This window comes from Natrix helvetica (assembly GCF_964273705.1).
Source record: "Natrix helvetica genome assembly, chromosome: 1".
NCBI lineage: Eukaryota > Metazoa > Chordata > Lepidosauria > Squamata > Natricidae > Natrix > Natrix helvetica.
The window spans coordinates 5163124-5739839 of NC_138548.1; the positions used below are offsets into that span (position 1 = coordinate 5163124).

General features: G+C 42.3%; 3 protein-coding genes and 1 pseudogene across 7 annotated transcripts; 1 reads left to right on the forward strand and 3 right to left on the reverse strand.

Annotated features, from left to right (window-relative positions):
- Positions 1–52203: 52203 nt before the first annotated feature.
- On the reverse strand, positions 52204–319938 carry LOC309386230 (vomeronasal type-2 receptor 26-like). 4 transcript variants are annotated; one of them, XM_081941370.1, is made up of 5 exons: positions 319898–319938; positions 152971–153261; positions 151139–151357; positions 57075–57204; positions 52204–53252 (listed from the first exon to the last, which is right to left on the reverse strand). In XM_081941370.1, the coding sequence occupies exons 1-5, from the start codon at positions 319931–319933 to the stop codon at positions 52348–52350; spliced, it is 1581 nt and encodes a 526-aa protein (XP_081797496.1). In that variant the 5' UTR covers positions 319934–319938; the 3' UTR covers positions 52204–52347. The 4 variants fall into 4 exon arrangements, with proteins under 4 accessions (XP_081797496.1, XP_081797495.1, XP_081797498.1 ...); XM_081941369.1 differs by lacking the exons at positions 152971–153261; positions 319898–319938 and adding exons at positions 154255–154546; positions 155391–155658; XM_081941372.1 differs by lacking the exons at positions 151139–151357; positions 152971–153261; positions 319898–319938 and adding exons at positions 58481–58699; positions 75301–75407; positions 76715–77005.
- Positions 59172–63412, forward strand: LOC309386357 (uncharacterized protein). Its single transcript, XM_081941629.1, has 2 exons — positions 59172–60313; positions 63003–63412. The coding sequence occupies exons 1-2, from the start codon at positions 59404–59406 to the stop codon at positions 63041–63043; spliced, it is 951 nt and encodes a 316-aa protein (XP_081797755.1). The 5' UTR covers positions 59172–59403; the 3' UTR covers positions 63044–63412.
- On the reverse strand, positions 283310–317558 carry LOC309384036 (vomeronasal type-2 receptor 26-like; the record flags this gene model as incomplete). The annotated part of the gene is made up of 9 exons (XM_081937193.1): positions 283310–283427; positions 284295–284302; positions 288865–289097; positions 293370–293515; positions 294537–294656; positions 297879–297963; positions 306569–307438; positions 316849–316978; positions 317475–317558. 9 exons carry the CDS (start codon positions 317556–317558, stop codon positions 283310–283312), a joined length of 1794 nt encoding a protein of 597 aa, XP_081793319.1.
- A 115719-nt stretch (positions 319939–435657) lies between the features above and the next one.
- Positions 435658–463697, reverse strand: LOC309383999 (vomeronasal type-2 receptor 26-like; annotated as a pseudogene). The gene is made up of 11 exons: positions 463468–463697; positions 462211–462502; positions 461405–461860; positions 456700–457002; positions 455176–455394; positions 446954–447172; positions 442529–442539; positions 440340–440631; positions 438328–438546; positions 437432–437561; positions 435658–436562 (listed from the first exon to the last, which is right to left on the reverse strand). The product of its transcript is annotated as a vomeronasal type-2 receptor 26-like (transcript).
- Between the last annotated feature and the right edge of the window lie 113019 nt (positions 463698–576716).

Genomic DNA, 576716 nt, shown 5'->3' on the forward strand with positions numbered 1-576716 from the left:
TCCTTGCAGGAGGCATATTGTGCATAATAGTTGCTCAAGAAAATCCTTTGACAACAAAGACTTTTGATTTCAGATGCTGCTGACTGTGAACCCTGCCCAGAAGACCAATTTCCCAACAAGGACAAGGACCACTGAATTGCCAAGAAGATCCATTTCCTTGCCTATCAAGACACTCTGGGATACATTTTAGTTTTTCTTGCTCTTTTCCTCTCTGTGATCACATCTGCAGTCCTGGTGATTTTCAATAAACATCATGACACACCGATTGTGAAGGCCAACAACCGAGATCTCACCTACATCCTCCTGATCTCCCTCCTGCTCTGCTTCCTCTGCTCCTTCCTCTTCATTGGTCAACCTGGGAAGGTCACCTGTCTCATACGACAAGCTGCCTTTGCCGTTCTCTTTTCTCTTTCAGTTTCCTCTGTATTAGCAAAAACTCTCATGGTGGTTCTGGCTTTCATGGCCACCAAGCCAGGGAACAGGACAAGGAAACTCTTAGGTAAACCACTGACCAACTCCATTGTCTTAGCTTGTCCCCTTGTCCAAGCACTTATTTGTGCCACCTGGCTGGGAACCTCTCCTCCATTTCCCAACTTGGACTTTCACTCCTTGTTTGGAGAAATCATCTTGGAATGCAATGAAGGCTCAGCTTTAATGTTTTACATTGTCCTTGCCTACCTTGGTCTTTTGGCCCTCGTCAGTTTCACAGTGGCATTTCTAGCTAGGAAATTGCCTGACAGCTTCAATGAAGCCAGGTTCATTACTTTTAGCATGCTGGTCTTTTGCAGTGTTTGGATCTCCTTCCTCCCCACCTACCTGAGCACCAAAGGGAAGTCCATGGTGGCCGTGGAGAGCTTCTCCATTTTGGCCTCTGGGGCTGGTCTCTTGGCTTGTATCTTTTCCCCCAAATGCTTCATTATTCTGCTGAGCCTGATCTGAATTGTAGAGAAAATATAGTAAGGAACAAGAATTTCTAACTAATGGAAGGAGTTCCTCATTTATAATTGTCTTTGTGGCATGTTGAGAATGTGATAAGATTTCCAATAAGTGATGACATGAAGGAGGAATTTCTCCATAAAAGAATTCCTTATGACATTCTGCAACTGCTTACAATATTCCTATTGTCAGTTTTTTTTTGTTTTTCATATTTTCAAAGTGTCCTTAGTGAGGTTCAATTCCCTGTATAGAAGGAAAACTAGTTATTAAAATGTGTTTATTCTTTCCAACATTTCTAAGCTTATATGGCATGGGGGAAAAACCAAAATTAGATACAAGCTACTGCAAGATGCTAAGGAAAAAGGGGAGTTGGGTTTACCAAACTGAAAATTGTATTTTGAGGCATGCTGTCAGGCCTGGTTATTAGAGTGGGTGAACCTCCAGAATAAGAGGCTACATGAATTAGAGGGCCACAAATTAAGGTTTAGATGTCAGTTATTTATGGTATGATAAAGTTAAAGTTAATGCTGATTTTTATAATCTCTTTGCTAGAATTGCCATACTAAGAGTTTGGACTAAATATAAAACAAGGTTGTATAAGCAGTTTCCTCTTTGTATGTCTCCCCAAGAAGCTTTTTTTTAGAAAAGAAATGGTGGTGAAGCCAGACTGGTGAAAATATTATCTTTCAACTCTGGTGAAGCTACATTAAATTTGAGGGAGGGACTTCAATGATGTTTGCTGTTGCTTTACACATCAGCAACCGAAAGAACAATTTAAATCAGATAAAAAGAGTGTGGTTTTGATTTTGCTAAAAATGAATTGGAAATCCTAATGTGTGGTAGTGATGAGGAGATTGTTAGTAAGATTTATAAAATGTTATTGAAATTGAATTTGGAAAGTGAACATGTAAAACCTTGTATGATTCAGTGGGCAAGGAATTTTGGATATAATTGATGCTTGAACAATGGGAAAATATGTGGATGAAAGGTTTAAAATTTACACTTAACTATCACTTAAAAGGCATTTTTATAAAATGATGTATTACTGTTATGTAACACCAGATAAAGGCATTTGAAGTGAATGTTGGAAGTATGAAAGCTAAGAAGCAACTTTTTACCATTTCTGGTGGACATTAATTCAATTCGATTCAATTCAAACCTCTATTGTCAGAGTACCACATGTGTTCTATGAGATTGGCTGGGCCTCCCTTCATGCACCTCCCCACCCCAACACAATACAACTCACAGTGAAAGACAGAAAATCCCTAATCCAGTGAATCCTGCTAATAAACAACTAGCCGTATTGCACCGTGTGAGTTTATTGCACGTTGTGCCAGCCCCACAAGTCAATCATACTATGTTGTTGTAGAGTTACTTTTCATTCAGGGGTCTGACAGCCCACAGAGAAAAACTGTACTTCAGCCTGTTTGTGCGGCTGCCTATGATTCTATATCTCCTTCCCGATGGTAGGAGACTAAAGAAGAGCTAAGTCGACATGTGATAAAGCAAAGAAATTTTGGAGTAAGATTCATATTATAATACAGAAAATTCTTCAAGTGAAAATAAAAATGAAACCAGAAACTTTTCCTTTGGGTTTAATGGGAAAAAGAGAAAAAAATATCTTATATATGTTGACATTAGCAAGACTATTATACGAACAAAAATGGAAGGACAGTTAGATTCCCACTATGGATGAATGGCTACAGAAGCTGATGGAGTTGGCAGAAGTGGCTAAATTGATCCTTTTGGTTAAAGGAAAGAATATAAGTACCTTTGTTTCCACATGGAGACCCCTTGTGAACTTTGTGCTTGAGGTGGAAAAAAATGGAACTTTGATTTTGGGTTTTACCAATTAGATTGATAGGTTTTTAGAGAAATGTCTCGCGAATATTATTAGGGAAAAACAAAAATGTGCTTTGATGTTAATCCTTTTTTTTTATTCAGCGGAGGAAGTCGGAAGTCAATGCTTCTTCTTTTCTTTTCCCCAATTTCTCCTCACTTTTCTCTCCCCGTTTTCCCCTCCATTGTGTCTTCCTATTTACTTTAGTATTTTATCTTATAACCTAATAAAAAAACATTAAACTGCAAAAAGATGTGTTTATTATTTCATAGAGGATGCTATGGAGGACTTTCCATGTGATAACCCAAAACTTCAGTTGGAGACAGATGCAAAGCAGAAACCAAGGCAGCTTGTAGAACAGGGCTACTACATGGGCCATACTAGGGGTAGATGACATTGTCCACCTGCTACATTCAGCACCAGCTGCAGCTTCCAAATGCTCTTCAAAGGGAGCCCTATGGGGAGCACATTGCATGGATTCAAAGGCAAGAGGACCAGGGCAAGAGTGACGGAGTGCTGGGACTCCTGGTTCAGGAAAAGGTCCAACTGACACAAAATAATTAGTTATACAAATGACCATCTGGTCACAATTAGAAAGAGTTGTGAGTCCAGGAGGGTGGGAAGTCCCCATCCATAAGAAGCAGCTGGGACTCCCCTCCTCACTCTGCCCTGCCTGAGCCCAGCCCCAGAGCTGACCCACATGCCCTGCACCCATGTATCTTGGGGCCCTGCAGCCAGGCCACCACAGCTATGCTTCCTTCCGTGTGTGGCAGCAGCAGCAGCAGCCAGGATCAAGGGGAAACAGTCCTGGGCATCTCCACAGGGAAGGGCAGTAGAGTCCCAGCACCCTGGGAACTCAAGGCCCCGGGAAGCCCATGCTGCCATCCAGGAACTGCCCAGGTGGCCTGAGAGGGTCACTGAGGCTCCTCCATTGGGTCAGGGCCTGGCGCCCACTCTGGTCCCAAACCCTGACATGAGGGACATTGAATTGGCCATGCCTGCCCAAATAGCCACAACCACCTGGTCATGGCCCTCCCCCAGGTATGATTCCCCTGAGGGCAACAACAATCCTGATCTGGCCCTCAATGAAATAGAGTTTGACACTCCTGCTCTAGCTCATGTTCAGTCAGATTCATCCCTCATCTGCCTTCAGCGGAGCTCTGGGTGTTTCTTGAGCCTTTTCAGCTCCCCCAATTGAATCATGGGGCATGTTGGTAACAATGGACCAAGAGAGGTTGCATGCGAGTGATCCCATCCAAGGCCTCAGAAGCTTTCCTATTCCAGATAGTGGCCAAGGCCTCAGAAGGACTGGTCAAATAGATCCGGCCTCCCTGTAGAGAGGGGCAGCATAAAAGAATCTCAAGGTCATCATGCCATGCTCTGGCCAGGACAAAGGGGACAATTATAGCTTCTCCTCAGATCACATAGGAAGTGGTCTGTTTTGACTTGAGCCAAGAATGATGGTGGCCATGTTGAAATGCCTCTAAGGCCAGTCCCAGGAATGGCAAATGGACATCTCTAAAGACCATCAGTCTGGGGAACCCCTCAGTCAACTGTGAAATGCCCTCCAGAGGCTCAGACACAGAGGTTGCTATGCAGGAGGAAGGTTGGTACAGAAGTAATAATCCCAACTGATCCTGTGAATGAATCTTCAAGGAAAGAATTTCAGACCTGGTAATTTGGAGGGCAACACCCCAAAAGACCAAAGAGACACCTGGATGACAATTGCTACACTTAGGCTACAGCAACAGAAATCTGCAACTCTTGACAAAAAACTTGCAGTTAATATCTTGAGATACTTCCTCAACTTACATTTCTGCCTTGTGCCAATATTCCCAGGTAACACTCATATTATCTGAGCAAAATACGGCAAAAACCCAAAATCCATATTCTGTGCAGGGATCACTTCCATGTAGGTCAACTACACAGCTTCCCCAGGACTCCACCTGCTCTGTAAATTACAAGAAGAGACACAAACATGTTTTCTATTATGCTGTATGAAGAGGAGCTCTTGCTAAGGAGATGGGACAATGGCTTTCCCCTGCAATTATCAGAAGAACAATAATTCTTCATGTATCCCCTGGGGATTTCTAGACACAAAGATCTTCTACGATAAAACTTACTTTAAAAATATCTCTGAGTTCACCAGCTGGGAGGAAGAATGTGTCACCTTAGCCTGTCTTGCAAAGACCTCACTCCTGGGTTGGAAGAGACTCAAGTGCCTTTGTTTCCTCTATGGTCACAGCCCAAACACAGGTAAGAGGAAGCATGGTTGCTATAAATTTGTCCTGGTGCCATCCAGGTGGCACAGGTGGTGTCTGATCTGCTAAAGTTCCACTGAGATTTCAGGAGCAACCTTCAAATCAGTTTCTGCCTAAACCTTGATTTCTGTTCTAGGAGGGAAGGAGACAAGAATGACAGGAGTCATGGTATTTCTGATGCTGATGCTCTTCTGGCTCCAGGCTCCAACTACAGCAAAGAAGCTTCAAACAATTTGTGTGTTCAGGGATTATTTCCGTTTAGATGGAAGATACTATAGGCCTGGTGATCTCATTATTGGTGGGAATTTGCCCTTGGGAACCATTGACGACTCTCCTGTCTTTGACTTTAAAACAGTGACTCTTCCTTTATATAATACGTAAGTTTCAGCTGGAGGGGAAACATGCAGATAATTGTTTATTTTACTTTAAATTCTGGGATTCCTACTTCTTCTAGTATTTGTACTGTCTTGGTGTAGTGCACATTTGGTGCTTTTCCAACAAATTAGCAAGCTGTTAAAACAGGCTGGAATTCTCAATCACTTCAACAGGAAGATGATAAATAGCAAAAATGAAGAGGGAAGAAGTCAAACTATAATATTAATTTGACCAATAACTTTTGGTAGAACATTCAAATAAAATCTCCACACTCTTCAAGTGTTCAGGAGTTACAAAAATCCCCCTCAGTGTTGGAATCCGCATTGCTCATGTATAATGGCCTTCAGTGCATCTATGAGGTGACCCCCCCTGTAGTCCTGTGCTCAGCAATCTTTACCCCACCTGTAGAAGCTGCTCCAAGAGAGACCTTAAATAATTACGGTGAAAGGGGAGCAGTTGGAAAGGATTGCAGTCACTGCAGGAAAGTGAATATGGCAGGGATGATAGAGAGTATAAAACAATCCATGATATCTATGGAAAGGCTTATCTATCAGAAAAGTCATTCAAGTTTAGCCAAAGGAAGTCCTTTGAAAAGGAGCCAAACCCAATGACATTTGGGAGCTTATGCCCTCAAAGGTCCCCCCAAGCAGTGAAGCAAATTCTACAGCCATGCACAAGCTTTCCTGTAATGTTCCCCAATGTTTTTCTCACTACAGATACACCACCTGTAACTACCAGCAGTTCCTTGCATTGATGTTTGCTGTCTCCCAGGTCAATAAGGATTTTCTTCTGCTCCCCAACATCACCCTTGGCTTCCACATCTATGGCCATTACCGGAAGGAGAACATTATTTACTTAAATAGCCTCTCCATGCTCTCCTCACAAGGTCAAAAGGTTCCAGGTTACAAATGTGACCAGCAGGACATTCTGCTCTCTGTCATTGGTGATCTCAGTGCCAAGTCCTCAAGGCTGATGGCCTCCATCTTCAGTATCTTTAAGATCCCACAGGTAAGAGAGCTCTCTTGGATACAGTATGGAACAGACAAAGTGTCAGCGTTCCAAATATCATGCAGAATTAAATCAAAGTCCAAAGCAGAGTTATCCTTAAAACTCCAATTTAATAAGACAGACATGTTGGCATTGTGCTATGAAATCCCAAATCTGATTTGCTTCCTGGGATTCCACCCAGTTGAAAGTTCATGATCTTATCCCCACACCCATAATCCATCACATGGTCCAATCTTCTTCTTCCACGCTGGCATCTACACCCCTCTGTTCCGGTCAGGTGTCGAGGTGCGGAGACAAAAGATGACCTTGAGCTTCTAGGAAGAATGACAACAACACATTCCACAATTCTACTCCTTTCTATTCCCCCCTCCCAACTACTACACTAATGAAACAGCATAGGAAAATAATAGAAAGTGTGGCAGGCCAAAGATCCTAAAAGAAACATAACTACAGGCCTGACACAAAGATCAAAAGCACACAGAGAAGCCAAAGATGAAACTAAAAGACGTTTTTTTGGGGGGGGAGGGGCATATAAGAAGTTTCTGACTCTTAGTTTATTCTTTATTAAAGGGTAGCCATCATTTTAGTGCCATTTATTCTTTGTATCAGGCTGTTGATTTCTTCTCTTGTCTTCTGACAACCAATAGAAATGGCTAAGAAGGGAAGAAGATTAAGTTTGACAGTCAAAGAGAGTCAGCCTGACCTCGAGGGCCATCAACCCCACAATGGTCATTGCTAAAGTTAGCATAAAACTTTTACCTTGTCTTTGAAAAAAGAATATATTTTTCTCCAGCTCGGTGTTGGTTTTGAGTTCTCTCAGGGAGAGAGAAGAGTTTATCCTTCCTTCTTCCGGATCAATCCCAAGGAATCTGCTCAGTATGGGGGTTTAGTCCAGCTGCTCCTGTATTTCCAGTGGAACTGGGTTGGGCTTCTGGCCCCTGAAGATGACAGAGGAGAACGTTTCATCTCAACTCTGACGCCAATGCTGAAGGAGAAGGAGATCTGCCTGGCCTTCACTCTAATGCTGAAATCAGATAACTTGCCTATCGCTCAGAAGAAGTTTTCTCGCAATTTCCCAATTTTGTTTAAAACAGAAGTGTTTATTGTGTTTGCAGACACAATTATTGTTATGACTGTAATAGGGGGGGTATATTTTTTGGAAAAAATCAGAAAAGTATCATTTAGGAAAGTTTGTATCTTCACTTCCCATTGGAAACTTGGCATGGATGACTCCGAAGACACATTGGAATTTATAAAGCTTTATAATGGGGTCTTGCATTTTAGAGGCCACTCCGGGGATGTCTCTGAATTCAACCATTTCCTCCTGTCTTTAGACCCCTTGAATCCCCAAGGAGATGTCTTTCTCCCTCAATGGTGGGAAAATGTCTTTGGCTGCAAGATCCATAAACCAGGAAAGATCCCTCCAAAGGGGGAAAAACAATGTACAGGAAAGGAGAATGTGCAGAATCTCCCCAATTACACTTTTGAAAGGAGCATGACAGGAGAGAGTTACAATATCTACAATGCTGTTTATGCTCTGGCACACGCTTTACATGCAATGTGTGGATCCAGAGTTGGGTCATCCATGATGAAGTTTGGAAAGAGGATCTCAAATGTCCAGTCATGGCAGGTAATTTCTGTGGCTTTCGACTCAGTCCACAGACTCTTAAATCTGAAGCTCCCCATATTATTTTTTTCAGTTCTTGATTAAATGTCTACATACTCCCATACCAATTCATCTGAGATCCTGCCCTTTTCTTTAGTTTAGCATTCATTGTGCTACTCAGCTTGCTGTGTGAAAACAGTTTCTGATTAATAATGCATGGAAACTAACCAAGGAGAGAAGCAACCTAGAACTAAGGAAAAATTTCTTAATGAACGGTTTACCTTTAGAACAGTGGTTCACAATCTTTTTTCCGGCATGCCCCACCTAAGCATCTCTAAAATCCTGATGACACCCCTCCCCCCCCCCGATGGCATATAATTCTTACTTTACTCAAAAAGTGAACTCTACTCATGTGGAGGAAGCCTTAAAGGCCATTAACCTGGTTTAAACAAGGTTCAAATTGCCCCCATTAAAAATCAAGTTGCCCCACGGTTGGGCATGGGCCCCACTTTGGGAACCATTGCTTTAGAAGGTCATGGGTGCCCCATTGCTGGAGTCCTTTAGGAAGAGACAGGCTAGCCACTTTTCTAAAACTGTAGAGGGTCTGTTGCTTGAGCAGAGGGTTGGACTAGAAGACCTCCAATGTCCTTTCCAACTCTGTAATTCTGTTTCTATGACAATCACAGCACAGAGCAAGATTCAAAGTGGTCCTGATGGGTTCGTGATCTAAAATTCATCAGAATCTCTTCCATCAAAGGCTAAAATGTTGGATCTCTCTGAATAGTGAAGTGACCAACAAGGTCAGATGCTGTCTTTGACAATGAGCTAGAGAAAAGCAGTGGAATTTTCCATGGGTTTTTGGGGTATATGCTTTATTTACAGTTTTTCTTTAACATTTTCTGTGGACTGGGTGTAGTGACTGGATTGACATATTTTTCACAAAGTGCTCACAGTAATAATACAATTACATAGACAGATTTTTTTCTCTTCCAACTTCTAGCCTTAATGTGCTCATTATAATTATAATATATTCTTTTGTGTATCAATTGATATTATACTATTTTCCCAGTTGATCACTTGATGTTCCACCACATTTTCAGTATCTCAACTTTCTGTAAATAACAATAAAACCAGTTGTCAATAAGATTTAATCAATCCCAAGATTATATGTCTAAGTAGCCTGAATTTATAGTCCTGGAAAACTATACATACATACATACATACATACATACATACATACATACATACATACATACATACATACATACACATCCTGTTGATTGATCATAATAATACCTTTTAATATACCTAATCCTAGTCTTCCATCTTAATGTGTCTATATTTATAATATATTCCATTATATGTCTATAGATAGACTACTATTTTTCCAGTTTAAACTTTCCACTTATTTCTATTGTTACTGTATTGCATAATCTATCCATCATCTCTCAGCCTTTTTAGGATTTCATCATTTATTGATTTTTAAGGGATTTTTTCAATGTTTCTGTCTTGGAAACCTATGTCTTTCTAGCATTTTTACACAAACTCATTATTCCCTATGTCTTAACCCTTTTTCTCCTTCTGCTGCATCTTTTGAATATCCATCCACGACCCTTTCATTATTTTTGAAAGATATTCCTCCCCCCCACCCTCTTTATTCTATTATAAGCTCTTCGGGTATTGTCCATTTGATTTCTAGTATCTATTATTGCTGTCTTTTCAGTATTTGTATCTGTTTTTATCTTTTTGTCTTTTATTTTGCTTTGTCCCTTCCACCACTCCTTCTAATTCCTCAGCTGTCTTCTGTATGTTATATTCATCTTTTCCCACCATTTGTTGAGAGCCTTCTACTTTCACATCTTTATCTTCACAGTAGTGGCCAAAACTGTGGAAACCTTTTGGGAAAAGTGTATTTTCTAAAACTAGCTAATGACACCACTTTTGTTTGGAGTAGTACAATAAAATTATATATCAGTGGAAAAATAATTTAATCAAGAATGTAATGCAATAACTTTTATGAAGGGTTTGCTATTAGAATAGCAGTTAGTGTATAAGGAAGAAAAGTGAAACACGTAAAAAAAAAGAGATATACAAAAATTATCACCATGCCAGTAAATACTTAGTTGGGTAACCTTCAGCATGAATTACGGCCTTACAACGTCTTCCCATGGAGTGAACCAGCTGCTCTGCAGATGTTATCATGCGAAACCAAGATTGAATGATTGCTTCTATTGACTAGGTTTTATTGCTGGGTCGCTTCTGACTAACAAGTTTCTTTAGTCGGATCCATAGATTTTCCATTGGGTTAAGGTTTGGGCTATTCCCAGGCCATTCCAGCCGTGGAATATGATTATCTTGAAACTCCCCCCAAAAGTATCAGCCATCAAACCTCAAAAATACACTTTTCCCAAAAGGTTTCCACAATTTTGACCACTTCTGTAAATATTCCCAACAACTTCTTATAATTCTTTGTCACTATTTCTAGCATTTCTTCATAGAACTTTATTGTCTCCTGCTGGATCATTTTGAAACAAGTTAATATACCTCTAATGTCCCAATATCCCAATAACTGAAAACTCCAGAAAAAAAACACTTGTTAATAAGATTTGGTCAATCTCAAAGTTATTCCTCCAAGTCCCCAAATTGTCTATTAGTTTGTGCTTTTCAGTTTTTATAGTTTCCAATTTACACCTTCCCAATTATCCAGATTTTAAAGTCTTATTTATCTTTTCTTCTTTCGTTCCTGCAAGTCTTTCAAATAATCTTTTCAGTGTACAATTCCAACATAGTTTTGGTGTTCAATTTATTTTGCCTTCTGAATCTTCAAAAAGCTCAGTAAATAATTCCCAGCACCCACACCTACTAAGATAAAGTCAAGGTCAAGCAGTTCTCCAGATGTTATTTACTTCTCTCCCCACTTTCTTTTAAATTATACACATTGCAGTAATCTTCTTCCTCCAGTAGATGGCTCCCCTGCTCCCAATTCCAGGTTCCACTGAATGTAAAAGTCAGAAACAGCTGATTGTCATCCAGTCAGGGGAGTTAGAAATAATGTTTAGAAAAACAAATTAACAATGAAAATTGAATTTTAAAAAAGGGATAATGGAAGCAAACAATTATAATGAAATATGGGGGGATTTTATAAGATCAGTGTTGGTGGAAGGCAAAGGGAATAAATCTACTCAAGAATTTATGTTGTTTTGGAGGGGATAAGGGCACAATTGGAATATATATTGTATATCTTTTAGTTGTTATAGGCGAAAAAATAGAAGGGGGAAAAACAGCCTATCTGGGAGGTGGGGGTGCATTGTCATATTAGGGTTTTTTTCTTTTTCCTTTTTGCATTTAGATGTACACTATTTTGCCAAAAGTATTCACTCACAACTGCTTCTGGTTATGTGGATGGGTGAGTGAATACGTTTAGCAATAGAGTGTATATGTTTATGTTTGTATTATTTGCATAAAAAATATATTAAATTAAATAAAGAAAACCAATAGTCACTTTTCACAACGTTGTTTCCAGGTTTTCTATGTTTTAAATCATCCTTTAGGTTTTTTCTTTCACTTCTGAATCTTTAATCTTCCTCTTTAGTTTTTAGTCTTTAATCTTTCGCCATAAATCCGATCACCATTTTTTAAAGATTTGGGGGGAGGAACTTAGGTTAAAAGTTATATGAGCCGTGGTGGTGCAGTGGTTAGAGTGCAGTACTGCAGGCTACTTCTACTGACTGCCAGCAGCCTGCAATATGGCAGTTTAATCTCTCCAGGCTCAAGGGTGACTCAGCCTTCCATCCTTCCAAGGTGGGTAAAATGAGGAGCCAGATTGTTGGGGAAAATAGGCTGACTCTAAAACTGCTTAGAGAGGCTGTAAAGCACTGTAAAGTGGTATATAAGTCTAAGTGCTATGGCTATTGCCTCTCTAAATCAGCTGTTGGAAATTTTCTCACCCAGTTTCACTGCTCTGTCCACATACCACTCCAGTGCAAGATCTTAGTGTTTCAGACATCCCATCTTGTGACTGACCAAAAATGACCATTGTCTCTGCTGCCATTCAGCAGGATGTTCTTCAGATCAGCGAGGAAATTGCAGTTTCCTCATGATCAATGAAGCGCCTCTCCTTTCTTCACCTCCCCTCCAGGGAGGATTAACCCTGTAGAATTTCCCAGCTAGCAGTTTCTGGCTGCATTTCATGGAGCCCGGTGGAGCTCTGCTATTTTCCAGCTGTTTTCACTAAGACTTCAAATGAAAGTCCCCTCCTGAATGGTTCTGATGGAAATCATTTATTCATTTCAAACATTTGTTTATCACTTAGCAAGAACTTTGGCCAAAGTAACTATTGGAAAGTACATGCAGCCAAGTATCACAAGAGGAAAACCCTAAAATTAAATTTAGATTGTGGAACTAAAATTCTTGAGTTTTGGTGAAATACAAGTTGGAAACCATGCCCAGTGATAAAGGGGAAATGTTCAGTTTCAGAGTTAAATATTTGGTGCTACACGTCATTCCTCAGATCGCCACCAAGAGATGGAAGTAGCTTCTGAAAATATAAATTCATCTTCTCAAGGTGGCCATTATGTGATGATAGAAGCCATGATGTCTCATTTGTAGCTCTAGCCCAAATACTCCATTGTCTGAAGGTCTCCTTTCTTCCAGCTTCTTCCCTATTTGAGAAAGGTCCAGTTCAACAACAGTGTTGGAGAGGAAGTCTCCTTCTCAGAAGATGGACTGGGATCTGCTCGTTTTGATCTTCTCAACTGGGTTTTCCTCCCCAATCAATCTTTTGTCCCCATGAAGGTTGGGCAAGTAAATCCAGAGGCTCCCCCAGGTCAGGATTTCACCATTAACCCTGATGGAATCATCTGGTCCACAAAGGTGAGGTGTAAGGAAATGCTGTAACTTCAGGGAAAGATTCATTCTTTTCCTGAGATGCAGAATATGTTCCTAACTTTAAAACTAATCAATTGAGTCAGAAATTATGGCAGTCATTTGGTGAAAAATCTGCTTTGCATGTAACACTTTTGAGGTCTGGTTTGTGCCATTTCACAAAGGCTTAAGCTTAGGAATGACTTCTGCTTTGAACACAGGATGCAATTACAGCAAGCAACAGTGATTTCCATGGACTCTTTCTGTTCAGTTTTATCCTCATGGTTGTTTCTTTTAGAAATGCTGTGGTTCAGTCACAAGCCTTCCTCTGCAGGATGAAACCCCAGTTCCAATCTCCAGCATCTATTGATGTCCCAGGAATGCCAGTGGCCTGAATCCCTCGAGAACTGTTTCATATTTCTGATAGATTGTGGCAATGTATCTCTTTAGAAGATAATCGGAACATAGACGTGGGAGTGGGGAAAAGAATGAATGCAGTAGGTTCGTTCTTTAACTAATTTCAAATACTTATATTTCAGACAATTCCCATTGCCAGGTGTGGAAGGAAGAGATGCCATGCAGGAGAGAGGAGAAGAGTTCCAGAGGGCAAGCAGGTTTGCTGCTACCACTGTGACACTTGTCCAGAAGGGACCATTTCTAATAAGACAGGTAGACCATACTTCAAATCTAAATCTTCAGGTACCATGGAAGACATTCATTAAATCAATATATTTTTGTTATTGTGTCATTTTTTATAAGATTGACATGCACTCATTCTTTTCAATAAAACCTTTCAGTTTAAAGATCCAAACTGCCCTGGCCACAGAGGGCACCTTTTTTGATCCTCAGAAAGCGTAGTTTGAAGGGACAATTTATCAGTGTCCAACATCCATTTTCTGCTTCTACTGTCACCTCCAATTGGGAAACCAACTTCCATTCTTTTCCTGAGGAAGTGGGGCATGTGGTCCCAGCTTTTATTTGCTCATTTAGAGAGTGCTTCTTCTGGCATCTCTACTAACCTCTGAGGAAACAGACCTGCCAGAGAAAGAGGAGACACACCAATTTATGTTTCTTTGATGGAACAAGAGGGAGAAATGAACAGATTTGATGTACAAAGCAGAGAGACTAAGGCTATCAGGTTAATGTACACACACAAAAACCAGCATCATTCCTGGATAACAGATCTGTCTGTCTTCTGTGGGTTCCATGATAAAATGGGAGAAAATAAATAGCACATGAGGTTATTTCTCTCTTTTTTAAAATAGTTTTTATTGAACATTTTAATCTTTAAAAACAGAAAGAAAAACACAACAAGAAACAACAAAACACAAAACATATAACAATATAAAGTAATTATACAGCCTTCTGTATCGGCTTTCATGTTTAGCCTTTATAGTTCTCCATTCTGCATTGTCTACCTATTGCTTTTACCTTGTCATAAAATATAACAACAGTGGTACAATAGAGAATGTAAATATATGGTGATATAAATCATTAATAATATTATAAGTGTTAGTACTACTGTTGTTATATTATACAAATTCTTTCATTACTCTCTTTGTAGGTAGGTCAATAGCAGAAAGGAAACCCTCATATCATTTATGCGGGAGGGATAATGTGCTTGGTAGTTGCTCAAGAAATCCTTAGACAAAGACCTTTGATTTCAGATGCTGCTCACTGTGACGCCTGCCCAGAAGACCAATTTCCCAACAAGGACAAGGACCAATGCATTGCCAAGAAGATCCACTTCCTTACCTATCAGGACACCCTGGGATACATTTTAGTTTTTCTTGCTCTTTTCCTCTCTGTGATCACTTCTGCAGTCTTGGTGATTTTCTATAAACATCATGACACACCGATTGTCAAGGCCAACAACAGAGATCTCACCTACATCCTCCTGGTCTCCCTCTTTCTCTGCTTCCTTTGCTCCTTCCTCTTCATTGGTCAACCAGGGAAGATCAACTGTCTCTTCCAACAGTCTGCCTTTGCCATTCTCTTTTCCCTGGCAGTTTCCTCTGTGTTGGCAAAAACTGTCATGGTGGTTCTGGCTTTCATGGCCACCAAGCCAGGGAACAAGACAAGGAAACTCTTGGGAAAACCAGTGACCAACTCCATTGTCATAGCCTGTCCCCTGATCCAAGCCCTTCTTTGTGCCACCTGGCTGGGAACTTCTCCTCCATCTCCCAACTTAGACTTCCACTCCTTATTTGGAGAGATCATCTTGGAATGTAAGCAGGGATCAACTTTAATGTTCTACATTGTCCTTGCCTACCTAGGAATTTTGGCCCTCGTCAGTTTCACAGTGGCGTTTCTAGCTAGGAAATTACCTGATAGTTTTAATGAAGCCAAGTTCATTACTTTTAGCATGCTGGTCTTTTGCAGTGTTTGGATCTCCTTCCTCCCCACCTACCTGAGCACCAAAGGGAAGTCCATGGTGGCTGTAGAGATCTTCTCCATTTTGGCCTCTGGGGCTGGTCTCTTGGCTTGCATCTTTTCCCCCAAATGCTACATTATTCTACTGAGGCCTGATCTGAATTGTAGAGAAAATATAGTAAGAAACAAAAATTTCTAACAAATGCAAGGCATTTCCTCATTTATATTTGTCTTTGTGGCATGTTTAGAATGTGGTAAGGTGTATAATAAATGATTTAGTGAAGGAGGAATTTGTCCATAACAAATTCTTTATGAAATTCTGCAACTGGTCACAATATTCCTGTAGTCAGTTTTTTGTTTATCATGTTTTCAAAGTGTCCTTAGTGAGGTCCGGTGCCCTGTATTGAAGGAAAACTGCCCCACTGTTTATTATTATTAATTATTTTTATTAGACATGTTTATTATTTCATATATTTTTAAGTTAATATGTCAAGAGAAAAAAAATCCAAAATTAGATACAAACTACTGCAAGATGCTAAGAAAAAAGGGGGTTTGGGTTCACCAGACCTTAAATTATATTTTGTGGCATGTTGTTTGGCCTGGTTAAAAGAGTGGGTGAAGCTCCCGAATAAGAAGCTACTTGAATTAGAGGGCCACGAATTAATGTTTGGATGGCACTGTTATTTATGGTATGATAAAGTTAAAGTTAATGTTGATTGTAATAATCACTTTGCTAGACGTGCCAATGTAAGAGTTTGGAATAAGTTCTATATGAAGTTGCCTCCCCCTAAGAACTTTTTAAGAAAAGAAATGATGGCAAAGCCAGACTGCTGGATGTATGGTAAAATATTATCTTTCAACTCTGGTGAACCTACATTAAAGTTGAGGGAAGAACTTGAATTATGTTTACCATTGGTTTACATATCAACAACTGGAAGTCACATAAAAAGAGTTGTGGGTTTGATTTTGCTAAAAATGAATTGGTTATTTATGGTATGATAAATAAACATTGCATGATTCAGTGGGCAAAGAATTTTGACACAATGTGATGCTTGAACAATGGGAAAATAGGTGGATGAAAAGTTTAAAATTGACACTAAACTACAAAAGAATTTTTTAAATAAAATGATGTATCACTGGCATTTAACACTGGATAAGTTATCCAGAATGTATAAAGGTATTTCAAATGAATGTTGGAAGTGTAAAAGAAAGAAGGAACTCTTTACCCCTTTATGGTGGACATGTGATAAAGCAAAGAAATTTTGGAGTAAGATTCATATTATAATAGAGAATAGTCTTAATATGAAAATAAAAACGAAACCAGAAACTTTTCCTTTGGGTTGAATGGAAAAAGACTTGGAGAAAAAAATGATCTTATATATGTTCACAGCAGGAAGACTATTATACTCACAAAAATATAAATATATTTTATTTTTAATAAAACATTTTAATAAAAATGTTAAACTGGAAAAATGCATTTATTATTTCAAGGAGGATTTTTATTTTATTTTGTTCCTTACTTTATTTAGTTTATTATTAAGGTAGTGCTTTAAAGGATTGTGCTCAATATCAGTGTTTCTATTCATATATGGCTGTTTCCTTAGATGTTTGAGGCTTTATAGAACTTCCCTACCAATATTCAATTGCTTTTGAAGTAGCAGAGTTTAAATCCCCCTCACATCCAGATCTGCAATACTGCCTCATCAAGGTTGGGCAGAATTTCCCTGAGAGGAATGAGCAAAGAATGTCATCATTGTATGCAGCAAGTTAATCATCTCTTGTGGCATTTCATCTCTTGGACTTCCATAGTAAACTACAATAGTCTATGAGATCTGTGTGCACAGAAGGTCTACAGAGGAATCATTCTATCCATGCCCAACATCACAATCAAATTTCTTTAATGAGGACAAGTTCCCAGTAATGTCATTCAAGGTATGACAAGAGGTTTTGGATCTTATGAATATCTGGTTTGGTTCACTTCTCCGCCCCCATTCCTTTTAAACAAAAAGTTATATTTAATTCATATTTTTACAGGAGATAGATAAGATGAGTTGAGATGACATGAGATGAGATGAGGTAAGATAAATGATAAGATAACTTTATTGTAACTTTTTTATAGTGAGCACAGTGGCTCATGTTAAAAATGAAATTCTATTCCTTGCTCTCAAGAGAAAGTATATATCTACCCATACTCATACATAACACACATCTACACATTACACACACACACACACACACACACACACATGCAGAAACATATTAATCACTGTCCGTTTTGAATACATAGAGGAAGGAGGAAACCTGTGTGTTCACAAGGTTTTTTTTTTTTCCAAAAAGTTTTATTGGTTTTTTAAAACATTTATAAGAAAAAGGGTAAGTGGAATGGTATACAAATTTTGGCAGTTGCAAGTATGGCAGACGCCCCCTCCCTCCAAACTCATAAGGTACATCTATGTATAAAACATTAATACAAAATCGTATAAAATCAGCATATCAATTCTATAAAAATATTTCAATCATATTATATATTATAATATATAGTCTAGGTATAATTTCATTATTACTTTCGGTCTGTTTATAACAATGTGATTTTCTTACTCATTTTTGTGATCTGAGCTTTCTTAGTGTTGCCCCTTCTCCCCCCGCTGGCAGAGCTCCGGCCCCTCCCGTGTCCTGTGTGACCGTTGAAGAGTCTTCTGTTTTTTCTAGGATCGCTTTATTTTTTTCCATAAAGGCCTGAGCCTCTATGGGTGTATTGATTCTAATTCTTGTCTCCTCCCAGAATATCAGCATCCCTTCAGGCATCAACCATCTAAACCACACCCCTTTCTGGTATAATTTATTCGCCAATTGCGAATAATTTTTCCTTTTCTCCCTAATTTTTTTTGGGATCTGCTTCAAGATGGTTATCTCCCTGTCGTGATATGTCAATGCTTGCCCCCTTTGTACACCCAGAATTGTGTCTCTTGTGCTTTTCCTAAGAAATTTGATATGAACCTCCCTGGGCACATTGTGTGTTCTGGCATATGCTGAGTTCACTCTATAGACCAGGTCTATCTCCCATTCCATCTGTTGTTTATCTTTGTGTATGTATTCAGCTAAGATATTAGTCATGATGTCCCTTATATTTTCCCCATCTGCTTAATCTAAGATAAAAGGACATTCTCTCAAACTCTGTTTTCATTTGTTGGATATCAAGTTCTTTGTTACCTTTCTGCAAAGCTTCTACCCCCCCCCCTCGCCTCCGCCACCCCCCCCCCTCCACAAGGTCCAGTCTCTGTGAGTTCTTATAAATTTGGACTTGATTCTCTTTAATTTCCTCCTTCATTTCCTTTAATTGTTTCTTAATTTCTTCCTGGCCTTGTATGAGTTGCTGAAGCATTTGTTGCAAATCCATCTCTGTACTCTTGGGTTGCATCAGTTCTGTAATCTTTGACTGTGTGGCAGGACTGGATGTTGCAGATGTTGGTGCAGAGGTAGCAAAACCAGGTTTTCCAGGTGGTGGTCTTTTTGGAGACATAGTTTATAAAGCAGAGAGATCAGTCAGTGTAGAGACTGGACAGCTGAAGAAGTAGAGCAGGCAGATGAGTTCAGGAGGCAGAAGATCCAAGCAGCTGGGAGTTTCTTTAGTCAGTCTAGCAATAGAGAAAATTTTTCTCTCCAGAGGGTTCAGAAAATGGCAATCCACAAGAGATTCTTCTGGTTGACACGGAGACAAAGACCGGAAGCCTGAGTTTTAAAGGTGGAGTCAGGTTTCAGAGTTCATGAAGACAACGGAAGTGTGCCATCTTGCCCTGCCAGCTTTGGGCTCAGAGGCATAGCAAACTTTTAAAAGTTCAGGAAATTCTCAGTTCACCCATAAATTCTGGAACTAAGTCCAATGAAAGTCACTTTTACAGGGGTGAGGCATCATTAGTTGGCTCTCCCCCCTCCTCCTTCCCCTGAGGGCGAAAGCAATATCTTTTCAAGCCGCTTGTCCAAGGGGGGGAGGAAATCCCCCTCCCTCTAGCCGCACCTCCAACAAAAATCCGAAAGTTAAACTTTTTAAAAAAGCTGAAAAGTCCATCAGTTCAGAAGAAAGGGAATGAAGAAAGGAAGCCTCTCACCATACCGCCGCTGCTTCGTTCAAAAGTGCGTTCTCCGATCGGCATGGAGCGATACGCATGCGCGCCCTCCAAAACTGCTCCCCGGTGCCTAGAACGAAGCGGAGAAGCCCCCGCCAGCTGACGCCTACGCCAGGACCCTCCGCGAGCCGCTCCCTCGGCAGGACGCCTCTCCGGGGCGTCCTGTGCCCCCCCAGAAGCGGGGGAAGCACACCGGGAGAGCAGGAGCAGGCAAAGGCTTGCCTGTCGCCGTAGCCGCCAGAACCGGACGTGTTCACAAGGTTGATGCTACATGGAACAAAACTGTGACTGAATCTGGATGTTGTGCTTCAGATACCACAAAGACTCCTCTCAGAAGGAAACAAGGAAAACAGGTTGTAGAGAGGATGTGTAGCATCCCAAACAACCCTGCGGACTCTGTTCAAGCATTGCTTAAATGCTATGTCGTAGATAGAAGGGAATGAACTTCCAATAATCTTTTCTGCTGTCCTCTGTTGGTAACGTAGAAATGAGGATCCAGACAGGAACAAGGTTGATGGGAAAAGGCACTCTGATGGGAAGGCACCCTGAACATCCCCAGGGGCTCCCTTTTATTGTAATTCTTCTCCACACAGCAAAAGCTCATTGGACAACATAATACATTTGGCAAATGCCTATTGGTACATAAAAACATGGTAGTCTCGTGAACAACTCATAGTATAGCTACGTGATTCACATGTTTACTGACTGAAGTCCTGTTTACTGACTGAAGTCCTGTTGCCTGCTACGTGCTTCTGCCTACGTGCCAAATCTAGCATTCCTTCTGATAAGGGAAGGGATTAGAGGAAGGAATGTGGACTTTAGTTCCCCCAGCGTGGTTTGTCAGCTACTGAGTAACTAATTACCTCCACAGTCCTCACCACTCTCTGCACCACCTTCCTGCCTGAAACAGTAATGCTTCCAAACCAGGCATTATGCAATATGCTCTCCATCGTCCCTCTATAGAAAGTGGTAAGGACAAGGGAAGGAAGATGACATTTTCATATGTTATGCAAGCTCGGTTCTGCCCATTTCATTAGCCTACTCATTAGCTACACACACACACACACACACACACACACACACACACACACTAATTGCTGTATTAATATTCAATGGATATAGCATACAGATATTTAACCAGTAATTGAAGAACGGGTTTGTTAACCCAGAGAGGTGGAGGAAGCAGAAATTAAGGGGTTTTTTAATTAACCGTTTTTTAACAGTCTTAAGGGGTTCCAGGGTAGGGGGGGAGGGGATTCAGGCCAGGAGGGAAAGTAGAGCCAGGCAAACAGGTGTGGTCGGGAGGAGAGGGAGCGGAGTGGGGGGGAGGGGGATAATAGCATTCCATTACAGGGCTCCATTATACCAACGGTTGAGGGGAGGGGCGGGTGCGAGGACAGATTAAGAACCTGCAGTCGGTTGGGAGACCGTGGTTGCTGGCTACACCCGGTCGCTTGTACCAACCCCCGCACTCTAGGTGGCCAGGATCTACAGAGCCAGGGCCTTAGGCTGATGTTATGCAATGCGAGGTCCGTTGTTAACAAGGCCCCCCTCATTAATGACCTGATTTTGGAGGGGGAGCCGGACCTCGCAGGAATAACAGAGACCTGGTTGGGACACGAGGGAGGTGTACCCCTCGTGGACATGTGCCCACCAGGTTATCGAGCATTCCACCAGCCACGGGCCCAGGGTAGGGGCGGTGGGGTAGCGGTAATTATCCGGGAAGACCTAGAGCCGAGAGAGTTCACTGTGCCACAGACATCCGGATGTGAGTCCCTTGTTGTGAGATGGGGCCCAGGGAGACAGTTGGGCCTGCTGATTGTATACCTGGCTCCTCGCTATACATCAGCAGCCCTGCCTGAGCTCCTCGAGCTGATCGCAACGATGGCAGTTGAGACCCCCAAACTTTTGGTTATGTGGGACTTCAACTTGCCATCGGTGGGAGAAGCATCTGAGGTGGCTCAGGAGTTCATGGCTTCCATGACAGCCATGGACCTGACTCAGTTAATTCAGGGTCCCACACACAAGGGAGGCCACACACTGGATCTTGTCTTCTTCTCTGACCAGTGGACGAGTGATCTGGGAATAGGGGACATAGCTATTACTCCCCTGTCATGGTCAGACCACTCACTTCTACGACTTGACTTCCCTGGTGCTACCCCCCGCCGCGGGGAGGCGGAACCGGAATATCCTAGGTGGTTCCGCCCCAGGCGCCTGATGGAACCGGATAGGTTCCAAACGGAGCTTGGGCCACCTCCTATAGACCTGACCCGCCCCCAGATGGAGGACCTAGTAGCCGCCTGGAACAATGCGGCTGCCGGGGCCTTAGACCGGGTGGCGCCTTTGCGGCCTCTCCTGCGGCAACGAACCAACCTGGCCCCTTGGTTTACCAAGGAGCTTGGGGTGATGAAACGCCACAAGAGACGCCTAGAGAGCCGATGAAGATCCTCCCGTTCCGAACTTGACCGAACACAGGTACGAACCTACTTAAGGACATACCTTGTGGCAATAAGAGCGGCCAAACGTCGACATTGTGCTGCCCTTATTGTGTCCGCAGATAACCGCCCTGCCGCCCTGTTTCGGGTGACCCGCTCTCTTCTTTCGCAGAGACCACAGGAAGCCCCTTTACAGGGCAGGGCAGAGGAATTTGGGAAATATCTGCAGGATAAAATTGCTCAAATCCGGACAGAATGTGTCCCCCTCAGTGGGCTAGGAGGGATGCCCCAGGCGAGTCTTGAGAGACCATTCTGGGAGGAGTTTGACTCGGTTGCCATCGAGGATTTGGACAGGTTACGCGGGCGACTACGAGCCACCACATGTTCATTGGACCCGTGCCCCTCCTGGCTTGTACTGGCATCCTGGGAGGTTACACGAGACTGGCTCTTGGTGCTAGTGAACGCTTCATTGGGCGAGGGGCTCTTACCAGCCGCCTTGAAAGAGGCGGTTGTGAGACCCTTACTCAAGAAGCCTTCCCTGGACCCAACGGAGCTAGCCAATTATCGTCCTGTCTCCAACCTTCCTTTTCTAGCGAAGGTTGTAGAGAGTGTGGTGGCCCAAGAGTTCCCACGTCACCTGGAGGAGAGTGATTATCTAGACCCGCGCCAGTCCGGCTTCCGACCCGGGCACAGCACAGAGACAGCCTTGGTCGCGTTGGTTGATGATCTCTGGAGGGCCAGGGATAGGGGTCGTTCCTCTATCCTGGTCCTATTAGATCTCTCAGCGGCTTTTGATACCATCGACCATGGTATCCTCCTGCACCGGTTGGAGGGGCTGGGGGTGAGGGGCACTGTTTTACGGTGGTTCTGCTCCTACCTCTCCGACCGGACACAGCGTGTGTTGGCAGGGGAGCAGAGGTCGTCCCTGAGGCCTCTCACTTGTGGGGTGCTGCAGGGGTCGGTCCTCTCGCCTCTCCTGTTCAACACATATATGAAACCGCTGGGTGAGATCATCCGTGGTTTTGGAGGTGGATATCATCTGTACGCTGATGACACACAGCTGTACATTTCCACCCTGAACCACCCCAACGAGGCCGTTGAAATGATGTCCCGGTGTTTGGAAGCCGTACGGGTCTGGATGGGTGACAACCGACTCAAACTCAACCCCTCCAAGACGGAGTGGCTGTGGCTTCCGGCCCCCCAGTTCAACCAGCTAATTCCAACACTGGCCATTGGGGGCGAACAACTGGCCCCCATGGAACGGGCGCACAATTTGGGCGTCCTCCTGGATGCCCGGCTGTCCATGGATGACCATGTGGCAGCCGTGGTGAGGGGGGCGTTCCACCAGGTTCGCCTGGTGCGCCAATTGCGCCCCCTATTGGACCAGGATGCCCTTCGCACAATCACTCACGCGCTGGTGACGTCCCGCCTAGACTACTGTAATGCTCTCTACATGGGGCTCCCCTTGAGATGCACTCGAAGACTGCAGTTGGTCCAGAACGCGGCCGCGTGGGTGATTATGGGAAGTACGAGATACTCCCATATAACACCTCTCCTGCGCGAGCTGCACTGGCTCCCCGTGGTCTATCGGGTGCGTTTCAAGGTGTTGATTACCATCTTCAAAGCGCTCCATGGCATAGGACCTAGTTACCTGCGGGATCGCATCCTGCCCCATACATCCCTACGACCAATTCGCTCGCACAGAGAGGGACTTCTCCGGGTGCCGTCCACTAAGCAGTGCCAGAGGGCAGCGCCCAGGAGTAGGGCCTTCTCTGTGATGGGCCCAGCCCTCTGGAATGACCTCCCCCCGGATATTAGGATTACCACCGACCTCTGCTCCTTCCATTCAAAACTCAAGACCCACCTTTTTCAACTAGCAGGCCTGGCTCAACCGTAGTTCCATTTTACTCCTCCTGGCAATTTTTATATTTGTAATCTCCATGGGGTATTTAATTTTAACTTATTTTAATATTTCTATGTTATAATAATGATGTATTGTGTTTTTTATACCTCCTCCGCACAATGTGTAATTTTATAGTATGTGTTTTATTTATTGTACGCCGCCCCGAGTCCCTTTGTGGAGAGGGAGCGGCTAACAAATTTAATAAATAAATAAATAAATAAATAAATAAATAAATAAAAAGAAATGCATATGGGGAGCTTCCTCTCTAAGGGTCTGCGGTCTCAGTCCCAGTGAGTCCCAGTGATTACCTGCCATGACTGGACATTTGAGATCCTCTTTCCAAGCTTCATCATGGTTGATCAGGTTCTGGATCCATATATTCCATGTAATGCAAGTGCCACAGCATAAACGGCATTGTAGATGATGTAACTTTCACCTGTCATGCTTGTTTCAAATACATAATATGGCAGATTCTGCAAATTCTCCTTTCCTGTACATAGTTTTTTCCATTTTTTAGGGGTCATTCCTGATTTCTGGATTTTACATTCAAATATTTTTTCTCACCATAGTGGAAGGAAGTCATCTCCTTCTGGGTTCAAAGGGTCTAAAGACAGGAGAAAATGGTTGAATTCTGAGAAATCCCTGGTGTGGTCCCTAAAATGCAAAGCTCCATGGAAGTACTTTGTATATTGCAATACATCTTGAGATCCCACCACACTAAGATCCCAAGAGAAAGGTATGATCCAAAGATTCTAAAATGATTTGGATCGCCCATAATTACACAGAGCGAACACTACCAATGAAATAGTAGTGGAGTCTCAAAGCAGAATAACCACTTCAACTTTAAGCAAAATCTTGAAAAGAAGACGTAATCCCAGCACATTAATAACAGGAATGCCAGATTTGAATATCTCAGGGAAGCCCAGGCAGATGTCCTTCTCCTGGAGCATTGGCATCAGAGATGAGATGAAACATTCTCCATCTTCAGAGGCCAGAAGCCCAACCCAGTTCCACTGGAGATACAGGAGCAGCTGGACTAAACCCACAAACTGAGGAGATTTCTTGCGATTAATCTGGAAGAAGGAAGGAAAATCTGTTTCATCTCCACCAGGGAACTCAAAGCCGACACTAAGCTGAAGACAGTGATATTTTTTTCTCCAGAGGCAAAGTAACATTTTACGGTGAGTTTAGGCAATATGGCCATGTTATTATCGCTCCATTAATCAGAGTGGCTCACCCTGAGTTTCAAGCTAAACTTCTTCCCTTCGTAAGAAAAGTGACTGGTTGCATAGTTTGCCTGATTGTAACAGGCCAGAAGGAAAGGAAAAAAATAATCAGTTTGATGCAGAGAAGAAATATATGCCAATAAAGGAGAATATTTGTAGCTCAGGGTTGAAATGTGGGGTCCTTAGTGCTCTCTGAGCTTGCTTATTTTCTTGCAGACATTACCCTAACTAGGGAACGTCATTAGTGCTAGTAAGGAGTGCTGTTTGGTGTCTGTTTGCTGTCAACCAGCCCAAGAGAAAAAGACTTCAGCCCCTCTCCACCAGTAATCAGCATTCAGATCAGATTAACTCCAAGGTTAACTTCAAACCGATAATCAAGCAAGCAACTCCCCAATCAAGAAACTGCCAAAGAGCCATCAGTAAACAACCCAACCAAAGAATCTCTAAGACTGCCCTGACCCACACAGACAGGCAAGACTCCAGGATATACACCACCCCGAGTCCCTTTTGGGAGAGGGGGCGGTCTAGAAATACGAAATAAATAAAGTAAAAGCAAACAGCACTCTTTACTAAGACTGATGATGTTGCCTAGTTGGGTCATGAAACGCCTGCAAGAAAACAAGCAAGCTCAGAGAGCACCAAGGACCCGTCAATGAATATAATATAAGGTAAAAATAAAGATTCCCCTCGCACATATGTGCTAGTTGTTCCTGAGTCTAGGGGGTGGTGCTCATCCCCATTTCAAAGCTGAAGAGCCAGCGCTGTCCGAAGATGTCTCTGTGGTCATGTGGCCAGCATGACTAAAAGCAAAAGGCACACAGAACGCTGTTCCCTTCCCACCAAAGGTGGCTCCTATTTTTCTACTTGCATTTTACATGCTTTCGAACTGCTAGGTTGGCAGAAGCTGGGACAAGTCACGGGAGCTCACGCCATTACTTAGCACTAGGGATTCAAACTGTTGAACTGCCGACCTTTCTGATTGACAAACTCAGTTCCTTAGCCACTGAACCACCACATCCCTTAAAAATAAATAGGGACTATATTGTTATGAAAGTAAGGACGCAATTCCTCTTAGCAAGTTCAGCATTTTGGAATAAACTCATCTATTTCTTTGGAATTATATAAAATATATCTTGATGTATGAAATATAAAAAGGAATTCAACTGTAGCATGGATTTCCTATCTCATATACCCCAAATGTGCCCACTTCCCTAACACCTTCACTTTCATCTTTGGTTTCTGTGTATGTTTCTTCTACCTCCTATTGTCTTCAGTGGAGCCCCCTTACCTGTGGGACCTTGAAGATGCTGAAGATGGAGATCATCTCCATTGAGGATTTTGGGTTGCCACTTCCAATGACAGAGAGCAGAGTGTCTTGCCTGTCACATTTATAGTCTGGAGCCATTTGACCTCGTGTGGAGAGCAGGGAGAGGCTGATTAAAGAACTATTCCTTTTCGACTGGTGATTGTCATAGATGCGGAAGCCAAGGGTGATGTTGGGGAGGAGAACCAGATTCCTATTCACTTCTGAGACTGCAAACTTCAAGGTCAGAAACTGCTGGTAGTTCTTGGGTGTTGGCCTATAGGGGCAAAATAATTGGGTCATTTTATAGAACAACCTCTATGTCCTGGTGGACTTTAGCTTTCCTTATTTTAGTGTTCTTTAGTCCCATAGAATAGAATAACAGAGTTGGAAGGGACCTTGGAGGTCTTCTAGTCCAACCCTCTGGTTAGGCAGGAAACCTTACACTACTTCAGACAAATGGTTATCCAATCTCTTCTTTAAAACTTCCAGTGTTGGAGCATTCACAACTTCTGGAGGCAAGCTGTTCCACTGATTAATTGTTCTAACTGTCAGGAAATTTCTCCTTAGTTCTATGTTGGGTCTCTCCTTGATTAGTTTCCACCCATTGCGTCTTGTCCTACCCTCAGGTGCTCTGGAGAATAGCTTGACTCCCTCTTCTTTGTGGCAGCCCCATGTTTCTGTGGGTTTACTATTTTTTCAAAGGAAAGCCCTTAATTAAACTTGGATGGCTTTGTGAGAAAGGAGAAACGAGTTTCTCTCCATATAACAATTGCTCCTGTAGCACCCTAATTAATTTGGTTCTCTCTTGGAGCAGCTTCTTGGGATCTGGCACCACAGCTGAGCACGAAGACTCCTGTTGGGAGATTTACTGAAGAACATTACAGATTCTTCAGATTTAGAATAGAATAGAATAGAATTATTTATTGGCCAAGTGTGATTGGGCACACAAGGAATTTGTCTTTGGTGCAGATGCTCCCAGTGGACATAAGAGAAAAGATACATTTGTCAAGAATCATAAAGTGCAACACTTAATGATAGTCATAGGGAACAAATAAGCAATCAAATCATATTAGGAAAAATTCAATATAAATCAAGGGTACAAGCAACAAAGTTACAGTCATACAGTCATAGGTGGGAGGAGATGAGTGATATGAATGATGAGAAGATTAATAGTAATAGTAGTGCAGACTTAGTGAATAGTTTGACAGTGGTGAGGGAATTATTTGTTTAGCAGAGTGATGGCGTTCAGGGAAAAAACTCTCCTTTTGTCTAGTTGTTCTGGTGTGCAGTGCTCTATAGCATCATTTTGAGGGTAGGAGTTGAAATAGTTTATGTCCAGGATGCGAGGGGTCTGTAAATATTTTCACGGCCCTCTTTTTGACTCATGCAGCGTACAGGTCCTCAATGGAAGGCAGGTTGGCAATAATTGTCTTTTCTGCAGTTCTAATTATCCTCTGAAGTCTCTGTCTGTCTTGTTGGGTTGCAGAACCAAACCAGACAGTTGTAGAGGTGCAGGTGACAGACTCAATAATTCCTCTGTTTATTGAAGCACAGATTTACTGCATGTGCACTGCTGATTCCAAAACTTGGTTTTATTTTTTCTCAATATCAGCCATCCAAAAAGGATTGAGCTTTTATGTGAGTTTTCTACCATGATTTTCTGCCCAAATTAATATTATAAAGTCAACTTCTTCTCCAGGCCTGCACAGTTTCTAATATGTTTTACTTTTTATGTTGTTTATTATCTTCCTGATGATAAGTGTTGAAAAGATCAAGAAGTGTAGCCAATTTTTCATTTATTTATTGACTCTATTTACAATACCTAATGAGAAGGAAGGGCTCACTGGAGAAGAGCCTCATGCTGGGAAAGATGGAGAGCAAAAGAAGAAGGGGACGACAGAGAATGAGGTGGCTGGATGGAGTCATTGAAGCAGTTGGCGTGAGTTTAAATGGATTCCAGAGGATGGCAGAGGACAGGAAGGCCTGGAGGAACATTGTTGCGATGGGGCAAACACAACTTCACAACTAACAACAACATATACAAGCTCTCCATATCATTATCAAAGCAGCACTATTTTGAGATGGACTTTTTTTATTATGAGAAGCACAAAGATTTCAGCTACACTAGGACACAGCAAAGATGATTAGAACGACTATTTCTGAAAGAGTTCCTCAATATAAAGCAACAACAATAACATTTACATTTTATTCCATTCCAGGTAAAACTTACATCAATATGTAAGGATAGTTGGATGGGTCTTTTGTAAAGTCTGGGGTGCTGGAGTAATGAATGCTTGTCAGGAGCATATTTCCACCAAAAATAAGATCACCAGGCCTGTAAGACTCTTGCTGAATCTGGAAAGTATTTGCAGATACGATTGGCATCCTCTTAGCAGTAGGTTGAGGAAGGAGCCAGAAAAACAGCAGCAGGACAGGCAACCTAGCCATTCTTGTCACTTGCCCTCCTAAATCAGAAATCAAGGATTGTGCAGAAGCTGAATCAATCAATCAGAATAGAGTTGTTGGAAGGGACCTTGGAGGTCTTAGAGTCCAATATCCTGCTCAAACAGGAGAACTTGTACCATTTCAGACAGGTGGCTGAATTAAAGGGAGCCCTTCAAATCTCACAATAGCTTTAGCAGAATGGAGACTGGCCATTCAACCTGGAAAGTCTTGGAGACAAATTTATACCAGCCACCAAAGAGAAAAATTCAGGCCAGCTGAGTTGCACCAAACCCAGGAGTCCACTCTTTGCAAGACATACTAAGGTGTCATATGCAGCCACCACCTTGACAACTAAGAACATATTTTTAAAGCAGGTTTTGTCTTGGAATATTTGTGTGGTTAGAAACCCAAATTGAGAATTACTGTTCTATTGTTAATTACAAGGAACAGCAATCGTCCCACCTACATAACATTAGATTTTGTTTGTGCACCTGTGGGAATAAACTGTCTGTACGTGTTTGTGGGTCTTAGCAAGAACATAACAAGACGTGTGGTTTTGGCTAAAGGAACTGTTGCTCTTGGCTAGGAGGAACTGAAATTCTTTGTATGGCGAAAAAACAACTCCTTATATGTCTCACTCCTTATTTGTATCACTATATTCTCATATGCATCACTATATGTAACCAATCATTTTTGACTGCTTAAAGCTTCCTGTTATGATTCTAATAAAAGAGGGTTTTGGGCGTTGTCCGAGGCTTCTCATCCCAGGACAGCCCTGTGTCCATGTATTTCATGGGTAGCCAGGAAAATCCCCTCAAGTGGTGACCCCGACGTGATTGGAAAGGGAGAATCCAGCAGGGTTTCCTTCAATGCGTCCGCCTTCTACCTTACTTTCGCCAGGACTTGGAAGAAAGCTTACATCAGTTTGTTGCTGGTCAATTCTGATTCTACGTGAGTAATGGGTAGCGATCTCTCATCAGCCCAGTTAAGGCACGTCAGGGAGATAACAGAGATATCTAGGCGAAATTATTTTTACTTTCAGCCTAATGGGAAAGCATGTCAGTTGAAAGAGAAAGAAATAAAGAACTTATTGCAGTATATTTGGGAAAATGTATCAATGTATCCTTTGTCAGGAAGTGTTAAAGTTGAAACCTGGAAAAAATTAGGAACAGTTTTTCATCAAACACCCCGAGCTCCTCCTGATGTTTTGACAGCCATAGAAACACAGGAGTGACCTTTGAATGCTCTTTTGCCTCCCCCCACAGAGAGGGTTCCTCCATACTCAGAGATAAAGTTTTACCCACAGGCACAATCAGGCTGTTCCCCTGAAATTAATCTTAGTAATCATGGCCATCTTATCCCCTCTCTTGCCACTCCGGGGTCTGTTCCTTCTGTCCCCGTAATTAGTGATCCACAATTAGTTAAATCCGGAGCAAAAAATATTGTGGAAGAGACTTTGAGTGTTGCTTTGCAGCAGGGTGAATTAACCACAGAGGAAGCTATAAATTTGTCACCAAGTGCTTATCCTGTCAGCATAGAAGTTGATGCACAGTTAAATCCGCAGTGGCAGTGGAAACCTTTGCCCTTGTGGACCTTGAGAGAGATTAAATTGGCAGTTAAGGACTACGGTCTTAAAAGCAAATATACCCAGGCTGTATTGGAAGCTACTGCTTTCGGATGTATGATGATACCAGAGGATTGGAAGGGATTGATGAGGATGATATTGACTCCTGCTCAGTATTTGGTTTTTGATTTGCAATGGCGTCAACAGGCAGTTGCCAGGGGCACAGCTCAAATAGTACCTGTTCAGATTTATGGCTCAGGGCAATTTTCTACAGTAGAACAACAACGAGATGGCACTCCTGAGGTGGCTTTCCCTGTGATTGTGATGGCTGTTTTTGCAGCTTTGAGTAAGGTTGATGACACCCCCGGTGCAGGGAAAAGTTTCACTCTCATTAAGCAAGCTAATGGTGAATCCTATGGTAGTTTTATTGATAAGCTTAAGGTGGCAGTTGAAAGACAGGTAGATAACCCTATGGCAGTAGAGGAAGTTTTGAAAAAATTGGCAGTTGAAAATGCGACTGAGGATTGTAAACGTGTCCTTCGCTCTCTTTTGGCTGCGGGCCCTAGGGAGTTGGCTGAGATGATACAGGCTTGTTCTGCTGTAGGTAGTCAGACTTTTCAGATGGAGGCATTGGCTGCTGCTATTCAAACTGGCAATCAAAACAGGAAGATGGGTAATTGTTTTAATTGTGGAAAGCCGGGACACTTTAAAGCTGAGTGTCGAGCCCCTGGTGGTGGTCAACATCGAGGAAAGCAGGGAGGTATTAACAAACCAAAATCTCTTTGTCCAAATTGTAAAAAAGGCTATCATTGGGCAAATCAGTGTAGGAACAACATTGTTTCAAAAAACTAGATGAGGGGGAGAGATGGTAGGGCACCCGATCGATCGCAGAAGCGAACCCTACCGTAAATTAAAATGGCCAGAAAAATTTCCTGATACAGACTATCCTCTCCAGGTGGGAGATCCTGCTCTTACACCAGCGACTAAAGGATCAGCTGGGGTAGATTTGCCTTTGGCTTGTGATTGTGAGTTAAATTTTCCTGGAGGGGTAGAAATTTGTGAAACTCAATTAAAAGGTCCTTTACCCGAGGGCACTGTAGGAATTGTTTTACCTCGTTCATCAGCCTCAAAAAGGGGAATTTTTGTTTTGCCAGGAGTGATTGATAGTGATTATTTTGGAGTTATAAAAGTGCAGCTTTATTCTAATCAGCCAAAATCTTTAAAGCAGGGAGATAAGTTTGCGCAATTAATTCTGTTGCCTTATGTCAGTCAGGGTGTTGGCAGTAAAGAAAGAGGAACTGGTGGTTTCGGTTCCACAGATGTGCAGGCTAGTGACATCAATGTGGCACTTTTTACTATAGCTAGACAGTTGTTACCTGGAAAGCCGTTGATCACATTTTTGGTAAACAACCGACCTTTTTCAGGTTTGGTGGACACTGGAGCGGATGTGTCAGTGATTCGGATAGCTGAGTGGCCTGAACAGTGGCCAGTGCAAGATACGCCTGCGGTGCGTGGTGTTGGAGGACTGCAATATGCTCAGATCAGCGCTAGATGGCTCTCAGTGACTGCTAAGCAGGGAGGAAATCAGGCAAAGATCAAGCCTGTGGTGATGAATTTACATGTTAACCTTTGGGGAAGAGATTTGTTGAGTCAATTGAATGCAAAAATAATCATTGAAGATTAGAATGCACCGGTTAATGAAATTACAGTTAACCTCAACAACACCAGTTTGGACGGAACAGTGGCCTTTATCAACTTTGAAATTAGAACAGCTGCAAATTTTGGTTAAAGAGCAATTGGATGCAGGACATATTGAATCTACTACGAGTCCTTATAATAGTCCAGTTTTTGTTATTAAAAAAAAGTCAGGGAAATATCGTTTCCTTCATGATTTGAGAAATATAAATGAGATTATTTTACTCATGGGACCTTTGCAATGTGGCCTACCCAATCCAAATTTGATTCCTGCAAATTGGGACCTTATGATCATTGATCTAAAGGATGCCTTTTTTACCATTCCATTGCATCCTGAGGATAAGAAATTGTTTGCTTTTACCATTCCCAGTATTAATAATCATAAACCACATTCACTTTTTCAGTGGACAGTTTTGCCACAAGGAATGTTAAATAGCCCTACCATGTGTCAAATGTATGTGGACTGGGCTCTTGCTTCTTATCGAAAGTCACACCCTTCTTGGAAGATTTACCACTACATGGATGATATTTTAATTGCAGCTCCTGGCCCTAAAGGAACTGTATATGCCACTATGACAGAATTGGCATCCAATTTAAAGAAATATGGTCTTTTAATTAGTCCGGAAAAAATACAATTGAACACCCCAATGAATTATTTGGGGCACAAAGTGGGCATGTCACACTCTGTTCCTCAATTGGCATATTTTAATTTAAAACCACAACATACTTTTGTTGAGTTACAAAAATGGTTGGGAAACATCAATTGGATCAGACCTTATTTAGGTCTTACAACCTCTGAATTAACACCATTGTTTTCGGCTTTGAAGGATGGGAAAAATCCTGGGGATATTATCACTTTAAACGCAGAGCAATTAAAGTTGGTTAAGCTTATAGAATCAAGGCTTAATGAGAAATGGACTGATCGCTGTCTAGATAATGTTCCATTGGAGTTCATTGTTCTTATAGACAGGTTGCCCACAGGAGTTATCATACAACAACTTGATCGGAAGGTATATATCATTGAATGGATACATTTAAGCCATACTCCTTCAATCAATACACCTAATCAATTGTTATTTAATTTGATCATTAAGGGTCGTAATCGGTGCCTTAAAATTGTGGGTATCGATCCCACAGTGATTTATGTTCCTTTGTCTTTGAACACATGGGAAATTCTTTATAGTCAAAATGAACATTTGCAATTGGCTTTGGAAAATTGGGTAGGTAAATTTTCTTGTCACCCACCAGCGGACCCTAGATTGACTTTATTTAAAAATACCTCATTGTCTTTTTCCACTATGGAATCTAAACAACCCTTATCTGCGCTTACAGTGTTCGCAGATGGGGGTAAGAAGTATGGTGCTTGTACATGGTTAGATCAGGGGGCTTGGGTTACCAAAATTACTACACCTCAAACCTCTGCACAACGTGCCGAATTGGCTGCCACAATTTTGGCTTTTCAATGTCATTGTGACTATCCATTTAACCTTATTGTAGACAGTTTATATGTTTTTAACCTCATCGCATCCTTACCCTGGGCTTACCTGTCCCCGGGTTTGGATCAGATTTTGTATGGAATGTTTTTAACCTTACAAACTCTTTTGGAAAACAGAGCTGCACCCTATTTTGTGGAGCACATGCGCAGTCATCAGCCTTTTCCAGGCCTCTTGTCAGAGGGGAATCAAAAGGCTGATGAAGGCACACAAGTAAGCATGGCTGAGGTAACTCCCTGGGACAGCCATAGTTATTTTCATCAAAATGCAAAGGCCCTAATGAAACAATTTGGCATTTCAATGGGAGAAGCAACTGCTATTATTCAGCAATGTGCTTCTTGCAGCCAGATTTCCACCTCTGTACCTATGGGGGTGAATCCTCGAGGTACAGAGCGTAATTCAATTTGGCAAATGGATGTTACTCAATTTGCATCCTTTGCTCCGTGGAAATATGTGCATGTTACCATTGATACTTATTCTGGATTTATCATGGCTAGCCCCCAGCGTGGGGAAACGACGAAACATGTCATTAATCATTGTATTCGGACTTTTTCTGTATTGGGCAAACCCCTTGAATTAAAAACTGATAATGGTCCTGCATATAGTAGCAAAGGTTTTGCAGACTTTTGCCATACATGGAACATTGTCCATAAATTCGGTTTACCTTATAAGTCCCAGGGACAAGCAATCTGTGAACGTGCAAATGGCACTCTTAAACGGATGCTTGAAAAAATTTATAAAACAGAAAGGGGAAATTGCCCTGGTTTGCCTGGTATTCAAAATACTATTAATCTTGCTCTTTTTACTCTTAATTTTTTAAACTTAACTGGAACTCCTGCAGCTACAGCAGCAGATCATTTGTTTTCTTCTCCTTCTACAGGTCCACGGCCTTTAGTTTGGGTCCGCATATTGCCTGATCCCACTTGGACTGGTCCTCACAAGCTAATAACGTGGGGTCGCGGATACGCTGCAGTAGAAAAGGATGGCAAAGTTGTTTGGATCCCTGGGCGTTGTGTGCGGCCTTATCATCCTAAGCCTGAACCTGAAGCCAACCATTGAACAATATATTGGCAAAGCAGGAGACCTTGGAGATGATCTTTGGAATGATAATAATTTTATAAAGGATGTTGCTAAGACTGCTAAAAAGTTAAATCTCACAAATTGTTGGATATGTATGCATATGCCTGGGGATGCAAGGGGAGGGTTAACATTACATGGGTTGCCTTTTAATCTTAGTGGGTGGAAAACTTTTCAGCCTGAATGTAAAGCCACATATAAGATATCAGCTAAGGTTCATTTAAAGTTGAGAGAAAGTGCCTCTATTTGTTTCCAATCATTTGGGTTATTTCCCAATGCCATCAGTATGGGGAATTGGTCCAAATGTAATAAGACTCATATTTGGAGTTCCTCTCAGAGATGTTCTGCTATAATGAGTCAGCTTACTGCAAAAAACGGAAGTACCAAGGGTTCCACTATCTATGAAAGTAATGAGAATATGACAGTGGCCGAATATTGGGCTTGTGGTTTTATGGAAAGTTTAATCGCCATAGCTAACTCGTCTGGAAAAGTTGCCTTGCCAGATGGCCTGTGGCTCCTGTGCGGGAATGAAGGATATCGTCAAATCCCAAAGGACTGGAAAGGAATTTGTACATTTGGTTTGGTGATTCCTGTGATTTATGCCATTGATAAATTGCCTAACACTCGACTTCGCAACAGAAGAGATAACATTGACTCTCCACTTTCTTTGGGGGGTAATTTGGGCACACAGATCAGTCGAGCAGTTTTACCTCCATTGGGAGTTGCTATGAATTATAGAGATTTGCATAGTTTGAATAATTGGACTGTTGCCATGTTTAATGAAACCATATTAAGTGTTAAACTTATTAATCAGGAATTGAAGGAGATAAGAGAAGTTACTTTGCAAAATCGGTATGCTTTAGATATTGTTTTGGCTGCTAAGGGAGGTGTGTGTGCTTTAATTCATTCTCATTGCTGTATGTATATACATGATAATTCTCCTAATATTTCTAAAACAGTGCAAGTTATGGAAGATATGATCAAGAATAATCCGCTCCGGGGGACTGGGTCGGGTGCTGTAGACATATGGGGAGCCATGTGGTCCTGGTTGCCTGATGGGTCCTGGATTCGGAGTATAATTTCCATCGGAATTATGGTGGCTGTAACCCTTGTGCTGCTTTGCTGTTGCATTCAATGTATTCCTTCTTTGTTGTCTGTATGTAGAAATATGTTTTTCAGAAAGGAACAAACGATTATGTATTCAAGCAGCCAAGATGAACTTCTGAAGGTCACAACTTTTGCGACAGAAAATAAAACAGAAAAGGAGGAGATGTGGGAATAAACTGTCTGTACGTGTTTGTGGGTCTTAGCAAGAACATAACAAGACGTGTGGTTTTGGCTAAAGGAACTGTTGCTCTTGGCTAGGAGGAACTGAAATTCTTTGTATGGCGAAAAAACAACTCCTTATATGTCTCACTCCTTATTTGTATCACTATATTCTCATATGCATCACTATATGTAACCAATCATTTTTGACTGCTTAAAGCTTCCTGTTATGATTCTAATAAAAGAGGGTTTCGGGCGTTGTCCGAGGCTTCTCATCCCAGGACAGCCCTGTGTCCGTGTATTTCATGGGTAGCCGGGAAAATCCCCTCATGCACCAGACAGGAAAGAAATGTTTATGTCTCTTTTAATCCATGGAGCAGATGTACAAATATACAAAGATATTTTACCTCACTAAATGTTTTGCTAATTGCAAACATATAATTTAATTTATTAACCTAGTCATTTTTAATATGTTGAAAAGAACAGGGACTAAGATTAAGTTTTCAACACTGAAGTTTCCTTCTAGCTTCATTTATATTGTATCTAGTGCATTTTGCTATCTTCTCCACTGGGATTCCATGAATTCATTGCATTGCATTCCAATCCTCAAGTTCTTAAAAAAAGAAATTCAAAGTGGTTTTGTTAATTTGTTCAAATACTGCAGCCAACTCATGTCAAGCATTGCACTACTTCCTAAATTGCTGGTGCCTGGGAACAAAAATATAAAACAAATTATAAGGAGGGGTGTGTTATACATTGTATTGTACCAAATCTCAAATGCAAAAAAGAGGGAATTTCAAACAGGAACCTAAAAATGGTACATCATTGGACAGAGATGCCAAAGGATGTGCATGCTTCTTTGGAACAATGCATATAAGGTTGTTTTATATGCAATTCTAATTTGTTAACTGGATCATACCACAGTACTGTGACCAAAGGTGGGGAAAATATTCTTTAAATTCCATTGTACCAAATTTCAAATGTAAATAGAAGGAATTTTCAAGCAGGAACTGAAAATGGTACATATTTGGACAGAAATGCCAAAGGATGTGCATGCTTCTTTGGAACAATGGAGTTAAGGTTGTTTTATGATGGTGATGATAACTCTCTGTCATATCTGATTCTTGATTATTTGATGGGCCAGGTCTCTCAACATCTTCCAATTTTGCACTACTTCTTTGGGTTTTTCTTATGTTGTGGCTTGTGTATGCTTGATGGTGTCCAGTCATGATGTTCTTGGTGGCCTGGTGGCCTTTTATTACTAACTTTTCCAAATAAAATTGTTTTTTCCAGTAAATTCTACAGCATGACATGGCCAAAGTAACTGAGATGCAGTTTTGTGATTTCCTTCCAGCAACGTATCTGGTGTTATGTTTTACAGTATTTGCTTCTTACTCACATTTACTTACATAAAAGATTGTTTTCTATATTATTCTAATTAGTTAAACTTACCACACCACAATACTGAGAAGAAAGGAGAAATGTTTTAGTATAATTTTAATTATATTGTACAAAATCTCAAATATAAATAGAAGGATTTTCAAACAGGAACTAAAAATGACATCCCTTTGTATTGAGATGATTGTAAAATATTTCCATAATTTTCAAACATTTAAAGAACAAGTACCTCTCTTATTTCATCATTGTTAAGAAATCACTTCAAATTTTTAAAAGAATCTAAATTCAAAATAAAAGTTACACATAATTTACACACAAATCAGAGATTCTTGCGCCTCATTATATTTTCTCTCTGATTCAGATCAGGCCTCAATAAGATAATATAACACTTGGGGGAAAAGATACAAGCCAAAAGTCCAGCCCCAGAGGCCAGGATGGAGAAGATCTCCACAGCCACCATAGACTTCCCTTTGGTGCTCAGGTAGGAGGGGAGGAAGCTGATCCAAACACTGCAAAAGACAAGCATACTAAAAGTAATGAACTTGGTTTCATTAAAGCTGTCAGGCAATTTCCTAGCCACAAAGGCCACAGTGAAACAAACAAGGGCAAGGAAACCCAGGTAGGCCAGGACAGCATAAAACATTGAAGCTGAGCCTTCATTACATTCCAAAATGGCCTCTCCTACCAAGGAGTGGAAGTCCATGTTGGGAAATGGGGGAGAGGTTGCCAGCCAGGTGGCACAAATAACTGCTTGGACCAGGGGACAAGCTAAGACAATGGAGTTGGTCAGTGGTTTTCCTAAGAGTTTCCTTGTCTTGTTCCCTGGCTTGGTAGCCATGAAGGCCAGAACCACCATGACAGTTTTTGCCAACACAGAAGAAACAACAAGGGAAAAGAGAATGGCAAAGGCAGTTTGTTGGAAGAGACAGGTGACCTTCCTGGGTCGACCAATGAAGAGGAAGGAGCAGAGGAAGCAGAGCAGGAGGGAAACAAGGAGGATGTAGGTGAGATCTCGATTGTTGGCCTTGACAATTGGTGTGTCACGATACTTATGGAAAATCACCAGTACTGCAGATGTAATCAGTGAAAGGAAAAGAGCTAAAGAAGCTAAAGTGTATCCCAGGATCTCTTGATAGGTGAGGAAGTGGATCTTCTTGGCAATGCAGTGATCCTTGTCCTTGTTGGGATATTGGTCTTCTGGGCAAGGGTCACAGCGAGCTGCATCTGAAATCAAGAATTCAAATCTTTGACTGAAGATTGCAGGCACATCTACCATAAGCATTATTTCTCACTATTGTTCCCCTTTCCCTCTGCTGTAGCATGACTCTCCCCATTCTGCTGTGGAAAATTGACAAAGGAATTGATAAAATGACCCAGGGTGCATTTCATGGTGATCAAAAAAGGCAATTCTTTCTACATTGCTGATGACGCTTTGGCTAAGTTAGCCAGAAAGATCAAATCCAGCTAGCCTGGTCTGTTGTTTTTTTCTTTCAATGACAGCATTATCCCTTGTGGAGTGGAGTTTGGGCAACTGAATAATGGAGCTGGTAGAGTGTTTTAATGGCCGGATTCCCTTCCTGTTACCAATGCAGAGTTTTGTTCAGCAGATATATTCTCAATGTTCCCAGAGAGACAAATATCTGCCTCTACCTAGGATCAAACTCACAGACTCCGGATTGTGAGGTGAGAGCTCAACCTCTAGGCCACCATAGTACTCCTTAGCTGGTCTCTTTGCTGTGTGAAAAAAGGCTATTTCTGATCTCTGGGCACTTCCATGACTATTGTGGCTTTCCGTGTGAGATATTCCCTCCCCACTTTTTTCCCTATCAGGCAGAAATGCTAGTCTTTTGTGTATTTCTGCATTGTTTTTGTGATTGTGTTGAGAAGATCTAAAATGAAACAGAGAAGGATATAAAATTATCTACTGAGTTTTGGGAGAGGGAAAGATCTTTTTTCTTTCCAAAAGTGATTTATAGAGGAATTGATTGGAGGAGGGAGAGAGGAAAGAATGATCCAGAAGCACCGCAGCTCTGAGAACTTTTTGGCTCAAATTTTCTGCTTTCTACTTCAAATCTGAAGGATTGGCACACCTAGATAGATGGATCTCCTGTTCCTTTAACAGATTAACAGAGTCCAACCCCCTGCTCAAGCAATAAACCCTACGCCATTTCTGACAAATGGCAGTCCCATCTCTTCTTGAAAGTCTCAAGTGATGAAGCCCCCACAACTTCCAAAGGCAACTTCTGTTCCATGGGTAGATTGCTCTCATTGTCAAAGTTCCTCCTTATTTCTAGGCTGAATCTCTCCTTGGTCAGTTTCCATTCCATCCTCTGACAGGTCTATCAATTTCATAGGTAACTGATAGTGCTGACAGAAGAGGAACACTTTAAAGATTAAAAAAATAACTTGACATGGAGTGGTAGCTAGTTTTTCTAATAGGACATAACATTAAAATGCATGAAATTCTCAAGGCATGAGAAAGGGGGCCTATGGGTACAGGACAATTTAAATCCACAAACTCAAAAGTTCTGCTGTAGACTATGAAGATCTGGACACCTGTTAATCTTATCAAAAATGTCAACCATGGAATAGCTTTCCTTTGGAAGTTGTGCGGGCTTCAACACTTGAGACTTTCAAGAAGAGATTGGACTGTCATTTATCAGAAAATGACCCGTGATCTTGGAAGATCTGCTTTTGACATTTTCTCTACCTGATTGATTAGAAATGGTCCCTTCTGGACAAGGGGCACATTGGTAGCAGCAAACCTGCTCACCCTCTTGAACTCTTCTCCTCTCTCCTACCTGGCACCTCTTCCTTCCACACCTGGCAACAGGCACAGTCTAAAAGAGAAATATTTGAGATGGCCTCAGCAATGAATATGCTTCCTTTGTTCATTTGTATATTTTGGTTTCCATCATCAGAATGTTTTCCAAAGAAATGGTTAACTAGGGTCTATCAAAAAGACAGGAAAAGCAGGGATTGAGACCATTGGCAACCTGATTCATTTATTCTGGGCCATGGTGGCACAATGGTTAGAGTGCAGTACTGCAGGCTACTTCTGGTGACTGCTGGCTGCCTGCAATTTGGCAGTTCAAATTTCACCAGGCTCAAGGGTGACTCAGCCTTCTGTCCTTCTAAGGTGGATAAAATGAGGACCAGTGGTGGGTTTCAATTTATTTTACTACCGTTTTGCTCGTGCACATGTGCGTGCATGCACATGCACTTGCACGATGCTTCTGCATATGTGCAGAAGCATCCAGGCAGGTGGGCGGAGCCTCCTGCCACTGCCACTTCCGGTTTGCCCAATCCGGGGTGAACTGGTAGAAACTCACCTCTGATGAGTACCCAAATTGTTGAGGGCAATATACTAACTCTGTAAACCACTTAGAGAGGCATGTAAAGCACAGTAAAGTGGTATATAAGTCTAAGTGTGAGTGAATCCTTTTGTTTGTAGGAGCCTCACCTACACTATTAAATACTGCAGTGAGATTGGATGGTTGGTTTTGGGATCCTGTGTTTGATTCCAAAATGGGATTAGTTGATAGAAATAACTGTTGCCCACCCTAATGGCACCCTGTCCTTCGACAAGTTCTTTCCAATCCCAACCCTTTGTGCCACAAATCAGATCTGAAATGTGTTACATGCAAATCAGTTTTTTCACCAAATGGCTGCCATATTTTCTGATCCAATAGACTAGGCCTGTCAAACTGGCAGGCTGGATGCATCACCCATAGACCATGCCCACCCCGGCTCCATGTCGCAATGCATCACGTGATGTGGTCGAGTTTGCCACCTGTGCAAAAGACCCCTTTTTCCTGTTAAAAAAGATGTCCTGCATCCCATAGGAGATAATGATTTTTTTTCTATCCATTTACACCATTGCCTTCCAACTCACCTTTGTGGCCCAGATAATTGCGTCCAAGTTAATGGTGAAATCCTGACCAGGGGGAGCCCCAGGATATATTTGCCCGACTTTCGCAAGAACTATTGATTTATTGGGGAGGAAAACCCAGTTGAGAAGATCATAACGACCAGATCCCAGTCCATTATCTGAGAAGGAGACTTCCTCTCCAGCACTGTTGTTGAACTGGATGTTCCTCAAATAGGGAAGAAGCTGGAGGGGGGGGAAGAGACCTTCAGAAATTGGAAATCTTGACTTGGATGAGACATCATGGTTCCTACAATTCCATGACGGCGCTAATTTTAGTAGACCGGTTTATGTCTGAGAAGATTGTGGAGTTATGTTCATGGAGATTTGTGCAATCAAGAATAACACCAAATGCTTAGCTACTTTGCCAAGACTACAAAGGTTTGCCATTGTGATTGGGCATTTGTATCAATGGCAGTTTCAACTCCACTTTAAACCAATGTTTCCTACCTACAAAGATTATAAAGCCACACTCCAAATGTCATTGTTTGGCTTTCCTCATGCTTTACTTGGCTACATGCATTTTAAAAACTTTATTTTGGACCAAGGTCTTACAAATGACAAATGTATTTTAGGAATGATTAAAAAATTTCTTTCAAACAGGTGTGCAATTCCAATAATTTTCTCTAGCTGATTGACAAAGAGAGCAGAACGCAGGAACTGGATCTGATTGAAGCCATGTGGAAGGAAATGTCTGCCATGGATTGTCATGGATTCTATAAGAAGGTTCAAGATTTAGCCTTTGACTTAAAAAAAGTTTGGTGAATTTTAGACCAGAAACAGAGTGGATTCAGGCTACATCCCAAGAGAAACTGAGGTGCTTCCAGAAAGGTGACCACTAGGACAAGATCAAACCTATTGGGTCATTTTGCACCCAGATGGTCATCTTGCTCTGGGCTGACAGCATTAAACAGTCACTGTCAGGGTTCCAAGTAATAATCCCATATCAAGGAAAGCTCCGAGGCAGGCGAAGTCCTCAAGGAGTAGCTTTATTAGAAATATCATATTGGCACAGATCTGGTGAAAACCAACTTCAGCCAATTTCAGGGTTGACAGTCACCTCCTGATATTCAGGCAACCATTGAAGAGTTTTCAGGACCTTCTATGAAGATATTTCCTCTATGAACCTTATGGATGATTGGTTTGGTTTATTTCTATTTCCCCTCATCCCTCTTCAACCAAACATTTGACTCTGTACTAGGTCCTACAACATCTTGAATCTCCAAAGACCTACGCAAGGGTTCTCTTTGAAGACTTTAGTTCAGCATTCAATACCATCATACTGGACATTCTTCTAACTAAATTAAATCAGCTAGCGGTACCTGAACATACTTGTAAGTGGATCACAAGCTTCCTAACAGACAGGAGGTAAAGCTAGGCAAAATCACATCAGATACCTGTACAATTAGCAAAGGAGTCCATCCCCTCCAGGGCAATGTGCTCTCTCCACTTCTCTCTATATACCAACGATTGCATCTCAAATAATCCATCTGTTAAACTACTGAAGTTTGCAGATGATCCAACAATTTTTGGTCTCATTTAAGACAACAATGAAACTGCATACAGACAGGAGGTTGAACAACTAGCTTCATGGGGTGACTGGAACAATCTGGAACTGAACACACTCAAAACTATAGAAATGGTAGACTTTAGGAGAATCCCTCCCATGCTACCACCTCTTGCAATACTAGACAACACATTATAAACAGTACACACCTTCAAAATTTCTAGGTCCTATCATATCTCAAGACTTAAAATGAATACCTAACATCAAAAATATCATCAAAAAAGCACAACAAAGAATGTTCTTTCTGCCCCAACTCAGGAAGCTCAAACTGCCCAAGGAGCTGCTGATAGAGTTCTATATAGGAATTATTGTGTCTGTCATCTGCACCTCTATAACTGTCTGGTTTGGTTCTGCAACCCAACAAGACAGACAGAGACTTCAGAGGACAATTAGAACCGCAGAAAAAACTACCAACCTTACTCCCATTGAGGACCTATACACTGCACGAGTCAAAAGAGCACCATGAAAATATTTACAGACCCCTCGCATCCTGGACATAAATTGTTTCAACTCCTACCCCCAAAATGACGCTACAAAGCAATGTACAGCAAGACAACTATAAACAAGAACAGTTTTTTTCCTGAATGCCATCACTCTGCTAAACAAATAATTCCCTCACCACTGTCAAGCTATTCACTAAGGCATTAGTCTTACTATTACTATTAGTCTTCTCATATGGGAAATTTCCTCTCTAAGGATCTGTGGACTGGATAAAAGATCACAAAGATTACCTGCCATGGCTGGACATTTGAAATCTTCTTTCCAAGCTTCCGCATGGGTGGTCGTCCTCCAGATACATATATCGCATGTAATGCATGTGCCAGAGCATAAATGGCATTGTAGATGTTGTAACTTTCACCAGTCATGCTTCTTTCAAACAAGAAAAATGGTATGTTTTGTAAATTCTCCTTCCCAGTACAGATTTTCATCCCCTCTAGATAAATTATACCTGGTTTACGGAATTGGCATTCAAATATATTTTCCCACCATAACGGGAGAAACATATCCCCTTGTGGGTTCAAAGGATCTAAAGACAGGATGAAATTGCTGAATTCTGAGATGTCACCAGTGTGGTCCCTAAAATACAAAGCTCCGTGCAAGGGCTTTAGATATTGCCATATATCTACATTTTCCATTACACTAAGTTTACAAGACAAAGTTAGGATCCAAACATTTTGAGGTGGTTTTGTTTCATGAATTATATACAACTCGAGACCCCACTGAAAAAGTTCAACAGTTGCAGAATCTCCAAAGAAAACAGTGACATCAACTTTAAGCGACATTTTTGAATATAAAAGGAACTGGTTGATATCTTCAGCATTTTTCAGCCTTTCAGTGAAGGCCACGCAGATCTCCTTCTCCTTGAGCATTGGCATCAGAGTTGAAATGAAATGTTCTCCAATGTCATTTTTAGGAGCCAGAACCCCAATCCAATTCCACTGGAAATACAAAAGCAACTGGACTAAACCCACATACTGAGAAAATTCCTTGGGATTAATCCGGAAGAAGGAAGGATAAACTCTTCTGTCTCCTTGAGTGGATTCAAAGCCAACACTGAACTGGAGAAAGTGAGAATCTTCTTTAAAAGACAAAGCAAAATTTATGGTGATTTTTAGGAGTTCCTATTTTGTGGTTTACTGACCCCATCGTCAAGCTGAGTCATTTTGAAAGATAAGCTTTTTAGCTTGAGCCATTAGTTAATATATTTGCGGAATTATGACATGTCAGAATCCAAGGGAACAAACTATCAAACAATATTTTAATGTTATATGAAACATATCTTGAGACATACAATATTAAAATGAATCTAAGTATACTATCAATTCTCTAAATCACATACTATTTAATCCACCCCCAAAATACCTTTGGTATCATCTTCTGTATATTTCTCTGTTGCTTGTCTACTCCATAACTGTATCTAAAGGAGCCCCCTTACCTGTGGCAGCTTGAAGATGCTGAAGATGGAGGCCATCACCATTGAGGATTTGGCATTGTCACCTCCAATGACAGAGAAGAGGGTGTCCTTGTGGTCACATTTATAGCCTGGAACCATTTGGTCACGTGTGGAGAGCAGAAAGAGGCTGATTAAAGAAATCCTCCTATCCCACTGGACATTGTCATACATTTGGAAGCCCAGGGTGATGTTGGGGAGGAGAACCAGATCCTTGTTGATCTCTGTGACTGCAAACACCAAGGCCTGGAACTGATGGTAATTGTTGGGAATGGCTCTACAGTGACAGAAACATTGTAAAGTACTACAAGGAAAGCTTGTGTGTGTGGGTAGAATTTGCTTTGTCTTTGATTTTTGCAGGGTTTACTTTGGAGCAGGAATCCCAACTATTAATAGTTTTTATAAAATGCTTTTTGATTAAACCTGGATGGATTTGTGACAAAGGAGAAAAGCTAATCTATCCAAATCACAGACCTTTTTACATCCCTTTATCGTCCCTCCCATCTTCACTTTGCTTCGGTATCTGTAATCCCACCCAATTTCTCCTCTAGTAGCCTAATCAATTTTATTGTCTCTTGTAGCAGCTTCTTCTATCAGGTCTGATAACCTTTGCTGAGAACAATGGGGGGGAGGGGGGTTACAGCAAAACTTTTCTGAGGGTTATTATTCATAAGCACTGCTGATTCCAAAACGGAGTTGTTCTGGGTTTTTGGGGCATGTTTGTATGTGTGTGTTATAGTACTCCATGCAGGAATAGCTTTGAGCTTCTCTTTGTGAATGTTGCATCTATCCAAATTAACAGTGTAAGTCATCTTCTTAACTAGGGCAGTGAAGTTCCTAATATATTGGCCCTCATGACTCTATAGTTTATCATCTTCCTGATGAGGATTTCTGGAAAGATTGAGAATCTAGCCTCTTTTATGAGCTTGGCTCTTTATTGAGAGAAACACAAACATTCCAACTACAGGAGGACATTGAAACATCATTAGAACCAATATTTCTGAGCAGACACATCAAACAATCATTTATATTTTTCTCCTCCAGGTGAAACTTACGAAAACGTGACAGAATACCATAATGGGTCCATTGTAAAATCTAGGTAGACAGTGTTACCATAAACGCCAAGAGGCAAATTCCCACCAATAATGAGATCACCAGGCCTGTAATAGTATTCCTGAATCTTTAAACGTTTTGGCAGCACACATCTGGTTTGCATCCTCACAGCAGATGTTGAAAATGTTGGAGAAAGGAGCCAGAAGAGCAGCAGCAGCAGGAGAGGCATTCTTGTCACCTTCCCTGCTAGATCAAAAATCAAGGTTTGTGCAGAAGCTGATTTGCAGGTATCACTTGAAATCTTATCAGAGCTTTAGTGCATAGTCTGGTTGTGCCACCTCGATAGCCCCAGTTCAAATTTGTATCCAACGTGCTTCCACTTACCTGTGTTTGGCTTGTGACCAAAGAGAAAACCGAGTCAGTTGAGTCTCACCAAAGTTCGAAGTTGGCCCTTGGAACACACAAAAAGGTCTCTCTTCCTCCATTAGTTGAAGTCAAAGGATATTTTTAAATCAGGTTCTATCTTGGAAGGTTTTCATAGGTTGGAATTCATAGGGGATACATTGAAAATCACTGCTCTTCAGATAATTGCAAAGAAAAGCAGTTGTCCTGCACTAGATTTTGTTTGTGCACCAGAAAAGGAAAAACATGTTTGTGTCTCTTTTTTTTTTCCAAAAAGTTTTATTGGTTTTTTAAAACATTTATAAGGAAAAGGGTAAGTGGAATGGTTACAAATTTTGGCAGTTGCAAGTGTGGCAGACGCCCCCTCCCTCCAAACTCATAGGATATATCTAAATATAAAACATTAATACATAATCATAAAAAATCAGCATATTAATTCTAGAAAAAATAGTTTTCAATCAGTTTATATAGTTATGATATAAAGTCTAGATATAATTTCATTATTACTTTCGGTCTGTTTATAACATTGTGGTTTTCTTATTCATTTTTGTGATCTGAGCTTTCTTGGTGTTGCCCCTTCACCCCCCGCTGGCAGAGCTCCGGCCCCTCCCGTGTCCTGTGTGACCATTGTGGTGTCTTCTGTTTTTTCTAGGTTCGCTTTATTTTTTTCCATAAAGGCCTGTGCCTCTATGGGTGTATTGATTCTGATTCTTGTCTCCTCCCAGAATATCATCATACCTTCAGGCATCAACCATCTAAACCACACCCCCTTCTGGTATAGTTTATTCGCCAATTGCGAATAGTTTTTCCTTTTCTCCCTAATTTTTTTTGGGATCTGCTTCAGGATGGTTATCTCCCTGTCATGATATGTCAATGTTTGCCCCCTTTGTACACCCAGAATTTCATCTCTTGTGCTTTTCCTAAGGAATTTAATATGAACCTCTCTGGGTACATTGTGTGTTCTGGCATATGCTGAATTCACTCTATAGACCAGATCTATCTCCCATTCCATCTGCTGTTTATCTTTGTGTATGTATTCAGCTAAAATATTAGTCATAATGTCCCTTATATTTTCCCCATCTGCTTCTATTACATTTTGAAATCTAAGATAAAAGGACATTCTCTCAAACTCTGTTTTCATTTGTTGGATATTAAGTTCTTTGTTTCCCTTCTGTAAAGCCTCTACCCCCCCTCTCGCCTCCGCCACCCCACCCTCCACAAGGTCCAGTCTCTGTGAGTTCTTATAAATTTGGACTTGATTCTCTTTAATGTCTTCCTTCATTTCTTTTAATTGTTTCTTAATTTCTTCCTGGCCCTGTATGAGTTGCTGGAGCATTTGTTGCAAATCCATCTCTGTACTCTTAGGTTGCATCAGTTCTGTAATCTTTGACTGTGTGGCAGGACTGGATGTTGCAGATGTCGGTGCAGAAGTAGCAAAGCCAGGTTTTCCAGGGGGTGGTCTTTTTGGAGACATGGTTTATAAGACAAAGAGATCAGTCAGTGTAGAGACTTGGCAGCTGGAGAAGTAGAGCAGGCAGATGAGTCCAGAAGGCAGAGGATCCAAACAGGTGGGAGTTTCTTTAGTCAATCTAGCAATAGATGAAAGTTTTTTCTCCAAAGAGTTCAAGAAATAACAATCCACAAGAGATTCCTGTGGGTGACACAGAGACAAAGACCGGAAGCCTGAATTTTAAAGGTGGAGTCAGGTTTCACAGTTCATGAAGACAACGGAAGTGTGCCATCTTGCCCTGCCAGCTTTGGGCTCAGAGGCACAGGAAAAATTTTAAAAGTTCAGAAAGTTCTCAGGTCATCAATAAGTTCTGGAGCTAAGTCCAATGAAAGTCACTTTTACAGGGGTGAGGCATCATTAGTTGGCTCTCCCCCCTCCTCCTTCCCCTGGGGGCGAGAGCAGAATTTTTACAAGCCGCTTGTCCAAGGGGGGGGGGAAATCCCCCTCCCCTCTAGCCGCTCCTCCAAGAATAAATCCGAAAGATTAACTTTTAAAATTACTGAAAAGTCCATCAACTCAAAAGTAAGGGGATGAAGAGAGGAAGCATCTCACCGCACCGCCGCTGCTTCCTTCAGTTTTACGTTCTCCGATCAGCATGGGGCGAGACGCAGGCGCGCCCTCCAAAACTGCTCCCCGGTGCCTGGAGCAAAGCGGAGAAGCCCCCACCAGTCGCCGCCGGTGCCAGAGCCTTCCGCGAGCCGCTCCTTCGGCAGGGTGCCTCTCCGGGGCGTCCTGTGCCCCCCCCCGAGGACGGGGGAAGCCCACCAAAGAGCGGGAGCGGGCAAAGTTCTTGCCCGTTGCCGTAGCCGCCGGAACCGGAAGTCATGTTTGTGTCTCTTGTTGCTATTCCACAGAGCAGATGGACTTGAGAATCAAGGGAAAGTTGGCTATTGGATCTACACGAAGCACCCCATGTAAACAATATGGAGTTTGACCTATGCCATAGCTTGTTTGGGTAGCATGAGTGCAAAAGGGGCATGGTGGCACATGACAATCAGTTGTACACCAGTAAGTGTGAGCAATAATACCAATGCAGGTTTAAATAACTGATTCATTGATACTCAGATGGAATGAGGTTCAAAGTACAAACCTTCTTCTCCCATAGATCTTTAAAACAGGCAGGAGAATCTTTCAACTTGTCAGGCTAATTTAAACTCTGCAGCAGGGTTGTCTAAGAACCTGATGGAGCCATAAATGTTTGTCTGCTGTCTTATGAGAAGTAGGTCATCTGAATCCTCAGCTAGAGAGAAATGGATGCCATTATTCATAGTATCTCCCTGGATCAGCTGCAGTGATAGGAATGGGTGCATAGTGTCACAGGGTTCTTCCCTTTCTCTGAAGCTGGTATCAGCCAGTGTTGGTTCAATGGGACATCTTGAGTTCAACCCCTGATTTTCAAGGTGCCTCAGTGAGGCCTTCTCAGTTCAAGGTCAAGTATCATCCATATGACGGAGATATTCAATTCCACAAGCAACGAAGGACCAGGCAGTGTAGTCAAGGTTTTGTGGTAGTTTCTGACAGCTGTTGGATGGGTAGGAAGAGTCTCAGTTTTAATGTAATCCAAATCAAGCAACTGTGGTTGATTGGTTCTCCCCATACTGCAGAGGTGGGTTGCTGCTGGTTTGGCCCTGATCGGGCAAACTGGTAGTAGCAGTGGCAGGAGGCTCTGCCCAACCACCCCAAAGCTTCTGTGCATGCGCAGAAGTGTTGCACATGCATGCGAGAATGCGCACACAAGTGAACAAGTAGGAAAGAATTAAAAACCCATCACTGCCATACTAGGTCCTGCATGGCCTTGCTCTACCATGTTTGGGATTGTTGTGCCACCTTGGGGTCTTCATGGCCACCCATCTCCTGCTCAAATAATATTTGTGACAGGAAGGTCTTTGTAAAGCTTCAATTTGTTAAACAGGATGATCTTTGAACTGTGGAGAATCTGAACATCCACTAGAGGGATGTGACCATGGTAGAGGCTGTTGTTTTTTCCAGAACAATTTCAAAAATTGGGTGACCAAATACAAAAAAGATGTTGAGACTTTGGAAAGAGTTTCAACTAGTTTCAACTAATTTAAAATTACTTTAAAATAATTTAAACTATTTGGAGCCATAAAAATTGTTCTGCTATATTTTGAAGTCCAAGCAATGCTGTGAAGGTTTTGTCTTAGTGCCTGAAGATTGTTGGATATGAAGAAACTCTCATATTTAATCCCAGCAAAAACCCAAACAAATGACCTGTGGATGCTTGGTCCTCCCAATATTGGGACATAGCCAGTTTTAAAATAAACCGAAAGAAACATGCTGGTTTAAAAAAGGGCTAAGGATTATGAAATTTTAGAATAGAATAGAATAACAGAATTGGAAGGGACCTTGGAGGTCTTCTAGTCCAATCTCCTGCCTAGGCAGGAAACCCTACATTACTAAAAAACCTAAAGCCATCTCTATCTATTGGCCCTAAAGGATTATGTTCCTACTTCTTAAAAAAAACTTGCCACTGCCATAGCTGAACCTCTATGCACAATCTGTGAGGTATCTTTCAGAACCAGCTCCTTGCCTGACCTATGATAATTAGCTAAGGTCATACCTATCTTTTAAAAGGGAGACCCTAGTCTAGTAGAAAATTACAGACCAATCTCCTTGTGCTGCGTCACCTGTAAAGTCATGGAATCAATCCTAAACCAATCCATCACCCTCCATCTAGGGACAAAAAAACCTGCTCTCTAACAAGCCATTTCGTTTCAGAAAATGTCCTGTAATCTGCAATTCCTACAGAAACATTTGGACTGCACATCTTGACCAGGGTAAAGCAATAGATACAATTTACATAGACTTCTGCAAAGCCGTTGATTCAGTGGTGCACAGCAAATTACTGTTAAAACTAAGTTCTTACTGCATTTCTGTATCCCTACACAAATGGATATCTGCATACCTGACAAATAGGCAGCAAGTAGTCAAAATAGGGAGGGCCCTATCAAATCTGGCACAAGTTAACAAAATAGAATAGAAAAAATAGAATAGAATAAAAGAATTGGAAGGGACCTTGGAGGTCTTCTAATCCAACCCCCTGCCTAGGCAGGAAACCCTATACTGTTTCAGACAAATGGTTATCCAGCATCTTCTTAAAAACTTTCAGTGTTGGAGCAATCACAACTTCTGGAGGCAGGTTGTTCCACTGATTAATTGTTCTAACTGTTGGGAAATTTCTCCTCAGTTCCAAGTTGCTCCTCTCCTTGATTAGTTTCCACCCATTGCTTCTTGTTATACACCCAGGTGCTTTGGAGAATAGTTTGACTCCATCTTCTTTGTGGCAACCCCTGAGATGTTAGAACATTGTTATCATGTCTACACTAATCCTTCTTTTCATTAAACTAGACATACCCAATTCCTGCAACTGTTCTTCATATGTTTTAGTCTCCAGTCCCCTAATCATCTTTGTTGCTGTTCTCTGCACTCTTTCTAGAATCTCCACATCTTTTTTACATCGTGGCGACCAGAACTGAATGCAGTATTCCAAGTGTAGCCTTACCAAGGCATTATAAAGTGGTATTAACCCTTCACGTGATCTTGATTCTATCCCTCTGTTGATGCAGCCTAGAACCGTGTTGGCTTTTTTGACAGCTGCTGCACACGGCTGGCTCCTATTTAAACGGTTGTCCACTAGGATACCAAGATCAAAAAGGCAGCATTCTAGGACCCACACTCTTTTTTTTTACATCCATGACATATGCGGTCATATTAAAAGCAGCTTCATCCTCTTCACTGGTGACGTAAAATTACCACTGACAATGACACTACTCCACAAGCGACCTTGACCATGTGCCTGAATGGTCGCGAGACTGGCAACTCCAAATCTCAACCAATAAATGCTCTGTCCTACACACTGGCAATAAAAATCAGAACACCAAATGCAAACTGGGTGGATACAACCTCGTAGATGACCCTCATTCTGTTAAGGACCTAGGAGTACTCATCTCAAGTGATGTAAGCCCCAGAACCCACTGTAACAGCATTGCCAAAAAAAGACTTCAGCAACAGAGTGGTCAACGCCTGGAATGCTCTACCTGACTCCATAGTTGCACCCTCTGACACTCACAGCTTCAACCTTAAACTGTCTACTGTGGACCTCACCCCATTCCTAAGAGGTCCCTAAAGGGGGCATGCACCAGCGTACCTACAATTCCTGTCCTACTGTCCCCATTTATTTTTATTCACCTCTTTCATTCATGTCCATGTTTATATTAATACCTGCTATCTTGTACATGTTTGACAAACTAATAAAATACAAAAAAAATAGGCAGCAAAGTTGGATTTGAAAAATAATTTGAAAATGCTAACGAGGTCTGTAAAATATTGTTGAAACTGAATCTGGAAAACAATTATGTTAAACAATGTGTGATTTATCGGACAAGGAACTTTGGATATAACAATGGTAGAGAAATGGAAAAATAGGCAGAAAAATGGTTTAAAATTTGCATTGAAATATTATTTGACATAAAACATTCATAAATATGTATTGTTGATATCTAAGAGCTGATAAACTGTTATAGATGTATATAAGTACATAAAAGTTTAGCTAATGGTTGCTGATTAAGAGATTGTGATTAGTCAATTCATTTGATTTCAATTTAATGGCAAAACCACGCCCTCATTTCATCTCATTTGTTTAGAAATCAGATCAAACATACAGACAAAAATCAAATTTAAAGTCCAAAAATCAAAATAAAATTTCACAATTCCCACATCAATCAGAGGTTCTTGCGCCTCATTATATTCTCTTTACAATTCAGATCAGGCCTCAGTAGAATAATGTAGCATTTGGGGAAAAAGATGCAAGCCAAGAGACCAGCCCCAGAGGCCAAGATGGAGAAGATCTCCACAGCCACCATGGACTTTCCTTTAGTGTTCAGGTAGGTGGGGAGGAATGAGATCCAAACACTGCAAAAGACCAGCATGCTGAAAGCAATGAACTTGGCTTCGTTAAAGCTGTCAGGCAATTTCCTGGCCAGAAAAGCCACCATGAAACTGACAAGGGCCAAAAAACCCAGGTAGGCAAGGACAGTGTAAAACATCAAATCTGAGCCTTCCTTGCATTCCAAGATGGCCTCTCCTACTAAGGAGTGGAAGTCAAAGTTGGGAAATGGGGGAGAGGTTAGCAGCCAGACAGCACAAAGAATTGCTTGGATTAGGGGACAGTTTATGACAATGGAGTTGGTCAGCGTTTTTCCTAACATTTTCCTTGTCCGGTTTCCTGGTTTGGTGGCCATGAAGGCCAAGACCACCATGACTGTTTTTGCCAACACAGAGGAAACTGCAAGGGAAAAGAGAATGGCAAAGGCAGTTTGTCGGAAGAGACAAGTGAGCTTCCTAGGATGACCAATGAAGAAAAAGGAGCAGAGGAAGCAGAGCAGAAGGGAGACCAGAAGGATATAGGTGAGATTTCGGTTGTTGGCCTTGACTATTGGTGTGTCATGATGTTTATGGAAAATCACCAGGATGGCAGATGTGATGAAAGAAAGGAAAAGAGCTAGAGAAGTCAAAGTGTATCCCAGGGTCTCTTGATAGCTGAGGAAGTGGATCTTCTTTGCAATGCATTGGTCCTTCTCCTTATTGGGATATTGGTCTTCTGGGCAGGGGTCACAGAGGGCTGCATCTGAAAATAAGAATTTTTGTGTAAGGATTTTAGCATCATCTGCCATGATCATTATGCCTCTGCAAGGACTGACATAACGGTTTCCTTTTTGCTCTGGCAAACCCACTAATATTGGTAGTGATACAGTGCAATTGATGGTGCATCCAAAAAAAAAAAAAACCCCATCCTTCATTCAGGATGATTCTAGGGCAAGGTAAGCCAGAGAATAGAATCTGTTCAGTTCCATCTGGCCTGGTCAGTTTTTGTGAGAAAGAAAAGGCCATCTCCTGTCATTGCTAAAATATGACTGCTGTGGCTTTCAGTGTGAGAGACTTTGCAAACTATTCTTTTCCACTTTAAACTGGAACTCCAAGAAGATGAATGGATCTATCAGCCAGGAATCCTATATTTTATGTGTGCACATTGTTTATTGGCTTTCCTCTGGCTCTGAGGAGAGGTCTAGGCTGAGGTAGGGATAAATGCATCATCAGTCTTTTTTTAATTTTTATGTTTAACCACTTACACACATCAACAAAGATAGACATGTAACTAAAAACAACACAGGAACTAAACCTTACATCTTAAAGCAGATACCGTATTTTTGGAGTATAAGATGCACCATTTTCCCTCTAAAAAGAGGTTAAAAATCTGGGTGCATCTTATACACTGAATACAGCATTTTTGACTTCCTCAAACCCCACCCCCTTTGCAAAAATTGCCATTTATAGCCTTTAGGAGGCTGGGGAGGGCAAAAATGAGTGAAAAATGGGCCATGTTGTGCTCATTTTTGCCCCCTCCAGCCCCCAGGAAAAACAATAAAAAAAACAGCTCCTTTTTGTTTGTTTTGGGGGGCTCCCAGCCCCCAGGAGCACTTTACAGGCCTCCCAAAGGCTATGCATGTCCCTTTTTCTTACAATACACAGGGCCGTTTTCACGAGAAATGGGCTGTTTTTAGGAGGTCTGCAGACTGCAAAAACTTTTTTTAAAATTTGCCTCTTTAAAATCTTGGTGCGTCTTATACTCCAATGCGTCTTATATTCCAAAAATATGATACATATCAGTGAATCTTTACAGTTATTGTTTCCCCTCCTATACATTCCAAATTTTACGTTTGTGGTTTCTTACTCATTTTTGTGTACAATTTCTTAATTATTCATTTTTAACCATTTATATCAGATTCTCATACTACCTACATTGTATTGTATATACTTTTCTTACATTGAGATATCTTAACTTATTTTCCTACCCCCCATTTTATCTCTATATCCTAATTACTCTACTATACCTTAATTTTACAGTTCCTAATTTCTTGTTTCTATTCTCTAGCCATTTGTACCATTTTTCCCAAACTAAATAACATTCTGACTCCTCCTTTGCTTGTATTTCCTTTGTCAATTTGTCCATCTCCGTACATTCTAAAATCTTCCTTACCTCCTTGTCTTTTTTCGGTACTATATTGTTTTTCCATTTCTGTGCATATGATATTCTGGCCACAGTTGTAATATGTAGGATTAGGTATAATATTTCTCTACTGTACTGTGTTGTGGTTAAACCTAATAAAAATAGTTCTGGTTTCCAATCAATGCAGTTCCCGTTATTTCCTCAAGCCACTTTTTAATTTTGGTCCAGTATTTTTTGGCTGCCTCGCATATCCACCATGTGTGATAGTAAGTCAGTAAGAGCTGGCTGGGCTGAGGTTGGGATGAAATGCATCATCAGTCTTGAGTCCCTTCACACCCACAAGAGATCTAAATCCAGCCCACCTTGAATTCCATTGACTCTTATCCACCACCAATTCACTTTGACTGTTAGTAGTTCAGATTCTTGAATGGAATTTAAGATTAAAATAATCCTTTAAATTTATTTGAAATTCCTCAAATTTCTGATTTCCTCATTCTTGATAGGGTTAGGGTTAAGGAGACAGAAAATGCTAACAGAAGAAGGATCCCTAAAGAATGTGTGCTAAACCTTGACTCTCAGAAGCCATTCTTTCAGAGAATTGGCAAAAGTTTTTCCTGATGAGATATGACAATAGGTAATAGACAATAGGTATAGGGTTTCCTGCCTAGGCAGGGGGTTGCACTAGAAGACCTCCAAGGTCCCTTCCAACTCGTATTGTATTGTATTGTATTGTATTGTATTTGTATTATTTGCATTATTGGTATTATTTGCATTATTGGTATTATTGGCATTATTGGTATTATTGGCATTATTGGTATTGGTGGCGTTATTGGCATTGGTGGCATTATTGGTATTGGTATTGGTATTGGTATTGGTATTGGTATTGGTATTGGTATTGGTATTGGTATTGGTATTGTATTGTATTGTATTGTATTGTATTGTATTGTATTGTATTGTATTTATTGTATTGTATGGCTGGTAGGGGGCCCATACACTGTGTCCTAAAATTATCCTGCATCAAATTATTGAGGAGCAGAAAAATGGCTTGTCAGGGCAGGATCCATAAACAGACAGTCTCTGCTGAAAAGTATGAATACTCTGATGTAGTGTATTCCCAACAAAAATAATAAAATTAACATCTTTATCTACTCAATGACCTCTTAGATCCTGGAAGATTTGCATTTGAAAAGTGCTCTACCTGAAGGAGGAGCCAATGTCACGACGAGACGACGTGCAATCTCAATGCTCTGAGATCGCAGTCGATACTTTTGTGCTGGGTGGTCCAAACGGATCTAAAGCATCCCGCAGAGACGGTGAACAGGAAGAACACGTCTTGCTGATCTCAGGGACATCGCAAAGTCCCTGATTGATCCAAGAGAAGTTCTTCAATCCAATGACAAAAAATCCAGCCGTTAGGCTGATGAAGTCGGGGTAGCTCCAAAATGAAAGTATATGGAAAGAGAAAGTGTTTCCAGCTGGTGAGGAATTTTTACCATTTTAAAAGAGACTGCCTATAAAAAACTTAAAATTAATTTAAATTGGAGAACAGAAGAAATAAGCAGCGGAATTAAGTTTGGAATGGTTTTGGACAGTGGATTATCTTACTTTTTAAATGCTATCTTCACGGACGGAATTTATGGAAGCCTTTTAAAATGAATGGATTAAGTTTTCTTCTATTTTTTTTTCTTTTACTATTCTTTGTAACCTATGGACTAAAATTCATCTCTTTCATTACTGTGGGTGTTCTTCTAACTCATTCAAGAATCAGACTTTTTAAAACTTGAAATACAAAAAAGATACAAAAAGAAACAAAGAAAATTGCAACACTGCAACAATAGCACTGCTACTCAGAGGCTGGAGGTTTGTGTGAAACGAAACACTTTTACTTTTCTCACTGATTATCCTGGTTTGGCACTTCAAGGTCTCACTGCTTGTTTATAGAGAGTGATAAGAAGAAAAGCATAAAGATGTCCCTTTGAAGTATATCTTTAACCAGAGAAAGGTGAAAATAAAACGTTATTGTGAATCTATGCTTAATCTTGTTAAAACCTTCTAAGATAGAGGAGCAGTGTTTGTTAGCTGGAGATAATGGCACAATTTCAACAGCAGAAAGAAGTTTTAAGTCTGTAAAAGATATTCTCAGAAATGCAGAAATTATCAAACACACATGAGAGGATAGAGAAGAAGTTGGAAGACTTAGTGGATCTAACAGCAAAATATGATGAAAAAATTGAAGATGTTTATCAAGTGGAAAAATGGTGGTTAAAATCCAAAAAACTGAACAGGAAAATGAATATAAAGAAATTAAAATTGCTGATATTTATGGTTTTTGTAACCAACTGATACACTTTCTACAGTATGTAAAGAAGGATGTGTTGTGTTTGTTTTGAAAATAGAAAATTAAAAAAAAAATATTTAAAAAAGAAAAGAAAACTGTTCTACCTGTCTGATTTGAGATGGTTCCTTCAGGGCAAGGGTGACATTGGTAGCAGCAAACTGGCTCTCCCTCTGGAACTCTTTTCCTCTCTCCTGCCTGGCACCTCTTCTTGCCACACCTGGCAAAGGGCACCTTCTAAAAGAGAAAAGAGAAATATTTGAAGTGCCTTGGGCAATGAACACAATTAATTTATTCATTTCCACTTTCCCATTTTCCTGTTGAGAATGTCTGCATAAAAAGGTGTTCACCAAGTTCTAATAGAAAAAGAAGGAAAAAGAAACACTCCTGGGGGGATCAGTGCCGTTAGTAATACACCAAGGGATTTTAAAATTTGGATCTTGAACTTCAAAGTTGCTACATTGAACTATGGTTTTTCTAAAAGAAAGAATGATGACAATCCAACTGAACAGAAACAGTCCATGGAAATCACAGCCTGATCCAATCTAATTTAGGCAACAAAAACGGAATGCACAGGTACAGTATAGGTGGTACTGTGCTCAATAGTAGTAACTGTGAGAGGGATCTTGGAGTTCTAGTGGACAACCATTTAAATATGAGCCAGCCGTGTGCAGCAGCTGCCAAAAAAGCCAACACCGTCCTAGGCTGCATCAACAGAGGGATAGAATCAAGATCACGTGAAGTGTTAATACCACTTTATAATGCCTTGGTAAGGCCACACTTGGAATCCTGCATTCAGTTTTGGTTGCCACGATGTAAAAAAGATGTGGAGACTCTAGAAAGAGTGCAGAGAAGAGCAACAAAGATGATTAGGGGACTGGAGACTAAAACATATGAAGAACGGTTGCAGGAACTAGGTATGTCTAGCTTAAGAGAAAGAAGGACTAGGGGAGACATGATAGCACTGTTCCAATATCTCAGGGGTTGCCACAAAGAAGAGGGAGTCAAGCTATTCTCCAAGGCACCTGAGGACAGAACAAGAAGCAATGGGTGGAAACTAATCAAGGAGAGAAGCAACTTAGAACTGAGGAGAAACTTCCTGACAGTTAGAACAATTAATCAGTGGAACAGCTTGCCTCCAGAAGTTGTGAATGCCCCAACACTGGAAGTCTTTAAGAAGAAGTTGGATAGCCATTTGTCTGGAATGGTATAGGGTTTCCTGCCTAGGCAGGGGGTTGGACTAGAAGACCTCCAAGGTCCCTTCCAACTCTACTCTTGTATTGTATTGTATAATAGCATCCTGGTTTTAAAGAGAAGTTCTTCCTACTCCCACCCATTGTTGGACCTTTCACAAATTAGACTTCAAATTTGTTAACCTCAAATGCAAATAATTCACCAAATACCAAAGTGCTTTTCTACATATTTAGACCTCTTTTCATCTGAGAAGGATGTTCAGAATCCCCAGGAGAGAGTGATTCTTTTCCTGAATTTACAACATTTCCTTCCTGCTCACCTTTGAGGCCCAGATGATCGCATCAGAGTTAATGGTGAAATCCTGGCCTGGGGCAGCCCTGGGATCCTTGTGCCCAACTTTCACAGGTACTAAAATTTTAATGGGGTGGACAACCCAGTTGACGATATCATAACGAGCAGTTCTCAGTCCAGTTTCTGAGAAGGAGACTTTATCTCCGGCACTGTTGTTGAAGTGGACATTCCTCAAATTGTCAAGTATCTGAAAGAAAAGAGATCTTCAGAAATTGAAGCAATTAGCTGAAAGGCAGAAACGAAACATCATGGCATCTATCATTTTGTGGTGGCCATCATCATAGGAAACAGGTATAAATCTGAAAAATTAGAGTTGGGTCTTGGTTGAGATATGAGCAATGAGGAGTAACACCAATATTTGGATCCTTTGACATAACAATGCAAAAAGTTCTCTTTATCACTGGGCATTTGTATTTTGACTTCCACAACTGCACTTTTAACCAAATGGCAGAATTACAGGTAGCCCTCAATTTACGACCACAAGAGAACCCAAACATTCTGTTGCTAAGTGAGATATTGGTTAAATGAGTTTCGCCCTTTCTTGATTCTGTTAAGTGAATCAGTGCAGTTGTTAACTTAGTATCATGGTTGTTAAGTCAATCTGGATTCCCCATTGATTTAGTTTGTCAGATAGTCACAAAATGAAATCATGTTGTTGTGTACTGAGCCGATCCACCAGTAGGTGGCGCGGGTAGACCTTCCTTTAATTGGTTCCCCGACTGTCGGCGTTTGTATAAATTGCTGTCAGCCGGAGATTGTGTATCTTGGCTTAGTCAGTTACTGTTGTTTTTAAATAAAGATTAACGTCTAGCAGCCGTCTTTTACTCCCTGCCTTGGAACACAAAACTGGCAACGAAGGTGAGCGAACCTGAACCTCACACCATAAGAACTATGGCTAATACAGCTTTCTTCGCTTCATTCCGCATTGAGGCCGAATCCTGGGAGGCGTTTATGGAACGGTTTGAATGTTTTCTTCAAGCCCATGACCTGCTGAATCTCTCGCTTGAACATAAGAGGGGTATTTTCTTGAATTACTGTGGCCCAGAAATGTTTGCCACGGCAAGGGCACTATCTGCCCCCACCCCTGTTCATACCATGCCATGGGAGCTTCTCATGGCAAAACTTAAAACACACTATGAGCCAGCGCCCTCACATTTTGCCAGGCGCCAAGACTTTCGCCACTGCGTTCAACGAGATGGACAATCTATAAGTCAGTACGTAGCCGCGCTTAGAGCTGCCGCTATTACTTGTGAATTTGCCGACGTAGACGAAGCGCTCCTCGAGCAATTCATCTATGGTTTAAAGGATGTTAATCTCCACCGGCGCATTCTCTCCCGCTCGGACCTCACATTGAAGAATGCTGTCGATGAGGCTCGCGCTTACGAAATGGCAGGTCAATCCACTCCTGACCAGAGGCATTTTCCTCCAGCTATTTCTTCAGCCACCAACCAGCTTGTCGCCTCTAACTCTTTTCAAACTGACTTAGATTTGGTGATTGACCGCCTGCAATCTTTGAGCCATAAAGATACACGGAATTGCCTCAGCTGCGGCGGCCACCATTTGCGCTCAGCCTGCCGTTTCTGCACTGCTGTGTGCCGAAAGTGCGGTAAACGGGGCCATTTAGCAAATGTTTGCCGCTCTACTGTTCCTGGTTCCCGTCCTGCTACGGTGCCTTCTATCTACCGGCCAGCGCCGCCGCCTCTCCCTGCCAGGCGCCAAAATTTTCTCTCCCTAGGTGACATTGACGACTCTTGTCCGGAATGGGTCGTCGACGCTTCCTCCTCCTCCCAGGGAGAACGTGGTAAGATCCATCTCTCGCTTCAGATCGAAGGCAGCCCGTGCTCCATGGAACTGGACACCGGATCTGCCCGTTCTATCATGTCCTGGAGCACCTTCTCTTCTCTTCTGCCTAACTTCCGAACACGTGACCTAACTCCTGCCTGCTGCCATCTTCGAGACTACCAGGGCAACCCAATTCCGCTGCTGGGTTGCGCGACGCCTACTGTTACCTACGGTTCTTTCAATGGGCGTCTGCCATTATTAATTGTAAAAAAAAACCTAGCTTCTCTACTAGGGATGGACTGGTTCCGTGCTCTCGGTCTATTTGTTTCAGGGATCCACTCTACCCGGTGTTCTTCTTCCCTTGGGGATGACCTTTCTTCCCTTCTTTCTGAATTTTCTGATGTTTTCTCTTCTTCTCTGGGCTGCTATACGGGCTCTCCTATTTCCCTCAACCTTGATCCTACTGTTGCTCCTATCCGTCTCAAAGCCCGACGTCTGCCTTTTGCCTTAAGGGCAAAGGTAGACGCTGAAATTGATAAGCTTCTTGCCCAGGGGGTGCTTCAACCTGTGGACTTTTCTTCGTGGGAGACTCCTATAGTAGTCCCCTTGAAGTCCGATGGATCCGTAAGGATCTGCGCGGACTTTAAGTCAACTGTCAATAAGGCCCTTCAAGCCCATCCCTATCCTGTTCCAGTTGTGCAACACGTCCTGCACACACTCGGCCAGGGCAAGATTTTTGCTAAATTGGACCTTGCGCAAGCGTATCAGCAGCTCCCTGTTGACGACGCCACGGCGCTTGCGCAAACAATCGTGACCCACCGCGGCGCTTTTAAATGCAAAAGGCTCCAGTTTGGCATTAGTGTTGCTCCTGGCATATTTCAAAGTCTCATGGAGCGGTTGCTCCATGGGATCCCTGGTGTCACTCCCTACTTCGATGATGTCCTGATCGCTGCTCAGGATTGATCAGGACTCGCCAAAGTTCTTCGCTCCGTCCTACAGCGTTTCCGTAAAGCTGGCCTCCGCCTTAAACCCTCCAAATGCCAGCTTGGTGTTCCCTCTGTTGAATTCTTAGGTTTCCTCATTGACCGGCATGGCGTCCATCCCTCCCCTTCCAAAATAGACGCCATTCTCTCCGCCCCCACTCCCTCTAACAAGGTTGAGTTGCAGGCCTTTCTTGGCCTCCTCAACTTCTATTCCTCTTTCATGCCTCATAAAGCTTCCCTCACAGAGCCTCTCCATAGGCTTTTAGATAGCTCTGCCGCCTGGTCATGGACTAGCCACAAAGCGCAGGCGCTCATGGCTGTCAAGGAATCTCTCACGCGCCCACCTGTCCTGGTACAATACGATCAGTCCCTTCCTCTGCTCCTTGCTTGCAACACCTCCCCCTTCGGCGTCGGGGCTGTTCTGAGCCACGCTTACCCTGATGGCTCGGAAGCCCCTATTGCCTTTTACTCCCGCACTTTGTCCAAGCCTGAGCGAAATTATAGCCAGCTGGACAAAGAGGCGCTGGCCGCCATTGCGGGGGTAAAACGTTTCCACCACTATCTCTACGACCGTCTTTTCTCCCTCCTTACGGATCACAAGCCTCTTTTGGGCATCCTCACAGGGGATCACCCTACTCCTCCCATCCTCTCCACTCGCATGTCGCGCTGGGCGGAATTTCTCTCTGCTTACAATTACTCCCTCATTCATAAGCCCGGCCGCCACATGGGCCACGCGGACGCTCTTAGCCGCTGCCCGCTTCCCCTGCTTCTTTCCGACCCAGCTCCCATTGAGTCCATCCACCTCCTGGACGAACTCCATCTGCCCATTACTGCCTCCAATATAGCCCTGTCCTCTCTCTCTGATTCCACCATTTCTGCTGTCCTTAACTATGTTCGCAGGGGATGGCCTCCCTCCCGCCAGTCTGTGCTTGCACGCCTCCATGAAGGGCACCCAGGCATAGTCCGGATGAAATCCCTGGGCAGGGGGTATGTCTGGTGGCCCTCGATGGATGCAGACATTACGGCTTGGGTGCAGCGCTGCACCCCATGCCAACAGGTCCGTCCCGCCCCTCCCTCTGCCCCTGCTCGCGAGTGGGAACATCCTAGGGCTCCGTGGAATCGTCTCCATATAGATTTCATGGGCCCCCTCGCAGGCACTTCCTTTTTCCTTGTCATAGATGCCTGGTCTAAGTGGGTGGAACTTTTTCCTATGCCCTCTACCACCTCCGCGGCCACTATCCGCATCCTTAATTCACTGTTCAACACCCATGGGTTGCCAGACATCATTGTCTCGGACAATGGCCCCCAGTTCACTTCCCAGGAATTCCAACAATTCCTTGCAGTTTTGGGTATTCGCCATGCCCCAGTCGCTCCCTTTCGCCCTGCGGGGAATGGCCTGGCTGAACGTGCTGTGCGTTCCGCCAAGGAATCACTTGCCCGCATGGTTAATCTTCCTTTATCCTCCCGGATTACTACCTATCTGCGTTCCCAGCATTCCACCCCGTGCCCCCTCACAGGCAAAAGTCCTGCTGAACTCCTCTTGGGCAGGAAAATCCGGACCACCCTGGACCGTTTACACCCTCTGTATTTCTCTTCTCCTCTTCCTACCTCTCCCCCTCCTAGGGCTTTTCGGGTGGGTGAGAGGGTTTTTGCACGGAACTTCGCGGGTGATCCAAAGTTGGTACCCGGAAGTATTGCGGACATAACGGGGCCCTGCTCTTACAGGGTCCTACTCGGCGATGGACGAATGTGGCGGCGCCACATAGATCAGCTGCGGTGGCGAACTGACGATGGGTCTCCGGATAGACCATCAACTCCGAGTAGACTAGGCCCTAGCGACGTCGCCTGCCGGCCCAACGACAACAACGCAGCTAGCTCTGAACCCGTGTCCCCCACCACGTTTAGATCTGCAGACTTATCTTGTAACTTTGGTGCACCTCCCGGGGCGGGGCCTCTGGAACCGCTCCGCCTGCCTTCTGGACCGAGCCATCCTCCTACGTCAACCACAGACACTCCTCCCCTGCGAAGATCTCTGTGCGTGCGCCAGCGTCCCGGGTATTTACGGGACTACGTCTGCACGAACCAGGGGAAAGGGGTGTTGTGTACTGAGCCGATCCACCAGTAGGTGGCGCGGGTAGACCTTCCTTTTATTGGTTCCCCGACTGTCGGCATTTGTATAAATTGCTGTCAGCCGGAGATTGTGTTTCTTGGCTTAGTCAGTTACTGTTGTTTTTAAATAAAGATTAACGTCTAGCAGCCGTCTTTTATTCCCTGCCTTGGAACACAAAACATGTGATCAAAAATATGAGTCAGTTGCCAAGCATCTGACTTTGATGACATGTCCATTTGGATACTGAATGGTTGCAAGTGTGAAAAATGCTGTTGTAACTTTGAATGGTCACTAAATGAATTGTTGTAACTCGAGGACTACCTGTACTTACACACAAAAGTTTTAACACCACATTCTAAATTTTTATTTTATGGTTTTCCTCACATGACATTTGGAAGGCAGGACAAGAAGCAATGGATGGAAACTAACCAAGGAGAGAAGCAACGTAGAGCTAAGGAGAAATTTCCTGACAGTTAGAACAATGAATCAGTAGAACAACTTGCCTCTAGAAGTTGTGAAGCACTGGAAGATTTTAAGAAGATGTTGGATAACCATTTGTCTGGTGTAGGGATTCCTGCCTAAGAAGTGGGTTGGAAGACTTCCTTGGTCCCTTTCAACTCTGTTATTCTATTCCATTCTAAATTATTGAGGGGCAGAAAAATGGCCTTTTGGGGCAGGACTGCTCAGATCCATAAATTGACAGTTTCTACTGAAAAGTATGAATACTCTGTGTATTCTCAACAAAAAATGACAAAATTGACATCATTATTTACAGAAGATATTCTTGAAAGGGCACTATGCAATATAAAGCCATCTCTATCTATTGGCTCTGATGGATTATGTGCCTACATTCTGAAAAAGCTTTCCACTGCCATAGCTGAACCTCTAAATACCATCTACGAGGTATCTTTCAGAACCAGCTCCTTACCTATGGACATTAGCAACAGTCATTCCAATCTTCAAAAAAGGAGACCCCAGCCTAGTTGAAAATTACTGACCAATCTCACTTCCTTGCATCATCTGTAAAGCCATGGAATCAATCATAAACCAATTCATCACCCTCCAGTTAGAGACAAACAACCTACTCTCTAACAAGCAATTTGGATTTAGAAAAAATGGCTGGTGATTGGAGCTGCTGGCTGGAAGGGGGGAAGCAGAGAGAAAAAGAGGAGCAGGTAGTGGCCCTTTAACTCCATTTCATTTGAACCTTCCTGTGGCTGGTGATTGGAGCTGCTGGCTGGAAGGGGGGAAGCAGAGAGACAAAGAGGAGCAGCAAGTGGCACTTTAACTCCATTTCATTTGAACTTTCCTGTGGCTGGTGATTGGAGCTGCTGGCTGGAAGGGGGGAAGCAGAGAGAAAAAGAGGAGCAGGTAGTGGCCCTTTAACTCCATTTCATTGGAACCTTCCTGTGGCTGGTGATTGGAGCTGCTGGCTGGAAGTGGGGAAACAGAGAGAAAAAGAGGAGTAGGTAGAGAGGGGAGGAGCCACGTTGCGATGACACCTGAAATAGTGAAAGTGAAAAGTAGCAACATGGCCACTCGGAAGTCGGAAGCTGGAGATTTTGAAACAATGTATCTCTTATTTTTTTCTCTCCGTTTTCACTGACTTTGTAGTTGAAGGGTTTGTAATTTGTTTATACAAACTGAAAAAGAGCCAAGGGCACAAATTGTTTTTACAGGTGCCTGTGAGAACTATTTTGGCAGGGGAAAGAAAGGGGGAAAAAAACAAAACAGAACAGAATTCTTCTCTTTTGAAGAGCACAAAAAAAAACCTTGTGCTTAAATCAACCTAAAATTAAAAAATAAAAGAGGCTTGAAAGGCTAGAGTGGCAGTGGCTATTTGTTTTTTCTCTTTCTTTCTTTCTTTCTTTCTTTCTTTCTTTCTTTCTTTCTTTCTTTCTTCTTTCTTTCGGAAACATGGATCAATATTCAGATGAGGAAACCTTAAGATTTGAAAATATTTTGCTGGATTCAAAATTTGTTGGAAGGGTATGGGAGAATTGAGAAGTTGGAAAAACTAGTATTCTTCATAGCAAAACATGAAGGGGTTGGAGCCCCAAAAACTAAAGGGGAGAATGAAGATATAGAAGATAAAGACAAGACAACCGATGAATTTATTAATGGAGCAAATGTGGTTGAAAGTGGAATGAAGGGAACATGAAAGAGGGATTTCGACGAATTGGAGCTCTACCCGGATTTCAAGATGCAGAAGAAGAAAAAAGGTTAATGATGGATTTAAGAAGAGAAACTCTTTCAGAAACACGATTGATAACCAAAAACAAGCTAACTTTAAAAATAATTGGAGGGCAACGAGATTACCTGAGAAATCCTTCAAGCAGCAAAGTGTGGAGAGAAATCTATAAAAACCTTATAAAGGTGATAAAAAGAAGACTGACACCACAATTGGCAAGAGAGATAAGACTGTTTTGTTACTGGAAAGATACAGGTTGACAATGAAAGTTGATAATAAAAAAATAGTTAATTTTGGTTGAGCAATAAGTAGGAATTTTGTAATTTTAGATTGTTTTAGATTGTTATTAAATGTTTATTGGTCAACAATTAAATAGCTATAATTAACAATAATGGAATGATAATGGATACAACTTAATGATATATACTATGTACTCTTAAACTAGTAAAAGAAATCTGGATATAGATTGCAAATTGCGACCTGGGAAAAAGACCTATAAATTTTAGTAACAAATTTCTATTTAGGTTTTGTCATAAAGGTGTAATGTTTTTTTTTGGGGGGGGGGGTTGACAAGAGGAGTTGGGATATAAATAGTAAATGACTTTTAGCTAATTATAATAACAACAAGGAAATGTTAATGGATATTGTTTAATAATATATACATGCTCTGGTATTGGTAAAAGCAACTTGGATATAAATTCTAAACAGTGAATTGGGGGAAGGGGGGAGGGGGGGAGAAAGGCTTAGCTACTTTATTACTTGATTTTTACTCAGAATATGTTATAAAAGTGTAATGTTATTGGAAGATTTTTGAAATAGCTAACAAATGCCATTATGTGTTTGTGTTTTTAAGTATGAATAAATTCAGGTAGAAGCACGTTCAAATAATTGTAGTCAAATGAGAATTGTGGTATATTGATAGTAAGATACATAAAGATTTTTGATTTAAAGTGTATAATCTAATATGAACTACAAGTAATGACTATGGAAGAAATGCACGAAAGTTATTTGTAACCAATCGACACGCTTTCTACAAGATGTATTGAAGGATGATTCTTTTTTGTGTTTTTGTTCAATTAAAATAAAAAAAAATCTTTTTTTAAAAAAGAGGAGTAGGTAGAATCATATGTCCATAAACCAAAATAGAAATAATACATTCTGGGTTACTGTGCTTAAAATTGTGATTTTGTTTTATTTCAAAATGACCGGTTTAGTTCAATGTAATAGCTATCTTGCACCTGTCTTTTGCAGTACTCTTTTCAAATTTGGATACTGTCCCCTTTGTAAACAAATTAATAGTCTGTCAGGCCTGCAAATATATTCCTCTTTAGGATCTTTGGCCTGCCACACTTTCTATTATTTTCCTATGCTGTTTAATTAGTGTAGTAGTTGGGAGGGGGGAATAGAAAGGAGTAGATTTGTGGAATAGGTTGTTGTCATTCTTTTCTAGAAGCCCAACGTCATCTTTTGTCTCCGCACCTCGACACCTGACCGGAAGCAGCTGGGTGGAGATTCCAGCGTGGAAGAAGAAGATTGGGCCATGTGACGGATTTATGGGAGTGGGCATAAGATTATGAACTTTCAACTGGGTGGAATTCCAGGAAGCAAATCAGAGTTGGGATTTTTCACAGATGTGCTAAGATGTCTGACTTATTAAATTGGAACTTTAAGGAAAGTTTTGCCTTTGATTCTGATTTAATTCTGCATGATACTTGGAACGCTGAAATAGTCTACATAGACAGATTACCTATCTAGAATCTCTAATCTGTGCTCTCCAAGCAAAAATTAGGTGTCCAATTCGGCCATTCCACTCTATGGAGATGCCACGCTGTCAGCCCCCCCCCCCCCCGGAAAGATCCTGCAGGAGAAGAGCAGTCTGGACAACCGTGGGATCTGGCAGGGTGAGAGCTGTGAACCATAAACACAAAGCTTTTGCTGTGACCCAGCATAATAGATATAGATATAGTGGCCTTGCTGACCCTAATGGGGACACTAAAGAGACAGGTCAAGGTAGTTGTGATAATGATGACTCAAATAAGCAGGGGATCGTGGTCCAAAATGAAGAACTTACTTTGGAAAGGTGAAATAGGGAACCAGATATCACACATCAGTCGCACAAGAAGATCAAGATATGCAAAAAGAGAAGTCACCTTCTGGTTGGTGATTCAATCATAAGGGATGTAAATTTAGGAAAGGATATGGAGGTTTTAAAAGAGGTCAGGTGTCTGCCAGGTGCTACTGCCAGCAGAGATAAGAGGCGTATTCTTAAGATAGTCAAGAATGCAAGTAAGGACTGTGATGTCGATGCTATTATACATTTGGCACAAATGATCTGTCCCAAAAAGATGTACTTTCTGTGAAGAATGATTTCCAGAGCTTGGGGTATGAACTTAGTAGTATAGGTTGTAGGCTTATCTTTTCAGAGGTTTTTCCAGTATATAAGCAACAAAAAGGGAAGGGCCAGTCTGTAGCAGAGTTTAATGTGTGGCTAAAGGAGTGGTGTAAAAGGGAAGGCTTTGGTTTTATTAGTCATGATGTCTGCAGCTGGTCCAATGAAAAACTGTGCAAAAGAGATGGTTTGCACCCAACCAAGAAAGGGACTGAGTTACTTGGCATTAAATTCACAGATTTTCTGGATAAACATTTGAACTGAACAGCGGGGACAGATAATTAATTGATACAGAACATTTCTGTCCCCAGAAATCTAAAATTCATAGGGTTATCAGTGCATGTAACACAGATGTTTGTGCGGGTAAGCTTATCACTCCCGCTGTCAAGCAAAACCAAGCATTTAATAGTGAGTGCCATACCATGTGCATGAATCATACAAGTGGCAAGAAAATAGGGGCAGTCAGGCATAACACAGGTTATGTAGACAGTAAACACAAGGTCAATCAAAATGGACTCAAATGTCTATACACTAATGCACAGAGTATGAGGAATAAACAGGGCGAATTATAAATTCAAGGAAAAGAGGGCAGATATGATATTGTTGCCATTATAGAAACTTGGGATGAAACCGACAAATGGAACATACAGCTAGAAGGATTTAAATTATTTAAAAGAAATAGACCAAATAAAAGAGGAGGTGGAATTGCACTATTTATAAGAAATAAGTACATCTCTACAGAAATAGAGCACAACAATGATGAGAACTATTTTGAATGTGTTTGGGTCAATATTAAAGGTTGGGGGGGAAATGACATTGCCATAGGTCTATACTACAGGCCACGCAACCGAGCAGAGAAAGTAGATGAACTTTTTGCTAGTCAGCTAACTAAGGTATGTAGGAAGCACACCACAATAGTAGTGGAGGATTTTAACTACCCTGACATCAACTGGGAAACAAACTCTGCACCAAGTGGAAGATCCAACAGGTTCCTAACAAACCTAGCAGACAACTTTGTTTTCCAAAAGGTAGAGAAGGGAACAAGGGGATCAGCCATATTGGACTTAATTCTCACTAACAGAGAGGAAATGATATAAGGTGTTGAAGCCACAGGAACCCTGGGGGCAAGTGACCATGCAATATTGGAATTCAACATTATGCAAACACAAGTAGTAGAACAAAGTGAAACTAGAGTTTTGGACTTTAAGAGAGCTAATTTCAATAAACTTAAAGAGAGCTTGGGAAAAATTCCATGGATGAGAATCCTCAAGGGGAAAACAACTCAAGAAGCTGGGAAGTTTTGAAAAATGAGATTACAAAAGCCCAGTCTAGCACAATCCTAATGAAGAAGAAAAATAACAGCTCCCAAAAGAAACCAGCATGGCTGCATAAAGAACTCTCTGACAAATTGAAAGACAAAAAAGATAAGTATAAAAAGTGGAAAGGGAGGGGGCATAACTATGGCAGAATATCAGCAAATAGCCCGAGCCTTTTGAAGATGAAGTGAGGAAAGCTAAGGCTCACAATGAAGAAAGGCTTGCCACAAAAGTAAAAAATAACAAAAAAAAGCTTCTTCCAACATGTTAAAAACAAGAAAAAAGTTAAGGAAACAATTGGTCCATTGCTAGGAAAAAGTGACAAGAAGGTGACAAGGAACAGGGAGAAAGCAGAACTATTTAACTCATGCTTTGCATCTGTCTTTACACAAAGGGATAAAACAGTCCAACCTATCAAAAACAGCACCACAAAAATCAGATTAGGAACACTAGTTGAAATAGGGAAGAAAATGCTAAGTGAGCATCTGTCTATCCTAGATGAGTTCAAATCACCAGGACCGGATGGATTACACCCCAGGGTTGTGAAGGAACTGCAGATGAGATCTCAGAACCACTGAACTATATCTTTCAGAGATCCTGGAGCACCAGGGAACTACCAGAGGACTGGAAAAGAGCTGATGTGGTTCCCATCTTCAAAAAAGGGGAAAAAACAGATTCAGGAAACTACAGACCTATCAGCCTGACCTCAATACCAGGAAAGATTCTGGAAAAGATAATCAAGCAACGAATTAGCAAACACCTAGAATCAAACAAAGTAATAGCCAAAAGCCAACATGGACTTGTCAAAAACAGATCATGCCAGACTAATCTTATTGCATTCTTTGATAATGTGACAAAATTAGCGGACCAGAGGAATGCCATCGATATAGTTTACTTGGACTTCAGTAGGGCATTTGATAAGGTAGACCATAACCTACTACTAGATAAAGTAGAAGAATGTTGATTAGACAGCATCACCACCAGATTGGCTGACTAACCGCACTGAATGTGTAGTCCTCAATGGAACTGCATCTACATGGAGGGAAGTATGCAGTGGAGTACCCCAAGGCTCTGTTTTGGGCCCAGTACTCTTCAATATCTTCATCAATGATTTAGATGAGGGAATAAATGGGGAACTCATCAAATTTGCAGATGACACCAAGCTGGCAGGAATAGCCAACACTCCAGAAGATAGGCTAAAGATACAGAAGGATTTTGACAAACTTGAACATTGGGCACTATCTAATAAAATGAAGTTCAATGTTAAAAAGAGTAAGGTTCTACATTTAGGCAACAAAAATGACACACAGAGCCATCACCAATTGCTCTTCCGGGTTCAGGCACAGCAGCCAGCTGGTCTTTACGTGCATTGGCGTGCCAGAAAACAGAAGAGGAGCCACCTGGTGCGCATGCGCATGCCAGGAAAATGACCTTGTTTTCAGTGTGCACATGGGCATTGGCCGTTTGGTGATCTGGTTCCTGGCGAACATGCACTTGCAAAAAACACCAACAGGAAGAGCAAGGGCCGTGCATGCCAAAAGACATGGAGAGGAGATCCCGGCCGTCGCTTAGTAGAGCAGAGCTGCGGTCAGGGTTTCCCTCCCACCCCGCCCAAGTGGGCTTCTTGCGTGGCCCTTGCCCTCCAGCCCATGGCTCATCTGCAGTCCGAAGGGCTTGGCCGGCTCGGGCACCTCAGAAAAGCAGCGGCAGCCACAAGGGGAAGGGCAGGAGGGGCCAGCCAGCCCCTTCAGCCACTCCCACACCAGCCAGAAGCGGCACTGTGATGGGCCACCAGGGACAAGGGGGCAGCGGTGGCAAGGATGGGCAAGGGCTTCCCTCCCTCCCCACCCAAGTGGGATTCTTGCACGGCTCCAGGCTGCGGCTCTGATGAGGATCCACGGTCTGGAGCGCTGCCGCTTCCAGCGGGATATATTCTGCCAGGCCCTCGGCGGCGTCTTTATGCAGGTAGCTCGCCTCCCCGCCAGCAGCTCCTCCAGCATCCCGGCTGGAAGCAGCAGTGCAACAGTTGCCATTACCAGGGGCGAAGGGGTGGTGGTGGCGAGAACAGGTGACCGTCACACCTTCCTCCCTTCCCCAACAGCGGCTGTTGCGCTTCCGCTTCCAGCCGGGATGCTGGCCGAGGGGCTGCTGGTAGGGAGGCGAGCTAACTGCATAAGGACACCACCAAGGGCCTGGCAGAATATATCCCACTGGAAGCAGCAGCACACCGGACCGCGGATCCTCATCAAAGCCTGGAGCCGTGCAAGAAGCCTGTTTGGGTGGGGAGGGAGGGAAGCCCTTGCCCGCCCATCCTCGCCACTGCCACCCCTTTGGCCCCAGTACTGGGACGCCTTGGCAATGCTTACTTCATGCGGGAGCAAAGTGTGTGTGTGTGTGTGTGTGTGTGTGTGTGTAAAACGGGGGCTGGCTGGGACCGATCAGCTGAGAGGCTGGCAAAGAAACGGCTCTCGGAGGAAGAAGGCAGGGATGCTGGCTGGCATTCGCTTCCCTTACTGTTTGCCGCCACCGCCCCGGTAGGACGGACCATTACCGCCCCATCCCTGCTGGTTGCAGCCCAGGTCCCGCCTGCCCTGCTTAGCTGAAAGTGGCGAGGGAGCAAGCCGCGATGAGCAGTAAAGGAAATGAGCACCGGCCACTATCTCTGCCTTTTCGCGGCAGTGGGGAAGACTTCTTTGCCAACCTCTCAGGTGATCAATCTCATCCAGCCCCTGTTACACAAACACACACACACACCACTTGTTGCTGTGCAAGGTGAGCGCTGCTTGGGAGAAATCAGGGGAAGAGGGGGGAGAAGGCCCTCCCTAGGAGAGGTTTGCTTTCTTCTCCCCCTCCCAGATTTCTCCCCAGCAGCGCTGATCTCACGTGGCAACAAGCAGTGTGTTTGTCTGTAACGGGCTGGATGGGACCGATCACCTGAGGGGCTGGCAAAGAAGTCTTCCCCACTGCCGCGAAAAGGCAGGGATAGTGGCCGGTGCTCATTTCCCTTACTGCTCATCGCGGCTTGCTCCCTTGCGACTTTCAGCTAAGCAGGGCAGGCGGGGCCTGGGCTGCAACCAGCAGGGACGGGGCGGTAATGATCCGTCCTGCCAGGGCGGTGGCGGTGAACAGTAAGGGAAGCGAATGTCAGCCAGCATCCCTGCCTTCCTGCGAGAGCTGCTTCTTTGCCAGCCTCTCAGCTGATCGGTCCCAGCCAGCCCCCGTTACACACGAACACACACTTTGCTGCCGCGTGAGGCGAGCGCTGCCAGGGAGAGATCTGGGGAGAGGGGGGAAGAAGACATCCCTAGCAGAAGTTTGTGTTCTTCTCCCCCTCCTGCTGATTTCTCCCCAGCAGCTCTAGTCTTGCGCCGGGGCAAGCATGGTGGCTCCCAAAGAGAATAAAACGGGTGCTCTTCCAACAGCTGAGGAAGGAAGAGGCTGGAGAGGACAAAAAAAGGCCCCAAAGGATCTGTTTCTGGCTTCCAGAGGGCATCTAGGAGGGTGGGGGAGGCCATTTTTGCCACCCCCCTGGCTTCAGGAAAGCCTCCGGAGCATGGGGGAAGGGATGCATGCGGTGTGTGTGTGTGTGTGTGTGTGTCACGTGTGCATGCGCAGTTGGGTGGGGAATTGAGTGGGCACGTGGGAGGGGGTGCAGTAGCGGGCATGCACGCAATTCTGGCACACCGTAAAAAAAATGTTCGCTATCACTGGTATATGTGGTACCTTGCTCAACAGTAGTAACTGTGAAAGGGATCTTGGAGTCCTAGTGGACAACCATTTAAATATGAGCCAGCCGTGTGCAGCAGTTGCCAAAAAAGCCAACACAGTTCTAAGCTGCATAAACAGAGGGATAGAATCAAGATCACGTGAAGTGTTAATACCACTTTATAATGCCTTGGTAAGGCCACACTTGGAATACTGCATTCAGTTTTGGTTGCCACGATGTAAAAAAGATGTGGAGACTCTAGAAAGAGTGCAGAGAAGAGCAACAAAGATGATTAGGGGACTGGAGACTAAAACATATGAAGAACGGTTGCAGGATCTGGATATGTCTAGTTTAATAGAAAGAAGGACTAGGGGAGACATGATAGCAGTGTTCCAATATCTCAGGGGTTGCCACAAAGAAGAGGGAGTCAAACTATTCTCCAAGGCACCTGAGGGTAGAACAAGAAGCAATGGGTGGAAACTAATCAAGGAGAGAAGCAACTTAGAACTGAGGGGAAACTTCCTGACAGTTAGAACAATTAAGAAGATGTTGGATAGCTATTTGTCTGAAACGGTATAGGGTTTCCTGCCTAGGCAGGGGGTTGGAGTAGAAGACCTCCAAGGTCCCTTCTAACTCTGCTATTGTATTGTATTGTATTGATATACCCATTAGGACTTCAACTGTCCTGCTGAAGCATCTTGCATGTTGCACAAATCCCCCAATATTATCAATTTGTTCCGAGATGTCACCTCCTCCCTGTTCAGCTGATGAATATCAAGGAACTGTTGGAGATCTCTCAGAACCATATATGATGTTCTCTGTATGGATATTATGCTCAAATGGTTTGGGTTACATTTTTTGCCGTTTGTTTCAACAAATTAATTCATATTATTGGTTTTTTTTTTAAAAAGTCATTGCTGTTTTATCCTGTTCTGAGATGCAATGATATGATACCCTTTCATATGATATCAAGAAATGCACATGAGAAGCTTCCTCTCTATTGATCTGTGGACTAGATAAAATATCGCAGAGATTACCTGCCATGGCTGGACATTTGAGATCCTCTTTCCAAGCTTCAGCATGGCTGGTCGTCCCCCTGATCCATAAATTGCATGCAATGCATGTGCCACAACATAAATGGCATTGTAGATGTTGTAACTTTCACCTGTCATGCTCATTTCAAAAACGAAATCTGGAAGATCCTGTAAATTCTCCTTTCCTGTACATTGTTGTTCCCCTTTTGGAGGGACCTTGCCTGGTTTGGGGATACTGCAGTCAAAGAGTGTTTCCCACCAATCCAGGAGAAAGCTGGCCCCTTCTTTGATCAACTGGTATAAAGACAGGAGGAAGTGGCTGAATTCTGAGACATCACCAGTCTGGTCCTTAAACTGCAAAGCTCCATGCAAATTCTTTAAACCTTCAGAAGGATCCCCAACCAGAGTAAATTTCCAGTGAGAAGTTAGGATCCAAATAATTTGAAGTGGTATCTTCCCATATTTTACAGAAATATTCAAAACTGATAAAAAATTTGCAATAGCAGTGGAGTCTCCAAATAGAATAATTACTTCAGCTTTAAACAAAATTTTGTAAATTAATTTGTTCATTAAAACAGTAAATTGATCAGATTTCATGGTTTCAGTGAAGGCCAGGCAGATCTCCTTCTCCTTCAGCATTGGCATCAGAGTCGAGATGAACTGTCCTCCAGTGTCATCTTCAGAGGTCACAAGCCCAACCCAGTTCCACTGGAAATGCAGGAGCAGCTGGACTAAACCCACACACTCTGGAAAGTCACTGGGATTAATCCGGAAGAAGGAAGGATAAACTGGTCTGTATTCCCGAGGAAGCTCAAAGCCAACACCGAGCTGGAGAAAGAGAGATTTCTCTTTCAAAGACAAAGTAAAGTTTTGTGCTGACTTTAGGAGATAACATCAAATGGTTTTTTTAACCTACCAGTCAGGCAGACTTACTTTGATTAAAGTAAGAAGCTTCTTTCTTCCTAAAAGAACTGATAATTATATATTTTATCTGGTTGTGACATGTCAGAAGCCAAGAAATTATCAACCTGATACAGGTAATAAATTGCAGTGAAATGGTGGCTAAACTTTTATGAAAATTAGAAATTAATTATTCTTGGCAACTACAGCATTTCAGAATTATTTCATTATCTGTCTGTTGGGGTTATATATCCTGAAATATAAAAATGAATTCAACTGTAGGATATCCCCTTTAACAACATTGTTTTCATCCTTGATTTTTCTATGTGCTTCTGTTCTTTGTCTACTCCATATTGTATCCAGTGGATCCCCCTTACCTGTGGGATCTTGTAGATGCTGAAGATGGGGGCCATTTGCCTTGAGGATTTGGGGTTGTCACCTCCAATGACAGAGAGCAGAGGGTCCTGCCCGTCACATTTATAACCTGGAACCATTTGGCCCCATGTGGAGAGAAAGGAGAGGCTGATTAAAGAAATCCTCCTCTCAAACTGATCATTGTTACAAATGTGGAAGCCAAGTGTGATGTTGGGGAGGAGAACCAAGTCTTTGTTGATTTGTGTGACTGCAAAAACTAAGGCCAGGAACTGCTGGTACTTCTTGAGTATGGGTCTATAGGAGAGAAAACATTGGGGACATTACAGGGAAAATGTTTGTGTCTATGTGGTTTAAATTTGCCTAGCCAAATTTTTGATGTTGTTTGGAATAGCAAATCTCAGATTTCATTGAGATTTTTAAAAATATACTCTTTGATTAAAATTGCATGGCTTAGTGACAAAGGAGAAAGGCAAGCTGATCCATTGGTTAATTGCTCTCACCATTAGGTAATTTCTCCTTAGTTTTAAGTTGCTTCTCTCCTTCTTAGTTTCCAACATTGTTTCTTATCTTGATGCTTTGGAAAATAGTTTGCCCCCCTAGTCTTTGTAGAAGCACTTCAAATATTGGAACAGTACTATCATGCTCCCATACTTTTCATTAGGCTAGAATAACAGAGTTGGAAGGGATCTGGAAGGTCTTCTAATCAAACCCCCTGCTTAGGCAGGATATCCTACAACACTTCAGAGAAATGGTTTTCTAATCCCTTCTTTAAAAGGTCTAGTGTTGGAGCATTTTAAACTTCTGGAGGCAAGGTGTTCCACTGATTAATTGTTCTAACTGTCAGGGAATTTCTCCTGTTGCTTCTAGGTTGCTTCTCTCCTTGATTAGTTTCCACCCATTGCTGCTTCTCCTGCCCGCAGGAGCTTTGGAGAACAGTTTGACTCCATCTTCCTTGTGGCAGCCTCTGAGATACTGGAAGACTGCTCTCATGTCTCCTCTAGTCCTTTTCATTAAACTAGACATATCCAATTCCTGTAATTGTTCTTTGTAGGTTTCAGCTTCCAGTCCCCTAATCATCTTTGTGGCTCTTCTCTGCATTCTTTGCAGAGTCTCAAAATCTTTTTTGTAAGGTGATGACCAGATCTGGTCACCACAATACAAAACTGGTATTATTACAGTACCAGACAGTTAGGCCAGCACAATTTCAAGTTTGTTGTTCCTTCCTCACTTTTTATATGGTCTATCATCTTCCTGATATAAAATTTTAAAATAATTGAGAATTCATCCTGTGTTATGATCAACGACAAGAACTACACTAGGACATTAGAACAGTAGAACAAGGATTTCTGAATGGAGGCCCTGAATCCAGAACACAACAAATAATTCATGCATCTTTCCTTGCCAGGTGAAACTTACAAAGTATAAAAACCAAGCCTGAATGGTTCCTTCTGAAAATTTGGGACACTGGAAGACATAAGAGTTCCCAAAGGTAAATTCCCACCAATAATAAGATCACCAGGCCTGTAATAGTGCTGTTTTCCTTGAGGCTTGAACAAATTCCTCAACACACATTGCCTCCTCTTAGCAGTAGTTGGAAGAAAGAGGCAGAGGAGCAGCAGCAGGAGAGGCAGCCCAGTCATTCTTGTCCCTCTTAAACCAGAAACCAAGATTCATGCAGAAGCAGAATTGCAGGCATGAACAAAGAGAAAAGTGAGGACAGCTGAGTCTCAACAAACCCAAGAATGATTCTTTTCAAGACAAGGCAAAGTAATTTGACAGATCCTGCCCCTAGTGGAAGATTTTGGAACATGTTTTCAAAGTAGGTTTTATCCTGGAATAATTTGAGGATGGAAATCCAGAGGGATACATTAAGAATTACTCTTATGATAATTGCAAAGGAAAGGACTTCTCCTATCCACATAGCAATAGATTTTATTTACACACCAGAATGGAAAAAAAACATGTTTGTGTCTGTTCTGCCTCAAGCGTTTTAGGCTTCCTCGGGGCATGCAGTTAACTCCACGCTTAGGAATCTCTTTCAGATCAAGTTTATTATCAGGCATTCTTAAGAGCAAAACTTACAGTTCAGTGTTAAGAAACTTCTGACTTTCCAGGCTCTGTCCCATCCCGTAGTGTAAAAAGAGGATGATTTTATCCCCATGCTGAGCGGAGATGTAGAAAGCTCCTATTCCGGTTCACAAAAGCATTTAAACTGCCCGGCTATAAACTTTGCATGTGGGCAAGATGCTCCAGTGGCCAATCACAAACAGAGATGTGATCACATGTCATGGAACTACATTTCCCATAAGGGGAGTCTCTGCCTACATTTCCCATGAGGTAGTTTCTTAAAGGAGACAGTTCTTAATTCCTACACTAGCTATATACTGTGGGGCAGCACAGTGTCTTTTGTTGTTGATCCCTAATGCAGATGGATTTGAGAGTCAAGGTCAGTGGTGGGTTTCAAAAATTTTTGGAACCTACTCTGTGGGTGTGGCCTCCTTTGTGGGAGTGGCTTGCCAGCCATGTGACCTGGTGGGAGTGGCTTGCCGGCCATGTGACTGGGTGGGAGTGGCTTGCCAGCCATGTGACCGGGTGGGAGTGGCTTGGCAGTCATGTGACCGGATGGGAGTGGCCAAGACAATGTCACTGAATTTTTTGCCCCAATGAATGATCTACAAAAAGAAGATATCAAAAAGGAAATTTATTATTTTGTGCACTTACTACTTAAATAAGATTATAATAAGTACACAAAACAATAAAAGAGATACTTACAGAAGGTAAGTAGCTTACTACTTACTACTTGCATTTCAAAGGAAATAAATACATATTTAATTTTACACATGTTAACAGCTGTTGGAATTGTGTTTGCACAACAGTGGAAAAAACAAAGATATGAAAATGAATAAATATTAGAATGTGCAAGAATGAATAAATTGACAATTAAAACCAAGAAGGCTTTGAATACTTTTTCACGTGGAATTTGTTTTATCAATTGCTAACTAACAGAAACAGCAATTAGAAATCTAAAAGTATGAAAGAAAACACCAATTATGAAAGGAAAGGTCATTAAAATGTATAAGGAAATATTATTAGTACTTGATCATTATTAATGTGTAGATAACTGCAGGACATTACATACCCACAAACACAAACTATGACAGTGCCAGGAAAAAAAACACACACACACACACACACACAAACAATTTTCCCCCAAAAGACTGCAGATGAAACCAGTTTTTTTCCCTAACCCTAAGAACAGGAAAGACAAAGCCACAGGAATAAAAACCATCAAGGCATTGTGGGAAATTATAAAGGACAGTGCCAGGAAGCTCACAGAACCAGCAACCACCTCACAATTACCTAAACAACCAGGTATCACACAGAAACACACAAAATCTGGCAAAGCTGCCTTGCACCAACCTGGCCTGCCCATAGAAAAGAAGCCACCTTGAGACACATACCATACACCAACCTGTACACTTAAAAGCAACATATTGCATCACAAATAAAACATTTGCAAAAAGGAATAACATTTCTTGTAATAAACTTTCTATAAACAATAAATAAAGAAAAATTCCCAAAAAATAATTAAAAACCACCAAGTTCAGAGAACACCAAAGGACCCCACAGTCCTCTCCCTCCTTATCTTTTTCCTTTTTGTCCATCGACTTCTCCTCCTCCTCCTTTCCCCACAACCCCATCTATTACTGATGATATTACCTAGTTTGGTAGTGAAATGTCTGTAAAAAAAACCACCAAGCTCAGAAAGCAGCAAGGATCCCACTTTCCCCCACCTCCTCCCTCTTTCTCCTTTTTGTCCCCCCCCCCCCCCAAAGACTGCAAATGAAACCAGTGTTTTCCCCCCCTAACCCTAAGGACAGAAAAGACAAAGCCACTGGAATAAAAACCATCAAGGCATTGTGGGAAATTATAAAGGACAGTGCCAGGAAGCTCACAGAACCAGCAACCACCTCACAATTACCTAAACAACCAGGGTGAAACACACTAAATGTGGCAAAGCTGCCTTGCACCAACCTGGCCTGCCCATAGAAAAGCACCCACTTTGAGATATATAAACCTGGTCTGAACACTTTTAAGCAACATATTGCACCACAAAGAAAACATTTGCAAAAAGGAATAACATTTCTTGTAGTAAATATATTTTATAAACAATTAAAACATAAAAATTCCCAAACAATAATTTAAAAAAGATATTCTATAAATAAATAAAAAATCCTTAAAAACCATTGTTAAGTATTCCACCAGCAATAATTTATACTATAACTATTTTAAGGTATTGTACCAACTGTAACCATTATTCCACCAGCAATAATTTATACTGTAACCATTTCAAACTATTCCACACACAATAATTTAAAATGAAACCATTAAAAATATTCAATACACAATAAATTACAATAAAACAATTTAAAACAATTCTATACACAATACATTTTAAAGTATTGAGTATAGAATATTTTAAAATGCTTTATTTTAATTTATTTTAGATAGAATCTTTTTTAAAATAGTCTGAGACAATTTAAAAACAGAATCCATACACAATAAATTGAAGTAAACCATTTTAAAATATTCTACACTCAATACTTTTAAGTAAAAATATTTTAAAAAATTCTATGCACAATAAATAAAATATTATTTTAAAATACATTTAAAAAAATAAAAGAAAAAAAAACCAGGTTACTTACCAGCAGGCAGAATCAGCAGCTCTCCGATGCGATGGATGGATGCAACAGGCAGCAGACAGGCAGAGAGGCAGGAGGACAGGTAAGACTGTTTAAGACTGCTTAGGGCTTAGCCAGCCAGGCGAGGCTGGAGAGGGGAGGGTGGGGGGCTTTTGGCCTAGCCTCGCGGAGGCTTGCCGCCCACGCCAGCCCGGTGCTTCATCGAGGAAAGGCCCAGGGGCCTCTCCTGGGCGAAGCTAGCTTCCCGGCGGCCGCGCGTTCCACGCGACGCCGGCGCTTCGTCCCGGAAAGGCCCAGGGGCCTCTCCTGGGCGAAGCTAGCCTCCCGAGGGCCGCGCGTTCCACCCGAGCCCGGCGCTTCTTCCCGGAAAGGCCCAGGGGCCTCTCCTGGGCGAAGCTAGCTTCCCGGCGGCCGCGCGTTCCACGCGACGCCGGCGCTTCGTCCCGGAAAGGCCCAGGTGCCTCTCCTGGGCGAAGCTAGCTTCCCGGCAGCCGCGTGTTCCACGCGACGCCGGCACTTCGTCCCGGAAAGGCCCAGGGGCCTCTCCTGGGCGAAGCTAGCCTCCCGACGGCCGCGCGTTCCACCCGAGCCCGGCGCTTCGTCCCGGAAAGGCCCAGAGGCCTTTCCTGGGTGAAGCTAGCTGCCCGCCGCCCGCATGGCCCATGCCAGCCCGCCGCTTCAGCGAGGGAAGGCCTAGAGGCCTTTCCTCGCCAAAGCTAGCCTCCCGCCCCCCCCCCTCGCGCTTAGTTGCATACCTGAGGGAAGCAGCAAGCTCCTGGAAGGCGAAGAGAAGGGAGTTTTGAAATGGAGGACCCGCTTTTAAACGGGTCGACTCCAGCCCGCTCACTGATTGGCTGGACTCCAGCCAATCAGTGAGCGGCTGGCTGGGCTAGCTAGTTTAGTGCGGATGGGCAGGGGAGCGAGCGAGCTGCATTAGGACGGCAAGGGCGATTGAGCGACAGGACCGGTGCCGGTTCCCAGAAGTTACTTCCGGGTCCGGTTACTTCCGGGTTCAGTCGCCAGCCTATTCGCGCGATCCGGTGCGAACCGGTAGGAACCCACCACTGGTCAAGGTGAAGCTGAGTATTTGATCTACATGAAACGGAATCCCTGGAAACAAGACGGAGTTTGGTCTGAGCCATAGTTTGTTTGGATAGCATTGAGTGCTAAAGGGCCATAGTGGCACAGGACAATCAGTGGTATTCCAGTAAATTTCAATAATCATTCCAAAGTTTATTCCAAATAACTGGTTTACTTATACTTGTTATCAGGTGAAATTAGAAATTAATTTCTCCCATAGAAGTAGTAGATTTGAAGATCTCTCAAGATGTTATGCTGATTTAACAGAGTAACAGTAATACAGTTGGAAGGAACCTTGGAGGTCATCTAGTCCAACCCCTTATTCTTGTAGGAGACTTATACTATTTCTGATGGATTGCGCTCCAGACTCTTAGCATATTAAGAGTTGGAAGTGACCTTGTAGGCCATTGACTCCAATCCTCTGCCCAAGCAGGAGACCTTGCACCATTTCTAAAAGATAGAAGTCCAGTCTCTTCTTGAAAGCCTCCAGTGATGAAGCTCCCACAACCTCTGAAAGCAACTTCTCTTCCGTTGGTTGATTGTTGATTGCTGTTCTTAAAAGCCCTTAGCAATTTGTTCCACTGGTTAAGTGATTTGTCCTTAGTTCTAGCTTGCTTCTCTCCTTGGTTAGTTTCCATCCAATGTTTCTGGTCCTGACTTTTGCTACTTTTGTAAATAATTTGTCCCCCTCTTCCTTGTCACAGTCTTGCAAGTATTGGAGGCCTACTATGATGGCATTCTTCCTCTCAGAAGCCCAGGCATAACTCCACTCCCCTGACCATCTTTGTTGCTCTTTTCTGAACATTTTCAGAAATGGGGTGACCCAAAAAAGATGTTGAGACTTTGGAGAGAGTTTAAACTAGTTGGACTAATTTAAAATTAGTTTAAACTGATTTAAATTAGTTGGAGTCAGAAAAAATGTTCTGCTGTTCAAAAAATATTTTGAAGTCCAAGCAATGTTGTGAAGGATTTGTCCTAGGTTGTTGGATATGAAGAAACTCCCATTTAATCCCAGCAAAAACCCAAACAAGGGGTATGTGGAGGCTTGGTCCTTCCAATATTGGGACATATCCAGTTTTAAAATAAACAGAGAGAAAAATGCTGGCTTTAAACAGGACTAAAGATTATGAAATTTTAGAATAGGATAGCATAGCATAGAATTAGAATAAAAATAGAATAGAATAAGAATAGGATAGGATGGAATAGAATAGAATACCAGAGTTGTAAGGGGCCTTGGAGGTCTTCTAGTCCAACCCCCTGCCTAGGCAGGAAACCCTACACCACTTCAGACAAATGGTTATCCAGCATCTTCTTAAAAACTTCCAGTGTTGGAGCATTCATAACCTCTGGAGGCAGGTTGTTCCACAGATTAATTGTTCTAAATGTCAGGAAATTTCTCCTCAGTTCTAAATTGCTTCTTTCCTTGATTAGTTTCCACCCATTGCTTCTTGTCCTGCCCTCAGGTGCCTCAGAGAATAGCTTGACTCCCTCTTCTTTGGGGCAGCCCCTGAGATATTGGAAGACTGCTATCATGTCTCCCCTAGTCCTTCTTTTCATTAAACTAGACATACCCAGTTCCGGCAAACCTTATTTATATGTTTTAGCCTCCAGTTCTCTCATCATATTTGTTGCTCTTCAAATTTTGATGAAGGTATCACATTTTAAGGTGAAGAAAAGGTCAAATACCTTGAGGTGACATTTGCAAATGCAAACTCTAACCTGTTCCAAGATAATTTTGTGCCTGTTTGGAATGAAATGCAAAAAGACTTACTAAGGGGAAATAAATTGTGATTATCATTTTTGAGTAGAATTTCTGTCATTACGATGAAGGTTTTACCAAAGATGTTGTTTTTATTCCAGAAACTACCAATACTGGTGACCGATATTTCATTGAAACAATGGCAAAAGACTATTTCTAAGTTTACATGGCAAAGGCCAAAAAAATATGGAATATAAATAGTTGCAAGATGCTAAAGAAAGAGGAAGGTTTGTGTAGCCAGGTTTAAAACCATTCTTTGATCCTTATTGTTTGATCTTGGTGAAAGACCTCGTGGCCCTTTAAAATAAGATGTCAGCTCAGGAAACTTCCTTTAGAAAAGAAATAATGCTGAGACCAAACTAATGGACCTACATTCAGACCATATATTTTAGCCAAACTTAACCTAAATTCAAGTCAAAAGGAGAATTGGAATAAGAAGAATGTATTTCTCACAAACTCACATACCTACAATGTAAGAAAAGATTTAATTTGGGCAGGAAAGTTGGATATGAGGAAAAGAATAGAACCAGAGGTGACATTCACATTTTCCCCCTAACGGTTCTGTGGGCGTGGTTTGGTGGGGGGGTCCTGTGACTGAGTGGGCATGGTCACGGCCCCTCAGTCACATGATTTGTCAGAAATGGTGTAGGGTCTCCTGCTTGGGCGGGGGGTTGGACTGGATGACCTACAAGGTCCCTTCCAACTCAGTTAATCTGTTAAATTTAGTAGCTGGAGCAATGGGGTTCTGCTGTGAGCAAGAACACACACTGATGGTTGATTGGCACCAGAGGGCTGGCTCCCACATGAGGCAATCTGCACTGTGATTGGTTGCTCTGGGTGTGGAGGGGGAGTTTCCTTTCCCCCCCCCCGCCTTTTTATTCTGTGGGCCCTGATTTACCTCAGTTGCTCCCGTTTGCCTAAATATCTAGTTTTCTGTACATATAGTTGAAAAATATATTCATTTTTTAAATGTGTGTGTGTGTGTGTGTATGCATGCATGTATATTGAGTGATTACCTCTAATAAGTTTAAACTCTCTTGAGTGCATATATACATGGTAATCCTCAACTTCTACTTTTGAGCTTTATTGGTTTCTTTCATTGACCCTTGTTTCTTTCCTCCAACACCGCCCCCTAGAGTCAGAAACGACTAGCACATATGTGTGAAGGGAACTTTTACCGAAAATATATTCATTTCTATAAAGCTAAAAGTTTGTGTCAGCATTTCTGACTCCATTGGGACACCGGCTGTGCAATTCCCTGACATATATCAAAAGCCCCTCCCCTGATAAATTATGTCATGGAGTTTATATCATAAATTACCTATGGTGACTGACTTTTGTGCTACATACAAACACACACAGAGAGAGTATATATAGCATTCCATGTTTCTATTCTCTTGCTACATTTCCCTTTCTATGAGAATTTATTTCCCTGATAATGTTGTAAAACTCATCTGCAGCTTCTCCACATGCCAAAAATGTCAGTCTCAGAGCTTTATGTGGTATCCCAGGACTATTATCAAAGCTACCTCCTATGAGGTTATCAGCTCATCTGATACATCAGGATATCTTTATCAAAATAATAAAGGAAGGATACAAACTAAGACATACATTTGAAGTGCAGTTTTCCCCCAGTGCTCAACTTCCTGAAGATGCTGATTTTGGCTCAGGGGTTTCTCTGTTGATGAAAATGTAACCAAATTTTGGTATTTCATCAAAAAGCTCTCAGTGCCATTGTGCCTTTGGTTCTTTCTTTCCTTTTCCCCTGTAAATCACGAAACTTTTCCCATTCAGAACACTTGGTGCATGATTCTATGTCCTTCTCTTTGTAACCGATTTCATTGTAAATTAATTTGCATCAGGAAAGGTGACCATTTTCTCTCATGATGTTCAGTGCATGTTTTTTTTTCCTTCCTCTGCTACATTGTTGTTGACATTCTCAGCACACATGAAAAGATAATGTACACATACAAAAGAGCAAGATTTCTGGCTGATAGATGTATCAGTCTTTCTATAGTTCCAGTATAAAGTGGCAGAAATCCGTCACTCTGACATTGAAAGTCACAGTAATCATGCAAGGGTCCAGTGAATAGACAGGGCCTTTTTTCTGCAGCAAACTGACCAGGCCAACTGGGGATGAATAGATCCACGTCTCTTGGAAACCTATCCTGAGGTCATTAATAAGGAAGGATGATTGGCCTTTTTTGAGCCCTAGAACAAAGCACATTTGTCTGTTCTGAAAATCTCGTTGAAAGTTGGGAAAGTGACATGATCTCACGTCACCAATTTTTGTAGCCAAATGATTTTCCCCAGAGTTTCTAATTCTGGTTGTTTGCTGTAGGTGGGTCAGATGCAAAGGGGGGGGGGGGAGTTGGTGATGAGTTTTAAAGGATTTCAGGTCCCAGGCTTGATGTGAGAAAGGTAAAAACAATCCTGCAGCACAGTCACCCCCAACTTTACAAAAGTGCTGGACAGAAATTCCTTCTAAAAGGGAATTAAACCTTCACAAACATCCATCTTAATATATTCATATAAAGCTGCTCCAGGAGGAAAGAAGAATTGCAGATGTCACAGAAGCTGAAGTGGAAGAATGAAAGACTGAAGGCGGGATAAGAAGATCAAATTGGAGGGGAAGAAAATGGTGGGACCACTTGGGAAACTGAGCTCAATGTTGCCATAAAATCATTTAGATGTTCCCCATTTCATCCGGAGAAAATCAAGAGGTCAATAATATGTGTATTTTATTTTCTCCTATACAGGGTATACTGTGAAGAGGTTTAAATTTAGTAGCTGGAGCAGTGAGAGGTTCTGCAGTGAGCCAGAACACAGTGATGGTTGATTGACACCAGAGTGCCATCTCCTACGTGAGGCAATCTGTGCTGTGATTGGTTGATGTGGAAGGGGAGGGGGAGTTTCCCTTTTCCCCCGCTTTTTTCTTCTGTGTGCCCTGATTTACCTCATGATGCTCCTGTTTTCCTGGGTATCTAATTAGCTGCATATATAATTGTAAAATAGTTTCCTTTCTATAAAACTACACGTTCTTTGCCAGGTCAAGAGATTTATGTTGAGTGATTATATCTTTCCCACAAGGGTCAACAATGAAGAAAACCCACTTCACAAGAAAAATGCAGTAGAGAAACATTTCTGGCTCTAACTAGTTTTTGGATAACTCTCCTTGAGAGTTTAAGTGAGCCTGACATCTTGAGAAATCTCCCTGCCTTTTGTGCAAGAAAATGTTGTCCGTTAAATAATTGAAGATGACATAATGTGGCTAATCACAAAATATTTCTTAATCAGTAACAATCACCCATTTTTTATTCTTCATTCTTTCTTGCTGTACCCAGTATGGCCCCGGTAATAACAATAAAAGTAAACTTTTTTCTTAAATATGTGGATATTAGTTCCCAAGAAGACAGTTCCTTGTTTCATTTCTTTTAATCCAAAGAGTCTTCAATTTTTTTTTTCTAATTGGGTTCATTATCCACATTGATAAGTATGTTCCCTAAGAATGTTCTGAATAAGATGCTGAAATAAATGAATGAATGAATAAAGGAAGGAAGGAAGGAAGGAAGGAAGGAAGGAAGGAAGGAAGGAAGGAAGGAAGGAAGGAATAAAGATGGGATACAAAGATCAATTTGGAGGAAAGGAGTAGAACTATTTGGAAACTTAACTGGATGTTAGCAAAAAAATATTGCCCATTTCAGCAAGAGAAAATTAAATTATTTTATTTTATCATATACAGAGTATACAAAAAACTACTTCCCTTTTGATTGTTTCATATAATGTACACAACAAATTATATAAGGGGCCAGAGTTTGGAATTGTACAGAAACACAGAGAGACATTAAAACACACTGTACATGCAACACTCCATATTTCTATAATGTTTATGTGCTCCCCTTCCTTTGGGTATTTGTTTTCCTTACAGAGTTTTAAAACTCATCTGCACCCTAACCCTACAGAAATTGAATTATTGCATGTCCACCTCAATTACAACACATCCTCTTCCTGTGTCACACAGAACAGATAGACCTTTTCCACTTTGATGAAGCCCAAGAGGGTCTCATCTGATTGAAAGTCTTCTAGGAAACTGGCCAAAGGGTGGCGATAGAAATTGTACATCTGTTTTGTGCCAAATATCACTTCTCAGTCAAGTGCAATAAATTAAAACAAATAGAGATTTAGAGGCTTAATGCCACACCCTATTATCTTAGTACAACAATCCTATATATTTGCAATAGCAACAGCAATAACACTTAGACTTATCTACCACTTTACAGTGCTTTACAGACTTCTTTAAGCAGTTTACAGAGGCAGCATGTTTCCCCCAGCAATCTAAGTCCTCATTTTATCAACCCCAAAAGGATGGAGAGCTAAGGCAACCTTGAGCCAGTCAGGATCAAACAACTGACAGTCAGCAAAATTAGCATGGCATACTGCATGTAACCACTATGCCACCTCAACTAAGCTAACTCTGGGCAGCTTACAGATATAAAAAAACATATACATTAAAATCTGAATAAATATAAAGCCAAAGATTAAAAAAAACCGAGGACATCTGGAGATGGAGGGGTGGAATGGAGGGGTCTGATGTTATGCAATCAACCACCTCCACAGTGCTGTTCTCCCACTGGGGCCACAGGCCAACTGGCAGAGCCAGGTCTTTAGGCCCTTATGAAAGGAGAAGAGGGTTGGGGCCAACCTCACATGGGGGGCAAGATGTTCCAGAGGGTGGGAGCCACAGCAGAGAAGGCCCTTCTCCTGGACTATGCCAGTTGGAATAATTGAGCAGACAGGAGCCACAGTATACCTCCTTCGCCAGCACAAGAGAGACAGGCCAATCCCAGTGGGGTGAAATGGTCCCTCAGTTAATCTGGACCCATGCTATGTTACTTTCTTCAAGAAAGAATTATTATTTTAATAGAAACAAGCATATCAGTGATGTTGTCATAGAATATTCAGGACCAAGCATTTCAAAGTTGCCCAATTTGTACATATTCCTTCTATCTTTCTATTTTCATAGTGCCTACCTGATCTCCATTCTCAAGATTTTTTTTTTCAGATAAAGGGTCTGAAGGCTAAACCATATGATAAACAATTGAAGAAATTAGGTATGCCTATTCCAATGAAGAGATGGATTAGTGGTGATATGATAGCAGTCCTCCGGTACTTGAAGGACTGTCACAGGGAAGAAAGCATCAATTTAATTTCCCTAGTACTTGAGGGAAGGACAAGAAGTAATGTGTAGGATCATATCAGAGGGAGATTCAACCTGGAAATGAGTAAGAACTTCCTGACAGTATTTATTGTTTATTTATTTATTTATTGAATTTATATTGCCACCTATTCACACATGGTGACTCAAGGTGGCTTACAGAATATAAAACCTCATTTAAAACAATAAAACTAATAAAAAAGAATCAAATAAATTAACATAATATAATAAGATCAATAAGAATGATTAATGAATGGAACAGCATGCCTCCTGGACGTGTAGGTGCTCAATGGCTGGTAACTATAAAAAAAGGATGGGCAACAATTTATCCAGGATTGTATAAGGATTCCTGTCTGGGGCAGGGAGTTGGAGTAGATGATCTCCAAAGTGCCTTCCAGACCTATGATTCTAATCATTGAAATGGCTTTCTTCCAGAAGTTGGGGGTGTCCGATCACTGGAGGTTTTCAAGAAGAGATGGGGAGGGACATTTGTTTGGAATTGTAAAATATCTCTTGGATGGGCTAGAAGACCTCTAAGGTCCCTTCCAGCCCTATGATTCTATGTATGTGTCTTACTAACATGCTGTTACTCATCCAAGAATGTGTTTTCCACACAGATATCGTCTCTATGCTAATGATATTCATGTGTACAAGCAGTCATGTTTAATGTGCTCAAAGTTTTTTGTTTGATAGTGCCTGAAAACTCTTGGAAGTGAAGGAACAGTATCAGGTTCAATCCTAGAAAAACCAAAGACCATTTTATTTATCATAGTCAGTCTCCTCTCCTTCCTTATATCATTTTCTCTTAATTTTTGAAATGTATAAAATATGAATGCATCTCATTGTCTCCTTATCTGCAGAGGTATGTCCTCCACTATTCTATTGGAAAAGATCCATTTCCAATTTAGTAATTAACACAATAGGAACATGCATTCATCCATCCATTATCTGCTGAACTCAACAAAGAGGCTTACTGTAACCAGTTATCACATTTGATAAGCATTATTTATTGAGCATATTCCTCCTCTATTATCATGTATTCAAAATGTCACCAGGTAGTAAACATGTCACCAAGATAAATATGAATGTTTCCCATGGATACATGAATTAAAGATTTTTGTTTCTTATCATATTTTCCCTACAGTTCAGATCGGGCCTCAGTAGGATAATGTAGCATTTTGGAAAAAAAATACAAGTCAAGACAGCAGCTCCAGTGGCCAAAATGGAGAAGATCTCCACGGCCACCATGGACTTCCCTTTGGTACTCAAGTAGGTAGGGAGGAAGGTGATCCAAACACTGCAAAAGATTAGCATGCTAAAAGTAATGAACTTGGCTTCATTAAAGCTGTCAGGCAATTTCCTAGCTAGAAATGCAACTGTAAAACTGATGAGGGCCAAAAAAGCTAGATAGGCAAGGACAGCATAAAACATTGAATCTGAACCTTCATTACATTCCAATATGGTCTCTCCAAACGAGGAGTGGAAGTCCATGTTGACAAATGGGGGAGAAGTTGCCAACCAGGTGGCACAAATGACTGCTTGGATTAAGGGACAGGCTATGACAATGGAGTTGGTCAGTGGTTTTCCTAAGTGTTTCCTTGTCTTGTTTCCTGGCTTGGTGGCCATGAAGGCCAGGACCACCATGACAGTTTTTGCCAACACAGAGGAAACCGCAAGGGAAAAGAGAATGGCAAAGGCAGTTTGTCGTAAGAGACAGGTGAAGTTCCCAGGTCGTCCAATGAAGAGGAAGGAACAAAGGAAGCATTGCAGGAGGGAGACCAGGAGGATGTAGGTGAGATCTCGGTTGTTGGCCTTGACGATCGGTGTGTCACGATGCTTATGGAAAATTGCTAGGACTGACAATGTGACAAAAGAGAGAGAAAGAGTAAGAGATGCTAACGTGTATCCCAGGGTATCTTCATAGGAAAGGAAGTGGATCTTCTTGGCAATGCAGTGGTCCTGGTCCTTGTTGGGATATTGGTCTTCTGGGCAGGGGTCACAGCGAGCTGCATCTGAAATGAAGAATCTTTGTCTAAATATTTCAGTAGCAATCATAGTAAGAATTATAATTCCTGCCTCATATCTCAGATGTGATTCCACATCGATCAATTCAATAAGAAAGGGATGGAAGGACCCTCTGGGAAACTTTTTGTGCCATGTAAAAATCAAAATGGTTTTGGTTCAGAATGAGCCTGGAGGATCAGTTGCTGAGAGATTGAGATCTTTGTCTCTGTAATCACCAGGCACCTCGACCAAATTTTTCATATTGTTTCCAAGAGGGAGAGAAGGGTTGCCATTTGGATTTTTTTGTTCACTTTGTATTGGAAGTCTAAGAAGATTGACTGCTCTCTCAATCAGGAATCCTGCTTTTTACTGCTTAGTTTCATCATCATTTGAAGTTTTATAAAATCATAAGGTGACACACAAATGCACACCAACTCACACATAGAAACATTCATATGTGGGGGAGTGAATTTCTTTGTCTGAAACCAACATCTCCCATCATTCAATCAGAGGTTTTGTTGTAGAGAGAGCCTAGCTACAACAAATGATAGATTGGTTGATTTCTCTGACATGCCTATAATTTTCAAGGGAGACTGAGAGTTACTAAGAGTAATACGACGTTTGAACACCAAACCAGGCTGTATCATTCATTTAGGAAAATGATCAATAGTTGGTTTTCCCATTGGGATGAGATAAGAGGAATGGAGAGGACAGCAAGAAATCTGCAAATGTTTGTCTTGAATGCACCTTGTGGTAAATTTGGTGAGGAGAGCAATCTTGCCAATCCTAGTTTCTCAGAGATGGGAAATTAGACTGGTGGGGAGACGGGTGTGACAACAATTTTCATCTGTAATGTGAAGCATGTCAAATCTACCACAAATCATTAAAAAAGTCTCTTAACATTGTAATATATTGAATGGCTTCCTTGATCCTAGAAGATCTCCATTTGAAGTTTGCTCTACCTGTCTGATTAGAAATGGTGCCTTCTGGACAAGGGTCACATTTGAAGCAGCAAACCTGCTCACCCTCTGGAACGGTTCTCTTCTCACCTGCCTGGCACCTTTTCCTGCCACACCTGGCAAAGGGCACCTTCTAAGAGAGAAAAGAAACTTTTTTGAGATGGTCTAATCGAAGATCATGCATCATTTAATTTACACATTGAGATCTCCATCTTCCAAAGTGCTTTACCATCCACATCAACTAGGAAGACCTCTTGGGGAATTGAGACTATATCATTGCCAACTATATCAAGAACCAGAATTGAGCTGGAATGGACCTTGGATGACTTCTAGTCCAACCCCTGCTCAGGTAGGAAACCCTATACCATTTCAGATAGGTGGCTCTCCAATCTTTTCCTAAAAATCTCCAGTGATGAAGCACCTACATCTTCTGAAGTTAAGTTAATTATTCTCACTGTTAGGAGGTTTCCCCTTAATTCTAGTTTGCTTGTCTCTTTGATTAGTTTCCATCCATTGTTTCTTGTCTTGCCTTCTTGTGCTTTGGAAAATAGGTTGACCCCATTCTTTGTTGCAGCCCCTCAGATAGCAATAGCACTTAGCAATAGAACTTAGACTTAATGTATAGACCACTTCATAGTGCTTTACAGCTCTCTCTAAGTGGTATACAGAGTCAGCCTATTGCACCCAACAATCTGGGTCCTCATTTTACTCATGGTTAGAGTGAAGGATTGGGCCGTGTGATGGACTTGTGGGTGCAGGGGGTGGATCATTGACTTTCTTTTGGGTGGGGAAAATCTGGAATTCTCATATTTAGGTTTTCCCAGATGTGCCAATATGACATCTCTAATAAAATGGAGCTTTGAGGAATTGCCAGCCTTGGAGACTTCTTTCGTTAGGGGTGTTACTTGGAACCCTGACACAGTATTCCAGCTGTGATCTTACTAAGGCTTTATAAAGCAGTACTAATATTTCATGTGATTTTGATTCTATACTTCTGTTTATACAAGCAAGGATTGTATTAGCTTCTTTTTGTCTGCTGCCTCACACTGATGGCTCATGGTTAAAGGATCCCCCACTAGGGCTATCTCACAGTTACTGTTTTTAAGCCAGGTTTCACATAATCTGTACTTGTACCTTTGTTTTTTCCTTCCTGAAGTAAAAAGGAACACTTCAGCACCTTGCTCTGCTTGACAGCTATTTATACGGAGCAGCCAATGGTAACAGAGTAAAAAGCCCGCTACCAGTCAGGCACGTCTTATCAAATAGGCACGAGCCTTTGGTTGCCAGGCTGTCAGTCATATGTTGAGGACTTGTGGCTGGTCATAAGTTGAGGACATTACAGTCATAGTGCAAAGACCCAACTGCAGCCACCATCATCACCCTGCAGTCTATATTCCTGCAATTATCTGCTCCCTCAGCTGACCTTCACCATATTTTTGCTCATGATGAAGCGAGTCCTGCCAGGCTGTTTGGGAGGAAACTGTTGTCTATATGAGGCTTCAGGAAATAAACCACCATGGGTGACCTTGGGAAGAAAGGTTTATGCATGTCCTGGAATAAATGAACCTTTTTCTGAATTCAGGACATTTCCTTCCAGCCCACCTTTTTGGCCCAGATGATTGCATTGGAGTTGATGGTGAAATCTTGGCCTTGGGAAACCCTGGGATCCATTTGCCCAACTTTCATGTAGACAAAAGATTGATTGGGGAGGAAAATCCAGTTGAGAAGATCGTAACGAGCAGACATTGGTCCATTTTCTAAGAAGGAGACTTCATTTCCAACACTGTTATTGAACTTGATATTCTTCAAATAGGCAAGAAGCTGCAAGAAAAGAGACCCTTGGAAAGTGGAGTAACTACAAATGAGACATCATGGATTCTATCACTCTCTGCTGAAAAACATTTTAGGAGATAATTACAAATCTTTAAAGCTAGGCATGTTAGCTTAATGGTTAACTGAGTGATGGGGAGCAGCATGAAATCATAGGAATCTCACATTGGAGAATTATAGATTGACCCCACCGCTTCAAAAATACTCTATTATTGTGTGTGTTTTCTGACTTCTTCAAGTTCACTTTTAATAGAATAATTATGACATATAAATATTTTGTTTCAATCATTTTGTTTTATATCACTTTCATAAACATAAATTGTAACAACATTTGCAATAATGTTTCAAATCACTTTTGTGATCTGAGTCTTCTAGTTGTCGCATCCTCCCCCCCCCCATCCACTGGCAGAGCCTCAGCCCCTCCCTCCTTTATTTCTTGTGTAGCATCCCCCATTTCACCTAAGAGAGCACTGTGTTTTTTAGTGAAAGCCTCTGCTTCCACAACTGTGTTGATTCTAACTCTGCTGCCCTCCCAGAAAATCAACATGCCTTCTGGTAACAGCCACCTAAACCAGACCCCATTATTGTATAATTTTTTTGCTAAGAAGGAATATTTCCTTCTCTTATCTCTTACTTTCTTTGAGATCTGTTTAAGAATGGTTATTTCTTTATCCTTATATTTTAATGGTCCTCCCCTTTGAGCTCCTAGAACCTCATCTCTTGTGGTTTTTCTAAGAAATTTTACATGAACTTCCCTTGGGACATTGTGTGTTCTTGCATAGGCTGAATTAATCCTATAAATCAGGTCAATATCCCACCAAAGCTATTGTTTATCTCTATTAATATATTCTGCTAATATTGTGGTCATAATCTCCTTAAGATCTTCATTCTCAACTTCTGGCAAGTTTTGGAACCTAAGGAAAAAAGACATCCTTTCAAATTCCATTTTTATCACATGATTCTCAAATTCTACATTCCCCCTTTGGATTGTCTTCAGCTCGTCTCTCATCCCAACCGCAGCCTCCTCCAGTACACCTATCCTCTGTTCATTCCGTATGGTTTGTTGTTTCGTCTCTCTGAACTGTTCATTTAAGTCCTGCAGTTGTTTTTTTCATTTCGTCCTGTCCCTTTAAGATAGATTGAAGCATCTGATGAATGGACAAATCCTTTGCACTCTCTTCAGGGGCTTTAGGTTGTAAAAAGGATCCCAGTTGTGACTGGTGAGCAATAGGGCTGGACATAGAAGATGTCGGGGCCGATGAGGCCTTACCATGCGGTAAGTTCTTTGGACTAGAGCAGATAGGTGGATCAAAATATTCCAAATCCAGGGGAAAAAACTTATTTGAAGAGGCTCCTGGAGGTCTCGGGTGGAAATTAGTTCAAAGCCATAAAGTTTTCCAAGGGAGGAGTCTCATTCATAAAGACAAGGAAGAAGGAGGAAGTTGGCCATATTGGATCAGCCAGTACAGGTGGTCAAGAAACAACAAGATCAAAGTTCCCATGCATAGTTTAGAGAAGAATCAGTTCAACCATCCTTTCTCTCGCAGTTGTGGTTAAAAAAGAAAAAAAAATCCCCATTATTTAAGGGAAGTGAAAGTAGATTTTAAACTTTCTCTCTCTCCCATACAAGGGAGAGATTTTCCAAGTGCCGCTTTTCCAAGGGGGGTGGAAATTTCCCCCCCTCCAATCTTAACTCCTCCAAAGGTTGAAACAGATTCCCCCCCCCCAAAAAAAACTGCAGAACAGTCAATAGAGTAAAGACAGTAAAAAGACCTGGGGAGACCCCTCACCTCACCGCACTTTCATTCAGATTGATCATTTCCTTCCAGGCTGCATTCGGCGAAGGGCGCTGTGGCATTCTGCGCGCTCTCTATGCTTTCCGGCTCCTGGGGCAAAGCTGGAGACACACACCCCCGCGGCCGCCGCCATTCCAGGGGGTCCCAGCAAGCCGCCCCTACGGCAGGGCACCCCTCCAAGACACCCTGTGCTCCCCCTAGACTTCAGGGGAGCCCACCGAAACAGCGAGAAGGCGGACGCATATGACCGTCGCCTTCGGCTGTCAGAAGTCGTCTCCGACATATAAATATTTTAAAGCCCTACTCCAAAGGCAATTCTATAGCTGCTGAGATACTTATGCTTCCATTTTTAATCAAACCATTAATTGTTTGCTATTTCATAATTTAGCTTATTTTCAGATGTAATTAGAAGGGCAATACAGACCTATTTAAAAAATTAAGGAAGAAATGTCCATGGAAATTTCTAAGGATCTGTGGACTGAATAAAATTCAGAGAAATTACCTGCCATGACTGAACATTTGTGATCCTTTTTCCAAGCCTCATCATGGCCGCTTGTGCTCCTGATCCATGCATTGTATGTAGTACATGTGCCACAGCATGAATGGCATTGTAGATGTTGAAACTTTCACCTGTCATGCTTGTTTCAAACATGTAAGATGGGACATTCTTTAAATTCTCCTTTCCTGTACAGTGTTTTCCCCCCTTTTAAGGATCACTCCTGGTCTGTGGATCTTGCAGCCAAAAAGCCTTTCCCACCATAGAGGGAGAAAGACATCTCCTTGAGGGTTCAAGGGGTCTAAAGAAAGAAGGACATGCCTGAATTCTGGGATATCAAGGCTTTGATCTCTGAAATGCAAAGTACCATGGAAAGGCTTTAGATATTTCAACATTTCATGAGACGCACTTATTTCCCAGTGGGAAGTCAGGATCCAAACAACTCTAAGTGTGAAAATTCTTTTGGTTTCCCAAAAATGAAGAGAGAGATATATAGTTTTAATACATTTGGATTCTCCAAATACAATAATCACCTCAGCTTTATTCCAGGTTGGCATTAAAGAAAAACATTTTTCTGCTGATAAAAAAAGAGATACAGATTCCAACAGATGAGTGAAGGCCAGGCAGATCTCCTTCTCCTTCAGCATTGGCATCAGAGTAGAGATGAAAAGTTCTCCATTGTCATTTTCAGAGGCCACCAGCCCAACCCAGTTCCATTGGAAATACAGGAGCAGCCGAACTAAACCCACATACTGAGGAAATTCATTGGGGCTGATCCGGAAAAAAGAAGGGAAAACAGTTCTGTCTCCTTGAGTGAACTTGAGGAAGTGAAAACCGAACTGCAGAAAAGGAGATTCTTGTCATAATTTTTAATGACAATATTTTATACTGATGTTGAGGGTCAGTTTCAGTAGCTTTTTGCCCTGCCAGTTCGATTGATCCATTTTGAATGGAGTGAGAGGCTTCCAGTTACAATGACAAATTCAGATTTCAACAGGGGTGTGAAGACCATAGCAATAGCAATAGCAGACTTATTTACCACTTCAGTGTTTTACAGCCCTCTCTATGTGATTTACAGAGTCAGCCTCTTTCCCCCCAACAATCTGGCTCCTCATTTTACCCACCTCAGAAGGATGGAAGGCTGAGTCAACCTTGAGCCTGGTGAGATTTGAACTGCCAAATTGCAGGCAAAGGACAGGCAGCAGAAATAGCCTGCAGTACTGCACTCTGCCACTGGGGCCCATGCAGCTGAATGTTTTTTTTTGCTATATGTAAACAAGATTGGTTCATTTTACGAGTATACTTTGCTAATGCACTAATACATGCAACTTAATAGAAGATAAACTCACAACAACAGCTTTGAGCTGTTCTTATGTGTCAGAGTTTGTTGCATACATTCAAATCCAGAAGCATGCACAGATAACTGATGCAGCAGGATTCATTAACTTTTTCTATACATAAGAATAGATGAATAAATGTACAATATGAACAGGTGTTCTTCCAAGTAAACACAAGGCAGGAGAGTTACGGGCAAACACAAGCAGTTAGTTTCATATCAACACACAAGCCCAGAAAGACTGCTAGTTTATTTCTCAGAGCAGCAGACTGCTTACGTTTCTGTTTCAATTCTCTCCACAGACTCAGATCTGTTTTTGCTACCATGGACTGACTTAGTTGCTATGCCTATTCATTGGCTGACCTTGTTCCCAGTCATGAATATTTTAACATTATGACAAAACCTTGTAAAGAGTATAACTAACATACTTTGACTGGCACTGGCATATGAGAAGCCAAGGAAATATACCATCAACCTTATTCACACCATAAACCAGACTGAAGTATGGTTACGTTTACAAAGAATCTGTTAGGAAAGAATTCACCCAGGAAAGCATTTCACAAATTCCTTATTCACACAAAAAAACCCAAACACCTAGTCCCAACTTAATTTGGTTTCATTTTTTTTTCCATTTTGCATCTCTTCCGTCTCCGCTCTGAATTGGTATCCTATGGAACCTCCCTACCTGTGGAACCTTGAAGATGCTGAAGATGGAGGCCATCTGCCTTGAGTCCTGGGAGGTGAGGCCTCCAACGACAGAGAGCAAAGGGTCCTGATTGTCGCATTTGTAATCTGGAACCATCTGGCCTCGTGTAGACAGAAGAGAGAAGCTGTTCCAGGAAATCCTCCTAACAGTCTCCTTATTGTCATAAATATGGAAGCCGAGGGTGAGGTTGGGAAGCAGAAACGATTCCTGGTTGATTTTTGTGACTGCATGTATCAAGGCCAGAAATAGCTGATAATTCTTGAGTTCTACGCTATAATGAGAAAACATTAAATATTATAAAATAATAATATTATAAAAATACATAATATTAAAGGGAAACTTTTGTGTGGTGTGGAACTTGCCTTTCCTTGATTGGGTTTGTATGGGTGCTTGCCTGGACTTTGAGGTGGTGAAGTCTTTGGAGAAAAAATATGATTAAGAAGATTATGTGGATGGACCATCCACATGAAACCATGGTCCATGTAGAGAGGGACTGGGAAGGATTCAATGCGATAATGAGAAAACCTTCGGAAATTTTAAATGGAAGCTTTTAGAATAGAAGAGAATAGAATAGAGTAGAAGGGAAGGGAAGGGAAAAGAAGGAAAGGGAATAGAATAGAATAGAATAGAATTATTTATTGACCAAGTGTGATTGGACACACAAGAAATTTGTCTTTGAGGCATATGCTCTCAGTGTACATAAAGAAAAATAAAATAAAATAAAATAGAATATGTTCATCCAGAATTATAAGATACAACACTTAGTGATAGTCATAAGCAATCAAATTATACTTGGAAACAAATAAAACAATACATATTTTAAAGATATAAGCAACATGGTCATAGTCATAAGTGGGAGAGATGGGTTGTAGTAGTGTTGGTCTTTCTTTGAGTGTGTTTCTCTTCTCCTGGAACTTTGAGGTGGTGAATCCATTTGCTGTGGGCCTTTTGAGAAGAAAATGTGACTATGAAGATTATGTTGATGGTATTGAAAAAAAGGGGCTGAAAATACATTTGCGATCCTAAGCAGCCATACAATACAATACAATAGTAGAGTTGGAAGGGACCTTGGAGGTCTTCTAGTCCAACCCCCTGCCTAGGCAGGAAACCCTATACCGTTTCAGACAAATAGCTATCCAACATCTTCTTAAAGACTTCCAGTGTTGGGGCATTCACAACTTCTGGAGGCAAGCTGTTCCACTGATTAATTGTTCTCACTGTCAGGAAATTTCTCCTCAGTTCTAAGTTGCTTCTCTCCTTGATTAGTTTCCACCCATTGCTTCTTGTTCTACCCTCAGGTGCTTTGGAGAATAGTTTGACTCCCTCTTCTTTGTGGCAACCTCTGAGATATTGGAATAATGCTATCATGTCTCCCCTAGTCCTTCTTTCTCTTAAGCTAAACATACCCAGTTCCTGCAACCGTTCTTCATATGTTTTAGTCTCCAGTCCCCTAATCATCTTTGTTGCTCTTCTCTGCACTCTTTCTAGAGTCTCCACATCTTTTTTACATCGTGGCGACCAGAACTGAATGCAGTATTCCAAGTGTGGCCTTACCAAGGCATTATAAAGTGGTATTAACACTTCACGTGATCTTGATTCTATCCCTCTGTTGATGCAGCCTAGAACTGTGTTGGCTTTTTTGGCAGCTGCTGCACACTGCTGGCTCATATTTAAATGGTTGTCCACTAGGACTCCAAGATCCCTTTCACAGTTACTACTACTGAGTAAGGTATCACCTATACTGTACCTGTGCATTCCGTTTTTGTTGCCTAAATGTAGAACCTTACTCTTTTCACCATTGAATTTCATTTTATTAGATAGTGCCCAATGTTCAAGTTTGTCAAGATCCTTCTGTATCTTAAGCCTATCTTCTGGAGTGTTGGCTATTCCTGCCAGCTTGGTATCATCTGCAAATTTGATGAGTTCCCCATTTATTCCCTCATCCAAATCATTGATGAAGATGTTGAAGAGTACTGGGCCTAAAACAGAGCCTTGGGGTACTCCACTGCATACTTCCCTCCATGTAGATGCAGTTCCATTGAGAACTACACGTTGAGTGCGGTTGGTCAGCCAGTTACCAATCCATCTGGTGGTGATGCTGTCTAACCCACATTCTTCTACTTTATCTAGTAGTAGGTTATGGTCTACCTTATCAAAAGCCTTACTGAAGTCCAAGTAAACTATATCAACGGCATTCCTCTGGTCCACTAATTTTGTCACATTATCAAAGAATGCAATAAGATTAGTCTGGCATGATCTGTTTTTGACAAATCCATGTTGGCTTTTGGCTATTACTTTGTTTGCTTCTAGGTGTTCGCAAATTCGTTGCTTGATTATTTTTTCCAGAATCTTTCCTGGTATTGAGGTTAGGCTGATAGGTCTGTAGTTTCCTGGATCTAATTTTTTCCCTTTTTTGAAGATGGGAACCACATCAGCTCTTTTCCAGTCCTCTGGTAGTTCCCCGGTGTTCCAGGATCTCTGAAAGATATAATTCAGTGGTTCTGAGATCTCGTCTGCTAGTTCCTTCAGAACTCTGGGGTGTAATCCATCCGGTCCTGGTGATTTGAACTCATCTAGGGTAGACAGGTGCTCACTTACCATTTTCTTCCCTATTTCAATTTGTGTTCCTAATTTTGTGGTGCTGCTTTTGATAGGTTGGACTGTTTTATCCCTTTGTGTAAAGACAGATGTAAAACATGAGTTAAATAGTTCTGCTTTCTCCCTGTTGCTTGTCACCTTCTTGCCACTTTCTCCTAGCAATGGACCAATTGTTTCCTTAACTTTTTTCTTGTTTTTAACATGTTGGAAGAAGCTTTTTTTGTTAATTTTTACTTTTGTGGCAAGCCTTTCTTCATTGTGAGCCTTAGCTTTCCTCACTTCATCTTTACAGGCTCGGGCTATTTGCTGATATTCTGCCTTAGTTATGTCCCCCTCCTTCCACTTTTTATACTTACTTTTTTTGTCTTTCAGTTTGTCAGATAGTTGTTTATGCAGCCATGCTGGTTTCTTTTGGGAGCTGTTGTTTTTCTTCTTCATTGGTATTGTGTTAGACTGGGCTTTTCTAATCTCATTTTTCAAAATTTCCCAAGCTTCTTGAGTTGTTTTCCCCTCGAGGATTCTCATCCATGGAATTTTTCCCAAGCTCTCTCTAAGTTTATTGAAATTAGCTTTCTTAAAGTCCAAGACTCTAGTTTGACTTTGTTCTACTACTTGTGTTTGGATAATGTTGAATTCCAATATTGCATGGTCACTTGCCCCCAGGGTTCCTATGACTTCAACACCTTCTATCATTTCCTCTCTGTTAGTGAGAATTAAGTCCAGTATGGCTGATCCCCTTGTTTCCTTCTCTACTTTTTGGAAAACAAAGTTGTCTGCTAGGTTTGTTAGGAACCTGTTGGATCTTCCACTTGGTGCAGAGTTTGTTTCCCAGTTGATGTCAGGGTAGTTAAAATCTCCCATTACTATTGTGGTGTGCTTCCTACATACCTTAGTTAGCTGACTAGCAAAGAGTTCATCTTCTTCCTCTGCTTGGTTGGGTGGCCTGTAGTATAGACCTATGGCAATGTCATTTCCCCCACAACCTTTAATATTGACCCAAATGCATTCAAGATAGTTCTCATTATTGTTGTGCTCTATTTCTGTAGAGACATAGTTATTTCTTATATATAGTGCAACTCCACCTACTCTTTTATTTGGTCTATTTCTTTTAAATAATTTAAATCCTTCTAGCTGTATGTTCCATTTGTCAGTTTCATCCCACCAAGTTTCTGTAATGGCAATAATATCATATCTGCCCTCTTTTACTTGAATTTCTAATTCTCCCTGTTTATTCCTCATGCTCTGTGCATTGGTATATAGACATTTGAGTCCATTTTGATTGACCTTGTGTTTACTGTCTACATAACCTGTATTATGCCTGACTGCCCCTATTTTCTTGCCACTTGTGTGATTCATGCACATGGTATGACAATCACTATTACATGCTTGGTTTTGCTTGACAGCAGGAGTGATAATCTTACCCACACACACATCTATGTTACATGCATTTATAACCCTATGAATTTTAGTTTGCTGGGGACAGAGATGTTCTGTATCTATTAATTCTCTGTCCCCGCTCTTCAGTTTAAATGTTTATCAATAAAATCTGTGAATTTAATGCCAAGTAACTCAGTTCCTTTCTTGGATGGGTGCAACCCATCTCTTTTGTACAGTTTTTCATTGGACCAGCTACAGGCTTCATGACTAATAAAACCAAAGCCTTCCCTTTTACACCACTCCTTTAGCCAAACATTAAACTCTGCTACACGCTGGCCCTTCCCTTTTTGTTCCTTATATACAGGTAAAACCTCTGAAAAGATAAGCCTACAACCTATACTATTAAGTTCATACCCCAAGTTCTGGAAATCATTCTGCACAGAAAGTACATCTTTCTGGGATAGATCATTAGTGCCAAGATGTATAATAGCATCAACGTCACAGTCCTTACTTGCATTCTTGACTATCTTAAGAATACGCCTCTTGTCTCTGCTGGCAGTAGCACCTGGCAGACACCTGACCTCTTTTAAAACCTCCGTCATGACTCATTACATGAGAAATATTGTAAATACTTTTAGCCTTATGAGTTTTCTTTTGAAAGCTGTTTTGTCTCTGGAACTGCTGCTGTTCATAATGTTCCATGAGGCAGATTCACTAAAGGCCATTACAAAATACCACTCATGATTCCAAAACTGGTGTCTATGGAACTTCCCAATCATCCAGGGCATGGTTTCCCCAAAGATGCTTCTCAAAATACAACTGGACTTTGATTCTTCTTTCTAGAATTTTTTTGTTCTTATCCAAGAAGCTTCAGAATTGAAATCAGAACTGAAGAAACTTCTTGGATGAGAAGAAAAATATTTTTAGGGGAAAAAAACCTTTCCTCATTAATTGTGCTGTTTATCATATTCTTGATGAAACTGGAAAATTCTACCCTATTTTAGAAGAATGCCTCTTTATTCAGGAAAGCAGCAGAACCTGCAAACATCAGTAGAATAATAATTTATGAAAGGAGTTTCCTGAATCCCAAACAAAGCAAAAAAAATTCTAATCCCTTCCCTTCCAAGTGAAATGTACCTTATTGTAACCCTTGTCTTTGATGGCTCACGGTCAAACTCTATCATTTCAAAGAGAGCAAACTTTTCCAGGAGCAAATTTCCCCCAATAATGAGATCCCCAGACTTGTAGTAGTCCTTTACAATTTGCAGAGGGTTCTTGGCTACACATACGGTTTGCATTATCTTATGAGCTGTTGAAGGCAGGAGCCAAAGGAGAAGCAGCAGGAGAGGCAGCCCATTCATAATTCTCACCTTCCTTCCTAGATCACATATCAAATTTTCTTGAGAAGCAGAACTGCAAGTGGCTCCCACAAAATCCCACCAAGTCGTTAGCAGAGAAGAAGCAGACTGTGCCACATGGGTGGCCTTGAGGCAGATTAATAGCAAGTGTGCTTTCTCTTACCTAGTCTGAGTTGTCACTAGGTGCCCAGTTCAGTTTCATGCATCGAAAGAAATGACTTGTTTGCAAAACAACCTAAGGTGACATGTCCAGCTTCCCTCGAGAGAGTTCAGACATTATCTCTTTTAATCAAGTTTTATCTTGGAAGACTTCTGTGGGTAAAAATCTATGTAGGATAGATACATTAAGGATTACTGTACTGATAATTGCAAGGAAGAGTAACATCCTACCCACTTAGCAATTTCCTTCATGCACCAGAAGGGGGAAAACAAGTTTGTGTCTCTTGTTCTTCATCCAAAGAGCAGATGGAATTGAGGCTCAGGGTCCAGGTGGGATTTGGCCTACCTGAAACCCCTCAGCACCTGCATCCAAGATGGAGTCTGGCTTGTGCCATAGTTTTTTTCCCAGATAGGGCTAAGCATGGCGATGAGTTGTAGCCTTGTAAAAGTGACCAATAATGCAGGTGTGTGTAGAATAAGTGTTTTATTTATTCTTACATGGTTAGGGATGATATAGAACAGTGGTTCCCAAAATGGGGGATACCGCCCCCCAGGGGGCGGTGAGATAGCTTAGGGGGGGCGGTAAGAGGCAAGCAGGGTGGCAAAGGATTGCTGGAGGTGGCCTCCTCTAGCGAGCTATTCAGAACCAGTTTGCTCACTCACCCCAGCCCATCCAGAAGCTGCTCGATCGCTTGCTTCCCCCGCCCATCTGCACTATACTAGCCATGCCCACTCACTGATTCGCTGGCTCACCAATCGCCCCGCCTGCCTCTAAGAGCCCTATCTAAACCCAGTTAACTTTTTTTCTGCTTGGCTTTCTATAGATAGGGCTCTTAGAGGTGGGCGGGACGATTGGTGAGCCAGCCAATCAGTGAGCGCAGGGCTAGCATAGTGTGGACAGGCGGGGGGAGCGAGTGATGAAAGGGAGGCCACTTCTCCTCCCTTCGCTCCCACTTTGTCTTGATGAGGTCGCTGCAGCTGCGGGCGCGGACGGACGGAGGTAGCCAGAGCAGCAGGGAAGCCCGGGGGCAGGCGAGCGAGCGAGAGAGCTGCCTGATCCTCCATCGCTCGCCTGCTCGCCCGCTCGCCCGCTCGCCCGCCCAGGCCGCTCTGGCTACCTCTGTCCATCCACACCCAGAAGCTGCAGCGACCTCATCAAGACAAAGTGGGAGGCGAAGGGGCCTGGGTGCCCTGCCTGATCCTCCTTTGCTCGCTCGCTATTTTGCCTGCATGGGGTGCCTCGGCAGAAGCCCTTTGCTGGTGGCCAGACCTCCCTTCCCCGGGGCGACGGCCCATCCATGCTCACCGTCCCAGTAGCGCTGTGGCCTCCTGGCTTGAGAAGAGAGGGAGGGAGTAAGAGTGAAGGGTGGGGAAGAGCAGCAGAAGGGTGGGGGCTCCGCATTCCACCCCACCGGAGCCTTCCCAGAGGAGGTGGGGCTGGGGAATGTGGGGCGGGAGGGCACTGTCTGGGGTTGGACTAGATGACCTCTGGGGGTCCCAACCCGCCCTTCTGACTCTGGAGACCAGAAGCAAGCAAACACACACAGACAGCAAAAGTGTCTGGTTTTGAATATAATCGTCCCTAGTGCTTGGGGAAAAATAAGAGGAACATTTGGAAATACATTTTGAATTAACTTGGGAAGAAAATTGCTAAAATCACTTTTAGCTGTGTTCCTGCATTAAGGATTCATGCAGTAGCATTTCTTGTTGAATTAGCAGAGTAATTTTTACAACATCCAGCTAAGATAGTTTTATCTGTCTTATAATGTGCGTGGGTAGAGGACTTAGGCATAAGTGCAATGTTTGCCTGTGATTATATAATAAATTCACAGTTTATACATTTGAATTAGATGTTTTTCAATTCATGTTTAACCTATACTTGATATACTTGTATTCAATACATAAGGTGTTAATTATGTCAATGGAAGAGATAGGAAACTGCATTAGTGATATATATGTCAATGCGTTGATTTGTACTAAAAATGTTTAGTTTAAAGAAGTTATAAGGAATCACAAATATGAGTGTAGAAAATGTAATGTAGTTGTGGATGACCCTTTGCATGAGTTGTATTGGGAAAAATAAATAACAACAACAACAACAACAACAACAACAATAATATGATGCCAAATGTAGACTTTGCAAAGAAGCTGATGAAACTGTTGACCACATACTCAGCTGCTGTAAAAAATCGCGCAGACTGACTATAAAATGCGGCACAATTCAGTGGCACAAATGATCCACTGGAATTTGTGCAAAAATTATAACATTAAAACAGCAACAAACTGGTGGGAACATAAGCCTGAAAAAGTCGTCGAGGGTCAGATGGTCAAGATCTTGTGGGATTTTCCCATACAAACAGATAAAATACTGGTGCATAATACACCAGAAATCACACTGGTTGAGAAAAATAAGGTTACAATCATAGACATCTCAATATCAGGTGATAGCAGGGTCGCCTTTACTTTACTTTACTTTACTTTATTTTAGACTTTTATACCGCCCCTTCTCCCAAAAGGGACTCGGGGCGGTGCCGAGAAGGAATATGAAAAAATCGTGAAATACCAGGACTTAAAAATCGAAATTCAACGATTATGGCACAAACCAGCAGTGGTAATTCCAGTGGTAATCGGCACACTGGGTGCTATTCCAAAAGCACAGGAATTACATTTAAAACAGTTAAAAATTGACAAAATCACCATCAGTCAAATGCAAAAGGCCGCACTGCTTGGATCCGCACACATATTGCGAAAATACGTTACGACGTCCTAGGCCCCTGGGTGGGGCCCGACTAGTAATTAATGCCAAATCCGGTGAAACAACTGGCCGCTATGATACAATTCTATTGATGTAATAATAATAATAACAATAATAAGAACAACAACAACAACAACAACAACAACAACGATGATGATGATGATGATGATGATTCCCCAAAGAGGTAAAAGGCTACATTTTGCTAGAGTTATTCTTTGCTTCCAAACTGTTGAGGAAGGGGATTGGACTCCATTGTCTATATTTCCCTTTCCATCCCCATGGTTCTTTAGTGAAAATTATAACCCAAGAACATATAAATCTGTTAAAATGTTCCCATTCTCACTTTCCATATTGGGAATCTCTAGGTACCATGCAATAATCTCATCAAATAATTCAAGCAAATGTTGGTGACATTGAGCTGAAGCCAAAGTTCAAGAAATCGTACCAAGAGTTTTGGTTACAGAAAGAAATTTCTGATCGCTATCCTGCACTATGGACAGTGGTTAAGAAGCTCCTTGTTGCATATCCAACATCATATTTGGTGGAATGTGGCTTCAGTGTGGTCATCCAACTTCTCTCCAAGCAAAGAAAATTACTCCAGATTACTGAATGTGGTGATTTAAGACTCCTGCTAAGTGACTTAAAACCAGACATTGGGAAACTGGTATCACTTCGTCAAGCCCATCCATCACATTAAGAATTTACTGAACAGTGAAGTAGTTACTAAATTTTACTGAGTTTACTAAGTTACTAGTTACTAAGGTTCTTGATAAATGACTATCAGACTTTGAAAACCTGGTATCACTGGATCATGTTCAACAATTTTGTTGAATTAACTAACTACAAAGGTTTTTAAATTGGATTTTGAATAAATGTGCAATTAATTGTTACAGTTTTGAATTTTACTGTTACTATCTTTATTCCTTCATGCAAACCGCCCAGTCACATGACTTCCCCAGCCACGCCCATTAAGCCACACCCACAGAACCGGTCATAAAATTTTTTGAATTCCACCACTGGGTGGGGGGCACTGAGGATCAGTTTGTAGCACCAAGGGGGCGGTGGACTGAAAAAGTTTGGGAACCACTGATATAGAAGCTCATTTCTCTTATACCCCTTACAAGTAGCGAGTGGGAGACTCAAGATATAAGCCTAAATTAATCTTTGCATTGGAAGTGTCTTCACATTCCCAGAGCTGGGGCTGAAAGTGCCCAAAGCCCAATGATGAGGTCCTTCCAATTAGCCCAAGATGATGGAAGATCCTACCTCCTGCTGCCCCCCTCTCGGGGTGACACCTGCAGGAGTCAGTCTGTGGCATCTTCCACACCCAAGGGGCTTTCTGCTACCAGCCACCCCCCTTCACCAGTTGGTCTTCATGCTGCTACCAGCCGAGTGTATCCCCCATGGCTGGGCCTTTTATCCCAGCCAGGGATGAGTGCAGTATTAATGGATGCTGGCACCAGGCCCCCACCAAGCGCCAGACACACAACTGGGACCTGTCCAGCAACCAGTGGCAGTACTGCTTCTGGAACCTGCTCCACCACCTGTCACTCCCCCTGTGGTAGCATCCCCACTAGCTGCAGCCCTGGTGATGCCACTACCGAGGATCCAGGCAATGTTTATTGAGACCCCAGTGAAGTTGGCATACTTCCTCAATCGAGTCCATTGACGGCTATGGGGACCAGTACGAAACAGACCATGACCTAATTTCAGCCATAGGCGATGGGATGAATGAAGGAGAACCACAGAGTGGATAGCTCAGCTGCATGATGCGGATGCCACCGAATTGGATGATGCTGATGAGTTCATCCAATTGCTTCAAGTCAGGTTTGAGAACATGGACCGCAGGCAAGAGGACAAATCCCAAATTAAAGCCTTGAAGCAAGGAGCCAGTGCCCCAAAGGAGTTTGTCTGGGAGTTCTGGAATGTGGCTTGGGAGTTCAGCCAGTGGCCTGAGTCTCTCCTAGTCCACTACTTCAAGGAAGCAATAGACCCAGAACTCCAAAAAGTTTGTGGCATCAGAATAGTACCAGACCGATTACAAGACTGGTACACCATGACCGTGGTGATGGCTGGAAAGATCAACTCCCACAGGAAAACCGCAGTGGAAAAGACCGCCCAGAGGATCCTGGGCCACTGACCCTTGGTGAAGCTGACCGAGCCACCACCAGATCAGCCTACTAGAATGGTCAAGTGCTTCATATGCGGCCAGCTGGGGTACCAAATGCCCGAGTGCCTAGCGCCTGTTCCCGTCCCTCTGCCCCAACCTCCCTTGATGACAATCAGACAATCCCCCAGGAAACCATCAGACGTAAGGAGATTCACTCGGCAAGCCCCCTCCCCCAATTGAGGGTAAGGAACCTCTGGCCAGAGATCCCCCCTCCTAGGTCTACCAGCGGAAGCAGCAATGAAGACAACCCGATGGTAAGTGGAGCCATCTGCCCCTTCACTGTGAAAGTTAGACTAGTAGTGCCAGAAACTGGGGACATAGATAGACACAGGCTGCACTTGGTGTCTAATCAGTCTCCCCATCATCAAACAATTAGGAATAGAGGCAAGGCCACTAGTCTGCCCCATCCACTTTGAACAAGTAGATTGGACACAGATAGGTGGAGCCCCTTGTCTCTGAACTAATTAAGCTGGAGTTGGGATGTCACCAAGAACTCATCCGGTTTGCAGTAGCCCCCAAAATGACAGCGTCGGTCAGATGGGCTTGCCTGGCTGAACAAGTGGGCCCCAACAATCACATGGTTTTTCTTTGAAGACAATTTGATTTATTGAAAGAGCTGCAGGACCAGGCTGGAGACAGATCCCACAGTAGATTTTCTGTGTTTGTGGTCACTAAGAATTGTCACTGACTTGATAGTTCATAAACAACCAATCCTTTCAGCAGTTCCAAGAAGATTCCACACCAATTTGCACTAGTCAGGGGACCCTGAGGACATAGATAAACCTCCAAGTTGCCTCAACGACTCTGAGAAAGATTACTAACAACCAGATGACTACAAGAATATAAATTCTTCCATCTTCCACCATTCAGTCAGAAGTGAAGAAGCTTCTTGGATTAGAAGTGCAACATCTTCAAAAAGTCCAGTTGCTTTAAAAAAAACATATTTGGGACAACCATGACCTGTGACAATCTCCATAGACATAAACCATTAATTTACTGTATCAATTACATTACAAGTGTGAACTGAAAGAAGGACTAGCGGGGACATGATAGTAGTATTCCAGTATTTGAAGGGCTGCCACTAAGAAAGGGGGGGGGGGTGTCAATCTAGTAACCAAGAAGGCAGGATAAGAAGCAATGGATGGAAATTAATCAAAGAGAGAAGCAACCTGGAATTAAGGAGAAGCATTTTAACAGTGATAAAAAATTAACCAGTGGAACAGCTTGCTTTCAGTCATTGTGAGTACTTCATCACTGGGGGTTTTCTAAGAAGAGACTAGTCAGTCACTTGTTTGAAATGGTATAGTGTCTCCTGCTTGAGCAGGGGGCTAGACTAGAAGATCTCCAAGGTATCTTCCAGTTGTAGTCTGGTTGATTGATCTATCTACTCAAATACATGTTCACAATGTGTATATATATTGACTAGAAAACATTTTCCCCAAAACATTTAAACAACATAACATCATCTATATATATAAAAGTGTTTTCCTCCCTACTCAGTAATGAGTAGATCTCATCACACATTCCTTCCTCACCTGCCCCAATAGTTGAAAAAATTAAATCAGTATTAAGGCTTACTGGGCAGGAAATGAACAGATACTTTTTGATTAGTCACATTACAAAATTCCCAGTACTTTAATGGACCATGACTCATTTCATGACATTCTAGAAATCAGATCAAAAACAAAAAGCCTTCAAATCAAAATAAAAGTTCTCAAATCCTGCATAAATCAGAGATTCTTGTGCCTCATTATATTCTCTCTCCAATTCAGATGGGGTCTCAGTAGGATAATGTAGCATTTGGGGAGAAAGATACAAGACAAGAGACCAGCCCCAGAGGCCAATATGGAGAAGATCTCCACGGCCACCATGAACTTCCCTTTAGTGCTCAGATAGGTGGGGAAGAAGGAGATCCAAACCCTGCAAAAGACCAGCATGAAGTATTAGTGCTGCTTTATAAATCCTTAGTAATTCCACACCTGGAATACTACATCCAGTTTTGGTCACCACATTACAAAAAAAAAAATTGAGACTTTGGAAAAAGTGCAAAGAAAATCAGCTAAGATGATTGAAGGCCTGAAGACTAAAATATATGAACAATGTTTCCAGGATTTCGCTTTGGCTAGTTTAGCAAAAAGAAGGACTAGAGGTGACACAAGAGCAGTATTCCAGTATTTGAGAGGCATCTGTAGGCAGGAGAAGAAACAATGGGCAGAAACTAATCAAGGAGAGAAACAACCTGGAATTAAGGAGAAACTTCCCAACAGCAAGGATAATTAACCAGTGGAACAGCTTGCCTTCTGAAATTGTGGGTGCTTCATCACTGGAGGTTTTAAAGAAAAGACTGAACTTGTCTGACTTGTCCACTTAAGTGGTGGGTTTCCATTTTTTTTACTACCAGTGTGTGCTCACGTGTGCATGCAATGCTTCTGCACATGCACAGAAGCGTCTGGGGGGGTGGGCGGAGCCTCCCACCACCGCCACTACTGCTTCGCCTGATCCGGGCTGAACTTTTAGGAACCCACCTCTGGTCCACTTGTATGAAATTGAATAGGATCTCCTGCTTGAACAGGGGCTGGAGTGGAAGACCTCCAATGTCCCTTCCAGCTCTGTTCTGATTGATTGATATGATGCTGTCCATTATGCCTTCTTCCATCCTAAAGAAGTGCCTTTGAATTCCCCTACACAAATGAAAGACTTTGATATATATTCATGTTCAATTGACCTTGTTGGGTTCTGACTATTGATACAGCTCCTGTTGAATTCAGATCCAATCTTTTAAGAGTTTATCATCCTTAAGAACTTTAAGATACGTTTGATTTCAAACCCCAGAATTCCCAAGCAGGATGGAGAATTCTAGAATTCTTTCCATCTATCCTAAATTGTTGCCAAGGATGACAAAAAAGGGCTAAGATGTTATTTCCACTTCCCATAATGTTTGATACCTGCAAATGTAGTAATCATATATCTTAATATATTTTTATAATATCTCGAAAAGCATAGGCATTAGGATGCATCTTTTAACCTTGAAGTCTCTGCCTAGCTTCAGATAGCTTCAGGTATATTGTATTTCAGCACATTTATTCAATTAGCTCATAGCATAGTCAAGCTCCCATTTTCCTCCCTTCATTGTTAGAAGGGAGATCTTGCCAAAGAGTTTGCTGAAGTCAAGATATGCTATGTTCATTGTATTACCAAGGTCAAATTAGTCATTTTTATCCAAAATGAGGGGGAGGGAATGAGTCCAAATTAGTCTGGCATGACTTGTTAAAAAAACTTCTCCCAGAACCTTTCAAATATTGCATTACTTTTAAATTGCTTGTAACTGGGATCAAAAAGATAAAATAAACTCTGAGGAAGGGTATATTATAATATTCTTTGCATTCCATTGTACTAAACTCTCAGTGTAAATAGAGGGATCTTGAAACAGGAACTAAAAATGGTACATCTTTGGATAGGGATTCCCAAAGTTGCATATGGAACTATAGAGAGAAGGTTCTTTTGCATGTTATTTAAAATAATTGACCAGATCGCATCACAATATTGAAATGTAAGGAAAAATCTTTTGTTAAGTTTGTGATCTCTAAATATGTAAGAGCTGAGTTCTACTGCACCCTTAGATACAGAAGCTCTCAAGGGGATTTTGAACCAATCACTCCATTCAACACAAAGCACTACACAATGTTAGTGTCTTAGGGCAAAGAGAAGGAGGAAAGAAACACTATGAATGTTCCCTTTAGCTCCTCTGCAAAACAAAGAATAAAATCAAATAAAGGAATGATAAATAAATCTTAAACAAAAGGTGCAGCTATAAATCAGAGTTCAAACTTTGTTAAATGCACCCCCCCCCTTCTCTTGTTAAAAAGTTCTGGGCAGAATCTGTGAATGACTTCATCTCAGTTTAATGAACTTTATTTTCCCTGAAGAGTTTGCCTAAAGCATAATTATACTGGGATTGAAAGTATTAATTGAGAGGATGCAGAGACATCGGTTGTTGACAGCCTGGAAGAGAGTAAGGAAAGTTTGATTCTCTATTTAGTCCCTTTGGTGCCACCTGGCCAAACTTACAGCAGCAAAAACACCTGGGTTTTGTTTTAATTATAGAGGGGAGAAATCCTGGCACAGTTCCAAGTTCCTCTAACATGGAACAGGAGAAAAAGTTATCTGTGCACCTGCACCTGTGACTGACTCTCGCTTATGGACCGAGATAATCATGATTATCCCAACTTTGGCACGGATCCAAACTCTTCCATCTAACCAGGGCAGCCAGGGGAGTTTTTGGCCACAGCTGTCAGATGTTGACTTGGTGCCTCTGGGGAACTGAGGACCTCAATGCAGAATGAACTCCAGGTTTCCATGGAGAAGCTCACTTAACAGAGACAATAACCAGAGAGAAACAAAATTATGATTTATTCATTGCAAAGGCAGGAGGAGACAGTAGTAAGTCACTGGTCTTTTGCCCCCAAGCAGGCCCAGATGAAGAGTCCCCTGGCTCCATAGGACTATGGCACTGAATGTGGATTCAGGCTAGTCTTAGCAGGCATCTATTATTATGACTGTTTTTCTGTTGCCGGGAGACAGTCCTGACTCCTGGCAACTGCTGGTCCCTGTAGTTTCCCTAGGCAAGTTTTTCAGAAGTGATTTCTCCTTGCCTAGGCTGAGAGGGACAGGCCCAAAGTCAACCAGCCATGCCTGAGCCAAGCTACTATTCTTGGCCTTCCAGTTTCTAGTCTGGTGCTTTCACCACTATGTCAAATGGGCCCCTTACATATGTTAATATGAAATCCCTCTGTGGAAAAAAAAGAACTGTGGTTCTTTGTTCTCGTGTTTATCTTTCTTTCCAATATGTTTCTCTTCCCCCATGATTGGATTGGACATCCTGATTGGTGGAGGGATCCTGCCAATCAAAAACCATTAGTCCCACCCCTTGTATTCTTTTTCCAGCTCTAGTTTCCTTGCCTTGTTTGACCTCTACTTTTTAAAATATTTCAATTAAACATTTTGCAAAAAGCATAAATTCAAACACTAAATACAAAAAGTAAAAGAATCAAAGAAAGAAAAGTGCAGAAAGGAAAAATAAAAATGAATAGCAAGGGGGGAAAGTCCAAATTCCTTTGAGAACATATAATTATGATTTCAAAATTATTTGTTGCTCTATTGGAGGGATGAGTGCGACTCTTTGGGGTTAATCAGAAAGTAACCCCAAGATTCTGTCTAATAGCAATAGCCATAACACTTAGATTTATATACCACTTTACAGTGCTTTACAGCCCCCTCTAAGCGGTTTTACAGAGTCAGCCTATTTCCCCCAACAATCTGGGTCCTCATTTTACCCACCTCGAAAGGATGCAAGTCTGAGTCAACCTTGAGCCTGGTGAGATTTGAACTGCCCAATTGCAGTCAGCCGAAGTAACCTGCACTCTAACCACTGTACCACCACGGCTCATAAACCCCTTTTTCTATTATCTCATTGAATGAAGTGGCCTCCGTTGCTTTTAGGCAGGGAGGGAGATGTAAAATAGTATTCAGAAGAGATTGTGAATGGTGAATGCTTGCTTCTGCTTTGAGAGAGGGAGTGGGTGAAGGTGTAAGGCAGAGTCTGCAACTTTTCCCAACTCAGCAGACCAGTGGAGGTGGCAGTGGTTGCTTACGGGGGGCGGAGAGGGGATTGTTTCATGCATGCATCAGTTTCACAAATGCAGCTGCACATGCTTCTTCACCCACCCCTTCTATAGCTCAGTTCTGAATGGGCCACGACCCAGCATCTGTCCGTGGTCCCCGAGTTTGGGAGCCCTGGTGTAAGGGATCAGAAACAGAGGTGATATTCTACCAGTTCAGACCGGTTCACCTGAACCATAGTGGAAATCGTGGGTAGCCCCGCCCACCCACACAGGCTCTATGGCACCCCATTTAGGCCATTTTTTGCCAAAAGCGCATTCATAGAAGGCTGAGTGCATGCATGGAGTGCACTCACATTTGCGAACCGGTAGGGAAGGTAAGTGAATACAACCCCTGCTAAGAAAGGAGCCTGTTACATGAATCCAAGGACCGAATAACCAGCACAGGGAGGAAAGAAAAGAAGGGGAAAAAAGAGAGAGAAAGACAAGAAAAGGCAGTCACGTGGGCACTTCTAATTGTAAAGCCTTTCACCTCTTCCTTTCATCTGTCATCCCCATCCTCTGATACCATCCATCTTTTGGAACTGCTAAGTTGGTTGGTGATGGTTCTGTGGTGCTTTGCCTCCTTCTTCCGGTCCGTGTTGGTGAAGAAAGGGTCTGGACCAGGGGTGTCAAACTGGTGGCCTGCAGGCTGGATGCATCGCATGCAGGCCACGCCCACCCCAGCTCCGTGAAGGGTGAGAACATCACAAAATGTCTCACAAGAGCAACGTGATGCAGTGAGTTTGACAGCATTTCAGTCGGGTTTCAGGCCCGGGTACAGCAAGGAGATGGCATTGGTCACGTTGGTCGATGATCTCTGCCGGGCCCGGCACAGGGGCTGCTCCTCTGTCCTGGTCCTATTAGACCTCTCAGTGGCTTTCGATACCATCGACCATGGTATCCTACTGCGACGACACAGGGGGGTTGGGAGTGGGGGGCACCGTTTTATGGTGGTTCTCCTCCTACCTGTCTGATCGGTCGCAGTTCGTGTTGACTGGAGGGAGAGACCATCCCCCAGGGGCATCACTTGTGGGGTGCCCCAGGGGTCGGTTCTCTCATCCCTCCTGTTCAACATATACATGAAACCACTGGGTGAGATCATCCGTGGTTTGGGGGTACGGTATCATCAATATGCTGACGATGCCCAACTTTTCATCTCTACCCCAAACCACTAAAACGATGCCCTCGGCGTGATGTCCGATTGCCTGGAGGCTGTACGGATCTGGATGGGGAGGAACAGGCTCAAACTCAATCCCTCCAAGACTGAGTGGCTGTGGTTTCCGTCATCCCAATTTGTGCATCTTGTTCCATCTTTGATGATAGGGGGAGAAATTTTAGCCCCCTCAGAGAGGGCCCGCAATCTGGGAGTCCTCCTGGACACACTGCTTAGTTTAGAAGAACACCTGAAGGACGTGACCAGGAGGGCCTTTTACCAGGTTCGCCTGGTACGTCAGTTGTGCCCCTTCCTGGATCGGGATGCTCTATGCACAGTCACTCATGCCTTCGTCCTTTCTCGCCTGGACTACTGCAATGCTCTCTACATGGGGCTGCCCTTGAAGAGCACCCGGAGGCTTCAGCTGGTTCAGAATGCGGCCATGCAGGTTATCATGGGGGTACCTAGGTGCTCCCATGTTACACTCCTTTTAGGCGGCCTGCACTGGTTGCTGGTTGTTTTCCGGGTGTGATTCAAGGTACTAATTATGACCTTCAAAGTGTTCCATGGCTTAGGCCCAGGGTATCTGCAAGACCAACTACTGCGACCAGTAGCCTCCCACTGTCCAGTGCAATCCCACAGAGTTGGCCTCCTCAGGGTGCCGTTGGCCAGACAGTGTCGGCTAGTGACCCCCTCTAGAATGAGCTGCCCCCGGAGCTTCGCATAATCCCCGACCTCCGGTCCTTCCGACGTGCCCTAAAAGGTTGGCTTTTCCAGCAAGCCGGCCTCGCCTGTTAATTTTATCTAATTTTTAAAATGTTAGTGTTTTATTAATTGGGTTTGTTTTTTGGATTGTTTCTAATTTCCTTTTAACTTTTGTAATATGTGTTTTTTAATGCTGTACGCCCCCCTGAGACCTTTTGGGAGAAGGTCGGCATATAAATCCAATAAAACAATAAAACAAACAAAACTAATTCTTGCCATTCTGCCTTGCCATATAGATTTTATTATCATTTTATTTAATTCCTGGAAATATTTCCATTCTAGCTTCATTGGGATTGTTTGGAACAAGTGCAACAGCCTTGGTAAGATATTCATTTTACAATACAATAGCAGAGTTGGAAGGGATCTTGGAGGTCTTCTAGTCCAACACCCTGCCTAGGCAGGAAACCCTACACCGTTTCAGACAGACTACTGTTGAGCAAGGTACCACCTATATACTGTAGCTGTGAATTTTGTTTTTGTTGCCTAAATGTAGAACCTTACTCTTTTCACCATTGAATTTCATTTTGTTAGTGCCCAATGTTCAAGTTTGTCAAGATCCTTCTTTATCTTAAGCCTGTCTTCTGGAGTGTTGGCTACTCCTACCAGCTTGGTGTCATCTGCAAATTTGATGAGTTCCCCATTTATTCCCTCATCCAAATCATTGATGAAGATGTTGAAGAGTACTGGGGCCAAAACAGAGCCTTGGGGTACTGCACTGCATACTTCCCTCCATGTAGATGCAGTTCCATTGAGGACTACACGTTGAGTGCGGTTGGTCAGACAGTTATGAATCCATCTGGTGGTGATGCTGTCTAACCCACATTCTTCTACTTTATTTAGTAGTAGGTTATGGTCTACCTTATCAAATGCCTTACTGAAGTCCAAGTAAACTATATCAACGGCATTCCTCTGGTCCACTAATTTTGCCACTTTGTCGTGTATATGTATACGTATATGCCAGTGGTGGGTTCTGGATGGTATGCCACGGTATGGGAGTACCGGTGCCTGCTGGGAGCAGCAGCCACCGTACTGAAATGGTGCTTTGGAGGACCCACCCACCCACCCACTTCCTTACCTGTATTTGAGCCAACTGGGCCATTTGCACATGCGCAACCAGCGTACAGTGCCTGTGCGATGCTCCGCTGAGCAGCTTGAGCATCGTAGGGCAGTGGGAGGTGGACACCTGGCCCAGTCGCGGTGTACCAGTTATGACAGAGTTCGGAACCCACCACTGGTGTACACATACACATATGCATATGCATATATGCCTTGTAGATAAACCACTGTTTGAAAGACCTCTGTGTACTGTATTTTGCTCCTGAGTTGTCTCAAACGAGTAGTCACTCTATGCATACTCTGACTACTCTCCTTCCGTGGTAGCCAATTGAGGTTTATTCTAACATAAAATACAGTGAAAATAAAGATTAAAATGGGGGGAGGGGGTTGAAGAGAGTGCAGGATGAAAAAGGGGAAAAAACCAGGAGGGAGAAAAGTTGTTGCCTTCCAACTCTTTCCAACATAGGAAAATACAAAATTTATGACTTCAACTTTTACATTACATTTAGTGATTACAAACTATTTCTATAATTGCTGGTTAAAGAATCTGGAAGGCTATTGTGAACCTTTTTTTTATTATAGAATGAGATGAGTAAATTATCACTCAATAGAATCAGAAAGGTGGCTAGAGGCCACCAAATCCAGCCAAGGGTGGGATCTTACTGGTTTAGCGACCTGTTCGCTGAGCTCCCAGACAAAGCGAGTGGAATCTTGTACTCCATCCAATTCAAACTTTTTCTTCTCCTGGCAACTGGCCAAGCAGTCAACCAGGTGGATCTGGACTCTCCCATCGATCATCATGAGAAAGGGCGTTCGCAGGTAAGACCAACGCCCCTTCCCAAAGATATCAACAGGAGAGTCCAGGATGGGACATACCGAAGCCTTGGAAGTCCTACGGGCAGGATCTGTCTTGGTCTGAAGTGCTGACCTACTCATGCACCTTCTGAAGTGCACACCGACCAAAAGCTGCCTCTGCTGATGAATATGTGGCAAGTCTGTAATGGTGGATGAAGAACACTGGAGATGTCCACATCATCGCCCGACATATTTCCTCCACTGACACCTGGGTAGCCCAAACAACTGTAGTGGCCACAGTTCTTGTGGAATGGGCTGTGAACCCCCAGGCACCGGGAGAGCCTGGCTCTCATAGGCTCTGGCAATACAAGCCCTCAGCCAATGACCCATCATGGAAGTTGTCACCCTGTGGCCCAGAGTTGATGGCCTCTGTCTTCCTGAAAGAAGAGGTCCTGGAGATGTAAATGCGGAGGGCCCTCCTTACATCCCATTTATGCCATTGCTTTTCCAAAGTATGCTGAGGCCTAGGGCAGAAGTCCACATTACTTCTGGCAAGGAAAACAGCTGAAGCATGGCAATCCACTCTGCTGCACCAAACAGCTGGGCTTTGGAAAAGGAGATATAGGTGAATATAGCACAAGGAAGGGAGGGAGGGAGGGAGGGAGGGAGGTTGTGTTCATGGGTATAAATAAAGCAGCCTTAAAGCAGCTAGAAAGAGATATTTTTCTCTAATAGTAAGACTCACAAGGATTAATAGTTGGAGGAGCAATTGTAGGAGGTGTAGTAGCAGTGGAGAAAAGTGGAGTAGTGAATACTAGTTTGTGTGTATGTGTTGTCTATGGGCTTGTGTTGTTGGATCACCTCTCTTATGTTTTGCATCCCGCTGACTCAGATATTTAAAAGAACCCATGGAAATAGTCACAAGTCTACATACCAATTATATAGAACATTTCCTGCAAATCATTTTAGTCTTTAGACAACATACCATCACACACATACACACACACACACATACAGATCTGTATCTTCCAAAATAACTATTAACTATTAACTATTATCTCTAAGTTATTTCAACAAGTAAGACCATATCCTTGTCTTATCCCTTACTCAATAATAATAAGTCATAATAAATAAGTCATGATATATTCACACCCATCCTTCCTTCCTTCCTTATTTCCATCCATCTGCACACTCTTTCTTCATAATATTTCAAGATGAGAAAAAAATAGAATAGCAGCCATTAATGTTTATTTCACATGATATATATTAATAGTGTGTGTGTATATATACACACATACACATATGCATGCATGCATGCATGCATACATACATACTTACATACATACATACGTACGTGTGTGTGTGTGTGTGTGTATTTGTGTTACAACCCCTGGTATGCCTAAATATGGGAGGAAGGTCACTACTCCCTCTTTCTAATAATAATAATAATAATATAATATATTTATTTCTTAGCCGCACCCTCTCCCGAAGGACTCGGGGCGGCGTACAATGAAACATACGAAATAAATATGTGAACAAAACAAACATATAACAAAGACATACACTGAAACATACACAAGGAGGAGGTCGGCTGATAAAAACAATTAAAATACAGTATTTAAAACCCCCTAGAAATTAAATATAATTAAAATACCCAGTTAAAAACCCGTCAGGGTTTCTGTCCTTCGGCTCATCACAGAAAACCATGCAGGCAGAAAACCATATTTTTATTTTTAATGTTGCCTTTTTTTATATTTGTGTTGTATTTGTACTGATAAATAAATAAAGGGAGACTAGTATAGATCTATTTCGAGCTAATTAGCTCTCATCAGCTAGCCATACCCTTACTGGGATTTTATATATATATCTGTATATACATACATACATACATATATTTGTATATATAATCTGTATTATATATATATCTGTATATACATACATACATACATACATACATACATACATACATACATACATATATTTGTTTGTATGTATGTATGTATGTATGTATGTGTATGTATGTATGTGTGTATGTATGTATGTATGTATGTATATGTATATATATATATGAGTTAAAACGTATTAGGTTAATTTAAAAATATATGAAATAAGTTAAAGCAATAAAGAAGACTTATTTAAATTCTAGAATTTTAAAAAAACTACTCAATTGAATGACAAAGTTAGTAGGGCACTTAGCAAAACCTCAGAGATCTATGGAAATAAACATGTTTAAAAACATCATTAGGGAATCCAAGCCATTTTTAAAAATCATTTGATGAAAATAAATGAAGAACCTGTACTGCTGGAAATTATTATATACATATTTAATCTCAATGTTCATTTCCATGTTTCTCTTTAAAACTACTCTGGGGACAATTGACAAAATGTATCAAAGTCAAAATAAAATTTCCCAAATTCCATATGAATCACAGATTTTTGTGTTTCATTATATTCTCTCTGCAATTCAGATGGGGCCTCAATAGAATAATGTAGCATTTGGGGAAAAAGATGCAAGCCAAGAGACCAGCCCCAGAGGCCAAAATGGAGAAGATCTGCACGGCCACCATGGATTTCCCTTTGGTGCTCAGGTAGGTGGGGAGGAAAGTGATCCAAACACTGCAGAAGACCAGCATGCTGAAAGTAATGAACTTGGCCTCATTAAAACTATCAGGCAGTTTCCTAGCTAAAAATGCCACTGTAAAACTGGCGAGAGCCAAAAAACCTAAATAGGCAAGGACAATGTAAAACATGAAAGCTGAGTCCTGCTTACATTCCAAGATAGCCTCTCCAAGCACAGCATGAAAGTCCAAGTTAGGAAATGGGGGAGAGGTTCCCAGCCAGGTGGCACAAAGAAGGGCTTGGACCAGAGGACAGGCTATGACAATGGAGTTGGTCAGTGGTTTTCCTAAAAGTTTCCTTGTCTTGTTCCCAGGTTTAGTGGCCATGAATGCCAGAACCACCATGACAGTTTTTGCCAAGACAGAGGAAACTGCCATGGAAAAGAGAATGGCAAAGGAAGTTTGTTGGAAGAGACAGGTGAGCTTCCTGGGTCTACCAATGAAGAGGAAGGAGCAGAGGAAGCAGAGCAGGAGGGAGACCAGGAGGATGTAGGTGAGATTTCGGTTGTTGGCCTTGACAATCGGTGTTTCCTGATGTTTAAGGAAAATCACCAGGACTGCCAATGTGATTATAGAGAGAAAAAGAGCGAGACATAATAAAGTGTATCCCACGGTCTCTTGATAGGCAAGAAAGTGGATCCTCTTGGCAATGCAGTGGTCCTTGTGTTCATTGGGAAATCTGTCTTCTGGGCAGAGATCACAATTAGCTGCATCTGAAATCAAGAGTCTTTGTTTAAGGATTTCAGGAGCATCTACAATGAGTGTTATCCCTCCCTTCAGGGTGGCCTGAGCACCTCCTTTCTGCTGTGGCCAACCCACAGACTTAGTGTTGGAATGAATTATGTGTATTGTACAGACAATCAAAAAGAGCAAATCATCCATGAAACTGATGGTATCTTAGTCACAGACAGGAATCTGTTCAGCGCGAGCTGTTTGATCAGTTTAAAGGGTCTCTCCAATCACTGGGCTCATCAATGCCTACTGTACATTTTAGAGTGGGAGAAACTATGAAATGTGGACACCCCCCCCCCCAATTTATACTGAAATCCCCATAATTTTGATTGCACTGTAAGCCAGGGATCTTGCTATTTTGTTTATGTGTAGAATAAAAGAGTTGGAAGAAACCTTGGAGGTCTTCTAGTCCAACCCCCTGCTTAGGCAGGAAATCCTACATCACTTCAGACAATCTCTTCTTAAAAACTTCCAGTGTTGGCACATTCACAGCTTCTGGAGGCAAGTTGTTCCACTGATTAATTGTTCTAACTGTCAGGAAATTTCTCCTTAGTTCTAAGTTGCTTCTCTCCTTGATTAGTTTCCACCCATTGCTTCTTGTCCTGCCTTCAGGTGCCTTGGAGAATAGCTTGACTCTCTCTTCTTTGTGGCAACCCCTGAGATTTTGGAACACTGCTATAATGTCTTCCCTAGTCCCTCTTTCTCTTAAGCTAGACATACCCAGTTCCTGCAACCGTTCTTCATATGTTTTAGTCTCCAGTCCCCTAATCATCTTTGTTGCTCTTCTCTGCACTCTTTCTAGAGTATCATCATCTTTTTTACATAGTGGCAACCAAAACTGAATGCAGTATTCCAAGTGTGGCCTTACCAAGGCATTATAAAGTGGTATTAACCCTTCACGTGATCTTGATTCTATCCCTCTGTTGATGCAGCCTAGAACTGTGTTGGCTTTTTTGGCAGCTGCTGCACACAGCTGGCTCATATTTTGTCCACTAGGACTACAAGATCCCTCTTACAGTTACTACTATTGAGTCAGGTACAAGATATACTGTACCTGTGCATTTGGTTTTTCTGTGTACCTTGTCCATTGTTCTGGGCTGAAAGAACCACAAAATGAAAGAAAGAAGGACATACAACTGTATATTGAGTATTGTAAGGTCTCTTTTTCCCTTCAAAAGTGGTTCACCAGGAAATTGATTATAGGAGGGAGAAAGGAAAGAAAGTTGCAGATACAAGTCAACATTGAGAGCTTTCTTGGTCAGCATCTCTGTTTGTATTTCAAATCTGCCATTCAGATTTTTTCACCTCTAGGGGAAAGCTGGTAGATAGGAATAGCTCAATCTCTTATTTTTCCTATAGGTGTATCTATTTCCTGGGAGATCAGTAGGGATGAAAAAAGAAGCAGCACCTATTATGAAAAGATTGGTACCTATTCTTCCAATGGCATGTGAAAGTAGGAGAAGAAAGGCTAGTAGGGTACCCATAAGTTGTTGACTGATTGCATAAGTTGAACACTGATAGCAGTGTTCCAATACTTGAGGGGCTGCCACAATAAGGAGAGAGTCAAGCTATTTTCCAAAGTACCTGAAGGTCAGACAAGAAATAAAGGATGGAAACAGAACAAGGAGAGATTCAACCTGGAAATTTTCTGATAGTGAGAACAATCAACCAATGGAACAGAAGTTACCTTTGGAAGTTGTGGGAGCTTCATCACTGGAGGCTTTGTAGAAGAGACTGGAGTGCCATTTGTTGGAAATGGTATTGGGTCTCCTGCTTGGGTGGGGAGTTGGACTAGATGACCTACAAGGTCCTTTCCAACTCTGTTAATCTGTATCTGTACTGAAATTACCCTGCTTTATAATGGTTAGAAGCAGGAAAATTGGCCTTTGGGGGGAAGGTGAGTTCAATTCCATAAACTAAGATGTTCTGCTGAGAATATGAATATTTTGAAGCATGTCAATCTTACCAAAATTAATTAATATGAAAACACATTAATATCTGCTAAGTGGTTTCCTTGAACATGGAAGACCTAAATTTGAAGTGTGATTTTACCTGTCTGATCAGAAATGGTCCCTTCTGGACAAGGTTCACATTGGTAGCAGCAAACTTGCTCACCCTCTGGAACTCTTCTCCTCTCTCCTGCCTGGCACCTCTTCATGCCACACCTGGCAAAGGGCATCTTCTGAAAGACAAAAGAGAAATGCTTGAGATGGCCTAAGCAATGGGCATGCTTCATTCTTGATTTCCACACTTCTTTTTCCATGTTCAGAAGGTCTTCAAAATAAATGGCTCACCCATGGTCCACAAGAAACCAGGAATATTTCCTGAGGGATTCAGGCCAATAACGTTCATGACCCATCAATGGAAACATTGAGCTTTACTTAAAAAAATATTCATGAGGAGCCAACTGAATAGAAATGGTCCTGTTCTGACCCAGCTCTCAAACACAACAAGCCCTCTGTAGTCAAATAAATGTTTCCTTTATTTGGTGTGCCAGGAGTCTAAGCAAAAAGTTTCTCTCACACACACAGCAGGCTAACAAGTCTGTCCAGCATGGAGTTGAATCATTGTCTGCCACACCTATTCATCTCCGTCCCCTGCATTTTATCTGCAGAGCTAGGGTGGGGCTTCACTAGCAGTGGTAGATCTTCCATCCTAAGGACAGGCCCATAGATTTCCATTGCTCTCCTCTCCTCTGCCTTCTGTGCATCTGTGCATCAGGCACTGGACCCAGCTGTTCCTCTTCTTCCTCATCAGCCACCTCCAGACCTGGGAGCTGTTGAGGCTCCCCTGAGGGCTGACAGATGGTCCAAGCTCCCCCTCCATCTCTCTCTGACAGCTCCATTCCCTCTTTCTCCTCAGAGCTCTCAGGTTGCCTTGATGCTGGCCCTGACTCCCACACCATCTCCTCATCTGATTTGGCTGCTTAGGGGGGGCAGCAGCCGAGAGGTCAGAAGAGGCCCATGGAAATTATTCTTGTCTCCTCCAATTGTATCCTGGGTTTCAAGCAGAAGTTCTTTCCAATCCTGAACCTTTGTAGACCTGCCACATATCTGACCTCAATTGTGTTACACGCAAGGAAGGTTTTCCACCAAATGTCTGCATGTTTGGTAACTCAATACTTCTGTTTCCAGTTAGAAGGAAATTCTGCATCCTCAGGAAAGAATGAATCTTTCCCTAAATTTACAGCACTTCCTTCCATCTCACCTTTGTGACCCAGATGATTGCATCAGAGTTAATGATGAAATCTTGGCCTGGGGGAGCCCCAGCCTCTACTTTCCCAACTTTCACAGGGACAAGTGATTGATTGGGGAGGAAAACCCAGTTGAGAAGATCATATCGAGCAGATCCAAGTCCATTTTCTGAGAAGGAGACGTCATCTCCGGCACTATTGTTGAAGTGGACATTTCTCAAACAGGCAAGGATCTGAAAGAAAAGAAACATTCAGAAATTAAAGTAATCAACCCGAAAGCCACAAATGAGAGCTCATGGGTTCTATCATTCTGTGTCAGGTCCCATTGATCTGTATCGGGACCCTGCCATTCTGGTGGGAGGAGGAAGGTTTGGAGCTATGCTTATATCGAGTTTTCCTTTGTTCTTTTCTTTCCTTTGATGTACCTTTGTGGAAGTTGGGAAGGGGGAAGAATGTGCCTTGGGCCATTTGTTTTGTTTCACCACCAAAGGAGCGAGATCATGGCACTTGGGAACTGCCTGTTATCACCTTCTCAGGCCGAAGTTCTCACAGCAACTTCACACTCTGGGATTGGCTCAAAGATGAACTGGATATTGGGAGTAGCTTCAATAGGAGCAGTTTAACCTAATGCTCCAGCATGCAAATTTCACATTCTGCCTACACTTTCTCCAATAACTGTCTTATCACTGTCTTCCAATAAAAGTTCCTTTTGAAATTCTCTTTGTTTCAAGAGTTTTGCTTTCTTGAGAAGGCTGGTGAGGCAGGACTTAGAATAACAGAGTTGGAAGGGACCTAAGCAGTTGAACCCCCTGCTTAGGCAGGAAACTATACACCACTTCAGACAAATGGTTATTCAATCTCTTCTTTAAAACTTCCAGTGTTGGAACATTCACAAATTCTGGAGGCAGGTTGTTCCACTGGTTAACTATTCCAACTCTCAGGAAATTTCTCCTCAGTTCTTTTTTTAAAAACATTTTTTATTTCTTTTTAGACAAAGACAAACAAACATAAAGAAAAAGACATTCTTCCATTACAAATTATCAAAGGTGTGTCGGTTGGTTACAAAATTTCTATGCATCTCTTCCATAGTCATCACCTGCTTTTCATATCAAATCACATATTTTTAATTCAAATTTAATTCAAAAAGACCCGAATACAACAAAACCAGCATACCTACACCCGTGAAAATCTACGAAAACATATATATATATATATATATATATATATATATATATATATATATATATATATATATATATATATATATATATATATATATATATATATATATATATATTACGATTATTATATCTCAACCTTAATTTGACTATAATTGTTTTTACATTCTTTTATATGTACTATTCAAAATCTAGAATAAGAATATATAATGCATTCTATTAAATCATCTTAAAATCATCCAATAACAATACATGTTTACAACATATTCTATATAAAGAAAAAAATAAATAAAGAATAAATATTGTTTATATTTAATACCCAAGCTTTTAAATTTCCTCTCATAATCTCCATTTATAGTTTATATAAATTTTCATATTATCAAACTAATATATCTATATGCATTATCATTATTAATCATTATTTAACTATAGCTATTATCACTTCATTTTATACATACTACTAATAACTAAATTTAGTTTAGTTTTTGTTATACATTTTCATTGCATCAACCTGTATCTTTCCAGTAATAGTGCAGTCTTATTTCTCTTCCATTAGTAGCATTAATGTTCTAGTTCTTGATAGATTTTGTATGAACTTCTCTTTGCGACATGTTGTTCCTTTTGTATCTCATAAGTGCTCGATACCCACCATCTGCTCTTTCCATCAGCTTATCTTTGGTTATCACTGGTGCTTCTGTCAAGATTTCTCTCCTTATCTCCATCAATTTTTCTCTCTTTTCTTCTTCTATACTTTGAAGTTCCAGTCCATCTAGCCCCCATTTTCCCTATTCCACTCTTGGCATTACCAACCACGCTCACTTTGTTGTCAGTATCCACAATTTTCTTATTTATTTATTTATTTATATTTAATGCTTCTAGACCGCCCCCTCTCCCAAAAGGGACTCGGGGCGGTGTACAGTCCGTGCAGAATATAACAAAATACAATAAAAAGTTAAATATGTACAGTTGGCATGGAGGAGGTTAAAATGTAATTAAAAGAACTGTACAAAGCTAATATAAATATAAGTTTTAAACCCCTAAAATAGACACAATATTAAAAACAATACCCCTAAAAATAACCAGTTGATAAAACATTTGCCAGGAGGGACAGTTGTGATTATGCCAGGCCTGCTAATCGGAACAGGTGGGTCTTCAATTTTTGCCGGAAGGAGCGGAGGTCAGTAGTGGTTCTAATGTCGGGGGGGAGGTCATTCCAGAGGGTTGGGCCCATCACAGAGAAGGCCCTACTCCTTGGTGTCGCCCGTTGGCATTGCCTAGTGGACGGCACCAGGAGAAGTCCCTCCCTGTGTGAGCAAATTGGCCGCAGGGATGTATGTGGGAGGATGCGATCCCGCAAGTAACTAGGTCCCGTGCCATGGAGCGCTTTAAAGATGGTAATCAGCACCTTGAAACGCACCCGAAAAACCACAGGTAGCCAGTGCAGCTCGCACAGGAGAGGTGTTACGTGGGAGTACCTCGTACTCCCCATCACAGCCCGCGCGGCTGCGTTCTGAAGTAACTGCAGTCTCCGGGCGCGTCCCAAGGGCAGCCCCATGTAGAGAGTGTTGCAGTAATCCAGGCGGGACGTCACCAGCGCATGAGTGACCGTGCGTAGGGCATCCCGGTCCAGTAGGGGGCGCAATTGGCGCATTTTTGTTCATTTTTTTTCTTCCATTTTTTGAACTCTGTCCTCCACTTTCTTCATTTGATAAACATCCTCAGTTTTTCCACCAAATGTTTCTGTTTTGTATTCCATATTCTCCAATCTCTTTTCAATTTTCTCTATTACAACTAATAGTTTTTGAATTTCAAACATAATCATTTGCAATGTTACAGTTTCTTTTTCCTGTTGCGCCATTCTTCCAATTTTGCAGGCACTGCCACTATAGGATTTAAGGCTTTTTATTAAACTTCAAACAAGTTCATTATTATCTTTCAAGTCAATGTTTTGTCTTCCCTCCAGTAGCTAGTGATAGAACCCCCGAAAAGCACCTGTATAAACAACTTGTGTTCTTCCTACTATCACTCTCAGTAAAAAAAACTGAAAAAACTTGAGTATCAAATGATCAAAGAGAAAAAAAGAAAAAACAATGTTTCCAGCCTCCAGCCTCTAAGTGGCAGTGCTACTGCTTTTCATCCTGTTGTTACAACTCTCTTTATATTTCTTCTTATATCTTCTTTATATTCCAAACTTAAGAAAGAAAAAAAGATCCTTAGATGGAGATCAAAAACAATCCAATCAATCCAATCAAGCATTGAAAATTTTTTTTTAATCCATAGGCATAAGCAAGAATGAAAAGTAGAAGAAGAAAAATTAATCCATTCAGTTTCAAAAATAGGGAGCCTTTGCAAAAATTCCATCCATAAAAAGAAAAGTTAGAAATAGGATAACACACTAAGTTTAATGTAGTTTAATTTCGCTGCTTGCACTCTTCTGTCTTCAATTTTAATTTAGCTTTAATTTTTTGGGGGTAATCTCTTTTAATAAAATTTCCTCACCAATTCTTCCTGTTCCGGAGCTGTCCCAACTTCAGCAGCTTCATTAGCTGCGTTTCTGTCACTGGAGATAAGGGTTATTCCTGAATCTTTCAGGGACTTTGCGGTGTCCCTGAGATCAGCAGGAGGTGCCCTTCTCAATCACCATCTCTGCGGGATGGTTTAGGTCCGAATGGACCATCCAGAAGCAGGAATATCGACTGCAATTTCAGAGCACCAAGATCGCACGTCATGTCATCACGATGTCAGCCCCTCCCCCTTCCTTAGTTCTAAGTTGCTTCTCTCCTTGATTAATTTCCACCCATTGCTTCTTGTCATGTCCTCAGGTGTTTTGGTGAATAGCTTGAATCCCTCTTCTTTGTGGCAGCCTCTGAGATATTGGAAGACTGCTATCATGTCACCTCTATCCTTCTTTTCATCAAACAAGACATACCCAATTCCTGCAACCGTTCGCCATGTTTTAGCCTCCAGTCCCCTAATTATTTTTGTTTCTCTTCTCTGCACTCATTCTAGAGTCTCCACATCTTTTTTACATCGTGGCGACCAAAACTGAAGGCAGGATTCGAAGTGTGGCCTTCTAAGGCATCATGAAGTGGCCTTAACACTTGGCTTTTTTGGCAGCTGCTGTCCACTGCTGGCTCATACATTACATTCAGTGACAGTCAGGATCTTAGATGTATGTCTGAAAAGCTAGACACATTCCTGAGCAACCAGGAGTAAAACCAAATATTTGGCTCCTCCCCTAGCAATACAAACATTTTTCTTTGGACATTTGTATCATGGCTTCTTCTGTTTCAACTGTACTGGAATGATCCCTACATATCAGGTTGTTAATTCTGTATTCCAAATTTCATTCTATGTTTATTTTGACTCAAGGCCTTGTGAATGTGAATTTGTGAATGACAAATGCATCTATATCACTTCACTATCTAGAGTGGTCCAACATTTAGTCTTTGATGAAGAAAGAGCTCATAAATTTCAGACTAGGACCCATGAGGACATCTTTGGAATCCTACTGTGTATTCTGAGAATAAATTAAAAGTCACATAAATTACCTGCCATGAATGAACATTTGAGATCCTCTTTCCAAGCCTCATCATGGATGGTCGAACTCTGGATCCATGCATGGCATGTAATGCGTGTGCCAGAGCAAAAATGGCATTGTAGATATTGTAACTTTCACCTGTCATGCTGGTTTCAAAAATGTGAGTGGGCACATTTTGTATATTTTCCTTTCCTGTACATTTCTTTGGAATGAACCTTCCTGGCTTCTGGATCTTGCAGTCAAAGACCTTTTCCCACCACTTTGGGAGAAAGATGTCCCCTTTTGGGTCCAAAGGGTCTAAAGATATGAGAAAATGGCTGAATTCTGAGATCTCCCCTGTGTGGTCCCTTAACTGCAAAGCCCCATGGAAGGGCTTTATAACTGGCAATGCATCTTTAAATGCCCCCACATTATGTTTCCATTGGGAAGTTAGGATCCAAACTTTCTGAGGTGAAGACTTTGTGGATGTTACGTAAAAATGCAGAGCTGACTGTACATTTGCATTAGTATGAGGGTCTCCAAAGAGAATAATCACTTCAGCTTTACAACAGTTTTTTAAGAAAAAACGAAATGTATTCCATGTATCAAGAAAATTATCCGGTTTCAATATTTCAGTGAAGGCCACACAAATCTCCTTCTCCATGAGCATTGGCAACAGAGATGAGATGAAACGTTCTCCATGGTCAGCTTTATTGGCCACCAGCCCAACCCAGTTCCACTGGAAATACAGGAGCAGCTGGACTAATCCCACATACTGAGGAGATTCCTTGGGATTAATCGGGAAGAAGGAAGGATAAACTCTTCTCTCTCCCTGAGAGAACTCAAAGCCAACACCCAGCTGGAGAAAAAGAGTATTTTTTTCAAAGACAAAGTAAAGTTTAATGGTGACTTAAGGGATCACCATAGTATGGTTGATTGACCCACTAGTCAGCCTGATTCATTCTGAGAGGCAATATTAATCTTCCTTTTTAGGAAGAGTGAAAAGTTACATATTTTGTTTGTTTGTGACAGGTCAAAAGACAAGAAAACAAACCATCCGTCTGATACAGGGAAGAAACTGCACTGAAAGGGTGGCTAAAATTTATGAAATATTAGTTAATTAATTAAGCAACCTCTACATAAAAGAATTCCTCTTGGCATGGTCAGCATTTAGGAAATATCTCATTATGTACCTCTAACATAGAATAACAGAGTTTGGGGGATCACGGAGGTCTTCTAGTCCAACCTCCTGCTTAGGCAGAAAACCCTATACCATTTCAGACAAAATCTAATCTCTTCTTAAAAACTTCCAATGATGGAAAATTCACAACTTCTGGGGGCAAGTTGTTCCACTGATTAATTATTCTGTCAGGAAATTTCTCCTTAGTTCTAAGTTGCTTCTCTCCCTGATTAGTTTCCACCCATTGTTCTTGTTCTACCCTCAGGTGCTTTGGAGAATAGCTTAACTCCCTCTTCTTTGTGGCAATCCCTGAGATATTGGAAGACTGCTATCATGTCTCCCCTAGTCCTTCTTTTCATCAAACTAGACATACCCAGTTCCTGCAACCGTTCTTCATATGTTTTAGCCTCCAGTCCCCTAATCATCTTGGTTGCTCTTCGCTGCACTCTTTCTAGAATCTCCACATCTTTTTTACATCATGTCAACCAAAACTGGATGCAGTATTACAAGTATCGCCTTACCAAGGCATTATGAAGTGATATTAAGGCTTCACCTGATCTTGATTCTATCCCTCTGTTTATGCAGCCTTGAATTGTGTTGGCTTTTTGGCAGCTGCAGCACATTGCTGGCTCATATTTAAATGATTGTCATGTTATATAAAAATGATCTTGGCACATCAACATAAAAATAAATTCAACTCTCATGTGGATTCTCTAAGTCACATATTTGTGATGTGCCCCAGTAAACATCTTTGGTTTCTCTGTGTGTTTCTCTCGTTTGTCTATGTCTGTGTCCATCATTGGATCCCTCTTACCTGTGGAACCTTGAAGATGCTGAAGATGGAAGCCATCTGCCTTGAAGATTTGGGGATGAAGCCTCCAATGACAGAGAGCAGAGTGTCCTGCTTGTCACATTTATAACCAGGAACCATTTGTCTTCGTGTGGAGAGCAGGGAGAGGCTGATTATTGATATACTTCTTTCAATCTGGTAATTGTCAGAAATTTGGAAGCCAAGTGTGATATTGGGGAGGAGAACCAGATCCTTGTTGACCTCTCTGATTGCAAATACCATGGCCAGGAACTGCTGGTAGCTCTTGGGTATGATTCTATTGTAAGAAAAATCATTGGGGAAATTTTCAGAAAAGGTCATGCTGTTGGATTTGCCTTGCCATTTTTTTGGTGTTGGTTGGAGTCAGAAATCCCAAATTTCATTGATTTGAGTCCTTAGATGTTTTTTGACGAAACTTGTATGACTTTGTGAGAAAGGAGAAAAGTGTCTCTTTTCATATCACAGAACATTTTATACCTTCTAAAGTTCTTCCCTTCTTCACTTTGCTGCAGTGACAATCCTTCCCCATTGCTCTACTAGCCCCCTCCTTACTTTGGTTCTCTCTTGGAGCAGCTTCTTCAGTGGGAGTCCCAGCATCCATTTACTAAAGACTATTTCCAAAACCGAGGGGAGTTTATCCAATTCCTGGACACCTGAAAATAATCAAACTTCTCTTTAAGCTTCTCACCATGAGCTTCTGTCCAAATTAATATTCTACCCCAATTACTTCACTAGGCCAGCACAATTTCTAAGCTCTTGTCTTGCCTCACTTTTCTTGTTTACTGATGAAAACTTCTGTATAGAGAATTTTACCTATTTTTAAGAGTTTGGCTCTTTACTGAAAAAAGTGCAAAGATTTGAACTACGCTAGAGCCTAGAACAGGTATTTTTTTGAAGAGAGTCCCTGGATTTAAAACAATTAAAACAAGTGAACAATTATCTACATCATATCCCTCCAGGTGAGACTTACACACTTGGCACAGAAAGCAAGAATGGGTCTTTTTGGAAGTCTGGAACAACAAAAAGATAAATGATTCCCAGGTGCACATTCCCACCAATAACGAGATCACCAGGCCTATAGTAGCTTTCCTGTGACTGGAAGTAATTCCTCAACAGACATACAGTTTGCATCTTCTTAGCAGCTGCTGGAGGCAGAAACCAGAAGAGCAACAGCAGCAGGAGAGGCAACCCAGTCATTCTTGTCACCTCCCCTCCTTGATCATAAGCCAAGGTTTTTGGAGAAGCCAACTTGCAGGTAGCACTTGAAATCTCACCAAAGGTTTAGCACAATAGATACCACCCATTGCTACTTCAGGGAAAATTTATATCAACCATGTTTCCTCTTATCTGTGTTCAGGCTGTGGCCAAAGAGAAAACTATGACAAGCTGAGTCTTAGCAAACCCAGGAGTTTCTATTTGCAAGACAAGACAAGGTGACAGACAGGTCCTGTCCCCACGGGCAGAACTAGGAGCATATGTTTTACAATAGGTTTTACCTTGGAAGATTTGTCAGGGTGGAAATCTACAGGGGATACATTAACAATTACTGTTCTGACATGTTGTCCTGACACTAGAATGGGAAAAAAAACATGCTTATATCTCTTGCTGCTAATTCGCAGAGCAAATGGACTTGAGAGTCAAGGTGTTGGAGTTATATGAAACTGAACACTTGTGTCATAATTTGTTTAGATAGGACTTAGACCTAAAATAACTTTATTGTCACTTTGAAGATACATTAATACATTCATTAAAATGAAATTTTGTGGCATACAGCTCTCAAAGGGTCACCAACTCCAATATACATTACATAAATAAACAAATACATAAATAAATACAAAATTATGCATATACCCACAAATATTATATGACACAGTGAAATAACACCGTCTAGTCTGGATCCATCCATGTTCATGGCAAGAAAAACGAATCTTGTGATTTTACTAGATGGATGGCTTTGGGAACAAAGCTGTTGGGCAGATCTGCCATTGACTCAAATGATCATTCGAGACCATTATAAGACCCAGGTAACACACACATGCACATAGCCACATGCATGTGTGTAATGAGAGGTGGGAGAGGTCATTTCCCCTATTTCAAATCACTTTCTCCCATCATTCAGTGAGACTTTTTGGCAGGGAGGTGCTAGAAGGCATAAGCAGATGTGATCAATTTCTTCGATATACATTTCCAGAGAGACTGATACACCTGATAGAAGAAGCACACTAAAAGTAATACAAAATTTGAATACTCAACCACATTGTGCCATTCATTCAGAAAAAACAATCAGTAGTTTCTTTTCCCATTGATATAGGACAATAAGAATGGAAAGGATAGCAAGAGATCTGCAAATTGTCGCCTTGAATGCACAGTGTTGCAATTTGGGTGAGGAGAGAAGTCCTGCCAATTCTCACAATGGGAAGATAGATGGGGGTTGGGGGAGGGCAGGACAATTTGCATCCCTAACCCTAAACTCTGCAGGAGTTTTGCCTAACAACTGGATAGAGCCTGAGAAATTTGTCTGTTGGCAGCTGGTGGGGAAACAACACTATCAATCATGATATTCTTCTAGGCTACCTGTGTAGAGGAAGATGGAAGGCATGATGGAACATAGCTCCCCTTTTCTTTTGCATCTGATTCCTGTCAGTGTGCAATGAACCTGAAATCAGGTTTTCAGGAAGATTCAGTGCTTGACAGTATTTCCCACTTTGTTTCATAAAGCATCCAATTTCAGGAGGCAACTTGTTCTACTGGTTCATTGTTCTCACTATTAGTTCTAGGTTGGAGCTTGCCTTAATTAGTTTCCACCCATTGTTTCATTTCCGGTGGAATACGTTGATCCTCTCTTCTTTGTGGCAGCTGCTCAAATATTGGAAGGCTGCTATCACGTATCCCATAATCTTTCTTTCCATTAGACTAGAATTATGATGGCGAACTCAAGGCACATGTGCCACAGCTGGCATGCAAAGCCCTCTCTGTGCATAAGAACACTGGAACCAGCTGCTCTTCTGGTTTCCAGCATGCACATGCGCACCAGACAGCTGGTCTTCAAGGGTGCTGGAGTGCCAAAAATGACCTGAAAACGGACTGAAAAAACACCATTTTTGAGCCATTGTCAGGCAATATTTGGGCCATTCTCAGGCCACTTTTAAAGTCTTTTTTGGGCCAAAACCAGCCTGAAAACAACTAAAAACCAGCCAAAAATACTCCAAAACCAGTCTCCACAAATTTTTTCACATCCCCCCTTGGAGAAGATGGAGTCTAATAAATGTTGCAGTGAGCCTTGATTAAAATACTTTAAATCCTGCATTTTGATTCAACGTAGCTGCAATTCCAGATGCTGGTTATTAAAGTCCATATATGTCAAGGGACTGAAATTATTTGCAATATCACCTCTGACTGAGAGACGCTTCTGCGTTTATCTTAGAAATTGGGATAGCCGTTATGCTTTCATTGACTATGCAAACTCTGTGGGGTTGCTGCTGTCATAGAGCACACATGACATGGTACAAGGAATAGTTAAAGCAATCCGTACACTGCTGACATTATTTTCTCAACTTAATTAGAAAATCCAACACATTGATGAGGAAACACAGCAACATTTGATGGGTAATTGAAAATTTAAATTCTACCAGTAAAAAACAAACAAACAGGGATTTCTACAAAGTAGCAGGAAACTATGGAAATGAACACATGGAACCAAATCATTTAAAACACAGAAATTGTAACATATTTAATGAAAAGGAATAAAATGAGAAAATATTCTGCTTGAAATAATGAACATATCTTTAACACCAAGCTTTGTTTCTACACAGGATGCTGGGCTTCCTTGGGAGACAACTGGAAGACAAGAGATGAAAAACATTGCTTGATTGTTGATGAAAACAGGAAATCTTATTGATCAATTGATTCAATTTCAATATTCAAGCAATTCAACCAAGTGACCCTCATTTGAACTTGTAAGGCATTATTTAATTCTCGGTACACAACAGGAATATTTAATAAACATGCTCCTCCTCCTCTGTCATGTTTTAGAAGTGTTGCCAGATACTAAAATTGATAAAAGTTTCCTATTCATGCATTAATTAGAGATTTTTGTTCCTTATCATATTTTCCCTACAATTAAGATGAGGCCTGAATAGGATAATGTAGCATTTGGGGAAAAAGATGCAACCCAAGAGACCAGCCCCAGAGGCCAAAATGGAGAAGATCTCCACGGCCACCATAGACTTTCCTTTGGTGCTCAGGTAGGTGGGGAGGAAACTGATCCAAACACTGCAAAAGACCAGCATGCTAAAAGTAATGAACTTGGCTTCGTTAAAGCTGTCAGGCAATTTCCTAGCTAGAAAGGCAATGATAAAACTGATGAAGGCCATAAAACCCAGATAGGCAAGGACAGTGTAAAACATTGAAACTGAACCTTCATTACATTCCAAGATAATCTCTCCCACCAAGGAGTGGAAGTCCAGGTTGGGAAATGGAGGAGAGGTTCCCAGCCAGGAAGCACAAAGCATTGCTTGGATCAGGGGGCAGACTAAGACAATGGAGATGGTCAGTGGTTTTCCTAAGAGTTTCCTTGTCTTGTTCCCTGGCTTGATGGCCATGAAGGCCAGAACCACCATGACGGTTTTTGCCAATACAGAGGAAACCGCAAGGGAAAAGAGAATGGCAAAGGCAATTTGTCGAAGGAGACAGGTGAGTTTCCTGGGTCTACCAATGAAAAGGAAGGAGCAGAGGAAGCAAAACAGGAGGGAGACCAGGAGGATATAGGTGAGATCTCGGTTGTTGGCCTTGACAATTGGTGTGTCATGATGCTTAAGGAAAATTGTCAGGACTGTGAATGTGATCACAGAGAGTGAAAGAGAGAGAGATGCTAAAGTATATCCCAGGCTGTCTTGATAGGCAAGGAAGTGGATCTTTTTGGCAATGCAGTGGTCCTTGTCCTTGTTGGGATATTGGTCTTCTGGGCAGGGGTCACAGCAAGCTGCATCTGAAATGAAGAGTATCTATTTATTTCAGTGTCTTCCCCAGTGATTATTATCCCTACCACACAGAATCTCAGGTGTGTTAGAGTTTGTAGCAATCCAGCCAGCACACAAGCAAATAATTGAGCAGAATTCATTTCTAGAATAAAGTTCTTTATATACATAAAACATGATGCATGTATACAATGCCCATGCAGCTCTTGCAATGTGGTAGAGAGTAGAAAAAGTAGCAAGGACAAGAAAGCAGAAATCAGAACTCTCAACTAGACACCAGCAAACTCATATATACACAGAACAGTTAAGCTAAACCACACCCAGGCTCTGAACCATCTCACATGGCTCACAACAAATGCTATGTCTCAGTTACCAAACACTTCCCATTGGCTGACTTGTTGTTATGGCTATTCCAGTTCATAAATCCTTTTACACTGACAAGGTGTGGCCTTTTTCTACAGAAGCCAAATAAAAAAGGAAGTGATGGGAGGGCCCTTTGGTAGTTTATGGTGTCCTGTAAAAAGAAATTTACCTTTGGCTCAAAATTGGCCTGGCAGATCAATTACTCAGAGATTGGGATCTCTCCCTCTTCAATCACTTGTGTGATTACTTTGGAGGGTTTTTTTGGTAATGGAGGTAGGAACCTGATTATTTTTTTCTCACCTAAGAATCCAGTCTAGAGAAAAGAATCAAAATCAGAATAGTGCTGGAAGGGACCTTACAGGTCTTGTAGTCCAACCCCTGCTCAGGCACAGAGACCCTATTCCATTTCAGATTAGTGGCTCTCCAGTCTTTTCTTAAAAAGATGCTTTGATGAAGCATCCACAACTTTTGAAGGCAAACTGTTCCACTGGTTAATTGTCCTCACTATTAGGAAGTTATTCCTCAATTCCAGGTTGCTTCTCTCCTTCATTAGTTTCCATCCATTGTTCCATTGTCCTGCCTTTTGGTGCCTTGGAAGTTGACCCCCCTCTTCTTTGTGGCAGCCCCTCAAATACTGGGAAGCTGCTATCATATCATCCGCAGTCCTTCTTTTCTCTAGGCTGGCCATACCCAATTCCTGCAACTCTTCTTCATATGTTTTAGTCCCCAGGCCTTTGGTCATCTTAGTCACTCTTCTCTGCACTTTTCCCAAAGTCTCAACACCTTTTTTGTAAAGTGGCGACTGTGAGGAGATCATTCCTGCCAATTCTCATTACTCAGTGTTAGAAAGTTAGGCTGGGGGGAAGGGCAGGATAATTTGCATCCCTGTCATAAAGAATCTCAAACCTACCAGGAATCACCCAAAATCTCTTAATATATTGATCTACTGAATGGCTGCCTTGATCCTGAAATGTCGACATTTGTAGTATACACTACCTGTCTGATTGGAAATGGTCCCTCCTGGACAACCATCACATTGGTAGCAGCAAACCTGCTCTCCCTCTGGAACTCTTCTCCTCTCTCCTGCATGGCACTTCTTCATGCCACACCTGGCAAAGGGCACCTTCTGAAATATAAAAGAAAAATACTTGAAATGGCCTGTTTAATGGTCATGCATCATTAAATCTCCACATTGATATCTCTGTCTTCAAAAGTTTTACTGATTTATCACAGATTAACGTCTACCAGGAAGAGCTCCTGGGGGAAGTTAGCCTAGTGGCATTGCTAGCTAACCAATTGGTGCTCAGTATTGGAAACTCTTTCATGTAATGCTGCTGATGAATTTTATTGAGACACTAACCCTTGGGCTACAATATGGGGATAAGTACCATTCATTCAGTAATTTCAAACAGTCATTGAAGAAATGGTTGTTAAGTGAGGAATGTCTGCAATTATATTTTTGTCCTCTGCCTTTGACCTATAGCTTTTCCTTAAAGGAAGAATCATAATGTTCCAACAAAACACCAATGATCAATGGAGTTGACTTCTCAAGTTGTAATCTGGGTTTCAATCACATTCTTTTCCCAATCCCAGCCCTTCTTGGATGTGGCACAAATCAGACTTGAAAAGCACATCATACACCACACAGCTGCCTTCTTCTCTGATTCAATGAACTTTTTAAAAGTTCCCCGGGAGAGAACACATCTTTCCCTGTCTTTGGCTGAACAAGCCTTTCTCTGAATTCAGAACGTTTCGATCTAACCCACCTTTCTGGGCCAAATGATTGCATCAGAGTTGATGGTGAAATCCTGGCCTTGAGGAGCTCCCAAATCTATTTGCCCAACTTTCATGGGGACAAAAGATTGATTGGGGAGGAAAATCCAGTTGAGAATATCGTACTGAACTGATCCCAGTCCATCTTCTGAGAAAAAGATTTCATTTCCAACACTGTTGTTGAACCGGACATTCTTCAAATAGGCAAGAAGCTGAAAGAAAAGAGTTCCTTAGGAAGTGGAGCAAGTAGAAATGAGACATCCTGCCTTCTATCATTCTCAGGTGACCATCATTTTAGAAGATAATTAGTAGATAGCCCAGTGTTGCCCAGGTATTTATTTATAGGGGGGAAATGTCTGGACCAAATGTAATTTCTAATGTTGGATTTTCCCCCTTTACCAGAGGGTGCCCCCTTGTGGAATACTGTGAAGCAGTTACCATGGCAACCCCACTGTGCTGCACAATAGAAGCCATTTTACCGCAGTACAGTAGAAGTTACTTTAAGGCACAACAGGTTCTATCTTAACAGAACACCCCCAAGTGGTGTTAGGACTGTCTTACCCCTCACAGTATTTGTTTCCAGAGAGTAAGTCATCTGTGTACCAAATTTGGATGAAATTACTCAAAGCGTTACAGAGTTATGCTGAAATATACACACCCACAGCCGTTATGTATATGTATGTGTATGTGTATGTGTATGCGTATGCGTATGTGTATGTGTATGTGTATGTGTGAAGGAACCAAATTAATCTCCAAAACTGAACACTTCAACAATAGAATAATTAGGGAAACCATCGAAATAGAGAAATAGCCCCACAACATGGATAAACGTGACAATACCTCCTGCCTACCAGACATCTGGAGACCAGCCCTAGTCAAAAAACGAGCCCCATCGACCACCTAGGTCGTTCCAACACAAAAGAACAACTGACACAAAACCAGCTCCAATCAGCACCAATCTACCAATCATGATACAATTACACAGCCAATCAACCCACTTACAGCAACAAAGCCAGCACTCCACACTCCCCCACCAAGATTTACAGAAAGACGGCAGCTCCGACCACACTTTAAATTTAAGCCCAATTTAAAGTTTACAAATCTTTATAGCTAGGCTTGGTTGGTAGGTATCTGAGTGATCAGGAGCAGCATCAAATTACATTAATCTATTCATGGGGCATGAGAAATTGACCTCCAACACCATAAGACATTCTGTTATCTAATGTTTAATAGAATACAAGTATTCCTCAGGTTACAACAGTTGACTTAGCGACCTTTCAAAATTACCACACACACCCTCCAAAAAGCCCCTCCATGCCTGTACAATTTCAGATAGGTGGCTGTCCAGTCTTTCCTTAAAGACCTCCAGTGAGTGAGCACCCACAACTTCTGGTGGCAACTTCTGTTCCACTGGTTAGTTGTCCTCACTGTCAGGAAGTTTCTCCTTAATTCCAAGTTGCTTCTCTCCTTGATTCGTTTCCGTTCATCGCTTCTTGCCCTGCCTTCAGGTGCTTTGGAGAATACCACTGTGTTGTAACTCAAGGACTACTTTTAGTTAATTTATGTGTGAATGCTCTTAGACTCTGCCTGTCTTTAGTGCTTTTTGGTAAGTGCTGAATGTGTAAAGAACTATTCTATTCTATTCTATTTGAGTCTAGTCTAGTCTAGTCTAGAGCAGCCATGCCTGACCAGATGCCAAGCAGGGTCTCTGGCTGACAGAGGATATTGTCTGTCAAAAGGAACAGGTTGCCCTGTCTTTTCTCTCCAAGATCAGAAGGCAACCCATGTAAAGCCGTTGATGCAGAACATCTGGATGAATTTCAGAGAAGGAGAAATCCTGCAGACTGCTTTGCACTGGATCCCTTCTGTGGGTGCACAGATTAACAGAGGATGGGCAGTGCAACGGATGCTGTCCTAAATCAATGGTCAATGTTCACACAGAATCCTAAACCATTAAAAATGAAGCAAGTTAAAATGAATCGAGGCTAATGTCTTGTTACGGGTTGCATTCAGACTTTGGTGCTTCAGCAAATGTGGGCAGTGTGACTTCTCATGATCTGTGCAAGCATGTTGCACAAAGACACCCAAATCGTCCTTTTTCTCTGGGCGGACACTTCTTTCCTCAAATGGCGTTTCATCCTCTGAAACTCCTGTAACTATGTTAGAACTTTCAGGGCCCTAAAGGAAGAATGTTCCTTTGTTGATTTTGGTTTGACTATCCGTCCCTTTTTATCAAGTCAACACTTTATCCTATTTTATTCATTGCTGATTTAGTTTGTTTTCAAGATTTAGCTACAGATGCAGTTAGATGGGCGGCATAGAAATATCTAATGAATTAACCAAGAAACAACCATGGGAAGTTCTAAGAATCTGTGGACTGGATAACATTCAGAGAAATTACCTGCCATGGGTGGACATTTGAGACCCCCTTTGCAAGCCTCATCATGGCTGGTTGTGCTCCTGATCCACACATCGCATGCAAAGCATGTGTCACAGCATAAACAGCATTGTAGATATTGTAACTTCCACCCGTCATGCTCGTTTCAAATATGTAAGATGGCAGATTCTGTACATTCTCCGTTCCTGTGCATGGTTTTCCCTCCTTTTGAAGGATCTCTCCTGGTTTGTGGATCTTGCACTCAAAGGCATCTTCCCACCATTGTGGAAGAAAGACATCTCCCTGGGGGTTCAAGGGGTCTAAAGACAGAAGGAAGTGACTGAATTCTGGGACATCATGGCTATGATCTGTAAAATGCAAAGCGCCATGGAAGGGCTTCCTGAGTTCCAAAGTCTGGTGATATGCACTGATGTCCCAATGGGAAGTCAGGATCCAAACTTTTCTAAATGCAATCTTCGTCCATATTTCAAAAAAATGCAGAGAGACATAAAGAGTTGCCACACACTTTAATTCTCCAAGCAAAATGATCACTTCGGCTTTAAACCAACTTTTAATTTTAGAAATACATTTTGACTTTACAATACCGTAAGATTCATATACCAACAGCTGACTGAAGGCCAGGCAGATCTCCTTCTCCTCCAGCAATGGACTCAGAGATGAGATGAAACGTTCTCCACTGTCACCTTCAGGGGCAATAAGACCAACCCAGTTCCACTGGAAATACAGGAGCAGCTGGACTAAACCACCATATTGCAGAAATTCATTGGGGCTGACCCGGAAAAAGGAAGGAAAAACGATTCGGTCTTCCTGAGTGAACTTGAGGAAGTCAAAACCGAGCTGCGGAAAGGGAGAGTTTTGCTTTACAAATGAATTTTTCATGGCAAGGTCGTATTTTATGCTGAGGTTAAAGGTCATTGTCCTGTTTTTTTTGCTTTTGTTCCCATCAGTCCAAATCCCATTAAGTTGTACGATAAGCTTCCAATTACATTAAGGTAAAACTGAAGATCATGCAGCTGAATGCTTTTCCTTTGCTACGTATAAACAAGATTGCATTATTCTACAAAGTAAGCTCTCTCATGAATACTTTCCTCATAGCAATAGCAATAGCACTTAGATTTATATACTGCTTCCAGCAAAGCATTTTAGAAATTTCTTATTGTTCCATATAAAGGAACACACATCCTAATGCACAAAATATAAGTTCATCCCTTGCATGAGTTCTGTAAATCATGTAGTCCTGATTTTCTCCAAGTTAATTTGGTCTCATCTTTGGCTTTTGTTCTTGCATCTGTTCTCTATCTGCTCCAAACTGGTACCCTATGGAACCCCCTTACCTGTGGAACCTTGAAGGTGCTGAAGATGGAGGCCATCTGCCTTGAGTACTGAGAGGTGAGATCTCCAATGACAGAGAGTAGAGTGTCCTGCTTGTCACATTTGTAATCTGGAACCATCTGGCTTCGTGTAGACAGGAGAGAGAAGCTGTTCCAGGAAATTCTCATAATGGTCTCTTTATTGTCATAAATATGGAAGCCGAGTGTGATATTGGGAAGAAGACCCAAATCCTTGTTGATCTCTGTGACTGCAAGTACCAAGGCCAAGAACAGCTGGTAATTCTTGAATGTAGTGCTATAATGAGAAAACACTGGGAATTATTACACAAAAGCTTTTTTGTGCTGATGGAATTCACCTTTCCTTGAGTGTGTTTGTCTGTGTGTACTCCTGGACTCTGAGGTGATGGATTCATATGTTGTGAGCAATTGGACAAGAAAATGTGATTAAGAAGATTGTGTAGATGGTACTGCCATGTAACCATGGTTAATGTAGAGAGGGATGTACCACATCTGCAAACCTAAACAGCCAGGACACACGAGAAATATCTTAAGTAGCTTTGACAGTTGGATGTTCTTTTCAAGGCTGTATCAGCTATGGGAATCACTCCTGTTCACAATAGTCCACTGGAGACCACAGGATAGTTTTGCTAAAGGCCATTACAAATAAACTAGAACTAGAATAACAGAGTTGGAAGGAGGCCTTCTAGTCGAATCCCCTGCTTAGGCAGGGAACTCTACACCACTTCAGACAAGTGTTTATCCAACATCTTCTTAAAAATTTCCAGTATTGGAGCATTCACAACTTCTGGAGGCAACTTCTGTTGCACTGATTAATTGTTCTGTCAGGAAATTTCTCTTTAGTTCTAGGTTGCTTCTCTCCTTGATAGGTTTTCACCATTGCTTCTTGTCCTACCCTCAGGTGCTTTGGATAACAGCTTGACTTCCTCTTCTTTGTGGCAGCCTAGCCCTTCTTTTCATTAAACTAGACATACCCAGTTCCCGCAACCTTTCTTCATGTTTTAACCTCCAGTCCCTTAATCAAATGAATACAAATGAATCCAAAACTGGGTTTGTCTTTTCACATGACACCACTGCATTGTAAATGGATTGACCTTCTCTTCGAGTTTTTCACCTTGGCTTTCTGTCCAAATTAATATTAAAAGTCAACTTCTTCACTAAGCCACCACAACTTCTAACATGTACCCCATTGGTCAATTTTTATGCTGTTTATTTAGTCTGTAATTAAACTGGAATATTCCAGTCTATTTCATGAGCATGGTTCTTTTCTAGGAAACCATCAAAGTTTCTGCACTGTAGCAGACCTTAGAAATGCTACCAGAACAAGAATTTTGAAAAAGTGACTGAATCCCAAAGAAAGCAGAACATCTTCTAATCCAGGGAAAACATACCTTCTTGAAATTAGTAACTTTGATGGCTCACAGTTAAATCCCATCATTTCAAAGAGAACAAACTTTTCCAGAAGTAAATTCCCTCCAATAATGAGATCTCCAGGCCTGTAGTAGTCCTCCGCTGTTCGTAAAGGATTCCTGGCTACACATATGCTTTGTATTACCTTATGAGATGTTAGAGGCAGGAGCCAAAACAGAAGCATCAGGAGAAGCAGCCCATTCATTATTCTCAACTTCCTTCTCAGATCAGGATCAAAATTCCCATCAAGGCTTGAACAAAGAAGAAGCAGACTAATGTCAAGTGTGCTTTCTCTTACCTAGTTTGAGTTGTCACTGAAGGACAAAATTGAGTTAAATTTCATGGATCACAAGAAATTATGATTATCTGCAAAACAACCTAAAGTAGCATTTCCAGACCCTTTGGGAGAGCTCAGGCCTTCTTTCATGTAAGCAGGTTCTATCTTGGAAGACATGAGGGTTGAAATCTATGGGGGGAAAGAATTAGTGTTCTTCTGATAATTGCAAGGAAAAGCAATTGTCCTACCCACTGAGCAATACTCTTCAGACACTGAACAAAAATGTTTGTGTGCCTTGTTGTTGATCCTACGAACAGATGGACGTGAAGGTCAAGGTGCAGGTCAAGGTATTCAGCCTACCTGAAACTGAGGATCTGCACCCAAGATGGATTCTGGCCCATGCAGGAGTTTGTTCAGATAGCAGGAGGGCTAAGCGTGGGAATCAGTTGTAGCCTTGTGAAAGTGATCAATAATGCAGTTGTGTGTGTGGAAGAACTGGCTTATTTATTCCTGTGTGGTTAGGGATGATATTGAAGGAGTTTATGAATCAAATTAATATTGGCCATTTGCTTTTATCAATAAAACTAATATTGCCTATTTGCTTTAATTATGAATTGCTTAAATCTACTATATAATTGTTACTGATTAAAGCAATATTGGCTGTTTGTTTCTGATACAATATACTGCTAGAAATTATTTATTAGAAATTAAGCTTTGTTATTGGCTTCTGCTTATATTATTGTAGATTGTCAGAAATTAGTTGTTAGGAACTAATTCTAGCTTAGTAAATTGTAACCTTAATACTGGTTGGCATTAGTGCAAAGTTTGTTATCTCACTGCTGTGTCTCGCTTCTATTCTTGGCTTCAAAGCTAGGCACATCCTTGAAAATATAGAAGAAACTGTTGCCCAGGAATATCAGGCCCCATAGATAAAGGAAGAAGAGTAGGGAGTTTTCCTATCTCATAAATTCTATCGGAAAGCTCCATAGATAAGGTGGAGAGAGACAGGGGCCTGAACAAAGAAGGCTTTAAAGACCACATTGGTCTTTGAATGGGTAAAACTTTGTTTCTATCAGTGTCAGGGGTGGGTTCTGCCCAGCTTTACTGCCAGTTTGCTTGCACGCGCTGGATGCGCACTGTGCACGCATGCACATTTCAATTGAAATCGTTCTGCACATGTGCAGAACTAAAAGCCAAGAGGTTGACGGCGACAGCGGCAATGAAGGAACAGGTTCAGGGGCCTGGCTGGCCTGGCTCACTGCTGGTTCCAGCAACCCAGGCCGCCATACCATGACTGGTTCGGCTGAAGCGGTAGGAGCCCACCACTGATCAGCGTAAAATGGATATCATGCTCTGAGCCACTCTGGCAGGGGGAGGCTATTCCTTACATGCACTTTGTCTGTTTTGGATATGGTATTCGCCCAGACTTTTTTCCAGCGGTGAAATCCCCTGACCTTTGCTACCGGTTCGGTAGGAATGTGAGCATGCACGAGTGCATTCGTACATGTGCAGGAGCTCCTGCACATGTACAGAGCGTCAAAAACAGATGTAATGAAATCTGGGTGGGCGGGCGGAGCCTGCTACTGAGCGCGCCTGCAAAGTTAAGCGAACAGTGAGGGGGAGAAAGCCGCTGTGCCACATGATTTAGAATATAAATCGTGTGTTACAGCTGATCATCCGAAAAACTGGTTTGCCCAAACTGGTTTCATGTTTTTTACTGCTGGTTCAGGTGAACCAGTAGCATTTTTACTACCAGTTTGAGTGAACCGGTCCGAACCGATAGCATTTCACTTGTGCTTTTTACTTTGGCCATCAATAAAAAAGCTGTTTTTTTTTTTTCAAGCCTCGTCTCAAGTCTCATTCTCAGTGGCTCAGGGAAACTTCTGGGACCTTACAATATAAAAGCTACCTTTTCCCATAACCTTTAAAAATAGAGTGGGGCACGCAAGATGTGATGTTCGTCCTTCACATTCGGATAGGACTTTGACATCTGGGATGTCGAGACTTGCGTGTGGATTGGATTAAATTTAGGGAGAGGTGTGCAGAGTCAGCTTCATTCTCCCTTCCCAGATTCCATCTTGCTCCAATAGCAGGACGAGAGTCGAGACAGTTGGAGGTGGGCTGGGCACAGTTGGTTGACTAGGGTGCTTTTTGTGTCCTGCCATGCTCTTAGCATGCCACATTGCTTGCAGAGACCGCCTTCATGACCATTGCCCTATTCTAGTAGGTTTCATCCACTCAATCCACCAGAATCTGCCTTCACATGCTTGGGATAGAGAAGTCCATATCCCACCGAAGGTCAATGGCCCAACAGCTACTCTCCACCTAGTTTGGTCAGCCTGTCAAAGCTGTTGCCTGGGGTGGGGCCTCTGTGCATGCTACAGCTACTAGGAGCCACAGGTAAGAGCTGAACGACAGGAGGGGACCAAAGGTGGATGAGGTTACATTCAAGTTGTAAGGCTAATTTAAAGGAGTGTTGCCTATCAATTGGCTAGAACCCAATAAAACCTTCGCTGTCACCTGATGGGGGAAGAATACCATGATAATCTTCTAAAATGACTGTGAGGGGTCCTTGGTTCTCTCTGAGCTTGCTTGTTTTCTTCTAGATGTTTCATTACCCAATAGTAATAGCCCTTAGACCTATATACCACTTTACATCCCTCTCTAAACAGTTTACAGAGTCAGACTATTGCCCCCAACAATCTGGGTCCTCATTTTACCCACCTCGGAAGGAGGAAAGGCTGAGTCAACCTTAAGCCTGGTGAGATTTGAACTGTCAAATTGCAGGTAACCAGTAGAAGTAGCCTGCGGTACTGCACTCTAACCACTGCACCACCGCGGCTCAACTTAATATCTAATTAAGTTGCCAATAATCTCCTGTTAAACACAAATGTATTGGAATCTGAGGGAGCTCTGATCTCCTGTAGTGACTCCCTTTCCAGGACAGATAGTCCTCGACTTACGTCCAGAATTGAGTCCAAAATTTCTTTTGCTAAATCAGACAGTTATTAAGTGAGTTTTGGCCCATTTTATGACCTTTCTTGCCACAGTTGTTAAGGGAATCACTGCAGTTGTGAAAGTTAGTAATACAGTTAATGGGGAATGTGTCTTCCCCATTGACTTTGCTTTTCAGAAGGTCGCAAAAAGGGATCACATGACCAATATTCCCTCTAAGGTGCACGGCTGCGCAGCCGCGCACATGGCAAGAAAACACCATGCAGAGTTTTCAACTGCCGCACGGTGATTTCTATTGCCACGGGCTGCGGAAGCTAGGGAGGTCCTTTGCAGGCAGCTAGAACTGGCCACTGCAAAGGACCTTCCCAAACTTGTTTTATGAGCATGGGGCGAAAGACGGTCGTTTGCGCGACCGCGCCCACTCAAACTATCGTCAGTTGCCCTGTGTTCAGCAAAGCAAGCGCGGGGAAGTCCTTTGCAGGCGGCTTGAACTGGCCGCCCGCAAAGGACCTTCCCGGACTTGTTTTGATGAGCACGGGGTGACTGACAGTAGTTGTGAAGCCCCAAAGCCCCCGCCGCCACCGGAATAACTGCTGCCGCCTCCCCCTCCTCCTCCTCTAACAGCACTGCCGGATTTGCCTCCCCACACTGTGGCTGAGATGAAGCCACCAAAGCTCCCACCAGTGCCCCCGCCCGTGGCAGTGGCACCTCCCCCTCCACTCAGAGCACCTGAGCTGGGCCCCGGTTTACCCCTGTCCTCTCCTCCTCCTCTGTGCTTTTGAGGAGCCATGGGGCCGTGGGAGCCAGTAGGAAGGTAGCGGAGGGGGCGGGAGCAGGAAAATAAAGGCCTCATGGCTTCTCAAAAACATGGCGGAGGAGGTGGCAGGGACAGGGGTAACGCGGTGCCTAGCTAAGGTGCTCTTAGCGGAAGGGGAGGCACCGCCGCCACTGCCACGGGCAGGGGCACCAGCGGGAGCTTCGGCGGCTTCACCTCAGCCACAGCACCGGGCAGCAAATGTGGTGGTGCTGTTGGAGGAGGAGGAAGAGGAGGCGGCAGCAATTATTCTGGTGGCGGTGGGGGCTCATCGGCATCTTCAGCGGCAGCCCTGCTCCCAGTGAAAAAACTAAAGATGGAGCAGATCCATGCAGATGATGTCACCGCAACATGACTGGAGGAGGAAGTCCACAAGTCTTAAAGCTGTCAGGCTTGAAGACCCCTGGAGTTTTTTTTCTAAAGGGTTAGGGGTGCAAGGATCTTGTAACTTGACAGCTTTAATACTTGCGTGCTTCAAATGCCAGAGTTCCTGAGCCAAAATTTTGGTTGCTAAGCAGGAGCGTTGTTAAGTGACACTGATATTATATAACACTTTTAATTAAGTGGGTACCTTGAAAAAACATAACTTTGAGTTTCAAATAATATTGATTTCGTTGTTGTCTTAGGTGACATCTGTGAAAAAATTTCAGGTGCTCAGGCATGAAAATGTGCCGCTCAAACACTATACTTTTCTGCTAACACTGAAAAAAAATTAGAGGGAACATTGCACCTGACCTTGGGACACTGCAACGGTCATAAGTAGGAGTCAGTTGCCAAGCATCCAAATTTTGGTCACATGACCATGGGGATTCTGCAAGCGTTGTAAGTGTGAAAAACAGTCCTAAGTCACTTTTTTCTGGTGCTGTTGTAACTTTGAGCCATCACTAAACGAATTGTTGTAAGTCAAGGATAATCTGAACCTTCTGAACATTCATTTGGGTGGGGAAATCCTGGAAACTTTCCGATTCAGATTTTCCCAGATGTGCCAATATGGCATTTCTAATAAAATGGAACTCTGAGGAAACTGAAGCCTCAGAGTTTTCGTTGGGGGGTCTCTTACTTGGAACCCTGACACCCTACAGGTTGCACCATGAGGAAGCAAACTAGCATCACACCCCTGATCTGATAATCAGATGTCTTGAATAAAATCTGAGGGAGGGGGGCATAGTCATGTGCTCTTATTTTAACAGTTTCTTTGTAGAAGAGGCAGTGGGGTTTATTTCAAAAGCAAACCTTTTCCAAAGTTGAGTGGCTTGACATTTGGTGTTTCCTGGTGTTTAATAGAAATTATGATGGCAAGATAGGATAGGAAAGAATCAATTTCTACTTTACATGATCTTATTTAATAATAAAGTATGTCTCTCAACTAATTGAAACTAAAATAATGTAGTTCATTTAAACTCTACCTTTAATAAAAGTTTAAAAGTTGATTGAATACAAAAGTTAGTAGAAAATCAGCAAAGCTTCAGGCATCTAAACACTGAACATGCTTAAAAACACTGATAGTGAAAGAAATTCAACATGCCAAAAATTAATACAATACAATACAATAGTAGAGTTGGAAGGGACCTTGGAGGTCTTCTAGTCCAACCCCCTGCCTAGGCAGGAAACTCTATACCGTTCCAGACAAATGGCTATCCAACATCTTCTTAAAGACTTCCAGTGTTGGGGCGTTAACAACTTCTGGAGGCAAGCTGTTCCACTGATTAATTGTTCTAACTTTGATTCCTTTGATGAAAACAAATAAAGTTTGATGAAAACAAATAAATTCCTTTGATGAAAACAAATAAAGTAGCCAACTGTTCTGGTGGAAATGAATATACATATCTTTAATATCTATATGTATTTTCCAAGCTCATGACTAGAACCTCAATGGGGGAAAATGGAATTAATGAAAAACAAAAATATGTGTGATTGTTCCTGATTAACTTCTGTTATGATTAATCACATCACCCGATTTTCAATTGCTAAATGAAAATGCTCCTCTTGTTTCATGATATTTTAAAATCAGATCAAATACAAAAAGGCCCAGAACCAAAATAAAAATTTCAGAGATTCTTGTGCCTCATTATATTCTCTCGACAATTCAGATTTGGCCTCAGTAGAATAATGTAGCATTTGGGGAAAAAGATGCAAGCCAAGAGACCAGCCCCAGAGGCCAAGATGGAGAAGATCTCGACAGCCACCATGGACTTCCCTTTGGTGCTCAGGTAGGTAGGGAGAAAGGTGATCCAAACACTGCAAAAGACCAACATACTAAAAGTAATGAACTTAGCTTCGTTAAAACTATCAGGCAATTTCCTAGCCAGGAAGGCTACCATGAAACTGATGAGGGCCAGGAAACCCAGGTAGGCAAGGCCAATGTAAAACATTGAATCTGAGCCTTCATCACATTCCAAGATTGTTTCTCCTATCAAGGAATGGAAATCCAAGTTGGGAAATGGAGGTGAGGTTATCAGCCAGGTGGCACAAATAACTGCTTGGACCAGGGGACAGGCAAAGACAATGGAGTTAGCCAGTGGTTTTCCTAAGAGTTTCCTTGTCTTGTTCCCAGGTTTAGTGGCCATGAAGGCCAGAACCACCATGAGAGTTTTTGCCAAGACAGAGGAAACCGCAAGGGAAAAGAGGATGGCAAAGGCAGTTTGTCGGAAGAGACAGGTGAGCTTCCCAGGTTGCCCAATGAAGAAGAAGGAACAGAGGAAGCAGAACAGGAGAGAAATCAGGAGGATGTAGGTGAGTTCTCGATTGTTGGCCTTGACTATTGGTGTTTCATGATGTTTACGGAAAATCACCAGTACTGCAGATGTGATCAGAGAAAGGAAAAGAGCCAGAGAAGCCAAAGTATATCCCAGCGTCTCTTGATAGCTGAGGAAGTGGAGCTTCTTGGCAATGCAGTGGTCCTGGTCCTTGTTGGGATATTGGTCTTCTGGGCAGGGATCACAGTGGGCTGCATCTGAAATTAAGAAGTTGGGTGTAAGGATTTCATCATGATCATTATCCCTCCTCAAGGATTGACATGACTATCCCCTTTCTGCTCTGGCCAAACCACAAATGATGCCGGTAGTGATACAGTTCAGTTTATGGTGCATCAAAAAGGGGAAATCAACCTTCATTCAGGATGATCCTGGGGAAAGGGAAGCCTTAGAGTAGGATCTGTTCAGTTCCAGCTGGCATGGTCAGTGTTTGTGAGAAAGAAAAGGCCATCTCCAGTCACTGCTAACTTCTTATTGATGTGGCTTTCTGTGTGTGAGAGATTATACACTTTTCTTTTCCACTATAAACTGGAACCCCAGTAAAATAGGTGGATCTATCTGCCAGAAATCCAGTATTTTGTGTGCACATTGTTTGTAGGTTACCCCTGAAACTTTGAAGATGGCCAGCCTGAGGTTAAATACGTCATCAGTCATGAGTCCCTTCACACCCACAAGTGATCTAAGTCCAGACCATCTTGAGTTCCATTGAATTTGTATTTAACTTCCTGAATTTCCTGATTTCCTCATGATTGACAGGCTCAGCTTCTCTGCTTTCTGCTTCAAATCTGTTCATTCAGCCTTTTTTTTTTCAGGGAAGGATTATTATTTATTAAGGGTTAATATTTATTATTATATATTTTATTCCTCCGCTCTCTTATAAGGTGACTGTTGGCAGCTATCAGTCATAGATGGAGGGATCTCCTCATTCTCTAATGGGTGGATCAATTCTGTTGGAGATGGAAAATGCTGACAAAAGAAGGACACCTTAAAGCTTGACTTGCATAAGCTACTCTTTCAGAGAACTGGCAGAAGGGTTTTCTGATGGGATGTGACAGTAGATAAGGCTGGAAGGGGACCCAAACACTGTACTCCAAAACTATCCTGCATCACGTTATTAAGGAGCAGAAAAATAGCCTGACAGGGCAGGACAGCTCAGATCCATAAACTGACTGAAAAGTATGAATACCCTAATGTAGTTTATTGCCAACAAAAATGACAAAATTAATGGCCAATGGCCGTTATCTATTCAGTGACTTCGTAGATCCTGGAAGATCTGCATTTGAAAAGTGCTCTACCTGTCTGATTTGAGATGGTTCCTTCTGGACAAGGGGCACATTGGTAGCAGCAAACTGGCTTGCCCTCTGGAACTCTTCTCCTCTCTCCTGCCTGGCACCTCTTCCTGCCACACCTGGCCAAGGGCACCTTCTAAAAGAAAAAAAAAGGAGAAAGACTGGAGATAGTGTTATTTCATCATATGATTGCAGGGGTTCTCCAATGGCCATTATATTGAGAACCAGACATAAGTATCAATCATTTAGTGCTGTAATAACTTGAAATCTCACCTGGCAAAGGGCATCTTCTAGCAGGTTTCAATCAGTTCTTCTGATTCCCACCCATTATTTGACCTTTTACAAATTAGACCTAAAATGTATTAACCTCAAATGCAGATAATTCACCAAAGCCAAAAGTCTTTTTGGATTCAATATACCTGTTTTCACTTTAGAAGGATGTTCAGCATCTCCAGGAAAAAGTGATTCTCTTCCTGAATTTACCACATTTTCTTCCATCTCACCTTTGAGGCCCAGATGATCGCATCAGGGTTAATGGAGAAGTCCTGGCCTGGGGCAGCCCTGGGATCCTTGTGCCCAACTTTCACAGGTACTAAAATTTTATTGGGGTGGAAAACCCAGTTGACGATATCATAACGAGCAGTTCTCAGTCCATTTTGTGAAAATGAGACTTCATCTCCAGCACTGTTGTTGAAGTGGACATTCCTCAAATTGTCAAGTATCTGAAAGAAAAGAGATCTTCGGAAATTGGAGCAATTAGCTGAAAGGCAGAAATGAGACATCATGGCTTCTATGATTTTGTGGTGGCCATCATCATAGGAAACAGATATATATCTAAAAAATAAGAGTTGGTCCCTTGGTTGAGATATGAGCAATCAGGAGTAACACCAAATATTTGGCTCCTTTGATATAACAATACAAGATTCTTTTTATAATTGGGCATTTATATTTTGGCTTCCACAAGTTTTAGCCAAAGTTAGAATTAGTTACATACAAAAAAGTTAAGCCCACATTCCAAATTTTAATTGTGTGGTTTTCCTCATGTGATATTTGGCTGTACAGTATATTTTTAAATGTACATGTAGTGGCTTCTGCATAAGCCACTTTGCATTTTGTTGAATGGTTAAATAATTTATATCAGAAGAGTGCATAATTCTGCTGACTTTCTCTAGTATCCAAGAGAAAATAATGCAGAAACCAGGTGTGACCAAGTGGGGACACCTGCAAGGAACTGCCAGGCCTGAATTCTCTCTTCACTGCCCAGAGAGGTCCAGTGTTTAGCCAAAACAATGCAGGACATTTTGAGGAATTTCAAACCAGGAACCTATTAGGTCCACTTTGAGACTGTTCTGTTGGTTAAGGTTGATGAAGGCTGATGTCACCAAGAACACAGGACAAGAAGCAATGGATGGAAACTAACCAAGGAGAGAAACAATATAGAACAAAAGTTAGAATCAGAATAGAGCTGGAAAGGACCTTGGAGTTCTTCTAGTCCAGCTCCTGCTGAAGGAGGAGATCCTATACCATTTCAGACAAGTGGCTGTCCAGTCTCTTCTTCAAAACCTCCAGGAATGAAGCACCCACAACTTCTGAAGACCATCTGCTCCACAGGTTAATTTTCCTTACTGTTAGGAAGCTTCTCCTTAATTCCAGCTTGCTTCTCTCCTTGATTAGTTTCCATCCATTGTTCTGTATCCTGTATTAATTACTGGAATGACGTGCTTCCAGAAGTTGTGGGTTTCTCTGAAGGTTTTAAAGAAAAGGTTGGGCAGCCATTTGTCTGAAATGGAATGGGGTCCTCTGCTTGAGCTGGGGATTGGACTAGAAGACCAATCTTGTGAGGTCATATAGGATCCTGACTCACAGAAACATAAAAGAAGGTGAAAATTAACGGAGCTGAGTATCTTTTTGCAGGTTGGATTCAGATTAAATGCTGAGGGAAAATAAGGAGGTTCTGCAAATACGCCCATTAAGACCTCAACTGTTCTGGAAGCATCTGACACAAATACACCCAGATTATCCTCTTGTTCCAGGCTGACATTTCCTCCCTGATCACCCCATGAATCTCAGGGAACTTTCAGAACCATATATGAAGATATTTCCAATACTGTTGATATCTATAATTGGTTTAGGTTACTTCTATTTTGCTTCCTCTTTCAACAAAACATTATAATTAATTCATACATTTAAAAAAAAAAAAAAGATGTTTAAATTTGTTCTGCGATGCAATGATATAGAGACAGTATAGAGATAGTTGATCAGTAATTCAAGAAATATACATGAGAAGCTTCCTCTCTTTTGATCTGTGAACTGGATAAAATATCGCAGAGATTACCTGCCATGGCTGGACATTTGAGATCCTCTTTCCAAGCCTCAGCATGGCTGGTCGTCCTCCTGATCCATAAATTGCATGTAATGAATGTGCCACAGCATAAATGGCATTGTAGATGCTGTAACTTTCACCTGTCATGCTCATTTGAAAAACAAAATCTGGAAGATCCTGTAAATTCTCCTTTCCTGTACATTGTTGTTCCCCTTTTGGAGGGACCTTGCCTGGTTTGGGGATACTGCAGTCAAAGAGTGTTTCCCACCAATCCAGGAGAAAGCTGGCCCCTTCTTTGATCAACTGGTATAAAGACAGGAGGAAGTGGCTGAATTCTGAGACATCGCCAGTCTGGTCCTTAAACTGCAAAGCTCCATGCAAATTCTTTAAACCTTCAGAAGGATCCCCAACCAGAGTAAATTTCCAGTGAGAAGTTAGGATCCAAACATTTTGAAGTGCTATCTTTTCATATTTTACACTAAGATTCAGAACTGTCAAAAAACTTGTAATATCAGTGGAGTCTCCAAACAAAATAATCACTTCAGCTTTCAGTACAATTTTGAAAAGCAATTCTTTTATTAAAGCAATAATGTTATCAGATTTCAACCTTTCAGTGAAGGCCAGGCAGATCTCCTTCTCCTTGAGCATTGGCACCAGAGATGAGATGAACTGTCCTCCACTGTCATCTTCAGAGGTCACAAGCCCAACCCAGTTCCACTGGAAATGCAGGAGAAGCTGGACTAAACCCACACACTCTGGAAAGTCACTGGGATTAATCCGGAAGAAGGAAGGATGAACTCTTCTCTCTCCCTGAGAGAACTCAAAGCCAACACCAAGCTGGAGAAAGAGAGATTCCTCTTTCAAAGACCAAGTAAAGTTTTGTGATAATTTTAGGGGTCATTGTTGCATGGTTTTTTTTTAACCCACCATTCAGGCTGACTTCAATTTATAAGCTTAAGCCTTTCCCCTTCCTTGGAAGGGCTACTAGCAATATACTTTATGTGGTTGTGACATGTCTGAAGCCAAAGGAAGAAGTTGTCAACCTGATACAGGTAATAAATTGCAGTGAAATTGTGGCTACGCTTTTATGAAAGTCAGGAATTAATTCTCCTTGGCAAGTACAATATTTCAGTATTATTTCATTATTTCTCTGTTGGGGTTATATATCTTGAAACATAAACTATAAAAATGAATTAAACTATAAAATATCCCCTTCAACAACATCGTCATCCTTGACTTCTGTGCATGTTTCTGTTGTTTCTCTACTCCATCCTGCATCCTGTGAAGCCCCCTTACCTGTGGGATCTTGTAGATGCTGAAGAGGGAAGCCATCTGCCTTGAGGATTTGGGGTTGTCACCTCCAATGACAGAGAGCAGAGGGTCCTGCCTGTCACATTTGTACCCTGGAACCATTTGGCCCCATGTGGAGAGAAAGGAGAGGCTGACTAAAGAAATCTTCCTCTTATGCTGATGATTGTCACAAATGTGGAAGCCAAGTGTGATGTTGGGGAGGAGAACCAAATCTTTGTTGATCTCTGTGACTGCAAACACCAAGGCCAGGAACTGCTCGTAATTCTTGAGTATGAGTCTATAGTAAAGAAGACATTGGGAACATTACAGGGAAAACGTGTATGTGGTTTAAATTTGCCTAGCCATATTTGATGCTGTTTGGAATAACAAATCCCAGATTTTATTGAGGTTTTTTTTTAATAGCTGCTCTTGGATTAAAATTTTATGGCTTAGTGACAAAGGAGAAAGGCAAGCTGTTCCATTGGTTAATTGCTCTCACCATTAGCAAATTTCTTCTTTGTTCCAAGTTGATTCTCTCCTTGTTAGTTTCCAACCATTGTTTCTCATCTTGCTACTTTGGAAAATAGTTTTCTGCCCTCGTCTTTGTAGGAGCCCCTCAAATATTAGAACAGTGTTATCATGTCCCCCCAGTCCTTCTTTTCATTAGACTAGACATAACCCAATTCCTGTAACCGTTCTTCATACATTTCAGCATCCAGGCCCCTAATCATCTTTGTGGCTCTTCTCTGCCTGCTTTCCAGAATCTCACGATCTTTTTTTTTATTGTGATGATCAGAACTGGTCACCACAATGCAAACTTGGTCTTATTACAATACCATACAAAAAAAAAAGCTTTTCTTTGAGTTTTCTACTATGCTTTTCTGTCCAAGTTAACATTATGTCAACTTTGTTTTAGGCCAGGACATTTTCAAATGTATTTTTCCTTCCTTGATTTTTTATGTGGTCTATCATCTTCCTGATATCGAGTTCTAGAATGATTGAGAATTCTAGCCTGTTTTATGATCAAAGACAGGAGATACCCTAGGACATTACAAAAGTAGACCAAGGATTTCTGAAAGGAATCCCTGAATCCAGAATACAGGAAATAATTCATGCATCTTTCCCTGCCAGGTAAAACTTACAAACTAGGATAACGAAGTTTGAATGGTTCTTTCTGAAAATCAGGGTTATTGGAGGAAGAGGTTCTCAAGGGTAAATTCCCACCAATAATGAGATCACCAGGCCTGTAATAGTGCTGTTTTCCTTGAGGCTTGAAGAAATTCCTTAACACACATACGGTTTGCCTCCTCTTAGCAGTGGTTGGAAGAAAGAGGCAGAAGAGCAGCAGCAGGAGAGGCAGCCCAGTCATTCTTGTCCCTCTTAAATTAGAAGTCAAGATTTGTTCAGAGGCTGAATTGCAGGCGTAAGCAAAGAGAAAAGTGAGGACAGCTGAGTCTCAACCAACCCAAGAATGAGCTCTTTTCAAGACAAGATGACAGATTCTGCCCCCAGTGGAAGGCCTTGGAACATATCTTCAAAGCAGGTTTTATCTTGGAATAATTTGGGGGACAGAAATCCAGAGGGATACATTAGCAACCGTTCTTATGATAATTGCAAAGAAAAGGAATTATCCTACCCACACTGCAACAGATTTTAACTACACACCAGAATGGGAAAACATATTTATGTCTCTTGTTGTCAATCCCTAGTGCAGATAGATTTGAGAGTCGAGGTGAAATTGGGCATTTGACCTACATGAAACGGAACCCCTGGAAACAAGATGGAGTTTGACCTGAACCAAAGTTTGTTTGGATGGTATTGATAGCTAATGGGGCCTACTGGCACAGGACAATCTGTTGCATTCTAGTAAGTTTGAGTAATCATTCCAAAATTTATACCAAATAACTGGTTTGCTTATACTTGGCAGGAGGTGAAATTAGAAACTATCTTCTCCCATAGAGCTTAAAAACAGGTTGGAAGATCTCTCAAGTTGCGACAGAAATTTAAACTAGTTGGACTCAGAAAATGTGTTCTGCTCTATTTTGCTGATCAAGCAGGGCTGTCAAAGTTTTGTCCTAGTGCCTGAAGGCTGCTGGGTGTGCAGAAACTCTCATATTTAAGCCTAGAAGAAACCAAAATGAAGAAACTGTGGAGGCCTGGTCCTTCCAATATTGGGACTTTTCATATTTGGTGGTGGGTAATAGAATAACAGAGTTGGAAGGGATCTTGGAGGTCTTCTAGTCCAATCCGATGCTCAAGCAGGAAACCTATACCATTCTAGTGGCTATCCAATATCTTCTTAAAAATCTCCAGTATTGGAGCATCCACAACTTCTGGAGCCAAGAGGTTCCACTGATTAATTGTTCTAAGTGTCGATGATGTTGCAGTGCCATGATTAGGACTGCTGAGTATTCTGGGAGTGTTCCTGGACTCTCAGCTCCTGCTTAGGCACATATATTGGCCATAGCATGTAAGGTATTTGTAAAGGCTCAGTCCGTTAAGCAAGATGATACTGAGGACTTTCTTTTTCACAGACCACCATTGCTTCTACCAAACCCATGCAACACCAAATAATTGCCTTTGCTTCTTTCCGATTCCTTTAGAAGACAACCATCATCTCCTTCCAACCATGACTTTCTCAGTCTCCCCTTAATCAATTCTTCATCAAAATTCATTCTTCAAAACGGATTGTCCACAATGTTTCTACACACATTTGCACACCTCATAATTCCCTCATAACCCTTTCTCAATCTTTATACTCTACCATGATACAAATATTCATCCACCTATTCTTAGACTGAATTTCTCCAGATACTCATGGGAATAGAGGTTCTGTAGCTCTCTAATTAGGGCTTCTTATAAATTGGCCATTTGAAGTGTTTTTAGAATAGAATAGAATAGAATAGAATAAGAGAGTTGGAAGCGACCTTGGAGGTCTTCTAGTGAAACCCTCTGTTTAGGCAGGAAACTATACCCATGATGCTGAACCTATGGCATGCAGATCCATTGTCCATTGCTCTTCTGGGTTCCAGTGTGCTGGCCAACTGGTTTTCACATGAACAGGCACACCATAACCTGGAAGAGCAGCCTCCCAGTGTACATCCACATGTTAAATCTGCCTTTATGGATGGCACCCTCCCAGCCTCCCTCTTTGATGGAAAGATGACCGGTTTCAGCTACAGCATCTACAATGCTGCCTATTGTGTGGCACATGCCTTACATGCTGCGTATACATTGGAATCACAACGGGCATTGAAGAGGGGCAGAAAGAAGCCACACCAGCTCTCTATGAAGCCATGGGAGGTAACTCTTGAAATCATCCATATCATCAAGGAATCCTCCCTTCTCTTGCTTATCTTCACTTTGCAGTGCACTGTTTTAGGATTGATAAACTTTTGCCTGCAATGTCTGCTATCTTGTCTAGCTGTACTTTCCCCCTCTTTTATTTAAATGTCATGCCTTGGCATTTACCAAAATTTCAGCAGAGGATTCATAAGAAAAACAATGAAGTAAGCGAGAATGAGAAATAAGAGATACATTAAGAAAACAAAATGATCTCATTTCAACGTAGGGTCCCCAATTCAGCATTGTAGGTTGCCATTTTAGACTGGACTGGAGAGGAGAGGAGAGGAGAGGAGAGGAGAGAAGAGAAGAGAAGAGAAGAGAAGAGAAGAGAAAAGAGAAGAGAAGAGAAGAGAAGAGAAAATAGAATAACAGAGGTGGAAGAGACCTTGGAGGTCTTCTAGTCCAACCCCCTGCCTAGGCAGGAAATCCTACACCACTTCAGACAAATGGTTATCCAGCATCTTCTTAAAAACTTCCAGTGTTGGAGCATTCACAACTTCTGGAGGCAAGCTGTTCCACTGATTAATTATTCTAACTGTCAGGAAATTTCTCCTCAGTTCTAAGTTGCTTCTCTCCTTGATTAGTTTCCACCCATTGCTTCTTGTCCTGCCCTCAGGTGCTTTGGAGAATAGCTTGACTCCCTCTTCTTTGTGGCAACCCCTGAGATGTTGGAACAATGCTATCATGTCTCCCCTAGTCCTTCTTTTCATTAAACTAGATATACCTAGTTGCTGCAAATCTTATTTATATGATTTAGCTTCAAGTCATCATATTTATTGCTCTTCAAATTTTGATGAAGACATCACATTTTAAGGTGAAATAAAAGGTCAAATAACTTGAGGTGACATTTGCAAATGCAAAATCTAACCTGTTCCAAGATAATTTTGTGTCTGTTTGGAATGAAATGCAAAAAGACTAACTAAGGGGAAATAAATTGTGATTATCATTTTTGAGTAGAATTTCTGTCATTACAATGAAGGTTTTACCAAAGATGTTGTTTTTATTCCAGAAACTACCAATACTGGTGACCGATATTTCATTGAAACAATGGCAAAAGACTATTTCTAAGTTTACATGGCAAAGGCCCAAAAAATATGGAATATGAATAGTTGCAAGATGCTAAAGAAAGAGGAAGGTTTGTGTAGCCAGGTTTAAAACCATTCTTTGATCCTTGTTGTTTGATCTTGGTGAAAGACCTGGTGGCCCTTTAAAATAAGATGTCAGCTCAGGAAACTTCCTTTAGAAAAGAAATAATGCTGAGACCAAACTAATGGACCTACATTCAGACCATATATTTTAGCCAAACTTAACCTAAATTCAAGTCAAAAGGAGAATTGGAATAAGAAGAATGTATTTCTCACAAACTCACATACCTACAATGTAAGAAAAGATTTAATTTGGGCAGGAAAGTTGGATTTGAAGAAAAGAATAGAACCAGAGGTGACATTCACATCTTTCCCCTAACGGTTCAGTGGGCGTGGTTTGGTGGGGGGTCCTGTGACTGAGTGGGCATGGCCACGGCCCCTCAGTCACATGATTTGTCAGAAATGGTGTAGGGTCTCCTGCTTGGGCGGGGGGTTGGACTGGATGACCTACAAGGTCCCTTCCAACTCAGTTAATCTGTTAAATTTAGTAGATGGAGCAATGGGGTTCTGCTGTGAGCAAGAACACACACTGATGGTTGATTGGCACCAGAGGGCTGGCTCCCACATGAGGCAATCTGCACTGTGATTGGTTGCTCTGGGTGCGGAGGGGGAGTTTCCTTTTCCCCCCGCCTTTTTCTTCTGTGGCCCCTGATTTACTTCAGTTGTTCCCGTTTGCCTAAATATCTAATTTTCTGTACATATAGTTGAAAAATATATTCATTTTTTAAATGTGTGTGTGTGTGTGAGTATGCATGCATGTATATTGGGTGATTACCTCTAATAAGTTTAAACTCTCTTGAGTGCATATATACATGGTAATCCTCCTTAACTTCTACTTTTGAACTTTATTGGTTTCTTTCATTGACCCTTGTTTCTTTCCTCCAACACTGCCCCCTAGAGTCAGAAACGACTAGCACATATGTGTGAAGGGAACTTTTACATAAAATATATTCATTTCTATAAACTAAAAGTTTGTGTCAGCATTTCTGACTCCATTGGGACACCGGCTGTGCAATTCCCTGACATATACCAAAAGCCCCTCCCCTTATAAATTATGTAATGGAGTTTATATAATAAATTACCTATGGTGACTGACTTTTGTGCTACATACAAACACAAAAACACACACACACACAGAGTTTCTATTCTCTTGCTACATTCCCCTTTCTATGAGAATTTATTTCCCTGATAATGTTGTAAAACTCATCTGCAGCTTCTCCACATGCCAAAAATGTCAGTCTCAGAGCTTTATGTGGTATCCCAGGACTATTATCAAAGCTACCTCCTATGAGGTTATCAGCTCATCTGATACATCAGAATATCTTTATCAAAATAATAAAGGCAGGATATAAACTAAGACATATATTTGAAGTGCAGTTTTTCCCCAGTGCTCAGCTTCCTGAAGATGCTGATTTTGGCTCAGGGGTTTCTCTGTTGATGAAAATGTAACAAAATTTTGGTATCTCATCAAAAAGCTCTCAGTGCCATTGTGCCTTTGGTTCTTTCTTTCCTTTTCCCCTGTAAATCACGAAACTTTTCCCATTCAGAACACTTGGTGCATGATTCTATGTCCTTCTCTTTGTAACCGATTTCTTTGTAAATTAATTTGCATCAGGAAAGGTGACCATTTTCTCTCATGATGTTCAGTGCATGTTTTTTTTCCTCTGCTACATTGTTCACATTCTCAGCACACATGAAAAGATAATGTACACATACAAAAGAGCAAGATTTCTGGCTGATAGATGTTTCAGTCTTTCTATAGTTCCTGTATAAAGTGGCAGAAAACCGTCACTCTGACATTGAAAGTCACAGTAATCATGCAAGGGTCCAGTGAATAGACGGGGCCTTTTTTCCGCAGCAAACTGACCAGGCCAACTGGAGATGAATAGATCCACGTCTCTTGGAAACCTATCCTGAGGTCATTAATAAGGAAGAATGATTGGCCTTTTTTGAGCCCTAGAACAAAGCACATTTGTCTGTTCTGAAAATCTCCTTGAAAGTTGGGAAAGTGACATGATCTCACGTCACCAATTTTTGTAGCCAAATGATTTTTCCCAGAGTTTCTAATTCTGGTTGTTTGCTGTAGGTGGGTCAGATGCAAAGGGGGGGGGGGGAGTTGCTGAGGAGTTTTAAAGGATGTCAGGTACCAGGCTTGATGTGAGAAAGGTAAAAACAATCCTGCAGCACAGTCACCCCCAACTTTACAAAAGTGCTGGACAGAAATTCCTTCTAAAAGGGAATTAAACCTTCACAAACATCCATCTTAATATATTCACATAAAGCTGCTCCAGGAGAAAAGAAGAATTGCAGATGTCACAGAAGCTGAAGTGGAAGAATGAAAGACTGAAGGCGGGATAAGAAGATCAAATTGGAGGGGAAGAAAAGGGTAGAACCACTTGGGAAACTGAACTCAATGTTAGCCATAAAATCATTAGATGTTACCCATTTCATCTGGAGAAAATCAAGAGGTCAATAATATGTGTATTTTATTTTCTCATTTAAAGGGTATACTGTGAAGATGTTTAAATTTAGAAGCTGGAGCAGTGAGGGGTTCTGCAGTGAGCCAGAACACAGTGATGGATGATTGACACCAGAGTGCCAGCTCCTACGTGAGGCAATCTGTGCTGTGATTGGTTGATGTGGAGGGGGAGGGGGAGTTTCCCTATTTTCCCGCTTTTTTCTTCTCTGTGCCCTGATTTACCTCATGATGCTCCTGTTTTCCTGGGTATCTAATTTGCTGCGTATATAAGTGTAAAATAGATTCATTTCTATAAAACTACATGTTCTTTGCCAGGTCAAGAGGTTTATGATGAGTGATGATATATTTCCCACAAGAGTCAACAATGAAGAAAACCCACTTCACAAGAAAAATGCAGTAGACAAACATTTCTGGCTCTAACTGGTTTTTGGATAACTCTCCTTGAGAGTTTAAGTGAGCCTGACATCTTGAGAAATCTCCCTGCCTCTTGTGCAAGAAAATGTGGTCCGTTAAATAATTGAAGATGACATGATGTGACTAATCACAAAATATTTCTTAATCAGTAACAATCACCCATTCTTCTATTCTTCATTCTTTCTTGCTGTATCCAGTATGGCCCCGGTAATAACAATAAAAGTAAACTTTTTTCTTAAATATGTGGATATTAGTTCCCAAGAAGACAGTTCCTTGTTTTATTTATTTTAATCCAAAGAGTCTTCAATTTTTTTTTCTAATTGGGTTAATTATCCACATTGATAAGCATGTTCCCTAAGAATGTTCTGAATAAGAAGCTGAAATGAATGAATAAAGGAAGGAAGGAAGGAAGGAAGGAAGGAAGGAAGGAAGGAAGGAAGGAAGGAATAAAGATGGGATACAAAGATCAATTTGGAGGAAAGGAGTAGAACTATTTGGACACTTAACTGGATGTTAGCAAAAAAATATTGCCCATTACAGGAAGAGAAAATCAAAATTATTTTATTTTTTCATATACAGGGTATACCAAAAACTAATTCCCTTTTGATTGTTTCATATAATGTACACAACAAATTATATAAGGGGCCAGAGTTTGGAATTGTACAGAAACACAGAGAGACATTTAAACACACTGTACATGCAACATTCCATATTTCTATTCTGTTTATGTGCTCCCCTTCCTTTGGGTATTTATTTTCCCTACAGAGTTTTAAAACTCATCTGCACCCTAACCCTACAGAAATTGAATTATTGCATGTCCACCTCAATTACAACACATCCTTTTCCTGTGTCACACAGAACAGATAGACCTTTTCCACTTTGATGAAGCCCAAGAGGTCTAATCTGATTGAAAGTCTTCTAGGAAATGGGCCAAAGGATGGCCACGGAAATTGTACATCTGTTATGTGCCAAATATCACTTCTCAGTCAAGTGCAATAAATTAAAACAAATAGAGATTTAGAGGCTTAATGCCACACACTATTATCTTAGTACAACAATCCTATATATTTGCAATAGCAACAGCAATAACACTTAGACTTATATACCACTTTACAGTGCTTTACAGGCTTCTCTAAGCAGTTTACAGAGTCAGCATGTTTCCCCCAGCAATCTAAGCCCTCATTTTATCAACCCCAAAAGGATGGAGAGCTAAGGCAATCTTGAGCCAGTCAGGATCAAACAACTGACAGTCAGCAAAATTAGCATGAAATACTGCAATGTAACCACTGTGCCACCTCGACTAAGCTAACTCTGGGCAGCTTACAGATATAAAAAAAACATATACATTAAAATCTGAATAAATATAAAGCCAAAGATTTAAAAAAACCCGAGGACATCTGGAGATGGAGGGGTGGAATGGAGGGGTCTGATGTTATGCAATCAACCACCTCCACAGTGCTGTTCTCCCACTGGGGCCATAGGCCAACTGGCAGAGCCAGGTCTTTAGGCCCTTATGAAAGGAGAAGAGGGTTGGGGCCAACCTCACATGGGGGGCAAGAGGTTCCAGAGGGTGGGAGCCACAGCAGAGAAGGCCCTTCTCCTGGACTATGCCAGTTGGAATAATTGAGCAGACAGGAGCCACAGTATACCTCCTTCACCAGCACAAGAGAGACAGGCCAATCCCAGTGGGGTGAAATGGTCCCTCAGATAATCTGGACCCATGCTATGTTACTTTCTTCAAGAAAGAATGATTATTGTAATATAAACAAGCATATCAGTGATGCTGTCATAGAATATTGAGGACCAAGCATTTCAAAGTTGCCCAATTTGTACATATCCCTTCTATCTTTCTATTTTCATAGTGCCTACCTGATCTCCATTCTCAATTTTTTTTCAGATAAAGGGTCTGAAGGCTAAACCATATGATGAACAATTGAAGGAATTGGATATGCCTAGTATAATGAAGAGAAGGATTAGTGGTGATATGATAGCAGTCCTCCGGTACTTGAAGGACTGTCACAGGGAAGAAAACATCAATTTAATCTCCATAGAACCTGAGGGAAGGACAAGAAGTAATGTGTAGGATCACATCAGAGGGAGATTCAACCAGGAAATGAGTAAGAACTTCCTGACAGTATATTGTTTATGTATTTATTGAATTTATATTGCCACCTATTCACACATGGTGACTCAAGGTGGCTTACTGAATATAAAACCTCATTTAAAACAATAAAACTAATCAAAAAGAATCAAATAAATTAACATAATATAATATGATCAATAGAAATGATTAATGAATGGAACAGCTTGCCTCCTGGATGTGTGGGTGCTCAATGGCTGGTGACTATAAAAAAGAAAAGGCTGGCCAACAATTTATCCAGGATTGTATAAGGATTCCTGCCTTGGGCAGGGAGTTGGAGTAGATGACCTCCAAAGTGCCTTCCAGACCTATGATTCTAATCATTGAAATGGCTTTCGTCCAGAAGTTGGGGGTGTCCAATCACTGGAGGTTTTCAAGAAGAGATGGGGAGGGACATTTGTTTGGAATTGTAAAATATCTCTTGGATGGGCTAGAAGACCTCTAAGGTCCCTTCCAGCCCTATGATTCTGTGTATGTGTCTTACTAACATGCTGTTACTCATTCAAGAATGTGTTTTCCACACAGATATCGTCTCTATGCTAATGATATTCATGTGTACAAGCAGTCATGTTTAATGTGCTCAAAGTTTTTTGTTTGATAGTGCCTGAAAACTCTTGGAAGTGAAGGAACAGTATCAGGCTCAATCCTAGAAAAACCAAAGACCATTTTATTTATCATAGTCAGTCTCCTCTCCTTCCTTATATCATTTTCTATTAATTTTTGAAATGTATAAAATATGAATGCATCTCATTGTCTCCTTATCTGCAGAGGTATGTCTTCCACTATTCTATTGGAAAAGATCCATTTCCAATTTAGTAATTAACACAATAGGAACATGCATTCATCCATCCATCCATTATCTGCTGAACTTAGCAAAGAGGCTTACTGTAACCAGTTATCACATTTGATAAGCATTATTTATTGAGCATATTCCTCCTCTATTATCATGTATTCAAAATGTCACCAGGTAGTAAACATGTCACCAAGATAAATATGAATGTTTCCCATGGATACATTAATTAAAGATTTTTGTTTCTTATCATATTTTCCCTACAGTTCAGATCGGGCCTCAGTAGGATAATGTAGCATTTTGGAAAAAAAATACAAGTCAAGACAGCAGCTCCAGAGGCCAAAATGGAGAAGATCTCCACGGCCACCATGGACTTCCCTTTGGTACTCAAGTAGGTAGGGAGGAAGGTGATCCAAACACAGCAAAAGATTAGCATGCTAAAAGTAATGAATTTGGCTTCATTAAAGCTGTCAGGCAATTTCCTAGCTAGAAATGCAACTGTAAAACTGATGAGGGCCAAAAAAGCTAGATAGGCAAGGACAGCATAAAACATTGAATCTGAACCTTCATTACATTCCAAGATGGCTTCTCCAACCAAGGAGTGGAAGTCCATGTTGACAAATGGGGGAGAGGTTGCCAACCAGGTGACACAAAGGACTGCTTGGATCAGGGGACAGACTATGACAATGGAGTTGGTCAGTGGTTTTCCTAAGAGTTTCCTTGTCTTGTTCCCTGGCTTGGTAGCCATGAAGGCCAGAACCACCATGACAGTTTTTGCCAACACAGAGGAAACTGCAAGGGAAAAGAGAATGGCAAAGGCAGTTTGTCGTAAGAGACAGGTGAAGTTCCCAGGTCGTCCAATGAAGAGGAAGGAGCAAAGGAAGCATTGCAGGAGGGAGACCAGGAGGATGTAGGTGAGATCTCGGTTGTTGGCCTTGACGATCGGTGTGTCACGATGCTTATGGAAAATTGCTAGGACTGACAATGTGATAAAAGAGAGAGAAAGAGTAAGAGATGCTAACGTGTATCCCAGGGTATCTTCATAGGAAAGGAAGTGGATCTTCTTGGCAATGCAGTGGTCCTGGTCCTTGTTGGGATATTGGTCTTCTGGGCAGGGGTCACAGCGATCTGCATCTGAAATGAAGAATCTTTGTCTAAATATTTCAGTAGCAATCATAGTAAGAATTATAATTCCTGCCTCATATCTCCGATGTGATTCCACATCGATCAATTCAATAAGAAAGGGATGGAAGGACCCTCTGGAAAACCTTTTGTGCCATGTAAAAATCAAAATGGTTTTGGTTCAGAATGAGCCTGGAGGATCAGTTGCTGAGAGATTGAGATCTTTGTCTCTGTAATCACCAGGCACCTCGACCAAATTTTTCATATTGTTTCCAAGAGGGAGAGAAGGGTTGGCATTTGGATTTTTGTGTTCACTTTGTATTGGAAGTCTAAGAAGATTGACTGCCCTCTCAATCAGGAATCCTGCTTTTTACTGCTTAGTTTCATCATCATTTGAAGTTTTATAAAATCATAAGGTGACACACAAATGCACACCAACTCACACATAGAAACATTCACATGTAACGGGATGTGGGGGAGTGAATTTCTGTGTTTGAAACCAACATCTCCCATCATTCAATCAGAGGTTTTGTTGTAGAGAGAGCCTAGCTACAACAAATGATAGATTGGTTGATTTCTCTGACATGCCTATAATTTTCAAGGGAGACTGATAATCTTGACAGAAGCACTAAGAGTAATACAAAGTTTGAACACCAAACCAGGCTGTATCATTCATTTAGGAAAATGATCAATAGTTGGTTTTCCCATTGGGGTGAGATAAGAGGAATGGAGAGGACAGCAAGAAATCTGCAAATGTTTGTCTTGAATGCACCTTGTGGTAAATTTGGTGAGGAGAGCAATCTTGCCAATCCTAGTTTCTCAGAGATGGGAAATTAGACTGGTGGGGAGACAGGTGTCACAACAACTTGCATCTGTAATGTGAAGCATGTCAAACCTACCACAAATCATAAAAAAGTCTCTTAATATTGTCATATATTGAATGGCTTCCTTGATCCTGGAAGACCTCCATTTGAAGGTTGCTCTACCTGTCTGATTAGAAATGGTGCCTTCTGGACAAGGGTCACATTTGTAGCAGCAAACCTGCTCACCCTCTGGAACAGTTCTCTTCTCACCTGCCTGGCACCTCTTCCTGCCACACCTGGCAAAGGGCACCTTCTAAGAGAGAAAAGAGAAAAGTTTGAGATGGTCTATTCAACGGTCATGCATTATTTGGTTTACACATTAAGATCTCCATTTTCCAAAGTGCTTTACCATCCACATCAACTAGGAAGAGCTCCTGGGGAATTGAGACTATATGATTGCTAACTATATCAAGAACCGGAATCGAGCTGGAAGGGACCTTGGAGGTCTTCTAGTCCAACCCCTGCTCAAGTAGGAAACCCTATATCATTTCAGATAGGTGGCTCTCCAATCTTTTCCTAAAAATCTCCAGTGACGAAGCACCTACATCTTCTGAAGTTAAGTTAATTTTTCTCACTGTTAGGAGGTTTCCCCTTAATTCTAGTTTGCTTGTCTCTTTGATTAGTTTCCATCCATTGTTTCTTGTCTTGCCTTCTTGTGCTTTGGAAAATCAGTTGACCCCATTCTTTGTAGCAGCCCCTCAGATAGCAATAGCACTTAGCAATAGAACTTAGACTTACTATATATACCACTTCATAGTGTTTACAGCTCTCTCTAAGTGATATACATCTGGGTCCTCATTTTACCCATGGTTAGAGTGAAGGATTGGGCCGTGTGATGGACTTGTGGGTACAGGGGGTGGATCATTGACTTTCTTTTGGGTGGGGAAAACATGGAATTCTCATATTCGGTTTTTCCCAGATGTGCCAATATGACATCTCTAATAAAATGGAGCTTTGAGGAACTGCCAGCCTTGGAGTCTTCTTTCGTTAGGGGAGTTACTTGGAACCCTGACACAGTATTCCAGCTGTGATCTTACTAAGGCTTTATAAAGCAGTACTAATATTTCATGTGATTTTGATTCTATACTTTTGTTTATACAAGCAAGGATTGTATTAGCTTCTTTTTGTCTGCTGCCTCACACTGTTGGCTCATGGTTAAAGGATTGCCCACTAGGGCTCTCTCACAGTTACTGTTTTTAAGACAGGTTTCACAAAATCTGTACTTTTACCTTTGTTTTTTCCTTCCTATGTGGAAAACCTGGCTTTTTTCTACATTACATTTTGTGTTGCTGGATAGGGCCCATTGTTCAAGTCTGCCAAGATCTTTTTGAACCCTGAGCTTGTCTTCTGGGGTGTAGGTTATTCCTGCCAACTTAGAGTCATTTACTGTTCCAGTCAATGGTTGCCTTTGGTTGCCAGGCTGTCAGTCGTATGTCGAGGAGAAAAAAAGAGGAAACTTTTGTTCTTCTTTCTTCTAGCTCTTCGAGCAGGGAGTTCCTCAGTATCCCATCCTCACCACCAGTGTAAAAGTCTGGACCGACAGAAAAGGCGACAGACTGGCTGAGGTAAAAAAGAACCTTGCTCTGCTTGACAGCTATTTATACGGGAGCTGTCAAGCAGAGCAGCCAATGGTAACAGAGTAAAAACCCCGCTTCCCATCAGGCACGTCTTATCCAATAGGCACGAGCCTTTGGTTGCCGGGCTGTCAGTCATATGTCAAGGCCATTTGGCTGGTCGTAAGTTGAGGACTTAAGACCGATCACAAGTCGAGGACATTACAGTCATAGTGCAAAGACCAAACTGCAGCCACCATCATCACTCTGCAGTCTATATTCCTGCAATTATCTGCTCCCTCAGCTGACCTTCACCATATTTTTGCTCCTGATGAAGCGAGTCCTTTCAGGCTGTTTGGGAAGGAACTATTGTCTATATAAGGCTATTTCCCAAGAGGTAAACCTCCAGGAGTGACCTTGAAAAGAAATATTTATGCATGTCCTGGAATAAATGAACCTTTTTCTGAATTCAGGACATTTCCTTCCAGCCCACCTTTTTGGCCCAGATGATTGCATTGGAGTTGATGGTGAAATCCTGGCCTTGGGAAACCCTGGGATCCATGTGCCCAACTTTCATGTAGACAAAAGATTGATTGGGGAGGAAAATCCAGTTGAGAAGGTCGTAATGAGCAGACATTGGTTCATTTTCTAAGAAGGAGACTTCATTTCCAACACTGTTATTGAACTTGATATTCTTCAAATAGGCAAGAAGCTGGAAGAAAAGAGACCCTTGGAAAGTGGAGTAACTACAAATGAGACATCATGGATTCTATCACTCTCTGCCGGCAAACTTTATGAGATAATTACAAATCTTTAAAGCTAGGCATGTTAGCTTAATGGTTAACTGAGTGATGGGGAGCAGCATGAAATCATAGGGATCTCACAATGGAGAATTATAGATTGACTCCACCGCTTCAAAAATACTCTATTATTGTGTGTGTTTTCTGCCTTCTTCAAGTTCACTTTTAATAGAATAATTTTGACATATAAATATTTTAAAACCCTACTCCAAATGCAATTCTATAGCTGCTGAGATACTTATGCTTCCATTTTTAATCAAACCATTAATTATTTGCTATTTCATAATTTAGTTTATTTTCAGATGTAATTAGAAGGGCAATACAGACCTATTTAATAAATTAAGGAAGAAATTTCCATGGAAATTTCTAAGGATCTGTGGACTGAATAAAATTCAGAGAAATTACCTGCCATGACTGAACATTTGGGATCCTTTTTCCAAGCCTCATCATGGCTGGTTGTGCTCCTGATCCATGCATTGTATGTAGTGCATGTGCCACGGCATAAATGGCATTGTAGATGTTGTAACTTTCACCTGTCACGCTCGTTTCAAACATGTAAGATGGCACATTCTTTAATTTCTCCTTTCCCGTACAGTGTTTTTCCCCCTTTTTAAGGATCACTCCTGGTTTATTCATCTTGCAGCCAAAAAGCCTTTCCCACCATAGAGGGAGAAAGACATCTCCTTGAGGGTTCAAAGGGTCTAAAGAAAGAAGGACATGCCTGAATTCTGGGATATCAGGGCTTTGATCCCTGAAATGCAAAGTACCATGGAAAGGCTTTAGAAATTTTAACATTTCGTGAGATGCGCTTATTTCCCAATGGGAAGTCAAGATCCAAACAATTCTAAATGTGAAAATTATTTTGGCTTCCAACAAATCAAGAGAGAGATATATAATTTTAATACATTTGGATTCTCCAAATACAATAATCACCTCAGCTTTATCCCATGTGGAGATCAAAGAAATACATTTTTTTATTGATAAAAAAACAGATACAGACTCCAACAGATGAGTGAAGGCCAGGCAGATCTCCCTCTCCTTCAGCATTGGCATCAGAGTTGAGATGAAAAGTTCTCCATTGTCATTTTCAGGGGCCGCTAGCCCAACCCAGTTCCACTGGAAATACAGGAGCAGCTGAACTAAACCCACATACTGAGGAAATTCATTGGGACTGATCCGGAAAAAAGAAGGGAAAACAGTTCTGTCTCCTTGAGTGAACTTTTGGAAGTGAAAACCGAACTGCAGAAAAGGAGATTCTTGTCATAATTTTTTAGGACAATATTTTATACTCATGATAAGGATCAGTATCAGTAGCTTTTTGCCCTGCCAGTCAGACTGATTCTCTTTGGATGGAGTGGGAGGCTTCCAGTTGCAATTAGAAATTCAGATTTTAACAGATATGTGCAGGCCATATCAATAGCACTTAGATTTATATATCACTTTACAGTACTTTCTATCACTTACAGCTCTCTCTATGTGGTTTACAGAGTCAGCTTATTGTCCCCAACAATCCGGGTCCTCATTTTACCCACCTCAGAAGGATGTGAGGCTGAGTCAACCTTGAGCCTGGTGAGATTCCAAGTGCCAAATTATAGGCAGCCGGCAGGCAGCAGAAGCAACCTGCAGTACTGTACTCTAACCATTCCACCACAGGGGCCCATGTATCTGAATGCTTTTTCTTTGCTATGTGTGAACAAGATTGGTTCATTGTACAAGTATACTTTGTAAATGCACAAATACATACAACTTTTCTTTCTATCTATCCCTTCCCTTTAACCAAACTGTTTCTGGACCCCCACAGTTCCTTGTGACCAGATGGCTGTAGCTGGTCTGCTTCTTTGGAAGACTTGTGTGGCAACATGTCTCAGCTACACCCTCAGCTGTGGTGGCTTTAGAGTCCTCCTGCACATTCCATCAAATTGTGCTTGAATTAGATCTTCCTTCTCCAGTTTTCCACCTCAGTCTCCTTTCTCTCTTCCAAAACCCATCCCTCAAGAAACCCAGTCTATAAGGAAGGAAAACTCACAACAACAGCTTTGAGCTGTTCTTATGTGCCAGAATTTGTTGCATACATTCAAGAAGGACACAGAGATAACTGATGCAGCAGGATTCATTAACTTCTTTATATACATAAGAATAGATGTACAAAGCAACAGGTGGTTCTTCCAAGTAAACACAAGACAGGAGAGTTACAGCAAACACAAACAGCTAGTTTCATTTCAGCAGACAAGCCCAGAAAGGCTGCTAATTTAGTTCTCAGAGCAGCAAACTGCTTAAATTTCTGTTTCAATTCTCTGCATAGACTCAGATCTGTGTTTGCTACCATGGACTGACTTAGTTGCTATGCCTATTTATTGGCTGACCTTGTTCCCATGTCTCTCCCAGCCATGAATATTTTAATATTATGACAAAAACTTATAAAGAGTATAACTAACATACTTTGACTGGAGCTGGTACATGAGAAGCCAAGGAAATATACCATCAACATGATTCATACAATAAACCACACTAAAGCATGGCTACATTTACAAATAATCTGTTAGGAAATAATTCATCCAGGAAAGCATTTCAGAAATTCCTTATTCACACAATAAAAACAAACACACACAGACACACACACACACACAAATCACAAATATATAAAGAAATCAACTCTTGCATGAATTCTCCAAATTAGGTAGTCCTGATTTGTCCCAAATTAGACTGAAGCATGGTTACTTTTACAAAGAATCTGTTAGGAAAGAATTCATCCAGGAAAGCATTTCAGAAATTCCTTATTCCTTATTCACACACCCACAAAAACCCCAAACACCTAGTCCCAACTTAATTTGGTTTCATTTTTTGGGTTTTATGTTTGCATCTAATAATAATAATAATAATAATAATAATAATAATAATAATAATAATAATAATAATAATAATAATAATAATAATAATAATAATAATAATAATAATAATAATAATAATAATAATAATAATAATAATATATTTATTTCTTAGCCGCACCCTCTCCCGAAGGACTCGGGGCGGCGTACAATGAAACATATGAAATAAATATGTGGACAAAACAAACATATAACAGAGACATATACCGAGACACACACAAGACACACACAAGGAGGAGGTCGGTTGATAAATAAAAACAAATTAAAATACAGTATTTAAAAACCCCTAGATAATTAAATATAATTAAAATACCCAGTTAAAAACCCGTCAGGAGCGATATGGTTAGATCATGTTGAGCCAGGCCAGCTGCTTGGAATAGGTGGGTCTTAAGCTTAATACGAAAGGACCGGAGGTCAGAGGTATTCCTAATATCCGGAGGGAGGTCATTCCACAGGGCTGGGCCCGCCACAGAGAAGGCTCTACTCCTAGGCGCCGCCCCCCGACACTGTCTAGTGGACGGCACCTGGAGGAGGCCCTCTCTGTGCGAGCGAATTGGTCGCAGGGATGTATCGGGCAGAATACGATCCCGCAAGTAACTAGGTCCTGAGCCATGGAGCGCTTTAAAGATTGTTATCAAAACCTTGAAACGCACCCGATAGACCACAGGAAGCCAGTGCAGCTCGCGCAGGAACGGTGTCACATGGGAGTACCTAGTACTCCCCATAATTACCCGCTGCTGCGTTCTGGACCAACTGTAGCCTCCGGGTGCATTTCAAGGGAAGCCCCATGTAGAGAGCGTTACAGTAGTCCAAGCGAGACGTCACCAGCGCATGAGTGACTGTGCGTAAGGCGTCCCGGTCCAGTAGGGGGCGCAATTGGCGCACCAGGCGAACCTGGTGGAACGCCCCCCTTGCCACGGCTGTCACATGATCATCCATGGACAGCCAGGCATCCAGGAGGACGCCCAAATTGCGCGCCCGCTCCATGGGGGCAAGTTGAATGCCCCCAATGGCCAATGATGGAATTAATTGGCTGAACCGGGGAGCTGGTACCCACAGCCACTCCATCTTGGAGGGGTTGAGCTTGAGTCTCTTCTGTCTCCACTCCAAACTGGTATCCTATGGAACCTCCCTACCTGTGGGACCTTGAAGATGCTGAAGATGGAGGCCATCTGTCTTGAGTCCTGGGAGGTGAGGCCTCCAATGACAGAGAGCAGAGTGTTCTGCTTGTCACATTTGTAATCTGGAACCATCTGGCCTCGTGTAGACAGAAGAGAGAAGCTGTTCCAGGATATCCTCCTAACAGTCTCCTTACTGTCATAAATATGGAAGCCGAGGGTGAGGTTGGGAAGCAGAAACGATTCCTTGTTGATTTTTGTGACTGCATGTACCAAAGCCAGAAATAGCTGATAATTCTTGAATTCAATGCTATAATGAGAAAACATTTGGGAATATTAAAGGGAAACTTATAGAATAGAAATGAATAGAATAGAATAGAATAGAATAGAATAGAATAGAATAGAATAGAATAGAATAGAATAGAATTCTTTATTGGCCAAGTGTGATTGGACACACAAGGATTTGTGTTTGGTGCAAATGGTCTCAGTGTATATAAAGAAAAATAAAATAGAATACATTCATCAAGAATCAACAGTGATAGTCATAAACAATCAAATTATGCTTGGAAACAAATAATACTATATAGATTTTAAAGTTACAAGCAACATGGTCATATCATAAGTGGGGAGAGATGGGTTGTAGTAGTGTTGGCCTTTCTTTGAGTGTGTTTCTCTTCTCCTGGAACTTTGGGGTGGTGAATCCATTTGCTGTGAGCCTTTGGACAAGAAAATGTGACTATTAAGATTATGTTGATGGTACTGAAAAAAGGGGCTGAAAAATACATTTGCAATCCTAAGCAGCCATGACTCGGTACATGAGAAATATTGTAAATACTTTTAGCCTTATGAGTTTTCTTTTGAAAGCTGTTTTGGTTCTGGAACTGCTGCTGTTCATAATGTTCCATGAGGCAGATTCACTAAAGGCCATTACAAAATACCACTCATGATTCCCAAACGAGTGTCTGTGGAAATTCCCAATCATCCAGGGCATGGTTTCCCCAAAGATGCTTCTCAAAATACAACTGGACTTTGATTCTTCTTTCTTGAAATTTTTTTGAGTCTCATCCAAGAAGCTTCTGAATTGAAGTTAGAACTGAAGAAACTTCTTGGATGAGAAGAAAAATATTTTTAGGGGGAAAAAAACCTTTCCTCATTAATTGTGCTGTTTATCATATTTCTGATTAAAATTCTACCCTATTTTAGAAGAATGCCTCTTTATGCAGGAAAGCAGCAGAACCTGCAAACATCAGTAGAGTATTAATTTATGAAAGGAGTTTCCTGAATCCCAAACAAAGCAGACATTTGTCTAATCCATTCCCTTCCAAGTGAAACGTACCTTTTTGTAATTCTTGTCTTTGATGGCTCACGGTCAAACTCTATCATTTCAAAGAGAGCAAACTTTTCCAGGAGCAAATTCCCCCCAATAATGAGATCCCCAGACCTGTAGTAGTTCTTTGCAATTCGCAGGGGGTTCTTGGCTACACATACGGTTTGCATTATCTTATGAGCTGTTGAAGGCAGGAGCCAAAGGAGAAGCAGCAGGAGAGGCAGCCCATTCATAATTCTCACCTTCCTTCCTAGATCACATATCAAATTTTGTTGAGAAGCAGAACTGCAAGTGGCTCCTACAAAATCCCACCAAGTCGTTAGCAGAGAAGAAGCAGACTGTGCCACATGGGTGGCCTTGAGGCTAATTAATAGCAAGTGTGCTTTCTCTTAACCTAGTCTGAGTTGTCACTAGGTGCCCAGTTCAGTTTCATGCATCGAAAGAAATGACTTGTTTGCAAAACAACCTTAGGTGGCATGTCCAACTTCCCTTGGGAGAGTTCAGACATTATTTCATTTAAGCAAGTTTTATCTTGGAAGACTTCTGTGGGTAAAACTCTATGTGGGATAGATACATTAAGAATTACTGTACTTCCGATAATTGCAAGGAAGAGTAACATCCTACCCTCTTAGCAATACCTTTCCTTCAAGCATAAAAAGGGGGAAAACATATTTGTGTCTCTTGTTCTTCATCCAAAGAGGGTCAGGGTCCAGGTGGGATTTGGCCTACCTGAAACTCCTGAGCACCTGCATCCAAGATGGAGTCTGGCTTGTGCCAGAGTTTTTTTTTCAGATAGGGCTAAACATGGTGATGAATTGTAGCCTTGCAAAAGTGACCAATAATGCAGGTGTTTGTAGAAGAAATGTTTTATTTATTCTTACATGGTTAGGGATGATATAGAAGCTCATTTTTCTTATACCTCTTACAAATAGCGAGTGGGGGACTCAAGATATAAGACTAATTTAATCTCTGCATTGGAAGTGTCTATGGAGATTCTCAGCCATCCAGGTCATGGTGGGGTCAGCCCTGGAAGCCATTTTTTTCCTTTGGAGTTTCAGGGCTGCCACATTTAGTGCCTGGGAAAGCGGGAGGGGGAGTGCAAGGAGTGGTGGATGTTTAGCCATTAGAACATTCCTTTCTCTGGGAGTCAAGGACAACTGCCCTGCACCTTGATGGGAGTGACTGGGGATTTTCTCCGTTTGGTGCAAAGAAATGATTGGGCCATGTGATGGACTTGTGGGTGCAGGGGATAGATCTTTGACTTTCTTTTGGGTGGGGGAAACCCAGAACTCTCAGATTCGGGTTTTCCCAGATGTGCCAGTATGACTGCTCTCATAAAATGGAACTTTGAGGAATTGCCTGCCTCGGAGAGTTCTTTTGTTGGGGTGGTTAGTTGGAATGCTGACAGGTGGTCCCAAAGGTACTTTTTGAAAAGGTAACTGGACTTTCTTGTTTTTCTTTGAAGATGTTTAGCTTCTCATCCAAGAAGTTTCTTCAGCTCTGACTGGATGGTGGGATACGGAAGGATTTACATTCCTTGCAGAAAGCTGGTCATTTGCATTCTTTGACAGAGTCACAGTGGCCACTTGGAGGTTTATCTCCATTGTCAGGATCACCTGAGTAGTGCAAATGGATGTGGAGCCATCTTGGCTGCAGGATGTTTTCTACCCTGTGTCCCTTCCCTGATGAAGACAGGAACAGGCTGTTGGGGATGAGTCCGTGTTGTCTGTATCTCAACCTGAAGAGTGAATGGTTCCTGCAGTCTGCATTTTTTCTGGAAATCGATTCATTTCCCCACTCCATTCAAAGACTTTTCATACCGAAATGCAGAGCTAAATATCAATGGAGATTCTCAGTCAACCAGATCATGGTTGCCCCAAGGGTGCTTTTTCAAGAGGCAACTGGACTTTCTGTTTTTTCTTTGAAGATGTTTCATTCATTGGAAGAGCTTCAAGACCAGACCTGGGACAGATGCTATGTTAGAAAATATTCTTTGTAGTCACTAAGAATTGACACTGAGTTTATATCAACTCAGCAGTTCCACACAATTTGCACTAGTCAGGTGACCCTGAGGACATAGATAAACCTCCAAGTTGCCTCAACGACTCTGAGAAAGAGTACCAACAACCAGATGGTTGCAAGGATATAAATTCTTCCATCTTCCACCATTCAGTCAGAAGTGAAGAAGCTTCTTGGATTAGAAGTACAACATCTTCAAAAAGTCCAGTTGCCTTTTTCATGGTGATTCTCAGACATCCATGACCTGGATGTCTGAGGATCTCCATAGACATAAAGAATCAATGTTGATGGCACTATAATGATAGTCCTATAGCCCTACATAGAACCCCCATAGACAATTCACTCTATCAATTACATTATAAGTGTGAATTGAGGAAAAAAAAGGACTAGCAGAGACATGATAGTAGTATTCCAGTATTTGAAGGGCTGCCACAAAGAAAAAGGGGTGAGTCAATCTATTATCCAAGGGACCAGAAGGCAGGACCAGAAACAATGGATGTTTCATTGCAGAAACAACCTGGAAGTAAGGAGAAACATCCTAACAGTGAGGACAACTAACCAGTAGAAGAGCTTGCTTTCAGACATTGTGGGTACTTCATCACTGGGGGTTTTCTAAAAAGAGACTAGACAGTCACTTGTCTGAAATGGTATTGGGTCTCCTGCTTGAGCAGAGGGCTGGACTAGAAGACCTCCAAGGTTTCTTCAAGCTGTACTCTTATTGATTGATTCATCTATCTACTCAAATACATGTTCTATATATCGATCGATAGATAGATGATAGATAGATAGATAGATAGATAGATAGATAGATAGATAGATGATAGATAGATAGATAGATAGATAGATAGATAGATAGATAGATAGAAAGATAGATAGATAGATAGATATAGATGATATAGATTGTACCCCGGTACAACCAGCACATTCCATCGCTGGCCATCGGGGATGAACAATTAGCCCCGGTGGAACGAGCACGCAATTTGGGCGTCCTCCTTGATGCCCGGCTGGCTATGGAAGATCATGTGGCAGCCGTGGCGAGGGGGACGTTCCACCAGGTTCGCCTGGTGCGCCAATTGCGACCCCTTTTGGACTGGGAGGCCCTGCACACAGTCACTCACGCGCTGGTGACGTCTCGCCTGGACTACTGTAATGCTCTCTACATGGGGCTCCCCTTGAGGTGCACCCGGAGACTGCAGTTGGTCCAGAATGCAGCCGTGCGGGTAATTATGGGGAGATCGAGGTTCTCCCATATAACACCGCTCCTGCGCGAGCTGCACTGGCTTCCTGTGGCCTACCGGGTGCGCTTCAAGGTGTTAGTTACCATCTTCAAAGCGCTCCATGGCATAGGGCCTAGTTACCTGCGGGATCGTGTCCTGCCCCATACATCCCTGCGACCCATTCGCTCACACAGAGAGGGTCTCCTCCGGGTGCCGTCCTCTAGAGATTGTCAGAGGGCGGTGCCCAGGAGTAGGTCCTTCTCTGTGGCGGGCCCTACTCTTTGGAATGACCTCCCCCCAGACATTAGAACAACAACCGATCTCCGCTCCTTCCGCAGTAAACTGAAGACCCACCTGTTTCGGCTAGCCGGCCTGGCATAACTCGACAACTTTTCCACCCCTAGGTCATTTTTAATTGTTAATTTTAGTTTTTAAACTATTAATGTTATTGGGGTTTTAACCTTTTTTAGTATTGTAATTATTTATTTATTTTTTACCTCCTCTGTATGACACTGTGCTGACTGTTGCTTATGTACGTCGCCCCGAGTCCCTGTGGGGAGAGGGGGCGACTAATAAGTTTAAATAAATAAATAAATAAATAAATAAATAAATAAATAAATAAATAAATAAATAAATAAATAAATAAATAAATAATAAATAATAAATATATATAGATATATAGATATATAGATATATAGATATATAGATATATAGATATATAGATATATAGATATATAGATATATAGATATATAGATATATAGATATATAGATATATAGATATATAGATATATAGATATATAGATATATAGATATATAGATATATAGATATATAGATATAGATATAGACTATGGAACATGTGTTCCAAAACATTTGAGTCCTTAAACATCATAACACCATCTATATATAAAGGTGCTTTCCCACCTATTCAGTAATAAGTAGACCTCATCAAACATTCCTTCCTCACCTGCTCAATAGTTGGAAAGATTAAATCAATAATAAGATTCAAAGGGCAGGAAATGAACATACACTTTTTGATTAGTCACATGATGAAATTTCCAGTGTTTTAATGGACAAGCCCATGTCTCATTTCATGAGATTCTAGAAATCAGATCAAATACCAAAAGCCCTCAAATCAAAATAAAAGTTCACAAACCATGCATAAATCAGACATTATTGTGCCTCATTATATTCGCTCTACAATTCAGATGGGGCCTCAGTAGGATAATGAAGCATTTGGGGGAAAAGATACAAGCCAAGAGAGCAGCTCCAGAGGCCAAAATGGAGAAGATCTCCACAGCCACCATGGACTTCCCTTTGGTGCTCAGGTAGGTGGGGAGGAAGGAGATCCAAACACTGCAAAAGACCAGCATGCTGAAAGTAATGAACTTGGCTTCATTAAAGCTGTCAGGTAATTTCCTAGCCAGAAAGGCTACAGTGAAACTGACAAGGGCCAAAAATCCCAGGTAGGCAAGGACAGTGTAAAACATCAAATTTGAGCCTTCTTTGCATTCCAAAATGGCCTCTCCTACCAAGGAATGGAAGTCCAAGTCAGGAAAAGGGGGAGACATCATCAGCCAGGTAACACAAAGAACTGCTTGGACCAGAGGACAGGCTATGACTATAGAGTTGGTCAAAGGTTTCCCCAAGAGTTTCCTTTTGCTATTCCCTGGCTTGGTGGCCATGAAGGCCAGAACCACCATCACTGTTTTTGCCAACACAGAGGAAACTGCAAGAGAAAAGAGAATGGCAAATGCAGTTTGTTGGAAGAGACAGGTGAACTTCCCGGGTTGACCAATGAAGAGGAAGGAGCAGAGGAAGCAAAGCAGGAGGGAGACCAGGAGGATGTAGGTGAGATCTCGGTTGTTGGCCTTGACGATTGGTGTGTCAGAGTATTTAAGGAAAATTGCCAGGACTGCCAATGTGATCATGGAGAGAAAAAGTGCCAGTAAAACTATGGTATGTCCCAGGGTCTCTTGATAGGCAAGGAAGTGGAGCTTCTTGGCAATGCAGCGGTGCTTATCCTTGTTGGGAAATTGGTCTTCTGGGCAAGGATCACATTGGGCTGCATCTGAAATGAAGAATCTATACATCAGCGTTTAAGAGTCACGAGCCATGAGCATTATCCCTCCCTCAGAGGTTACGTGACTTTCCCCTTTCTGCTGTGACCAACCCACAAATGTATTGATAAAACGATTCATTGTGCATTTTATGGTCTATCAAAAAGAGCAAGTCATACTTCATTCATGATGATCCTTTGATTAGATTAGCAGGAGAAAAGGATCTGTTCAGCTGCAAAAGGCTTGGAGCCTATGGGAAAAATCTCTCTGCACTCTTTGGACATTTCCTTGACTACTGTGCCTTTCTGTGTCAGAGAGATTGCCAACACTGTTTTTTCACACTTTATCTGCAATCCCTGATAGAAAGATTGCTGTGTGAAACAGCTGCTCTGCGACTTTCTGTATATTATCTGTTGCCATGTGCTGAAAAGGTCACAGGGTCACAAAAAAGAAGAGGAGATTAAAATGACCACTGCATGTTACTGAGTGAAATATCTATTTTCCTGATCAGAAACGATTTATGGAAAATTGTTCCCAAGGGAGAGGAAGAAAACAAAGACCCAGAGCCAAGATAGAACTCAACTTCTCCGCTTTATACTTATTTTTTTAGTATACCAATATCTTTGGAAAAAGCTATTTTTCTTTTTGCATGAAAAAAGAAACACTCAAATCTTCCCTTTTCCTGGCATGTCTATCAATTTCCTGGGACATTGCTAGTGGTGACAGAAGAAGTGCACCCTAAATAATAATAATAATTAAAAAATGAAGCTTGAACTTCACTCCCTATTCCTTTAGGAAAACCTTGTTGCATGATTTTCTTAGGACATTAGAATTGAAAAGGCTAGTAGGGGGACCCATAAATTGTTCCCTGGTAGTACCCTGCATTACATTGCTGAGGATCAAGAGAAGTGACCTGTGGGGGCAAGAGCCACAAACTTTTTGCTGAAAACTATGGATTCTTTGAGGCATGTCAATCCAAAACAAAATTTTAATGTTTTGGTCTATTACGTGGCTTCCTTAATCAGGAAGGAACTGCATTAGAAGTGAACGCTACCTGTCTGATTTGAAATGGTCCCTTCTGGACAAGGGTCACAATGGTAGCAGCAAACCGGCTCGCCTTCTGGAACTCTTCTCCTCTCTCCTGCCTGGCACCTCTTCCTGCCACACCTGGCAAAGGGCACCTTCTGAAAGAGAAAGGAGAAGTGCTTGAGATGACATATAATGGCATCCTACATTGGAGGACATTCTTCCCAACCTCAGCCCTTCATGGACCTGCTAGAAACCAGACCTCAAATGTGCTACATACAAAGCAGGTTTTTCAGCAAATGGCTGGCATGTTTTTTGGTTAAATAGATGTGTTTTCCAGCATGAAAGAAATTCTGCATCCCCAGGAGAGAATGAATCTTTCACTGAATCTACATTTCCTATCAGCTCACCTTTGTGGCCCAGATGATTGCATCAGACTTAATGGTGAAATCTTGGCCTGGGAGAGCTCTTGGATCTATTCGCCCAACTTTGAGAGGGAGAAAAGATTGATTGGGGAACCAAACCCAGTTGAGAAGATCATAACGATCAAATCCCAGTGCATTTCCTGAGAAAGAAACGTCATCTCCAGCACTGTTGTTGAACTGGATATTCTTCAAATAGGGAAGAATCTGGAAGAAAAGAGTCATTCAGAGACTGGAGGACTTGGCTGAAAGTAACAAAGGAGACATCATGGCTTCACTCTTACAGTGATGGCCATCATCTTAGGAGAGGGGTCTATTTTTGAGAACCTACAGAAGTTTCTTAGGTATCAAACAGGAGCAACACTAAATTTAGACTTTAGAATAACAGAGTTGGAAGAGACCTTGGTGTTCTTCCTGTCCAACCCCTTGCCTAGGCAGGAAGCCCTACACCACTTCAGACAAATGGCTATTCAACATCTTCTTAAAAACTTCCAGTATTGGAACAACTTATGGCGGCAAGTTGTTCCACTGATTAATTGTTCTGTCAGGAAATTTCTCCTTAGTTCTAAGTTGCTTCTCTCCTTGGTTAGTTTCCACCTATTGCTTCTTGTCCTATCGTCAGGTGCTTTGGAGAATAGCTTGCCTCCTTCTTCTTTGTGGCAGCCTCTGAGATATTGGTACACTGCAAGCATGTCTCCCCTAGCCCTTCTTTTCATTAAACTAGACATACCCAGTTCTCGCAACCCTCCTTAGCCTCCAGTCCTTTAATCATCTTTGTTGCTCTTCTCTGGAGTATTTCTAGAGTCTCAACATCTTTTTTACATCATGACGACCAAAACTGGATGCCGTTTTCCAAATGTGTTCTTACCAAGGCATTATAAAGTGGTATTAACACTTCATGTGATATTGATTCTATCCCTCTGTTGATGCAGCCTAGAACTGTGTTGGCTTTTTTTGGCAGCTGCTGCACACAGCTGGCTCCTATTTAAATGGTTTTCCATTAAGAGTCCAAGATCCCTCTCACAGTTACTATTAGTGAGTGAGGTACCACATATACTGTACCTGTGCATTTGGTTTACCTTGCTTAAACATAAACCACAAAGGTTTCCACAATTCTGGCCACTACTGTACACCTTTATATAGTGGCATATAAATATTTAATCAGGAATTGAAGAACTGCATATGAGGAACTTCCTCTCTCAGGATCTGTGGACTGGATAAAAAGTCACAGAGATTACCTGCCATGACTGGACATTTGAGATCCTCATTCCAAGCCTCATCATGGTTGGTCTCACTCCTGATCCACACATTTCATGTAATGCATGTGACACAGCATAAACAGCATTGTAGATGTTGTAACTGTCATCTGTCATCTTTGCTTCAAACACCTGAAGTGGCAGATTGTGTAAATCCTCATTTCCTGTACAGGTATTCCCTCTCTCTTCGGACCTTTTGCCTGGCATGTGCATCTTACACAGAAAGACTGTTTCCCACCACTGGCGCAGAAAGATGTCCCCTTGTGGATTCAAAGGGTCTAAAGTCAGGAGAAAACGGCTGAATTCTGAGACATCACCCGTGAGGTACCTAAAATGCAAAGCCCCGTGGAAGGGCTTTGTAATTTCCAAGAAGCTTGCAGGCGCTTGTTCACTAGCTTTCCAGTGGGAAGTTAAGATCCAAACAATGTAAAGTGATATCTTTCTCAATGCAATCAAATACAACATATACTGTACATTTGTAATACTACTGAAGTCTCCAAACAGAACAATCACTTCAGTTTTAGACCAGGTTTCCAAAACACAATCTAATTTTGAGATGATATGTATAGTAAAATCAGATTTCATCTTTTCAGTGAAGGCCAGGCATATCTCCTTCTCCTTGAGCATTGGCTTCAGAGTTGAGATGAAACGTCCTCCCCTCTCATCTTCTGTGGCCAGAAGACCAATCCAGTTCCACTGGAAATGCAGGAGCAGCTGGACTAAACCCACATACTGAGCAAATTCATTGGAATTAATCCTGAAGAAGGAAGGATAAACTCTCCTGTCTTCCTGAGAGAACTCAGAGCCAACACCGAGCTGGAGAAAGTGAGATTCATCTTTCAAAGACAAACTACAGTTTGATGGTGACTTCAAGGGTCACCATTGTGTAATTAACAGAAAGATTAGCAGAGTTGGAAGGGACCTTGTAGGTGATCTAGTCTAACGCCCCTGCCCAAGCAAGAGACCCTACACCATTTCTAAGAGATGGCAGTCCAGTCTCTTCTTGAAAGCCTCCAGGGATGAAGCTCCCACAACTTCTGAAAGCAACTTCTGTTCCCTGGGTTGATTGTTCTCACTGTCAGAAAATTTCCCCTATTTCCCGCTTGAGTCTCTCCTTGTTCAGTTTCCATCCATTATTCCTTGCCTGGCCTTCAGGTGCCTTGGAAAACAGCTTGACCCCCTCCTCTCTGTGGCAGCCCCTCCAGTATTGAAACACTCCTATTCCCTGGAAAATTTCCACGTTTCTTTAACCCCCTCCAGCTGTTGAATATTAGCTGCACAGATTGTAACTGAGGCCTTCCTCACATTTTCTTCCATTAGCAACAAAAATAATAACCCAGAGTTTTGAAGCGAAACTCCCTCAAAGGTTGATTAGGTTCTGTTGGCCCACTTGATTGCTTGGTTGATTGCCCCACCAGTCAGGCTGATTCACTTTGAGCTTAAGAGCCTTCGCTTCTTAGGAAGAGCCACCAATAACATATTTTGCCTGATTGTGATAGATAAGCTGTGGTGGCGCAGTGGTTAGAGTGCAGTACTGCAGGCTACTTCTGCTGACTGCTGGCTGACTGCAATTGGGCAGTTCAAATCTCACCAGGCTCGAGGTTGACTCGGCCTTCCATCCTTCTGAGGTGGGTATAATGAGGACCCAGATTATTGGGGGCAAGAGGCTGACTCTGTAAAACCTCTTAGAGAGGGCTGTGAAGCTTTGTAATAGAGGTATATACAGTAGTGGCCAAAACTTTTAGGAAAAGTGCATTTTCTAAAACTAGCTAATAATACCACTTTTTTAGGGGTGTTGGTACCATACAATTATATATCAAAGGAAAGATAATTTAATCAAGAATGTAATGCAATAACTTTTCTGAAGGATTTGCAATTAAAATAGAAGTTATAGTATAAAGAAGAAAAGTGAAATATGTAGAAAAAATGAGATATATAAAAATTATCACCATAGAAAAAGTGAGATATATAAAAATTATAACCATGTCAGTTAATACTTAGTTTTGTAACCTTTAGCATGAATTACGGCCATACAACGTCTTCCCATGGAGTGAACCAAGTCTTTTAGTTCTGCAGCTGTTATAATGTGAAACCAAGATTGAATGATGGCTTCTATTAACTAGGTTTTATTGCTCAGTTGCTTCAAGTTTCTTTAGTTGGCTCCATAGATTTTCAAGAGGGTTAAGGTCTGAGCCACACCCAGGCCATTCCAGCAATAGAATATGAATATCTTGAAACTCCCCCCAAAAGTGGTGTTATTAGCCATCAAACCTCAAAAATACACTTTTCCCAAAAGGTTTCCACAATTTTGGCCACCACTGTAAATTTAAGTGCTGTTGCTCTAAGAAGCCATGGGAACAAATAATCAACCTCATACAGAGAATAAACTGTACTGAAAAGGTGGCTATAATTTTAAGAAGAATAAGTTACAAAGGGATTCCATTTTGCAAATGCAGTTAATTTCAGAATCATCTCATTACTCAATTTCTTTGGGATTATGTAACATTTTATTTTGAGACATAAAAATGAATTCAACTATCACATGCATTCCCAAAGTCACAAACTCAGGATCTTCCTCTCTCAACACCTTTAGTCTCATCTTTAGCTTCTGTACAAGTTTCTGCTGTTTGCTTGCTCCAAATAGCATCCAGGGCAATCCTCTTACCTGTGGGACCTTGAAGATGCCGAAGATGGAGGCCATCAGCCATGAGAAATGTGAAGTGAGGTCTCCAATGGCAGAGAGCAGAAGGTCCTGCTGGTCACATTTATAACCGGGAACCGTTCGGCCTCGTGTGGACAGCAGACAAAGGCTGTTTGAGGAAACGGATCTATCATCCTGGTCATTGCTATACATGTGGAAGCCGAGTGTCATGTTTGGAAGGAGAACGGAATCCTTGTTCACCTCTGTGACTGCAAACACCAAGGCCATGAAATTCTGGTAGTTCTTCGGTATAAAACTAGAGTGGAAAAAAAGCATCCAGAAACGTTACAGGAAAATAAGGGAAGTAAGTAAGAAAAGACACAACAAGTGTCTGTTCAGTCTCTTTTTAAAAACCTTCAGTGTTGGAGCACCCACGACTTCTGGAAGCAAGCTGTTGCATGGATTAATTGTTCTCCCTGACAGGAAATGTCTATTTAGATCTAGACTGGCTCTCCTTGATTAGAACATGGTAGAGTTGGAAGGGACCTTGTAGGTTATCTAGTCCACCCCTCACCCAAGCAGGAGACCCTACACCATTTCTGAGAGATGGCAGTCCAGATTCTTCTTGAAAACATCCAGTGATGAAGCTCCCACAACTTCTGAAGGCAATTTCTGTTCCATGTGTTGAATGTTCTCATTGTCAGGACATTTCTCCTTATTTCTAGGTTGAATCTCTCCTTGATCAGATTCCATCCATCATCCCTTGTCTGGCCTTCAGGTACTTTGGAAAATCGGTTGACTCCCTCCTCTCTGTGGTAGCACCTCAAATATTGGAAGACTGCTATCATGTCTCCCCAAATTCTTCTTTTCACTAGACTAGACATACCCAAATCCTGTAATTGTTCTTCATATGCTTTAGCCTCCAGTCCCCCAATGATCTTTCTTACTCTTCTCTGCACTCTTTCCAGGCTACCCCAATTTCTAATGTATTGTCCTTTCTCACTTTGTATTTATTTTTTATCTTCTTCTTGGTAAAGAGTGCTGGAAAGATTCAGAATTCTAGCTTATCTAGAATAGAATAGAATGGAATGGAATGGAATGGAATAGAATTCTTTATTGATGTGATTGGACATACAAGGAATTTGTCTCTGGTGCATATGCTCTCAGTGAACATAAGAGAATAAAATACATTCATCAAGAATAAAAAGATAGAACACTTAGTGATAGTCAAGCTTACTAATAAGCTATCAAATCATACTAAGAAACAAATAAAAACAATATAAATTGAAAGATATAAGCAACACGATTATAGTTATAAGTGGGAAGAGATGGGTACTAGGAAGGAAGAGAAGAATAATAGTAATACATTCTTAGTAAAGTATTGGCAGTGTTGGGGGAATTAGTTGTTAAGCAGAATGATGGCATTCAGGAAAAAAACTGCCCTTGTGTCTCGTTGTTCTAGTGTGCAGTGACCTATATCATCATTTTGAGGGTAGAAGTTGAAACAATGTATGTCCAGGATGTGAGGGGTCTGTAGATATTTTCACAGTCCTCTTTTTGACAGGTCATCAATGGAAGATAGATTGGTAGCTTGGTCCTTCATTGAGAAAAGCACTACAAACTGGCACATTTTCAAACATTACTACACGTATTTCTGAACATGGTACCTGAACCAAAAAGAAAGCAAAAATGATCTGTATCTTTCCATTCAAGGTGAAACTTACAATTTTACATCAGGAAGCAGAGGTGGATACTTTACGAAGAATTCACTCATGCGTAAAGTAACAGTTCTCAGGGGCAAATTCCCACCAATAATGAGATCGCCAGGCTTGTAAGAGTATTCCTGAATCTTGTAACGTGGTGGCCGCAAACAAATGGTTTGCATCCTCTCAGCAATAAATGGAGGCAGGAGGCAGAAGAGCAGCAGTAGCAAGTGTGACAGCCCAATCATTCTGGTCACTTTCCCTCCAAGAAGAGAAATCAAGGTTTGTGCAAAAGCTGAGTTGCACAGTCAAAGTGTGTCAGGAGCTGCCCAGCGGGTGTCCCAATGAAGTCAGAGACGCTTGTAGTTTTATATAAATAAATATATTTAACACCTGTATATACAGCAATTGAGACAGTCAGGCAAACAGGAGCATCAGGAGGAAAAATACAGAGCCCACAGACCACACAGAAGAAAAAGGGTGAAAGGGAATCTTGTCCTCCACACCCACAACAACCAATCACAACACAGATGTCCTCCCGCAGGAGCCAGCACTCTCCAACTGATCAACCACAATTGTGTGTTCCTGTTGACTGCATAACCCCATTGCTCCAGCTATTGGACTGAAAGATTTGAACCAAGCTCTCAGCAGAGTTTTAGCACAGTCGGTCACAGTAGGCAGAGTCAGCCATGACCTCTGGGTGAAGCACATTTATATCAAACATGCTTCCTCTTCCTTGCGTTTGAATGGTGGCCACAGAGAAAACAAAGACCAGCTGAGTCTCACCAAACAAGGTGAAGTGACATATTCGACCTCTACAGGGAGATCTCAGAAAATATTTTTTTAAAACTAGATTTTATCTTGGAAAACTTTTTGTGGGTAGAAATCCACCAGGAATACATTAAAAATACTGTTCTGATAATTGCATGGAAAAACATTTGACCTATCTACTTTGCAATAGTTACTCTCCATACACCAGATGGGGAAAAACATGTTTGTATCTCTTCTTGTCAATCCACAGACCAGATAGATTTGACAGTCAAGGTGAAGTTGAGTTTCTGACCTATATGAAACTGAACACTTTTAAAAAATTTTTATTGATTTATTTCATCAAGCATGAATTAGATAACAGATATAAGTATAAACATGATTATGTATACATGAAATGAATGTGAATACAAAGGAATATTAGGGCAGGGATGGTAGGCACACTGGTGCGCTTATGCACACCCCTTACAGACCTCTTAGGAATGGGGTGAGGTCGACAGTGGACAGTCTAAGGTTAAAGTTTTGAGGCTTTGGGGAAGGAACCAAAGTGTCAGGTAGAGCATTCCAGGCATTGACCACTCTGTAGCTGAAGTCGTATTTTCTGCAATCAAGTTTGGAGCGGTTTACCTTACGTTTGTATCTATTGTGTGCTCATATCTTGTTGTGGTTGAAGCTGAAGTATTCATTGACAGGTAGGACATTGTAGCAGATAATTTTAGGTGCTGCACTTAGGTCAGATCGAAAGGTCAGAAAAGTTCTAGGGTATCTCAGCCCAAAATTTCAAGGCTGGTGGCATAAGGATACTGCTGCGAGCAGAGGAGTGGAGGACTCTTCTCGTGAAATATCTCTGGACTTCTTCGATTGTATTAATGTCTGATATGCAGTGTGGGTTCCAGACAGATGAGCTGTATTCAAGAATTGGTCTAGCAAACATTTTGTATGCCCTAGTTTGCAGTTTAATATTACCAGAGAAGCAGCTTCACAAGATTATGTTAACAACTCTTAAAGTCTTGTTGGCAATGCTGTTACAGTGAGCTCTGGCACTTAGATCATTTGAGATGAGTACTCCAAGGTCCTTGACAGAGTGGGGGCCGTCTACAAGGTCATATGCATCTAGTGTGTATTTGGTTGCCAATGTGTAAGACAGAGCATTAGTTGGTTGAGATTTGGAGTTGCCAATTGTTTGACCATTCTGATATATAGCCAAGGTCTTTTTGTAGGGTAGCAGCATTGTTGGTGGTGTTAAATAGCTAGGTCCTGTGCCATGGAGCGCTTTAAAGATGGTAACTAACACCTTGAAGCGCACCCGGTAGACCACAGGGAGCCAGTGCAGCTCGCGCAGGAGTGGTGTTATATGGGAGAACCTCGTTCTCCCCATGATTACCTGCACGGCCGCATTCTGGACCAGTTGCAGTCTCCGGGTGCATCTCAAGGGGAGCCCCATGTAGAGAGCATTACAGTAGTCCAGGTGGGACGTCACCAGCACGTGAGTGACTGTGCGAAGGGCATCCCAGTCCAATAGGGGGCGCAATTGGCACACCAGGCGAACCTAGTGGAACGCCCCCCTCGCCACGGCTGCCACATGGTCATCCACAGACAGCCGGGCGTCTAGGAGGACGCCCAAATTATGCGCCCGCTCCACGGGGGCCAGTTGCTCGCCCCCAATGGCCAGCGATGGAATACACAGGTTGAACCGGGGGGCCATAGCCACAGCCACTCCGTCTTGGAGGGGTTGAGTATGAGTCTGTTGTCTCCCATCCAGACCCGTATGGCTTCCAAACACCGGGACATCACTTCGACAGCCTCGTTGGGGTGGTTTGGGGTGGAAATGTACAGCTGTGTATCATCAGCGTACAGATGGTATCCCACCCCAAAACCACGGATGATCTCGCCCAGCGGCTTCATATATGTGTTGAACTGGAGGGGCGACTGGACCGACCCCTGTGGCACCCCACACGTGAGCGGCCTCAGGGTCGACCTCTGCTCCCCTGCCAACACACATTGCGTCCGGTCAGAGAGGTAGGAGCAGAACCACCGCAACACGGTGCCCCCTACCCCCAACCCCCCTAGCCGGCGCAGTAGGATACCATGGTCGATGGTATCGAAAGCCACTGAGAGATCTAATAGGACCAGGATAGAGGAACAACCCCTATCTCTGGCCCTCTAGAGATCATCCACCAACGCGACCAAGGCCGTCTCTGTGCTGTGCCCGGACCGGAAGCCGTACTGGCGCGGGTCTAGATAATCAGATTCCTCCAGGTGACGTGGGAACTGCTGAGCCACCACACTCTCTACAACCTTCGTTAGAAAAGGAAGGTTGGAGACGGGACGATAATTTGCTAGCTCCGTTGGGTCCAGAGAAGGCTTCTTGAGCAAGGGCCTCACAACCGCCTCTTTCAAGACGGCTGGCAGGAACCCCTCACTCAATGAAGCGTTCACAAGTCCCGGTAGCCAGCCTCATGTGACCTCCCAGGATGCCAGTACAAGCCAGGAGGGACACGGGTCCAATAAACATGTGGTGGCTCACAGTCGCCCGCGCAGCCTGTCCAAATCCTCGGTGGCAACAGAGTCAAACTCCTCCCAGCAAGGTCTCTCAAGACTCGCCTCTGACGTCCCCCCTGAAACACTGACGGGGGCCCATTCCCTCTGGATTTGAGCGATTTTATCCTGCAGGTATTCCCCAAATTCCTCTGCCCTGCCCTGCAAAGGGGGCTTCCGCTGCCTCTGTGACAAGAGGGAGCGGGTCACCCGAAACAGGGCGGCAGGGCGGTTCTCTGCGGACGCAATAAGAGAGGCGCAATATCGACGTTTGGCCGCTCTTAGTGCCACAAGGTAAGTCCTTAAGTAGGTTCTTACCTGTGTTCGGTCAAATTCAGAGCGAGAAAATCTCCATCTGCTCTCTAGGTGTCTCCTGTGGCATTTCATCGCCCTTAGCTCCTCGTTAAACCAGGGAGCCAGGGCGGTTCGTTGCCACCGGAGAGGCCGCAAAGGAGCAATCCGGTCTAAGGCCCCGGCAGCCCCACTGCTCCATGCGGCCACTAGGTCCTCCATCCGGGAGCGGGTCAGGTCCACAGGAAGTGGCCCAATCTCCGCCTGGAACCTATCCGGTTCCATCAGACGCCTGGGGCGGAACCATCTAGGATAATCTGGTTCTGCCTCCCCGCGGCGGTGGGTAGCGCCAGGGAAATCGAGCCGGAGAAGTGAGTGATCTGACCATGACAGGGTGTGATGGCTAGATCCCCTACTCCTAGATCACTCATCCACTGGTCGGAGACAAAAACAAGATCCAGTGTGTGACCTCCCTCGTGCGTGGGGCCCTGAATTAATTGGGTCAGATCCATGGCTGCCATGGAAGCCATGAACTCCCGAACTGCCTCGGATGCTTCTCCCATCGACGGCAGGTTGAAATCCCCCATAACTACAAGTTTGGGGGTCTCAACCGCCATCTCAGTGATCCGCTCGAGGAGTTCGGGCAGGGCCGCTGATGTATAGCGAGGAGCCAAGTATACAATCAGCAGGCCCAACTGCCTCCCTGGGCCCCATCTCACGCCCAGAGACTCACACCTGGATATCTGCGGCACAGTGAATTCTCTCGGCTCCAGATTCTCCCGTATAATTACCGCTACCCCTCCACCCCTACCCTGGGCCTATGGCTGGTGGAATACTCGGTAGCCTGGTGGGCACATTTCCACGAGGGGCAGACCTCCCTCGTGGCCCAACCAGGTTTCCGTTATTCCTGCGAGGTCTGGCTCCCCCTCTAAAATCAGATCGTTAATGAGGGGGGCCTTGTTGACCACGGACCTTGCATTACACAACATCAGCCTGAGGCCCTGGCTTTGTAGAACCTGACCACCTAGAATGCGGGGGTTGGTGCAAATGACCGGGCGCGTCCAACGACCACGGTCTCCCAACCGACTACACGTTCTTCGACTGTCCTCGCGCCCACCCCTCCCTACGACCATAGGTATCACAGAGCCCTCTATAGGAATGTTATTTTCCCTCCCTTCCCCCGCTCCACTCACTTCCCTCCTGACCACACCTGTTCGCCTGGCTCTAACCACACTCCTGGCTTGTATCATTTTGATACCTTAACGTACAGGTTGGCTACCAGAAGTTTTTCCAGTACTTGGCGGACCAGGGGTATGTGGTCGTCCATGGTCAGTGTAGATAACGATGTCACCAGGAAGATGAGGACCCCCTTCTAAAGGTGCTCATGCAGCACCTCATTTATTAACTGCATGAATACCGCTGGGGGCCCCCTGCAGTCCGAAAAGAATCACTTTGAATTGAAATCTCCCTAGGGGGTAGTTGAACGCTATTTTCCACTCATCTCACTCTTGGATATGTACTCGGTAGTGTGCTTCTCTGAGGTCTAGTTTGGTGAAGACTTTTCCCTTGGCCAGATGAGATAGCATGTCCTTCATGAAGGGGAGGGGGTATAGGTGATGTATGCACACCCCATTTATCCCTCAAAAGTCCACATACAATCTCATAGTTCCATCTTTTTTTTTATTTGAAGAGGACTGGTGCCCCGACCTGTGGCTTGGCTGGCTCTATGAACCCCCTTACTAGGTTTTTGTCTATGTATTTGCACATCTCTTGTATTTTCTGGGGCGTCATGGCATACAGTTTGGGCTTGGGTAGTTTTGCCCCAGGGATGATTTCAATGGCACAGTCTGTCTCACGGTGAGGAGGCAGAACATCGCAATCAGTCTCACTGAATACCTCTGTGAGGTCCTGATATTCCATGTGAATAATTTCCTCTGGGGTTTTGTTGGATGTGGTTGCCAGTTGTTCTTGTCAGCTCTTTTTTTGGGGGGGGGAGGTTCCTGTGTGGGTGGTGTTTCTGCTTGCTGGTGTGGGAGGGGTTGGGGCCCCTTGGTATCCTGTGTCTTCAGGTACCCCCTTGCCACCAGATGGTCTGTCCTCAATTGTCTTGCCAGGAAAGTCCCAGTATGACTGTGTCTGTCATTTGTTCCGCTAGCTCTAGCCTCACTGGTTCAGTCAGGTGGGTGGTATAGGCTCCTTCCATTAGGGACCCGTCAACCTGCTCAAACTGGATCAGGTGGGCCAGTCTTTTTGCTCTGATCCCGAGTTTCAGGACTGTGGTTAGGTTAATCAAGCACCTTGTGCAGCCTGAGTCTATTAGGGCTTGAAAAAACCCCTAGTTTACTGTTTTGGGGGCTGTGAGGCATATTGGAAAAAGGAAAGGGTGAATTGGTTCACTCACCATTGGGTCATTTTCTCTCTCATCCTCACTGTTATATGACTCGGGTGACTGGTTGTTGTTGCCTGGAGTTCCACCACTTTCGGAGGAGGGGGAAGGGACCTCTGAAGCCTGGAGAGCTTTCCCGGATGTGTTGGTGGTCCATTTGGGGCTTTGTTCTTGTCGTGCCCTTGGTGGTGGGTCTGGCTTTAGTTTTGGGGCTGGGGTAGGGCATGCAGCTGCTACGTGGCCCATCTCCCCACATCACTAGCATTTCAGTGGATTTCAAGGGAGGGCTGGTCTCAGGGCCTGCTGTGGTGCTGTGGTTCCCCATTGGCTGGGTGGTTTCAGGTCAGGTTGAACTCTCTCTTGTGTGTCCGGTTGCTTTGTCATGTCATTGGCATACAGCCCGCTGCCAACTTTTGTTGCTACTTAGAACCACTCAGAGAGTCGATTTGGGATGTCGCAATATGTGGTTACCTGGGCAATTTGCTTGTCCAGGCTTGTTCTGAAAAAAAATGCACCAGCAGCCGCTTTGATAAAGGGGGTAGCTTTCCTATGACACTCCTAAATTCACAGATGTGCTCTTTGATGGGGCGGCCCCTCTGCTTTAGGTTGCTGAGTTCCTCTTCTGCATATGGGTTCTCCTCCTCCATCTCCTCAAATCTGGCCTCTAGCAGTTGCAGGAAGTCATCTATGTCTTGCAGTTGGGGGGCTCTCCTCTTGTGGAGGGCTGCTAACCATTCCCTTGCTTCTCCCTCTAGCCCCTCTGTGATGGTATTCACCATGGCCCTGGGGAATGGGTAGAGGTGCCCATAGCATTCTAGGTGGATGTCAGCTGAATCAAGGAATAGAGCTGGCTGGTCTGAGTCCCTGTCAAACTGTCCACTGAATTTGGGCGGGTCATTCAGCCCTATTCCTCCAACCTCCTGTCGGCCTCTGTAGGCTTGTGCCTGATATGGCTGGCCATCTTCCTCACCTCTAATTCGGAGGGAGGGAGGGTTTTGTCTGCCCTGGGCAGCCTGCCTGCTGTGTGGGAGAGGCACTGGTTGCAGTTTCGGGCTCCTTCTCCTTCTATTGGGTGGAGGAGGGGGGATGCGCTCCAATCTGCGTCTCTTCCCCTCAACAGGATCAGATATCCCTCCCCTCTCTTCTGGGTAGCATGATGGCCCCTCATCAGCAAGGGTTGTCTGGTCAAGATCCTCCCTCTGTTGCACTTTTGCATTCTCTGGGGATTCCATCTGGGGCTTTGGGAGCCTGGCTTTTGCCCAGTCCCACCTCCAGTGCATCCTTGCCAACTTGCTTGAGACCCTTCCATGTATCTGGGGACTAGGGAAAGGGAAATCTACTTCACCTGCCTTAGGGGCTAATTTCCACCAGTACTCATCCTTCCTTGCTTCTGCTGCTGGGAAAGGCATCGCTGCTTGGCATTGCCACATACCTCCTGTTGCCTGATTTTCCCTCCAAGCACCCCAAATGGGGGGGAGTGCTCAGAGAGCCCGGGATTCAGGAAACCTGGAAATCTTGATAGCTTTTTAAAAGTCAGTATTGGCTCTCTGTGAAGTTCCCAGAAGATAACCTAATTAATTTACGAGCCTCAAGACAAAGTTCAAAAGAAATCCATCCATTTATTAGGATCAACATTTTGGCGTGGACTCCTGCGGAGCCAAAACTGATATTCACTTAATGGCATCTGAACTTTACCCCTGTGTCCTCTGCCTTGGTCATAACTCACATTCACCAAGATGCTACAGCAGGTTATGGACATGCGCAAGAATATGAGACCTGACTCTAGCCAAAAGTATTCATGGAATTCTCCTCCCGTCTCTATGCCACTTGATAGTAGTTATGGCAACCCTTTACAAGCTGACACTAGCATTTGAAATGTCTGCAAGCAAACAACCAAGCTCATAGGACACCAAGGACACCATAAATAAATAGATGACAGTGAAAATTGTATTAATTAATTAATTAAATGTATATGCCACTATCTCCCTCTACCAAGCAACTGGGTGTCTACAATTAGAATAATAAATATTAAATATTAAATGTGGCACCATCTTCTTTGTCAATCCACCAGCCACCTCCCACATAGGATACCCCCATCAGGAGACCAAGCTAACTGCCTAAGCCAGTTTTAATAACCTTCTTGAAGACCAGAAGGGGATTGACAGACCTAAATACAGGAGCAGCTGGACTAAAGCCACACAGTGAGAAAATTTAGAATGTGATAATTAAAAAAAAAACATTGACAAAAAGGAGGAACTTCCTTTTCAAGTCCTGCAACTGGTTGCAATTTACTTATGGTCTGCAACTATCATCCAGTCTTTGTTTATCATGTTTTCAAAGGGTCCTCAGTGATGTTCAGTGCCCTGATTTGATGGAAATCCTGTTTTTAAAGATGTGTTTATTATTACAAGGAGGAAATTTTCTTATTTTAACTTCCTTTTAATTTAGTTTATTTATTAAATTAATATTTTAATGGACGGTTTCAGTATTAGTGTTTTTAAACAAATAGGGTTGTTTCCTTAGATATCTGAGGCTTTATAGAATTGCCAACCACTATTTCATTATTTTTGAACTGGTAGAGTCTAAACCCCCCTCATGTCAAGATCTGCTATAATTCATCATCAATGTCAGGCAGAATTTTCCTGAGATGAATGAGCAAAGTGTGTTGTACTGTATGCAGTATGTTATCATCTATTGTGACATTTCACCTCTTTGTCTTTCTTGGTAATCCATGAGGCTCTATGACATCTGCATGATAGAGAGTCTCCAGAAGAATAATTCGACCCATGCCCAGGATCACAATCTAATTTCTTTCATGAGTATCTGTTTTAGCAAGATCATCAACTGTAATCCCAGTTTCCTAACCAAAGTCAGGAGGTATCTGTCAATCACCCAGTCCTGGGACATGTACTTTTCAAAAGATGATAACCAGCACCTTGAATGGTGTCTTGGAAGAACCTGGGAGCCACTGCAGCTCACGCAACAGAAGTCCATCCTGGGTGAGCCTACAAATGTCCAATATTGTAAGCACCACTTCATTTTGGACCAGCTGCAGCTTCCAAGGGGTCTTCAAGGGTAGCCCCAATGCAAGAACATTGCTGGAGTCCAAATGGGAAGTGACCAAGGCACAACTGACCACCACTCCAGGGTAGTGCACAATTGGTGTGTTGAGGATTGCATCTCCCTTTCCTTCAAATGGTCTGCAATGTGAGAAATAGAAACATAGGAGGAATGTGTGCAAATTGCGCCATAAAATAACAAACTCAAATTCTCTGCTTTTCAATCAGCTTTAACAAAATGTCTATGCCAATATTATTGATACATTCTTTTATTAAGGGAAAACTTTTTTGTCTAAGATAGTAACATTAGAGGGGTGGGGAAATAACTAGAGATTTTGTTCATTATGAATATTTATGCTTATGTCATCTATTACTTATGGATATATGATTTTCTCCTCTTTTCTGAAATGGATAAATACGAGAGCACCCTTTTCCCTTTTGGAGTTCTTCCACTATTCTCTGGACAGGATTTGTTCAGATTACCCCCTTAACAATAAAAACTGCCACGAGATTCGATCATTGGTTTTCGGTCCTGCATTAAATTTACAGTGGGGCTTGAAGCATAGGCACACATTGGTGCATTTGGTTCAATCGGTCCCTCCAACTAACTTTGAATGGAACCACCTTCACACGAAGGAGAGAATCACATACCACTATATACCATATTTTTTGGAGTATAAGAAACACCAAGATTTTGAAAAGGTAAATTAAAAAAAAAGGTTTTTCACTATGCAGACCTCCCAAACCCTCTGCATGCCTCATTGTTTGTGAAAAAATGGATGTGCAGAGAGTGTGAGAGGCCTGCAAAGTGCTCCTGGGGGCTGGTGGGGCAAAACCAAGCAGAAAATGACCCATTTTTTGGGAAAATGGGCCCATTTTTTGCCCCCAAAAGAGGCATGCATAGCCCTTGGGTGGCTTGTAGAGTGCTACTGTTTTCTGCTCGTTTTTGCCCTCTCCAGCCCCCACGAGCACTTTGCAGGCCTCCCAAACCCTCTGCATGCCTCATTGTTTGTGAAAAAATGGATGTGCAGAGAGTGTGAGAGGCCTGCAAAGTGCTCCTAGGGGCTGGCGGGGCAAAAACAAGCAGAAAACGGTCCATGTTTTGTGAAAATGGGCCCATTTTTTGCCCCCAAAAGAGGCATGCATAGCCCTTAGGTGGCTTGTAGAGTGCTCCTGGGGTCTGGGGCAAAACCAAGCAAAAAACACATGCTTTCCGCTCATTTTTGCCCTCTCCAGCCCCCAGGAGCACTTTGCAGGCCTCCCAAACCCTCTGCACATCCATTTTTGTGAAGGGGGTGGGGTTTTCAGAGGCCAAAAATGCGGTATTCAATCTATAAGATGCACCCAGATTTTCACCCTCTTTTTTGGGGGAAAAAGGTGTGTCTTATGCTCTGAAAAATATGGTATACCCATTCTTTGTTATCCCAGTTTCTAACTTCATCCCCTGCCATGTGGTTATAAAAAAACCTGGTTATTCCATCCAATACTGACATGACTGCTCAGTTACAAGGGTACAACTGATAGTTGTATGCCACCAAACCCCATTACTCTCATACTAGCTGACCAATTATGGCACAGACCAATCTCCAACATGTTTGCAGGAGATCAGTTTCATGGGGGTCAAATTAATAACTTCACAATGACTCCATCTTCTCTGTGCATTACAAGAAACACAAACATGTTTTTCCCCATTCAGCTGTATGAGAAGCTATTGCTACAAGGGTAGAAGAATTGCTTTTCCTTGCAATTATCAGAAGTACAGTAATTCTTAGTGTATCCCCTGTGGATTTCTAGGTACAAAAACTTCCAAACTATAAAAAAATATCTCTGAGTTCTCCAGGTGGGGGAAGAACATCTCACCTTAGCCTGTCTTGCAAACAACTAATTCCTGGGTATGAAGAGACTCACATGCCTTTGTTTCCTCTATGGTCACAGCCCAAACACAGGTAAGAGGAAGCATAGTTGATATAAATGTGCAACTTTCAGATCTATTTCTGCATAAAACTTCATTTCTGTTCTAGGAGGGAAGGTGATAAGAATAACCAGGCAGGAGTCATACTGCTTTTGATGTTGATGCTCTTCTGCCTTAGGGCTCCAACTACAGCAAAGAGGTTGCAAACCTTATGTGTGTTCAAGGATTATATTGACTTAGATGAACGCTACTATAGGCCTGGTGATCTCATTATTGGTGGGAATTTGCCCTTGGGAACTATTTTAAAGACTGTTCTACCAGACTTTAATACACTGAATCCTCTTCTACGGAATACGTAAGTTTCAGATGGAAGGGAAACATGCAGATAAATGTTCTCTTTGCTTAAAATTTGGGAACTTTTTTCAGAAATACTTCTAGTATTTGTACTGTCCTGGTGTAGTGCACATTTTGTGCTTTTCTCAGTAAATTAGCAAGCTCTTTAAATAGGCTGGAATTCTCAATCTCTTCATCAGGAAGATGATAAACAACAGAAATGAAGAGGGAAGCTGTGCTGGCCTAGTGAGGAAGTCAAGGTATAATATTAATCTGAATAGTAACTTCAGGAAGAAAACTCAAATAAAAGCTCAGCACTGGGGAACGGCCAGAGGACAGGAAAAAAGCTGACATAGTTCCCATTTCTAAAAAAGGGAAAACATAGATACTGGAAACCACAGACCTATCAGCCTGACCTCAATACCAGGCAAGATTCTGGAAAAGATAATCAAGCAATGAATCAATGAACACCTAGAAGCAAAAAAAAAAAAAAAAGTAATAACCAAAAGCTAACATGTGTTTGTCAAAAACAGATCATGCCAGACTAATCTTATTGCATTTGTTGACAAAGTGACAAAATTAGTGGACTAGAGGAATGCTATACATACAATCTACTTGGACTTCAGTAAGGTATTTGATAAAGTAGACCATAAACTACTACTAGATAAAGTATAAAAAATGTGGGTTAGACAGTATCACCACCAGATGGATTCATAACTGGCTGACCAGCTGCACTCACTGTGTAGTCCTGAATGGAACTGCAGATAATACAATAATAATACAATACAATACAATAGTAGAGTTGGAAGGGACCTTGGAGGTCTTCTAGTCCAACCCCCTGCCTAGGCAGAAAACCCTATACCGGAGGCAAGCTGTTCCACTGATTAATTGTTCTAACTGTCAGGAAGTTTCTCCTCAGTTCTAAGTTGCTTCTCTCCTTGATTAGTTTCCACCCATTGCTTCTTCTTCTGTCCACAGGTGCCTTGGAGAATAGCTTGACTCCCTCTTCTTTGTGGCAACCCGTGAGATATTGGAACACTGCTATAATTTCTCCCCTAGTCCTTCTTTCTCTTAAGCTAGACATACCTAGTTCCTGCAACCGTTCTTCATATGTTTTAGTCTCCAGTCCCCTAATCATCTTTGTTGCTCTTCTCTGCACTCTTTCTAGAGTCTCCACATCTTTTTTACATCGTGGCGACCAGAACTGAATGCAGTATTCCAAGTGTGACCTTACCAAGACATTATAAAGTGGTATTAACACTTCACGTGATCTTGATTCTATCCCTCTGTTGATGCAGCCTAGAACTGTGTTGGCTTTTTTGGCAGCTGCTGCACACTGCTGGCTCATATTTAAATGGTTGTCCACTAGAACTCCAAGATCCCTCTCACAGTTACTACTATTGAGCACGGTACCACCTATACTGTACCTGTGCATTCCGTTTTTGTTGCCTAAATGTAGAACCTTACTCTTTTCACCATTGAATTTCATTTTATTAGATAGTGCCCAATGTTCAAGTTTGTCAAGATCCTTCTGTATCTTAAGCCTATCTTCTGGAGTGTTGGCTATTCCTGCCAGCTTGGTGTCATCTGCAAATTTGATGAGTTCCCCATTTATTCCCTCATCCAAATCATTGATGAAGATGTTGAAGAGTACTGGGCCTAAAACAGAGCCTTGGGGTACTCCACTGCATACTTCCCTCCATGTAGATGCAGTTCCATTGAGGACTACACGTTCAGTGCGGTTGGTCAGCCAGTTACGAATCCATCTGGTGGTGATGCTGTCTAACCCACATTCTTCTACTTTATCTAGTAGTAGGTTATGGTCTACCTTATCAAAAGCCTTACTGAAGTCCAAGTAAACTATATCAACGTCATTCTTCTGGTCCACTAATTTTGTCACATTATCAAAGAATGCAATAAGATTAGTCTGGCATGATCTGTTTTTGACAAATCCATGTTGACTTTTGGTTATTACTTTGTTTGCTTCTAGGTGTTCGCAAATTCGTTGCTTGATTATTTTTTCCAGAATCTTTCCTTGTATTGAGGTCAGGCTGATAGGTCTGTAGTTTCCTGGATCTATTTTTTTCCCTTTTTTGAAGATGGGAACCACATCAGCTCTTTTGCAGTCCTCTGGTAGTTCCCCGGTGTTCCAGGATCTCTGAAAGATATAATTCAGTGGTTCTGAGATCTCGTCTGCTAGTTCCTTCAGAACCCTGGGGTGTAATCCATCCGGTCCTGGTGATTTGAACTCATCTAGGGTAGACAGGTGCTCACTTACCATTTTCTTCCCTATTTCAGCAGTATGCAGCAGCTGCCAAAAAAGCCACCACATGGAGAGATAAAATCAAGATCAGGTGAAGTGTTAATATGACTTTATAATACCCTGGTAAGACCACACTTGGAATGCTGCATTCAGTTTTGGTTGCCACAATGTAAATAGGATGTTTAGACTTTAGAAAGAGTGCAGAGAAGAGCAACAAAGGTGATTAGGGGATTGGAAGCTAAAGCATATGAAAAACGGTTGCAGGAACTGGGTATGTCTAGCTTAATGAAAAGAAGGACTAGGGGAAACATGATAGCAGTGTTCCAATATCTCAGGGGTTGCCACAAAGAAGAGGGAGTCAAACTATTATCCAAAGCACCTGAGGGTAGAACAAGAAGCAATGGGTGGAAACTAATGAAGGAGAGAAGCAATTTAGAACTAAGGAGAAACTTCCTGACAGTTAGAACAATTAACCAGTGGAACAGAATTTGCCTCCAGAAGTTGTGAATGCCCCAACACTGAAAGTCTTTAAGAAGATGCTGGATAGCCATTTGTCTGAAATGGTATAGGGTTTTCTGCCTAAGCAAGGGGTTTGACTAGAAGACCTCCAAGCTCTCTTCCAAATTTGTAATTCTGTTATACTCTTCAAGTGTTTAGGAGTTACTAAAATCCCTTTGTGTTTTGGAATCAGCATTTCTCATGAATAAAGGCCTACTGTAAATCTATGAGGTGACCCCCACTGTAGTCCTGTGCTCAGCAATCTTTACCCCACCTGAAGAAGCTGCTCCAAGAGAGACCTTAAATAATTATGGTGAAAGGGGGGCAGTTGGAAAGGATTGCAGCCACTACAGCAAAGTGAATATGGCAGGACTGTTAAAGATTATAAAACAGTCCATGATATCTATGAAAAGGCTTGTCATCCAAGTTTACACAAGGGAAATACTTTGAAAAAAAACCCAAACCCAATGAAATTTTGGAGTTTCTGCCCCCAAAAGACCCCCCCCCAATAGTGAAACAAATTCTGCAGACATGCACAAACTTTCCTGTAATGTTCTCCAATGTTTTTCTCACTACAGATTCATCACCAGTTACTACCAGCAGTTCCTTGCATTGATGTTTGCTGTCTTTGAGGTCAATAAGGATTCTCTTCTGCTCCCCAACATCACCCTTGGCTTCCACATCTATGGTCATTACCAGAGGGAGATGTTTATTTCCTTGAACAGCCTCTCCATGCTCTCCTCACGAGGCCAAGTGGTTCCAGGTTACAAATGTGACTTGCACGACACTCTGCTGTCCATCATTGGGGGTCTCAGTGCCAAATCCTCAAGGCTGATGGCCACTATCTTCAGCATTTTTAAGGTCCCACAGGTAAGAGAGCTCTCTTGGATACAGTATGGAATAGATAAAATCAAAATCACACAGGGAAGCCAAAGATGAAACTAAAAGTTGTTTTTTGTGTTGGGGGCAATATAATGAACGTGACTATTAATTTATTCTTTATTAATGGGTAGCCATCATTTTAGTGCTGTTTATTCTCTATATCAGGTTGTTGGTTTCTTCTCTTCTCTTCTGATGTACCACAAGCAATAAAAATGGTTAAGAAGGGAAGAAGATTAAGTTTGCCAGTCAAAGTGACTCAGCCTGACTGCGAGGGCATCAATCACACAATGGTCACTTTTAAAGTCAGCATAAAACTTTTACTTTGTCTTTGAAAAAATAATCTCACTTTTTCCAGCTCGGTGTTGGCTTTGAGTTCTCTGAGGGAGAGAGAAGAGTTTATCCTTCTTTCTTACGGATTAATCCCAAGGAATCTCCTCAGTATGTGGGTTTAGTCCAGCTGCTCCTGTATTTCCAATGGAACTGGGTTGGACTTTTTGCCCCTGAAGATGACAGAGGAGAACGTTTCATCTCAACTCTGACGCCAATGCTGAAGGAGAAGGAGATCTGCCTGGCCTTCACTCTAATGTTGGAATTGGACAATATTCAACAAACTCAGAAATGGTTTATTCTGAATTCCCTTACCTGGTCTAAAACACAAGTATTTATTCTGTTTGCAGACTCAATTGTTACTCTGAGTGTAATAAGCGCTATACATTTTTTTGAAAAATTCATAAAGGTATCCTTAAGGAAAGTTTGTATCTTCACTTCCCATTGGAAACTAGGCATGGAAGAAAGTGAAGTCGCATTGGAGCATATAAAGCGTTTTCATGGGGTCTTGCATTTTAGAGACCACTCTGGGGATGTCTCTGAATTCAGCAACTTCTTCCTGTCTTTAGACCCCATGAACCCCAAAGGAGACATCTTTCTCCCTCTATGGTGGGAACTTGTCTTTGGCTGCAAGATCCATAAATCAGGAAAGATCCCCCCAAAGGGGGGAAAATAATGTACAGGAAAGGAGAATGTGCAGAATCTTCCCAATTACACTTTTGAATGGAGCATGACAGGTGAAAGCTACAATATCTACAATGCTGTTTATGCTCTGTCACACGCTTTACATGCAATGTATGGATCCAGAGTTCGACCGAACATGATGAGGCTTGGAAAGAGGATCTCAAATGTCCGGTCATGGCAGGTATTTACTATTGCTTGCTACTCAGTCCGCTTAGATCGAAAGCTCCCCATATGAATTTCTTCAGTTACTGATTAAATGTATGAATGCTCCCATCCCAATTCATCGGAGGTCCTGTCCTATCTTTTAAGTTTACCATTTGTTGTGCTACTCAGCTTGCTGTGTGAAAACAGCTTCTGATTAATAATGGATGGAAACTAACCAAGGAAAGAAGCAACCTAGGACTAAGGGGAAATTTCATAAGGAACGGTTTACCTTTAGAAGTCTTGGGTGCTGCATTGCTGGAGTCATTTAGGAAGAGACAGGATAGCCACTTGTCTAAAACTGTAGAGGGTCTGTTGCTTGATTAGGGGGTTGAGCTAGAAGACCTCCAATGTTACTTCCAATACTGTTGAAGGTACATCATAATAAAAATGGAACAAGTAGAATTAGTGGGACATAATAGTAGAATCAGTAGAATTGGTTTGACTTGCTTTTTTGCTTCTGTAAGAATTCCTTTGCTAAGAATTGGAATTTCCTCTGCCGTTTGCTTCTACCAGTGATCTAGCTCCTGTTATCTTTTTACGTTGTGGTTTGGCAGGGTTTTATTAAGCAAATATCTGGGTTGCTAAGCACCCAGCCCCCCTGTTTCTTGCTGCACAGCCAATGCACGGCTACATGGAAGGCATGGGCCAGGGGTCCAGAATTGGGAACTAAGTTGATGTTTCTTTTTTAAAAATATTGGTTTTATTTTTTCTCGTATAAACATATATATTTTGTGGACAAGACTTTTTCAAACAACATTAACAATAATAATACAAATAATATGTGGAGTTCTAATCTTCCAACTTCAACAATACTAGTCTCATTTCACTTTACTTTATTTCATATTTCTAGACCGCCCCCTCTCCCAAAAGGGACTCGGGGCGGTGTACAGTCAAGCTAAACACAAATGGAATGCATAAAAATAAATACAGAAATACACAAATACTTAAATACTTAAATGGAGGAGGCTATATAAAACTGTACATTAAAGTAAAGTATTAAAAACAGTATTTAAAAACGACCCCTAAAAATACCCCCAAAAATTAAATTTAAAATAATTCCCATGGAATTCCCCAATTAAAATATCTGCCAGGAGGTAAGATAAAACTATGAGTGGGCCAACCCGGCTAATCGAAACAGGTGAGTCTTTCGTTTTTGTCGGAAGGAGCGGAAGTCGGTGGTAGTTCTGATGTCGGGGGGGAGGTCACTCCAGAGGGTTGGGCCCATCACAGAGAAGGCTCTACTCCTAGGTGCCGCCCGTTGGCATTGCTTGGTGGACGGCACCCGGAGGAGTCCTTCCCTGTGAGAGCGAATTGGTCGCAGGGATGTGTGCGGTAGAATGCGATCCCGCAGGTAGCTAGGTCCTGTGCCATGGAGCGCTTTAAAGATGGTGATCAACACCTTGAAACGCACATTCCTTTTACATTTTCCCATTAATTCATTTGAACATAAATAACATTTCTTTGGACCCTGTGTTTGTTATTCCTTACTAAATGTTATCATTCAATATTTTAAAAGTCACTCATTATTCCACCATAGCATTAATATTCCGAATGTGTGAGATTACTAATCACACCAATTATTAACAATATTCATGGGAGTGTCCCCACCATTTCTAATCCTTAGCATTTTAAATTCACAACATATTTTAACACAGTGAGTATTAATAATACAGTTCGATTACCGAATCTTAAATTACCATCTACTAATCCGAATGTATTGGGGTTGTGGTATTTTCCCATTTTATTAATATATTTTCTCATTATCCATCATCTCTTAATATTTCTAAAATGTCATCATTTATTGATTCAATATTTTGTCTCTCTCTTGGAATCTTGTATCTCTTTTTGATTTTTTTTGTCTTCTAAACTTTCCCTTCTGGGTGCCTTTTATCTCTTTCTGTTGCGTTATTTGAACACCCATCCACAAGACTTTGTTTTGTTTTAAGGATATTTTTCTCTTTTATCTGTGTACCATTATAAATTGATGGGTTAAGTAATTGTCTTTTGCTTATTAATCTTTTCTCCTCTTTGTTCTTGACTTCTCGCTTCTCATTTTTATTTTCCCCTTCCCCTGCTTTTTCTAATTACTCATCTATTTCTTGCATATCATGTTCCTCTTTTCCCCCCAATTGTTGAGTAGCTTCTACATTCATCTCTGTATCTTTAAACAATCCCTTTGTCTCTTTATTGTCTCTTAAAGATTCACACATACTTTTTAACATAAATAATATTTCTTCATACATCTCTAATGTCTTTGCAAATCCATTTTATAGTGATTTAATACAGATTATGAAAAGTATATTTCTCAATATTTAAAAACTCCTACCTAATAAAATTACATCAATCCCATAGTTATACCTCCAAAACCCCTCATTTTATTTCATAATAATTTACAGCCTTATAGTTCCCCAATTATAAATCTCCCAACTGTCCCAATTTTAAAGTTTTATTTAATTTTCCTTCTTCTCTCTTTTCTTCTGCTCTTTTACTTCCTTTGCCTTATAGAATATTCTATCAAATAACATTAATAGTCCAAGTCCAAATTAGTCCAAATTAACCCATGTAATTCTTCCAATCTTCCAATTCATAATCCAATAATCAGTTTTAATAAAGTTTAGTTGTTTACAAATTAGTTCCTTTTATAACTCTTCAAAAGGAAAAAAAAAACATTGAATGTTCTCAAATTTTCCCAGTCGTCTTTTAATATCAGAGTCAAGGTCAGGCCATTCTCCAGATGTTGTTGCTACTATTCTGTGTATTAGGCTTTGTGTGTATTAGATTAGCTTTCATTGATTATACTGTGACTATAGTGTTGCAATACTACACTTTCTCCAGTAGATGGCTCTTTTAATTCCCAAATCCAATGTTAAGCAATTTGTAAAAAAACAACAGCTGATTATCCAATTAATCCAGGGGATTTAAAAATTCAAGTAAGCAAATAAAATCACTTTCAAATTATTTGACCTCTTTTCCAAGCTTTCTGTATTTTATATCTTCTCTCGGTCTTTTTTCACCTCTTCGTTTCTGGAAGGGTTTTCTCCGTGTGTTAATTCACTGCTATTTTAATCTTAGGAGTTTTCTTTTCATATTCTTTTTGTTATTGCAAGTCCTTAGAGTAAAAGTTGGTAATTAACTCACCCAGTTTCAATGTTCTGTCTATACATCACTCCTGCACAAATATTGGGTCCTGATTGTCCCGGCTTTGTGACTGCCAGCAATGGCGGTCATACCAGTTGCCTTTTGGGCGAGCTTGCTTCGGACCTAACGAGGAATTTGTGAGTTCTTTGACCAGAGAATTGTACCTCTTTCCTTCACCTCCCCACCAAGGAGGCTATGACCCCGAAGGGTCTCCCAGCAGCAGTTACTGACTGATTTTTGTGGGGCTCAGCAAAGCCCACTATTTTCCAGCTGTTCTCACTGCAGCTGCAACTGGAAGCAAAAGCTGATGTTTCTGAAGGTATAAAAGGATGCCATACTTTCCCCATGGTGTGCCCTTCCTTACATGCATCTTGTCTGTCTGTTCATGGAATGGTCAACCCAGATCTTCTTTGTGCAAATAAAAGCTGTTTCTTTTCCAAGCCTCTTCTTGGGTCTCTCTCTCTTTGGCATTCTGCTGACTCAAGTATATTTTGGGACCTTACTGTGATTCTCTATGACAAGATTCAAAGTGGTCCTAATGGGTTCCTGGTCTGAAATTCATCAGAATTTCCCTGCATCAAAGGCTAAAATGTTGGACCTCTTTGAACAGAGAAGTGACCGACCAGGTCAGATGCTTCCTTCCACATGGCCCAGTAGATCAATCCTGGTTCCTGCATTCTTCTGCTTTTGACAACAAACTAGAGAAAACCAGTGGAATTTTCCATGGTTCTGATAGAAATGATTTATTCATTTCAAACATTCATTTATCAGTTAACAAGACTTTGGGCCAAATAAACTATTGGAAAGTGCATGTAGTCAAGTATCACAAGAGGAAATTCCTAAAATTAAATTTAGACTGTGGAACAAAAATTATTGTGTTTTGCTGAAATTGGAGTTGGAGACCATGCCCAGTGATAATTGGAAAATGTTTAGTTTCAGAGTTAAATATTTGGTGTTACATCTGAGTCCTCAGATTGCAACCAAGAGATGGAACTATCTTCTCAAATATAAACTCACCTTCTCAAGACGGCCATCATGTTATGAGAGAAGCCACAATGTCTCATCTGTACGTTTAACCCAAATACTCCAATTTCTGAAGGTCTCCTTTCTTCCAGATTCTTCCCTATTTGAGCGATGTGCAGTTCAACAACAGTGCTGGAGATGAAGTCTCCTTCTCAGAAGATGGACTGGGATCTGCTCGTTATGATCTTCTCAACTGGTGTTTCTTCCCCAATCAATCTTTTGTCCCCATGAAGGTTGGGAAAATAAATCCTGAGGCTCCTCCAGGCCAGGATTTCACCATTAACTCTGATGGAATCGTCTGGGCCACAAAAGTGAGTTGCAAGGAAATGTTGCATGTTCAGGGAAAGATTCATTCTCTTCCTGAGATGCAGAACATCTCCTTTACTTGAAAAATATTTGAATCAGAAATCATGGCAGGAGTTTGATGAAAAACATGTTTTGCATGTAACACATTTGAGATCTGGTTTGTTTCATTCCACAAAGGGTTAGGCTTGGGAATGACTTCTTCTTGAAATGCAGGATGCAATTAGAGCCAGCAACAGTGATTTCCAAGGACCATTTCTACTCAGTTGTATCCAGTGGTGGGATTCAAATAATTTAACAATCAGTTCTCTGCCCTAATGATTTCTTCCAACAACCAGTTCACCAAACTTCTCAGAAAGTTAATACTCCCGAAGTGGCGCGAACTGGCTGAATCCCACCACTGGTTCTATCCTCATGGTTCTATCGTTTAGAAATGCTCTAGACCCATCATAAGCCTTTCTCCGAAGACTGAGGTTCCAGTTCCAATCTCCCACATCCATAGGTGTGTCAGGAATGCCACTGGCCTGATTCCCTCAGGAATGCTCTTGATTTCTGAAAAATGGTGACAATATATTTCTTCAGAAGAAATTCTGAACATAGAAGTAGGAATAAGAAAGGGAAATAGGAATGGGGAAAAGAATGAAAGCAGATTCATTTCTTAGGTCATTTGAAGTGTTTCTCTTTTCTCTTTCAGAAGGTGCCCTTTGCCAGGTGTGGCATGAAGAGGTGCCATGCAGGAGAGAGGAGAAGAGTTCCAGAGGGCAAGCCAAGTTGCTGCTACAAGTGTGATGCTTGTCCAGAAGGGACCATTTCTAATCAGACAGGTATACAAGGCTTTGAATGTTAATCCTCCAGGATCAAAGAAGACATCCATTAAGTCATTTTTTTGTTATTGTTATCCTTTTTATGAGATTGACAGGAAATCACATTTTTCAGCAAAACCTTTCAGTTTACAGATATAAACTTTCCTAGCCACAGAGGCCACTTTTCCCTGATAATCAGCAGTTCCAGGCAGGATAACTTTAGGGCAGAATTTACGTCCAACTAGGATTTCCACTCCTCCTCTAACATCCAATTGCAAAAACCACTTCCAAACTTTCCTGAGGAAGTGGGGTGTCTGGTCCAAGCTTTAATTTTTATTATTCAGAATATGCTCCTTCCGTCAGCACTATCAAAATAGACCTGCCAGGGAAAGAGGACATTCATCTATTTATGTCTCTTTGATAGAGCAGAGGGAACAAAAAATGTTTGAATGAACAGATTTGAAGTACAAAACAGAGAGGTTAAGACAGGGATAATGTACACACAAACAAAACAGCATCATTCCTGAATAACAGGTCTGTCCTTCTTCTTTGTGTTCCATTATAAAATGGCCAAAAAACCAGGCAGGAACCTCAGACTGAAAGCCGTATTACTCATGGAAGCGTACAGTGAATGGATAACTGGACCTGAACAAAACCTTGTCTCTGGCTAATCTATCCTCAGGATCATTATAAATGAAGAATGATTTGCTCTTTTCAATGCCCCATAAATTGCACATGGGTTCTTTAATCAATCCCTTTGTGGGTAGGCCAACAGCAGAAAGTCAACACCTGTATCACCCTTGTTGGAGGGATAGTTGCATGGTAGTTGCTCAAGAAATCCTTAGCTAAAGACTTTTGTTTTCAGATGCAGCTTCCTGTAATCCCTGCCGAGAAGACCAATATCCCAACAAGGACAAGAACCAATGCATAGCCAAGAAGATCCACTTCCTTCGCTATCAAGACACCCTGGGATACGTTTTAGCTTTTCTTGCTATCTTTTTCTCTGTGATCACTTCTGCAGTCTTGGTGATTTTCTATAAACATCATGACACACCGATTGTGAAGGCCAACAACCGAGATCTCACCTACATCCTCCTAGTCTCCCTCCTGCTCTGCTTCCTCTGTTCCTTTCTTTTCATTGGTCAACCAGGGAAGGTCACCTGTCTCTTCCAACAATCTGCCTTTGCCATTATTTTTTCTCTTGCAGTTTCCTCTGTGTTGGCAAAGACTGTCATGGTGGTTCTGGCCTTCATGGCCACCAAGCCAGGGAACAAGATAAGGAAACTCTTAGGAAAACCATTGACCAACTCCATTGTCATAGCTTGTCCCCTGGCCCAAGCACTTATTTGTGCCTCCTGGCTGGGAACCTCTCCCCCATATCCAAACTGGGATTTTCATTCCTTGTTTGGAGAGATCATCTGGGAATGTAAGCAAGGCTCAGCTTTAATGTTTTATGGTGTCCTTGTTTACCTAGGATTTTTGGCGCTTGTCAGTTTCACTGTGGCATTTCTAGCTAGGAAATTGCCGGACAGCTTTAATGAAGCCAAGTTCATTATTTTTAGCATGCTGGTCTTTTGCAGTGTTTGGATCTCCTTCCTCCCCACCTACCTGAGCACCAAAGGGAAATCCATGGTGGCTGTGGAAATCTTCTCCATTTTGGCCTCTGGAGCTGCTCTCTTGGCTTGTATCTTTTTCCCCAAATGCTACATTATTCTGCTGAGGCCAGATCTGAATTGTAGAGAAAACATAGTAAGAAACAAAATTTTTTAACTAATGCAATAGTTGGCCTCATTTATATTTGTTTTTGAGGCATGTTTAGAATGTGATAAGATTTCGGAAAAAATGATGACATGAAGGAGAAATTTGTCCATAAAAGACTCAAGTGTTGCACCTGTTTACAATAAACCTGCTTTCAGAAACAATCCCTCAGCCTTTGCTTTATCATGTCTTTCATTTATCGTGTTGTCAAAGTATTCTGGCGAGCTCCAGTGCCCTTTGTGGATGGGAAGCTAGTTGTTGAAGATGCATTTATTGTTTCAAGGAGTTATTTTTTTCTCATTTTATTATTATTTTTTCTTTAAGATAGTATTTTAAAGGTTCAGTATCAGTGTTTTAAGGATAGTTGGTTGTTTCCTTAGATATCTGAGGCTTTATGGAGGTCTATACCACTTATTTTTAATTACATCTCCCTTTTCATCAAATGGTTTCTCATGTGAGAAGAAGAAACAGAAGGAATGTCTGCTAATTTCCCCATAAAATAGCAAACTTGAAAGCTCTGATGTTCAATAAGCTTTATCGACATTTCTATGGCAACACACCTGACACGTATTTTATTAAGAAAGTATTTCTTTGTTGAAGATAGTATCAGTAAAAGGATGGGGAAATAACGGTAGAAAGGTGGGAAAATAACTGATATTTGAAATTATGAATACATATGCTCACATCATCGATCCCTTATGCATATATCCAGTGACATGCAATCAGGGGAGGCACAGCCCCACCACTGTCATCATGAAAAGAAAAAAAACGTAAAAAGAAAAAGGCGAGAGCTGAGGTCAGGCTGAGTTAGTTGCTGCCTCACCGTGGATGACTCTGCTTAACTGTTTAAAAAAGCCTCTAAAAAGCGCCCTCTACTATGAGGCAGGAGAACTGCATGCCTCATCTAGTCTGACTTTAGGCGTTTTATGATCACTCAAGCAGAGTTAAGCAAGGGTCAAAAGCCTAAAAATTCCTCATATAGGTGAGGCACGCAGTTCTCCTGTCTCATAGTAGAGGGCGCTCGTTTGGGCGGGGCTTCTTCAGAGGACCCAAGGCAAGAGCAGAGTTGAAATCCTCTCTGAAAGAGCTGGAAAAGTTACGTGTGGGTCGGAGGGAGGGGGAGGAATTCAAACTTCATCCTCCTGGTGCAGGGCTTTGGGCAAAGGCTGGAGGGAAGGGTTAGGGTTTGATTGCAGGCAAAGCCATGTTGCCTTTTCAAACCTGTAATCAGTGAAGCTGGACTGGATCCTTCTGGGGCTGGGGGAAAGTTTGTGTAATCCAATCCAACGTGTGTGTGTGAGAGAGAGAGAGGGGGGAGGGAGAGAGGAAGGAAGGAGGGAAAAGGAGAAGAAAAAGAAAAAAAAGAAGGAAAATTCTTTCCCACAGGAGAAAAACCAATGCTGTTGCTTTAAATCAGAACTGAGCATGCCTAGCTGTGGAATTCTGGGAGTTGAAGTCCACAATTTTAAAAAAATTGAAACCCACCAATGGGTCAGAGCCTCACCAGCCATAAACCTCACCGCACGTTACCGCCATGGCCTCTGACTTGCTCATGGAAACATGTTTTGGAAGGCATTTTTAAACTTGACTTTAAAAAATATTTTCTTTAATACGTATAATTCTTAGGGAGTTACAAGAAATAGTCTGGTAATTTAAATAAGGAGCAGTATATTAAAAACAGCAGATCAATCAAGAATTGGAATTAGAAGAGAAATGGCATTTTTTTTCTTTATCTTATTTATTGGTGAACCTCTTGCATTTTTTCATGGTGTCTCTGCAGAAAAGAACTCCTTTTTGAAAAGGTTTTTTTATTTTTATTTTCAAACATGTAGCATCAAGTATATTATTACATCTTAACAATCATTATTTTGTATTATCCAGTATTAGACCAATTCCTCTTGCCGTCAATCCACAACAACTGTCGTTTGCTCTTCTGCTTTCCATACACCATATTATACCCTATTTCACCTCTGCCCTCTCTCCTCTCTCTCTGTCCTCCCCCACATCCTTTCTTCCCTCTACCATCTACTCTCTTCTCTACTTCCCCTTCCTCACTCCGTCTCCTCTCTCCTCTTTCCATTCCTTCTCTCTCTCCTCCTCTTTCTCTCCCTTCTATTTCCCTCTCTTCTATCCCCCCTCTTCCTCCTTTCTTCTCCCTTTCTCCTTTGCACTCTCTCCGCTTAGTTTGCATGGTGTATTTCAGCGTCCAAGCAAGTTTCATTCAATATTGATGGTATTAATAATTGTGCAGGTCTTCTCCATGTTGGCTTCCAGTGCTAGCCTCTTACTATTAATTTTTCTCCCCAAATGTTACACTATTTTCCTAAGACCAGATCTGAATACAAAAGAATGTGTGATGTCAAAATAGAACAGTAAATTGAGTTCTGTGTATGTGTTTCCCAGAAATGTCAGTTAATAAATGCACCAAATGGGGTTTGATACTTTAATGTTTTTTAAAGTAAATAAAAAATGAATCATTTCTTTATGTTGGTAGAAATGAACTCTCAGTTATAATAAATGTGTCTCCCCTCTTTTTGTTTTTCAGTGTATGGGAAAGATTCATTTGAACCAGAGACCAGGACTCCTTTCTGTTGAAGCACATTTTTTCTTATTTATGTTCAAGACAAAAGGATGGGCCTAAAGATAAGGTGACCAACTTTTTTACAATGAAAAGGAGGACAAATAAATTGGAAAAAATATATCGTAAATAAAAGAAACATTTTATTCATTGCAACAATAATACACTAAAATATGATATATGCATAATAAAAACATTTGTAACATTTTATATTGTAATTATGCTTACATGCCTGTTAATTATTATTTAAATGAGTACTTTTCCATTGAATTAATATTTTTTGTCAATGTATCATCTTCTAACAATATATTGGAAATATCTAAACAAGAAATATCCTTCATATTGAATTTTACGGCAAGTGCTGCAGCTAGAGTATCAACATTCAATCTCGATTTCTCACTTGTCCAAAAATCATTGGCAATTGAAAAAAACTCTTTCAACTGCTGCATTAGTTCCAGGGCAGCACAACGTAAATTGAACAAGTATAAATAAATGTTCACATGGAATATGTTCATTTTTGAAATGGCTGAAAATATCCACCCATCCTTTATCAATTTCAACGTGTTGATTTTCCCATTGTATTAATTTTTCAGAATTTAAATATACATTCAGTCTTCTAATTTCTTCAAAGAGACAATTGTCATCTATTTTAATGTCTAGCATTTCTTTAGAAAAAAATTCAACACAAGATTCAATATCTGTTCAATATACTTGCGATGAAGTAAAAAAAAACACCATTAAAAACTGTTTAATAAAATACGTCACATAACGCGCAACAGATTAGCCTTCAAATATCGAAAAGGAGGACATGAAGGAGGACACTTTTCGAGGGAGGACAGAACTTACAAAAGAAGGACTGTCCTCCCTAAAGGAGGACGGTTGGTCACCTTATTAAAGAAGGGAGGATTCCCCACCTTTTACATTATATAAATTGATGGACACTGTTCTGACCGAGGCTTCCCAAGAGCATGAAACAAATTCCTTGTCCCAGCAAAAAAAGCTTTTATCAATTTACAGTGAATTCTGCTCATTCACAGGCAGCAAAGTCTTTCAAAGGAGGATTTATAGTCACAGACCTTATCTGGCTTGGAGAGCTGACAGGCTGATATCTGTAGAACCTGGCAAGGAATCTCGGAGAGTCACTATCTGATTAGCGAACTTATTGTCTCCTGCAAACTCCACACCCCTTTCGCTCTGCTTTTATTTCCTCTGGGAGGGGCCATTCATCATCTGGTCTTACTCCCAATTTGACCTCTGTTCTTTAGTAGTTCCCTCCTCTGATAACTCTGGGCATGTGCACACTGGGAACAGGCTCCAGCTGTTCGTCTGCCTCACTGATGTCTGCCTCTCAAGGCAGCTGATGGCTGGCACATGACTCTGGCCGACTCTCTGTCTCCAACACACTGCCCTCATTAGAGCCTTCCCCAGACTCCAGGAATGGCCCATGTTCATCCCCAACCTCCTCACCGTCTGAATCTGCTGCCAGCTCCTCTGGATGTTGGTGGGCCATAACACATACAAGGGATTGGGAACAGAAGCAAGTGAAAAGATAGGGTGTGGGCAACAGCAAGTATGTGATTGGGCACAGGACATCAAGATCTATTGAGATCCACCAGGCAATTAGTTCATAAATAAATATAGTAATGACTCCACATCCCCCAAAATCTTACTCTGCCACTGAAGAAGCTTCTTGGATGAGAAGTGAAATGCCTTAAAGACAAATGAGAAAACCCAGTTGCCTTTGATATAAAAGCACCTTTGGGACAATGGTGACATGGATGAATGACAACCTCTACAGATCTCTGCACATAGGTCCCCAAAAGAACTCATGATCCCCAGGGAAGAAATTGCCTCTCACTGTAATTATCACCATCCTGATTTTTGGAAACTCTTCCGTCACTTCTCCAGTGGCTGCCTTTGGTGTAAACATCAGATTGAATCAAGGTGCAAAGGACTTTGCCTCACAAAAGGGTGCATGAATAAACTTGTACTCTCCGTGTCACAAATTTTGGGACATTCAGGGACTGTGCTTCTCCTTTCCTTTCTCTCCTTTCCAGGTGAAGTTCCGTTTATCTCTCTCTCTCTCAGTCAACAAAGTTACTCTCATTTCCATATTGTGAGAGTGCTTCGAATTATTCAAACTCTCTTGTTGTTCCTCAGAAACAGGAAGGGGATTGATTCAGCCCCATGAATTATGGACCTCCTGCTTCTGCTTCTGCTTCTGCTGCTGATGTCCCAGCCAGTCTTTGGGAAGCTGAGAATGAAGTGCCTGCTGAGTTTGAAGGAGCAGGAGGGGAAAAAAACTACGGAGCTATTACAGGCCAGGAGACCACTTCATTAGCATAGTCTCATTTGCCACAGTAATGTCCCATATAATGCTGCCTTTCAACACAGCTCCTTATACTCAATCTCCCTCGTAAGTCATTCAGTGGGATGGAGTTGCATTCTCTCCATTTGCACTTCTAACATTCTTCTTTTCTTTCAGTTACTCCTATCTTGCGTTGATGGATGACTATAATTTGCTTCTTGTTTTGGACTCTCTTAGCTTAAGACTGAATGGGCTTGTGGAGAAAATAAATGAAAATATACTTTGTTGTTGTTAGAGATGATGTTTATCATGAACATTTTTTACAGTAGCTCATTGATTCATCCAGCCATAATCCTACAGTTCATTTTTGCCATTCAACAAGTCAACAAGAATTCTCAGCTTTTGTACAATCTCACCCTTGGCTACAACATCCATGACAACTATTTGAACAACCTTGGCACTTCTGATGCCTTGCTGGACATGCTCTCTACTGGAGAAGCCAATATTCCCAACTACAGCTGTGGAAAGAAGGACAACCTGATGGCTGTTGTTGATGGATCTCTTGATGACATCTCCATTCAGATGTCAACATTAGTAGGCACCTACAAAGTCCCACAGGTTTGTCTTTGTGTTTCTCTATCTATTAAAGTGAGCAGGTTGTTGGTGGTTGGGTAATAGATTCAACCATATCTTTTCTATGGAATTCACGAGCTGATTTTCACCATGGTCATTGTCAAGGCTAGGGATTGGGATCCACAGTGGGGAGGTAGCCTAAACATTGACTTGTGTAAGTCTTGAGGAACTGGACACAATGTTAAATATGGAACATTTCAGCAAATTTTTAAAATGAACTGATTTGCATTTGCAGTACTCTAGAGATAGAAGACATAACATGTTTTTTTTTACAGAATGCCAATTTTATTAGAAAAAAGAAAGGGCAATATCTTAGACCCCAGATTAGACAAATGATTATATTCAATATTGCTAATATTCTGCGTGTTGTATTCTTTGTCTTGATATGGCTTAGGGGCAAAAAAAACCCCCAATAAACTATTCTAATATGTTTGTGAGAACCACACTGGATGTAGTAAAAGCTTACAGTTTGGACTTGATCTGATCTAAATATAATACACTACTCTTCATTGCTTCTTCAGATCAGTTTTGGAATTGTTCCAGAGGCTCTGAGTGATAAAAGTCAATTTCCTTTTTTCCATGAGATGCTGCCCAAAAATGGGTTCCAATACTCAGGAATTGTCCAACTTCTCCTCTGTTTCAGATGGACTTTGATCGGTCTCTTTCCACCAGACACAGAGGAGGGAGAGAATTTCATGAGGACTTTCACTTCTATGCTTGTCAGGAATGGAATTTGTGTCGTTATCTCACAACAATTCTTAATGACTAGACCTACAGAACCTCTCAGAAATGCCATCTCTAAGTGGAAACAAGTCAATGTCTTTGTTCACTTCATAGAATTTGCTTCTCTTGCGGATAGAATTAGCCACATCCATTTAACAATGGAAGGTTTGCCGGGACCCATTGAAGGGAAAGTCTGGATCACCACAATCGTGGAGAAAGTGGCAGTGATAAGGCATTCACTTTCCAAATATATCCATAGTATTTGGACCTTTGCTTTTCAGGAAAAAAATATATGGCCAAATGATGACGCCTTTCCATCCAGCCTTTTTAGGGATTCCAAATTTGAAGACCAGTCTTTTCGCTGTTCTTTTTCAAAGCATGTCCTTTCTGTCAAGGGCCGGAGACGATGTACCCAGATAGCACCACTGGACACACAAGAGAAAAGGAACAGAGTTCAGATAAAAATTGACCATCGTTTTTACAGTGTTGTTAAGACTCTGGCTGATGTCTTGAATGTTGCCTATTCCTCAATATCTAGGAGGAGAAAAACAGACAAGAAAGAAAGATTGGGAGCACCATGGTTAGAGCCATGGCAGGTATGGGCTCTTGACAAGGATCCATCAAACCTAGTTCCTACTTAGAAAAAAAAATCCAATGCCCCTGTAGGGGAGCCATTACATTTAAAATGTATATATTGTTTATTTTTATTTATTTATTTATTTTGTCAGGCATGTATTAAACAACATATATATTTATAAACATGATTTTGGATACATGAAACGGATATGAATAAAAAGAAAATTTGGGACAGGGATGGTAAGCATGTTGGTGCACTTATGCACACCCCTCTTAGGAATGGGATGAGGTCAACAGTAGACAGTCTAGAATAGAATAGAATGGAATGGAATGGAAGAGAACAGAACAGAACAGAACAGAATAGAATAGAATAGAATAGAATGGCAGATTTGGAAGGGACCTTGGAGGTCTTCTCGTCCAAACCCCTGCCTAGGCAGGAAGCCCTACACCACTTCAGACAAATGATTATCCAACTTCTTCTTAAAGACTTCCAGTGTTGGGGCATCCACAACTTCTGGAGGCAACTTCTGTTCCACTGATTAATTCTTCTAACTGTCAGGAAATTTCTCCTCAGTTCTAAGTTGCTTCTCTCCTTGATTAGTTTCCACCCATTGCTTCTTGTTCTACCCTCAGTTGCCTTGGAGAATAGTTTGACTCCCTCTTCTTTGTGGCAACCCCTGAGATATTGGAAGACTGCTATCATGTCTCCCCTAGTCCTTCTTTTCATCAAACTAGACATACCCAGTTCCTGCAACCGTTCTTCATATGTTTTAGCCTCCAGTCCCCTAATCATCTTTATTGCTCTTCTCTGCACTGTCTCCAGAGTCTCCACATCTTTTCTACAATGTGGGGACCAAACCTGAATGCTGTATTCCAAGTGTGGCCTTACCAAGGCATAAGTTTAAGGTTAAAATTTTGGGGGTTTGGGGAAGAAACCACCGAGTCAGGTAGTGCATCCCAGGCATTGACCACTCTGTTGCAGAAGTCATATTTTCTGCAGTTGAGTTTGGAGCAGTTTACTTTAGGTTTGTATCTATTGTGTGCTCGTGTATTGTGATTGAAGCCGAAGTATTCATTAACAGGTAGGACATTGTAGCAGATAACTTTATGTACTACCCTTAGGTCAGACCAAAGGGGGCACAGCTCTTAGTTGCCTAAGCCCAAAATTTCAAGTCTGGTGCCATAAGGGATTCTGTTGCAAGGAGAGGAGTAGAGGACTCTTCTCGTGAAATATCTCTGGACCCGCTCAGTTGTATTAATGCATTGCAGGTTCCAGACAGATGGGCTGCATTCGAGAATTGGTCTAGCAAATGTTTTGTATGCTCTGGTTAGCAGTACAACATTACCAGAGAAGAAACTACACAAGATTAGGTTAACAACTCTTAATGCCTTTTTGGCAATGTTGTTACAGTGGGCTCTGGCACTTAGATCATTAGATATGAGTACTCCAAGGTCCTTGACAGAGTGAAGGTCATCTACAAGGTCATGTCCACCCAGCTTGTATTTGGTGTTCTGATTTTTTTTTTGCCAATGTGTAAGTCAGAACATTTGTTGGTTGAGATTTGAAGTTGCCAATTGTTTGACCATTCTGACACATAGTCCAGGGTTTTTTTTTTTGAAGGCTAGCAGCATTTTAGGTGGTGTTAAATAGTTTTACATGATCAGTGAAGAGAACGCAGTTGCTTGTAATATGATCCCAAAGGTCATTTATGTAAAGTACAAAGAGTATTGGTCCTAAAACACTGCCTTGGGGGACACTGCGGTTAACAGGTGCAGGATTTGATAGGGCGCTCCCTATTTTGACCACTTCCTACCTATCTGACAGGAATGTAGCTATCCAATTATGCAGGGATCCAGAGATGCCATAAGATTTAATTTTAAAAGTAGTTTATCGTGTACCACTGAATCAAAAGCTTTACAGAAGTCTATGTAAATTGCGTGTATCGCTTTGCCTTGCTCGAGTTGTGTAGTCCATATGTTTTTGCAGTGTAGGAGTTGTAGATTGTAGGATAAGTTTTTTCCTGAAACTAATTTTTTTGTTAGAGAGTAGGCTGTTCATTTCTAAGTGGAGGATAACCGATTGGTTTATGATTGATTCCATGACTTTGCAGGTGACGCCACATGAAGAGATTGGTCTGTAATTTTCAACTAGGCTGGGGTCTCCCTTTTTGAAGATAGGGATGACTGTGGCTAGAGTCCATAGGTTGGGCAAGGAGTTTGTTCTGAAAGATTTTTCAAAGATTATGCTTAGAGGTTCTGCTATGGCAGTGGAAAGCATTTTTAACAAGGAGGCACATAGTCCATCAGGTCCAATAGATGGAGATGGTTTTAGGCTGCATGGTGCCTTTTCAGTGTTATCTTCTGTAAAATTGATTTGTGTTAGATCATTGTAATTATTTGTGGTACAACTAGGAAATGTTGGGCATGAGCCATTGCTGTTTACAAAGACTGAGCTGAAGAATATGTTAAAGATTTTGGCTTTAACGACTTCATCATTACAGTCTTTGCTGTTAGGTCCTTTTAGGGGTGGGATGGATCTTAAGTCTTTAAGTTGGTTGTTAACAAAATTATAGAAGGCACTGTTGGATTTCATGCGCAAAAGGTTTTCCTCTTGTTTGATGTGATAATTGAGGCATTCAGTCTTTATCTGGTGGCATCAGTTTTTATAGCAGCTTTTAAAGTTAGCAACGTAGCCAGTTTTGTTTTTTCGTCAGAGAGATTTATTTTTTTTAGATTGGAGCTTCCGTATTGCTATGGGTAATTTGTTTTTCTTGGTTTTGGAGGTTATTAGTGGTACTTATAGTTTAATGACTATTTGGACTTCGAGCAAAATATATATATATATATATAATAGTCTTTGGCAGTATTACAGCCAGTGAATAGAATGTGCCACAAGAGATGAGAGGTCGGTGTCTATGAGATTATAGTTGGCTTTTTTAAAGTTATACTTGGGTATAATTATATTTATAATTGTAAATATATTTTACAATTTAAATACATTCAATTTAAATAATGTAAATGCAATTTAAATAAATGTTACAATTTAAATAAAAACCCTAATGGTTTTTTAATTAGCATGATAGAATTTTACATTCATAAATTTCAGCCATGGTGACATAGTTAGAATGCAAGTATTGTTGGCTAACTCACTGCTCACTGCCAGGAGTTTGATCCTGACCAGTTCAAGGTTGACTCATCCTTCCATCCTTCCAAGGTTGATAAAATGGGGACCCAGATTGTTGGGGGCAAGTGGTTGATTCTGTAAACCACTTAGAGAGGGTTGTAAAAGCACTGTGGTATATAAGTCGAAGTGTGATTGTTATTCACGCAAATAATGAAGGTGGGGACTGAACATCTCTTGTTCACTGGCTCAGTTTTAAAATTGCTCCTCCTTGTAGGATGTTTCAAGTTGCTTTCAAAATTCCTGGATGTTTCCATTCTAGTTCCATCCCTTTCTGGAGAAGAATGAATTTTGCAATTTTTCCTGGGAGAAACTATACTTGGACCAAAGGGGAAATGTAGCAGCAGATCTGAATATCATAAGTTGGTTGCTTTTCCCCAAGAAGGATTCCATCAAAGAACAACTGGGGAGCTTTGAAAGACAAAGGCTTATTATCAACCAAGATGCTCTTTCGCGGCTAAAGTCGCTCAACAAGGTGGTTGAAAATATTGGCAACTTTTCTCTGTCTGTATAGTTGGTGTTAGTATCCCCTGAAAGAGCAGGCTCAGGTATTTTTAAAGAGCCATTATTTGACCAGTTATTTATGCCTCTGTCTCAACTGACTGGGATAGGCCTCCTGCTGCTAGGAAAGGGATCCAAGATGTTCAGGCAAAGAGGAACCATAATGATGTCAGGTTCCAAATAGCATCCAAAAGTAAATCAGAGTCAGAGGTAAAGTATTGCTCAAAGTTCCAATTTATTAAAAGAGCCATGTTGGCACATCTGGGAAAACCGTCTGATGTGAAATAATGCCTTAATCTAGAAAAATAAAGGACTGAAAGTTACCTTGACCCCTCCAAAAAGCTTTCTTGACTCTTGAAATAATGAGATAATGAGAGTTCATTTGTAATGAAATGCTACTTAGATTTGATCTTTGGCTTCCAAGCCATCTAAAAACCTTTTGAATGCAATTCTTTATTCTGATTGATCAGCTACCTTAAGTCTTCCACTGAAACAAAAAGTGATCTAAATTTAAGTAATAAAGAAATGTGGGTCTGTCTTTCCATATCATCTAATTGTAGTTCTAATTTTGAGAGACGGTGGAGAATAAGTGGTTCTGCAGTGCTATGGTTCTGGGGAAGAGATGGGATTCAGCAGGTTCTGACCAGTTCTGGAGAAAGGTAGCAGATATTTTGAGTAGTTTGGAGAAGCGATAAATACCACCTCTGACTGGCCCCATTTATTCTCTGCCTCCTGAGTCCCAGCTGATCGGGAGGAAATGGGGATTTTGCAGTAACCTTCCCCTGCCACGCCCATGAAGCCACGCCCACAGAACCAGTAGTAAAATTGTTTTAATCCTACCTCTGTTTTGGGGGGCTCAAAGAGTTGAACACAACTAGCAATTAACAACAAAACTGTAATTGTTCAATGAAAAGGACCTCGTCTTGAATACCTCACTTGGCCTTAGACATATCCCTTTCCCACACAGGGCTCATGCACATGTCTCATGTGCTGCACCAAAAGATGCCTGGCTTACCCTTTTTGAGGGACACATTCTCATGACTTCACCTCCACTCGTCCTCACCATAATTCCAGAAACTAGACAGTAATCTTTAGTCTTATTTCACCAGCATGGCAGCTGTACGAATTGAAAATATAAACATACAGATATAACTAAATAATACCTGATTTGAGGTTGACAGTCCCAGTTTGTGAGGAATGTTTTCTTAATTTTTTAATTGGAACAGGGATTTGGATTATTTTCAAAGGGAATTGGCTTTGGAGTGGTGCAATGGCCCAGAGGTGAAGCTCTCACCTCACAATCAGGGGGCTGTGAGTTCAATCCTAGGTAGAGGCAGATATTTCTCTCTCTGGAAACACTGAGAATATATCTGCTGAACACAACTCCGCATTGGCAACAGGAAGGGCATTCGGCCATTAAACACTCTGCTAGCTCCATTCAGTGGACCAGACTCCACCCCGCAAGGGATTATGGGTCATTAAAAGAAGAAGTAGCTTTGCAGTATTTTATGCAGTCCAGAAGAAACCTTTTCCTCATCAGAAGTTTCTTTCTTAAGCACAGCTTAATTTTATAAAAATTTTGGCAGACGTTTTGGAATGAATTTTGTTTTTCTGCTTAGTCTCTGCCTCAGTCCAAATGTGTGGACAATTGTCCCCCTGGATTTGTAAAAAAGGGTCGGAAAGAAGAACCCATTTGCTGCTACGATTGTATTCCTTGTCCGGAAGGGACCATCTCCACACAGGAAGGTGAGTGACACCAGAGGAAAGGGCATTGGATTCAACCAGAGCATTTGATCAAAGTGCATGTTGAAAGACATTTTATTCTTCATTGCTATTTTTAACATCTCCAATTTATTCCATAATGGGAGGAATAAGATCTCGAATAAGATCCAATCCATTTCCGTGTTTTTGTAAATGCTCATTGATATCTAATGCCTGATCCTAATAAAAATAGAGACTGAATTCTTTTTAAATGATAAAAAGTAAATAAAAAGCAATAAAATAAGGGGCTGCCACAAAGAAGAGGCGGTCGACCTATTCTTCATAGCAGCCAAAGGCAGGACAAGAAACAAATGACGGAAGCTAATCAAGGAGAGAAGCAACCTAGAACTAAAGAGAAATTTCCTGACAGTGAGAATAATTAATCAGTGGAACAACTTGCCTCCAGAAGTTGTGAATGCCCCAACACCAGAGGTTTTTAAGAAGAGATTGGATAACCATTGGTCTGAAAGGCTATAGGATTTTCTACCTAAGCAGGGGGTTGGACTAGAAGACCTCCAAGGTCCCTTCCATCTCTGTTATTCTGAATTGATTACCTGGCACACTCTTCCTTTTTTGGCGGTTCTTTTTTAATGATTGAATGATTTTGAATCCTGTTTACCTGGCACATGAAAATTTCTATTGCTCAAATTGTTGGGGCCCTACATTGTTCCATACTATACCACTACTGTCAAGTTTCCTAACGATGCCGTAACTGATTCATAATAATTGAGCCAATGTTTTAATACAAAAACCAGTGATTTATTGATAGCTTCATTAGGGCAGATTTGTTTGCAGCCAAATCTTTGCTTTGTTTATCTGCTTCTGAACTTTACCCCTGTTCCTTCCCTCCCCTCAGTCTGTGTCATAAATCACGTTACCCAATAGATACACCCCTTCCAACCCAGCAGCAATAATCTGAGATCCCATTCCAGCTGACAGTATGCATGGAATTCACTCCCACTCATTCTGACGCCATGACAACACGGTGAGTTGACAACTACTATGTAAGCTACACAGGCTCCCAGTTTCTCTCCAAGTGCAATTAAATTCACTTTCAAAGCCCTACTAGGCATAGGACCAGGTATCTCTGGGGCTTCTTCTCCCTGAAGATATCTACTTGTCCCACCATTGCAGGTCTAATAGACACACTGTATGTTCCCTAAAACATTGATACCAGGTTACTCCAAAGCCTGCCCTTTTTTGTTGCAGCTCCTGCCCTTCTGAACACCCTCCCCATTGAAACCCTAACCTCCTAAACAGCCCCCCAATCATAAACCTTTGGAGACTTTTTCCTCCAGGCTTTGGGATGAAGTGATTACAACAAGGCATATTGGTTCAGTGAAGGCATATTTTTATCTTTCTATGTCTATATCTATGTTTCAGTTTACCAATTACTAGGGCTTTCTTGTCTCTCAGTGTCAGCTGTTATCCAGAGAAGGTCTTTCTTGGAAAGTGAAAGGAAGGACTATAAAAATAATATTACTTACTGTTTTCTCAGATACTGAAAAATGCACCAAGTGCCCAGATAATCAATATCCAAATGATGACAGAGTCCAATGTATCCCCAAAAGAATATCCTTCTTGTCCTATGAAGAACATCTGGGCATCATCCTGGTCTCCTTTGCTGTACTCTTGTTTATAACAACAGGCTTTGTTTTAGCCATATTCCTTAAATACCTAGAAACTCCCATTGTCAAAGCCAACAACCGTGACCTCTCCTACATCCTCCTGGTTTCCCTCTTACTTTGCTTCTTGTCCTCCTTTCTCTTCATTGGGCGACCAAGGAAAGCCACCTGCCTTCTCCGACAAACCATGTTCAGCATCATCTTCTCAGTAGCTGTGTCTTGTGTGTTAGCCAAAACAATCATGGTAGTGCTGGCCTTCCTGGCCACAAAACCAGGGAACAGGGTGAGGAGATGGTTGGGTAAGAGCTTGGCCAATTTCATCATCCTTTCTGGTTCTGCTGGAAAAATTGTAATTTGCGCAATCTGGCTGGGAGTTTCTCCTCCATTTCCTGATTTTGATCTGCACTCGCAATCAGGAGTGATCATCCTTCAATGCAATGAAGGCTCTGTCACCATGTTTTATGTTGTTCTCGGCTACATGGGCTTCCTTGCTGCTATTTGCTTCACAGTGGCTTTCCTGGCCAGGAACTTGCCTGGGGCCTTCAACGAAGCCAAACTGATCACCTTCAGCATGCTGGTCTTCTGCAGTGTCTGGATCTCCTTCCTGCCCACTTACTTGAGCACCAAAGGGAAATCCATGGTGGCCGTGCAGGTCTTCTCCATCTTGGCTTCTGGTGCTGGCCTGCTGGGCTGCATCTTCTTCCCCAAGTGCTACATTATCATCCTGAGACCAAATCTAAATACTAAGCAACATTTAATGATAAAAGTTGGTATCTGATCATGAAGTAGTTTCTTAGGTTCATAACACTTAATTATTTATTGCAGTTATTATTGAGTTTGTATGCATGTTTTGACAATTAAGGTTATTTAAAACAAAAGGAAATAAACATATAAAGTATGTAAGACTAACTAATAATAATAATCAAAGTGTAAAATAAAAAAATAATAATTTCAATTGTCATGAAATTAGGGAAGGACAAGATAAGAAATGACATTTTATTATTATATAAATTATATAATATCCACATAATGCATCTACAGATAAGACGAGATTTCCCAGATTGGGGTGTGGGGGAGGAATATGACATCATCTATCTCCAGTCCACACCACAGTCTTTTCAGCAGTCCCAAGAAGGCTTAATAACCATTTGCACTACCTCTGTGATCCAGAGGACACAGATAAATCTCCAAGCAGCCTCAATGACTCTCTAAACGAATGCAAATGACCAGCTGTTTTGAAGGACTATAAATCCTTCAATTCCCCACTCAGAGGGGAAGAAGCTTCTTAGATGAGAAGCGAAATGTCTTTAAATAAAAACAAGAAAGTCCAGGTACCTCTTGAAAGAAGGACCTTTGGGACATCACCATACTATAAATCTACACTTCAACTGTAGTCTCAAGGGATGATAAAATTGAACAAAGCAAAAAAAAAAGCACAGGGTGAGTAGACAGGCCTTCTTTGCAAGGGCTGGAATTTAGAAATCACTGTGGGTAGAACTTTACCTCAAATTTTCAACACTATGCTCATCAAATAAAACATCTTTTGTTCCTTAATGCTTAAGCATTGATTTGGTAGATAGCTTCAGATCCCAATAATGGAGCATCACAATGGAGTTGGTTGGTGAACTAAGAGGCAATCCTACCTCCCCCCCACACGTCCAGCTACTTGCCTCCCCATCAATTAACTATAATTCTATCTTGATTGTAGTTTCCATTTTCATTGTTTTAGAAATATTTTGCTTTTATGATTTTAATGCATTTAACGTCATAAGCCTCCCAGAGTTGTTTCGAAACAAGATGAATGGCAAAAAAGCCAAATGAATGAACAAACAAACATTTGAAACAAGTTTACCAGTCAGTGGGTGGTGTCCTCTTTAGGCTATTTAAAAATGAAGCATATCACATCTTTCCATCTTTGTAAAAACTTTTATTTTTTGTAATATTTTGTAATATACAGTAAAAAGGTGATTTTAGAGTTGTTTTTGGAAAACTTTATAAATGCTTTTTGAAACTGATTTAAAGACTGTGAAGCTAATTACAAAGAATCTCTAGTGTGGGAAAAAAGTGTTCTTGTTTGCTAATCAATTGAAAAAACAAAACTTTGAAAGTGGATTACCAGAACACAAGATGACTGCTTTAAAGGAATCATGTCTCAGGCCTGTAGTTATGTTCCTTTTAGGATCTTTGGCCTGCCACACTCTCTCTTATTTCATTATGCTGTTTCATTAGTGTAGTAATTGGGAGGGGGAATAGAAAATAGTAGAATTGTGGAATGTGTTGTTGTCATTCCTTTATAGAAGCCAAGGTCATCTTTTGTCTCCGCACCTCTGCACCTGACCAGAATCAGCTGGGTGGAGATGCCAGCATGGACGAAGAAGATTGGACCATGTGATGGATTTATGGGTGTGGGGAAAAGATCATGAACTTTAAACTGGGTGGAATCCCAGGACATTTTTCAGAATTGGGATTTCCACAGCTGCTGCCAACATGTCTGTCTTATTAAACTGGAACTTTAAGGATAGCTCTGCCTTGGACTCTGATTTAATTCTGCATGATATTTGGAATGCTGACATCATGTTATTTATGGGCCAGTAAAATGCTAGAACTTTTTAACACTTTACTTCAACTAGAAATGACTAGTGAAGGCAAAGAAATCCTTTAGGAGACAACTGAAATGGATTGACTGGAGTTAGAAATGCACTTGGATGACCACTTCAAAATTGAACAGGACATCGTGGATTACCCCGACAGACTGAAATATATACATATTGTTTTTGTTTTGATCATGGAAAGATAATGAGAATTTTGAAAAGAGGAAAAGATGATAGAAGAAAACAGGAAACAGGATTATTTTTTAGTTATTTGCTTGTTTGTTTGTTTATTGGATTTAAGAATGGTTGGGAGAAAAAAGGAATATAACATATATAGAACATATACACATATACATACACATACAGTACATATATACGTACGTACAGATATATGTATGTATATGTACACACACACACACACACCATGCCAGACTAATCTTATTGCATTCTTTGACAAAGTGACAAAATTAGTGGACCAGAGGAATGCCGTCAATACAGTTTACTTGGGCTTCAGTAAGGCATTTGATAAGGTAGACCATAACCTACTTAATAGAAAGAACGACTAGGGGAGACATGATAGCAGTATTCCAATATCTCAGGGGTTGCCACAAAGAAGTGGGAGTCAAACTATTCTCCAAGGCACCTGAGGGTAGAACAAGAAGCAATGGGTGGAAACTAATCAAGGAGAGAAGCAACTTAGAACTGAGGAGAAACTTCGTAAAATTTAGAACAATTAATCAGTGGAACAGGTTGCCTCCAGAACTTTACTTTACTTTACTTTTATTTAGATTTTTATACCGCCCCCTCTCCCCAAAGGGACTTGGGGAGGTGTACAGTCAAATAAAAACACATCAATAAATAGAAAATACAAACACAAAGAGGAGGCAATAAGAAACTGTACATATCTGAAGTAAAGTAGTTAAAAGCAATATTTAAATACCCTAAAAATACCCAATTAAAATATCTGCCAGGAGGTAGAATAAAACTATAAATGGGCCAGGCCGGCTAAACGGAACAGGTGAGTCTTCAGTTTTTGTCGAAAGGAGCGGAAGTCGGTGGTGGTTCTGATATCGGGGGGGAGGTCATTCCAGAGGGTTGGGCCCATCACAGAGAAGGCTCTACTCCTAGGCGCCGCCCGTTGGCATTGCTTAGCGGACGGCACCCGGAGGAGTCCTTCCCTGTGAGAGCGAATCGGTCGCAGGGAAGTGTGTGGTAGGATGCGATCCCGCAAGTACCTAGGTCCTGTGAAGTTGTGAATGCCCCAATACTGGAAGTCTTTAAGAAGATGTTGGATAACCATTTGTCTGAAACGGTGTAGGCAGGGGGTTGGACTAGAAGACCTCCAAGGTCCCTTCCAACTCTGCTATTGTATAATTGTATTACTACTAGATAAAGTAGAAGAATGTGGGTTAGACAACATCACCACCAGATGGATTGGTAACTGGCTGACCAACCATACTCAATGTGTAGTCCTCAATTGAACTGCATCTACATGGAGGGAGGCATCCAGTGGAGTACCCAAAGGCTCTGTTTTTGGCCAGGTACTCTTCAAAATCTTCATCAATGATTTGGATGAGGGAACAAATGGGGAACTCATCAAACTTGCAGATGACACCAAACTGGCAGGAATAGCCAACACTCCAGAAGATAGGCTTAAGATACAGAAGGATCTTGACAAACTTGGACATTGGGCACTATCTAATAAAATGAAATTCAATGGTGAAAACAGTAAGGTTCTACATTTAGGCAACAAAAACGGAATGCACAGGTATAGTATAGGTGGTACCTTGCTCAACAGTAGTAACTGTGAAAAGGATCTTGGAGCCCTAGTGGACAACCATTTAAATATGAACCAGCAGTGTGCAGCAGCTGCCAAAAAAAGCCAACACAATTCTAGGCTGCATCAACAGAGGGATAGAATCAAGATCACATGAAGTGTTAATACCACTTTATAAGGCCTTGGTAAGGCCACAGTTGGAATACTGCATTCAGTTTTGGTCACCATGATGTAGAAAAGATGTGGAGACTCTAGAAAAAGTGCACAGAAAAGCAACAAAGATGATTAGGGGACTGGATACTAAAACATATGAAGAACCGTTGCAGGAACTGGGTATGTCTAGTTTAATAGAAAAAAGGACTAGGGGAGACATGATAGCAGTGTTCCAATATCTCAGGGGTTGCCACAAAGAAGAGGGAGTCAAACTATTCTCCAAGGCACCTGAGGGCAGAACAAGAAGCAATGGGTGGAAACTAATCAAGGAGAGAAGCAACTTAGAACTGAGGAGAAATTTCCTGACAGTGAGAACAATTAATCAGTGGAACAGAAATTGCCTCTAGAAGTTGTGAATGCTCCAACACTGGAAGTCTTTAAGAAGGTGTTGAATAGACATTTGTCTGAAACAGTATAGGGTTTCCTGCCTAGGCAAGAGGTTGGACTAGAAGACCTCCAAGGTCCCTTCAAACTCTGCTATTGTATTGTATTGTATTGACATACATTTACACATAAAACACACACACATATACAGTATAGACACACACATATACACCAGTGACGTGCAGTCAGGTGAGACAGGGGAGGCACAGTCTCACAACTGTCATCATGAAAAGAAAAAAATGTAAAAGGAAAAAGCTGAGCTAGTTGCTGCCTCACCATGGATGACTCTACTTAACTGTTTAAAAAAGCCTCTAAAAAAGCGCCCTCTACTATGAGACAGGAGAACTGCATGACTTACCTAGTCTGACTTTAGGCGTTTTATGATCACTCGGGCAGAGTTAAGCAAGGGTTAAAAGCCTGAAAATTCCTGACGTAGGTGAGGCACGCAGTTCTCCTGCCTTATAGTAGAGGGCGCTCATTTGGGCGGGGCTTCTTCAGAGGACCCGAGGCAAGAGCAGAGTGGAAATCCTCTCTGAAACAGCTGGAAAAGGTACGTGTGGGGTCGGAGGGACGGGGAGGAATTCAAACTTCATACTCCTGGTGCAGGGCTTTGGGCAAAGGCTGGAGGGAAGGGTTAGGGTTTGATTGCAGGTAGAGCTACGTTGTCTTTTCAAACCTGGAATCAGTGAAGCTGGGCTGGATGCTTCCGGGGCTGGGGGAAAGTGTGTGTAGTCCAATCCAACGTGTGTGTGTGTGTGTGTGTGTGTTTGAGAGAGGGGGGAGGGAGAGAGAGAGGGGGGAAGGAGGGGAAGGGAGAAGAAAAAGAAAAAAAAGAAGGAAAATTCTTTCCCAAAGGAGAAAAACCAATGCTGTCACTTTAAATTGGAACTGAGCATGCCTGGCTGTGGAATCCTGGGAGTTGAAGTCCACAAGTCTAAAAAAATTTGAAACCCACCACTGGGTCAGTGCCTCACCAGCCATAAACCCCACCGCACGTTACTGCATATATCATTTTCTCCTCCTTTCTCAAATGTATGAATTTGAGTTCACTCTTTGGTCTTCAAGCATTCCTCTCACTATTCCCAGGATAAAATTTATCCTATGCCCACTTTTATCAAACAACACTGCTGTGAGACTTGATGTTGATAGTCCTTATCAAACTTTCTATGGCAACACACCTGATATGTATTTTAGTAAGAGAATATTTCTGTGTTGAAAATTGTAAGAGTAGAAGGGTGGGAAAATAACTGATATTCAAAATTATGAATAAGTATGCTTACATCATCTATTCCTTATGCATATATCATTTTCTCTTCCTTTTTCAAATGTATAAAAATGAGTTCATCCTTTGGTCTTCAAGAGTTCTGCCCACTATTCTCTGGAGAAAATTTATCACAGGCACATTTTTAACAAACAGTACTAATGTGAGACTTGATTATTGGTTTTTGGTCCTGCATTTGAAACCACAGAGGGAGAGAGCCTGAAGGATTAAGCAGTTGTAATAGCTACATAAACTACTTAAACATTACAGATAGTCCTTATTTAGCAACAATGATTAAACAGTAACTTTGCAACACATCACATTGCAACTTTGCAACACATCACATTGATAGGAAGGGGACAATTGGCTGCAATTGCCCAGCCACCTCACCCCAGCCTCCCCATCCCAGCTAACCCAACATGGCCACCCCTCCCTGTCAGCCCCTCCCCAGTTGATCCTCCCAAGCCACCCCTCCCCAGCTGCTCTCCCTCACTGACTCATCCCAGTGATTCACTGCACTACAAATTGACCAGGGAGATTTGTGATGCAGGACAATTAGTCATGGGGGTCTCAATCTTCCCAGACCAAATCCACTCCCAGAAGGTCCTTCCCACTGCACCAACCTCCTCCTACACTGACTCCTGGAAATGGGGCCCCTTCCCCCTTTTTTCCATCTCTTCCCACATGAGAATCACTCTCAGAGAGGAGGGATCGGTGCCAGGTGGGTTGCGGAGAGTAAGAGTCTCTATGTCAGATCTGCCATAAAGGATGGGGGAAGATATGTGGGGGAGGAATGACAGGAAAAGGAGGCAACCACCGACAATGACTGAATGATCCAAGGAGTTTGAGTTTTGAGTTTTATTAAATTTATATACCGCCCCCCTCTCCCCGCAGGGACTCGGGGCGGTGTACAGACGGTACATATAAAAACAACAAAGCAGGACACAAAAACCTTGGACAACCAACATAAACAGGCATGGGAACAGAACACAGGCACCAAACTTTAGAATTGTTACCAAAATAACTAACTTTAACCTCATGGGAAACCAACAACATGACACATGGGAAGGACCTTGGAAAAGGGAAAATTACATGGTTTATGTGGGAATCTTCAGATCTGGCTTTGCTTACATTGTAACCACTTGACTTTTAGTAAAAGTATATCCCACTCTAGAAATACAGTCAAGGATTTTTCTTTCCTAAATGTGTAAACTGGGACAGGTCTTACATTCTGTCCACCACCAAGGCCAACAAAGGCATTATGCAACTTTTGCTCCCACCTAAAGGCTCCTAGATGGTGCCTCCTAAATTATGGGCTCTGTCACTCCTGGAATGATTGAGAATTTTCTCTCCCCCCCCCAAGTTAGTTTTACAGAGAGCACAGTCCTGCCCTGCATTGATAGCACTCTACAACTTGAGGGGCCCTCTTTGAAAACTGAACACTTCAGGCCATGGAATTGGTCATCAAATTGAAGCTCTGGGTTGGCTGCACATGGTGGGGACAGAGGCTGTCTGGTCCATATATTCTCCCTACACACTTCAACCAAAGGGAGGCAGCTCAAAGGGAGTCAAAAGCCAAGCATGTTCACTCCTGCCATGACCTGGGTTGTCGAGTTTGCCAAGAGTGATGCACGAGTTGTAGCCCACTGTGGGTGCAAGGTAGGACTGTGCTCTCCGTGCAATTATATGGTGGGAGCAAATTCTCAATCACTCCTGGAGGGAAGGAGATGAGTCTGAAGCGGGGCAGCTCACAGGGAATCAAAGGGTGCCCCCTCTCTGGAAGGAGCCTCTAATCTAGCAATCACCCTATAGGTGAGTCCACTGGGACCACCATTTGCTGGCTTTTCTGGTGGACAGAGCCCTTTACTTACTCCAGCCCACCTGGCCCCCAACATGGGAGAAGGCAAAAAGAATGGGGAAGGGACCCCAATTCCAGCTGGCTGTATAGGAAGAAGATGTCGGTGCAGTGGGAAGGACCTTCTGGGACCGTTTTTTTTTTCTAGGAACAGTTGAAATATGTGTGGCTAATTATCCCACGTGGCAATTATCCCACCGTGACTTGCCCAAGAAGAGGTAATGGGGGAGGAGCAGATGGGAAGGGTCACCAGGGTGGGGCAGCTATGGAAAGAAGGATGCCAAGGGTTGACTGGGGTGAGTGGCAATGATGAGGTGGGTGCAGGAACTTTTGGTAGACCCTATATTGACAATGTTCATAGGACTATAAAGCATACAAAATCTGTTCTTATTCCATAAATGTTCAGACAAGTTCACTTAGCAAAAAATTCCAGCCAGTGGCCTCATTCAGTTGTGGTCATTTGGAATCTGGTGGCCGCTTCTGTAATTGCACCAAGTGGCCGTGTGACAAAATCATTCGTTCTGCTTCCCTCTTGAAGTTTGTGGAGCATTGCAGAAAACTCCGGAGATCCAGCAAAGATGAAGTTTCAGGTGGGGGTCAACAACAGTGATTTTGTTTATTTATTTCATTTTTATTTATTTTGTTATCTTACATTAAAAGGAGAAAATTTGCTATTTAAAATTAGTATATTGATTTAATTAAAAAAATCAAAAACGATATAATAAATATAAAAATTAAACACAGAAGGAATTGAAAATCCTTAGGTGACATTATACAGGCCATCCTCAACTTACAACAGTTTATTTAGTAACTGTTCAAAGTTACAAAGGCACTGGAAAAAGTGACTTATGACCATTTTTCACACTTACGACCGTTGCAGCATTCCCATGGGCATGTGATCAAAATTCAGGCACTTGGCAACTGACTCATATTTATGACGGTTGCAATGTCCCAGGGTCACGTGATCCCCTTTTGCGACCTTCGGACAAGCCAAGCCAATGGGGGATGCCAAATTCACTTAACAACCGTGTCATTAACAACTGCAGTGATTCACTTAACAACTACAGCAAGAAAGGTTGTAAAATGGGGCCAAAGTCACTTAACACATGTCACACTTAACAACATAAATTTCAGCCTCAACTGTGGTCATAAATTGAGGACTACCTGTATAGAGGTCTAGGCATCGAGAGCTGGGATCATGGAAGACCAAAGCTCTTTGCCTTTAGGGGGATGCAGACAGCAAGAGAAGAGGACAAGAGGAGAAGGTGGCAATTGGGGGCATCTCTGAGAAGGACTATTTATAGTACTTATAGGTGTCCTCAGCTGACTTGAGACTGGAGGAAGCATCTGGACTTGATTCTGCCATATGGAGTCATGTCCCCTCCTGCCCAGGGAAAGGGGGACAGGCGACATGAGTCAAGATGGGAGGGGACAGATCTCATCTTGGGTGCCAGGATATTCCACAATAGAAAAGATTCTCCTTCTAGACCTGCCAGCTGAAGCTCTGACCACAAAGGCCTGCAGTATGGCCCTTCTGCCGAATTGAGAGGAATGGGCCAAAAGCATTGGGTGAGATGGTTCCCCAAATACGATCATAGGGCTGGAAAGGACCTTGGAGGTGTCGTATTCCAACCCCTTTCCCAAGGCAGGAGTCCTTATACATTCTGAACCAACGGCTGTCCAATCTCTTCTTAGAAACCTCCAGTGATGGGGCACCCATAACTTCTTCCGGCAACCTATTCCATTGATCAAGTACTCTCTCTCTCTCTATCAGGAAGTTTCTCCCCCATTCTAGGTTGGCTTTATTATTAATAAGTTTACAACCATTACTTCTTCTCCTTCCCTCCAGGACTTTGGAAGATAAATTGACCCCTTCTTCTCTGGGAAAGCCCCTCAAATATTGGTAGATTGCTATCTACAGTATGTGCCTTTGGCGTGTGACCCTGCTGGCCACATCACCATGGAAATTGTTTTTAGACAACGCTTGTTCTCTTGGCCAAGAAACAGAAAGGAACATCATGCCCTAGAGCCAGACACAACTGAAATTGAAACCGTTACCTTTTTGCTGTCATTTCAACCCTAATCCTTTAGTGCAGACATTCTATTTCCCTTAAATATACATCATATGATTTCATGTCCAGGTCTTTTATCATCTTTGTGGCTCTTCCATAGATTCTATGGTCTCAGCATCATTTTCCATCATGGCAACTTGACAATTTAGGTCTCCTGGTCCAATGCTATGTAGGACTTTCACTGTGATAACCCAAATCTTGAACTGGACATGGATGCAAAGCAGAAACCAATGCAGCTTGTATAACAGGGCTATTGCATGTGCCATTCCAGGGGTAGATAATATTATCCACCCTGCTGCATTCAGCATCAGCTGTAGCTTCCAAATGCTCCTCAAAGGTAGCCCTTTGTAGAGCACATAACATTAATTCACATAAGAGATGACCAGGGCATGACCTGTCTGGAGCTGCAGAAAGCTTTAGACTCTGGCTGGTTTCCCACCACTTCGGCATCCCTGAAAGGCGACTCCGCATTCTCCCTTTCCTTTGTCTCTCCTCCCTTCAAAAGCTGTGAGGTGGTTTCTTAGTGCTGGTTGCCAAGCTGGCATGACCCTGCAAGCGCACATCCTCCTCCCCCATCCTCCTCCTCCTCCTCACTCCCCAAAGGCTCTTTTCCTCCTTCTTGGAGCTCAGCAGGAGCTGGGCACAAGGGATGAGAAGCTGCTTTTGAAACCACACCTTGGAAAACTTCTCCGGGAAGGAAGGCGGGGAACCAGTGGGGGGAGGGATGCCCTGGAACGCCCCCGTGCTTTGCTGGCAGCCACGCCTCCTAGGGAAGTTCGGGGAGGTCCTAGGAGGCTGGTTGCGCCACGCAAGCTACCGCCCGCGAGTGGTGATGGAACGGGCGGGGGAAGCAAGCGAGGGGGTGGGGCAGACGCTCCATAGGGAATGAGTTCCAACCGGTTTGGTAGATTTGTGGAACCTCTTCTACCAAACTGGTTAGAACCGGCAGGAACCCACCCCTGCTGTAAGTTCACCTGAAACACAGACATACAACGGGGTATCATCTGCATACAGAAATATCTCATTCTATGGTAACATGTAGATGTTAAATGGGAACAGAGAGAGCACCAAGTCCTCTGGCATCCCACAAAGCAGGGGCTGCATGGTGGACCTCTCATTCCCCCTCGAGATCAATTGGGATTGGCCATGGAGGAAAGAGATGAACCAGCACAAAATTCTACTCCACTCCCCAAAGTCCTGGAACCGACTCAAAAGTATATATCATATACATATCATATATATAGGTCAATCATATCAAAAGCCATGGAAAAGACCACAAGAACAAGAATGGATTCATGACCTTCATCCTGCTTCCACCTGAAAAGTGTGAGTAATGGTGTTTCTGTCCCATTTCAGGCCTGAAACCATGACCAGATGAAATCTAGATACTCCACTTAATCCAGGTGTTAGGGTTCTAAATACCATGCAGAAATAAATCATTGTCCAAGGCAAAACATCCTTAAAGGTGCAATTTATTCCGCAGGCATGTTAGGACGGCTATGGAAATTCCAACTCTAAATTACATCCTCTAAGTTCAACCAGTTGAAAGTTCATGATCTCTCCCCACACCCACAAATCCATCACATGTTCCAATCATATTCTTCCATGCTGGCATGTACACCCATCTTCTTCCGGCCAGGTGTCGAGATGCGAAGACAAAAGATGACCTTGGCTTCTACAAAAGAATGTCAACAATCCATTCTACAATCCTACTCCTTTCTATTCCCCCCTCCCAACTACTACACTAATGAAACAGCATAGAGAATTATTAAAAAGTGTGGCAGGCCAAAGATCCTAAAAAGAATATAATTACAGGCCTGACACCAGGATCCTCTCAAGGTGCAGCCCTACCACTTTCTCAATCCCCTTCTCTTAAAAGAGGAGATGGGAGACTCAATGAAATAATCAGCATGATGAAGTCTAGCAAACGTTTCTTGAGGAGAGGCCACAACAGAAACTCTTTAAAGGATGCTGGGAAGACCCTCTTTCTCAAGGATGAATTAACCATCATTAGGACCCACTCACATGATACTTTCCAAGTGGCCTTGACCAGCCAAGAGGGACATGGATCTACCTCACAGGTGGTCACATTTACATCCCAAAGATGACTTCCTTGGGCTCAACAGTGTCAAACTGTCCCTAGATAACTGGGTAAGTCATTTCCATAGCCATCTCCATCGGATCTACACCATGCTTGGCCTCCAACTGGGAACAGATCCAAGCAATTTTATCAACCAGATGCATGGAGAATTCCTCTGTGAGGCCTGAAGGAAAACCTACATGTGACCCTTACCCAGAAGGTTCCAGATCATCTTTACAAAGTCCATAGGGTGTCACTCAGTGCTATAAGAAATCCAATAAAATGGAGAAATGTTGACATTTTGAGGCTTGTACTGCCATGAGGTAGGTCTTAATTGAAGCTGTAGTTCAGTTATGTCAAACACAAGGCCTGTCCCACCCCAGTCCATGCACAGGAGGGGGCAAGGGGGCAGGGGTCAATGATCTGGCAGTATCCGCAGCCATCTGAGGCCCACTGGTACTCCGCAGCCAGTGCTGTGCAGGTGGGTCCAAGCACTGGGACCCCCAGGCCATCCCTCCAAGCAGCCTATGGATGCAGAGCCATGGGGAGAAGCACATGATCTGTCCTACTGAATGCACCAGGTGGCCACCCACTCACCCACCCACACCCTCCTTCCATTTGTTCTTGCTTGCATGTTACCATCCCGGCTGTTACAGGGCAGGTGGCCATGTGACCCCTTGCAGGCCACATCTCATTCCTCCCGACATGTGTCTGCTTCCACCTGTTGCTGCCACATTGAGACTCAGCCCGTGCTACCCAAACCTTCTCTTCCAGCTCTGCCGGACACGTGGCACAAGCCTCCCACCCACTGCTACACTTGCAATGGCCCCAGTTTAGGAGAAAGTCAGATTGCCCCCATCCTCAAGAAGCAGCTGGGACTCCCCTCCTCACTCTGCCCCACACTAGTTCAGCCCCAGAACTGACTGACATGCCCAGCAACTGTGTATCTAGGGACCCCAACAACCAGGCCACCCTGCCTCACCCCCTGCCTTACAGTGCAGCAGCGACACCAGCAGCAGGAGCCCCAGCCAGGAGGAGCCCCTCATCCCCCCAGCCCAGGAAGCCCAGCCCAGGCAAGGAGAATGAGCACAGAAGCAAAAGCCTGGATCAGGAGGCAAGCAGGCCCAGGCATCCCCTCAGGGAAGTGGTATTCAGCTGTGGCATCCCGGTCCCCTGGGAATTCAAGGGTCTTTGTTCCCCCAGGGCCCCATGTGGCCCATGCTGCCATCTGCCATACCTCATGCGGCCCAAAAGGGTCAGTGAGGTTCCTCCAGTGGATCAGGGCCTTGCGTTCACTCTGGTCCCACCCCCGATTTGAGGGATATCCAGCTAGCCATGCCCCTCTGGCCACAACACACAGACAGCTGCAACCATGAACCACACTTCCACTGGATACCCCCCGGGGGCAACACCAATCCTGATATGGCCCTTGTTGCAGTTAATATGCTGAGATACTTCCTCAAATCACATTTCTGCCTTGTGCCCCTATTTCCAACTAGCCCTCCAATTATCTGACCAAACGAGGGCAAAAGCCTATATCCACCTTGTGTGCAGGGGTCACTTTCATGTAGGTCAACTACACAGCTTCCCCATGACTCCATCTGTTCTGTAAATTACAAGAAGAGACACAAACATGTTTTCCATTCTGCTGTATGAAGAGAAGCTGTTGCCAAGGGGATGGGACAATGGCTTTTCCCTGCAATTATCAGAAGAACAGGCATGCTTAATGTATCCCCTGTGGATTTCTAGACACAAAGATCTTCCAGGATAAAAATATCTCTGAGTTCTGCAGATGGGGGCAAAACATGTCACCTTAGCCTGTCTTGCAAAGAGCTCACTCCTCTTTGGAAGAGACTCTCATGCCTTTGTTTCCTCTACGGCCATGGCCCAAACACAGGTAAGAGGAAGCATTGTTGGTATAAATTTGTCCTGGGGACATCCAAGTGGCACAGGAGGTGTCTGATCTGCTAAAGGTCCAGTGAGATTTCAAGAACAACTTTCAAATTAGTTTCTGCATAAACCTTGATTTCTGTTCTAGGAGGGAAGGTGCTAAGAATGACCAGGCAGGAGTCATGCTACTGCTGATGCTGATGCTCTTCTGGCTCCTGGCTCCAACTACAGAGAAGAGGCTGCAAAACATATGTGTGTTCAAGGATTATATCCCATCATATCAAAACTACTATAAGCCTGGTGATCTCATTATTGGTGCAAATATGCCCCTGGGAACCACTTTAAAGTCTCCTGTCTTTAACTTTAATACATTAAATCCTGTTGTATATACTGTGTAAGTTTCAGCTGGAGGGGAATCATGCAGATAGATTTTTTCTTTGCTTTAAATTTTGGGACCCCTTTCAGAAATACTTCTTCTATTGTATTGAACTGTCCTAGCGTAGTGCAAATATTGTGCTTTTCTGAATAAATTAACAAGCTCTTAAAATAGGCTGGAATTCTCTTCATCAGGAAGATGATTAAACAAAAAAAATGAAGAAGGAAGCTGTGCTGGCCTTGGGAAGAAGTCAAATTATAATATTAATCTAACCAGTAACTTGTGGTAGAATATTAAAATCAAAGCTCAACAATTTCAAGGGTTCATGAGTTAGAAAACTGCCTCTCAGTGTTGGAATCCACATTGCTCATGTATAATGGCCTTCAGTAAATCTGTGAGGTGCCCCCCCCCCACTGTCGTCCTGCACTCAGCAATGTTTTCCCCACCTGAAGAAGCTGCTCCAAGAGAGGCCTTAAATAATTACAGTGAAAGGGATGCAGTTGGAAAGGATTGCAGCCACTGCAGCAAAGTACAAGGACAGCAAGGATGATACAGAGTATAAAACAGTCCATGATATCTATGGAAAAACTTGTCTCCTTTCTTGCAAAGTCACCCGAGTTAAGCCAAGGGAAATCCTTTGTTAAAAAACCAAAGCCAATGAAATTTGGGAGTTTCTGCCCCCCAAAGTCCCCCCAAACAGTGAAGCAAATTCTACAGCGCTGCATAAGCTTTCCTGTAATGTTGTCTAATGTTTTTCTCAAATTAGACTCAGCATCAGTTACTACCAGCAGTTCCTTGCATTGATGTTTGCTGTCTCCCAGGTCAATAAGGATTTTCTTCTGCTCCCCAATATCACCCTTGGCTTCCACATCTATGGCCATTTCAAGAGGGAGATGTTTATTTCCTTGAACAGCCTCTCCATGCTCACCTCACGAGGCCAAGTGGTTCCAGGTTACAAATGTGACCTGAAAGACACTCTGCTATCTGCTATTGGTGGTCTCAGTGGCAAGTCCTCAAGACTGATGGCCTCCATGTTCAGCATTTTTAAGGTCCCACAGGTAAGAGAGCTCTCCTGGATACAGTGAGAAACACAAAAATCAAAAGCATATACAGAAGCCAAAGATGGAACTAAAAGTTGGGGGTTTGGGGGGAGGGGAATATAATGAGCTTGTGACTGTTAGATTATTCTTTTTTTAAAAAAAGAATTTTATTTGTTTTTAAACATTTATGGGGAAAGGTAAAAGGGTACATAGAAAATTTTGGCAGCTCCTGTGCTAATGGTAAAAATCCCCCCAAATCTCACAATTTTTACAATGTTAAAGACAACGTATAAAAGATAAGCAAAAACAGAATCTTGTTCTACATTATATCAACCATGTGTTCAATCATCTCTTTTTTTGTCACTTTCTAGTATATCAACAATTACAATGATATTTCAAATGCATTTATTTTTGTGACCTGAGCCTTTTCGATATTGCTCCCTCCTCCCTGTCCCCAGATAGAGCCACAGCCCCTCTCTCCCTCATATCTTGTACATTACTACCTTTTTCACTACCTCCCGTATTTTCGTCCTTTAGGAGAGAGCCATGTTTTTTAATGAAGGCTTCTGCCTCTCCCACTGCATTAATTCTAATTCTGTTTCCTTCCCAAAAGATCAACATTCCCTCTGGCAATAACCATCTAAACCAAACTCCTTTATTATATAATTTCTTTGATAAGGAGGAATAATTCCTCCTTTTCTCTCTCATTTTTTTTTTGAATTTGCTTAAGAATGATAATTTCTTTGTCTTTATAATTTAGTGGTCCCCCCCCCTTTAATCTCCTAGCACCTCATCCCTTATGGTCCTCCTAAGAAATTTAACATGTACCTCCCTTGGAACATTATGTGTTCTAGCATATGCTGAATTAACCCTGTAAACCAGATCCATATCCCACCACAACTGTTTTTTGTTTCTCTTAATATATTCTGCTAAAATTGTACTCATAATATCCTTAAGATCTTCATTTTCTGTCTCTAGTAAGTTCTGGAATCTGAGAAAAATTGATATTCTTTCAAGTTCTATCTTGGCCATAAAATTTTCCAATTCTAAATTCCCCTTAGCCTCCTCTCCCTTAAACTGCCTTAACCTCCTCTCCCAGCCCAGCCTCCCCCTCCTCCAACACCTAAATTTATTGTTTGTTTTCTGTTATATGGTGTTGTACACCTCTGAGTTCTTCTTTAAGATCTGTCACCTCCTTTTTCAGCTCATTTTGACCCCTCATAATTTACTGAAATATTTGGATAACGGATAAGTCTTTTGAGCTCTCTCCAGATCCTTCTTGTTGTAACAATGAAGTAATTTTCGTCTGATGCATACTTGGGCTGGAGGTGGCAGATGTGGGAGCTGAGAATGACTTGCCCATTGGTGGTTTTTTGGGCCCCATTTGTCTGAGTTCAGCGATGAAATAAATCTTTTACAAAAGAAATGGCATCAGTGGAGTGTGCAGCTGTGCCGATCCAAGGAGGCAGGCAAAACCAAAAGTGAAAAGTCAGTTCTTCATCACAGTTCCCAGACACGGAGGCACACAGAAAGGGGAAACTCAAACAGTCAAAATCCAGGAAGACCATAATGAACTTGTGACTTTTAGTTTATTCTTTTTTAAAGGGTAGCAATCATTTTAGTGCCATTTATTTCCTATATCAAGTTGTTGGTTTCTTCTCTAATCATCTGAAGTACCACAACCAATAAAAATGGCTAAGAAGGGAAGAAGATTAAGTTTGCCAGTCAAAGTGAGTCAGCCTGACTAAAGGGCCATCAACCACACAATGGTTACTACTAAAGTCAGCATAAAAGTTTTTTTTTTGTCTTTGAAAAAAAGAATCTCTTTTTCCCCAGCTCGGTGTTGGCTTTGAGTTCTCTCAGGGAGAGAGAAGAGTTTATCCTTCCTTCTTCCGGATTAATCCTAAGGAATCGGCTCAGTATGTGGGATTAGTACAGCTGCTCCTGCATTTCCAGTGGAACTGGGTTGGGGTTTTTGCCCCTGAAGATGACAATGGAGAACGTTTCATATCAACTCTGACGCCAATGCTCCGGGAGAAGGAGATCTGCCCGGCCTTCACTCTAATGCTGGAATTAGATAGTCCTGAATTCATTCTGAGGAAGTTAATTCACAATTTCCTTACCTGGTCTAAAATAGAAGTGTTTATTCTGTCTACAGACTCAGGTGTTACTATGAGTGTAATATGGGTGGCAGACAGAAAAGTATCATTTAGGAAAGTTTATATCTTCACTTCTCATTGGAAACTTGGCTTTGGAGATGTAGAAAATATATTGCAATATCTAAAGCTTTATCATGGGGTCTTGCAGTTTAGGGACCATTCTGGGGATGTCTCTGAATTCAGCCACTTACTTCTGTCTTTAGACCCCTTGAATCCCCAAGGAGATGTCTTTCTTCCTCTATGGTGGGAAGTGGTCTTTGGCTGCAAGATCCATGAATCAAGAAAAAATCCTCCAAATGGAGTAAAACAATGTACAGGAAAGGAGAATCTGCAGAATCTGCCCAATTACACTTTTGAAAGGAGGATGACAAGTGACAGTTACAATATCTACAATGCCATTTATGCTCTGGCATACGCTTTACATGCAGTGTATGGATTTGGAGCTCGACTGACCATGATGAGGCTTGAAAAGAGGATCTCAGATGTCCAGTCATGGCAGGTAATTCCTGGGGCTTTTGACTCAGTGCACAGATGCTTAGATTGGAAGCTCCACATATCAATTTCTTCAGCTCTTGATTATTTTTATTTATTTATTTATTTTCAGTATTTCTAGACCGCCCCCTCTCCCCGAAGGGACTCGGAGCGGTGTACAGGTGTGTCGTTAAAACGAATACAAAAGACGAATATCCTATACCCTTAAAAACGAATTAAACCTCATACAACTGTACAAAAAGTAAAAATTAAAAATTAAATTAAAAACAACTAAAAGTATACCCCTAGAAAATTTAAAAAATGCAGGCTGAGGAACTAAAATTGGGAATTAGGAATTAGGCCAGGCCGGCTAGATTGAACAGGTATACAAGCTCATTAAATGTATGCATACTGCCATACCAATTTATCTGAGACCCTGCCCTATTTTTTAGTTTATCATTTGTTGTGCTACTCAGCTTGCTGTGTGAAAACAGCTTCTGATTAATAATGGAATGAAACCAAGCAAGGAGAGAAGCAACCTAGAACTAAGGAGAAATTTCATAATGAACGGTTCACCCTTAGAATTCGTGGGCGCCCATTGTTGGAGTCATTTAAGAAGAGACAGAGTAGCCACTTGTCGAAACAGTTCCTTCCAAAACTGTGATTCTGTTTCTATAACAACCACCACACAGAACAAGATTCAAAGTGGTCCTAATGGGTTCCTGGTCTGAGATTCATCAGAATTTCCTGATGAAATTCTAAGGCTAATATGTTGGACCTCTCTCAATAATGAAGTGACCAATCAGGTCAGATGCTTCCTTCCACATGGCCCAGTGGATCAAACCTGATTCCTGCAGTCTGCTGCCTTTCACAATGAACTAGAGAAAACCAGTGGACTTTTCCTTGGTTCTGACAGAAATGATTTATTCATTTCAAACATTCATTTATCAGTTAATAAAACCATGCATATTTGAAAGTTCATGTAGCAAAGTATCACAAGAGGAAATTTCTAAAATTAAATTTAGATTGTGGAAGTAAAATGCTTGTGTTTTGGTGAAATTGGAGATGGAAACAATGCCTAGTGATAAAGGAGAAACTTTTCATTTTAGAGTTAAATACACCTGGTTCCTCAGATCGCCACCAAGAGATGCAACTAGATTCTCAAATAAAAACCCATCTTCTCAAGATGGCCTTCATGTGATGACAGAAGCCATGAACCTCCGGTTCTGGTTGTGGAGAGCGACAGGCATGTTTCACTCGCCCTGCGTGCTCTTTTTGGGCTCCCCCCTGATCGGGGGGCACAGGGAGCCTTGTAGGGGCCCCTGCCGAAGGGGCGGCTAGCTGGGGGTCCTCTGCAGTGGCGGCGGCTGCAGGGGGGGCTCCCTGCATTGCCCTAGGCACCAGGAGGCGAAAGGGGGTGCGCAAGGAGCTTCCATGCTCCTACGCCCTTTCGCGTCGAGACAGCTGGACGAATCTGACAATTGGAAGGCTGCAGCTGCAATGTGGTGAGGTGGAAATTCTCCCCTTTCCCTTTTCTGACTGTTCTTGGGAAGTGTGATTGGAGGGAGGGGGATTCCCCCCCCCCTTGGAAAAGTGGCTTTGAACTGCTCTCTACCCTCGGAGGAGGAGGAGGGTGGAGAGCTCTGGAATGAAATCACACTCATAGCAAACAAGCAGATGAATACCCTGCTGCAATTGTGAAAGAGAGGTGATGATCTGAATTTTTTGAAAACTTTGAAAACTTTTGGTTTGTTGCCTTCTGATCCCGGTGCTGGCAAGGCAAGATGGCACACTTCCACTGTCTTTAAGCACTTTGAAATTTGACTCCACCCATGGAAATTGCTGGCATTTTGTCTTTGTCTCCGTGACACTCAGAGATATCTCTTGATATACTGTATTCTGGACTTGGAACAATGGATTTTATTGTCTGGATTTGAACTATAGAAAAGGTCTTTATTTTTGCCTGGACTGCCTGCCTCGTGATCTCTCTTGGCTATCCCCTTTTACAGCTGCCTTTTCATTGTATTGACACAGACATCTCTGAGCTCTCTTTATCAAAATGGCACCGAAAAGACCACCAACTGGGAAACCAGGCTTTGCTGGTTCTGCTCCAACATCCTCAACATCCAGCCCCAGCGGGCAACAGACATTAACATCTCTGTTACAGCCCAAGGCCCTGGAGGAGGACCTAACACAACAAATGCTCCAAAAGATCTAAAAGGGGCAGGAGGACTTGAAGAATCAACTGAAAGAAATGAACGAACAGATCAGAGAAAATCAAAACCGAACGGCTCAAAATACACAAAGACTGGAAGTTTTGGAGGAGGGGATGGCCGAGATGAGTGGGAGGTGAGGGGGGTCCAGAGAGGAAACCAAGAACTTGAGAACCATCAGATAAAAATGGAGTTTGAAAGGATGTCTTTTTTGCTTAGATTTCAAAATGTAATTGAGGCTGATGATGAAGATTTGAGGGAGATTATGACAATGCTATTGGCTGAATATATTAAAAAAGACAGACAGCAGTTGGGATGGGATATTGATCTGGTCTATAGAGTCAATTCAGCTTATGCTAGAACACACAATGTGCCAAGGGAGGTTCACATTAAATTTCTTAGAAAGACTACAAGAGATGAGATTCTGAGTGCACAAAGGGGGCAAGTGTTAAAATACAAGGATAGAGAGATAGTCATCCTGAAATAAATCCCAAAGAAAGTCAGAGATAAAAGAAAAAATATTCGCTTTTAGCGAAGAAACTATACCAGAAAGGGGTTTGGTTCCGGTGGCTTCTGCCAGAAGGTATGCTGATATTCTGGGAGGGCACTAGAGTTAGAATTAATACAACTATGGAGGCCGAGGCCTTCATGGAAAAAAACAAAGTGCTCCTAGATAAAGCTGATGATACCACACGGGAGAAACAAGACACGGGAGGTGCCAGAGCCTTGCTGGTGGGGGGAGAAGAGGCAACATTGAGAAAACTTAGATCACAAAAGTGAATTAGAAAAATAATGCAATTGCCAATACAGGGATTTTTTTCTGTTTGATATAAAATAGATTGAAATTACTGAGTTCAAATCACCAGGACCGGATGGATTACACCCCAGAGTTCTGAAGGAACTAGCAGACGAGATCTCAGAACCACTGAATTATATCTTTCAGAGATCCTGGAACACCGGGGAACTACCAGAGGACTGGAAAAGAGCTGATGTGGTTCCCATCTTCAAAAAAGGGAAAAAATTAGATCCAGGAAACTACAGACCTATCAGCCTAACCTCAATACCAGGAAAGATTCTGGAAAAAATAATCAAGCAACGAATTTGCGAACACCTAGAAGCAAACAAAGTAATAGCCAAAAGCCAACATGGATTTGTCAAAAACAGATCATGCCAGACTAATCTTATTGCATTCTTTGATAATGTGACAAAATTAGTGGACCAGAGGAATGCCGTTGATATAGTTTACTTGGACTTCAGTAAGGCTTTTGATAAGGTAGACCATAACCTACTACTAGATAAAGTAGAAGAATGTGGGTTAGACAGCATCACCACCAGATGGATTGGTAACTGGCTGACCAACCGCACTCAACGTGTAGTTCTCAATGGAACTGCATCTACATGGAGGGAAGTATGCAGTGGAGTACCCCAAGGCTCTGTTTTAGGCCCAGTACTCTTCAACATCTTCATCAATGATTTGGATGAGGGAATAAATGGGGAACTCATCAAATTTGCAGATGATACCAAGCTGGCAGGAATAGCCAACACTCCAGAAGATAGGCTTAAGATACAGAAGGATCTTGACAAACTTGAACATTGGGCACTATCTAATAAAATGAAATTCAATGGTGAAAAGAGTAAGGTTCTACATTTAGGCAACAAAAACGGAATGCACAGGTACAGTATAGGTGATACCATACTCAGTAGTAGTAACTGTGAAAGGGATCTTGGAGTCCTAGTGGACAACCATTTAAATATGAGCCAGCAGTGTGCAGCAGCTGCCAAAAAAGCCAACACAGTTCTAGGCTGCATCAACAGAGGGATAGAATCAAGATCACGTGAAGTGTTAATACCACTTTATAATGCCTTGGTAAGGCCACACTTGGAATACTGCATTCAGTTCTGGTCGCCACGATGTAAAAAAGATGTGGAGACTCTAGAAAGAGTGCAGAGAAGAGCAACAAAGATGATTAGGGGACTGGAGACTAAAACATATGAAGAACGGTTGCAGGAACTGGGTATGTTTAGCTTAAGAGAAAGAAGGACTAGGGGAGACATGATAGCATTATTCCAATATCTCAGAGGTTGCCACAAAGAAGAGGGAGTCAAACTATTCTCCAAAGCACCTGAGGGTAGAACAAGAAGCAATGGGTGGAAACTAATCAAGGAGAGAAGCAATTTAGAACTGAGGAGGAATTTCCTGACAGTGAGAACAATTAATCAGTGGAACAGCTTGCCTCCAGAAGTTGTGAATGCCCCAACACTGGAAGTCTTTAAGAAGATGTTGGATAGCTATTTGTCTGAAACGGTATAGGGTTTCCTGCCTAGGCAGGGGGTTGGACTAGAAGACCTCCAAGGTCCCTTCCAACTCTACTATTGTATTGTATTGTATAAAAGCAATATAAAAGTATAAAAGCAAACAAATTACTTGAAAACATAAGGTAAAAATATGCTGTCAAAATATTGCTAAGGAGTAATTATTTAATGTATTAACAAGTGAAAGTTATGAGAATTGGGTGGAGTGCCATTTCCTGCATAATGTAGCTGTCAAAATTTGTAACTTTATCCATTATCCCCTTTCCTGAAAATTTTTGTAAAACTAATAAAAATTTCTGTTTAAAAAAAAGAAGAAGAAGCCACGATGTCTCATTTGTAGCTCTAGCAAAAAATATACCTATTTCTGAAGGTCTCCTTTCTTTCAGATTCTTCCCTATTTGAGGAATGTGCAGTTCAACAACAGTGCTGGAGATGAAGTCTCCTTCTCAGAAGATGGACGAGGATCTGGTCGCTTTGATCTTCTCAATTGGCTTTTCCTCCCAAATCAATCTTTTGTCCCAATGAAGGTTGGGCAAGTAAATCCTGAGGCTCCCCAAGGCCAGGATTTCACCATTAACTCTGATGGAATCGTCTGGGCCACAAAGGTGAGCTGCAAGGAAATGTTGTAAGTTCAAGGAAAGATTCATTCTGTTTCTGAGATGCAGAACATCTTAACTTGAAAAATAACCAACTAACTCAGAAATTATGGCAGTCATTTGGTGAAAAATCTGCTTTGCCTGTAACACCTTTGACACAATGGTGGGATTCAATGTTTTAACAACCAGTTCTGTGGGCGTGGTTTGGGGCATGTCTATGTGGTCAAATAACTGGGTGGGCATGGCTAGGTGGTCATGTGACTGGGTGGGCGAGGCATGTGAAATGAGTGGCATGGTTGTTAAGAATGCTGTGATGGTCATAAGTGTGAGAAACTGTTGTAAATGTGAGGACTAGACATAAGTACAAGGATCGGTCATAATTCACTTTTTTCAGCCCTCTAAATAGTCCCTATGTGTACGGAAATAAAACTCAGCTAGTCTTTGACTCACGACCACAACTCAGCCCAAAATTCCTGTTGCTTAAGTGAGCTGTTTCTTCAAAGAGAGTTTTGCCCCTGTTTTACGACTTATCTTCTCACCGTGGTGATGTGAACACCACAGTTGTAAAATGAGTGATATGGTTGTTAAGAATGCTGTGATTGTTATAAATGTGAGGACCGGTCTTAGGTGTGAGGACTGCTCATAAGTGTGAGGACCAGCTATAAATCACTTTATCTGGGAAAAGAAGAAATATTTGAATTTCAGTTATTTTAAAATAATCCAAGCAGCTTTTCTTCCCAGGACCAATTTCCACCTGTCAAGTGGACTCTGTCCGAAGGGGTGGGAGAGACCCAGCTGTCCTGACACCAGGTCATTCTGTATAGGCTCCGGTTTCCTCCCCTTTCCTTATTTTAAGAGATGAACAAAGGGACCTTGTAGGTCATCTAGTCCAACCCCTGCCCTGACCAAGCAGGAGACCCTACACCATTTCTGACCGATGGCCGTCCAGTCTCTTCTTGAAAGCCTCCAGTGATGAAGCTCCCACAATGTCTGAAGGCAACCTCTGTTCCATGGGTGGATTGCTCTCCCTGTCAGAGCATAGGTGGGAGGGGGGGGCACACAGTTCCTGGACAGAGCAATTTACCAAAAATTAAGGGAGCGGCCGGTGAAGACTGGCAAGCAAAGAAAGTGGGCAAGGAGGAGTGGAAATCAGTAATATTCAGTTACTTTCAACTATAGATAGTTAGTGTTTAAAAGATGTTACGGAAGAGGAACAAGTTTCACCAGACAAGACTGAGACTGAGCTGAAAGTGGATTTGAAAGTGACAGTCTTTAAAAAAAGATGTTACACTGTATATATAAAAGAATGGTTGATATTTTCATAATTACAATTAATTAATTGAAAAATGAACACTTAAAATGGAAATACAATTAACAAACCAAGGGAGTTTGTTATTTTGTGCCAATATTGGCACAGAAATCTTTCCTAGCCAAGACTGCTTCACATTAAACCAGGTCAGGGGTCGGCAACCTTAAACACTCAAAGAGTCTCAAAGGTCCTAACCAGAAGCCCCCCCCCCATTCTTTTCTGGAGCTGACCGGACATCTGGTTCCCCCACCATAGAGTCTCCTCCTAGCGTGGCATCCTTTTTCCAGTACCTGTCCTAACTGAATATACTATCAATTGTAGAGCCGACCGGTGACAGGGAGCTGCAGCAGAGGGATGGAAGAGTCACATGGAGTAGAAATAGCCTTCCTTAATGGGTGTGGTTAATGCCAGATTGGCAACTGTTTGAGACTTTTATGCTGGAATTGAAATTAGACCCCAATATCACAGGCTTTAGACGGCACCATCACTGCCTTTAAATCGGATTTATGGATGCCAGAGAAGCAAAGAACTGCTTTTAAAAGGGGGAAGTTGCTGGAAAGCAAGGAGATGAGTACATGGACATTCAAAAACAGCTGAGAAAGATAAGATAAGCCAGAACAAAGGCTTCAATATAAATGATGATGAAATCATTTATTGTATTTAGATAATTGTGCTAAGAATAAAGGAATAGTTCCTACAAAATGCTTGACTGGTAACCATCCAAAGATAAAGTTTACAACTCAAATCGTGTGTGTGTGTGTGTGTGTGTGTGTGTGTGTGTGTGTACAGTATATACACTTTATACACATATTATTATTTTGTACACATACATCCATATATATATATATATATTTATACATTCATACATACATACACACACCTTAGCCTTGAGAATGACTTCTGCTTGAAATGTGGGATGCAAGTACAGCAAGCAACAGTCATTTCCATGGAGCATTTCCACTCAGTTCTTTCTTTCAGAAATGCTGTGGTTCATTCAGAAACCTTCCCCTGCAGGATGAAACCCCACCTCCAATCTCCAGCACCTATTGATGTCTCAGGAATGCCAGTGGCCTGAATCCCTCAGGGGTTCTTCCGTATTTCTGATAGACGGTGGCAATGTATCTCTTTAGAAGAGAATCTGAACATAGAAGTAGGAATGGGGAAAAGAATGAAGGCAGCAGGTTCATTCCTTAAGTAATTTCAAATACTTATCTTTTAGACCATCCCCATTGCCAGGTGTGGAAGGAAGAGGTGCCATGCAGGAGAGAGGAGGAGAGTTCCAGAGGGAAATCCGGTTTGCTGCTACCAGTGTGATGCTTGTCCAGAAGGGACCATTTCTCATCAGACAGGTAGAGCAGACATCAAATTTAAATATTCCAGGATCAAGGATCAGCCATTCATTAAATCAATATATTTTTGTTATTGTGTCATTTTTTAAAAATTGACATGTACTTATACGTTTCAAAAGAACTTTTCAGTTTAAAGATGTAAACTGCCCTGGGCAGAGAGGTCACCTTTCTTAACCCTCAGCAGGGATAGTTTGAAGGCGCAATTTATCAGTCCCCAACTTCCATTTCTGCTTCTACTTTCACCTCCAATTGGGAAACCAACTTCCAATCTTTTCCTGAGGAAGTGGGGCATGTGGTCCAAGCTTTTATTTGATCATTTAAGGGGTGCTTCTTCCAGCAGTTCTGTCAACCTCTGAAGAAATAGACCTGCCAGAGAAAGAGGAGATCCACCTATTTATGTCTCTTTGATGGAGACAGAGGGAGCAAAAAATGTCTGAATGACTAGATTTGGGATACAAAGCAGAGAGGATAAGGCAGGGATAATGTACTCAAAAACAAAACAGGAACGTTCAACAACCAGCTATCTATCAATCTTCTGTGGGTCCCATTATAAAATAGGAGAAAAAACAGGCAGCAACATGAAAGTGAAAGCCACATTACTCATGGAAGTGCACATAGAATGGATAGCTGGAATGGAACAAATCCTCATCACTGGCTAATCAGGATCATCCTAAATGAATGAGGATTTGCTCTTTTTGATGTCCCATAAATAGCACAGGGGATTATTTCATTGCTCCCTTTGCAGGTTGTAGGTAGGGTGAATGGATGAGGCAGACTCAGGCTTCATCCACCCGCCAATTTCCTAGCCCCATCCTAGATAGGGCTTCTTTAGCGGATCACACTATTCTCTCCGCCTGTCCATTACTGGCCGGATGGAATGGAGCGACCAGGGCATGCCTGATTCCCTGCGCTGCTAAGAAGGTCTTGAATTGCATGGCCATAAATTGGGGCCCATTGTCAGAGACCAAGACATTGGGTAGGCCATGAGTGGAGAAAAGTCTCTCTAGTGCCTTGATAACCGCTTCTGCCATGGTATTGAACATGAGGACTATCTCTAACCATTTCGAGTATGCATCCACAACTACCATGAATACTTGGCTGTGAACTGGGCTGGCAAAGTCAGTGTGCACCCTAAACCAAGGTGCTTGAAGTCGCTCCCACTCCTTAGCGGGCCCCTCTGGGGGAGCTGGTCTGGACTCCTGGCATGGTGTGCAGGTAGTCACCCATTCCTCAATCTCCTTATCCATGTTAGGCCACCACAGATAACTCCTGGCCAAAGATTTCATCCGAACAATTCCCATATGCCCTACGTGCAAAGCCTCTAATACTGCAACTTGCAGTTTAGCTGGAACAATGACCCAGTCCCCCCACAGTAAACAACCATTAGCTACATACAGTTCATCCCTTTTTACAAAAAAAAAAAAACATTTTAAACTCTGGCCCAACCGGCCCCTTGGGCCACCCCCTCCACACCCAGTTCAAAACCTGTTTCAAAGTCCAGTCTTTAGCTGATTGGCAGGCGACTTCACTGGAGGAGACAGGCCCAGCCTCAAGGGAGTCTATGAGTAGGACTGGTGTCTCTGGTGTCAGGCCTGCAAGTAGTTCTGGTAGAGGGCACCAGCTGAGGGTGTCAGCATGCCCCAATGTAGAGCCCGGCTGATGAATGAGGCGGTAGCTGTAGGCTGCAAGGAAAATAGTCCAACAGGTCATCCGTGGTGACAGTGAAGCAGGTGTAGGTCGGTCCCCGGCCAGTAATCCCAGAAGTGGTTTATGGTCATGGAACCGTTTGACGGCAGCTACCGCAGCCAGAGACTCCCGGTCCAGTTGGCTGTAGTTCCTTTCGGCAGTTGAAAGAGTCCTTGAGTAGTAGGCAATGGGTGCCTTGGTTCCATTGGGCATGTGGTGGGGACGGCCCCAACACCAAAAGGTGAAGCATCACAAGTCAGCACCAGTGGCAGAGTCTGGTTTTACTGGACCAGGAACATGTCTGCTGATAGTAGTTTTTTTTTCACCACAGCAAATGCGGCAGCCTCGGCTTTGCCCCAAGTCCATGTTGCCTTTTTGCTGAGGAGCTGATGCAAAGGTTCAGCAACCATAGTCTTCTGTTTAAGAAAGACACTGTAGAAGTTAAGGAGTCCGAGGAACATCTGGAGCTCGGTCTGGTTTCGAGGTATGGGGGCATCCTGGATAGCTTTAATTTTTTTGTTTGAGGGGTGAATCCCTGAACTGTTGATGAGGTACCCTAGGAATTCGACCCTTAGCACATTGATTTGGTATTTGTCTTTTTTAAAGGCGGAGACCTTTTCACTAATTCTGGTCAAAAGAGCCCTTAGTCATTTAAAAAGTTGTTCCTTGTTTGCAGCTGATACCAAAATGTCATCAAAATAGGGGATGACCCTGGATATCCTCTGAAAAAGTCGTTCCATGACCCTTTGGAACAGTCCAGGGGCAATACTAACACCAAATTGCAGCCGAGTGCATTTAAAGGCACCCCTATGCATCACAATGGTTTGGGTGCCATCTACAGGCAATTGCTGGTATGCCTGCATCATGTCCAATTTAGCGAAAACTTTTCCAGGGCCTAGCAACTGTAGCAAGTGCTGTACAATGGGCAGGGTAAGCGCTTTGTTGTAAAGCTTTATTTATTATACACTTGTAATCCACGCAGATGCGGACTGCCCTTTTCAGCTTGACCAGAGTCACTATAGGGGCCTCCCAGCATGCATGATCTACCAGCTCTAGGATTCCTGGCCAATTAGCTTGTCCAGGATCAATTTTGGGCCAGAGAGCAAAAGGCACTCTCCTGGGCTTCAGCCTAATCAGTGCTATGTTCAGGTCCAAGTTTAAAGATATGGTGGTCCCCATATACTTACCAAGACCGATGCTGAAGACGTCCTTGAACTCCTTAAGTAGTTCCTTAGTGCTGTTGTCTCAAATGGTGTTGATTCCGGTCACCTCAAGGCCCAGGGGCTTGAAGCAGTCCAACCCTAGGAGGCTCTGCAGGGCGCAGCTGAATACCATCACAGGAAGCAGTCTGTTGAAAGACTTGTATTGTACTCAGAAAGTGCCTTGCCCAAGAACCGGGACTCGGTTCTCCTGGTAGTCGCTCAGTCGTGCAGCTTGTGCCTCTTTAATTTGGGGATGATCTTCTTAAGCATAGCCCAGGACATGATTGTCAGTGATGACCCCGTGTCAATGTCCATGGAACATGGGGATCCCTCAAGGAGGACTGTGATTCTCAGCTTTTGGCTCACATTATGCAGGTTTGGCCGATGGTTGTCTGGAACGTCGCTCCGGTGGCTCCCTGCGGCTGCCTTGGTCGTGGTTGCCATGTCCCTTGTCTCGGTGGTTTCGGGTATGCCGGTTGGTTTCTTGGCTGTCTGGTTGCTACAAGGAATTCGCTTCTGCAGACTCTGGCAATGTGCTCCTTTCGTTCGCAACACTGGCAGATGGCGTTGCATAAATGGCAAGTCAATCTCTGGTGGTTTCGTCCACAACTGGCGCAGGGCTGGAATTGTGATTCAAATTTTTGTGCTGATTCCTTTTGGTCAGTGTGCATGTGGTAAATGTCGTCATTGCTGTCTGACACTTCTGGCTTCGTGGTCTTGTGATGCACACCTGTGGTTTTGCGTGTGCTCTTTGGGCTGCTTTTTCTCTGCAGCATGTCTGTTGACTTGGTCGAGGACTCGGTAGCCCTAGCTTTGTCTAGGGCGATCTGGAGAGTAAGGTTGGTTTTGGTGAGCAGCCTCCTCTGTAAGTTAATGTCCCGAATACCACATATAATGCAGTCTAAGAGGAGCTGGTCCAGGTCTCTGAATTCACAGTATGCGGCAGCCTTTTGAAGTGCAGCAACGTATTGATTCATTGTTTCACCTTCCTTCTGGTTCCGGAGGTTGAATTCGCGGTTCCGCATGTATTTAGATGGTCTGGGAGCATACTGTGTTCACAGCGTCTGTTGTAGCTCTGACCAAGTGACCAAATGGAGTGGTGTTGGTTCGGATAAGTCCTCCGCTATCTCGAACACGTCTGGTCTGCAGTAGCTTAGGAACATTGCCTTCTTCAGGCCTTCAGACAAGCCCAGGAGGTCGTTAGCTTCAAGGAAACAGTCGAAGCTCATCATGTAGGAATCCCAGTGCTCTGCGGCTGTATCATACAGAGCTGGTAAGCCATGCATAGTCATTTTGTCTTGGGTGAAGCTGATTGAAATTTGCCACTTTAAGATGGCTGCTTGCTGGCATGCTTCGCTCCGGGCTGGATTACTTGCTGGATTGTTTCTGCTCTTTCGGTGCCTAGTTGCCTTCTGATCCCATCCTCATCGCCAGTGTTAGGTAGGGTGAACAAATGAGGCAGACTCAGGCTCAGTAACAAACAGCTCTTTATTCAGTGACTGCTATCTACAATCCAGCAAAGGCCTTGTCCATTCACAGTATGTAACACAGGTCAACAGCAGAAAGGCACCTTATCACATGTGATTTATGCGGGAGGAATAATGTGTATGGTAGTTGCTCAAGTAATCCTTAGACAAAGACTTTTGATTTCAGATGCAACTCACTGTGAACCCTGCCCAGAAGACCAATTTCCCAACAAGGACAAGGACCAATGCATTGCCAAGAAGGTCCACTTCCTTGCTTATCAAGACACCCTGGGATACATTTTAGTTTTTCTTGCTGTCTTTTTCTCTGTGATCACTTCTGTAGTCCTGGTGATTTTCTATAAACATCATGACACACCGATCGTCAAGGCCAACAACCGAGATCTCATCTATATCCTCTTGACCTCCCTCCTGCTCTGCTTCCTCTGCTCCTTCCTCTTCATTGGTCAACCTGGGAAGGTCAACTGTCTCTTCCAACAATCTGCCTTTGCCATTCTCTTTTCCCTTGTGGTTTCCTCTGTTTTGGCAAAGACTGTCATGGTGGTTCTGGCCTTCATGGCCACTAAGCCAGGGAACAGGGCAAGGAAACTCTTAGGAAAACCACTGACCAACTCCATTGTCATAGCCTGTCCTCTGATCCAAGCACTTATTTGTGCCACATGGCTGGGAACCTCTCCCCCATTTCTTAACTTGGACTTCCACTCCTTGTTTGGAGAGATCATCTTGGAATGTAAGCAAGGCTCAGCTGTAATGTTTTACACTGTCCTTGCCTACCTAGGTCTTTTGGCCCTTGTCAGTTTCACAGTGGTGTTTCTAGCTAGGAAATTGCCTGATAGTTTTAACGAAGCCAAGTTCATTACTTTTAGCATGCTGGTCTTTTGCAGTGTTTGGATCACTTTCCTCCCCACCTACCTGAGCACCAAAGGGAAGTCCATGGTGGCTGTGGAGATCTTCTCCATTTTGGCCTCTGGAGCTGCTCTCTTGGCTTGTATCTTTTCCCCCAAATGCTACATTATTCTGCTGAGGCCTGATCTGAATTGTAGAGAAAATATAGTAAGAAACAAAAATTTCTAACTAATGCAAGGAGTTTCCTCATTCATATTTGTCTTTATGGCAATTTTAGGATAAGATTTCTCATAAATGATGATGTGAAGGAAGAATTTGTCAATAAAACAATTCCTTATCAAGTGCTGCAACTGGTCACAATATTCCTGTGGTCAGTTTTTTTTTTATAATGTTTTCAAAATGTCCTTAGTGAGACCCAGTGCTTTGTATGGAAGGAAAACTTGTTACTAAAGATGCAGTTATTATGTCAATTGCAATAAAAACAATGCAACAATGCAACAATGCAGCAATGCAACAATGCAACAATGCAACAATGCAACAATACAGCAATGCAACAATAAAACAATAAAGCAATAAAAAGAAAATAGCACCACTTGAATCCGGAGTGGCTGCTGCGAGCTACTGCGGTGCCGCCATTTTAGGTATAAAGTACAAAAGCTGAAAGAGTTGACAGAAGTGGCAAAATTAATCATTTTGGTTAAAGGAAAGAATATAAGTAACTTTGTTTCCACATGGAACCACTTCTGAACTTTGTGCTTGAAGTGGAAAAAAGTGAAACTTTCATTTTGGTTTAACTGATTAGATTGATATGTTTTTTTATAGAAATGGCTAGATTATATTATTATGGAAAAACAAAAAGTTGTGGTTTGATATTAATGCTTTATTTTACTGCAACAGAGGGAGTCGGAAGTCAATGTTTCTTCTTCTCTTTTCCCTAATTTCTCCTCATTTTCCTCTCCTCCTTCCCCCCCCCCTGTGTCTTCCAATTTATTTTTGTGTTTTGTATTTTCTCTTATAATCTAATAAAAATGTTAAACTGGGAAAAATATGTGTTCATCATTTCATGGAGGAAATTTTCTTGTATTATTCCTTATTTTATTTATTTCATATTTAAGGTAGTGTTTTAAATGATTGTGTTCAATCTCAGCATTTTAAAACATATATGGCTGTTTCCTTCCTGGACACCTGTAGATGACGCTTCCTAAAGTAGAGGCCCTGCCACTCCAGGAGAGATTTGAAAATCCCCCCCTTCCATTATAATTGTATTGTATGGAGAGCAGAGTCCTGATCACCAAACTGAAGCTCTGGATTGCCTGCTGCATGATGGGAATAGAAACTATCTGGCCTACATACTCACCCTACCCATTTCAATCAAATTGGGAAAACTCACAGGGAGTCGAAAGGCATGATCACTCCTACCATGGCCAGGGATGTTCACTTTGCAAAGAGGGGTGTGTGAACCATAGCAGCTAGGGAGGGGTGAATGCCATGGGTCAGCTGGGGTGAGGGGGCTGGGATGAAGTGGCTGTAGCCAAGTGTCCTAGACTACACATTGGCAGTGTTCGCAGGTCTATAAAGCATAAAAAACCGATGTTGTTCGATAAGTGCTGGGACTGATATGCTTAGCAAGCATTTGATGGCATGATTTTGGTAGCAGCCACCAGTGGCCTCATTCAGTTGTGGTCACATGGAATCTGGTGACCCCTTCTGTAATTGCACCATACGGCCGTGTGACAAAGTGGTTCGTTCTGCTTCCCTCTTGCTGTTTGTTCAGCATTGCAGAAAACTCCGGAGCTCCAGTGAAGAAGAAGTTTCAGGTGGAATCAACGGCAGCTACTTCATTTAACAAAGAGAATTAGGGGACTGGAGGCTAAAAAATATGAAAAACGGTTGCAGGAACTGGGTATGTCTAGTTTGATGTAAAGAAGGACCAGAAGTGACCTTGGAGGTTTTCTAGTCCAACCCTCTGGTTAGGCAGGAAACACTATACCTGTGACGTTGAGCCTATGGCATGTGGAGCCATTGCCCGTTGCTCTTCAGGGTTCCAGATTGCTGGCCAGCTGTTTTTCACATGAACAGGCACCCCAGAAACCAGAAGAGCAGCTGCCCGGTGCATATCCGCATGCCAGGAAGATGATTTTCCTGTCTCCAGTGCACACATGGGCATCGGCCACTTGGTCTTCTGGTTTCTGATGCCATTGTGTGCATGAAGGCCAGAAATCGCAACAGGCGCACATGCCCAAAGATGCAGAGGGGATCCTGGTGGTCGCTTCCTAGGGGAGCAGAGCTGTTGGCCAGCCTTGGTGGGATAGCGATCCAGAGCACCTCGCTGGCTTGGGTGCCCAGAAGACCCATCCGTCCACCGTGCATCCCCCCACCTCTTCTGCCAAGTAATCGTGGCTGCTTCCTGCCTGGCATGGATCTTACTGCTTCATCATATCTGAGGAATTCCTACTGCGCAGCCCTAATGCCCCAGAAGAGCAGCAGAAGCAGCATCGCTGGGGAAGCAGCAGTGTGACAACTACTTATAAATTTTATTAACAAATTTTTGTTCAGGTTTTGTTATAAAGATGTAATTTGGGGTGGGGGTCTGATGAGAGGAGATGTGATATAAATAATAAATAATTTTTAACCAACTACAATAATAATAAGGAAATGTTAATGGATAATGTTTAATGATATCTACATGTGTTGGTATTGGTAAAAGCAATTAGATACAAGCTCTAAACAGTGAGGTGGGGGGGGAAGCGGGGGGGGAATGCTTAGATATTTTATTAATTGATATTTTTTTTAGAATATGTTATAAATGTGTAATGTTATTGGAGGTTTATTGAAATTGCTAATGAATGCCAGTAGGTGGTTGTGTCTTTAAATAAAAATGATTTCAGATAAAAGCACGTTTAAATAATTCTAGTCAAATTAAAATGGTGGTACATTGATAGTAAAATACATAAAGATTTTTGATTTAAAATGTACAATTCAATATGAATGAAGCATAAGTAATGATTGTGGTAGAAACACAAGAAATCTATTTGTAACCAATCGACATGCTTTCTACAAGATGTAATGAAGGATGATTCTTTTTTTGTGTTTTTGTTTAATTAAAACAATAAAAAAATTCAAAAAAAAGTTTGGGAACCACTGCTATAGACAGGCTCCAGGCACTATCCATTGGGGAGGGTCTGTGCACCTTTTATGAGGATAGGGTGGTCCTCAGGCTTGACCCTTCCTTCCGCCCCAAGGTCAATTTGTGGTTCCATTGGGCACAGGAAGTTGTATTACCTGATTTTTGCCCCTCCCCTTCGGGACTCTCAGAGGAGCAGTGGCATATGCTAGATGTCCGGCGGGCCCTTCAAAGCTATATCCAGAGGACATCAGAATTGCGGAAGACGGGACGCCTCTTTGTTTCTTTCCAACCTTCTTTCCTGGGGCAGAAGGTTTCAGTCACTACCATAGGCAGATGGGTTAGAAAATGTATCACCACAGCCTATTTTTCCAATGAGGAGCCAGTCCCGCAGGGCAATACGGCCCATTCCACCAGGAGCTCTGCCACTTCTGCGGCGTGGAATGCCCAGGCATCCCTGGAGGAGATTTGCAGGGCAGCGGCGTGGGCGACCCCCTCACCCTTTGTTCAGAATTATAAGCTAGACACATTTGCTTCGACTGACGCTGCCTTTGGCCGCAAGGTTCTTCAAGCAGTCCATACTGGCAGGCAATCCAACAGTCTCTCCCTCCCTATGGGGACTAGCTTGGGTATGTCCCATAAGTGAATGCTATCTCCAGCTCTATTGAGAAAGGGTGTTGGTACTTACCTGATACGCCTCTTCTAATAGAGTGGAGATAGCATCCAGCCTCACCTTGATTGGAGACTGTTCTGTCAGTAATTAACTAACTGGATAAAGGTTCGGGGATGTGTTGTTCGTTACATTATCTATCATTGGGGTATTTCTTGTTGTATTATTATATATCCTTACTAAAGTTGAAGGTTGGATAACACGTGGAGTCTGTGTCATTGTTTTCTTCATCGCAAAGCTGGGTGGAGTCACTCACAGAGACGGGTTATATAGGTGGCTAATTAATTATTAATCAGACTCAGTCCAATAGGAGAATGGACAGGGTTCGAGGTTATTGTCCGTGCGAGCCTGGGCAGCTGGTTATCAGGTATCACAGGAGGAAAAGGATTAATTTTGGAAGGTGGCATTACAATCTTTTAATGTACTTATTCTGATAAAGCTTGATTTGAAGAAACCGTGATACAAAGAACCAGTGATAAAGAAAACAAACTTTTTGCAGTTTCAGAGTTAAATATTTGATTTTACTGCAGATTCCTCAGTTCTCCACCAAGGGAACTTCTCTAGCTTTTCAGACATAAACTCATCCTCTCAAGGTGGTCACCATTTTCTAATAAAAGCCATAACCATAGTTCTAACCAAATACTCCTATTTCTAAAGGTCTCTTTTATTTCAGATTCTTCCCTGTTTGAGAAATGTGCAGTTCGACAACAGTGCTGGAGATGAAGTCTCCTTCTCAGAAGGTGGGCTGGGATCTTCTCGTTACGATCTTCTCAACTGGGTTCTCCTCGCCAATCAATCTTTTGTCCCCATGAAGGTTGGGCAAGTAAATCCCGAGGCTCCCCCAGGCCAGGATTTCACCATTAACTCTGATGGAATCGCCTGGGCCACAAAGGTGAGCTACACAGAAATGTTGTAAGTTCAGGGAAAATTTCATTCTCTTCCTGAGAAGCAGAACTTGTTTCTAAGTTGAAAAATAATCAATCGAGTCAGAAATTATGGCAGTCATTTGGTGCAAAATCTGCTTTGCGTGTAACACATTTGAGGTCTGATTTATGTCATTCCAGAAAGGGTTAGGATTGGGAATAACATCTCCTTGAAATGCAGGATGCAAGTACAGGAAGCAACAGTGATTTCCATGGACCTTTTTCACTCAGTTGTATCCTCCTGGTTCGTTCTTTTAGAAATGCTGTGGTTCAATCACAAGCCTTCCTCTGCAGGCTAAAATCCCAGTTTCAATCTCCAGCATCTGTTGGTAGGCTTGGAGTGCCACTGGCCTGAATTTCCTAGCATCTGTTCCTGGTTTTTGATCGACAATGGTGAATGATTTGGTTAGAAGAGGTTCTGAACATAGAAATGGGAATGTGAAATAGAAATAGGAATGTGGGAACAAATTAAAGAAACGTGTTTCTTCCTTAGGCCCTTTCAAGTATTTCTCTTTCAGACTATCCCCATTGCCAGGTGTGGCATAAGGAAATGCCATGCAGGAGAAAGGAGAAGAATTCCAGAGAGCAAGCAGGTTTGCTGCTACCAGTGTGATGCTTGTCCACCTGTTTCTAATGAGACAGGTAGAGCAGACTTCAAATGTAGATTTTCTAGGATCAAGGAAGCCGTTCAGTCAATCAATATGTGTTTGTTGTTGTTGTCATTTCTGATGAGATTAACATTCACTCACACTTTTTAGCAGAACATTGCAGTAAACTGCCCTGACCACAGAGGACACCTTTCCTAATCCTCAATAACTCCTTGCAGGAGAGATTTAGGACACAATTTGTGAAGCCCCAACGTGCATTTCCACTCCTACTCTACCATCCATTTGGGAAAACCAACTTCCAATCTTTTCCTGAGGAAGTGGGGTGTCCGGTCTAAGATTTAATTTTTAGTATTTGATGCACACTTCTTCCATCAGCTCTATCAACCTCTGAGGAAATAGATCTGCCAGGAAAAGAGGACATTCATCTATCTATGTTTCTTTGATAGAGCAGGAGGGAGCAAAAACTGTCTGAATGAACAGATTTGAGATACAAAGCAGCGAAGGCAGGAATAATATAGACACAAACAAAACAACAGCATTCCTTGATAACAGATATGTCAATCTTCTGTGGGATCCAGTATAAAGTGAAGGGTAGAAAAGGCAGTAATCCCAAACTGAAAGCCGGATTACTCATGGAAGTGAACAGTGAATGGATAGCTGGAAGAAAACAAATTGCTGTCTAATTAGAATCATCATAAATGAATGACGATTTGCTCATTTTGATATCCCATAAATTGCACAATGGATTATTTCATTATTCCCTTTGTGGGTAGGGCAACAGTAGAAAGGCAACATGTGTATGAACCTTTACGGGAGGGATAATGTGCATGGCAGTTGCACAAGAAATTCTTACATGAAGACTTTTCATTTCAGATGCCGCTCACTGTGACCCCTGCCCAGAAGACCAATACCCCAACAAGGACAAGGACCACTGCATTGCCAAGAAGATCCACTTCCTTGCCTATCAAGACACCCTGGGATACATTTTAGTTTTTCTTGCTCTTTCTCTCTCAGTGATCACATCTGCAGTCCTAGGGATTTTCTATAAACATCATGACACACCAATTATCAAAACCAACAACCGAGATCTCACCTACATCCTCCTGGACTCCCTCCTGCTCTGCTTCCTCTGCTCCTTCCTCTTCATTGGTCAACCAGGGAAAGTCACATGTCTCTTCCAACAATCTGCCTTTGTCATTCTCTTTTCCCTTGCGGTTTCCTCTGTGTTGGCAAAGACTGTCATGGTGGTTCTGGCCTTCATGGCCACCAGGCCAGGGAACAAGACAAGGAAACTCTTAGGAAAACCACTGACCAACTCCATTGTCATAGCCTGTCCCCTTGTCCAAGGAGTTCTTTGTATTATATGGCTGGCAATTTCTCCCCCATTTCTCAACATGGACTTCCACTCCTTGGTAGGAGAGGCCATCTTGGAATGTAATGAAGGTTCAGACTTAATGTTTTACACTGTCCTTGCCTACCTAGGATTTTTGGCCCTTGTCAGTTTCACTGTAGCCTTTCTGGCTAGGAAATTGCCTGAAAGCTTTAATGAAGCCAAGTTCATTACTTTTAGCATGCTTGTCTTTTGCAGTGTTTGGATCTCCTTCCTCCCCACCTATCTAATACCAAAGGGAAGTCCATGGTGGTCGTGGAGATCTTCTCCATTTTGGCCTCTGGGGCTGTTTCTTGGTTTGTATCTTTTTCCCCAAATGCTACATTATTGTATTGAGGCCCAATCTGAATTGTAGAGAAAATATGGTAAGAAACAAAAATGTCTAATTAATGCGACAGCTGGACTCATTTATATTGGTATTTGAGGCATTTTTAGTATGTGATAAGATTTTTTGGGGGAAAGATGACATGAAGGAGAAATTTGTCCATGAAAGACAAATCACTTGATCACTTATCAAGTGATTCAACTGGTTACAACATGCCTGCTTTAAGCAATAATCACCAAGATTTTACTGTATCACCTATTCAAAGCATCCTTGTGTTGTCCAGAGCCCTATGTGGATGGAAAGCTAGTTTTTAAACATTTGTTCATTATTTCAAGAATGAAATTTTCTCATTTCAATTTTTTAAATTTGAATGTTTTTTAATATAGTGTTTTAAAGAACTTGGTTCAGTATCAGTTTTTAAGCATATATGGAACTTTCTCTCTCTCTGTGTTAATTTTCAATGTATAATTTTTGTTTTGTTAAAATACAGATAAAAGAAGAAAAAATAGGAAATTGAGGGAAGGAAAAGGAACAAGGAAAAGAGGGTGTGAGAAAAAAGCCAAAGAGAAAAAAGAAAGAAAAGGGGCATTGACTCCCAACACTTCTTAGCACAGTACAAGATAAACACACTCCAGCCTCAACTTTTTGCTTTTACACATTAATATTTTATAATTTGACACAATAAGTTAACACAAAGGACCACCTAGTCACAATTGTCACCTGTTCCTGAAGGAAGAGTTCTGAGACCAGGAGGGCCCTCAGATATCATACTAGCTCAGTCTGAGGCATGGCAACTCCTTAAAATCCAAAGGTTATAAATACTCAGATAGAGGAGTCCCCCACCCACCCACACCCACTCCATCCTACCAAGGTTCAGTGAGGGCTGTTGTCAGATTCCCAAAGTGTTCAGACACCATGAAGACATATCCATAGTACCTGTTAGTTCACTTGAGACACAGATGTACAAAAGGACATCATCTGCATATACAACTATCTCATTATATAGTAACATGTAGATGTTGAACAGGAACAGAGAGAGCACCAAGTCCTTCGGACACCTCATTTGCCTTTGACATGATATGGAACTGGCCATAGAGGAAGGAGATGAACCAGCACAAAACTCTACTCCACTCCCTTAAGTCCTGGAACCAACCCAAAGGTATACATGGTCAATCATATCAAAAGCCATGGAAAAGACCACAAGAACATGAATGGATGCATGACCTTCATCCTGCTTCCACCAGAGATCATACAAAAGGGTCAGTAATGGTGTTGCTGTCCCATTTCAGGCCTGAAACCTGACCAGATGGAGTATAGATAATCCACTTAATCCAGGATCCTCTCAAGGTGAAGCCCTACCACTTTCTCAGTCCCCTTCTCTTAAAAGAGGAGGTGGGAGACTGGATGAAATAATCGGCATGGTGGGGTCTAGCAAAGGTTTCTTGAGGAGAGGCCATAACAGAAACTCTTTAAAGGATGCTGGGACATCTTTATGAAGGATGAATTAAGCACCATTAGGATCCACCCAAATGTCACCTCCCAGGTGGCCTTGACCAGCCAAATGGGACATGGATCTAGTTCACAGGTGGTCACATCTACATCCCAAGGACTCTGTTGATTTCCTTGGTATCAACAGGATCAAACTCTTCCCAAATCCTTTCCATAGCCTTCCCCATAGGATCTACACCATGCTTGGCCTCCAAAAGGGAACAGATCCAAGTAATTTTATCAACCAGATGCATGGATAATTCCTCTATGAGGCCTGAAGGAAAACCTACATGTGACTCTTACCCAGAAGATTCCAGATAATTGTTACAAAATCCATAGGGTGTCACTCAGTGCTATAAGAAATGCCATAAGAATGGAGAAATGTTGACATTTTGAGGCTTGTACTGCCATGAGGGAGCCTTCATAGAAGCTCTACTCAGATATGTCAAACACAAGGTCTGTTCCACCCCAGCACAGGAGGGGGTGAGTGCAGGGGGGGCAACAGTATCTGGCAGTAGCTGCACCCCGCTGGAGCCCACTGGTGCTCCACAGCCCATGTTGTGCAAGTGGGTCCAAGCATTGGGACTTCCAGGTCAGCCCTCCAAGCAGGAGGTGGAGGCAGAGCCGTGAGAGAAGGAACATGACCAGGCCTTCTGAATGCACCAGGTGGCCACCCACTCACTCACCCACTCTGTCCCACCATTTGATTTTGCTTGCCCATGGCCTTCCCAGCTGGGACAAGGCAGGGAGCTACGTGGTTCCCTTGAAGACCAAATCTCATACCTTCCTCCATGCATCTGCTTCTACCTGCTGCTGTTGCTGCCACCAAGGGACTCAGCCTGTGTTTTCCCAACCTTTTCCTCCAGCTCCACCAGACACGTAGGATGAGCCTCCTGCCCACTGCCCCACCCACAATGGCCCCAGTTTATAGGAAGAGCAGGGAGACCCATCCCCAAGAGGTAGTTAGGACTCCTCTCCCTACTCTGCCTCGCGCTGACCTACAGGCCCTATACCAGCATACGTCAGGACCCCGCATCCAAGCCACGGCTGCTTCACTCCATGCTTTGCATTCAAGCAGTGGTACCAGCAGTAGCAGACCCCTCCACCAGGAGTCCCAGTGTCCCTGAACCCCCCTCACAGTCCAGGAAGCCCACACTGGGCAAGGAGAGTGACCACGGCAGCAGCATCTTGGAGCAGGAGGCAAATAGGCCTATGCATCCCCTCAAAGAAGTGGAGTTGTGGAGTCCTTGGGCTCTAGGAGCTCAAGGGTCAGTTGCCTGATGCCCAGGGCCCTGGGTGGCTCATGCTGCCATCCATGGACCCCCCGTGTGGACCGAGAGGGTCAGTGAGGCTCCTCCAGAGGATCAATTTGGTTCAAACCCAACATGAGGGACATCAAGCTGGTCAAGCCTACCCTGGCCGAGCCCATTCAGACACCCACAACCACCAGCCATGCCCTCCTGGCTCCCCTAAGGCCAACAACAATCTTCATCTGGCCCTCAATGAAATAGAGTTTGACACCTCTGCTCTAGCTCATGTTGAGTCAAATTCATCCCTCATGTTCCTTCAGCAGAGCTCTGGATGTCTTTTGATCCTTTTCAGCTCCCTCAATTGAATCATGGGGCATGTTGGGAACTATGATCCAAGAGAGGTTGCATGCAAGTGATCCGTCCAAGGCCTCAGTAGCTTTCCTATTCCAGGTAGTGGCCAAGGCTTCAGAAGGACCATGCAGCAGAGCCTTAGGTATAATCCCCAGTTCCCTTTGGAACCCCATCAGTCACTAAGAGTGGACTGGTTAAATAGATTCAGCCTCCCTGCAGAGAGGAGCAGCATAAAAGAATCTCAAAGTCATCAGGCCATGATCTGGCCAGGACAAAGAAGACAAGGATAGTTTCTCCTCAGATTACGTTGGAACTGATCTTTTTTGAGTTGAGCCAAGAATGATGATGGTCACGTTGAAAAGCCTCTAAGGCCTGTCCTGGGGATGGCAAATGGACCTCTCTCAAGACCATCAGTCTGGGGAACCCCTCAGTCAACTGTGAAATGCCCTCCAGAGGCTCAGACACGGAGGTTGCTATGCAGCAGGAAGGTTGGTACGGAAGTAATGATCCCAACTGGTCCTGTGAATGAATCTTCAAGGAAAAAATTTCAGACCTGGTAATTTTGAGAGCAACACCCCAAAAGGCCAAAAGAGACACTCGGATGACAATTGCTACCCTCAGGCTACAGAAACAGAAATGTGCAACTCTTGCCAAACAAACTTGCAGTTAATATCTTGAGATACTTCCTCAACTTACATTTCTGCCTTCTACCAATTATACCCAAGTAGCACTCCTATTATCTGACCAAAGTAGGACATAAGCCAAAATCCAACTTGTGTGCAGGGGTCACTTTCATGTAGGTCAACTACACAGCTTCCCCAGGACTCCATCTGCTCTGTGAATTATACAACGAGACACAAATATGTTTTCCATTCTGGTGCATGAAGAGGAGCTGTTGCTAAGGGGATGGGACAATGGCTTTTCCCTGCAATTATCAAAAGAACAATAATTCTTCATGTATCCCCTGGGGATTTCTACACACAAAGATCTTCCAGGATAAAACCTGCTTTAAAAATATCTCTGAGTTAGCCAGCTGGGGGGACAGAACCTTGGCCTCTCTTGCAAAGAGCTCACTCCTGGGTTGGAAGAGACTCACATTCCTTTGTTTCCCTTATGGTCGCAGCCAAAGTATAGGTAAGAGGAAGCATGGTTGATGTAAATCTGTGCTGGGGCCATCCAGGTGGCACAGGTGGTGTCTGATCAGCTAAAGTTCCAGTGATATTTCAGGAGCAACCTTCAAATCAGTTTCTCCATAAACCTTCATTTCTCTTCTAGGAGGGAAGGAGACATGAAAGACTGGGCAGGAGTCATGCTACTTCTGATGCTGATGCTCTTCTGGCTACTGCCTCCAACTACAGCGAAGAGGCTGCAAACCATATGTGTGTTGAAGGATTATATGAACATAGATGAAAGCTACCATAGGCCTGGTGATCTCATTATTGGTGGGAATTTGCCTTTGGGGATAAATTTCAAGACTCCTGTCCCAGACTTTAATACAATGATGCTTCGTTTAAAGAGTCTGTAAGTTTCAGCTAGAAACTTTTTGCTTTAAAGTCAGTGACTCCTTTCAGAAATACTTCTAGTGTTTTGTACTGTCCAGTTTAGTGCATATTTTGAGCTTTTCTGAATAAAACAGCAAGCTTTTAAAATGGGCTGGAATTCTCAATCTCTTCATCAGGAAGATGATAAACAAAACAAAAATGGAGATGGAAGCTGTGCTGGCCTAATGAAGAAGTCAAATTATAATATTCGATCAGTAACCTCTGGTAGAAAATTCAAATAAAAGCTCAACACCCTTCAAGTGTTCAGGGGTGGAAAAAAATCCCTCCCAGTTTGGGAATCAGCATGGTTCTTACATAATGTCCTTCAGTGCATCTATGAGGTGACTCCCACTGTAGTCCTGTGCTCAGCAATCTCTACCCCACCTGAAGAAGCTGCTCCAAGAGAGACCTTAAATAATTACGGTGAAAGGGGAGCAGTTGGAAAGGATTGCAGCCACTACAGCAAAGTGAATATAGCAGGGATGATAGAGAGTATGAAAGAGGCTATGATGTCTATAGAAAGGCTTGTCTCCTGTCTCAGAAAGTCATCCAAGTTTAGCCAAGGGAATTCCTTTGAAAGAAAAACTCAATCCAATAAAATTAGGGAGTTTCTGCCATCAAAAGTCTGCCGAAGAGTAAAGCCAATTCAACAGTCATGCACAAGCTTTCCTGTAATGTTTGCCAATGTTTTTCTCACTACAGATTCATCCCCATTAACTACCAGCAGTTCCTTGCATTGATGATTGCTGTCTCCCAGGTCAATAAGGATTTTCTTCTGCTCCCCAACATCACCCTTGGCTTCCACATCTATGGCCATTACGAGAGGGAGATTAATATTTCCTTAGACAGCCTCTCCATGCTCTCCTCGAGAACACAAGTGGTTCCAGGTTACAAATGTGACCACCCGGACACTCTGCTGTCCATCATTGGTGGTCTCAGTGCCAAGTCCTCAAGGCTGATGGCCTCCATCTTCAGCATCTTTAAGGTCCCACAGGTAAGAGAGCTCTCTTGCATACAGTACGGAATAGACAGAGATCAAAATACACACAGAAGCCAAAGATGAAGCAAAACATAGTTTTTTTATGGGTTAGCATATAATGAACTTGTAATTCTTTATCTCAGAGATAATTCTTTATGTAAATGATGGGTAACTATCATTTTAGTGTCATTTATTATCTGTATCAGTTTGTTTGTTTCTTCTCCAGTCTTCTGACATACAACAACCAATAAAAATGGCTAAGAAGGGAATAAGATTGAGTTTGCTAGTCAAAGTGAGTCAGCCTGATTGTGAGGGCCATCAATATCAATAGTCATAACTAAAGTCAGCATAAAACTTTTACTTTCTCTTTGAAAAAAGAATCTCTTTTTCTCCAGCTGGGTGTTGGCTTTGAGTTCTCTCAGGAAGAGAAAAGAGTTTATCCTTCCTTCTTCCGAATCAATCCCAAGGAATCTCCTCAGTATGTGGGCTTAGTCCAGCTGCTCCTGTATTTCCAGTGGAACTGGGTTGGGCTTGTGGTCCCTAAAGATGACAGGGGAGAACGTTTCGTCTCAACTCTGACGCCAATGCTCCAGGAGAAGGAGATCTGCCTGGCCTTGACCCTGATGCTGGAATTGGATGATGTTGACAAACGTCTGGAAACGTTTGTTCTCAATTTCCTTCCCTGCTTTAAAACAGAAGTGTTTATTCTCCTTGCAGACTCAACTGTTACTAGCACTTTAATAGTGGCGGTACATGCTTTTGAAAAATACAAAAAAATATCATTTAGGAAAGTTTATATCTCCACTTCCCATTGGAAACTTGGTATGCAAGAATCTGAAGGAATATTGAAATACATCAAATATTTCCATGGGGTCTTGCATTTTAGGGACCACTCCGAGGATGTCTCAGAATTCAGCCACTTCCTCCTGTCTTTAGACCCCTTGAACCCCCAAGGAGACGTCTTTCTCCCTCTATGGTGGGAAAAAGTCTTTGGCTGCAAGATCCATAAATCAGGAAAGATCCCTCCAAAGGGGGGAAAGCAATGTACAGGAACGGAGAATCTGCAGAATCTGCCCAATTACAGTTTTGAAACAAGAATGACAGGAGAAAGTTACAACATCTACAATGCTGTTTATGCTCTGGCACACGCTTTACATACAATGTATGGATCCAGAGTTCGACCCAACATGATGAGGCTTGGAAAGAGGATCTCAAATGTCCAGTCATGGCAGGTAAGTTCTGTGGCTTTTGACTCAGTCCAAAAAGCTTAGATCAGAAGTTCCCCATATGAATTTCTTCAGATTAGTTTAGTTTAGTGTACTTTATTTTAAATTCTACAATTAAATTAAAAGCTATCTTCAGTATACACACATCCTTCATATTCTATACAATTGAATTGAAAACTCCTGGAATTGCATTAATATTTCAGTATACAGTAGAATTCAATATTGCTACGGCACTGGGATAAAAGCTATTATTCAGACTATTTGTCCTTGTTTTTATTGTCCTGTAATAATTCAAAAAATGAGTACCCAGGATGAGATGCATCTTTAAGAATGTTTTGAACTTCCTTAAGGCAGCGGGAGCTGTAGAGCTCTTCCAAAGAGGAGAGAGGGCAACCAATGAACCTCTCGGTAATGATGTTAACACTCATATAAAACCAGTTACTGATTAAATGTATGCCTGCTCCCGTACCAATTCATCTGAGACCCTGTCCTTTTTTTTAGTTTAGCATTTGTTGGGCTACTCAGCTTGCTGTGTGAAAAGAAGCTTCTGATTAATAATTGATGGAAACTAACCAATGAGAGAAGCAACGTAGAACTAAGGATAAATTTCTTAAGGAACAGTTTATCTTTAGAAGTCTTGGGTGCCCCATTGCTGGAGTCTTTTGAGGAGAGACAGTATAGCCACTTGTCTAAAACTGTAGAGGGTCTGTTGCTTGAGCATGGGGTTGGACTAGAAGACCTCCAATGTCCCTTCCAATACTTTTGAAGGGAAATAATAATAATAATAATAATAATAATAATAATAATAATAATAATAATAATAATAATAATAATAATAGTTCATTGACATTGCAATACCTGGTACACACGAATTGAAGATAAACTGCAAGAAAAAAATCACAAAATACCAGGACTTGCAAATTGAGGTTGAGCAACTGTGGAAAAAGAAATCATGTGTTGTCCCAATTGTAATTGGAGCCCTTGGAGCAATACCTAAAGGGCTCCCTCGCTATTTGAAAATTCTAAATTTACCTGACTTGAACATTCTGACTCTACAAAAAACCACCCAACTTGAAAGAACTTATATCCTCCGATGTTACCTTAACAGTTCCTAGGTCCTTGGTTAGGACTTCAGCTGTTGAGCTACCAACCAGCCCCAAAGGCTGTGAATCTCACCAAAGATTAACCACATAATAATGTATATAATAATAGAATGGGTAGAATTAGTGGGAGATAATAGTAGAGACAGTAGAATTGGCTTGAATTGCTGTTTTGTTTATGTAAGAATTCCTTGGCTAAGAATTGGAATCACCTCTGCCTTTTGCTTCTACCAGTGATCTAACTCCTGTTATCTTGTGGGTTTTTTGTATAACTCCATGCCTGGTCTGTATCTGAAACAAGAAGTGGGATATGCCATGCTTTGTCAGGGTTTCATTGGGCAAATACCAGTGTTGCTAAGCACCCAGGCCTCCTGTTCCTTGCTGCACAGCCAATGCAGGGCTAGGGGTCCCAGAATTGGGCCAGGGGTTCTGAATTGGGCAGTATGCTGATGTTTCTGAAGTTATAAAAGGACTCCATCCTTTCCCCATGGTGTGGCCTTCCTTACATGCATCTTGTCTGTCTGTTCATGGAATGGTCAACCCAGATCTTCTTTGTACAAATAAAAGCTGTTTCTTTTCCAAGCCTCTTCTTGGGTCTCTCTCTCTTTGGCATTCTGCTGATTCAAGTATATTTTGGGACCTTACTGTGATTCTCTATGACAAGATTCAAAGTGGTCCTAATGGGTTCCTGGTCTGAAATTCATCAGAATTTCCTGCATCAAAGGCTAAAATGTTGGACCTCTCTGAACAGAGAAGTGACCAACCAGGTCAGATGCTTCCTTCCACATGGCCCAGTAGATCAATCCTGGTTCCTGCATTCTTCTTCTTTTGACAACAAACTAGAGAAAACCACTGGAATTTTCCATGGTTCTCATAGAAATGATTGATTCCTTTCAAACATTCATTTATCAGTTAACAAGACGTTGGGTCAAAGGAACTATTGGAAACTGCATGTAGCCAAATATCTGAAGAGGGAAATCTTAAAATTAAATTTAGACTGTAGAACTAAAATTCTTGTGTTTTGCTGAAATTGGAGTTAGAAACCAAGTCCAGTGAAAATTGGAAAATGTTTAATTTCAGAGATAAATATTTGGTGTTGCATCTGATTCCACAGATCACCACCAAGAGATGGAGATATTTCCCAAATATAAACTCATCTTCTGAAGATGGCCATTATGTGATGATAAAAACTGTGAAGTCTCATTTGTAGTTCTAGCCCAAATATTCTAATATCTGAAGGTCTCCTGTCTTTCAGATTCTTCCCTATTTGAGCAATGTGCAGTTCAACAACAGTGCTGGGGATGAAGTCTCCTTCTCAGAAGGTGGGCTGGGATCTTCTCGTTATGACCTTCTCAACTGGGTTCTCTTCCCCAATCGATCTTTTGTCCCCATGAAAGTTGGGCAAGTAAATCCTGAGGCTCCCCCAGGCCAGGATTTCACCATTGACTCAGATGGAATCATCTGGGCCCCAAAGGTGAGCTGCAAGGAAATTTTGTAAGTTCAGGGAAAGATTCTTTAAGAAATGCTCTTGTCCCATCACAAGCCTTCCTCTGCAAGCTGAGATTCCAGATCCAAACTCCCACATCCATGGGTGTGTCAGGAATGCCCCTGGCCTGATTCCCTCGTGACTGTTCCTGATTTCTGATAGACAGTGGCAATATATTTCTTTACAAGAGAATCTGAACATAGAAGTAGGAATAAGGAAGGGAATTAGGAATGGGGAAAAGAATGGACGCCGCAGGTTCATTGCTTAGGTCATCTCTTGTTCTCTTTCAGAAGGTGCCCTTTGCCAGGTGTGGCATGAAGAGGTGCCATGCAGGAGAGAGGAGAAGGGTTCCAGAGGGCGAGCCCGTTTGCTGCTACCAATGTGATGCTTGTCCAGAAGGAACTTTTTCTAATCAGACAGGTAGAGCAGACTTCAAATATTAATCTTCCAGGATCAAAGAAGAAATTCATTGTCATTTTTATGACCTTGACAGGAAATCATATTTTCAGGAAAACCTTTCAGTTTACAGATATAAACTGCTCTGGCCACAGAGGCCACCTTTCCCGATCCTCAGCCGTTCCAGGCAGGATAGCTTTCGGGCAGAATTTATGAATGTCCAACTAGGATTTCTACTGGTACTCTAATGTCCAATTGCAAAAACTGCCTTCAAATCTTTCCTGAGGAAGTGGGGTAAAGCAAGCTTTACTATTTATTATTCAGAATATGCTCCTTCTGTCAGCACTATCAACCTATCAACCTCTAAGGAAATAGACCTGCCAGGGAAAGAGGACATTCCTCTATCTATGTCTCTTTGATAGAGCAGGAGGGAGCAAAAAATGTCTAAATGAACTTATTTGATCTACAAAGCAGAGTGTCAGGCCTGGAAGCCATCTTTTACATTGGGCCTTCAAGCCTCTCACATATTCCACTGTGGAAAACTGGGAGGGGGGATTATATGGTGCATGGGAGATATATACTCAAAATAAGATTCTTTCTCATAGAGTCAAGGTCATCTTGCACCTGTACCTGGATGATGTGATTTGGAGGAAACTTCTCTTGGGACAGTGTTTGATTGGATCATGTGATGGACATGTGGGTGCTGGGCAGGGACTTGAACATTCACTTGGTTGGGGAAAACCTGGAAACTTTCACATTTGGGTTTTTCCAGATGTGCCAGTATGACATCTCTAATGCATTGGAAGTTTGAGGAAACCCGGGCCTCTGAGTTTTATTCCATTGGGGGTATTACATGGAACCCTGATACAGGGAGGTTAAGGCAAAGATAACATACACACAAACAAAACAGCAGCATTTCTGGATAACAGATCTGTCGTTCTTCTTAGTGTTCCATTATAAAATGGAAAAAAAACCCAGGCAGGCGCCTCAGACTGAAAGCCATATTACTCGTGGAGGTCCACAGTGAATGGATAGCTGGAACTGAACAAAACCTTGTCTCTGGCTAATCTACCTCCTGTTTCACCTTTGTGGGAGGGATAATGTGCATGGCAGTTGCTCAAGGAATCCTTAGACAAAGACTTTTTTTCAGATGCAGCTCACTGTGATCCCTGCCCAGAAGACCAATATCCCAACAAGGACAAGGACCAATGCATTGCAAAGAAGATCCACTTCCTTGCCTATCAAGACACCCTGGGATACATCTTAGTTTTTCTTGCTGTCTTTTTCTCTGTGATCACTTCTGCAGTCCTGGTGATTTTCTATAAACATCATGACACACCGATTGTCAAGGCCAACAACCGAGATCTCACCTACATTCTCCTGGTCTCCCTCCTGCTCTGCTTTCTCGGCTCCTTTCTCTTCATTGGTCGACCTGGGAAGCTCATTTGTCTCTTCCGACAAACTGCCTTTGCCATTCTATTTTCCCTTGCGGTTTCCTCTGTCTTGGCAAAAACTGTCATGGTGGTTCTGGCCTTCATGGCTACCAAGCCAGGGAACAAGGCAAGGAAACTCTTAGGGAAACCATTGACCAACTCCATTGTCATAGCCTGTCCCCTGATCCAAGCAGTCCTTTGTGCCACCTGGTTGGCGACTTCTCCCCCATTTGTCAACATGGACTTCCACTCCTTGGTAGGAGAGACCATATTGGAATGTAATGAAGGTTCACATTCAATGTTTTATGCTGTCCTTGCCTATCTAGCTTTTTTGGCCCTCATCAGTTTTACAGTTGCATTTCTAGCTAGGAAATTGCCTGACAGTTTTAATGAAGCCAAGTTCATTACTTTTAGCATGCTAATCTTTTGCAGTGTTTGGATCACCTTCCTCCCTACCTACTTGAGTACCAAAGGGAAGTCCATGGTGGCCGTGGAGATCTTCTCCATTTTGGCCTCTGGAGCTGCTGTCTTGACTTGTATTTTTTTCCCAAAATGCTACATTATCCTACTGAGGCCCGATCTGAATTGTAGAGAAAATATGATAAGAAACAAAAATCTTTAATTCATGCATCCATAGGAAACATTCATATTTATCTTGGTGACATGTTTACTAACTGGCGATATTTTGAATATATGATAACAGAGGAAGAATATGCTCAATAAATAATGCTCATCAAATGTGATAACTGGTTACAGTATGCCTCTTTGCTGAGTTCAGCAGATAATGGATGGATGGATGGATGTTCCTACTGTGTTAATTACTAAATTGGAAATGGTTCTTTTCCAATAGAATAGTGAAAGACATACCTCTGCAGATAAAGAGACAATGAGATGCATTCGTATTTTATACATTTCAAAAATTAAGAGAAAATGATATAAGGAAGGAAAGGAGATTGACTATGATAAATAAAATGGTCTTTGGTTTTTCTAGGATTCAACCTGATACTGTTCCTTCACTTCCAAGAGTTTTCAGGCACTATCAGACAAAGAACTTTGAGCACATTAAACATGACTGCTTGTACAAGTGAATATCATTAGCATAGAGATGATATATGTGTGGAAAACACATTCTTGGATGAGTAACAACATGTTAGTAAGACACATACACAGAATCAGAGGGCTGGAAGGGACCTTAGAGGTCTTCTAGCCCATCCAGGAGATATTTTACAATTCCAGACAAATGTCCCTTCCCATCTCTTCTTGAAAACCTCCAGTGATTGGAAACCCCTAATTTCTGGAGGAAAGCCATTTCAATGATTAGAATCATAGGTCTGGGAGGCACTTTGGAGATCATCTACTCCAACTCCCTGCCCAAGACAGGAATTCTTATACAATCCTGGATAAATTGTTGCCTATCCTTTTTTTAATAGTTACCAGCCATTGAGCACCCACACGTCCAGGAGGCAAGGTGTTCCACTCATTAATCATTATTATTGATCTTATTATATTATGTTAATTTATTTGATTCTTTTTTATTAGTTTTATTGTTTTAAATGAGGTTTTATATTCTGTAAGCCACCTTGAGTCACCATGTGTGAATAGGTGGCAATATAAATTCAATAAATAAATAAATAAATATACAATAAATACTGTCAGGAAGTTCTTACTCATTTCCAGGTTGAATCTCCCTCTGATATGATCCTACACATTACTTCTTGTCCTTCCCTCAGGTTCTATGGAGATTAAATTGATGCTTTCTTCCCTGTGACAGTCCTTCAAGTACCGGAGGACTGCTATCTTATCACCACTAATCCTTACAATACAATACAATAGTAGAGTTGGAAGGACCTTGGAGGTCTTCTAGTCCAACCCCCTGCCTAGGCAGGAAACCCTATACCGTTCCAGACAAATGGCTATCCAACATCTTCTTAAAGACTTCCAGTGTTGGGGCATTCACAACTTCTGGAGGCAAGCTGTTCCACTGATTAATTGTTCTATTCATTAGAATAGGCATATCCAATTCCTTCAATTGTTCATCATATGGTTTAGCCTTCAGACCCTTTATCTGAAAACAAAAATCTTTAGAATGGAGATTAGGTAGAAACTATGAAAATAGAAAGCTAATCCCCAACGAGAATTGCAAGAATGTCCAAGAATAAATCGGAAAAGTGTTGGAAATGTCATCAGATACCGGGTTCATACTACCACATGTGGTGGACTTGTATTGAAGCTAAAAGATAATGGATTAAAATCCACATGTGGTTGGAGAAAATGATATGTAAACACATAGACCTCAAACCAGAGATCTTTTTACTGGGAATCATACCAGAAATTTACAACAAAGACTTAAAATATTTGATTCTAAACCTTTTAACAGCAGCTAGAATCGTATTTGCAAAAAACTGGAAAAACGAAATGATACCAAAACAGGAAGAAGTTATTCTAAAGATAATGGAGTGCGCGGAAATGAGCAAATTGACATTTGAAATTAGAGAACAAGAAGACAAGCAATTTTATAAGATATGGGATTTGTTTTATCAGTGGCTGGGAAAAAAAAGCTGGACATGAAAAATGTTTTATCTATGTTTTAATTGAAGGAGAAAAGTGAGAATATAATAATGTTGTTAAATAGACTAATAATGATACAATGTTTTAATTGAAGCAGAAAAGCAAGACATAATAATCGTGTTAGACTAACAATAATACAATGAAACACTGACATATATATGAATAATTTAGAATTTTTTGTTATAAAATGAAGGATAAAGATAATAAATGAACCAATGTACATTTGATAGAAGATTGGTAATATAATATATAACTCTAAGTGCATACCATAAAGATACCCTGTTGAAAGCAGTGAAAGATATACAAACATAAACACTAGGTAAATTCTTTTATATTGTAAAAATATTTAAAATGAGATAATGATTGCATAAAGGTATGTTGTTGTTAAGCAGACAATCAAGAATGTAAGATAATTAAGCTTATTGAAAAGAAAGAAATATTAATCGTAATTGAACATATGCTGCCCAATGAAAGTGAGGTTTTTGGCTATATTGGATGGAAAAACTGGGATTGTATATGTAATTGAAAATATGGATGTAAAAGCACTTGTAACCAAACGACATGCTATATGTAATGGATTAAAAAAAATTAATGTTGTCCTTTATGTTCAAAAGTAAAAAAAACATGAAAAAAAAAAGAAAATAGAAAGCTAGAAGGAATATGTACAATTGAGCAACTTTGAAATGCTTGGTCCTCAATATTCTATGACAACATCACTGATATGCTTGTTTCTATTACAATAATCATTCTTTCTTGAAGAAAGTAACATAGCATGGGTCCAGATTATCTGAGGGACCATTTCACCCCACTGGGATTGGCCTGTCTCTCTTGTGCTGGCAAAAGAGGTATCCTGTGGGTCCTGTCAGCTCAATTATTCCAGCTGGCATAGTCCAGGAGAAGGGCCTTCTCTGCTGTGGCTCCCACCCTCTGGAACATCTTGCCCCCCATGTGAGGTTGCCCCCAACCCTCTTCTCATTTCATAAGGGCCTAAAGACATGGCTCTGCCAGTTGGCCTGTGGCCCCAGTGGGAGAACAGCACTCTGGAGGTAGTTGATTGAGTAACATCAGATCCCCCCATTCCACCCCTCCATCACCAGATGTCCTTGATTTTTTTAATCTTTGGCTTTATATTTATTCAGATTTCAATGTATATATATTTTTTATGTCTGTAAGCTGCCCAGAGTTAGCTTAGTCGAGGTGGTACAGTGATTACACTGCAGTATTTCAGGATAATTTTGCTGACTGTCAGTTGTTTGATCCTGACTCGCTCAAGGTTGCCTTAGCTTTCCATCCTTTTGGGGTTGATAAAATGAGGACTTAGATTGCTATGGAAAACATTCTGACTCTGTAAACTGCTTAGAGAAGTCTGTAAAGCACTGTAAGTCTAAGTGTTATTGCTGTTGCTATTGAAAATATATAGGATTGTTATACTAAGATAATAGTCTGTGGTATTAAGCCTCTAAATCTCTATTTGTTTTAATTCATTGCACTTGACTGAGAAGTGCTATTTGGCACATAACAGATGTACAATTTCTGTGGCCATCCTTTGGTCCATTTCCTAGAAGACTTTCAATCAGATGGGACCTCTTGGGCTTTAGCAAAGTGGAAAAGGTCTATCTGTTCTGTGTGACACAGGAAGAGGCTGTGTTGTAATTGAGGTGGACATGCAGTAATTCAATTTCTGTAGGGTTAGGGTGCAGATGAGTTTTAAAACTCTGTAAGGAAAATAAATACCCAAAGGAAGGGGAGTACATAAATAGAATAGAAATATGGAATGCTGCATGTACAGTGTATCTTTATGTGTCTCTGTGTTTCTGTGCAATTCAAAAGTCTGGCTCCTTATATAATTTGTTATGTACATTATATGAAACAATTAAAAGGGGAGTAGTTTTTGGTATACTCTGTATATGAAAAAATAAAATAATTTTGATTTTCTCTTGTTGAAATTGGAAACATTTTTTTTGGCTAACATCCAGTTAAGTTTCCAAGTAGTTCTACTCTTTTCCTTTCCTCCAAATTGATCTTTGTATCCCATCTTCCTTCCTTCCTTCCTTCCTTCCTTCCTTCCTTCCTTCCTTCCTTCCTTCCTTCCTTCCTTCCTTCCTTCATTCATTTCAGCATCTTATTCAGAACATTCTTAGGGAACATGCTTATCAATGTGGATAATTAACCCAATTAGAAAAAAAAATTGAGGACTCTTTGGATTAAAATAAATGAAACAAGGAACTGTCCTCTTGGGAACAAATATCCACATATTTAATACAAAAGTTTACTTTTATTGTTATTACTGGAGCCATACTGGGTACAGCAAGAAAGAATGAAGAACAAAAGGATGGATGATTGTTACTGATTAAGAAATATTTTGTGATTAGTCACATCATGTCATTTTCAATTATTTAACAGATCACATTTTCTTGCACAAGAAGCAGGAAGATTTCTCAAGATGTCAGGCTCACTTAAACTCTCAAGGAGAGTTATCCAAAAACTAGTTAGAGCCAGAAATGTTTCTCTACTGCATTTTTCTTGTGAAATGGCTTTCCTTCATTGTTGACTGTTGTGGGAAAGATATAATCACTCATCATAAACCTCTTGACCCGGCAAAGATCTTGTAGTTTTATAGAAATGAATCTATTTTACAATTATATATGCAGCTAATTAGATACCCAGGAAAACAGGAGCCTCATGAGGTAAATCAGGGCACACAGAAGAAAAAGCGGGAAAATAGGGAAACCCCCCCTCCCCCTCCACATCAACCAATCACAGCACAGATTGCCTCACGTAGGAGCTGGCACTCTGGTGTCAATCAACCATCACTGTGTTCTGGCTCACTGCAGAACCCCTCACTGCTCCAGCTACTAAATTTAAACATCTTCACAGTATACCCTGTATAGGAGAAAATAAAATACACATATTATTGACCTCTTGATTTTCTCCAGATGAAATGGGGAACATCTAAATGATTTTATGGCTAACATTGAGTTCAGTTTCCCAAGTGCTTCTGCCTTTTTCTTCCCCTCCAATTTGATCTTCTTATCCCGCCTTCAGTCTTTCATTCTTCCACTTCAGCTTCTGTGATATCTGCAATTCTTCTTTTCTCCTGGAGTAGCTTTATATGAATATATTAAGATGGATGTTTGTGAAGGTTTAATTCCCTTTTAGAAGGAATTTCTGTCCAGCACTGTTGTAAAGTTGGGGGTGACTGTGCTGCAGGATTGTTTTTACCTTTCTCACATCAAACCTGGTACCTGAAATCCTTTAAAACTCATCACCAACTCCCCCCCCTTTGCATCTGACCCACCTACAGCCAACAACCAGAATTAGAAACTCTGGGAAAAAATCATTTGGCTACAAAAATTGGTGACGTGAGATCATGTCACTTTCCCAACTTTCAACGAGATTTTCAGAACAGACAAATGTGCTTTGTTCTAGGGCTCAAAAATGGCCAATCATTCTTCCTTATTAATGACCTCAGGATAGGTTTCCAAGAGACGTGGATCTATTCCTCCCCAGTTGGCCTGGTCAGTTTGCTGTGGAAAAAAGGCCCTGTCTACTCACTGGACACTTGCATGACTACTGTGACTTTCAATGTCAGAGTGACAGTTTTCCGCCACTTTATACTGGAACTATAGAAAGACTGATAGATCTATCAGCGAGAAATCTTGCTCTTTTGTATGTGTACATTATCTTTTCATGTGTGCTGAGAATGTCAAATCAATCAATGTAGCAGAGGAAGGAAAAAACTGTACATCATGAGAGAAAATTGTCACCTTTTCTGATGCAAATTAATTTACAAAGAAATCGGTTACAAAGAGAAGGACATAGAATCATGCACCAAATGTTATGAATGGGAAAAGTTTCGTGATTTAGAGGGGGGAAGGAAAGAAAGGACCAAAGGCACAATGGCACTGAGAGCTTTTTGATGAGATACCCAAATTTGGTTACATTTTCATCAACAGAGAAACCCCTGAGTCAAAATCAGCATCTTCAGGAAGCTGAGCACGGGGGAAAAACTGCACTTCAAATGTATGTCTTAGTGTGTATCCTGCCTTTATTATTTTGATAAAGATATCCTGATGTATCAGATGAGCTGATAACCTCATAGGAGGCAGCTTTGATAATAGTCCTGGGATACCACATAAAGCTCTGAGACTGACATTTTTGGCATGTGGAGAAGCTGCAGATGAGTTTTACAACATTATCAGGAAAATAAAGTCTCATAGAAAGGGAAATGTAGCAAGAGAATAGATACACGGAATGCTATATATACTCTGTCTGTGTGTTTGTATGTAGCACAAAAGTCAGTCACCATAGGGAATTTATTATATAAACTCCATGACATAATTTATAAGGGGAGGGGCTTTGGGTATATGTCAGGGAATTGCACAGCCAGTGTCCCAATGGAGTCAGAAATGCTGACACTTTTAGTTTATAGAAATGAATATATTTTAGGTAAAAGTTCCCTTCACACATATGTGCTAGTCGTTTCTGACTCTAGGGGGCGATGTTGGAGGAAAGAAACAAGGGTCAATGAAAGAAACCAATAAAGCTCAAAAGTAGAAGTTGAGGATTACCATGTATATATGCACTCAAGAGTTTAAACTTATTAGAGGTAATCACCCAATATACATGCATACACACACACACAGACACACACACACACACACACACACAATGAATATATTTTACAACTATATGTACAGAAAACTAGATATTTAGGCAAACGGGAGCAACTGGGGTAAATCAGGGCCCACAGAAGAAAAAGGCAGGGGAAAAGGAAACTCCCCCTCCACACCCAGAGCAACCAATCACAGCACAGATTGCCTCATGCAGGAACCAGCCCTCTGGTGCCAATCAACCATTAGTATGTGTTCTTGCTCACAGAACCCCATTGCTCCAGCTACTAAATTTAACAGATTAACTGAGTTGGAAGGGACCTTGTAGGTCATCCAGTCCAACCCCCCGCCCAAGCAGGAGACCCTACACCATTTCTGACAAATCATGTGACTGAGTGGCTGTGGCCATGCCCACTCAGTCACAGGACCCCCCCACCAAACCACGCCCACAGAACCGTTAGGGAAAATATTTGAATGTCACCTCTGGTTCTATTCTTTTCTTCAAATCCGACTTTCCTGCCTAAATTAAATATTTTCTTACATTGTAGGTATGTGAGTTTGTGAGAAACACATTCTTCTTATTCTAATTCTCCTTTTGAGTTGAGTTTAGGTTAAGTTTGGCTAAAATATATTGTCTGACTGTCGGTCCATTAATTTGGTCTCAGCATTATTTCTTTTCTAAAGGAGGTTTCCTGAGCTGACATCTTGTTTTAAAGGTCTTTCACCAAGATCAAACAACAAGGATCAAAGTATGGTTTTAAACCTGGCTACACAAACCTTCCTCTTTCTTTAGCATCTTGCAACTATTCATATTCCATATTTTTTGGCCTTTGCCATGTAAACTTAGAAATAGTCTTTTGCCATTGTTTCAATGAAATATCGGTCACCAGTATTGGTAGTTTCTGGAATAAAAACATCTTTGGTAAAACCTTCATCGTAATTACAGAAATTCTACTCAAAAATGATAATCACAATTTATTTCCCCTTAGTAAGTCTTTTTGCATTTCATTCCAAACAGACACAAAATTATTTTGGAACAGGTTAGAGTTTGCATTTGCAAATGTCACTTTAAGGTATTTGAACTTTTACTTCACCTTAAAATGTGATGGCATTTGAAGAGCAACAAATATGATGAGGGGACTGGAAGCTAAAACATAGAAATAAGATTTGCAGGAACTGGGCATGTCTAGTTTAATGCAAAGAAGGACGAGGGGAGACATGATAGCAGTCTTCCCATATCTCAGGGGCTGCCACAAAGAAGAGGGAGTCAAGCTCTTCTCCAAAGCACCTGAGGGCAGGACAAGAAGCAATGGGTGGGAACTAATCAAGGAAAGAAGCAACTTAGAACTGAGGAGAAATTTCCTGACAGTTAGAACAATTAATCTGTGGAACAACTTGCCTCAAAATGCTCCAACAATGGAAGTTTTTAAGAAGATGCTGGATAACCATTTGTCTGAAGTGGTGTAGGGTTTCCTGCCTAGGCAGGGGGTTGGACTAGAAGACCTCCAAGGTCCCTTCCAACTCTGGTATTCTATTCTATTCTATTCTATTCTATTCTATTCTATTCTATTCTATTCTATTCTACCCTATCCTATTCTATCGTATTCTTATTCTATTCCATTTTTATTCTAATAAAATATGCTATCCTATCATGTCCTATTCTAAAATTCCATAATCTTTAGTCCTGTTTTAAACCAGCATTTTTCTCTCTGTTTATTTTAAAACTGGATATGTCCCAATATTGGAGGGACCAAGCTTCCACAGATCCCTTGTTTGGGTTTTTGCTAGGATTAAATATGAGAGTTTCTTCATATCCAACAACCTAAGGACAAAACCTTCACAACATTGCTTGGACTTCAAAACATAGCAGAACACTTTTTCTGACTCCAATTTTAAATTAGTCCAACTAGTTTCAACTCTTTCCAAAGTCTCAGCATCTTTTTTGGGTCACCCCATTTCTGAAAATGTTCAGAAAAAAGCAAGAAAGATGGTCAGGGGAGTGGAGTTATGCCTGGTCTTCTGAGAGGAAGAATGCCATCATAGCAGACTTCCAATACTTGTAAGGCTGTGACAAGGAAGAGGGGGACAAATTATTTACCAAAGTAGCAAAAGTCAGGACCAGAAACAATGGATGGAAACTAACCAAGGAGAGAAGCAAGCTAGAACTAAGGGCAAATCCCTTAACCAGTGGAACAAATTGCTAAAGGCTTTTAAGAACAGCAATCAACAATCAGCCAACGGAAGAGAAGTTTCTTTCAGGGGTTGTAGGAGCTTCATCACTGGAGGCTTTCAAGAAGAGACTGGACTTCTATCTTTCAGAAATGGTGTAAGGTCTCCTGCTTGGGCAGAGGATTGTAGTCAATGACCTACAAGGTCACTTCCAACTCTTAATATGCTAAGAGTCTGGAGCGCAATCCATCAGAAATAGTTTAGGTCTCCTACAAGAATAAGGGGTTGGACTAGATGACCTCCAAGGTTCCTTCGTTTCTATTACTCTTACTGTGTTAAATTAGCATAACATCTTGAGAGATCTTCCAATCTACTGCTTCTATGGGAGAAATTAGTTTCTAATTTTACCTGATAACAAGTATAAGTAAACCAGTTATTTGGAATAAACTTTGAAATGATTATTCAAATTTACTGGAATACCACTGATTGTCCTGTGCCACTATGGCCCTTTAGCACTCAATGCTATCCAAACAAACTTTGGCTCAGACCAAACTCCGCCTGGTTTCCAGGGATTCCGTTTCATGTAGATCAAATACTCAGCTTCACCTTGACTCTCAAATCCATCTGCACTAGGGATCAACAACAAAAGACACTGTGCTGCCCCAGCGGTATATAGCTAGTGTAGGAATTAAGAACTGTCTCCTTTAAGAAACTACCTCATGGGAAATGTAGGCAGAGACTGCCTTATGGGAAATGTAGTTCCATGACATGTGATCACATCTCTGTTTATGATTGGCCACTGGAGCATCTTGCCCACATGCAAAGTTTATAGCCGGGCAGTTTAAATGCTTTTGTGAACCAGAATAGTAGCTTTCTATGTGATGAGACAGATCATGGAAATGAAAATGTTGGGGAGGAGAACCAGATCCTTGTTGATCTCTGTGACAGCAAACCCCAAGGCCTGGAACTGATGGTAGTTGTTGTGCATGGGGCTATAGAGAGAGAAACATTGTGAAGCATCAAAGGAAAGCTTGTGTGTGCTGGTGGAGTTTGCCTTGTCTTTGATCTTTGTGGGGTTTTCTTTGGAGCAGGAAGTAACAAGTATTAATAGGTTGTGTTTAAATGTTTTTTTTTATTAAACCTGGGTGCATTTAGCAGATGAACAGAATTGGAAGGGACCTTGTAGGTCAGTGAGAAAGGAGAAAAAACCTATTACGGGCCATTTTATAACCTTATATCATCCCACCCATCTTCACTTTGCCATAGCAAAGATTTACTGAGGGTGATTATTCACTACTCAAAAGTGGTTTTTTTTTTAAAAAAATAGTATTTAATGATTTTCAGTCCAAATTAACAATTTAACCTATCTTCTTCACTAGGGCAGTAAAGTTCCTAATGTGTTGTCCCTCATTATTCTGTTTCTGGTTTCTTGTCTTCCTGTTGAAGAATGATGGAAAGATTGAGAATCTAGCCTATTTTATGAGTTTGGCTCTTTATTGGAAAAAGGACAAAGATTTGAACTACACCAGGACATTGAAACATCACTAGAACAAATATTTTTGAGAAAACAATCACCTACATTTTTCTCCTCCGTGTGAAACTTACACAAATGGGGTAGAATACCATAATGGGTCCATTGTAAATTCTAGGTTCATAGGCTTATAATAGGCACCAAGGGGAAACTTCCCACCAATAATGAGAGCACCAGGCCTGTAATAATATTCCTGAATCTTTAAACGTTTTGGTAAGACACGCATGGTTTGTTTTCTCACAGCAGATGTTCGAGAAGTTGGAGGCAAGAGCCAGAAGAGCAGCAGCAGGAGGAGGAGGAGGAGAGGCAGCCCAGCCATTCTTCTCACCTTCCCTCCTAGGGGGCACAAACAAAGGTTTGTGCAGAAGCTGATTTACAGGTATCACTTGAAATCTCACCAGTCTTAGCACATAGTCTGCTCATTCCACCTGGATGGCCCCAATACGAATTGATATGAAATATGTTTCCTCTTACCTGTGTTTGGACTGGACCAAAGAGGAAACCGATTCAGCTGAGTCTCACCAAAGCTAGAAGTTGGATCTTTCCAACATACAAAAAGATCTCTCTCTCTCCCCCCCAACTTGGAAAGGTCAAAGAATATTTATAAATCGGGTTTTACCTTGGAAGATTTTCATAGGAGGAAATTCATAGGGGATACCTTAAAAAGTACTCTTCTTCTGGCAATTGCAAGGAAAAGCAATTGTCCTACCCATGTGGCACTAGATGCTGTTTATGCAGCAGAAAAGAAAACATGTTTGTTTCTCTTATTGTTATTCCACAGAGCAGATGGACTTGAGAGACAAGAGAAAGTTGAGTGTTTGACTACATGAAGCAGCCCATATAAACAAGATGGAGTTTGACTTTTGCCATAGTTTGTTCGGATAGGATGAGTTCTAATGGGACAGGGTGGCACATGGCAGTCAGTCGTAAAGTAATAAGTGTGAGCAATGATACCAATGCAGATTGAAATAACTGATTTATTGATACCCAAATGGAATGGGGCAAAAGTAAAACCTTTCTTCTCCCAAAGATCTTTAAAATAGGCAAGTTGTCAGGCTAATTTAAACTCTACAGCAGGTTGCCTAAGAACTTGTTGGAGCCATAAATGTTTGTCTGCTGTATTTGTCTTATGACGTAGGTCATCCGAATCCTCATCTGGGGTGGAAAGGATACCACCATTCATAGTCAATGTCTTGACGAAGTGGAATAATAAGAATGGGTTCATGGTGTTACGTGGCTCTCCCCTTTCTCTGAAGCTGGTTCCAGCCAGTGCTGGTTGGAGAGGGGGGAGGAGATTGAGCTCAAACCCTTATCTTCAAGTTGTTCTCAGTGAGGTCTTCTCAGTTCCAGGTCATCCATATGATGGAGATATTCAATTCCACAAGCAGTGAAGGACCAAACAATGTAAGCAAGGTTTTGCCCTGGTTCCTGACAGCTGTTGGATGGGGAGGAAGAGTCTAAGTTTAACACCTCCAAAATCAAGTAACTGGGTGATTGGTCCCCCCAGTATTGGGTCATGGATGACATTGCTCTTCCATGTTTGGGACTCTAGTGCAATCTGAGGGTCTTCCATGACACTCATCTCCTGCTCAAAGAACAGATAACAGCTATGGCCAGGAAGGTCTTTGTAAAGCTTCAGTTTGTGAAACACAATGGTCTTGAACTTTGGTGAATAACACCCCTGAGAGGGATGGAGTGGCCTGAATGGAGGCAGGAAGTCTTAATTATTGGGATTGGATTCAGCAGTGGAACTGGACTAGCATGGATCCTTACTTCAGACATGGTGGGGTACCTCCACCTCTTAAGGAGATCTTGGTTTGCTCCCTTTTCAAGAAAGTATGGCTGGACCCAACTATTCTAGACAATTCTCATCCACTACCAATGTCCCTTTTAAAGGGAAAGATTATGGAGAAGGTGGTCATGCAGTACCTTCACTAGACCCTTGGTGGATTATTTAGGCCCTTTTCAATCAGGATTCAGAACTGGCATATGGGACAGAAAATACATTGTTTCAGGGTTCCAAATAATACACCCATAGCAAACAGAATTCCAAGGCAGGTAGGTTCCTCAAAGAATGATTTTATTTGGCATATCATATTGGTACAATTGTGAAAACCAACTGAATATTCCCACTGATTTCACTTAATTAAAAGTAAAAGTGTTTCCCTTTCCCAAACAATCAGTCACATGGTCCAATCAAAATGCCATCCAGTTGCCTGGTAGCTTCACTCCTCCTCTCCCCTATCAGCTGTGGATATGTCCTTGGTTCCCAGGGGAAAGTATTTTGTTTTGGCTACAAAACCCCAGCTAACTGTTTTCTCCCATCCCTATTGCTCAGTTCCAGTGTGGAAACACTGAAGCCTCAAAATGGCCATGGTCAGGTGAGGTCAGCTTCAGGGTTGATACATTGGTTTGATAGCCATGGGATGGTGGTAGCAGATCCATCCTTGCTCTTCTTAACCTCTTGGTGGTCTTTGACATCAGCTTCTATATCTGGTCCTTGTTAGGAAGTGGGCACCACTGCATTTTACAAGTTCTTTTCCTTTCTACAGGACAGGTATCAGTCTGTGTTGACTGGGAGTGACAGGTCCCACAACTGACTATGTGGGTGCTGTAGTGTTTAGTGCTTTCTCCTCTCCTCTTTAAGGTATACATGAAGACACTGGGCCACCCATCTATGCAGGATGAGGCATTATCAGTGTGCTGAAGGTGTTCTTGTCTACATTTCTGGCCCTGGTGACCCAAGCAGTGCTGTTGATATCCTGACTGAGGACCTGGTGGCTGTGGGGTCCTGTAGGAGAACATCAGGCTTCAAGTCAATCCTGAAAAAAATTAGGTGGATTTGAGTTTGAGGCTCTTCTGGATTTGAGATTTTACCACCTTGCCCCAAACAGGTCCAGTGCATAATCTGAGGTCCTTCGTAACTCCTGGCTCCTGCTCAAAGTGTAGTTGGCAGTTGTAGCCAGGAGACCCTTTGCAGAGGAGTGCTTTGGGTGCCAGTTGCACCCGTTCCTGGTTCATGAGGGTCTGTTCACAATTATTCACGCCCTGGTTGTAATGAATTCTCCATGGGGCTGATCTTGAACAGCATTTAGTTTGTGCAAAGCACAGCATTGTGGAAAGTTATGTGTGCTCCCAGAACAGCACATCACATCTCTGTCTTATGAAGTGCATAGGTTGCTGGTTTGTTTCCAGATAGAATTAAAGGTACAGTTTTGACCTTCAGTACCCTACATGGATGGGACAAGGATATTTTGAGGGACCCCCTCTCTCTGGTTTCACCCATCGGGTCAGCAGGAGGGGAACGGACAGGTCCCATCTGCAAAATACTTCCATCTCTTCAGACCCAGGAGATAGGACACTTCTGCTATGGAACCCACCCTTTGGGACATTTGTTTTATTGATCAAATGCTAAATGGCCCATCTGACTCACAGAGGGACTCTGGGTGGTCTACAAATCAAACATTGAAAACATACTCTGATGTGGATTGGGAGATGCTACACTAATGGGATGAAGATGGCTCCATAGGTAACCTGGACCAATGCCATGTAGGACTTTAAAGGTCATAACCACCACCTTGATTTGGACCCTGAAGGAGATTGGAACTCAGTGAAGCTTGTGCCACAGAGGTGTCATGTCTGCCCTTCATCCTGTGCCCAAAGTTGCCAGAAAGCTGCATTCGGCACCAGAGGAAGCTTCCAGATACTTTCCAAGGGTAGCCTCAGGTGGACTATTCAAACAAGAGATGACTGGTAACTGTACGGGGAACCCTTAAAAATCCTCCCCAACACTCCCCCCCCCTTTGCATCTGACCCACCTAGAAGCTTTAGGAAAAGTCATTTGGCTGCATAATTGATGATTAGAGGTCATGTCACCTTCCAACTATAGATGGGATATTCAGAACAGACAAATGATAAAGCTCCTCCATCTGCTGATATTAGAAATGCAATATCTTGTATGCCATTCAAAACCTTGTATGCCATTCAAAGCCATAGTTTTAAAATTAAAAAAAAACTTATAAGTAATACATCATCTCTATCAAGATATATTTCCAAATTGATCATCGGAGCCTCAGTGAAGACAACAAGGGTAAATGAAAAATGAAAGATGATTAACTGATATTTTATGGTCAGGCAAATCATTTGACTACCAATTATTTAATATTGATTATTTTTAACAAATGAGATTAAAAAATCAAAATAAAAGTTTCCAATCCCTGCATAAATCAGAGATTCTTGCGCCTCATTATATTTTCTCTCTGATTCAGATCAGGTCTTAGTAGAATAATATAACATTTGGGAAAAAAGATACAAACCAAGAGACCAGCCCCAGAGGCCAAGATGGAGAAGATCTCCACGGCCACCATGGACTTCCCTTTGGTGCTCAGGTAGGTGGGGAGGAAGCTGATCCAAACACTGCAAAAGACCAGCATGCTGAAAGTAATGAACTTGGCTTCATTAAAGCTGTCAGGCAATTTCCTAGCCATAAAGGCCACAGTGAAACTGACAAGAGCCAGGAAACCCAGATAGGCAAGGACAGCATAAAACATTGAAGTTGAGCCTTCATTACATTCCAAGATGGTCTCTCCTACTAAGGAGTGGAAATCGAAGTTGGGAAATGGGGGAGTGGTTACTAGCCAGGTGGCACAAAGAACTGCTTGGACAAGAGGACAGGCTAAGATAATGGAGTTGGTGAGAGGTTTTCCTAAGAATTTCCTTGACTTGTTCCCTGGCTTGGTGGCCATGAAGGCGAAAAGCACCATGACTGTTTTTGCCAACACAGAGGAAACTGCAAGGGAAAAGAGGATGGCAAAGGCAATTTGTCGGATGAGACAGGTGAGCTTCCTGGGTTGACCAATGAAGAGGAAGGAGCAGAGGAAGCAGAGCAGAAGGGAGACCAGGAGGATGTAGGTGAGATCTCTGTTATTGGCTTTCACAATTGGTGTGTCACGATGCTTAAGGAAAACTGCCAGGACTGCCAATGTGATCATGGAGAGAGAAAGAGTGAGAGACACTAAAGCGTATCCCAGGGTCTCTTGATAGGAGAGGAAGTGGAGCATCTTGGCAATGCAGTGGTCCTTGTCCTTGTTGGGATATTGGGTTTCTGGACAGGGGTCACAGCGAGCTGCATCTGAAATCAAGAAATGAAATCTTTAAGCATTATTTCACCCTCGTTATTCCTTGCCCCCTTTACTATGGCATGACTATCCCTCTTCTGCTATGGCAAATCCACGAAGGAAGTGATGGAACAACCCACTGGGCATTTCATGGTGGATGAAACAAGGCAATTATTTTTATGTTATTGATGATGCTTCAACTAGTTTAGCCAGTGACAAGGATGTGTTCATATATATAGGGCACTTCCATGACTTATGGCTTTCAGTATGAGATAAATTGCCATTTCCTGATTGCAGTGGGGAAGGAGGAAAGAATGATCTAAAGCAGGAGTGTCAAAGTCACATCATCACAGCGGCATCACATGATGTCTTGGGACTTTCCCCCCATTCCGAAACCGGTTATGGGTGTGGCCAGCATGTGATGCATCTGGCCCATGGGCTGATACTTTGACAGCATTGATCTAGAAGTACCGTAGCACTGTTGACTCGAGTTCTCTGATTTGTAGTGCAAATCTGTTGATTCTGATTTTTGTTGTTCTTGTAGGAGAGTGTTAATAGCAACAGCAATAGCACTTAGAATTATATTCTGCTCCACGGTGTTTTACAGCCCTCTCTAAGTGTGTTACAGAGTCAGCCTCTTGTCCCCAACAATCTGGGTCTTCCTTTTAGCCACCTCGGAAGAACAGAAGGCTGAGTCAAACTTGAGCCTAGTGAAACTGCCAAATTACTGGCAGCCAGCAGTCAGCAGAAGTAGCCCGCAGTACTGCACTGTGCCACCATGGCTCATGCATATGGTTAACAGATATGGATAGATGTATCTCCTGTTCCTCTGACAGGTCTATCAATTCCAGAGGTGATTGACAGTGTTGATAGAGGAAGCATACCCTAATGGTTAAAAAATGTACTGAAAACTGAAATACAACTTTTTCAGGAAAACAGTGCCATCTAGTTTTCTCATTGGGATGTGTCACTACCGTGCATGAAATTCTTGTGGAATGACAAGGTTGGTAGACCTGTGGAGTCAGGACAAATTATATCCATAATCTGAGAGATTCTGCTGTGAAATATGAATACTTTGACAGATGTTGATCCTAATAGGAGCCTCGGTGGCATAGTGGTTAGAGTACAGTATTACTTCTGATGACTGACTGCTGACTGCAATTTGGCAGTTCAAATCTCACCAGGCTCAAGTTGACTCAGCCGTCCATCCTTCCAAGTTGGGGGAAATGAGCACCTAGATTGTTGGGGACAATATGCTGACTCTGTAAACTGCTTAGAGAGGGTTCAAAGTGCTATGAAGCGGTATATAAGTCTAAGTGCTATAGCTATTGCTAATAAAAATAGCAATAAAGTTAAAATTGTGATTTAATGATTGACTTCCTTTATCTTGGAAGACTCATTTGACAGGTTCTCTACCTGTCTGATTAGAAACGGTCCCTTCTGGACAAGCATCACATTGGTAGCAGCAAACCTGCTCTCCTTCTGGAACTCTTCTCCTCTCTCCTGCCTGGCACCTCTTCATGACACACCTGGCAAAGGGCACCTTCTACAATAGAAAAAGGGAAATGGTTTAACTGCCACAAGCAATGAACCTGCTTCGTTTGTCCAATTCCACATTTTGATTTCAATCAAAAATATGAATTCAAAGGAAATGATTCCCCTGAAACCAAAATACAGATCCTGGGTGATTGAGGCCAGCAGCATTTTGACCCATCAATGGGTGCTGGAGATTGGACCTGGGACCTCAGCATGCAAAGGAGGGTTTGTGACATTAAGCTACGTCTTGGTGAAATAGTAAATGATGAGGATCCAACTGGACAGCGTGAGGAGTCAGTGGAGGAGTGCGAGGTGTGAGCAAAAGAGAATCAGGAGGAATGTGTGCTAATGGAGGCAACATTGAAGTACTTCATTCTCAGCACACTTTATCAAAATTTCTATGGCAACATAACTGATATGCTTCTTTTTATTAAGACATTAATTCTTTCCTGAGGACAGAAATAGCAAAAAGGTAGAGAAGTAACTTGACTCCTTCTGTCAGTAGGAGTCCCTCCCATTGTTCACTTTGAAGCATACTGATAAATCCTGCAGTGAGATTTGATTCTTGGTTTTGAGGTCCTGAGTTTGATTCCACAGTGGGAACAGTCCACTGAAATCACTTTTGCCCACCCTAATGGCATCTTGCCCTTCAAGAGGTTCTTCCCAATATCAACCCTTTCTCGACCTGACACAAATCAGACCTGAAATGTGTTATGTGCAAATCAAATTTTTCACCAAATGGCTGCCATATTTTATGATCCAATAGAGCCGTATTTCCAGTTAGAAGGACCTTCTGCATCCCTAGGAGAGGAGAGAACGAATCTTTCCTTGATTTTATAAAGTTGCCTTTCAACTCACCTTTGTGGGCCAGACGATCCCATCAGAGTTAATGGTGAAAACGTGGCCTGGGGGAGCCCCAGGATCGATGTGCCCAACTTTCACCAGAGCCATTGATTTATTGTGAATGGAAACCCAGTTGAGAAGTTCATAACGAGCAGATCCCAGCCCATTTTCTGAGAAGGAGACTTCTTCTCCCGCACTGTTGTTGAACCGGACATTCCTCAAATAGGGAAGAAGCTGAAACAAAGGAGACCTTCAGAAATTGGAGCAATTGGCTGAAAGCCATACATGAGACAACATGGCTCCCACCATTCTATCATGACCCTCATTCTAGCTGATGGGATAATGTCTGAAAAGTTCTACCTTGGGGAGATTTGAGCAGTCAGGGGTAATACCAAGTGCTACTTCCTCAATAAAAGAAAAAAAATGCCTTTGAGACTGGGAATTTGTATCATGGCTTCTTCAGCCACTTTGAAATGGTATCTATGCATAAAGATTTTAATGCCAAACTCCAAATTTCATTGTTTGGTTTTCTTCATATTTTACTTGACTCTAAAGGTTTTTAAATCTTTGCATGTAAATTTGCCTTGCAACTGATAAATACATTTTAGGAATGATTCAATGATTACTTTAAAAAGAGAGTGGCATGGTGGCCTAGAGGTGAAGATGCTTGCCTCTGACTCCAAAAGTTGAGAGTTCAATCCAAGGCAGCAACAGATGTTTCTCTGTCAGGGGACAAAGAGAACATATCTGTTGTGAACTCTGCATAGGCAGCAGGAAGGGCACCCAGCCAACAAATTCTCCGCTTTATTCAGATGCCCTGCCTCCACCCAGTAAAAAAGATTACAGAGGGAAAAAGATTTCTTTCAAAATAGTGTGTAATTCCCCTGACTTTATATCATAGACAAAGAAAGAAGAATGCAGAAACCAGAGCCGTAGTGGCACAGTTGTTGGAATGCAATATTTCAAGCAAACTCTGCCCACTGCCATGAGTTTGATCCTGACTGGTTCCAGGTTGACTCTGCCTTCCATCCTTCTTTGGTTGATAAAATGAGGACCCAGATTGTTAGGGGCAAGATGCTGACTTTCCAATTCACTTAGAGAGGGTTGTAAGCGGAATATAAGTCTAAGTGCTATTGCTATCTAACTAAGTGGGACCATGTGGAAAGAATTGGATACCCTGGGTTGCCCCTTGAATGTCCAGAAAGGTCCACAATTTAGCCATTGATGGAAAAAAAGTGTGATGAATTTTAAACCTGGAACAGGTTGGATTCTGCAAACATACTGAGAGAAACTGAGGTTGTACTGGAAATATGCCCACAAGGACTTAAGCTTCGCCATTGAAGCTTCCTCCACAAACACACCCAATTGTCATCCTGCTCTGGGCTGACACTTCCTCCATGAAACGGCCACCTCCTGAAACCTCCAGGCAACCATTGAGGATCTTTTAGGACCTTCTATGCAGATATTTCCTCTATGGATCTTATGGATGACTGGTTTAGTTTATTTCTGTTTTCTCCCCTCTTCCTTTTCAATCAAATATTACATAATTCATATCATTGTTTATATTAATTGCTGTTCTAATGTGCTGTACACTGATGTGCTGTACATTGACATGTGGCATGCAGATCTTTCACAAGTAATTCAAGAAATACATATGGGAAAAATCCTCTCTTAAGGTCTGTGGATGGAATAAAAAGTCACAGAGATTACCTGCCATGGCTGGAGATTGGAGATCTTCTTTCCAAGCCTCATCATGGCTGGTCGGGTTCCTGGTCCATTTATTGCATGTAATGTGTGTGCGAGAACATAAACAGCATTGTAGATATTGTAACTTCCACCAATCATGCTTGTTTCAAACAAGGAAGATGGTAAATCTTGTAAGTTCTCCTTCCCTGTACAATGTTTACCCTCTGGGTAAAATTTATTTGGTGCATAGAACTGGCAGACAAAGACTTTTTCCCACCAGAATGGGAGAAACATGTCCCCTTGTGGGTTCAAAGGATCTAAAGACAGGAGGAAATGGCTGAATTCTGAGATATCCCCACTGTGCTCTCTAAAATGCAAAGCCCCATGCAAGGGCTTGAGAGATTGCCATACATCAAAACCTCTGTTTATAGTATGTTTCCAAGATGAAGTTAGGATCCAAACATTCTGAAATGATCTCCTCTCATAAACTACTAGAAGATGCAGAACCCCCTGAAAAGTTACAATAGTTCCAGTGTCTCCAAAGAAAACAATGATGTCAACTTTTAGCCATATTTTTGAATCAAAAAAGGTCTGGACAACAGGATCACCAGAATCATATTTCACTTTTTGAGTGAAGGCCAGGCAGATCTCCTTCTCCTTCAGCAGAGGCATCAGAGTTGAGACGAAATGTTCTCCATTGTCATCATCAGAAGCCACCAGCCCAACCCAGTTCCACTGGAAATACAGGAGCAGCTGGACTAAACTCACACACTGAGCAAATTCCTTGGGATTAATCCGGAAGAAGGAAGGATAAACTCTTCTGTCTTCCCAAGTGGATTGAAAGCCATCACTGAACTGGAGAAAGTGAGAATCTTCTTTAAAAGACAAAGCAAATTTTGATGGTGACTTTAGGGGTCTCATTGTGTGGTTTAGTGACCCCATCAGTCAAGCTGAGTCACTTTTGGAGATACAATTCTTCCCTTCTTAGGACAAACCATCAATTAAAATATTTGCAGAATTGTGACATGTCCGAATCCAAAGGAACAAACCATCAACCAATGTTGATATTAAAATGAATCCATGTATAGAATCTCTAGCTCATATACTATTATTGTCCTACCTCCTACCCCCCAAACACCTTTGGTGATATCTTCGCTTCTGTTTGTTCATCTGTTCTTTGTCTATTCCACCACTGTATCTAAAGAAGCCCCCTTACCTGTGGGATCTTGAAGATGCTGAAGATGGAGGCCATCTCCTTTGAGGACTTGGCATTGTCACCCCCGATGACAGAGAGCAGAGGGTCCTTCCAGTCACATTTATAACCTGGAACCATTCGGTCACGTGTGGAGAGCAGAAGGAGACTGATTAAAAAAATCCTCATCTCCCACTGGAGATTGTCATACATGTGGAAGCCCAGGGTGATGTTGGGGAGGAGAACCAGATCTTTGTTGATTTCTGTGACTGCAAACACCAAAGCCAGGAACAGCTGGTAGTTGTTGGGGATGGGGCTATAATGAGAAAAAGACATTGTGAACCATAACAGAAAAGCTTGTGTGTGCTGGGGAAGGTTGCCTTGTCTTTGGTCTTTGTGGGGTTTTGCTTGGAGCAGGAAGTCCCAAATATTAATAGGGTTCTTTTTAATGAAATATTTTAGCAGCCTGGATGGATTTGTGAGACAGGAGAAAAGTTTGTCTCTCCCTATCAAGGACCATTTTATATCCCTCTATCCTGCCTCCCTTCTTCTGGTGGCTGCAACCCATCCCAATTTCTCCTCTAGCAATCTAATCAATTGAATTCTCTGTTGGAGCATCTTCTTCAGGTCTGACAACCACAGCTGGGAACAACACTTCAGTTAGTTGTCAAAGCAAAGATTTACTTTGAGTCGTTATTCATGCACACTGAAGATTCCAAGACTGAGTTTTGTGTTTTAATAGTACCCAACATAGGAAAGCTCTGAGTTTTTCCTTGAGTCTTCCATCATGACTTTCTGTCCAAATTAAAAGAGTAAGTCATCTTCTTAATTAGGGCAGTAAAGTTTTTAATGACTTGTCCCTCTCACTCTGTATGGGGTTTATTGTCTTCTTGAGAAAGAGTTATGGAAAGTTTGATAATCGAGCCTGCTTTATGAGCTTGGCTGTTTATTAGAGAAAAACACAAAGATTTGAACTACACTTGGATATTGAAACATCACTAGAACAAATATTTTTGAGCAAACAAAGCAAGCAATCGTGTAAATCTTTTTCCTCCAGATGAAACTTACTCAGGGTCAATACTAAACCGAAATGGGTTTTTTTTAAAGTCTGGTTGAAAAGAAGGAGAATAGGCTCCAAAGGGCAAATTCCCACCAATAATGAAATCACCACGCTTGTAACTGTACTCTTCAAACTTCAAACATTTTGGCAGCACACATCTGGTTTGCATCCTCACAGCAGTTGTTGGAGAAGTTGGAGGCACGAGCCAAAAGAGCAGCAGCAGCAGGAGGAGAAGGAGAGGCAGCCCAGTCATTCTTCTCACTTTCCCTGCTAGAGCAAAAATCAAGATTTGTGCAGAAGCTGAACTTGCAATCACAACAGAGTGTTAGCACCTCGTCTGCTCAGGCCACCCGAATAGCCCCAGTGCAACTTTCTATCAAATGTGCTTCTTCCTACCTGTGTTTGGGCTGCAACTAAAGGGAAAATTGAGTCCATTGAGTCTCACCAAAACTAGAAGTTGGATCTTCCCAAGATACAACAAGATCTCTCTCTCTCTCCTTCAACTCTGAAAAATCAAAGAATATTTGTAAATCAAGTTTTACCCTGGAAGGTTTTCATAGGTGGAAATTCATAGGGGATACATTAAAAATTACTGTTCTTCTGGTAATTGCAGGGAAAAGCAATTGCCCTACCCACCTGGCACTAGATGTTGTTTGTGCACCAGAAAAAGAAAAACATTTTTGTGTCTCTTATTGTTATTCCACAGAGCAAATGGACTTGGGAGACAAGAGAAAGTTGGGTGTTTGACTACATGAAGCAGCCCATGTAAACAAGATGCAGTTTGACTTTTGCCATAGTTTGTTCGGATAGGATGAGTTCTAATGGGACAGGGTGGCACATGGCAGTCAGTTGTGCACTACTAAGTGCAAGTAATAGTACCAAGAAACTAAAGGCTCTTATATTTTTTAGAAATAGGCAGATGTTATGCTAATGTAAACCCCAGAGCAGCAGTGGTGGGTTCCGGGCAAACCGGTGCCTGCCAGAAGCAGCAGCAGCCACCATATCGGAATGGGGCTTTGGAGGCCTGCCCACCCACCCTCGTTCCTTACCTGCATTGGGGGCAACTGGGCCATTTACGACGCCTGTGTGACACTCCGCCGAGCAGCTGGAGTGTTGCAGGCAGTGGTTGTGCATGCATGTGCAGTACGCATGCCTGTGGTGGATGCCCGGCCCCATTGCAGTGTATCGGTTGCGACAATATCCGGAACCCCTTTATAATGCCTTGGTAAGGCCACACTTGGAATACTGCATTCAGTTCTGGTCGCCACGATGTAAAAAAGATGTGGAGACTCTAGAAAGAATGCAGAGAAGAGCAACAAAGATGATTAGGGGACTGGAGACTAAAACATATGAAGAACGGTTGCAGGAACTGGGTATGTTTAGCTTAAGAGAAAGAAGGACTAGGGGAGACATGATAGCATTATTCCAATATCTCAGAGGTTGCCACAAAGAAGAGGGAGTCAAACTATTCTCCAAAGCACCTGAGGGTAGAACAAGAAGCAATGGGTGGAAACTAATCAAGGAGAGAAGCAACTTAGAACTGAGGAGAAATTTCCTGACAGTGAGAACAATTAATCAGTGGAACAGCTTGCCTCCAGAAGTTGTGAATGCCCCAACACTGGAAGTCTTTAAGAAGTTGTTGGATAGCTATTTGTCTGAAACGGTATAGGGTTTCCTGCCTAGGCAGGGGGTTGGACTAGAAGACCTCCAAGGTCGCTTCCAACTCTACTGTTGTATTGTATTGTATTGTATAACCCACCAATGCACAGCAGGGTTGCCTAACAATTTCTTGAAGCCAAAAGTTTGCCCTGGTTCCTGACAGCTGTTGGATAGGATAGAATGGAATAGAATGGAATATACCTGGACGGGACCCTGGAGGTCTTCTAGTCCAGCCCCCTTCTCAGGCAGAAGAACCAATGCCATCTCAGACAAGTTACTATCCAGTCTCTTCTAAAAAAAACCTCCATTGTTGGAGCATGCACAATTTCTGAAGGCAAGCTGTTCCACTGTTTAATTTTCCCCACTGTTAGGAATTTTCCCCTTAATTCCAGGTTGCTTCACTCCTTGATTAGTTTCTATCCATTGTTTCTTGTTCTCTCTTCTTTGTGGCAGCCCCTCAAATACTGGAAACCTGCTATCTTGTCTCCCCTAATTCTTCTTTTCTTTAGACTAGCCAGACCCATTTTCTGCAGCTGCTCCTCATATGTTTTAGTCTCCAGGCCTTTAATCCTCTTACTTGCTCTTCTTTGAACTTTTTCCAAAGTCTCAACGTCTTTTTTGTGGTGACCAAAATTGGTTGTAGTATTCAAGGTGTGGCCTTACTGGAGATTTGTAAGCACAAGTATTTGTTTGAACCCTACAGAAATCAAGCAGCTGTGGATGATTGGTCCTCCCAGTACTGGGTCCTGCATGACATGGCCCTGCTGTGCTTGGGACAGTTGTGCAATCTGAGGGTCTTCCTGGACCCTCATCTCCTACTGACAGAAGAGATCATAGCTGTGGCCAGGAAGGTCTTTGTAAAACTTCAGTTTGTTAAACAGGAGGATCTTGAACTGTTGAAGATCTGAACACCCATGAAAGCAACAGAGCAGTGGAAAGAGTGAAGGCAGGAAGTCTCAATCATGGGGATTCGATTTAGCAGTGGAGATTTCTTGAGAGATGACATTGTACTTCTACCTAATATGGAAGTCTTGCTTTCTCCCTCCTCCAGAAATAATGGTGGGATCTCACCATACTCTTCTTCCAGTCATTATCACACTTTTGGGAAAGATGATGCAGTACCTTCACTAGACCCTTAGTGGATTATCTAGGCCCCTTTCAGTCAGGATTCAGACCTGCGTTATGGGACAGAAAAAACATTGGTTGCATATTTAGATGAACTTTGGCAGCAACGGGATGGAAGTAGTGCATCCATCCTTGCTCTTTTTGACCTCTTGATGGTCTTCAACCCCATCAACCATCCTATCCTTCTGTGTCACCTAAACACTGTAAGAGTGAGAAGCCCTGTATTTTGCAAGTTCCTTTCACTTCAACAGGAAAGATACCTGTAGGTGTTGATAGGGAGTTCCAGGCCCCACACTTTACCCCATTATATGGGTGCCATAGTATTTGGGGGCTTTCTCCTCTTCTCTTTAACATGTAAAAGAAGCCACTGGGTCAGATCGTCTACCTATGTGGGCCGAATTGTTATCAGTGTGCTGAAGATGCTCTACTCTACATCTCTGGCCCTGGTGAACCAAGCAGTGCTGTTGATATCCTGACTCAGGACCTGGTGGCTTTGGGCTTTTGGAGGGACGAATCAGGCTTTAACTCAACTCTGAAAAACTAAGAAATTTGTGTCTTGTGCATCAGGGTTCCAAATGGCATCCTCGAACAAATTACACTCCAAGGCTAGAAGTTCCTCCAAGTTGCAATTTGTTAAAAGAGCCATGTTGGCACATCTGGGAAAACCTGAATCTGAAAGTATTAAATATCAGGTAATAACTGACAGACAACCAGCAACAGTTAACTGATTTATTTAACTTAGTAACTGAACTGAAAGCCGGTTGACAGCTATTTATATTCTCCAGCTGTCAAGCCGGTAGCCAATAGGGGCTCGACGCTCGTGCCGCCCTGGAACCTGTTTGAAACGACCAATCCTGGGCGAGCGTGGACAGGCCTCCTCTAGCGCCACCTGCTGGTGGACGCTCCGAGTATACAACACTCCTTCCCCCTTGTCCGCGCATGCGTAATCCTGGAACCTGGTTGGCCTTCTGCGCACGCACTGCGATCTTCTTAACTGTGGAGTGACCGTCGCCGTAGAGGGAGGATCGCTTCGGGGAAGTGTCCATGAAGGCCCAAACCGTGGAACTCCTCTCAACTCACCAGGTAGATAGCTTGCCGGTATCGGATCATTGATGTGGCCGCCAGAGCTAGTTGTTCGCTCAGAGCTGGGCCGATGGGCGTCGTCGTTAGGTCTTGGTGAACTTGGAATAGCGTTTGGAACATTTGAACTGTTTGATGCGGCATCAGTGTCTCTTCGCCTCAGCTGATCTATGTGCCTCCTCCACACTCTTCCATCTCCAAGGAGGACCCTATAGGAACAGGGCCCTGTTAGATCCGATACAACACCAGGCACCCATTTAGGATCCCCTGCAAAGTTTTTAGCGAACACTCTTTCCCCTACAATGAAAACCCTAGGGGGGGGAGAGGACGGGTAGGAAGGGGTAGCGTAAAAGGGATGCAATCTGTCTAACGTCGTACGGAGTTTCCTTCCCATTAACAACTCGGAAGGGACTTTGCCAGTTATTGGGCAGGGGGTGGTGTGCTGGCATCTTAAGAATGTGGCTACTCGTTGCTGCATTGGCAAATGAGCCATGCGTGCCAGTGATTCCTTGGCAGTGCGCACCGCGCGCTCTGCCATTCCATTGGCCGCCGGGTGGAATGGAGCCACGGGAGCGTGGCGAATGCCCTGGCGTTGGAGAAATGTTTGAAATTCTTGTGAAGTAAATTGGGGCCCGTTATCTGACACTATGATGTCAGGTAACCCATGTGTTGTGAATAAGTTGTCTAGGATTCTTATAGTGGCTGCAGACGTAGTGGAATGCATAGGGAAAATTTCTACCCATTTTGACCACGCGTCAATTACCAAGAAGAAGGTGGTTCCCTCTATTGGTCCTAAAAAATCCACGTGGAGTCTGCTCCACGGCGATCTGGGTTGTTCCCATTCTCTGGATGGGGCTGCTGGTGGTGCGGGGCGGACCTGTTGGCATTGGGAGCATTTCTGTACCCACGCTGCAATGTCCGCATCCATGGAGGGCCACCAGACGTAACTGCGCCCCAGACATTTCATACGGACAATGCCTGGGTGGCCCTCATGGAGACGAGATAGCAGTGCCTGGCGCAATTTGCTTGGGATGACTATTCTGTGTCCCCAGAGCAGGCAGCCTTGGAGAGATGTCAGTTCCGTGCGGCGGCGATAGAATGGCAGTACTGGCTGGTCTATATCAGAATTTGGCCATCCACTGCGGACGAAATAAATTATTTTTGATATGATGGGGTCTGCTTTGGAATGTATTGCTATGTCTGATGCAGACAGTGGAAGTTGCAATTCATCTAAAAGGCAGATTGTTTCTGTAGGAGCTGGGTCAAATACCGGAATCGGTAAAGGGCAGCGGCTTAAAGCATCTGCATTTCCCATTGTAATGCCTGGCTTATGGATCAGCGTGTAATTATAGGCTGATAAGAATTCCGCCCAACGGGACATGCGGGGAGATAAAATTTCTGGAGTGGGGCGGTCGCCAGCTAAAATGCCTAGGAGTGGTTTGTGGTCCGTTAGGAGGGTAAATGGCCGCCCATACAGGTAATGGTGGAAACGTTTTACTCCCGCAACGGCGGCCAGCGCCTCCTTGTCCAGCTGGCTATAATTACGCTCAGGCTTGGACAAGGTACGGGAGTAGAACGCTATGGGGGCCTCTGAGCCGTCAGGATATACGTGGCTCAGCACTGCGCCAACTCCAAATGGAGAGGCGTCGCAAGCTAGCAGCAGGGGCCATTTCTCGTCGTATTGCGCTAGCACTGGTGGAGCTGTCAAAGCCTTTTTGACAGCCGCGAGCGCCTGCGCCTCGCGGCTGGTCCAGAGCCATGGTGCTGAAGAGTCTAAAAGTCGGTGGAGGGGCTCTGCTAACGACGCTTTGTGGGGAATGAACGACGAATAGAAATTGAGGAGGCCTAGGAAAGCCTGCAACTCGACCTTATTGGTTGGGGTTGGTGCGGAAAGAATTGCCTCCACTTTTTTTGGTGATGGGTGGATTCCATCTTTATTAATTAGGAATCCTAGGAATTCGACAGCAGGAACTCCCAATTTACACTTTGATGCCTTAAGATGGAGGCCTGCAGCCCGGAATTTTTGGAGGACCGCACATAGGGATTTTATTAGCGTTGGGGCGTCTTTGGCTGCGATGAGCACATCATCGAAATAGGGTGTGACCCCAGGAATGCCGTGGAGCAACCGCTCCATCAATCCTTGGAATATTCCTGGGGCCACACTGACGCCGAATTGCAGCCTTCGACATTTGAAAGCCCCGCGGTGGGTCACTATTGTCTGTGCCAGTGCTGTGGCTTCATCAACAGGCAGCTGTTGATATGCCTGGGCTAGATCTAATTTTGCGAATATCTTGCCTCGTCCCAATGTGTGTAATACGTGCTGGACTACCGGTACTGGGTGGGGATGTGCTTGGAGCGCTTTATTAATTGTTGTTTTAAAATCTGCGCATATTCTTATAGAACCGTCAGATTTTAGGGGAACAACAATTGGAGTTTCCCAAGGGGAGAAATCGACTGGTTGTAGAACTCCTTGTGCCAGGAGTTTGTCAATTTCTGCGTCTACTTTCGCCTTTAAGGCGAATGGTAGACGTCTGGCCTTAAGCCTGATGGGAGCTATTGAGGGGTCCAGGTTTAAAGATATTGGGGAGCCCTTGTAGCAGCCTAATGATGGTGAAAAAACATCTTTGAATTCCGAAATTAGTGAGGTGAAATTGTTAGTAGGTAAGGAAGAGTATTGCGTTGCGTGGATGCCAGTTATTGACAACCCCAGAGCACTGAACCAATCGAGCCCCAATAAAGAGGCCAGGGGATCCTGTACCACTAATAATGGTAGGTGGCCTGTGAAGGAGCCATAAGTAACTTGTAGCTTAGCGCAGCCTAGGAGCTTGATGGAGTTTCCCTGGTAGTCTTTCAGGCGGCAGTTTGCAGGGCTGAGTTGCTGTAATTTGTAGTGGGGTAGAATAGATGACAATGTTTGCCAAGAAATAATTGAGCGAGCTGAGCCTGTATCTAGCTCCATAGAGCAAGGCCGGCCTTCGAGGGAGATAGTCAGGTGCATCTTACCGCGACCTCCTGCAGATGCGGATGCTGAGTCGACAACCCATTCGGGGTTATACTCTTGGATGTCTCCCAAAGATAGAGAATTTAGGCGGCGATTGGGTGGAGCAGGTGCAGAAAAACGGTAGGCAGCATTTTGATTTTGAGGCCGGTTGTCAGGAGTGGCTGAGCGGCATATTGCTGCTAAGTGTCCTTTTTTCCCGCATTTCCGGCAAATAGCTGCCCTAAATCGGCAGGTTGAGCGTGCGTGCTTGCCGCCGCAGCTCATGCAGGTACGACTGTCTCTAAAATTTAGTGATTGCAGACGATCTATTGCTAAGTCAATTTCTGATTGTATAGAGGAGGCTAGTTGTTGACGGTTGACTTGAGGCGATGGAACCGGTAGACCCGTTGGCAAAGGCTGTGGCAACCGTCTACAGTCAGGGGTTGACTGTTCGGCCATCTCCGCTGCGCGAGCCTCATCAACGGCAATTTTCAAAGTAAGGTCTGACCGGGATAGAATTCGGCGATGCAATTTAACGTCTTTTAGACCGTAAATAAATTGCTCCAACAGGGCTTCGTCCAAATCAGCAAATTCACAAGGAATAGCAGCCGCACGGAGCGCAGCCACGTAGTGGCTTATGGATTGCCCCTCTACTTGAATGCAGTGGCGAAAATTTTGTCGCCTTGCAAAACGTGAAGGTGCTGGTTCATAATGGGTTTTTAGTTTTGCCATTAACGTTTCCCAAGGCACCGTGTGTACAGGGGTGGGAGCTGAGAGAGCTCTTGCGGTCGCGAACATCTCTGGTCCACAGTAGTTTAAAAAGATGCCTCTTTTCCTCTCCAGCGAAAGGCTTGTTAAGTCGTGTGCCAGGAGGAAACATTCAAATCTTTCGACGAACGCCTCCCAGGTTTCTGCCTCCACACGAAATGGGGCGAACATCAATGAAGTCGTCATTGTAACTTGTTTTGCTGGGTCGGATCCGCCCGTCCTCGTCGCCAGTATTAAATATCAGGTAATAACTGACAGACAACCAGCAACAGTTAACTGATTTATTTAACTTAGTAACTGAACTGAAAGCCGGTTGACAGCTATTTATATTCTCCAGCTGTCAAGCCGGTAGCCAATAGGGGCTCGACGCTCGTGCCGCCCTGGAACCTGTTTGAAACGACCAATCCTGGGCGAGCGTGGACAGGCCTCCTCTAGCGCCACCTGCTGGTGGACGCTCCGAGTATACAACAGAAAGCTTCCCAGTTTTCCCCACCCAGTTGAACGTTCAAGTTCTTGCCCCAACACCCACAAGTTCATCACATGGTCCAAACTCCCACTGCCACAAAAACAGATTCCACCCATCCAGTTCCAGCCAGGTGCAGAGACAAAGATGACCTTGACTTTCTAAGAAGAATGTTATTATGGCTACATATCACCCAACTCCATATAATCTCCCCTCCCATTTTCCCACAGTAAAAAGTGTGGCAGGCCTGAAGTCCAAAAAGAAAAGATGGCTTGCAGGCATGACGTTGTGTTTGTCTTGTGAAGTGTGCTTCCATTTATGTTATGAAGCACGGTATATCTCTGGCCTGGCTAGGATAAGAAGAATGAGTCCACAGAAATATGTGGTTTTCTCCTTTCTCTAAAGCTGGTTCTGGCCGGTGTTGGTTGGAGGGAACAAACTGAGCCCAAATCCCTGATCTTCAAGGTGCCTCAGGAGGCCTTCTCTGTTCAAGGTCAGGACATAGTATTGGAAATAAAAATCCATCTGGTCCAGTTCCTAGCTGGGAGAAAAGTGCTGGAGGTAAAATGGAGGCTGGAGGCTGATTGGAAAGAAAGGTCCATTTATTGAGGGAAGAAATTCGCGCCCACCCCTCTCCTAGAAAAATGAAATATCTTGGGAAATATTGAAAAAGGCAAAATATTAAATTTCCCTGGATAAAACATTGGGAAACATGTTTTTAGTTAGGAAACAGACTCACTCTTAATAACCCCCATCTTTGTCAATGGGCCATTAAAGGCCTGGGTCAGTCTATTCTACATAACAAAGATCTCCCCCTTCCGCTCCAGAGTGATGGTATTAAGGCATGATAGTATTTACCCATCTCACCACGGGGCACCTGGGAAGAAGCAATGCTCAGTCAAACTTGGACTCTACAGAGTTGCCCCTGCATGGCTCCATGGGAGTCTGATAACCAACCCAAATGCAAGATCAAAATCAAAGCCCAGAGAGAGCATAAAATCAGGGACTTTCAGCCTCTCGCTCTCTTTTCTTCTTCACCCAACATCTGGAAGCATGTGATTCCCCCCTTTCCCTTCAGGAGCTCAAGCCACCCTGTCCACCACTACACCATCTTTCCAAGCAGCCTCCCTGTTTCCAGTGTCTTTCTCCCCACTTGGAACTGAACCCAGAAGGACATTTCTTCCAACATTGATGAAGCAGAACTACCAGAGTTAGTGGTTCTGGGGCAGCTGACAAAATGGTTGAATGGGTGGGTGGATTTTATTAGTCTAGAGATGCTGCTAGGTTTTTTTTACAATGCCTGAAATGCCCTTTAAATGGAGTGAGCTCTGTCTCTTCTTCTAAATGGTAGTGGGTTAATCCTATTATGTCCTGAAGGAGCATGTCCTGTTCTTCATCCTGGAGCTGAAGGTCTTTTGTTTTGTAGATAGGCTTCTTGTCCCCAATTTGGGTCTGAGCCTGGTGCCGAAGCCAATGATGGACGCCAGACACGAGGTGCAGGTTTTCTGATTGCTTTTTATTGGAGTACTCCAAGGAAAAGGGTTCCTGGTCAAAAGGCCAAGAAAAACCAAGAACAAAGGATGAAGTGAGCTTTATACATTTTCACTAAAGAAGAAGGTGGGACAAGGTGAGATAACAAGAAATCTCATCTAATAAACATTTTAGTAATAATTCTACCATTTGTTCTATTGGTCTCTAGCTGTCCCTATTCCTAAGCCTTGTCTAATTAGGGCCCTAGGAGTTATATAATTCACATTTCATTTGCTGCAGGCCACCCCCAACTTTTAATTGAGGTTTGCAGGTGGTCTAACTATCCATAATTTGTACAAGCTTTACACATGCATATTTCCTGTTGATAAGCATTCTTTGTTCTTGCCAGACAGACCCCACAATTGCAGTCTTCCTGATTTACTTTCAAGTGTGTGCCATGACCTTTCTTTAGCAGCCAGCCCATTAGGCTGGCCCAATCTTTCTTAATGGGCAACAATTATCTGCTGGGCAAGGGGGGGAGCTATTAAGAAAGACTTGGGGGCTGCTTCCTGCATCTAAAAACAGGTTTTTTCATTTCTCCCTTTGGGGAAATATAATATCCTGCCTTTTTAATATTTTTCAAAATATTTCATTCTTCCTACAATCTGATGATATTAGTGAGGTTTTGGCACAACTCGCTAGTCCCTTTGTTCAACTACAATAGTAACCACGGTTCCTTCACAAACATCCATGGAATTTGCTTTAAGTCAGCATCTTAGGAGGATTCAGCATGAAGTGAAGGAGCTCAAGACGAAATAAAAACAAAATGAGGAAGGTTTGTGAGGCCTTGTGAGGAAGAGGATGAATAAACAGAGCCAAAGCTCAAGCATCAGAGAAAGAAGCAAACTAAAAGAAAGACTTCCTGATTAGAAGAAGCAACTGAAAAGGAGGCAGCAACCAAGTAAACCAAGGAGACAGAAACCAAGGAGACAGAAAATAACCACCAGGTCCTCAGTTCAGGTCAACAATGGAGGTTTTTTTTAAAAAAAACCTCTAATAGTCAATTGAAAGAAAATGTTAGTAGGGAATTCAGCAACACCTCAGGAATCAAGAAAGAAAGATGGAAAGAAATAGGCTTAAAACACTGATAGTGAAACAATGCCAACATATTCTTAAAAACCCTTTTGATTGAATAAAGTAGGAAACTGCTTTTGGAAACTAATATCTAAATATATAATATCAACATTTATTATCAAGTTGATCTTTGGATCTATGGGAGAGCTAGCATTAATTAAAAAAAGTGGGTGATTACTTCAGATTAATAAATGTTCTGTGATTACTCATGCTGCTTGGTTTCCAGTTATTTAATGGACAAGGCCATCACTCAGTTCCTTATTTCTTAGTATTAAGATCAAATTGAAAAATGTTCCAAATCAAAATAAAACCTCTCAATACCTGCAAAAATGTGGGTGGAGTAGGGCATTTTAATGGTTTTAATGTTGTGGTTTTTAATGTTGTAATCCAGTTGGAATTACCTGTGTATAAATTAGATGGTAATGGAAGTATGTCTCATAAACAAATAATATAATCAAAGATCCTTGGGCCTCATTATATTCCCTTTACAATTGAGATCAGGCCTCAGTAGAATAATGTAGCATTTGGGGAAAAAGATGCAAGCCAAGAGACCAGCCCCAGAGGCCAAAATAGAGAAGATCTCCACAGCCACCATGGACTTCCCTTTGGTGCTCAGGTAGGTGGGGATGAAAGTGATCCAAACACTGCAAAAGACCAGCATGCTAAAAGTAATGAACTTGGCTTCATTAAAGCTGTCAGGCAATTTCCTAGCTAGAAAAGCCACTGTGAAACTGATGAGAGCCAAGAAACCCAAGTAGGCCAGGACAGTGTAAAACATTGAAACTGATCCTTCATTACATTCCAAGATGGCCTCTCCAAACAAGGAGTGGAAGTCCAAGTTAAGAAATGGGGGAGAGATTCCCAGCCAGGTGGCACAAAGAACTGCTTGGACCATGGGGCAGGCTATGACAATGGAGTTGGTCAGTGGTTTTCCCAAGAATTTCCTTGTCCTGTTCCCTGGCTTAGTGGCCATGAAGGCTAGAACCACCATGACAGTTTTTGCCAACACAGAGGAAACTGCAAGGGCAAAGAGAATGGCAAAGGTAATTTGTCGGAACAGACAGGTGAGCTTCCTGGGTTGACCAATGAAGAGGAAGGAGCAGAGGAAGCAGAGAAGGAGAGAGACCAGAAGGATATAGCTGAGATCTCTGTTGTTGGCCTTGACGATTGGTGTATCATGATGTTTATGAAAAATCACCAGGATTGAAGATGTGGTCACGCAGAGAAAAAGCGCTAGAGAAGCCAAAGTGTATCCCAGGGTGTCTTGATAGGCAAGGAAGTGGATCTTCTTGGCAATGCATTGGTCCTGGTCCTTGTTGGGATATTGGTCTTCTGGGCAGGGTTCACAATGAGCAGCATCTGAAATCAAGACTCGTGAATTTCATGGTGGAGTAACAAAGGCAAATCATCCCATCCATATTGACAATGCTGGGGGACTTCCTGTGGTGACGTCAGCGTGTCTGGAGCTGAGAAACGGGAGCTCTCCTGATCTTTAGCTCCAACTTCATCGCTTGGGCTCATATTTGAGTGCTGTTGATCCTGTAGGGACCAACAGATTAAGGGGGAAACTCTGAAGACGCTGGGATGATAAGGCAAATCCTCCCAGCGGCAGGAGAAACCCACTAAACAGACGAAGAAGCACCCCTGCCACTTTGTCAGGACGAAGCAATGGCGCCCACATAAGAAGGAAGCAAGTATTTGGAACAGCTGGGACAGAGGTAGCCATTACTACAACCTAAAGAAGAGAAAAACAACAAATCACGCCGGGCAGAAAGGTGAGCTGGAAGAAGGAAGCTCTGAGAAGGGGGTTTTTATCAGACTTTTGCCGAAAAGCTGTGAGAGCTGATTTACGATCTGTGAATTGCCAGCGTAAATAACTTAAACTAAACAGCCCAGAGGAGGAAACGAAATCCCGGCATGGATAAATAGGACTGGGAATTTTTGAAAAGACTTGGAAAGTACAAAAGAACTGCTCAGCATTGGGGCTGGTTGTGGATTTGCTGACTTTTTCTTTATTGCTCTTCTGGATCAGAGGGCCCCATCTTTACTTACTTACCCTGATGGCTGGACGGGTGATATTAACTAACTGATACTAACACGGATACTGAATAGAGGGTGACATCTAGTGGATCAAAACAGGAACCTGCGGTCTGGAAAAATCAGTAACCTTTTACTACCTATTACCCTTCTAATTGTTACACTGGAGAGATATTATTCTGTATAAAAAAACGGTGTGAATTTAACGTTAAGATATATGATAATTAAGGATTTAAATAGAATGGAATAATACATAGGAATGTGTAGGAATGTGTAGATATTGAAATGGGATTTTAAGGAAGATTATTATTAAACATTGAGATAGAAAATTTAGTGTTAAAATTGGCAAGTCTGATAACATTGATACGGTGGATAAAGTAGAAGCTAAGTGGAACTTATATGCAAGTGTGGACAAGGATAATTAGGGGGATAAAAATGGCAACCTCAGGAAAGCTAATTAAAAAAACCAAAGATCGATTGAGAATTCACTAGGTCTGGAGAAAGGTGGAAAGATGGCAGAATCAACAGGGCCAGCGCCAACTTTGCAAAGTATGCAATTAATACTCCAAATGATACAAGAGACGCTTATTAATAACCAAGGAGTGACAGCTGCAAATCATGAAGAGACAAGGAGAAATCATGAAGAAGTGAAAAATGAAATAGGAGAACTAAAAGGAGATATTAAAACCGTGGATGATAAAATCGAAAAGATACAGACCGCCTTAGCAATCAATGAGCAGAAAATCCAGAACATTGAAACAAAAATAGAACAAACAGACCAGAAGGTGGAAAAAATGGAGCTAGAATATAGACAATTGAATAAAGAATTGGAGTTATCAATAACGCGACTTGAAAATGAAAGAGCTGCATTCTACTTAAGATTCCAAAACATACCGGAAGAGAAGGAGGAATTTTTGAAAGTAAAGATGACTGAGATTTTTGCCGAAATTCTACAGAGAACAGAACACGAGTTGAGAGGAGATATTGATGAAGCCTATAGAGTCCATACTAATTATGCCAGAAGACACACGCTCCCAAGAGAAGTACATGTAAGGTTTGCCAAAAAAACAACCAGAGATGAGATATACAAAAAAACTAGAGAAGGGACGTTTACATACCAGGGAAAGGAGTTGATCACGCTTAATCAGATTCCACAGAGAATCCGGGAACGTCGTAGACAATACCAATTCCTAACAAATCAGTTAAATAAAAACAGAATAATGTACAGATGGCTGATACCAGAAGGGGTACTGGTGACATGGCAAGGGAAAAGATATAAGATAGAGAATATAGAGGAAGCGCAGGAATTTTATGAAAAATACTGTACAGGGGAAGAAGAACAAGGAAGTAAAGAGGAGCTAGAAAGGGGAAGGCGAGGCCAAGAGGAAGAAACATCAGGAGATAAAGAAAGAAACAGGAAAGAAGAACAGAGGCAAGAAAGAGAGAGAGCAGAAAAGGAAGGTGCGAGAGGGAAGAGTCAGATACAAACTAGAAGTAACAAGAAAAACCCCATCTAAGGATGGACCAGGAAATAACAGTTATCTCATTAAACTTGAACGGATTGAACGCACCAAAAAAAAAAGAGTGCAGATGTTTAACAAACTGAAGAAACTAAAGGTAGATATAATCTGCATACAGGAAGTGCATATTAAAAGGGACCATAAGAACTTATTGGAAAATAAAAAACTAGGGAAATTATACGCAACACTAGCAGGAAAAAAAAAAAGAGGGATAGCAATCTACATAAAGGAAAAAAATAAATTCCAAGGAAGTCTATGCTGATGAAGAAGGTAGGATACTAATGATTGAATTAGAGACAACAGAAAAACCGATACTATTAATAGTCATATATGCACCAAATCAGAAACAAGAGGAATTTTACAGGAAACTACACAACAAAATAAACGAATTAGAATACGAAAATATTTGCCTAATTGGGGACTATAATGCAATAGCGGACAAGAAAATGGACTATGAAAGCAAAAAGAAAAACAAAACAAAAAAAATATGCTGCCCAAAGCCTTCTTTGAGATGGCAGCCGAACACAAATTGCACGACATTTGGAGAGAAAGGCACCAAACAAGAAAGCAATATACCTTTTACTCGAATCCCCATCAGTCACTATCAAGAATTGACATTGCTTGGATCTCATCCGGACTATGCAATCAAGTAGATGAAATTGAAATAGAACCAAATAAGTGGGCTGATCATAATCCAATAAAATTAAGATGGAAAGGTCAAAGAAGAAGAAAAGGATGGATGATGAGTTCAAGCATCATAAATGAAATAGAATACTCCCAAATGCTGGAGAAAGAACTAAAACAATTTTTTAGAATAAATAAAAGAGAAGATACCTCAATTCAAAATATCTGGGACACGATGAAAGCATACATAAGAGGCCTTACGATTGCCTATATGGCAAGGAAAGCTAGAAATCAAAAAAGCAACAAGAAAGTATGCAAAGGGATCTCATGGAAGCTGAAGATGAACTCCAGAAAGACCCAAAGAATAAAAAGAAAAAAGAAATGAGAGATAATCAAACATAAGCTCAACCTATTGAATCAAAAGGAATTGGCGCAGAAAATTAAAGCAGCCAGACAAAACTATTTTGAACAAGCCAATAAACCGGGACGATGGCTGGCATACAGACTGAAGAATGAAAGAGAAAAAAGGATGATATACCAATTGAAAGACAAGAAGGGAACGATTCAATACAAAGCAGAAGAAAAGAAGAAAATTATACATAAATACTTCACAAAATTATATGCACAAGACAGTATGGAGGAAAATAAAATAAGGCATTACTTAAACAAAGCAAAGATAAACCCAATCTCAAAAGAGCAAAGGGAGCTGATAAACAGGCCAATAACATTAGCCGAAGTGGAATCAGCTCTGAAAAACCAGAAAAGTAATAAAACACCAGGACCAGATGGAATACCGGTGGAGCTATACAAAAATAATAAAATAATACTGGAAGAATTAGGGGTAGACATGTTTAATGAAATCTTAGGAAAAGCCAAGATACCGGAAACATGGACAGAAGCAATAATCTCGTTAATACCAAAAGAAGAACCCAGCCAACAAGAAATTCAAAATTACAGACCAATTTCATTATTAAATTCTGACTATAAAATATTTGCAGCAATTATGGCAGGAAGAATCAAACAAGTTTTAAATGAACGAATACACCCAGACCAAAACGGATTCCTACCTCACAGACACATCAGATATAATACGAGAATCATCCTAGACATAATAGAGTATTATGAGGCGCACCCAGAAAAACAAATGGTACTGGTTTTCCTTGATGCACAAAAAGCATTTGACAATGTCGTTTGGAAATTTATGATAACAGTATTGGATGAGATGAAATTCGGTGAAAAATTTATAAAAATGATAGAAGGATCTTATAATAACCAGACAGCCAAAGTTCTGATGAATGGAGAACTAACAGAGAAGATCGAAATAAAAAAGGGAGTCAGACAGGGATGCCCCCTCTCTCCTTTGCTGTTTATACTGACTTTGGAAATCCTATTAAATGAAATCCGGAAAGATCAGGGAATAAAAGGTCTAAGACTCAAAAATGAAGAATACAAGGCACAAGCCTATGCCAATGACTTAGTATTTGTATTAGAGGACCCTTTAGATTCTAGTCGAAAATTAATTCAAAAATTAGAAGAATACGGCGAAGTGGCAGGATTAAAGATCAATAAAAACAAAACAAAAATGATAACCAAAAACATGACCAAAAAGCAAAAAGAGGAACTGGAAATAATAACCAATATGCAAATAGCTAAGAAAGTAAAATACCTGGGGATCTGGGTGTCGGCAAAATGTTCCACAATTAAAGATGATAACTATAACAAATTAGTGATACAAATAAAGAAAGACTTAGAAAATTGGAAAAATATTCAACTATCGCTCATGGGACGCATAGCGACAATCAAAATGAATATATTACCAAGAATCCTATTCCTGTTACAAGCCGCACCTATTAACCCAGGTAAAAAATTCTTTCAAGAATTAAAGAACATAACCACTAGGTTTATTTGGCAGGGACGAAAAGCAAGGATCAAACTAAAGTCATTGCAGGACAGCAAAGAGAGAGGAGGTTTAGCACTACCAAATTGGGATTTATACGCATTGGCAGTATCAATAACATGGGTGAAGGATTGGATAGAGCTAAAGAATAAAAGAATTTTGATACTGGAAGGCCATGATTTGCAAGCAGGCTGGCACACTTTCCTATGGGATGATAAAAATAAAACACACAAATACTTTCAAAAACATTTAATTAGAAGAGCGTTATTGCAAAAATGGCTCAGAATAAAAAAAATCCATTACGTGAAAATCCCGAATTGGCTATCACCAACAGAAAGGATGACTCATCCAAATTTTATAGATTGGAACAAAATACTAAGATATAGAGACTTAATTGATAGACAGGGAAACTTAAAAGCAGTTGAAGAATTGGCAGAACGGAACATGAAAGTGGACTGGTTAACCTACTTTCAAATCAAAACTAAATACAATAATGATACCAAATTATATGACATGGAAACAGAATCACACGAATTGGATAAAATCATCCAAAGCCCAGATAGAAAATTGATAGGGAGAATTTACAAATTTCTCCTGAAATACGAAATGGAAGAGGAAATTGTGAAAGAACAAATGATAAAATGGGCACAGAACTTTGGACACAACATTGAATTAGACAAATGGGAAAAATTTTGGGGAACAAACTTAAAAATGACACTCTCGGTCGCATATAAGGAAAACCAGTATAAAATGTTTTACAGATGGCACCTAGCACCAACAAGGTTAGCCAAAATATCGGCAAATACATCCCCCAAATGTTGGAAATGCGAATCAATACATGGAACATACTATCATCTATGGTGGACCTGTGAGGAGGCTAAAAGGTTTTGGAAAAAGATCCAAAAGTGGCTGGAGGCAATAACGGGATTTAAAATAGATTGGAAACCGGAAATTTTCTTATTAGGATTACTGCCTACAAAATACAAAAAAGAAATCCAGTACTTAATATTGCATATAATAACGGCGGCAAGGATTGCCTATGCCCAGAAATGGAAAAACAAGCTAACCCCAAGCGAAGAGGAAATAATAAGAAAGGTTATGGACTGTGCCGAAATGGACAAATTAACTAAAGAAATCCAGGGAAAAGAAGAATCAGAATTCTATCATATATGGGATAAATGGTATAGGTGGATGGAGGAAAGAAATAGGAATCCTAGGCGATAAATAAACAGAATGTGGTAGCTCTCATAGATGGTTGTCGGTGTTAAAATGGTTATCCATTGAATAATATAAATACGAATGTCTCTTGATAAAAGTACTCTCAAAACAAATGTAGCTAATGGAGAATGTGGGTATCGTTTTTGATTTAAAATACAGAATTTAATGTGAATGAAGTATAAAGAATGATTGTAGTAATGCACGGAACTCAAATGTAACCAATTGACATGCTAGCTGGCAGTTGTATTGAAGAGTGTTTTGGGTATGTGTTATTTGTCTAATTAAAACAATAAAAAAACAATAAAAACAATAAAAATAAAAGACAATGCTGGGAATATGTTAGCGAGAAAAACGGATCTGTTCTCTGGCTCATTATCTCTACTTTCTGCTTCAAATACAGTCATTCAATATATTTTTTTTGCAGGGAAGGATTAGCAGACATGGATAGATGGATCTACTGTTTCTCCAACAAGCCTTTGAATATCTTGGGAGATTGATAGTTCTGAAAGAAGAACTATCCTTCATCCTCATTAGAAATTAAAGCTGGAATCATACATCCCATTCTTTCACAAAAAGATTGAGAGCTGGTTTTCCTGATGGGATGTAAAAGTAGGAGTAGAGAGTCTAGTTGGGATCCCCCTTGAATTGTGCCCTCAAACTAACTTGTATTAAATTTCTAAGAACAAGAAATGTGGCCTGTAGAGATAATAGTTTAGTTTTACTTTACTTTTTACTTTTATTTGCGCTTATAGACCGCCCCCTCTCCCAAAAGGGACTCGGGGCGGTGTACAGTCCATACAAGAAATACATCACATGAATAATTAAATAATTAAACAGTTAAATTGTGAAATAGATAGATAGATATGGAGGAGGTTAAAAAGAAGGTTAAAAAGAACTGTACAACTAAGTAAAGTATCTAAAATATCGTTTTAAAAAACCCCTAAAAAATATCCTATAAATTAAATTTAAAAACAGTTCCCCTAAAATACCAGTTAAAAAATATATCTGCCAGGAGGTAGCAGTTATGAATGTGCCAGGCCAGCTAATCGGAACAGGTGAGTCTTCAATTTTTGTCGGAAGGAGGGGAAGTCGGTGGTGGTTCTAATGTCGGGGGGGAGGTCATTCCAGAGGGTTGGGCCCATCACAGAGAAGGCCCTACTCCTTGACGTCGCCCGTTGGCATTGCCTAGTGGACGGCACCAGGAGAAGTCGCTCCCTGTGAGAGCGGATTGGCCGCAGGGATGTGAGTGGCAGGATGCGATCCCGCAAGTAGCTAGGTCCTGTGCCATGAAGCGCTTTGAAGATGGTAATCAAAACCTTGAAACGCACCCGAAAAACCACAGGCAGCCAGTGCAGCTCGCGCAGGAGAGGTGTTACGTGGGAATACCTAGTACTCCCCATGACAACCCGCGCGGCTGCGTTCTGGACTAGCTGCAGTCTTCGGGCGCGTCCCAAGGGAAGCCCCATGTAGAGAGCATTGCAGTAGTCCAGGCGAGACGTCATCAGTGCGTGAGTGACCGTGCGTAGGGCATCCCGGTCCAGTAGGGGGCGCAATTGGTGCACCAGACGAACCTGGTGGAACGCCCCCCTTGCCACGGCTGCCCCATGATCGTCCATTGACAGCCGGGCATCTAGGAGGACGCCCAAATTGCGCGCCCGTCCCACGGGGGGCAATTGTTCGCCCCCTATGGCCAGCGATGGGGTCAGCTGGCTGAACCGAGGTGCCGGTAGCCACAGCCACTCAGTCTTGGAGCGGTTGAGCTTGAGTCTGTTGTCCCCCATCCAGACCCCGACAGCTTCTAAACACCGGGACATCACTTCGACAGCCTCGTTAGGGTGGTTTGGGGTTGAAATGTACAGCTGGGTATCATCAGCGTACAGATGATACTCAACCCCAAAACCACGGATGATCTCCCCCAGTGGCTTCACATATGCGTTGAACAAGAGAGGCGAGAGGACCGACCCCTGTGGCACCCCACAAGTGAGTGGCCTCAGGGTCGACCTCTGCCCCCCTGTCAACACACATTGCGTCCAGTCGGAGAGGTAGGAGCCGAACCACCGCAAAACGGTGCCTCCGACTCCCATCCCCTCCAGCCGGCGCAATAAGATACCATGGTCGATTTTATCAAAAGCCGCTGAGAGATCTAATAGGACCAGGATAGAGGAACAACCTCTATCTCTGGCCCTCCAGAGATCATCAACCAACGCGACCAAGGCCGTCTCTGTGCTGTGCCCGGGTCGGAAGCCGGACTGGCGTGGGTCTAGATATTCGGATTCGTCAAGGTGTCGCGGAAATTGCTGTGCCACCACATTCTCAACAACCTTCGCTAGAAAGGGAAGGTTGGAGACCGGACGGTAATTAGCTAGCTCCGTCGGGTCAAGTGAAGGCCTCTTGAGTAAGGGCCTCACCACCGCCTCTTTCAAGGCAGTTGGTAAGGATCCCTCGCCCAACGAGGCGTTCACCAGGCCCAGAAGCCAGCCTCGTGTCACCTCCCAGGTTGCCAGTACCAGCCAGGAGGGACACGGGTCCATTGAACATGTGGTGGGTTGCAGCCGTCCACGTCCAAATCCTCGGGGGCAAATCCTCGGGGGCAACAGAGTCAAACTCCTCCCAGAATGGTCTCACAAGACTCACTGTTGACGGCTCGCCTGGTCCACTGAAGGGGGCCCATCCGCTCTGGATCTGAGCGACTTTGTCCTGCAGATATTCCCCAAACTCCTATGCTGTGCACTGCAAGGGTGCCCCCCGCGTCCTCTGCGATAAGACGGAGCGGGTCACCCTAAACAGGGCGGCAGGGCGGTTATCAGCGGACGCAATAAGAGCGGCACAGTGTCTACGTTTGGCCACTCTCAATGCCACAAGGTAGGTCCATAAATAGGCTCTTACCTGTGTTCGATCAGATTCAGAGCGTGAGGACCTCCACCTGCTCTCTAGACGTCTCCTATGGCGCTTCATCACCCTCAACTCCTCGGTATACCAAGGAGCTCGGGTGGGTCGCTGCCGTAGGAGAGGTCGCAAAGGCGCGACCCGGTCCAAGGCCCCAGCCGCCGCCCTATTCCAGGCGGCCACTAGGTCCTCCGACCGAGAGCGGGTCAGGGCTACAGGTAGTGGCCCAAGCTCCGTCTGGAACCTATCCGGTTCCATCAGGTGCTTGGGGCGGTACCAGCTTGGACAATCTGGCTCCGCCTCCTCGTGGTGGGGGGTAGCGCCAGGGAAGTCCAGCCGGAGACATGAGTGATCTGACCATGACAGGGGAGTAACGACTAAGTCCCCTATTCCCAGATCGCTCGTCCACTGCTCAGATACAAAAACAAGGTCCAGTGTGTGGCCACCTTCGTGTGTAGATTCATGAATAAGAGGATTTGCTGAAAAATATGAATATATTGAAGTAGATAAATTCTAACACAAATGATAATAAAATTAATCACTTTTTCCCACTGAATGGCTGGAATGTCAACATTTGAATGCCCTACCTGTCTGATTAGAAATGGTTCCTTCTGGACAAGAGTCACATTGGTAGCAGCAAACCTGCTCTCCCTCTGGAACTCTTTTCCTCTCTCCTGCCTGGCACCTCTTCATGCCACACCTGGCAAAGGGCACCTTCTAAAAAAAGAGAAGAGAAATACAGTAGGTGGTGCAAGCATTGAATGTGCTTCATTTATCTATTTCTACATTTCTGTTTTCATCTTTAAAATGTCTTCAAAAGAAATGGTTTACCAGGGCCTACCAGAGTGATAGGCTCCAGGGGAGATTCAGGCCAGTGGCCATCCTGACCCATGAATGGATGTGGAGATCATGAGACCTCAAAGTGACATGGAGCTTTTCTGAAAGAAAGAATTGTGAGGATCCAACTGAATGGAAACTGTCCATGGAAATCATTCTTGCCTGCTTTAATGGCATCCTGGGTTTCAAGCAGGAGGTCTTCCCAATCTTACCCCATCTTGGACATTTCAGAAGTCAAATCTGAAATGTGTTAAACTCAAAAGCAGGTTTTTCATGAAATTCTTGAATTAAACTCTTTCCCAGTGAAAAGGGTGCTATGCATCCCCTGAAGTGAATGAATCCTTTGCAGAATTTACAATTTTTCCTTCCAGCTCACCTTTGTGGCCCAGATGATCACATCGGAGTTAATGGTGAAGTCTTGTCCTGGGGAAGCCGTGGAATCCATTTGCCCAACTTTCATGGGGACAAAAGATCGATTGGGGAGGAAAAGCCAGTTGAGAAGATCATAACGAGCAGATCCCAGTCCACCTTCTGAGAAGGAGACTTCCTCTCCAGCACTGTTGTTGAACTGGATGTTCCTCAGATGAGGAAGAATCTGAAAGAAAAAACACCGGATTACCATATTTTTGGAGTATAAGACGCACCAAGGTTTTGAAGAGGCAATTTTTTTTAAAAAGTAGGTAGGTAGATAGAGGGGTAGACAGGGAGAGAAAGAGAGAGAGAGAAATACAGTAGGTAGGTAGGGAGAGAGAGAAAGTGTAGGTAGGTAGGTAGGTATATAAAGGGAGAGAGAGAGAGAGAGAGAGAGAGAGAGGGAGGGAGAAATATATATATAGAGAGAAATACAGTAGGGAGGGAGGGAGAGTGTGTGTGTGTGTGTAGGTAGGTAGGTAGGTAGGTAGAGGGATGGAGAGATGGAAATAGAAAGAAAGAGAGAGAGAGAAGGGAGGGGGAGAGAGAAAGAGTAGGTAGGATGGTAGGTAAAGGGAGAGAGAGAGAGAGAGTGAAATACAGTAGATAGGGAGGGAGAGAGAGAGTAGTTAGGTAAGTAGGTAAGTAGGTAGGTAGGCAGGTACATAAAAGAATAGAGAGAGAGATAAATAGAGAGAGATGGAGAAATACAGTAGGCAGGTAGGTATGTGGAGAGAGAGATAGAGAGACTCAGATTAGGACTGTGTTGAGCTCTTTTGCATATGCTGAGGTTGACAGAAGCTTTACCCAACAAACAAAGCAGTACAAGAAATGGCATCTTCTCAGGCAACCATTGACGTCCCTCCAGGAACTTCTAGGAAGATCTTTGCTCTTAGGAGCAATCAGTTTGGTTTAATTCTCTTTTTCCTCCATCTGTCCCTTTCAACAAAAACCTCTCACTTAATTCAAATGACAGTTTTCAATAATTGCTATCTTAGATACACTTTACATATAGATATTTAATCAGTCAAACAAGAAATGCATTGTTTTTACCTAGACAACTACCTGCCATTAATCTGATCTGTGGATCAAATAAAAAGACCGAGATTACCTGCCATGACTGAATATTTGAGATCCTCTTTCCAAGCCTCATCCTGGCTGGTTGTCCTCCAGATCCAAATATTGTGTGTAATGCTTGTGCCACAGCATAAATGGCATTGTAGATATTGTAACTCTCACCTTCCATCCTTGTTTCAAAAATGTAAGAAGGTAGATCCTGTAAATTCTCCTTTCCTGTACATTTTTTCTTCCCCTTTCGAATGATCCTGCCTGGATTGTCCATCATGCAGCCAAACAACATTTCCCAACATAGCAGGAGAAAGACATCCCCTTGTGGCTTCAGGGGGTCTAAAGACAGGAGGAAATGACTGAATTCTGAGACATCTCCTATGTGGTGCCTAAAATGCAAAGCCCCATGGAATGGCTTTACTACTTTCAAGATGTCATGACTCCTCAGCACACTAAGTTTCCAATGAGAAGTTAAGACCCAAACTTTCCAGAATGATGTCTTTCTCAAATGTTCATAGACACCCATTGCTATCTGTACATTTGTAACACTATTGGGGTCTCCAAATAGAACAATCACTTCAGTTTTAGACCAAATGTCCAAAATATGCAGTATTTTCAACATTGGAGTAGTAAGAAAATTTGACTTCAACTTATCAGTGAAGGCCAGGCAGATCTCCTTCTCCTTGAGCATTGGTGTCAGAGATGAGACGAAACGTTCTCCAATGTTACTGTCAGGGGCCAGCAGCCCAATCCAGTTCCACTGGAAATACAGGAGCAGCTGGACTAAACCCACATACTGAGCAAATTCACTGGGATTAATCCAGAAGAAGGAAGGATAAACTCTTCTGTCTCCCTGAGTGAAGTCAAAGCCAACGCCTAGCTGGAGAAAGTGAGATTCTTGATAGAGTAAATTTTAAGGGTCACTATCATGTAGATTACTGTCCCACCTATTTGGCTGGCTCACTTTGAGTGGCAAGATTAATTTTCTGACCTTCTCAGGAAGAACAATTAGATATTAGGAAGAAGAGGTTATGTATTTTGCCTAGTGTTGATGTGTCAAAAGCCAAAGGAATGTCAAATTAATACAGAGAATATACTAACTACACTACTTTTATGAAAAATAGATTAGGAATGAATTCCTCTTGGCAAGGACCAGATTTCAAAATTATCTCATTATATATCACTTTTGGCTTCTATAAAAACACATCTTGACACAAACAATCTAAATCTATGCTTCCCCCCCCCCCCCAACACCTTTGTTTTCCACCTTTGGCTTCTCTGTGTGCTTTGTTGTTACTCTATCAAAAGAGCCCCTCTTACCTGTGGGACCTTGTAGATGCTGAAGATGGAGGCCATCTGCCTTGAGGAACTGGGGTTGAGATCTCCAACGACAGAGATCAGAGGGTGCTTTCTGTCACATTTGTAACCTGGAACCATTCGGCCTCGAGTGGAAAGCAGGGAGAGGCTATTTGAGGAAATCTCCATCTCAGTCTGAGCATTGCTATAGATGTGGAAGCCAAGGGTGATGTTGGGGAGGAGAACCAGATCAGTGTTGACCTCTGTGACTGCAAACACCAAGGCTATGAACTGCTGGTAATTCTTGGGTACCATTCTACAGTGAGAAAATCATTGGGGAATTTTAAGGAAAGCTTGTGTGTGCTGGTGGAGTTTGGGGTTCCATTGGGATTGTTTCATTGTTAAGGCTTTTCCTTGATTAATGATCTTGACAGAAAGGAGAAAATCCTGTTTCTCCATATCACAAATCATTTTATCTCCCTCCATCATCCCTCCCTTCTTCATCTTGCTTCAGTAATCCTCCCCAATTGCTTCTCTTCTGCTCTAATTAATTTGTTTCCCTCTTGAAGAAGCCTCTTCAGGTCTGGAAACCATTGTTGAGCACTGTTAAGTAAGTAAGCTCCCTGTTAGGAGAGCGAGTGTGCAGAGAAGTGTAATGAGAGTGGTATGGAAGAACACGCAAAAACCAGCATACAGGGACACCGAATAGTATAAAAATATAGTAGTTTACTATGTGGAAATATAGAGGTATTCAGAGTTCAATTTACAGTCCAAGTCATACACGGTTCAGTCATTCAGTTATCAATGTTCTCAGTTAAGGAATGATCCTTCAAACACAGTCCAGTATCAAATAATCAGTTTAGGCTAACAGTCGCAAAAACACAGTAACTCACGATACATTCAATCAGTGTCTAACAAGCAGAGAGCTAACAGTCATTCTGGCTCCCTCTTATGGCTGCTTGAAGTAACAGCAACCAATCACATTGCAGCAGTACTTAAAGCTACAGTGCTACCATCCTGGTTTATATATTGCTAACCCAACTGTTAGCTTACATTCCTAACAAGCACAAGACTACAATAAGGAGTGACAGCATACTTTTCCTGAAGCCCGTTATTGATGAGCAATTCTGATTCCAAAGCAGGTGGATATTTTACAACTCCTCCACACTGTAAATTGATTGACCTCATCTTTGAGTTTTGCATCAGGACTTTCTGTCCAAATTAATATTGTAAGTCAACTTCTTCACTAGGCCAGCATAGTTTCTAAGGTCTTGTCCTTCCTCACTATTTTGCTGGTGTATTAGCTTCCTGATCAAGAGTTCTGGAAACATTGGGAATTCAACCATATTTTATGAGTTTGGTTCTTTACTGAGAAAAGCACAAAGAAATGAACTATGCTAGGGCATTGCAAGCATCACTAGAACAAATATTTCTGAAAAGAGTCCTTGAACAAATCAAATAATTATTTACTATGTTTCCCCTTTAGGTTGAAACTTACAAAATATTCTCCAGAAATAAAGATGGGTCTTTTTTAAAGGATTTGAAGTAGAATTTATGTGTAGTCCCCAGGGGAAAATTCGCACCAATAATGAAATCACCAGGCCTGTAAAAGTCTCTCGCAGTGTGTCCAGTCTTTGTCAACACACACCCAGTTTGTATCCTCTTAGCAGATGTTGGAGGCAAGAGCCAGAAAAGCAGCAGCAGCAGGAGAGGCAGCCCAGTCATTCTTCTTACCTTTCCTCCTGGATCACAAATCAAAAGGCTCTTTTGTGTGTGCAGAAGATGAATGGCAGGGAGCCCTTGAAATCTCAGCAGAGCTTTAGAAAAAGAGAGATAGTATGTGCCCGCCTGGATGGCCCCAAGGCAAATTCCTCTCACCTGGGTTTGGTTGATGATCAAAGAGGATACTAATGGCAGACAAGTCTCACCCAACCCTGAAGTTGGCTCTGCACAACACAAGGCAAGGGGACATGTCCTACCTCCACTGGGAGAACTCTGAGTATATAGCAAGTTTTATCTCAGGATATGTTTATGGGTAGAAATCCATAGGGATATGTTTAAAATTACTGTTCTTCTGATAATCGCAAGGAAAAGCAATTTTCCTATTTACTGAGCAATACACCAGATAGAGAAAAATGAGTTTGTGTCTCTTATGATTATTCCACGGATGAGATGCACTTGATAATCAAGGTGAAGTTGAGTATTTCAGTTATGTGAAACTGAACATGTACACAAAAGATGAAGTTTGGCCTCTTCCATAGTTTGTTTGGATAGTATAAGTTTTCATGGGACACGGTGACACTTGACAATCGGTTGTGCCATAGTAAATCTGGGCAATCATTCCAACGCTTGGATGTAATAAGTGGTTTATAGATACCAACATGGTGGGTGATGAAATTGGACACTAACTCTTCCCATAGAACTTAAAAGTCGGCACAAGAATCTCTCACTGTATTAGGCAAATTTAAACTCTATAGGAGAGCTTCCAAAATGAGGTGGAATCATAAAGGTTTGTCTCCTGTGTTTGTCTTGGGAAGCAGGTCTTCAGAATTGTGAACTGATGTGGGAAAGACACCATCACCAAATGACAAACCTCTCGATTGGCTGAGGTAATAGGAATGTGCACATGATGTTATGTGGTTCTCTCCATTCTCTGTAGCTCTTTCCATTCAGTGTTAGTTGGAGGAGAGGCACTGACCCAAACCTCTGATTCTCAAGGTATCTCAGTGAGGACTTCTCATTTCAAGGTCAAGTGTCATCCTTACCCTCACATTATTCAACTATACAATAATTGGTTGACCAAGCACCTGTACACCGCCCCGAGTCCCTTCGGGGAGAGGGGGCGGTCTAGAAGTTTAATAAATTAAATTAATTAATTAAGCAATGCTGTCAATCAATGCTGTCCTAGCATCTGAAGCCCATTGAATGGGGAGGAACAGTCACCATTTCAATCATTGGACCTTGGTGGGAACGCATACTTATAAATGAAACTTGAATGTGATGTGGGGGCCTGGACTGAATGATGCACACAGGACTGATAGAGGATCGCCAATAGATGACATAGCACAAAAGTTGATCAGAATACTGCACACGCTATTGCTGTTACTTGTTCATTCAACAATCCACATTGATGAGGGACAATAGCTGAATATCATGGGTAGAGGATTTAAACTCTTTCATTTCAAGAAAATTGAATAGTAGAAATTTCTACACAACCACAGGACTCTATGCTTATTTCAGGGCTCCTTCTGTCCATTTCCTAGGAAGGAAAAATCCTTCGCGCCAAGGATTTAGAGGAAAGTACTTTTAATAGGAATAAAACTGAAAGCAAGCTCTGAGGCAAAGCATGGGAAAACAGCAACATGAAACAAACTGTACAGCCAAATCCCCCTTGTGGCACTGGTGAAATTCAGCAGGTTCTGACAGGTTCTGGAAAACTGGTAGCACAAATTTTGAGTAGTTCAGAGAACTGGCAAATACCACCTCTGGCTGTCCCTGGAGTGGGGTGGGAATGGGGATTTTTCAGTATCATTCCCCTGCTGTGCCCACTAAGCCACGCCCACAGAACCAGTAGTACAAAAATTTGAATTTCACCGCTGCCTTGTAGCTAGGCAACCCAAGGCTATCATATACCAGAGGCAGCAAGAATGGCCTTGAAGAACAAAATCTAGGCTGTAGTTACAAACCTGCAATGAAAAATTCCTCCCTGATCCCTTCCCTCTTTTCTCCGGCAGCTAGCAGCAGGCTAGCTGACATTCCCCTCCCCCCGCTAGCCAAACAGAGGAAATCTATACAAAAACACACAGTAAATCACATGAAGAACAGTGAGGGTTCTTCAGGGTTTGTAGGGGTATTTTCTATGAAAAATCTGGCGGTGTTTAGGTGTCCGGAAATATTTAGCATCCACCCATAAAGACTGCGCAGGGGGAGAATTTTTCCAGGCAATGAGGTATTGGACTTTCCCTCTATGTTTCCTGGAATCTAAAATACCTTTAACTTCAAAATGCTGCTCCCCTTCAATCAAAGTGGGTACAGGAGGCAGGTCATGTGCAGGGTGAAGGGGTGACACAGTTTCAGATTTGAATCAACTGTGGTGACACACAGGGTCATGGAAGGAAAATAAGGTGTGGGCAGGAGGCTGCCCATGTTAGTAGTGAAGTTAGCTTCTTCGCATGAATGAGGTTATAATCAGGGGCTCTGCAGCATAGTAAGAAGCAAAATGTGGTCCACAGATGATAGTCTCTGGAAGAACAAGCTCCTGTGTAATTTGAATCTTCTTTAGCTTTAGGGACATTTTCTCTATGGATTTCATGATCTGACTGATAAACATGATAGACTCTTTTTTGTGGTAATGGCGTCTGGGAAGGATGCATTCAACCACATCTCACATGTCGAATGCAACCGTGTTTAGTAAGAGGAGGAATTCAGGCATTTTGTTTGTGAGGGTTCTTGCGTTAAGTAGTTTGCGTTTAAGGTCTGGAGTAGTGGGTTTGGAGGAAGTATGGGACACACACACACACACACACACACACACTAGTTTCAGCACTCAATGCTGAAAAGATTAGCCATCACTGGACTATCACATAGCAGAGCCAACAAGAATGGCTTAGAATCCAGGCCACAGTTGGAAACATGCAATGAAAAATCCCCCCTGATCCCTCCCCGCTTTTCTATGGCAGCTAGTAGCAGGCTAGCTGACAAGATATATACTCCAAACCCCTGATAGTGAACCTAATGCTTTAAAACACTAACATGTTAAAAATTTCAATTAAAAGGAACAATACAATACAATACAATACAATAGCAGAGTTGGAAGGGACCTTGGAGGTCTTCTAGTCCAACCCCCTGCCTAGGCAGGAAACCCTATACCATTTCAGACAAATGGCTATCCAATGTCTTCTTAAAGACTTCCAGTGTTTGGGGCATTCACAACTTCGGGAGGCAAGCTGTTCCACAAAATGAGAATATGTCCTCATTGAAATTATAAACATCTTTAACTTCAGGCTTTATTTCCATACAAGTCACTGAACCTTAGTGGGGATAACTGAAAGACATGGAAAACAAAAGGCTGGGTAATTGTTGTGGACAAGAGGTATATTGTGACTAGACAGAATATTTGATGAATAATTATAAAATGGAGAAGATCTTCCCTCATTTCACGATATTTTAGAAATGTTCTAAATATACACAAAAATATAAATGTGGCCTATCTCTGCATTAGTTTGAGATGTTTGTTTCTTAGAATATTTTCCCTACAGTTAAGATGGGGCCTCAGTAACATAATGTAGCATTTGGGGAAAAAGATGCAAGCCAAGAGTCCAGCCCCAGAGGCCAAGATGGAGAAGATCTCCACGGCCACCATGGACTTTCCTTTGGTGCTCAGGTAGGTGGGGAGGAAGGTGATCCAAACACTGCAAAAGACCAGCATGCTAAAAGTAATGAACTTGGCTTCATTAAAGCTGTCAGACAATTTCCTAGCCAGAAAGGCCACAGTGAAACTGACAAGAGCCAGGGAACCCAGATAGGCAAAGACAGCATAAAACATTGAAATTGAGCCTTCATTACATTCCAAGATGGCCTCTCCTACCAAGGAGCGAAAGTCCAAGTTGGGAAATGGGGGCGCCTTTGCCAGCCAGGTGGCACAAAGAATTGTTTGGACCAGGGGACAGGCTGTGACAATGGAGTTGCTCAATGGTTTCCCTAAGAGTTTCCTTGTCCTGTTTCATGGCTTCGTTTCTGCAAGCTTAGCATTGTTTGCAAATTTGAGGACTTCCCCATCTATTCACTCATCTAACACATTTATTTAGATATTGAAGAGTACTGGGCCTCAGACAGCCTTGTGGTACCCAACTGCTTAATTCTCTCCATGTTGATGTAGTACCGTCACTACTTGTTGAGTACAGTTTCTCAGCCAGGTAAAGATCCATCTGGTGGTGCTGTTGTCTATTCCACAATTTTCTAGCTTACCAAGAAGTAGGTTGCGGTCTACTTTCTCAAATGCCTTACTGAAATATAATATGTTCACAGCATTTCACTGGTCTACTAACTTAGGAGGGGATCAATTTATTTTCCAAAGCACTAGAAGGCAGGATAAGAAACAATGGATGAAAACTAATCAAGGAGAGAATTAAGGTGAAACAATGAGCACAATTAACCAGTGGAACAGCTTACCTTCAGAAGTTATGGGTGCTTCATTGCTGAAGGGTTTTAAGTAAAGATTGGACAGTCATTTGTCTGAAATGATCAGGGTCTCCTGATTAAGCCCCAAGGACACTTCCAGCTTTATCCTAGCAAAACTCACAACTCCTTTTATTTGATTTAAACCATTCTTTGAGTTCTTGATATGTAAACCAATGATAAATAAAATCCTCTAATTCAAGTTCTTACCTCAACTTTAATGTAGAGTTTGAAGATAATATGTAACCATATGTCCACCAGTCTGGTTTCACCACCATTTCTTTTTAAAAAGCTTCTTAGGGGGATACCCAAAAAGGAAACTATGTATATAACTTTGTTTTATAATTATTCCATACTCTTAGTATGGATATTCTAGCAAAGTGATTAACATTAACTTTAATTTATCATACCAAAAATAATGATGCCATACAAATCTTAATTCATGGCCCTCTAATTCAAGTAACCTCTAATTCTGGAGCTTCATCCAACATGATAAGGAATTCTTTGATGGACAAATTCCTCCTTCACATCATCATTTATTAGCAATGTTATCACATTCTAAACATGCCACAAAGACAAATGTATATGAGGCAACTCCTTGCATTAGTTAGAAATTTTTGTTTCTTACTATATTTTCTCTGCAATTTAGATCGGGCCTCATCAGAATAATATAGCATTTAGGGGAAAAGATACAAGCTAATAGACCAGCCCCAGAGGCCAAAATGGAGAAGATCTCCACAGCCACCATGGACTTCCCTTTGGTGCTCAGGTAGGTAGGGAGGAAGGTGATCCAAACACTGCAGAAGACCAGCATGCTAAAAGTAATAAACTTGGCTTCATTAAAGCTGTCAGGCAATTTCCTAGCCAGAAAGGCCACTGTGAAACTCATGAGGGCCAGAAACGCTAGATAGGCAAGAACGGCATAAAACATTGAATCTGAACCTTCATTACATTCCATGATGGTCTCTCCTATGAAGGAGTGGAAGTCCACATTGAGAAATGGGGGAGAGGTGACCAACCAGGTGGCACAAAGAACTGCCTGGATCAGGGGACAGGCTATGACAATGGAGTTGGTCAGTGGTTTTCCTAAGAGTTTCCTTGCCCTGTTCCCTGGCTTGGTAGCCATGAAGGCCAGAACCACCATGACAGTTTTTGCCAAGACAGAGGAAACTGCAAGGGAAAAGAGAATGGCAAAGAAAGTTTGTCGAAAGAGACAGGTGATCTTCCCTGGTTGACCAATGAAGAGGAAGGAGCAGAGGAAGCAGAGCAGGAGGGAAACCAGGAGGATGTAGGTGAGATCTCGGTTGTTTGCCTTGACAATCGGTGTGTCATGATGTTTACGAAAAATTGCCAGAACTGTTTGTGTTATCATTGCCAGAGAAAGTGTGAGAGAAGATAAAGCATATCCCAGAGGCTCTTGATAGGCAAGGAAGTGGATCTTCTTGGCAATGCAACGGTCTTTGTCCTTGTTGGGATATTGGTCTTCTGGGCAGGGATCACAGGAAGCTGCATCTGAAACCAAGAGTCATTTTTCATTTCATGATGTGTCAAAAAGGGCTAATCATCATTTAATACTGATAACCCTGAGGATACATTAACCAAAGGCTCTTGCTTATTATTTGCTTTTGCATCTCCTCATTCAGACTTATTCAGCAGGGAAGGGGCAGGCAGACATAGCTAGATAGATCTTCTCTTTCTCAATGGGTTTTTCTGAGAGACTGAGAGTGCTGACAGAAGAGCACACCTGAAATAATCAAATTTAAAGTTTGAACCTCACACTCCTCTTCTTCATGAAAAGATTGGTAGCTGGAGTTCCCAGTGGATTGTTAAGAGCAGTAGGAAGTCTAGTGAGGAACCCATGAATTCTGCCCTGAAGCTACCTGCATAAAATGTCTGAGGAGTAGGAAAGGTGGCCTGGAGTGCAGCAGAATTTAGACCCATGAATTCAGAGGTTCTGCTGGAAATCATGAAAAATTTGAAAAATCTATCAGAATGTCAACAGAATTGATATTTGTTCCTACTTAATGTCTTCCTTGATCCTAGAAGATATACATTTGACATGATCTCTACCTGTCTGATTGGAAATGGTCCCTTCTGGACAAGGGTCACAGTGGTAGCAGCAGACCTGCTCTTCCTCTGGAACTCTTCTCCTCTCTCCTGCATGGCACCTCTTCATGCCACACCTGGCAAAGGGCACCTTCTAAAAGGGAAAAGAGACATGCTTGAGATGGTCTTAATCAATGGGCATGCTTCACTTATCCATTTCCACATTCCAAGTCCATCTTCAGAAATGGTTCCCCAGGGTTGACCAGAAAGAGATTTGGAGGAAATGAAACCAGTGGCACTGCCTACCCACCAATGGGGGTTGAGATTGAAATGGGGGATGCGGCATGCAAAAGAACGCTAGTGCAACTGGGCCCCACCTACTCCAAAACAAAGAATTGTGATGATTCAACTACACATGAATGGTGCATGGAAATGACTGCTATCTTCCCTATTTGCATTCTAGGGTTTTAACATATTTTTTTCCTCCAAACCCAACTCTTTGACAACTGACACAAATCAGCGCTCAAATGTTTTACATACAAAACATTTCATGAAGTGGTTACCATGTTTTATGATTCAATAGACCTATTTTCCATTTAGAAAGATGTTCTGTGTGACTTCCTGTCCAACCCCCTGCTCAAGCAGGAGACCCTGTACTATTTCAGATGAATGGCTGACCTGTCTCTTTTTAAAACCCTCCAGTGATGAAGCACCACAAGACCAGCCATTCCTCTGTTTTAATTCTAATTCTTTTTTATATTTATCATTTTGTCATGTTTATGCCGCCTAGAATTGTCTTATAGGTGACAATGGTGACATATATACTTGGACTTCAGTAAGGCTTTTGATAAGGTAGACCATAACCTACTACTAGATAAAGTAGAAGAATGTGGGTTAGACAGCATCACCACCAGATGGATTGGTAACTGGCTGACCAACCACACTCAACGTGTAGTTCTCAATGGAACTGCATCTACATGGAGGGAAGTATGCAGTGGAGTACCCCAAGGCTCTGTTTTAGGCCCAGTACTCTTCAACATCTTCATCAATGATTTGGATGAGGGAATAAATGGGGAACTCATCAAATTTGCAGATGACACCAAGCTGGCAGGAATAGCCAACACTCCAGAAGATAGGCTTAAGATACAGAAGGATCTTGACAAACTTGAACATTGGGCACTATCTAATAAAATGAAATTCAATGGTGAAAAGAGTAAGGTTCTACATTTAGGCAACAAAAACGGAATGCACAGGTACAGTATAGGTGATACCTTACTCAGTAGTAGTAACTGTGAAAGGGATCTTGGAGTCCTAGTGGACAACCATTTAAATATGAGCCAGCAGTGTGCAGCAGCTGCCAAAAAAGCCAACACAGTTCTAGGCTGCATCAACAGAGGGATAGAATCAAGATCACGTGAAGTGTTAATACCACTTTATAATGCCTTGGTAAGGCCACACTTGGAATACTGCATTCAGTTCTGGTCGCCACGATGTAAAAAAGATGTGGAGACTCTAGAAAGAGTGCAGAGAAGAGCAACAAAGATGATTAGGGGACTGGAGACTAAAACATATGAAGAACGGTTGCAGGAACTGGGTATGTTTAGCTTAAGAGAAAGAAGGACTAGGGGAGACATGATAGCATTATTCCAATATCTCAGAGGTTGCCACAAAGAAGAGGGAGTCAAACTATTCTCCAAAGCACCTGAGGGTAGAACAAGAAGCAATGGGTGGAAACTAATCAAGAAGAGAAGCAACTTAGAACTGAGGAGAAATTTCCTGACAGTGAGAACAATTAATCAGTGGAACAGCTTGCCTCCAGAAGTTGTGAATGCCCCAACACTGGAAGTCTTTAAGAAGATGTTGGATAGCTATTTGTCTGAAACGGTATAGGGTTTCCTGCCTAGGCAGGGGGTTGGACTAGAAGACCTCCAAGGTCCCTTCCAACTCTACTATTGTATTGTATTGTATTGTATAATATATAAAATATGTGTCTCTACCACAAATGAGACCTCAAATGCGTTGCATTCAAAGCAGCTTTTTCATGAAATATCAGCTACATTCTCTGATTCAGGATACCCTTTAGAAGGATGTTGGATGTCCCCAGGAGAGAATAAATATTTCTCTGAATTTACAAGATTTCCTTCCAGCTCACCTTTGTGGCCCAGATGATTGCATCAGAATTAATAGTGAAATCCTGGCCTGGGGGAGCCCCAGGATCTAGTTGCCCAACTTTCATTGGGACAAAAGATCCATTGGGCAGGAGAACCCAGTTGAGAAGATCATAACCACCAGATCCCAGTCCATTTTCTGAGAAGGAGATTTCATCCCCAGCACTATTGTTGAGTTGGAATTTTCTCAAATAGGGAAGAATCTGAAAGAAACGAGACCTTCAGACATTGGTGGGATTAGCTGAAAGCCACAAATGTGACATCATAAGCTTCTATCAATCTGTGATGGACATCATGTTAGCAGATGGTATTATAGCTGAGAAGCTAGAGGATTTCCCTTGGTGGAGATCTCAGCAATCAAGGATAACACCAAATATTTCCTTCATTTCCCAAAACCACAAACAATTCTCTTTATCATTGGGCATTTTGAACATGGCTTCTTCAACTCCAGCTTTACCAAAGGATTCCTACATACAAATATTTTAATTCCATATTTAGAATTTCATTGTATTGTTTTGCTGCATAAAATGACTTATACATTTTAAATGTATATATTTTAAAATGTTCACTTTGGTCCACAGTATTATAAATGACTTTCTCCACCTGATTATTAACGAGAGAAGAATGGAGGAACTTGACCAAGTGGAGCTTTGTGTAAGGAAAATCCTGCTCTGGGTTGTCACCAGTGGTGGCTTCCTGCCGGATCGCACCGGATCGCGCGCTCACTTTCAGCACTAAACCCGGAAGTACGGTCTTGCCCCACCCCTGGCGACGCGACGACACTTGCCTCCACTCCACCAGCTCGGCTGGGAACGGAGACGTTTCCTCAGCGGAGCGGAGCGCCTGAAAGGGACGCAGGCTCAGCCTGCCAGGCTGCCACCACTCCACTGAAGACATTGCTGAGCAGAGAAACGTCTCCGTTCCCAGCCGAGCTGGTGGAGCGCAGGCAAGCGTCGTCGCGTCGCCAGAGGCGGGGCAAGACCATACTTCCGGGTTTAGCGCCTAAAGGGAGCGTGCGATCCGGTGCAATCCGGCAGGAACCCACAACTGGTTGTCACCCACTGTAAAGTGCGGCCCAATGTTTCAAATCCTTTGAAAAGTCTGATGGACATTTCAGGTCAGTCACCCATTACGTCCACCTTGAGTGCTGCTTGATGTGCTGAGGCTGATGGAAGCTGCTTTCACTCAACAAGCAGAGCAGTTGAAGAAATGGCAAATTAAACAAGAGGGGTGAAGTCACATGGAATGCTAAGCCATAGAAATATGAACCAAGGTTAAAAGGAACCTGACTTTTTACAGGTTGGATTCAGGCTACATACTGAAGGAAACTGAGGTGGTTCTGCAAATGTGCCCATTAGGACATCAATTGACCTGTTGATGCACCCAAATTTTCATCTTGCTCAGAGCTGACACCTCCTACATGGATTTGTCCCCCTCTCAAACACAGGTAACCATTGAAGGACATTCGGGACCTTATAGAAAGATCTTTGCTCTAAAGAGCTTATGGACAAGAGTTTTTGTTTAATTTTCACCTTCCTTCCTCTACTCCTTTGCAAGAAAATCTTACACTTCGTTAATATTATTTTTTTAAACTGCTCTCTTAAACTGTACTGAAATGCATGCATATGGAAGTACACATATCACAATTGAAAATACAAATTCAGTCAGATATTACAATTGCAAATCAGTAATTCAGAAAATACATATGGGAAGTTTCCTCTCTAAGGATCTGTGGATTAGATTAAAAAGTCCCATAGATTACCTGCCATGATTGGACATTGGAGATCTTCTTTCCAAGCCTCAACATTGTTGCTCGCTCTCCTGATCCATACTTTGCATGTAATGCATGTGCCACAGCATAAGCGGCATTGTAGATGTTGTAACTTTCACCTGTCATTCTTGTTTCAAACAGATAAAGTGGCAAATTCTGTAAATTCTCCTTTCCTGTACATTGTCTTACAAACCTATCTGGTTCATGGAATACGCAGTTAAAGACCCATTCCCACCATTGCGGGAGAAATGAGTCCCCTTGTGGGTTCAATGGGTCTAAAGACAAGAGAAAATGACTGAATTCTGGGACATCAGCCGTGTGGTCCCTAAAATGCAGAGACCCATGGAAGCGCTTTATATCTGTCAGCATCTCATGAGATCCTGCCACATTAAGTTTCCAATGGGAAGTGAAGATCCAAACTTTCAAAAATGGCTTCTTTGTCAAATCTTCATGACAAGACAATGCCATCAGTACATTTGCAATAACGTAGGCATCTCCAAATAGAATAATCACTTCAGCACTAGACAATGTTTTGATTAGATGAAGTATTTTCATTTCTGTTAAAGCATAAACATCAAACTTGAACCTGTCAGTAAAGGCCAGGCAGATCTCCTTCTTCTTAAGCAATGGCAGCAGAGATGAGACAAAATATTCTCCGTTGTCGTCTTCAGGGGCCAGAAGTCCAACCCAATTCCATTGGAAATATAGAAGGAGCTGGACTAAACCCACATATTGAGGAAATTCCTTGGGATTAATCCTGAAGAAGGAAGGATAAAGTCTTCTGCCTCCCTGAGTGAACTCAAAGCCAATGCCAAGCTGGAGAAAGTGAGAATCTTCTTTGAAGGACAAAGTAATATTTTGTGATAACTATAAGGGTCACAATTGTGTTATTTGCCCTACCGACCAGCTGACTCACTTGAAGAGACAAGCTGAAGCTTCTTCCCTTCTTAGGAGGAGCCATAATTTCATATTTTACCTGTTGTAAGAGGTGAGAATGCCAAGGGAACAAACTGTCAACCTGATATAGAGAATAAATTGCACTGGAAGGATTGCTAAACTTTAAGGAACAGTAAATTATGAAGGAATTCCTCTTGGCAAGTACAGCATTTCAGAATTATCATGTTATCTCTTTAGTGCTATATATATATCAAAACATAAAATATAAAAATGATTTCAACTGTATCATGAATTCTGTAAAATACAGAGTCCTCATATAACCCTGCAAAACACCTCTGGTTCCATCTTTGGCTTCAGTGGTGCTTCAGTTATTTGTCTCCTCCATAAGTTTATCTAAAGGAGTCTCCTTACCTGTGGGACCTTGAAGAGGCTGAAGATGGAGGCCATCTGCTTTGAGCATTTGGGGTTGACACCTCCAATGACAGAGAGCAGAGGGTCCTGCCTGCCACATTTGTAACCCGGAACCATTCGGTCTCGTGTGGAGAGCAGGGAGAAGCTGATTATAGAAATGTACCACTCAATCTGGTGATTGTCATAGAGGTGGAAGCCAAGGGTGATGTTGGGCAGGAGATCCAGATCCTTGTTGATCTCTCTGATTGCAAACACCAAGGCCATGAAGTGTTGGTAATTCCTTGGAATGCGTCTACAGTGAGAAAAACATTGGGGAACCATTACAGAAAAATGGAGGGGTAAGGTGTATTTTGCCTTGCTTCCCTTTTTGTATTTTGTTTGGTGCATCATATCAGAAGTACATTTTTTAAAGTTGTTCTTTCATTAAATTTGAACGCCTTTGTCAGAAAGGAAAAGAGCCTGTCCCTCCATATCATGGACCATTAAATACCACTCTATTGTTCTGCCCGTGTTCACTTTGCCCAAGTGAATGTAATCCTCCCCAATTCCTCCTCCAGCACCAGAATTAATTTCAGGCTTTCTTGGAGCATCTAGTTCATCTCCGCTAAGCATTGATGAGCAAAAGACTCAAATTGGGGTCACAGCCTCAGTTCCTTGAAGGCCATCAGTCATGAGCTGATTCCGAAATGGAGTTCAGTTTTTGTTTTTTTGTTTTCAGTATCCCATAAGGGAAAAGAAGTTTTTTCTGAGTTTTCCACTATAATTTTCTGTCCACATTAACATTATAAATCAACTTTTCCACTAGGCCAGGACAGTTTCTCAGGTACCAATAAAGGAGAATATTTGTAGCTCAGGGTTGAAACGAAGGGTCCTTGATGGTCTCAGAGCTTGGTTGTTTTCTTGCAGATTTTTCATTACCCAAATAGTTCACATTATTAGGATGCTACCTAGTTTTGGTAGTGAAACATCTGCAAGGAAACAAGCAAGCTCAGTGAACACCAAGGATGCCTCAGTTTCTAAGGTTTTGTCCCTCCTTACATTTTATGTTGTTCATCATCTTCCTGATGAAGAGTTCTGGAAAGACGGAGAAGCTTCCCTCTTCACTGATAAAAGCAAAGATTTTAAGATTGTAAGTGTCACTATGACAAATATCTCTAAAAGTAGACTCTGAACCAAAAACAATCCAAAGAATTCTTTACATCTTTATTACCAAGAGAAACTTACGAAATCTCTACAGAAAACTCATATGGGTTTTCCTTAAAGTCTTGGATACTGGATAAAAGCATAGTTACCAGGAGCAAACTTCCACCAATAATGAGGTCACCAGACTTGCAATAATCACACATTTCCTGGTTCTGGAAAGGTTTTGTCAACACACATTTGGTTGCCATCCTCTTAGCAGAAGTTGGAGGCAGGAGCCAGAAGAGTAACAGCAGAAAGAGGAGGTGAGTCAGCCCAGGCATTCTTGGCACCTTCCCTCCTAGATCAGAAATCAAGGTTTGTGCAGCTGTTGAACTGCAGGTAGCACTTGAAATCACATCTGAATTTCTTCACCATAGGTAGAGAGAGAGACCAAGACACCTGGATGGAACCAGGGCAAATGTATAGCATCCACGCTTCCCCTTACCTGTGCTTGGGCTGCGACCAAAGAGGAAACCAAGACCAGCTGAGTCTCACCGAAGCCAGGAGTTGCCTTTTCAGGAGGAGGAAACTCAGAGCATATTTTTAAAAGCTTATTTTACCTTGTAATATTTTCTGGGTTGAAATCCATGGGGGATAATTTAGAATTACTGTTATTCTGATAATTGCAGGGAAGACCAATATCTTACCAACGTTGCAATAGCTTCTCTTTATGCACCAGAAGGTTGTTGTTGATCCACGGAGCAGATGGGCCTGAGGGTCAAAGTTCAGGTGGAATTTGGTCTCCCTAAAACTGAGCACTTGAACCCAAGATGGAGGCCGACCCATAGTTTGTTTGGATGGTGTGAATGAAGTAGGGTGGCACATGACAATCAGTTGTACCACAGTAAGTGTGAACATTTGTACCAACATTTGTATTAATTCATTGGTTTATTTAAACTCCATGGCAGGAGTTTTAAAAATCAGGATGAAGGATCTCACAAGATCACTCTGAAGGAGGGCTGACAAACAACTACTTGGAACCAGAAATGCTTGTTTGGTGTCCTTATTTTGTGAAGGGTGTCTTGAGAGTTGTCAGTTGGTGTGAAATGACACCATCTCCCATGGTGAACATCTGGGCTAGTTGGAGTAATAGGAATGGGTGCATGGGGCTATGTTCTTCTCTCCTTCCTCTGAAGCTGATTCTAGTCAATGTTGATTATGGGGAAGAGAAGGAACTCAAACGATTATTTTATTGGGAAGATTAAGGGACGTGGCCAGGACTGCAGATGTGCTCCCAGAGAGAAAAAGGAGAAGAGAAGGCCAAGGGTAGACAAGGAAGTGGTTCTTGCAATGCTGTGGTCATTGTTCTTGTTAGGGGATTGGTCTTGTGTGCAGAGATGACAACACATAAGACTCAGCTTGCTGCTTCGATGGCCAGCCTGGTTTTCTGCTGGCAGCCAGTTCTGGAGCCATAGCGTGCATCAACTGTGGGTCAAGCACACTGCCTCTACAATTGGAAACCATTCTCTCCCCACCCACCCCCGCACACAAAGGGCAGTGAGTGCAAGGTGGCTGACAGGTTTCTGGTTGTAGATGCCTTGCCCCCTGCCTCGCCTCACCTCAGCCTGTGGGACAAGCCTTCCGTCCATTGCCTTACCCATCCAAAACCCCTGGATTCCCTCCCCAACCCCACCATAACCCACAGGCAGCATCCATACGAGTGACATCGAGCAGGCCACATGCCCAGTCGATTGTGACTATTTTGCTACACCTCTTTCCCTGGCCATACCCTCCCCCCTCCCCTTTGACACCCCTGGTCTTCTCCATCACTGTATTTGAAGGAGCCCCCTTACCTGTGGGACCTTGAAGAGCTGAAGATGGAGGGCCTCCACCTTGAGGATTTGGGATTGTCTCCCCCAATGAGAGAGAGCAGGGAGTCCTGCCTGTCACATTTGTAACCTGGAATCATTTTTTTCGAGTGGAGAGCAGGGAGAGGCTGATTGTGGAAATCTTCAACTCAACCTGGTGATTGTCGTAGATGCGGAAGCCAGGGGTGATGTTGGGCAGGAGATCCAGATCCTTGTTGAACTAGCTGACTAAAAACACCAAGGCTGGAACTGCTGGTAATTCTTGGGTATGGGCCTATAAGGAGAAAATCATTGGGGAACATCACAGGAAAGATGTGTGTGTGTGAGAGAGATGGAGTTTGCCTTGACCCTATTTGTGTATTTTGTTTGGAGCAGCAATTCTGAGGTACAAATGAGGTTTTTTTTTTTTACAGTTGTCCCTTCATTAAATTTGAACATCTTTGTCAGGAAACAAGCAAGCTCAGAGAACACCAAGAATGCCTCAGTTTCTAAGGTGTTGTCCCACCTTACATTTGAAGTTGTTTATCATCTTCCTGATGAAGAGTTGTGGAAAAACAGAATTCTTGCCTGTCTTTTAAACTTAGCTCTTCATTGAGAAAAACAAAGGTTTGAACTAAAGGAAGAGACTGCAAGTATCACTTGAAGAAATATTTCTAAAAGGAATCCCTGAGCACAAAACAAATCAAACACCAGGACAAACTTATAAAATCTTGAAAAGAAGCTAATATGGGTGTTTTTTTTTAAAGTCTTAGATACTGAATGAAACTATAGCTACTAGGAGCAAACTTCCACCAATAATGAGGTCACCAGACTTGCAATGATCCCATTTTTTTTCTGATTCAGGAAAGGATTTGTGAAGAGACGTTTGGTTAGCATCCTCCTAGCAGAAGTTGGAGGCAGGAGCCAGAAGAGCAACAGCAGCAGGAGGAGGTGAGGCAGTCCAGCCATTCTTGACACCTTCACTCTTAGATGAGAAATCACGTTTTGTGCAGTGGTTGAACTGCAGGTAGCACTTGACATCACACCAGAGTTTCAGCACCATAGAGAGAATCCATGCCACCTGGATGGTCCCAGGACAAATTTATATCATCCATGCTTCCCCTTACCTGTGCTTGGGCTGTGACCAAAGAGAAAACCAAGACTGACATGCTTTCAAGAGTTTTATTTTTGTTGTTGTTGTTGTTGTTGATTTACAGTATACCACTCTGGAAAAGAAGTGAGTTCTTTTTTAAAAATTTCTACCATCAATACAATACAATACAATAGTAGAGTTGGAAGGGACCTTGGAGGCCTTCTAGTCCAACCCCCTGCCTAGGCAGGAATCCCTATACCGTTTCAGAGAGATGGCTATCCAACATCTTCTTAAAGACTTCCAGTGTTTCCAGTCACATTCCCTCCAAATTAATATTATACCTCAAAACTTCACTGGCAGCATATTTTCTTCTGGATGCTTTGGACCTGCCCCCTTTCCATGATCTCCTCCTCCCGGGTCCCATTCTAACCCCACCAGCCCTTATGTTAGCAAGGCTGGCATCAGTCATGGCTGGGACAGGCAGGTGTCTCCGGGCAGAGGGCAGATTACATATCTCCCTAAGCAGCCAAGCCAAATCAGTAACAACAAGGGCCAGAAGAAGTGCCAGCAAGAGTGAAGCACTAGAGAATCAACCCCAGCCCTTTCTCCATCCCCTGCCATCACTCTTGCCTTCTGAGGCCAGGCAAGGAGTGCCTGGGAGGGGTAGGGAAAGGGGTGGGGCCAGCCAGTGGTGAGATTACCTGACAGGGAGCCATGGCAGAAGGCACAAGGAGCCACATGCGGCTCTGAAGCCATGGGTTGCCGACACCCAGTCTAGATCCTTCCTCAGTCAGGATTCAGGTCGGGATATGGGGAGAAAATGGTATCAGTTGCCCTTTTTTATCATTATTTTTTATGTTTAGACAAACATAAAACAAACAAACAAACACACACAAAATAAAAACCCTTCTCCAATTACTTACAGTGTGTCGATTGGTTACAAAACTTTTGTGCATTCTCATAGTAGTCTTCACTTGCAACATACATAAAGACTCATATGGTCAATGTAATATATATGTATACAATTGTTATGGTTATTAGACATTCATTTGACTATAGCTATTATTACATCCTTTTTATGTAAAATATTCTAAATTTAAAATAAATTTATATTATGGCATTTCATTACCTCATCCTGAAATCATCCAATAGTATTACATCTTTATATTCTATTCTATATAGAATTGTTTATCTTTTATAACAAAGCTTTTCAACATCCTCTCCATAGTCCTCACTTACAATTTGTATAAAATTTCATATTATCCATCTAGTGTATATATGCATTATTTACCATTGTTAATCATTTATTTAGCTATAACTGTTATTACTTTATTTTATACATAATACTCTAAATTTAAATAAATTTAACTTAATTTTTATTCTAACATTTCATTTCATCTTCCTGTATGCTTCCAATAGTAGTGCAGTCCTATATCTCTTGCCATTTGTGGTATTTGTATTCTAATTGTTTCTTGATAAGCCTTATCTGGACTTCTCTTGGCACCTTGTTGATAATTGCATATCTTGTAAAGACTCGAAACCCTCCATCTGTTCCTTTCATCCACTTGCCTTTAGTTATCACCGATGCTTCTGCCAGAATTACTCTCATTGTTTCTGCCACATTTTCTCCCTTTTCTTCTTCCATGTTTTGAAGTTTGAGATAGAGTTCCAGTTCATTAATCTCTCCTTTCAACATTCCACTCCTGTCGTTTCCAACCACGCTCGATTTACTGTCAATATTAACAATTTTCTTATCACTTTGTTCATATTTTTCTTCAATTTTTTGAACTCTATCCTCAAATTTCATCATCATTTTGTAAATATTCTCAACTCTTCCCTCTATTTTTTCTGTTTTCGTTCTATGTTCTCCATTCTCTTTTCAATGTTCTCTGTACTTATTTGTACTTTTTGAATTTCGAACATAATGATTTGCAACATTAATTCTTTTTCTTCTCCATGTTGTGCCATTCTTTCAGGTTATAAACACTTCCACTGAAACATCCAAGGCTTTTTTGTTAAATTTCAAACAAGTTCACTATAATCTTTCAAGTCAAGGCTTTCTCTTCACTCCAGTCTACCTATTGATAGTACTCCAGAAGAGCACCTGTATAAGCAATCCATACTCCTCCCACTATCCCTTTCAATAAACAAAATCAGGAGCCTAGAAGTATAAGATATGAGTCAGATGTTCAAAGGAAGTAAGAAAAAAAGTGATGTTTCCAAGCCTCCAGCCTCCCGGTGGCAATGTTACTTCTTTTTCCTCTGCTTTTACCCCTCTCTTTAAGCTTAAGAAAAGAAAGAAAATGAATGGAGATCCCAGCCACCCTCACACAATCATCTCTGATGGGCTTCCTGAACCATTTCAGACAACTAAACGTGAGTGCATGCTCCCCCTCCTTCCCCCAGCCAAGGCTTGGAAAAGAAACTGGAGTGGAGATTTTGACTCCTTCCAAACAGTGATAAATGAAATGACTCAATACTCTGCAATTGAGTTGAAGACAGATTCCCTATCAAAATAGGAAATTCAACCCAGACGGCAAGAAGGGATTTGGCCACTTGCCAGTTTAGGAGACAGCTTTCGAGGGGTCTTTAACGCCTCCAGATTTTTGTGATCAGTCCACACCTCAAAAGGGTGTTTAGTTCCCTCAAGGAAATGTCACCAGGTCATCAAAGCCCACCTGACAGCAAAAGCTTCTTTTTCCCATATAGCCCACCGTCTCTCCGACTCTGTCAGTTTTTGGGAGGTATAAGCGCAAGGCTGCAGGTTCCCCTCAGTGTTCATCTGAAGTAGCACTGCCCCCACCGCTATATCACTAGCATCAGCTTGAATGACAAATGGTGCATCCATGTCTGGGTGTTTCAAAACGGGTTCAGCTGCAAAGAGTCGCTTCAGTTTTTTGAATGCGGCTTGACATTCCATAGTCCATTTTAACGGCTTCCCCGGTTTGGGCTTGGCCTCTCCTTTAAAATTTTATGAGATTTGTAATTGGTAGCGCAATGCTGGCAAACGAGGGAATAAATTGACGATAAAAATTTGCAAATCCCCAAAAACTCTGTAATTGTTTGCGGGTGCGGGGGTTTGTGCCCATTCGGTGACGGCCTGGACTTTTGCTGGGTCCATTTCGATACCATTGTAGGAGATGCGATAACCAAGGTAGTCAATTTTTTCCTGATGAAATTCACATTTAGACAATTTGGCATAAAGCTCCGCGGCGCAGAGTTCTTTGAGAACTGAACACACCAATGTCACGGGTTCTTTACATGTTTCGGTGTAAATAAGGATGTCATCAAGATAGACCATCACGCCCTTGTATAGGTGGTCATGCAAAACTTCATTTATTAGTTGCATGAAAACTGCTGGTGCCCCCTGTAGGCCAAAAGGGAGTCCTCGGAATTCAAAACAACCAAGTGGGCAGTTGAAAGCAGTTTTCCATTCATCTCCCTTTTTAAACTTGACTCTGTAATAAGCCTCCCTTAAGTCCAATTTTGTGAAAATCCTCCCAAATGGGCCAACATATCCTTCATCAGAGGGAGGGGGTAAACACTGTGTACAGACACAGCATTTAAGTTCTTATAGTTCACACAGAGGCGAAGAAAGCCATCTCTTTTTTTTCTCTAAACAGCACTGGAGCAGCCACTCGGGGCCTGGCAAATTCAATAAACCCCCTTCGTAAATTTTTATCAATAAATTTCAATAATTTGTCCATTTCACGGGGGCTCATTGAGTAGATTTGGGGTTTTGGAAGTTTTACCCCTGGGAGGATATCAATACTGCAATCTGTTGTGTGGTGAGAGGGTAATTTATCAGAGGATTTTTCACTGAAGACATCCTTTAGGTCCCAATATTCTTTTGGGATTTTCTCCTCCCCCTCATTTTTTTCTTGTCCTGTGGCTGCTAGGTTAGATTTAGTGTTAACAGGCTTTGGAGCCCCCCCTCTCCTTCAGGGGGTGCAGCGGATCAGATGCATGACCACCCTTTTCAACAATTGATGTTAGGGTTCTATTTCCGTAATCAAGGTAACCCTACTATGAGAGGCCGATCCATTCCTGGCGCGACAATAAAACATAGCCTCATGGTGAGTTCCCATCAACATGTCTATTGGTTCAGTTGAAAGTGGCCAGGGCTCCCCCCAGCTATTGAGCCATCCAGCTGGCAAAAAGCAATGGGGACTTTTAAAGTTCTCAATTTTAGTCCCAGTTTTTCCACCACCTCAGGGCTAACGATGCAACGGGTGCAACCCGAATCTAAAAGGGCCAGTATTTTTTCTTGCGCTCCAGTAGAGGGCACTTTAAGTTCTACTGGGATAGTCATGGGCCCAATCAGGAACTTACCAGATTCGGTTTCACTTTCTTCCAATGAGGAGGATGGTTCCTCCTCCCTTAGAGTGGGATGGAACTGCGTAGTTGGCTCCACCCCTTTCATGGTGGTCTCCCTTCTTTCCCCAGGCTGTTTGTCTGGCCTTTTCTCTCCTCCGGCAGAAGGCTTTGGTCTCATCTTGGTGCGGCAGTTTGCTGCTATGTGCCCCTCCTTCCCGCAATGGAAACAGATGATGGCCCAGGGCTTGCTAGTAAACCAACTTTCCCCTCCTTTTGGAACTCCTTGGGGGTTTTTGGGTGGGTGGGGTAGCCTTCTCTTTTTCACTGTCATCACGGTGCTTGTCTCAGGCTAAATCAATTTCCACATCCGCTGCCAATTCATACCAGGGCTGCAATGTATGGGGCCAATAAGGCTTGCTCAGACCAACCCCTCATATAAATAGACAATTCTTCCCCTGGGTAAGGGTTTTAAATTTAGTTCTAGCTTTTCGCTCTGTGAGCGGATCATCAAAGCGTTTCCTCAGGGTGGCCATAAATCTATTATAGTCTCTCAGTAGGGGGGAGTCAGCGTTATGCAGGGCAACCATCCAAGCCGCTGCTTTATCTTCTAATGCCATGGTAACGACTCTTACCTTGGCTTCTTTTGTAGGTAGGTCTTCGCCAAATTGACACATGTAATTCCATACTTGAACAAGGAAAAATCCAAGATCCTTTGATTTTCCACCAAATTTCATGCCAAGTGGAGGAACTTGGGCCATCCGGCATCTGCGGGGGGCCCTCCCCCTCTTGGGATGGCTCTGGCAGCCGCTGCTACTGGGGTTGGGGCTCATTCATCCTGCTCATCACCACCATCCACCCCCCCAGCCTCTCTTGGGCAGAACAGACCCTCTGCAGCTCTCTCCTCTGTTTCTGGGAGAATATCTTCTCTTTCAGGACCACTCTCACATAAACATCACCTCTCCCAAGCCTCTTCAAAGAGTTTCATAGCTTGGGACACCATAAGGTTCTCCTCGACCTCCTGCCAAGCAGCGGCTGGTCGCCTCTGTCTCCTTGTGGTGACCCCAATTGGATTTTCCTCAGGGTCATACTTCTGTCCCACTCCCAATGTCCATCTGGGGCGAACGGATTGTTCTTCCAAGTGTAGTCCAGCCATTCGCTCCATTTCCAGAGGGCACAAAGATGCAGCCACTCCCATGTCGTCCTCCTGATCACCACCCGGGTGGGACATTCTTTTGAAGTTTGGGATTTTGTTGCACTCCCCTCTGTAGGTGTTAACTCCGGGTTGAATGCGAAACTGAGATCTTGTTTAATGTCAGGACAGCCTCCATCAGTAACCAAGAAAGAAACCACTCAACTCCATTTTTCAGAATTAAGAGTACTTTTACTGGTTATGAGTAGATAGCAGCTAGGCAAAGCAAGATCTGGGGCAAAAGCACGAGTAATCATAGATATCAATATGTGACCCAACTCCCTCCCCCTGGTAACCCCATCCCCCAGGCCAATTCGCACACCCCACAGGTATCATGAGGGTTGTATCTTCAAAAACCATCATCAGGTTGGTATGCCGGACAGTTAGCCTTGGCGGCAATTCCACTATCTGCAGCATGCACAGTAGATGGTGAGAAAATCACTCCCTTCTTCATTCACTCCTGTGCTGAAAACCTCCCCTCCCAAATACCATGCCCCCTGAAGCTTTTTAAGAAAAGAAATGGGAGCAAAGCCAAACTTTGGATCAAGAGAGATGCATGCAAATGATCCCATCCAAGGCCTCAGTAGCTTTCCTATTCCAGGTAATGGCCATGGCTTCAGAAGGACCATGCAGAAGAGCCTCAGGTATAATCCCCAGTTCCCTTTGGAACCCCGTCAGTCACTAAGAGTGGACTAGTCAAATAGATCCAGCCTCCCTGCAGAGAGGGGCAGCATAAAAGAATCTCAAAGTCATCAGGCCGTGATCTGGCCAGGACAAAGGTGACCAGGACAGCTGCTCCTCAGGTCAGGTTGGGAGTGGTCTGTTTTGACTTGAGCCAAGAATGATAGTGGCCATGGTGAAATGCCTCTAAGACCTCCCCCGGGGATATCAAATGGACATCTCTCAAGACCATAAGTCTGGGGAACCCCACAGTCAACTGTGAAATGCCCTCCACAGACTCAGACACAGAGGTTGCTGTGTAGCAGGAAGGTTGGTACAGTGGCAACGATCCCAACTGGTCCTGTGAATAAATCTTCAAGGAAAGAATTTCAGACTTGGCAATTTGGGGAGCAGCACCCCAAAAGGTCAAAAGAGACACCCAGCTGATAATTCCTACCCTTAAGCTACAGCAACAGAAATTTGAAAACCCTGCCAAAATATTGCAGTTAATATCCTGAGATTGCTCCTAAAATTCCATTTCTGCCTTGTGCCTCTATTCCCAAGTAGTACTCAAATTATCTGACCAGACTAGAGCAAAAGCCAAAATCCACCTTGTGTCCAGGGGTCACTTTCATGTAGGTCAACTACACAACTTCCCCAGGACTCCACCTGCTCTGTGAATTACAAGAAGAGACACAAACATGTTTTCCATTCTGCTGTATGAAGAGAAGCTGTTGCTAAGGGGATGGGACAATGGCTTTTCCCTGCAATTATCAGAAGAACAGGCATGCTTCATGTATCCCCTGTGGATTTCTAAACACAGAGATCTTCCAGGATAAAACTTGCTTTAAAAATATCTCTGAGTTCACCAGCTGGGGGGCAGAACGAGTCACCTTAGCCTGTCTTGCAAAGACCTCACTCCTGGGTTGGAAGAGACTCACATGCCTTTGTTTCCTTTATGGTCACAGCCAAAGTATAGGTAAGAGGAAGCATGGTTGATATAAATTTGTCCTGGTACCATCCAGGTGGCACAGGTGGTGTCTGATCTGCTAAAGGTCCATTGAGATTTCAGGAACCTTCAAATCAGTTTCTGCATAAAGCTTGATTTCTCTTCTAGGAGGGAAGGTGCTAAGAATGACAGGCAGGAGTCATGCTGCTTCTGATGCTGATGCTCTTCTGGCTCCAGGCTCCAACTACAGCGAAGAGGCTGCAAACCATATGTGGGCTCAGGGATTATATTCCATTATGGGAAAGCTACTTTAGGCCTGGTGATCTCATTATTGGTGGGATTTTACCCTGGGGAATCATTGAAAAGTCTCCTCTCCAAGACTTTAATACACTGAGTCATCTTTTAGATCAAACGTAAGTTTCAGCTGGAAGGATAACATGCAGACAATTGTTTTCTTTGCTTTAAATTCAGGGACTTTTTTCAGAAATCCTTCTTCTAGTGCATTAAACTGTCTTAGTGTAGTGCACATTTCGTGCTTTTCTCAACAAAATAGCAAGCTCTTAAAATAGGCTGGAACTCTCAATCTCTTTATCAGGAAGATGGTAACAACAAAAATGCAGAGGGAAGCTGTGCTGGCCTAGTGAAGAAGTCAATTTATAATCCTAACCTCACCAGAAACTAGTAGTGGTAGAAAATTCAAATAAAAGCTCAAAAATTTCAAGTGTTCAGGAGTTACAAAAATCCCTCTCAGTTTTGGAATAAGCATTGCTCAGGCATAATGGCCTGCAGTAAATCTATGAGGTGACCCTCACTGTAGTCCTGTGCTCAGCAATCTTTACCGCACCTGTAGAAGCTTCTCCAAGAGAGATCTTAAATAATTATTGTAAAAGGGGAGCAGCTGAAAAGGATAAGAGCCACTGCAGCAAAGTAAATGTGGCAGGGATGAAGGAGAGTATAAAACAGCCCATGATATCTATGGCAAGGCTTCTCTCCTTTCTCACAAACTCATCCAAGTTTAGCCAAGGGAAATCCTTTAGAAAAAACCCAAACCCAATGAAATTTGGAAGTTTCTGCCCCCAAAAGTCCCCCCAAACACTGAAGCAAATTCTACAGACATGCACAAGTTTTACTGTAATGTTCGTCAATCTTTTTCTCACGACAGATTTCTCACCAGTAACTACCAGCAGTTCCTTGCATTGATGTTTGCTGTCTCTGAGGTCAATAAGGATTTTCTGTTGCTCCCCAACACCACCCTTGGCTTCCACATCTATGGCCATTTCCAGAGGGAGATCGATATTTCCTTAGACAGCCTCTCCATGCTCTCCTCTCGAACACAAATGGTTCCAGGTTACAAATGTGACCTGCAGGACACTCTGCTGTCCATCATTGGTGGTTTCAGTGCAAAATACTCAAGGCTGATGGCCTCCATCTTCAGCATTTTTAAGGTCCCACAGGTAAGAGAGCTCTCTTGCATACAGTACGGAATAGACAGAGATCAAAAGTACACGCAATAGCCACAGATGAAACTAAAAGTAGTTTTTTGTGTGTGAGGGGGAATATAATGAGCTTGTGACTCTTAATTTATTAAACGGTAGCCATCATTTTAGTGCCATTTAGTCTCTGTATCAGGTTGTTGGCTTCTTCTCTTCCCTTGTCTTCTGACGTACCACAACCAATACAAATGGCTAAGAAGGGAAGAAGATTAAGTTCGCCAGTCAAAGTGAGTCAGTCTTACTGCGAGGGCCATCAACCACACAATTGTAACTACTAAAGTCAGCACAAAACTTTTACTTTGTCTTCAAAAAAAGATTCTCATTTTCTCCAGCTCGGTGTTGGCTTTGAGTTCTCTCCGGGAGAGAGAAGAGTTTATCCTTCCTTCTTCCGGATGAATCCCAAGGAATCTCCTCAGTATGTGGGTTTAGTCCAGCTGCTCCTGTATTTCCAGTGGAACTGGGTTGGGCTTTTTGCCCCTGAAGATGACAATGGAGAACGTTTCATCTCAACTCTGACGCCAATGCTCCGGGAGAAGGAGATCTGCCTGGCCTTCACTCTAATGCTGAAACTGGATGATCTTCAAATCACTATGAACAACTTTGTTCTCAATTTCCATACCTGGTCTAAAGCAGAAGTGTTCATTATGTTTGGAGATTTCACTATTACTAGTAGTGTAATAATGACGGTACATTATTTTGGAAAACTCAGAAAAGTATCCTTAATTAAAGTTTATATCTTCACTTCGCATTGGAAAATTGGCATGGAGGAATCTGAAGAAACATTGCAATTTATAAAGATTTTGAATGGGGTCTTGCATTTTAGGGACCACTCCCGGGATTTCTCAGAATTCAGCCATTTCCTCCTGTCTTTAGACCCCTTGAACCACCAAGGAAATTTCTTTCTTCCTCTATGGTGGGAAGGGGTCTTTGGCTGCAAGATTCATGAATCAGGAAAGATCCCTCCAAAGGGGGAAAAACTTTGTACAGGAAAGGAGAATGTGCAGAATCTGCCCAATTACATTTTTGAAAAAAGAATGACAGGAGAAAGTTACAATATCTACAATGCCATTTATGCACTGGCACATGCTTTGCATGCAATGCATGGATCCAGAGCTCGACCAACTGTGATGAGGCTTAGAAAGAGGATCTCAGATGTCCAGTCATGGCAGGTAATTTCTGTGGCTTTTGACTTAGATCAGAAGTTCCCCATATGAATTTCTTCTATTCCTGATTAAATGTCTGCAGACTCCCATACCAATTCATCTGAGGTCCTGTCCCATCTTTTAGGTTTACCATTTGTTGTGCTACTCAACTTGCTGTGTGAAAACAGCTTCTGATTAATAATGGATGGAAACTAATCAAGGAGAGAAGCAACCTAGAACTAAGGATACATTTCTTAATGAATGGTTTACCTTTATAAGTCATGGGTGCCGCATTGCTGGAGTCATTGAAGAAGAGACAGGATAGCCACTTGTTTAAAACTGTAGAGGGTCTGTTGCTTGAGCATGGGGTTGGACTGGATTCTGTGGATACTGGATACTGTGATTCTGTTTCTATGACAACCACAGCATAGAGCAAGATTCAAAGTGGTCCTAATGGGTTCCTGGTCTGAGATTCATCAGAATTTCCTGCATCAAAGGCTAAAATGTTGGACCTCTCTGAATAGTGAAGTGACCAGTCAGGTCAGATGTTTCCTCCCACATGGCCCAGTGGATCAAACCTGATTCCTGCATTCTGCTGCCTTTGACAATGAGCCAGAGAAAATCAGTGGAATTTTCCAGAGTTCTGATAGAAATGATTTATTCATTTCAAACATTCGTTTATCAGTTAACAAGACTTCGGGCCAAAGTAATTGTTTGACAGTGCATGTAGCCAAGTATCACAAGAGGAAAATCCTAAAATTAAATTTGGATTGTGGAAGTAAAATTCTTTTTTAAAAAAAAGTTTTTATTTTTAAACAATCATAGACAAAGAAGACATGTAACATAAAAACATCTTCCATTAATCGATACAGTGTGTCGATTGGTTGCAAGATTTTTGTGCATCCTTTCCATAGTCATCCCTTAAATTTTATATAAAGTCACATATTGTCAATCAAATATATTTATATACATTATTATTATAGTACTTCATTTGTTTGACTATCACTATTATTTCTTCATTTTAAATGAGGTATTCCAAATATGGATCATTTATATTATAATAATTCATTACATCATCTTCAACATGCCCATTAATAAAGTATTTTTATATCTTATTTAAAATCATCCTATTATTTTGGTATTGGTAACATTCTATAATAATTTCCAATTCCATGTTGTTGTTGTTTTTAAACTAACCACTGATAAAATAAATCCCATATCCTATATAATTGTTTATCTTCTTGTTCTCTAATTTCATATGTTAACTTACTCATTTCAGCACATTCCATTGCTCATATCATCAATCTAGTATATATGTACATAATTATTATGATTATTAAACATTCATTGAGTATAGCTATTATTACATCCTTTTTATGAGAAGCATACTAAATTTAAAGTGAATTTATAATTATGGCACTTCATTACATCATCCTGGACTCCTCCAATGGTGTTACATCTTTGTATTCTATTCTATATAGAATTGTTTATCTTTTATAAAAAGGCTTTTCCACATCATCTCCATAGTCCTCACTTACAGCTTATATAAAATTCCATATTATTAATCTGTGATATATAAATACCTTATTATCATTGTTAATCATTTATTTGACTATAACTATTATTACTTTATCTTATACATAATACTCAAAGTTTAACTAAGTTTAACTTAATTTTATTGTGACATTTCATTTCATCATCCTGTATCCTTCCAGTAGTAATGCCGTCCAATATCCCTTGCCATTTGTAAAATCTGTATTCTAAATGTTTTCTTGATAAGTCTTATGTGGACTTCTCTTGACGTCTCCATCTGTTCCTTCCATCAGCTTGCCTTTGGTTATCACTGGTGCTTCTGCCAAAATTACATTCATTGTTTCTGCCAAATTTTCTCCCCTTTCTTCATCTATCTTTTGAAGCATGAGACAGAGTTCCAGTTCATCTATCTCTCCTTTCAGTATTCCACACATATCATTTCCCTCCACTCTCAGTTTGCTGTCAATGTCAACAATTTTCTTATCACTTTGTTCATATTTTTCTACAATTTTTTGAACTCTATCTTCAAATTTCATCATTGTTTCATCAATATTCTGAACTCTTCCCTCCATTCTTTCTGTTCTTTGTTCTATAATCTCAAGTCTCTTTTCAATTTTTTCTGTGCTTATTAGGACTTTTTGAATTTCTAGCATAATTCTTTGCAATGTAAATTCCTTTTCTTCTTCATGTTGCACCATTTTTCCAGGTTGTAAACACTGCCACTAAGACATCCAAGACTTTTTGCTAGGTTTCAAATAAATTCAGTGTAATCTTTAAAGTCAAGGCTTCCTCTTCATTCCAAAAGAGCACCTGTATAAACAAGACATATTTTCTCTCTGTCCCTTTTGGTAAACAAAGCCAATAGCCTTGAGATATCAGATGTAACCAAGCCTCCAGCCTCTAGATGACAGTTTTACTTCTTTTTCTTCTGCTTTTATCTCTCTCTTTAAGCTACAAATTTAAGAAGAGAAAGAAAAAAAGCTTAAAATGCTTAAAAGTTTCGATCCAGCCGAGCAGTGAGAGGAAAGAGATGTTTAATCTAAAAGCACAGATAATGGGGAAAAATAGAAGAAGAAAAAAAGAACAAACCAATTTAAAAGTAAGAGGAATTTGTAAATATTCCATCCATAAAAAAGAAACGAAATTAAAGGAAAAAAGCTAACACAATAGTTTTAATTCAGGCTAATTTGCCGCTTACTCTCTTCTATCTTCAATTTTATTTTTACTCAAAAGTCTTTTTGGGTTTTTTCTTCTCTAATAGTAAAATTTATCTCACCAAATTTGAAACACTTTCTCTCCTGCTCTGCTTCCATTTCAGGAGGTCGTCCCAACCTTCTGCAGCTTCATTAGCTGCTTCTCTTGTAGCCAGAAAAAAAGGCTTCTCCTGGATCAATCAGGGATTTTCCAATGTCCCTGAGATCAGCAGGACGTGCCCTTCTCTATCACCATCTCTACGGGATGGATTAGGTCCAAAACAGACCATGCAGCGGCAGAGATATTGACAGCAATCCTGGAGTCCCAAGATTGCATGTTGTGTCATAGTGACAGCCCCGCCCCTCCTGGAAGTAAAATTCTTCTTTCTAGGTGAAATTGGAGATGGAAACCATGCCCAGTGATAAAGTGGAAACTTTTAGTTTCAGAGTTAAATAGTTCCTCAGATTGTCACCAAGAGATGGAACTAGTGTCTCAAATATAAACCCATCTTCTCAAGATGGCCATTATGTGATGATAGAAGCCATGTTGTCTCATTTGTAGCTCTAGCCCAAATACTCCATTGTCTGAAGGTCTCATTTCTTTCAGATTCTTCCCTATTTGAGCAATGTCCAGTTCAACAACAGTGCTGGGGATGAAGTCTCCTTCTCAGAAGATGGACTGGGATCTGCTCGTTATGATCTTCTCAACTGGGTTCTCCTCCCCAATCTATCTTTAGTCTCCATGAAAGTTGGGCAAGTAAATCCTGAGGCTCCCCAAGGCCAGGATTTTACCCTTAACTCTGATGGAATCGTCTGGGCCACAAAGGTGAGCTGAATGGAAATGTTGTAAGTTCAGGGAAAGATTCATTCTCTTCCTGAGATGTAGAACATCTTCCTAACTTGAAAAATAATCAGTTGACTCAGAAATTGTGGGAGTCATTTGGTGAAAAATCTGCTTTGCCTGCAACACCTTTGAGGCAGCGGTGGGATTCAATTTTTTTAACAACCAGTTCTGTGAGCATGGCTTGGGGGCGTGGCTAGGTGGTCATGTGACTGGGTGGGCATCACTAGGTGGTGATATGGGTGGGTGAGGCATGTGAAAAGTGTGACATAGTTGCTAAGAATGCTGTGATGGTCATAAGTGTGAGGACCAGTCATAAGTGCGAGGATCAGTCATCATTCACTTTTTTCAGCTCTCTGAATAGTCTCTACATGTAGGGAAATAAAACTCAGCTAGTCCTTGACTCACGTCTACAACTGAGCCCAAAATTCCAGTTGCTTAAATGAGACGTTTGTTCAAAGTGAGTTTTGCTCCTGTTTTACAACCTATCTTGTCACCGTGGTAAAGTGAAACACTGTAGTTGTGAAATGAGTGACAAGGTTATTAAGATTGCTGTAACGGTCATAAGTGTGAGGACCAGTCATAAGTCACTTTTTACGGCACTTTGTATAACCCTTATGTGTAAGGCAATGAATTAGGGTTGTGTCCAGCCAGATTTTCTGAAACACCCCAAAAGAAGAGCCAAAATTCATTTGGGAAGAGAAAAAATATCTGAATTTCAGCTATTTTAAAATAATCCAGGCAGCTTTTCTCCCCCGGACCAATTTCCACCTGTCAAGTGGACTGTGTCCGAAGGGGGAGGGGTCATGGGGGTGGGAGAGGCCCAGCTGTCCTGACACCAGGTCATCCTGTATAGGCTCCGGTTTCCTCCCCTTTCCTTATTTTAAGAGATGAAGAAAGGGACCTTGTAGGTCATCTAGTCCAACCCCTGCCCTGCCCAAGCAGGAGACCCTACACCATTTCTGACCGATGGCAGTCCAGTCTCTCCTTGAAAGCCTCCAGTGATGAAGCTCCCACCACTTCTGAAGGCAACCTCTGTTCCATGGGTGGACTGCTCTCCCTGTCAGAGCATAGGTGGGAGGGGGGCCACACAGACCCTGGACAGAGCAATTTACCAAAAATTAAGGGAGCAGCCGGTGAAGACTGGCAAGCAAAGAAAGTGGGCGAGGAGGAGCGGAGATCAGTAATATTCAGTTACTTTCAAGAGTGTCTGACACTATAGATGGTTAGTGTTTAAAAGATGTTACGGAAGAGGAACAAATTTCACCAGACAAGACTGAGAAAGTGGATTTGAAAGTGACAGTCTTTAAAAAAGATGTTACACTGCATATGTATATATATATAATAATGTCTGATATTTTCATAATTACAATTAATAAATTGAAAAAATGAACATTTAAAATGGAAATATAATTGACAAACCAAAGGGAGTTTGTCCCTTCGGGGAGAGGGGGCTGTCTAGAAATCAAATAAAATAAATAAATAAATTTTGTGCCAGTATTGGCACTAAAATCTTTCCTAGCCAAGACTACTTTTCTTAAGACTCTAGCCCGGAGACAATAACCATGACGTGACTCCTTGAACAAGAATGGTTTATTAACTCAGTAACACCAAACAACAAGAAAATCTCGGGAACCCATCTGACAGCTATTTATACCATAGCTGTCAGACGGGTAACCAATCAGCCGTCTGTATTCATCCCACTGGGAGGCAGGCCTGCCGCAGCTAATAGGAAGGACTTCCGCGGTTCTTGACAGGCACCAGTCGTAAGTCCAAGGGCTTAGCAACTTTACATTAGCCCAGGTCAGGGGTCAGCAACCTTAAACACTCAAAGAGCCACAAAGGTCCTAACTGGAAGACCCCTCCCCGTTAAATTCCAGAGCCAACCAGAAGTCCGGTTCCCCCACCATAGAGTCTCATCCTAGCATGGCATCCTTTTTCCTCTACCTGTCCTAAGTGAAAATCCTACCAATTGTGGAGCCGACCGGCAAGAGGGAGCTGCAGCAGAGGGATGGAGTGGCCACATGCGGCTCCAGAGCCTTGGGTTACTGATCCCTGACCCAGGTCTTACCTGGACCAACAGTCCCTAATGGAAGGCTCTCTCTATAGCAGAGAGAGAGTTTGCATCTTAAAAATGAATCCCACCCCTGCCTTTATCTATCTGAGTATCTTAATTTCTGAAAAGCTAAAAGTGGAATGTTTGTTTTTAACTGGCCAGATTCCCAAGAGGCAGAGGAAGAAGTTCTGTACCAGCTCACAAGTAGAAATGGTTGAATTTGCTGTTTTAGTCTTATCAATCTGCCTGAAAAGAAATAAGCTGAAGTCAAAATGGCACCGCATGGCTCATCAATGCGTTACAGTTTACTTCTTTGAATTAGAAATAGCCTTCCCTAATGGGTGTGGTTAATGCCAGATTGGCAACTGTTTGGGACTTTTATGCTGGATTTGAAATTAGACCCCCAATATCAGAGGCTTTAGATGGCACCATCACTGCCTTTAAATCAGATTTATGGATGCCAGAGAAGCAAACAACTGCTTTTAAAAGGGGGAACTTGCTGAAAAGCAAGGAGATGAGTACGTGGTCGTTCAAAGGCCATTAGACATAAAACATCTGGGAAAGATAAGATAAGCCAGAACAAAGGCTTCAATGTAAACTGATGAAATCATTTATTGTATTTAGATAATTGTGCTAAGAATAGCTCTTACAAAATGTTTGACTCATAACCATCCAAAGATAAAGTTTACAACTCAAGTCAAGTGTGTGCACACACACACATATATACACATATAAAGTGTATACACTTTATAGACGTATTATACAAACACATCTATCTATCTATCTCTAATATATATCTATATGTACGTGTGTGTGTGTGTGTGTGTGTGTGTGTGTGTGTTTTCGTAGATTTTCATGGGTGTAGGTATGCTGGTTTTGTTGTATTCGGGTCTTTTCCCTTGTAGGATTGAGATTGTCTTGGCAACGTTTCAGCAAGATCTCACTTGCCGTCTTCAGGCTTGGGCTTAAAATGCGATCGGAGCTGCCGTCTTTCTGTAAATCTTGGTGGGAGGGGATGGGGTGGTGGCTTTCTGTACCAATCATGATACAACCACACAACCAATCATTCCACTTACTGAAACAAAGCCAGCACCCCATCCCCTCCCACCAAGATTTACAGAAAGATGGCAGCTCCGTTCCCATTTTAAGCCCAAGTCTGAAGATGGCAGGTGAGATCTTGCCGAAACGTTGCAAAGACAATCTCAATCTTTCACGGGAAAAGACCCGAATACAACAAAACCAGCATACACAAACACACACACACACACACACATACATACACAAACATACACACAGCTTAGGCTTGAGAATGACTTCTGCTTGAAATGCAGGATGCAAGTACAGCAAGCAATAGTCATTTCCATGGACCATTTCCACTCAGTTCTTTCTTTCAGAAATGCTGTGGTTCATTCAGAAGCCTTCCCCTGCAGGATAAGACCCCACTTCCAATGCCCAGCACCTATTGATGTCTCAGGAATGCCAGTGGCCTGAATCTCTCAGGAGTTCTTCCATATTTCTGATAGACGGTGGCAATGTATCTCTTTAGAAGAGATTCTGAACATAGGAGTAGGAATGGGGTAAAGAATGAATGCAGCAGGTTCATTCCTTAAGTGATTTCAAATACTTATTTTTTAGACAATTCCCATTTCCAGGTGTGGAAGGAAGAGATGCCATGCAGGAGAGAGGAGGAGAGTTCCAGAGGGAGAGCAGGTTTGCTGCTACCATTGTGACACGTGTCCAGAAGGGACCATTTCTAATCAGACAGGTAGACCATAATTCAAATCTAAATGTTCAGGTATCAAGAAAGACATTCATTAAATCAATATATTATTCATATTATGTCATTTTTGATAAGATTGGCATGCACTCATACTTTTCAGGAGAACCGTTCGGTTTAAAGATCCAAACTGCCCTGGCCACAGAGGCCACTTTTCTTTATCCTCAGCAAGGATAGTTTGAGGGCAGAATTTATCAGTCCCCAACTTCCATTTCTGCTTCTACTTTCACCTGCAGTTGGGAAACCAACTTTCAATCTTTTCCTGAGGAAGTAGGGCATGTGGTCCCAACTTTTATTTCTTCGTTTAAAGTGTGCTTCCTCTGGCATCTCTATCAACCTCTGATGAAATAGACCTGCCAGAGAAAGAGGAGATCCATCTTTCTATGTCTCTTTGATAGAGCAAGAGGGAGAAATGAACACATATGAAGTACAAAGCAGAGAGGTCAAGGCAGGGATAATGTACACAGAAAAAAATCTTTAGCATTCCTGGATAACAGATCTGTTTGTCTTCTGTGGATTCCATTGTAAAATGGGAGAAAAATCAGGCTGTAATCTCAGATTGAAAGCCACATTTCTTAAGGAAATGCACATTGAATAGATAGCTGGAACTCAATCCTTGTCTCTGGCAAATCTATCCCAGGATCATCATAAATGAAGGATGATTTGTTATTTTTGATGTCCCATAAATGGCACATGGGATTATTTCATTACTACCTTTGTAGGTAGGGCAACAGCAGAAATGAAACCCTCAATTCATTTATACGGGTGGGATAATGTGTATGGTAGCTGCTGAAGAAATCCTTAGACAAAGACTTTTGATTTCAGATGCAGCTCACTGTGAATCCTGCCCAGAAGACCAATATCCCAACAAGGACAAGGACCAATGCATTGCCAAGAAGATCCACTTCCTTGCCTATCAAGACACCCTGGGATACATCTTAGTTTTTTTTTTTCTCTGTTCCTCTCAATGATCACATCTGCAGTCCTGGTGATTTTCTATAAATATCATGACACACCGATTGTCAAGGCTAACAATCGAGATCTCACTTACATCCTCCTGGGCTCCCTCTTGCTCTGCTTTCTCTGCTCCTTCCTCTTCATTGGTCAACCAGGGAAGCTCACTTGTCTCTTCCAACAATCTGCCTTTGCCGTTCTCTTTTCTTTGACAGTTTCCTCTGTTTTGGCAAAAACTATCATGGTGGTTCTGGCCTTTATGGCCACCAAGCCAGGGAACAGGACAAGGAAACTCTTAGGAAAATCACTGACCAACTCCATTGTCATAGCCTGTCCCCTGATCCAAGCAGTCCTTTGTGCCACCTGGCTGGGAACCTCTCCCCCATTTCTTAACCTGGACTTCCACTCCTTGTTTGGAGAGACCGTCTTGGAATGTAAGCAAGGCTCAGCTGTAATGTTTTACGGTGTCCTCTCCTACCTAGGACTTTTGGCCCTTGTCAGTTTCACGGTGGCATTTCTGGCTAGGAAATTGCCTGATAGCTTTAATGAAGCCAAGTTCATTACTTTTAGCATGCTGGTCTTTTGCAGTGTTTGGATCTCCTTCCTCCCCACCTACTTGAGTACCAAAGGGAAATCCATGGTGGCTGTGGAGATCTTCTCCATTTTGGCATCTGGAGCTGCTCTTTTGGCTTGTATCTTTTTCCCCAAATGCTACATTATTCTGATGAGGCCAGATCGGAATTGCAGAGAAAATATAGTAAGAAACAAAAAATTCTAACAAATGCAAGGAGTTGCCTCATATATATTTGTCTTTGTGGCATGTTTAGAATGTGATAAGATTGCTAATAAATGATGATGTGAAGGAGGAATTTGTCCATCAAAGAATTCCCTATCATGTTGGATAAAGCTCCAGAATTATAGGCTACGTGAATTAGAGGTCCATGAATTAAGGTTTGGATGGCACCATTATTTTTTGTATGATAAATTAAAGTTAATGTTAATCACTTTGCTAGAATATCCATACTAAGAGTTTGGAATAATTATAAAACAAAGTTATATGCGTAGTTTCCTTTTTGGGTATCCCCCTAAGAAGCTTTTTAAAGAAAAGAAATGGTGGTGAAACCAGACTGGTGGACATATGGTTACATATTATCTTCAAACTCTACATTAAATCTGAGGTAAGAACTTGAATTAGAGGATTCTATTTATCATTGGCTTACATATCAAGAACTCAAAGAATGGTTTAAATCAAATAAAAGGAGTTGTGAGTTTTTGCTGAACTCATTTTGCTTAAAATGAGTTGGAAATCTTACTGTCTGGTAGTGATGAGCATATTATCGCTAAGATTTATAAAATGTTATTGAGATTCTATTTGGAAAGTGAACATGTAAAACATTGTATGATTCAGTGGGCAAGGAATTTTGGATATAATGTGATGCTTGAACAATGGAAAAATATGAATGAAAAGTTTAAAATTTATACTAGACTATAATTTAAAAGAAAAATTGTATAAGATGATGTATCACTGGCATTTAACATTGGATAAGTTGTCCAGAATGTATAAAGGTATTTCAAATGAATGTTGGAAGTTAAAAGAAAGAAGGAACTTTTGACCATTTATGGTGGACATGAGACAAAGCGAAGTCATTTTGGAGCAAGATTCATATTGTAATACAGAATATTCTTGAAATGAAAATCAAAATGAAACCAGAAACTTTTCCTTTGGGTTTAATGGGAAAAGGAGAAAAAAAACGTATGTTATATATGTTGACACTAGCAAGACTATTATACAAACAAAAATGGAAGGACAATTGGATTCCCACTATGGATGAATGGCTACAGAAACTGGTGGAGTTGGCAGAAGTGGCAAAATCGATCTTTGGTGAAAGGAAATAATATAAATACCTTTGTTTCCACATGAAGACCACTTCTGAACTTTGTGCTTGGGGTGGAAAAATATGAAACTTTGATTTTGGGTTTTACAGATTAGATTGATGTTTTCATTGAAATGGCTAGCTAACTTTATTAGAGAAAAATAAAAGAAGTTGTAGAAGTTGTAGTTTGATGTTAATGCTTTTTTTTTTACTTCAACAGAGGAAGTCAGAAGACAATGATTCTTCTTTTCCTTTCCCCAATTTCTCCTCACTTTCCCCTCCTCCTCCCCCCTCCACTGTGTCTTCCTATTTACTTTTGCATTTTGTATTTTATCTTATAACCTAATAAAATGTTAAACTGGAAAATAGATGTGTTTATTATTTCAAGGAGGAAATTTTCTTATTTTGTTCCTTACTTTATTTAGTTTATTTTTAAGGTAGTGCATTAAAGGATTGGGTTCAATATCAGTGTTTTTAAACATATGTGGCTGTTTCCTTAGATGTTTGAGGCTTTATAGAACTTCCCTACCATCAATTGTTTTTGAAATAGCAGAGTTTAAATCCCCCTCACATCCAGATCTGCAGTTGTGTCTCATCAAGGTTGGGCAGAATTTCCCTGAGAGGAATGAGCAAAGAATGTCATCATTGTATGCAGTATGTTAACCATCTCTTGTGGCATTTCATCTCATGGACTTCCATAGTAAACTACAATAGTCTGTATGAGATCTGTGTGCACAGAAGGTCCCCAAAGGAATCATTCTATACATGCCCAACATCACAATTTTTTTTTTAATGAGGACAAGTTCCCAGCGATGTCATTCAAGGTATGACAAGGTATGACAGTCATCAAAGTCAGGAGGCAGCTACAAATCACACAGTCCTGTGACACCTGGTCATATAATCCTGGATTGTGCACAATTGGTATGTTGAGGATAATATATCCATTTCCATCAGATGGCCTCTCGTGTGAGAAATAGAAACGTAGGAGGAATGTGTGCAAATTGTCCCATAAAATAGCAAAATCAAATTCTCTGGTTTTCAATAAGCTATATCAAAATTTATATGGCAATGTAACTGACATACTTTTTCATTAAGAGAATATTTCTCTGTTGAAGATAGTAGCAATAGAAGAGTGGCAACGTAATTGATAGTTTGTTAATTGTGAACAGGTATGATTACATCATCTTTTCCTTATGCACATATCATTTTCTCCTCCCTTCTCAAATGTATGAATATGAGTGCATCCTTTGATCATCAAGCATCCCACCCACTATTCTCTGGGAACCGAATGCAAAGGGCCACCACACAGCCACCAAACTTTAGAGCTGTTACCAAAAAAACCTAATTTTAACCTCATTGGACAGAAAGAAGATGACATATGGGGAGGACCTGGGAATAGGGAAAATTTCATGGTTTATGTGGGAATCTTCAGATCTGGTTTTGCTTCTGCTGTAACCATTTGACTTTTAGGAAAAGTATATCCAGCTCTACAAATAGATTCAAGGATTTTTCTTTCCTAAATGTCTAAGCTGGGACAGGCCTGACATTCTGTCCACCAGCAAAGTCAGCAAAGGTATCGTGCAACCTTTGGTCCCAACTGGAGACCCATAGATGATGCTTCCTAAATTAGAAACTCTGTCACTCCAGAAGATATTGAAAACTCCCCTCCTCCAGATAGTTGTATGGAGAGCACAGTCCTGCCCTGTATTGACAAGGTTACAGCTTCCGGGCCCATCTTTGCAAACTGGACACCCCAGGCCATGGGATTGATCACCAAACTGAAGTGCTGGATTGGCTACAGGGAGTCAAAGGGAAAGTATGATCACTCCTGCCATGGACTGGGGTGTCCACTTTGCAAAGAGGAAAGCGTGAACCATAGCAGCTAGGGAGGGGTGAATGCCATGGGTCAGCTGGGGTGAGGGGGCTGGGATGAAGTGGCTGTAGCCAATTGTCCTAGACTACACATTGACAATGTTCTCAGGTCTATAAAGCATAAAAACGGATGTTGTTCCATAAGTGATGAGACAATTTGCTTAGCAAGCACTTCAAGCGTGATTTTGGTAGCAGCCACCTGCGGCCTCATTCAGTTGTGGTCACATGGAATATGGTGTAATTGCACCATGTGGCCGTGTAAAAAAAGTGATTCACTCTGCTTCCCTCTTGCTGTTTGTTCAGCATTATAGAAAACTCTGGAGCTCCAACAAATGTGAAATTTCAGGTGGGGGTCAAGAACAGTGAGCTCATTTAACAAAGATAATGAGGGAACTGGAGGATAAAACATATGAAGAATAGTTAAAGGAACTGGATATGTCTAATTTGATGAAAATAAGGATTAGGGGAGACATGATAGCAGTCTTCCAATATCTCTGACACAAGGAAGAGGGAGTCAAGCTATTCCCCAAAATATCTGGAGGCAGGACAAGAAGCAATGGGGGAAAACTAATCAAGGAGAGAAGCAACTTAGAACTAAGGAGAAATTTTGTGATAGTGATAACAACTAAACACTGAACAACTTGCCTCCAGAAGTTGTTAAAGCTCCAACACCGGATGTTTTAAAGAAGAGATTGGATAACCATTTGTCTGAAGTGGTGTAGGCTCTCCTGCCTAAGCAGGGGATTGGACTAGAAGACCTCCAAGGTCCCTCCGAACTCTGTTATACTATTCTATAATTAATCCCCCATTCTAGGTTGGGTCTCTCTTTGATAAGTTTCCAGCCATTACTTCTTGTCATTCCTTCAAGCACTGTGGAGAATAGACTGATCCCTTCTTCTCTGTGACAATCCCTCCAATATTGGAAGACTAAAATCTATGCACCTTTGAGGTCTAGGCATAATGGCCACATCACCATGGAAATTGTTTTCAGGCAACACTGGTTCCCTTGGCCAAGAAACAGGGATGAACACCATGCCCAAGAACTGGACAGTGAGTGGTAGTTTCATGTCCTCTACCGCGAAACCCTGAGCTACAAGTCTGGCTTTGTATAAAGACTCATCATTCGGTTTCTTCTTGATTCTGTAGATCCATCGAGTGCCAATGACTTTCTTGTTTGCTGGAGGTTTTGCAGGTGTGAATACATTAAGTTTCTTTAAACTGTCCATTTCATCCTGCATTGCATCATACCATTTGTCTTGCTCCGAATCAGGAAGCTGTTTGATTTGTGTGAATGTCTCAGGAGGAAGAGTAACGTTGCAAATCAAAGGTAATGGTGTTTTTGTCAGTTGCCATGAATATCGTTGTGGAGGGATTCCTTTTGTGACCCTCTTGGAACGTCTAGGAACAACAGTCCAGTCTTCTTCTTCTTCTTCGTCCTCGTCCTCACGTTCGTCGCTAGCATCAGCATCTGCGGCTTGTGAAGACGGAACATCAGGTTGTGAAGAACTGGTAGAAGGAATATCTGCCTGTGAATAGTGGTCATCAGGCTGTGTGACATCTTCAGCACCATCTCTAGGAAAATAAACTCCAGGATCATTGGAATGAATCCTGGACCAGTCAATGTCTTCCTCAAAATCAGCAGATTGTGAAATGACAATCACATGTTTAGGATCAATAAATTTGCACCATTTTGAGTTATCATCAATACCCATAAATCTCAGTCTCTTTGCTATTAGACTTCCCTTTCTTCTTTGACTTAAGGGAGTGTTCACCATAGCGTATGAACCAAAAATGTGGAGATTCTTGAGATCAGGCTTGTAGCCATACAGCATGTAGAAAGGTGTTTGATTGATTACACTGCTCCAAGTACGGTTGACAATGTAATTTGCATATTTGATTGCTTCACCCCAGTATATGCTACCGAGGTTGGCATCTTCTAGGAGACAAGGCATCATGGTTTGAAGAACTCCTTGTCTTCTTTCTACGACTCCGTTATGAGCCGGTGTATATGGAGCGGATGTCTGATGAAGAATTCCATTCTTACGCATCCAGTCCTGGAAACGCTGAGACATGAATTCTGCACCATGGTCACTCTGAATTCTGGCGATGCGAACTTGGTATTGTGTAGAAACAAAAGCTGCAAAGTCTTTAAAGATCTGAAAGGTCTCAGATTTCTCTCTCATAGGATATACAAATCCATATCTAGAATGATTATCTACAATTGTTAGAAAATACTTTCTACCACCAATTGTTGGTGGGAAAGGACCCACTATGTCAGTGTGTACCAAATCAAAAATGCGTGTTGACAGGCGTGTAGTGTGTTTGGGAATTGCAGCCGCCTTGGATTTAGCCTTCCTGCAAACTGCACAATCCAAAAACACCTTACACCCCTTTAGATCCAAACCTTTTGCGAACTCCGGCATCTTTCTAAGAACATGGAAACTGGCATGCCCCAATCTTCTGTGCCACTTGTGGATACACCTGGAATGCAAAGGTTTACCAGTTAGTGAATTCTCAACATTAACAGTTTCATGAGGAATCTCAGGTTTGCTCTGAGCAACCTGCTTCTGTTTTCTCTGTTTGTTGGCTTTAGGAGCCTTTGGCATAGCAACGGGTTCTCTCTCTGAAGCAACTCTCTCTGGGCCCGTGCTGTCCCTTTTTGGGGTTTGCATACTTGCCTGTGCTTGCTTTTTAGGCTTTGGCTTTAAGTAATAAACACCACCAATCAGCATGGTTTCAGCAACAATATCTCCATCTTTAACTATGTAACTTGCTTTTTCGAGGTGGTGAACCTGGAACTTTAAATCTCCAGACAAATGACTTTGGCTAAGCAAATTACTGGTTGCTGAAGGTATGTAATAAACATCAGGGATGTATGTATCGAGCTCTTCAATGTAAACAGTTCCTTTTCCCATGACCTTGCAAGTGTGGTTGGTGAAGGAGTACAGTTCTCGATACTCGGGCTCTGGCTCGCCCATCTCTGTGAAAAGTTCCTTTCTGTGGGTACGTTACAGTGGGTACGCACAGCTGTGGGTACGCACAGCTGCTCCACTATCTAAAGTCCACAAAAGACGTCTGTCATACTTTGGATCAGGTTGTGGAATGTTGGTTATGGCCAATGTTGCGAGTGGAGCTTGTGGATCACGCCTTGGACCACGACGCCCTTGTCTTCCACCTCTACCTCTGCCTCTGGAGTCTGTTCCTCTGGGTTGGTATGTGACGGGAGCTGGAACTCGTTGGGGACAATCCCGGGTGTCATGTCCCACACGGTTGCAGGTGTAGCATTTTGGCATCCTTGGAGCGTAGCCTCTTCCTCGGAAGGGACGTCTAGCTGGAGCCTTTGATGCTGGGGGTCGTTGCAGATGTGGTGTAGCTAATTTGATAGCTTCCTCCTCCACTAAAAGTCTGCAAACGTGGTTAACCGTGTGTTGGGCAATAGGCACGTAGTTAATCTTTGCAATGGCATCTTTCCATTCTTAATTCAATGAGTTAATGATAATGCTAATCATTTAGATATCACCAATTACATGGCCACTTTCTCTCAATTCACTTCTCATTCTTTTCAGTTTGGTCAAATGTCCACCAATTCGTTCACCAGGTTTCAACTTCGAACCATGGAACTCAGACATGAGCAAACATGAAGATTCAATTGAAATGGGCCCTTTAGCAATATTCCAAAATAGCCCAAATTTGTTGGGCTGTTGCATCAGGTGGAAAGGTAACCTGGAGTTCAGTTTCCATGGACATGAGCAAAGTGGTGCTTGCTCTGGTCTCTAGATCTCTGATTGCAGGAGTCCATGGCTGGGCAGGAGGATGAAAAACCATACAGTGTGTGCCTTCTCTGCAAAGCAAGAGTGCAATTTCACTGACCCAGGCTTTATAATTCTCTCCTGACTCCTTTAATTTTGACTCACCAGTCAAAGGAATGACAGAAAATGCCTGCTGAGGGATATGCATTGGAACAACTTGTTGTGCAGGTTGAAAAGCTGGTTGTTGAACCAGGGGGTGCTGTAATTGCACCATTGGCCTTTGTGTGGCAATATTAAATTGACTTCCTTGCATTCGCCTTTGGCTTTGCCTTGTTCCATCTAGGGAGGATCCAACACCACCAGGGGGCGCTGAAGACTTAACCTTTGGAGGCAAAGCTTGGGCATCTAGAAGACTTATAGATAAATCTTTCCAGTTCTGCTGTAATTCTGTTAACTTCTGCTCTAATAAATTTTCTCCACCAGCAGATGGCAGTGCAGCTTCACTTCTTGGCTGCATCATGCCTTTATACGTGGCAGTAGAACAAAGGAGATCACATGACCTCGGTGACGTGTACATATCTCTCTGTTCTGATTCACCTAAAGCAATTTCCTCTATGGGGTGTGTCTTAGGTTGTTTAGAGGAAGACAAGATGGCATCCTCAGACATTTTGGGAGTGGGGGAACCCCTCCTACTTCTTTCCATTCTTTCATAATATTCTCTAGCTTCTCTTGCATATTTTTCAAAAAGCTCTATCTGGTCACGCTAGCTTTGCATTTCTTCCCCAGTGCCTGAGAAGGATTCATAAGTTTCACTTTCTGCGTGGGGGTGTTTTTCCTCTGCCGGCAGTTGCCGCGAGGGCTTTGGGCAGACATCAATTGTTTCATAATCTCCAAGAGTTTGGGAGTGAAGTTGCTCTGGTAACGTGGAACGTCTTGGCTTTGCCCCCAATATGTTATAATCTCTTGGAGATATTTGAGAGCTTTCATAATGAGAAGGGGGAACTACTGACCTCGGTTCGTAGATCTCACCTTCTGTAGCTCCTTCCTCTTGTTGAAAAATTGCCTCCACAGTTGGCTCGGCTGCTGGAGAAATCTGTTGCTTTTGAAGTAAGTTTGAAGAAGCTTGCATCTCTGTGTCTGAGGGAATGGCGCGTTCCATGTCTGCGTTTTTTTCTTTTTCTTCCTTGGCATGGCTAGGTAGCCTAGCCGGTTATCTCTTAAAGATAGCTTGAAGGAAACAGCCGTAAATTATAACCATCTCTGCTTCCATTAATTGTCAGAGGAAGAATTATTTCACCCTGAACTAGATGAGGCTTAGACCGTGGCGTTTCCAAAAAGCATTATCTTTAAGGTGCGAAGAAAAGAAATAAAATCCCGGAAAACATATTCTAATTAACAAAACAAACTTTAATACAAAAATAATAAATGGAAATAAAACAAAACTAACTAATCGTTACATTTTGGTAAAAAGCAATTCTGTCTACCAGCTTCCTGGTAGACGGACAAAGATCAAAAGGGAAGAGAACTCTCTGGAATGTGTGAAGTAATAAAAAAGATAAGCATGCGCAGTACATCATTGTCAGATAAGACCTTATGACCTGCGCAGTAACTCTTTCAGTAATTATTCAGTTCAGTTCGTCAGTTCAGGCTAGCAAACAATTTAACGCAGTGACAACCATGGAAGTAGGTGCTGAGTCCTATACCTGCAAAGGCAGCGGGCAGCGACTTAACGCATCCACATGCCCTACTTGTTTCCCTGGCCAATATTACAATTGGTACAAGTACCCTGCTAGGAATTCAGACCATCGGAGCATGCGGGGTGACAGTATGGGTGGTGTCTGCTGATCCCCCGCAAGAATTCCTAAAAGGGGCTTGTGATCTGTAATTAGGAGAAAGTGGCGGCCCTAGAGGTAGTCATGAAACCTCTTTACACCTGCGATGGCCGCTAACGCCTCCTTATCAACCTCACTACAATTACATTCAGTGGTTGATAAGGTTCTCGAAAAATTCGCTATAGGGGCTTCTTGACCTGAAGGTAACAAGTGAGCCAGCACAGCCCCTATACCGTATGGAGAGGCATCACAGGTGAGGGTCAAAGGCAGCCACTCGTCATATTACGAGAACCACTGAGGATGTCAATAAACATTTGAGAGCAGCGAAGGCGTGTGCCTCCCATGGCCCCCACTGCCAGACAGCCTCAGCATCCAGAAGTCTGTGCAGTGGCTCCACTATAGTGGCTTTATGCGGTAAGAAAACTGCATAAAAATTTAGCAGACATAGGAAAGCCTGTAACTCACCTTTAGACGTAGGAGTGGGCGCCTGGTGAATGGCCTGAACGTTAGCCAGGGTGGGGTGAATCCCTCATCCATCAATTAGAAACCCAAGGAATTCCACTGAGGGAGCCCCAAACTGACACTTGCTCCTCTTAAGTCTCAGCCCCACCTTTCTGAAATGAAGGACGGCCCGTGTTTTGACGATAAGATTGGATTTGCAAGTAGCAACGATCAATATGTCATCAAAATACGGGACCACCCCATCAAGTCCCTGGAGCAGCCATTCCATAAGACTTTGAAATAGACCAGGGGCAACACAACCCCCAAATTGCAATCTTTTGCAGCGAAAAGCACCTTTGTGCATGACAATAGTTTGAGCACTGGCAGAGGCGTCATCAACAGGTAACTGTTGATACGCCTGTGCCGTGTCCAACTTGGCAAAAAAAATTGCCATGTCCCAACGAATGCAGAAGATGTTGTACCACTAGTACAGGGCACAGGTTGGCTTGTAACATCTTATTAATGGTTGAGAGGTAGTCCTTGCAAATCCTGAGCAACCTGTCGACCTTCACAGGGGTGACAATCGGAGTCTCCCACTGTGCATGGTCAACAGGCTCTAAAATACCTTGTGCAATTAACTTGTTTAATTCCGCCTCTAGCCTTTAGTCGCATGGGAGCTACCCCTGGATCCAAATTAAGGGAGATGGGGTTTCCCTGATAATTACCCAAAGAGCTAGAAAACACAGCAGAGAACTCAGAAATGAGATCATCAAAGTCATCAGTCATGGTGGAATGGATGCCATCAATGGTGAGCCCTGGGGGGCTGGAACCAGTCAATGCCCAGCAAGGTGGCAAGTGGTTTGGCAACCACAGTTAGAGGCAGACGATCCTTGAAGGCATTGTGTTCAACCAGGACTGAAGCCATTCCAACGAACGGAATCAGGTTACCCTGATAGTCCCTCAGACAATAGGTACATCTAGATAGGGAGGCTTTCTTTAAAGAGGGTGCAAGCTTCTGTAGTGCTGGCCACGAAGTGATAGATTTGGTAGACCCCGAGTCAATCTCCATCTGGCATGGAGAGCCCTCGATGGTAACGGTGAGGAAAAATTTTGAAATCTTCGCTGCTCGTGGTTTGGACATCCTATGTGCCTCGGAAACTCACTGTCCAGCGATGAGCACTGAGAACGCAAGGCAGGCATTGATCTGGTAGACCTTTTTGTAGAGAATTGCTCAGATTGACGATCAAGTTCAGGAAATATCGCCCAGCAGACGCTCGCCGAATGCCCCTTCCGACCACAACGATGACAGATTGCAGTTTTAAAATGGCAATTTGAGCGTAAATGTTTGCCACCACAACCTAGGCAACCCTCATGAGGGAATTTGGTGGCCCCAGGAGCTTTAGGTTTCGATTGAAGGTGGGCAATTTCCTCACAGTCCTCAGACCAAATGTCATCAGACTCAGCTTGTTGGTGAATTAAAGCAGAGAATTGTTGGCTAGCGCCATTCAAGCAGTTTTGAATTTGCATTGTAGATTTTTCGGCCATCTCAGCAGCTCTGGCCTCTTCCACAGCAGCTTGCAGTGTTAGTTCAGGTTTGGCTAAAAGCCTGCGCTGCAGTCTGATGTCCCTAATGCCACAGAGTAACTGCTCTAAGAGTGCTTCATCCAATTCACGGAAATCACAATGGATTGCCTCACACCGGAGGGAAACCATATATTGGCATATGGCTTCCCCGTCCTTCTGCGTACACTGTCTAAATGTGTGTCCACGCACTATCTTTGAGTGGGCTGGTGAATAATGATTCTTTAATTTGTTTAGCAGTACGTCCCAAGGCACCAAAGTAATAGGCGTAGGGGCAGTAAGTGCCCGGGCCATACTAAACATTTTGGGGTCACAAGCACTTAAAAAGAAGCCCATCTTTCTATCATTAGGTACCTCAGCAAGATCATGAGCAATAAGAGAACATTCAAAGCATTCTAAGAATGCCTCCCACAATTCTTTCTCAGCACTGAAGGGAGCCAAATTCGGAATGGTAGACATTGTTGTGATCGCAAAGATTTCAAAAAAACTGCGGCTCAGTGTGGGTTAGTCTCTGCTCCTCATCGCCAGTATTAGGTTCTCTGTGGAAGTGATAAATGACTGAGGCGATTCTGCATTCAACTGTCTTTATTAACTCAGAACATTGAAAACCCTCATCCAGCTTGAGTGACACTGGCCGGTCGTAACTCAAGTACACAATAGTTGGTGCAGTGGCAATTATCTCAACTGATCCTGTGAATGAAAAGAGTTTCAGACCTGACAATTTGGAGAGCAGCACCCCGAAAGACCAAAAGAGACCCCAGATTACAATTCCTACCCTTAGCTACAGCAACAGAAATTTAAAAGTCTTGCTAAAAATGCAATTATATCCTGAGATTCTTCCTCAAATTCCATTTCTGCCTTGTGCCACTATTCCCAAGTAGCACTCCTATGATCTGAGCAAATGAGGGCATAAGCCAAAATCCATCTTGTGTCCAGGGGTCACTTTTATGTCAATTACACAACTTCCCCATGACTCCATCTGCTCTGTGAATTACAAGAGACACAAACATGTTTTCCAATTTGCTGTATGAAGAGAAGCTGTTGCTAAGGGGATGGGAATATGGCTTTTCCCTGCAATTATCAGAAGAACAGGCATTGTTCATGTATCCCCTGTGGATTTCTAGGCACAGAGATCTTCCAGGATAAAACCTGCTTTAAAAAATATCTCTGAGTTCACCAGCTGGGGGGCAGAACGAGTCACCTTAGCCTGTCTTGCAAAGACCTCACTCCTGGGTTGGAAGAGACTCAAGTGCCTTTGTTTCCTCTATGGTCATGGCCCAAACAAAGGTAAGAAGAAGCATGGTTGATATAAATTTGTCCTGGTGCCATCCAGGTGGCACAGGTGGTGTCTGACCTGCTAAGGTTCCAGTTCGATTTCAGGAACCTTCAAATCAGCTTCTGCATAAACCTTCATTTCTCTTCTAGGAGGGAAGAAGACAAGAATGACTGGGCTGGAGTCATGCTGTGGTTGATGCTGCTGCTATTCTGGCTCCTGGTGCCAACTACAGTGAAGAGGCTGCAAAGCGTATGTGTGTACAGGGATTATATGAGTTCACAGAAAAGCAACTATAAGCCTGGTGATTTCATTATTGGTGGGAATTTGCCCTTGGGAACCATTGTAAACTCTACTGCCTCAGACTTTAGTGCATTGAATTCTTTTCTCAATAGTACGTAAGTTTCAACTGGAGGGGAAACATGCAGATAATTATTCTCTTTGCTTTACATTCAGGAACCCCTTTTATAAATACTTCTTCTCTGTGTATTCAAATGTCCTGGTGTTGTTCATTTTTTGTGTTTTTCTCAATAAATTAGCAGCCTCTTAAAATAAGCTGGGATTCTCAATCTCTTCCTCAGGAAGACGATAACCAACAGAAACGAAGAGGGAAACAGTACTGGACTAGTGATGAAGTCAAATTATATTAATCTGTAGTAGAAAAAACAAATAAAAGCACTTCAGAATGTACTTTTCCAGTGTTCAGGAGTTACAAAAATCCCTCTCAGTTTTGGAATCAGCATTGATGATGAATAAAGGCCTTCAATAAATCTCTGAGGTGGCCCCCACTGTAGTCCTGTGCTCAGCAATCTTTACCCCACCTGAAGAAGCTGCTCCAAGAGAGACCTTAAATAATTAGGGTGAAAGGGGAGCAGTTGGAAAGGATTGCAGCCATTGCAGCAAATTGAATATGGCAGGGATGACAGAGAGAATAAAACAGTCAATGAGATCTATGGAAAGTTTTCTCTTCTTTTTCACAAAGTCATCCAAATTTAGCCAAGGAAAATCCTTTAAAAAATCCCCAAACAAATGAAAGTCCCCCAATCAGTTAGGAAAATTCTACAGCCATGCACAAGCTTTCCTGTAATGTTCTCCAATGTTTTTCTCACTACAGATACATCAATATTTACTACCAGCAGTTCCTTGCTTTGATGTTTGCTGTCTCTGAGGTCAATAAGGATTTTCTTCTGCTCCCCAACATCACCCTTGGCTTCCACATCCATGGCCATTTCAAGTGGGAGATGCTTATTTCCTTAAACATCCACTCTTTGCTCTCCTCACGAGGCCAAGTGGTTCCAGGTTACAAATGTTACCTGAAGGACACTCTGCTGTCCATCATTGGTGGTCTCAGTGGCAAGTCCTCAAGGCAGATGGCCTCCATCTTCAGCATCTTTAAGGTCCCACAGGTAAGAGAGCTCTATCAAATACAGTATGGAATAGACAGAGATCAAAGACACACAAAGAAGCCAAAGATGAAACTAAAGGTAGTTTTTTGCTGGTGGATATAATGATCTTGTAACTGTTAGATAATTCTTTATTAAAGGGTAGCTGTCCTTTTAGTGCCATTTATTCTCTATATCAGATTGTTGGTTTCTTCTATTGTCTTCTGATATACCACAATCAATAAAAATGTTTAAGAAGGAAAGAAGATTTAAGTTTGCCAGTCAAAGAGAGTCAGTCTGACTGCGAGGGCCATCAACCACACAATGGTCACTAATAAAGTCAACCTAAAAGTTTTATTTTGTCTTTGAAAAAAAGAATATCTTTTTCTCCAGCTCGGTGTTGGCTTTGGATTCTCTCAGGGAGAGAGAAAAGTTTATCCTTCCTTCTTCCGGATTAATTTCAAGGAATCTCCTCAGTATGTGGGATTAGCCCAGCTGCTCCTGTATTTCCAGTGGAACTGGGTTGGGCTTTATGCGCCTGAAGATGAGAGGGGAGAACATTTCATCTCAACTCTGACGCCAATGCTCCAGGAGAAGGAGATCTGCCTGGCCTTCACTCTAATGCTGAAATTTGAAAACACTGAAACTACAATAAGAAAGATGCTTCATAATTTCCTTGCCTGGTCTAAAACAGAGTTGTTTATTCTGTTTGGAGAGTACACTCTTGTTAGCACTGTAGGAGGGGCAGTTCAGTTTTTTGAAGAATGCATAAAAGTATCATTTAGAAGAGTTTATATCTTTACTTCCCATTGGAAACTTGGCATGAAAGAATCTGAAGAAGCTTTGCTATATAGAGAGCCTTTTCATGGGGCCTTGCATTTTAAGGAACACTCCAGGGATGTCTCAGAATTCAGCCACTTCCTCCTGTCTTTAGACCCCTTGGACCCCAAAGGAGACGTCTTTCTCCCTCGATGGTGGGAAAGAGTTTTTGGATGCAAGATCTATAAATCAGGAAAGACCCATCCAAAAGGGGGGAAAGAATGTACAGGAAAGGAGAATGTGCAGAATCTGCCCAATTACACTATTGAAACAAGCATGACAGGAGAAAGTTACAATATCTACAATGCTGTTTATGCTCTGGCACATGCTTTACATGCAATGTATGGATCCAGAATTGGACCAACTATGATGAGGCTTGGAAAGAAGATCTCAAATGTCCAGTCATGGCAGGTAATTTTTGAGCTTTTGACTCAGCCCAAATGCTTCGATCGGAAGCTTCCCCTATGAATTTCTTCAGTTCCTGGTTAAATATTTGCGTACTCCCATACCAATTCATCTGAGACCTTGCACTTTTCTTTAGTTTGCACTTGTGTGAAAACAGCTTCTGATTAATAATGGATGGAAACTAATCAAGGAGAAAAGCAACCTAGAACTAAGGAGAAATTTCTGAAGGAACAGTTTACCTTTAGAAGTCATGGGTTCCAGGAGTCATTTTAGAAGAGACAGGATAGAGACAGAAGAGACAGGACACTTGCTTAAAACTGTAGAGGGTCTGTTACTTGAGCAGAGGGTTGGACTAGAAGACCTCCAATGTCCCTTCCAATACTGTGATTCTGTTTCTATGTCAACCACAGCACAGAGCAAGATTCAAAGTAGTCCTAATAGGTCCCTGGTCTGAAATTCATCAGAATTTCCTGCATCAAAGGCTAAAATGTTGGACCTCTATGAATAGTGAAGTGACCAACGGGGTCAGATGCTTCCTTCCAGATCACTCAGTAGATCAAATTAGGTTCCTGCATTCTGCTGCCTTTGACAATGAGCTAGAGAAAATCAGTGGAATTTGTTAGATCTGGGCAACGAGAGAACGGACTGCAGACACGAAGTGACTTAACAGCTCTTTATTAGTAGTAGTAGTGATCCAGCTTGCTCTGTGGTCGGAGGGTTCCCCTTTTATAGGGATCGGGTACGCCCCTCGACCAATCAGAACGATACCTGTTTCCCGCTGTAGCAGTGGACCAGAGAGGAGACTTGCCACGATATATGTTAATATCTAACACCCCTCCCCTCCTAGACGGAACGTTGCGGTTAGTAACATAGTCTTTTAGGTATGTTGGAGTTTGCCTTGCTCGGGAGGAGCGTTGCAGTTCGGGTTGGTTAGAAGTGGTTGCAGGATCGGATGCTTTTTCTGTTTCACGTTCGGGGGGTTTCGTGCCTTCGTTGCTAGGGCGTTCCGGAGTCTGCTCGGTTACGTTGTTTGGGGGTTGCTCTGCTTCGTGCTCGATCTCTTGTTCCGACCTGGGTTCGCAGGTGTCGTAGTTCTCTATGATGGGGCTCTCGAGTGGCTGACTTTGCGTTGGCAGGTAGCTCTCGTCTTCGGTTCGAAGGTCTGAGTGTGCTAGGCGACCCCGAAGTTGATCGATGTGCCTTTTCCAGTTCCGCCCATCTTCCAGTTCCAACAGATACGATCGTGGACCCGTGATGCCAATGACCTTTGCCGGCATCCACAATGTTCCCCCTGCATAGTTGTGGGCGTATACTGAATCCCCTATGCTAAAGGTCCGAATTTTGCTTGTGGAGTCTGGGGGAGCTGTGGCAGAGTAATTTGGGTGAAGACGGTCCAGGTGAGACCGTAGACGGCGGCCCATGAGTAGTTCAGCGGGGCTCCTACCCGTCGTTGCGCTTGGGGTAATATGCTGAATTAAGAGGTAATGGTCAATGCGTGTTTGCCAATCACCTGGACCCATCCTAGTGAGGGCCTCTTTTGCGAATCGCACCATTCTCTCCGCCTGTCCATTTGATGCTGGATGGAATGGCGCGACGAGGGCGTGCCGAATTCCCTGACCTGCTAGATATGTCTCAAATTGCATGGCCGTGAACTGGGGCCCGTTATCGGAGACCAGGAGGTCTGGCAGGCCATGAGTGGCGAAAAGTCGCCGTAGAACCTTAATGACTGCCTCTGCCGTGGTTGAAGTCATTAGGACTACTTCTAGCCATTTCGAGTATGCATCCACAACTATAAGGAAAGTCTGACCTTGGAATGGCCCTGCGAAGTCGATGTGTATTCGCGACCAGGGTGCTTTAGGCTTCTCCTATTCTGTGGCGGGCGCTTCCGGGGGTGCTGGTCTCGATTCCTGGCATGGGTCGCAAGTGGCCACCCATTCCTCTATTTCTTTGTCCATGTTTGGCCACCAAACGTAACTTCTTGCTAACGCTTTCATCCTAACAATCCCCGGATGACCCACATGTAAAGCATCTAATACATTCCTACGCAAAGCATATGGAATAACAACTCGATCCCCCCACAATAAGCAACCTTGTAACACTGAGAGCTCATCCCGTTTTGACCAAAACACTTTGAATTCCGGGCCCACGTTTCCCTTCGGCCACCCCCTCCAAACCCAAGTTTGAACTTGCTTTATTAACATGTCTTTAGAAGAAAACCTTGCAACGTCGTAGGAAGAAACCGGTCCTGAGTCCAAACAATCAATGAGCAGCACCGGTATTTCGGGAGTGGGGTCTGGCAAAAGGTCCGGTAGTGGGCAGCAACTGAGTGCGTCTGCGTGTCCTAGAGTGGAACCCGGTCGGTGAATTAATTTGTATGAGTACGCAGCCAGGAAAACAGTCCACCTGGTCATGCCAGGAGAAAGCGAGACGGGAGTGGGGCGGTTTCCCGCCAAAAGTCCCAACAGCGGTTTGTGATCTGTAATCAGTTCAAAATCGCGGCCGTAGAGGTATTCGTGGAAACGTTTTACTCCAGCTACAGCAGCTAGCGCTTCCCTGTCCATCTGGCTGTAATTCCTCTCGGCCGATGAAAGAGTCCTGGAGTAGAAGGCGATGGGTGCTTCTTTTCCGTCGGGCATCCGGTGGCTGAGGACTGCGCCGACTCCAAAAGGTGAGGCGTCGCAGGTCAATACCAGCGGTAGTGTCTGGCTGTATTGGACTAACAGTGAGTCAGTGGTGAGCAGGCGCTTTACTCCGGCAAAAGCTGCAGCTTCGGATCGTCCCCATTTCCATGGTGTGTTCCTCTGGAGTAAACGGTGTAGTGGCTCAGCAACGGTCGCCTTCTGTCTCAGAAAAACGCTGTAGAAGTTAAGTAGTCTGAGGAAGGCCTGCAACTCGGTCTGATTTCGTGGTGTGGGGGCGTCCTGGATCGCCTTGATTTTCTTTGAAGTGGGGTGTATTCCCTGACCATCGATTCTATAACCCAGGAATGCTACGCTAGGCACGTTAATTTGGCATTTTTCCTTTTTGAGGCGGAGACCCTTTTCTCTGATTCTGGCCAAAACAGTTCTGACTCTTTTATTTAATTGCTCCTCGTTTGCAGCGGACACCAAGATGTCGTCAAAATAGGGGACGACTCCCGGTATCCCTTGCAAAAGTCGTTCCATGACGCTCTGGAACAATCCTGGAGCAATACTCACACCGAATTGTAGCCGGTTGCATTTGAATGCTCCTCTATGCGTCACTATAGTTTGGGCCTCCGCTGTGGCGCTATCTACGGGCAGCTGCTGGTAAGCTTGTGCCATGTCTAATTTAGCAAATACCTTTCCTGGCCCCAACAAGTGCAATAAGTGCTATACTACATGCACAGGATATGCGCTTTGTTGTAGCGCGACATTAATTGTGCATTTATAGTCCGCGCAGATGCGGACTGATCTGTCTGGTTTGACTGGGGTCATGATGGGCGTTTCCCAGCGCGCGTGATCCACCGGATCAAGGATTCCTTGCTCCACTAATTTATCTATTTCCTTATCTATTTTTGGGCGGAGTGCAAAAGGCACTCGTCTCGGTTTAAGTCGGATTGGCGCCACTTTGGGGTCTAAATTGAATGAAATCGGCTTACCCACATACTTACCAAGACCGGGGCTGAACACATCCTCGAACTCCTTAAAAATCTGCTCAGCGCTGCTGTTTTCCACGGCGTTGATTCCGGTGACTTCTAACCCCAAGGATTCAAACCAATCCAGTCCTAGGAGGTTTTGTAATAGTGCGCTGGCGATGGTCACGGGCAGCTGGGCTACGATGTCCTTGAAACGGATCTGGAACGTGCCTTGGCCTACAATGGGGACTCAGTTCCCCTGGTAGTCTCGTAGCAGGATGTTTGGAATGCGTAGTTGGCTCTTTTTGAGGCTAGGGATAGCCTGTTTCATGGAGGCCCATGAAATGATCGTCAGGGACGATCCTGTGTCAACTTCCAGCTCGCAAGGTGAGCCCTCCAAGAGGACTGTGACTTTCAGCTTTTTTGGCCGCTTGGTGCGGACTTGGCTTATTGTTGTGAGATACGTTCGCAACTCCTCTCTCTGGGTCAACTCTATCTCAGCCTCTGTATCCTGAAAATACTCTTGTTGAGCGTCTTGATAGAACGCTCTCTCAGCTCTTGGTGTGTAATCTCTCTGGGGATACGCTCGCTCAGCTCTTTGGGAATTTTCTCTCTGGGTAAACACTTGTGGATTTCTCTCTGGGCGCCCTTTTTGATTTCGCCAAGCCCCTGGGTTGGGCTTCTGTTGGCGGTACATTGGTGGCTGCCGTGAGGCAGGGACTTCGCTCCGGCACACTCGTGCGATGTGCCCAAATTTGTTGCAGTGCGAACAAACAACGTTCCTGAACCTACAGGTAGACCTGGGGTGATTCCCTCCACAACTTGCGCAGGGCGGCAAACGGAATCCGAGTCTCCCCCCAGGCCTCAAGTGACTGCTCCGCATCAGGTGACTGTCCTTGAACTCTGGATCCTTGTAGTCGGGGCTTGCGTCCTCGTAGTGAACTCTGGTTTGCCTTGGTACTGGCTGGTTTTCGCTGAAACCGCGTTGTATGGTTACCGATGATTTCTCCGCTGACTCTGACGCTCTTGCTTCGTTTAAAGCTATCTGTAGGGTTAAATTTGGGTTTGCCAACAGCTTCTTTTGTAGTGAAATGTCTCTTAACCCACAGATAAGCTGCGCTAAGATATGCTCGTCCAGATCCCTGAACTCGCAGTGAGTTGCTGCTTTACGCAGGGCTGCAACATATTGATTAATGGATTCTCCCGCCTTCTGGTTCCGTGTGTTGAATTCCTTGCGGCAAACATGGCGGGAAGGTTTTGGCGCGTAATGAGTTGGTAGAGCCTGTTGCAACGCCGTCCACGATACTGCCTGTATTGGAGTAGGCGCGGTGAGGTCTCTGGCCGTGTTGAAGACTTCTTTTCCGCAGTAGCCGAGGAAGATGTTTTTCTTCCGGGCGTCGGTGATCCCCGTGTATTCGTTCGCTTCGAGAAAACACTCGAAACGAATCATGAAGGCTTCCCATTCGTCGTTCGCTGGGTCGAATGGAGCGGGGGGAGTGTGCATCGCCATCTTCTCTCGTTTGAATTTGCCGCGCTGCGGTGACCTGAGATGGCTGCCGGAATTTCTGCCGAATTCCTAGGCTGGATCAAATCCGGAGATTCTGGAGGTAGCGTTCTTTGTCCTATCTGCCTCTCGATCCCACCCTCGTCGCCAATGTTAGATCTGGGCAACGAGAGAACAGACTGCGGACACGAAGTGACTTAACAGCTCTTTATTAGTAGTAGTAGTGATCCAGCTTGCTCTGTGGTCAGAGGGTTCCCCTTTTATAGGGATCGGGTACGCCCCTCGACCAATCAGAACGATACCTGTTTCCCGCTGTAGCAGCGGACCAGAGAGGAGACTTGCCACGATATATGTTAATATCTAACAGAATTTTCAATGGTTCTGATAGAAATCATTTATTCATTTCAAACATTCATTTATCAGTTAGCAAGACCTTGGGCCAAAGGAACTATTTGAAAGTGCATATAGCCAGGTATCACAGGAGGAAAATCCTAAAATTAAATTTAGATTGCAGAACTAACATTCTTGTGTTTTGATGAAATTGGAGTTGGAAACCATCCCCAATGATAAAGAGAAAGCTTTTAGCTTCAGAGTTAAATACACCTGATTCCTCAGATTGCCACCAAGAGGTAGAACTACCTTTTCAAATATAAACCCATCATCTCAAGATGCCTTTTATGTGATGATAGAAGCTATGATGTGTCATTTGTAGCTCTAGCCCAAACACTCCAATTTCTGAAGGTCTCCTTTCTTTCAGATTCTTCCCTTTTTGAGGGATGTGCAGTTCAACAACAGTGCTGGAGAGGAAGTCTCCTTCTCAGAAAATGGACTGGAATCTGGTCATTATGAACTTTTCAACTGGGTTCTCCTCCGCAATCGATCTTTTGTCACCATGAAAGTTGGGCAAGTAAATCCTGAGGCTCCCCCAGGCCAGGATTTCACCATTAACTCTGATGGAATCATCTGGGCCAAAAAGGTGAGCTGAAAGGAAATGTTTTAAATTCAGGGAAAATTCATTCTCTTCTTGAGAGGCCGGACATTTTCTAACTTGGGACATAATCAATTGAACCAGAAATGATGGCAGTCCTTTGATGAGAAATCTGCTTTGCATGTAACATATTTGATTTGTCATTCCATAAAGGGTTAGGCTTGATAACAAGGTCTGCTTGAAACAAAGGATGCAATTACATCAAAGAGCAGTGATTTCCATGGACCATTTCTGCTCAGTTGTATCCTCCTGGTTCTTTCTTTTAGAAATGCTGTGGTTCAGTCACAAGCCTTCCTCTGCAGGATGAAACCGCAATTCCAATCTCCAGCATCTACTTATGTAGATGCAAGGAATGCAAGTGGTCTGAATCCCTCAGGAGCTGTTCCATATTTCTTTTTTTTTCAATTAAAGTTTTTTTTAATTGTTTTAATTAAACACACACACACAAAAACATTCTTCAAACATCTTCCAGAAAGCATGTCGATTGGTTACAAATAGATTTCGTGCGTTACTACCAGAATCATTCTTTATACTTCATTCATATTGGATTATATATTTTAAATGAAAAATCTTTATATACCATCAATGTACCATCACTCTCATTTAACTATATTTGTTTAAACATGCTTTTATCTAGAATCATTTGTATTTAAGGACACAACCACATACTGGCATTCGTTAGCTATTTCTATAAATTTCAGGCTTATATCCAATTGCTTTCACCAATGCCAACCCATGCAAAATCATTAAACATTATTCATTAACATTTCGTTATTATTATTGTAGTTATCTAACATCTTTATAATAAATCTAAACAAAAATTTATTACTAGAATTTATAAGTACACAGGAAAGATTACATCTTTATAACAAAATCTAAAGAAATATAATTAATGAATCTTTTCCCTGGGTCCCATATTATAGTTTATATCTAAACTGTAGTAAAATTTATAGATACCCAGAAAGAATTACATCTTCATAACAAAATCCAAACTAAAAAGTATTAATAAAATTGAGAAGTCTTTTTCCCAGGTCCCAATTTACAGTTTATATCCAAATTGTTTTCACTAATTAGAGTTGTCATTTCACTATTATTATCATAATGAATTATCTGTTAATGAATAAACATTTTTAAAAGAACAAGAACATTCTATAAGCATCTACAAAATCCTACTTATTAATCACCAAAGATTAACTAAGTTTTTAATTATCAGCATTCATTGTCAACCTGTGTCTATCCAGTAACAAAACACTCTTATCTCTTTAGCCAGTCGTTGCGTCAATTCTCTTATTAATTTCTTTATAGAGTTCTTAAAGACTTCTCTCCACACTTTTTTGCTCAAAAAATCTCTCAAGTAGTCTCGTTGCCCTTCAACTGGAATTGACATTAACATATCTTTGATTATCAGACGTCTTTCCAAAGCTGCTTCTCCTTCTAGTTCCATCATCAAATCCATATATTGAGAAGAGGAATAGAGCTCCAAATAATCAAATTCACTTTTCCATATCTTTCCATTTTCACTCATAGGTGCTTCATTAGTAAGTTCATCTATTATCTTGCCTTTATCTTCTATATCTTCTATATCTTTATTCTCTTCTTTAGTTTTGGGAGCTCCAATCTCTTCCACTTTTTCTGCGCATAGCAATAATTTATCCAGCTGCTTTCCAAATCTCTCGAATCCTTCCAATATATTTTGAAGTCCATCCCAAACATCTTGTAAGCTTGGGGTTTTCTCATCTGTATATGGATACATATTTCCAAAAGGAGAAAAAAAGATCTAAACTCCACTGCCACTCTCGCCTTCAATATCTCTTTAATGTATAAAAATGCCTTTATTTTGGATTTACTTAAGCACAAGTTTCTTCTAGTTTTTTCAGAAGAGGGGGGTTCTATCTTTTCTTTGCCTTTCCTTGCCCAAAATATTTCTCACAGACACTGTAGAGAGACAGTCCATGTCCTTGAGTTGTTATCAGTTTCCATAAACAAGCTCCAAACCCTCCAACTTCAGTAAAATCAAAAAAAGTAAGACAAGGTATACATTATTTCAGAAGAAGAAAAAAAGCCAAGTTCTGGCTTCCAAATGGCAGATTCAGCTTTTTCTTATTTGTTTCATTCTTAAAGAACAAAACAAAAATCTCTAAAGTGTCTTTAATAGAATTTAATAAACAGTAGGAGGAAGAGTTGTTAAGATAAAAAAGGGTTTTAGTTCAACCAAAAAATAAAGTAACAAGAGGTAGGGAAAAAAATCAATTCATTCACTTGAGAGGAGAAACAGGAAGCAAACAATCACTTCAATCCACAAAACGTTGTTACATAGAAAAAGAAGAAGAAAAACTTTCTAAGGCAGTCCAATTAAGATAAATTTCGCCGCTTTGTTCTTAGCTTAAAGGACTAATTTATCTTTAAAAAAAGTTTTTTCCCTTGGGCAGTCATTCTCAAAGAAAAAAAAATCTCACCCGATCGACTCACTTTCATTTTCACAGGGACTTTGCGATATCCCTGTGACCACCAAGGGTTTGTCTCCCTTTCACCATCTCTTCGGATGGCTTAGGTCCATACGGACCGTTACAGTGGCAAAAGAGTCAACGGCGGTCTCGGACTATCGAGACCGCACATTGTGTCGCCGCGACGCCTGGCTCACCCATTTCCATATTTCTGATAGACATTGGCAATGTGTCTCTTTAGAAGAGAATCTGAACATAGAAATAGGAAAAAGGGAGGAAACCAGGAATGGGGGAAAAAATGAATGCAGCAGGTTGATTGCTTAAATAATTTCAAGTATTTCTCTTGTGTCTTTTTGAAGGTGAACTTTGCCAGGTGTGGCATGAAGAGGTGCCATGGAGGAGAGAAGAGAAGAGTTCCAGAGGGCAAGCAGGTTTGCTGCTACCAGTGTGATGCTTGTCCAGAAGGAACATTTTCTAATCAGACAGGTAGAGCAGACATCAAATTTAAATATTCCAGAATCAAGGAAGACATTCATTAAATCAATCTATTTTTGTCATTGTGTCATTTTTGATAAAATTGACATGCAGTTGTAGTTCTCAATAGAAGCTTAATTTTGATCTAAATTGCCCTGGCCACAGTCCACCTTTATTGATCCTCAGCAAGGATAGTTTGAGGGCACAATTTATCAATCCCAACATCCATTTCTGCTTTGACTTTCACCTCCAATTGGGAAACCAACTTTCAGTCTTTTCTTATGGAAGTGGGGTATGTGGTCCAAGCTTTTATTTGCTCATCTAAAGTGTGCTTCTTCTGGCATATCTATCAAACTACCAGGAAATAGACCTGCCAGAGAAAGAGGAGATTCACCTATTTATGTCTCTTTGATAGAGCAAGAGGGAGAAATAAACAGGTTTGAGAGCAGAGAGCAGAGAACAGCAGAGATAATGTGCACACAAAGAAAAACGCAGCATTCCTGGACAAGTCCAGGATTGTTATTTTGTGAGTTCCATTATAAAATGGCAGAAAAAACAGGCAGCAATCTCAGAATGAAAGCCACATTACTCATGGAAGTTCACAGTGAATGGATAGCTGGAACTGAATTAATCCTTGTCTCTGGATAATTATCCCCAGGATCATCATAAATGAAGGATGATTTGATTTTTTTTATTTTCTGTATTAAGTAAACATTAAAAATGGAAATAGTGCAACATTTCTGGCATAAACGTTTCCATATAGTGTTTGGATCTTACAACAATTACATTTTATATGTGTTGCAAAAGTTTATTGGGGAATTTAGCCATGTGGATCAGAATGGCTTCTTGCAAAGAAGGCAACTAAAAAATAACATCAGGACAATACTAGACATCCTAGAATATTATGAAGTCCACAGTGAGAAGCAAATGGCCTTGATATTTATCGATGCACAAAAAGCGTTCGACAATGTCAAATGGGATTTTATGTTGTGCCAGTTAAAATATATGGAATTTGGTGACGACTTCATAAATATGAAGCCTGTAAAGATGAAGTGAGGAAAGCTAAGGCTCACAATGAAGAAAGGCTTGCCACAAAAGTAAAAATTAACAAAAAAAGCTTCTTCCAACATGTTAAAAACAAGAAAAAACTTAAGGAAACAATTGGTCCATTGCTAGGAGAAAGTGGCAAAAAGGTGACAAGCAACAGGGAGAAAGAACTATTTAACTCATGTTTTGCATCCGTCTTTACACAAAGGGATAAAACAGTCCAACCTATCAAAAGCAGCACCACAAAAATCAAATTAGGAACACAAATTGAAATAGGGAAGAAAATGGTAAGTGAGCACCTGTCTACCCTAGACGAGTTCAAATCACCAGGACTGGATGGATTACACCCCAATGGTCCTCAATGGAACTGCATATACATGGAGGGAAGTATGCAGTGGAGTACCCCGAGGCTCTGTTTTAGGCCCAGGACTCTTCAACATCTTCATCAATGATTTGGATGAGGGAATAAATGAGGAACTCATCAAATTTGCAGATGACACCAAGCTGGCAGGAATAGCCAACACTCCAGAAGATAGGCTTAAGATACAGAAGGATCTTGACAAACTTGAACATTGGGCACTATCTAATAAAATGAAATTCAATGGTGAAAAGAGCAAGGTTCTACATTTAGGCAACAAAAATGGAATGCACAGGTACAGTATAGATGATACCTTGCTCAGTAGTAGTAACTGTGAAAGGGATCTTGGAGTCCTAGTGGACAACCATTTAAATATGAGCCAGCAGTGTGCAGCAGCTGCCAAAAAAGCCAACACAGTCCTAGGCTGCATCAACAGAGGGATAGAATCAAGATCACGTGAAGTGTTAATACCACTTTATAATGCTTTGGTAAGGCCACACTTGGAATACTGCATTCAGTTCTGGTCGCCACGATGTAAAAAAGATGTGGAGAGCCTAGAAAGAGTGCAGAGAAGAGCAACAAAGATGATTAGGGGACTGGAGACTAAAACATATGAAGAACGGTTGCAGGAACTGGGTATGTTTAGCTTAAGAGAAAGAAGGACTAGGGGAGACATGATAGCATTGTTCCAATATCTCAGGGGTTGCCACAAAGAAGAGGGCGTCAAACTATTCTCCAAGGCACCTGAGGGTAGAACAAGAAGCAATGGGTGGAAACTAATCAAGGAGAGAAACAACTTAGAACTGAGGAGAAATTTCCTGACAGTTAGAACAATTAATCAGTGGAACAGAATTTGCCTCCAGAAGTTGTGAATGCCCCAACACTGGAAGTCTTTAAGAAGATGTTGGATAGCTATTTGTCTGAAACGGTATAGGGTTTCCTGCCTAGGCAGAGGGTTGGACTAGAAGACCTCCAAGGTCCCTTCCAACTCTACTATTGTATTATTGTATTATATGTTTAAGGCAATTTACTGCACTCAAGTGGCCAGAGTGGTAATAAATGGGGATACAACACAGAGCTTTAAAATCCAAAAAGGCACAAGGCAAGGGTGCTCACTATCACCACGATTATTTATTTTAACGTTGGAGGTCTTGACTAGGATAATTTGAAAAGATGAACAAATTAAGGATCTAGAAATTAAAATGCCTATTAAGCTTCAAACATTTGCAGATGACCTGGTATTTATTATGAAAAAACCATTGCAGTCTGGTATGAGGATAATGTAAATACAGGGAGAATATGGGGAAGCAGCCATAAGGGTAAGGGTAAATAAAGAAAAAAACTAAGATGTTAATGAAAAATATGACAAATGGGCAGAAAAAGGAATTGGTTGAGAGAATAAACATTCAAACAGCAAAGAAAGTGAGATATTTAGGAATACAATTAATGGTGAGATGCATAACACTCAAAGCAGATAATTATAATAAACTATTTGACCAGATTAAGGCAGATTTAGAATGGTGGAAACATTTACAGCTCTCCTTCATGGGGAGAATAGCAACAGTCAAAATGAATATCTTACCCAAAATGCTTTTTTAATTTCAAAACATACTAATAAGATTGGAGAAAGAATACTTCAGACATTTAAACAAAACATTATCTAAATTTATTTGGCAAGGAAAGAGGCCCAGAATTAAATTAAAACTCTTACAGGATTCCAAGGAAAGAGTAAGATTTGGACTGCCCAATTGGGAAAGATACTATCAAGGGGTAGCACAACATGGGTAAAAGACTGGATAGGACTTAAAAATAGAAGACTATTAGCATTTGAAGGTTATGGTATGCAATTGGGGTAGCATGCCTTCCTATGGGGTGGAAAACATAAAGCTCACCAGTACTTCCAGAGGCACCATATAAGACGAGCTCTACTTGATGTCTGGTTGAGGATTAAACAACAAAATTTCATGGAAATCCCAAACTGGTTATCAATGTTGGAGATGTTCATGTATCTGAATTTTATTAATTTAGGGAAAGTAATTACCCAAAAGGAGATATTAAACAAAAGAAGTGAACTAAAATTTAGAAGAGAATTATATAAGGAAGGAATAGAACTGGAATGGTGGGCTTACTTAAAAGTCCAATCCCGATATGTAAAAGACAAAAAAGAATGGTGTATTAAGAAAGAACCCACAGAATTAGATAAAATTTTACTAGGTGAATTTGAATTTGAATTTTTGAATGTTATTGAATTTATAGACCGCCCCCTCTCCCCGAAGGGACTCGGGGCGGTGTACAGACAGCAGCTAAAAAACCATATACACAATAGAAAATATTAAATACCCCTTAAAAACAGATTAAATATAAAGCCGTACAATAATAAAAATTAAAAAGCAGCCTAAAAAGTCTACCCCTGAAAATTTAAAATACCGTCCAGAAGGATTAAAGATTAAAGCTACGGTTAGGCCAGGCCAGCTAAGTGGAACAGGTGGGTCTTAAGTTTCTTGCGGAAGGAGCGGAGATCGGTGGTTGTTCTGATGTCGGGGGGAAGAGGAGAAAATGATTAAAAAATATATATCAATACCGTGTTTCCCCAAAAATAAGACAGGGTCTTATTTTCTTTTCCCCCCTGAAATAAACACGTGGCCTTATTTTCGGAGAGGTCTTATTATTTTTGAGGTGCAGGAGGCAGCAAGCATGGTCACCTCATGGCTGTTGCAGTGTTGCAATATTTTTAGGGAGGGCTTATTTTTGGGGTAAGGCTTATTTTAGTGCATGCGCTCAAAAGCCCAATTTTGCTTATTCTCTGGGGAGGTCTTATTTTCAGGGAAACGGGGTACCTATTGGATTATACAATGGCAGAAGAGCAAGTAAAAGAAACCATGTTAGCATGGAGTAGGAACTTTGGTTACAGCATAGATTTGGATAATTGGCAAGACCTATGGGAAAGAAACAGAAAGTTAATTTTAGCCACCTCATATAAGGAAAACTTATACAAGACGTTCTATAAGTGGCACATCCCATCCACAATATTAGCTACTTAGCAAAAACGTATCGCCATGATGTTGGAAATGTAATGCTGCACTAGGGACCTTCTACCATATGTGGTGGGAGTGCACGAAAGCTAGGGCTTTTTGGCACCCGATAGGAAAGTATTTGGAAGAGTTTGGAGTTGAGACCAGAATTATTTTTATTAGGGATCACAAAAGAAAAATATGGCAAAGATGGACTATATTTAATATTATATATTTTAATGGCAGCAAGACTGTTTTTTTCACAAAAATGGAAAAATAAAGAGACTCCCTTGCAACAAGAAATAATAAATAAGATACTGATGTGCGCAGAAATGGACAGATTGACTCTAGAGCTTAAAGACAAGGGTGAGACGGAATATCATGAAATCTGAGACAAATGGTATCGATGGTTAGAAATGAGGGGAAAAGTCTGTGACAGAAAAGCACAGACAAGCTAAGAATTGGAAAATACGGTGTTAAGAATGTGTGGTAGGTAAGAATTGGATATATATTTGTATGATTAGCAATTATATAAAAGAAAGGATCAATGGACAGATAATCTGGGTGATTTGATATTTTTGATGCCTCACAAATTGCACAGTGGGTTCTTTCATCACTCCCTTTGTGACTAGATCAACAGCAAAGAGGCAATACACTTATCTCTTTTGTGGGAGGGATAATATGCATGGTAGCTGCTCAAGAAATTCTTAGACAAAGAATTTTGATTTCAGATGCAGCTCACTGTGACCCCTGCCCAGAAGACCAATTTCCCAACAAGGACAAGGACCAATGCATTGCCAAGAAGATCCACTTCCTTGCCTATCAAGACACCCTGGGATACATTTTAGTTTTTCTTGCTCTTTTTTTCTCTGCGATCACTTCAGCAGTCCTGGTGATTTTCTATAAACATCATGACACACCGATTGTGAAGGCCAACAACCGAGATCTCACCTACATCCTCGTGGTCTCCCTCCTGCTCTGCTTTCTCTGCTCCTTCCTCTTCATTGGCCAACCTGGGAAGATCACCTGTCTCTTACAACAATCTGCCTTTGCCATTCTCTTTTCTTTTGCAGTTTCTGCTGTTTTGGCAAAGACTGTCATGGTGGTTCTGGCCTTCATGGCCACCAAGCCAGGGAACAGGACAAGGAAACTCTTAGGAAAACCATTGACCAACTCCATTGTCATAGCCTGTCCCCTAATCCAAGCCCTCCTTTGTGCCACCTGGCTGGGAACCTCTCCCCCATTTCCTAACTTGGACTTCCACTCCTTGTTTGGAGAGGCTATCTTGGAATGTAAGCAAGGTTCAGTTTTCATGTTTTACACTGTCCTTGCCTATCTGGGGTTTTTGGCCCTCATCAGTTTCACAGTGGCCTTTCTGGCTAGGAAATTGCCTGATAGCTTTAATGAAGCTAAGTTCATTACTTTTAGCATGCTGGTCTTTTGCAGTGTTTGGATCTCCTTCCTCCCCACCTACCTGAGCACTAAAGGGAAGTCCATGGTGGCTGTGGAGATCTTCTCCATTTTGGCCTCTGGAGCTGCTCTCTTGGCTTGTATCTTTTTCCCCAAATGCTACATTATTCTGCTGAGGCCAGATCTTAATTGTAGAGAAAATATAGTTAGAAACAAAAAGTTCTAACTAATGCATGGATTGGCCTCATTCATATTTGTCTTTCAGGCATATTCGGAATCTGATAATTTAAAAAAAAAATTTACAAGAAGGAGGAACTTATCCATTAAATAATCCTTTTTAGTGCTGCAACTGGTTACATATCAGGTCCCCAAAATCTCTATTGGAATGCTGCCATTCTGGTTGGTTGGGGAGGCTTGGGGGGATACTTTGTGCATGTTTTGTGTGCTTTGCTTTGCTGTACCTTATACAAAATTGGGAGGGTGAAAGAAATGTGCTTTGAGCCATTTGCTTTACCCCACCGGAGAAAGTGAAACTGAAGTGTCTGCGAGTTGAATATTATGACCTTCTCTACCTGAGGTTCTCAAAACATCTTTGCACCTTGGGATTGGCTTGATGTGGGAGTTTTGCTTGTAGTGGTTTAACCTAACACTTTGAATGTGAAAAATCAGTTCCTGCCTACATTTTCTTTGCTATCACTATCTTTCAATAAAAGTTCCTTTTGAAATGATAATTGTTTCAAGAGTTCTCCGTTCTAGAGAAGACAAAGTGATGTTCATTGCCCTGGTTTGTTGGGAAGCTTGTTCATAAAGATCTGATTATTGTTACAAGAAGGATTTTTTCTAATTTTATTCCTTTTAATGTAGTTCATTTTTTAAGTTGGTATTTTAAAGGGATGTGTTCAGTATTAATGTTTTGAAGCAAATATGGTGGTTTCCATAGATATCCGAGGCCTTATAGAATTGCCTATCACTATTCAATTATTTTTGAAATGGTAGAGTTTAAATCCCCTTCACATCCATATATGCTATTCTTCCTTGTCAATGTCAGGAAGAATTTTCCTGAGTTGGAAGAGCAAAGTATGTCATCACTGTTTGCAAAATATTAATAACCTCTCATGATATTTCATCTCTTGGCTATCCATGATAAATGAAGGTGGTCTATGAGATCTCCATGCACAGGGCGTCTGCATAGGAATAATTCAACCCATGCCCAGAATTACAATCAAATTTCCTTAATGAGTATCCATTCCCAGCAAGATCAACCAGGGCATGACAGTCATCCCAGTTTCCTAACTAAAGTTAGGAGGCATTTGCCAATCACACAGTCCTGTGACATGTGGTAATTTAAAGGGGGTAACCAGCACCTTCAATGGTGTCTTGGAGGAACCTGGGAGCCACTGCATCTCATGGTTTATCTTGGGTGAACCTAAAAATGTCCAATATTGTTAGCACCACTTCATTTTGGACCACCTGCCGTTTTCAAGGGGTCTTCAGGCATAGCCCCAATGCAAGAACATTGTAATTGTCCAAGTGGGAAGTGAGCAAGGCTGAACTACCAGTCCTGGGTAGTACACAATTGGTGTGTTGATGATAATATCTCCATTTCCATCAGATTTCTCATGTGTGGGAACTGGCCCTTAAAACAGCAAACTTGAATTCTCTGGTTTTCAATAATTCATTTAACAAAATGTCTGTGGCAATGTAATGGATATATTCTTTTATTAAGAGAAATCATCTTGGTTGAAGATAGTAACAATAGAAGGGTGGGGATAGAAGTAGAGGTTTCCTAATTGTGAAAGGGTATGATTACATCATCGATTACTGATGCATTTGTCATTTTCTCCTCTTTTCCCAAATGTACAAATATGAGTGTAACCTTTGGTCTTCAAGAGTTCCTCCCATTATTCTCTGGAAAGGATTTGAACAAGTTGCGTTCTTAACAATCAAGGCTGTCATGAGACTCGATTGGTTTCCATCATGCATTTGAATCCACGGTGGTTTTGGGATAGAGGGAGCCCGAAGGATTACACACTTGTAATAGTCACATAAACATCACAAACAGTGCTTGTTGAACAACAATGATGAAAAAGGACTTGGCAACCTGTCACATTGACAACATCCACAAGTCTGTAAGGCATACAAAAATGGAAGTTGCAACCGCTTCACTTAGTGTACGCTTCCAACATGATTTTGAAAGCAGCCACCAGTGACATCATTCAGTTGTGGCCACTTGCAAAATGTTGGCCACTTCTGTAATTTCACCATGTGGCGTGTGACAAACTGATCCATTCTGCATCCCTCCTGCAGTCTATGCAGCATTGCAGAAAGCTCCAGAGTTCCCATGCTAGGGGGAGTTTCAGGTGGGTGTCAACATCAGTGAATTTTGGTCTATGGCACTGCTTCTCATCCTATGGTCCAAAGACCCTGGCTGGGGATGGGAGGGTGCACAACATCATCATGTGGGGTCTGTGAAGGCTTGAAGGAATGTTATGATTTAAATGTTGAGTTAAGTCTTAGAGATCCATGGCCATAAAAAGATGTTTAAAAGGGACCCATGGTGAAAAAAATGTTAAGAACCACTAGTCTATGGGCTTGTTATTTGGCAGAGGCTGAGTTAGTAAAGTATTTCACCATTGTTTAGGTTAATATTCTGAAGAGTATAACCGAATCTGCAAAATTGTTCATTATCAACTGCAGATCATTACTTTATGTGCCAGGAGCATGCTGCCATCAGCAAATAAGTTTCTTGAATGACAGTATTGAGGCACCTGGTCCAAACATTCACAATCATTCAGTGAAGGTCACAAAGATAAGCTTCCAATTGGTGACTGACGGACCTTGCTAAGTGCAGATGGCCCTGAATTATTTAAAACAAGGACTTGTGATTTCAGTTGCAGCTTGGTGTGACTTCTGCCCATAGTCCAGCACCCTTACAAGGAGAAAGAACACAGCATTCCCAAGAAGCTGCACTTCTTGTCCATCAATGGACCCTGGGATACAATTTTGTATCTCTTGTTTGGTCTCTCTATCTCATCCTCATTCCTGATCATCTTCCTTAAAGACTGTCAAGGTAAATAAGGGAGCCAAAACTGATGGAAACCAATGTTGATGTATGAGATGACAAGGCTGAGCCTCATGAAGGGGGTCAAATCCTCCATTCACCTCAAGTCCCCAAGAGATCCAAGTCCAACCCAAATCTGTTGACTCTTATTTAGCAGCAAATTTGCTTTCACCATTCATGTGGATCAGATTCATGTGGAGACCATTAGCATAAAACAACCCTATATTCATTTGGGTCACCTGGACTTTTGATTTCCTGCACTTGACATTTGATGGCATTAAAGACCACCAAGTGGTCACCTTCAGCCAGAATGGATGTACTGCCTTCATCCTGCTCCTTCCAAAGTTCATCTAAATGTGCAACCAATGCATTTGCATCTCACACCCAATCCTGAATTTTAATGGAAATGAGGATTCACCCAGGGTCCACCAAAATTATCCAAGTATGACGTGCTCCAGCAATTTTATCTTGAGTGAGGGTCAAACTAAGTCCTCCAGAGGTAGGGAAACAATCCCATCTCTCAAGGATGATTCATGCTGGCTGCATCTCAACTGTGGGTTTGTTCCCAATAACTGAAGACTTTTTCCCTCCACTCTTCCACCACTCTTGCCTCTGTCCTCTCTGTTCCTCTCATGAGGATTCAGACTCTCCACAGATCAATTTTATTCTGTTTAACAAACTGAAGCTGTAGGAGCAGTGACAAGGCCTGGGCATGGAGTCAAAAGAGGAATCAGCCTAAACTCTCTACGTAGCCACAATGTACTAAGTCCAGTCCCTCTTGAATTCCATTGACCCTCATCTAACACTAAGATAATACTAACCATTACTTTACATGTTTCCTATGGATAGGCATAACTAGTACTAAATCAGTCTCATTGGAACTTCACATGCAGTTTTAATGTTTTGCACGTGACACAACACGTCAAGATGAATAGTTCCACTTTTGGGAGGACCAATCATCCACAACGGCTTAGTTTTAAGACTCTCTTGCAATTCTGAAAATGCTTTCCTGTTCTTCATGTTAAAGCAGAAAAACAGTTGGAAGGGACCTTGGAGATCTTCTAGTCCAACCCCATGCTGAAGCAGGAGAACCCATATCATGTTTTTCAGTTCCTTCTTAAAAGCCTCCAGTGTTGGAGCACTCACTACCTCTGGAGGCAAGCCACTGACTGATTTCCTAGCTGTCAGGAAATGTATCCTTAATTCTAGTTGGATCACTCCTTGATAAAGTTCCATCCATTACTTCTTGTCCTGCCTTCAGGCCCCTTGGAGAATAAGCTGACCCAGTTTTGTTTGTGAAAGCCCCTCAAATTTTTAAGGCTGCTTTTATGTCACCATTAATCCTTCTCTCTTAGACTAGACATACATAGCTCATTGTAGGTTTCAGCCTCCAGCTGCCTAATCTTCTTTATTGTTCTTCTCGGCACTCTCTCTAGAATCGCAACATCATTTTTATATCGTAGCAACCAAACCTGGATGCAGTATTGCAAGTGTGGTCTTCCCAAGGTATTATAAAGTGGTAATAACACTTTATAGGTGATCTTTTAATGCAGCCCAGGATTTAAACAGTGATTGTTCCTCCTCATCCAGCATCCCTCATGCACTAGGGCAAAACCTTGGCAGTATTGCTTGGTCAGTCCGTGGATATACAACTGAATATCATCAGTATACGAATGATACCTGATCACAACTGAGAAGGCCTTATTGATTCACCCTGAAAGCTGGTGGATTGGGTTCATCTCTTCAACAACATTGAATGGAACCACTTTTAGATAAAGGAGTGAACCACAAAACAATATGCACCCATTCTCTTGTTACTCCAGTTTCTAATTTCATCCACTGCTACGTGGCTACAAATAAACTTGTTCTTCTGTCCAAGCATTGGCTATGGTTACCAGCGTACAACTGATTGTTATATGTGAACATGCCCCATTAGAACTCGTACTGGCTGACCAACTATGGCAAAGGCCAAACTCCACCTTGTATGCAGGAGGTCAGTTTCATGGAGGTCAAATTCATAACTTCACCATGACTTCATCTGCTCTGTGCATTACAAGAAACAAAAACATGTTTTTCCATTCTGGTGTATGAGAAGCTATCGCTACATAGGTAGAGCAATTGTTTGTTCTTGCAATTATCAGAAGTACAGTAATTCTCAGTGTATCCCCTGTGGATTTCTAGATACAAAAACTTCCAAGCTATTAAAAATATGTCTGAGTTCTCCATATTGGGGCAGAACTTGTCACAATTGCCTGTCTTACAAAGAGTTCACTCCTGGGATTAAACAGACTCATGTGCCTTTGTTTCCTCCATATTCACAGCCCCAATAAGAGGAATTATTGTTGCTATAAATTTGTCCTGGTGCCATCCAAGTGGAACAGGTGATATCTGCTCTGCTAAAGTTCCAGTGAGATTTCAGCAGCAACCTTCACATCAGTTTCTGCATAAACCTTGATTTCTCTTCTAGGAAGGAAGGTGACAAGAATGACAGGCAGGAGTCATGCTGCTTCTGAAGCTGATGCTCTTCTGGCTCCTGGCTCCAACTACAGCAAAGAGGCTGCAGACCATATGTGTGTTCAGGAATTACATCAAGTTACATGAAAGCCACTATGAGCCTGGTGATCTCATTATTGGTGGGAATTTGCCCTTGGGAATCATTTTAAATTCTGTTATCCTAGACTTTAATTCATTGAATTTTCTTGGAGATATTGCGTAAGTTTCAACTGAAGGGGAAACATGCAGATAAATGTTCTCTTTGCTTTAAATTCAGGGACTTTTTTCCAGAAATAATTATTCTAGTGTTTGTACTATCCTGGTATAGTGCATTATCCATAAATCAGCAAGCTTTTAAAATAGACTGGAATTTGGTGCCTAAACAGTGAAGCAAATTCTACCAGCATCTAAAAGCTTCCCTGTAATGTTCTCCAATGTTTTCCTCACTACAGAGTCATCACAAGTAACTACCAGCAGTACCTGGCATTGATGTTTGCTGTCTCTGAGATCAATAAGGATTTTCTTCTGCTCCCCAACATCACCCTTGGCTTCCACATCTATGACGATTTCCACAGGGAGATGTATATTTCCTTAAACAGCCTCTCCATGCTCTCCTCACAAGGCCAAGTGGTCCCAGGTTACAAATGTGATGGTCAAAACACTCTGCTCTCTGTCATTGGGGGGCTGAACTCCAAAGTCTCAAGGCAGATGGCCTCCATCTTCAGCATCTTTAAGATCGCACAGGTAAGAAAGCTCCAGTAGATACAATATAAAGTACACAAAGATCTCTCTCTCTCTCTCTCTCTCTCACACACACACACACACATAAGCTAAGATCAAACAAAAGGCAGATTAAGGGAGCATATAATGAGCATTTGATTCACCATTGTCACAATGGTGACTCCTAAAGTCAATATCAACCTTTACTTTGTCTTTGAAAAAAGAATCTCACTTTCTCTAGCTTGGTGTTGGCTTTGAGTTCTCTCAAGGAGAGAGAAGAATTTATCCTTCCTTCTTCTGGATTAATCCTGTGGAATCTCCTCAGTATGTGGGTTTAGTCCAGCTGCTCCTGTATTTTCAGTGGAACTGGGTTGGGCTTTTTGCCCCTGAAGATGACAGAGGAGAAGGTTTTGTCTCAAATCTGATGCAAATGCTCCAGGAGAAGGAGATCTGCCTGGCCTTCTCTGAAAGGTTGAATTTGGACAATATTGATATTACGGTGAAAAAATTACTCCACACTTTCAAAAACTGGTCTAAAACAGAAGTCTTTATTTTGTTTGGAGACTCCAATAGTATTACTATTATACAGGCAGCTGTGTCTGTTCATGAAAAATGGAGAAAGACAACATATCAGAAAGTTTGGATCTTAACTTCTCATTGGAAACTTAGTATGGTGGAATCTCAAGACGTATTTGAATACATAAAACCTTTCCATGGGGCCTTGCATTTTAGGGACCACACTGGGGATGTCTCACAATTTATCCATTTTCTCCTCTCTTTAGACCCCTTGAGCCCCCAAGGAGACGTCTTTCTCTCTCCATGGTGGGAAAATATATTTGGCTGCAATTTCCACAAACCAGGCAAGATTCCTCCAAAGGGGGAAAAATCATGTACAGGAAAGGAGAATGTGCAGAATCTGCCCAATTACACTTTTGAAACAAAAATGACAGGTGAAAGTTACAATATCTACAATGCCGTTTATATTCTGGCACATGCTTTACATGCAATGTATGGATCCAGAGTTGGACCAACTATGATGAGGCTTGGAAAGAAGATCTCAACTGTCCAGTCATGGCAGGTAATTTCTGTAGCTTTTCACTCAGTCCACATATACTTATATCGGAAGCTCCCCATATGTATTTCTTCAGTTACTGATTAAATGTCTCTGTATTCTCATATCATTCCATCTCAAAGCACAAGAAAACAGCAAAGATTAAAAAGCGTTAAGGACAATATTTTGTTGAAAGAGGATAAAGGGGGGAAACAGAAGTAAACTAAACCAATGGTCCAAAAGTTCCGCAGAGGAAAGATCTTAATAAAGTCCTGAATAGACTTCAACAGTTGCCCAAATTTCAGAGGGTGACTATTCCAAGGTGGAGTAAATAAGGATTGAATTGAGATTACAAAATATTTACTTCAATTATGTCAGAAAGGATTAAACAGACTCTATCTGAATTGATTCATCCAGACCAAAATGGTTTTCTTCCAAACAGACAGATTAAAAATAATATGAGAACCATAATAGACATCCCAGAATATTACAAAATACCCCCAGAGAAACAAATTGCACTGGTTTTCCTTGATGCCCAGAAGGCATATGATAATGTAAACTGGAAATTCATGAAACTTCAATTAGAAACTATGAAATTTGGAGAAAAATTCGTAAAAATGATAGAAAAAATATATACAACCCAAACATCAAAAGTGCTTTTGAACAGGGATACAACATAAAAATTTGAAATAACAAAAGGAGTAAGACAAGGATGCCCTCTCTCTCCACTTCTTTTTATTCTAACCTTAGAAATACTCCTAAATAAAGTCAGGAAGGATCATGAGATATTAGGACTAAAAATAAAAAAGGAAGAGTACAAAATTCAAGCTTTTGTCAATGACCTAGTATTCATATTGAAAGACCCATTAGAATCAGGACCTAAATTAATCCAGAAGATAGAAGAATTTGTTAATGTGGCAGGCTTAAAAATTAATAAAAACAAAACAAAAATTATAACAAAAACATAACAAAAAAAAAAAAGAGAATGAATTAGAGGACACGACCAAAATGCAAATAGTCAAAAAAGTTAAATATCTAGGAATCTGGTTATCGGCAAAATGCTCTTCACTCAAAGAGGACAATCATAATAAACTAATAACACAAATAAAAAAGACTTAGAGAGTTGGAAAAATTTGCAATTGTCACTCACAGGATGCATATCTATGATTAAAATGAATACACTCCCAAGAATCTTATTTTTGTTTCAAGTAGCACCAATAAAACCAGGTAAGCTATTCTTCCAAGAACTAAATAAATTAATGATTAAATTTATATGGCAGGGAAAAAAGCCAAGGATCAAAATAAAACTATTACAAGATAGCAAGGAAAGAGGAGGCTTGGCACTTCTGAATTGGGAACTATATTTTCAGGCAGTAACATTATCATGGCTTAAGGAATGGATCAAATTAAAAAATAAGATAATTTTGGCACTAGAAGGACACCATCTCCAAGTAGGATGGCACACATTCATGTGGGATGGGAAAAACAAAACACACAAATATTTTCAAAGACACCTAATTAGAAGCGTGTTGCTACAAAATTGGCAGGGAAAAAAAAACCACTATATTAAAATCCCAAAACGACTATCTATGATAGAAGCAATGAAACATCCAAATGTTATAGACATAGATAAATTAGTAAGATATAAAGTTTTAATAAATGAGCAGGGGAATCTTGAAACAATACAAGAATTAAATGATGAAGATATAAATATAGATTGGCTTACACATATGCAAATTAAATATAGATAAAACAGCGACATTAAAACACATGAATTACAGTTGGAGCAAAACGAATTAAACAAAATACTTCAAAACATGGAAAAGAAAATGATTGGGAAAATATACAATTTTTTGTTGAAATATAAAATGGAAGAGGAAGTGGTCAGGAAACGATGGTAAGGTGGTCAAAAAATTTTGGCTATAATGTAGAGTTGGAAAAATGGGAAAAACTTTGGGGAATAAATTTGAAATTAACTATGTCTATGGCATACAACGAAAACCAGTACAAAATGTTTTATAGATGGCACTTGCTGCCCGCGAGACTCTCGAAAATATCTTCAAATGTGCCCCCAATGTGCTGGAAATGTGAAAAATATTATGGGACTTATTACTACACATGGTGGACATACAAGGGGGCCAAAAAATTCTGGGTTAAAATTAGAAACTGGCTGGAAGACATAACCAGGAATCATATAGATTGGAAACCGGAGACATTTCTATTAGGTCAAACTGCAACAAAGTACAGTAAAGAAATGCTATACCTAATTTTGCATATTATCACAGCGGCCAGAATATCATACGCATAGAAATGGAAAAATAACCCAGTACCGAACGAAGACAAGGTAATAAGGAAGATCTTAGAATGCGTGGAGATGGACAAATTGACTAATTCAAGGAAAGGAGGAATCAGAATACTGTTTAGTGTGGGGAAAGTGGTACAAATGATAGAAATAAGAAATAAAAAATCAGGAAATGTAAACTGTATTGTAGAAAAATAAGGAAATAGCGATAAGAGGGCAGGGAAAATAATTTAAGATATAACTGTAAAGATGTACCAATAGGTATCTGTAGTGAGAAGGAACGCTCAGTTCCGGTGTTGCTTGTAAGTCATGTGTATGTTTTTGTTGATGTATTTAAGTGTTTAAATTAAAAAAAAACACCTAGATCTAGGCATTTGGAATAATTAAAATGAGGAAACAAAAGTGAAAAAAAAAGAGTTGGAAGGGACATTAGAGGTCTTCAAGTCCAAGCCCCTTCTGAGGCAGGAAACCCTATACCACTTCAGATAAATAGTTGTTCAATCTCTTCTTAAAAACTTCCAATCTTGGAGCATTCACCACTTCTGGAGGCAAGTTATTAATTTCTTAACATTGAAAACAATCAGGGCAACAGCTTGCCTTTGGAAGTCATGGCTGCCCCATCTCTGGAGGAGTTTAAGGAGAGACAGGACAGCTACTTATCCGAAATGGTATAGGGCCACTGCTTGACAGGGGGTTGGTCTAGAAGACCTCCAATGTATCTTCAAACTGTTGTTTTATGTTTCTATGTCAACCACAGCACTCAGCAGGATTCAAGGTTGTCCTAATGGGATCCTGATAAGATATTCATCAGATTTTTCATTATCAAAGGCTAAATGTTGGACCTCTCTGAACAATGAAGTGACCAGCCAGGATGGGTGTTTCTTTGTACATGAACGCATTTGATCAGACCTTCTGCCTTTGACTATGCACTAAAAAAATCAGTGAAAATTTTCCATGGTTGGGATATAAATTATTTATTTCAAAGTAACTATATCAAATTTCATGTAGCCGAGAATCACAATAGGAAAACCCTATAATTAAGTTAGAATGAAGAACTAATTTTTTCTGTATGTCTTGAAGAGTATCTTGATGAACCTTGAGTTGGAATCCATGACCTGTAATAAAGGGGAACTTTTGTAGTTTCAGAGTTAAATATTTGGTGGTACTCCTGATTCTTCAGATCTCCACCAAAAGAACTCCTCCAGCTTCTCAGACATCAACTCATCTTCTCAAGAAGGCCATGATATTATGATAGAAGCCACAATGTCTCATTTGCAGCTCTAGCCCAAATACACCCATTTTTGAATATCTCTTTTCTTTCAGATACTTCCCTATTTGAGCGATGTGCAGTTCAACAACAGTGCTGGAGATGAAGTCTCCTTCTCAGAAGGAGGACTGGGATCTGCTCGTTATGATCTTCTCAACTGGGTTCTCCTGCCCAATCAATCTTTTTTCGCCATGAAAGTTGGGCAAGTAAATCCTGAGGCTCCCCCAGGCCAAGATTTCACCATTAACTCTGATGGAATCATCTGGATCACAAAGGTGAACTGCAAAGAAATGTTGCAAGTTTGGGGGTAGATTCATTCTCTTCCTGATATGCAGAACATCTTCCTAACTGGAAAAATAAACATTTGAGTCAGAAATTATGGCAGACATTTGGTGAAAAATCTGCTTTGCATGTAACACATTTCAGGTCTGATTTTTGTCATTCCACAAAGTGTTAGGTTGGGGAACAACGTCTGCTTGAAACACAGAATGCAATTGCAGCAAGTAGCAGTGATTTCCATGGACCACCTCTGCTCAGTTGTATCCTTGGGGGGGGTTTCTCTTAGAAATGCTGTAGTTCAGTCAAAGACCCACACTCTGCAGGCTGAGATCCCAGTTCCAATCTCCCACATCGATAGGTCTGTCAGGAATTCCACTGGACTGAATCCCCCAATGCCAGAGCTTTTCCTGATTTCTGAAAGACAATTGAAAACTACTTCTTTAGAAGAGAATCTGAACACAGAAGTAGGAATAAGGAAGGGAAATAGAAATGGGGAAAATAATCAATGTAGCAGGTTGATTGCTTAGGTCATCTCAGGTATTTCTCTTTTCTCTTTCAGAAAATGCCCTTTTCCAGGTGTGGCATGAAGAGGTGCCATGCAGGAGAGAGGAGAAGCATTCCAGAGGGCAAGCAGGTTTGCTGCTATCAGTGTGAAGCTTGTCCAGAAGGGACCATTTCTAATCACACAGGTAGAGCAGACTTCAAATGTAAATCTTCCAGGATCAGAGAAGACATTCATTAAATTAATATATATTTGTTATTGTATTATTTTGATAAGATTGACAGCACTCACACTTTTCAGGAGAACTTTCAGTTTAGAGATCTAAACTGCCCTGCCCACGGAAGCCCCCTTTCCTGACCCTCACCAAGTGGAGTTTGAGGGCACAATTTCTATGTCTCCAACATCAATTTCTTCTTCTACTTTCACATCCAATTGGGAAACCATCTTCCAATCTTTCCTGAGGAAGTGGGGTGTGCGGTCCACACTTTAATTTTTATTATTCAGAATATGCTCCTTCCATCAGCACTACCAACCTCTGAGGAAATAGACCTGCCAGAGAAAGAGGACATTCAACTATCTATGTCCCTTTGATAGAGCAGGAGGGATAAAAAACATTTGAATGAAGAGATTTGAAGATTACAAATCTTCAGATTACAAAACAAAGAGGTTAAGATATCGATGATGTAAACATAAACAAAACAACAGTATTCCTGGGTAACAGATATATTGTTCTTCTGTGGGTTACATTATAACATGAGGGGGAAAAACAAGAGCCACATTATTCATGGAAATACAGTGAATGGATAGTTGGGACTCAAGGAATCCTTGTCTGTGGCTAATCTACCTCAGGATCATTAAAACTAAAGGATGATTTGCTCATTTTGATGCTCTATAACAGTGATGGCGAACCTTTTTTGGCTCGCGTGCCACAAGTGGGGGGAGCGCAGGGAGGTCGAGTGCGGGTGTGCCGCACCCATAATGCAAGGCACGACCGCCCCAGTGCGCATGCACGCAAAACGCGTGACCCCCCCATTTTTACATGTTTTTTTGCCCTCCCCACCCTCCAGGGGCTTTATAGGAGCCTGGGGAGGGTGAAAAGAGCCTCCCCCGACCCCCCGGAGGCCCTCCGGAGGCTTCAGGGACTGTCCAGAGGCTTCCCTGAAGCCTTCGGAGTGCTTAAAACCACCCTCCGAGCAAACCGGAAGTGACTTCCGGATTGCTCGGAGGTCGTTTTAAGCGCTCCGAAGGCATCAGGGAAGCATCGGACGGTCCCTGAAGCCTTCGGAGCGCTTAAAACCACCCTCTGAGCAAACTGGAAGTGATGTCCGTGTTGCTCAGAGGGTCATTTTAAGCGCTCCGAAGGCATCAGGGAAGCCTTGGACGGTCCCTGAAGCCTTCCGAACGCTTAAAACCACCCTCCGAGCAAACCGGAAGTGATGTCCGTGTTGCTCAGAGGGTCATTTTAAGCGCTCCGAAGGCATCAGGGAAGCCTTGGATGGTCCCTGAAGCCTTCGGAACGCTTAAAACGACCCTCCGAGCAATCCGGAAGTCACTTCCGGTTTGCTCGGAGGGTGGTTTTAAGCGTTCCGAAGGCTTCAGGGACGGTCCCTGAAGCCTCTGGGAGGGCGGGGGGCTCTTTTCACCCTCCCCAGGCTCCTATAAAGCCTCTGGAGCCTGGGGAAGGCAAAAAATAGCTTTTAAAAAGGTGAACTCAGCTGGCCAGCACACGCATGCGCGCTGGCCAGCTGACAGGGCAGCACCTCGCGTGCCCTGACAAATGGCTCCGTGTGCCACTTGTGGCATGCGTACCATAGGTTCACCATCACGGCTCTATAAATTGCTCAGTAAGTTCTTTCATCATTCCCTTTGTGGGTAGGTCAACAGCAGAAAGGCAACACATGTATAAATGTTATAGGGTGGATAATGTGCATGGTAGTTGCTCAAGAAATCCTTAGAAAACAGCTTTTTATTTCAGATGCTGCTCACTGTGAACCCTGCCCAGAAGACCAATATCCCAACAACAACAAGGACCAATGCATTGCCAAGAAGATACACTTCCTTGCATATCAAGAGACACTGGGATACATTTTGGCTTTTCTTCCTCTTTTCCTCTCAGTGATCACATCTGCAGTTCTGGTGATTTTCTATAAACATCATGACACACCAATTGTGAAAGCCAACAACCGAGATCTCACCTACATCCTCTTGACATCCCTCCTACTTTACTTCCTCTGTTCATTCCTTTTCATTGGTCAACCAAGGAAGATCACCTGTCTCTTCCAACAATCTGCCTTTGCCATTCTCTTTTCCCTTGCGGTTTCCTCTGTGTTAGCAAAAACCGTCATGGTGGTCTTGGCCTTCATGGCTACCAAGCCAGGGAACAGGACAAGGAAACTCTTGGGAAAACCACTGACAAACTCCATTGTCATAGCATGTCCCCTGATCCAAGCAGTTCTTTGTGCCATCTGGTTGGTAACCTCTCCCCCATTTCCTAACTTAGACTTCCACTCCTTGTTTGGAGAGATCATCTTGGAATGTAAGCAAGGCTCAGCTGCAATGTTTTACATCATCCTTGCCTACCTAGGTCTTTTGGCCCTTGTCAGTTTCACAGTGGCATTTCTGGCTAGGGAATTGCCTGATAGTTTTAATGAAGCCAAGTTTATTATTTTTAGCATGCTGGTCTTTTGCAGTGTTTGGATCTCCTTCCTCCCTACTTACCTGAGCACCAAAGGGAAGTCCATGGTGGCTGTGGAGATCTTCTCCATCTTGGCTTCTGGAGCTGCTCTCTTGGCTTGTATATTTTTTCCCAAATGCTTCATTATCCTACTGAGACCTGAGCTGAATTGTAGAGGAAATATAATAAGGAACAAGAATTTCTAACTAATGCAAATATTGGCTTCATTTATATTTATCTTTGAATATGAAAAATGTTCTAAGAAATAATGGCATAAAGAAGAAATTTGTCCAGAAAAGAATTTCTTATCAAGTGCTGCAACTGGCTACAATATACCTGTTTTTAATAAAATTCACCCAGCATTTTTTAATCATGTCTTTTCTTTATCATGTCGTCAAATGCTCCAATGCCCTATGTGGATGGAAACTTAGTGTTTAAAAAAGTATTATTATTTCAAGGAGTTGAGTTTTTTTTTTCATTTTATTCCTTTAGATTTAGGGTTTTAAAGGATTGAGTGCATTATCAATGTTTTGGCCATATATGGTTTTTTTTCCTTAGATGTCTGAGGCGCTATGGAGTTCTCTATCAGTATTCAGTTATTTTTGATTCCATCTTCCTTTCCATCTCGTGTGAGAAGAAGAAACAAAAGGAATTTGTGCTAATTGCCCCATACAATAGCAAACTTGAATGCTCTCATGTTGAATCAGCATTATCAACATTTCTATGGCAACACAACTGATTTGTGTTCTTTTTTAATTAAAAGAATACTCCTTTGTTAAAAGGAGCAGTAAAAGGGTGGGAAAATAACAATGGAAGGATGGGAAGATAACTGATATTCAAAATTATGAATACACTTGATCACATCCTCTATTCCTTATGTATAAATAATTTTCTCTTTTCTCAAATGTATAAATATGAGTGCATCCTTTGGCCTTCAAGAGTTCCTCCCACTATTCTCTGGGGAGAATTTATCCAGGCTGCACTCTTAAGAAATAATTCTGCTGTGAGACTTGATTGTTGGTTTTTGGCCCTGCATTTGAATCCACAGTGGCTTTGAGAGGGAGGGGGCCTGAATGATTAAGCAATTGTAATTGTAAGCAATTGCTCTGGTGTTCAATCAGCTTTATCAACATTTCCATGGCAACACAACTGATTTGTGTTTTTTTTAATTAAAAGAATACTTCTTTGTTGAAAGGAGCAGTAGAAGGGTGGGAAAATAACTGATATTCAAAATTATGAATAAGTGTGCTTTCATCATCTATTCCTTATGCCTATATCCTTTTCTCCTCCCTTCTCAAATGTACGAATATGAGTTCATCCTTTGGTCTTCAAGAGTTCCTCCCACTATTCTCTAGAGAAAATTGATCCCAGGCAAACTTTTAACAAAAAATATTGCTGTGAGACTTGATTATTGGCTTTTGGTCCTGCATTTGAACCCTGAAAAATTAAGCTGTTGTTATAGCTACATAAATATTACGGAGAGTCCTTATTAAGCAACAATGATGAAATAGTAACTTTGCAACAGTGGTGGGTTCCTGCCGGATTGCACCGGATCGCGCGCTCCCTTTCGGCGCTAAACCAGGAAGTATGGTGTTGCCCCGCCCCTGGCGACGCGACGACGCTTGCCTGCGCTCCACCAGCTCGGCTGGGAATGGAGACGTTTCCTCAGCGGAGCGGAGCGCCTGAAAGGGACGCAGGCTCAGCCTGCCAGGCTGCCACCACTCCACTGAAGACATTGCTGAGCAGAGAAACATCGCCATTCCCAGCCGAGCTGGTGGAGCGCAGGCAAGCGTCGTCGCGTCGCCAGGGGTGGGGCAAGACCGTACTTCCGGGTTTAGCGCCGAAAGGGAGCGCGTGAAAGGGAGCGCGTGATCCGGTGCGATCCGGCAGGAACCCACCACTGCTTTGCAACCCATCACATTGATGGGAATGGGACATTTGGGTGCAGCCACCTTGCCCCGGCCACCTCATCCCAGCCTCCCCATCCCAGCTAATCCATCATGACCACCCCATCCCAATCAGCCCTTCCCCAGCTGATTCTCTCCAGCCACCTCTCCCCAGCTTCCCTCCTCCTTTGCCTCAACCCAGGCGATTCACTACACTATAAATTGATCCGGCAGATTTGCCATGCAGGGCAATTAGCCACGGGGATCACAACCTTCCCAGACCAAATCCATTCCCTAATATCCTTCCCACTCCACCAACCTCCTCCTACACTGACTGCTGGAATTGGGGCCCATTCCCCATATTTTTCATGTCTTCCCACATGAGAATTCCTCTCAGCAAAAAGGGATCAGGGCCAGGTGGGTTGCAGATAGTAAGAGGCTCTATGTTAGATCTGCCTTAAAGGATGGAAGAGTGGAGATGGGGAAGGGTTGGGGTTAGGAAAAAGAAGAGGCAATCAGAAACAACGATTGAACAAGCCAACTACACAGGCATGGGACTAGAATGCAAAGGGCCACCAAACAGGCACCAAACTTTAGAATTGTAACCAAAACAAGTAATTTTAACTTCATTGGACACAAATATGATGACCAACGGTCCGGAAGAAGGGAAAATAGTTTATGTGGGAATCTTCAGATCTGGCTTTGCTTACGCTTTAACCACTTGACTTTTAGTAAAAGGAATCCCAACTCTACAAATAGAGTCAAGGGTTTTTCTTTCCTAAATGTCTAAGCTGGGGCAGGCCTGGCATTCGGCCATCAAGGTGAGCTGCAACCAATGGTCCCAGCTGGAGACCCATGGATGATGCTTCCTAAATCAGAGACACTGTCATTCCGGGAGAATTTGAGAATTTTCTCCCCTCAGATAGTTGTACAGAGAGCACAGTCCTGCCCTGCATTGACAATGTTACAGCTTGAGAGCAACTCTTTGCAAACTGGCCACGGAATTGATCACTGAACTGAAGTGCTGGGTTGGCTGCACATGGTGGAGACAGAAGCTGTCTGGCCCATATACTCTCCCTACGCACTTCAACCAAAGTCAGGTAGTTCACAGAGAGTTGAAAGGCAAGCATGATCACTCTTGCCATGGTACAAGTTGTAGCCCACTGTGGGTGCAAGCCAGGACTGTGCTCTCCATACAATTATACATATGGGGGGAGGAAATTCTCAATCCCTCCTGGAGAGAAGGAGATGAAAGAAAAGCAAGGAAGTTTACAGGGAGTCAAAGGGGGACCCTCTCTAGAAGGACCATCTAATCTTGCAAGCACCCTGTAGGTGTGTCCACTGGGACCACCAATCACCTCCTGCATTAGCTGGCTTTGCTGGTGGACAGAGCCCTTTACTTACTCCAGCCCACCTGGCCCCAATCCCTCTTCAACCAGAGCAACTAAATATGGGAGAAGGCAAAAAGAATGGGGAAGGGACCCCAATTCCAGCTGGCTGTATAGGAAGAAGATGTCAGTGCAGTGGGAAGGACCTTCTGGGACTGTTTTTTTTTCTCTAGGAACAGTTGAGATATGTGTGGCTAATTCTACCCCGAGGCAAATCTGCCGGAGCAATTGCCCCTTGGTGAATCACCCAAAAAGGGGTAACGGGGGAGGAGCAGATGGGAAGGGTCATCAGGGTGGGGCAGCTATGGAAAGAAGGATGCCAAGGGTTGACTGGGGTGGGTGGCAGGGTGAGGTGGCAATGATGAGGTGGGTGCAGGAACGTTTGGTAGACCCTATATTGACAATGTTCATAGGTCTATAAAGCAGACAAAAACTGATGTCATTCCATAAGTGTTGGGAGAGATTCACTTAGTAAGCACTTCCGGCATGATTTTGGTGGGAGCTACCAGTGGCCTCATTCAGTTGTGGTCATTTGGAATCTGGTGGCCACTTCTGTAATTGCACCACATGGCCGTGTGACAAAATCATTTGTTGTGCTTCCCTCTTGCTGTTTGTGGAGCATTGCAGAAAACTCCGGAGATCCAGCAAAGATGGGATTTCAGGTGGGGGTCAACAACAGTGATTTTGTTTATATATTTTATTTTTATTTATTTTATTATCTTACATTAAAAAGAGAAAATAGGCTATTTAAATGTAGTATATTGATTTAATTTTTTAAACAATCAAAAATTATATAATAAATATAAAAAACACAAAAGGAATTTAAAATCCTTATGTGACATTATACGGGCTGTCCTGGACTTACAACAGTTCATTTAGTGCCTGTTCAAAGTTACAAAGGCACTGAAAATAGAGACTTATGAGCATTTTTCACACTTACGACCGTTGCAACATTCCCATGGGCATCTGTTGAAAATTTGGAAACTTGGCAACTGGCTCATATTTATGATGGTTCCAGTGTCCCAGGGTCATGTGATCCTCTTTTGCAACCTTCAATGGGGAAGTCAGATTCACTTAACAACCGTGTCATTAACAACGGCAGTGATTCACTTAACAACTACAGGAAGAAAGGTTGTAAAAAGGGCCAAATTCACTTAACACATGTCTCACTTAACAGCATACATTTCCTGCCCAAATGTGGTCGTAAGTCGAGGACTACCTGTATTGCATTTGAGGCACAGAAAGTAGAGGTCTAGGCATCGAGAGCTGGGATCATGGAAGACCAAAGCTCTTTGCCTTGAGGGGGATGCAGACAGAAAGAGAAGAGGACAAGAGGAGAAGGTGGCAATTGGGGGCATCTCTGAGAAGGACTACCTGGAGCAAAGAAAGTACTTACAGGTGTCCTCAGCTGACTTGAGACTGGAGGAGGCATCTGGACTTGATTCTGCCATATGGAGTCATGCCACCTCCTGCCCAGGGAAAGGGGGACAGGCCACATGAATCAAGATGGCAGGGGACAGATCTCATTTCAGGTGGCAGGATATTCCATGATAGAAAAGATTCTCCTTCTAGACCCTGCCAGCTGAAACTCTGACCACAAGGGCCTGCAGTATGGCCCTTCTGCCGAATTGAGAGGAATGGGCCAAAAGCATTGGGTGATATGGTTCCTCAGATACGATCATAGGGCTGGAATGGACCTTGGAGGTCTCATACTCCAACCATTTTCCCAAGGCAAGAGTCCTTATACTGTCAGCCTGCAGTTGTATTTCTTTTAGGATCTTTGGCCTGCCACACTCTCTCTTATTTTACTGTGCTTTTTCATTAGTGGGGAATTGGGAGGGGGAATAGTAAGGAGTAGAATGGGTGTTGTCAAAATAATAAAAAAATCCTTCCTAGAAGCCCAAGCTCATCCTTTGTCTCTGCACCTCTGAGCCTGACCGGAACTGGATGGGTGGAACTGCCACCGTGGCAGTGGAAGATTGGACCATGTGATGGACTTATGAGTGTGGGGACAAGATCATGAACTTTAACTGGGTGGAAAACCCAGGAAGCTTTCAGATTTGGGTTTTCCACAGATATGCCAACATGTCTCTCTTAATTAATTAGAGGTTTGAGGAAAGTTCTGCCTTTGGCTCTGATTTAATTTTGGATGATATTTGGAACGCTGACATTAACCTGAATCTCCTTTAAAAATAAATCACCAGCAACCCCGGCATGACCTGGTCAGGGTAAAATATCAGCGAAGATGAAAATCGAGCCTTTGAGAATGGAAGCAGAGGACAAGTCGCTTCTCTGCAAACCTTCCACTTTTACAAAGGAATCTGTGGAGGAGGAAGGCAAGAGATTTATAGCATCTGGGAAGATGCGGTCACAGCTGGAGGGGGTTGGAAAAGCTATTTCGACACACTGCTTGAGGGGACCAAAGCAATCACCCAGCATCCCACAAGATGATTGGTGCCTCCCAGACAAACTTGTGCAGCTAAACGTGAGTGAGTGGATGCTCTGCCTCCTCCTTCAGCCAAGGCTCGGCAAAACCCTGGAGTGGAGATTTTGACTCCTTCCATTCAGCGATAAACGAGCTGAGCCAGCAGGAAGGGATTTGGCCAGCATCTCTCACTACTCAGCCCCCGATGTTTGGGCTGCAGCCTGTGAATCAAGCACCACCAAATCAGGCTTTCTTCCCAGGTCATGGATGGGAGAGATGTCTGTGGCTGCCTGCTTGGCCACCAATATGGGAAAATCAACCCAGCCAGCGGAAATGGGCTTGGGCCATATCTTCCCCTAGCCAGCCATTGATGTTTGGGCTGCAACTAGTGAATCAAGCACCACCAAATCAGGCTTTCTTCCCAGGTCATGGATGGGAGAGATGCCAGTGGGCACCTGCCCTCCCTCAGCAGATGTGCCAACATGTCTCTCTTAATAAATTGGAATTTTGAGGAAAGCTCTGCCTTGAGCTCTGATTTAATTTTGGACGATATTTGGAATGCTGACATATTTATTAGGAACAACATCTCGGCAATACCTGCGTGGAGTCAGATATAATTTCAGTTTAAGGATGGCTGAACTTTATACCTCCCCTCTCCTCAGTCTGTGTCATAAATAACATTCACCAACAAAGTGCTGCAGCAGGTTGTAAAATTTTGCACCTCACAATCCTGCTGTAATAATCTGAGATCCGACTCTAGCTGAAGGCATCCGTGGAATTCTCTCCCCCCTTTCCTCCAATGTCAACTTAATAACAGACATGGAAATGCTTTACAAGTTGACAGCCTGTTTTTCCCACATCCAGATTCTCATAGACTCTAGACATCAGGACAGGGCATGCATAGCATCGTTTAGTTTACCAGAAGCAAAGATGTGCAATTGGGTGTCCTTAGCATACGAAGGATACCTCGCCATATGGTGATGGATGGGCTTACCCTGGGGTCTCATGCGTATGTCGAACAAGAGAGGGGACAGCACAGACCCCTATGGCACCTCACATCAAGAAAGATCTCTCCTCCCCAATCACCCCTGACCAGGATGGAAACACTGCCACAACCCCACCTACATCAAGAATCACAACCAATGATGTTTCCGTAAGATATCCTGATCTAAAATACACCCAGGTCTAAAACCTGAGTAATAAGCAGAGGTGGTATTCAGCAGGTTCTGACCAGTTCTGGAGAACCGGTTGCAGAAATTTTGAGTAGTTCGAGAACCGGCAAATGCCACCTCTGACTGGCCCTGCCCCCATCTATTCTATGCCTCCCGAGCCCCAGCTGATTGGGAGGGAATGGGGATTTTACAGTATCCTTACCCTACCATGCCCACCAAGCCATGCCAGGCCCACCTTGCCACGCCCACAGAACCGGTAGTAAAAAAGTTTGAATCCCATCACCGGTAATAAGGATCCAGATACTCCGATTTAACCAGAAACCTCTGAAGCTGTTGCACAGCCATCCTGTCCATCATCTACCCCCAAAATTGAATTTCTCTCATAATTTTAAAAATAGGTAAGATGCTCTCTCAAGATCTTAGGCTAATTTGAACTCTGCAGGAGTGTTGTCTAGCAGTTGTCTAGTTGGAACCAGCAAAGTTGGTCTTCTGGGTTGTCTTGGGAAGCAATATGTCTTTGCGATAGGGGTGAATATCTGTAGCTCAAGTGTAGGCTGGGGGTGGAGATTCATTCTCCAAGCTTGTGAGTTGGTTTATGAATGTTTCTTTACCAGGCTAGGTAACATCATCACATCTTCAGTGGAATGATACATCTGGGAACCAACCCGCAAGCTTGGAGAATGAACCTCCATCCTCAAGGCTAGATGTATCCAGTATTGTCAGCTGGTGTGGGAAGGATCCCATCACCCTTGGTAAATCTCTGGGGTAATAAGAATGGGTGCAATGTGTTTGTTATGTGTTTCTCCCCTTTCTCTGAAGATGGCTCCAGTCAGTGTTGGTTGGTTGGGAGAGATTGAGCCCAAACTGCTGATTCCTTAGATGGCTCAGTGCAACCTTCTCATTTCTAGCTCAGAGGTCAACTGTAGGTTGATGATATTCAGTTCTACAAGCATTGACTGACAAAGCAATGCAGTCATTTTTTGGTTCTAGTGCTTGAAGGCTGTTGAAAGGGGAGGAACAATCTCAGTTTGAATCCTAGCAAAACTAAGTAACTGTAGATGATTGGTCCATTCAGAACTTTACCTCTTTGGTCCTGCATGATGTTACACTGCCTTGCGATATGATATGGGGGTCCCACTTGACTCTCAGCTCCCACTCAAGGATTGGATACTTTTCTGCTGCTGCTCCTGTTGTCTGGAGATTTGTTTATTTATTTAAAATATTGACATAGCCTCCCACCTTCCAGGACACTGTCAGCTTTGCCTGAGAAACTAGATCTACTTCTTGTGTCTCACAAGCTATTAAAAATAGAATTATTCTGGAATGTATTTGGTATTTAATGCCTTGCCCTCAATCTATACTAGTCTCTGTTTATTTCTTTGTTAGTAAAACATAAATTCAACACAAAAATAGTTTGTCACAAAAGCAACTGCCTATGAAGGCTCCTGGATTGGGGCTGAAAGGCAAAAATAAAAATGGAAGTGGTATGCTCAATTCCATAATTGGGTAGACCAGGTTGCCTTGACAAAAAAACATTTAATGTTTCCCCTGGTATAGCTGACAAAGGGACGAGAGCCCATAGCTTAGAGGTTAATACATCCACCTAATATGCAAGAAGTTGGGTTTCGAATCCCAGAAGGGTATGGCTAGCTGATGAGAGCTAAATAGCTTCAAATAGATCTGTACTAGTTTCCTTTTATATCTTTGTCGGCAAAACATAAATTCAACACAAAAATGGTTTGTCCCAAAATCGACTGCCTGAGAAGGATCCTAGATTGGGGCTGAAAGGCAAAAACAAAAATGGAAGCAGTACACTCCATCACATAATTGGGTAGACCAGGTTGCCCTGGCAAAAAAAAATACTTGCTCTCAATTTCATTGGTTTTATAGGAAATACGGCTAAACTCAGCATAGCTCTTCATACCTTTCCCTTCCTTCAGGCCACCATAGTTTCCACTAAATCTGTACAGCATAAAATAATTGTCCTTCCTTCTTTCAGGTTCTTTTGGGAGGCTCCCCTCAGTTCCCCCCATTCATGACTTTCTGTTCCAGCTGGCAAATGGAAACAGAGGTTCTGCAACACTCTGGCAAGGGCTTCTTCTAAATAGTTCGCTCCAGAGGTGGTATTCAGCCAGTTCTGACCACTTCTGGCAAACAAGTATTGAAAAATTTGAGTAGTTTGGAGAACCGGCAAATACCACCTCTGGCTTGCCCTGCCCCCATCTATTCTCTGCCTCCCAAGTCCCAGCTGATCTGAGTCCCAGCTGATTGGCTGGGTCTTCTTATGTTGCCTTGCACAGGAGAATGGAGCTGGAAAGCAGGTTAGTGGAGTGGGGAGGGAATGGGGATTTTACGGTATCCTTCCCCTGGAATTGGGTGGAAATGGAGATTTTACAGTATTCTTCCCCTGGAGTGGTGTTAGAGTGGATATTTTACAGTATCATTCCACTGGAATGGGGATGGAAATGGAGATTTTACAGTATCCTTCCCCTGGAGTTGGGTGGAAATGGAGATTTGATATTATCTTTGCCCTGGAGTGGGATGGAAATGGAGTATCCTTCTCCTGCCACACGCACCAAGCCATGCCCACCAAACCACACCCACAGAACTGCTAGTAAAAAAATTGAATCCCACCATTGGTTCGCTCAATTCCTCTGCCAAATACAACTGTTTTGGTATTTGATATATTAATTTGCAAATATATTCAACAAGTATGCATTTCAAATCTAGGAAACATTTGTTTTGACTTCTGAGAAAACATTTATTTTCATCCATGCTTCTTTCCTTTCTTCCATTCATCTCTTCGTCCTTCCTTCTTCATCAATTAACCATAAAAAGTAGTAACAATTAGTAGGGACAGAAAAATATTGTTAATATCTACTTTTAATATCTACTATTGTTATTATCTTATATCTTCATAGAGCATTTTTCAATTAATAGAGAGAGAAAACAAAGTGGATTATTTGAATTCTATAATTTATTTTAAAAGAACTAGTAATCAGTTGAATAAAAAAAAAATATGAAATTCAGCAAACTTTCAGTGATCTATAGAAACAAATGTGCTTAAAAACAATGATAGTAAATCCACCCCAACATATTTTCTTATACACTTTTGATTGAAATAAATCTATCATTTTGGAAAGGAATATTTACATCTTTAATATCCAGATTTATTTCCAAGATGATCAACTAAAGGGGATTGACTCAGACAAGAAAATAAATAAAATAAAATAAAAGGTAAGTGGCTGTTTCAGATTAACAGATACTTTGTAATGGTTTGCATCATCTGACTATTTAATGGAAAAGCCCTTTCCTCATTTCATATTTTAAAGAAAGCTGATAAAATAAAAAAGTCCAAAAATCAAAAAGAAGTTCTCAAAAACTACATTAGTCAGAGATTCTTGGGTCTCATTATGTTTTCTCTACAATTTAGTTTGGGTCTCAGTAGAATAATATAACATTTGGGGAAAAAGATGCAAGCCAAGAGACCAGCCCCAGAGGCCAAGATGGAGAAGATCTCCACAGCCACCATGGACTTCCCTTTGGTGCTCAGGTAGGTGGGGAGGAAGCTGATCCAAACACTGCAGAAGACCAGCATGCTGAAAGTAATAAACTTGGCTTCATTAAAGCTGTCAGGCAACTTCCTAGCCAGAAAGGCCACCGTGAAACTCACAAGGGCCAGAAAACCCAGGTAGGCAATAACAGCATAAAACATTGAAGCTGAGCCTTCATTACATTCCAAGATGGCCTCTCCAGTCAAGGAGTGGAAATCAAAATTGGGAAATGGGGGAGTGGTTATCAGCCAGGTGACACAAAGAATTGCCTGGATCAGGGGACATCCTAATACAATGGAGTTGGTCAGTGTTTTTCCTAAGAATTTCCTTGCCCTGTTTCCTGGCTTGGTGGCCATGAAGGCCAGAACCACCATGACAGTTTTTGCCAAGACAGAGGAAACCGCAAGGGAAAAGAGAATGGCAAAGGCAGTTTGTCGGAAGAGACAGGTGAACACCCGGGGTCGTCCAATGAAAAGGAAGGAGCAGAGGAAGCAGAGCAGGAGAGAGACTAGGAGGATGTAGGTGAGATCTCGGTTGTTGGCCTTGACAATTGGTGTGTCATGATGTTTACAGAAAACCACCAGGACTGCAGATGTGGTCACAGAGAGAAAAAGAGCAAGAGAAACTAAGATGTATCCCAGAGTCTCTTGATAGGAGAGAAAGTGGAGCATCTTGGCAATGCAGTGGTCCTTGTCCTTGTTGGGATACTGGTCTTCTGGACAGGGGTCACACTGAGCTGCATCTGAAATCAAGAGTCATTTTGTATTTCATGATGTATCAAAAAGGGCTAATCATCCTTTACTGATAACCCTGATGACAGGTTAGCTAGAGGCAAGGATGTTTTCACCTCTTTGGCTCAAATTCTCTGCCTTGTGTTTTGCATTTACGCTTTCAGGATTTTGTTGCAGAGGAGAATACACAGATATAGATGGATATAACTTCTCATTCCCCAAAGGGTCTATCATTTTCCTGGGACTGAACAATCATATTCTAGATAATGAATATTAGAGCTTGAACCTCTCACTCCTTCGTGAAAAGATTTGTAGTGAGATTTCCCAATGGGTTGTAAGAGAAGGAGTAGAAAGTCAAGGAGGTAACACATGAAGAGCACCAAGGACTCCTCAACACATGAATTGTGACCCAAATTATGTTGCATTAAATTGCTGAGCAGCAGGACAGGTGGTCTGGGCTGGGGGTGGGGCAGGACAGTTTAGATCCATGAACTCAGAATTTCTAATGAGAAAGATGAATATGTTGAAGAATGTCAATTTACGAAAAACAACAACATTGATATTTGCTTCTACTGAATGGTTTCCTGGATCATAGAAGATCTACATTAAAAGTGTGTTCTACCTGTCTGATTAGAAATGGTCCCTTCTGGACAAGGGTCGCATCGATAGCAGCAGACCTGCTCTCCCTCCGGAACACTCCTCTTCTCTCCTGCATGGCACCTCTTCATGGCACATCTGCCAAAGGGCATTTTCTAAATAAGAAATGGGAGATGCTTGAGATGGCATAAGCAACAAACATGCTTCACTGATTCATTTGTACATTTCTGTTTCCATTTTCAAAATATCTTCAAACGAAATGGTTAATTGGGCTCTAGCAGAAACCTGGAAAAGGCACAGGGAGATTAAGGCCCGTTCCATTCCAGACCACCAATGGATGCTGGAGATTGAAACTGGGGCTTGGCATCAATAGAAGGGCCATGAATTGAGCTATAGCTTTTCTGAAGCAAACACTGATGGAGATCCAACTGAAGGGGAGTGGTCCATAGAAACCACTATTGGCTGCTCCATCTGCATCCTGGGTATCAAGTAGAATTTCTTCCTAATCTCAACCCTTTTAGATCTGTCACAAATCAGACCTCAAATATGTTACATGCAAATCACTTTTGTCATCAAATGTTTGCCAAAGTTTTGATTCAGTAACCTGTTCTCCAGTAAGGGAGATGTTTTGAATCCCCAGAAAAGAATGACTCTTTTGCTGGATTTATTTTAACTTCCGGCTCACCCTTTTTGTCCAGACAATTGCATCAGAGTTAATGTTGAAATCCTGGCCAGGGGAAGCCTCAGGTTCTATCTGTCCAACTTTCCTGTGGACAAAAGATAGATTGGGGAGGAGAACCCAGTTGAGAAGATCATAACGAGCAGATCCCAGTCCACTTTCTGAGAAGGAGATTTCATCACCAGCACTGTTGTTGAAGTGGACCTTCCTCAAATAGGGAAGAAGCTGAATGAAAAAAAATGGAATAACTGGTTTCTATCATTGTGTGATGGCCCTCATATTAGGGGATTTGTGTCTATCTGAGAATCTAGAAGAGTTTCCTTGTTGAAGTTCTGAGCAATCTAGAATAACATCATTTTTTTAACTACTTCCCCTACAAAAGTTTCTCTTTTGAATTGGCCATTTGTACTACAGTTTCTTCAGCTGCAGTTTTTATCAGAATGGTGTCTACATACAAATATGTCACTGCCAAATTCAAAATTCCTTCTATGATCTTGCTTCTGTGATACTAGGCTCTTTTTAAATGTTGACTTTGACCCAAAGTCTTGAAAATGAGTAATGCATTTTAGGAATGATTAAATCTTTTCTACCACATCAGTGTAGAATCCCAGTGATTTTCTCTAGCTGAAAGTCAAGGAAAGCAGAATGTGGGAACAAGATATGACCAAGTGGGGCCACGTGCAGGAATTTTCTGCCCTAGTTTGTTATTCTACTGTCCAGAAGATGCCCAAGGTTTAGCATTTGATGCCAAATTGTCTGCTTGCTTATTCCCTTCTTGCCATTGTCTTCCATTAATGGATCAATTGTTTCCTTGACTTTTTTTCTTCTTTTTTAAATGTTAAAATAAGTTGCAAAAGTTTTGTAAAAGTAAGTTTCTTTTAATATGCCAATTAACAAACATTCCTTCTTCGTTTCTGTTTTGCTAATACTCCCTTCACTCCTCTAAGGGTTCATTTTCCACACAGTGCTTGCCCTGATTCGTGGCTTCACTAAAATAAAAACATCTGATGGATTTTAGACCAGGTTGAGTCCAGTTCCGTGTCATAAATTTGACAAAGGTTGCTTGGACACAACAATCTGTTCAGTACAACACATTGCAAACTAAAGACACGAAGAGGGTCACACAGCATGCTAAGCCATAAAAACACAAACCAAGGTTAAAAATCAACTGAGTTTAGAATCTTTTTAAAAAGTAGTGCAAGATAGGAAAACGAGGAGAGATCTGGACCACAGAATCACCAAAAGTCAGGCATGATGGATAACATCATCATCATCATCATCAAGGCTACATCCAGAAGAAAACTGAGGTCGTTCTGCAAATATGCCCAGTAGGACTGTTGAAGCATCTGGCAAAATTGCCCTCTTGCTCTATGTTCTCTCTTGCTCTTGGATGGTGCTTCCTCTCTGGGATGACCACTTTATGAAACTCAAACAACCTCTGAAGACCTTTGAAGAACTTTTAGGTAGGTCTTTCCTACATGAATCTCATGGGCAACTGGCTTGGTTTATTTCTCTTCTCCCCTCCACCTCTCTCAACAAAACATTGTGCTTAATTCACTTTACTGTTGTTTTCTGCTTAAATACTGTTTCAGTCTTGTTTGATGCAGTAATATGATGCCTTGCATAAAGTTGATGAAAGAAATACAGATTGTGAGTTTCCTATTTGATGATGATGATGATGATGATGATGATGATGATGATGATGATTGCAGAAATTACCTTTCATGACTGGACATTGGATCACTCTTAATAATCTTCCATTTGTTACTTCCTGTCCTGCTCTCAGTTACTTTGGAATATAAATTGACCCCCTCATTTGTGCTTTTGTTAATAATTACTGTTTTAATCTAGTTTGATGCAGAATTGATGCAGTGATATGATGCCATAGAATTGTTTAATTAAAGAAATACACGTGGGGAGCTTCCTCTCTAAGCATCTGTTTTCTGTACTAAAAACCTTTATCCAGTCCAATGAATGGACTGGATCAAAGAAAGTCACAGAACTTACCTGCCATGACTGGACATTTGAGATCTTCTTTCCAAGTCTGGATCCATGCAAAGAGTGTAATGCGTGTGCCACAGCATAAATGGCATTGTACATGTTATAACTTTCCCCTGTCATGCTTGTTTCAAACACGTAAGATGGCAGATTCCGTAAATTCTCCTTTCCTGTACATGGTTTTCTCCCCTTTGGAGGGGTCCTGCCTGGTTTGGGGATCTTGCAGTCAAAGACCCTTTCCCACCATTTTGGGAGAAAAATGTCCCCTTGTGGGTTCAAAGGGTCTAAAGACAGGATAAAATGGCTGAATTCTGAGACATCCCTAGTGTGGTCCCTAAAATGCAAAGCTCCATGGAAGGGCTTTGTAATTTGCAATAAGTTTTGAGAGTTCAGCACATTAAGTTTCCAACTGGATGTAAAGATCCAGACTTTCAGAAATGATGCATTTCTTTCTTCTTCATAAACTAACATAACCGCCTGTACATTTGTAACAGTATTGGAATCTGCAAACAAAATAATCACTTCTCCTATAGACCAACTGTTTAAAATATGGTCTAATTTCGAATCTGAAGTATCAGCAAAATCAGATTTCAAAATTTCAGTGAAGACCAGGCAGATCTCCTTCTCCTTCAGCATTGGCACCAAAGAGGAGATGAAATGTTCTCCACTGTCATTTTCAGGGGCCACCAGCCCAACCCAGTTCCACTGGAAATGCAGGAGCAGGTGGACTAAACCCACATACTGAGGAAATTCCCTGGGATTAATCCGGAAGAAGGACGGATAAACTCTTCTGCCTCCCTGAGAGAATTCAAAGCCAACACCGAGCTGGAGAAAGTAAGAATCCTCTTTAAGAGACAAAGTACACTTTAATGCTGATTTTAAGGGTCCCCATTGTGTGATTTATTGCCCCACCAGTCAAGTTTATCCACTTCGAGTGGTAGATTTCATCTTCCTCCCTTCTTAGGAAGAGCCGCCAGTTACTGGTTTTATCTGGTTGTGATAGATCAGAAGTCAAAGGAACCAAACATCTACCTGATATAGAGAATAAACTGCATTGAAAGGTGCAGAAAGATGATCAACTTCTATGAAAGTCAGGAAGTAGTTCTTCTTTCAGAATTATATCAATATGGCTTTGTGGTTATATAAAAATGTATCCTCATATATAAAATCCAGAAATCAATTCAAATACAGGATGGAATATTTCAATGATATATACCTGCTATTTCCCCCACCACCACCACCAATTTTGCTTTCACACTTGACTTTTGTTTGTTTGTCTACTCCATATTGTATCCCTCCTTACCTGTGGGATCTTGAAGATGCTGAAGATGGAGGCCATCTGCCTTGAGGATTTGGGGCTTTCACCCCCAATGACGGAGAGCAGAGGGTCCCCCCTGTCACATTGATAACCTGGAACCATTCGGCCTTGTGAAGACAGAAGAGAGAAGCTGTGTGAGGAAATCTCCCTCTGAATCTGGCCATTCTCATAGATGTGGAAGCCAAGGGTGATGTTGGGCAGGAGATCCAGGTCCTTGTTCACCTCCATGACAGTAAACATCAATGATAGGAAGTACTGGTAGTTTGGGGGTGTGAGTCTGTAATGAGAAAAATATTTGGAGGCGGGGCCAGCTGCCAGCATGAATAGCTGCTTGAACGGAGAGCTCCGTGAAGTGCAGCTGGGTCTGGCGTCCGGAGGGGTTTCTGGAAAGACTTTTGTAAACCAAAGGTTTCCTGTTGGGAAGCCTGAAGAAAAGGTTGGTTTGACATGACCATAGGATGGCAGTTCATGGTCTGCGCTTGAAATTTCCTTCATAACCCCGGGCGTGGAAGAGGGCAATCTGTAAAGGCCATCCCAGAGTGATGACAGCAGTTCAAAGTAAGCAAGGATTTATTACAGAGAAGCTGCAGGAGTCACAAGGGCCTTAACAGATTCCTGATCTTGGTGGAAGGTATTTGTATTCCAAAATAGATCAAGAGATTAAGGGCTCAAGGAAGGACTGGGGTGGTTGTTTTTTTTTCTATTACACCCCCCCCCCCCTTTATAGCGGCGAGAGGAATACGCTGAGTGGAGGCAGGAGACTTTTTTCTTTTCTTCTCTGAACTTTCTGAGGAGCTGAATCTAAACTTAATTAGTTAACACAACAAAGGCCGGCTGTAAATAACTCTGATTGCATGGATGCATTCAGGGGGAAATGAGTTAACTATTGAAGGTTTGAAGAAGAAGAGAAAAGCTGACTCATGGCAGTATATTTTGTCAAGTCTGTTTCTTGTTAGTCTGTATCTGGTTAGCTTGTGGAAGAGTGACATCTACTGGCGAAATCTGGAATCCCCCCCCCCCCCATGGTATACCTTAAGAGAAAACAGAACTTTTGGTGACTATACCCCTTGCATAACAAGAAAGCTGACTATTGGAGAACATTGATGTTAATCATTGGACATTACTAAAAGAAACAACCGGAGAGAGAGAAAGAAGATTTACCAGACCAGGGGGACTCAGAATATTTTCATATAATTACTTAATTCAGGAGGGTCACATGTAAGGTCAAACTTAAAGAATAGGAATTAATGTTATAATACTACTATCAAAGGAATATATTGTTATTGTCATTGGTATTGGTATTGCTATAAGATTATTAATTCCACCATTTTTTGATATTATTGGCATTAGTATTGATTACTTAAGAAGATGGTTTGATTACAATATAATAAATAACCATAAGCAATACACTCTTAGAATTTACTCTTAGGTTAATAAAACAGATTAATACATTAATAGAAATATAGAAATATAGTAATATTATAAGTGTTTAGATAGATAGATAGATAGATAGATAGATAGATAGATAGATAGATAGATAGATAAGTCTCTCACATTCTCTTTGTATCCTATGATAGTTGTTTTCAAATAATATATGAATCTATTGAATCTATTGATATATTGAGTATACCACCCCTTAATACTACTTAAAATTGATAATTGAGTAGAGGAAGAAGGAAAAGGAGAGGGAAACGGAGGAGCGGGAGAGGAAAGAAGGCAGAAAGGAAGGAAGGAAGAAGAAAGAAAGAAAGAAAGAAAGAAAGAAAGAAAGAAAGAAAGGAGAAGAAGGACTGGGGAAAGTTACGAGGGAGAGAAGAAAGTGGGAGTTCTGGAAAATAATTAAATTAGGGATCCAATTCTTCAAAAAATGACAAGCGCTACAAATCTAACAAAAATTGGCATGGGGAGGAAGCCAGCATCCCAGCTGTCTCTAGCGGCTGCCGGCCCTTCAAACCAAAGATCTTCAGAGGATATGCTCCAGAGAGAAAGATCCAATTCAACGAAGGAGCTTCAGGTGATATTACAGACTATGCAAGAGGTAATGGCTAAAAATCACAAAGAACTAAAAAAGGATATTAGAGAAATAAGAAATGATACTGGAGAACTAAAGGAGAGGATGCAGAAGATGGATGATAAATTTGAGAAGTTCCAGGAACAGGTGAATAAACACGAACAAAGAATAAATGTAATAGAAGGAAGGTTGGAGAATGAGGGAAAAAATGGAGCAACTGAGTTCTAGGCTGATGCAAGCAAACAGAGAACTTGAGTTAACGGTCCTCACATTAGAATCGGAGAAAGCAGCCCAATTTCTACGGTTTCAGAATGTAAAGGAAGAAAAAGGCGAGGATTTACCAGACATGATGGCAGACCTTATGGCAAAGGCTTTGGGAATAGGAAAGGATGAGATGGCAAGTGAGATCGATGAGACATATAGAATCCAGACAAACTATGCAAAAAAGAACAATCTCCCGAGGGAAGTCCATGTAAAGTTCACTAAAAAATCAATACACGACGAGGTGCTGAATAGAACAAGAGACGATCTGCTAATACACAATCAAAGACAACTAACAATCCTAAAACAGGTACCAAGGAGAATCAGAGAACTAAGAAGGCCCTATTAATTTTTAACATCTGTACTGAATAAATACAAAATTAACTTCAGATGGCTGATGCCGGAGGACATACTGGTAACTTGGAGAGATAGAAGATTCAGAATAGACATGGTGGAACAAGCGGAATATTTCTACAACAATCTTGTTGGGCAGGAGGAAAGGAGAACAGTTGGGATCAAGAATGCAAGGACTCAGGGCACAGATAACAAGAGAAAAGGAACTAGTGGAGACAAGAAAAGAGAAAGAAGTTGTTTTAGACAAAAAGGGGGAAGAATCAAAAGAAGTGAGAGAGATAAGAGCAACAAGAAGCACACGACCTAAATACACATAAAATCATGTTGGGAGAAATCAAGATTCTATCATTGAATATCAATGGTCTAAACTTACCCCAGAAAAGGAAAACAACCTTTAATAAACTAAACATTTGAATTACGATATAATTGCAATGCAAGAGGTCCATATAACTAAAGGACAGATCCAGATCTTAGAATATCCTAGATTGGGTAAACTTTACATGGCATTAGCTGATCAAAAGAAAAGAGGAATAGCATTATATGTTAAAGACACGATCCAGACTAAACTAATTTATCATGATGAAGAAGGGAAAATATTAATTGTAGAAATAATGTTAAAGCAAAAAAAGATGTCACTGGTTGTAATATATGCACCTAATGAAGATCAGGAAATTTTTTATTATAGACTACATAGCATTATTCGAGAGATGGGAAATGAAAATGTCTGTTTAATGGGTGATTTCAATGCTATAGTTGACCAGAAATGGGACTATAAAAGTGGAAAGAAGAGAAAAGGAGCTAGGAGAATTTTGCTGAGGTCATTCTTCCAAATGGCTGAAGAATTTAATATCTATGATATATGGTGAGAAAGATGTCCAGAGGGAAAGCAATATATCTTCTACTCGAATAGACATGAATCCTGGTCAAGGATAGATGTGGTCTGGATGTTGATGGAGTTAATTTCAGAAGTGAAGGAGATAGACATAGAACCCAATTTATGGGCCGATCACAATCCCATGAGGATTATATGGAAAAAACAAAAGGGCAGTTATCGTTGGTTATTCAATAGAACTATCCTAAAGGATCAGGAATATATTAAAAGAGTTAATCAGGAATTAAGATTTTTCTTCAAAGAAAACTGGCCAGGAGACACATCCATACAAAACCTATGGGATACAACTAAGGCATTTATAAGAGGGGTCACAATATCGGCTACAGCTAGGAAGAAAAAAACTGAGAATCAAAAAATAAGAGAGTTGAAAGAAAGTTATAGTAATTTAGAGAGTAAATTTCAAAAGAAACCACAAAATAGAAGTATAAAAGGAAGTATGGAATTGATTAAACATGAATTGGCTATATTTGAAAAAGCAAAATTGGCCCAGTCTATAAAAAAAGCAAAACAATTTTTTTGAGAATGCAAATAAACCGGGGCGGTGGCTATCCTATAGGCTGAGGAAGCAGAAGCAAGAGAATTGGATCAATAAATTACAAGTGTCAGGCCTGTAATTCTGTTCCTTTTAGGATCTTTGGCCTGCCACATAATTAAAACATATATATATTATGCTGTTTCATTGGTATAGTAGTTGGGAGGGGGGAATAGAAAGGAGTAGGATTGTGGAATGTATTGTTATGAATTTCTTAGAAGCTCAAGGTCGTCTTTTGTCTCCGCACCTCGACACCTGGCCGGAAGAAGAGGGGTGTACATGCCAGCGTGGAAGATGAAGATTGGACCATGTGATGAATTATGGGGTGTGGGGAAAAATGATGAACTTTTAACTGGGTGAATTCACCGGATGTAAATTAGAGTTGAAATTCACCAGCTTAATGCCAACATGCCTGTCTTATTAAATTGGAGTTTTAAGGACTACTTTGCCTTGGAAAATGATTTAATTCTGCATGATATTTGGAACGCTGACAAAAAGATGAAAAAGGCGAGATCTGCTATCAACTAGAGGAAAAGAACAGGATTACCCAAGATTTCTATGAACAATTATATAGAGAAAACCGAGACTATACAATGGAAGGAATACTACAACATCTGGAAAAGTCAGATCTGCCAAAGATACCAGAGGAAATAAAAGATATGCTCAATGAAAACATTAAAACATCAGAGATAATTGAGGCCATACAAGACAAAACAATAATAAAGCTGCAGGGCCGGATGGGCTGCCAACGGAAATATATAAAGAATTCCAGGATATGCTTGTTCCAATGCTGTTGGAAGTTTATAATGCTGTGTTGAAAGAGGTGAAGACACCGTTATCATGGACAGAGGCTAATATTGTATTATTACCTAAGGTGGACACAGACCAGATGTTTATACAAAATTACAGACCAATCTCAGTGCTAAATGCAGACTACAAAATTTTTGCTCTAATAATAGCAGAATGGTTGAAAAAATTCCTTATATCATTCATCCACACAGATCAAAATGGATTCCTCCCCAGAAGACAAATTAAAAACAATATGAGAATTATCCTGAACATTCTTGAATATTATGAAGTGCATAATGAAAAACAGGTTGCACTATGTTTTCTCGATGCCCAAAAGGCATTTGATAATGTGAACTGGGAATTTTCGCATCAACAATTGGAACACATGGAATTTGGGGATAAATTTATAAACACGATTAGAGCAATATATACAAATCAAAAAGCCAAAGTAATAATTAATGGTGAATTAGCGCAAAGTATAGCAATCCAGAAAGGTACAAGGCAAGATTGTTCCCTATCCCCACTGCTGTTTATATTAACTTTAGAAGTTTTAGCCAGGAATGTATGTAAAGAGGAACAGATAAAGAGACTAGAAATTAAAAAGGAACAATTTAAGTTACAAGCTTTTGGGGACGATCTAGTGTTTGTGTTAAAGGATCCTATAAAGTCTGGTATGAAACTTATTGAGGAATTGACAGAGTATAGGAAAATAGTCGGTTTAAAGATAAATATGACAAATATAAATAAATATAAATACAAAAATACAAATATAAATAAATATGACAAATAAATATCACCAAGTGGAAGATCCAACAGGTTCCTAACAAATCTAGCAGACAACTTTGTTTTCCAAAAAGTAGAGAAGGGAACAAGGGGATCAGCCATATTGGACTTAATTCTCACTAATAGAGAGGAAATGATAGAAGATGTTGAAGCCATAGGAACCCTGGGGGCAAGTGACCATGCAATATTGGAATTCAACATTATCCAAACACAAGTAGCAGAACAAAGTCAAACTAGAGTCTTGGACTTTAAGAAAGCTAATTTCAATAAACTTAGAGAGAGCTTGGGAAAAATTCCATGGATGAGAATCCTCGAGGGGAAAACAACTCAAGAAGCTTGGGAAATTTTGAAAAATGAGATCACAAAAGCCCAGTCTAGCACAATACCAATGAAGAAGAAAAATAACAGCTCCCAAAAGAAACCAGCATGGCTGCATAAAGAACTATCTGACAAACTGAAAGACAAAAAAGGTAAGTATAAAAAGTGGAAGAAGAGGGACATAACTAAGGCAGAATATAAGCAAATAGCCTGAGCCTGTAAAGATGAAGGGAGGAAAGCTAAGGCTCACAATGAAGAAAGGCTTGCCACAAAAGTAAAAATTAACAAAAAAAGCATCTTCCAACATGTTAAAAACAAGAAAAAAGTTAAGGAAACAATTGGTCCATTGCTAGGAGAAAGTGGCAAGAAGGTGACAAGCAACAGGGAGAAAGCAGAACTATTTAACTCATGTTTTGCATCTGTCTTTACACAAAGGGATAAAACAGTCCAACCTATCAAAAGCAGCACCACAAAAATCAGATTAGGAACACAAATTGAAATAGGGAAGAAAATGGTAAGTGAGCACCTGTCTACCCTAGACGAGTTCAAATCACCGGGACCGGATGGATTACAACCCAGGGCTCTGAAGGAACTAGCAGACGAGATATCAGAACCACTGAATTATATCTTTCAGAGATCCTGGAACACTGGGGAACTACCAGAGGACTGGAAAAGAGCTGATGTGGTTCCCATCTTCAAAAAGGGGAAAAAATTAGATCCAGGAAACTACAGACCTATCAGCCTGACCTCAATACCAGGAAAGATTCTGGATAAAATAATCAAGCAATGAATTTGCGAACACCTAGAAGCAAACAAAGTAATAGCCAAAAGCCAACATGGATTTGTCAAAAACACATCATGCCAGACTAATCTTATTGCATTCTTTGATAATGTGACAAAATTAGTGGGCAAGAGGAATGCCATTGATATAGTTTACTTGGACTTCAGTAAGGCTTTTGATAAGGTAGACCATAACCTACTACTAGATAAAGTAGAAGAATGTGGGTTAGACAGCATCACTACCAGATGGATTTGTAACTGGCTGACCAACCTCACTCAACGTGTCCTGAATGAAACTGCATCTACAAGGAGGGAAGTATGTAGTGGAGTACCCCAACGCTCTGTTTTAGGCCCAGTACTCTTCAACATCTTCGTCAATAATTTGGATGAGGGAATAAATGGGGAACTCATCAAATTTGCAGATGACACCAAGCTGGCAGGAATAGCCAACACTCCAGAAGATAGGCTTAAGATACAGAAGGATCTTGACAAACTTGAACATTGGGCACTATCTAATAAAATGAAATTCAATGGTGAAAAGAGTAAGGTTCTACATTTAGGCAACAAAAATGGAATGCACAGGTACAGTATAGATGATACCTTGCTCAGTAGTAGTAACTGTGAAAGGGATCTTGGAGTCCTAGTGGACAACCATTTAAATATGAGCCAGCAGTGTGCAGCAGCTGCCAAAAAAGCCAACGCAGTCCTAGGCTGCATCAACAGAGGGATAGAATCAAGATCACGTGAAGTGTTGATACCGCTTTATGATGAGGCCACACTTGGAATACTGCATTCAGTTCTGGTCGCCACGATGTAAAAAAGATGTGGAGACTCTAGAAAGAGTGCAGAGAAGAGCAACAAAGATGATTAGGGGACTGGAGACTAAAACATATGAAGAACGGTTGCAGGAACTGGGTATGTTTAGCTTAAGAGAAAGAAGGACTAGGGGAGACATGATAGCAGTCTTCCAATATCTCAGGGGTTGCCACAAAGAAGAGGGAGTCAAACTATTCTCCAAAGCACCTGAGGGTAGAACAAGAAGCAATGGGTGGAAACTAATCAAGGAGAGAAGCAACTTAGAACTGAGGAGAAATTTCCTGACTGTTAGAACAATTAATCAGTGGAACAGAAGTTGCCTCCAGAAATTGTGAATGCCCCAACACTGGAAGTCTTTAAGATGATGTTGGATAGCCATTTGTCTGAAACGGTATAGGGTTTCCTGCCTAGGCAGGGGGTTGGACTAGAAGACCTCCAAGGTCCATTCCAACTCTACTATTGTATTGTAAGTGTAAAATGCTGGTTAAAAATATGACATCAAAAACGAAAGAGGAGTTAACAAAGAAATTGGGTATCCAAACTGTCAAAAAAGGTATACATTTATCTGCGAGGTGTGTGACCATCAAAGAAGATAACTATACTAATTTGATCAATAAAACTAAGAAAGACTTAGAAAGGTGAAAAAACCTACAATTGTCCCTGATGGGTAGGATTGCAGTCATAAAAATGAATGTATTACCAAAATTTCTTTTCCTATTTCAGAATATTCCCATTAAATTAGAAAAAGATTTTTTTAAGGATTTGAATCAACTGGTTTTGAAATTTATTTGGCAGGGAAGAAAACCAAGAATAAAACTCAAGACTATGCAAGACCCTAAGGAAAAAGGAGGATTTGGCGTACCAGATTGGGAACTTTATTATACTGCAGCCACTCTAACATGGCTAAGAGAATGGATAATGTTGAGAAATAAAAGATTACTCAAATTGGAAGGTCATGACCTCCAAGTAGGATGGCATGCCTTCCTTTGGTATGAAAAAGGATCTGCACACAAATATTTCAATAGACATTACATCAGACAGTCCCTGTTATTAATATGGAACAAAATTAAACACGACCATTATACCAAAATACCCATTTGGCTATCTACGATGGAAGCATACATACACCCAAATTTAATTAATATGGAAAATATAGTTCCATATAAAGAGCTATTGAACAGACAGGGGGAGATCAAAACTAGATTAGAATTGACATCAAAAGGGGTACAAGTAGAATGGTGGTCTTATTTACAGATACAATCAAGGTTTGCACAGGATAGGAAGAAGGAAGGTATTGCCAAAGATTACACAATATTAGATAAACTTTTGATACAGACAGAAAACAGGCTGATCAAAGTGTTGTATAGATTTTTGTTGGAGTATAAGCTAGAGGAGGAACATGTCAAAGAAACTATGGTCGCCTGGGCGAAAAATTTTGTTTATAATGTGGAATTGGCTAAGTGGGAAAAACTTTGGATACTTAATCAGAAACTAACAATGGCTACGGTGTATAAAGAAAATGTTTATAAGATGTTCTTCAGGTGGCATCTCCCCCCACCCCGGCTTTCCAAAATGTTCAAAAATGTGGCCCCAAACTGTTGGAAGTGTTAAAAAACACCAGGCACTTTTTATCATATGTGTGGACGTGCAATGAGGCAAAAAAAATATTAGAAAATGATTCAATCATGGTTAGAACAAATGGAGGGAGACCAAATCTTGTTTAAACCAGAAATTTTTCTCCTAGGTAGAATACCGGAGGGGTTTAAGAAAGATACACTTTATCTAATTATACATGTACTAACTGCGAAGCGCATAACTTATGCACAATATTGGAAAAAAGAAAATACACCATCACAGCTAGATATAATCAGAAAAGTGTTGGCCTGTGCGGAAGCAGATAGGCTCACTCTTGAACTTAAAAATAAAGGGGAATCAGAATATTTTGAAGTCTGGAACAGATTTTATGATTGGTATAAGATAAGGTGACAAGACTGGAACAAACTGTATATATTGCGATTGGACAGAAGGATAGACAATGCATTAAGTAGCCTAATTCTTAATGGTTGAGACTAGCTGTATATAATGTGAATGTATGGTCACTTCGACTTTGCGGTACTGCATTGTTTTAAATGTAAAAGTAATAAAAATATATTCAAAAACAAAAGAAAAATATTGTATATCATTGTATTTTGTGTGCTGTTGAAGTTGGCATTGCCTTTTTATTTACCCATGGAAAAGAAAGTCACACGTTTAATTGGGGTTTTTTTTGGGGGGGGGAGGGTTAAGGATGTTGCTTGATTCAACTTAGGTGAATTTCTGAGCAAAGAGAAAATCTCGGTCTTCCTTATCCCAGATCATTTTACCCCCCTCTGTTCTCCCTCCTTCCTTCACTTGGTCTGAAATCCTCCCCATTTGCTCCTCTTCCTCCCTAATCATTTTCTTCCTCTCTCGGAGCAGCTTCTTCAGGTCTGAGCAAAAGACTCCAGTGAGAGTCACAACACAGACTCACTAAGGGCCATTATTCATGAGCTCTGCTGATTCCTAAACAGGGGTGGGTGGGGGTTATTTGGCAATATCCCACATTGGAATAAGATTGAACATTTCTTTGAGTTTTTTTATTACTATAACTTTAGGTCCAAATTAATGTTATAAGTCAACATCTTCACTAGGGCAGCTAAGAGTCTCACAGTGTTGTCTCTCCTCAACTTTATCTTGTCTCACATCTTCCTCATGAACAGTTCTGGGGAGATGGGAAATTCTAGCCTATTTCTTGAATCTGCCTCTTTATTGAGACAAGGACTAAGATCTGAAGATCCCCAGAACGAGGAGTTCTTAAATGAGGCCCTGAATCCAAAGAAAAGAAAACAATCACCTACATCTTTCCCCTCCAGGTAAAACTTACGTGGCTTCATTATCTAGATGGAATGGATTCTTTTCAAAATCTGGGATGATGGACGTCACAGAGGTGAACAGGGGCAAATTCCCTCCAATAATCAGATCACCAGGCCTATAAAATTCCCATGGATATTGAAAGTTAAACTGTTTTTGTGATGCACATACGGTTTGAATCTCCTTAGCAGCAATTGAGGGAAGGAGCCAGAGAAGCAGAAGCAGCAGGAGAGGCAGCCCAGTCATTCTTCTCACCTTCCCTCCTAGATCAAAAATCAAGGTTTGTGCAGAAGCTGAATTGCAGGGAGCACTTGAAATCTCAGCAGAGTTTTAACACAATAGACAGCTTCGGTGCCTCCTGGATGGCCCCAGGGCAAATTTATCTGCTGTCTCTTTGTATTAACACATTTGTATTATGTCCCTTTATTTCTTCCTATCTGTCATATTCTGAAATTAAACTATGTGCTGTATTTTATATTATTTTAATGATAAGGTTGCAAGACTAATCAATCAATAAAATACTGTATCAACCATGCTTTCTCGTACCTGTCTTTGTGCTTTGATATGAAGGCCAGCTGAGTCTCACCAAACCCTGGAGTTAGCTTTATGGTAGACAAGGCAAGGTCTCCCAGCAGTGAGAGAATGTAGAACATATTTTTGAAAGCAGAATTAACCTCGGAATTTTTTTCTGGATTGAAATCCACAGGGGATTCAATACAAATTACTGTTCTTCTGATAATTGCAAGGTAAAGTCAGTGTCCTACCCACTGAGCAATAGATGTGGTTTGCACCTGAGATAGGGAAAAACATGTTTGTGTCTCTTGCAGCTAATCCACAGAGCAGATGGACGTGAGAGTCAAAGTGTAGTAAACTTATTGACTTATCTGAAAGTGAACACCTGCACAGAAGATGGAGTTTGACCTGCGCCATAGTATGTTCAGACAGAATGGGTGCTGATGGGGCAGGGTGGCAGTCAGCTGTACCCTAGTAAGAGTGAGCAATCATGCCAATGTTTAAATGGAATAATGGGTTTAGTTATCCCCACAAGGCAGGGAATGGAATAGATTCATTGATCAAATTTATATGGCCACCCATCTCATGCAATGTGATTCTGAGCAGCATACAACAATCTCATGTAACCTGTTAGTAAAGAAAACAATATTTGCTTATCACCTTTCAAGAATATTTATTCAAAAGAATTAGAAACCATAAAAGCAGAACTAAAACCAGAAATGGGAATATAGATGGAGGGATGTTAATCACAAGAAAACCAACTCATGGGTTCACCTGCCTATTGCGGGACCCAAGTCTGCCAGCATGAACAGGTTTGAGGGAACTTCAGAAGCTCAGGAGTGATGAGACCAACCTATGCAGCTCGGCTCTACTAGGAACATCATAACTGCTCTCAGTTATGCGTTTTGCACCAGCTGAAGTTTATGAATACAAGGGCAGCCCCATATAGAACACATTGCAATAGTCTAACCAAGAGGGCACTAGGGCATCATTTGCCCAGGAAGGGATGCAAAGGCACATAAACAAGTTGTGAAAAGTCCATCCTAGTCAGAACTATCACTTCATCCTCAAGCAGGAGTTGTGAGTCAAGAAGGACCTCCAGGTGATACATAGGGTCTGTTTGGGGCAGTGCAACCCCATCCATTTTTTCTTGTCTGGCCTTCAGGTGCTTTGTCTGGCTTTCCGGAAAATAGCTTGACCCCTTCCTCTCTTTGGCATCCCCTCAAGTATTGGAAGACTGCTCTCATGTCTCCCCTGGTCCTTCTCTTCACTGGACTAGCCATGCCCAGTTCCTGCAACTGTTTGTTATATGTTTTAGCCTCCAGTCCCTAATCATCCGGGTTGCTCTTCTATGCAGTCTTGCTAGAGTCTCAACATTTTTTTATAGTGTGGTGACCAAAACTAGATGCAGTATTCTAGGTGTGGTCTTGGTAAGGCTTTATAGAGTGGTATTAGTACTTCACTTGATCTTGACTGTATCCCTCTGTTAATGTAATTTAAGATTGTGTTGGCTTTTTTGGTTGCTGCTGCACACTGTTGGCTCATATTTAATTAGTTGTCCACTAAGACTCCAAGATCCCTCTCATAGTTACTCCTATTAAACCTGGTTTCAACCAGTCTTAATGTGTACTTTTGGTTTTTCTTACCTAAGTGTAAAATCTTAACTTTTCTCTACATTGAATTTCATTTTGACAATCCTCTGGGTTGTTTCCAGTTTCCAGTGCTCCCGTTCGAACTGCAGGGAGTGCCAGCAGTGTTTATGCAGTTGATAAATGAGGTGCTGCATGAACATCTGTATAAGTGGGTGTTACTTTATCTCGATGACATCCTCATCTACACAGAAACCTTAGAAGAACACGTGAGACTTGTGCACTCAGCCCTGAAGAAACTCATGGCTGCTGAACTTTATTCCAAATTGTCTAAGAGTGAATTTTACCAGGAAAAAAGTGACTATTTGGGTTACCGCATTTCACATGAGGGTATTGAGATGGGCCCAGAGAAAGTCCAAGCTGCCCCCCTGCACCCACAAGCAGCTACAAAGATTTTTAGGGTTTGCCAATTTTTACTGCAAATTCATCCTTCATTCGCTAGTATTGCATTGCCCATTATGAAATTCCTAAAGTCAAATGGGGAGGCGAAGCCAAAACCTAGTCAGCCTCTGAAGTGGACCATGGAGTGTCAGGTGGCATTTGAGAAACTGAAACAAATGTTTGCGGCTGAACCTGTTTTAAAGCATCCAAACATGGATGCCCCTTTTGTGGTCCAAGCTGATGCCAGTGACATGGCTGTGGGGGTGGTACTACTTCAAGCTATGCTGATGGAATCCTACAGCCTTGTGCCTACACCTCCCAGAAATTAACTGAGACAAAAAGGAAGTGGGCAATTTGGGGAAAAGAAGCTTTTGCAGTCTGGTGGACCCTGCTAACCTGGCAGCATTTCCTTGAAGGAGCCAAGCACCCTTTTGAGGTGTGGACAGATCATAAGAACACTGAGGCCTTGAAAACACCCCAGAAACTGGACTTCCGGTTCCGGCGGCTACGGCGACAGGCAAGCCTTTGCCTGCTCCCGCTCTCCCGGTGGGCTTCCCCCGATTCTGGGGGGGCACAGGACGCCCCGGAGAGGTGTCCTGCCGAGGGAACGGCTCGCGGAGGGTCCTGGCGTCGGCGGCGGCTGGCGGGGGCTTCTCCGCTTCGTTCTAGGCACCGGGGAGCAGTCTCGGAGGGCGCCCGTGTGCGCGCGCCTCGCCCCATGCCGATCGGAGAACGCACTATTGAACGAAGCAGCGGCAATGTGGTGAGAGGCTTCCCTTCTCCATTCCCTTTATCTTGAATTTATGGACTTTTCAGCATCTTTTTTTAAAAAAAAAAGTTAAACTTTCGGACTTTTGCTAGAGGTGCGGCTAGAGGGAGGGGGATTTCCCCCCCTCCCTTGGACAAGCGGCTTGAGAAGATTTTGCTTTCGCCCTCAGGGGAAGGAGGAGGGGGGAGAGCCAACTAATGATCCCTCACCCTCATAAAAGTGACTTTCATTGGACTTAGCTCCAGAATCTATGGGTGAACTGAGAACTTTCTGAACTTTTAAAACTTTATTATGCCTCTGAGCCCAAAGCTGGCAGGGCAAGATGGCACACTTCCGTTGTCTTCATGAACTGTGAAACCTGACTCCACCTTTAAAATTCAGGCTTCCGGTCTTTGTCTCCGAGTCACCCAGAGGAATCTCTTGTGGATTGTTCTTTTTTGAACTCTTTGGGGAAAAAATTTTCATCTATTGCTAGACTGACTAAAGAAACCCCCATCTGTTTGGATCCTCTGCCTTCTGGATTCGCCTGCCTGCTCTACTTCTCCAGCTGCCCAGTCTCTATTTTGACTGATTTCCTTGCTTTAAAAACCATGTCTCCAAAAAGACCACCTCCTGGAAAGCCTGGATTTGCTACTTCTGCCCCAACGTCTGCAACGTCTAGCCCAGCTACACAGTCAAAGATAACAGAACTGATGCAACCCAAGACTACAGAGATAGACTTTCAACAAATGCTTCAACAAATTCTACAGGGCCAGGAGGAAATTAAGAACCAGTTAAGGGAAATGAAAGATGAAATTAAACAGAACCAAGCCCAAATCTTTAAGAACTCACAGAGACTGGACCTTGTGGAGGGTGGGGTGGCGGAGGCGAGGGGGGGGTAGAGGCTTTACAGAAGGGGAACAAAGAACTTGACATCCAACAAATGAAAATAGAGTTTGAGAGAATGTCCTTTTATCTTAGATTTCAAAATGTAATAGAAGCAGATGGGGAAAACATAAGGGACATTATGACTAATATTCTAGCTGAATACATACACAAAGATAAACAGCAGATGGAATGGGAGATAGACCTAGCTTATAGAGTGAATTCAGCATATGCCAGAACACATAATGTACCCAGGGAGGTTCACATTAAATTCCTTAGGAAAACCACAAGAGATGAAATTCTGGGTGTGCAAAGGGGGCAAACATTGACATACTGTGACAGGGAGATAACCATTCTAAAGCAGATTCCCAAAAAAATTAGGGAAAAAAGGAAAAATTATTCGCAATTGGCGAATAAATTATACCAGAAGGGGGTGTGGTTTAGATGGTTGATGCCTGAAGGTATGCTGATATTCTGGGAGGAGACAAGAATCAGAATTAATACACCCATAGAGGCACAGGCCTTTATGGAAAAAAATAAAGCCAACCTAGAAAAAACAGAAGACACCACAACGGTCACGCAGGACACGGGAGGGGCCGGAGCTCTGCCAGCGGGGGGTGAAGGGGCAACACCAAGAAAGCTCAGATCACAAAAATAAATAAGAAAATCACAATGTTATAAACAGACCGAAAGTAAAAATGAATTTATAACTAGACTATATATTATAATTATATAAATTGATTGAAAATTATTCTTTCTAGAATTAAGATGCTGACTTTTTATGATTATGTATTAAGATTTGGTATTTTGATGTAATCTAGGAGTTTGGAGGGAGGGGGCATCTGCCACATTTGCAACTGCCAAAATTTGTAATTCCACCTACCCTTTTCCACATAAATGTTTTTAAAAAAGCCAATAAAACTTTTTGGGAAAAAAAAAAAAAAGAAAACACCCCAGAAACTGTCGCCCAAGTAAGTTGCTGGGCACAACACTTCAATCGTTTCAATTTTACTCTGAGATAGTGGCTCCCATAGTAACCAGATGTCAGGGAAAGGTTGACCAGGATGTATCCACAGAGCTAATTAAATATCTGAGGGAAGCACTAACATCCGATGACTGGTGCAAATCCCACTCAAACAAATGCACAATTCGTGATGGCCTTGCGTGGGTGGGAGATAAGTTGTATGTGCCTGCTAGTCTTAAATGTGTTGTCCTCCAACAGGCCCATGATTCAAAAGTGGCTGGACATTTTGGGTTCATGAAGACCTTACATTTGGTTAAAAGGCAGTTTTGGTGGCCTTCCTTGAAAAAAGACATAGAATCCTACATTACTAGTTGTTCTGTTTGTGCTATGGTGAAGAGTCCACCTGGAAAGCCACATTGACTACTCCAGAATGTTGCTACGCCTGGTGCCCCTTGGAAGGAGATATCCATGGACTTCATTGTCGAACTACCAGAGAATAATGGAAATACTGTCATTTGGGTGGTCACAACACTCTCTACATGGGGCTGCCCTTGAAGAGCACCCGGAGGCTTCAGCTGGTCCAGAATGTGGCCGTGCGGGTTATCATGGGGGTACCTTGGTGCTCCCATGTTACACCTCTTTTAGGCGGCCTGCACTGGTTGCCGGTTGTTTTCCAGTTGCGATTCAAGGTACTAATTATGACCTTTAAAGTGCTCTATTACTTAGGCCCAGGGTACCTGCGAGATCACCTACTGCCACCAGTAGCCTCCCACCGTCCAGTACGATCCCACAGAGTTGGCCTCCTCAGGGTGCCGTCAGCCAGGCAGTGTCGGCTGGTGACCCCCAGGGGGAGAGCCTTCTCTGTGGGAGTGCTTTCCCTCTGGAATGAGCTGCCCCTGGAGCTTCACATAATCCCCGACTTCCAGTCCTTTTGACGCGCCCTAAAAAGTTGGCTTTTCCAGCAAGCAAGCTGGCCTGGCCTGTTAATTTTATCTAATTTTTAAAATGTATTGTTATATTAATTGGGTTTGGGTTTTTTTTTGGATACTTATCTAATTTCCTTTTAACTTTTGTGATACGTGTTTTTTAATGTTGTACACTGCCCTGAGTCCTTTGGGAGAAGGGCGGCATATAAATCCAATAAAACAAACAAAACAAACAAACAAACACAGATTTGTTCTCTAAGCAGGTGCATTTCGTGCCCTGCTGCAAGACTCCTTCAGCAAAAACACTAGCTAAACTGTTCATCCTCCATGTGTATATATGTTACATGGTGTTCCTGAATGCATTGTTTCAGATGGGGAAGGGTCCAGTTCACCTCCTACTTTTGGAGGGAGTTCTTGAAAATGTTAGACTCTGCCCAAGGTCTAAGCTTTGCCCATCATCTGCAGACAAAAGGGGGCTTGCGAACAGCCGAACTCCATTCTAGAGCAGTACTTCAGGTGCTATGTCAATTATCAACAGGATAATTGGGCCGACCTACTGCCTTTTGCAGAAGTCATGTATAATAACTCCATGAATAGCAGTACAGGGTTCACCCCATTCAAAGTGGTTGCTGGTCAGGATTTTGTGCCTAACCTTGAATTGCCCCAGGAAAACCCACAAAACCCTTCCCTATCTGAGTGGATCAAACAACAACAGGTCATCTCTGGCCCATGACTCGTAAAGAGATAGATGAAGCTCAACAAGCACATAAAAAACAAGCTGATAAGAAAAGAGTTAAGCCAAAAGAATACCAGGTTGGAGATAGGTTTTTTTTTGTCTACTAAGGATCTTCAGACTACCCAAAGTCAAAGAAATTTGGAGCAAAATTTGTGGACCCTCTCCCCATTGTGAGAATTATGAACCAGGTTAAAGTGCAGTGGGAATTACCCAAAACCCTCAGGAGAATCCATCCCGTATTTCATGTTAGTTTATTGAAACCGGAACATAGTTCCTCATTTCAACCAGCCCACACTCCTCCTCCTGTCCTTATTGAGGGAGAACAGAATTTTGAAGTAAAAGAGATTAATGTTTCCAGAAATCATAGGGGGGAAATACAGTATTTAGTTGTTTGGAAACATTTCCATCCCTCCCACTCTGAGTGGGTGAACAAGCAAGATGTCAAGGTCCCAAAGCTTTTGCAGTTGTTTCATTCTAAGTACCCTGATAAACCTTGATTATATTGTATTAATATTCTTGCTGTTTTTCTATGTGTTTTGTTGTTTTTCTCCAGGGCTAACACCTTTTCTGCAGGAGGGCCAAATGTCAGCCTTTATATTGCTTGCTTGCTATAGGCTGCCATAGTAACAGGGAGGAGGGAGTTTCGGTATTTGGGAGGGGAAGCATGCTGGAGGAAAACTCCCAGGAGTTTTGTTCGCACCATCTTCTGCACATGCTGAATGGACTTGTTTAGGTTCAGTCAAGGTCAACCATCTCTACCTACAAGATGGATGAAGCCATCGAAAGATGCACCCCACATGACACCCTTGGGGGCTAGAGATTGGACATTCAGCTTGGGGGTTCTTGGAGGGAGGGATTTAGGAAAACATTTGATATGTACAATTTTGCGCCTTTAGCCTCAGATCTTGCTTTACATTCATTGCTATCAGTTCACATCCAGTAAAAGTACCTTTTCTCTAAAACAATGGAGTTGGGGATTTCCTTTCTTGGATTTTGAAGGAGGCATGTCTGACAACATTTTTTACTACTGGTTCATGTGATTAGGTAATAAAAAATGCTTTAAAAATTAAAAAAGTTGGCCATGCCCACCCAGTCACACAACTCACACATCAAGCCATGCCCAGAGAACCAGTGGCAATTTTTTTTTTACATTTCACAACTGTTTCTAATCATTTACTGAACAAGCACATCTCTTATTTTATTATTGTTAAAAAAACAACATCAAATTTTAAAAAGCCCCAAAGACAAAAAAAGTTACTTCTTTACAAATAAATCAGAGATTCCTATGCCTCATTATATTCTCTCAGCAATTGAGATTGGGCCTTGGTAGGATAATGAAGATGCAAGCCAAGAGACCAGCCCCAGAGGCCAAGATGGAGAAGATCTCCACAGCCACCATGGACTTCCATTTGGTCCTCAAATTAGCAGAGAAGAAAGTGACCCAAATAATGTAAATGACCAGCATACTAAATGTAATGAACATGGCTTATTAAAGCTGTTGTGTAATTTCAGAGTCAGAAAGGCTGCCACAAAACAGAGTTGGGGAAAAATGGAACTTTGATGTTATACATGTTGATGGCAGCAAGACTATTTTATGCACAAAAATGGAAGGACATTTCAGTCCCCAAAATGGACGTATGGCTGCAAAAGTTGATGGAGTTAGCAGAAGTGGCTAAATTCACCATTTTGATTGAAGAAAAAAACATAAGTTCTTTTGTTTCTACTTGGAAACTATTCTAGACTTTGTGCTTGTGGTAGAAAAAAAATGAAACTCTGATTTTGAGTTTTACTGATTTGATAAATTTGTTGTTATAGAAATGGCTAGTTTATCCAGTGGTGGGATTCAATTTTTTTTTACTACAGTCTCTGTGGGCATGGTTTGGTGGGCATGATGTGGCTTGGTGGGCATGGCAGGGGAAGGATACTGCAAAATCCACATTCCCTCCCAATCAAATGAGATTCAGGAGGCAGAGAATAAATGGGGGCAGGGCCAGTTATAGGTGGTATTTACCAGTTCTCTGAACTACTCAAAATGTCCGCTACCGGTTCTCCAAAATTGGTCAGAACCTGCTGAATAACATCTCTGGTTTATATTGTTATGTACAAGTAAAATGTTGAGGTTTGATATTACTGTTTTATTCCACTGCACCAAAGAGGATCGGAAGTCAATGCCTTTCTCCACTTTCTCCCTTCTTTTCTACATTCTCCTTTCCCTCCCTTAATCTTCCTGCTATTTGCTTTCATATTTTTGAATTTTATATTATACTCTAATAAAAACTGTAAATTTTGAAAAAAGAAAGAAATAAGAGGAAACTCTACAAGGTGTCAGAAATGATGGAAACAAATATATATGCACAGAAACATTGATATGGAACCTAACCTTTTAAAGCACTAAAATATACACTAGCTAATTAAAAGAATTAAAATTAAAAATATATTTCTCAAAATAATGAACATATCATTAACAGCAAGCTTTCTTTCTCCATAGGGAACCGGGCCCCAATGTGGACACCTGGAAGACATGGGATGAAAAGGACTGTATGATTGTTCCTGATAGCAGGTTTATTTTTTTAGTCATTCTTTTACTTATTCAGTTTCTATATTTGCCCACCTCAAACAAGTGATTCTTAGTATAATCAGTTAGAGCATTTGATAATGTCATTAATGGACATGTTACACTTTCTCTGCCAAAATGTTTTAGAAAAGTCACAAGATACTAAACATGCCACAAAGCAAAATTAAAATGTTTCCCAGGTGTGCATCAGTTAGAGATTTTTGTTCCTTATCATATTTTCCCTACAATTTAGATGGGGCCTCAGTAGGATAATGAAGCATTTGGGGAAAAAGATACAAGCCAAGAGACCAGCCCCAGAGGCCAAGATGGAAAAAATCTCCACAGTCACCATGGACTTCCCTTTAGTGCTCAGGTAGGTGGGGAGGAAGGTGATCCAAACACTGCAAAAGACCAACATGCTGAAAGTAATGAATTTGGCTTCATTAAAACTGTCAGGCAGTTTCCTAGCCATAAAGGCCACAGTGAAACTGATCAGGGCCAAGAAACCCAGGTAAGCGAGGACAGTATAAAACATTAAAGCTGTGCCTTCATTACATTCCAGGATGGTTTCTCCAATCAAAGAGTAGTAGTCCATGTTGGGAAATGGAGGAGAACTTAGCAGCCAGGTGGCACAAAGGACTGCTTAGACCAGGGGACAGCCTAAGACAATGGAGTTGGTCAGTGGTTTTCCTAAGAATTTCCTTGTCTTGTTCCCTGGTTTGGTGGCCATGAAGGCCAGAACCACCATGACAGTTTTTGCCAACACAGAGGAAACCGCAAGGGAAAAGAGAATGGCAAAAGTAGTTTGTCGGAAAAGACAAGTGAACCTCCTGGGTCGACCAATGAAGAGAAAGGAGCAGAGGAAGCAGAGAAGGAGAGAAACCAGGAGGATGTAGGTGAGATCACGGTTGTTGGCCTTGACAATTGGTGTGTCACGATGTTTAAGGAATATTGCCAGGACTGCAGATGTGATCACAGAGAGAAAAAGAGTAAGGAAAACTAAAGTGTATCCCAGAGTCTCTTGATAGGAAAGAAAGTGCATCTTCTTTGGAATGCATTGGTCCTTGTCCTTGTTGGGAAATTGGTCTTCTGGGCAGGGGTCACAGTGAGCTGCATCTGCAATTAAGAGTCTTTGTCTTAGGACTCAGGGTCATCCACAGTGAGTTTTATTCACCCCTTCTAGGATTCCACTGTGTGCAATTCAAAATTGTGATGAAATGTTGATGAAGTGATGAAAACAATTCTTGGGCAGCCCTAAAATGTGGAAATCATCATGGATTGAAAAAGAGCCCCAGTTGCTCAGAGAACTGGATCTCTCTTCCCCATTCATTGAGAATTTGCATGATTGTTTTATTTTTCTTTCACAGGGAGAAATTGGAATCTGATCTTCCCCCACCCCCAGATCATACTGGAAGCCCAATAAGATCTATACACCTGTCTATTAGGGATCCTGCTATTTACTGTTCAGGTATATTATCTGCTGATATGTCTTATAATCATAAGATGACACAGACATGCAGAAAGGAGAACACTCACACCTGTGTGGAATGGGAGGTCTCTGAGGTGGGAGAATGGGTCTCCCCTATGTCAAATCATCCCAGCTGAAAGTTTCCAGGAAGATTAATATTCCAGACAGAAGAGGCACAATAAAGTAACACAAATGAACAGCTACACTATTGTATTAATTTATAAAAAGTATCAGTAGCCAATATTCCCATTCATATGTGACAGCAGGAGCAGAAAGGACAGCAGTAAATTTAGAAAATTGTTGCCTTGACTCCACTGTGTATGAAATTGGGTCAGAAGAGAAGTTCTGATAATCGTCATCCCTCAGGTGTGGCTAGTTAAACAGTAGGCAGGGCAATTTGTATCCACACCTTGAAGCACATAAAAGCCACCACATGTGACCAAAATTACTCTTAATGTTTTGATCTACCGAATGGCTTCCTTGATCCTGGAAGATCTACATTTGAATTATGCTCTACCTATTTGATTAGAGATGGTTCCTTCTGGACAAGGAGCACATTGGTAGCAGCAAACCTGCTCGCCCTCTGGAACTCTTCTCCTCTCTCCTGCCTGGCACCTCTTGACACCACACCTGGCAAAGGGCACCTTCTGAAAGAGAAAAGAGAAATGTTTGAGAAGAGGCCCTAGAGCTGAAGTTTGCCAGGAAAACCCTATCACATCCATGCAGCATAAAACCTCAGCCCCCAGCCTAGTAGCATGTCAAAAGCAATGTTCATTGCATTGTGTATGCACGTGTAGTGCGCATCAAGCACACACATGTGGTACACCCATGAGTAGTGACTGCCAGAACCCACCCCTGTTGGATACCAATCAAGGAGAGAAGCAACTTAGAACTGAGGAGAAATTTCCTGACAGTGAGAACAATTAATCAGTTTGCCTCCAGAAGTTGTGAATGCTCCAACACTGGAAGTTTTTAAGAAGATGCTGGATAACCATTTGTCTGAAGTGGTGTAGGGTTTTTTGCCTAGGCAGGGGGTTGGACTAGAAGACCTCCAAGGCCCCTTCCAACTCTGTTACTCTATTCTAAATTACATTCTGGCATAGTGTCTTTGAGCGACAGCTTTTTCTAAAAGAAACATTCATTACATTCAAACTAAACAGGAATGAATCATAGCATTCACTGTTGTTTCCTCTAATTGCACCCTGGGTTCAGCCAGGACTTTTCTTCAATTCCAAGGCGTTCTGAAGATGGCACAAATCAGCCTTGAACCAGTTGCATGAAAAAGAGAACTTTCACAGCCCAGCTGTCATATTTCCTGATTAATTATCCTCTTTTTTCAATGAGAAAGACATTTGCCATCCCCAGGAGAGAACGAGCCTTTCCCTGAATTCAGAACAGTTCCCTCCATCTCACCTTGGTAGCCCAAACAATAGAACTGGAGTGGATAGTAAAATCCTGCCCTGGGGAAGCTCCGGGATCTATACGGCCAATTTTCACAGGGACAAAAGAATGGTTTGGGAGGAGAAGCCAGTTGAGAATCTCATAGCAAGGCAATCCCAGCCCGTTTTCCGAGAAGGAGATTTCATCTCCAGCACTGTTGTTGAAGTGGACGTTCCTCAAATAGGGAAGAAGCTGGAAAAAAAAGAAACCACACCTTTTTCCTTCTGTCATCATCATCATCTTCATTTAATGGCCCCCTAATTCCTTGTGGGGTGGAGTCTGGGCAATTGAGTGGAGCTAGCAGAGTGTTTTAATGGCTGGATGCCCTTCCTGTCACCAATGCAGAGTTTTGTTCAGCAGATATATTCCCAGTGTGCCCAGAGAGAGAAGCACCTGCCTCTATCTAGGATCAAACTGAGAGCCTCCTGTTTGAGAGGTGACAGCACCACCTCTAGGCCACGGCACCACACCATATTTCTCCTCCTATCCTGGGCGCTTTTTAGAGAGTCACGGTTGAGAGCATTTTAACAAACTGCATCACCGTTTGGTTTGGTGGCATCAGGGCCTCACTCCATATGGAGACTTTAATCAGTAGCTCAAAAATACACATGCAGAGCTCCCAGTCTAAACCTTTGTGGACTGGATAAAAAGTCAGAGAAATTACCTGGAATGACTGGATTTTGGAGATCCTCCTTCCAAGCTTCTTCATGGCTGGTTGCCCTCCTGATCCATGCATTGCATGTAAAGCGTGTGCCACAGCATAAACGGCATTGTAGATTTTGTAACTTTCACTCGTCATGGTTGTTTCGAAGATGTAAGAAGGTACGTTTTGTAATTTTTCCTTTCCTGAGCATGTTTTTTCCCCCTTTTGAGGGATCTTTCCTGGTTTCTGGACTGTGCAATCAAACACCTTTCCCCACCATAGTGCCAGAAATATATTGCCTTGTGGGTTGAAAGGGTCTAAAGTTAGAAGAAAATGGGTGAATTCCAATAAATCACTGGTGTGGCCCCTAATATGCAAAGCCCCATGGAATTGCGTTACAATTTTCAATGTCTCATCGTGTTCCATCTCACTCAGTTTCCAAAGGGAAGTTAAGATCCAAACTTTTTGAAATGTTGTCTTTTGAAATTCTTGATAAACATTCAGAGCCACTGGAATATTTTCAACAACTCTGGAGTCTCCAAACAGAACAATCACTTCAACTTTAAGCCAACTGTTGAAAATACGAATGAAATGTCTGGCTGTATCCATCATTTCCTCAGATTTGAATATTTCAGTGAAGACCAGGCAGATCTCCTTCTCCTTGAGCATTGGCATCACAGATGAGATGAAATGTTCTCCATTGTCATCATCAGGGGCCACCAACCCAACCCAGTTCCACTGGAAATACAGGAGCAGCTGGACTAAGCCCACATACTGAGGGAATTCACTGGGATTAATTTGGAAGAAGGAAGAATGAACTGTGCTGTCTCCCTGAGTGAACTCAAAGCCAATACCAAGCTGGAGAAAGTGAGAATCCTCTTTAAGAGACAAAGTACACTTTAATGCTGATGTTAAGGGTCCCTATTGTGTGGTTGATTGCCCCACGGTTAGTTTTGCTCATTGTGAGTGGCAGGCTTCATCTTCCTCCCTTCTTAGGAAGAGCCAGCAGTTACCTATTTTGCCTCATTGTGGTAAATCAGAAGTCAAAGGAATAAACCATCAACTCATAAAGAGGGTTAAAAAAATTGCATTGAGAGGGTGGCTACACTTTTGTGAGAAATCCTAGGAACAAATTCCTTTTGGCACATACAACATTTCAGAATTACCTACTTTTGGGGGGCTCATAGAAAACATATCTTGAGATATTAAATATAAAAATGAATTCATTGGATTCTCTCAGTATCACATTCCTGATGTACCCTTCCCCAAAAGATCTTTGCTTTCATCATTGGGTCTTGTGTGGTTTGTCTACACCATATTGTACCCTGTGCAGCCCGCTTACCTGTGAGACCTGGAAGATGCTGAAGATGGAGGCCATCAACCTTGAAGATTTGGGGTCGAGACCTCCAATGACAGAGAGCAGAGAGTCCTGCCTGTCACATTTATAACCTGGAACCATTCGGCCTCTTGTGGAGAGCAGGGAGAGGCTGTATAAGGAAATCTTCGTCTCAATTTGGTAATTGTCATAGATGTGGAAGCCAAGGGTGATGTTGGGCAGGAGAACCAGATCCTTGTTGATCTCCCTGGCAGCAAACACCAAGGCCATGAACTGCTGGTAATTCTTGGGTATCACTCTAGAGTGAGAACAGCATTGGGGACCCTTAGAGGAAAGCTCATGAATTCAGGAAGAGTTTGCCTTCCCTTTGTTCTGTGTTCTTTTGGCATTTTGTTTTGGAGCAGCAAGTCCCAAGTATGAGGTTTTTTTTTTTAAAAAAAGTTTCTTAATTAAATTTCATATCAGTGCTCCAATATCTCAGGGGCTGCCATAAAGAAGAGGGAGTCAAACTATTCTCCAAAGCACCTGAGGGTAGGACAAAAAGCAATGGATGGAAACCAATCAAGGAGAGAAGCAACTTAGAAATGAGAAGAAATTTCCTGACAGCTAGAACAATTAATCAGTGGAACAACTTGCCTCCATAAGTTGTGAATGGTCCAACAGTGGAAGTTTTAAAGAAGAGATTGGATATCCATTTGTTTGAAGTGGTGTATGGTTTCCTGCCTAAGAAGGAGGTTGGACTAGAAGACCTCCAAGGTCTCTTCCAACTCTCCTATTCTAAATTTGAAAGGTTTTGTGAGAAAGAAGAAAAGCCTTGTCTCTCCACATCATGGACCATTTCAAACTCCTCTATTGTTCCTGCCTCCTTCTCTTTCCTCCAGTGGCTGCAATCCTCCCCCATTGCTCTTCCAGCAGCCTAATCAATTTAGAACAGAAATGGAAATAATGGAAATGGGATGGGATTGAATAGAATAGAATAGAATTCCATTGTCATTTTAAATGTATACTAATCAGCATACATTAAAATGAAATGCCATTGTGTTCAGCTCTCAAAAGGGAACTATTCTACATATAGCTACACACACACACATTGAATGATGCAGAGAAACATCACAGTCTAGTTTGAGTCTATGCATGTATTTGGTTGAGCAGATGCTTCAGGTCTGGTCATCATTGCTGAGCACAAGACTCCAGAGTGGAGGCCATTGATTTACTTCAAGGCGTTATTCATGAGAAATGCTGATTTCAGGATGAGTTTTGTTTCTGGTTTACTACACCAGCCCCCTCTGTAAAGGACAGAATGTTTCTTTGAGTTTTTCTCCCAATTAATATTATTCTCTCAAAATCTTCCCTAAGCCAGCTGAGTTTGTTACATGTTGTTCCTTCTCACTTTAAATAAACTTTCATCAGCTTCTGATCAAAAGTTCTGAAAGGTTGAAAAGTAAGTCCATTCATGAACAATACTGATTACAAAACTGAATTTTTACCTGACACTCTAAAAGGGCTGAATTCTTAATTTTCTGATTTGACTTTCAGTCCAGATAAATACTATAAGTCAAGTAATTCTCTAGACAGAGTTTCTAGTGTGTTCTCTCTCCTTAAATTCCATTGCTTATCATCTTCCTGATGAGGAGTTCTGGGAACGTGGATAATTCCAGCCAATCTATGAGCCTGGCTCTTTATTAGAAAAGCACAAAGATTTGAACTACATTTGGACATTGCAAATATCACTAGAACAATTCCACAAAGTGTCCCTAAATCAAAAGCAAAGGAAACAATGATTTACATCTTCCCCTTCCTGGTGAAACTTACGAAGTATAAACACCAAGCCGTAATGGGTCATTTTGAAAGTCTGGTTTCCTGAAAGGAACAAAGGTTTGCAGATGCAAATTCCCACCAATAATCAGATCACCAGGCTTGTAATAGTATCTGTGAATGCTGGAATGTTTCTTCAAGACACATACAGTTTGCATGCTCTTAGCAGATGTTGGAGGCAGGAGCCAGAAAAGCAACAGCAGCAGCATCAGGAGGAGAGGCAGCCCAGCCATTCTTCTCACCTTCCCTCCTAGATCAGAAATCATGGTTGATGGAGAGGCTGAATTGCAGGGAGCGCTTCAAATCTCAGCACAAAAGAGACAGACTGTGCCACCTGGATGTCTCCAGGGCAAATTTATTCCAGGTAAGCTTTTTCTCACCTGTGCTTGGGCTGCAACCAAGGAGAAAACTGAGGCCAACTGAGTCTCACCAAACAAAGGAGTTGGTCCTTTGCAAGACAAGTGAAGGTGAACTCTCCTCCCCCCTCTGGAAGGAGCCAGAGCATATTTTTCACTGCAGATTTTTCTCTTGGAAGCCTTTCGTGGGGAGAAATCCACAAGGGAATACATTAAGAATTACTGTCCTTATGATAATTGCAAGAAAAAGCAATTCTCCTATCCCCTTAGCACTGGATTTGTTTTGCACGCGAGAAGAGGAAAAACATCCTTGTGTCTCTTGTTGTGAATCCACAGTTCATGTAGACTTTAGAGTGAAGGTGAAGTTGTGTTTGACCTCCACAACCTCCATATACAAAATGGAGTTTCTGCCACATACTGAATCCAAACGCAGGACCCAAAGCAAATAATCCAGGCTCACTGCAGGGATTTACTAGAAAATGGTTTTCCCAGTTGCAATGTATGACTGTGAAGGTTGGACCATGGGGAAGGCTGAGTCCCAAAGAATGGAGGCCTTTGAACTATGGTGCTAGAGAAGACTCCTGCAAGTCTCTTGGACTGCAAGGCAATCAAACCGGTCAGTCCTAGAAGAGATCAACTCTGACAGCTCTTTAGAAGGCCAGATCCTGAATATGAAGCTCAAATATTTTGGCCACCAAATGAGAAGGAAGGACTCACTGGAGAAGAGCCTAATGCTTGGAAAGATTGAGGGCAAAAGAAGAAAGGAAGATACAGAATGAGGTAGCTGGATGGAGTCACGAAAACAGTAGGCGTGAGCTTAAATGGACTCCAGAGGATGGTAGAGGACAGGAAGGACTGGAAGAACATTGTCCATGGGGTTGCAATGGGTTGGAACACAACTTCACAACTAACAACAATAGCTTTTAAGATAATATAAATGCTAATGGGTTATGGTGGCATATGACAAACAAGTTGTACACTAGAAAATGCTAGTAGTAACACCAATGCTTTGAGGGGATAAATGGTTTAGAATAGAATTGATTAGAATAACATTCTAATGTTATTCTAAGTTGGAAGGGACCTTGTAGGTCATCTACTCCAACATCCTGCCCAACCAGGAGACCCTACACCATTTCTGACACCTGGCTGTCCAGTAAAGGCCTCCAGTTCTGGGGCACCCACAATTTCCAAAGGCAATTTGTTCCACTGTTTAATTATTCTCACTGTTTAATTGCTCCATCCAACTTCCTTCTTCATAATAATTGCCAAAAATATTAGGAATAGCAGAAATAGGAAATATCCACCAATATCTGTTTCACATGATCTTATTCATGAATAATATTTCTCTAGTAAATTAATAAAGAATAAAACAACGTAGTTCATTTAATTAAAACACCCTCTAATAATCAATTGAAAAAAAGTCAGTAAGGAATTGAGCATAGCCTCAGGAACCAATGGAAAGGAACAAGCTAAAAAACCACAGATAGTGAAATAAACCCAACTGTAAGGTATTGCATTTCCAATCTTCCCAAGGAAGCAGAACAGTTGAAACTGCAGTTGTTCCAAAAGGAGCTTTTATTGAAAGGCTTGTGATAGCAAGAGATCTAGGCGGGGACTAAATCTCCCCACTTAAAAATCAGCAATTTAAAGCAGTGCAAACAAAACCCCTCCCACAGCACAGCAATGCAGGAAACAGAAAGTTCATATAGAGATCCTTCCAATCCTCCCCCCTCCCACAAGAATGCCAGCATCCCAATCGAAATATATAGGACCAAACATTCACACATTTTTAAATATGCTTTTAGTAAAATTAATAAAGGCTGGAAGCTGTCATTTTGGAAACTAATATCCAAATAGATAATATCAATGTTTATTATCATTGATCTTTGGGACAACTACCATTATTGAAAAAAATGGGTGATTATTTCAGATTAACAGACATTCTGTGATTACTCACATCACTTGATTTCTAATTATTTAATGGACAAGGTCATCTCTTAGTTCCTTATTTTTTTTAATAAATAAGATCAAATTGAAAAGTGTCCCAAATCAAAATAAAATCTCCCAATCCCTGCATAAGGGCATTTTAATGGATTTTTATGTTGTGACTTTAAATATTGTGAACAAGCTGGAGTCGCTGTGTGTAAATTAGGTGGCAATATAAATATGTTATATAAATAAATAATATGATCAGAGATCCTTGGTGCCTCATTATATTTGTTCTACAATTCAAATTGGGCCTAAATAAGATAATGTAGCATTTGGGGAAAAAGATGCAAGCCAAGAGACCAGCCCCAGAGGCCAAAATGGAGAAGATCTCCACAATTACCATGGACTTCCCTTTGGTGCTCAGGTGGGGGGGGGGGGGAGAAAGCTGATCCAAACATTGCAAAAGACCAGCATGCTAAAAGTAATGAACTTTGCTTCATTAAAGCTGTCAGGCAATTTCCTAGCCAGAAAGGCCACAGTGAAACTGATGGCAGCCAGAAAACCCAGGTAAGCCAGGATAGCATAAAACATTAAAACTGAGCCTTCATTACATTCCAAGATTGCCTCTCCTACCAAGGAGTGGAAGTCCATGTTGGGAAATGGGGGAGAGGTTGCCAGCCAAGTGACACAAAGAACTGCCTAGATCAGGGGACAGACTAAGACAATAAAGTTGGTCAATTGTTTTCCTAAGAGTTTCCTTGCCTTGTTCCCTGGCTTGGTGGCCATGAAAGCCAGAACCACCATGACAGTTTTTGCCAACACAGAGGAAACTGCAAGGGAAAAGAGAATGGCAAAAGCAGCTTGTCGCATGAGACAGGTGAGCTTCCCAGGTCGACCAATGAAGAGGAAGGAGCAGAGGAAGCAGAGCAGAAGGGAGACCAGGAGGATGTAGCTGAGATCTCGGTTGTTGTTCTTGACAATCAGTGTCATGATGTTTAAGGACAATCACCAGGACAGCCAATGTGATCACACAGAGAGAAAGAGTGAGAGATGCTAAAGAATATCCCAGGGGGTCTTGATAGGCAAGGAAGTGGAGCATCTTGGCAATGCATTCATCCTTGTTCTTGTTGGGATATTGGTCTTCTGGGCAGGGGTCACAGTGAGCTGCATCTGAAATCAAGAGTCAGTGTGAATTTCATGGTGAATCAACAAAGGCAATCTTTCCATCCATATTGACAATGCTGGGAATAAGTTAGCCAGAAAATCGGATCTTTTCTTTGGCTCAACGTCTCTGCTTTATGCTTCAAATCCACTCATTCAAACATTTTTTATTCAGGGAAGGGTAAATAGACATAGATCGGTGTATCTGCCCTGTGTCCAACAGGTCTATGACCTTTCTGGGACATTGAGAGTTGTGATGGTAGAAGCATATCCTTAATACAAATTAAAGCTTGAATCTCACATCCCAGTCTTTCACCAAAAAATGTTAGCTGGTTTTGCCAATGGCATGTAAAAGTAGGAGTAGAAAGCCTAGTAGGGAACCTATGAATTGTGCCCCAAAATTATCCCATATTAAATTGCTGAGGAGCAGGTAAAGTGGACTAGGGGGTAATGAATTGAGAGGGTCTGCTGAAAAGTATGAATATATTGAAGCATGTAAAATATGCCTATCAAAACCGATGCTAAAATTAATATTTTTCCACTGAATGACTTCCTGGAAGATCAACTCTGCCCTACCTGTCTGATGAGAAATGGTCCCTTCTGAACAAGGGTCACATTGGTAGCAGCAAACCTGCTCTCCCTCTGGAACTCTTCTCTTCTCTCATGCCTGGCACCTCTTCATGCCACACCTGGCAAAGGGCACCTTCTAAAAGGGAAAAGAGAAATATATGAGATGGCCTAAGTAATAAATGCACTTCATTTGTCTATTTCTACTTTTCTGTTTCCATCTTTGAAGGTCTTCATAAGAAATGGTTTACTAGGGCCAAGTAGAGGAATAAGCTCCAGGGGGATCCAGGCCAGTGGCAATCCTGACCCATGAATGGAATGCTGGAGATTGGAACTGAGACCTCAAAATGCAAAGAAATACTTGTGACATTAAAAAAAGCTACAGCTTTTCTGAAAGAAAGAATCGTGAGGATCCAACTGAATGGGATTGTATGCTGATTAGTGTTCATTCAAAGTGACAATAAAGCTATTCTATTCTATTCTATTCTATTCTATTCTATTCTATTCTATAGTAAATTAACCCAGACAATGTACTGTTCACTAAGTATCTTGAAGGAAAATAAAAAAAAATAAAGGAAATCTGTGTTTCAAACAGGAGTTCTTCCCAATTCTACCTCCTCTTGGACTTTTCAGAAATCAAATCTCAAATGTGTTAAGCTTGAATGTGGTTTTTACATCAAACTCCTGAAATATTTTCTGATTTGATAGAGCTATTTTCCACTTAGGACGTTCTGCCTCTCCAGGGGGAGAACAAAGCCTTCCCTGAATTTATAAGGTTTCCTTTCAACTCACTTTTGTGGCCCAGGTGATCCCATCAGAGTTAAGAGTGAAATCCTGGCCTGGGGGAGCCCCAGGATCTATTTGCCCAATCTTCATGGGGACAAAAGAGAGACTGGGGAGAAAAAGCCAGTTGAGAAGATCATAACAAGCAGACCCCAGTCCGTTTTCTGGGAAGAAGACTTCCTCTCTAGCATTGTTGTTGAACTGGACCTTCCTCAGGTAGGGAAGAATCTGAAAGAGAGTTACAGAAATCAGAGTCATTGTCAGAAAGCCAAAATCATAATGGGATGGCCATCATCCTGAGAAGTTAGAGAATTTCCCTTTGGCGGATCTGAGCATCAAGGAGTAACATCAAATATTTAACTCCATTCCCAAAACGACAACATATCCTCTTGATCATTGGACACTTGCATCATGTCTTCTTCGATTCCAGTTTTACTAGACAGATTCATACTGTACATACATAGATTTTAATGCAACACTTCAAATTTCATTGCATAGTTTTGCTCCTGTAATATTTGGCTATATCATCATCTTCTTTTAATGCCCCCATAATCCCTTACGGGGTGGAATCTGGGCAACTGAATGGAGCTGAGTGATGACTGGCTGGATGCCCTTCCTGTCGCCAATGCAGTGTTTTGTCCAGCAGATACATTCTTAGTGTGCCCAGAGAGAGAATCATCTGCCTCCAGCTAGGGTTGAACTCACAGCTTCCTGATTGTGAGGCAAGAGTGCCACCTCTAGGCCACCGCACCACTTTAATGATTGGCTATGTACACATTCATTTTTTATTTCGTCCCAAGGCCTCATCAATGACAGATGCATTTTAAGGATGCTTCATTTCTATCACAACCTCGCACAATTCCACTCGCTTTCTCCAGCAGATACTCAAAGAGAGCAGAATGAAGGAAGCCGGTCTTTCCAAGGTGTGCGTGTGAAGGTGGATGTGTGATGTGGAAGGAAGCGCCCATCCTGGTTTGTCACTTCCCACTTTCCAGAGGTCTAACATTTAGCTGTAAGGTCAGATGAATTTCAAGCCAGGAGACAAGAAGATCCACATTGAGTCTTGCTGAATATGCTGAAGTTGACAGAAACTGTTTTAACCCAAGAAGCAAAGCAGTAAAGAAATAGCCAATTAACTACATGGGTGGAGGTCACAAAGGTTTCTAAGTCATGGTAACATAAGCAGAGGTTGGAATGAATTCAATGCCTTTCTAGAGGAAGGATTCAGGCTAACTACTGAGGGGAATTGAGGTGAAGTGATGGCCCTTATGGGAGGCCAGCTCTGAGAAGGTCATCGGAAATAGCAATAGCAATAGCACTTAGACTTATATACAGCTTCACAGAGCTTTTACAGCCCTCTCTAAGCACTTTTCAGAGTCAACCTCTTGCCCCACCAACAATCTGGGTCCTCTTTTTACTGACTTTGGAAGGATGGAAGCTTTAGTCAACCTTGAGCTGGTCAAGATCGAACTCCTGGCCATGGGCAGAGTCAGCCTGCCATGCTGCATTCTAACCACTGGGCCTGTCAGGGTTCCAACAAACTCCTCATCAAAGAACCAAAGTTCACTCCAATTCAGTCTGTTCAAAGTCTTTATTAGAGAAGTCATATTGGCATGTCTGGGAAACCCCAAATCTGAATCCCCATGTTTTTCCAACCCTTAAACTAAACTGAATCCCTGCCCCTGTCCACCCTCAGCCGGTCACATGCACCAATCGTAACCCTGGTCCCCAAGTCACCCAGAGTTCAGGAATGCTTGTCCAGGTGCTAGCAAGCGTCTTTGGTCCCATGGGAATGGAATGGTGTCTTCACCCCATTCTCCCTCCCCCCCCCATTCCCAAAGCAGGCCACTTGCAGTGGAGAAAGTGGTGAGGACACAGAAGAAATCATTTGTAGTTCATTTCCTTCTATCTATGACAAAGCACATATGTGAGCTTGAGCTGAGTCCATAGGGGACCCTGCACATCCTCTCCACGACCTGCTTTCCTTGTTACCTTCTGGGAGGGGGCTTCATGGCATCTGAAGCAGAACATCTAGATTCAGTCACAGTTTTGTTCCATATAGCATCAACCTTGTGAATTCTCAGGTTTTCTTTTTCCACTTTGTATTCAGTATCTCTATCTCTATCTAACTCTATATCTCTATCATCTATCATCGATCATCGATCATCTATCTATCATCTATCTATCATCTATCTATATTCTATCTATCATCTATCATCATCTATAATCTATTGTCTGTCTGTCTGTCTGTCTGGGATGTAACCCTAGGCTTGGCTTGGCAATGTAAATAAGCTATGATTGTTACAAATGTATCTGTTACTTTAAATGCTAGAGAGAAGTAATTGGTTTGTTACCTCAAGCAGCCATAAGAGGGAGCCAGAATGGCTGTTAGCTCTCTGTTTGTTAGACACTGATCTGTGTATTGTGAGGTACTGTGGTTTGCTACTGTTAGCTGTTTTGTGTGCTAGACTGACTATTTGATAACTGAGTGACTGAACTGTGTATGACTTGGACTGTTAACTGGACTCTGAATACCTCTTTATTTCCACATAGTAAACTACTATATTTTATACTATTCAGTGTCCCTGTATGCTGGCTTGTGCATGTTCGTTCATACCACTCTCATTACGCTTCTCTGCACACTTGCTCTCCTAACGGGGAGCTTGATTAATTAACACTGGTTATGGGCCCAGAGTGTACCAGACATAGCTAAAAAGAGAGTTGGTGTTGATACACAATACTATATACAGAAAGCTGTTTAGTTTTGTAAGTGTTTACTATTATTATTATTATTATTATTATTATTATTAGTAGTAGTAGTAGTAGTAGTAGTAGTAGTAGTAGTAGTAGTAGTAGTATTACACAACATCCAATAATTCACCAATGAGGCTGGTAAAGCTCCACCTAATATTCCCTGTCTGTAGTCCCATTCCATCATTCCAAGTGAGTTCAGCTGACCCACCAGGCACAAGAGACATCACTCCCCAAATCCCAACCCACAAAACATAATCCAAAGTTCCAAAAACCAAAGCACCATCCAAAATTCCAAAGACAGAAAGGCAGGTTCAAAGTCCAAAAGGAAAGTCTGAGGTCCAGAGGCCAAAACAAGAATTCAAGGTTCAAGAAACAGAGCATCATGGTCAGCTCCCTATGCAAATCCCACTCACAACCAGACATCAGCAATGGCAGGGGAGGGAAGACATTGGAGTGCAGGGGGGGGGGTATTGGGGAGGATGAAGGAATGCAGGTTTGCTTGCTTGAAGCCTAAGACAGATCCAGCCCCCCAGTGTCTTCAGCTATGAAAGTGCCAGATGAAGAGACTGTTACCAAAACAACACAAATAGCAATAGCAATAGCATTTAGACATATACCACTTCACAGTTCTTTTCAGCCCTCTCTAAGCGGTTTACAGAGTCAGCCTATTGCCCCCAACAATCTGGGTCCTCACTTTACCCACCTCAGAAGGATGGAAGGCTGAGTCAACCTTGAGCCTGGTGAGATTCAAACTGCCAAATTGCAGGCTGCTGGCAGTCAGCAGAAGTAGCATGCTGTACTGCACTCTAACCAATGTGTGACCTTGCCTCAGAATACAACTGATTGGCCAGAGAATTTTCAGCAAAGTTATACTCTTGGCTGTTTTAAATGGCTGGTTCTTCCACAGTGGACATGTTCTTGATTGTTCCAGCCCCAGCAAGAGGCTCATCCAATTACCTCTTAGCATTGAACATGCCCCTTTCCAGGGAAGCTTCTTCTGACTTAGGAAACAAACAGACAAGTAACCAATACCTTCTTTTATTCCCTCCCTTTCCCTTGTTTTTCAGGTGCAGATCTCCTTTTTCTAGGGGGCCAGCATTGATGACTCACACCTGACCCATCACAAGACCCTCACTTGACACACCTACACCTGAAGCCCCATGAAACACTAACACTGACATATCCCAAACTCCGCTGAATATATTACCTAGCCTGGTGATGAAATGTTTGGAAATCAACCCACAAACTCGGAGAAAGAACCTTCACCCTCATCCTACACCCAAGCTACAGATATTCACTACTATTGCAAAACAAATATATATGCTCAAAAACACTGGCATGGAATATAACCATTTAAAATAGTAAAATATTTAGTTAAACAAATAAAATGAGAAAATATCCATCTTGAAATAAAGAACATATATTTAACACTAATTTTTATTTCTACATAGGGCCCTGGGTTTCATGGGGCCCAACTGGAAGACATGTGGTGGAAAAGGCCACATTATTCTTGCTGATAACATTGATTGATTGATTGATTGTTTGTTTGTTTGTTTGATTGATTGAATTTCTATGTCCCCCAAATCAATGGACTTTTATTGTAATCATTTATAACACATGATAAGGCCAAGGCATTATTTAATGGACATGTTCTTCCTACTCTGCTATCATGTTCTAGAATTGTCATCAGATACAAATCATGTCTCAGAAATAAATTTCTTTCATATGCCACCCTTAGTTAGAGATTTTTGTTCCTTATCATATTTTCCTTACAGTTCAGATGTGGCTTCAGCAGGATAATATAACATTTGGGGGAAAAGATGCAAGCCAAGAGACCAGCCCCAGAGGCCAAGATGGAGAAGATCTCCACAGTCACCATGGACTTCCCTTTGGTGCTCAGGTAGGTGGGGAGAAATGTAATCCAAACACTGCAGAAAACCAGCATGCTGAAAGTAATGAACTTGGCTTCGTTAAAGCTGTTAGGCAATTTCCTAGCCAGAAATGCCACAGTGAAACTCATGAGGGCCAGAAACCCCAGATAGGCAAGGACAGTATAAAACATTGAAGCTGAGCCTTCATTACATTCCAAGATGGTCTCTCCAATCAGGGAGTGGAAGTCCATGTTGGAAAATGGGGGAGAGGTTCCCAGCCAGATGGAACAAATAATTGCTTGGACCAAGGGACAGGCTACAACAATGGAGTTGGTCAATTGTTTTCCTAAGAGTTTCCTTGTCTTGTTCCCAGGCTTGGTGGCCATGAAGGCCAGAACCACCATGACAGTTTTTGCCAAGACAGAAGAAACCGCAAGAGAAAAGAGAATGGCAAAGACAGTTTGTCGGAAGAGACAGGTGAGATTCCTGGGTCGGCCAATGAAGAGGAAGGAGCAGAGGAAGCAGAGCAGGAGGGAGACCAGGAGGATGTAGGTGAGATCTCTGTTATTGGCCTTGACAATTGGAGTGTCATGATGTTTACGGAAAATTGCCAGAACTGCTAATGTGATCATAGCCAGAGAAAGGGTGAGTGAAGCTAAAGCATATCCCAGAGGCTCTTGATAGGCAAGGAAGTGGATCTTCTTGGCAATGCAATGGTCCTTCTCCTTGTTGGGGTATTGGTCTTCTGGGCAGGGGTCACAGTGAGCTGTATCTGAAATCAAGAGTCAGTTTTCATTTCATGGTGTGTCAAAAAGGATGAATCATCCTTTAATACTCATAACCTTAAGGAAACATTAGTCAGAGGCTCTTGCTTGCTATCAGCTTTTGCATTTACTCATTCAGACTTTTTTGGCAGAGAAGGGCCAGCAGACATAGCTACATTGATCTTCTGTTTCTCCAATGGATCAATTTTCTGGGAGACTGAGAGTGCTGACAGAAGAAGCACATCCCTATAATAATGAAAATTAAAACTTGAACCTCACACTCATCTTCTTCATGAAAAGATTGGCACCTGGAGTTCCCAATGGGTTGTTAAGAGCAGTAGCAAGTCTAGTGAGGAACCCATGAATTCTGCCCTGAAGCTACCCTGCATAAAAATTCTGAGGAGCAAGAAAGGTGGCCTGGAATGCAGCAGAGTTTAGATCTATGAATTCAGAGGTTCTGCTGGAAATCATAAATATTTTGAAAAATCTTGCAGAATGACAGCAGAATTGATATTTGTTCCTACTTAATGGCTTCCTTGAGACTAGAGGATACAAATTTGACATCAGCTCTACCTGTCTGATTAGAAATGGTCCCTTCTGGACAAGGGTCACAGTGGTAGCAGCAGACCTGCTCTTCCTCTGGAACACTTCTCCTCTCTCCTGCATGGCACCTCTTCACGCCACACCTGGCAAAGGGCACCTTCTATAAGAGAAATGTTTGAGATGGCCTCAGCAATACATATGCTTCATTTATTTCTCTCCACAACCTAAGCCCATCTTCAGAATTGGTTCACCCAGATGTCCAGGAAGATCCTTTGGGGAAATCAAACCAGTGGCACTCCGTCCCCACCAAGGTTGAGATTGGAATGGGGAACGTTGGATGGAAAGGAAGGCTGGTGAATCTGGGTTCCACCTTTTCTAAAAAAAAAATCATGATGATTCAACTACACCTGAATGGTGCATGGAAATTACTTTTGTCTTCCCCAATTGCATTCTGTTTTTTTAGCAGATGTTTTCCCCCAAACCCAACTCTTTGAGTCCTTAAAGGTTTTACATACTTTCCATCAAGTGGTTACCATGTTTTCTAATTCAATAGACCTATTTTCCATTTGGAAAGATGTTCTGCATGCCTTCTAGTCCAACGGCCAACTCAAACAAGAGACCCGATACTATTTCAGACAAATGGCTGACCTGTCTCTTTTTAAAACCTTCCAGTGATGAAGCATCACAAGACCAGACATTCCTCTGGTTTAATTCTGATTCCTTTTTATATTTATCATTTTGTCATTTTTATGCTGCCCGGAATTGCCTTATAGGTGACATTGATGACATACTGTATCTATATAAATAAAAATGTAATGTTTGTTTGTTCATAATCTCAAATCGCTGAAAATTCTTCATGGATTGCTTTGAAATTTTGACACAACATTGCATTCCACTACGCGCATGTTTCTATATATGTACTAGCTGTACCAGGCCACAAGTTGCTGTGGCCCAGTCTGGTTAAATGGAAAAGAAAAAGTGTGTTGCTTTTACGTCCAGCAGATGGCACTGGTTTTCAAAAAAAGCCTGTTTTTATAAAAAAAGCCTGTTTTTACTATCACAGGTGTGACATCTATATAACATACATATAAAAAAACATGTGCATAGTCGAATGCAACATTGTGTCAAAATTTCAAAGCAATCGGTGAAGAACTTTGGGAGATTTGAGATTTTGAACAAACAAACAAACATTACATTTTTATTTATATAGATATTATATAGATGTCACACCTGTGACAGGTAAAAACAGGCTTTTTTGTAAAAACAGGCTTTTTTGAAAACCAGCGCCATCTGCTGGATGTAAAAGCAACACATTTCTTGAGTATAGTATATTCGGAACAGTTCGGCTTCTCTCCAGCTTCATCCCGATAGTACCTTTATATGTGTGGCTGGGCTGCGGCTGCACCCTTTCCCCTTTCTGCCCCTCCTCCGACGAGCTTCGCCATTTCCACCAAGCTGAGCCAAAGCCTTTTGGCCTCCCCCTCCCCTCTCTCTCCTCCCCTCCCGCCAGGCCTTTGCTGTCTGCAGCGGTGCAGCACCTGCCCCATCCCTCAGCCTCCTCCTCCCACCCTTAAGCCCAGTGGAGCTCCAGAGGAGGTGGAGGCAGAGCGTCTCCTCAGACCAGCTAGCTGCACACACTCTCCACCCTCCTCACAAGGAGCCAGCTATGGCCTCACCAAGGCGGCTCCGACAGAGCGGTGGTGGTGTCAGCCTGAGCGCAGCAGGGCTGGGGCGGCTGCTGGGTGTCCTGTGAGGTGGTGACTGCAGCACTGACAGCATCTCTGGATGGGGCCCCGGACAGCGGGGGCTGCCTCGCATCCGCATCACCAGGGGTGGCTCCTTCCTCCTCCTCCTGCTCCTCAGGAGACGCCGCCTGCCTGCTCTCACTGCCACTGCTGAGGGAAGCTGGGTCAGGGCGGGGGCCTCCTCCTCCTCCTCTCCTCCTCAGCTTGGCCAGGCCGGGGCCTGTGGGAGCGTCCTCTCGTGGCGGCTCTTGCAGGGGCCACCGTGGCTCACTTCCATGCGGGGGCTGCCTCTGCCGGGGGACTTTCTCTTTTCTTTCTCTTCCATTTAACCAGACTGGGCCATAGCAACGTGTGGCCAGGTACAGTTAGTAATATAAAATATGTATATCTATCACAAATGAGACCTCAAAAATGTTGCATTCAAAGCAGGTTTTTCGTGAAATATCAGTAATATTCTCTGATTCAGTAGACCTGTTTTCTAGTTAGAAGGAAGTTGGATGTTCCCAGGAAAGAATGAATCTTTCTCTGGATTTACAAGATTAGTTTCAGCTCACCTTTGTGGCCCAGATGATTGCATCAGAGTTAATGGTAAAATCCTGGCCTGGGGGAGCCCCAGGATCTACTTGCCTAACTTTCACGGACACAAAAGATCCATTGGGCAGGAGAACCCAGTTGAGAAGATCATAACTACCAGATCCCAGTCCATTTTCTGAGAACGAGATTTCATCCCCAGCACTGTTGTTGAACTGGACTTTTCTCAAATAGGGAAGAATCTGAAAGAAACGAGACCTTCAGACATTGGAAGCCACAAATGAGACATCATGAGCTTGTATCATTCTGTGATGGCCATCATCTTAGTAGATGGTTGTATATTTGAGAAGCTAGACTATTTTCCTTGGTGGAGATCTCAGCAATCAAGGGTAACACCAAATAAAAGTGAATAATTTTAGTACAGGGTTCAACTAATGAGTCCTTGGTGCTTTCTGAGCGTGCTTGTTATCTTGCAGACATTTCATTACCCAAACTAGCACTGATGATGTTACCTAGTTTGATGTCTCCAAGAAAACAAGGCAGCTCAGAGAGCACCAAGGAGCCCTCATAACACCAAACATTTGACTCATTTCCTAACATCACAAAAGGATCTCTTTATCGTTGGGCATTTCTATCATGGTTTCTTCAACTCCATTTTTACCAAATAATTCTTATATACAAAAAATGTAATCCCACATTCAGAATTTCACTGTATTGCTTTGCTGCATTAAATGACTTACACATTTCAATTATATACACTTTAAACTTGCTTTGATCCAGGATCTTGTAAGTGAGAAATTTGTTTTAGGAATGATGAAATAATTTATATCCCAACATTTGACAATTGCATTGATTTTCTCCATCTGATTGTTAAAGAGAGAAGAATGCAGGAAACAATTGAAAATACAAATGCAATCACATATTACAATTACAAATCAATAATTCAGAAAATACATATGGGACGTTTCCGCCCTAAGGATTAGATAAAAAGTCCTATAGATTACCTGCCATGATTGGACATTGGAGACCCTCTTTGCAAGGCCCAACTTAGTTGGTCGCCTTGCATGCAATGAGTCTCCCTCCATTGCATGTAATGCATGTGCCACAGCATAAATGGCATTGTGGATGTTGTAACTTTCGCCTGTCATGCCTGTTTCAAAGAAGTAAGGTGGCACACTCTGTAAATTCTCCTTTCCTGTGCATGGTTTTTCCTGTACATTCCCATTCTGAGTTATCTGGTGGAACTTGCAGCCAAAAACTGATTCCCACCATTGCAGGAGAAAGACGTTCTCTTGTGGGTTCAATGGGTCTAAAGACAGGAGGAAATGACTGAATTCTGGGACATCAGCTGTGTGGTCCCTAAAATGCAGAGCCCCATGAAAGTGCTTTATGTCTTTCAGTATCCCCATAGATCCTATTGTATTAACTTTCCAATGGGATGTGATAATCCAAACTTTCAATAATGGCTTCTTCCTCAATTGTTCATGCAAATACATTGCCACCAGTACATTTGCAATAACATGGGAATCTCCAAATAGAATAATCACTTCAGCACTAGACAAAGTTTTGCGAAGATGATCCAGTTTCAAATCTGTTAAATCATCAATATTAAATGTGTACTTGTCAGTGAAGGCCAGGCAGATCTCCTTCTCCTTGAGCATTGGCACCAGAGATGAGAGGAAGCGTTCTCCATCGTCATCTTCGGGGGCCAGAACGCCAACCCAGTTCCATTGGAAATACAGTAGCAGCTGGACTAAATCCTCATATTGAGGAAATTCCTTGGGATTAATACGGAAGAAGGAAGGAGAAAGTCTCCTGTCTCCCTGAGTGAACTCAAAGTCAACACCAAGCTGGAAAAAGAGAGAATCTTCTTTCAAAGACAAAATGTAGTTTTATGGTGACTTTAGGGATCACCACTGTGTGGATGATTGCCTTACATTCAGCTGGAGAGCAGAGACAAGCTGAAGCTTCTTCCCATAATTTCATATTTTGCCTGGTTGTAAGCGGTGAGATGCCAAGAGGACAAAGTATCAACCTGAAGCAGAGAATAAACTGCACTAGAAGGATTGCTAAACTTTCAGGAAGAGTAAATGAGGGAGGAATTCTTCTTGGCAAGTACAGCATTTCAGAATTAATAATAATAATAATAATAAATTTTATTTGATTAGCCGCAACCCTCTCCCGAAGGACTCAGGGCGGCGTACAATCAAAAGGATAAAATACACATAGGACACACATACATACGAAAAAACAAGGACAATTACATTTGTGCATGAAGGAGAGTAGACTTGTAAGTGAAGGACAATAAACACAGCTAAAAACACAATTAAAACACAGTTTAAAATCCCCTTAAATACAATTGCTAAATTAAAAACCCCTCAGGAGCGTAACGAAGTTATGGTTGAGCCAGGCCAGATATTTGAAAAAGGTGGGTCTTGAGCTTAACACGGAAGGAGCGGAGGTCTGTAGTGGTCCTAATATCCGGGGGGAGGTCATTCCACAGGGCTGGGCCCGCCACAGAGAAGGCTCTGCTCGTAGGCGCCGCCCCATGGCATTGTCTAGTGGACGGCACTTGGAGAAGTCCCTCTCTGTGCGAGCGAATAGGTCGTAGGGATGTGTGGGGCAGAATACGGTCCCGCAGGTAACTAGGTCCTGAGCCATGGAGCGCTTTAAAGATCGTGATCAAAACCTTGAAACGCACTCGATAGACCACAGGAAGCCAGTGCAGCTCGCGCAGGTGTGGTGTCACATGGGAGTACCTGGTGCTCCCCATAATCACCCGCGCGGCCGCATTTTGGACCAACTGTAGTCTCCGAGTGCATTTCAAGGGAAGCCCCATGTAGAGAGCGTTGCAGTAGTCCAGGCGAGACGTCACCAGTGCATGGGTGACTGTGCGTAGGGCGTCCCGGTCCAATAGGGGGCGCAATTGGCGCACCAGGCGAACCTGATGGAACGCCCCCCTGGCCACGGCTGTCACATGTTCATCCTTGGACAGCCTGGCATCCAGGAGGACGCCCAAATTGCGCGCCCGCTCCACGGGGGCGAGTTGAATGCCCCCAATGGCCAGAGATGGAATTATCTGGTTGAACCGGGGAGCCGGAACCCACAGCCACTCCGTCTTGGAAGGGTTGAGCCTGAGTCGGTTGTCATCCATCCAGACCCGTACGGCTTCCACACACCGGGACATCACTTCGACGGCCTCGTTGGGGTGGTTCGGGATGGATATGTACAGCTGAGTATCATCAGCGTACAGATGGTATCCCACCCCAAAACCACGGATGATCTCACCCAGCGGCTTCATGTATGTGTTGAACAGGAGTGGCGAGAGGACCGACCCCTGTGGCACCCCACAGATAAGGGGGCTTACGGTCAACCTCTGCTCTCCTGCCAACACACGTTGCGTCCTGCCGGAGAGGTAGGAGCCGAACCACCGCAAGACGGTGCCCCGGATCCCCAACCCCTCCAGTCGGTGCAACAGGATACCATGGTCGATGGTATCAAAAGCCGCCGAGAGGTCTAATAGGACCAGGATAGAGGAACAGCCCCTATCTCTGGCCCTCCAGAGATCATCCACCAACGCGACCAAGGCCGTCTCTGTGCTGTGCCCAGGGCGAAAGCCGGACTGGCGCGGGTCTAGATAATCATTCTCCTCCAGATGTCGTGGAAACTGAGAAACCACCACACTCTCCACAACCTTCGCCAAAAAGGGAAGGTTGGAGACAGGACGATAATTGACCAGCTCCATAGGGTCCAGGGAAGGCTTCTTGAGCAAGGGTCTCACCACCGCCTCTTTCAAGGCGGCCGGGAGAGACCCCTCACCCAACGAAGCGTTCACTAGGTCCAGGAGCCAGTCGCGTGTAACCTCCCAGGATGCCAGTACAAGCCAGGAGGGACACGGGTCCAGTAAACATGTGGTAGGTCGCAGTCGCCCACGCAATCTGTCCAAATCCTCGATGACAACCAAGTCAAACTCCTCCCAAAAAGGTTTCTCAAGACTCGCCACTGGCGTCTCGACTGGGCCACTGAAGGGGACCCAATCCTTCCGGATTTGAGCGACTTTAACCTGCAGATATTTCCCAAACTCCTCTGCCCTGCCCTGTAAAGGGGCCTCCCGTGGCCTCTGAAACAGAAGAGAGCGGGACACCCGAAACAGGGCGGCAGGGCGGTTCTCTGCGGATGCAATGAGAGCGGCACAATATTGACGTTTGGCCGTTCTCAATGCCACTAGGTACGTCCTTAAATGGGCTCGTACCTGTGCTCGGTCAAGTTCGGATCGGGAGGATCTCCAACGACTCTCTAGGCATCTCTTGCGGCGCTTCATCACCCTTAGCTCCTCGGTAAACCAAGGGGCCAGGGTGGATCGTTGCCGCCGGAGAGGCCGCAAAGGCGCCACCCGGTTCAAGGCCCCGGTAGTCGCATTATTCCACGCGGCCACCAGGTCCTCTACCCGAGGGCGGGTCAGGGCTGCAGGAGGTGGCCCAAGCTCCATCTGGAACCTGTCTGGTTCCATCAAGCGCCTGGGGCGGAACCATCTAGTGTTCTCCGGTTCCGCCTCCCCGCAGCGAGGAGTAGCACCAGGGAAGTCAAGACGGAGGAGTGAGTGATCTGACCATGACAGAGGAGTGATGGTTAAATTCACTCCTCCCAGATCACTCAACCACTGGCGAGAGACAAAACAAGGTCCAAGGTGTGACCTCCCTCGTGTGTCGGGCCCTGAATCATTTGAGTCAGGTCCATGGCTATCATGGAAGCCATGAACTCCCGAGCCCCCTCTGATGCTTCTCCCACCGACGGCAGGTTAAAATCCCCCATCACTAAAAGTTTGGGGGTCTCAACCGCCACCGATGAGATCAGCTCGAGGAGCTCAGGCAGGGTCGCTGATGTATGGCGGGGAGCCAGGTATACTATCAGCAAACCCATCTGCCTCCTAGGGCCCCATTTCACAACCAGGGATTCACATCCGGACGTCTGTAGCACAGTGGACTCCCTCGGCTCTAAATCCTCCCGGATAATCACTGCTACCACACAGCCCCTTCCCCGGGCCCGGGGCTGGTGAAATGCTTGGTAACCTGGTGGGCACATTTCCACGAGGGGTAACCCTCCCTCGTGGCCCAACCAGGTTTCCGTTATTCCCGCGAGGTCCGGCTCCCCCTCCAAAATCAGATCGTGAATGAGGGGGGCCTTATTGACAACGGACCTCGCATTGCATAACAACAGCCTCAGGCCCTGGGCCTGCAGATCCTGACCACCTAGAACGCGGGGGTTGGTACAAGCGACCGGGTGTAACCAGCACCCACGGTCTCCCAACCGACTACGGGTTGTTAATCTGTCCTCGTATCTGCCCCTCCCTACGACTGTTGGGATCAAGAAGCCCTGTATGGGAATGATATCCTCTCCCCCCTCCTCCTCTCTGCTCCTTCTGCTCAAGACCCCGCCTGGTGACCTGGCTCTGTCATCGCTCCTGATCTGACCCACCCCCCCAACCCCTAAACCCCTAAAAGAATTTAAAAAACATTTCACTAAAAAACCCCTAAGTCTCCGCTTCCTCCACCTCTCGGGATTAATAAATCCGTCATCAAGGTGGGCCCTAGAAAGGGCGGAGGGCCACACCTGCGAGAGGGGGGATTCCCGCAGTAGGATAAGGTCTAGCCTGGAATACATATGCTGTTAAAAGTTCATTAGGGCCTAGGCTCTGTGCTGCAGATGGTATGATCGTATGCCATAGTCCAGTAAAATTATAAAAGCCGGGTATCAGTATAAAAGTCATCCAGTCCAAGATGAGGGGGGGGGGTAATGATGATAATAAGATGGTCAAGTGCCGGTCACTGAGTGGGGGCTAGTAGATGGTCAGTGGTGGATGGCGAGGGGTAGATGGATTTTTGCTTGATAATGGGGAGGGGCAGATGGTCAGTCAGATGAAGATAGGGCGGTAAAAACCTCCAGGCGCGCACGGATGAAAAGCAGGGGCAGCTGTTAGTCCAAAAGTCAGCAGGGGGGGGGGGAATAAACGGAACAGTCAAGGAGGTGGCTGGCAGGGGAAGAAACTCTCCTGCCAAGTCTGATGTTAAACCTCCTGCCAGTTCCCAACAAGCCTGCCAGTTCCAGCAAGCCTCCCCCACCCCCGGCCTCCAGGCGGCCTCCTGAAACGCTGCCCTTCTCCTACCGGCCTTCGGCATTCAAGTCTTGCCTAGGCCTGCATCCATGTTCTAAGCACTCCAGCCAAACCATTTCAAGCCCTAACGCCGCTCCTACCAGCCTCCAGTCCTTCCTGCTCCAGTCCTTTCCAATCCAATCAACCTCCAGTCCTCTCAACTCGACCTCCAGCATCTCCCACATCTCTCCAGTCTGCTGTAGGCCAGGGGGATTTGGCGTTCGGCTTTTCAAGCCGTCGCCACCGCCGCTTGGATTGCCGCCGCCCCAGGGACGGCATTTCAATTCCCCACCGCCCCAGGGCTCGCTCCAAGCCACAAGCCTCCAAAAGCGACAACAGCACACCCCCGCACGCTCCAGATGCCGTTTCTTCGCCTTTTGCCATTCTCCCGAGCTCCTCCGTACCTCTCCGCTCCCAGAACGGCCTCTCCGCTCCCAGAACGGCGAATTCAACTCCTCCAACTCAAACAGCGTTCCTGGGCGGCGTCTCTCATCGGCAGCTCCCCGGTCCGCTCTCCGAGCTATTTCCAGATCTTCACGCCACCCTGGGAGACCCCCCTTGGGTCATAGAAAAACCCAGGGTGGCTGTTTATTGGACACCTGGCCCCCATGGTGTAAAAGGGGGCAGGCAGCACCCCTGCTCCCTTAAAAGAGCTCGCGGGTCTAAGGAGCTCTCAGGCAGACCGCCATTGCTCCAGGAAGCTCCTCCTCCTTCTCATTATTATCTCATTATCTCTTTGGAGCTATATAACTCAAACCATACAATATAAAAATGAATTCAACTGTGTCATGAATTCTATAAAACACCAAGTACTGATATAACCTGCAACATCTGGTTCCATCTTTGGCTTAAGTTGTGCTTCTGTTATTTGTTTACTCCATATGTCTATGTAAAGGAGACTCCTTACCTGTGGGACCTTGTAGATGCTGAAGAGGGAGGCCATCTGCCTTGAGCATTTTGGGTTGTCACCTCCAATGACAGAGAGCAGAGGGTCCTGCCTGCCACATTTATAACCTGCGAACATTCGGCTCTGTGTGGAGAGCAGAGAGAAGCAGATCCTGGAAACCTCCCTCTCAATTTGGTGATTGTCATAGATGCGGAAGCCAAGGGTGATGTTGGGCAGGAGATCCAGATCCTTGTTAACCTCTCTGACTGCAAACACCAAAGCCATGAATTGCTGGTAATTCTTGGTTATGTGTCTACAAGGGAAAAAAAACATTGGGGAACATTACAGAAAAGATGGGGTGCGTGAGAGATGGAGTTTGCCTTGCACCCTTTTTTTGTATTTTATTTGGAGCATCAAGTCCAAAGTACAAATGATGCGGGGTTTTTTTAGTTGTTCCTTCATTAAATTTGAATACCTTTCTCAGAAAGGAGAAGAGCCTGTCCCTCCACATCATGAACCATTAAGTACCCCTCTATTGTTCTGTCCTTGTATGCTTTGCCCGAGTAAACGTAATCCTCCCCAATTGCTCCTCCAACACCAAAATTATTTTCAGTTTCTCTGTGAACATCGAGTTCTGCTCTGCTAACCGTTGCTGAGAACAAGACTCCCAATTGGAGCCACAGCATCAGTTTCTCATCAGTCATGAGCATGGCTGATTCCAAAATGGGGTTCGGGGTTTTGTTTTTTTCTGTATCTCATACTGGAAAAGGAGAGGACTTTTTTCTGAGTTTTCCACTATAATTTTCTGTCCAAATTAACATTATAAATCAACTTTTTCACTAGGCTAGCACAGTTTCTAATGTACCAATAAAGGAGAATATTTGTAGCTCAGGGTTGAAATGAAGGGTCCTTGATGCTCTCAGAGCGTGGTTGTTTTCTGGCTGATGTTTCATTACCCAAATAGTTCACATCATCAGGATGTTGCCTAGTTTTCATAATGAAATATTTCTAAGGAAACAAGCAAGCTCAGAGAACACCAAGGAGGCCTCGGTTTCTAAGGTGTTGTTCCTACTTACAATTTATGTTCTTTATCATGTTCCTGATGAAAAGTTGTGGAAAGACTGAGAAGCTTGCCTCTTCATTGAAAAAAGGAAAGATTTGGACTACAGTATAGTAGGAGATCGCAAGTATCATTACGACAAATATTTCTAAAAGTAGACTCTGAACCAAAAGCAAACCAAAGAATTGTTTACACCTTTCCCACCAGGAGAAACTTACGAAAACAAGCTATGAAGCTGATCTGGTTTTTTAAAAAAATCTTCGATACTGGATGAAACAGCAGCTACCAGGATAAAATTTCCACCAATAACGAGGTCACCAGACTTGCAATAATCCCATTTCTTCTGATTCTGGAAAGGATCTGTGAAGACACATCTGGTTGCCATCCTCTTAGCAGAAGTTGGAGGCAGGAGCCAGAAGAACAGCAGCAGGAGAGGCAGCGCAGCCATTCTTGTTACCTCAGAAATCAAGGTTTGTGCAACAGTTGAACTGCAGGGAGCACTTGAAATCACACCTGAATTTCTTCACCACAGGTAGAGAGAGAGAGACCAAGCCACCTGGATGGCCCCAGGGCAAATGTATAGCATCCGTGCTTCCCCTTACCTGTGCTTGTCCTGTGACCAAAGAGAAAACCAAGACCAGCTGAGCTTCACCAAAGCCAGGAGTTGCCTTTTCAGGAGGAGGAAACTCAGAGCATATTTTTAAAAGCTTATTTTACCTCAGAATGTTTTTCTGGGTTGAAATCCATGGGGGTTACATAGAGAATTACTGTTATTCTGATAATTGCAGGGAAGACCAACATCTTACCCACTTAGCAATAGCTTCTCTTCATACACCAGAAGTCTGTTGTTGATCCAAGGAGGAGATGGACTTGAGGGTCAAAGTTCAGGTGGAATTTGCCCCCCCCCTGAAACTGAGCACCTGAGTCCAAGGTGGAGTCTGACCCATAGTTTGCTTTGATATTATGAATGAGGTAGGGTGGCACAAGACAACCAGTTGTACCCTAGTAAGTTTGAAAAAAATCGTACCGACATTTGTATTAATTCACTGGTTTATTTAAAACTCATGGCAGGGGATGAAATAAGAAACTAACCTTCCATAGGTCTTAAAAATAGACGTCAAAGTGATTAGGCTAATTTCAACTTTACAGGAGTTTTGTCTAACAACTACTTGGAGCCAGAAAAGTTTGCTTCCTGTGTTTATCTTGTGAAATATGACATCAGAAATGTCAGTTGGCATGAAAGGATACCATCTCCCATGGTAAAAATTTGGGCTGGTTGGAGTAATAGAAATGGGTGTATGGTGCTATGTTCTTCTCTCCTTTCTCTGAAGCTGATTCCAGCCAGTGCTGGTTACGGGGAAGAGAAGGGGTTCAAACCATTGGTATATTAGGATGATTAAGGAATATGGCCAGAACTGCAGATGTCCTCCTACAGAGACAAAAAGGAGAAGAGGAGCTAAAGTGTATCGCAGAGTGTCTTGATAGACAAGCAAGGGGACCTTCTTGCAATGCTCTGGTCCTTGTCTGTGTTGGGTTATTGGTCTTCTGTGTAGACGTCACAGCGATTCGATGTTTTCCAGCTGGACAGACATGGTGTGTGTGTGTGTGAGAGAGAGAGAGAGCTCTCAAGAGTCTCACATGAACCCTGTCTGAGAAACCAATTCCGAGATCTTTTTTATATCAGAAGGGGCAGCATCTCACAGACTCAGGGGGAGGCAACAGGTCCCTTGCAGGTTGGAGATTTGTCCTCTGAGTCGGAGTAGGGGCAGCAGCATGACAACATGACTGCACAAGAAGCTGACCTCCAGCCAAAGCAACTTAACAGGAGTGTGAGGAAGAGATGAAAGTCTGGTAAGAAAATCCATCTATCCCTCAGTCATAAATCAAAACTTGGAAAAGGCAAAGAATCTTGAGAGCATAAGTAACATTGATGGTCAGATTGGGATTTTTGCAACAAGAAAGAAAGAAAGAAAAAGAAAATGGAGGGTTGAAACACCACCCCCTCCCAAAAAAGCCATTTGTTTGAAACAATTCAGACAGAAAGGGAGAAAGTATAGAAGTGACAAACCCACTCAAATAATAACTGTAAATTTGGTTTTCGATTTGAAAAAATTGTGTTTTTAAAGGAGTATAGGAGTGTGAAGATTTGCTTCGTCCAAGTGTCTTTTCACTAACACATCTTAAGCAGCCCCAGTTAATGAGGGGTGGAATGCAACAAGGGAGAAAGATCAAGAAAAACTGATAACCCAATCTTGCCTGTGTGAGAAATTCTAATTAACCAACCGCCGTAAATCAGAACTTGGAAAAGTAGGAGACGAAGAAGAAACATATCCAAGTTTTGTCTGTGTGCAAGCTTGTTCCAATTAATATATTTTGAGCAGCTATAACCAACGAGAGGTGAAAAGTAGCAAGGAAAAAAAAAATAACCAAATCAAGAACTGGGAAATACAGAGATCACTTCCGGTTTCCGAAGGCGACGGACATTGGTCCGCTGTTGGCTTCTCTGGTGGGCTCCTTTTAGGAGCACAGGCGGTCTTGGAGGGACCACCTGCCATAGGGCAGCTTGCTGGAACCCCCCAGATAGACGGCAGCCATGGGGGGTCTCCAGTTTTGGCTCAGGAGCTGGGGAGTTTAGGGGTGCATAACAGCACCTTCGCTGAATGGATTCTGGAAGGAAAGAGTTAACTACATGGAACAGCTGAAGTGCTGGAGGTAAGAAATTCACTCCAATCTCCTTAATTGCTTTCAACTGACAAGCAGCAGCTTTTTTTATAAATTGTGGATTCAATCTGTTTGAAGTAGGAAGATTGGAGGGGGGGTTGCTTTCTTTCTTCTACCCCTCTCAGGCAAAGTGGCATTTGGACTGTCTCTCAATCTTGGAATGGAGATAGAAAGCAAAAAATTGAATTAGCCACTTGAACTAACTATGTGAAAAGATTTATATCATAACTGCAAGAGCTGATTGCTGAGTTGTTTTGAAAGCTTTATGGAAGTTTTTAATGTTCTACTCCTGATTCCGAGGAGGAGCCAAGATGGCCTGCTTCCTCCTTCTTCTTCGCACTTATAAATGAAGTCTGCCTTTTGAAACTACCTTTGAAGAAAGTCTGGCTTTATATTATCCCCCCTGAAGGACTCTTGGAGCCTCTCCTGTTACGTGGTCTTTCTGGATTTGGATTATTTGATTTCTTTCTCTTTTTTTGAGTGACTTCTTGGCTTGGAACTGTGACAGAGGGTTAATTTTCACTTTTGGATTTGCCTGTCTTCTCGGACTCGCTCAGCTGCACGCTTCACAGACTCCATTTTTTTTGCAAAAGATTTATACTCTTTCTGAACTTAAACAATGGGGCCCAGAAAACCACCTACAGGCAAAGCAGCCTCGGCACCAAATTCTACTGCATCCAGTCCAACGATTTAGCAGACAAAAATTTCATCATTTTCACAATAAAGGACTGGAGAGAGTTCAAAAGATTTATCTGTTACTCAAATCTTTCAAGCTCTTATGCAGGGACAAAATGAGTTGAAAAAGGCGGTAGTAGATTTTAGAGAAGAGCTTAAAAGTGTGCAGCAACAAATAACAGAAAACAAACAGAGAATTGGTGTGCTGGAGGAGGGCGCAGCTTGGCTGGGGGAGGAGGTTAAGGCAGTCCAGAAGGGGAATATAGAATTGGAAAATTTTATGGCAAAGATAGAACTTGAAAGAATGTCCTTCTTTCTCAGATTCCAGAACCTACCGGAGACAGAAGATGAAGACCTTAAGGATATTTTGAGTACAATTTTAGCAGAATATATTAAAAGAGATAAAGAACAGTTGTGGTGGGATATGGTCTGGTTTATAGGATTAATTCAGCATATGCCAGAACACATAATGTTCCAAGGGAAGTACATGTTGAATTTCTTAGGAAGACCATGAGGGATGAGATTCTAGGGGCTCAGAGTGGGGGATCACTAAAATATAAAGAAATTGCCATTCTTAAGCAAATTCCGAAAAAAATAAGAGATTAGAGGAGGAAGTATTCCTCCTTATCAAAGAAATTACATAATAAGGGAATTTGGTTAGATGGTTATTGCCAGACAGAATGCTGATCTTCTGGGAGGGAAACAGAATTAGAATTAACACAGTTGTGGAGGCAGAGGCCTTCATTAAAAAACATAGTGCCCTCCTAGAGGACGGAAATATAAGAAGTAGTGAAAAAGGCGACAACACACAAGACATGAAGGAGGGAGGGGCTGCGGCTCTGCCTGGAGACAGGGGGGAGGGAACAATAATGGAAAGACTCAGGTCACAAAAATAAATATATCTGGAATATCATTCTAATTGTTGATATATTAGAAAGTGGCAAAAGAGATGATTGAACACATGGCTGATACAATGTATAATAAGATGCTGTTTCTGCTTATCTTTTATCTTTTTTTTCTGTAAAAAGTTGTGAGAATTGGAGAGATTCCTACCTCTAGCACGATGGAGGTGGATATACAAAAAAAAAATTGTATATCCACCTACCCTTTTCCCATAAATTTTAAAAACCAATAAAATTCTTTTAAAACGAAGAACTGGGAAATACAAAGATTTTTTCCCCTTTTTTCCCTGAAAAATATTAAGATGGCTCCCACCCCTGTTTTAGTCTGTCCTATATTTCCTTTATTTGAAGCCCAGCTGATAGTCACGGCAGAGAGGATTACTGTGCCTCAGTTGTTTTACTCACTGGGGCTGCAGTAGAAGGTAAGTTTTAGAGCTGTTTTGAAATGAAGTGCGTGCATGGAGAGTGAACCAGTTGTTACACCGGTTGAATCCCACCACTGGTGGCCAAACACTCAGTTTTTGGGTTTATACTATGGCAATTCTCTTGACTTCTGGTAAACTACACCTTTCTCAACAAATGAAGTTAAGGATCATTTTACTCAGAAGCCAAAGTTGAGCCAGGTATGACAGTCATCCTTAAAAATAAGCACTGCATAGTTTTAAGGGGGAAAAAAACTTTCCAACTACTAAATGTCTAACGATGATTTGCAGTTACTATTGAAAAATAAATAGGAAGAGTACATTTCACAGACTTAAATTTGCACTTGGTTAAAAAAACAAAAGAAGGGAAAGTAAACATGGAGATGCTGAGGACTAGTTTGTTTCTTCTCTCTTCAGCATAACAAAGGGAAGGGTTCCTCTCTGCCCAGGAAATAAGAGTCCTGACAGCCACGTTTCTCAGCTGCTTCTGGAGATGGAGCACACCTTGTGTGACAGGTGAACCTGTGAGATCAGACCTTCGTGCTTTGCCCTGCTCTGTCTTTCCACCTTGGAGAATTTATTTTTCTGAGGTACTTTGTGATATACCCAATCCCCTGCTTGCAACTGGTTGTATGTTTTAATCTGATGTATCTCATTCTGGTCACAATATAGTGTGACTCCTTCTGGGGCTTTTGGTACTGCTCCTATCGAAAGCATTGTATAACAATTGCAACAGTACTTAGACTTATATCCTTTACCTTTATTTCGATTTTTATACCGCCCCCTCTCCCCAAAGGGACTCTTTATACCACTTCACAGTGCTTTACATCCCTCTCTAAGTGGTTTTACAAAATCTGTATATTGCCCCCAACAATGTGGGTCCTCATTTTACCCAACTCGGAAGGCCGGAAGGCTGAGTCAACCTTGAGCCTGGTGAGATTCAATCTGCCAAATTGCAGGTAGTCAGCAGAAGTAGCCTGCAGTAATACATTCTAACCATTGAGCCACCAAGGTTCTATAGCATGTAAGTAACCAGAGCTATGGTGGCACAGTGGTTAGAATGCAGTACTGCAGGCTAACTCTGCTCACTGCCAGGAGTTCGATTCCTTCCATCCTGACTGGCTCAAGGTCGACTCACCCTTCCATCCTTCCGAGGTCAGTAAACTGAGTTCCCAGATAGTTAGGGGCAATATGCTGACGCTGTAAATTGCTTAGAGAATCCTGCAAAGCACCATGAAGCAGTATATAAGTCTAAGTGCTACTGCTATTGCTTGGTCAGTCGATGGTTGTTCAGATGAATATCATCAGGGTTGTTATGACACTGACCTCCAATTAAAAAGATCTCACTGAGGCCACCTTGAATATCGGGAGTGAGCCAAAACCTGTCTCCTCAACCCTGACTGGAATCAGAGAAAGTATAGAACCACATAACACTATTATACTAATACTATACAGAACTGAAGAAGCTTCTTGGATGAGAAATGAAACCTCTTCAAAGAAAAACCATAAAGTCCAGTTGCCTCTTGAAAAAGCACCTTTGGGACAACCATGACCTTCATGACGGAGAATCTCCATAAACACATAATACTATACACCCATTCCTATTACCTGAGGTGGTCCAGAGATTTACTATGGTTGACGGCATCTCTCCAACATCAACAGACAATGGAGAAGATCTACTTCACAAGACAAGCAGAGCAGACCTATTGCAAGTAGTTGTTTGACAACAGTCCTCTGGAGTTTAATTAACAGAAAATCTGGAGATTCTCCTGCCTGTTTTAAGATATATTGGAAAGGCCAGTGTCACATTTTATCCTCTGCCATGTGGGTCCAAATCAGGGGTGGTATTCAGCAGGTTCTGACTGGTTCTGTTGAACCAGTAGCAAAACGTTTCAGTAGTTTGGAGAACTGGCAAATATCACCTCTGGCTGGCCCCACCCTCATGTGTTCTCTACCTCCTGAGTCCCAGCTGATCGGAAGGGAATGGGGATTTTGAAGTAACCTTCCCCTAAATTGGGGAAGGAATGCAGATTTTACAGTATCCTTCTCTGCCACGCACGCCAAGCCACGCCCACAGAAACAGTAGTCAAACTTTTTGAATCCCACCACTGCTACTCATGTAGGTCAAATATCCAATTTTATCTTGACTCTCAAGTCCATCTGCTCTGTTTGATTAGGAACAAGAGATACAAACATGTTTTTCTCTTCAGAAGTAGGAAGAGAAACTATTGCTAACTAGATAAAACAATTGCTTTCCTTTGCAATTATCGAAAGAACAGTCATTCTCCATGTATCCTCTATGGATTTCTACCCACAAATCTCTTCCAAGATAAAAATCTGCTTTAAAAAATATACCCTTGGATCTCACGATGAAGGCGGGACATGTCACCTTAGCATGCATTGCAAAGAACTGCAGTAATTCCTGGGCTTGGTGAGACTCAACTGGCCTTCATTTTCTCTTCGGTCACAGATCACATACAGGTAAGAAGCATGGTTGATATAAATTTGCCCTCCAGGTGACACAATGTCTAGTTCTAAAGCTCTAGTGACATTTCAAGTGCTACCTGCCATTCAGCTTCTACACAAACCTTGATTTTCTGTTACAGGAGGAAAGGTGACAGAATGACTGGACTGCCCCTCCCGCTGCTGTTCTTCTGGCTCCTGCCTCCCATTACTGCTAAGAGGATGCAAACAGTAAGAGGATGCAAACTGCTCTCCACCCCTTTCCAGATTCAGAAAAGTTATTACAGGCCTGGTCATCTCAATATTGGTGGGAATTTGCCCCTGGCAACGGTGATTGTACCCAACATCCCACACTTTCAAAAATCCCCAACTTTCTTTGATTTTACAATGGTGTAAGTTTCACTTGAATGGGGAGAAATGTAGACACTATTTGCTTTCTTTTAGATTCAGGGCCTCCTTTCAGAAATACTTATTCTCACGATGTTTGCGATGTTCTAGTGTAGTTCAAATCTTTTCTGAATAACCCACCAATCCCATAAAGTAGATGACAATTCTCAATCTTTCCCGAATTCTACATTAGGAAGATGATAAGAACATAAAGATGTGAAAAGGGACTACACCACAATATCAAAATGACATTGAGACTCTGGAAAGAGGGCAGAGAAGAGCTATAAAGATGATTAGGGGAGGGCTAGAGGTTAAAACATATGAAGAATGGTTACAGGAATTGGATGTGTGTAATGAAAAGAAGGACTAGGGGAGACATGATAGCAGTCTTCCAATAACCGAGGGGGTCCTACAAAGACAAGGCGGTGCAACTATTTTCCAAAGCACCAAAGGCAGGACAAGAAAGAATGGATGGAAACTAACCAAGGAGAGAAGCCATCTAGAACTAAGGAAAATTTCCTAACAGTGGGAGCAATCAATGGATGGAACAAACTTGCTTCAGAAGTTGTGGATGCTCCATCATTGGCGGCTTTCAAAAAGAAACTGGACAACCATTTGTCTGGAATGATACAGAGTCTCCTGCTCAAGCAGTCGGCTAGATTAGAAGACCCCCAAGGTCCCTTCCAACTCTACTAGTCTACCTTCTATGTTTTAACTCTGCTGGCCAAGTGAAGAAGCATCACATCATTATAAGATCAATTTGGACAGAAAGTCATGGTGGAAAAGTCAAAGAAGAGTTGAATCCTTTTCCAGAGCTGGATACTGTAAATAACCAAAGTTTTGCAATCAGCAGTACTCATGAATAACGATCTTCAGTAAATCTATGCGACCCCTCTCTCCCTCCCTCACACACACACACACACACATGAATCTTGTGCTCAGAAATGGTTACCAGGCCTGAAAAAGCTGCTCCAAGAGGGAACCAAATTTGATTAGGGTGCTAGAGGAGCAATTGGGAATGTTTACAGCCACTGGAGGAAAGTGAAACAGGGAGATATGATAAAGAGGCATAAAACGGTCCATGATATGAACAAACAGGCTTTTCTCTTTCATCACAAAGTCATCCAAGGTTAATAAAGAACTTCCTTTAAAAAGGAAAAACAAAACAAAACCCATTCAAACATAAGATGTGCTGCCCCAAAGAACACCCCAAAAGGGCAAGACAAATTCCATCAACATCCTAAAATGCTCCCCAATGTTTGTCGCACTCTAGATTTGTACCCAAGAACTATCAGCAGTTCCTGGCCTTAGTCTTTGCAGTCACAGAGATCAACAAAGATTTGGTTCTCCTGCCCAACCTCACACTTGGCTTCAACATCTACAGCAACGTCCAGATTGAGCTATCCATTTTTTCAAACAGCCTCTCCCTGCTCTCCACTCGAAGCAAAATGGTCCCAGGATACAAATGTGACAGGCAGGACACCCTGCTCGCTGTCATTGGTGGCCTCAACTCCAAATCCTCAAGGCAGATGGCCTCCATCTTCAGCATCTACAAGGTCCTACAGGTAAGGAAATCTCTACTGGATTCTGTTATATAATAGACAAACAACAGAAGCATGTAAAGAAGCAAAAGATAAAACTAAAAGTGTTTTGGGAGGGCACATCAAGAGTATCTGTCTTAAAGAATCCAAGCAATTCATAATTATATTTTCTCTGTCAAGACATGTTCTTTTATACTTCCAACAAAATAAACAATGAGATAATTCTGAAATGCTGTATTTGCCAAGAGGTCATGAATGACTTTTATGAAGTCATTCTTCATAAAAAGTTTTACTGGGGTTTTTTTCTCTGTATCGAGCTGATGGTCTCTTCCCTTGTCTTCTGACATATCACATCCAGGCAGAATGTGATAAATGGTGGCTCTTCCTAAGAAGGGAGGAATCTTGAGTTTGCCATTCAAAGTGAGTGAGCCTGATTGGTGGGGCAATCAACCACACACAATGGTTACCCTTGAATCCATCATTAAACTGTATGTTGTCTTTTAAAGAGGATTCTCACTTTCTACAGCTCGGTGTTGGCTTTGAGTTCAATCAGGCAGACAGAACAGTGTATCCTTCCTTCTTCCGGATTAATCCCAAGGAATTCCCTCAATATGTGGGTTTAGTCCAGCTTCTTGTGTACTTCCAGTGGAACTGGGTTGGGCTGGTGGCCCCTGAAAATGACAATGGAGAACATTTCATCTCATCACTAATACCAATGCTCAAGGAGAAGGAGATCTGCCTGGCCTTCACTGAAATGTTAAAATCTGATTTTCTTGATACTCCACTTTTGAAATCCAATCCTATTTTCAAAATTTGGTCCATGTCCGAAGTGATTATTCTATTTGGAGATTCCAGCAGTATTGCAAATGTACAGATCTTTGTGTTTGCGCATGAACAATTTTTCAAAACGTCGTTTCAGAAAGTTTGGATCCTAACTTCCCACTGGAAAGTTCGAGTGATGGGATCTCAGGATGTGATGAAGGTTTTAAAGCACTTCCATGGAGCTTTGCATTTTAGGGACCACACTGGAGAGCTCTCAAAATTCAGAGATTTCCTTTTGCTTTTAGACCCCTTTAATGCTCAAGGGGACGTCTTTCTCCTGCTGTGGTGGAAGATGGTCTTTGACTGCAATTTCCACAAACCAGGCAAAGTCCCTACAAAGGGGAAAAAACGATGTACAGGAAAGGAGAATTTACTAAATGTGCCATCTTACATTTTTGAAATGAGCATGACTGGGGAGAGTTACAATATCTACAATGCTATTTATTCTGTAGCACATGCATTACATGCCATGTACAAATCAGGTCCGAGACCAGCCATGATGAGAGTTGGAAAAAGGATTTCAAATTTCCAATTATGGCAGGTAATTTCTGGGAATTTTTATCCAATCCACAAATGCTCAGATTCCCACATCTATTTCTTGAATTACTTTTAAAATATCTGTATGCTACCATGGGGATGTGGTGGCTCAGTGGTTAAGATGCTGAGCTTGTCGATCAGGAAGGTTGGCAATTCGGTGCTTTGAATCCCTAGTGCCCTGTAATGGTGAGCTCCCGTTACTTGTCCCAGCTTCTGCCAACCTAGCAGTTCGAAAGCATGTAAAAATGCAAGTAGAAAAATAGAGACCATCTTTGGTGGGAAGGTAATAGCCAGGCATGAAATTGTTATCTTTGATATGTCTTCGGACAGCGCTGTCTCTTTGACTTTGAAATGGAGATGAACACCGCCTCATATTTACTATTATATTTGTCTAACATATATTCTACAAATTGTGTCAGTTTGTTGACCTAATGGTATCTGTCAACAAAACATTCCACTTCTTCATCTTCTTTACCTGAGACATTTGGTGGGAGCAGAAATCTGTTCATAGAATCATAGGCAATTGAGTTCAACCTCCTATTCAGGACAGGGATCTGAACTAGAGTATACTTCATTGTTAGTTGCCCATCAGAGCTAATACTTTCTAGTGTTAAGGGCCCTAGAGTTGGGAATGACTAGCACATATATACGAGGGGAACCTTTACCTTTACTTATTGTGAGAAAAGCTATTTCTATCTAATAGAAAAACAAGGAGACCATGAACTATAAAAACATATTTATTTAAGATACAATTGTATAAGCTTTTGCAAAATGATTCTCGATCATGAAAGATAGAGAATGTCTGACAGGGTTTAAATACAATTTTGGGGTGATAGTCCACTTCCTTACATGTCCATGTTATATAATTTTGTGTAATACAATATCTTGGAAAGTCCCTTGATCTCTTTCCACCATATTAGGAAAGGATAAGAACATAACAAGACAATCAATCTCCTTACGTCACCTTTTGGAAACTGACTCCAGCTGTTTTCAGTGGGGCCCAAGTTGACCTGGCCTGCTATTTCTCAATCTACTTTATAGCTGTGTTATTCCCCCAAATGTATCCTCTCTATTAGGTCTTAGTTGAATGTGTTACAAAGGTGCTGCTTGTATTATGTTAAGTGTACAAATGGAGTCGCTCAGGTTCTTTTTCTTTTACAAGAATAACCCCATTTCTTTAACCTATGCTACCATAACAATCAATTTCAGAATAGATTAAAACAGCAGTGATTAAAAAACAATAGTACAAATTAAGTACACTGTTTTGTTGAAAAGTGATAGAGACAAAGAAAGAGCTACTTGTCCATAAGATCCATAGAGGAAAAGAACTTCCTACAAGGTCCTGAAAGGTCTTCAACAATTACTCAAGTTTCAGGAGATGGCCATTTCAGGAAGGAGCAAGTTGCCAATCTGGATGTGTTTGTGAATGGTGTTTAAAGAGGTTAGTTGAAGTCCTAGTCAAAATTCATGCCTTGCCACTGGCAAGACTAGCAAAAATGTTTAACAACACGTCTGCCAAAATGCAATCAGACTCCAGGTACTTATTATCATAGGTGGTGGACATGTTTCAAAGCAAGAAAATATTGGACGGAAATACATTCATGGTTGGAAAAGATGATTCAGTATCATATATATATATTTAAAACCAAAAATATTCTTGTTAAGTATAATACCAGAAAGCTATGACAAAGGAATTGTATATTTAATGTTACATGTATTGACAGCAGCGTGAATTGAATTTGCAGAATATTGGAAAAATGAGAACGTTCCATCAGATGAAAATATAATTTGGAAAATATTGGATTGTGGAGAGATGGATAGATTGACATCAAAAATAAAAGATAAAGGAGATACAGAGTATTATTTCATGTGGAATAGATTTTATCAATGGTTAGAAACAAGAGGTAGAAATTAGATGAGAAAGAACATTGTTATGTACAGTATAAGTGAAATATGAATGTTGTTTATAACTATAAGTATGTTAATATAATCAATAGGAATATAGATATGCTAATATAAATATGATCAGAATTATTATTTATGTCCAGGATGTGAGGGGTCTGTAGATATTTTCACAGCCCTCTTTTTGACTCGTGCAGTGTACAGGTCCTCAATGGAAGGCAGGTTGGTAGCCATTGCTTTTTCTTGAGTTCTCAATATCTGTTGAAGTCTGTGTCTGTCTTGTTTGGTTGCAGAGCCAAATCAGACAGTTATAGAGGTGCAGATGACAGATTCAATCATTCCTCTTTAGAACTGTAACAGCATCTCCTTGGGCAGTTTGAGCTTTCTGAGTTGGCACAAAATGGACATTCTTTGTTTTGCTTTTTTGATGATGTTTTTGATGTTTTTAAGTCTTGAGATATGATAGAACCTACAACCTTGAAGTGATGTTGAGAGAAGTGTCAAATATAGTTTGTTACACCTGATTGCTCAGATCTCCACCAAGGGAACTTCTCTGGCTTATGAGATGTACCCCAATCTTCTAAAATGATGGGCATCACAGGATGATAGAAGTCATGAGGTCTCATTTATGATTTTCACCTGATTACTCCAATTTCTGTTTTTTCCTTTTCTTTCAGCTTCTTGGCTATTTAAAGAATGTCCACTTCAACAACAGTGCTGGAGAAGAAGTCTCCTTCTCAGAAAATGGATTGGGATCAGCTCAATATGATCTTCTCAACTGGGTTCTCCTCCCCAATCGGTCTTTTCTTCCTGTGAAAGTTGGTCAAATAGATCTCAAGGCTTCCCCAGGCCAGGATTTCACCATTAACTCCAATTCCATCCTCTGGACCTCAAAAGTGAGTTGAAAGGCAATGATGTAAATTCATGGAAACATAAATTCTCTCCTGATAAACAGAATGTCCTTCTAACTGGAAAACAAATCTTTTGAAGCAGAACATATGGCAGTCATTTGATGAAAAATCTGCCTTGCATGTACCATATTTGAAGACAACATCTGGAGGTCCAAGAAAGCTCAGTGTTGGGAAGAACCTCTGAAACTGAGAGAGAATTAGGCGAGATGACAGTGATTTCTATGGATCATAGAAGGATCTGTGGATCATTTTTATTCAGTCAGATCCGCATGATTCTTTATTTTAGAAAAACTGTAGCTCACTGTCACAAGCTTTCCTTAGCATTCTGGAGATTGGAAGTCCCACTTCCAATCTCCAGAATTCATTGGTGGGTTGGGAATGGATGGTCCTAAATCATCCGTGAGCTTTTTGTGATTTCTGGTAGACCATGGTGATTCATTTCATTGGAAGTTATTCTGCAGATGGAAACAGGAATATGGAAAGGAATAAATGAAGTATTCCAATGGTGCTTTTTCAAGAGGCAACTGGACTTTCTTATCCTTCTTCGAAGATATTTCACTTCTCATCCAAGAACCTTCTTCAGCTGGATGAGCTGAAAAACCTTTTTGGATGAGAAGCAAAATGTCCAGTTGCCTTTTGAAAAATCACCTTTGGTACAACTATGACCTGGATGACTAAGAATCTCCATAGACATAAAGGAAGCATGTTCGTTGCTTATGCCGTATCATGTATTTCTCTTTTCTCTTTCAGAAGATGCCCTTTGCCAGGTGTGGCAGGAAGAGGTGCCAAGCAGGAGAGAGGAGAAAAGTCCCAGTGGGAGAGCAGGTTTGCTGCTACCAATGTGATCCTTGCCCAGAAGGGACCATTTCTAACCAAACAGGTAGAGCACATTCCACATGTAGATTCCCTCTCTGAACACTCATTGTACATTTCTATGTCCTTCTTTCTCATGTTGTGATCTCCACAATGCACACTAATAGTTCATGTACACACACACAATATAGCAGGATTCCTGAGAGATCGATTTATCAGTCTTCTGTGGGTTCTAGTATAAAGTGAGGAAATTAGTAATTTCTCTCGCACTGAAGGCTACATTAGTCATGGAAATTCCCAATGACCAGCCTTTATTCCACTTGTCCCTGGCTGATTTATCCCCAGATTTATCATTAACGGAGGAGGGTTTTCTATTTGTGATGCCTATAAAGAGCTCAATTCAATTCAGAGTAGGGCTGGAAGGGACCTTGGAGACCTTGGAATTCTTCTACTCCAACCCCTTGATCAAGCAGGACACCCTATACCATTTCAGACAATGGTCCAATAGATTCTTTAAAACCTCCAGTGACGAAGCACCCACAATGTCTGAAGGCAAGCAGTTCCACAGATTGATTGTTCTCACTGTTAGGAAGCTTCTCCTTAATTCCAGGTTGCTTCTCTTGATGATAAGTTTCCATCCATTGTTTCTCGTCTTGCCTTCTGGCGCTTTGCAAAACTAGTCGACCCCCTCTTCTTTGTGGCAGCCCCTCAAATATTGGAATACTGCTATCATGTCACCTCTAGTCCTTTCCCCTAACTAGCCATATCCAAATCCTGCAACTGTTCTTCATATACAACTGTTCTCCAGGCCTTTAATCATTTCAGTTGCTCTTCTCTGAACTTTTTCCAAAGTCTCAACATCTTTTTTGTAATATAGTGACCCAAACTGGATGGAATGGAATGGAATAGAAAAGAATAAATAGAATAGAATAGAATAGAATAGAATAGAATAGAATAGAATAGAATAGAATAGAATAGAGTAACAGAGTTGGAAGGGACATTGGATATCTTCTAGTCCAACCCCCTGCTCAGGCAGGAAACCCTATACCATTCTAGGTGTGGCCTTACTAAAGTTTTATAAAAGAATATACTACTAGTTCATGTGATTTTGACTCTATGCCTCTGTTTACACAACCAAGGATTGTATTAGTAGTATTAGTATTAGTGCTCAGTGGGACACTCATATTTCCCTTGAAGATGGGATAGTGATCATGGCACATGCTCCTGAAATCCTTAGACAAGACTAAGTACCTTCATTTTATCTTGATTTCAGATGCCACTCATTGTGACCCCTGCCCAGAAGACCAATATCCTAATAAGGACAAGGACCACTGCATTGCCAAGAACATCCACTTCCTTTCCTATGAAGACACCCTGGGATACACTTTAGCTATTCTTGCTCTCTTTTTTTCTGTGATCACATCTATGGTCCTGATAACTTTTTTAAAGTATCGTGACACACCAATCGTCAAGGCCAACAACCGAGATCTCACCTACATCCTCCTGGTCTCCCTCCTGCTCTGCTTCCTTTGCTCCTTCCTCTTCATTGGACGACCTGGGAAGCTCACTTGTCTCTTCCGACAAACTGCCTTTGCTATTCTCTTCTCCCTTGCAGTTTCCTCTGTGTTGGCAAAAACTGTCATGGTGGTCCTGGCCTTCATGGCTACCAAACCAGGGAACAGGGCAAGGAAATTCTTAGGAAAACCACTGACCAACTCCATTGTCTTAGGATGTCCCCTGGTCCAAGCAGTTCTTTGTGCCCTCTGGCTTATAACCTCTCCCCCATTCCCCAACATGGACTTCCATTCTTTGGTAAAAGAAACCATTTTGGAATGTAATGAAGGCTCAGTTTCAATGTTTTATACTGTCCTTGCCTACTTGGGTTTCCTGGCCCTCATCAGTTTCACAGTGGCCTTTTTGGCTAGGAAATTGCCAGACAGCTTCAATGAAGCCAAGTTCATTACTTTCAGCATGCTGGTCTTTTGCAGTGTTTGGATCTCCTTCCTCCCCACCTACCTGAGCACCAAAGGGAAGTCCATGGTAGCTGTGGAGATCTTCTCCATCTTGGCCTCTGGGGCTGGTCTCTTGGCTTGCATCTTTTCCCCCAAATGCTACATTATCCTACTGAGGCCCAATCTGAATTGTAGAGAGAATTTAATGAGGCAGAAGAACCTCTGACCTATGCATAGATTGGGAACTTTTGTTGTGAGTTTAGGACATTTTTGTATTTGATCTGATTTCTTAAAAGTAGAGAAATGAGCAAGCGCTTTTTTCTTTTAATATTTGGAAATCAAATGATGTGACTAATCACAACATATCTGTTAATCAGAAACAATCACACACTTTTCCATTCATAACTATTGTCCCAAGTGAGCCCCCATAATCAATCTGAAAATAAACTTATTAAGTGTCTTAGTAAGGTTTTGGGTTGAGTTCACTATCAGTGTTTTTAACTATGCTTGTAGTATCATAGCATAGCAAAAATTATTAATGTTCCTTCTTTCAATCTTTACTCTGATTTTTGATTATTCAAATTCCAGCTTCCTCATGATCACTTTGACATACAGGTTGATCACATCTAATCCCTTCATAATAAAATAAGAAAGTATAAAGAATACAACCTTACCACATTCCTTTCCCTGTCTTGAATGAATCAGTGTGGCATTTGCACAATGGCTTCCTGATTTGTGTACAGAACTGCACCAAATGTGTTAGCACCCCCATAGCTTCTCAAATTCATTACAAATTACCACATTACAAAAAAGATGTTGAGATTTGGAAAAAAGGGTGGAGTACAGCAACTGAGACGATTAAAGGCCTGGAGACTAAAAAATATGAAGAATGGTTGCAAGAACTGGGTTTGTCTAGTCTAGAGAAAAGAAGGGCTAAGGGTTACATAATATCAGTGTTTCAGTATTTGAGGGGTTAACACAAAGAAGAGGGGGTCAACCTATTTTCCAAAGCACCAGAAAGCAAGATGAGAAACAATGGATGGAAACTGAACAAGGAAAGAAACAACTTGTCTCCAATCCTAGGTAGCCCAGTAAGATACCCTGCTTGTTTGATGGTAAGAACTCCTCATCGCTGAGTAGGAGGGTAATGTAAAACTGGGCATTATCATCTTTTAGCGTGAGATTTGGTCTTGTAGGGTGATGTTTGGGTATTGAAAATGTCACTTAAGAAAAGTTAACCTCTCCTGGTTCAAAAGGTGGGGACTGAAGAATGCTGTAGATCAGAATGGTGCTCTGGATTCGGTCCTTAGAAAATCATCCATTGGTCAAAGTGATTGGATTTCAAATACTTAACTAGTTTAAAATATTGGTGACCCACTCAAGTAAGAGAGAGTTTGGGCAGAATACAGCTAAGCCATAAAGGAAAGAAGAAAGTGTGTGGTTATTTGAAACCATCTAGGTACATCATAGCTGAAAGACATCTCCTTTGGCTAGTTTGGGAAACTCCGCTAGGACAAAGGCCATGGTGAGTTGTTCCAGTTCTTGGTATGAAAAGAGTGTCAGGGTTCCAAGTAATACACCCATAGCAAAGAGAACTCCAAGGCAAGCGGGTTCCTCAAGGAACAGGTTTATTGGGCATGTCATATTGGCACAAACTGGTGAAAACTGACTCTAAAGGTTTCCACACTTTTCACCTAATTAAAAGTTTTCCCCCTTTCCCAAACAATCAGTCACATGGTCCAAACAAGTTGCTGTCTGGTTGCTTGGAAACTTCACTCCTCCTCTCTTCAGCCATCTGTGGGAATGTCCTTGATTCTCAAGGGAAACTATTTTGTTTTGGCTATTAAAACCCAGCTATCACTATTCCGCCCTCCCTATCCCTCAGCACCATTGTGGCAACACTGAAGCCTCCAAAATGGCCTCAGGCAGGCCAGCTTCAGGGTTGACAAAGGGTTTGGTAGTCACACCAAAAGCAATCAATCCCAAAGTGATTTAAAAGAGTTTGCTCCAATTAGATCCTGCCAGTGACGTGCAGTGAGGTTCATGGCTGGTGAGGCTGGTGACGTCATCAGGAAGGTGGGGAATGGGACCACGTGTGCTGGAGGTGGAGGCTGCCTCAGCCCCCAGCACACGTGATCCCATTCCCCGCCTTCCTGAGCGTGCTCCGCCGGCTCGCACTCCGCAGTCCTTGAAAGCGACTGGGGAACGACGAGAACCTTCCCCCAGTCACTTTCGTGGCTTCGTCATCTGGGGGCGCTGACAACCTTTCTGCATCTGCAGCTCGCGGGCACGGACGGACAGAGGTAGCCAGAGCGATGCCGAGGCAGTCCGGGCGGACGAAAGAGCGAGCGAGCGATGGAGGATCAGGCTGCCTGATCCTCGGTTGCTCGCCCGCCGGACTGCCTCGGCGCCACTCTGGCTACCTCCGTCCATCTGCGCCCGCGAGCTGTGGAGGCAGAAAGGTTGTCGGTGCTCCCAGATGACGAAGCCACAAAAGTGACTGGGGGAAGGTTCTCGTCGTTCCCCAGTCGCTTTCGTGGCTTCGTCGTCCGGGAGCGCCGACAACATTTCTGCCTCCGCAGCTCCCGGGTGCGACCGGACGGATGTATATAATATTATAATATTATATATATATAGTCAGAGGCACACGTGGCTGTAGAGGTTTTTTTTCCTCTTGTCAAAATGCCATAGACTCCAAAGTTATGGGGATAATGTGGACATTTCTCTGTCCTGGGATTCATAAAACACTAGTAACTTTTACTTCATCTCAGTGGATTTACAGAAGTTAATGCTCCGTGAACATAGAGAGATTTGTGTCTGGTGAAAACATGTTTACTTTGCATGCTCTGAATAATATGGCCAAGTCCCTTGAGAGTTCCAACTTAGATGGATGCTTATCATGAAGACTTAAAGTGTCACTTGAGTCTTCTGAAGTTACCAGAGCACCACTTTCCCTGCCTACAGCCTCTGTTGGCTTGATCTAGAAGAAGGCTTCTTTTGGTGGCCAATGATTTGGCTTTTAGTGTTACTATGGACCTTGCCTGCCGCTGTGCAGATGGACCTGAGACCAAACTGCTACTGGAAGAGACCTTTCCAAGAACAAAAAGACTATTATAGACCTGGAGATCTCATTATCGGTGGAAACCTACCTCTCTCCATTACTATAGTTCTACAGCTCCCACAGGAGTCTCCTGCTGATTGGGATGTCCTTTCTCTGTAAGTGTTCCCTTGATTGTCTTTTTACTCAGGGCAAGGTGGAAAAGGCAGTCTTGAAGATTTCAATCCCACCTAGCATCTGTTGTTGTTCCTTCCTAATTAGACACATTGATTCTACTTGATGAATTGATCTCCCTCTTTTTTTAGATTGAGAGTGTTGGAAGGTACCTTGTAGGTAATCTAGTCCAACCTTCCACTCAAGCAGGAGACTCTACACCATTTCTGACAGATGGCAGTCCAGTCTCTTCTTGAAAGCTTTCAGTAATGAAGCTCCCACAACTTCTGAAGGCAACTTCTGTACCATTGATTGATTATTCTCACTGTCAGAAAATTTCTCCTTATTTCCAGGTTGAATCTCTCCTTGGTCAGTTTCCATCCATTATTCTTGATCTGGCCCTTAGGTGCCTTGGAGAATAGCTTGATCCCTTCCTCTCTGAGGCAGCCCACTGCTATCATGTCTTCCCCGGTCCTTCTCTTCACTAGACTAGCCATGCCCAGTTCTTGCAACTGTTCATCATATGTTGAATCCCCTAATCATCCTCATTGCTCTTCTCTGCACTTTTTCATGAGTCTCAGCATCTTTTTATATGTGGTGAATCTAATTCCCTTCTCAAGCCCTCTGACTCTCCAGTGGTGAAGAACAGCTTGTCATGCTAAATAAAGAGTGAGCCCCATGTTCGTGAAGGCAAAGTACACTTGGTGGAGAAGACAATTTGGGCTGAACTTGGGGAGAAATAATGTAGGATCCTTTATCTCATCTTTCCATCTCATTACTCTGATGGCTTGTAATGCTACGTTTCATGTAGAAAAGGACTTTCTTTTGTCCTACCAAGTCTTAACTTCTCACTGTTCTCCTATTAATCCTGGATACTTTTACAAAAATGGAGCTAGCTTCTTTCAGAATCTACAGGCCAGCTCAGTGCTCTCACCCCACTTCCATATTTCAAGACATTAAAGGACACTTTCTAACTGAGGGCCATCCAGAGTATTATTCATTTCTAGCCAGAAAAATAATGACCTTCTTAAGCATTCAATTCAATTTAATTCACTTCAATGTAATCGAATTTATTGGATTCACAAAGCCACCTAGTGGAAAAAGATTCTGATAACGAAGTGTGCCACGTTGGGAAAAAGTGATTGAGAATGTAGAAAAGAAGTTGACAGCCTGTAAACAGGGGTGAAATCCAGCAGGTTCTGACAGGTTCTGGAGAACTGGTAGTGGAAATTCTGAGTAGTTCGGAGAACCAGCAAATGCCACCTCTGGCTGGCCCCATTCTTTAATCAAGAATGTAATGCAATAACTTCTAGTTATGTAGGAATGGAGATTTTACAGTATCATTCCCCTGAAATGGGGTTGGATTAGAGATATTCAGTATCCTTCCCCTGCCACACCCACCAAGATATGCCCCCCAAGCCACACTATGCCCCTCAAGCCATGCCTATCAAGTCATACCACACCCACCAAGCAACGACCAAAGAACTGGTAGTAAAAAAATGTGAATTTCACCACTGCTGTAAAGTTTTCCATGACTGGATATAATAAAGTGTGCAGCTTTATAAATCAATCAATCAGAATAGAGCTGGAAGGGACTTTGGAGATCCTTTCGTCCAACCCACTGCTCAAGTAGGAGGCCCTATATACTTTGAGACAAGTGACTATCCAGGCTCTTCTTTAAAAGCTCCAGTGATGGAGCACACACAACTTATGGATGCAAGCAGTTTCACTGGTTGATTGTCCTCACTGTCAGGAAGTTTCTCCTGAATTCCAGGTTGCTTCTCTCCTTGATTAGTTTCCACCCATTGCTTCTTGTCCTGCCTTCTAGTGCTTTGAAAAATATGTTGGCCCCCTCTTCTTTGTTTCAGCCCCTCAAATGTTGGACGGTTGCTATCATGTAGTCCTTCTTTTCTCTATTTATTATTCATGCTTCTAGACCGCCCCCTCTCCCAAAAGGGACTCGGGGCGGTGTACAGTCCATGCAAAATATATCAAAATACAATAAAAATTGAATATGTACAGTTGGAATGGAGGAGGTTAAAAATGGAATTAAAAGAACTGTACAAAGCAATATATATAAATATAGGATTTTGAACCCCTAAAACACACACAATAAGTTAAAAACAATACCCCTAAAATAACCAGTTAATACATTTGCCAGGAGGGACAGTTGTAATTATGCCAGCAATGTCTCTAGATCATCCAAACCTAAATCCTGCAACCATTCTTCATATGTCTTCATCTCCAGGCCTTTAATCATCTTAGTTCCTCTTCTCTGCACTTTTTCCAAAGTTTCAACTCTCTTTTTTTGTAATGTGGGGACCAAAACTGAATGCAGAATTCCAGGTGTGGTCTTATTATCCAGATAATAAGCCAGATTTCCTTAACTGGACTGAAAAGTTCATTTTGGAAAAGTCAATACTGACTTGAACTGAGCTCATGCTGTTCAGTAGTGGCCAAAATTGTGGAAACCTTTTGGGAAAAGTATACAGTATTTTTGAGGTTTGATGGCTAATAACACCACTTTGTTTTGGAGTAGTACCATGAAATAATATATCAATGGAAAGATAATTTAAGCAAGAATATAATGCAATACCTTCTATGAAGGATTTACTATGAGAATAGCAGCTATAAAGAAAAAAAGTAAAACACATAGAAAAACTGAGATATACAAAAATATCACTTGTAGAAAAAAAATGAGATATAGAAAAATTATCACCATGTCAGATAATACTTAGTTGAGTAACCTTTAGCATGAATTATGGCCTTACAACATCTTCCCATGAAGTGAACCAAGTCTTTTAGTTCTGCAGTTGTTATAATGTGAAACCAAGATTGAATGATTGCTTCTATTAACTGGGTTTTATTGCTGGCTATATCTGACTATAACTTTTCATAGAATACAGATAATTGAAAAACCCTTATTGCATTTCACTCATGATTAAAGTATTGTTCCATCAATATATACTTTTATGGTGCTACTCCAAAAGAAAATGATATTATAAGCATCAAACCATAAAAATACACTTTTCCCAAGAGGTTTCCACAATTTTGGCCACTACTATAAATTATAACTCACTTAAATGGGCTACAGAGAAAGGGAGAGGCACTGCTGGCCATAGTAACAGGGTGAACTGATTGACAACAGCCCTGTTTTCTGACAGCAGTAACATCAATCAACTAATTTGCATTGGTGTGTTTTATGATTAACTCCTAGAATCCTGATAATGCTTCTTTAACAAAATAAACATCTCCTACTGCTCCTGTCTAATTTTTGTCCTCTAACACTTGCAACGAAGACCTGTTCCCAAGAACTATCAACATATTCTGGCCTTGGCATTTTCCATCCAGGAGATCAACAAAGACCCACAGCTTCTCCCCAACATCACCCTGGGATTCCGCATCTACCAAGAGAACCAGTACGCAACCATGGCCCAAGATGTCAGCCTGTCTCTGCTCTCCAGCCGGGGAAAAGTGTTTCCTAATTATAAATGTGACACACAAGACTACCTTCTCTCTGTCCTTGGAGGCCTCAACTCCAGAATCTCATACCAGATGGCAACTCTGTTCAGCAAGTTTAAGATTTCTCAGGTACTTGGACACACAACATGATGACAGGGTGAATGCAGATGTAAGGCAGTAAATTCTGCCTTGTGTGTTTACTGTCAAAAGCTCACAGACCCAATTCTGTGACCAATAGAAAACATCTCATGAAGACACCAGGTTGTGGGGATTGGGGTCAAGATTGGATACCCAGCTAATCTATTTTTTAAAAAAAATATTTTAACTTTTTAAACTTTAAAACAGCAATTCCAATCTTTACAGCATTCCAATTATTGGTATCCATTCTATTTACAACTTTTTAAGTTTTATGGTCTTTTATACAATAATTGTTATACATTACATAGCTAGCTAGCTAAATGGATGGATGGATGGATGGATGGATGGATGGATGGATGGATGGATGGATGGATGGATGGACGGACGGACAGACAGACAGACACCCTGTTTTCCTGAAAATAAGATATATATTACCTTTAATATGTTTACCTATTATAATACCTGCTACGTTTAAACAATGTATATACAGTTTTTCACTTTACTATTGTTCCTAGATATTCTTTATGTATTAATTTTATATCTAGTTTCTAACCAATTGTACCACCTATTTCCAGATCTTATAGTATTCTGTTTCATCTCTATCTTTGAATTCCATGGTTAATTTATCTATTTCTGCACAATCGAGCACCTTTTTAAAATTATCATTGTGTTCAAAGGAATGTTTTCTTGTTTCCAATTCTGAGCAAAAGTAATTCTGGCTACAGTTATTATATGGAGTATGATATATTGAATTTCTTTGCTTAGGTTTCCCTTTTTAATCCCCAGTAGAAATAGTTCTGGTTTCATCTCTACTTTTTGTTCCATGATTTTTTTCCAATATTTCTTAGCTTTTGGGCAGGTCCACCACATATGGTAGAATGCCACTTGTTCATAATTGCATCTCCAACAGTTTGCCAACCTATTAGGAAACATTTTGACCAAACTTGCAGGAGGTAAATCCAATGATAAACCATTTTGTACATGTTTCCTTATAGGCTGCCGACATCGTCAATTTATAATTTTTCTCCCATCATTTTTCCCAGTGTTCCAATTCAATGTTATATCCAAACTTTGTGGCCCAAATTATCATAGTTTCTTTCACTTGCTAATCTAGATGGTCTAAAGTTAGCAACAAAAAAATACAGGTAGCATTTTCCTTGCTTAAATTCTTCCTTTTCCTCCATCTACACCCTTTGTTCAGTTAGGTTACCGCTGCTCAGATCCTGCTTTGAGGGATAAGAGCCAGTTCCCCACCTTCTACCAGATCGATCCCCAGTATCACCTACAGAATGCAGCCATTGTCCAGCTCCTTCTATTTTTCCAGTGGAACTGGATTGGGATTATTGTTCAGAAGTCAGAGAGCAGTGACCACTTCATTGGGATTTTTGATGCCACCCTCGCCCAGAATGACATCTGCGTACAATTTGTGAAACAGATCATACCCCGATTCACAATGTTCAATGAATTGCACAGAGATGAGATACGTTTGCTTCTGACACTTTTGAACAGTGATGCTCAGGTTGTGATTGTCTCGGGGGATTCTAATGCACTGCACAGACTTGTAGTGTCCCTCTCCTTTTATGAAGAAGAAAACTACGCTACAGCTGAGAAGGTCTGGATCCTGACCACCCAATGGGAATTTTCAGCTATTGGCTATCGCTATGAGTGGGAGAAACTGAAAACCCTCCATGGCGCTTTGTCTTTGACAGTCCACACAAACCTGGTGCCAGGATTCAAGAATTATCTCTGGGCTCTGAATCCACACGAACCCCAAGGAGACGTCTTTCTCCCCGAATGGTGGGAATTTGCATTTGACTGTCAGGTTTTGAAGGCAGGTGTGTCCTCACCTGATGGCCGGAGGGTTTGCACAGGGGAGGAGAACCTGGACACCCTCCCAGCCTCTGTCTTTGATGGAAAGATGACCGGTTTCAGCTACAGCATCTACAATGCCGCCTATTCTGTGGCACATGCATTGCATGCTGCATATACATCGGAATTGCAATGGGCATTGAAGAGAGGAATAAATAAACCACAACTACTTTGTGTGAAGCCCTGGCAGGTAATTCTCATCTTCACCTCTTCCCTTCTGGGACAAGGAATCTTTTCTTCTCTTGGTTATCTTCACTTTGCACTGTCTTAGGATTTATACAATATTTCAGGTGATCTCCACTGTCTTGGCTTTTCTCTAACTATTTTCATCCCCTTTTATTTAAATCACATATCATGAAATTTACAGAAATTTCTGGTCAACAGAAGTTTCATAAGGGAAACAAGTCATCCCCCCCCCCCGATTAATCAGGAGACCCTCTACCATTTCAGACAAATGGCTGTCCAGTCTCTTTGTAAAAGCATCCATTGATGGAGCAACCTCTGGAAGCAAGCTGTTCTACTGATTAATTATTCTAACTGTCACGAAATGTCTCCTTATTTCTAGGTTGCTTCTCTCCTTGATTAGTTTCCATCCTTTGTTTCTTGTCTTGCCTTCTGGTGCTTTGGAAAATAAATTAACCCCCTCCCCTGTTCTTTGTGGCAGCCCCTCAAATACTGGAAGATGGCTATCATGTCCCCCCCTAGTCCTTCTTTTCTTGAGACTGGCCACACCCAATTCCTGCAACCATTCTTCATATATTTTTGTCTCCAGGCCCTTGATCATCTTACTTGCTCTTCTTTGCACTTTTTCCCTCAAAGTCTCAACACTCTTCTTTTTGTTTCTTTGCTTGCAATTTCAGATCCACACTTTCTTGAGAAATATCCGCTTTAACAACACCGCTGGGGATGAAGTCTCCTTTTCAGATAATGGAATGAAATATGCAGGATTTGATATCCTCAACTGGGTTGTCTTTGAAAATAAGACAATCCTTCGACAGAAAGTTGGATGGGTTGATCCAGAAACTCCTTCAATTGCAGATTTCAGCATTGATCCTGATGCCATTGTGTGGGCTAACCAGGTGGGGAATAGATGTTGCTTCCAGGGTTAAGGAAAGCTGAGAGGATAGAACAGGCTGTTGTGCTGAAAACTCTAATCAGAATTTTGGGGAAGGAAGAACCTGAATCCAAGCTGAACATTTCTAACCTCTCCATCTCAAAGCTACTCTCACTCTCCTTTCAGACAAAGCCTTTCTCCCGTTGTGTGAAGCGCTGCCTTCCAGGTCAAGCCAGGAAAGTTGCAGAGGGGAAGCGCTCTTGTTGCTATGGATGTATTTCTTGCCCAGAAGGGACCATTTCTAATCAAACAGGCAAGTTGCTCAAGGAGACTCTCAAGCAGGAATGAGGAGGTATATGAGAAAAAGAGAATCAGTTGTGCAAACCAACATCCCCATCTTCCTAATGTAGACCCACATTTATGACAACTTTGCAGCTCTAAAAATAAAGGAAGATTAAGTGGATTCTACCCTGGCAGACACCATGTTCTTCCTAAACGAAGAGCTCACCGAATGAATGAACCAGCAATCACATTTAGCCCTCTAGTCAAAGGATATTACCTCTGCCAGTAAGAAAGACTGCATTTGCTTTCCTGCATGTTCTTCCTTGCCAGGTTTATCTGCTAAGAAAAAAATAAACACAACTATTTTCCATAAGGGGAAGTGAGGGGAATGTTGCAAACAGCTTATGATAGTTTCAGGGGTTTGCACAGTACCCACAATGACATTGAGTTTAATCAACCTACTAAAACACAGTTTTGAATGCTGAGGTTTACTTTGAACCCAGAATAGCCCCCTTGGCTCTCATCCAAGCCATCTTTCTCTAGAGTTATCTTTAAGGGTACACAACCAGATCAGAGGTGGGTGGTTCCCAGTTTGGCTGAACTGGTAACGGCAGTGGCGGGAGGCTCCGCCCTCCCATCTGGATGCTTCTACCTATGCACAGAAGTGTCACACGCACACGAGCATACACGAGCACGCATGAGCAAACCGGTAGAAACCCACCACTGGACCAGATGTCTCTACCTCAAGCACAAGCAGAAGGAACACCTCCTTCACTCAACATTGCTTTCCTTTCCTACCACTGCTATGCAGAGGCATGTGAGGAAAAATACACTCGGCAATTTCTCTCACGCTGAAACTTCAGTAGTCATGGAAGTTGCCAATGTCTGGTCTTTCTTTCCAGGGCCAACTGACCAGGCTAACTGGAGCTGAACAGAACCTCGTCTCTGGCTAATCTATCCTCAGCCTCATCATCAATGAAGAAGGATTTTCTCTATTTGATGTCCATAACATGCTCAGTTGACAGTCAGTGTATCCTTGAGGGAAGAATAATGCTTAGGGCAGAAGACCCTGAAATCCTTAGACAAAGACTAAGATTTTTCATCTTATCACCTTATTATGATTTCAGATGCAGCTCGCTGTGACCCCTGCCCAATGGACCAATATCCCAACAAGGACAAGGATCACTGCATTGCCAAGAAGATCCACTTTCTTTCCTATCAAGACACCCTGGGATATGTTTTAAGTTCCCTCGCACTTTCTCTTTCCATGATCACCTTAGGAGTTCTGGCAATTTTCCTTAAGCATCGTGACACTCCGATTGTCAAAGCCAACAACCGAGATCTCACTTATGTCCTCCTGGTCTCCCTCCTGCTCTGCTTCCTCTGCTCCTTCCTCTTCATTGGTCGACCCAGGAGGCTCACCTGTCTCTTTCGGCAAACTGCCTTTGCCATTTTCTTTTCCATTGCGGTTTCCTCAGTATTAGCAAAAACTGTCATGGTGGTTCTGGCCTTCATGGCCACCAAACCAGGGAACAGGACAAGGAAATTCTTAGGAAAGCCACTGACCAACTCCATTGTCTTAGCTTGTCCCCTGCTCCAAGCAGTTCTTTGTGCCATCTGGCTGGGAACTTGTTCCCCATTTCCCAATCTGGACTTCCACTCCTTGGTAGGAGAGATTATCTTGGAATGTAATGAAGGCTCAGTTTCAATGTTTTACACTGTCCTTGCTTATCTGGCTGTTTTAGCCTTTATCAGTTTCACAATGGCCTTTTTGGCTAGGAAATTGCCTGATAGTTTTAATGAAGCCAAGTTCATTACTTTCAGCATGCTGGTCTTTTGCAGTGTTTGGATCACCTTCCTCCCCACCTATCTGAGTACCAAAGGGAAGTCCATGGTGGCCGTGGAGATCTTCTCCATTTTGGCCTCTGGTGCTGGTCTCTTGGCTTGCATCTTTTTCCCTAAATGTTATATTATCCTACTGAGGCCCCATCTCAATTGCAGAGAAAATATGATGAGGAACAAAAATCTCTAACTAATACATGCTTGGGAAACATTTATAATTATCAGACCCACAGTGACACAGTGATTAGAGTGCAGTACTGCAGGCTACCTCTGCTAACTGCCAGCTGCCTGCAATTCAGCAGTTCAAATCTCACCAGCCTCAAAATTAAGGTCCAAATTATTAGAAACAATAAACCTCTGATTCTAAAGTAAAAGTTATTGGTTGTGTTGTTGTTTTTGTTTCCAATTAGAATTTTCTTATGACATTCTGAAGCTGGGCTTATAGCATCAATTGGGATTTTTGCTAACACCTTTGCTGGCATATCCCTGCCTGAGCTGCTGGAGGCTGTCTCATGGCTGGCAGTGGAGTTCTCCAGATGTATGGTTTCAATGCCCCTTCAGAGATGGAGGAACAACCCCTTCTCTCAGGGATGAATGCATGCCAGTCCAGCTTCAGTGCTTGGTCTGATTCAAATAATTGACTTCCTGCCCCCACTCTTGCCTCTATGCTCTCTCTTGCTCTCATGGGTGTTCAGACTCTCCACAGCTCAGTATTGTTGTGTTCAACAACTTGAACCCTTACAAGGAACTTATCTTTTTTTAAAAAATATTTTTATTATTTACATATAAGTATATCGAATACAGTGTGACCATCCTGGTGTTTCATCCACCATAGGGTTAGGGTTACATTTCCTAAATGTTGGAAGTGTAAACAATCGGCAGGCACATACTACCACATGTGGGGACCTGTAAAAAATCAAGGAGATTTTGGTTACAAATTCAGATATGGCTAGAAAAAATGGTTGGACAACGTATAGAATTCAAGCCAGAATTATTTCTATTAGGTGTTATAACAGAAGGCTATAGCAAAGGGTAAATATACCTAATACTTATCCTAACAGCAGCAAGAATGATGTATGCACAGCAATGGAAAAGTGAAAATACCCCCTCAGGAAGGGAGATAATAAAGAAAATATTAACATGCGCAGAAATGGATAGACCAATGTTAGAATTAAAAAACAAACAAAGGAGAATCGGAATATTATGACACATGGAACAGATTTTATCAATGCCTGGAAACACGAGGTGGATGTCGGAACATGGAAAGATTAGGCTAAGTAGACCTGAAATGAGAGTTTATATATGTATTAGAATGAATACATTGGACAAAAACAATTGTATAAGACTAGCACTGTGTAAGTAGTACATATGTTATTTGGGACTTCCTGAACATATCTATTACCTGCTCCATTAGCAGAACATGAGTCTCCAGAAGGGCCCCTAGATTGCACAGCAGTCCCAACCATGGCCTATTTTCAAGAAATGTGGAGAACCCAGTTTCTAATTGCATCCCCTCACATGTAGGCGTAAAAGGTCAAAGTAAAGCTTGCCCCCTGTCCGGTTGTGTCCATTTCTAGGGAGCTCATCTCTGCATTGTCCAAAGACACTTCCATGGTCATGTGACCAGAATGACCTATATGCTGTTACCTTCCCACTGAAGTGGTACCTATTAATATATTTGCATTTGCATGCTTTCAAACTGCTAGGCAGGCTGGAGCTGGAGCAAGGAATGGGAGCTCACCCCATCATACGGTGCTTGGGTTCTGAACCTGGGCTGTCAGCTTTCCAGCTGACAGGCTCAACATCTTTAACCGCTGAGCCATCATACCCCTTTATAAATGAACTAGTAAAATGAACCAATTCTTCCAGCCATATATTTGTACTATTGTTCATACTTGGTAGGATACAACTTTGTCATATGCCATCTATTATCACTCATACTATTCAAACCAACTCTCTTCATCTGACATGCAGGTGCTCAGTTTCATGCAAGTGAAATGCCCAACTTAATCTTAACTCTCAAGTCCATCTGCTCTGTGGATTAACAAAAAGAGACACAAGTATGTTTTTCTCTTTTCTTGTGTACAAAAAGAAGACTTATATACCACTTTACAGTGCTTTACATCCCTCTCTAAGTGGTTTCCAGAGTCAGCATATTTCCCCCAACCATTTTGGGTCCTCATTTTACCCACCTTGGAAGGATGAATCAGCCTTGAGCCTGGTGGGATTTGAACTGCCAAATTGCAGGCAGGCGGCAATCAGCATAATTAGCCTGCAGTACTGCACTTTAACCACTGCACCACCGAGGCTCATATAGGACAATTGCTTCCCCTTGCAATTATCAGAAGAACAGTAATTTTTAATATGTCCCTTGTGGATTTCTACTCATAAAAATCTTCCAAGATAAAACCTGTTTTAAACAACATGCTCAAAATTCTCCAGGTGAGAACAGGATGTGCCATATCTCCTTATCATGCAAAGAGCCAAATCCAGTCACAGCCCAAACACAGGTAAGAGGAAGCACGTTTGATATAAAATTGGCTGAAGGCCATCCAGGTGTCATGTGCTGTCTATATTGTGCTAAAGCTCAGGTGAGATTTCAGGTGCTACCTTTAAACCACCTTCTGTACAAATCTTGATTTCTGATCTTGGAGGGAAGGTGAGAAGAATGGCAGGGCTGCCTCTCCTCCTCCTGCTGCTGCTCTTCTGGTCCCTGACTCTGACTTCTGCTAGAAGGATGCAAACTGTACGGGTCTTTCCAACGCATTTAAAAATTGAGCAACACTCCCACAGGCCTGGTGATCTCATTATTGGTGTGAATCTACCTTTGGGAACCACTAATTTGTTCCGCATCCTAGATTTAAAAAAAAAGATGCATTCCAGTATTCTATCATACTTCTGTGAGTTTCATCTGGTGGATAAATATGTGGATGATTGTTTGCTTTGCTTGTTCAGAAATGACAGTTCTAGTGATAGTTGCAATATGCTAAAATAATTCAAATTTTTGTCCTTTTCCCAATAAAGAGCCAAGCTGATAAAATAGGCCAGGATTGTATGTATGTATGTATGTATGTATGTATGTATGTATGTATGTATGTATGTATGTGTTTCCCCAAAATACGACAGGGTCTTATTTTCTTTTTACCTACAAAATATGGCTTGGGCTTTATTATGGGGGGAGGGTTTATTGTTTTGGGATTGCCGGGCGGCTGCTCTCTTGAGATTGGGCTCCCAAAGAGCCGGGCACAGCCTCATGGGCGAATGGCTGTTTTGCTCTGTCGCAGCAGTGCAACACAACAGCCGTGAAGCGACCACGCTCATGAGCAGCCACCCGGCAAACCCCCTTTGCAGCCAGGCACAGCGCCATTCACTGATCTAGGGGTATCACCAAGCCATGTGAGCGCCTGTTTGCCGCTGCCCGGCTCCCGCGGCTTGGTACCTTCCAAATGCCAGTGAATGGTGCTCTGCACTGCTGGAGAGGGGGGTTGCATGAGTGGCTGTTCCGCTCTCATTCACCCACCTCCCAGCCTTACCATGTATGGCCCAGCTCTCATTACAGAGCCAGGGCACCTCTGCCATCACCGCCATCACAGCCTGGCTTTTTCCGTGGCTTCCAAGCCAAGTCTTTCGACAGTGGCCACTCTGGACGCATGCTCTATGGTTGTGGGCCAGCTGCCTGCAGAGTGTACAACCATAGAGTGTGCGCCTAGAGTGGCCACTGCCGAAAGACTCAGGTTGGAAGCCGCGGAAATAGCCAGGCTGGGATGGAGGTGGTGGCGGTGGTGGCGGAGGTGCCCTGGCTTCGTAATGAGAGCTGGGCCATGCATTGTAAGGCTGGGAGGTGGGTGAGTGAGAGCAGAACAGCCACTTGCTCAACCCCCCTCTCCAGCCGTGCAGAGTGCCATTTACTGGCATTTGGAAGGCGCCAAGCCACAGGAGCCGGCGGCAGTGAACAGGCGCTCATGCGGCTTGGCGATACCCCTAGGTCAGTGAATGGCGCTGTGCCTGCCTTCAAAGGGGGTTTTCCAGGTGGCTGCTCGTGAGTGTGGTCACTTCATGGTTGTTGTGTTGCACTGCTGTGACAGCGCAACACAGCCATTCACCCATGAGGCTGTGCCTGGCTCTTTGGGAGCCCAATCGCAAGAGAGCAGCCACCCGGCAACCCCCCTCTTCAGCTGGGCACAGCCCTGCTCACCAACCTAGCGGTATCCCAAAGGCACCAAGCAACGCAATCACCTTTGCCTCCCACCAGGTTCCCGTGGCTTGGCACCTTCGGGATACTGCTAGGTTGGTGAGCAGCGGTCTGCCTGGCCGGAGGTGGGGGGGTTGTCCAGGGGGCTTATATGCGGGGGTGTTATATTTTTGCCCACCAGAAAAATGTGGCATGGCTGTATTTTGAGGACATGTCGTATTTTCGGGGGAACACGGTAGACAATGAGTTGGCTTTTCATGTTGCTATGGACTTTGCCTACAGCCATCCAGATGGTCCTGAGACCAAACTGCTTCTGGAGGAGACCTTTCCTAGTGAAAAAAGACTATTACAGACCTGGAAATTTCATCATTGGTGGAAAGCTGCCTCTTTCTATTCCTATGGTCATACCGCTTCCTTTTCTTGAGCCTCCTACTTGGGATAACCTTTCTCTGTAAGTGTTTCCTTGATTGTCTGTTTTGTCAGTGAAACATGGAAGTCTTGAGGATGGGGTGTCAGGCCTGCAGCCATCTTTTCCTTTGGATATTTGTCCTGCCCCACTTTCCATTATTCTACATGCATTTTCTTTTTTGGGAAATGGGAGGGGGGATTGTATGGAGTTAGATGCTATGTAGCCATAACAAAATTCTTTCTAGAAAGCCAAGGTCATCCTTTGTCTCTGCACCTCTGCACCTGACTGGAACTGGATGGGTGGAACTGTCAGCATGGCAGTGGAAGATTGGACCATGTGATGGACTTGTGGGTGTGGGGGCAAGATCTTGAATTTTCAATTGGGTGGGAAAAAACGGGAAGCTTTCAGATTCAGGTTTCACAGATGTGCCCACATAGCTCTCTTAATACTGGAACTTTAAGCAATACTTTGCCTTGGAGTCAAATTTACTTTTGGATGCTATTTGGAACCCCGACATTGGGTAGATTCAATGCCACTTAGCCTCTGTTGATAGAGAGCTTTCCTAGTTAGAACACATTGATTCTCTTTGATGATTCAATCTCCCTCTAATTCTCTTCTCAAGCCCTCTGACTCTTCAGTGGTGAAGAACACCTTGTCACACTGAATTGGGATTCAGCTTTTTTCATATTCCTTCAAGAATATGAAACCAGTTTGGCCGAACTTCCGCATAAGACAGGGTCTTCTACTTTATGGCTGAACTAAACTCATCTTCTCGTCTCATTATTCAGATCATCTGTAACACCATCCTTCATGTTTGTGTTACATTGCATGTAGAAAAAGTCTGTCTTTCATCCCATCAAATCTGGCTTCCCACCAACCTCTGGTTAATCCTGGGCACTTCTAGGTGAGCGGAGCAAGCTCTTAGAGAATCCCCAACAGAAAGAGTTCCACATTCTGAGACACTAAAAGGGCTTTTTCTAACTGGGGGCCATCCAGGTATATTGGCGTAATCATTTCTAGCCAGCAAAAATTAATCTGGTCAGGCATTCATTTTATTTTTTAAAAAAAATATTTTTTATTGAACTTATTTAAACATTAAAAACAAAACACAAATTTCCACTCATTCCAGCGAGTCTGTATTAAGTATCGTTGATATCTTTTGTATTTACATAAGCTCTATTTCTATGTTCTCCAATTTACTCTATATTATATAATCACTTAACATATAATAATATTTGCAGATATATACAGAGTTATCAATATTTGTTGTAGATAATACTTGGTTCTTATACAGTATCTTGCTTCAATCATCCAACCATTTTTACCATCTATTCCCCACTTTATAATACTCCGATTCTTCTCTATTCTTCAATTCCATAGTCAACCTATTCATCTCTGCACACTCAAGTACCTTTCTTATGGTACTTGCATCTGAAGGGATATTATTCTGTTTCCAATTTTGAGTGAATACTAATCTTGTTGCAGTTAATATATGTAGCATTATATATTGGGATTTTTTTACGCATTTTATCACCTACTGTAGTATGCCCAATAGGAATAGTTCTGGTTTCCATTCAATTTTTTGTTCTGTAATTTGTTCCAGCCATTCCTTTATTTTAAGCCAATGCTCTCTGGCTTTGGCACAAGTCCACCACATATGATAGAAGGTTCCTTGTTTATATCCACATCTCCAACATTCAGGTGAGCGATTGGGAAACATTTTGGCCAATCTCGTTGGGGGTAAATCAGGCATTCAATTTAATTTAATTTCATTGTATTTATTGGATTTATAAAGTCACCTAATTTAAAAGGACTATGAGAACAATAAATCAGAATAGAGCTGGAAGGACCTTGGAGATCAGTGCAGCAAACGTCATCTGTCTGGAATCCACACTGTATATCAGACATTAATACAATTGATCAAGTCCAGAGGTATTTCATGAGAAGAGTACTCCACTCGCAATAGAATAACCTACACACCAGGCTTGAAATTTTGAGCTTGGATGACCTAGGACTATCCCGCCTATGGTCAGACTTAAGGGTAGTACACAAAGTTATCCACTACAATGTCCTACTAGTCAATGACTACTTCAGTTTCAACCAAAATGATACAAGAGCACACAATAGATACAAATTCCAACCAACATTGAGTGGAACCTACTTCAGAAAGAGGGGAGAACCATGGAACACCACACACCCATTCTTATTACCCCAGTTGGTCAAGGCATTTACTATGAATGATGGCATCCTTTCCACACCTGCTGAGGATTCAAATGATATACTTCATAAGACAAATACAGCAGACAAACATTTATGGCTCCATCCATTTCTTAGGCAACCCTGCTGCGGAGTTTAAATTTGCCTGACAACTTGAATGGTCCTCTTGCCTGTTTTAAAATCTACGGGAGAAGAAAGCTTCTACTTTCACCCAATTCCATCTGAGTATCAATAAATCAGTTATTTCATTGGTATTATTGCCCACACTTACTAGTGTACAACTGATTGTCACGTGCCACCAGGCCCCTTTTGCACTCATTCTATCTGAACAAGCTATTGCAAAGTTCAAACTCCATCTTGTGCACAGGGACTGCTTTATGTAGGTCAAATACCCAACTTCCCCTTGAGCATCCAATCCATCTGCTCTGTGGAATAGCAACAAGAGACACAAACATGTTTTTCCTTTTCTGGTGCACAAACAGAATTTAGTGCTAAGTGGGCGGGACAATGGCTTTTCCTTGTAATTATCAGAAGAACAGCAATTTTTAATGTATCCCCTATGAATTTCCACCTACGGAAGTCTTCCAAGATAAAAGCTGATTTAAAAGTATTCTTTGATTTCTCCCAGCAGAGGGAGGGAGACCATTCTGTGTCTTGCAAAGAGCCAACTTCTAGCTTTGGTGAGAATCAGCTGAATCAGTTTTATCTTTGGTCACAGCCCAAACACAGGTAGGAAGAAACACATTTGTTATCAATTTGCATTGGGGCCATCGATGTAGAAGGAGCAGACCTTGTGCTAAGACTCTACTGAGATTTCAAGTAATACCTGTAAATCAGCTTCTGAACAAACCTTGATTTTTTTTTTTAATCTAGGAGGGAAAATGGCAAGAATGGCTGGGCTGCCTCTTCTGCTGCTGCTGCTGCTGCTGCTCTTCTGGCTCCTGGCTCCAACTTCTCCAACATCTGCTGTGAGGATACAAACTAGATATGTGTTGCCAAAACATTTAAAAATTCAGGAATACTATTACAGGCCTGGTGATCTCATTATTGGTGGGAATTTGCCCCTTGGTGTCTATTTTAACAGTGCTAGCCTAGACTTTAAAATGAACCCATTCTGGACTTCTATTCAACTTTTGTAAGTTTCTTCTTGAGGACAATGATGTAGATGATTGTTGCCTTTGTTTGCTCAGAAATACTTGTTCTAGTGATGTTTCAGTGTCCTTGTGTAGTTCAAATCTCAAGAAAGAGCCAAGCTCATAAAACAGGCTAGATTCCCAAACTTTCCAAAATTCTTTATCAGGAAGTTGATAAACCACGTTCAGAGATATGAGTTGTCCAACTCATTAGGAACGTTACTGCCCTAGTTAAGAAGATGACTTGCAAGATTGTTAATTTGGAAAGTATGTCATGCTGGAAAGCTCAAGGAAAAGCTCAAAACTGTTCCTGCATGGGATACTATAATCCCTATACACACAAAACTCCGTTTTGGAATCAGGAGTGCTTAGAAAATAATGCCCCTCAGTAAGTCTTTGCTGTGGCACCCACTGGAATCTTGCACTCAACAATGGTTACCAGACTAAAAAAGCTGTTCCAAGAGAGAACAAAATTGATTAGAACTCTTCATTGGTCAAATGTGATTGGACACACAAGGCATTTGTCTTTGGTGCATAAGCTCTCAGTGTACATAAAGAAAAATAAAATGCATTCATCAAGAATCATAAGATACAACACTTAGGGATAGTCATAAGTTACTAATAAGCAATCAAATCATACTAGGAAACAAATAAAACAACATAAATCATAAAGATACAAGCAACATGGTTATAGTCATAAGTGGGAAGAGATAGGTACTAGGAAGGCCGAGAAGAATAATAGTAATACAGTCTTAGTAAATAATTTGACAGAGTTGTGGAAATTAGTTGTTTAGCAGTGTGATGGTGTTTGGGAAAAAAACTGTCCTTGTGTCTAGTTGTTCTGGTGTGCAGGGCCCTATAGCGTCATTTTGAGGGTAGAAGTGGAAACAATTTATGTCCAGGATTGAAGGGTCTGTAGATAGTTTCACAGCCCTCTTTTTGACTCATGCAGTGTACAGGTCCTCAATGGAAGGCAGGTTGGTAGCCATTGTTTTTTTTCTGCAGTTCTAATTATCTTTTGAAGTCTGTGCCTGTCTTGTTGGGTTGCAGAACCAAACCATTAGGGTACTAGAGGGGAAATTTAGTAGGACTACAGCCACTAAAGCAAAGAGAATAAGATAGGAATGATAGAGATATAAAATGGTATGTGATAGGGACACATGTCTACTTCTCCTTTCTCACAAATATATCCAGGTTGATAAGAAACATTTTTAAAAATCTATTAATATTTGGGGCATCCTGCTCCAAAGAAAACCCCTACAAAGATCCAAGACAAGGCAAACTCCACCAGCACACACAAGCTTTCCTGTAATATCTCACAATGTTTCTCTCACTATAGACCCTTACCCAACAATTACCACCAGTTCCAGGCCTTGGTGTTTGCAGTTAGAGAGGTGAACAAGGATCTGGTTCTCCTCCCCAACATCACCCTGGGCTTCCACATGTATGACAATAGCCAGTGGGATAGGAGGATTTCTTTAATCAGCCTCTTTCTGCTCTCCACGCGTGACCAAATGATTCCAGGATATAAATGTGACAGGCAGGACCCTCTGCTCTCTGTCATTGGAGGTGACAATGCCAAATCCTCAAGGCTGATGGCCTCCATCTTCAGCACCTTCAAGGTCCCACAGGTAAGGGGGCTCCATTTAGAAACATGATGGAACAGATAAACAACAGAGGAATACAGAGAAGCACAAGATGACTCCCAAGGTGTTTGGGGCAGGGGGACAATAATATATGTGACTTAGAGAATGGATGCTATACTGGGATTCATTTTAATATTTTATGGGTAAATATATGTTTCACAAGGTGGCTCACTGGCTAAGACACTGAGCTTGTCGATGAAAAAGGTTGGCAGTTCAACTGTTTGAATTCCTAGCACAGTGTAATAGAGTGAGTTCCCATTACTTGTTCCAGCTTCTGCCAACCTAGCAGTTCGAAAGCATGTAAAAATGCAAGTAGGGAAATAGGAACCACCTTTGGTGGGAAGGCAAGAGCCTTCGAAGTTTAGTCATACCTGCCACATGACCATGGAGATGTCTTTGGACAGCGCTGGCTCCTCAGCTTTGTATCGGAGATGAACATCGCCCCCTAGAGCCAGGAACCACTAGCACATATGTGCGAGGGAAACCTTTACCTATATATTTCATATAACATAAACCATTGGTTGATGGCTTCTTCTCTTGGATGGTCACAACTCTGCAAATATGTTAATTGGTGGTTCTTCCTAAAAACTGAAGAAACCTATCTCTCAAAATAATTCAACTTGACTGATGAGTCACTAAACCACACAGTGGGGACCATCAAATGTTGCTTTATCTTTTAAAGAAGATTCTCACTTTCTCCAGCTCAGTGTCAGCTTTGAGTCCACTTGGGAAGGCAGAAGAGTTTATCCTTCCTTCTTCCGGATTAATCCCAAGGAATCTGCTCAGTTTGTGGGCTTAGTCCAGCTGCTCCTGTATTTCCAGTGGAACTGGGTTGGGCTTCTGGCTGCTGGAAGTGAGAGTGGGAATCATTTCATCTCAACTCTGATGCCAATGCTCAAGGAGAAGGAGATCTGCCTGGCCTTCACTCATAGAATGAAAGATGAATCTGAAAAGCATATGGTCCAGTTACTTTTACATTCCAAAATGTGGCTTGAAGTTGACATCATTGTTTTCTTTGGAGACTCTGGAACTGTTGCAGCTTTTCAGTGGGGTCTTTATATATATGTACTTAATGAAAGGGGGTCATTCCAGAATGTTTGGATCTTAACTTCCTCCTGGAAACTTAGTGTAATGCATCATGTAGATATATGGAAATCTCTAAAGCCCTTGCATGGGGCTTTGCATTTCAGGGATCACACCAATGATATCTCAGAATTCAGCAATTTCCTACTGTCTTTAGATCCTTTGAACCCACAAGGGGATAGGTTTCTCCCATTATGGTGGGAAAAAGTCTTTGTTTGCAGCTTCCCCAAACAATTTAAATTTTATCCGGACTGGATGAAAAACTGTACAGGGAAGGAGAATTTACAGAGCATACCATCTTCCTTGTTTCAAACAAGAATGACTAGTGAAGGTTACAATATCTACAATGCCATTCATGCTCTGGCATATGCATTACATGCAATATACGTATCTAGAGGACGACCAGCCATGGTGAAGCTTGGAAAGAGGATCTCAAATGTCCAGTCATGGCAGGTAACCTCTGGGACTTTTTATCCAGTCCACAGATCCTTAGAGTAAAAGTTTCCCATATGCATTTCTTGAGTTACTCATGAAATATCTTTATCCAAGAATATCAGTGAGTATCAGAACAGGTTAAAGCAGCAATTTTTATAAGCAGTGATATGACTTAACTGTAGTGTTTAGTTGAAAAGGGAGAGGAGGAAAACAGAAATAAACCAAACTAATTAATCCATAAGAGCCATGAAGGAAATAATGAGAAGAGAAGAGAAAATAACAGAGTTGGAAGGGACCTTGGAAGTCTTCTAGTCCAACCCCCTGCTTAGGCAGGAAATCCTATAACACTTCAGATAAATGGTAATCCAACATCTTCTTAAAAACTTCCAGTGTTGTGGCATTCACAACTTCTGGAGGCAGGTTGTTCCACTGATTAATTGTTCTAACTGTCAGGAAATTTCTCCTTAGTTCTAGGTTGCTTCTCTCCTTGATGAGTTTCCACCCATTGCTTCTTGTCCTGCCCTCAGGTGCTTTGGAGAATAGCTTGACTCCCTCTTCTTTGTGGCAGCCCCTGAGATATTGAAAGATTGCTATTATGTTAACCTAGTCCTCCTTTTCATCAAACTAGACATACCCAATATCTTCATGGAAAGTCCTGAAAGATTTTCAATGGTTGCCTGAATTTCAGGAGGTGATCATCTCATGGAGGAGATATCAGCCCATAGCAAGGATGCGTTTCTGACAGATGCTTCAATAGGGCAATTGAAGTCCTTGTGGGCACATTTCCACAACCACCTCAGTTTCTTTCTGTATGTATTCTGAAACCTGTTCCTGGTCTGAAATATGAGGTGGAGTCCTACCAGTTTGACACGGTTTGGCTGACCCGGTAGTGATATGCTGGCCTGGGTCACAGAACCGGTAGTGACCCAGGCTGGCCATGCCCCTTAACCAGTTCCCCGATCACTGCCGTCACCTTTTTTTGAAGTTCTGAGCATGTGGAGAACAATTTCCATTGAACTGTGCATGCATGCACACTGCATATCCAGTGTGTGTGTGTGTACATGCATGAGCAAACCGCCAGTAATGCCAGCTAGAACCCACCCCTGACTGAAATGAATCAGAATTTTCTACATCAAAGAATAAATGTCCCTGGACAGTGAAGTAACAACTGTGGGCAGCCACTTCCTTCCATATATCCCCACTTAGTCACACCTCCTTCCTTCACTTTGCTCTCCTTGTCTATCAGCTGAAGAAAGTCAGTGGAATTGTACACCATTTTGAGAGAAATTATTTAATCATTCCAATAATGCATTTGTCATTTACAAGACAAATTTACAAGTAATGATTTGAGGGCCATGATAGAACGGTAGGAGCCATGATGTCTCATTTGTGGCTTTCAACCAAGTATTCCAATTTCAGAAAATCTCTTTTGTTTCAGATTCTCCCCTATTTGAGGACTGTCAAGTTCAACAACAGTGCTGGAGAAGAAGTCTCCTTCTCAGAAAATAGACAGAGGTCTGTTCGTTATGACCTTCTCAACTGGGTTTTCCTCCCCAATCAATCAAATCTTCTTCTGAAAGTTGGACAGGTCCATCCTGGGGCTCCCCTGGGTCAGGATTTTACCATTAACTCAGATGCAATTGTCTGGGCCACAAAGGTGAGTTGAAAGGCATTGATGTAAGTTCAGGGAAAGATTTTTTTCCCTCTTCTGGAGATGTGGAATACTCTTCTAGCTGGAAAAAGGTCTATTGAATCATAAAATATGGCAGCTGTTTGCTGAAAAATCTGATCTGCGTGTAACACACTTCAGGTCTGATTTGTGGCAGATCCCAGAAAGTGTTGGCATTGGGAAGAAGTTCTTGAAAGCCAGGATGCCATTATGGTGGGCAACAGTGATTTCTATGGACTATTCCCTCTATGGAATCAAATGTAGGACCCAAAAACCAACAATCAAACCTCACTGCAGGATTTAGCAATTCAAATTAGAGTAAACAATGGGAGGGACTCCTACAAACCCAAGGACTTAGTCATACATTTCAGGAAATGGGAAACAAAATGATAAAGTCAAACATACCCAGATAGAATAGAGTAGGGTAGGGTAGGGTAGGGTAAGGTAGGGTAGAGTAGAGTAGAGTAGAGTAGAGTAGAGTAGAATAGAATAGAATAGAATAGAATAGAATAGAATAGAATAGAATAGAATAGAATAGAATAGAATAGAATAGAATAGAATAGAATTCTTTATTGGCCAAGTGTGATTGGACGGACAAGGAATTTATCTTTGGTGCATATGCCCTCAGTGTATATAAAAAGACAGATACATACATCAAGAATCATAAGGTACAACACTTAATGATAGTCATAGGGTACAAATAAGCAATCAGGAAATAATCAATATCAATATAAATCATAAGGATACAAGCAACAAAGTTACAGCCATGCAGCCATAAGTGGGAGGGAATGGGTGATAGGAACAATGAGAAGACTAATAGTAATAGTAACACAGCCTTAGTGAATAGTTTGACAGTGTTGAGGGAATTATTTGTTTAGCAGAGTGATGACATTCAAGAAAAAAAAAACTGTTCTTATGTCTAGTTGTCTTGATGTGCAGTGCTCTATTGCGTCGTTTTGAGGGTAGGAGTTGAAACCATTTATAAGATTGCCATTGTGCTCTGGGCTGACTCTTTAGGAACCTTCTATGAAGATGCTTCCTCCATGAATCTTAAGGAAGACTGCTTTGATTTACATCTGTTCCCCCTTCTGCCCTTTTTCAATCAAATGCTACACTTAATTCATACCATATGTATGTATAAGTCACTGATGATATGATCACAGATATTCATAAATAGGAAGCTTTAAGGTCCTCTCCCTGTTTCTACTGTTACTAACCTCAAGAAGGAATAATTGCCTTAATAAAAATAAGCATATCTTGTTATGTTGCCATAGAAAATTTAATAAAGCATATGGGAGCCCTGAAGATGCTCCCAAAATGAAAGAGCATGAAGATGCTCTTGTCAGCCCTGAAGCCATTTGGGGAGCATCTTTAGGGCTGCCAGCTTACTGTGTACCAAAGCAGTTCAAGAATGCCTCAATTAGAACCCATTTCACCTGCTTTTATTTTGCTCACCTCCTCCTAATTCTCCAAAAATTCACTTCCCTCACACTGTTCAGTTGGTCTCATCATTTACTGTTTCATCAAAACAGTAACCTAATGTCACAAACTTTGAACCTCCAATCTCCAGCATCCAGCTCCAATCTCCAGAATCCATGGAAAGGATAGGAATGCTGGTTGCTTAATTCACCTAGGAAATGTTTTTAGTTTCTGGGAAGCCCAGGTGAACCATTTCTTTTGAAGACTTTCTTTTGATTGGAATAGGAATGTGGAGAAGAATCGATGAAATATGTTCTTTGCTTATGCCACCTCAAGCATTTCCTTTTTCTCTTTCAGAAGGTGCCCTTTGCCAGGTGTGGCAGGAAGAGATGCCAGGCAGGAGAGAGGAGAAGCGTTCCAGAGGGCCAGCAAGTCTGCTGCTATCAATGTGTCCCTTGTCCAGAAGGCACCATTTCTAATCAGACAGGTAGAGCAAATGTCAAAAACAGATCTTCCAGGATCAGTTGATAGACATGTCAGAGGAAGAGGAGATCCAGGTATCCATGTCTACTAACACTCAACAACAACAACAACAATCATAATCAACAGAGTTGAAGTACAAACCAGAGAACTTGAGTCAAAGAACTCTCATTGCTGTAATGCTTCTGGATCACTCTTTCCTCTTCCCTCTTTCTCTATAAAATACCTTGGACCAGGAAAAGAGACCTTTCCCTCTCCCAAAAGTCAGTAGTTCTCAGACATTTTCAGGACCTTTTCTGTTTCATTGTAGATCTTCTCCACACAAACTCAAAAATAATACACAGACAAAATAACTGGATTTCTGGCTGAAATATCTATCAGTCTTTTTGTGATTCCATCAAAAATCGGGGAAGAAGGAGCAATCTCTCTCACATTAAAGCCACAAAAGTCATGGGAGAAGCCATTGACTGGACACTGCTTTTTTTATAGAACAAAAAAACCAGATCAGCTGGAGCTGAACCCCTCCATGTCTGGGGCTAACTTATCCAAAGCATCATCAATAATATACAAAGAATGAACTTGTTTCATCCATGATAAAATCATTTCATCACTTCCTTTGTGGACTGGCCATAGCAGAAAGGGGAAAACATGCCAGAATAGAGGGAGGGAGGAATAATGAAGGGGAAATAAAACTTATGGCAGATGTCCCTGGAATCCTCAGGCAAAGATTTGATTTCTTAATTTCAGATGCAGCTTCCTGTGATCCTTGCCCAGAAGACCAATATCCCAACAAGGACAAGGACCACTGCATTGCCAAGAAGATCCACTTCCTTGCCTATCAAGAGCCTCTGGGATATGCTTTAGCTTCTCTCACACTTTCTCTCTCTGCAATCACGTTGGGAGTCCTGGCAATTTTCCTTAAACATCGTGACACACCTATTGTCAAGGCCAACAACCGAGATCTCACCTACATCCTCCTGGTCTCCCTCCTGCTCTGCTTCCTCTGCTCCTTCCTCTTCATTGGTCAACCCGGGATGCTCACCTGCCTCTTCCGACAAACTGCCTTTGCCATTCTCTTTTCCCTTGTGGTTTCCTCTGTCTTGGCAAAAACTGTCATGGTGGTTCTGGCTTTCATGGCCACCAAGCCAGGGAACAAGTCAAGAAAATTATTAGGAAAACCACTGACCAATTCCATTGTCTTAGCCTGTCCCCTGATCCAGGCAGTTCTTTGTGCCACCTGGCTGGGAACCTTTCCTCCATTTCCCAGCTGGGACTTCCACTCCTTGTTTGGAGAAATCATTTTGGAATGCAAGGAAGGCTCATCTTTAATGTTCTACATTGTCCTTGGCTACCTAGGTTTTTTGTCCTTCATCAGTTTCACAATGGCATTTCTAGCTAGGAAATTGCCTGATAGTTTTAATGAAGCCAAGTTCATTACTTTTAGCATGCTTGTATTTTGCAGTGTTTGGATCTCATTCCTCCCTACCTACCTGAGCACCAAAGGGAAGTCCATGGTGGCTGTGGAGATCTTCTCCATCTTGGCCTCTGGGGCTGGTCTCTTGGCTTGTATCTTTTCCCCCAAATGCTACATTATCCTCTTCAGGCCTGATCTGAATCAGAGAAAAAATATAATGGGGCACAAGAATCTCTGATTTATATGTAAAGTAGTAGCTTTTATTTTGCCTTTGCACCCCTTTTTAAGTTGATGTGATTTCATAACAATGGTGAAACAAGAGAGTGGCTTTTACTTCAAATAATTGGAAATCATGGGAATATTTGGTAGTGCAATGGTTAGAATTCAGGATTTCTGCTGATCACCGGCTGCAAGTTCGGGTCTCACCAGGCTCAAGGTTGACTCAGTCTTCCATCCTTCCAAGGTGGGTAAAAGAGGACCCAGATTGTTGGAAGTGGGGCAAGAGGCTGACTCTGTAAACTGCTTAGAGAGGGCTGTAAGCACTATGAATGGGTATATAAGTCTAAGTGCTGTTACCATTGGTATTTTATCATCATTTCTGTCCAAAGACGCTTCATTTTAGTTCCTGTTTGAAATTCCTTCTATCTGCATTTTGGATTTGGTACAATACAATTTAGAGTATTAAAACATTTCTCCTTAGGTCTCAGTATTGTGATGTGATATGCTTAATTAATTAGACAACCTTTTGGACAGTAAAGGAGGCTAACAAGCAAGTACTGGACCACATAACACCAAACATGCTGCTGGAAGGAAATTATGAAACTGAGTCTCATTTACTTTGGCCATGTCATTCACGGAAATTCCCTGGAGAAAGCAATCATGTTTGGAAGACATGAATGGCTTTGGATTTGGGGGTTCTCTAGTTCTAGGACTACACAATCTATGGTGCTGGGTGGGGTAGCATTAGCCCCAAACAGACCCTGAAAGAAATGTGGGGTTTTATGGACTCACAACTCCTGCTTGAGCACCGTGGCAGTTATAGCTAGAAGGGCCTTTTCACAACTTTGTTTATGTGCCAGTTGCACCCATTGTAGAACAAAGATGCCCTGGTCACCTCCTGGTTGGACTATTGCAATGCATTCCATACGGGACATCCAGAAACTTCAGCTGGTGCAAAATGCATCAATAAGAACAATTATATTTCTGGTAGATCTCATTATACCTTTGGTTGCTGAGCTGCATTGGTTGGCCTCATCTCTACTCAAAGTTCCCTCAAATCTGTTCATGCTAGAAGACTTGGGAACCCCGGTAATTCTAACTCCTTTTAATAAATGTTGTATAAAGGTTTTAAGCAATAATTGTCCTCTTTATTTGCAGTTTTTACTGGACTGTTTGTATACTGCTGGGAATCATTTTGCATGACATGGATTGCCATATAAATTTCATTAGTCAATTAATTCATTCCATTCCCTGTCTTGTGGGTGTAACTAAACCAGTTCTTACATTTAAACATTGATGTGATTGCTCACACTTCCTAGGCTACAGATGACTGGTACCATGCCCCATTAGAACCCATTCTATCTGAACAAACTATGACACAGGACAAACTCCATCTTGGGTGCAGGTGCTCACTTTCTTGTCAATTAAAACCTCACCTTCGCCTTCATTCTCAAGTCCATCTGCTCTGTGGATTAGCAACAAGAGACACAAACATGTTTTTCCTATCTCAGGTGCAACCAACCCCTGTTGCTGAGTAGGTAGGACAATTTGTTTTCCTTATAATTATAAGAAGAACAATAATTCTTCATGTATTCTCTCTGGATTTCAACCCACAAGAATCTTGTAAGGTAAAACTTGCTTTAAAAACCATGCCCTGGGTTTTTCAGCTTCTCTTCCAAAAAGCTAGCTTTGGGGTTTGTTGAGACTCAACTGACCTTCATGTCACAGCCCAAACACAGAAAACATGATTGATATAAAAGCAGTTTATTGATGGATTATTCTTGTAACCTTATAATTACAATAGAATACAGCATATAGTCTAATTTCAGAATAAGATAGATAGAAACAAATACAGCAATACAATACAAATGTTTTAATGCAGAGACATCAGATAAATTTGCCCTGGGGCCCTCCAGCTGGCAAGGAAGGCTCAACTATGTAAATCTAGTGAGATTTCTGATGCTCCCTGCAGTTCATCTTCTGCACAAACCTTGATTTCTGATCTAGGAGGGATTGTGAGAAGAATGGCTGCGCTGCCTCTCCTGCTGCTGCTGCTGCTCTTCTGGCTCCTTCCTTCAGTTACTGCTAAGAGGATACAAAGCATCTGTGCGTTGCCAAAACATGTAAAGGTTCGAGATCAATGGGAATTTTACAGACCTGGAGATCTGATTATTGGAGGGAATTTGCCCCTGGTAACTTTCGTGAAGTCCAAAATACCCGATTTTCATGGGTACCCATTGCGGCTTAATATTGGCATTGTGTAAGTTTTACCTGGAGGGGAAAAATGTAGGTGATTCTTTTCTTCCCTCTGGATGTAAGGCCTCCTTTCAGAAATATGTTTGTTTGTTTGTTTGTTTGTTTGTTTGTTTGTTTATTCATTCATTCATTCATTCATTTCATCAAGCATGTATTAGATAACAAATATACTGTAAGTATAAACACGATTATGAATACATGAAATGAGTACAAATACAAATACAAAGGAATATTAGGACAGGGATGGTAGGCATTCTGGTTTGCTTATGCACTTAAAGACCTCTTAGCAATGGGGTGAGGTCGACAGTAGACAGTCTAAGGTTAAAGTTTTGAGGATTTGGGGAAGGAACCAAAGTGTCAGGTAGGGCATTCCAGGCATTGACCACTCGGTTGCTGAAGTCGTATTTTCTGCAATCGAGTTTGGAGTGCTTTACCTTGAGTTTGTATCTATTGTGTGCTCGTGTATTGTTGTGGTTGAAGCTGAAGCAGTCAATGACAGGTAGGAAATTGTAGTGGATAATTTTGTGTACTACGCTTAGGTCAGACTGAATTTCAAGCCTATTTGTGAGCAGAGGAGTGGAGGATTTTTCTCGTGAAATATCTCTAAACTCACTCAATTGTATTAATGTCTGATATGCAGTGTGCATTTCAGACAGATGAGCTGTAGTCGAGAATTCGTCTAGCAAATGTTTTGTATGCTCTGGTTAGCAGTATAATATTACCAGAGAAGAAGCTATGCTAGATTAAGTTAACCACTCTTTATGCCTTTTTGGCAATGTTGTTACAGTGGGCTCTGGCACTTAGGTGATTAGATATGACTGCTCCAAGGTCATTGACAGAGTGAGGATCATCTACAAGGTCAAGTCCACCTAGCTTGTATTTGGTGTTCTGATTCTTTTTGCCAATGTGTAAGATAGAGCATTTGTTGGTTGAGATTTGTAGTTGCCAATTGTTTGACCATTCTAACACATTTTTGAAGGGTAGCAGCATTGTCGGTGGTGTTAAATAGTTTTACATCAACAGCGAAGAGAATGCCGTGGCTTATAATGTGATCACAAAGGTCATTTATGTAAAGTATAAAGAGTGCTGGTCCTGCCTTGGGGGACACCACTGTTAACAGGTGCAGGATTTGATAGGGCACTCCCTATTTTGACCACTTGTTGCCTGTTTGACTGGGATGTAACTATGCAATTATGTAGGGATCCAGAAACACCATCCTATTTTATTATTAGTAGTAGTTTGTAGTGTACCACTGAATCAAAGGCTTTACAGAAGTCTATTTAGATTGCGTCTATTGCTTTTCCCTGATAGAGTTGTGTAGTACATATGTTTTTGCTGTGTAGGAGTTGTGGGGCCAACGAGCCATCGTTGTTCTTGAACTCTGGAAATTTCTATGATTTCATCAGGGGAGATGGTTGGTGTATGATGGTTACTGATAATGTTGCAAACCTTTGTGATACCAGGTTCGTTGGTGTCATCTAGTCGAAATAAAATAGTGTTAGCACAAGAAATGCTTGTTCTAGGGATCTTCAGATCTTTGTCCTTTTCTCAATAAAGAGGAAAATTTGAGAAATAAGCTAGAATTTCCTAACATGCCAGAACTCTTCAAGAGAAAAATGAGATACAACTTAAAGGTTAGGAGGGACAGCACCTATGATCCTCACTGCCCTGGTGAAGAAGTTGACTTGTAATATTACTTTGAACATAAAGTCACAGGGAAAAAACCCTCCAAGAAAAGTTCAATCTTTGCCAATGTGGGGTACTACAAAAAACCCCACTCAGTTTAGAAGTCAGCAAAGCTTGTGAATAATGGCTCTTAGTAAATCTTAGTAAATCTGTGCCACTCCCCCCATTGTGGAGGGCTTCGGCCAAGTGAAGAAGGGAGGGAGAACAGAGGGGGATAAAATGATATGAGATATGGACAGACAGGCTTTTCTCATTCCTCAGAAATCCATCCAAGCTGAATGAAAGAGATTCCAGATGAACAGACTTGGAAGGAACCTTATAGGTCATCTAGACCAACCCCCACATCCAAGCAGGAGACCTTACACCATTTCTGACAAATGGAAGTCCAATGTCTTCTTGAAAGCCTCCAGTGATGAAACTCCTGTTCACAAAAAGGCAAGGCCAACTTCACCAGCACACAAAATCACACAAAATTTAACGTTCCCCAATATTTCTCTCTCAATAGACTCACACCCCAATACTACCAGCACATCCTGGCCTTGATGTTTGTTGTCATGGAGGTGAACAAGGATCTGGATCTCCTCCCCAACATCACACTTGGCTTCCAAGTCTATGAGAATGGCCAGATTCAGAGGGAGATTTCCTCACACAGCCTCTCTCTTCTGTCTACACGAGGCCAAATGGTTCCAGATTACAAATGTGACAGGCAGGACACCCTGCTCTCTGTCATTGGAGGTGACAATGCTCAATCCTCAAGGCAGATGGCATCCATCTTCAGCATCTTCAAGGTCCCACAGGTAAGGGGAATATAATATGTAATAGAAAAACAACAGAAGCCAAGGAGGTGTTGGGGGGAGGGACACATTTTATATGTCAAGATACATTTTTACATAACCACTAAGTAATATTGATATAATTCTGAAAGAAGAAGCATTTCCTGGCTTTCATAGTTTATCATGTTTCTGTACCTTTCAGTTCAGTTTATTCTCTGCATCAGGTGGATGGTTTGTTCCCTTGACTTCTGATCAATCACAACCAGGCAAAATAGGTAATTGATGGCTCTTCCTAAGAAGGGAGGAAGATGAAGCCTGCCATTCAAAGTGGACAAACCTGAATATTGGGACAATAAAACATACAATGGGGACCATTAAAGTCAGCATTAAAATGTACTTTGTCTTTTAAAGAGGTTTCTCACTTTCTCCAGCTTGGTGTTGGCTTTGAGTTCACTCAGGGAGACAGAAGAGTTTATCCTTCCTTCTTCCAAATTAATCCCAGTGAATTTCCTCAGTATGTGGGATTAGTCCAGCTGCTCCTGTATTTCCAGTGGAACTGGGTTGGGTTGGTGGCTCCTGATGATGACAATGGAGAACATTTCATCTCATCTGTGATGCCAATGCTCAAGGAGAAGGAGATCTGCCTGGCCTTCACTCAAATGATGAATTCTGATTTTGTTAATAGTCCAAGTTGGAAAGGAATCCATATTTTAAACAATTGGTCTAAAGCCAAAGTGATTATTCTGTTTGGAGACTCTAGTACCATCAGAAATGTACAACTGTTTGTGTTAGTTTATGAAACATCGACAAAAAAATTATTTCTGAAAGTCTGGATCCTTACATCCAATTGGAAATTTAATGTGATGAAATCTGAATATCTATTGAAAGCTATAAAGCCCTTCCATGGGGCTTTGCATTTTAGAGACCACACCAGGGATATCTCCGAATTCAGCTGTGTTCTCATGTCTTTAGACCCTTTGAATCCAGGAAGGAATGTCTTTCTCCCGCGATGGTGGGAGTGGGTCTTTGACTGCCAGATCCACAAATCAGACAAGGTCCCTCCGAAGGAGAAAAAACCATGTACAGGGAAGGAGAATTTGCAGAATCTGCCAGCTTACGTGTTTGAAGCAAGCATGGCAGGTGAAAGTTACAATATCTACAATGCCATTTATGCTCTGGCACATTCATTACATGCAATGTATGACTCCAGAGGACGACCAGCCTTGCGAAGACTTGGAAAGAGGATCTCAAATATCCAGTCATGGCAGGTGATTTCTGTGACTTTTTTTTTAATCCAGTCCATTGATCTTTCAAGAAGAAGTTTTCCATGTGCATTTCTGGAAATAAAATGCACGTGGCATCATATCTCTGTATATAATTGGCATCAAACCAAATGGAAACTAATTTTAAAAAAACAATTATCAAGTGAATTTCATATAGTTTTTGTGGAAAAGAGGTAGAAGGGGAAAAAAATCATTGGCCATGGGTTCCATTTAGGGAAGCCCTTTGAAAAAGATCTTCAAAGATTGAGTTTCCTAAAGTGGTCATTCCAGGGAGGTATCATCATCCCAGAATAACAGGGAGCATAGAAGAAGATTCTGCCAGATGTTTCAACTGTCCTAGTGGGCATATTTTCAGAACCATCTCCGTTTCCTTCTGGATGTAGCCTGGGTGGTGATTATGATGAAGGTGATGTTCTTATCCATTCAGTCATGTCCGACTCTTTGCAATCCTATACGCCGGGTCTCTCCACATTTCCCGATCTTGGCCTCCTTTTCAGAAAGACACTCAACTCAGTTCATTTTAACTGTGGCTTAGTTTCTATGGCTTCAGTGGTGGGTTGCTCCCAGTTCACCCCAATTTGGCAGAACCAGTAGTGGCAGTGGGAGGCTCTGCCCACCCACCCGTACATTTCTGTGTGTGCACAGAATCATTGCGCATATACGGGAGCGCTTGCGGGAGCGCGCCAAAACACATAGTGAAAAAAATTGTCAACCCAACACCGTATGGCTTGGCATGTGTGACTCGACCCATGTATTGAGTTTGCCATTTCTTGCGCTGCAGAGCTGGTTGTATGAACACAATCTCTGTTAACTTTAGCACACCCAAAAGGACTTAACCTAGTGTAAAATTCATTTCTGAAATGCATAAATACGAGTTCGTCCTGTTCTCTGCAGGAGTTCCTCCCATTATTTCTGGGGAGAATTCCTCCAATGCTCATGTTAATAAGAAACGCAGCCCTAAGCCTTGATTATTTGCTTTGAGTCCTGCATTTGGATTCCATAACAATAGCTAAACCGGTGTGGTGTAGTGGTTAGAATGCAGGACTTGCAGGCTACATCTGCTGACTGCCAGTTGCCTGCAATTTGGGAGATCAAATCTCACCAGGCTCAAGGTTGACTCAGCCTTCCATCCTTCTGAGGTGGGTTAAATGAGGACCCAGATTGTTTGGGGCAAGAGGCTGGCTCTATAAACCACTTAGAGGGGGCTGCATAGCACTTTGAAGTGGTAGATAAGTCTAAGTGCTATTACTAGTGCTAAACAAGTTAAAAGTTGCCTTTTCACTCTACATTCTTTGAACTGCCCACCATTTTAGCCATGAAGGCAGCATAACCACCATTCCTTGCTAGCCTTCCCTTTTAAGGATTGGGTGATTTGGTTCATTTTCCAGGGCATAATCCCCCTTTCTCCAACACCTCCCAGCCTTGATACTTCTGAAGCCTTGTAATCTTCCATTTGAGTGAGTTGCTTCTTCATCACACAGTTCTTGGGAGGAAAGAGTTTCTTGTGACCTGATGGCTGCAGCTGGTCTGTATCTCAGGAAGGCTTGCAAGGCTGAAAGGATCAACTACATCTTACTCTACCGTTATAGCTTCAGAGTCACCTTGCTTGTTCCACCAAATGCCTCGTCCTTCTTTCAGTTCTCTACTTCAATGCCCTTCCTCTCATGCCCCATTCCCTGTGTCCATCAGGGTTTCATTCACGTGGGTTTCGTACTTTTGTAGTTTTGGAGGTTGTGGGAACTGGAAATCTAGTCCAACAAAGAGAAAGATTAGGGGTGAACTGAATGCCGTTTTCCACATTTTGAGGGGCTGTCACAGAGAAGAGGGGCTCAATTTATCTCCAGATCATCTGAAGGCAGGACAGGAAATAATAGATGGAAGATTATCAAAGAGAGATCCAGCCTAGAATTAAGGAAAAATTTCATTATAGTGAGAATAAATAGAAATAAAGAAACATGGAAACCTACAGCAGAAAAAGATGTAGTGGTCCATTGACTCTCCCCTTTCTTTTCTTTTTTCTTTTTGTGTATTTGTTTTTATTTTAATTACTATTTTTATAGTTTATTTACTTTTATGTTATTTTTTATTTTTGTCAGATGATGGATATGTGATCCCAAGCAAGCTTAATCTCAGTGACAGATGATTGATCCACTATCTCTGGTGGAAATTGGTTCTAAGTTTCCACTCCTATGTGAAATAATACATTGAATTATTTGTATATAGGTATCATTCTCAGAGAATTGCAGTTGAAGAAGCCATAATCAAAATGCCCATTGTGAAAGAGGAGTTTTTGAAGTTTTGGGAAAGCAATTAAAATGTTTGTGTTACTTCTGATTATTCAGATCTCCACCAAAGAAACTCTTCTAGATTCTCACATATACACACATCTCCTAAGATGATGGCCACCCCAGAATGATAGAAGCCATGATGCCTCATTTATTGTCTTCAACAAATTACTCCATTATCTGAATGTTTCTTTTCTTTCAGCTTCTTCCCTATTTGAGGACTGTCCAGTTCAACAACAGTGCTGGAGATGAAATCTACTTCTCAGAAGATGGACTGGGGTCTGCTCGTTATGATCTTCTCAACTGGGTTCTCTTCCCAAATCTATCTTTTGTCCCCATGAAAGTTGGACATATAGATCCTGGGGCTTCCCAAGACCAAGGTTTCATCATCAACTCTGATGCAATTGTCTGGGCAATAGAGGTGAGCTGGAAGGTCAAATAAATCCAGCTAAAGATTCGTTCTCTTCTGGGGATTCCAAAAATCCTCCTTATCAGAAAATCATGGGCAACCATTTGATGAAAAACTTGTTTTACATATAACATGTTTGAAGTCTGATTTGTGACTGATCAAAAATTGTTTTAGATTGTTTGTCTTAGGAAAGCTATATCTCAATTCATAAGTCTTCTTTTGCATGCCGAGTCCCAGTTCCAATCTCCAGTATCCATGGGTGGTTTGGAGTGGCACTGGCCTTAACCCCCCTATGGGTTTTCTTGATTTGTGATGTACCCTAGGTAACCATTTCTTTTGAAGACACTCGGATAATGGAATCAGGAATGAACAAATCAATAAAAGAAGCATATTCAATGTTTGGCCACCAACAGTATTTGTCTTTTCTCTTTTAGAAAGTGCCTATTGCCAGGTGTGGCATGAAGAGGTGCCAGGCAGGAGAGAGGAGAAGAGTTCCAGAGGGTGAGCAGGTCTGTTGCTACCAATGTGTCCCTTGTCCAGAAGGAACCGTTTCTAACCAGACAGGTAGAACACACTTTAAATGTAGACCTGCCAGGATCAAAAAAGCAAATGTCAAATGTATTGTCATTGTTTGGTAGATTGACATGCTTCAAAAAATTCATTCTTTTCAGCAGAACTTCTAAGTTCATTGATCTAAACTGTCTTCATCCCTTGCCCCCCCCCCAAAAAAAACACAGCTTTTCTGCTCCTCAGCAATTTACAGGGTAATTCCAGAGCACAATTCATGGGTTCCCTACAGGACTTTCTAGTCCTACCCTTAAACCAAGATTGGCCTTGACAGACTTGAACACTGGGCCCTATCTAAGAAAATGAAATTTAATGTAGAGAAAAGTGAAGTCTTATACTTAGGCAAGAAAAAAAAATCAAAAGTACACATACAGACTGGGTGAAATCAAGCTTAATAGCAGTAACTGTGAGAGCCATCTTGGAGTCTTGGTAGACAACCAGCTAAATATGAGCCAACAGTGTGCTGCAGCAGGCAAAAAAGTCAATGCAATCCTTAATTGCATTAACAGTGGGATACAATTAAGATCAAGGTACTAATACCACTCTATAAAGCCTTATAGTAAGACCACAACTAGAATACTGCATCCAGTTTTGCTCACTACATTATAAAAGAGATGTTGTGACTCTTGAAAAAGTGCAGAGAAGAGCAACCTGGATGATTAGGGGACTTGAGACTAAAACAAATGAAGAACGGTTACAGGAACTGGGCATGGATAGTCTAGTGAAGAGAAGGACCAGGGGAGACATGATAGCAGTGTTCCAATATTTGAGGGGCTGCCACAGATAGGAAATAGTCAAGCAATTTTCAAAGGCACCTGAAGGCCAGAAAAGGAATAATGGTATGAAAATGATCAAAAAAAGATTCAATCTAAAAATAAAATGAGTCAATGGAAAATACAAAGCAGAAGACTTGAGCAAAAGAAGTGAAAACAATCTTGTCTCAGGCTAACCTGTCCCCAGGAGAATCAATATTGAAGGATGGTTTCTCCTTTTTGATACTTCATGTAATGCAAAGTGACTCTTGATTTCAGATGCAGCTTCCTGCAACCCCTGCCCAGAAGACCACTATCCCAACAAGGACAAAGTTCAGTGCATTCCCAAGAAGATCCACTTCCTTGCCTATCAAGAGCCTCTGGGATATGCTCTATCTTCTCTCACACTTTCTCTCTCCATGATAACATTAGCAGTTCTGGCAATTTTTCTTAAACATCATGATACACCAATTGTCAAGGCCAATAACCGAGATCTCACCTACATCCTCCTAGTCTCCCTCCTGCTCTGCTTCCTATGCTCCTTTCTCTTCATTGGGCAATCCCGGATGCTCAACTGTCTCTTCCGACAAACTGCCTTTGCCATTCTCTTTTCCCTTGCAGTTTCCTCTGTCTTGGCAAAGACTGTCATGGTGGTTCTGGCCTTCATGGCCACTAAGCCAGGGGACAGAGCAAGGAAATTCTTAGGAAAACCACTGACCAACTCCATTGTCTTAGCCTGTCCCCTGATTCAAGCAGTTCTTTGTGTCACCTGGCTGGGAACCTCTCCCCCATTTCCCAACTTTGATTTCCACTCCTTAGTAGGAGAGACCATCTTGGAATGTAATGAAGGGTCAGCTTTAATGTTTTATGCTGTCCTCGCCTACCTGGGGTTTTTGGCCCTGGTCAGTTTCACTGTCGCCTTTCTGGCTAGGAAATTGCCTGACAGCTTTAACGAAGCCAAGTTCATTACTTTTAGCATGCTTATCTTTTGCAGTGTTTGGATTACCTTCTTCCCCACCTACCTGAGCACTAAAGGGAAGTCCATGGTGGCCGTGGAGATCTTCTCCATTTTGGCCTCTGGGGCTGGTCTCTTGGCTTGCATCTTTTTCCCCAAATGCTACATTATCTTATTCAAGCCAGATCTGAATCAGAGAAAAAATATAATGGGGCACTAGAATCTCTGATTCATATGCAAACGTGTAACTTTTATTTTGCCCTTGGGCCCTTTATTAATTTGATGTGGTTTCTTAACAATAATGAAATAGGAGAGTGGCTTGTCCTTCCAATGATTGGAAATCATGGGAATATTTAATGGTGCAGTAGTTAAAATGCAGAATTGCAGGCTAATTTTGCTGATTCCCAGGGATTCTATCTTCAGCGTCTCAAGGTCAATTCGGCCTTCCTTCATTCCGAGGTCAGTAAAATGAAGACCCAGATTGTTGGGGGCAATTAGCTGACTCTGTAAACTTCTTAGAGAGGGCCCAAAAGAACTGTGATGTGACATATAAGCCTAAGTGCTATTGCTATTTTTATTTTATAATCAATTCTGTCCAAAGACACATCATTTTAGTTCCTGTTTGAAATTCCTTCTATTTGTATTTCAGATTTCGTATAATACAATTTAGAGTATTAAAACATTTCTCCTTAGGTCTCAGTATTGTGATGTGCAATGCTTAACTAATTAGAACAACACATTAAACAACCTTTTGGACAGTAACTGTGACTAACAAGGAAGCACTGGAACACATTACACCAGCCATGATGCTGGAAGGAAATTATGAAATGGGGTCTCACTTACTTTGGTCATGTCATGCAGGGAAATTCACTGGAGAAAGCAGTTATATTTGGAAGAGTTAGCGGTAAAAGAAAAACAGGCTACCAAAAAATGCCGTGGCTGGACACTAAAAAAAGTGACAGCAGCTGGAATATAAAAGAGCTCAAAAATGTAGTGCAGGATCAGAAGGTGTGGAGAGACCTGGCCCATAGAATCACTGAGAGACGTATTCAACTCAATGGATATGGATCCCTATTATATATTGGGTAGATCACACCTGAATATTGCATCCAGCCTCAGAGAGAATCCAATACATAAGTGACAGGGTATAAGATGCAGGCAGGGACAGCATACACTGAATGACACCACCAAGTATTTGGAACAGGAACATAAGCACAGTGTATGGGCTAAACCTTCTAAAACCCAGTTGTGATATTCCACACAAAGTTGTGGAGAATAATAGGGCTAAGATCCTCTGGGACTTCCAGATCAAAGCAGACAGGCAGGTCCTGGCCAATGAACCAGACAAAGAGGTCATGGAGAAGTAGACAGAGGTGGGGATAGATGAAGCAGTATCAAATGGAACAGAAGTTGCCTTCAGAGGTTGTGGGAGCTTCATCACTGGAAGCTTTCAAGAAGAGACTGGACTGCCATCTGTCAAAAATGGTGTAGGGTGGTGTGTTTGACTAGATGACCTACAAGCTCCTTTCCAACTCTGTTAATCGGTATCTGTAAATGACAGCAAGATAAGGAAGAAGGAGGATGGGACACTGGAAAAGTTCCAGGGTCTAAAGGATGAACTGGAGAGGATGTGGAAAGTCAAGGCCAAAGTGGGCCTAGTGCTAGCGGTATTTTGGGCTGTGAACCTTAAACTGGTAGAGGGGCTCCAGCAGACCCCAGAAACAACAGCAGAACTCTGGGCCCAGAAGAATGAAGTGCTAGGAACAGCTAAGATACTGTGTCCATCCTTGTCTTACGTGACTCAATGGCAATTGTGCAGAAGAGACCCACCCTGAACCTTCTTACCATGAGGTGCCATAGGGGTCAGTGCTGTCCCCTCTCCTATTCCACATCTACATGAGACCCCAGGGTAAGCTCAGCCATCTTCATGTGGTGAGGTATCCTCAATATGACGATGAAATCCCCATTGAACATTGGTGCTTTTGGTAAATTAAGCAGTGCTGTGTATGTCCTGTTTTGCTATCTGACACTATGAGTGTCTGCATGGGAGAAAACAGGCTTCTAAGGAAACCCAGCAAGACTGAGTGGCTTTGATTTTGTGGGTCTCAAGTTCTAGGACTACACCATCTATGGTACTGGGTAGGGTTGCATTTCCCCAAGCAGATCCTGTGCGAACGTTGGGCTCCTCCTGGACTCACAACTCCTGCTTAAGGATCAAGTGGCAGTTATGGCTAGATGGGCCTTTTCACAACTTTGTTTATATGCCAGTTGAACTCATTCCAAGACAAAAGATGCCTCTTGTTTGGACTACTGCAATGCATTCCATATGGGCCTTCCCTTGAAGAGTATCCAGAAACTTCAGCTGGTGCAAACTACATTAACAAGAGCAGTTATGTTTCTGGTAGATCTCATCATACGTTTGCTTGCTGAGCTTCATTGAGTGGCCTCATCACTCCTGAGCTTCTGAAATTCTTTCACATCTGGACACATTTGCAGATTTGAGGACCCCAATAATTCTAATTTTTTTAAATAAATGTGGTATAAATGTTTTAGGCAATGATCGTCTTCTTTATTTACACTTACACTTCACTTACACTTATTTACACTTTTCTTTGGACTGTTGTATGCTGCTCAGAATCACTTTGCATGAGATGGGGGCCATATAAATGTGATCAATCCATCATTCCATCCCTTGTCTTGTGGATATAACAAAACCAGTTCTTCCATCTGAACACTGGGAAGATTGCTCTCTCTTTCTAGGGTACAGCTGACTGCCACCCTGCCCCATCAGCACCCACTCTATCTGAACATATGATGCCACAGGCCAAACGCCATCTTGTGTGCAGAAGTTCACTTTCAGATAGGTCAAAAAGTTCACTACACTTGGTCCATCTGCTTTGTGGATTAGCTGCAAGGGACACAAACATGTTTTTCACTATCTCAGGTGCAAACTGCATCTATTGCTCAGTGGGTAGGACAATGGCTTTTCCTTGCAATTATCAGAAGAGCAGTAATTCTTAATGTATCCTCTGTGGATTTTCACCCACAAAAATCTTTCAAGGTAAAAAAAATGCTTCTCCCAGTGGTGGAGGACTTTGCTTTGTCTTCCAAAGAGCTAACTCCAGGGTTCAGTGAGATTCAGCTGGTCTTTGTCTCAAAACACAAGTAAGAGAAAGCATGATGTTAGAGTGGTTTATTGATTGATTAGTCTTGCAGCCCTTTCCTTAAAATAGAATAAAATACAGCAAATCTAATTTCAGAATATGATAGATAGGAGGACATAAAGTGATAAAATACAAATGTGTTAATTCAAAGAGACATCAGATAAATTTGTCCTGAATCAATCTGTGCAGTCTCAACTATGTAAATCTGGTGAGATTTCTGATGTTCCCTGCAATTCAGCTTCTGCACAAACCTTCATTTCTGATCTAGGAGGGAAGGTGAGAAGAATGGCTGGGCTGCCTCTCCTGCTGCTGCTGTTGATCCTCTGCCTCCAGCCTCCCATTGCTGCTAAGGAGATTCAAACCGTATGTGCATCGCAAAACCATCTAGAGTTTCAAAAACCATGGGAACTTTACAGGCCTGGCGATCTGAATGTTGGGGGGAATTTGCCCCTGTTAACTTCTGTACTATTCAGAATCCCAGATTTTCAAAAGGACCCATTGCATTTTAACAATAAAGTCACGTAAGTTTCACCTGGAGGGAAAAGATGTAGGTGATTGTTTTCTTTCCTTTGGATTCAGGGCGTCTTTTAAGAAATCCTCGTTCTGTGGATCTTCAGATCTTAGTCCTTGTCTCAAAAAAGAGGCAAATTCAAGAAATTGGGTAGAATTTCCCATCACTCCAGAATTGTTCATGAGGAAGATGAGAGACAACATAAAACTGAGAAGAGACAACATTATGAGACTCTAGCTGCCCTAGTGAAGATGTTGACTTAGAATATTAATTTGGACCTAAAGTTATAGTAATAAAAGAACTCAAAGAATTGTTCAATCTTATCCCAATGTGGGGTATTGCCAAATAAACCCCCTCAGTTTAGGAATCAGCAGTGGTCATGAATAATGGCCCTTAGTGAGTCTGTGTTGTGACCCTCACTGGAGTCTTTTGCTCAGACCTGAAGAAGCTGCTCTGAGAGAGGAAGAAAATGATTAGGGAGGAAGAGGAGCAACTGGGAAGGATTTCAGGTGAAGGAAGGAGGGAGAACAGAGGGGAGTAAAATGATCTGGGAGAAGAACAGCCAGGCCTTTCTCCTTCCTCCAAAATCCCTCCAAGTTGAATCAAAGAACATCTTTTAAAAAATCCAAACAAATGAAATTTGTGACTTTCTGTTCCAAGGGCACAGAAAAAAGGCAATGCCAACTTCAACAGCACCCAAAATATAATGCCCCCCCATATTTTCTCACTACAGACTCACACCCCCAAACTACCAGTACTTCCTATCATTGGTGTTTACTGTCATGGAGGTGAACAAGGATCTGGATCTCCTGCCCAACATCACCCTTGGCTTCCACATCTATGAGAATGGCAAGATTCACAGGGAGATTTCCTTACACAGCCTCTCCCTGTTCTCTACACGAGGCCGAATGGTTCCAGGTTATAAATGTGACAGGCAGGACACCCTTCTCTCTGTCATTGGGAGTGAGGGCCCCAAATCCTCAAGGCAGATGGCCTCCATCTTCAGCATCTTCAAGATCCCACAGGTAAGTGGGGATTACTGTATGGAATAGATGAACATACAGAAGCCAAGGATGAAAGCAATGTTTTGGTGGGGAGGGGAGAATATTGAGGGTATAAGACTTAAATAATCCATCCCATATTTGAATTGATTTCTGGATTTTATATGTCAAGATACATTTTTATATAACCACAAAGCCATATTGATATAATTCTGAAAGAGGAATTAGTTCCTGACTTTCATAGAAGTTTATCATCTTTCTGCACCTTTCAGTGCAATTTATTCTCTGTGTCAGATTTCGGATTTGTTCCTTTGACTTCTGATCTATCACTACCAGGAAAAATAGGTAACTGGTGGCTCATCCTAAGAAGGGGGAAAGATAAAGCCTGCCACTCAAAGTGGATAAACCTGACTGGTGGGGCAATGAACCACACAATGGGGGCCCTTAAAGTCACCATTAAAGTGTACTTTGTCTCTTAAAGAGGATCTCACTTTCTCCAGCTTGGTGTTGGCTTTGAATTCTCTCAGGGAGACAGAAGAGTTTATCCATCCTTCTTCCGGATTAATCCCAGGGAATTTCCTCAGTACGTGGGTATAGCCCAGATGCTCCTGTATTTCCAGTGGAACTGGGTTGGGCTGGTGGCCCCTGAAAATGACAGTGGAGAACATTTCATTTCCTCTCTGGTGCCAATGCTGAAGGAGAAGGAGATCTGCGTGGCCTTCACTGAAATTATGAAATCTGATTTTACTGCTTCTTCAGATTCGAAATTACATCATATTTTCAATACTTGGTCTATAGGTGAAGTGATTATTTTGTTTGCGGACTCCAATACTATTACAAATGTACAGGTGGTTACGTTTGTTTATGAAAAACATAGAAATACATCATTTCTGAAAGTCTGGATCTTTACATCTGGTTGGAAACTTAATGTGCTAAACTCTCAATATCTATTGCAAAGTATAAAGCCCTTCCATGGAGCTTTGCATTTTAGGGACCACACTAGGGATGTCTCAGAATTCAGCCATTTTCTCCTGTCTTTAGACCCTTTGAATCCACAAGGGGACATTTTTCTCCCTATGTGGTGGGGAAAGGTCTTTGGCTGCAAGATCTACAAACCAGGCAGGGTCCCTCAAAAGGGGACAAAACCATGTACAGGGAAGGAGAATTTACGGAATCTGCCATCTTACATGTTTGAAACAAGCATGACAGGGGAAAGTTACAACATCTACAATGCCATTTATGCTGTGGCACATGCTTCACATGGCATGCATGGATCCAGAGGGCAACCAGCCATGATGAGGATTGGAAAGAGGATCTTAAATGTCCAGTCATGGCAGGTAAAGTCCGTGACTTTCTTTGATCCAGTCCATTCCTTGGACTGGATAAAGGTTTTTAGTACAGGACACAGATGCTTAGAGAAGAAGCTCCCCATGTGTATTTCTTGAATTAAACAATTCTATGGCATCATATCACTGCATCAAATCTGCATCAAACCAGATTAAAACAGTAATTATTAACAAAAACACAAATGGGGGGGGGTCAATTTATATTCCAAAGTAACTGAGAGCAGGACAGGAAGTAACAAATGGAAGGTTACAAAGAGTGATCCAATGTCCAGTCATGAAAGGTAATTTCTTCAATCATCATCATCATCATCATCATCATCATCATCATCATCATCATCATCATCATCAAATAGGAAACTCACAATGTGTATTTCTTTCATCAAATATATGCATGGCATCATATTACTGCATCAAACAAGACTGAAACAGTATTTAAGCAGAAAACAACAGTAACGTGAATTAAACACAATGTTTTGTTGAGAGAGGTGGAGGGGAGAAGAGGAATAAACCAAGACAGTTGCCCATGCGATTCATGTAGGAAAGACCTTCCTAAAAGTTCTTCAAAGGTCTTCAGAGGTTGTCTGAGTTTCATAAAGTGGTCATCCCAGGGAGGAAGCACCATCCAGGAGCAAGAGAGAACATAGAGCAAGAGGGCAATTTTGCCAGATGCTTCAACAGTCCTAGTGGGCATATTTGCAGAACCACCTCAGTTTCCTTCTGGATGTAGCCTTGATGATGATGATGATGATGATGATGATGATGATGATGATGATGATGATGATGATGTTATCCAACATGCCTGACTTTTGGTGATTCTGTGGTCCAGATCTCTCCTCGTTTTCCTATCTTGCACTACTTTTTAAAAAGATTCTAAACTCAGTTGATTTTTAACCTTGGTTTGTGTTTTTATGGCTTAGCATGCTGTGTGATCCTCTTTGTGTCTTTAGTTTGCAATGTGTTGTACTGAACAGCTTGTTGTGTCCAAGCAACCTTTTTCAAATTTACTACACAGAACTGGACTCAACCTAGTCTAAAATTCATCAGATGTTTTTATTTCAGTGAAGCCACAAATCAGGGCAAGCACTGTGTGGAAAACGAATCCTTAGAGGAGTGAAGAGAGTATTAGCAAAACAGAAAGAAGAAGGAATGTTTGCTACTTGGCATATTAAAAGGAACTGTTACTTTTACAAAATTTTTACAAAAGTAAAAAAATAAACAAACTTATTTCAACATTTAAAAAAGAAGAAAAAAGTCAAGGAAACGATTGATCCATTAATGGAAGAAAATGGCAAAAAGGGAATAAGCAAGCAGACAATTCGGCATCAAATGCTAAACCTTGGGCCTCTTCTGGACAGTAGAATAACAAACTAGGGCAGGAAATTCCTTCACGTGGCCCCACTTGGTCATATCTTGTTCCCACATTCTGCTTTCCTTGACTTTCAGCTAGAGAAAATCACTGGGATTCTACACTGATGTGGTAGAAATGATTTAATCATTCCTAAAATGCATTTACTCATTTTCAAGACTTTGGGCCAAAGTCAACATTTAAAAAGAGCCTAGTATCACAGAAGCAAGATCATAGAAGGAATTTTGAATTTGGCAGTGACATATTTGTATGTAGACACCACTCTGATAAAAACTGCAGCTGAAGAAGCTATAATACAAATGGCCAATTCCAAAGAGAAACTTTTGTAGGGGAAGTAGTTAAACAATTGATGTTATTCTAGATTGCTCAGAACTTCAACAAGGAAACTATTCTAGATTCTCAGATACATACAAATCCCCGAATATGAGGGCCATCACACAATGATAGAAACCAGTTATTCCAATTTTTTTTTCATTCAGCTTCTTGCCTATTTGAGGAAGGTCCACTTCAACAACAGTGCTGGGGATGAAATCTCCTTCTCAGAAAGTGGACTGGGATCTGCTCGTTATGATCTTCTCAACTGGGTTCTCCTCCCCAATCTATCTTTTGTCCACAGGAAGGTTGGACAGATAGAACCTGAGGCTCCCCCAGGCCAGGATTTCAACATTAACTCTGATGCAATTGTCTGGACAAAAAAGGTGAGCTGGAAGTTAAAATAAATCCAGGAAAAGAGTCATTCTCTTCTGGGGATTCAAAACATCTCCCTTCCTGGAGAACAGGTTACTGAATCAAAACTTTGGCAAACATTTGATGACAAAAGTGTTTTGCATGTAACATATTTGAGGTCTGATTTGTGACAGATCCAAAAGGGTTGAGATTAGGAAGAACGTCTACTTGATACCCAGGATGCAGATGGAGCAGCCAATAGTGGTTTCCATGGACCATTCCCATTCAGTTGGATCTCCATCAGTGTTTGCTTCAGAAAAGCTATAGCTCAATTCATGACCCTTCTATTGCATGCCAAGCCCCAGTTACAATCCCCAGCATCAATTGGTGGTCTCGAATGGAACGGGCCTTAATCTCCCTGTGCCTTTTCCAGGTTTTTGCTAGAGCCCAGTTAAAGATTTCTTTTGAAGACATTTTGATAATGGAAAAAGAAATGTACAAATGAATCAGTGAAGCATGTTTGTTGCTTATGCCATCTCAAGCATCTCCTTATTCTCTTTTAGAAAGTGCCTTTTGGCAGGTGTGCCATGAAGAGGTGCCATGCAGGAGAGAAGAGGAGTGTTCCAGAGGGAGAGCAGGTCTGCTGCTATCGATGCGACCCTTGTCCAGAAGGGACCATTTCTAATCAGACAGGTAGAACACACTTTTAATGTAGATCTTCTATGATCCAGGAAACCATTCAGGAGAAGCAAATATCAATGTTGTTATTTTTCGTAAATTGACATTCTTCAACATATTCATCTTTTTCAGCAGAAATTCTGAGTTCATGGATCTAAACTGTCTTGCCCCACCCCCACCCCAGACCACCTGTCCTGCTGCTCAGCAATTTAATGCAACGTAGTTTGGGACACAATTCATGTGTTGAGGAGTCCTTGGTGCTCTTCATGTGTTACCTCCTTGACTTTCTACTCCTTCTCTTACAACCCATTGGGAAATCTCACTACAAATCTTTTCACGAAGGAGTGAGAGGTTCAAGCTCTAATATTCATTATCTAGAATATGATTGTTCAGTCCCAGGAAAATGATAGACCTGTTGGGGAATGAGAAGTTATATCCATCTATATCTGTGTAGTCTCCTCTGTAACAAAATCCCGAAAGCGTAAATGCAAAACACAAGGCAGAGAATTTGAACCAAAGAGGTGAAAACATCCTTGCCTCTAGCCAACCTGTCATCAGGGTTGTCAGTAACGGATGATTAGCCCTTTTTGATACATCATGAAATACAAAATGACTCTTGATTTCAGATGCAGCTCAGTGTGACCCCTGTCCAGAAGACCAGTATCCCAACAAGGACAAGGACCACTGCATTGCCAAGATGCTCCACTTCCTCTCCTATCAAGAGACTCTGGGATACATCTTAGTTTCTCTTGCTCTTTTTCTCTCTGTGACCACATCTGCAGTCCTGGTGGTTTTCCGTAAACATCATGACACGCCAATTGTCAAGGCCAACAACCGAGATCTCACCTACATCCTCCTGGTCTCCCTCCTGCTCTGCTTCCTCTGCTCCTTCCTTTTCATTGGGCAACCCCGGATGTTCACCTGTCTCTTCCGACAAACTGCCTTTGCCATTCTCTTTTCCCTTGCGGTTTCCTCTGTCTTGGCAAAGACTGTCATGGTGGTTCTGGCCTTCATGGCCACCAAGCCAGGAAACAGGGCAAGGAAATTCTTAGGAAAACCACTGACCAACTCCATTGTATTAGGATGTCCCCTGATCCAGGCAATTCTTTGTGCCACTTGGCTGATAACCTCTCCCCCATTTCCCAATTTTGATTTCCACTCCTTGACTGGAGAGGCCATCTTGGAATGTAAGGAAGGCTCAGCTTCTATGTTTTATGCTGTTATTGCCTACCTGGGTTTTCTGGCCCTTGTGAGTTTCACGGTGGCCTTTCTGGCTAGGAAGTTGCCTGACAGCTTTAATGAAGCCAAGTTCATTACTTTTAGCATGTTGGTCTTTTGCAGTGTTTGGATCTCCTTCCTCCCCACCTACCTGAGCACCAAAGGGAAGTCCATGGTGGCCGTGGAGATCTTCTCCATCTTGGCCTCTGGGGCTGGTCTCTTGGCTTGCATCTTTTCCCCCAAATGTTATATTATTCTACTGAGACCCGGACTAAATTGTAGAGAAAACATAATGAGACCCAAGAATCTCTGACTAATGTAGTTTTTGAGAACTTCTTTTTGATTTTTGGACTTTTTTATTTTATCAGCTTTCTTTAAAATATGAAATGAGGAAAGGGCTTTTATTTTATTGTATTTATTTTCTCATCTGAGTCGATCCCCTTGAGTTGATCATCTTGAAAATAAATCTGGATGTTAAAGATGTAAATATTCCTTTCCAAAATGATGGATTTATTTCAATCAAAAGTGTATAAGAAAATATGTTGGGGTGGATTTACTATCATTGTTTTTAAGCACCTTTGTTTCCATAGATCACTGAAAGTTTGCTGAATTTCTTATTAATTTTTTTTATTCAACTGATTACTAGTTCTTTTAAAATAAATTATAGAATTCAAATAATCCACATTGTTTTCTCTCTCTATTAATTGAAAAATACTTTATGAAGATATAAGATAATAACAATAGTAGATATTAAAAGTAGATATTAACGAAGTTTTGTCCCTGCTAATTGTTACTACTTTTTATGGTTTATTGATGAAGAAGGAAGGACGAAGAGATGAATGGAAGAAAGGAAAGAAGCATGGATGAGAATAAATGTTTTTCTCAGAAGTCAAAACAAATGTTTCCTAGATTTGAAATACATACTGGTTGAAAATATTTGCAAATTAATATATCAAATACCAAAACAGTTGTATTTGGCAGAGGAATTGAGCGAACCAATGGTGGGATTCAATTTTTTTACTAGCAGTTCTGTGGGTGTGGCTTGGTGGGCATGGCTTGGTGGGTGTGGCAGGAGAAGGTACTGCAAAATCTCCATTTCCATCCCACACCAGGGCAAATATAATGTCAAATCTCCATTTCCACCCAACTCCAGGGGAAGTATACTATAAAATCTCAATTCCCTCCCCATTCCAGGAGAAGGATACTGTAAAATATCCATTCCAGCACCACTCCAGGGGAAGAATACTGTAAAATATCCATTCCAACACCACTCCAGGGCAAGGATACTGTAAAATATTCATTCCAACACCACTCCAGGGGAAGAATACTGTAAAATATCCATTCCAACACCACTCCAGGGCAAGGATACTATAAAATCTCCATTTCCACCCAATTCCAGGGGAAGGATACCATAAAATCCCCATTCCCTCCCCACTCCACTAACCTGCTTTCCAGCTCCATTCTCCTGTGCAAGGCAACATAAGAAGACCCAGCCAACCAGCTGGGATTCAGATCAGCTGGGACTTGGGAGGCAGAGAATAGATGGGGGCAGGGCAAGCCAGTGGTGGTATTTGCCGGTTCTCCAAACTACTCAAATTTTTCACTACTTGTTCACCAGAAGCGGTCAGAACTGGCTGAATACCACCTCTGGAGCAAACTATCAGTTCTGGTCGCCATGATATAAAAAAGATGTGGAGACTCTAGAAAGAGTGCAGAGAAGAGCAACAAAGATGATTAGGGGACTGGAGACTAAAACATATGAAGAACGGTTGACGGAACTGGGTATGTTTAGCTTAAGAGAAAGAAGGGCTAGGGGAGACATGATAGCATTGTTCCAATATCTCAGAGGTTGCCACAAAGAAGAGGGAGTCAAACTATTCTCCAAGGCACCTGAGGGTAGAACAAGAAGCAATGGGTGGAAACTAATCAAGGAGAGAAGCAACTTAGAACTGAGGAGAAATTTCCTGACAGTGAGAACAATTAATCAGTGGAACAGCTTGCCTCCAGAAGTTGTGAATGCCCCAACACTGGAAGTCTTTAAGAATATGTTGGATAGCCATTTGTCTGAAATGGTATAGGGTTTCCTGCCTAGGCAAGGGGTTGGACTAGAAGACCTCCAAGGTCCCTTCCAACTCTACCATTGTATTGTATTGTATTATTGTATTTAGAAGAAGCCCTTGCCAGAGTGTTGCAGAACCTCTGTTCTCATTTGCCATCTGGAACAGAAAGTCATGGACGGGGGGAACTGAGAGGAGCCTCCCAAAAGAACCTGAAAGAAGGAAGGACAATTATTTTGTGCTGTACAGATTTGGTGGAAACTATGGTGGCCTGAAGGAAGGGAAAGGTATGAAGAGCTATGCTGAATTTAGCCGTATTTCCTATAAAACCAATGAAATTGAGAGCAAGCAACCTGGTCTACCCAATTATGGGATGGAGTGTACTGCTTCCATTTTTGTTTTTGCCTTTCAGCCCCAATCTAGGATCCTTCTCAGGCAGTCGATTTTGGGACAAACCATTTTTGTGTTGAATTTATGTTTTGCCGACAAAGATATAAAGGGAAACTAGTACAGATCTATTTCAAGCTATTTAGCTCTCATCAGCTAGCCATACCCTTCTGGGATTCGAACCCCAACTACTTGCATATTAGGTAGATGTATTAACCTCTAAGCTATGGGCTCTCCTCCCTTTGTCAGCTATACCAGGGGAAACATTAAATGTTTTTTGTCAAGGCAACCTGGTCTACCCAATTATGGGATTGAGCATACCACTTCCATTTTTATTTTTGCCTTTCAGCCCCAATCCAGGAGCCTTCATAGGCAGTTGCTTTTGTGACAAACTATTTTTGTGTTGAATTTATGTTTTACTAACAAAGAAATAAACAAAGAAATAAACTACTAGATAGAGTAGAAGAATGTGGGTTAGACAGCATCACCACCAGATGGATTCGTAACTGGCTGATCAACTGCACTCAACGTGTAGTCCTCAATGGAACTGCATCTTCATGGAGGGAAGTATGCAGTGGAGTACCCCAAGGCTCTGTTTTACGCCCATTACTCTTCAACATCTTCATCAATGATTTGGATGAGGGAATAAATGGGGAACTCATCAAATTTGCAGATGACATCAAGCTGGCAGGAATAGCCAACACTCCAGAAGATAGGCTTAAGATACAGAAGGATCTTGACAAACTTGAACATTGGGCACTATCTAATAAAATGAAATTCAATGGTGAAAAGAGTAAGGTTCTACATTTAGGCAACAAAAACGAAATGCACAGGTACAGTATAGATGGTTCCTTGCTCAGCAGTAGTAACTGTGAAAGGAATCTTGGAATCCTAGTGGACAACCATTTAAATATGAGCCAGCAGTGTGCAGCAGCTGCCAAAAAAGCCAACACAGTTTTAGGCTGCATCAACAGAGGGATAGAATCAAGATCATGTGAAGTGTTAATACCACTTTATAATGCCTTGGTAAGGCCACACTTGGAATACTGCATTCAGTTCTGGTTGCCACGATGTAGAAAAGATGTGGAGACTCTGGAGATTAGATTTTAGATTTATTAGATTTATAGACCGCCCCCTCTCCCAGAAGGGAGTCGGGGCGGTGTACAGACATCTCAATAAAAAACCGTATACAAAAATAAATACCCTTAAATTCCCATAAAATCGAATTAAACAATAGGCTGTACAAAGCGATAAAAATTAAAAACAACCTAAGAACCCACCCCTAAAAATTTAAAATACAGACTTGAGGGACTAAACTGCAATTAGGCCAGGCCAGCTAAATTAAACAGGTGGGTCTTAAGCTTCTTACGTAAGGAGCAGAGATCGGTGGTTATTCTGATATCGGGGGGGAGGTCATTCCAGAGGGTCGGGCCCATCACAGAGAAGGCCCTGCTCCTGGGCACCGCCCGTTGGCACTGCCTAGTGGACGGCACCTGGAGGAGTCCCTCCCTGTGAGAGCGGATCGGCCGAAGGGATGTATGGGGCAGGATGCGATCCCGCAAATACCTAGGTCCTGTGCCATGGAGCGCTTTAAAGATGATAATCAGCACCTTGAAACACACCCGAAAAGCCACAGGTAGCCAGTGCAGCCCGCGCAGGAGAGGTGTTACTTGGGAGTACCTAGTAACTCCCACAATTGCCCGCGCGGCCGCATTCTGAACCAATGCGGAGAGAGTGCAGAGAAGAGCAACAAAGAGTATTAGGGGACTGGAAACTAAAACATATGAAGAACGGTTGCAGGAACTGGGTATGTTTAGTTTAAGAGAAAGAAGGACTAGGGGAGACATGATAGCAGTGTTCCAATATCTCAGGGGTTGCCACAAAGAAGAGGGAGTCAAACTATTCTCCAAGGCACCTGAGGGTAGAACAAGAAGCAATGGGTGGAAACTAATCAAGGAGAGAAGCAACTTAGAACTGAGGAGAAATTTCCTGACAGTTAGAACAATTAATCAGTGGAACAGAAGTTGCCTCCAGAAGTTGTGAATGCCCCAACACTGGAAGTCTTTAAGAAGATGTTGGATAGCCATTTGTCTGGAATGATATAGGGTTTTCTGCCTAGGCAGGGGTTTGGACTAGAAGACCCAACTCTACTATTGTATTGTATTGTATTGTATTGTATTGTATTGTATTGTATTGTATTGTATTGCATTGTATTGTATTGTATTGTATTGTATTGTAACAGAGACTAGTATAGATTGAGGGCAAGGCATTAAACACCAAATACATTCCAGAATAATTCTATGTTTAATAGCTTGTGAGACACAAGAAGTAGATCCAGTTTCTCAGGCAAAGCTGACAGTGTTTGACCGAACACAGGTAAGACCCTATTTACGGACTTACCTTGTGGCATTGAGAGCGGCCAAACGTAGACATTGTGCCGCTCTTATTGCGTCTGCAGATAACCGCCCTGCCGCCCTGTTTAGGGTCACCCGCTCCCTCTTGGTGCAGGAGACGCGGGGGGCACCCTTACAGGGTAGAGCAGAGGAGTTTGGAGAATATCTGCAGAACAAAGTCGCTCAGATCCGGAGTGGATGGGCCCCCTCCAGTGGTCTGGACGGGCCATCAACAGTGAGTCTTGTGAGTCCACTCTGGGAGGAGTTTGACTCTGTTGCCCCCGAGGATTTAGACAGGTTGCGTGGAAGGCTGCGACCCACCACATGTTCATTGGACCCGTGTCCCTCCTGGCTGGTACTGGCATCCTGGGAGGTGACACGAGGCTGGCTTCTGGGCCTGGTGAACGCCTCGTTGGGTGAGGGATCCTTACCTACCGTCTTGAAAGAGGCGGTGGTGAGGCCCTTACTCAAGAGGCCTTCACTCGACCCAATGGAGCTAGCTAATTATCGTCCAGTCTCCAACCTCCCTTTTTTGGCGAAGGTTGTTGAGAATTTGGTGGCGCAGTAGTTTCCGCGTCACTTCGATGAATCCGATTATCTAGACCCACGCCAGTCCGGCTTCCGGCCCGGGCACAGCACTGAGATAGCCTTGGTCGCGTTGGTTGATGATCTCTGGAGGGCCAGAGATAGAGGTTGTTCCTCTATCCTGGTCCTATTAGATCTCTCAGCGGCTTTTGATACCATCGACCATGGTATCCTTCTGCGCCGGCTGGAGGGGATGGGAGTCGGAGGCACCGTGTTATGGTGGTTCGACTCTTACCTCTCCGGCCGGATGCAATATGTGTTGACAGGGGGGCAGAGATCGACCCTGAGGCCACTCTCTTGTGGGGTGCCGCAGGGGTCAGTTCTCTCGCCCCTTCTGTTCAATGCATACGTGAAGCCGCTGGGCGAGATCATCCGTGGTTTTGGGGTTGAATACCATCTGTACGCTGATGATACGCAGCTGTACATTTCAACCCCAAACCACCCCAACGAGGCTGTCGCAGTGATGTCCCGGTGTCTGGAAGCCGTCGGGGTCTGGATGGGGGACAACAGACTCAAACTCAACCCCTCCAAGACTGAGTGGCTGTGGCTTCCGGCACCTCGGTTCTGCCAGCTGACTCCATCGCTGGCCATAGGGGACGAGCTACTGCCCCCTGTGGAACGGGCGCACAATTTGGGCGTCCTCCTAGATGCCCGGCTGTCAATGGATGACCATGTGGCAGCCGTGGCAAGGGGGGCGTTCCACCAGGTTCGCCTGGTGCGCCAATTGCGCCCCCGTCTGGACCGTGATGCCCTACGCACAGTCACTCATGCACTGGTGACGTCTCGCCTGGACTACTGTAACGCTCTCTACATGGGGCTTCCCTTGGGACGCGCCCGAAGACTGCACCTAGTCCAGAACGCAGCCGCGCGGGTAGTCATGGGGAGTACTAGGTACTCCCACGTAACACCTCTCCTGCGCGAGCTGCACTGGCTGCCTGTAGTCTTTCGGGTGCGTTTCAAGGTTCTGATCACCATCTTTAAAGCGCTCCATGGCATAGGGCCTAGTTACCTGCAGGATCGCATCCTCCCACATACATCCCTGCAGCCAATTCGCTCTCACAGGGAGGGCCTTCTCCTGGTGCCGTCCACGAGGCAATGCCAACGGGCGACACCGAGGAGTAGGGCCTTCTCTGTGATGGGCCCAACCCTCTGGAATGACCTCCCCCCCCGACATTAGAACCACTACTGACCTCCGCTCCTTCCGACAGAAACTGAAGACACACCTGTTCCGTCTGGCTGGTCTGGCATAATTTATAACGTCTACCTCCTGGCATACACATTCTTACTGGTTTTTAGAGGGATAGTGTTTTAAATTCAACCTGACATGACATTGGTATTTTAAACTTTTGTACCGATTTATTTATTTAGCTGTACAGTTTGGCATATTTTATCCTCCTCTCATACATGTATTTATGTAGTTATTACTATGTCTTAATTTGTTGTATTTTGATACGGACTGTACACCGCCCCGAGTCCCTTTCGGGAGAGGGGGCGGTATATAAACGCTAATAATAAACAAATAAATAAATAAATAAATAAATAAAATTGTTGTTTGTATTGTATTTTGATAAAACTGGAGTTGGAAACCATGCCCTGTGATAAAGGAAACTTTTGTAGTCTCAAATATTTGGTGTTACTCCTCATTCGTCAGATCTCCACCAAGAGAACTCCTCTTCCTTCTCAGACATAAACTCATGTTCTCAAGATGGCCATTATGTGATGATAGAAGCCACAATGTCTCATTTGCAGCTCTAGCCCCCAAACTCCAATTTCTGAAGGTCACCTTTCTTTCAGATTCTTCCCTATTTGAGGAATGTGCAGTTCAACAACAGTGCTGGAGATGAAGCCTCCTTCTTAGAAGATGGACTGGGATCTGCTCGTTATGATCTTCTCAACTGGGTCATCCTCCCCAATCAATCTTTTGTCCCCATAAAAGTTGGGCAAGTAAATCCTGAGGCTCCCCCAGGCCAGGATTTCACCGTTAAATCTGATGGAATCATTTGGGCCACAAAGGTGAGCTGCAAGGAAATGTTGTAAGATAAGGGAAAGTTTCATTCTCTTCCTGAGATACAGAACATCTTCCTCACTTAAAAAACATTTAAATCAGAAATCATGGAAGCCATTTGATGAAAAATCTGTTTTGCATGTAACACATTTGAGGTCTGATTTGTGTCATTCCACAAAGGGTTAGGCTTGGGAATGATTTCTGCTTGAATCGCACAATGCAATTAGAGCCAGCAAAAGGGAGTTTCCATGGACCATTTCCACTCAGTTGTATCCAGTGGTGGGATTAAAATAATTTAAGAACTGGTTCTCTGCCCTAATGATTTCTTCCAACAACCAGTTCACCAAACTGCTCCGAAAGATAACAACCAATTCTCCTGAAGTGAGGGAAATGGGAATGGGGAAAAGAATGAATGCAGCAGGTTCATTGCTTAGGTCATCTCAAGTATTTGTGTTTCTCTTTCAGAAGGTGCCCTTTGCCAGGTGTGGCAGGAAGAGGTGCCAGGCAGGAGAGAGGAGAAGAGTTCCAGAGGGAGAGCAGGTTTGCTGCTACCAATGTGGAGCTTGTCCAGAAGGAACCGTTTCTAATAAGACAGGTAGACCACATTTCAAATGTTAATCTTCCATGAAGACATTTATTAAGACATTTTTTTCAGTTATTCTTCTCATTTTATATCAGAGTGACATGAAATTATATATTTCAGAAAAATCTTTCAGTTTACAGATATAAACTGCCCTGGCCACAGAGGCCACCTTTCCCCGATAATCAGCAGTTCCATGCAGGATAGCTTTAGGGCAGAATTTTTGAATGTCCAACTAGGATTTCCACTGCTACTCTAACCTCCAATTGCTTCAACGGCCTTCCAATCTTTTCTGAGGAATTGGGGTGTGCGGTCCAAGCTTTAACTGTTATTATTCAGAATGTGCTCCTTCCACCAACTCTATCAACCTCTGAGGAAATAGACCTGCCAGGGAAAGAGGACATTCATATATTTACGTCTCTTTGATAGAGCAGGAGGGAACAAAAAACGTCTGCAGGAACAGATTTGAGGTACAAAGCAGAGAAGTTAAGGCAAGGATAATGTACTCACAAACAAAACAGCAGCATTCATGGATAACAGATCTGTCAGCCTTCTGTGGGTTCCATTATAAAATATGAGAAAAAACAGGCAGTAAACTCAGATTAAAAGCCACTTTATTCATAAAGTGCACAGTGAATGGATAGCTGGAACGGAACAACTACTTGCCTCTGACTAATCTTTCCCCAGGATCATCATAAATGAAGGATGATTTGCCATTTTGATGCCCCATAAATTGCACAGTGAGTCCTTTCATTGTTTTCCTTGTGGATAGGCCAACAACAGAAAGAGGAAGTCATATCACCTCTGTAGATGGACATAATGCATATGGCAGATACCCCTGAAATTCTTAACCAAACACTCTTGATTTCAGATGCGGCTCACTGTGACCCCTGCCCAGAAGACCAATTTCCCAACAAGGACAAGGACCAATGCATTGCCAAAAAGATCCACTTCCTTGCCTATCAAGACACCCTGGGATACATTTTAGTTTTTCTTGCTGTCTTTTTCTCAGTAATCACTTTTGCAGTCCTGGTGATTTTCTATAAACATCATGACACACCGATTGTCAAGGCCAACAACTGAGATCTCACCTACATCCTGCTGGTCTCCCTCCTGCTATGCTTCCTTTGCTCCTTCCTCTTCATTGGTCAACCTGGGAAAATCACCTGTCTCTTCCAACAATCCACCTTTGCCATTCTCTTTTCTCTTGCAGTTTCCTCTGTGTTGGCAAAAACGGTCATGGTGATTCTGGCCTTCATGGCCACCAAGCCAGGGAACAGGACAAGGAAACTCTTAGGTAAACCACTGACCAACTCCATTGTCATAGCCTGTCCCCTGATCCAAGCACTTATTTGTGCCACCTGGCTGGTAACCTCTCCCTCGTTTCCTAACTTGGATTTGCACTCCTTGTTTGGAGAGATCATTTTAGAATGTAAGCAAGGTTCAGCTGTAATGTTTTATGGTGTCCTCTCCTATCTAGGACTTTTAGCCCTTGTCAGTTTCACAGTGGCATTTCTAGCTAGGAAATTGCCAGATAGCTTTAACGAAGCCAAGTTCATTACTTTTAGCATGTTGGTCTTTTGCTGTGTTTGGCTCACTTTCCTTCCCACCTACCTGAGCACCAAAGGGAAGTCCATGGTGGCTGTGGAGATCTTCTCCATTTTGGCCTCTGGGGCTGCTCTTTTGGCTTGCATATTTTTTCCCAAATGCTACATTATTCTATTGAGGCCAGATCTTAATTGTAGAGAAAATATAGTAAGGAACAAGAATTTCTAACTAATGCAAATATTGGCTTCATTTATATTTATCTTTGAATGTGATAAAAGTTCTAAGAAATGATGGGATAAAGGATACATTTGTCTATAAAAGAATTTCTTATCAATTGCTGCAATCCGCTACAATAAACCTGTTTTCAATAAAAATCACCCAGCATTTTTTTTTACTATGTCTTTTATTTATCATGTCATCAAAGTATCCTGGTGAGCTCCAATGCCCTATGTGGATGGAAAGTTAGTTTTTAAAGAAGTATTTATTATTTCAAGGAGTTGGGTTTTTTTTTTTTGTTCCTTTACATTTAGGGTTTTAAAGGATTGAGTGCAGTATCAATGTTTTGGGCATATATGGCTTTTTCCTTAGATGTCTGAGGCTTTATGGAGTTCCCTATCATTTGCCATCCTCTGACCATCTACCACCCTACACAGGATTTTGGCTTTTCCATAGCGGACTGTCTTACTGGAATTAGTGACTTTTAATTATGTATTCTACCCTGTAACATCCCTATGTTCAATCGATGCCTTGCTGGTAATGTGTTCCATCATATACTCGAGGGCAGACCTGATCCTACTGTGGGAGTCCCCCCTCTTGCAAGTATGGCCCTCCGCCCTTTCGAGGGCCCACCTTGATGAGGGATTTATTAATCCAGAGAGGTGGACGAAGCGTAGCCTCAGGGGGTTTTTAATTAAATTTTTTATCTGTTTTTAGAGGGTTCCAGGGTGGGGGGTGGGGTTAGTCAGGCTGAGGGGGGGACCAGGGCCAGGCCGACAGGTGGGGCTAGCAAGGGAGTGAGCGGATCTGTTAAGATGGGGGGGAGTAGCGACACTCCAGAAGAGGGTCTTTCTATCTCAATGGTCGTGGGGAGGGGTAGGTGCGAGGGTAGACTGAGATCCTATAACCGGTTGGGAGACCGTGGTCATTGGCTACGGCTGGTCATATGTCCCAACCCCCGCAATCTAGGTGGTCAGGACTTACAGAGCCAGGGCCTGAGACTGATGCTATGCAACACCAGGTCCATTGCCAATAAGGCCCCCCTCATTAACGACCTGGTCTCAGAGGGGTAGCCGGACCTGGCAGGAATAACAGAGACCTGGCTGGGCCATGAGGGAGGTTTCCCCCTTGTGGAAATGTGCCCGCCAGGTTACCGCGCATTTCATCAGCCTCGGGCCCTTGGCAGGGGTGGTGGGGTAGCGGTCATTGTAAGGGAAGGACTTAAGCCGAGAGAGTCCACTGTACCACAGATAACCGGTTGTGAGTCCCTGTGCGTGAAGTGGGGCCCAGGGAGTCAGTCGGGCTTGCTGATTGTATACTTGGCTCCTCGCTATGCATCAGCAACCCTGCCCGAGCTCCTCGAGGTGATCGCCGAGATGGCGGTTGAAACCCCCAGGCTGGTGGTCATGGGGGACTTTAACTTGCCATCGGCAGGGGAAACATCCGAGGCAGCCCAGGAGTTCATGGCTTCCATGACAGCCATGGACCTGACCCAAGTAATTCAGGGCCCCACACATGAGGGTGGTCACACACTGGATCTCATTTTTGTCTCTGGCCAGTGGAGGAGTGATCTAGGAATAGGGGATTTAGTCATTACACCCCTGTCATGGTCAGACCACTCACTTCTCCGGCTCGACTTCCCAGCCGCTACTCCCCATCGCGGGGAGGCGGAAACGGAATGTCCTAGATGGTTCCGCCCCAGATGCCTGATGGAACCCGATAGGTTCCAGACGGAGCTTGGGCCATTTCCTGTAGCCCTGACCCACACCCGGATGGAGGACCTAGTGGCTGCATGGAATAATGCGGCCGCCGGGGCCTTGGACCAGGTTGCGCCTTTGCGGCCTCTCTTGTGGCAGTGATCCACCCAGGCTCCTTGGTTCACTGAGGAGCTGAGGGTGATGAAGCGCCGCAAGAGATGCCTAGAGAGCAGATGGAGATCGTCACACTCTGAATCTGACCGAGCACAGGTGAGAGCCTATTTGCGGACTTACCTTGTGGCTTCAAGAGTGGCCAAGCATCAGTATTGTGCCACTCTTATTGCGTCCGCATATAATCACCCTGCCGCCCTGTTTAGGGTGACCCGCTCCCTCCTTCAACAGAGGCCGCGGGAAGCCCCTCTGCAGGGTAGAGCAGAGGAATTTGGGGAGTATCTGCAGGACAAAATCGCTCAGATTCGCAGCGAGTGGGTCCCCTCCAGTGGTTTAGAAGAGACGTGGGAGGTGGGTCTTGAGGTCCCATTCTGGGAGGAGTTTGACTCTGTTACTTCCGACGATATGGACAGGTTGCGCGGACGACTGCGAGCCGCCACATGTTTATTGGACCCGTGTCCCTCCTGGTTTATACTGGCATCCTGGGACGTCACACGAGGCTGGCTCCAGGAGTTAGTCAACGCTTCTTTGAGAGAGGGGCTCTTGCCGACCGCCCTAAAAGAGGCGGTGGTGAGGCCCCTACTCAAGAAGCCTTCCGTGGACCCAGCTATGTTAGCAAACTATCGTCCTGTCTCCAACCTTTGCTTTTTGGCGAAGGTTGTAGAGAGTGTGGTGGCACAACAGTTCCCCACGCCACCTGGAGGAGATTGATTATCTGGACCTGCGCCAGTCCGGCTTCCGGCCGGGCCATAGCACGGAGACAGCTTTGGTCGCGTTGGTAGATGATCTCTGGAGGGCCAGAGATGGGGGTTGTTCCTCCATCTTGGTCCTATTAGATCTCTCGGCGGCTTTTGATACCATCGATCATTGTATCCTATTGCATCGACTGGAGGGGTTGGGGGTGAGGGGCACCGTTCTGCGGTGGTTCTCCTCCTACCTCTCTGGCCGAGAGCAATTTGTGTTGGCAGGGTGGCAGAGGTCGACCTTGAGGCCGCTCACTTGTGGGGTGCCGCAGGGGTCGGTCCTCTCGCCTCTCCTGTTCAACACATACATGAAGCCGTTGGGCGAGATCATTCGTGGGCTCAGGGTAGATTACCATCTGTACGCAGACGACACCCAGCTGTACATCTCTACCCCGAACCACCCCAACGATGCCGTCGAAGTGATGTCCTGGTGTCTGGAAGCCGTACGGATCTGGATGGGAAGTAACAGACTCAAGCTCAACCCGTCCAAGACGGAGTGGCTGTGGCTACCGGCACCCCGGTTCAACCAGTTGATTCCATCACTGGCCATTGGGGGCGAACATCTGGCCCCCGTGGATCGGGTGCGCAATTTGGGTGTCCTCCTAGATGCCCGGCTGTCAATGGACAACCATGTGACAGCTGTGGCAAGGGGGGCGTTTCACCAGGTTCGCCTGGTGCGCCAACTGCGTCCCCTATTGGACCGGGTTGCCCTTCGCACAGTCACCCATGCACTTGTGACGTCCCAGCTGGACTACTGTAACGCTCTCTACATGGGGCTCCACTTGAGATGTACCCGAAGGCTGCAACTTGTCCAGAATGCGGCCGCGTGGGCAGTTTTGGGAGCCGCTAGGTACTCCCATGTAACACCTCTCCTGCGCGGGCTGCACTGGCTACCTGTGGCCCTCCGGGTGCGTTTCAAGGTGCTGACTATCATCTTTAAAATGCTCCATGGCACAGGACCTAGGTATTTGCGGGATCGCATCCTGCCCCATACATCCCTTTGGCCGATCCGCTCACACAGAGAGGGACTTCTCCGGGTGCCGTCCACTAGGCTATGCCAGCGGGCGACGCCCAGGGGAAGGGCCTTCTCTGTGATGGGCCCGACCCTCTGGAATGACCTTCCCCCTGATATCAGAACAACTACAAATCTCTGCTCCTTCCACAAGAAGCTAAACACCCACCTGTTCAATTTAGCCGGCCTGGCCTAATTCCAGCTTCCCACCCCATGCCTGTATTTTTAAACTCGATTGGCTGGTTTTAGGTCGTGTCTTAATTTTTAATAATGTGTACAGGGCTCTAGGTTTAATCTGGTTTTAAGAGTATTTATTATGTATATGGTTTTTTAATGTGGTTCCTGTACACCGCCCCGAGTCCCTTCGGGGAGAGGGGGCGGTCTATAAATCAAATAAACTTGAAACTTGAAACTATCAGTATTCAGTAATTTTTGATACCATCTTCCTTTCCATCTTGTGTGAGAAGAAGAAACAAAAGGAATTTGTGCTAATTGCCCCATACAATAGCAAACTTGAATGCTCTCATGTTGAATGAGCTTTATCAACATTTCTATGGCAACACAACTGATTTGTGTTCTTTTTTAATTAAAAGAATACTTCTTTGTTAAAAGAGAGCAGTAAAAGGGTGGGAAAATAACAATGGAAGGATGGGAAGATAACTGATATTCAAAATTATGAATACACTTGATCACATCCTCTATTCCTTATGTATAAATATTTTTTTCTTTTCTCAAATGTATCAATATGAGTGCATCCTTTGGCCTTCAAGAGTTCCTCCCACTATTCTCTGGGGAGAATTTATCCAGGCTGCACTCTTAAGAAATAATTCTGCTGTGAGACTTGATTGTTGGTTTTTGGCCCTGCATTTGAATCCACAGTGGCTTTGAGGGGGAGGGGGCCTGAATGATTAAGCAATTGTAATTGTAAGCAATTGCTCTGGTGTTCAGTCAGCTTTATCAACATTTCCATGGCAACACAACTGATTTGTGATTTTTTTTAATTAAAAGAATACTTCTTTGTTGAAAGGAGCAGTAGAAGGGTGGGAAAATAACTGATATCCAAAATTATGAACAATATGCTTTCATCATATAGTCCTTATGCATATATCCTTTTCTCCTCCCCTTTCAAATGTATGAATATGAGTGCATCCTTCGGTCTTCAAGAGTTCCTCCCACTATTCTCTAGAGAAAATTGATCCCAGGCAAACTTTTAACAGACAATATTGCTGTGAGACTTGATTATTGGCTTTGGTCTTCCATTTGAAGTCTGAAGAATTAAGCAGTTGTTATAGCTACATAAACATTACAGATAGTCCTTATTAAGCAACAATGATGAAATAGTAACTTTGCAACGCATCACATTGATGGGAATGGGACATTTGGGTGCAGCCACCTTGCCCTGGCCACCTCGTCCCAGCCTCCCCATCGCAGCTAACCCACCATGACCACCCCCTCCCAGTCAGCCCTTTCCCAGCTGATCCTCTCCAGCCACCCCTCCCCAGCTTCCCACCTCCTTTGCCTCAACCCGGGCGATTCACTACACTATAAATTGATCCAGCAGATTTGCCATGCAGAACAATTAGCTGCAGGGGTCACAACCTTCTCAGACCAAATCCATTCCCCGAAGATCCTTCCCACTCCACCAACCTCCTCTTACACTGACTGCTGGAATTGGGGCCCATTCCCCATTTTTTTCATCTCTTCCCAGATGACAATTGCTCTCAGCAAAAAGGGATTGGGGCCAGGTGGGTTGCAGATAGTAAGAGGCTCTATGTCAGATCTGCCTTAAAGGATGGGAGAGGGGAGATAGGGAAGGGTTGGAGTTAGGAAAAAGAAGAGGCAATCAGAAACAACGATTGAACAAGCCAAGTACACAGGCATGGGACCAGAATGCAAAGGGCCACCAAACAGGCACCAAACTTTAGAATTGTAACCAAAACAAGTAATTTTAACTTCATTGGATACAAACATGATTACCAACGGTCCGGAAGAAGGGGAAATAGTTTATATGGGAATCTTCAGATCTGGCTTTGCTTATGCTTTAACCACTTGACTTTCAGTAAAAGTATACCCAACTCTACAAATAGAGTCAAGGGTTTTTCTTTCCTAAATATCTGAGCTGGGACAGGACTGAACGTCTGTCCACCAGCAAGGCCACCAAGGTGAGCTGCAACCTTTGGTCTCAACTGGAGATCCGTAGTTGATGCCTCCTAAATTTGAGGTTCTGTCACTCCAGGAACGATTGAGAATTTTCTCCCCCCAGATAGTTGTATAGAGAGCACAGTCCTGCCCTGCATTGACAGCAGGCTACAGCTTGCGGAGCCCAAGGCCACGGAATCAGTCACCAAATTGGCTTTCCTTGTGGGATGGGCTGGTTGCAAAATTTGGTTCTCGATTGCCTAGCTCTTCTGCTTGGCATTAGGTCTCTTCAAGCATTGTTTCTGGAAGAGAGGGAGGCTAAATCCTGACCTATAAGACACATATTTTGTCCTCCAAGAGGTCAAAAGGGAGGAGAGCTGAGAAAAAACAAGTCGTTGGAGGAGTGAGAGCCTGTTTGCAAGACAGAAGCATAGAAGGAAGGTTTGCATTTTTGGAACCCTCAACTCTTTGCTTCTCGGTACATATTAAAAATTGCTACTGCAAAACAACTGATTATATTTCTTTTTATTAAGGCAATAACTCTTGAGGATACTAAGAGTAGATGGGTGGGAAAGTAACCTGAGGATTCCTGTTTATGGATATTTGTGCTTACATCATCTAGAAAGTATGCAATAAAAAAAGGCTGAGTGATTGTTGTTGACCACAGGTATATTGCAACTAGTTACAGCACTCTATAGAAACTTTTTAATGGAAAAAAATCATCCTTCATGTCATCATATTTTTCAAAAATTTTATCACATTCTAAATATGTCACAAAAACATAATGTCAGCATTCCAAATCTCATCCAAAATTAAATCAGAGTCCAAGGCAGAGCTTTCCTCAAAGTTCCAATTTACTAATAGAAACAGGTTGGTACATCTGTGGAAAACCTGAATCTGAAAGCTTCCTTGGTTTTCCCACCCAGTTGAAAGTTTATGATCTTGCCCCCACACCCACAAGTCCATCCCATGGACCAATCTTCCACTGCCACACTGGCAGTTCTACCCATCCAGTTCCGGTCAGACTCAGAGGTGTAGAGACAAAGGATGATCTTGGTTTCTAGAAGGAATGTTTTATTTTGACAACAACACATTCTACTCCTTACTATTCCCCCTCCCAATTCCCCACTAATGAAACCGACTAGTAAAATAAGAGAGTGTGTGGCAGGCCAAAGATCCTAAAAGGAACCGGCTGCAGGCCTGACACATAAATGAGGCCAATTCTTGCCTTAGTTAGAAATTCTTTTTTTTGTAAAAGTTTTTTATTTTTAAACAAAGACAAACAAAACAAGACATAAACCTTCATCAATTACATCAATTACATATAGTGTGTCATTTGGTTACAGTCTTTTGTGCATTCTTTCCATAAGCACCACTTTCAGTTTTTTATAAAATCACAAATTATCCATCAAATATACCAGGACTACAGAAGTGATCACAGAGGAAAAGACAGCAAGAAAAACTAAAATGCATTCCAGGGTGTCTTGATAGGCAAGGAAGTGGATCCTCTTGGAAATGCATTGGTCCTTGTTGGGAAATTGGTCTTCTGGGCAGGGGTCACAGTGAGCTGCATCTGGAATCAAAAGTCTTTGTCTAAGGATTTCTTTTTTTATTATTTTTTTTATAAAAGACAAACAAAAAACAAACAAAACATAAAACATACAACCTTCAACTGTTTCATATAGTGTGTCATTTGGTTACAGGTTTTTGTGCATCTCCATTCTCACCACTTACAATTGTATATCAAATCACAAATTCAATCACCATTGAAAAAGCATAAATACATTATTATCATTGTATAGTCATTGTTCCACTATGATTATTATTCTTTCATTTTACACAAAATATTCTAGGTATTGGATTTGCATATTTAGCATCATTATACATCAATTGTTCCACTCCAATTGTTATTCCATCATTTAAAACAAAATTTCTAGATATTAAAACCATACATCCCCGAGTCCCTTCGGGGAGAGGGGGCGGTTTACAAATTTAATAAACTGAAACTGAAACTGAAACATACAACCTCATTCCATTGCCTCATATTATACTATTTAACAATACTAAACCTTTATAGTATCACATATATCATTCTATTGTTCTTAAATATATAAGAAGATCTCCAACATTTTTCATTACCATAATTTTTATCTAACCATTGATAAAACAGGTCCCAAATCTTATAAAATTGTTCATCTTCTTGTTCTCTGATTTCAAATGTCAATTTACTCATTTCAGCACATTCCATTATTTTTTGAATAACTTCCTCCTGCGTTGGTATTTTCTCTTTTTTCATTTTTCCAATTTTTTGCAACTACAATTCTAGCTGCTGTTAAGATATTTACAATCAAATATTTCAAGTCCTTGTTGTATATTTCCAGTAAAATTCCCAATAAAAAAATCTCTGGTTTAAAGTCTATGTGTTTTTGTACCGTTTTCTCCAACCATGTGTGAACTTTAGTCCAATATATTTTAGCTTCTGTGCAAGTCCACCACACATGGTAATACGAGCCTGGTGTCTGATGACATTTCCAACACTTTTCAGATTTGTTCTTGAACATTCTTGCTATTCTCGTCGGGGGTAAATGCCACCTGTAAAGCATCTTATACAAGTTTTCCTTATATGCTGTTGACATTGTCATTTTATAATTTTGAGACCATAAATGAGGCAATATGTGCATTAGTTATAAATTCTTGTTCCTTACTATATTTTCTCTACAATTCAGATCTGGCCTCAGTAGAATAATATAGCATTTGGGAAAAAAGATACAAACCAAGAGACCAGCCCCAGAAGCCAAGATGGAGAAGATCTCCACAGCCACCATGGACTTCCCTTTGGTGCTCAGGTAGGTAGGGAGGAAACTGATCCACACACTGCAAAAGACCAACATGCTAAAAGTAATGAACTTGGCTTCATTAAAACTGTCAGGCAATTTCCTAGCTAAAAATGCCACTGTGAAACTGATGAAAGCCAAAAAACCTAGGTATGCAAGGACAATGTAAAACATTAAAGCTGAGCCTTCCTTACATTCCAAGATGGTCTCTCCAAATATGGAGTGGAAGTCCAAGTTGGGAAACGGGGGAGAGGTTGCCAGCCAGGTGGCACAGAGAACTGCTTGGATGAGGGGACAGGCTATGACAATGGAGTTGGTCAATGGTTTTCCTAAGAGTTTCCTTGTCTTGTTCCCTGGCTTGGTAGCCTTGAAGGCCAGAACCACCATGACAGTTTTTGCCAAAACAGAGGAAACTGCCAGGGAAAAGAGAACGGCAAAGGCAGCTTGTCGGAAGAGACAGGTAACCTTCCCAGGTTGACCAATGAAGAGGAAGGAGCAGAGAAAGCAGAGCAGGAGGGAGACTAGGAGGATGTAGGTGAGATCTCGGTTGTTGGCTTTCACAATTGGTGTGTCATGATGTTTATAGAAAATCACCAGAACTGCAGATGTGATCACTGAGAGGAAAAGAGGAAGAAAAACCAAAATGTATCCCAGAGTGTCTTGATAGGCAAGGAAGTGGATCTTCTTGGCAATGCATTGGTCCTTGTCCTTGTTGGGAAATTGGTCTTCTGGGCAGGGTTCACATTGAGCTGCATCTGGAAAAATAGTCTTTGTCTAAGGATTTCTTGAGCAACTACCATGCACATCATCCCTCCCACAAAGGTGATGCAGGTGTTGACTTTCTGCTGTTGGCCTATCCACAAAGGGAACGATGAAAGAACCCATGTGCAAGAGAAGCGTCTGAGGGGGTTCGGGAGTTCATGGCTTCCATGACAGCCATGGATCTGACCCAATTAATTCAGGGCCCTACTCACGAGGGAGGCCACACGCTGGACCTTGTCTTTGTCTCTGGCCAGTGGACGAGTGATCTGGGAATAGGGGATCCAACTATTATTCCCCTGTCATGGTCAGATCACTCACTTCTCCGGCTTGACTTCCCTGGTGCTACCCCCCGCTGCGGGGAGGCGGAACCGGAAGGTATTAGATGGTTCCGCCCCAAGCGCCTGATGGAACCAGATAGGTTCCAGACGGAGCTTGGGCCACCTCCTGTGGACCTGACCCGCCCCCGAGTGGAGGACCTGGTAGACGCATGGAATAGTGCGACTACCGGGGCCCTAGACCGGGTGGCGCCTTTGCGGCCCCTCCTGCGGCGACAAACCACCCTGGCCCCTTGGTTCACCGAGGAGCTAAGGGTGATGAAACGCCACAAGAGATGCCTAGAGAGTCGTTGGAGATCCTCCCGTTCCGAATTTGACCGAGCACAGGCACGAGCCTATTTGAGGACGTACCTTGTGGCACTAAGAGTGGCCAAACGTCAACATTGCGCCGCTCTTATTGCGTCCGCAGATAACCGCCCTGCCGCCCTGTTTCGGGTGACCCGCTCCCTCTTGTTTGAGAGACCGTGGGAAGCCCCTTTACAGGGCAGAGCAGAGGAGTTTGGGAAATATCTGCAGGACAAAGTCGCTCAAATCCGGATGGGATGGGCCCCTTTCAGTAGTCCAGTTGAGACGCCCGTGGCGAGTCTTGAGGGACCGCTTTGGGAGGAGTTTGACTCGGTTGCCATCGAGGATTTGGACAGGTTACGTGGACGTCTGCGACCTACCACATGTTTATTGGACCCGTGTCCCTCCTGGCTTGTACTGGCATCCTGGGAGGTTACGCGCGACTGGCTCCTGGGCCTAGTGAACGCTTCGTTGGGTGAGGGGTTTATGCCGGCCGCCTTGAAAGAGGCGGTTGTGAGGCCCCTGCTCAAGAAGCCTTCCCTGGACCCAACGGATCTAGTCAATTATCATCCAGTCTCCAACCTTCCTTTTTTAGCGAAGGTTGTAGAGAGTGTGGTGGCACAACAGTTCCCACGTCACCTGGAGGAGAATGATTATCTAGACCCGCGCCAGTCCAGCTTCCGACCCCGGCACAGCACGGAGACGGCCTTGGTCGCATTGGTGGATGATCTCTGGAGGGCCAGAGATAGGGGTTGTTCCTCTATCCTGGTCCTATTAGATCTCTCGGCGGCGTTCGATACCATCGACCATGGTATCCTGTTGCACCGGCTTGAGGGGCTGGGAGTCAGGGGCACCGTTTTACGGTGGTTTGGCTCCTACCTCTCTGGCCGGACGCAACGTGTGTTGGCAGGGGAGCAGAGATCGACCCGGAGCCCTCTCACATGTGGGGTGCCACAGGGGTCGGTGCTCTCGCCTCTCCTGTTCAACACATACATGAAACCGCTGGGCGAGATCATCCGTGGTTTTGGGGTGGGATATCATCTGTATGCTGATGATACTCAGCTATACATTTCCACCCCGAACCACCCCAATGAGGCCGTTGAAATGATGTCCCAGTGTTTGGAGGCCGTACGGGTCTGGATGGATGGCAACCGACTAAAACTCAACCCTTCCAAGATGGAGTGGCTGTGGCTTCCGGCCTCCCGGTTCAACCAGTTGCTTCCATCTCTGGCCATTGGGGGCGTGCAACTGGCCCCCATGGAACAGGTGCGCAATTTGGGCATCCTCCTGGATGCCCGGCTGTCCATGGATGACCATGTAACAGCCGTGGCAAGGGGGGCGTTCCATCAGGTTCGCCTGATGCGCCAATTGCGCCCCTTATTGGACCGGGATGCCCTACGCACAGTCACCCATGCGCTAGTGACGTCTCGCCTGGACTACTGCAATGCTCTCTACATGGGGCTTCCCTTGAGATGCACTCGGAGACTGCAGTTGGTCCAGAACGCGGCCGCGCGGGTGATTATGGGGAGGACTAGATACTCCCCTGTAACACCTCTCCTGCGCGAGCTGCACTGGCTTCCTGTAGTCTACCGAGTGCGTTTCAAGGTTTTGATTATGATCTTTAAAGCGCTTCATGGCACAGGACCTAGTTACATGCAGGATCGCATCCTGCCCCATACATCCCTATGACCAATCCGCTCACACAGAGAGGGACTTCTCCGGGTGCCGTCCGCTAAACAGTGTCGGGGGGCGACACCCAGGAGCAGAGCCTTCTCTGTGATGGGCCCAGCCCTGTGGAATGACCTCCCCCGTGACATCAGGATTATTTCCGATCTCCGCTCCTTCCGTGTACAGCTGAAGACCCACCTCTTTCAATTATCTGGCCTGGCTCAACCGTAAATTTTTTTCTTATTCCTCCTGACAGTCCTTTTAAATTTTTTAAATTTTAAATTGTGTTATTATAACTGGGGTATTTTAACGGTGATTTTTAACTGTCTAAATGTGATGTAATTTGTTACCTCCTCCGTGCATGTATGTCCTTGTATATATGTATGTTTATGTGTTTGTACATATGTTTTATGTTTTATATGTTCTATTGTACGCCGCCCCGAGTCCTGTCTGGAAAGGGAGCGGCTAATAAATTCAAATTTATTATTTATTATAATTTATTGGCATTGAAAAGAGCAAATCATCCTTCATTAATGATGATCAAGGAGATAGATTAACCAGAGACAAGGTTTTGGTCAGTTCCAGCCATCCATTCACTGTCTTCCTCCATGAGTAATATGGCTTTCAGTCTGAGGTTCCTGCCTGTTTTTTTTTTTTTTATAATGGAACACTAAGAAGAACGACAGATCTGTTATCCAGGAATGCTTCTGTTCTGTTTGTGTGTGTGTTATCTTTGCCTTAACCTCTCTGTATCAGGGTTCCATGTAATACCCCCAACGAAATAAAATTTAGTGGCCCGAGTTTCCTCAAAGTTCTAATTTATTAGAAATGTCACATTGGCACATCTGAAAAAACCCAAATGTGAAGGTTTCCAGGTTTTCCACACTCAAGTGAAAGTTCAAGTCCCTGCCCAGCACCCACATGTCCATCACATGGTCCAATCAGACACTGTCCCAAGAGAAGTTTCCTCCCAATCTTATTAACCAGGTGGAGGTGCAAGATGACCTTGACTCTATGAGAAAGAATCTTATTTTGACTATATATCTCCCATGCACCATACAATTTTCCCTCCCAGTTTCCCACAGTGGAATATGTGGAAGGCTTGAAGGCCAAATGTAAAAGATGGCTTCCAGGCCTGACACACTGCTTGTACTTCAAAACTGTTCATTCAGATGTTTTTGCCCCCTCCTGCTCTATCAAAGAGGCATAGATAGATGATTTCATATCAATCTTATAAAAAATGATAACAATAACAAAAAAACCCTTAATCAATGTCTTCTTTGATCCTGGAAGATTAATATTTGAAGTCTGCTCTACCTGTCTGATTAGAAAATGTTCCTTCTGGACAAGCATCACATTGGTAGCAGCAAACGGGCTCGCCCTCTGGAACCCTTCTCCTCTCTCCTGCATGGCACCTCTTCATGCCACACCTCGCAAAAGGCACCTTCTGAAAAAGAAAAGAGAAATACTTAGTATGACCTAAACAGTGAACCTGCTGCCTTCATTATTTTCCCCATTCCTATTTCCTTTCCTTATTCCTACTTCTATATTCAGAATCTGTTCAAAAGAGATATATTGCCACTGTCTTTCAGAAATCAAGAACAATCCTCAGGTAATCAGGCCAGGATCATTCCTCACACACCCATGGATGTGGGAGTTTGGATCTGGAATCCCAGCTTTCAAAAGAAGGCTTGTGATGGGACTATAGCATTTCTAAAAGAAAGAACCATGAGGATACAAATGAGCATCACTGGTCCATGTAAATCACTGTTACTTGCTATAATTGCATCCAGTGTTTCAAGCAGATGTCGTTCCACCGCCTAAACCTTTGTGGAATGACATAAATGAAACCTCAAACCAGTGGTGGGATTCAATTTTTTTTACTACTGGTTCTGTGGGCGTGGGCTTGTTTGGCTTGGTAAGCGTGGCTTGGTGGGTGTGGCAGGGGAAGGATACTGCAAAATCCCCATTCCCTCCTAATCACCTGGGACTCAGGAGGCAGAGAATAGATGGATGCAGGGCTAGTCAGAGGTGGTATTTACCGGTTGTCCAAACTACTCAAAATTTCTGCTACCAGTTCTCCAAACTGGTCAGAACCTGCTGAATACCACCCCTGCCTCAAATGTGTTACATGGAAAGCAGTTTTTTCACCAAATGACTGCAATAATTTCTGACTCAGTTATTTTTCAAGTTAGAAAGGTTTTGTGCACCTCAGGACGAGAATGAATCTTTCCCTGAGCCGACAGCATTTTCATTCAGCTCACCTTTGTGGCCCAGACGATTCCATCAGAGTTAATGGTGAAATCCTGGCCTTGGGGAGCCTCAGGATTTACTTGACCAACTTTTATGGGGACAAGAGATAGATTGGGGTAGACAACCCAATTGAGAAGATCATAATGAGCAGATCCCAGTCCATCTTCTGAGAAGGAGACTTCATCTCCAGCACTGTTGTTAAACTGCACATTGCTCAAATAGGCAAGAATCTGAAAGAAAGGAGACCTTCAGAAATTGGAGTATTTGGGCTAGAGCTACAAAGGAGACATCATAGCTTCTGTCATCACATAAAGGGCATCTTGAGAAGATGGCTTTATAGTTTCAGGCCAGGAACCCGTTAGGACCACTTTGAATCTTGCTCTGTGCTGTGGTTGTCATAGAAACAGAATCACAGTATTGGAAGGGACATTGGAGGTCTTCTAGCCCCTGGACAGACCATCTAGATTTTTAAACAAGTGGCTATCCTGTCTCTTCTTCAATGTCTCCAGCAACAGGGCACCCACAACTTCTAAACGTAAAACATCTCTTAAGAGATTTCCCCTTAGTTGTAGGTGCTTCTCTCCTTGGTCAATTTCCATCTGTTATTAATCAGGAGCTGTTTTCACACAGCAAGCTGAGTAGCACAATTGCAAACTAAAGAAAAGGGCAGGGTCTCAGATGAATTGGTATGGGAGTATGTAGATATTTAATCAGGAACAGAAGAAGTTCATATTGGGAGCTTCCGATCTAAGTATCTGTGGACTGAGTCAAAACCTACATAAATTACCTGCCATGACTGGACATCTGAGATCCTCTTTCCAAGCCTCGTCATAGTTGGTACAACTCTGGATCCATACATTGCATTTAAAGCATGTGCCAGAGCATAAACAGCATTGTAGATGTTGTAACTTTCTCCTGTCATGCTCCTTTCAAAAGTGTAATTGGGCAGATTCTGCAAATTCTCCTTTCCTGTGCATTGTTTTTCTCCCTTTGGAGGGATCTTTCCTGATTTTTGAAACTTGCAGCCAAAGACCAATTCCCACCATAGAGGGAGAAAGACATCTCCTTGGGGGTTCAAGGGGTCTAAAGACAGGAGGAAGTGGCTGAATTCTGAGACATCCCCAGAGTGGTCCCTAAAATGCAAGGCCCCATTCAAAAGCTTTATAAATTGTGGTGTGTCTTCAGATTTATCCAGGCCAAATTTCCAATGGGAAGTTAAGATAAAAACTTTCCTAAATGATACTTTGATGAATTCTTCAAAAACATATACTATCCATATTAAACTGCCAGTAACAACTGAATCTGCAAAAAGAATAAACACTTCTGCTTTAGACCAGGTAAGGACACTGAGCATGAACTTCTTCAGAGTGATTTCAAAATCATTCAATTCCAGCATTAGAGTGAAGGCCAGGCAGACCTCCTTCTCCTGGAGCATTGCTGTCAGAGTTGAGATGAAACATTCTCCCCTTTCATCTTCAGGGGCCAGAAGCCCAACCCAGTTCCACTGGAAATACATGAGCAGCTGGACTAAACCCACATATTGAGGAGATTCCTTGGGATTAATTCGGAAGAAGGAAGGATAAACTCTTCTCTCTCCCTGAGAGAACTCAAAGCCAACACCGAGCTGGAGAAAAAGAGATTCTTTTTTTTGAAAGACAAAATAAAACTTTTATGCTGACTTTATTAGTGACCATTGTGTGGTTGATGGCCCTTCAATCAGGCTGATCCTCTTTAACTGGCAAACTTAATCTTCTTCCCTTCTTAGCCATTTTTATTGGGTGTGAAGAGAAGAGAAGAAACCAACATCCTGATACAGACAATAAATGGCATTAAAATGATCACCACCCTTTAATAAAGAATAAATTAAGATTCACAAATTCATTATGTTTCTCTCCCCCCCCCCCCAAAAAAAAAACTACTTTAAGTTTCATCTTTGGCTTCTCTGTGTGGCTTTGATCTTTGTCTATTCCATACTGTATCCAAGAGAGCTCTCTTACCTGTGGGACCTTAAAGATGCTGAAGATAGTGGCCATCTGCCTTGAGGTTTTTGCACTGAGACCACCAATGACGGACAGCAGAGTGTCCGGGTGGTCACATTTGTAACCTGGAACCACTTGGCCTTGTGAGGAGAGCATGGAGAGGTTGTCTAAGGAAATAAGCATCTCCCACTTGAAATGGCCATAGATGTGGAAGCCAAGGGTGATGTTGGGGAGCAGAAGAAAATCCTTATTGACCTGGGAGATAGCAAACATCAGTGCAAGGAACTGCTGGTAATTACTGATGTTGATTCTGTAGTGAGAAAAACATTAGAGAACATCACAAGGAAAGTTTGTGCATATCTGCAGAATTTGCTTCACTCTTAGGGGGGGACTTTTGGGCTGCAGAAACTCCCAAATTTCATTGGGTTTGGGTTTTTTCAAAGGATTTCCCTTGCCTAAACTTGGATGACTTTGTGAGAAAAGAGACAATTGTTTCCATATAATGAGCTGTTTTATACTCTCTTATCATCCCTGCCATGTTCACTTTTCTGCAGTGTCTGCAATCCTTTCCAGCTGCTCTCCTTTCACTGTAATTATTTAAGGTCTCTCTTGAAGCAGCTTCTTCAGGTTGGGTAAAGATTGGTGAGCAGAAGATTCACCTCATAGATGCACTGAAGGCCATTATTCATGAGCAATGCTGATTCCAACACTGAGAGGGATTTTTGTAACTCCTGAACACTTGAAGAGTGTTGAGCTTCTATTGGAGTTTTCTGCCAGAAGTTACTGGTCAGATTAATATTATAATTTGATTTCCTCACTAGGCAGCACAGCTTCCCTCTCCATTTTTGTTGTTTATCATTTTTCCTGATGAAGAGATTGAGAATTCCAGCCTATTTTAATAGCTTGCTAATTTTTTTGAGAAAAGTACAAAACATGCACTAGATCAGGAAGAAGTATTTCTGAAAAAAGTCCCTGAAATTAAAGCAAAGAGAACAATTATCTCCATGTTTCCCCTCCAGTTGAAACTTACTCACGATGTAAAAGAAGATTCAATGTATTAAAGTCAAAGACAGGAGACTTTACAATGCTTCCAAAACGCAAATTCCCACCGATAATGAGATCACCAGGCCTATAGTAGCTTTCATCTAAGTCAATATAATCCTTGAACACACATTTGGTTTGCAGCCTCTTCACTGTAGTTGGAGCCAGGAGGCAGAAGAGCATCAGAATCAGAAGCAGCATAACTCCTGCCTGTCATTCTTATCACCTTCCCTCCTAGAACAGAAATCAAGGTTTTATGCAGAAACTGATGTGAAGGTTCCTGCAATCTCACTGGAACTTTAGCAGAGCAGACACCACCTGTGCCACCTGGATGTCCCCAGGACAAATTTATATCAACAATGCTATAAATGTTTGGGCCATGACCATAGAGAGTCTCTTCAAACCCTGGAGTGAGCTCCTTGCAAGACAGACTAAAGTGACACGTTCTTCTCCCCAGCTGGTGAACTTAGAGTTATTTTTTAAAGCAATTTTAATCTTGGAAGATCGTTGTGTCTAGAAATCCCCAGGGGATACATGAAGAATGCCTGTTCTTCTGATAATTGCAGGGGAAAGCCATTGTCCCATCCGCTTAGCAACAGCTTCTCTTCATACAGCAGGATGGCAAACATGTTTGTGTCTCTTCTTGCAATTCACAGAGCAGATGGAATCATGGGGAAGCTGTCTAGTTGACCTACACGAAAGTGAACCCTGCACACAACATGCATTTTGGCTTGTGCCCTCATTTGGTCAAATAATTGGAGCACCCATTGGGAATAGTGGCACAAGGCAGAAATGTAATTTGGGGAAGAATCTCAGAATATTAATTGCATTTTTTGGGGGGCAAGTCTTGCAAATTTCTATTGCTGTAGCCTAAGGATAGCAATTGTATTCCCAGTGTCTCTTTTGGTGTTTTGTGGTGCTGCTCCCCAAATTGCCAGTTCTGAAATTTGTTTCTTGAAGATTCATTCACAGGACCAGTTGGAATCGTTCCTACTATACCAGTCTTCCTGCTGCACGACAACCCTGAGCCTCTGGAGGGCATTTCACAGTTGCCTCTGTACCTGAATTCCTACTGCATAGCAGCCTCCATGTCTGGGCTTCTGGATGTCAGACCTGGAAGTCATCTTTTACCTTTGGGATTTCAGGCCTGCCACATTTTCTCCTGTGGGAAAATGGGAGGGGAGATTATGCAGAGTGTGGATGATATATAGCCAAATAACATTATTTCTCAGAAAGTGAAGGTCATTTGGCCCTGCAGCTTCAATGGGGTGACTGGGAAGCATCTCCAGTTTTGGATGGTGCCTGATTGGATCTTGTGATGGACACATAGTTTTGGGTAGTAGCTTGAAATTTCACTTGGGTGGGGAAAAGCTGGATACTTTAATGATTTGCAACAAATGTTCCATAGGTTTGATATATATACTTGTGAGTACGCATTTGAAAAAATTCTGCATCTTTAGCTGTCATGTTTAGACACAAGGAGAGCTTTTTCTCAAACACCATCACTCTGCTAAACAAATAATTCCCTCACCACTGTCAAACCATTCACTAAGACTATATTACTATTACTATTAGTCCTCTCATCGTTCCTATCACCCATCTCCTCCCACTTACAAATGCAGGACTGTAACTTTGTTGCTTATATCCTTATTGTTTATATTCATATTGATTGTGTTCTGTTTGCTTATTTGTACCCTATGACTATCATGAAGTGCTGTACCTTATGATTCCTGATGAATGTATCTTTTCATGTCTTTTGATGTACACTGAGAGCATCTGCACCAAAGACAAATTCCTTGTATGTCCAATCACACTTGGCCAATAAAGAATTCTATCTATCTACAATGTGGAAAGTCAAAGAGAAGCTCAAACTTTTTTCAATGTGGGGAACTATAGAAACATCACAACTCAATCAATCAATCAGAATAGAGCTGGGAGGGAACTTGGAAGTTCTTCAGCAGAAGATCTGAAGGCCCCTATTGTAGCATCCTGGTCTTCCATAACACCTCAGCAGTGCCACAGGCTGATAGCTTCCATGCCACACTGCATTGAGGCAGTAATTGCTGCAAAAGGGGCCCAAACCAAGTACTGAGTACATATGCATGCTTATACTTTTCAGAGGTCTGATATTGTTCTATGTACAATCCTTGTTTTATTGATTGCATGTAATATTCTAATTTTCTGAGATGGTGGATTTGGGGTTTTCATGAGCTGTACGCCATAATCATCACAATTATGACAAATCACGACTTGAACTATCATGCTTTGCATGTAATGAGTCTTATTTCATATATTAGTTTCACCTTTTAAGTTGCATTACTGAAATGAAAGAACTTTTTCATGATATTCTAATTTTTTGAGTTTCACCTGTATATCATGTGCAATAGACATTAATGGCTGCTATTCTTACTATTTTTTGAAATATTATGAAGAAGAAAGGATGTGCAGACAGATGAAAATAAGGAAGGAAAGAAGGAAGAATGGGTGTGAATATGTGGTCTGTCTTGTTCAAATAACTTACAGATAATAGTTAAGGAAGGGCTTAGAAAGTGATTATTTGGGAAGATACATATCTGTGTACTTCAGTGACGTGCAGTCAGGTGAGGCAGGTGAGGCACAGCCTCACCACTCTCATCATGAAAAAAAAAAAGTAAAAGGAAAAAGCTGAGCTAGTTGCTGCCTCACCGTGGATGACTCTGCTTAACCTCACTGGTGCTCTCCCTCCCCAAGTGTAGTGACTTCCTCCCCAGGCCCCCATTCATTTCTCTCTCTTACACACACAGCTGGATAAAACTATATAAAAATCTAGCCCAGCTTCAGTGATTACAAGTTTGAAAAGGCAACCTGGCTCCACCTGCAATCAAACTACACTTGGGGAGGGAGAGCACAAGCGAGCACTGAGGAGACCACAGGAGGAGGCAGGAAGCCAGGCAAAGAGCCATGCTGTAGTACAGACACTTCCCCCCAGCCTCTTTCTTTTGGAAGGCTCGGCGCCCCTCCGGCTTCTCTGCCTCTCCTCTCACCCCAGCCTGCCAGCAGGAGGTGGTGAGTGGCCTTTATTGTGTTCCAGGCATTTCCCACCCAGACAGCAGGCTGCATTTGCAATGGTGGAGGTGTTTGGGAAAGGCAGCAGGGGAATGGGGGGGGGGGATGGCAGAGGAGCTGCTTTCAAGCCACTGGAAAAGATATCCAATCCAACTTTTGTGTGTGGGGGGGTTTGTTTGAGAGTGAGTGAGAGAGGGAAGGGGTAGGAGAGATAGTCCAATCCAACTTGTGTGTGTGTGTGTGTGTGTGTTTGAGAGGGGGAGGAAGGGAGAGAGGGAGGAAGGAGGGGAAGGAGAAGAAAAAGAAAGAAGGAGCAAAGGAGAAAAACAAATGCTGTCGCTTTAAATTGGAACTGAGCATGCCTGGCTGTGGAATTCTGGGAGTTGAAGTCCACAAGTCTAAAAATATTTGAAACCCAGCACTGCGTCAGTGCCTCACCAGTCATAAACCTCACCGCACGTCACTGGTGTACTTGTATATATAGATGGTGATATGTTGTCTAAAGACTAAAATTGTTTGCAGGAAATGTTCTACATATTTGGTATACAGACTTGTGGTTGTTTTCATGGGTTCTTTTAAATATCTGAGTCAGTGGGCTCCAACATGTAAGAGAGGCAATCCAACAACACAGGCCCATAGACCACACACACACACAAACTAGTATTCATTACTCCACTTTTCTCCACTGCTATTACACCACTTACAATTGTTCTTCCAACTACTAGTCCTTGTGAGTCTTACTATTAGAGAAAAATATCTCCTTCTAGCTGCTTTAAATTTGCTTTATTTGTATCCATGAGCACAACCTTCCTTCCTTCCTTCCTTCCTCCTTCCTTCCTCCTTCCTTCCATCCATCCATCCATCCATCCATCCATCCATCCATCCATCCATCCATCCATCCATCCATTCCTCCCTCCCTGACGGAAGCAGCAGAGCAGTGGTCTCCCAGCTCCTTTTATAGCCAGCATTGCTGTGCTGGAGGGATTATGACAACTCACCACAGACAACTCATTACTTTTCTCCACTGCTACTACACCTCCAACTACTAGTCCTTGTGAGTCTTACTATTAGAGAAAATATATATCTTTCTAGCTGCTTTAAGGCTGCTTTATTTGTACCCAGGATCCCTTCCTTCCTCCCTTCCTTCCCTCCCTCCCTCCCTCCTTCCTTCCTTCCCTCCCTCCCTCCCTCCCTCCCTCCTTCCTTCCTTCCTCCCTTCCTCCCTTCCTCCCTTCCTTTCCTCCCTCCCTCCTTCCTTCCTTCCTTCCTTTCTTCCTTCCTCCCTTCCTCCCTTCCTTCCTTCCTTTCCTCCCTCCCACCCTCCCTGATGGAAGCAGCAGCAGCAGAGGTCTCTCAGCTCATTTTATAGCCAAAATTGCTGTCCTGGAGGGTTTGCGACAACTCACCACAGCCATCTTGCCACAGCCAACTTGCCATGGCCATCCCACTGCATCCAAGTTGCTATGGCCAACTTGCCATGGGGCCATGAATTACACTAATATCAAAAAAAAATAGTCAAATAGAATAATTAAAGAAAGGCTAAAATAAAATGTCAATGACAAAAAGTTAAATAACTTCTTAAATTATTTGAAATAGTTACATTAAATTATTGAATTTCCCCGCAGTGAGCTGTCCCACAGTGACAGAATTGGCCGTGGTCAGTTGGCTACAGCAAATTGGCTGAGGAGAGTTGTTCCATTGCCCTCCCTTGCTCTGGCCTGCCCAAGCAGAATCAGCAGCAGAAGAGGTCTCTCAGCCCATTTTATGCCCAACATTGCTGTGCTGAATGGGGAGAGGGGCTTCATGGCCCTGCCTCTGGACCCCTTTCTGGACATGAGTTTGGAGGAGGAGGAGGAGGAGGAGGAGGAGGAGGAGGAGGAGGAGGAGGAGGAGGAGGAGGAGGAGGAGGAGGAGGAGGGTCCTGGCACATCGGGGAAAGAGAGCATGGAGGTGACCAAAACTGGATGCAGTATATTAAACATTTTAATTAAAATGAATAAAATGAAAAAAATCCTCCTTGAAATAATAAACAAATATTCAATACAGTACTTTATTTCCACTAAGGTTCAACTAAAAGACATGAGAAAAAAATGCCTCAATAATTGTTGTTGGCAATAATTATGTCTATAATTAGTCTATTATTATTGTCTATAAATGTATGTAGTGAATAATAATAAGCAGTCATAGTACCTGATAATTATTTATTCACAAGTTCCTCCTTCATGTCATCATTTTTAGAAGTATCATTTTCTATTATCACATTTTAGAAATATTATATTTTTAGAAAGATCAAATTCTATACATGCCTCAAAAATAAATATAAATGTAGCTTGTCTGTGCATTGATTAAAGATTCTTGTTTCTTAACATGTTTTCTTTACAATTAAGACTGGGTCTCAGCAGGATAATGTAACATTTGGGAAAAAAGATGCAAGCCAAGAGACCAGCTCCAGAGGCTAAGATGGAGAAGATCTCCACAGCCACCATGGATTTCCCTTTGGTGCTCAGGTAGGTGGGGAGGAAGGTGATCCAAACACTGCAAAAGATTAGCATGTTAAAAGTAATGAACTTGGCTTCATTAAAACTATCAGGCAATTTCCTTGCTAAAAAAGCCACAGTAAAACTGACAAGGGCCAAAAATCCAAGATAGGCAAGGACAGTGTAAAACATTGAAGCTGAGCCTTCATTACATTCCACGATGATCTCTCCAAACAAGGAGTGGAAGTCCAAGTTAAGAAATGGGGGAGAAGTTGTCAACCAGGTGGCACAGAGAACTGCTTGGACCAGAGGACAGGCTATGACAATGGAGTTGGTCAGTGGTTTTCCTAAGAATTTCCTTGCCTTGTTCCCTGGTTTGGTGGCCATGAAGGCCAGAACCACCATGACAGTTTTTGCCAACACAGAGGAAACTGCAAGGGAAAAGAGAATGGCAAAGGCAGTTTGTCGGAGTACACAAGTGAATTTCCCAGGTCGACCAATGAAGAGGAAGGAGCAGAGGAAGCAGAGCAGGAGGGAGACCAGGAGGAGGTAGGTGAGATTTTGGTTGTTGGCTTTGACGATTGGTGTGACACGATGTTTAAGGAAAATTGCCAGGACTACTGAGGCGATCACACAGAGAGAAAGAGCTAGAGAAACTAAAGTGTATCCCAGGGTCTCTTGATAGGCAAGAAAATGGAGTTTCTTGGCAATGCACTGGTCCTTGTCCTTGTTGGGATATTGGTCTTCTGGGCAGGGGTCACAGTGGGCTGCATCTGAAATCAAGAATTTTTGTTTATGGATTTCAGGGACATCTGCCATGAGCATAATCTCTCCCGTAGGATGTCATGACTGTTTCCTTTGTGCTGTAGCCAACCCAGAATGATAATGATGGAATAACCTAATCTGCAGTTTATGGTGCATCCCACAGGGCAAATCATTCTTCATTCATAATGACTCTGGGTAGGTGTCATGCCCCCATCTAAGCCTGAATCTGTTGGGGAAGACAAGTTGGCAGAGATTGAAGGGGACGGCTTTGTTGGCTTTGGAGAAAAATGGGGAAGCCCAGGGCCTTACAGGATTAGACAGCTTGTAGACAGAGGTGAGATACAAATGAGAGATAGAGCTCAGGCAAGGAGCAAGGATCACCCCCTCCTGATCTGAGAGCACGGAGAGTGGAGAGAACGCAAGAAGAGCACAGACTGAGCATGCTATTTGGGAGAAGAGTGCCCTGCCCATCTTCACAAGGCAGACCTGGGGAATGAGACTTATTGAGACGCTGTGGGGAGGGGCATTTGTTGGGAACGAATGCTGAGTTCCTGAAGTATTAAGTGCTGAAGTTTGAACTTTACAAGAGTCCTTGCCTTCTTTCTGGATTTCTGGACTAATTGACTGGATCCTTTGCTTCCGGAACTCATTGATTTGCCCTGCTGGATTGATTGTTTTGCAGCCTTGTTGTAGACAGCACTGGACTGGACTATTTGCAGACAGAGGCTGCTTGAGGTGTGTGTGTGTGGGGTTGTCATCACTTTGCTCTGGGACTTGCTAGAAACATGGGAGTGTTTGGGTAAATTTGGAGCAATAAAAGGATGGTTTGAACTGCCGGTTGCCTGTGTGATCTCTTAGTTGTGCCTCGGGTCACCCCCATAGGTTTTCCAAGGACCACAATGTCTTCAGCCTGAACTGGCCTAGTTAGCTGGCTAGGGGGAAAAGTAGCACTAGCCCTTAGACTTATATACTACTTCACAATGCTTTACAGCCCCCTCTAAGTGGTTTACAGTGTCAGCATATGGCTCTCAACAACCTGGGTTCTCACCTTACTGACATCAGAAGGATGGAAGGCTGAGTCAACCTTGTGCCTGGTGAGATTCTATCTACCAAACTGTTGGCAGCCAGTGATCAGCGGACATAGCTTGCAGTAATGCACTCTAACCACTGTGCCACCATCATTTCCATCTCTGCAGGCCAACGGCAACTAGGGCAGTGTCGGAGGGGAAGAGGGAATGGCTTTATGCGCACATGCGCTGCTTGCACAAATGCAGCTTGCAAGCTCACTTGCCATTTGCATGGCCCAGTTCCCAATGGACTGTGGCCTGGAACAGGAGTTAGGGACCACTGATTGACAATCACTAGGTACTTCCACCATTACTGTGGCTTTCAGCCTTAGAGAAATAGCCACCAATTCTCCCCCCCCCCAGTTTGTACTGGAACCCCCAGAAAGCTGTCAGATCTATCAGATAGCAAGCCTGCTACTTTGTTTGTGTGGACATAATTAAATGTTCCATTTCTATGTTTTGTAGTTCACATCTGCTCATTCAGACTTTTCTTGATGGGAAGGGTTAGCAGACATATATACATAGATGGATCTTCTCTTTCTCTGGCAGGTCTATCAATTTCCTGGGAAATGAATGGGTCTAAAAGAAAAAGCATATTTAAATATCCTGAAGCAGAAACCAAAATTCTTCTGGAAAAGATTGGAAACTGTTTTTCCCAATCGATTTTACAATAGGTGTCAAACCCAAAGACATCTTTGAATGCCGTCAGGGATCAGGCCTGCAGCCATTTTTTCTTGTTGATATTTGGCCTGCCACACTTTCTAGTATTCTACTATGCATTTTCTGTTGTGGGAAAGTGGGAGGCGGGGTTGTAAGGAGACGCTATGTAGCCATAACAAAATTCTTCCTAGAAAGCCAAGGTCATCCTTTGTCTTTGCACTTCTGCACCTGACTGGAACTGGAAGGGTGGAAGCTGCCAGCATGGCAGTGGGATATTGGACCATGTGATGGACTTGTGGATGTGTGGGCAAGTTCTTGAACTTTAAACTAAGTGGGGAAAACAGGGAAGCTTTCAGATTCGGGTTTTCCCAGAAGTGCCAACATGGTTCTCTTAATAAATTGGAACTTTGAGCAATACTTTGTCTTGGACTCTGATTTACTTTTGGATGCTATTTGGAACCCTGACATTAACCCGAATCTTACATCAGGGTTGCAATAGTGAGGCTGGATGGAGCTGTGGGAATGGAAGGGAGGGGGGGAGGGAAGGCTGGTGGAATATATAGCCAAAATAACATTCTTTCTTCTGGGAACCAAGGACATTCTCACCAGCACCTGGAGGGGTGAGGATGGGAGCAACTTAGATTGGTGAAGGTGACCAGATTGGGGCACGTGACGATTGTGTCTAACGGGGGGAAGAACTTTAGATTTTTGAACTGGGTAGGGAAAACCTGGGAGACTTCAGATTCAGGTTTTCAACCAGCTGTGCCAATATGACATATCTAATAAATCTACACACTGAGGAAGTCTCTGGTCTTGGACTTTTGATTTCATTTCGGATGTTACTTGGAACCCTGACATTAACCCGACTCTGAAGTTCCCCAGGAATGGAATGGAAAGGCTAGTTGGGAATCTGGAATTTTTGCCCTGATACTACACAGCATTGAATTTCTGAGGATTGGGAATGGTCGCCTGTGGCCAAAGGACAGCTTAGATCAATAAATTGAAAGCTTCTGCTGAAAACTTATGGATACTTTTGTTGGAAGAAACGTCCATCTGGGTTCAGTTCCAAGTGGGGAAAAAGACACTGGAAACATGGAAACTGTTTGGAAAGATGGTTTAATGGTGGACAGGATCGTATGCCTTGGAGCTCCTGGGTGAAAAGGGAAGAGATGCTAAGAGTCCCTGGGTTTTATGCCCTCTCTGGGCTTTGAACTTCCTGGGGCACAGGAAGAGTACCCTGATTGGTTGCTGTCAGAGGTCATAGCCTGCATTGTAGGATGTCTGGGCTCTAGGTTTGGTTGAAACTTGATGGGTGGTGCAATGAAGGGCAATGAAATGGCTCTACCTGAAGGGGTAGATCTTTGTTATGTAGAATAGATTGGCTCAGGCTTTAATGGCCCATTGACAAAGGTGTGTGTGTGTGGGGGGGTGAGTTTGTGCCTCCCTTTTAGGGGAAATATTCTGCCCTTTTAATTTTTTCTAAAATAATTCATTTTTCTAGGAGAGGGATAGGTGCTAACTTCCTACACAGTGAAACACGACAATCTTATCAAAATGTCAACAATAACAAAAAATGTTTTGATCTACTATATGGCTTCCTTGATCCTGGAGGATCTACATTTGAATTGTTCTCTACCTGTCTGATTAGAAATGGTCCCTTCTGGGCAAGGGTGACATTGGTAGCAGCAAACCGGCTCCCCCTCTGGAACTCTTCTCCTCTCTCCTGCCTGGCACCTTTTCATGCTACACCTGGCAAAGGGCACCTTCTGAAAGAGAAAAGAGAAAGGCTTGAGGTGACCTAGGAATGAATGTACAGTATAAGACCTGCCACAGCTTGGACTCCTAAACAGAAATGGCCCTTGGCTTCCTTTGTTGCCAACGGAATAGTTTTATTAGAAGTTAAGTGATCAAAGTTGCAGTAGATCAAAGCCAGAATTTTAATTTCTGTGCCAGTTATTCCCAGTTGGCCTCCACCCTGCAGTTCTTCCCCATTGCAGATCTTTCATTGTACAATCAATTTTAAAAGAGATGTTTTTGGAAACAGTCATTCTGTCTGTCGACATTCTTCTCCCAAGATGGAGCTTGTGACTTTGCCTGAATCCCTTGCTCACAACTCGACTGAAGCCCTAGTGGAAGTCTGGGATAGAGCGGCAACTGGGGCCTTGGATCGTGTTGTGCTTTTGCGGCCTCTGACCCCGTGTCGATCCGGGTAGCTCCCTGGTTTACCAAGGAGCTCCAGGAGATGAAACACGGGAAAAGACACCTAGAGAGTAGTTGGAGGGCCAGCCGGTCCAAATCTGATCAAATATTACTAAGAATTCATATTAAATCCTACTTAGTGATGACGGATTTATTAACTTGATGACGGATTTATTAATCTCGAGAGGTGGAGGAAGCGGAGACTCAGGGGTTTTTTAGTTGAATGTTTTTTAAATGTTTTAGTGGGTTCCAGGGTGGGGGGGAGGGTTAGCCCGGCCAAGGGAGGGGTTAGTGCCAGGCGAACAGGTGTGGTCGGGAGGGAAGTGAGCGGAGCTGGGGAGGGGAGGGAGAATACTGTTCCATCGGAGGGTCTTTTTATTTCAACGATCGTAGGGAGGGGTGGGTGCGAGGATAGACGAAGACTCTTTAGTCGGTTGGGAGACCATGGCTGTTGGACACGCCCGGTCATTTGTACCAATCCCCGCACCCTAGGTGGCCAGGAGCTACAGAGCCAGGGCCTGAGGCTGATGTTGTGCAACGCGAGGTCCGTTGCCAATAAGGCCCCCCTCATTAATGACTTGATCTCGGAGGGGGTGCCGGACCTTGCGGGGATAACGGAGACCTGGCTGGGCCACGAGGGGGGTTTACCCCTCGTGGAAATGTGCCCACCAGGATACCGTGCATTTCATCAGCCACAGGCCCTGGGTAGGAGTGGTGGGGTAGCGGTGATTATACGGGAGGATCTGGAGCCGAGAGAGTTCACTGTGCCACAGATATCCGGATGTGAGTCTCTAGACATGAAGTGGGGCCCAGGGAGACAGTTGGGCTTGCTGATTGTATACTTGGCTCCCCGCTATGCATCAGCAGCCCTGCCTGAGCTCCTCGAGATGATTGCAGAGATGGCAGTTGAGACCCCCAAGCTATTGGTTATGGGGGATTTCAACTTGCCGTCGATAGGCGAGTCCGAGGCGGCTCGGGAGTTCATGGCTTCCATGACAGCCATGGACCTGACCCAAATAATTCAGGGCCCCACACACGAGGGAAGCCACACGCTGGACCTTATTTTTGTCTCTGGCCAGTGGAAGAGGGATCTGGGAATAGGGGATTTAGTTATTACACCCCTGTCATGGTCAGATCACTCACTTCTCCGGCTCGACTTCCCAGGCGCCACCCCCCATCGCGGGGAGGTGGAACCAGAAGGTCCTAGATGGTTCCGCCCCAGGCACCTGATGTAACCTGAAAGGTTCCAGATGGAGCTTGGGCCATTTCCTGTAGCCCTGACCCGCTCCCGGATGGAGGACCTGGTGGCCGCGTGGAACAATGCGGCTGTCGGGGCCTTGGACCGGGTTGCTCCTTTATGGCCTCTCCTGCGGCAGCGAGCCACCCCGGCCCCTTGGTTTACCAAGGAGCTAAGGGTGATGAAGCGCCGCAAGAGATGCCTAGAGAGCAAATGGAGATCTTCACACTCCAAATCTGACTGAACACAGGTAAGAGCCTATTTACGGATGTACCTTGTGGCATTAAGAGTAGCCAAGCGTCAATATTGCGCCACTCTTATTGCGTCCGCAGATAACCGCCCTGCCACCCTGTTTCGGGTGACCCGCTCCCTCCTTTCGCAGAGGCCGCGGGAAGCCCCCTTGCAGGGTAGAGCAGAGGAATTTGGGGAATATCTGCAGGACAAAATCGCTCAAATCCGTAGCGAGTGGATCCCCCCCAGTAGTCCAGGGGGGACGTCGGAGGCGAGTCTTGATGGACCATTCTGGGAGGAGTTTGACTCTGTTGCTGCCGATGATATGGACAGGTTGCGTGGGCAACTGCGAGCCACTACATGTTTACTGGACCCGTGTCCCTCCCGGCTTATACTGGCATCCTGGGAGGTTACACGAGGCTGGCTCCAGGAGTTAGTCAACGCTTCTTTGAGAGAGGGGTTCCTGCCGGCCGCCTTGAAAGAGGCAGTGGTGAGGCCCCTACTCAAGAAGCCTTCCCTGGATCCAGCTATGTTAACCAACTATTCTCCTGTTTCCAACCTTTGCTTTTTGGCAAAGGTGGTAGAGAGTGTAGTGGCGCAACAGTTCCCACGCTACTTGGAGGAAATTGATTATCTAGACCTGCGCCAGTCCGGTTTCCGGCCCGGTCACAGCACGGAGACAGGCTTGGTCGTGTTGGTGGATGGTCTCTGGAGGGCCAAGGATGGGGGTTGCTCCTCCATCCTGGTCCTATTAGATCTCTCAGCAGCTTTCGATACCATCGACCATTGTATCCTATTGCATCGTCTGGAGGGGCTGGGGGTGAGGGGCACCATCTTGTGGTGGTTCTCGTCCTACCTCTCTGGCCGGACGCAATGCGTGCTGGCAGGGGAGCAGAGGTCGACCCTGAGGCCACTCACTTGTGGGGTGCCACAGGGGTCGGTCCTCTCGCCTTTCCTGTTCAACACATACATGAAGCCGCTGGGTGAAATCATTCGTGGTTTTGGGGTTGAGTGCCATCTGTACGCTGCCAGCAGTTTGGCAGATCGAATCTCACCATGTTCAAAGTTAACTCAGCCTTCCATCCTTCTGAGGTGGGTAAAACAAGGACCCAGATTGTTGGGGGCAAGATGCTGACTCTGTAAACTGCTTAGAAAGGGCTGTAAAGCACCGTGAAGTGGTATAGAAGTATGATTGCTATGGCAGACTGGCAGTGAGGTGGCAGTTCTGATAGAACACACTTCATTTCCACATTCCCTTTCCATGTTCAGAATGTTTGAAAATGTCTTTTAAAAAGAAATAGTTGTCCCATGAACTGTCCAAGGAACTAAGCACCAAACAGTGATGTGCAGTCAGGGGAGGCAGGGGAGGCGGAGCCTCACCGCTCTCATCATGAAAATATAAAAAAAATTACTCCAGGAAGCCGTGAAAGTGGCTGGGAGAGGCGCGCGGCTTGCTTTAGCCTCCCTGGACATCTCAGCAGCAGCCCCAAGTGTACTGATCTCACCATTTTTTACATCGGGTGAGCCCAGGATCCTTGCAAGGGGAATGGGACGTGTGCAGGAGGCTCCTCAGCTCCAGCCTCAATCAGCGCAGCCGCGGTCCCCTTCATCTTGACTCAGGAAGGAGGGGAATGGGACCACGTGTGCAGGGGAAGGGGATCGCGGCTCTGCTAATCTGAGACTGTGCGCTGAGGAGCCGCCTGCACACGTGGTCCCATTCCCCTTGCAAGGATCCTGGGCTCGCCCGATGCAAAAAATGCCTAGGTACCGTGTTTCCCCGAAAATACAACCTGTCCCGCGCTCACTGACCTAGCGTTATCCCGAAAGCGCCAAGTTACAGGAGCCGGGGGTGGGGGGAGTGCTCACGTTGCTTGCTGCCTTCGGTATACCGCTAGGTTGGGGAGTGGCGTTCTGTCCGGCCAGAGGGGAGAGTTGCCGGGCAGCTGCTCTCTTGTGAACTGGCTCTCGAAGAGCCGGGCACAGCAGCCGCCCGGCAAATCCCCTCTCCAGCCGGGAAAAGCGCCATTCACTGACCTCAGCAGCCGCCCGGCAAATCCCCTCTCCAGCCGGGAAAAGCGCCATTCACTGACCTCAGCAGCCGCCCGGCAAATCCCCTCTCCAGCCGGGAAAAGCGCCATTCACTGACCTAGGGGGTACCAAGCCCTTGCGCAGCTCTCCTAGGCCACTGCCGCTGGCTGGTGCTGCCCGCCGCCGCCCCCCGTCGCCCCGCTCTGCTCCGCGCATAACTTCCAAACTCCAAAACTTTCAGCATCGACCGCTCTAGGAGTGCTCTCTATGGTGGGCCGGCTGCTGGAAGACTCTGTCTGGAAAACTCTCTGTCCGGCAGCCGGCCCACCATAGAGAGCACTCCTAGAGCGGCTGATGCTGGAAGTTTTGGAGTTTGGAAGTTATGCGCGGAGCGGAGCGGGGCGACGGCGGGCAGCACCAGCCAGCGGCGGGCAACACCAGCCAGCGGCGGTGGCCTGGGAGAGCTGCACAAGGGCTTGGTACCCCCTAGGTCAGTGAATGGTGCTTTTCCCGGCTGGAGAGGGGATTTGCTGGGTGGCTGCTGAGGTCAGTGAATGGCGCTTTTCCCGGCTGGAGAGGGGATTTGCCGGGCGGCTGCTGAGGTCAGTGAATGGCGCTTTTCCCGGCTGGAGAGGGGATTTGCCGGGCGGCTGCTGTGCCCGGCTCTTCGGGAGCCAGTTCACAAGAGAGCAGCCACCCGGCAACTCTCCCCTCTGGCCGGACAGAACGCCACTCCCCAACCTAGCGGTATACCGAAGGCGGCAAGCAACGTGAGCGCTCCCCCCACCCCGGCTCCTGCGCGAGCTGCACTGGCTACCTGTGGTTTTTCGGGTGCGTTTCAAGGTCCTGATTACTATCTTTAAAGCGCTCCATGGCTCAGGACCTAGTTACTTGCGGGATCGCATCCTCCCACATACATCCCTGCGGCCAATCCGCTCTCACAGGGAGGGCCTTCTCCAGGTGCCGTCCACTAGGCAATGCCAGCGGGCGGCGCCAAGGAGTAGAGCCTTCTCTGTGATGGGCCCAACCCTCTGGAATGACCTCCCCCCCGACATTAGAACCACCTTGGACGTCCGCTCCTTCCGACAAAAATTGAAGACTCACCTGTTCCGATTAGCTGGCCTGGCATAATTATAAATGTTACAACTATGAACTCCTGGTAGTATACTCTCATCTGGTTATTTTAAGGGTAATGTTTTAATTTCTAATTGTTTTTAGGGCTTTTAGACCCATATTTATTCTTCTGTACAGTACTCTTAATTTTAACCTCCTCCACATACAGTGGGGCAAAAAAGTATTTAGTCAACCACCAATTGTGCAAGTTCTCCCACTTAAAAAGATGAGAGAGGCCTGTAATTGGCATCATAGTTAGACCTCAACTGTGAGAGACAAAATGTAAAAAAAAAGACCAAACAATCACATTGGCTGATTTGGAAATAATTTATTTGCAATTATGCTGGAAAATAAGTATTTGGTCAGTATCAACAGTTCATCTCAATATTTCGTTATATATCCTTTGTTGGCAATGACAGAGGTCAAACGTTTTCTGTAAGTCTTCACAAGGTTGGCACACACTGTTGCTGGTATGTTGGCCCATTCCTCCATGCAGATCTCCTCTAAAGCAGTGATGTTTTGGGGCTGTCGCTGGGCAACACGGACTTTCAACTCCCTCCAAAGGTTTTCTATGGGGTTGAGATCTGGAGACTGGCTAGGCCACTCCAGGACCTTCTTACGAAGCCACTCCTTCATTGCCCGGGCAGTATGTTTGGAATCATTGTCATGTTAAAAGACCCAGCCACGTTTCATCTTCAATGCCCTTGCTTATGGAAGGAGGTTTGCACTCAAAATCTCACAATACATGGCCCCATTCATTCTGTCCTGTACACGGATCAGTCGTCCTAGCCCCTTTGCAGAGAAACAGCCCCAAAGCATGATGTTGCCACCCCCGTGCTTCACAGTAGGTATGGTATTCTTTGGATGCAACTCAGCATTCTCTCTCCTCCAAACACGACGAGTTGTGTTTCTACCAAACAGTTCTATTTTGGTTTCATCTGACCATATGACATTCTACCAATCCTCTTCTGGATCATTCAAATGCTCTCTAGCAAACTTCAGATGGGCCCGGACATGGACTGACTTAAGCAGGGGGACACGTCTGGCACTGCAGGATCTGAGTCCCTGGCGGCGTAGTGTTACTGATGGTAGCCTTTGTTACATTGGTCCCAGCTCTCTGCAGGTCATTCACTAGGTCCCCCCGTGTGATCCTGGGATTTTTGCTCACCGTTCTTGGGATCATTTTGAGCCCACGGGGTGAGATCTTGCGTGGAGCCCCAGATCGAGGGAGATTATCAGTGGTCTTGTATGTCTTCCATTTTCTAATTATTGCTCCCACAATTGATTTGTTCACACCAAGCTGCTTGCCTATTGCAGGTTCAGTCTTCCCAGCCTGGTGCAGGTCTACAATTTTGTTTCTGGTGTCCTTTGACAGCTCTTTGGTCTTCACCATAGTGGAGTTTGGAGTGTGACTGTTTGAGGTTGTGGACAGGTGTCTTTTATACTGATGACAAGTTTGAACGGGTGCCATTGATACAGGTAATGAGTGCAGGACAGAGGAGCCTCCTAAAGAAGAAGGTACAGGTCTGTGAGAGCCAGAAATCTTGCTTGTTTGTAGGTGACCAAATACTTATTTTCCAGCATAATTTGCAAATAAATTATTTCCAAATCAGCCAATGTGATTGTTTGGTCTTTTTTTTTACATTTTGTCTCTCACAGTTGAGGTCTACCTATGATGCCAATTACAGGCCTCTCTCATCTTTTTAAGTGGGAGAACTTGCACAATTGGTGGTTGACTAAATACTTTTTTGCCCCACTGTATATACGTATATTTATAGTTATATTTATATTTGTATTTTATCTGTTATTTGTTGTGTGGACTGTACACCGCCCCGAGTCCCTTTTTGGGAGAGGGGGCGGTTTAGAAATGCGAAGAATAAAAAAATAAAAAAATAAGTCAGACCTCAAATTCAAAGCAGGTTTTTCACCAAATGGCTACCGTGTTTCCTGATTCAATAGACCTGTTTCCAGTTGGTAGAATGTTCTGCATCCCCAGAAGAGAATGATATTTTTTCCTGAATTTACAACATGGATCTATACCTCACCTTTGTGGCCCAGATGATTGCATCAGTATGGATGGTGAATTCGGGACCTGGGGAAGCCCCAGGATCTATTTGGCCAACTTTTATGGGGGCAAATGATTGATTGGGAAAGAAAACCCAGTTGAGAAGATCATAACGAGCAGATCCCAGTCCATTTTCTGAGAAGGAGACCTCATCTCCAGCACCATTGTTGAACTGGACATTCTTCAAATGGTCGAGAATCTGAAAGGAGAGACACCTTCAGAAATTGGAATGATTGGACGAAAATCATAAATGAGAAATCCTAGCTTCTATCATTCTGTGATGGCTATCATCTTAGGATACAAACATACATATTGCTCAGATAAACTTCCATTGTCTGTCTGTCTGTCCGTCCGTCCATCCATCCATCCATCCATCCATCCATCCATCCATCCATCCATCCATCTATCTATCTATCTATCTATCTATCTATCTATCTATCTATCTATCATCTACCGTATCTATCATCTGTATATAGAAGTTCATGAGAGCAATCAGGAGTAACAGCAGTAAATATTTGACTCCCTCCCCAAGGAGTTTGAAATAATGTCTTTTATCATTGGGCCCTTGTATGATGGCTTTATCAACACTTTTTACTGAAAAATGCCTACATTTGAAAAGTTTAATGCCACATGATTTTGCTCATAATAATTGGATATATACATTTTTAAATGTTCCTTTGTGTATCTTTTGGACATTTAGTTTACTGCTCTTTTCTCTTCTCTTCTCTACCCCTTTTTAACGCAACATACTTAATTCATATTATTGTTATTATGAATTCCCTTTTTAATCTGTTCGGGGATGCATGAATGGGGTGATACCACATAGATGTGGAATCTGTAATTCTAGGGTCTATGTACTGTCCACAAGAAGCTTTCTCTCTCAGTATCTGTGAACTGAATAAAAAGGAATTACCTGCCATGACTGGACAGTTGAGATCTTCTTCCCAAGCCTCATCAAGTTTGTTTGTGCTCCTGATCCATGCATTATATGTAATGCATGTGCCACAGCATAAATGGCATTGTAGATATTATAAGTTTCACCTGTCATGCTTTTTTCAAATGTATGTGTTGGGAGATTCTGCAATTTCTCCTTTCCTGTACATTCTTTTCTTCCCTTTTGAGGAATTTTGCCCAATTTCTGGAATTCACAGTTGAATGTAATTTCCCAAAATAGCAGGAGAAAGATGTCTCCTTTGGGGTTCAAAGGATCTAAAGAAAGGAGAAAATGGCTGAATTCTGAGACATCCCCAGCATGGTCCCTAAAATGCAAAGTCCCATGGAAGCGCTTCATGATTCCTTGAGATCCCATCACACTAAGTTCCCAATGGGAAGTTAGGATCCAAACATTCTGAAATGATGTCTTTGTCCGTTGTTCATAAACCATCAGACCCGCCATTATATTTGCAGTAGTAGTGGAGTCTCCAAACAGAATAATCACTTTAGCTTTAAACCATTTTTTCAAAATCCGTTGCAATTTCACAACTGTAATTGCACGCTTATCAAAATTGAGCATTTCAGTGAAGGCCAGGCAGATCTCCTTTTCCTGGAGCATTGGTGTCAGAGTTGAAATGAAACGTTCTCCCCTGTCATCTTCAGGGGCCAGAAGCCCAACCCAGTTCCACTGGAAATGCAGGAGCAGCTGGACTAAACCCACATATTGAGAAATTACTTTGGGGTTAATCCGGAAGAAGGAAGAATAAACTCTTCTCTCTCCCTGAGAGAAGTCAAAGCCAACACCAAGCTGGAGAAATGATATCCTTATTTCAAAAACAATGTAAAGTTTTTTGGTGACTTTAGAGGTCCCTATTCTGTGGTTCTTGCCTCACTTTGAGTATCAACTTTAAGCTCCTTCTCTTCTTAAGAAGAGCCACCAGTCACATTTCTGATTGTGACATATCAGAAGTCCCCGAAACCAGCTATCAATTTGATAGAGAGAATAAGCTGCATTTAAAGAGAACTAAACTTTGAAGAAGAAGCTAGGAATGGATTCCTCTTGCCAAGCACAGCTTTTCAGATTTAGCTCATTATCAATAGCAATAGCACTTAGACTTATATACTGCTTCATAGTGCTTTTACATCCCTCTCTAGGTGGTTTACAGAGTCAACATATTGCCCCCAACAATCTGGCTCCTCATTTTACCCACCTCGGAAGGATGAAAGGCTGAGTCAACCTTGAGCCGGTGAGATTTGAATTGCTAAACTACAGCTAGCAGTCCGCTGAAGTAGCCTTCAGTGCTGGACTCTAACCACTGCACCACCTCGGTTATCTATCACTTATAAAAGGACATCTTAACACCTAAAATATAAGAATGAATTAAACTATAGCATGGACTCTCTAAATCACACACTCACAAGAGCTCCTTTTGTTTCTATGTTTACTCTGTGATTTGTCTACACTACAGGGCATTACCTGTAGGACCTTAAAGATGTTGAAGATGGGGGCAATCTGCCTTGAGGATTTTGGGTTGTGACCTCCAACGACAGAGAGGAGAGTGTCCTGCCTGTCACATTTATAACCTGGAACCATTTGGCCTCGTGTGCAGAGCAGGAAGAGGCTGATTAATGAAATCTTCCTCTCAATCTGGCAATTGTCATAGATGCTGAACCCAAGTGTGATGTTGGGGAGGAGAACCAGATCCTTGTTGATCTCTGTGACTGCAAACACCATGGCCAGGAACAGCTGGTAGTTCTTTGGTATGAGTCTATAGTGAGAAAAATATTGGGGAATGTTACAGGAAAGCTTGTCTGTGCTGGGGGAGTCACATCTAGGGCGGTGCTCATCTTTGTTTCTTAGCCAAAAGAGCCAGCATTGTCTAAATACATTTCCTTTGCCATGTGGCCATCATGACTATAAGCCCAGGCACACAGAACAAATGCACAGTTGCAGTATATGTGGTACCTTGCTCAACTGTGAGAGGGATCTTGGAGTCCTAGTGGACAACCATTTAAATAGGGGCCAGAAGTGTGAAGCAGCTGCCAAAAAAGCCAACACAGTTCTAGGCTGCATCAACAGAGGGATAGAATCAAGATCACGTGAAGGGTTAATATCACTTTATAAGGTCTTGGTATGGCCATACTTGGAATACTGCATTCAGTTTTGGTCACCACAATGTAAAAAAGATGTGGAGACTCTAGAAAGAGAGCGAAGAAGAGCAACAAAGATAATTAGGGCAATTGGAGGCTGAAACATATGAAGAATGGTTGCAGGAACTGGGTATGTCTAGTTTAATGAGAAGGACTAGGGGAGACATGATAGCAGTGTCCCAATATCTCAGGGGTTTCCCAAAGAAGAGGGAGTCAAACTCTTCTCCAAAGCACCTGAGGGTAGAACAAGAGGCAATGGATGGAAGCTAATCAAGGAGAGAAGGAACTTACAGTAGAACTAAGGAGAAATTTCTTGACCATGAGAACAATTAATCAGTGGAATAACTTGCCTCCAGAAGTTGTGAACACTCCAATGCTGGATGTTTTTAAGAAGATGTTGGATATCCATTTGTCTGAAAAGGTGAAGGGTTTCCTGCCTAAGCAGGGGGTTAGACTAGAAGACCTTCAAGGTCCTTTCCAACTCTGTTGTTCTATTCCATTCTATTCCATTCTATTCCATTCTATTCTATTCTATTCCATTCTATTCCATTCCATTCCATTCCAACATTGTTATTTTCCCATTGAAGTGGTATCTACTCACATTTGCATGCTTTCAAACTTCAAGGTTGGGAGGAGCTGGAGCAAGTAACATGAGTTCACCCCCTCATGCAGTGTTTGGGTCTTGAACCCGGGCTGTCAGCTTTCCAGCAGACAAGCTCAGTATCTTTAACTGCTGATCCCTCTCCATATCTCATACCATTTTCTATCTCTCTATCATACTTCCCTTCTTCCCTTTGCTCCAGTGGCTGCAATCCTTCCCAATTGCTCCTTTAGCACCCAAATTAATTTCAGTCCCTCTTGAAGCACCTTGTTCAGATCTTGCTGGCTCCAGTGAGGGTCACAGCATAGATTTCCTGAAAGGCCCTATTCATGAGCAGAGCTGATTCCAAAACTGAGTCTTTGTTACAGTATTCCACACTGGAAAAGGATTGAACTTTTATTTCATTTTTATACCATGAATAACAGAATGACAAATTTGGAAGGGAATTGGAGGTCTTCTAGTCCAATCCCCTGCCTAGGCAGGAAACCCTTCACCTCTTCAGACAAATGGTTTTCCAAGTTCTTCTTTAAAGACTTCCAGTGTTGGGGCATTCACAACTTCTGGAGGCAAGCTGTTCCACTGACTAATTGTTCTCACTGTCAGGAAATTTCTCCTCAGTTCTAGGTTGCTTCTCTCCTTGATTGTTTCCACCCATTGCTTCTTGTCCTGCCTTCAGATGCCTTGGAGAATAGCTTGACTCCCTCTTCTTTGTGGCAACCCCTGAGATATGGGAAGAATGCTAGCATGTCTCCCCTAGTCCTTCTTTTAATTAAACTAGACATACCCAGTTCCTGCAACCGTTCTCCATATGTTTTAGCCTCCAATTGTCCTGCCTTCAGGGGCTTTGGAAAATAGGTTGACCCTCTCTTCTTTGTGACAGCCCCATAGACCACTAGGCCTTTTTATTAAAACATATCCAGTTCTTGTAACTGTGCTTCATGTTTTATTCTTTCTTTCTTTTTTTAAAAAAGATTTTTTTTTATTTTAAACAAGCAAAAACATACATATAACATAAAAAATATCATCAATTACATAACTATTTAGCATGTTGTTTGGTCGCAAACATT

Excerpts from the sequence above, each read along its gene's own strand:
- LOC309386357 (XM_081941629.1), top strand. The coding sequence starts at position 59,404 with ATGGCTAATACAGCTTTCTTCGCTTCATTCCGCATTGAGGCCGAATCC. Across the intron at positions 60,314-63,002 it reads CTCCTCCCAGGGAGAACGTG|GGTCCTACTCGGCGATGGAC; the intron begins GTAAGATCCATC and ends CTGCTCTTACAG.
- LOC309386230 (XM_081941369.1), bottom strand. The coding sequence starts at position 155,617 with ATGACTGGGCTGCCTCTCCTGCTGCTGCTCTTCTGCCTCTTTCTTCCA. Across the intron at positions 154,547-155,390 it reads AAACTTCGTTATCCTAGTTT|ACTCATACTCAAGAATTACG; the intron begins GTAAGTTTTACC and ends TCTTTACTATAG. Across the intron at positions 151,358-154,254 it reads GCATCTACAAGATCCCACAG|ATACTTGACAATTTGAGGAA; the intron begins GTAAGGGGGCTT and ends CTTTTCTTTCAG.